Here is a 576,716-nt window from a genome sequence, read left to right on the forward strand (position 1 = left end):
TTGGTGTAATTTAGTCTGCAGTATTGCTGGGATGATGGTGTTGAAAGCCGAACCAAAGTCCACAAAAAGGATCCTTGCATATATCTTTGATGTGTCCAGATGTTGCAGGATATGATGCAATTCGATGTTGATTGCATCCTCCACAGACCTGTTTGCTTGATAAGCAAATTAAAGGGGATGTCTACATCCCCTTTAAGGGTCCTGTGATGTCCTTCAGGTGGGCCAACATCAGTCTCTCAAATTCGTCCTGTAATTCGAAAGTTGTTTCATGCCACTCCACACTGATACAACTTGTTTTTCATCTTCCCAGTGTCTTTTTTAGCCACTCTGATTTCCTTATTCAGTGTGTTCCTGGCCGGATTGTACAAGACTTTAACCCCACCTCTGTATGCATCCTCTTTGGCTTGACGAAGCTGCCTGAGTTCTGCTGTGAACCATGTTTTGTTGTTGTTGAATTTTAAATAAGTCCTAGTAGGAATGCATATATCCTCACTGAAACTGATATATGATGTCACAGTATCTGTGCGCTCGTCCAGGTCGGTGGCAGCAGCCTCAAAACACTCAAATCAGTGCAGTCACAGCAGGCTTATTGTTCCAGCTCTGCTTCATTGATCCTCTATTTACAGTCTTTATTACAGGCTTAGCAGATTTGAGTTTCTGTGTGTAGGTTGGAATAAGATGAACCAGACAGTGATCAGAGAGTCCCAAAGCTGCTCTAGGGACAGAGCGATATGCATCCTTTATTGTTGTGTAGCAATGATCCAGTATATTTCTGTCTCTGGTTGGGCATGTAATGTGCTGTTTGTATTTGGGCAGTTCACGTGTGAGGTTTGCTTTGTTAAAATCCCGAATAATAATAATAACTGAGTCCTGGTATTGTTGTTCCATGTCTGTGGTATAATCAGCCAGCTGTTGCAGTGCTGCATTCACACACGCGTATGGTACGATGTAAACACTCACCAGAATAAACTAGGAAAACTCCCACAGTGAGTAGAAAGGCTTACAGTTAATAAAGAGTGCTTCCAAATTAGGACAGCACATCTTCTTTAATGTTGTTACATCTTTACACCAACTTTCATTGATGTAAAAGCATGTTCTATTGCCTCTCATTTTCCCTGTTAAATCCGCGACGCGATCCGCATCTGAAAGCCCAGCAGATGTAATTCGTTGTCTGGAATGGCTTCACTCAGCCAGGTTTCTGTGTAGCACAAGGCAGCGGAGGTTGAAAAGTCCTTGTTTGTACAGGTGAGGAGATGTAGTTCGTCCATTTTGTTAGGCAGAGTGGAGATTCGCTAGATGTATGCTCGGCAGCACTGTTCGAAAGCCACGCCGACGGAGCCTGACCAGCACACCTGCTCTTCTCCCTCGCCTGCATCTCTTGAACAGCCAAGCTGCTCCTCTGACTAAAATGTCCAGCAAAGCATCCGAATATTCAAAACCCAGGCAAAGATTTTCTGGTATATGCTGCAGAATGTTCAGCAGTTTGTCCCTAGTAAAACTAATTGGAAAAAGATGACAAAACACAGGACAAATAAACAAAAACTACAAGAGAATACTAGTGAATGAAAAACATGATCATGTCATTTAAATCATGAACATTATCACATGTATTAAAAAAACAGTTGCCAATCCGTATCATCAAAGCATTCTCTGAGCTCCTCTTTGTTTTGAATGATAAAGTCCCTCCCACTAATACCACAAGCAATTGGCAAGCTGATAGCAAATAATGGCTTATGGCTGTGATGTAACTAATAGCCAATTGGCTATTTAAAAAATTGTGATGAGCCTTTCGATATGTCTATTCTAACTTACAGAAAATACATCAAAAAGGGAAAGAAAACTGTGCTCGTCAAAAGAATGGTTTTAAAAAAATAACTTGGATGGATGCAAGAACGCACCCTTTCTGAATGGCCCCTAACAGAAGGGTTTGCTTTTGAAACATTTCCATCACACAGCCTGAATGACTCAGTCATAGTCTGAAACACCATCTATTTTGCCAGTTTCTTGCTCCTTTCTTTTATTAATTTGTTCAGCTGGTCTTGCCTGCTCCCTCGTTACTTCCTCTTCCCACGAGTCCCTCTTTCATCTGTGAGTCACACATTCCCAATGGAGAATATATGGCAGCCCTTGAGCATGGACAGAAAAACAGGAAATAAACAGCATAAGGAGAAAAAGTGAGCTATATGAAAGAGAGAACAACAGGGTAATTGTGTGGAAAGCTTAAAGTGGGCTATCAGATGTAGGAGAGGAGCACAGAGCATACAAGTGCAGGAAAAATGTATGCTGTAGAACAAGGGCCCTGCAGACAGAGAGAGGCTGTAATGAAGAGAGGAACGGGGGATAAGAAGAGAGGAATCTCCTCCTCCATTCCAAAAGAGTGTGTGGTGTCTGGGAGAGTGATCAGGAGTGTGTGTATGTGTGTGTTTGTGTGTGTATGTGTAAGTGTGTGTGAGAGAGAGGGCAGTATTAGAGGTTCTTTGAAGTTGAAGGGCGTTTGAAGCCTCAGCTAGCCTTTAGCCATGCTATATAGCATTACTATACAGAGAAAACCAGATTCACAGGAAAAATAATCCTTGGAGCACACTATGTAAATCAGGCAGAAAAAGAGAGGAAGAACGAAAGAGAGAGGGAGAGCAGGATGGTGAAAAACGCAAGAGATATGCGACTGAGTTATGTTAATAGAGTGGTTTCCACCAAGAAGTGGATGGGGACTGAAGGGACTCATATTTACTTTATGCTGTGCAATTCAGTAAGAATTCATATCAATTCAGACTTCCAGCAAGGTGCTTCATCTTACCACAGCCCCAATTTCTCTCTCTCTCTCTCTCTCTCTCTCTCTCTCTCTCTCAGCAAAACTGTCCCAATAAAAATATTTGCCACATGCCTTTAGACACATAAACACACACAAATGCAAATAAAGGCATTCCAATTTCATAAACTGCAGAGGTTAATTGTTTTCTTCCTTTTTGTGTATCCTGCTGTGGTTCCCTTATTGTTTTAGACTAGAGGGTGGCACTTCATTAATGTTTTGAATATGTGATGGCCCTGTCTGGTGTTTTCTCTGTGTTACATTTCTCCTCTGCAGAGTGGCAGCAGGTGTGGGTGCTTTCCAGATTGCTCTGCTGATGGGCACGAGAATAAAATATCTGTTCCTTGCATTGCTAGCTCTTTTCCCTTGCTTCATGTAATTTTTGGGGCTTGTTTAACTATTATTTGGATGCTTTCAAAAACATATTTTTTTCCTTTAAATAAATTAATTTCTTTATGCTCATTTGAGTATTGGCTCTTCATGTTGCCTGCCAAGAGCCAGGAGTGTTTAACATATGGAGGCTCGTCCGGGATCAGGGACGAATTCAACGCGGATGTCCAGTGGTAAGTGCGAGTGGATGAGAAATGTGAATTATTGGAGCTATGAGACTCTGCCGCAGATGAAAAGCATTTAATGCTGTTTTTTTTTTTGCCTTTTTTATTTTAGTTTGTTGTTTTTGGTGTGTCAGCGTGGTGTGTCTGCTGAGGAGCAGAGTAGTTTTTTATTTGATCAGTCTGATCCTGGAACAAATTATGCCCCATTCATTACAGATGGGGTTGTGTCTTAGGGTGGTAAGCATCAGAGTCGTTCATTTCTTCAGAATTGAGCACGGGGAGTGTTTGGAGTGATTCTGATTCGAGAAATTGGATTACAAGCGTTTTACGCTCCGCTGCATAAAACTGAATTTAACTCGGAACTTGTGCAGGGAAAGGATACAATTGCTGTGCGTCTTATTGCCCATAGGAGTACACTGGATTTTGGGAAATACTTTAGTTGAGAGTTGAGTGTGGCATAATGTTCCACTGCCCGTAGTTAAAACTGTGCTCTCTACTCCTTCTGAAACTGACAAATGTGTCCAAAACTTTCCCAATGTGTTTACAGCATGTACAGTAACCAGGAGTCATGCGTTTGGTAAGACGTGATATTGGGTGAGACAAAGTTCCAAGTTGAATGTGTTTTGCTTGCCTGACCTTCCTTATACTTTAATCTGCAATGACTTAGTTTTGGCACAAAAGGAAGATGTGGATTTAGCTGAGATGTTCACTAGTGTTCTGCCAATTGATAAAGAGCAAAATCTGGTTATTTAGTGCAGGATGGTTTGCTGCTGCGAAAATGGAAAACATATCTTAATTGTACAGGAGCCAAACCAACATTTCTAATCGTTTTACCGAACACATTCCGAAGGTTGGTACTGCAGACATTACATGGTGATGTAGCTGGGCACTTTGGGGTTCAAAAACCTATGAAAGATTGTTGCCACACTTTTTCTGGCCTTGCTTAAAAAAAAATATTGCCAGTTTTGTGAAGACCTGTCACACCTGTCAGTTCACAAGGAAGCCGAATCAGACCATTAAGCCAGCAACCCTGTATCCAATTCCAACCGTGAAAATGTGATTGTCATTGTGTTGGCCCACTGCCTCCATCAAAATCTGGCTGCAGCTATAGTCTAATGGTGATGTGTCAAACTACTCATTATCCCACTGCTTATTCTTTGAGATTACAACCAAGTTCATTGTTAAGGCACTGTCACAGTTCATTTCAATCTTTGGCATCCTAAAGTATATTCAGAGTAACCGTGGTACCTATTTTACATCGAAAATGTTTGCGGATGTGTTGAAACAACTACGTATTATACATTATCAGAGTAGTGCTTATCACACCCAGAGTCAGGGAGCTCTGTAGCATTTTCATCAAACTTTAAAATTGTGTGCATATTGTGTTGAACTTGATAAAGATTGGGAGGAGGGCCTTGCGTGGCTGATGCTGGCTTCTTAGGAGATTACTCAAAGTACCGGCTTTAGTCCAAATTATTTAGTTTTCAGAGGGCTGTTGTCCATCTTAAAAGATGGATTGGATCATTCCGACTCTCCAGTAAATTTGATTGATTATGTGCATGGTTTTCACTGCAGACGTCTTTTGGCATGCGAATTGGCTGGGAAAAATCTATGCAAAGCTCAAGCTAAAATGCAGAGATGGTATGATCAGGGGCCAAATCTCGAGTGTTTAATGTGAGTGACCGGGTTTTGGCACTGTTGCCTATTCCGGGGTCCCCACTTCAGGCTAAATATTCTGGTCCTTATTCTGTGCTGCACCAGATCTCTGAACAAAATTATTTGATCTCTACTCCGGATCGTAAACGCTCAACTCTGCTTTGCCACCTTAATTTGTTGAAACCTTATTATACGTCAAACTTTAGCTCTAAAGTGACTGATGTGAAAACAGTTGCATGAGTTTTGTATTTTTGTATTATTCTCAGATGTTCTCACATGTACAAATTTAAAGGAGCATGAATTACTGTAGATGTGGGTAAAGCGTGAATTAAAATACCTGTTGGATATGGTGTTGGCTGAGCCATCTTATTCTAGCTGGGCATCGCCACGTCTGCTTGTGAGTAAACCGGATAAAACTTTTCGTTTTTGTATGGATTATCTGAAAGTAAATTCTTTGACAAAGCCAGGTTCTCTCCCGCTGCCCAGAATGGATGATTTCGTTGATCGTGTAGGTTCGGCTCAGATTGTAAGTAAATTAGATTTTCTTAAAAGGTATTACCAAGTCCTTTTGTCCCCTCAGGCTCGCGATATTTCTGTGTTTATCATGCCATATGGGCTATATTATTATCAGGTTATGAGATATGGTCTCCGTAATGCACCTTGTACTTTTCAGCGTTTAATGAGGTTAGATGGATGTGCGGTTTACCTTGATGAAGTTGTCATATATAGCGATGCATGGGAAAAACGTCAGATTGAAACACTTTTTAATTGTTCGCCTCCGACGAATAAGAATGAACTCGTGCATTTTTTGGGTATGGTCAGATATTGTAGATTTTATATATTTTTTTTCAACTGTTATGGCACTTTTATAGAAGGGTATGAAGTTCTGTTGGTTCATGCGTTATCAGCAGGCTTTTGAGAAAGTTAAAATGCTGCTGAGTACTGCTCCAGTTTGGGCCGCGCCTATGCTGGACCAGCTTTTTCAAGTTCAAGTTGACGCAAGTCACGTAGGAGATGGGGCTGTACTTTTGCAGACAGATGAGAGGTGTGGAGAGGTCCATGTGTTATTTTTCAAAAAAGTTTATCAAAAATGTGTTGAATTATTCAACTATTGAAAAAGAGGATTTAGTTCTTATATGGGCAATACAGAATTTTGTGTATGTGGGCGGAGGGTTGTTTCCAGTGGTGGTCTATTCAGATCACAACCCCCTCATCTTTTTGCAATCGTTACAGAACCCCAATCAATGGCTTATGCGCTGGGCTTTGTTTTTGCAGCCATACAACGTACAGATTTGCCATATTCAGGGTGCGGATAATGTGTTGGCTGACACTTTGTCACGCTCTCCTATTGAATTGGAGTAATATGTCTATGCTTGATCTCCTCTTCTCCATTCTCCATATCCCTATTTTCCTTAAATGTTGCTTTTCCAGGTGCCGGGAATTGGAACTTAGGATGTGGAGCTAGATGGATGAGGCAGAGCTTGATACAGTTTTTTTTTTATATTTTGGAATTAAATTTTGGGAGTGACTATATGACCTTGGGGGAAGACAGAGGCCTATTTTAAAAGAATTCTGTTTTTTATTTTTTATTTTTTTTTGGGAGCGGGAAGCGTGTTTATAGAATTCTTTTAAAATAGGCCTCTGTCTTAAGAGCAGGTGATTACTCTACTGATGGGCACGAGGATAAAATATCTATTCCTTCCAGTGCTAGCTCTCTCCCCTTGCTTCCATTACTTTTTGGGGGCTTGTTTGACCATTATTTGGATGCTTTGAAAACTTTAAATAAATGTATTTCTTTATGCTAATTTGAGTATTGCCTCTTCTTCATGTTGCCCACCAAGTGCCAGGTGTGTGTGTAACAAATACTTTTGTTATGAATCAGCTCATTTGGAAAGAGCTGGGAAGTTCACACAGAGTTCCTGTCCTAGTTTAACATCACCTACAGGCTTTATGATGTTACGTTTCTGTCAGTTCAGAAGTTCAGTTCACCTAATACTCAGGGGACTTGTTCAGGCAATTTTGATTTTTGTTGTCATCTGCAGCTAAGTATTGCATTAGGTATGGTGGGAGCCTGTTTTTCAAGGATCTGGGCTGCTAACACAAAGGTTGATGGTTTAGTCCCATGTAGGCAGAAGTCAGATATTGGCAACGCTGTGACACTGTTCCTGTAAATCAAAGTACTGTAAATATCTTTGAATCAAAGCAACCCAAAAGTTTTCCATTGGAAAGAAAGATCTCTTCATTATCTTAATTGCTTCTCAAAGACATTAATGTGATTAAATGGAGAGCAAATGGAGACTTCTGCTTAAATGTCTTTCTTCTCAGACTTTTTGTAGAGAAAAGTCTCCTGTTATATCTTATGTATCAACTGGGTTGCAGATAAAATGTCAACTATGTCTCAAACGGTGCTTAGATTTGCCAAGATACCAAAGTATGTAAATACTATAATTATTTGAGCTATGATATCAACGTTGTACTCTGGCTGTTATGCCATCAATGGACCCTTTTCATTGACCGTAATGCGTTGCCACCTTATTTAGCGGCTTAAATCTAGCAAAATTGAAAAACAATTCTTTGACTAAAATTGAATCTTTTTTTTTTTTTATGTGTAAATTTATAACATAATTTTTTGGGTTATATTACTTGGAATTCATTTAAAAATACAGCTGCTGAGAGAGTGTCAGTAAATTTGGCATCTCTTTTCTGACTGTCGCAATCCAGCGCTATTTATTTTTTTCCTCTCTTTGGAAAGTAATTTACTCTTTTGCAGTTGGAGCAAGCAGGTAAGCAAATCATTATATTTGCTGTGGTCTCCTACTTATCGCTATTGAAATTTGAAAGGGTGCAGTGTCTTATTTGTTTATATTTTTATTTCTGGTAAGAAATATAATGCTTCGAACAACACAAAGCAACATAACTACATAAATGCAAGGGTTTATATAAAAAAAAGGTTTGAAAAAGCTTACATATCAGAAGACAAAAAAACATGGTAAAAGTGATAAAACAACCTGAAAAGCAGGAAAACACATTGAATGTCCATGTGTTGCATTTGTAATAAACCTTCTACATTAAGTTTATTTTACAGTTTTGGGATAAACTTTTCCTTTTAAGCTGATGTGTGATTTTTCCAATGTAAAAATGATTTTCTTATCCTAGCTTATCATACAGTTTATAAGTAAGCAATTTTACTTTGATTTCAACAAGAAGTGTAAGACTGTGTCTCAGTGGCATAATCGAAATTTTCCTCTGTATGTTTGAGCGACCCATTCAGCCCGACATAGCGTCTTGGGTTACTTAACTGTAACCTCTTTTCTCTGATAAAAGTGGAACGAGATGCTACTTGGGAACGTCTTTAGGAGTGACCAGCTGTGAATATGTGGGCAACACGTCAATGAAATTGACAAAATGTATAGCCTCCACCGGTGACATCATCAGGATGCGCCGGTAAAGGGGCTATAAATAGATGCGCTACAGGCGCATTGTCAGGTATTTTGTCTAAGGAGCAGTCCTGGGGCATCTTCAGTGCGGCAATGAAGTGCTGCATCTTGTTCCGCTTTTATCAGGGAAAAGAGGTTACAGTTAAGTAACCCAAGATGTTCCCTATCAAAAAACTACACTTTGATGCTGCGCTGATTTAGTGCTTTGGGAACGAGAATACCCACGTGCCGCACTGTGGATGTTCAGACTCCTTACGGTTGTGTAGTAGTGCTCAAAAGAGAGCGAGAGGTCTCAGACATGAGCTTGTGATGTAGATTCAAGGACTTAAGAGCCCGGTGTTGCATGAACATCCAAACTATAGAATCTTATGAATGTATGCGGAGAGGACCAGCCCGCCACATTACAAATATGTTGCACAGGGACACCTCTGGCCAAAGCTTTAGAGGAGGCGACCCCTCTGGTAGAGTGAGCCCTGATACCTACTGGCGAAGCTTGACCACGCACCTCGTAGGCCAGGGCAATAGCATCCCTCACCCAATGTGACATGGTTTGCTTGGGCGCAAACCCCCACCCTTCTTGGGAACCAGGAATTATCTGCTGCAGTAACCTGACTCTTTCTCTGCAAGGGGAACATGTTCTATGGCCCCTTTGACCAAGAGATTTTGCAGTTCTTTCCACAGTAGACATGCTTGTTCAAGTTTCACGGTAGTGGCGAGTAGTGGCAGTAGCTTCCACGCTGCCAGGTTCTCTGAGATGGGAATCAACTTTGACACTTCCTGTTGAGGGGATGTCGAGTATTCCGCGTCCTGGACAAAGGCAGGAATCAACGGAACACCCAACATTTTGCTGGAAATCTCTAACTCTCGAAACACTAGAGGCGGGCGGGAATGGAGAGTTTTTGTGGGGAAATCGGGAAGGTACAGGTGAATGCTTAACGCCCCGACCCGAAGGGGCTACCCCCATGAGACTGGGTGCAAAACCGTCAGGGTTTTCTCTTTTTAGAGATAACTGCCCTGAGGTCTTGCTTTGGGGGCTGCTGAGGGCGACGAACCGGCCCCTAGTCTCTACGAGGGGGAGCACGATTCGCCACGCTTTGTTTTTGAGCCTCCTATCTAGAAGGACTGGGGCGGGGCTGGGTGGCCCAAATTTGGGATTTATAAGTAATAAGAATAAGTAACACACAGTCATACATTAATTTTGAAGCCGTATTGCTTTTTAAAAAAGTTTGTTGCTAGCAAAATGCTAGATAAGAACTAATATGACTTTCCGTTTTGTCAGGCACTTTCACTCACATGATTGTGGTATTTGTAGTCCTTATCTAGAAACTCCTTAGCAACATATTTTTTTTTTTTTTTAAACATGGCTGCTTCAAAATTAACGTTTGAGCTATGACCGTAATTTACTGTATTTTGTAGAAGAAAACTTTGAAGTATCTTCATGTAATGTTTATTACAGACCTCATTTTACCTCATTATAAAAACCCATTGGAAATCCCATAGGGAACCCATGGCGAATTATCCTTCCCGGTCTTCCTAAATTGATGTAACGGCTGAACAGCTCTATAGGGGGTGTTTTCTTTGTTTAAAATCAGTGACATTTTGGCAATTCCGCTTGGTGAGGCTAGTAGTGCAGAAAGTCTCTTGAACGATTAAAGAGCAACCTCTGAGCAATAACATTTACTTGCAGATTTACAGCAGGACTCTCTCCATGAAAACAACTGGATTCTCTGTGGATTCAGCAGGTGATAATTATGGCTAGTTTTAGGCTTCCCGAAAAGTTTTTCATGATTCCCTTTCAAGTTTCATGATGACTAAACAGAACATCATCATGTTGTGCATTTATTCCTCAATTGATTTGCATTTCTCAGAGTTACACATTTCTCACAGTTCAAGTTCTCTTTATCCCTTCCAGTGTATGCAAAACTCTCTTTCAGCCGGATGTGTTTTAAATGCTCCTCTGCGAGTCAGAGATCTTTCGACTGAGAGAGAGAGATACGTTTCTTAGGTGCAGGAGATGTTAGGAAGAATTTTAGCTGCATTCACCATTAACTTTCAGTGTATGGAAAAACAATTTAATTAATGTGAATTGTGTTCCATAGAAGAAAGTCAGTCAGGTTTGGAACAACCTTAGGGTGAGTAAATGACAGAATTTTTATTTTTATGTGAACTGTCCCTTTAAGGGTATAGATCTATTTAATTGTACATTGGTGGTGTGTATTTGGGACTGTGCAATGGAAGAGGCAGTTCTTTGGCTTACAAAACTAATGAAACTCTGTTAGATTGTGTCCTGAATGACCAGCTCAGAGGTCATTTAAGTTTCTGCACAATGTGCAAAGGCCCATGAGTAATTCTTAGCTACACAGCCCAGAGCAACACATAGTGAGCCTCCCCACATCCACATCATTTGGAAGTCAGATTTCCACAACCCTAATCAATTTGCCATTCGCCATGCTAAAACTCATTAGGGTTCTGCTTATTACGCCAGTGTATGGCCTAAAGCTGGTTTTTGTAAGAAGATGGAGAGAGAGAGAGAGAGAGAGAGAGAGGGGGGTCCTGTAAATTTGATTGTGTAAGTGTGCATCTTTGTCAGGTACAGTAAGAAATATGGCAGTCAGTCACTAACAAAGTCTCTGCCTCTGTTGGCAAACTTTGAAATGAAACGTTTTGTTAGTCTAGCGTTCTGCTCTAGAGGGGCGAGCAGGTGTGTTTTAAATAGTTTCTTTTAGGTGCCTGTTTGCGTTTTGTTACACTCAAACAGCAATATGTGACGGGATCCAAGATGGCGGCGCGGTAGCACGCAGCGGCCACTCCGGATCCACAACGGTGCTATTTTTGTTAAAAAAGCCCGACTTTTGCAACACATGGACATCGGAGCAACCAGTGTTCGTGTCTACCATCGCCAGACACTACTCAAATATAAGAATCATGCAAAAACCAAGCTGCATGATGACCTGCAGGAGGCGCTACGCGTACTCGGCTTGCTGCGGAGACCAGGCCTCCAGCCCTCGGCGTCGCCTGATGCCGGTGGCCGGGGAGAGGACGTCGTAGCGGTGTGCGAGAAAGCGAAGCGCGAAAGAGGGCGGGGTCCATGCTAGGCTAAAAACAAACCCTAGCCGGCCGGCTCTCCTGTCTATCCTGCTCTCAAATGTTTGCTCCCTGGACAATAAACTGGACTATATCCGACTCCAGCAGGCTACGCAGCGTGAGTTTAGAGACTGCTGCGTCTTTGTTTTCACGGAGACGTGGCTCAGCGACAGAGTTCCGGATGCCGCCATTCAGCTAGACGGGCTCGCCTCGTTTCGTGCCGACAGAAATACAGCTCTCTGCGGTAAGACTCGCGGTGGTGGCTTGTGTGTTTACATCAACACGGAATGGTGCAAGAACTCTATGTTAGTCTCTAGTTACTGTTCATCGCTGTTGGAGCTTGTGACTGTTAGATGCAGACCTTTTTATCTACCACGGGAATTCACCACTGTTTGCATAACCGAGTTTACATTCCCCCAGCTAACGCTAAGGAAGCGCTCTGTGAGCTGTATGGGGCTATGAGCTGAACTGCAGAACGCTCACCCCGACGGACTGTTTATTGTCGCCGGAGATTTCAACCATGCAAATCTCAAGACAGTGCTCCCTAAATTCCATCAGTATGTGGACTTTGCAACGAGAGGGCTGAACGGCTTGATCTTGTTTACACAAACATCCCAGGCGTGCACCGGCGGAGCCCGCCCCCACCTCGGCTACTCAGACCACATCTCTGTTATGTTAATTCCAGCATACAGACCGCTCGTCAGACGCACAAAACCGCTTCAGAAGCAGGTGAAAACCTGGCCAGCAGGAGCCATCTCTGCTCTTCAGGACTGTTTTGAGTGTACTGACTGGCACATGTTCAGGGAGGCTGCAACATATGGCGATTCTACCAACTTGGAGGAATATACAGCATCAGTGACCAGCTACATCAGCAAGTGCATTGATGATGTCACTTTCTCCAAGACCATCACCACACGCTCCAACCAGAAGCCGTGGATGACTGCGGAGGTGCGCACGCTGCTGAGGTCCCGAGACTCCGCCTTCAGAGCAGGCGATAAGGCAGCCCTAAGAACAGCTAGGGCCAAACTGTCACGGGCAATCAGAGAGGCAAAGCGCGCACACGCCCAGAGAATCCACAGTCACTTCCAGGACAGCGGTGACACGCGGCGCATGTGGCAGGGCATCCAGGCCATCACCAACTACAGGACAACATCAGTTGCCTGTGACAAAGATGCCTCCCTTCCAGATGCGCTGAACGACTTCTACGCTCGGTTTGAAGTGCAGAACGACGTGATGGCGAGGAAGTCCACCCCTCCTCCCAACGACCAGGTGCTCTGTCTTACCACGGCAGATGTGAGGAAAACTCTACGTAGAGTCAACCCACGGAAGGCTGCTGGACCAGACAACATTCCTGGCAGAGTGCTCAGAGGATGTGCAGACCAGCTAGCAGATGTTCTTACCGACATCTTCAACATCTCTCTGAGCAGCGCCGTTGTTCCAACGTGCTTCAAGGCCACCACCATCATCCCCATGCCAAAGAAGTCTTCAGTGTCCTGCCTCAACGACTACCGTCCCGTCGCACTTACACCCATCATCATGAAGTGCTTCGAGAGGCTCGTCATGAGGCAGATTAAGACCCAGCTGCCCCCTCACTAGACCCACTGCAGTTTGCGTGATCGTTCAAACCGTTCAACGGATGATGCCATCACCACAACCCTCCATCTGGCCCTCACCCACCTAGACAATAAGGACTCATACGTTCGAATGCTGTTCATAGATTTCAGCTCAGCATTCAACACAATCGTTCCCCAGCACCTGATTGGAAAGCTGAACCTGCTGGGCCTGGACACCTCCCTCTGCAACTGGATCCTGGACTTCCTGACTGGGAGACCTCAGTCAGTCCGGATCGGGAACAGCATCTCCACCACCACCACACTGAGCACTGGGGCCCCCCAGGGCTGTGTGCTCAGTCCACTGCTGTTCACTCTGCTGACTCACGACTGTGCAGCAATGCACAGCTCGAATCACATCATCAAGTTCGTCGATGACACGACCGTGGTGGGTCTCATCAGCAAGAACAACGAGTCAGCATACAGAGAGGAGGTGCAGCGGCTGACGAACTGGTGTAGAGCCAACAACCTGTCCCTGAATGTCGACAAAACAAAAGAGATGTTTGTTGACTTTAGGAGAGCACAAGGTGAACACACTCCGCTGAACATCGACGGCTCCTCTGTGGAGATCGTCAAGAGCACCAAATTTCTTGGTGTTCACCTGGCGGAGAACCTCACCTGGTCCCTCAACACCAGCTCTATCACCAAGAAAGCCCAGCAGCGTCTCTACTTTCTTCGAAGGCTGAGGAAAGCACATCTCCCACCCCCATCCTCACTACATTCTATAGAGGGACTATTGAGAGCATCCTGAGCAGCTGCATCACTGCCTGGTTTGGGACTTGCACCGTTTCGGACCGCAAAGCCCTGCAGAGGATAGTGAGGACAGCTGAGAAGATCATTGGGGTCTCTCTTCCCTCCATCAAAGACATTTACAAAAAACACTGTATCCGCAAAGCAACCAGCATTGTGGACGACCCCACACACCCCTCACACAAACTCTTTACCCTCCTCCCGTCTGGCAAGAGGTACCGAAGCATTCGGGCCCTCACGGCCAGACTGTGTAACAGCTTCTTCCCCCAAGCCATCAGACTTCTCAATACTCAGAGACTGGTTTGACACACACATGTCCTGAGTTGCACTTTAATAACTGTCACTTTATAACCGTCTGCTACCTCAATAACTGCTATGTGCTTAGAACATTATCTCATAGTATGTTATGTTTACATTTTTAGAAACTGTCATCTTTTTGCACTACTGAGTACTGGTCGGCGCTGCACTGTCTATTGTCCTGTTCATTGTCAGTAATTTGTTGTACTGTCCCGTACTTTTTGCACATGTTTGCACGTGCACTTTATATAGGTAGTTTATATAGGTATTTTATTTCGTTGTGTAGTCTCATGTGGTCCTATGTTGGTCCTTTGTTGTTTTTATGTAGCACCATGGTCCTGGAGGAACGTTGTCTCGTTTTGCTGTGTACTGTACTAACTGTATATGGTTGAAACGACAATAAAAACCACTTGACTTGACTTGACTTGACTTGAATATTCTGTATGTTTAAATGCAGTTATAAATGCAGGTTTTTGTGTTGTCAACCTACAGTTTTCATCTGTCTAAGTATACATGACACAATTCTTAATTGAATATTTGAAGAAGGACATCAGCTGAGAAGGTGCCGGTAATCCCACGTCACAAGCCACCTTTGTCTTTCGGAACATGTGCACCGAGGCGAGTCATAGTCTGTTAAACATGTAAACATACTTGACGGATCCAAGCTACAATCGCATTATCTAGGTATAGTTTAGTCTGACTTTGCAAAAATCACTAGTGTGATTTCAAGAGGACTAAACCCATACATATCATTTTCATATGCAACTGAGTTTTGTGGCAAGCCTGTGGCAAATTGTCTATTGTTGCCAAAGGTTTGCTGCAGGTTCACCACTATTAATGAAGAGCTGCAAACTTCTGGCAAACATTTGTGGTGAATCACAATCTCATTTGCATGTGAAAATAATTAGTGACAAATTTGTGGCAAGTTTGCATCTAGGTGCCAGATTTTTTGTTTTAATAAATAATAATAATTTTTAATAAACTAATAATAAACTTGTTTTCTCTTTAAATTAAGTTTATTTTGCTTACCCCATTGGCAGATTTGTTTTTCTTGTTTTGAGTCTAAAGTTCACTAAATTTAGTCAGATTTATCTTAAAACAAGACTTAATATCTTATCCCATTTTGCTTGACAAGTAAATAAATCATGTTTTAAGAAAGTTTAGATAATTTGACAGGAAAACAAGACAAAAATACTTGTCTAAAAAATAAATTTTTGCAGTGTAGTTACTGTAAATCCATGGTAGGTGAAAAACAGATCAATATTTTAGACTATTTTACAAAATCCTCCTCCATGCTCAGTCCATATCCACATTAACTTTCACATTCTTCTTCTTGTGTTTTTGGTGATTCACATTCTTCTTGCATATCGCCCCCTACTGGGCAGGGAGGACATGTTCTGTTTCTCTCCCACACCTATCATATCACTTCTGAAGACAGGATTACAGTTTTTTCTGAATGCTTAAGCGCTAATCGTGATTCTTGTAGCACAATTTCTAAAACTATTAATACGTATAGCAAAACCACTCACTGAGTATGCAAAACTAAAAGCACAAACACTGCTTTGCACTCAGTTTGCAATTTTGTAACACACGCTTTGCAAAACTGTAGGGACAATTCACTGCACAACACTCTTTTTGCAGAACTTTAAACACAACTCACTGCTTAAACTCAATTACCAAATTTCCAACACACTCCTAGCAAAATTATACACATGTATGGCTATCATTAACACTATTTTGCCAACTGTCTGACACACTTTCACATGTGAAAACTGTTTTAGATAATTAGTTCACTTTGCAATCAGCCTATAAGCACTATAAATAAGCCACAGGTAAGCTGTCTGTGTGGAGTACAATGGAAGGAGCAGTAAGAGTGAGAAGAGTGAGAATCAGAGGAGGTCGAGGAGGCAGAGGGAGAGGACGTGGAGGGGAAAGAGGAAGGGTAAGAAGAGTAAGAAATAGAATAACTGATGACATCAGAGCTACAATAGTGGACCATGTCATCAACCATGGGATGACCCTGAGGGAAGCTGGCCAACGGGTTCAGCCTAATTTGAGCCGCTACACTGTGGCAAGCATCATTAGGACATTTCGAAATAAGAATCGGTAAGTACTTTGTAGCACTGCCATACTCTAATGAGAAACACAACAGTACCATACATGCAAAAATACTGAAAATGTTACTTTACAGAATTGCTAGACGTCCAGATGTTGGGGGCAGAGGAAGAATGTTCACTCCAGAGCAAGAGACCCATATAGTGAACATGGTGATTGCCAATAATGCAATAAGACTGCGTGAAATACAGCAGCGCATAATTGATAATGACACCATCTTTCAAAATATACACAGTGTAAGCATTTCTGCACTAATTCGTGTACTTGCGCGCCACAGAATAAGAATGAAGCAAATTTACAGAGTTCCTTTCAAGAGAAACACAGAACGTGTAAAGCAACTGCGATATGACTATGTGCAGGTAAGCTATAGTGTCATTGGTCCTGAATTTGGAAGTGCATACTGTAGTGCTGTGCATGGGCCTGATGTGTTGCATTTGTTTTGTCTTGTCCAGAGAGTGATGGAACTAGAAGTAGATGCCATGGGACATGAGCTACTTTTTGTAGATGAGGCCGGTTTTAACCTCAGTAAAACCAGGAGACGTGGCAGGAACATTATTGGACACCGTGCCATCATCAATGTCCCAGGACAACGTGGTGGTAACATAACCATGTGTGCAGCTATAAGCCAAATGGTGTTGTTCACCATCATGCAATCATAGGCCCATACAACACTGCACACATTCCTGGACACCTTACATGACATGCTCACTGTTCAGAGACCAGAGCATACCCGATATGTCATCATATGGGACAATGTTAGTTTCCATAGGGCTGCTTTGGTCCGCAACTGGTTTACAGACCACCCATTCTTCATGGCACTCAACCTCCCTCCATACTCTCCATTCTTAAATCCCATCGAGGAGTTCTTCTCTGCCTGGCGCTGGAAAGTGTACGACCGTCATCCTCATCAACAGGTAGCCCTTTTACTGGCAATGGAGGAGGCATGTGGAGATATTGACCAGGCATCATGTCAGGCCTGGATACGGCATTCAAGGAGATATTTTCCCCGGTGCCTTGGACTGGAGGATATCGCATGCGATGTGGATGAAATTTTGTGGCCGGACCCAGAAAGACGACATGATGTAGGCTGATTGTTTTTTTTTTTTGTTTTTTTTTTTTGTGAAATTACTATTTTGTGTTCTGACTTTGTCTTGGTTTTGATGAGTGTGAATAAACACCAATACTTGGAAGTTTGGATCCTTGTATGTTTACATGACACTATGACAAAAGTATGACCTCAAATTGACATCTGTACACAGAGAAAGCAAAAGCCAGATGTGTTTTGTATTCATACCATCAGTGTGTAGTTGGCACATTGTGTGCTTAGTAGATGATGGCTTGTGTTTACTGTTTGATACAAAAACACCATTTTTACGAAGGTGTGAAGAGTTAATCTAGCTGTGTTCGCTTTTGCAAGAGAACTACAATGTTTTGATAATTGGGTGAAAGGTTTTCTTATTTGTGTGTAGAGTTTTGCAAAAATAGACAATAGTTACAAAAAATGTGCTTAAGCAATCAGAAAAAACTGTAAAACCCAAGTCATATAGATTACTTTTATGCTGCCTTTATGTGCTTTTTGCAGCGTCAAAAAATTTGGCACCCTTCAATTGCATTGTATGGACCTGCAGAGATTAAATATCTTTCATAATTTGTGTTCTGCAGAAGGTTGAAAGTCATACATATCTGGAATGGCATGAGGATGAGTAAATTATAAGACAGTTTACATTTTTTTTCAATGATTAAATTCTTTAATCAATGTCTTATGAATCGATCCAATTAGTTGGGTGAGTACAGACCAACATAACTCCTTTTTCACTATAATTCTTGACAGTAGTCTCTTTTCCATAAGCACTTAACCAGTCACTAAAAATACAAATAAAATACAAAATTATTGTTGCACTTTAATCTGTTTTGAGTACTATTCTGACGCTAGTGCAACTTTGTAATACAGCAATTTTCATACCTCTGTCTCAAGATGATTCGCTTATGTTTTCCTCTTTTGTAAGTCGCTTTGGATAAAAGTGTCTGCCAAATGAATAAATGTAAATGGAGTAGAATGGATTATTTTAATGTTGCATTTATCTGCTTTTTGGAGCTTCAAATGTTTGGCCACCATCAGGGGCGTAGCACCAAATTTTGGGCCCTGGGTACAAACCATCTTGCTGGGCCCCCGTACCAAATATGTATGTATAGAAAACTGACTTCTAAGGGGCCCCCCCTGCCTCGGGCCCTGGGTAATCGGTACCCTTTACCCCCCCAGTCCGACGCCCCTGGCCACCATTCACATGTATTGAGAATAATTGAAAAATTATTCTTCTAAAAATCTTCATTTGTGTTCTACAGAAGATTCAGAGAAATTCATACACATCTGGAATGGCATAAGGATGAGTGAATGTTAAGAGAATTTTTAGGTCAAATATCCCTTTAAATAGGCTTAAGCAGTGTGTTCAATAGCAGGTTACCACATTAGCGTATGGTATCGAAACTGGTATCGAGAACCTTGAAATTTCACAGGTATTGCTACTGATTACTTACATTTTGGCATTGTGACAACACTAGGGCTGGTGCCTGAATGTTCTCAAATAGTATGTTTCACATCTGTTTCGAACTTTTTTGGCTCTGAGTGAAGAACAAATGAGCACTTCTCCGTGAGTATTCTGGGGCCTTTAATGTTAATGTAAATGTACTGACACTTAGTAATATTTGACAAATTGTGAGTTAGACAGTTTGCTACAGATGTTTGGTTGTGTAAACCTGTCTGGTTTGAAAATATTACAATAAATGGTCTTTTCTTGGTGCGTATTTGTGTGTATACTTACTGAGCCATAGTTTAGTGACAAAAATTTCCCCAGAATTTAGCCAAATCTGACCAAACCTAATTTTAGTGACATCCTAATTTGGTAAACCAATTTATAGATGAAGATAAAAAAATATTATAATTATAATGCAATTCTAATATATGCAAACATTTTTGATTAGGGATAGGATGTAGGTTAGGGTTAGTCTATACTAATTATAATTAGCTTTATATAAAATGAAGTCATAGTATGCCTCCATTTAGATAGGTAAGTAAATGTGTGTGAGTGTTCATTTGGTCTACTGCATGTGTGTGTGTCTGTGTGTTAAACAGTCTGCTTCAACTGTGTTTGTGTGTGTTAAACTGTCTGCTCCAGGTGTGTGTGTGTGCTTGTGTTAAACGGTCTGTTGCAGGTGTGTATGTGTGTGTGTGTGTGTGTGTGTGTGTGTGTGTGTGTGTGTGTGCTTGTGTGTTAAACGGTCTGTTGCAGGTGTGTTTGTGTGTGTGTGCTTGTGTGTTAAATGGTCTGTTGCAGGTGTGTTTGTGTGTGTTATTCTGCAGTATCTCTGTCCCTCTCGGGGTGATGAGCAGAGGCTGACCATGGACTGTCAGGCTCATTGACTCTCTCGCTGCAGGGCTCAGTGCTTTAATAGCTTGTGATGGCATGACACCGGACTCCAGCCTCGGACCTCCCAGAGGCTGCAGCTCTCTCCACTGCAGTCATGCCCAGTGGGGGTCTCGCATATCAGCTGCACATAGCTGCGGAGGCAGCCCGATGTTTGGCACACCACACTTTGGCATAGGAAACTGCTGGAATGATGAGAAGGCTGTTTGGAGAGTGAAAGAGAGAGGATTTGGCTTACGGACAAAGGGAGGAAATGGGGTGTGGACTGTGTTATGGTATTCCAGAGGAGACTTTGATTTCAGGGAAAAGTGTTACCCAAAAATTATAATTCTCTTATTTACTCATCCTCATGCTATATCAAACTTGTATGAATTTCTACCTTCTGCAGAACACAGTCTAAGGTTTTTTGATACACAATAGATTTTTATTTTTTTTATCCACACAATGCAAGTCTATGGGCTCCAAAACTTTCAAGCTCCAAAATGGACATAAAGGTAAACCATATGACTCAAGTAGTTTAATCCATGCCTTCTGAAGTGATATAATAAGGTTTTGGGTGAGAACAAACCAAAATGTTACTCCATTTTTACAATAATTCTAGACATCTGCAGTCACCTTGCACTTCATGATTTAAAGCACGATTATGCTTTCTTGTGCTGGACGCATGCACAGAGCACTGTACAGTGTTTGAACGTGGGCAGAGTTTTAGAAGACATGGATTTAACCACTCGAGTATTATTGATTATCTTTATTTTACCTCAATGTCCTCTTTGGATATTGAGAATGTTGGACTCATTGACTAAAATTGTATGGACAAAAACAGCTCAAATCTCCATCTTAAAATCTTTGTTTGTGTTCTGCAGAAGAAAGAAAGTCATACAAGTTTGAGATGGCATAAAGGTGAGTAAATGATGAAAGAATTATAATTTTTGGATGAATTTTCCTTAAACATTTCACCTGTGGAGATAGGGAGAGGAATTTAAGTAGTCTTTAGGTAGTCTGCTCTCTCACATCTTGATTTACAAGTGGGTTTTGCTAAAGTTTTATCACAAAAGCAGTTGCAAAATTCAAGGAAGATTTGAAGTTGCAGTGCCAGATTTGAGAGGTTGTAACTGCCGATTTGTGATTGTACTACGAAAGTGAATTAAAGAACATAAGTAAATATGTAATACAAGTTTGGGTCCGTGTCTGTCGTTGTATTTATGTAAATGTCATTTTACACATTTGTGACAATTTGTCTGCAGCGAGCCCCTCCCCGCTCGCGGTCGGTGGTCTCAGACCCCGCCGCATTTCAGCGGCTGGTAGGCGACTCCTGTGCCCCTGGCAGTGGCCCTGACCGCTCCAGGTGGCCGGTTAGGAGCCCCTTCTCCCCTCGCAGTCGGCGGCCGTCGTCCTCTTCCAGGCGGCTGGGCTCCTCATTCCCCGGCAGATGGCCGCGGCTGCTCTGTTGGGGTGGATGGTAGTGGCGAGAACTCTACTACGGCGTAACCCTACTACGGCGTAACCCTTCTCCTTCCCGGATTTCAGCACCAGTGTAAAGCAGTCAATGAAAAGGAGGAGGCGAGAACCGGCTTGTCAATATAAATAATATTTTTAATATAAAACTTAAACAGACTCAAACACACACGATGGACATGTCCATAAACTATCTCTCCTGCACAATCCTCCGCAGTCGACCTTTATCCCTCTCGGAGGCTTGATTAGCATGATAAGGGACCGGGTGTGTATGATCACGACCCGGCCCCGCCCTCCGCCCTGCCACAGTCTGCAACTTTGAATTCAAAACACAGGTTTTTGATTATTGTCTGAGTGCAGATTGCAACATTTAACTTCAGTCTGTCGCTCACTCTCTGTCACTCACTCAACGTTGTGTCGAATGAAGCGACACTAGGGGTCTTTCTTGAAGGCCTCGGTTACCTCTGAACTTGAGAAAAGGCCAATGAGAAATTGGCAGACAGAATTTGCATGTCCCTCCCAGACATACGAGTATAAAAGGAGGGAATCGTACATCTGCCCATTAAGATTTTTTCTTCGGAGCCGAGCGGTTGTGCTGATTGCTTCTGTTCCACTCACGTCTGCAGAGCGTTGCTGTTGGATCTACGGCCCGTATCAGCAGCTTTCTCCTTCTCTGCACGGCAGTGCAGCTTTGCCCCTGGGCGCTTTGACAGCGCTTCTGAAAAAAGAGAGTATTTTCTTAAAAGAGCACACACGTCTTTTCTTCCCGGAGGTGCACAATGAGCTGACGAGGTCATGGAGGGCACCTTTCATTGCCCGCAACTGACCTCCTCGCTCGTCTGGTCTCACTACCCTCGACAGCGGGGCGGCCCGCGGTTACTCGGAGGTCCCCCAGGTGGACAGAGCGGTTGCGATCCACCTGTGTCCGGAAAACGCCAGCACCTGGCAGGATTGCCCGGTGCTCCCCTCCAAGGCCTGTAGGATGACCTTGTCACTGACTGCCAAAGTCTACAGCGCTACCAGACAGGACACCTCTGCCCTGCATGCCATGGTCCTCCTGCAAGTCCACCAGGCCAACCCGGTGCCAAACATTGGCAGTCCCAGCACCCCAGACGCGGACCTCTCGCCTCTGGCAGGATACACAGGACCTCCTCCTCAGTCACTAACCTGCCCCCTTCCGGGTGCGCGGAGCAAAGTAAGTGCTTCGAGTCTTTTCTCAGCACCAAAGCCTCGGGACGTACGTTTGCATCCCGACGCAACACTACCTGCTCCGCCCCACTGCGAAGCCCCGCCATGTACGTCCAAAACGATCGTCCCCTTAGTGCCCCTCGCACGGAGCTTGGATGCGTGGCTTTCACTTCCCAACCGTCGCGTTGGTAGGTGGTATCCGCTTTACCTTAATCATAATTCCCTTATTAAAGCTAATTCCTTACAATAGAAATTGTAAGTGGATATAATGAGATGTTGTATTACGATTTAAATGGTGGAGAATTTTATTCCGAAAAACTATCTAATTATTTGTGATTTATATTTCTTATAATGGTTGTCGAACTTGACTAATTCCATTATAAATTTCCTTACATAATAATGTTGTAGAATAAGGACAGTTTAATTTAATTCCTAGCTCACATATTGTTCCTACAGAGGATACTGAGGACCAGTTGTTCTCCATATAAAATCTATTCTAGAATAAATCTTATGGACTGGTTCAAAAGTCTCCAAATATCTGTAAGACCAAGATTTTTACACATCCTGTGAAGCATCAATGATGCTCTAGGGGGCTTGCACACTTTTGCTTCACTATGATCAAGAACTGAGTCCATCAAAAGATTTAAGTCTCCTCCCAATACTATATCAGGAGGGGTGCCAGTGGCTTGCAACATCCTTTCAAGATCTATAAAAAAGCCCTGATCATCAACGTTAGGTACGTAATATTAGCCAAAATCAACCTTTGCCACTGAATTTCTGCTAAAACAATAATGACTCTTCCTAACTTATCTTTAATATGTTTGAGACATTTGAATTGTAGATGCTAATGACTGCAATGACTCCTTTGCTCTTACTTGAGCCAGCATTAAAGCAAACACGTCCACCCCATATCTTCCCAAATTTTCTGCTTTCTGTGGGGAAAGATGCATTTCTTGAAGGAACACAATATCATATTTCTTACATTTAAGAAAATGTGCCCCAACCCATACACATTCCATGTGGAGAGAGACAATCCACTCATATTAACATTTTGACATATTAGAAAAAATAGATTTGTGTGTCAAATACAAGATTATAAAGAAAAAAAAAAGTGGGAGGCACATATACAAACTGTTGTAATTCCTACACCGTTCACCTGATTTGGATGTAAATATCCTCAAATTAAAGCTGAAAGTCTGCAGTTAAAGCACATCTTGTTCGTTTCATTTCAAATTCATTGTGGTGGTGTATAGAGCCAAAAAGATTAGAATTGTGTCGATGTCCCAATATTTATGGACCTGACTGTATATATATATATATATATATATATATATATATATATATTGTTTGAACTATCCATTTACATGTGTAATAAGTAATCCAAAGTAAAATTCATATTGTCAAATTTGAGTTGAAATCATCACAATCATCAAATTATTTTAAGTAATGCCTGCAGAACTGGGTGTCGATATGGAAATTCAAAAGAGAGTCACATCTCCAACATGTTCTTAGGTTTAATTAGTGATATAATCAATCAAGCTGACCTCAAATACAACCTCAAAAATGTTATTAAGAAAATTAATGAAAAGTTAACAGACAATCATGATTAAGTATTGAAAAATTAATTAACCACCCTACCTCTAACAAACTTAAGTGTTAAGTGTTATTAAAAATGGGCAGGTTACTAACCCTTTATATAAATAAAAGAAGGATTGTGATACAGCCTTGAAGTGGAGTTGGGCGCAAACTTGCTTAAGGCACTGAAAAAATTAATAGAAATTAATTTTCCTAAAATTTGGAACATCAACTATTAAATTTGGAAATGTTTAAAAATATTAAAGAGTTCTGCTGTGGGAAGAGGGTTATGGTAAAGCCATGCAAACAGAAATATGTGCCAAGCATAAAAACTATAATGATATCAATATTCTTTCTTATATCTTAATTTAATTCTCATTTCATATTCTCTTATTTCATGAGGTCTAACTTATTGTTTTCAGCAGTGAAATTCATATTGCTTCTGCAAAGGTCTTGCCAACACCACTTATGAGGAGTGACTGAGTGAGAGAAATGGAGAAGGTAGAGGGGAAGATATTTAATTAATTAGCGAGAGGCATTCAGGTCTCCGGAGGTTTTTTTTACATGGATGCTGCATAATTTTGTACAATGACTTCAACACTAAACCCATTTCAACTCACCAAGAAATTATTAAGCAAAGCATGTTCATTGATTTTCAACACACAAACCTTTCTATATTTTTAGATTTTCTTTAAGGCTTTATTTAGTTTGCTTTTTTTTTTTTTTTTACAGTGATGCAGGACAACCCACTGAAGAGACAGTTAGTCTATTAGTCTATCTATTAAAAATCAAAGATGGCGCTAGTGTGAATGAGGTCTATAACTGTTATTGGTTAATGTTCTTAACCGAACAGCGTTCGGTTAGATCATAGGCTAATGCATGTTGGTAAATAAATGCAACTTTTCAGTGCATTTTTTTCTCTCATAGATTTGGCTTACCTGTTAATTATTTTCAACAATGTCCTGATAGTTTTAATATGCTAAGTAACTTTTATTTGGCGAATTCCGCTTAAAACAGGTTATAAATTGCTCCTGCACTATTCATTCAGTTCCAGTATGGAATTCAGTCTTCCATATTCAAGTTACAATGATCATAATGCAAGGCCAGCACGTTTCAGATAAATGCCCCTTTTCAGCTGACTTTATTGTCAGATTTGGCTGTTGGAATAGATTATTACTATTTTAAATGGGTCACATAAAAACAATGTTTTTTTTTTTACTGTTTTATGAGGGTTTCTTTCTTTTTAGACTAGTCGACTCCAAAATGTATGTTTTAACATCAGTGAAATTAGTCGTTCCACACATCCCTAATCTATAATGGGCCTAATTTAGGCTACATAGAAAAGGAGCCATGTTTGTATGGAAAGGAATGACAAAGAAAGTATAATTTATGAGCCAGTTTAAACTAGTTTGTAGGTGGTTAAGACACAGGTTCAAAATACCATGTGCAGAAGTGCCGTTCTGGCAACTACACACCCCCTAATGTTCTGGCAAACCCTTCTGGCAAACATTTGGTGAACATTGATGCGCATTTGCCGCAAGCTCATATTTTCATTCAATCATGTTTGTAGCAAACTGTTTGCCAGCAGTGGTAAATTGTCCATTGTTGCCAAAGGTTTGCTGCAGCATCACCACTACCAGTGTAGGGTTTGGGGTTAGAAAATATAATTATCTCAGTATATATATAAAAAATGGAAGTCAATAGAAAGTCCCCACATGATAGATAAATAGAAAAACCACCACCGCCAGGTGGTGTGGTCACATATGGTTTGCCTGTCATCACAGTGTTGTGTTGCGATTACAGAATTCCCAACTCTCTGGGAGAAAGGTGCCTTAGGTTGTTCCTGGCATGATGCTCAGCCTTGCAAGCTCCATATGGTTAGGATTAGAGTGGGGGCGGTGCAAGGGCATCTGCTGCCTGCCAGGAAAAAACAGAAGCACTTTGTACAATGGGCCATCAGGATGCTCTTAATTTCCCAATGCCATCAGCTGTGCTTTGCCAAGCACAATTTTCACTAACCTCTCCTTCTTTAGCATCCCTACTGAAGTATGATCACGAATCAGCTAATCACAGACATTGAAGCTTGGTCACATTTCCACCCCCTCTCTCCCTCCCAGCAGAATAAATTGACTGATGTGTGAATATGATGCATATACACACTAAAAGAGGCTCTTTAACCCTTGACCCCATAGTGACTATTCTGGCCTGAGGAAGGTGAAGGCAGGGTTCACCTCTTCATGAGGCTCTGATCTTCTCAGATGAATGAATTTCCACTGAGGATGTGCCACACTTTATGGCCGCCTCATTTGAACCGGACAACGTCTCCACACACACCTGCATCTGCCGAGCCTCCCCCTCCATCCAGCTCCTCGTATCTGCTCTGGCTGGTACGTGCATTCGTTCAGTTAACATACATTTTCTTATGTTTGTTTAGGGCTATCCTCATTCTGTGAATTCTTTGTGAGCAAAGTTGTTAACTAGTGACATTTAATTTTTTCAGCTCCTCTTTTTGTTTTCTCTTGGTTTTCTGAAGGTGATTTGCTGGTCTTAGTTTAATCTGGTTTATCTGGTCATCACCATCTGGTGTGGCCGAGGTGGAACTGCAAACCATCTAAGACTGGGATTTTTGGAAGTCAGCTGGAGCGCCCTCATTTTGGAGTGCTGCTTGGAAATGGGGAGGGTGGCTGCTTTCAAGGAGGTGTAATGTAGAAGGCTGGGGATCTGAGATTCATTTGATGGGAAATGGGGAAATTATTTGGCATTTTTGGGGGACTTTTGGTGAGGGGCTGTGGAGAGAGAGGTTTTTAGTTTTAGATGTGTATGATTATTATATTATTTTTTATTTTTATGGTTATTTTTTTTATTATGTGTGTGTTTGTACTTATGTGTGATCACAGGGATGTTTGTTGGAGGGTGGGGTTGGTGATTGGGTGGGGGGAGTGCGAGTGCGAGGGGGGGGGGAGTAGAGGAGTAAAATGTTGATTCAAGGTACATTTGTTTTGTTTTTCTTTGTCAACTATATGAATCAATAAAAACGTTAATAGGAAAAGATTGGGATTTTGGTAATAAATACATGCCATATTTTCAATTATCCTCTTTACATTTTACATTTTATTCTCTCACACCAAACTCCATAGGCTATTTTGGCTATTTATGTGTTAATGAGAAATGATAACCCTCTAGAGAGTTACAGGCATGTGTAAACCATATGTGATGTGTCAGTGGCAGAAAAATCTCTCCGATGTAACAATCTGACTGACACCGGACAGGTGGACTATCAGAGGGGGCATCAAAAGTGATTTGGACCTTGCACATGGACACAACTAAAACAGCTGGCATTATTAAAATATAAAAATATCTATTAATATAAACGAAATTGAACACAAACACACACAAGCATGTAAACATATGTTCGGGTGAGGTCTCTTACGCATCATTAATGTTTTCAGGGTTGGTTAGGTTGATCATTCTGTCAGGAGAATTTAGCATTTACACAGAGTGGCGCGTAAATCACACACACATGTATATGGCTTTGACTTGAATATAAAACAGGAAATGGAGTGCTGACAAATTGCTTCATATCTCTTTGCATTAAACTTTTTTTATGGTGATACACTAAAAGCTTATGAATGAACGTCAAGTGTGTATGTGTATACGTATGTGTTTGTCACGGGGCTCCATATTTAATGGATTGATTTTTAGCTGTAAAATCAAGCTGTGATATTCTGCCACTTGCTTTTAGTCATTCTCTTTCTCTGTAATCCCCCTCCCCCTTTCCTTTCAACATCCTTTCATTTCAATAACAGAAAAGAATGGGTGGGTATGGACTGTGTAAAAAGCTAACATTATGTTACCATTTTTGGCATTTACCATTACAAACATTGAAACACACACTTGAATGTGCACACAGTCACCCATTTATTCACACATACTTTAAACCAACTTATTCAACATTTCTTTAGTTATTATATAAGCTTTTAAGAGACTTAACATATTAAACTGAATGATTGATCATTATTCTTTTAAAACAGCTGCATCTAATATGAGAACGCTGCCCTTAATGGGACATGAGAAACACGACATAAGTGAGTGACATTAGTCCAACCATAAAAATATGTCACCCAAACAAAGTGTTTTATTAGAGAAACATAAAATTGGAGTTCAAATATCTTTTAATTTGGTAGATGCAGCAACTAGGTTTTGCATGAACAGAAAATCTTATAATCCTATTTTATGTTCTGGATCAAAATGCTTCATGCATGGCAATAAATGCTGAACTTTCCTGAAAATAAATGGCAATAAAAGCTGTTCACTAATGCTGTAGTGTAACTTTTATGTAATATTACTGAGTGTGGGTATGAAACCCTCAGGTTTAATTACAGCATCACTTTCAGTGATTCTTCTGTATCTCTGTAGCCAAGCAGAAGTTTGGTGGGTCAGCTCAGGTCACGCAGTTTATAGCTGCTCCACTTAAACCAACACACTTTGATGTGAGTTCAAAAGGGGGGAAATCTAAATTCTCTCTTTCATCCGCTCATCTGCTTTCCTCTATGTCTCCCAATTCTCTCTCTCTCTTTCTAGAGCAAGTGTAATGAGTGTATGTTGGGTCGTTCTCATTGAGGTGACTATTTCCCTGGAGTCTAACTCGGGCAGATAAGAACACACATAAATTCCTTGGAGGACATGGAGGTCAGGTGAAATGTTATGTTTGGTAATGAAGCAATAGAACTGTTCAGTCATGACGTCAATTTGTATGCGAAACTGGAAGGCAAATTTGCTATGGGTCCTCTCAGGAATTTCTGATGATTTTTTAGATTAGTTATGTTAAATAAGGTCTTTGGTCAACATTGCTTAAAGAGACATTCTATTTTGTTCTACAACATAAATTAAACAATCATACCTCAAATGTGAAACTGTTGTGTGCTTTAAAAATATAATTCAATTTTGTAATGTAATTTTGTATTTTAATTAAGTTACTGCATAAGGCCTACAGCTACCACAAGTATTTTACATGCTTTACAAATCAGATTGCCATTGTGGTCTTTATGTAGCAACTTGTTAGCAACTTCAAGTAAATGTTGAAACTGATATTTTCTTTAAGGCATTCTGTGGATATGTTATGTTGTAGAACAAAATGGGAAAATGTCTTCAAATAATAGTAACCACAGACCTAATTTAACATAGGTTAATCTAAAATCTATTAGTAGCCTAATTCCAGCAAGATTTTCTTTAATACAACAGTAATATAAAGAAGTTAAGTAAGGGATAATCTTCAATCAATTGGTCATTATCGCAAAAATAATACACAACAAAGGGGGTTCATTTTGCAACAGTGACCGGCTCATTTGTACATTATCCTGCTTTTTTGTTACACAACTAATTATCTAATAAAAAATTTAATGGACATGAAATAATGATGTTTAAATTGAGTTTAAATTCCGTTTTTATGTACAGCAGAGTCTCCAGAAACAGCTGAATTCCACTACAGCTGAGTTTCACTTATTATATGACCACTTGCAAAATATATAAATAAATGGAAATGAAATATTGGTTTGAATTGAAACAATTTTATTAGCTTACTTGTAAAGATCTCTGATTGATTTAAGACATACGAAAGATGACTCGCAATAACCAGATAAATGTTGAAAACCAGAGAGCCATGTAATAATATCAGATAACTTACATTTTACACAAAAAATATACAAAAATAAAAATACTTCCAAAAGAATCAAAATTATCAAGTTTTGCATGTCCCAAGCAACAGATTGTAACAAAGTATGTGAATGGAGCAATAGCATTTCCCCCTCCCAACTCAAAGCATTCTGTAATAAGTCCACTCCAGCTCCATTCGGGGTTTTTTTGTTTTCTTCTCCCAGCTCACTGTTAGATAATCCCCATAACAAGCAATCCTGGAGTGAGAGAAAACATAATGCTACGACTTTCATGTTCACACTAAAACCTTTTTGATTTTACCAAGTTTCTGCCTCTCACACTGGAATACCGTTTTCCTCCAACAAAAATTGAGACTTTCAAAAACGCTCTTAAGTACTGCATACTTTGAAAAACAGAAAACAGAATTTTCCACCAAAGATTTATTTGTGTGGACGGTGCTTTGATATATTGGAAAGCTATATGCCCAATCATATAAGAGATATTTAAAACTAACTATTGTATAATAAATGTTTTGTATTAGGTATATGTGTTACATAACATTTTATATAGTGCACACCTCTCAAATGGCAAAAAAGTAAATGATCCATGTTGGCATTTCTCATCCAACTCAAAACATCATTAACATCTGATAAGATTTAAGATGTTCTTTATCATCTCTAACTTTGTCCATCTCTTCCTCCCTCTTTCTCCGTTTACTATTTCCTTTTTCTCCTCGCTCATAAGAGACAAGATGAAGCTTCCTTCATTTCTCCCTTCCCATCATGCATTACGTATTTCATTATTGTGACAAACAACTCTTACTTGCTGGAGCAAAGCCAAACATAAGGCATTAAACACGCAGACATTAAATGGACCTCATGAGCCTTACTCAATCGATCTGCATACTGACCGCAAGCAAGAGCAGAAGTGGAGACACATTGAACATAAAACCCCAGATCCTCTAAATGTACTTCAGTGACAGGGTTCATATTGGAGAAATACTGTCCAGACTCTGACGGACAGCAAAACAGTGACCCCTCCGTTTAGCTTATGATTTATTAATTAAGGTAAATGTCAATTTTGCAATTGCTATTCAATTCACCTCAAGGTGCTCAAAAGAATATAATTAAAAGATGTTTTGATATATGACAATTAGACGGAAATGAGCCAACCCTCTTGAAATATGGACGTAGTGAGGAAGAGCAGGGAGGTGGATCTGTTTGTTTAAGGGATATTTGCATGCTTTGGGAAACAAAGCCGTGACATTTCTGAGATCAGGTAGGGGGTAGTCACATTTATCAGCGGAAGTGCTCACAGAAGCTGCTGTCAGCTTCCTGAGCTTGCACATTCCCATGATAATCAATTTGTGAGACTGCAGCTGCACTTTTACAGAGATTTTTAGTGTTTTTTTTTGTGCAAATCTACCCAACTTCAAAACTGACAACTTCTTCAAGGTGAAAGGCTAAATTGCTATTTTAATGGAAATTGAGGCTGATTGGACATTTTGTAGAGAAGTTTAGGTTGAAATTTTGTGATGACTCTCTGGTACTTAAGGAAATCTCCTTGGATTTATAGCAATCATGTTTGTCTAAGAGCATGCATGGACAGCTTTCACTGTTGCATGCTGTCTCGTTGTTTAAAACAACATCTCCCACTGTATGATTTAGATGCACTCCTCCTGCGATTGTCGAGGGGGAAGAATGGGGTTGTGGACACTGTGAAAGGGGCCCCCATGGAAGATGGCCCCCTGAGCTTCAGCCCATGCGTGAGTTAATGCACCCCTGCTAAGAGCTTATATTGCTTTTTACACTTTTATTTGTTTATCTATTGTCATCCCTACTGGCATTACAAGTCTCTACTACCTAAACAAAACAAAACATTTTTGGTGTGGCTGCACTTAAAGAAGGACCTGAGCCATATCAATAGACTGAAATATCTTAAAGACTCGTGGGTGAGCTCTTTTGACTTGGGGAAGTAAGCAACAACCTTGCAATACCTATATGACCGAAAACAAAGACTGTGAGTGGTGTAGTGTTTGCAGGGCACCGAATGTGAGTCCTGTAGTGAACACTAGGCATTAGCAATGCTCTAGCAACCACCCTTGCAACCGCATACAATGTACATTGTACCCACTCAGATCAACATTGCAATGCCATGACAGAACACTCCCATATATTTCATTTTAATGTAATACATTTTTATTACATTTATTCTGAATTCATAATATGTAGACCATTTAAAGATTGCTCAATTCAGTTTGAATGTCATACAAATGAAAATCTTAAAAATAGGCTGAAATATGTGTTTAAATATATGGCACATTCTACACAATGTCTCATAATTCTCACTGTCAAAGTGTGTATTTATGCATAAGTGTGTGTGAGTGTGATTGCCAGAGCATTTACTATACCTTTTAAAGTGGAAAATAATGGTATATTCTCTACTAATTGTAACATTTTGCTACTGAAATTCTAGCACCTCACCAAACTATTAAGCCTAAAATTATATGACAGCAAATAATTATGATTATTTCTTTGGGGGGGTTACCAAGTGAGAGACTTAGAGATAACTAATCAGCTTTTACAAACTTGTATTGTGACTTCAGGCCAAACAACTCAGCATAAAACTTCAACAATGTCACATTAACCAGAGATTAAACATAAGAGAAAGGTGTGATGGAGATACATAATCATCTGACTCAACACCATTCTATAAATAAAACTGAGAACTTGCAGGACTGAGTATAAAAAAACAAATCAGTGCATACAACTATAAAGGTTCAAAGATACAGTACATTTGTTATTCCAATGTTTTTTGGTCTTTACTAGACTCACAGAAATGCAGTTAATGGTTCGCCACTATGTTAAGGGTAAAATAGCACAGATATGTTCAAAGCGAGGTGTTCGCATTTACTTTGATCTGTTGAAAATGGGGTTCGAATTTCAATTGCATTAACAGCCTGAAAATTTCACCAGTATCATACTGGAATCTTTAATAAATGGACAGAAAGATTCCTCTCTCTGAAATGAGAACCCAATTTTAATGCATTTTATAATAAAAGTACTGTCTCTAAATTGAGTCACACCATTTATCGCAGCTGGCCTCACTGAAAGGAAGAGAAACAACCTAAAAACAGCATTTGAAACATGGTGATGACTGCTCTCAACTGCTGCATAATTTCCACATGACAGTTTAATACTTCCAAGACTATCTCAGTCTTAGTGATAACTGTTCAGTTAAAAAAGTTTACAGACAGACAGACTGACAGATATATACACTCACCTAAAGGATTATTAGGAACACCTGTTCAATTTCTCATTAATGCAATTATCTAATCAACCAATCACATGGCAGTTGCTTCAATGCATTTAGGGGTGTGGTCCTGGTCAAGACAATCTCCTGAACTCCAAACTGAATGTCAGAATGGGAAAGAAAGGTGATTTAAGCAATTTTGAGCGTGGCATGGTTGTTGGTGCCAGACGGGCTGGTCTGAGTATTTCACAATCTGCTCAGTTACTGGGATTTTCACGCACAACCATTTCTAGGGTTTACAAAGAATGGTGTGAAAAGGAAAAACATCCAGTATGCGGCAGTCCTGTGGGCTGAAAATGCCTTGTTGATGCTAGAGGTCAAAGGAGAATGGGCCGACTGATTCAAGCTGATAGAAGAGCAACTTTGCCTGAAATAACCACTCGTTACAACCGAGGTATGCAGCAAAGCATTTGTGAAGCCACAACACGCACAACCTTGAGGCGGATGGGCTACAACAGCAGAAGACCCCACCGGGTACCACTCATCTCCACTACAAATAGGAAAAAGAGGCTACAATATGCAAGAGCTCACCAAAATTGGACAGTTGAAGACTGGAAAAATGTTGCCTGGTCTGATGAGTCTCGATTTCTGTTGAGACATTCAGATGGTAGAGTCAGAATTTGGCGTAAACAGAATGAGAACATGGATCCATCATGCCTTGTTACTACTGTGCAGGCTGGTGGTGTAATGGTGTGGGGGATGTTTTCTTGGCACACTTTAGGCCCCTTAGTGCCAATTGGGCATCGTTTAAATGCCACGGCCTACCTGAGCATTGTTTCTGACCATGTCCATCCCTTTATGGCCACCATGTACCCATCCTCTGATGGCTACTTCCAGCAGGATAATGCACCATGTCACAAAGCTCGAATCATTTCAAATTGGTTTCTTGAACATGACAATGAGTTCACTGTACTAAAATGGCCCCCACAGTCACCAGATCTCAGCCCAATAGAGCATCTTTGGGATGTGGTGGAACAGGAGCTTCGTGCCCTGGATGTGCATCCCACAAATCTCCATCAACTGCAAGATGCTATCCTATCAATATGGGCCAACATTTCTAAAGAATGCTTTCAGCACCTTGTTGAATCAATGCCACGTAGAATTAAGGCAGTTCTGAAGGCGAAAGGGGGTCAGACACAGTATTAGTATGGTGTTCCTAATAATCCTTTAGGTGAGTGTATATATTAACTTAATATACATGTTTACACACATATATGGACTTTGATTTATTGTAAACATATTATTTATTTGATTAATAAAATAATAAGGTTTGTTTGGTGATGGGGGAGTGGCCGAGTGCTGGTTTGTGAATGGGGAGGTGAGGCCATGAGGAATTAAATGGGAAGCACTCGCACCTTTGTGTAATTTCTCTAACAGCTGTTCTGTGTTTCAGTGAGTGGTGTTAGGGAGATATAAAGGGAGACTGGAAGCCCAGAGAGGAGAGCTGAACCTGCAGTGTCTGTGTTGTGGAAGCGTCACTGTTATGTCCAGATTGTGTAAATAAACTCACATGGTTTGCTGAAGTTGACTCTTGCTTCTTCGTTCCCATACCAAGAAAGTTTTTACAGTCTGTTTTTGGTTACATCAATGTTTTAAATTTCCAAGTTCTTCTAGCTCAACAAAAATGTGTTCCAAAAACAGAAGCCACTCACTTCTGTAAGTCTAAAATTCACATCATGCTTGTCATTCAGACATTTGTAAGAGATGCTTTAGAAGATTATGTAATCTTTTTATCTGAATGTTCAGATACCCACAAAACACATGGCATGGATGGATGGACAGACAGACAGAGAGATAGAAGAGAATGAGTCAGATGATCACAGTGCACTGATCTATCATTTGTCTTCAAAGACGTGATACCTTCCCACTCCCACACACTGTCTCGCGCTGTATGGAAAGGTGTGGACAGCTTTAACAAACCTCTTCTCTGGAGTGCATTTTCAGCAGAAATGCTTTTAATTGGTTTTGGGTTTATTCATTTTGAAAATGTTCAACCTTAGCATTACATTGTGAATCTCTTTGATTCCTAAAAAAATGAAACCATAGCAGCAAAGTTTGGACCATCAAGGAATAAATAAAAAGACAGAATGAAGACCTGCTACAAGAAAATACTTTATGAGTGCTTTGAATAATAATTACACTCCAATTAGAAAAAGGTTTGACAAAGACTGCATAATGTTGTGGCTCTTTTCTCTCTCAGGCTCTGATCTAGGTTCCGCTTTCAATTCAAATTAGAGTAGAAAAAAGTAATTATATTAACTACAAGCCTTTTTATATCATCTGTAGTCTGTTAAATATTTCTTTCTGTACTGTATACAACCATCCATCATGTGAGAATCTCAGTATACTGATTAGGAAATAAATAATTGCAATACGAAAATTATCACACAATTCTGAAGGATTTTTCTGAAATAGAATAAATGGCTTATAATATCACTTTCTGCTCATGTGGGTGTTCAGTGTCTCACAACAGAACACGCAGTCTGCATTGTCATACATTTTTAAGAAGTATAGAAGGCACTGTGCTCCTTAGGCCATATGGCATAACTTGGCATATGCTTGTGTGTGTGAGTGTGCATGTTTTTTTTTAAACAGTACTTAGGCAGCCAAACTCTATACAAAATTATACAATTAATATTCACATAACAAAATGTACTAGTTCCCTGCCAGCAGAAACTGAGAGGAAAGATCAGGTTTGTGTGTACATCTTGTACGATATGTTTATGTATAACTTAATATCCATAGTTATTTACATGTAGTATTTTGCCCCACATGCTCATTTATAGAGAATATATACACTGGTGGCCAAAAGTTTGGAATAATGTACAAATTTTGCTGTTTCGAAAGGAAATTGGTACTTTAATTCACCAAAGTTCATCTGATCACCAAGTATAGTAAGGACATTAATGATGTAAAAAACAGCACCATCACTATTTGAAAAAATACATTTTTGATAAAATCTAGGCAGGCCCCATTTCCAGCAGCCTTCACTATTTATATATATATGGGCTGGTAAATTTGAAGCGCTAATTTCTGCGATTAATAGTTTTTGTTTAACACGTTTTAAAAAAACATTTATGCAATTATACAAAAACATTTACGCAATTACAGTATCGGTTTTATTTTTTAATTCCTGAAATTTCCTGAAAGCTACTCACCAGGAACAACCCTGGAACTTTTGTACAATGTGGCTAACATTGGCATATTTACATTTTCAGGAGATACTCTCGACTCAACTGCACATCCTTGCAAAGAAACTGATTGTGTGAAGCAGTGCACATTTATTAATTGCGTCCGACCCATGCCCCGGGCGTAATAAATAGCTGCTATATCTCTCTGCGTTGTGCGACTTTCATCAGAACCCATTTCAAAAGCTAAACTACCCAAGAGAGACCCAGCGTGTGCACGATAGAGGCCGAGAAGGACCTGGCTGTTAATCTTCAGCATTTAATATCTTTTATATTTGTATGTATAGCTGTTTTTAAAGGTAGCAGAAGCAGACACTGTGCTCTCTGAAGACTCCAGCTCTCCTGACGAAGACAAAATCTCCATTTATGAACTTCCAAATCAGGAACATCAGAGATATTTGTCCTAAGTGAGCTCTGCTAAGACACATTGAGAACATTTTATCCCAAGAAACTTAAAAGTGAGTTTGATTTCACTACCGACTTTGGAAATAGCAAAAACCTCATCAATAATTTAGAGTCTCGCTTCTGTGTTCAGTTCAGAGCAGTTTTAAGAGAGATAAAACAGCAGTTTGCCAATGTAAACAAAGATTCTGTCTCTTTATTTTCTCTCCTTTATTCTCTCCTTGCCAGTTTTTCCATAGTGAATAAACAAACCGCTCGGTGATGAGACTTCATTCTGACTTACCATTGAAACAGAGTCTGACTGGCTTTAGGCTGCAGTTTACTTACAATGTGCATGAAATGACAAGCCATAAAGTCAAAATTAGCTCATAAACAGTTATAACCTGGAGCATGTCATAAAAAAGGTCTGCCACCATGTGTTCTGGCCTGGGCTGTACAGTCACAGCCAGACACTTATGTAGACACACCGAGAGTGCAATGCACAAATGAATACTAAAATGTATTCAGAAAATTCAAATGACAGTGAATATTTGGTTCTTTCTGAATATAGAGCAGCAGCGGTAGTGACAAGGTGCTATTAATGTCAAGTGCACCACATCACATGGTGCCATAACTCTCCTTTTAGTCAACATTATTTAAATGAATATTCTGAATATTCAATGCAAGTTAAGCTCCATTGACAGCATTTGTGGCATAATGTTGGTTATTAAAAAATTATTTAGACTTATCTCTCCTTTTCTTTAAAAACAGCACAAATCTGAGTTACAGTGAGGCACTTAGATTGGACGTGAATGGGGCCAGTCCATAAATGTTAAAATACTGTTTCAAAGGTATAGCCACAAGACATAAACAATGTGTGTAACATGATTTTATTATGATAAAATCACTTACTAACCTTTTCTGTGTAAAGTTATATCCAAGTATAAAACTTCCTTATCATGACGACATACCGTAAAGGCGTAAACTGTAAATCCTCAAACGACCATAAAAACATTTAAACATTAAAAGATAACATTTACAGCTCAAATAATACATGAGTTTTAACAGACAAATTGTTTTAAGTGCTTTTAGATTATTATAAGTTTTACATCTCTGCCATTAAACCCTCCAAAAAAAGAACCTCCATTCACATCCATTGTAAGTGCCTCACTGTAACCACGTGTGACGAAGAGGAGGGCGTGGCCGAGCCATGATGGAGCACGGCTGGCGCTGAATCAGCTGATCAGCGGGAGAGCAAGATAAGGCAAGCTGGAGACGCCAGTTCGAGAAAGACGCATGCAGCTGTGTTGTAAGTGTGTCTGTGTCCTTATGTTTTATGTTGTTTTAAGTTAATTTATGCATTAAAAGTTTATGTTGATTGTTCAGCCAGTCCCCGCCTCCTCCTTGCCCATCCTTAAACTGTTATACCTCGACTTTTGCTTTTTTTTTTTAAAGAAAAGTTGGGACAAGTCTAAATACTTTTTGTGGTAATCAACATTATGCCACAACTACTGTCGATTGAGCTTAATTCGTATTGATCCCAGAAAATTCCAATTCCTAGGTTTTGAACCAAAATACAGATAAAATTCTGACATTCAGCATTTAACTGTTGGATCCTATCTTTTAAGAAGGAAAGTATAAAGTGAGAGTGAAAGCAGAGATGGAGAGGTTTGAGAAAACAATCAGAAAATGAAATTGGTGTGCAAAATATGAGCAGGAGTAGCAGATGATGTGTTTTTGTGCCATCAAGAGGGAAAACAGTCAGAGAGAGAGAGAGAGTAGGGGTGCTGGGAAATACTAAAGATATCTCACATCAAACATACAATCGCTGACATCCACACGTCAAGGTCATGTTTTCTAGTGTGATCTCTCACCAGATCTTGGATTGTAAATCATTCCTCAAGTGCAAACCAGATATAGGTTTTATCTCATTTGATCAGCTCACGTTAATGTGGAAGAAGGATGAGAAAAGGATGGACAGGTGTGGCTTGTCCGCAATGGGGGACACGACTTGAGGGAAAGGATGAGAAAGGATGAGAGATGCCAGCAGAATTGTGTGGTAAGCAGAAGCTGTTCCTTTCAAACTATTAGGAACCTCAAGATAACTTCAGAAAGGCAAAAAGTACATTCATTGCTGCAGTGTTCTGTAACACAATGCTGTAACAAGTAACAACTGCTGTGTCTTCCATGTAAGTCTAAGTAAGAGTTCCAAGGAAGAGTTTTTGTCCTAAGCAGCCAACAAACAACAGAATATTTTGGTATATAGGTATATATATCCATATATATCCATCTATAGTGGGTCCAAAATCCCAGTCCTGTTGTACAGTATAGAGAGTGCAACATTCTGGAAATAATAATCCTATTCATTTTCTAATAAGACAAATGGATTTTTAACAATAACTTATAAACCTAAATGACACAGTCGAGTCAGTCTTCCTACACTCTCAAACTACTGATATAATTTTATTTACACTGGCGGCCAAAATATATTTGGATATTTGGAATAATGTACAGATTTAGATGTTTCGGAAGGAAATTGGTACTTTAATTTAATTCCAATACTTTAAGTACCAAAGTGGCATTCATCTGATCACAAAGTATATTCAGGACATTAATAATGTAAAAAACAGCACCATCTCTATTTGAAAAAAATAATATTTGATCAAATCTAGACAGGCTAAACTGCTAATTTGGTACTAGAAAACCACTAGCCATGATATCAACACAGTTGAAAGCTATTTGGTTTGCTAAATGAAGATTGTCTTTGTGTTTATTTTTGAGTTTTCACATTATGCAATAGACTGGCATGTCTTAAGGTCAATATTAGGTCAAAAATGGCAAAAAAGAAACAACTTTCTCTAGAAACTCATCAGTCAATTATTGTTTTGAGGAATGAAGGTTACACAATGCTTGAGACTGCCAAAAAACTGAAGGTTTTATACAAAGGTGTACACTACAGTCTTCAAAGACAAAGGACAACTGGCTCTAACAAGGACAGAAAGAGATGTGGAAGGCCCAGATGTACAACTAAACAAGAGGATAAGTACATCAGAGTCTCTAGTTTGAGAAATAGATGCCTCAGATGTCCTCAGCTGACAGCTTCATTGAATTCTACCCGCTCAACACCAGTTTCAAATACAACAGTAAAGAGAAGACTCAGGGGTGCAGGACTTATGGGAAGAATTGCAAAGAAAAAGACACTTTTGAAACAGAAAAACAAAAAGAAAAGGTTAGAAAGGGCAAAGAAACACAGATATTGGACAACAGATAATTGGAAAAGAGTGTTATGGATCTTAACCCCATTGAGCTTTTGTGGGATCAAATGGACTGTAAGGTGCATGAGAAGTGCTTTGAATTCAATTACATTATTTACAATGCTTCATGGGACTGTTGTTAACGCCCTCATTAAAGACAATAAGTACACAGTCTTGTATTTTTGTCTTTTTATCAAATTTTCAAATACTTTTTGGCTTCAAATCAAAGCTTCTCATGTTGTGATTCACCTTGGTGCTGGTTGGTTTGGTTCATGGATTTTACAAAATGGGAAAACCCCTTCCAGAACCAAGATGGCTAAAAAAGTGCTCTGGCACTGTTGTGCTTTATGAAGACATCAGAAATGTTCTGATTGGCTGTGATTTTGTGTCACACAGCATTTTTTACTTTTGCAACCGGTCAGGGCATTGTGTTAGCAGGCACTGTTATGTAAGGCAAAACAGTGATAAGAAGTCAAATTCAACAGAACAATGGGTGAAACCCATAAAATCTGCACAAAAATGTAGCTGACAAAAATGGAATAAACCAAAGAATACATCATTGTCAGGGTTTGCACTAAAACACTTGCTGTAGGATCCCTGGTCCATTTTCCTGTTACCCGCTGATGTGCTTGCGTTGAGTTGCAGGCCTGAATTCTTTCCAGACCGTAATGACTAATTAGTCTCTTACATTAAACATTAAATTTGAGATATTAGTCAAAGAAAGAACCCCCGAAGCCTCAGTGTGCTATTAGGGTTCATTTTAATTAATTCGATGAGAGGGTACTGTGTAGTTTTGGCCGAGCATAAACGATAATTACCCCAAATTATCTCCCCCCTCTGTCTGTAGAGACTGTAATATGTGCCTCTACAGAAGAAAATGACTGACTATAAGTATATTTTAAGTTTAATGAGGACAGATGTGCGTCAATCATGCCCTGTTGGGCGGTGCATGAATCTGATTTCTGTCAGGATTTCTTAAGAGTTTTGACAGTTTAGGTGAGCCGCCTCTGTGCACTGTGGACATACTCCATTTCTGACAAGGAGACAAGGTTTAAAGGTTGGCTGCTGCTTCTTCCAAATGATGTTTTTGGAAAACCATGTTTTTGGTGTCACATTTTCTTATGTCCACATTATTCCCCTGTGCAATCTATATAGTGTTATAAAAGGAGTAGACAAAAAAGTTAGCTATTTGCCTCATTCATGATGATTATTTTTATGGGGTTTATTTGCAAAACTGATTTTAATATTGACAGTTTAGGAGAGATGGGGAGACATACCGCTGACAGTTGCACACTAAAATCACTGCACGTTTTAGTACTATATGATGAATTTGCTATTATTTTATGATTATCTGTGCATGTGTGTGTTCATTTGGATAAGATGTCATCATTTTCTAAAGAACCTCTCAGAAATGTCTGAAGGATATGCATATGGTGTACATTAAAGAGTTACAGATTTCTGTTTTGGAAAACAGTCTTCAAGTTAATAATTTTGTTATGTGTCTTCAAGCGCCTTTTCACAACCAGAACAGACCACTGATAAAACTAGAACAAATGATCTATGTTTATTCATATTCTGTTTATTAAATTAACAATAAGTGAATTACATATTACATATGGGGCCAAGTCTAGAAATGTAGGTAAGCATAGGTGCTGTCCATGGTGCTGATTTTGGTCCCATTTTTTTATATGCTATTTGCACATGATACACGTCTGTCTGTCTGTGCAACAGTAAACATGCTTTTGTGGCCTAGAACATGAGGAGAAGGCTCAGATATGTAAAATGTTATAATGAGAGTGAGAAAGGGGCTTTCAGATCCATTTGAGACAAATAAATTAACTTTGAAAAAAAAAAAAAACATTAAAAAAGTTAATCTTCAAGATAATTAATGGTTGTTTGCAGATTTATTGTTTCTAGATTTTGAGGATGCAGGCAACACTCATTTGCCGGAATAAATACATTCTTGACATGTAATTTGGACAAATGGCCCTGGTACCTGGCCGTGAGTGTTCATGCATGTTTGATCTATTCAAATGCCAGGTTTTATTTAGTGTGTCCTGGAAGCCTCGGGAGCTCAAAGTGACAGTCTTACTTCATCTAAATCAAGACTGCACATCTCCGTCCAAGAAGAGATGGAGAAGAGGAACTGTGTATTCTCTATAAAACAGCTGTTTTTGTTTTGAAGAGTCAATGACTCAAGCTCAAGTGAAAATAATCTCTGCTTTGCTTACGCACTCCAAAGGCTCCGCTCATGAGTAGGATGAAATCCTGAGCTGTTGCAGTTTGCATCCTAACAAGAGCTGACAGGCTTCCAGTCAAACAGACTCCACTGTTATCAGATGCATTTGGAATGACTTAATATTGGTTGTCTATCGGTAACTTCCATTAGTAATCTGTCATTTACCTGTTGGATTTATCGATTTATAATAGGCCTACACTTACTATTCTTTCTCATGTCAATTTTAATTGAAATGGCCATCTATGAAAATTATATCCAAACTGGCATTTCAAAACTGTATGATGGATATTGGTTTGAAGAATGACTTATGCCATGTTTCACTATGTTGAGACATACAGTATTTTTAATGCTCTGAAACCATTGGGAGACAGAGCTTTACACAATGCAAGTGTACATGTTGCATTTAGATGAAGGTGGTACTTCTATCTTGTTTGTTCTTTTAAATCAACAAAAGAGTGCACATTTGATTGAGTCTGACTCATATTCATACAGTGCTAAGTACATATTTATAATTTAGCCTCAATTATTGTATTAACAATAATGGGCTTAATTATACAAATGTTGTGAAACACATAATTCACACAAAGGACTGACGTTTGCAAATGTCCTCAATATACAAGCCTTATTAATGACTCAGACAACCCAGTGGGTTGGATTTGTATGGCCACAATGTTGCAGGTTATATTAAATGTGAGTGTTTCTGTTTTTTATGTGTCATATTTATAATATGTGTTTCACTAAGTGTTTTGATTTTCTGTTACCTCACCATACACGTGATGCCCTTGCTTCAACTTGTCCACTAACTAGGGGTTCAACAAATAAAGCATCTGATCCAAATTACCAGCATGCTGGCTGTGTATTTTGTTGTTATAGAGAGTTCAGTGTATTTGTGTAATGGTAATATGCACAGCAATGTTTAATCTTCTTTCTTTAACATAATATAGTCAACTAATGAGGCTACAGCTAGAGGGGAGCTGGAGGGTACTAAACATGTCTGTAGCTCTTTGATCGGTTTTAACTTTGTACATGTCATGGCTCGTGAGATCTCTGACAAGTGGTCAGACTGCAGCATAACACCACTTATATCAGCCGTATTTTGTTTCTTTTTATCCTTATGGCTTGTTTTCTGACATTCCATGAATTAAATCTGAATTGGAGGCAACTATATCTTTTTCTTTGCAAACTTCCCTCTCCCTCTCATTGTCTTTTTGATGCTCTCTGATCGTCATGGTTAGATCATCTTATCGATTTTTACATCTCGCAAGTTGATTCTGAACTCTTAGCAGCATGATGGAGAGTTGCATTGGATGTTACACACACATCAGAAGGAGTGAAGAACACATGCGGCTGAAAAGGAAAAAGCTTGGGAGCGGTTTGAGATAGTGGTTTGTGTTTTCATGGTATAAACATGCCTTTGAATCAAGCATGCTTATGTTCAGCATAAGTTGTTCTTTTTTAACACGTATCACTTTCACATTTTATTAATTATTTGCCTTACTGATGATATATGAGAAACTGTAAATCATATACATTTTATATTCATAGGAATTTAATGACATTTAAAAAATGTTTTGTATTGTTTACTAGTCTCTGCTTTCTGCCCTTTTCACAATACCTTATCTGTCAGTGGCATGAAGCTAGTATTCACCAATATAATTGTAACACTTGCTGTTGTACCTTGTTAGATTAACACCCTAAATCAAACTCGAGTGTAGCCAATGGAACTAAAACACAGATTAGCACACTAATCCAAAAGCCGTGGGTGGTGCTGTTCACACAGAACCTTGAGGTTTGAAGATGGAGGGTGGCATTAACCATCAGTATGCTGATTCTGGTTCAGTTCCGCATGGTTGAGCAAGCACTGGAAATCTTTTCATTATCATTAGATCAGATTACAAGCCGATATTCCACCTGTAAAAGCATTAGGCAGTGATTGAATTAAAATAAGAGAATGGAGTGGGTGGGTGGGGGATTTCTACAAAGTGAATTAAAGACATTAATCCCCATCATCAACATGTTTGCATTTTATATGATTTAAAAGATTACATTATTTAATCTTTTAAATCAGATAATAGAATAGTCGGTTGTTGGACGACTAGTCGATTAGTCGACCACCTTGGCACTTCCCTTGTATATAAATGTTTTAAATCTGCTTTTTTTTTTTTTTTTTAAACACATTGGCTACTGTACGCGAGTCTCGAGTGGCTGGAAAGTTTTTAGGCAGCCCTCACAGCCTCGCGCCACAGACAAAAATTTATCCAAGCCACCAGAGGGGCGCTGTGGCGCTGTCCATAGCCCTATGAACCGAGCTGACGACCTGATAGCCTTAACCAAACAACTAAGAGATATTTCCGTTGGTTTCGTCTCAAGAAATATCCTTTAATTGTAAGGCGAAGATTATCACTCTTCATCGGATCCATTCTGAAAATGCAGTAGAGAGAGAGAGAGAGAGAGAGAGAGAGAGAGAGAGAGAGAGAGAGAGAGAGAGAGAGAGAGAGAGAGAGAATAATGCAGTTTTGTTTTCAAGATTCAACGTTCAAGAAACTTGCCTGCTATGATTATTGGTTATTAGTATAAATATAGTATCAAACATATTATCAAAATTTGTATTTATTTTTAGTGCTATTATTTACTTGACGTATTTGATTGTTAAATGCGCATAAACCATATGACTCTAGTAAATCATGCAGTCACTGTATAGTTGCAGTCACACATGGCACCCACTTGCTTTCCTCCGTTGCGTTATTGCCTCGATTTTCTCGTTTTTAAGTGTTTTTCAAGCTCATCTCGTGTCTGACAGTCCGGCTTACTCGAGGCAAACTATCCACCAAAATAGACGAAGCTCTCACGGTTGTCTTTTTCTTCTCTCTCACCTTTGAGGCAAATTTCTGAGGAGCATTTTACCCATCCATAGCAGTAACTTTTCTTTCAATCCATCTGCTTTGATTTTAAATTCAGTGAGGGATTGTGTCTCTCAGGAAAAATGAGAATATCTTTCTTGATGGTCGGTTGAAGTTGACTCACTCAGCGCTGCGCTACCTCCCGCCGTCAATCCGCGCTACTCACGGCGACTCTCCGGCTCCATTGAATTTCATTTCTCCTCGGTTTATACCGAACCGGTCCTATCTTTGCATTATTCTGTCACGTGGTGGAGCAAAACGAGAAAGACTGCGAGTACACGTGTATTGGGAGTAGCTAGAGAGAGAGAGAGAGAGAGAGATAGAGAGAGAGAGAGAGAGAGAGGGGGGTCTCTGCGCTGCAGTTAGTAGCAGTATCTAAACCACACTGAGAGCTGGAACGCACGGACCCGTTGCTTTGCCTCTGACCGTGGTACCCCCGTCGTTTCCCTTGCTCTCTCTTTCCGCCCTACCCCTCCTCTTCTGCTTTCCTTCCCTTGAGAACTTATTTTTCCCCGCGAATATTCTTTCTCACTTTCAATTTTCATAGATCTCGGAGTAAGATAGAAGTGACGCACCCGTGGTTGCCTCTGCATCTCCAGCATTGTGGTCAATCTCGCGCGTTCCCCCCCCCCCCTCTTTCTGGAACTGGATTTTTGGACCGCCGTGGACGCGTGGATGATACATCGGGGCGAGAACTGGAGATGGAGTTGCTCGTGATCAGCCTCTCCTTATGGATCCTGCAGTGCCGCTTGGCTCGTTCGGACTCCATTATCCACATCGGTAAGGCGCCCGGAGCAACGTCTCGGACAGACGCGCGGAATCATGAATCATGACTCTCTTCATTAACCTTAAAAAAGTCCTTCATTTATAGAATGAGAAAGTCAGAAGCTTGCACATTTAACTCGACATAGAAGAACTATAGTTCATTTGGCATTTGAAACTTGTCAGGAAACATGACCAAACAGGTCCACGAAGTTAGTGCATTTCAGGTTGTAGGTGAACGCACAAGGGGTCAGGAAATAATTTCAGATACACGCATAAGCATACTACGAGTGAATTTGAGACGCCCATTATTGGTCTGTTTCAGGGTTAACTCCAGTCCTCCCCTCCCCAGCCTTTAGCCTGAACTTTCTGATGAACGTGACGGAAATTTTAATTCTATTCCATGAGCTACAGAGCGCGCGACAAGCCACGTGGACTTTCTTACTTGAACTTAGACTTGTACAGATTTCCTGATGTCTTAGCAGTAGCTACTCGGATTTGGGTTACAAAAGTATATCGGAACCGTTTTTTTCGGGAATATCGGCAGCCTTTGACTGTGTGCAGCATTCAGTCCTCTCTGGCAACAGAATTGGTTTGCATGCAAATAGAATAGAAATTGCATTCTAATGTGAAAAGAAACACCTGTTTAAACACCCGTTAATTCTTTAAATGTGCTCTTTTAGAAATGTGCTCGTATACGGTCGCTAATACTGCTTCATGCCAAATTATAATGTGTTAAAATATTACATTTAACGAAGCTGGTGTCCCTGGTGTTCTGTTTGTATGGAACCGCTCTTTTGTATGCAGTTGATGTACTCTGTCATCCGGTGCGCCTGCCACACTACTTCTCAAACACTCACACACACATAGCTCACCACTAAATATCACTCAAAATAATTAGAATGATTTCATTGAGATTTAAGAGTAGTTTCATACAGATGGCGTTAGGTGAAGTTTATACACCATTAAAGGATAAATTCACACATATACTTTTTTCACATATACATATATATCCACGTGATCTCTTGTTAGGTTAGCCTACAGTTTGCCTGCCTTCATAATTCTGCTTGTGTTTTTAACATTGTTACACTACTTCTGTCGCAATACTTGTTTTTAAACAGTTTTTTTTTCTTTATCCTGCCATAGGTGGTTTTAATCAAAAGATAATCTTCCAGTTGTGAAAGTGTTTGAAAGTGATTAAAATGCGCGCGCTCTTGTTAGCTCAGCGTGCGCCCGTGCATGGAGCATCAGCGGCTGTTTGTTGGTCGACTGACCGCACATGTAAATAAATAAAAAGCCCTGTTTCCTTCTCTCTCACCTTTGAAACCTCAAGCCGGCAGCTCCACTTATTTGATCACTGTCGCCTTGATCCCATTATGTAGTATCATATCCGGGTCACTGTTTGTAGTCCAGCCAAGGGTGTAGATTTGGCTGATTCCCTCCCATCACCCCTGGAATTTATGCCCTTGAGTCCAGCACAAATCAGCCTTATTGATTGAGTCCAGATGCATTGTGATTTAAAAGGCTGCATTTCCAAGTGTTAAGGACTCATTAGTGACACAGCACGAAATCAGAGTTTAACAATTATATCTTAAAAGTAAATCTGAAATGGGCTGAATACAAATGGTATAGCCTACCATGATAAAACTAAGTTAATTAATGTATTACCAATAGGCTATTCATTAATATTTATCAAGAATTAATTCCACAGTTGTTTGGAAAATCTCCCGGGATAGATGCTTCCATCCAACTTCAGAATATTACGACTCTCCAAGTACGCAGTGAACTAAGCTATAATATAAATACAACAAAATTTGCCACGTATGCACCTGTCACGTATATGATCCTCTCACCTGGACATAAAAGATCTTCCCGTAGGCTTACAACCATGCTGTTTTCCAACAGATTGTTGGCAAATTAGAGATGCGTGTAGTATATTTACAACCCTTCTTACACTCACGCTCTCCATGGTACTGAATTTACTCCTGAAATGCTGCTGGCTATTAGCAGGTGCAAGAAGTTGCTGTGAATTGTATGTGTACATTTTTATATGGATCATTACTGATAACCTGAATAGATATTGTTGACTTATTTGTTTTTATGTTGGGCTCAGCAGTTTCAACTGTTTGGAAGAAACATGAAAGACTCACGTGAACATGCTTTCCTGCACGCAGACTTATGCTGCCTTACACGTGCTATCAAATATGAGTTTCCCCACTCAGAAGTTGCACATGAATGACCCTCAAGTCGTAATTCCGACTGGGAAACTTTTGATACCCGAGTTTCCGAGATGGGTGTCCTAAACTTAAAGTCCTAAAAAGTCCTTAAATGTCAAAGCAGAGCATGGTTTCTGTAGTGAATGACATTTTTCTAATTATACAGTTAATTGTTAGCTCTTACTGTTTTGGTAATATACATTTATGTAGATCAGCAACCGTTTGACGCATGTTGTACATTTTACACCGTGCAAATAGCTTTTATTTAACCAAAATTACATTATCGTCAGCAAACAGAGTAATATTTCTTATGGTATCAAATTAAAAGTTTCTCAAGAAATATATATGAATGAATGTTTTCTATTGACAACAAAGCATTTGAACGTAACATACTCATAATTACCACATCAGAAGTGGGAAGTAGGATAAATCCGATAGCACATGAAGGCAGCAATAGCCTACGGTATACTCACAAGATGAAAAAAATTTGTTTTAAAAATTTTGTTATTCAAATTTTTTAATAATTGTTTAATGTAATTTAGTAAGAACATTAATAGCTTACATTGTCTGTTTGGTCCAACAGGTGCTATTTTTGAACAGAATGCCATAAGGGACGATGAGATTTTTCAGCTCGCCATTTCAGACCTGAGTTTGAACGATGACATCCTCCAGAGTGAGAGGATTACCCATTCCATCAAACTAATCGAGCCCAACAACCCCTTCCAGGCGGTACAGGAAGGTGAGTGAGTGACTGGGATCTCTCAGCAATCGATTAACCGCGTTGTCCTACACTATCTTTATGCCCGATCCATTTGGCAGAGCAGTTACTCGATATCACTTGACTATTTAACAAAGCTCTGACCTCAAAAGATAGAATATCCATTTCCTTGGATTTGTCTTGAGAGTTTTCAAGTGGTGACCTACTGCTTTTCATTTTTTCATTCTCTTTCTCTGCTTTTTTAATGATTTGAAATCTGTTCTGAGATGGGAAAACTAAGTTCAAGAGCCTGTTGCTAACATATTTTGCTTGCTTGTTGCTTTAACCTCTTGCAATCATAAAGAAAAACAAGTGGTGTCAGTTCACACTCAGTATGAAGGTTGCAGTCGTTTTATAGTATCTGCAATCCGGCTGTCATGATCTGTCCAGTTCAGACATGTTTCATTGCCTTCCGTCGGCTAAATGAGCAAACCCTCTGTTAAAGGAAAGGTTCTCCCAAAAATGAAAGTTTTCATCCCAGATGTGTATGACTTTCTTCGTTCTGCAGAACACAAATGAAGATTTTTAGAAAAATATCTCAGCTCTATTGGTCCATTCAATGCAAGTGAATGGTGGCCAGAACTTTGAAGCACAAAAAGCACATAAAGACAGCATAAAATTAATCCATACAACTACAGTGGTTAAATCTGTGACTTCAGAAGTGATATGATTGGTGTTGTTGAGAAACAGATCAATATTAAGTCCTTTTTTACTATAAATCCACTTTGACTTCCACATTCCTCTTTTGTTTTTTGGTGATTCAAATTGTGTCTCTGCATAATTAGCTGGGAAATGAGAAAGTATTTTTACACCGAAAAAAGGGATAGTTCACCCAAAAATGAAAATTCTCTCATCATTAGTCACCCTCATGCCTTCCAAGATATGTATGACTTTCTTTCTTCAGAAGAACACAAACTAAGATTTTTAGAGGAATATCTCAGCTCTGTAGGTCCATACAATGCAAGTGAATGGTGATGAGAATTCGTAGCTCCAAAAATCACATAAAGGAAACATCAAAGAAATCCAATTGACTCCAGTGTTTAAATCCATGTCTTCAGAAGCGATATAATATGTGTAGATGATAATCAGATAAAAACTTAAATCCTTTCTTTACTCTAAAAGTTGAACTGTACTGCATTGGAATTTCATTAGCAGTTCTTACTGCCAGATCACCTCTCATGTTATGCAAGGGGTCCGGATTCCGGAGCCCGGAGTCCAGAGTGTTTAGGGATGACTATGGGCATGATTCCTCATCTTAAGGATATGGAGCGTTTTGAATCTTTCTAGTTTCAAGGGGCTCTAGGATCGATTTGCCTCCCTGGTTTTGAGAGACATCTGAGTGGTGATGACCTTTCACTTTGCTCTTTAGCTCATATTCACCCTACTGAGAAGAAACTCTCACATGTCAAACACACACACACACACACACACACACACACACACACACACACACACACACACACACACACACACACACACACACACACAACCACTGAATCTCTATGAGACACACACAGTTACACTTTTGGTCCTCTTCTGAATAGCATATATATATTTATCAGCATACCAACCTTTTAACCACCAGTCAATAAAAACAAGTTAATATTCTGTGAGTGAAAAGATGGCACACAGCATGGGGTTGTGACTCAGGTGAGAGTGAGTGTGTAAGGGCGTGTATGACGATTAGATGTGTGAGTTATGTGGGGACCCAGCTGTGTGTTTCTCTCACCTGCATTTCTACCCCTGTGGGCATTACTTCTAATTACTCTTTTCAGCTGCACGATACACACATACACACACACACACACACACACACACACACACACACACCCTCTACCTCCATCTATCATTCACCCACACATATTTCTACACACACTTGATGTTGGACGTGCACACACAGCAGGTCAGAGTGTGTGGGTGCAGAGGTGCATGTGTGTGTGTTGTAGGGAATGACGAGCTGCACTAAGTGTTTTTCCGCTGGAGTCTGAGAGAGGCTCCAACACTACTGCATAACAATGAATCTGCCCAGGGTTTTGGTGAGAGACAATAATGCAAGGGAGCAGATCCCTGTTGCGACGAGTCAAGCTAATGTTCAAGAGGCAAATGTGGCCTTGTCGTGTCCTGCGGTGCTTTTTGGGCAGAAGTGCTAACATATCAAGAAGAGAGTCACCTGAAAGAGAAATCGCTTGAGAAGTGTCACATCCTGTGTGACAACAACTTTAAGCTTAACACAGAGAATTCCCCTCAGCAGTTTTGCCACTTCTGAACTGTTCCTTTTATTTCCTGTCATCTTTCTATTACTTCACATTTTCTCGCCACTTCTACTTGCTTCTTTACGATCAGCCTTTCTGAATACCAGCCCTACACCTTGACAGTGTTGGGTGGATTACTTCTAAAATGTAACCCAGAACTGATTACAAATTACTTAATTGAAATTGTAATCAGTAACAGAATCTTTTAGATTAATTTTCATTAATCTTATTTAGTTACTTTCAGATTAAGTAAACATTAGTAAACATAAAATCAAACAGTGATTCACCATTGGTTAGTCACTGAGTAAAATAAAATGCTTAAGGACCATACAAAATCGATCTAGCGATTTATCTGTCGATCTGCCTATCTGCCTGTCTGTCTGTCATCTTGGATACTGTCTGATCTTTCTTTGCGTTTTTTAAAGGTCTGACACAAAGTCCACTTGCTCTCTGTAAAGATTACAGATTTCCCCCTAATTCTTTCCCCCGTCTCCTCATATTTCCTCATATCTGCACCCCCTTTATACTGTAAGTATTTTTTTCTCTCTATCTTCCTTTGCTTATTGATGGGTTTGGTATGCTTATTTAGCTACCTGCTATGTCAAATCAAAAGTTATTGAAAGAGTGATGGAAAGTGAAATTCAAGCATGTTATTGAATGAAAAGTTCAGAAAAATATACACTCCCAAAAGCGTGTTCATGAGGCTGATTATGGGTATTTTCGTTTTGTGATTGTGCTTGAAATTGTGGTAAATAGATCTAAAATGTGGTACAAGTTGGCTGAAAGTCGTTGCTTAGAGCGCTTTGTACAATGTCTGTAATTCCAAGCATTTAGCTGAAACCTTTTTCGGCTTCAAACACAATTCTAAGATACGTCTTCAGAGAAAGAGGTTTTATATAAGACTAGCTGCATGACTTTGTGTCTGTATGTACCTGAACCTTTAAAATACCCCTAAAATAGGACTTGAAAATTGATTGAGGATTATTTAGAATTTTTGTTTTAAGAGTAATTTTATCAGATTGTGCTATTTCTAAAAGCAAGATTTTTTTTTTAAAGAAATGCTGTGCTTACTGTTTCAAATTCATATAGAAATTTCAATTAACACCTTCATGAATCATTGGTTCCTGTTAGAATGGTTAGAGATAATTTTCCTGGGCAGCTATACAAGGTAGGTCCTGTAATTCTTTCATTCCCTCACTCTTTCTTATGTTCTTGTACTTCTCTCTCTCTTATATAAAGCTAAGTTAGGAGGAAGACTTAGTTGAAAATTCACATTTGGACGTGCCCTTTCAAAATGGCAGCTCGTCTACTCTGGGTCCCCTTTGCAGCCACATCCAGTGTCTCATATTAATTAGATCCAAAATGGCCACTCTCAGGATCTCAGATTCTTCCCTTCTGTAGTCTGAGCCTCAAGTCACTGGACATCTCATTCACATCAGATCTCAGATATCTGCTGACCTCAAAGGGGAAACAATACAGTATATCCCCATTACAACCGTGGCAGGTTTATTATGGGTCTCTGTGATGAGAGGAAGGTTGGAAGACTGTCTAATTTAATACAACATAAAGGGATTTGTATTCTAAGGGTGGCCAGTGCCCTGTCTTGGCATCAGCCTGTTCTTCAAACTCAGCCTAGTGACCTTGTGAATCAACACAGCTGAGCTTAGTAACACTAAATATAGTAAATTAGAAGTCATCTTTGTTTACCTCTGATGTTAACACACCTTCATATCTTTTATTAGTCATCATTCAACAGACATATTTTTATCCAAAGTAACTTGCAGTACCTTTTTTTTTGTATTACTAGGACAGTCTGTCTGGGTTGAAGTGCCTTGCTCATGGGCAGAGTGGTTGCAGCTCATCAATCTTGCCTGCGGTTTGAACATGTAACCATTTGTTCACCTGCTCAAATCACAAACCACAAAGTCACAGTACCCCCTTTCAATTCTGAATGTTTATAGGAATAGTTCACCCAAAAATGAAAATTCTGTAATTTTTTACTCACCCTAAAAAGATACATTTTAAAAAGTCTTCAAAGGATTTACAAAGTAATGGCAGTGAATATGGACTCTGTTCTGTTCCTGTAAAAATAATCTAAATGACTCATACACTATACTGCAAATCTTAAGTCATGCGATCATTTTGTGCGATGAACAGACCATAATTTAAGATGTGATTCACTCTCAAGTCAAAACAAATCAAATCATATTAATCAATAATATAGTTATGAAATCCAATATGGCATCTATGTTGATAATATTAAACCTAATTGGTTTTCACCCAATCTCATAATCAACGTCATGGTGTCCTGTTGCAAGAACCAGTGAAGTTTATTCTTGGTGCTTTAGAAGACTTGGAATGTAGAGTATGAATTGTATTGAATCAGGGCTCAACATTAACACTTGTCTGCTTGTCTAGGACAAGTGGATTTTTGAAGGGGCAAGTAAAAGAGAATTTGACTTACACGACCGGACAAGTGGCCTGAAAAAAAATAACCGGCTATATTTGTGATATACAAAATTCATATTCTTAATAATCTGTTGAAAATAATCCAGAGCATGTAATTTTATAATTCGCCAGCGCTTCTGTAGTAGCTATACACTCTTTGACTGACAGGTGGCTTGTGTGTGCACTTTACATGCACGTGTGCTACAAGAGCGCTCACGCTAATGTGGATACTTACCTAAACGGTCAAATACATTTCAAAATTCTGCCAAAATGGCCATCTTAGTGAAGTGTTCAAGTAAACACAGAGAGTTATGTCTAAAATCAAATTGGGTTAAGGGCCAATCACCACCGATGAACAGTGTTATATGGTGGTTGGAGGGCGGGGGAGGGGTGTACACAAATGATGCGTAAATTACGAGTTTATTGTGGTTAAAATTTTAAAAATGCGTTATTGAACATGAAAAAAAAAATTATTAAACCATTTGTAAAATATCACAAAATACCCAAAAGAACTCAAATAAATATAATACCTTTTGCATTTGTTTAACATTTCAGTTAAGTCAGTTATCACTCATGTCAGTTATTGCACTATACTGCTGATCTTATACATCAGTAACATGGATTCTAATTTAATATTCAACACAAACTAAATATCACTAAACAGCTGGACAATAATTAAAAAGTCCAGTCTTACCTTTGCTCATAGCTTTTCAATTATCATATGCTTTTTTATTTATTTTTTTGACAAGAAAAAGCAAAATTGTAAATTTTTTGGGAGGATCTCAATTGAGTTAAGATGTTTCCAGCTGTACTACAAATACAGAACGCTGTGTTAATCTCATCAATTAATTACTGACATTTGATTTGTCAGTTATTAGCCTACTGTTTGAGTCCAGGAACAAAGATGGGATCATGAGGATAAATAAACTATTTTAACTCAATCATTGTTGATAAAAATATGACGAGAAATAAACAACACTGCAAGATATTACCAGTGCACTGACAATGTTTTAGAAGAAAAAAAACCTTGTTGAATAAAACCTTGTTTATTCAAATGATCCAGTTTTAGTATTGTGAGGATTTACCCTTCTAAAGCTGCATGTTGTGAGATGAAAGCGCTGATCCCCAGTAAACTGAAGAACTTTTTAATCACTGATTTTCAACTGCGTCATACACAGTGCATCCGGAAAGTTTTCACAGCACTTCACTTTTTCCACATTTTATGTTACAGCCTTATTCCAAAATTTATTAAATTCATTATTTTCCTCAAAATTCCTCAAACAATACCCCATAATGACAACGTGAAAGAAGTTTGTTTTAAATATTTGCAAATATATAAAAATAAAAAACAAAAAAAAAATCACATGTACATAAGTATTCACAGCCTTTGCTCAATACTTTGTTGAAGCACAGTTGGCACTAATTACAGCCTCAAGTCTTTTTGTGTATAATGCTACAAGCTTGGCACACCTATTTTTGGGCAGTTTCTTCCATTCTTCTTTGCAGGAACTCTCAAGCTCCATCAGGTTGGATGGGGAGCGTCGGTGCACAGTCATTTTCAGATCTCTCCAGAGATGTTCAATCGGGTTCAAGACTGGGCTCTGGCTGGGCAACTCAAGGACATTCACAGAGTTGTCCCGTAGCCACTCCTTTGTGGCTTAGGGTCGTTGTCCTGTTGGAAGATGAACCTTCGCCCCAGTCTGAGGTCCATAGCGCTCTGGAGCAGGTTTTCATCAAGGATGTCTCTGTATGTTGTTGCAATCGTCTTTCCCTCGATCCTGACTAGTTTCCCAGTTCCTGCTGCTGAAAAAACATCCCTACAGCATGATGCTGCCACCACCATGCTTCACTGTGGATGGTATTGGCCAGGTGATGAGCAGTGTCTGGTTTCCTCCAGACATGACGCTTGCCATTCAGGCCAAAGAGATCAATCTTTGTTTCATCAGACCAGAGAATTTTGTTTCTCATGGTCTGAGAGTCCTTCAGGTGCCTTTTTGCAAACTCCAGGCGGCTGTCATGTGCCTTTTACTGAGGAGTGGCTTCCATCTGGCCACTCTACCATACAGGCCTGATTGGTGAAGTGCTGCAGAGATGGTTGCTCTTCTGTAAGGTTCTCCTCTCTCCACAGAGAAACGCTGGAGCATTGGTTACCTCCCTGACTAAGGCCCTTCTCCCCCGATCGCTCAGTTTGGCCGGGCGGCCAGCTCTAGGAAGAGTCCTGGTGGTTCCAAACTTCTTCCATTTTCGGATGATGGAGGCCACTATGCTCATTTGGACCTTCAATGCTGCAGACATTTTTCTGTACCCTTCCCCAGATCTGTGCCTCGATACAATCCTGTCTCAGAGGTCTACAGACAATTCCTTGGACTTCATGGCTTGGTTTGTGCTCTGACATGCACTGTTAACTATGTGACCTTATATAAACAGGTGTGTGCCTTTCCAAATCATGTCCAATCAACTGAATTTACCACAGGTGGACTCTAATCAAGTTGTAGAAACATCTCAAGGATGATCAGTGGAAACAGGATGCACCTGAGCTCAATTTTGAGTGTCATGGCAAAGGCTGTGAATACTTATGTACATTATTTATATTTAAACTCTGAAATTATGGTGATGGTGGCTTTTCGTAATTTGACTACTGTGTGTAACATAATATAACTACCATATGACAATTGCCTCCTCCCCTATCCAGCGTAGTTTACATTTCTGTCACAGTGAATCGAGTTTATTGCATAGGTAAACTATTACGTTGTGCGCATCTGTCGTAAATTTAGAAAACATACAACAGAAACTTTGACCTGGTACTACCCGAGTGTGTAACCAACACTTAAATGTCCTTTTTTCTCTCAGTAACTCAGACAAGTAACTTCTGTACTCAGATTGTGAATGAACAATATACCTAATGTCAAGCCCTGTTGAATAATTTGAATGTGGTTTTATGTTTTTTTTTTCAAACTCATTAAATGGTTAATAAACCCCGAGAAGACATTTGAAAAATGCACTTTTTGTGTTTTGCAGAAGAAAGTCATATGGATTTGGCTGGGGTGAGTAAATATTGACAGAATTATAATTATTTTTGGGTAAACCATTCCTTGAAGATTTCTAATGTTGAAATTACAATTCAGTTCTATCAAATTAGAATTTTAAACAACACATGAATAGCATCGCAACAATAAAGAAAGATGTGTATGCTGTCTAAGATTAAATGAAAACAGCATGACTGTCCTACAAACATGTTACAAACTTTCCTTTCCATTATTAAAGCATCTGCCTTGAATTTTTCACCTGAATGGTCTTTGTTAGATGTTTATAAAAGCACTGGGAATATTATAAAGGAGGTCAACGTGAGGACACATACAGGACTTAAGTATTAAACACCTGCTTATCACAGAGTCTCTGTGCACATGAGGACAAAGCTTAGGCCTCTTGTGGCGTTCTGCACCATGGGCTCTATGTAAATGGCATGCTTGATTAAAGGACGAATTTAGATGGATTCTCGTTTAATTAGAGCGAGCTCTGGAGAGAATTGTTGGTGAGATCCACTCATTGCCCGAGAGCCTCTACAATCATTGTTGAGTGACCAGGTTACTGGCCATGATCTGCCATGACACTTGCAATGTACGAAAAACAACCATCAGATAATTAGCTGCCTGGAGAAAAAGAGCTGTCTCTCTTTCACTCTCGCTCTTCATAGCTCTTCCCTTCTCTCTTGACTCTCTTTCTCTCTCGCTCTCTGTATTTAACAAGTACAATATCCTGATATGCTTTCATTAAGCAGATTTACATTGCATGGATATTAAGCTAAAAGGATTATAATTGTCTCTCTTTTGGTGTGGTCTGAGTAGGGGGGTGGGTGGGGGGCTGCTTGCGGTTAGAGTCTCATTTGATGTTCCAAAACATCCTTTCAGAACAGTTGAGAGAGTCAAGTAAGAGAGTAAATCTGCTTTCACACATGCAGCGACAAAACGACCTCAGCTCATTCATTTTCAATGAGAGCTGGCGACTTCTGGCAACACGAGTGACGGTGACCATTGGTGACCGAGTGTTGGCGTGTCCAGTGGTGCGACAAAGTTGAGAAATGTTCAACTTTATGCAAATAATGAGTGACTTTTGAGAGGGACAGCCAATACGAGAAAAGATGGTAGAGCTCACGTGATCCTAATATTTTAGCAATAATATTAACTGTAAAGAAACAGTGCTGTTTAGACTCTTCATTCACACCACTAGCGACCTAACCACCAGCCACTTGCAACATGCAGCAACAAAGTAGCTGGCAGTGTGAACGCAGCTTAAGCTGCCAGTGTAGTCCTGATGTTCTGCATGATGAGGGAGATTGTCCTTGAAATGCCCTTGCACTCATGCTCACGAAGGTGATGTTTATACTAGCTAGCTCACTATTATTTCCAACTGTGATGGAAGTAAACAAAATATAAATATGTTGGACTTAAATAAGCCAGAGATTGAAGATCCACTGCATCTGTTGTTTGGGAGCATTATGGTTTTGCAGTAAACAACAGTAATACTGATCAACAAGTAGTGAACAGGACGATGGCTATGTGTCTGCTTTTTTCATCGAAGTTGGGTATGCCTCAGGAAGCAAATCTTACATGATGACTATGGCTGGACTGGTAATCTGGCATACCGGTCATTTTTCCGGTGGGCCGACGCACTTTGGGGCTGATCAGGGGCGGACTGGCCATCGGGAGAACTGAGCGTGCTAGTGGGTCGGCCGTGAAACGTGCTGAATGGGTCGCGATAAGCTCAAATGAGCCGCACGTTATGCAGAACGGACCACAAAACGGCGCCGCTATATGCAGAAAAGGACTTTTTACTTAGGATCTTATACATAATTTTGACTATTTATGTCAAAAAATATAAATTATTTATATTAAATATCTTTTTTTTACCTCACTTTACTCACTATAATATAACTCTTTTGTGATGACTTTAAGGTAATGTACATGAAAATTCAAGAATCATGATAGATCTTAGGGCAATCCCACTGATCTGCTCTTCCCAATACATTTTCTTCAATGGTATTGGTCTATAATTTGACATAGCCTATGTAGCACTTGATGAATTAGTTGTTTGAAGCTGATTTGCAATAAGTTATGTGCTGTATCTGTTCTTTTGCATCACAGATGATTCAGGGAGGAGAGAGGATGAGTTAGTCGAGGATAGTACTAGAGTGGAAGATTTAGGAACTGTAGAAACAGGCCCAGCCAGAGCAAAACTCAAAGAATACCCTCTCACCAGCTTTGGACTACAGAGAAGTGGTTGCTAGTATGAAAATAAAATTGTCTGGACTAAGCCCCGGATGTCCTTCAATGCTGGAAATGCCTCTGTGTGAGATAATAGATTAATAAAGTGCAGTGCTGATATATTGATCGTGAGCGATCAAGTGTTCAAAAGTCTGATTGCTTGGGGGAAGAAGCTGTCATGTAGTCGGCTGACATATATACAATGTGCATATAAGCGTTTAAGTTAAGTTTTGTATTGCAATTTCATTGAAAACATAGTGCAGTCATGTATAAATGAGCCTTTACAATAGGAATTGTTCCCCATCAGCTACTGTGTTTTCAAAATAAATAATTTAAAGAAAGATTCTTTGTTTTCCCTGCTCTTCCGAAACTGTAAAATACCCCAAAACCTTGGTACGTACCGTACCGTGAATTTTGTGTACTGTTGCAGCCCTAATGCTTATATACAGTAAGTTCATGTTCTTTTTACCTGAAACAACATTTATAAAACATGGCATTTTCTGTGCTGAAAAAAACAGCTGGACTCTGGCTCAATGGTCAAAAATGTCCATACAGCACCTGTTTACATAAAAATTATGCAAAAAGAGTTACACAAACAGTTTTTTGTGAAGAGAATATTCTGGGTTCAATTAGGGCTGTGGCAATACTATCAAATATTGATATATTGCAATAAGTTTCCTCACAAATATTGAATCGATACATTAGATCTGTCACGAACACCGAGATAGGCGCCTCATCAACCGGCCATCGTAGATCTGAATCACCCGAATATTGACTCTGACACTTCAATTCCCATAAACCCACATACCTGGTCTAATTGCACTACAGCTTTTCCCTATCTCTGCCTCTCTATTTAAACCCTGCCCATTGTTTCACTCATTGCAAAGTCTTGTTTGCCCCGGCTACATTTCTGAGCGTTATTGGTTATTCTATCTGATCTGCTGTGTACCAACCTTGCCCTGTTTATCTGACCACGTTTGTTTGCCACCTGCCTTCATTGAACTCTCGCCTGTCACTCGTATGTTGTTGTTTGCTGCCTGCCCTGATCTTCTGCCTGTTTGACATCGACTCTGCCTGCCTACGTTTACCCTGTTTGCCTGTTGCTTGACCCTCGTCTGTTATAACCTGCGATTCTCAATAAATTGCTTATGGATCCCAACTTACCTGAGTCTTCGTTACAAGATCCCTGTATCAATATTTGTATTATTATTATTTAAAAAAATTATTAGTATTATTTTTTATCAACTATTTATGTATGTCCAACAGTTCAATAAAGATGAAGCAGGTTGTCTAAATAAGTGCAAACTCAGAGTTGCATTTCTCAGTGCAGTCAGAGATGCTTCTATGAGGCGTGAGAGAGACTGAAACTGAACCCATTTCTCTAGAGACATGCTGATCCTCTCTCATGAGGTTAACACCAGGGCCGTGCAAAAATATTGATTTTCCGACTAACCGAGATCTTCATTTGATCATATCAATATTGATTCTTTATATCCCAAAACCGATCTTATACTCTATGCGCAGCACTTAACAATGAGAGTATACGTTATCACTTGCATACGCAAATTAAAATGTCTGTAATTAGCCTAGCCACTGCCTGGCAATATTTCAGATTTCACTCACCAGTTCTGCACCTGCAACCTTTCACTTCGTGTTGAGAGTAAAAGTATGCTTTGCCTTGCAATGTGTGTCCAAAGATGAGATCCACATAATCCATTTGTCATTGATAATGTCTCTTATAATTCCCTCTTTGGTCTTACAGTTAGATGTTGAAAAAATAAATAAATATATTTTTAATTCTAATCAGACATTCGACTCCATTCTCTTTAAAGTCCCTGCCCTTAAAGAGACAGTGATGTATCATAACATATTGTATCGTGACATATGTATTGTGATACGTATCGTATCGTGAGGTGGATAGCAATACCTAGCCCTAGGTTCAATACAAGTAAAGCTCAATCGACAGACAGCATTTGTGGAATAATGTTGATTACCACAAAAGATACATTTTGACTTGTTCCCACTGATCTGTATATATTATATATATATAGATCAGTGCTTGTTCCTCATTTTCTTTAAAAAAAAAAAGAAGAAGAAAAATCTGGGTTCCAATGAGGCCCTACTGTACAATAGAAGTGAACATTGCCAATCTGTGAATGTTAAAATACTTACTGTTCATAAGTGTAGCCACAAGACCAGATGTAGACAATATGAAAGTGATTTCAGTGTGATAAAGTTGCTTACAAAACTTTTCTGTGTAGTTATATGCAATTTTACAATTATAGAATTATAAGCTTCATATATAAGCCTTTTTAACCCTCCAAACATTGCCCTTTAACCTCAATTTTTGCTTCTTCTTTTGTTTTTTTTGCAAAAGAATAGGAGGGACGAGTGGAACAATTTTTTTGGAATATTCCCTTAAGAGAGTGCAGCAAGGCAATGTGAGAGAACCAGATGTCGATATACAGAGAAAATGCAAATTTTTCTGTTATTCTTAGGGCTGTTTACTGCTCAGCCCAACATAAGAACTCAGAAAACATCATGTCATTGTCATATGTACAAAATGACTCATTGCCAGCATAGGTAATGGTGCTGACTTGAGGTATACCTAAACTTCTCCAATTCAATGCTCTTTTTAGCTTAGAAGATTACAAAAAAAAAAAAATTATGTGATACTGTCTTAGCATTGCTGTATATCTGTAACAACTGTGCAGTAGTTTGACGAGGTGTTCCTGTGTTTTTGTCAGTAGGCATTGAATAATGGGCTGTCTGGGTGATTTTTAAATTGAATACATCATATTTCACCATTTTGCTCCACAATATGGTAACAAGATAATACACTCTGGGTTTTTTTTGCCAGGTAAAACTCTGACAGTGTAATAGCAAGGTTTCAAGTTCAAATATCCCGCTCAGCAAACAGGTAGGAGTTCAGTGCAAAATCTTATGCCCTCTGTCTCTAATGGACATTCACAGCAACAGCGTGCAACAGTGTGCCAATGTCCAAAGCAGAGCAATACATCGAATTAAATATTAAGCTCTTAACAAGTAGTTTTTTCTATTTGTATGTTCTCGTAGCGGTTGTATACTTTTCAGGTAAGTCTTTGGACAGTGCAGTATGATGCTCAAAATCTCTATTCTCCAACCAACTAAAATGCAGGTCTACAGGATATTGCAAACTCTGTACTAACAATTTCTTTTGTTAGGGGTATAACAGTTATGACCCGGATCAGATAAAGAGAAAGAAAAACCAGGAGTCAAGAAGTTCAATCAAAGAATCCAAAATTTACTGAAGAATAGTTTGCAGTGAAATTGGTAGAGCCAGTGGCAAAGTCTCACGAGGAGATCGAAAGCTAACTCATACATTACACAAAATCTTACATCAATTATACCATTTGCAAGGACGTACATTCTATTATTTAACTCCTGATTGGCTAAAAGAACATAAAGTCACAACATATAGAGAGCTATGCGGCCTATCAACATTAATCAGCGCACTTGTCGTCAGAGCCCGAGATTTACATCTGAAGTGACCTCGCAGATGGTCTCGGGCGTCTTCGAGTCTGCCTGCCGTGTCTCCCTGGGTTCAAAACCTGGATAGAAGGTCAATACGCACACACGAAACACTGACGAACGACAGTGTTTCTCTGCGCACAAGGGAACCAGAGCACACATTTATCAGGTCATTTTAACCAAAACAGTGAGATAAGAAATATTCACCCCTCAGGCAAAGGAGAGGAAAGAAATAATAAGAGAAAATTTACACTTCTACTTATTCAAGTGCTATCACATAGGATTTTAAATCATATAATTAGTCATGGACAGGTAAAAATCAACCACAGAATACATCTGGAACATATGTTTAACATTCTCCCTGGTGTCTCATCTCAAGCTTATTCCCAAGACGACCTTCAAGTCAGCCTCCGTGCAGAACAGAGAGAGAGGCTTCAAGGAATGTGTATGAAATCAAAAATTAACTCTTAACACACATATGATTCAGCGTATATTTCAGTTATGCATAAGAAAAATAAAATTGATTATGCATGCATATGGTTAATTCATAATTTTATTAAAGAAGTTAAGCAACAGAATATAGATAGATATTGATATAAAAGGATATATATATATATGTATTGATATATCTGAAGAGACAAGGGATTTCTGACCCTCACCCTTCACTTTACTTTTATTTTTTTTCTTAAACACAGCTGGTCTGTGCTCATTCTTTTTGGTGTTGTTCTGCACTGAAAAAGTGCAGAACAAAAAAGCATCTATTTTTAATGGATAAAAATTACTTTTGTTGGTGTAATCAAATTTGTCAGGTTGATTTATTCAGATTGACACATTGACATGAATGAAACTCATCAATTTCACTGTTACCACATGAAACATGTTTTTAGGTTACCTGTCAAAACTGAATTTGTTTTAGAGTGTGCAGATGTTGAGCAGAATCACTTGAGACATTTCTGCTTCAAACAAAGTGAGAGTTCCTCTCCAAATGTCACCAGAAGCTTGGATTTCAACCAGCCCTTTAATTAGTGTATCGTTCATTAGTCCTGAGCTCCCTGAAACTCTTGAGCCATCTTGGAAAAAGATGGTGCAAACAGTCAAACTTGCCAATGCAGTGCCAGTTTGGGTTCTCTGTCTGGCCTAATGAAGAGTGTTGTTAGCTGTGCTTGATTCAGATATGAACTCAGTGGCTTTTATGCCATAATGAATGAGCGTGTTTCTCTCTTAGTGTTCTCTAAATTAAATTAAATCTAGTGTGCTTAATTGGCTTGACAAATAACTGCACATATGCTTATATGATATATACAGTTTATATATATATATATATATATATATATATATATATATATATATATATATATATATATATATATTTTGGAATTGCTTGCTGGTCATGTCTTGATGGTAACCCTCATGCTGCAAAACTCGAGATGCAAGATTTACCCTTACCTAATTTAAAGGCTATCCCTTGGGACCAGCATAGGTTTCCGGGAGAGTTTCCGCAGCCCAAGGGTTGCCCTCTAGACAATACAGTATTTGGAAGCTTTACCTCTTAACCTCTCATACATGAGCATTCAAAGATGCTGAGTAATAGAATACCAAGGAAAGGCAATCTCGGTTTCCAGGTCAAACTCATTAAGAAAATTTGGTTTAGCATGTAACTTATTGATCATCTTACCACCATTATCGGCTTGTTTACTTGACCCCAGAGAGACAAAGAAAGACAGACAGAGAGTGTTTTAGCCACTTAAGAAGTGACAGGAGTGACACTAATGGAATTCAGAGTGTAAACTAAAATATTTTCAGAAATCTCTCCTGCCAATCAATCCTTGCAGCTTTCTGCAACCTTATAGTGGGTTACATCATCAATCAACCTCCGCAGTCACAGTCCTGAATGAAATCTCCTCTCCTCTCAATTCAATTCCAATTCATTTGTGCAGCACTTTACGTAATGTGCTTGCCACAAAGCAGCTTTACTGAGTTTGAGGGTGATGGTGGCACCACAAATAGTCTCAGAGATGAAGTAGAAACCAAGGAGGTGACCGAGGCTCAAGAGGGAATACTCTCCAGTGCTGAAATAATATCAATGTCTATTTCTGTTATCTCACTCAATGGCAGCCGACCAGTCCATCACTGCTCCAGGATAAATCTGCCCATAACTGCTGATCTAGGTAGGTCTTTATTACCCAAATTGAAACCTTAACCAAGATCTCCCTGATTAGTGGTATGGGAAAAGCTGACTTTATCAGTGACTGCAGACAAAGTCATACTACATTGTTTTTGTTCAGGGGCTTTAGAGCATAGTTGAATGTTTGAATTATGATCTATGTGATTTTCATGTGTAAGCAAAAAGTATTGAAATGTTTACCCTTATTGGTTTACACCGGCAATTTTTAACAGTACATGCAACGATCAATAAATTAGATGCTGAACAGAATTTTCCTGATGAGTTTGGCCAGGAAGCTCAAATAACATTTACCCAACTGTAACACAGTTAAAGGATGGGCAAGGAGGAGGCGAGAACCGGCTTGTCAACATAAATGATAATTTAATGAAAACTGAACTCAAACCAAAAACACACATGACGGACATGCCCGTAATTCTCTCTCTCTTGAACCATCGTCACTGGCCGCCTTTATCCCTCACGCGCTTCATCAGGATTGGGGACCGGGCGCGCGATATTCCGACCCAGCCCCACCCCCCTCTGCTCCACACCAACATTCTATTACTCAATATCCTGACACACTCATGGAATAAGAGGTTAAGAGGTCAAGCAACCAAAGGTCAAGAATTGTCCAATGAGACACAGTAGTTGAGTACAAAACGTCATAAAGGTTCTGAAGGCCAAAGTACTCTATACTCATGTATTCATCTGTGTGCTTCATGGCCTCATGTGCTGGCCATTAACTGTACTAAAAGAGTTAAAAAGCTGTTGTATTGGGCATGCGTTGAACGCATTCGTATTCGCTCAAGGTCAGAAAGGTATACTCTGAAAGGCAATGCATTTGGTTGGCCATGATCCAATCCTGAACGTGGAAAAAACTATTCCCTGCAATTCAGAAGTACAAGAGTACATTTACACAGTATGTACAACTCATGCTGGTCAGGGCTGCAAGCAGTTGTATCGACAATTAATTTTGAAGGATTGAATATGTATTTTTTATTGTGTCTATCTAGAAACATTTAACACTGTGACTATGCCTCAGATGCAAATACATTGAATTTCTGGTTTGTAAAGATGGACAGATTTATCAAACCCATTCTTTGGCTGGGTTATCCTCAGGAGGTTTTTGTTGGATCCAATTTACTGGGTTCTTCTCAGGAGGTTCCTGTGTATTCCACTTGCTGTGTTTCTCTCAGGAGGTCACTGTGAGATGTCTTGTATGTTTAGTTAGCACATTCATCATCGAGAATGTCGTCTCACTGGAAGTTACTTTGCTAAGAACCCACTCCCACTGAGTCCCGCTGCGCGGGACACCCAGGCACTCAAGCTACTTGCAGATTGGTGCAAAACCAGTTTTGGTGGGAGAACCTAGCATCTGAGGTTGCAGACTATATAAAAAACTGCAATATGTGTGCCACCTCTAAATCCAGTCGACAGCTCCGGTCTGGTCTCCTTCAGCCTCTACCTGCCCCTTGATGTCCTTGATCCCATATCGCAGTGGATTTCGTTATGGATCTCCCAACTCTCAGGGTTTCACTACCATCTTAACTGTGGTGGAACACTTCTCTAAGGCCTGTAGATTCATCCCTCTGCCCAAGCTTCCCTTGTCTATGGAATGTGCTGAAAACCTGTTCAAGTCTGTCTTCCGTTTCCATGGCCAACCTGAATACATTGTCTCCTACTGTGGGCCACAATTCACCTCCCCAGTCTGGTCAGCATTCTTCAAATTACTCAATGTCAATGTGAGTCTAACCTCTGGTTATCATCCTCAATCCAATGGTCAAGCTGAACATCTAAATCAGGACCTTGGTAAAATCAATGAGATTTTACCACAACTCGAGCCATTTCCTTCCCTGGGCCAAGTATACTCAAAATTCACTGTTCAAACCATCCACCGGAACCACTCCTTTTAAGTGCATCCTAGGTTTTCAACCTCCACTTTTTCCATGGTCCAGGGAGCCATCCGATGTACCTGCAGTTGATGACTGGATGCAGCACAGTGAGGCTAACTGGGATCAAGCTCCCGTCCACTCACAGCATGCTATTAACCGACAGAGAGAACAGGCCAAATTACATCTGTGCCCTGGCCCCAACTATGCTCCTGAACAATGGGTTTGGCTATTTACCCAAGATCTTCATCTGGGACTCCCGTGCAGGAAACTTAGTCCCAGGTATGTTGGTCCTTTCAAGATTCTTCATCATATCAATCCTGTGTCATTCAAGATTTTGCTCCCTTCTAATTACCATGTTTCTCCCACTTTTCATGTTTCCCTGCTCAAACCTGCAGTGCCTTCGGGAAAGGAGGGCCCTCAAGAGGGCTCAGTTACACCTGCAGTGCCTACTATCTTTCCTGTATGCCACCAGAGTCGCCATCCCCCGAGTACTAACTTTCACAAACTACATCTCCCATAATCCTCCGGTCAGACTGATTACTCAACCCACCTGCTCCACATCAACTCTGTCTACTGTATTTAAGTTCCCTGTATATACGCATTCATTGCGCATTCTTGTTTGCCTTGTCAACATTTCTGAGCGTTTATTACCATTCCTGTTTACCCTGTGTTTTGACTCCTGCTGGTTTTCTCGTATTTTCCAGCCAGCTTGTGAGTTTTTGGATTGTATGCCTGTTTACCGGATTACCCCTCTGCCTCTCGGATTTACTTTGTTGGCCATTCTGGACTGTCTGCCTGTGTACTGAACCTTTGCTTGCCTTTTGTTTTCCCTTTATTTGCTACTTTGTTTTACAAATAATACTGTTTTTAAAGCTTCACATGGATCTTAACACAATTGCCCTGGCGTCTTTGCAACACCTACTATACTGTTTATCTAAATATTCACCACTGTGATTCTAGATATGAACCTTTGTGCTATGAAATGGGTTTCTGCAGGGACAAAATATGCAAAAATATATTTTTTATTATTCATTATTGAAGCAAATTAAGAGTAAGCGTACATGCATGATCTATTTTCTTTCTGCATGGCATGCAACATGTTTAATAATTTACCTATATCTCAGCATGTTTACATAGGTATATTAACTCGTTTTTAATGCTACAATAATTTAATACAGTAAATGCTTTTGAATCCACCAATTACATTGCTTTTGTTTATTTATGAAATATATAATTATTTCAGAAAATTTATTAATACAATTTCTTTGCATATACACGCAGCAATGCACTAGTGTTTTGGCTGTAAACTTGCAGAACGATGCAGACACACCAACGCAGAGCTATAAATGCCAACAAAATTGTGTAGGCCACTGCATAGAGGTTATGCCATAGGTTCATTTGAGAAGTGTAATCTGGCCTTTAGGGATTCTAGTGGTCAAAGATCCGGGCTAAGATCTGATGTAGTTTAGAGGTCAAAATCCTGGCTGGAAACCAAAAAGTTGTAGGGGCAAACCCCAAAGGGATGATCCATGATTTACAATGCAGAAATTATGACAGATGTACACCATCATTGTGCCCTCAACTCACAGGTTGCTTCAAGAGGATTGTACCTGTAATAAGTGCTGATTAGCCAGGCAAAGAATACAGTGTTTAATTCTATCAAAAGATGATCTCAAAAACTGACAGAGAGTTACAGAACCCCATCAGAACCCTTTATCCCTGTCACATCCATCTTACCCCTAAAAATGCATTTGTATGCAGTCTGAAGGCCTTGCCCCCTCACTGTCAGCCAGACGTGCTCATTAAACAATGTGCCGTGCATGCTGTGTGTACCTCTTGGCTGTCACAAACTGTTTGTGTTTGCACTGTTTGAGAGCACGTTTAGATAAAAGATTGATGCCAAGTAGTTTTGTTTAGTGGGTCTTTTTTTTTTTGCTAACATCCCCACAGCCTTTAGAAACCCACAGGGAATGTATAGAGGAGGTGACAAAGATTCTCTTTAACAAAGAGAATGATTTATAGAAGTGCTAATGAGTGCTTAGGCTAAGGAGTGCCTAAGTTTGCAGTGATGTGTGTGTGCATGAGATAGAGAGAGAGAGAGAGCAAAGCCATGGCTGCATCTCTTTAAGAACTCAGGGACCATGTAAATTATTCATAATTATTCTCTCCAAGATCATAACAGCATTTTTGCACTTATTAGTGGGCACACTCTACTTCACATTTGCAGGCACACTGAACTTACTTAGTTCTACTAGCATTAGAATGTCTTGATATTTGTCGAATTAATGACTGTGCAAAAGTGAATTGTGTGAGGTTTTCAAACTCAAGCTATTTTTAAATTACCATGTTGAAATCACTGTGTGACGGGGAGGAGGGCGGGGTCGGGTCGTGATTATACACACCCGGTCCCTAATCAGGCTATTTTAGACTCCGAGAGGGATAAAGGCTGACTGCGGATGGAGTCGTTTACGGGCAGCTGACCGTCATGTATGTGTTTGTGTCTCTTGTTCAGTTTTATATTAAAACTATTATTTATATTGTCAAGCCAGTTCTCGGCTCCTCCTTTATCTTATATCACTTTACGCTGGTGCCGAAGACCCGGGAAGGAGGAGGGATACGCCGTAGTAGAGTTCTCGCCCCTACCATCCACCCCAATGGAGCAGCCGCGCCGGGGAACGGAGGAAAGGCTGCTGACCGTGGGAGTAGAAGGGGTTCCTAACCGACCACCTGGAGCGGTCAGGGCCACTGCCATGGGTGGAGGAGTCCCTTACCAGCCGTTGAAATGTGGCAGGGTCTGAGACCGCTGACTGTGAGTGGGGAGGGGCTCGCTGCCAACGGCCTGGAGTGGGAGAACCACTGCCAGGTGTGGGGGAGACCCCTTCTGTTCCCCGAGAACACGGCGGGGCATTCTGTCCACCAGGGGCTGAAGGGCTGCGTCCGATCTGCCCGGGGAGGTGCGGCTGTCATCCGTTAGGGTGGCGGAGTGGCCGAGGACCAAGTTACAGCGCATCGGAGAACTGGCGTGTAAGTGTTTTTTTTTTTCTTTTCTCCTTTCTTTTAAATGTTACAGTGTTTTTTTGGGGGGGGTACTACTCTGTTAAAGGAAGTACCCTACCATATTTAAATTATTTTTGTTTCCCTCCCCCGTCCCATCCCAGATTCAGGAAGGCGGGGATGACCTGCCGGCAGACATGGTTTAGGGCACGCCCTCCCCCAGGAAGGGGGGTGTACGTCATGCCAGGGGCTCCCCAGCTTGAGAGAACGAGGGAGGAATGTGACAGGGTGGAGGGCGGGGCCAGGTCGTGATTATACACACCAGGTCCCTTGCCAGGCTAATTAAGCCTCCGAGAGGGATAAAGGCCGACTGCGGATGGTGGTGCCAGAGAAAGAGATTGTTTACGGGCAGCTGACCGTCATGTGTGTGTTTGTGTCTTTCGTTCAGTTTTATATTAAAACAAGGGCTGTCAATTGATTAAAATTTGTAATCGAATTAATTTTATGGTGTTCCGATTAATTAATCGCGATAATTGCATATACGGACTGGCGACCTGTCCAGGGTGTCCCCCGCCTTTCGCCCAATGTTAGCTGGGATAGGCTCCAGCCCCCCGCGACCCTGTACACAGGATAAGCGGTTGACGATGGATGGATGGATGGATGGATGGAATTGCATATACAAATATTTGCTGAGAAAGCCCCTCATATAAAAATAATTCAATATGTAATGATGAAATAATTATACATAGTTATCTTTTTAAATATTAAAAATTATATATATATATATATATATATATATATATATATATATATATATATATAAAATAAAAAAAATATTCAGATAATTAAAATGCATTACATTCTTGTAGCAGAAGAGTTCATCATTGATAAGACTATTCAAAAAGCTGCTTTAGAATACAATGTATTGTTTACTACCATATTATTGATCATAAGACAATCATTGGCATACAATTCACAGAAATCCATTTCACAAGTGAATTTGTCAATCAGTTGGAGATTTATTATGAGGGCTTGTTTAAGGACCCGTCAATGTACACCTGCATCAGACATTTTTTTTTTTTTTTAGAAACAAGCCAGAGGTACACATAGTACACAATACTACAGCTATATTGTACAATAATGCCAAGACATTATATTCATTACATAGTGCAATGGTTTTCAATGCTTTGGAGTTGTTGGAGGTACAAAGAGTATTTAAATAATATTTTAAGTCTTTACAAAAAAGTGCAAATAGGGGCATTATATACATATATTTACACTTATGCATAAAAAACTTGGCAAGAAAAATAAACTGATTAATCAGAAAATATTAACTTAAGTTATCAAAACTGTGAAAACCAAATTATAAAGCAAAGAAAAACTAGTTAAACTAGAGGTATGTACAAACAAACAATATTTTCTCCAAAATACTACAGTGTGGACACATTCCAAAAAAAGGGAATTCCCATCATCTACAGCATTACTGAATGAGCAAAGTGGATCTATTTCAGGGAGCATGTTTCTTAAATAAAGATTGACTGGGTAAAAATGGTGTAACAGTTTAAAGGACACCTCCTTAACCTTGTTGGTAATTAAATATTTGTGAGGTAAAGACCATATGACCTGCATCAGACATGCTTGTGTCGCGTCTCGGGTGTGTTGCGTCATAAAAATAAAATGTTTAGGTCACTGTGTCAAGTTAAATATAGTTTAATACTCAATCTTTAAACACATCTAGAGATCTGTTTAAAGTTTGCATTTGCGCTCCTTCAAGTGTTTTGAACGCAAGAACGTAACGCACGTTTGTGTTGTGTGTCCGCTGACGGGTTGTTAATGTTTTGTTCACTTTAATAAACTGTGTGTTGCTCACACAGCTGAAGTTTCACTTACTGCCCTCTGGAGTGAACAGGTGGTACTTCAAGCTTGAATTTCTCAGGAAAGCATTGCGATTAAATGCGTTAATTTTTTTAACGCGTTATTTTTTGTAAAATTAATCGCACGTTATTAACGTGTTAAATCGACAGCCCTAATTAAAACTATTATTTATATCGTCAAGCTGGTTCACGGCTCCTCTTTTCCCTTATTTCCCTTTACACACAGTTAGCCCTTTTCCACCGAAATTGTGATTGTTCTCGTGCTGAGCATGTGCTCTGCTGGTTCATGGCCAGGGAAATCTGGAGCCTATTGTAAACCGGCCCCGCTTTTCCGCTGATCTGAGAGCCGAACGGTGACGTAATGGGTTACTGTCTACGTGGTAGTTTCACGTGACTACCTCAAACATAAACAAACATGGCGCGTATCAGTGTGTTTGTTTACAGTTTTTACTCTTGTTTTTGACAACATATTTAAACATTTGGATTATTGCATCATCATTATTACATTGCTGAACAAGATTGTCAGAGACAACATCTACTCTAAAGAATATTGTATGAACTATGGTATAACCTGCTAAATTCTGTAAACTGTAACAGTGGAATCATTATCAGCATTGTTGCAGGAGATGGTTGTTACTTACTGAGATCAGCAGCAGAGGACACCGGTGAATTATAGTTTATTACGTACATTACTGGCTGAATTCAATGCCCCAGTTAGTTAGCAGGCTGGTTGGTGTCCAGTCCAAAACATTGTTGCTCCATCCACTGTCACTTTTGCTTATGTCCTTCTTATGGTAAAGTGTTTTTCAAATTGTTTACGATTTGGTCAATTGTCCGACTGCAGGTGGCGTGCATCATTTCGGGCTGCATCTTCATTCTCGTAGAGTATGTTTTCCTTTGCGATCTCTCTAGTTTATCTCGGATCTTCGTTAATACAACATCGCAAGTAGACCACTCTTTCACCATTTTAAATAATACATTTGACCTGAATAAAAGTTGTTCATTTTGTTGCTAGTTGACAAAACATTTCTATAGTGCAGGTGCAGAAGTAAACAGATGCAAACAGCAAAAAGCCGCTTACCTCACTCCTGGGAAATTTTTCTGGCATCCCACCTCCACCTCAACTTTATGTCTATTAACTTTATGTCTATACAATATTACATTAGTTTCTCTTGTATTAAACATTATACAATCTTTATTAATTAAGTAGTCCTGGGAGGTATTTAGAGAATTTAAATAAAACGGTGTATAGTTGCAGTGTGTAAAGGGCAGGCTGTGGACTTGCTGAGCAGTTCAGTACTCTAAACAGTTCCTTAGTACAGCATTAGCTGGAGAATATAATGAACATATCCACACTAAAATAACACAGAGAGAGTGTGTCTAATGCACATGTCCATGTCTGCATTATGCATAAACACATAAATAACACAGCCATGGCAAAGGAATGAACACAGACGAAGCACAACTATTTCACAGTATGCGTTCTGCATGGGACTTCTAATAGATTTTGGCCAAAAATGTGTCCAGAAAATTAAATTAGATCCTCTTATAGTAAGGTGGGTGTCTAACACACACAGACAATACACCACCTCTCTCAATTGACTTTGTGTGTGAGTGTGTGTGTGTGCACATTATTTTCCCTGGTTGAAATATAGATTAAAGTCATCTTGCAAAGATAGATATTGGACACTTCAAATTCAATATACACACACTCACTCAACCTGTTCCCATTTCTTTGGTGTTTAAGAATCACAATTTTATAAATAACAAGGTATAAACGTAAATAAACACTTGATAACAGTGTCTTTTTGTTATCTTTTTTTATTTACATTACTGGCATTCTGTCACTACCTTTTTGTATATTCATGCTCTGGCAATATTGTATGTAAAATAAGCATGCCAGTAAGGTTCTTTACAATTGAAATGGCAAGACCGTACTGTGATGTTTCTTAGACACTGAAAATGTCCTTTTTGTGCTCAGTCTTTTTAAAAAGTGTAAGATCCCAGTCTCTGTCTGTTTATTCGAGGTGTATTAGAATTAGGGAGAATTAAAGGGATTTGCTTTAACCTTTTATGGAATAGCAAAACATAGAATAGGCTCTTGTCTTGTTTCGTCTAATCCTGTTTCTTTCTTCTCCTCTCAGGTTGACAGAGCTTTTGCCTATTTGGTCCTTTGGTGTTTGCGGAATGCTTTAAAAACTGAGCTCTGCTGCCACTAATTTGTGGGTGGTTGTTATGGTTACTTTTCAGTCAATACATTTGAAAGAACACTCACCTGTTTCCTCCTGACATCAGAGAAAGAGAGATTTAAGGTGTCACACACAAAACCACAGTGAAGACCATTTGAATATGAAAGGGATATTTAAGTCTGAAATAAGAATTTCATCATCAGTAACTACGCTTCCATCCAAGGATTTTTTGCGCATCAAAATAAAGCTGATGGAAATGCACATTATTGCTAAAATGTCACAAATGTTGACATAATATTTTTCCATTTAACTCGTCGATACATCAAATGTACCTCCGTGAAGTTGGCACCCCATATAATTAAATAATCACCAAAACTATTTCATTCGTTGTGCTGATTTGTGCCGCAAAAATGAACGTTTGTGCTGGTTTGGTGTTTGAGATGTTAAGCATTCTTTTGCGCATCTCATTCTTGTGACGTCACTCTCCAACCCATCTTGCTCAAATCGATCCAAACCAATTGTTGGACGTTTGTGCTCTGTTTGTGCCGTTAAAACAAACGTTGTAACTTTATCCCTTCCTTAGATATAGCAAAAATGTTTTTGGGAGTGGTGACGTCATTCTCCACCCCATGTTGTCTAAATCACTTCAAACCAGTTTCATGTGTTTGTGCTCGATTTGTGCTGGTTTGTGATGTTAAAATGAACACTTGAACTATTTCTATTCCTTAGAAATAACAAATATGATTCGGGGCTGTGACGTCACTTTCCACCCCATGTCGTCCGAATCATTCCAAACCGGTGGCATTCGTTTGTGCTCGATTTGTGCCGGTTTGTGCTGTTGAAAGAAACTATCTAACTAATTCCATTACAAAGAAATAACAAAATTATCTCCCGGATCTGTGACGTCAGTCATGCGTTTACCTCATCTTGTCCAATGTGCTCATTTTCTGACTCGTTCGTTTGTGCTCGCTCGGTGCAGGTTTCTTACCGTTGCTGTCATTGTTTTTTATTTTTTAATATTGACAGTTTGATCATTGCAGTAACTTCAAGCTTCAAATCCAAATCACATATGCCCTGTATTTGTGAGTGTGGTAAAGTTAGTTTTATATTTGACATTCGTGACAATTCCCATTAAACTCTCCGTGCAAATCACATTTTCAAGCCAAACCAACCTGGACATGCATGAATAGGTTTTCTTTGCCTAGCACAAAGCTGAATTTAAAAAAATGAGACTTTTTTTCATATACATTTTATTAGCCCTATAAATCATTTAAACAATTTAACAATTTGATATTATGACATCACAAAAAATATGAAATGTTCTTAAATATATCCCTTTCATGACACAAGACTCTGTTGGAATTTACATTCTATATGTGTTCAAATAAATATAGTAATGTCAATATTTATAATATTCTAATTCCATTAAACTCAATGACCGTTTGACCTAGATACATGAAACCAACTGTAAAACACTCAGAATAGTATTCTTTATACAGCACAAGACTTGTTTTTGGGAGTACACGTTCAGTCCTTTTTTTACAGATTCAATTTTCTCCATAAATCTATTATAACACTTTGTTGTGCCGACCAGGGGCGGGTCTACGGGGTGGCACAGGCCCCCCCTGAAATTCGATTGGCCACCCCAGGTGCCCCCCCATAAGATGTCTTGTGATTGGTTCATTTTACGGCCAATCAGTTTATAGACTCTACTGAAGTTCGTGATTCAAATACGTTTTTTTAAAAAAAATTTTAAAGCTTAATAAAGTCATCTTTATTGCCAAAAAAAAAGGATACAAATAACAAGTGACTTATCAAAATATACATAACAATTTTCTCAAATAACTACTGTCTACAATTGCCGTAGAATTGTTTCGACATACTTTTTTTGAAATTTTATTATCCTTCAACAACACAAACAAACAAGGTACATCAACAAATCTCTGAATATAACCTCAATTGTTCAGCCATAGGTTGAGCATAGCTAGTACAAAGAACAGAAAACACACTATGAACAAACCAATAATTAAATAGAAAAAAAACAAAAATAAATAAAATGAAAAAAGAAATAAAAAGGGACTTTTTAAATTAATTTAAACGTATCCAAAAGAGAAATCAGTTTAAGGGCTTTCTGATTTTTAACAAATTTTAAAGATTTGCACAAGAGTTTAACCTCATTTATGCAGTGATTAAAGTTGGGTTTAGATTTAAAGGGTAACTAAACACCTGCTCAGAGTCTGACTCCACCCACTAGAAATATTTGAAAATGCTGGAAAAGTGGGCAGACCCCGGCGGGGATAGAGGGAACGAACCGAGTGCAGGGCTGAGCGCGGGGCGGGGCACCTGAGACTTGTAGTGACGGATTAATTGACAGCTGCTGTCAGACTCTATGTTATTATTATTCCTCACACGGTCGCAAGACGACATGTACATGAATCTGGCGTGGTGAGCTGGAACCTGCTTACGTCAGCTGTCACCGCTTACGTCACAAAGTACCGCAACAGCCAATAGGAAAATTCAACTGCAGTAGCCACCGTTCAACCTGAAGAGGGCAGCACTCAGACGTTTTTACACCATATATTGTAGAATTAAAACACTTTATACACAAATGTCAAAAAAATTACTTGAATCAATGACCAGTACTAATAAAGCCCTATGCTTACAGATCATTAACTAAAAAAAGTTGGTTTAGGGTTTAGTTACCCTTTAAACCATCTGCATTTATGAATGAAAAACTTTCCAAAACATAACAAGAAACTATAATAAAATCACAATGTTTGTTTTCCAGACAAACACCAAACCTAATTAACTTCCACGTGAGAGGTGGGAGTTCAACCCTCCTAGACCTTAACCAATTCTGCACCTCACTCCAAAAGGGTTGCACCAGATCACAATCAAAGAAGACATGCTCTAGATTTTCAATATTTGTTTCACAAAAAACACAATTATTCACATCAAAATTAAATTTAAATCTTAAAAATTCTTTAGTAGGATAAATCTCATTTAAAATTTTTAAGTTCACCTCCTTAGCTTTAGGAGGGAGAGGAAAAGACAAATAATTTTTCCTAATTTTTTATATTTCAACCTTATCATAATCTTTAAGCACGTATTCCAGTCTAATTGGGTTTGGGTAATAAGCCTGTAAAAAAAAAAATTCTAATGACTCTATTTGTAAATTTTTTATCACAAAAACCATAACCTTCTAAGGAGAGCTGTCTCTGTTACGGATAAGATGAAGGCAGACGTGGAGTGAGGATCTATTTGCAGGTTTTATTGAAAAACCGTGAAAACAGACAAAACAGGAACAAAGGAAATACCCGCAATGGGGAAATAAAACAAAAACACGGAAAACGTAGAACGGTTGTACAGGCAGGCGAAACATAGAACGAGCACGGAAACAGGCGTCCACAAACATCAACAATTGACAGGGAAAAGAGAAACAGCAGGGTTTAAATACACAGGAGACATTATGATGACAAACGAAGATCAGGTGAGCACAATGACACAGGGCTGGCAGTGATGAGGGCCGGAAATCATGGGAAGTGTAGTTTTTACAAACGGAATAGGAGTTTGAGACAAAGACTAGTGAAACACAGGGCGGACAACAAGGGAATCGTGACAGTCTCAGTACTGGGGAGATTTTGGAGTACAACATGTCTTCTTTAACCATTAATATTAACGGAATGAAGTTATGTTTGAACAATAGTTTCCAATAGAGCAACACTTGCTGATGGAAGGGTGAAAGTTTAACTGGTAACGAGGTGCACGCAAAGTCACAACATAACAGAAAGTGTATTCCCCCCAGTTTGTTAAAGATAGCATTGGGAGTGAAATAAACCAAAAGGAGTGGCTATTTTGAATGAAGGATTTTAACCATTTCAATTTCAAAACACCATTCATAATGTCAAAATCGATAGCATTCACCCCACAGTCTTCATATTTTTTAATCATGTCCTCCTTTCTAATGTACTGACACTTATTTCTCCAAATAAATTTAAAATTCACCTTATTTATTAATTTAATCATTCGTGTTGATATGGGCAAGAAGAAAGCTGGATAGATGTGTCTGGACAAACTATCCATTTTAGATAAAAGAACCCTTCCAAAAATGGTAAGATCCCTCTGCAGCCATCTATTCAATATGGACTTACATTTATCTGTTATTCAACACATTTTTATTCTCCATAACATCTTTATCTTTAGAAATAATAATCCCCAAATATTTAACTTCCCTTTTAAGTTGTATATTAGATAATGACTGCAAAGGAAACTCATGCAGTGTTAACATTACACATTTGTTTAGGTTTAAATGTAGCCCCGAAGCTTTAGAAAACTGGTTAATAGAATGTAAAGCTAATGGAATTTGATATTCATTCTTTAGAAACAATGTTGTATCGTCAGCAAACTGACTTATAAGTATATGTCTATCCAACACTGAAAGACCTTCAATACCATTATTTTTAATCAATATAGATAATAACTCTGCAACCATTATAAATAATAATGGTGAGCTTGCCAGTCACCACCGAAACAGAAGAATCCAGCTGTTTTAGTTGAGGTCTGCCTTCTTTCTTTTTCGACTGTTTTCCTCTCTTTCTGCTACTGTTTTTATTGTTTCTAAACTAAAGACTGTTCTTTAATATATTAGCAGAGCACAATGTAATGGTTCCATATTTTATTTTTAAACTGTGGTGTTTTCATTTGAACTGTTACAGTGCTAAAACTTTAACTCTGTGTTACTCAGCTTTTTTGTAAATTAATCTGAAAGAAATGTTGAATGAAACACTATGATGTTTTGGCCAAACCATTTGAATTATTACAGTGGGGGGATTTTGTTTTTAAATTATTATTATTTGAAAGAGATTGTGAATAAAACTACTGTATATTGTAATGGCCAAACTAATTAAAAGAAAATAGTTGACATCGTTTCTGCTTCTGGGTTTTTAAAATTGCTCATTATTAAAATTGCTTTTATTTTATAAACTTGTTAGTTTTATGAAAACACTAAAAATAATAAACACTGGCTCTCAAATTTAACTTAATGGATATATACAGGGATGACAAAAACTAAATTAATCAAAAATGTGCTTTATAACTACATTTGTTTACAAGTAACTTTATTCAAGTTAAAAAAATAATAAAATCAATAGGATTTACGTAATATACTGTAGAATTTAGATTTTTTTTTTGGTCACTGGCTGCCACCCCGTTTGGAGGCAGTGCCCCAGCATGGCCCCCCCACTGAAAATGCTCTAGACACGCCCCTGGTGCTGACACAAACTGAGCACAAACGACCAACGATCAGTTTGGATCGATTTGAGCGAGATGGGGTAGAGAGTGACGTCACACAGCCCAAAAAAGAATGCTTAAAATCTCAAACACCAAACCAGCACAAACGTTCATTTTTGCAGCACAAATCAGCGCAATGAATGAAATAGTTTTGGTGATTATTTAATTATATGGGGTGCCAACTTCACGGAGGTATCAAATGTTGTGAAAAACTGGTATAGTCTGGTATATATATATATATATATATATTTTTTTTTAATGCAATTTATTCATGTGATGTAAAGCTGAATTTTCAGCATCATTACTCCAGTCTTCAGTGTCACATGATCATTCAGAAATCATTCTGATTTGATGGGTTTCTGCTCAAGAAACATTTATTATTATTATCAATGTTGAAAACAGTTGTGTCCTTTTAGTCAGGATTATTTGATGCATAGAAAGGTCAAAATAACAGCATTTATCTGAAAAAGAAAGCTTTTGTAACATTATACACTACTGTTCAAAAGTTTGGTGTCAGTATGTTTTTTTTTTTTTTGGAAAGAAATTAATTCTTTTATTCAGCAAGGATGCATTATATTGATAAAAAGTGACAGTAAAGACATTTATAATGTTACATAAGCTTTCTATTTCAGTTCAAAATACTTGTGGGGATATTGATTGTGATCCAGCACCCAAATCAAAAACATGGACAGTTCTTGATAATTGTCTGGATATTAGTTTCCCAAATAGTGCAAAATGTGGATGGAAACTAGACTATAGACAGGTTGCTACAAACCTATTTGACTTTATTTCTTCAGTAGGACCCACAATTATATGTTAGGCAATATGTTAGTCTCAGTCACCATTCACTATAATTGCATCTTTTTCCCATACAACAAAAGTGAATATGACTGAAGCTGTTATTCTGCCTAACATCTATTTTAGTGTTCCATGGCATGAGGTTAAATTATAATAGAAGTTTTGTTTTTGGGTGGACTACCTCTTTAATAATAGATTTATTTTTCATTAAAAATAAACTGGCCAATTTAAAAATAAATTATGATTTGTATGGATAAAAATAGTGTACAAGCATATATTTAATGTTAATGTTAATCTTCACATTTGTATGCATGAGGCTCTTGTCATTTCTGAATGTGTAAATCAATAATGAGTAGCAGTGTCCTGACAGAATCATGAAGGCTTTCTTCAGGATATGACAGATGAATTGATTGGGGCTTTTTCTTGGATGGAAGAGGTTGCTTTGCTCTGAAAGATTTGAGGCCGATACAAGAGATAATTACAGTAAGTCTGTGTGTCTGAGTGTGTGTATTTAAGTGACCACAAAAGAAGGGGAGCATTAGTGCTTGATAATGTACATTTCAGCTTTTGTTAGAGCTTTACATGAATCTATTTCCCATTGCTATTAGATAAGTATAGGAGGGAAGAATATTTGTCTGGCAGTGTCTCAAAAATCACAATAAAACTGTAATCATTAGCAAAACGCCCTTTTGTACCACTATGAGAAGTGTATCATTCCCCATAACAAGGCTTATCAAGGGCACTGTGGAAACTTAACATTCACATTTACAATTTAGTTTTAGCACTGTTAATATATGTAGTATATATGTAGTATTTTGTAACATATACAGTTACATATAAACACACAGTTTGCTGAACACTCATTACATAAATGAATTGTTTGGACCTCTATAGTATAATTGGAAGTTTCATTAAATTACCTGCAACTGGCATCTGAAAGCATAATAGCAAAAACAAACATCAGTTTAAAAGTTTGTGAGGGGAACTCTCTAATATCACTTTTAATATTATTCATTCTTAGAGTTAGGGATTTGAAAAAAGAACCTCATACTTTTAAGTATTAAACACACTGTGTTACATGTTCATCATTATTTATAGAATTTAACATTGGAAATACTGTAAATGATACCTCAAATCCTATGGCTTGAATAACAGATTGATCACATTGTGAATTTGAAAATTCTGCTGCTGAAATCGGTCTGTGCTTACTGAAATTTGAAGCATTAGAAGCAGTGGCCAAAGCTGGAAGTGTTGTTGAACGTATAGGCATGTGTGAGCTCCAGTTTCGGGGTAAAATGTCCACGGAGTGTCAACAAATACGAGTTGAAAAGTGAGTTCTTAGTTTTAAATGATGTAATACAGTCAACAGGAATGCATATTTTTTATTAACTATACACCCTAACCTATACCCTAAACCTAACTGTCAATGAAGTAAAAATGCAATCTTAGAGGGAAAATGCTACCTAAGAATTGCATAAACATGATTACTTATGGTTTCTATGGGACTAGAACCCATGTCTCTGAGACTGTTTGCACATTCAGTATCACCACATTAAATGATGAACATGTTTACCTGATGCAAGTATGTCTAACGGGCGTTGGCACTTGTCAGTAACTCTGCAGAATGCGGTTGATGTCATAGTACCGGAACATTCAGTAGTAAAATGTTGAATTCCTGTGTGATCACGTTGAATGCCCATCAAAAGATAAATCGGACAATTTTTTTTAACTATTACACTGAACAAGGGACCTAATCAACATCTAGATATCAGAATATCATAGAACTTGGGTAGGCACTTTTGACTTGGACCTGTAAGCAACCACCCAGCAAATGCACTGGCAACCCCCCAGAAAACCATTGCGGTGGCGAGTTTTGCACAGGCAAGCACTTCACACTCTTGTTATTTAATACCGAACAAAGCCAATTTATTCATTAGTACTTGGCCTTACTTGCACAAAAGGAAACTTTGATTGTTAGAAATAAGTGTCAAGTTCTGATTATCAAGCTACAGGTTGTAATTTCCAGCATAGTGTGCTTTTTTAAAAACTTTCAAAGCAGACTTTTCTGCCATAAAAGCCTGCAAACTATAACTCATTACTCCTTTTTAACACTGCCGAAACTGTGATAGTGGATAAAACAGGGGTCAATTGCAAACTAAAATGTCATGTTCCTGAGGACAACATATATTTTTCTTTGTTTCTCTGTTCCCTTTGAATCCTTCCTTGCTGTAAAGGGTTTTGTAATGATTTCACAGAACTCTTTGCATTTGTTTTGACATTTCGTGTAATGGGTTTTCACGCTTGATTTGTCCAAACCGAATTCAGAGCATTAAGGAGTGATGTGACGTTTTTTATTCTCACCGTAAGGTTCAGATCAACCCAGACTCACCTTTCTGATAATAAATGTTGTCTTAGCTGAGTTTTATTGACTATGTGGGTGATTTCCCATGTAACTTCATTTGCAATTGGATGTTTATGATGGGCTGGGATTTAAGTGATTTGATTTAATTCAATGGTGATTCAGGAGCCCTAATCACTGCACCAATGCAAGTGCATTTGTGTGTTAGTATGTGTATGTGTGTGTTGTATTACATTTATAGACCCATAGATCATGTCTGTGGATCCTTATAGACCCTTGAGCTTGTGCTATTTTCCCTGGGTGCTTTCATCAGTTCATCAAGTCCATTGTATCCTCCTCTTCCTCTGTCTTCTTCTAGCTTCTTCATACTTTTGTTATTAAATCCAAAACAAATACTTTGTGTTCCTTTGTACTTGACCTTATTTGCACTGCACACAATCAGAATCTTCGTTTGTAAGAAATAAGTGATCTGATTAGCAAGCTTTAGATTTAGATCTCCAGCACTGGACCTGTGTGCTGTTTTAACTCTTTTATAGACCCATCAATCAGATCTGTGGATCGTTATAGACCTGTTGGCTCTCACTGTTTCCCCAGGATGCCTTCCCAGAGGAAATTTTTATTGCTCACAGGTTTATCTTTTATTGCTAAAGAGACTAAATGGTGTTCTCAGATATTTCATTTAAGTGTTAAGTTTGTCTCAGATGTTTTTTATTTGCAGAAATGCCACAAATGATTCAATTGTTGGCTTACAATAATAGTGGACCTCACGTTGCATAGCTCAGAATGATAATTTGGATTTGAATGTATTTAATTAGAGCTGTACAACACAGTTCAACACCCATCTCAGCTGTATGTAATTCCTTACGTCACTCTTTCCACCAAACCTTACTTGTCACTTGCAGACAAGTTCTTCCTCTCACTATTTATTTGGCCTCAGTAGCTGGATGTGTTTCATACCATGTGAGTGTTGTAAAATTTGGCCTGTAGTCATAAATGTCTATCTACAAAACAGTTATCACACATTTGCAACTGCCCTCTCCTGCCCTCCTCTCTTCTTTTTGGCCATAATGAGTTTCTAAAATAGACGTAGTGATCTCATTAGTGCAGTAGTGCATCTAGCTGTTGTTAAGGAAGTCTTCAAAATTGGGAAGGAGGACTTTTATTGATGCTATGGATGGTGTAATTTGGAAATCTTGTGGACAGAAGATGGCTCTCAGTTTGATATGTAGGATTATACACTGATAAGTTGACGATTGAGAAGCTCTCTAAATAAATGGATAAAAAAAATAAAAAACACTAGCCTTTGTCCGCTAAACAAAGCGGCAGATTTATAGCAAAGGAGATAACAGGCAAATTTGTTCTCAGTTTGTGCATAGAGCTGATTAGTGGACACAACTGACTGACCATGTTAAGCTGAGGCTTGTTGTGTAGTCGAGGATGAAGTTGGAATGGTCATCCAACATCAGATTAATGAAAATCCCAAATGTATTTCGCAGAGTGTTTCTCTTTGACCCAAAGCTGCACAGCTGACAAATCTGTATATCCTCTTTCTAGGCCTATACCATGAAATCAGTTATAAGTGACTATTCATCCATCCATCCATCGTCAACCGCTTATCCTGTGTACAGGGTCGCGGGGGGCTGGAGCCTATCCCAGCTAACATTGGGCGAAAGGCGGGGGACACCCTGGACAGGTCGCCAGTATAAGTGACTATTAATTCAGTAAAATGCTGCTTTGAAATATTTTTTGCTCTGGTTGGCCTGTCTTTCAGCCCACTATTACACTGTAAAAAGTAATATGGTGCTCGCTCGCTCGCTCGCTGTGTAAAATGTATATTTCAAAGGCTCATTATTACGGTTTAGTATTTCTCTTTAATGTAGAACAGGGTTAGCAATGTTACTTATAACATTCTTTCTTAGCCCTGGAACTCAAACCATTTTCTGATGCATTTAAGTAATTAAATGAATATCATAAACATGCAGCAACTAGTCGTCTAATGGCTTAAACTAACGCCTACTAGTCAACTAGGAAAATATTTGGTTGGCAGCAGCCCTAGTGTTCTGGTAGTTTTGGTCGCAGAGTGGTCTTGTTTTGATCGATATGGTGAACATTTTGCATCTGCCCAGTATGACCACATTACACAAATGGCTACACATATTGTAAAATCATGGAGTAGTAAAGTTTTCAGAAGCCTATTCAATGGCTTATTCAATAGTTTACAGTCCATTTATAGTATTTGGGCTTCACACATGTCAAAAAGAAACTCATGGTCAAAGAAAACCATAAAATGGTAAATTTCTCTCAATCTCTCTGACAGTATTTTCTGGCGGCACAGACTCTGTGACACTGGCATGTACAGAAGTGTGAAAATGTTCTCCTTCTCATCCTGTCTCCCATGAATACCAAACATCTGCCACGTAACACAATTACGTTCTTTCATAATCTTTTCATTTAATTACCTCAAATTGTTCACAAAGTTTTGTGGTGCGTGTCAAAAACGATTTTGTTAGATATTCAAAGCCATAGTTCACCCCAAAATGAAAATTCTGTAATTATTTACTCACACTAATATTGCTCCAAATCCATATGAAAACCTCAGTCACTATGCATCACTATGTACTTTATTTTTAGATTAACTATCCCTGTAGTACATCATAAAGCTTTCTCATTTCAGGACAATGGAAACCTTCACACTCGTTAGCACTGAGAACTTTGTCCTTCATGGCACCAGAAACTCTACTGATTGAGCTGTCTTTTGTGAGGCATTTCATTTCTAACAGCTGTGCTGCACTAGAGGGGCCACAGGTGCTGCATGAAGGCTTGTAGGATTTCAATGGATGTCTAGCTCCTGCTTTACAGTGCTGGTCTCTTTTCATCATGAGGAGTGTGATGGCTACAGTAGGTAAATATCATCATTAATGAGCAATGTAATGACTACATTACATATGCACACTTTACACTACTGCTAAGATAAAAAATGGATCATATTGATTGGTAAGATATCTGAGAATTTCATGCAGAATCTTTAAAGGAGAAGTGTGTAATTTTAATGACTAGGCAGCACCATATGCAGTTTCAAAAATACTGACTGTTTTCAAACTGTTTTCTTGAACGTTCTACTCCTTTATTGTTGTCAAACCGATGGTTCCACCCCAAATTCACACCATTGGTTGAGCCAGTGTTGCTGTGTCAGGCTGGTTGGGATGCTCTTACAAACACCTATCAATGTCTTACTTCAAGTTGTCTCTGCACCTTTGACTGGAGATAATATTAAAACAAAAAAACTTAATGCATCTCCTTTAAATGACTATGTATGGACAACTCACCTACATTAAAATTATGCCTTAATGATATGGGACAAAACACCATTAAACAACATATTTTACATTTCCTGGCTAAATTCCCCCATTGGCACTTCTCAACCATGGCCTCCTAATAATTCCCATCCACTTATTGACTCTATAACTACTCTCTCCTCTCCACCAATAGCTGGTGTGTGGTGAGCGTACTGGTGCACTATGGCTGCCATCGCATAATCCAGGTGGATGCTGCACACTGGTGGTGGTTGAGGAGAGTCCCCTGTTCTCTGTGTAAAGCACTTTAAGTGTAGTGTCAGAAAAGCATTATATAAATGTAAAGTTAATTTATTCATTTGTTCACTTGCAGAGCATGGGTTGTGCATTATAGAAATATATCTTACAAGCTCCCTCTCTCTCAATCTGTCTCGCTTCATTATCATTAAACACCATCTTCTCTAGATGGGGCTCAGCTGTATTGATCAGAGCTTTTTAGATGCTGCTGCCTGATGCTGCTGCTCTCATTTCCTATACTCTGACACAGACACACGAGAATGTGTCAATCAACTACTCATCATCCAGCCTGGACCTCCCTCAGTCCTTTGGGAAAACATCATTATTCCCCCTCTCTCTCTCTCTCTCTCTCGCTCCCCCCCCCCCCCCTCTGTCCTATTGCTTCCTCTGTTTCTCTCTGTTTGTCTGGTTTCACTGATTGGAAGAACTGACTGGATGAGATTGCTGGAGAAGGTGATGGAATGAACTGTTTTGGGTGATGTGACTGGATGAAATATTTTGGGAGATGTAATTGGACGAAATATTTGAGAGGATGTGATTGGATGAGTGTTTGGGGTGATGTGATTGGATGAGATGTTTGGGGGGATTTGATTGGATAAGATTGTTGGGAAGGATGTGATTGGATGGGATGCAGGGCTTGACAATAACGCTTGTAAGCTTGTCAAGTGGATTTTTAAAGGAGTAAGTGAAATAGAATATTACTTGTCTGACCTGACAAGCAGCCTGATATGTCAATAATGAAAAAATATATGGCTAAGTTTCTGATATAGCCTAGGCCTGTGTCACTTATTTCAAACTGGGCATGAAATTCAGCTGGGAATGCGCACAATGTTTCCCACACAAAATATTAGAATCAGCAAGACTGATCAGTGCTACTGCTTCTCTCGCAGCACTCTCTCTGTCACGATCCCCTGTTGTCTGCCCCGTGTTTCACCTGTCAACTGTTATAAACTACATTTCCCATAATTCGCTGCCCTCATCACTGCCCATGCACTTCATTGTTCTCAGCTACATGTCGTTTAGTCATCATTGTGTTTGTGCATTTAAACCCTGTTTGTTCCCCAGTCATTTTCGATCATTGTTTGTAGATGTTGGATGTCGATGTGTCAGCCCAGTTTACCCTGTTCATGTACCCTTTGATGTTTTCATGTTTTTGTTTAATTTTTCCCATCGTGGATGTTTCCTTTGTTCCTGTCTGTCTTGTTTTCACCTTTATAAATAAAACCCGCACTTAGATCCTCACTCCTCGTCTGCCTCCTCCTACTAACGTTACAGAACGATCGACCAAACTTGGATCTAGCGGTTCTACAAGCGAACTGTCGTCTGCTAAGCCTCATGCAGGAGGACCGTCCTGTGGAGGACCACATCCGTGATTTCCTCGAGCTGGCGAGTGTCGCGGACTTCCCGGACTCCTCCCTGGTGGTTTTCTTCAGGGCCAACCTGAATAGTTCGTTCAAGGAGCAGTTGCCACCGGCGACGCGCAGCTGGACTCTCCGCGAATTCGTAGAGGAGACTCTGCTGGCCTGCGGCTCGCCGTTCACTGTGGGCATCGTTGAGGAGGACCCTGCCTCTCCTCCCACAGTGGTGACCCTCCTGTTGTCCATGGCTCGTCCCTTCACACCTGCGACCGTCAGTGAGCTAGTGCCTGCAGCCCCGACTGTCAGTGAGCCAGTGCCTGTAGCCTCGAACGTCAGTGAACCAGTGCCTGTAGCCTCGAACGTCAGTGAGCCAGCGCCTGTAGCCTCGACCGTCCCAGAGCCAGCGCCTGTAGCCTCGACCGTCCCAGAGCCAGCGCCTGTAGGCTCGACCGTCCCAGACCCAGCGCCTGTAACCGCGACTGTCCCAGAGCCACCGCTTCCCGAGCCTCCCAGGGCTCCGCCACCCGAGCCTCCCAGGGCTCCGCCACCTGAGCCTCCCAGGGCTCCGCCTCTCAAGCCTTCCAGGGCTCCGCCTCTTGAGCCACCCGAGCCTTCCGGGGCTCCGCCTCTCGAGCCTCCCAGGGCTCCGCCTCTCGAACCACCCAAGCCTTCCAGTGCTCTGCCTCTCAAGCCTCCCAGGGCTCCACCTCTCGAACCTCCCGAGCCATCCAGGGCTTCGCCTCTCGAGCCATCCAGGGCTCCGCCCCTCGAGCCTTCCAAGGCTTCAATTCCGGAGCATCCCCTGGCTCCACCTCCAGAGCCTCCCTCAGCTCCGCCTCCAGATCCTTCTACGCCACCGCCTCCCTCGGCGCCGCCTCCCGAGCCTCCCTCGGCTCTGCCTCCAGAACCCTCCATGGCTCCGCCTTCCACGGCTCCGCCTCCTGAGCCTTCTACGACGCCACCTCCAGAGCCTCCCTCAGCTCCGCCTCCTGAGCCTCCCATGGCTCCGCCTCCAGAGCCTTCCATGGCGCCACCTACTGAGCCTCTCTTGGCTCTGCCTCCAGAGCCTTCCATGGCTCTGCCCCTCGAGTCTTCCACGACTTCAATCCCCAAGCCTTCTAGGGATCCGCCTCCTGAGCCTCCCTCGGCTCCGCCTCCTGAGCCTTCTACGATGTCGACTCCCAGGCCTCCAGACCCTGTCCTTGCCCTGTGGCCAGCTCCCAGGCCTCCTGAACCTGTCCCTGTCCTGTGGCTAGCTCCCAGGCCTCCTGAACCTGTCCCTGTCCTGTGGCCGCCTCCCAGGCCTCCTGAACCTGTCCTTGCCCTGTGGCCAGCTCCCAGTCCCCCGTGGACTACCTGCTTGCCCTCTGTGCCTCCGTGGACTGCCTGTCTGCCCCTTGTGCCCCTGTGGACTGCCTGCCTGCCCTCTGTGCCCCCGTGGACTGTCTGTTTGCCCTTGTACCCTCCTTGGTCTGCCTGCCCCCCTCCTCACTCCTTGGACGATTTTTGTTTTTTTGGGGTATTTTTGTTTTTTGTTTTCTTAGGAGCGTATGGAAGCCGCTCCTTTGAGGGGGGAGGGGGGTTATGTCACGATCCCCTGTTGTCTGCCCCATGTTTCACCTGTCAACTGTCATAAACTACACTTCCCATAATTCCCTGCCCTCATCACTGCCCATGGACTTCATTGTTCTCACCTGCATGTCGTTTAGTCATCATTGTGTTTGTGCATTTAAACCCTGTTTGTTCCCCAGTCATTTTCAATCGTTGTTTGTAGATGTTGGATGTCGATGTGTCAGTCCAGTTTACCCTGTTCATGTACCCTTTGATGTTTTCATGTTTTTGTTTAATTTTTCCCATCGTGGATGTTTCCTTTGTTCCTGTCTGTCTTGTTTTCACCTTTATAAATAAAACCTGCATTTAGATCCTCACTCCTCTTCTGCCTCCTACTAACGTTACACTCTCACATTTTTGCTGAACTTCAACCTGTTAATTCGACATTTAAACGTGTGTGTGTGTGTATATATATATATATATATATATATATATATATATATATATATATATATATATAAGCAATATCACACTCGTAATCGTGCTATATGGCCCTACATTAGCACTGCTATGATTCGGCCACAGGCACGAGGCCGCAGACCGAGTGCCGTAGGTAATCACAGCAGTGCTGATTTAGGGCCATATAGCATAATTGCTAGTGTGATATTGCTTAAATACAACTGTTCAATGAACAAGTCAATTTTAAAAAATTAGGAAAAACTGAGTACGGTAAAAAAAAAACACATTTGTGCATGGAACTACTTTCTTACATGACTGATCAGAATCAGCTGTTGCTGGTTCAAAACAATTGATGCTTCCAATCATCCGTTAGTAATTCAAAAATGTAACTTCGTAAATAGAATCACTGCTTGTACTGTTTTGAACAACTTATTGGATAAACAAGGATGGATGTGTGTGTGTGTGTGTGTGTGTGTGTGAGAGAGAGAGAGAGAGAGAGAGAGAGATGGAGCATATGTGATCACCTGTTGCCACACCCAAGCAGAGATGCTGTCAGCTTTCTGAAGATCAGCTTTATCAGTGGAAAAATAGCAGTCCAAGCAGGGGTATTTCTCCCTATTTCACGGTAGCCGGAGCACAAGAGTCGATCACTATAGAAACCGCAATGTCCTTCGCCATTTTAAGCTGCACCCATTGTGTAATTAATCTGTTGTGTCTCTCAGCTGTGATGAGCCGTAACACTGAGGTTGTTCGTTTAAAGCCATTTAAAGCTATTTCCTAGCTTTAGTAATTTAGTAGTATTACAAGCGATCACGAAGAGCTGTTGCATTTAAACACTGGCTGATTCATTTCATGTCAACTAACTGGCTCATATTACATACAAAAATGATCTTTTGCCTCCACCTGCTGACTAACATATGAAATGTAAAAAAATACATGTACAAAAAAAGATAAACCATAGCTCTTAACACATATGCACTGCTCTTACACTTTAGTTTAGAACATGAGTGATACACATACAGTGAAGTGTCTGAGTGCTGATGGTGTCAGACCATCAGTGCTCATGGAACATCTCTCGTCCAATCAGAGTCGAGGACTGGGACTAACTGTTGTATATATATATTTATAGATATATTTATAAGCTGTTCATAAACATCATAACTGATTTAGCAGGTCCCCTCTTTCAGTATTTAATCTTTATTGTTAACTTTTGATGCATTAGCTTTAGTCTGGTGAGCATTGACTTGAACTCTTAAAGGAATAGTTGACCCAAAAATATAAATACTGTCATAACTTACTCACCTAATGTATCGCAAACCCACATGACATTCATTCTTTCATCCATGGACCACAAAAGGAGATTTTAAGCATTTTAGTCTCAGTCACCATTCGCTTTCATTGTATGGAAAAAGATGAATGGAAGTGAATGGAGGCTGGGGATATTATTTTGCCTTTTGTATTTCTTTTAAATTTCTCACTTCTGTAGGCTTGGAACAACATGAGGTCGAGTAATTATGGCATGATTTTAATTTCTGTATGAACTGTCCTTTTAATTACCTGTTATTTGATTTGACAAGAACAACAATGTAAATGTACGTTTTATACATGATTGTATCACGTCTTGCTGGGAAACAAGTGACTGAATAAGAATATTGATGAGAATAATGCTTCTGAAAAATTTACATTTACACCACAGTTGAAAAAAAAAATCCCTTTTTTTCTCTCCGGACAAGTGACATTTTTACTCAGACAAGTGAATGATCAATTTACTTGTCCGATGGACAATCACATGACAATCCTTAATTTCAAGCCCTGGAATGTGACTAGAAGAGATGTTTGTGGGGGATTTGTTTGGAAGAAATTTTGGGGGGATTTGATTAGATGAGATGTTTGGGGGGATGTGATTGGATGAGAGGTTTGGGGAGGATTTGATTAGATGAGATGTTTGGGGAAATGTGATTGGATGAGATATTTGGGGGGAATGTGATTGGATGAGATGTTTGGGGAAATGTGATTGGATGAGATATTTGGGGGGAATGTGATTGGATGATATGTTTGGGGGGATGTGATTGGGTGAGATGTTTGGGGGGATGTAGTTGGAAGAAATGTTTGGGGGATTTGATTGGGTAATATGTTTGGGGGGATGTAATTGGATGAGATATTTGGGACAATGTGACTGGATGCACTGTTTCTTATGCCACAATGTCATATTTAACATACAAAAGTTTAAAATCAAATCACACTAAACCTGTCCCAATTTTGCTGAATAACTTTCTTTTCATTATCCGCCTCTACAAAACTTCTTCTTTCCAAACTTTAAATGAAGGTTTTGAGGACATCATCACATATAATACCAGAATATAGCAAGTTAGTCCTGTACTGTATAATAGCATGATAAATCCTATTAAGAAAAGGGAGGAGAGAGCACATACAGCAGCTAGAATGCACTAGTGCACTGCTCTACCATGTGTCTGTGAGATGTACCATGAAGACAAAGCCACTTTTAGGAAAACAAGGCCTAAAGTGACCCACACAGCATTTGAGTGGGTGGAAACTAATTGCATTAGAATCACTGATGTGGCTGGTTGAGGGATGAGATAACTCAGTGTTCTAAATTGATCAGCCTGAGACCAGCACCTGCACTTATTAGACTCAAAGTGGTTGTGCTAGAATAAATTACAATTGTTTAAATCACAGACCACTATGTTTTTAGCTCTGAATTTTAGTTTGTAATTGGTTGGAATATGCTTGTCATGTTTTATTGTTATAGACCCTGGTGTGGCTGCTCAGAACAGAGCCATTTGATTTCCTTCTGCTGTGATCTCCAGGCACGGACATTGTCTGTTGTCATGAATTTCAACAGATCATGCTGCATGCACAGACAGACATACAGTATGTACAGTATGCCCATAGGAAAGAAATTTCCCAAATGAAATCTATTTAGTTTCTCAGATTTTCCTAGGTAGCAGTGAAATTATTTTGAGAAAATGTAATCAAAAAAATCATATGTGTTTTGAATGACATGAGTGCAAGTAAATTATGACAAAATGTTAGTTTTTAAGTAAAATATAAATATAAGTATTCAGATCTCAGTAAATCTAGCGTTTTAGAAGAGATGTCAACAACATCATACTTTGCTCAGGTTTGTCAAGATCCCAAAGTCTGCAACCAGATGTCAGATTTTTAAAAATGAACTCAAACATTTCTCTTAATTCAAAAATGGGCTCATTTGTTTCTATTTTTCTATTTCTACTAAGGAATTATAGAAGAAACATCTAAAACAAAGTTGATACTTCACCCAAAGTGAGGTTTACCCACAAATACAAATTCTGTCATAATTTACCCTCATGACTGAGGCTAACATTCTGCCCTTTCCTTTTGTGTTCTATGGAAAAATTCATCCGGGTTTTGGAACATCATGTGTAACACACTCTCACGGCAAAATTGAAAGGATTCGTATGATTTCTTTAAATCTGGCTAATTCGTATGTTTTCATTCAACTTCTATCGTATGAATTCATATGACTTCCTCTAGAGCAGTCACGTCGCACAGGATCGTTTCCATCTAATACTCTACTACTGTCACATACAACAGTTTCCTATCATGTTTACACACTCTACTGATCGGTTAGATTTAGATGAGGGGTTTTGGTAAGGGCATAATATTAATAAGCATGTCTTCAATTCCTTGCATGCTGAACTCGCGCTTACTTCCACATTACACCTCCGGGCATTTGCACGGGACCAAATCGTATGAATTCATACGAACAACATTGACATCAAACCATTTTGTTTGTTCCCCTTACTCTCTCTGTCTCCCAGTCTTTCTCTGCTTCCTGCAATCTGGTTCTGCTTCATTCTCCTGGCCCTCTCTGCAGTCAGAGGTTACATTAACCAAAATTCTCCGTCATTTACAGATTTTTTTAAAGATTGACAGAAAATTTCAGTAATTTTGAAAGAAACAAAATAAGAAAAAAAAATGTCACCTAGTGCATCAGTTTTGACTTCATTGTCTCTCTCGCACACACTCCCACTGCGTGTGTGTTTGTGTGCCCTGTTTATTGCCTGGTATTAAGCGTTTGACCTGGCGTAATCACCATTAACACCTGGTAGTATGCATTTCTTTTGACCAGTTGTGTTTGGATTTTGAGAAGTCTGAATAATATTTATATATTTATGCATTTGGCAGATGCTTTTATCCAAAGCGACTTACAGTGCACTTATTACAGGGACAATCCCCCCGGAGCAACCTGGAGTTAAGTGCCTTGCTCAAGGACACAATGGTGGTGGCTGTGGGGATCGAACCAGTAACCTTCTGATTAACAGTTACGTGCTTTAGTCAACTACGCCACTACCATAATTGACTGCATATATCAGTCATTACATTAGTGTGTCACTGCATGATCAGTGTATCACTTTATTGTAATAAACCACAAAAAAGTACAGTAACAAAATGAAAGCGTGAAAAAGCATCACATCGTTTCTGCCAGTTACTTGCATTTAAAAACATTAGTCTATGTTTAGAGCAGAATTGTCAGTTATTTTAGAGGAGTACCCACATTAGAGCTTCAGAGATGCTCTATGCTTCTCAACTGTGACTTTATTGTTATAGGCTATCAGACACATTGGAGAAGTTCCGTGAACCTTTGCATTTCCGATTGGATGTTTATTTCATTTAAAAGCCGCACGTACCAGTCAAGTTTAAAAATCTTGTTTTAGCGCAGCGGTTGATTGACAGGTAGCTACTTTCATCCGAGAACTCCTTGGTTTCAACAGACTTGTGCTTGGGGAGTCAAAAATATAATTAAGTCCACTATCCACTGTCATGTCATATAAAACAAGTATGATGAAATTTTACAAGTCCGTCAGTGTGATGGACAAATATTTTTTCTAGCGCAGCCTCTGTCTCCTGTCTCCCATGCTGTGGTGCTGTTGTGCTGTTGTGGTTTTTCTGTAGTGCTCTGTGTGCTTCTGCGATATGGGTTTAAATTACCTCAGGCAGGAGAGCTACGTGTTTTCAGGGTAGTGCAGGACTATTTTTTCTTCAATCTGGCCACTAATTTAATTATTGTTTATCAGAGAGGTTTGTTATTACCTTTTACAAGCTTTTACTAAGTATAGTGATACAGTTCTCTCTTCCTTGCTGTATTCATCTAGCATGATTTTCTTGAGCCAGAGCCTTGAAAAGTGGTGCATGTGCTCTGACATGTTGAGATCATAGAGGTGATGCAAGTTTAAACCCAGCTTGCGATATTTCCTGACCCTGTCCTCTCCTTTTCACCCAGCAATTTCTTATCCTTTTACTACTACTGTTTACATCGAAGGGACAAAAAGGCAAACAAAGCAGAACTAAATGAAAAAAGGACCAAAAAACAAAACAAAAACATATATACTAGGTATGGGCATTAATCAACAAGTTGGTATTTGAATTTTTAAGCTCATAAAAAAAATGTATATTCAAATATTCTATTATTTAAATGAGAGTAATTAATGAGAAATAAAGGTTGCATCACCATTAAAATTGTGTTTATAAAATATATATATTTAAACAAGCAATGCGTGAAAACATTAAACTGAATGAAAGCATTTAAGAAAAAGAAACCACCAATGAAGTAGACTGACGCAGTTAATGTACATGATGGGTATAAACACTCGCCATATAATAGTAATAATTTTTCGAATCTAAATTAGACCCCTAATAAAAAAAACCCTGCAGTAAAAACATTCCTTCATATCATTTAAATTCCTATTAAATCTTACGGTTTACTACATATTCTTTTTATACAACATAATTGACTATATGGAAGGCTATGCTTTAAGGGTAACGAATGGTAAGATTCAGCACTCAGAAGAGTGCTACAGGCTGTAGATTTCCTAAAAAGGTCTGAATAAAGGAAATTTCCTTCTTTTACAATCTATAAATCCAAACAATATCAATACAATTTAATGAGTATTACACCAAGTTTGAACAAGCACAAATTGTTTTTGAGACATGATACATTTCACTCTGTGTCTCATTAAAGGCAATCAAATGTCTTCAAAAGACTTGCAATATAGTGTACAAGTTGTATGGGCAATCATGGTAGTTTTTGTCATTTTAGGAGCTGGGCAGCATCCACCTCCATTCAGTATTGCTGTGTGAAAAAGAGCACCCAGGCAGTCTGCTAAACTACAGGTTTAAATCAAACAGCTTTGGAACAAAAGGAGGATGAGTAAATAACAAAATGTCCAATTTTGGTTAAACTATTTCTTTAAACTCATCTCCTTAGCTCTCTCTCCCTCCATCCAAACAGCAAGGCTGATATTCTCCTAAAAATTGGAATGCACACAAGCAGAGCTCTATAAACTATGCATGGTTATTGACACTCAGGAGGTATGTGTGTGTGTGTGTGTCTGTGTGTGTGTGCTTGTGTTTCTAGGCAGGTTTATTGACAGCTCACTGTGTAGTTTGCACATAGCCTGTAGGGATCGGGAGTTTGTGCATGGGCATTTCTAACATTTATTAATGAGAATAATTCAGAATGAGGATTAATCTTGCATTATTACACAGGCTTGCATGTATTCTTTTGAGTGGTTGTGTTTATGTGTTCATACGAACAGTATTTATGAATGTTTACATGTGTGTTTGTATCAAGTGCCCCATTAGCACCCTGTGAAGCCCATTAGCTCATTCAATGACCTTTTCCTTGTAATTACTCAGCATGTCTTGCCCAGCCTGGGAGCAACTATTCCTGACCCTGTGGGAGTGTGTTTGTTCATGAAAAATAAAGATACATCTACTTGTGTTAACATTGTCCGAAGACCTAAAATCTGCATTATATGTTATGATCTGATGTCTTTTTATCGATTTACTCCTCTGAGCTGTTTTGTTCTGAGATTTATTCAAGCACTCCATCAGGAATACTGAACAAACTCATAATTATGCTTTACGGGCACAGACACTTCCAAGCATGATTATTCACTCACACCTGTGCTGTTGGCTGAACCTTCAGAGCCGACCAGCACCGCTCAACACATCTCTAATGCAGAGCTTCTGATATGCTGGAGTAGAAAGCTGCTAATTTTTCTGAACTTTTAGTCAATTTTGACATTTTATTCTCAAAGCAAGCTTAATGTATTATAAGAAAACATGTATGTGACATAGTTGGGATCTCTTCTAAAACTAAAACTTGTATTAATTATTTTTCTCAGGAGAAATATCTGAGAAGCATTGCATCTTAATTTGATCTCCATTTGATATCATTGCTGTCTAGGACAATTTTTATTAAAATGTTAAAGAGATTTCATTTGGGATTTTTCTTTCCAGTGGGTAGAGTCGTCCTCGAATCTGATCATTCAATGCATTTCTTGTGTGAAACTTTGTCTCTTTTGACTTTCTTCCTCTAAGCTGTTAAACCAGATCAGCTCTAACACTAAATGACAATATTTGTGGGTACTTGTCTGATCTGAAAGCTGATGGAGAAGCACAGCTTTTTTTCTGTCTTAATTTCTGCCATTGTTTCTTTTTATTTATTTTTTTAGGATGAGTGCTCAGAGAGTTTCACTGTACTCTGTCAGTTGGGAGCGTTAAAATCACGCACCTGATTTGGTGCAATGGGTTGGCACTAGTTAGACAAGCAGTGTTTAATGTACTGAAAATTATATGTGATGTGTAGATTGGCTGTGTCTCTTTTCTCTGCCAGTAGGTCTAATGCAGAAAATGTTTTTTTTTTAATGAAGTAATGAATTTCAAAAACCAAAAAAAAAATTAATAAAAAAAAGAACAAAAATCATACATCAAACATTCTTGCTGAATTAAAAACACATAAGTGTAAGTTGTAATACTCTAATGGAGTTTTAATTCTCTTTAGTGGAGAACCTCTTCGTTTTGTAATGTCTAATATGCAAAGTCTTAAGAAAATAATCAAACACATACAGACAATATTGATTTGTTGGGAGATTTCTAATTTACAGGCCATGGAAAAATGTTTTCCCAAGCAGGTTGATTGCCTCGGAGAGTGTTCAGAAACAAACAAATAAACAAATAATCTGTTGACTGCATGTTTCCAGATTTTGCACCCTTAATCCTATTTAGAAGTTGTGTATTAATTGGATTTTGGGTGAATCTATATCAGTAACATAGTGGGCGGTGTTAACACTATGATTATGAATGCGGCAACAGCACGCATGGTCATGATGGAAGAATATTGACTGCACGCTTTAAGTCTTGGGGATGGTGTGACATTGATTAGACGTAGTTGGAGCCCTTCCCGGTCTCTGTGGGACACTTGTGCATCTTAACTTAATAAAGTACAGAATGATATACAGCATTGCAAAACAATGAGCTCCTTCAGACCTGGCCCTCGCCGCACTGCCGGTTTATACACAGCCTCAGAGACACACACACAGACACACAGACGCACACACTGATAAATGTTTTCAGGTATTAGCAGGTATAATGCCTGTTTCACACTGCATGCACAAGCTGCAGTTTTATATAGAAAATAAAGTGATTTCTAGGGTAGTACATTGAGTATTTCCTTTAATACATGTGATAAACACTGATAATTATTAAAAACTTCTACTAATTTACATGAATAAGGTGAGCATATGTTCAGTTTATCCAAATGTCAATGAATCTAAAGAGAATGGAATCCATACCCCAAAATGTTAATATAATCTACTTAAGCCATCTGTGCTGTTTGTGCACCTGTCACTGCATGTGGAACTTGCATCAAGCTCAACAGTCATCTTTATTCAAATTATCAGAGAGTTCACTCTCTTTTATGCTGCTTCACAAAGGATTATTTTGTGATAAGATACAGTTGATATTCGGGGCTTAGCCCAGACCTCTGTGAATACAAATGGGGCCATTCTTTGATGAAACATCCAAATATAATTAATAGTTCAAATGTTACATCTGTGAGATGTAGTTTGTATAGTAAATATTTAAAAATAAAAGCTCCCACTTACATTTGTTTCACCTTTAGATATGCTCAAAGATCTGAAATTGCTACTTTTAACACAATGCACTTTAAAATGTGAGTTAAAAAAGACAGTATATTGTCTCTTTTGGCTTTCCTATAGTTCAACACACATTGTATTCAATTGACAGTTTTATATTATTGTGCTTTAAGTTAGTTTAGAACATAGCAGGCCGTAAATGGGCAAAAATAGGCACACTGGTGGCCAAAAGTTTGAAATAATGTACAGATATTGTTCTTATAGAAAGAAATTGGTACTTTTTTCACCTATGTGGCATTCAACTGGTCACAGTGTATAGTCAGGACATTAATAACATGAAAAATTACAATTTGAATTTGTTTTAAATTCAAAACTACTTCAAAGTGTTCACATCAAAAAATCCTCCAAGTGCAGCAATGACAACTTTGTAGATCCTTGGCATTCTAGCTGTCAGTTTGTCCAGATACTCAGGTGACATTTCACCCCACACTTCCTGTAGCACTTGCCATAGATGTGGCAGTCTTTTTGGGCACTTCTCAAGCACCTTACAGTCTAGCTGATCCCACAAAAGCTCAGTGTGGTTAATATCCATGATGCTCTTTTCCAATTATCTGTTCTCCAATGTCTGTGTTTCTTTGCCCACTCTAACCTTTTCTTTTCTGTTTCAAAAGTGGCTTTTTTTTTTTAATTATTCCCATAATGCCTACACCCCTGAGACTCCTCTTTAATGTTGTATATGAAACTGGTGTTGAGCGGGTAGAATTCAATGAAGCTGTCAGCTGAGGACATGTGAGGCGTCTATTTCTCAAACTAGAGACTCTGATGTATTGATCCTCTTGTTTAGTTGTACATCTGGCCTTACACATCTCTTTCTGTCCTTGTTAGAGCCAGTTGTCCTTTGAAGACTGTAGTGTACACCTTTGTATGAAATCTTCAGTTTTTGGGCAATTTCAAGCATTGTATAACCTTCATTCCTCAAAACAATAATTGACTGACAAGTTTCTAGAGAAAGCTGTTTCTTTTTTGGCATTTTTACCTAATATTGACCTTAAGACATGCCAGTCTATTACATACTGCGGCAACTCAAAAACAAACACAAAGACAATGTTAAGCTTCATTTAATGAACCAAATACATTTTCAGCTGTATTGATATAATGACAAGTGATTTTCTAGTACCAAATTAGCAATTTAGCATGATTAATAAAGAATAAGTTGTTGGAGTGATAGCTGTGGGATTTGCCAAATTTTGGTAGGTTTATGGCATCGTGTCTTAATAAACGTTTAGCAAAAAACGCAAATGTCTTAGCTTATTGCAAATTCCTCTAGCACACATGGGTAACTTTTTGTTTTCAGGGTTATATATATAAATATTTGGTACTTACTGCATCGGAATAGGCTCAATCAACACAGTTTAAAATATCTCACCAAGACCAGATAACAGTGGCCAACAAGACGTGTGCATACTGAATTGAGTTGGTATTTGGTGTTATCGATCCTGTAGAAAGGCAGGTATCTTTAATCTATGTGTATTATTTAATATTAAATTATATTTTTTCATTTTTAAACAATAATATGTTTTAGTATCAACTTGATACCAAAGCAATGGTATTTTTTACATCACTACAAGGTGATAAAAAACGTTCTGGACTTTATGGAAAACAATCTTGGCTTAAGCCCCGGTAGCCTAGCCCTATGCCCATGGATTTACAGATCACTTTAATTTGCTAATCATTGTCCCCCAAGTGTTGTTGAACATATTGGCATATGTGAGCTTCAGTTTCCGGGTTAAATGTCCAAAATGTTGTTTTTAGTATTTTTAATTGTAAATGATGTACTACAGTCAACAGGAATGCAAATGTATCACCTCTATACCCTAACCCAATCCCCAACCTTAAAACTAACAGTCAGTGGAGTAAAAATATGGTCAGGGGTTTTATGCCATTAAAAACTTCTTTGGCAGGCACCCAAGAAAATTCAATAACATTCATCTTGCATTCGGTGCTTCATTAGTGCTTAATATGCTTCTCATCGTCACACAGTTCACATGATTGTTGCATGCGCTTTCTCTGGAGCATGCAAGTCCAGCAGGATTCTCAATATTTACAGGAGAGCACAGAGAAGGATCACACATGGATTCTCATCATTTTTGATGCAGGAAAAACCCTGAAAAAACATCTCCATGAACAGGACAACTCCCAAACATGATGATAATCACTCATAATACAAGCAATTTATTTTACCTCAAAATGAAGCACCCAATAGAATATTAGGAAAGCCAAAAGATGCACGCCGCAACAATTCGGTCATTTTGTTGTTGTTTATATTTATCTAATATTTATTTAAAATAATAATATTGGTCAACAAAATATCAGACTGAATTTTGGAATAATGTTAAAAATTTACCATAATGGTAAGAATGATTTAAAACTAAGTTGAGTGTTTTTGTTTGTTTGATTGTTTTTACTTGGGCTGTTGTCAATTTCCAAATAAATAGAAAATTATACAAGAGGAAGTATTAGGAAGTACTTATTTCTCTGACAGGGTGTTCCAAAGAACAAAAAAAAATACTATATTGTGATAAACTGTTTATCATTATCATGATAGACAATTACTCATATCATGATAAAAGATTTTGATCACATCACCCACCTCTAGGTTAGGCATTTATCAGTAATTTTAGCTGAATTTTATACTGTAACCTGTTAATATGGGTGAATTATTACACCCTGAATACTCTTGCTGTGTAAAACAGACCTAATTTTAAAGGTTTCAAAGATAATCCCACATACATTCATACAGTGATCATGTTAAGATGACAACGCAGACTGCAACACCTTGAACTAGTCTACAGAAAGATCGCTATAATCACTGCTGTCAGAGTGCAACCCTAATTATCAGTGAATCTAAGAAAAGCTGACACTCATTTAATGATTTTTTCAGGGATCACAGAACTCGTACAACCTAGAGACAGAGTGAGAGAGAGAATGGCTTGACGGGTCAGTAATTGAAATAGTTTGAAATTAATATGTTCATTACTGTGAGAGCCATGTTAATACATAACTATATTCACTGAATGCAATGCACCACGTCAAATAAGCCCAGCTTTAATAGAGGTAGTGAACACAAATGTGATAGAAACAGGTTTATTCTGCAAAGAACATCACTGCTAGGATGATATATAAGGAACGTTTAGAGTGGAGAGCGGGTTGGAACAACATCAGCAAATGGAGCTAATTAAGCAGCTCTGAATCAGAATGACACTAATAACCCTTGAACGTTCAGAAAGGCCAGGAATCATAATTCTCTTTGACAGTTGACCCATACACCTTCAGAACTCTTATGGCATTGTGGATCGAGTCAATAAATACATTGGGTCCTTGTCCATTTCTGCACCTCTTTGCAGAACCCTGGCATGCTAGTCTTCTTTCTATATGGGGTACATTAAGACATCACAAGACGATTGAAAGTGATTAAGACTTCCACCTTTTTCCTGTTGAAGATCTTACTCCCACTCCATCTTTTCTCTCATTTTCACTTTTCTTCTCCCTCTTTCTGAAGTTCAAAGGCTATGGAAAATGTATGTGTATGAATCTATTTTAGTTCTCTGATGGCAGAGCATTGGACTTAAACCAAAAGGAAATGTTGAACTAATAGTACAATCAAAGATGACCTTGGACTTTCTCCATCTGATTTATTTGTTTAAAAGTGCACAATGAGGCTGCAAAAATAGCTGTCATGCGCTGATTGTCTGAAGGTTTGCTGTTCTTTTTTACAGTATCGATCATGACCTTTCACTGTTGTGGTGTGGATGCAATTTTATCTTCCAGGCAATGATTAGAGTCCACCCAAACGTGATTTTGCTTTTTATTGTATTATGACTCAGATGCTTCACACCATCAAACAAATAATAATGGGGTTTCCATTCATTTGATTTCCAATGCTTATGTAACAGACTTAATTTTGGATTTTGTTAATTGTTGTAACATTGAGTGCCTATTCACTGTATGGTGTATATGTGTGTGTGCAGTACATTATCCCCTCGGGGCTTGCCGTAAATGGTGAGTGGGCATGCGCACAGGTGTTGGTTGTTCTGTTTTGTGCTTATGTCCCGTTTGTTATACTACCGGTGTGTAAGCTAATTAAAGAAAGAAGCACGGATTAAAACTCTGGCCGCAGTCTTTTGTTATTTTCTTATTTTAAGTATCTAGGTGAACTCCACGCGAATGCTCGGTTACACTTACCTACAAGCATGTATATTTTAATGTAATATCTTGACCTTTGCTGTTCAGAGTATTTGTCACTGAATTTGATTTTTCTCATCTAAAAGCTCACCTGAGTTAGACCTACATTGGCCCCAAAAAGTGCTTGGACACTTAATCCACGCCTTAAAGTGCACAATTATCTTTATATAACAAACTATCAAACCAAGTGGCATTTATTTTAATGAAAGATAGCACTAGCACACATTTCAAGCAAAACATTACAAGACGTTTTGAGTAATAAAATGATAAAATAACATAAATATTGTTAAAAATTTAAGACAAAAAGTATTTGGAAACTTTGTGGGTGTCAAGCTTAGTGGAACATATCCATAGTTAACATGATGACCTGTGGTCACCTCCACTAAAAATTACATTAGTAATTACCATTAAGGTAATAATAGCAAAAAATGGCAAGGAAAAGTGCATTGTGAGAAATTTACCTTAAGGAGCTTGATTTAACCCTAATGATTAAACTTGATTTAACCCTAATAATTAGTTTTGTTAGTGCAATCTAATGTATTCAGGTTGATTTAGTGATGTTAAATAATTTCTTTTGACTTGAATAAAACCAGTTAATTTAGATGTTACCACATAAAGCACATTTTTAGGCCAAATGTTTTCAGTGGATAGTTCTGAGAATAATGTCTTGCATCATTTGTTTTCAGAAGCGGTTTTTTTTTATCTAACGTAATGGCATTCATATTTCTGTAAGTGTGACATTAGTGTACAAAAAGTGTCCAAAAGTCCAAATGCTTTTTGGGCCACTGTACTTCATATATGCGGGAAGCCGACAACCATAGCCCTTGTCCCAGCCGTCAGACTTCCTGCTGTATTCATGTTCAGTACAGTCTTTCCTGAATCAATAAATCAAGAGCTTTTTGTCTCTGTGTTCCGGCTCTGGCTGTTGCAGGATATTACATAATCATGTATGCACAAGCATTGGTCTCCTAAAAAGTAGAAAATCCACTAGAGCCTAGGATTAACTTAGTACCTTACTGCAATTCACCTAAAATTCTACAGTAATCCCATATCATACAAAGCCGGTTTGAGCCGCGATGAGCATAATACATGGTGCATTAGCTCCGATCATTAAGTTGGGGGAGTAGGTGTTTAAGACATTTTTTTTTCTGTGTTCATGGTCTTTGCTTAATCAGAAACATACTCGAGATTGGGTTTCAATGTGATTTACATAATTTGTCCTGCTTAATTTGTGATAAATGTCCGATTAGATCAAAATTCAACCCCTACCCCATCCCCTGATGAAAGTATCACTGGACAGGCCAGCGTAATATGTTTTAAGTGTGCATGTGGGGGAGGAACATGATTGAGTGTGCATGGTTCACACACAATCTACACTCTCCGTGAAACAGCTCTTTCATGCCACTGAACTGGCCCTTGTAAGGCTGAAGCCCACTTGATTTAGTTGGTGGAAAATATTCTGACCAGCTCCATTGATGAAAAGTAATTTTACACCCAATATATGTTATTACAGAATCCAATTAAAGTGGAGAGATGGTTTGCCAAAACCATACTGAACCATCTACAGACTTCACAATTCATTCATTGGAAAATCACAATTGGAAAAAAGTTGACACTATAGTGAGTCCATGAAGGGGCAGAAAATTAAATCTGTTGGCTTGCAATCATTTTATTCATTCAGTCCCCAGTAAGCCTGTCCTGAACCTCAACAGCATCCCCATAGTAATCATCTCCAGCATTAGTTTGGAAATAGAGTGGGTCCTCCCACAGATGCTGTTGTTTTCCACTATGGATACCATTAAATGCACCAGCCCCTGTAGTTTTTTTTTCTGACGATAATCGATGCCATTCAAAAATGAGAATCTTGCTTGGTCTGTGCCTGTTTTTTTCTCTCAGTGTTTCTCTAGTCTAGAAGAGATTGGCTTTCTGCAGTTGTTGGCTCCTGCAGCAGAAATAAGAGAAATTCACTGGGCTCTCTATAGCTTATGTTAAATCTATGGAGAAAATATCTTTCTTGTTTTATCTGATCTGATTGAAATGTCAGATTTCCTTTATCTGGATCTGGATCCTCATCTCATCCAAATTTCCATCTACTGCTGTTTTGCTCAGGGTAGAGTGAGCCCTGCAATTACCAATTACACGTTACATGGACAAAATATCCAGCACAACGCTCTATCTTGCTCTCCTTTTTTTTCTCTCTTTCACACTTAAGTGATTTGAGCTTACTCAGAATGCCCATTTTCATTCCTCCTAAAATCAGAATCAGAAAAAAGTGATTTTTTTTTCTAATTAGCTTCATAATTCTGTTAGACCTATATTGTTCTATGTTAATTTCTGGAGTTTTATATATATATATATATATATATACACAGGGTTGGGAGGGTTACTTTTAAAATATATTCTGTTACAAAGACTGATTACTTTAATGAAAATTTAATCAGCCAATTCCTATAATAAGAAAGTAACACAAGATAACTTTTAATTACTTTTTGATTACCTCAAGGCCACATATGTAGATAAAGTGAAGAAAAAAGCTATATGAGCTCGAAGACTTTTAATTATGCCATCTGAATGTGAAAAAAGTGTGTATGAATAATGTTATGAGTGATGTAGCTATTATTTTAAATAAAAAAATATAAAAAATAACAGGGACACTGCCTCCTTAATAGGAAAGCATCATTTGTTCAAATGTACAACAACCCAGTATTTTTATTTTTTTAATTACAGAAAATGTATATTCTACATGCAACATGCTTGTGTTACACAGCACCATGTGACAGGCAGTGTGAATACTGTAACCTGTTAATATGGGTGAATTATTACAACCTGAATACTCTTGCTGTGTAAAACAGACCTAAGTCTAAAGGTTTCAATGATACACACACACACACACACACACACACACACACACACACACACATGTTGTGTTTCCATGTTTTATGGGGACTTTCCATAGACATAATGGTTTTTATACTGTACAAACTTTATATTCTATCCCCTAAACCTAACCCTACCCCTAAACCTAACCCTCACAGAAAACTTTCTGCATTTTTACATTTTCAAAAAACATAATTTAGTATGATTTATAAGCTGTTTTCCTCATGGGGACCGACAAAATGTCCCCACAAGGTCAAAAATTTCGGGTTTTACTATCCTTATGGGGACATTTGGTCCCCACAAAGTGATAAATACACGCTCACACACACACACACACACACACACACACACACACACACACACACACACATCCATACAGTGATCATGTTAAAATGACAACGCAGACTGTAACACCTTGAACTAGTCTACATAAATTTGGTTATGATATATAATGGTTGGAATATTTCATCAAGCAAATACAATGCAAGGACATATGCACTAAATTATGTCTTGGTTAACATTAAACCATCTGATATAATAGATAAAAAAATACTGCAGAGTTAAATTGTGCCATGAATTGCAGTTAGCTTTTAGACTAAATTGGCATTATTCATTACCTTCATTCAGCAATTGGTAGATCACAGGCTATCATCATCATCATCATCATCATCATCATCATCATCATCATCATCATCATCACATCATAATTATTATTATTAATGCAATGCCTTCGTTGTCTTTTCTAGGCTTGCTCACAATCCACAGTCAAGCATAACCAGCTAATGTTTTTGGGTGATCCCATGTCTATGATTGAGTAATTGTATAACAAAAAACAAACAAACAAACAAACACATTCTAGTTTTAAAGCACAGATCAAAATAGATTAAAACCAAAATCAGATAAATTATCCATTGCAGTTTTCCATAAGAACTTAACATTTTTAATTCATTTGGTATTTATGTGTACAATTTTGAATTTTTTTAACAAAGAAAATGCTGTTGTCATTACATCATGAAAGCATTTCAGAGAACAATTGTAGAGATTTAACTGAAGTTATGATGGAAATTAGAAGTGACAGTGAAGTTACCACAGTAATGGCGTCTCCCATAAAGGATTACAGGCTGTTCGCCAGGGAGGAGTGCTCGCTTCTTCAATGTAATATGAAACATGCTCCTTTCATCGTACCACCAACGATGTGCAATAAATGTCACAGTACTTGCAGCTATTCCTACTCCCTCGAAACCATCGACAGATGGTCAGACAGCAAAATTATCATGGAACATTATAACCATATTTGTGACCACCTGCGGGAGGAAACTATGGCGGTGAATGGAAAAAAAACAGAGAAACGATATCAAGAAAAACATAAAAAATTGCTTTTGATCCATGCAAAGTCCCAGGAAAATGTCATACAGGCACAAATGTACCCAAATTGAACTATTGCGAACATTTTAAAATATTTTACCCATGACACTGGCAGTCCGATGTGTGTAACCAGAACACATGCCCACAGGTACATCACCGTAAACATCACTCATTCTGAAGTTACAAATGTTTTTGTGTTGTTTTCTGAACTGGTTTAGTCACAGTGTTAAATGTCTGTGTTTTTCCCATCTGTATTGATGTTAGAGCTTCTTTTAACTCCTGAAGGAGGTTTTTATTGCATCCCACAGTGCAGCACATTGAAGGAATATGGAATTTTGGTCATAAATAAGGCGGCATGGTCATACAGTGACATCACATGAAAAAGGTCAACAGCTAATTGGTCTGCTTAGGTTCTTGAAAAATTATTATTTTATCTTCACAAGGTTATCTTCACTGCTGGAAGGCAGAAATTGCACTGAACTGTAATGCTGTTTCCCCTTTCTTCTTTGAAGAGACAAGCGTGTAGAAATTTCCATTTTCTCCAGTGGTCATTGCGATGAAACATCACTTTTTAATGGTTTAACCTCATTTGCCTAGAGAGCACAGTGGTGATATGTGCGCACTGGACAGTAAAAAATAACCAAAATAGATGTCGAGAACACATATAAAGCAAACAGCTATCAGTTTGTGTGTCAGGCGGATCTTTTGTTTCTTTTGTTATAAATTAACAAAATTTACCAAATGTAACTGTAATCTATATACTTTGGGGTGTTATGTAATAGTAACAGATTAAAGTTACACAATTTATGTATCCTGATTACATAACACTGTTACAAGTATTCCATTTAAATGCAACAGCAAAGTGCAACAGTGCACCTGAGAACCAGTGCAGCTATCTTGTTCATAAATTATACTACATTTTATACAAAATCTGGACCATTATTTCATATTCTTTTCCTCCGCTAACTATCAAAGTTCCAAAAGAAGCCAAACCAGGATCAATTGTTGCATGTTGCCGAGCAACACACAAACTGGCAGTCAAAAGAAAGGCAAAATGCTAAAAACATTGAAGCAGCGTCATTATGTTAAGTATCATTACACTTACATATCTGTTGTCCAATCGGATTTGCGGACCGGAACTAACTGTTGTGTAAAATATATATGTGAAAAACACATGTACTCCAGAACCAGAACAATGTGGATTCACTGTGTTCAGAATGAAAGAAGGGTTGACTCAAAAGGGCAAAGGTACTTTAGCAGTACCATGCTTGTATTGTTCATCTTTATCATTGCTCTCTTTATATCTCGGCTGCCACACCTTCAGAAAAGGTCTAGATGAAAGAGCTCCATAAGTCTCACTCATTAGTAGATGTGACTCAGAGTCTAGTGGATCTCATCTGAGCAGGATTTGCTGCAGTAGCAGTCGACCCGAGTCTTAATTACCCTATGCTGGATTCATCACCTGGAGGAGCTCAGGTCTGTAATACAACAAAAAGGATTGGGATGAAAGGCATAGATCAGGGGGCCAAATCCACTGGATTTTAGTACTTAGCATCAGCTCAGAGGTTGTACGACACACAGACACTTGACTGGAAATCCCACATTCCTGTCGACAGAATATAGCTTTGACACAGGAACACGGACCGCACAAGCAAGATGGACTTCGTGGAAAAGGTTTCTTGTCTGCGAATCAGTAAAAGATTGTCTCTGAAAAATGCTGTGTCCCTCTCTCATGATATGAGTTCACATGCCTGTGAACTAAGTATAATCGGTCTCTTTCACTAAATGTGAACTCGCATATTTTTGCATAAAACCGTGTGCCAAATTTAACACAGAAATCAAGATTTTTCAAGAAGTTTTTTCTACATTTAGGATAGTGTTGTGAACCACCACATGGATGCAAAAAATCAAAGACTCATGAACATGGAATGCATCCATCTATCCATCCATTTTAGTTATTTCAGTCTAAATAAAAAGTGACCCTGTGGTTAGACTTAGTTCAGAATAAAAAAAAAAGCATTATAGCTCTGATATATGTTCTGCATAGAAATGCATGTATTCATCAACATAAGAATACACATCTGTTGTGAATTTTGCATGATAACCTTTTTCTGCACACATAAATAAGAACACAGTACACAATTATTAGTGAATTAGATACAATGTGTGCCAACATCGGACAGCATGAGGTGAAATTTTTTTACAATTTTTAAAACTTTCCCATGACGATATAGATAATACCCACAAGTAGGTTTCTTAGCCTAGAGAATTAACACAACCTCATTTGTCTTTGCTGCAATTATGCGGTGTGCAAAGGGTTTTGCCAAAGCCGGTCACTGCTGATCTCTCTTTGTGGAGCCCCACTGTGTGATGGTCTGGGTTATTAGATCGCCCGAGTCTCTCAGTGGGCTCATGTGTAAATGCCATTCTAATAGGAAATTAAACCTTTATCTCAGGCCCCATCGGCTGGTATCATCTGCCTGTGATTTCATCTGAGGCTTATTTTTGAAACTACTGAGGAATTGTGGAAATGGCAAGCATAAAAACACAGACGCACAAGCTTTCAGTGGTGGTCGATGGCTAAATTAAAATGTGCATTGCGGTGCCTGTGGACAAGATGTGTTTGATGTCAGTTTGGTTTTACTGTATCTGAGCATCGGCTGTCTCAAGGTCCTTTTCTTTCACTCTGAGGACTGTGAGAAATCTCACATTATGTTTGTATAGATGTCAAAAAATAGAGCTGTGCTTTATTGTGCTTGTCAGCACTGAATATATACACATATCAGAATTTGAAGCCAGGCTGTGGGTTGTCATAACTGAATATTTCAAACAGAGTGACCATTCCGTCTCTCTTCAAAATGATTGGACCTCTCATGGAAAAATGCAGCAATATTGTGGCTGAAATTGAAAAATTTCAAGTTTCATGAATATCAACATGGAGAGTGATAATTTCCCATAAGGGGAGGCATATTTCTATATTTAATATCTGTCGACCTGTCCTTGACAGGGAAACCACACTGTGAATTAACAGTTGAATATATGCAGATTTACAACTATATATTTATATTTCTAACTATGTATTCAGATTTGCAACTATATATTCAGATTTACAACTGCCTTTATAGATTCCATCTCTCTTCAAAATTATTGGTCATTTTATTGAATAATACTGCAGTGTTATTCAGTTTAATTGAATAGATTCAAGTCTTGAATATTCAAAAAGAAAAGTAATAATTTGTCTTAAGGAGAAGCATATTGTTGACCTATCCTTGACAGGGAATGCACAACTGTGAATAAACAAACATTAAATACATACAGATTAAATTAGCTCTATGTAACACCATAAACACATTACTTGTAGCAAACCATCCAACAAACTACTAGCTAGTTAACATTATGTTAATTCCAGAGAACAATCTACACAGAAGCTAATTCAAAATATGTACTGTCATCAAGAAAAGCAATCCCACATAAATTTGGCTTGTTTGAATTTGTAAACATATTAAAATGAAATGAAAAGTGTCTGCCAACAACACCAGCGCTCATTATGAACAGAAGTGCCCAGATGTCCCCATGTAGGTGGATTAGAATAGTTCTGAAACAAAATACAGAAAACAGAGCAGAAACCCAGATGTTCTTCTATTTGTCCAGATGCACAAAACACTTCTATCATCAATAAAACAGAACAAGTACTCCAGGGACCCAACAGCCCTTACTCTTGACACACAGAGAGATAAGATGAGGGGGGAGAAGGTTAAAAAGATTTATCATGAATGCTCACTGTTTAGTGTAAAGTGAATCACTCCTCACAGAATTAGTCCATCTACTTGTGAAGTGATTTGATAAGATACTGTCCTTGATAACCTAGGAACATGATCTGAATAGATTAAGAAACATTTGGCAGAAGCCTGTCTATTTGGCTCTGTATTTGCCAGATCCTGCTTGCTAGTCAAGATGTTTTTGCTAGCTTTCCTTTTGTGCTTGCTTCTCTGCCTGTGCTGTATACTAATGACTTAAATTTGTTTGATACCACTCTGTCCAATGTCCACAAAGAGCACAAGGTTTGAGAAGTTAAAATATGGCTTACTGCAAGGAGACCTGATGTATAATAGAAAAGAAGATGTGTGGAGATTTTCTTTCTGTGTGTGTTACGTCATGTATTTCTCTTTGTTTAAAGAAATGTCCCTAGCTGTTGCTCTTTGGGTTTTTACATTTGTGCATTGTGGGTTTTGTGCTAGTTTGTTGCTATCTGTGTGAGTTGTTTGATTTTGTGTGCGTTTCTGCACAGCCATGATAACAACAAGTGCCAGTTTGTGTTTGCTTCATTGAGCATAGTGCGGCAGTTATGAATCCTTTGTCTGCGAGTGTGTGGGTCTATGTGTGTTTCTTTATGTGCATGTGCCTTGATACATCATTTATTAGTAATTTCGTCTTTCCAGCTGCAGTAATCATACATATATTTTGTTCTGGGCATTGAATTTGTCTACTGTCAATTGCGATTATGGATTTTCATTCCAATCTACTGCTTTGCCTGTAGTTTACCTCCATATTGAATTTCTTCTGAGACATCATACCAAAGACACTTCCTCTATGTTATTATACCCTAAAACCTCCATGCCTTTGCATTCACAAAAACATTCTCCTCTTAGTATGCCTTCAAATGTAAATACTTCTTTCTCTTAGCCCATTGATTCCAAGTAGGTATAGCTGCAGGCTTGATACCTCCAAATGGGGGCGGAATCTCTAAAAGAGTGCAGGGTTACTCCAAAAGGCGGTTGGGCCAACTCCAAATGGGGGCGTCACATCTATTCTCAGTTAAGGTTTGGGAAAGGGTTAGGATAGGGGCTCCCTATATTTTCAATGAAGTTTTTGGAGCGACTGCCCCTAATGCCTGCAACTAGTAGTATTCCCAACTTGTAATACTTCTAAAGCTTTGTTAAACCTAATACAGTAATTACAATATAAAAGTATTAGGAATGTCAAAAGATTAAAATTCTTGTAATAATAATATCAAATTAAAACAACTACTAATCATAATTAATGATGTTTTTGTAAGTTCCTTTTTTTAAGAAAGAAAGCAAAATGAGAGCAAGTTTTAAATTTGTGTGAATGACAATTGTATAGTAGACTACACTTGTGTCTGTTTATTGATTGTTTTTGGTTTAAAAGTGACTTATATAATATTACTGTAATATAATGCTAAATTTGAATGTAAATAAAGAAGATCTTGCGCCTTCGTCAACAACATATGACGCTATTGTAAATGCTTCTGTCAGGTATAATTCACCCAAAAATGAAAATTTACATGATGTCCCAGGTGTATATGACTTTATTTCTTCAGCATAACACATTCTAAGAAAAATAGTAAAATATCTGAATTCTGTAGTTCCTTCAAATGCATGTGGATGGTGATCCGACATTTGAAGCTTCAACAATCACAGACAGTCAGCTTAAACTCCATACTACTCCAGCAGATACATGAATGTGTTCTAAAGTGAGACGATCATTTTTGGTGCAAAAAAGGTCAATATTTAAGTACTTTTTAACTATAAATCCGGTCAGCAGTGGTACAGTGTGTTGTAATCGTGTTGGCATATGAGACACACGAGAACAGACGCACGTGCGACACAGTTTAAAGAGCAGCGCTGGTTACAACTGAATAGCAGGAACACAGTACAGAAGCTTTGTTGGTTTTGGTTTAGATCTGTATTTGTTTGTTTGTTTACTCATAATGGTGCATCTGTGTGCTTATCCTAGATGTCTCAACCGAGAGAAGAACATGAGATTACGTCCGTAACATATCAATGTGAATACATCACACGAGAGACCATGTGAACTCGGCACTCTCGTGAAACTTTCCGGATGCGTTGGATTATAATTTAAAAGTACTTACGGTAAATATTGATCCTTTTCACACCAAAGTGATTGTGTCGCTTTAGAAGATTTAACTGCTGGAGTCGTTTGATGTTTATGCTGACTGTCTGTGATTTTTGGAGCTTCAACGGTCTGATCACCATCCACTTGCATTTTAAATACCTACTGAGCTGTGTAATTTTTTTTCTTCTTCTATTGTGCTGAAGAATCAAAGTCATACACACCTGGGATATCATGTGGGTGAGTAAATGATTAGAGAATTTTCATTTTTGTGTGAACTAACCGTATAATTCACTCAAAATGGGAAAAGATGCAACTTATTTTCTTTCATCCACAATAAAGGCATTGTAGGCTAAGTGTAACGTTCAAAGAAGGGTGGGAAAGGAGGACACAGGAAACTTGGGCTTCAACTCAAAAGTATACCTTTTAATAATCAACACAAAGGGCTTTTCAGCAGTATACTCTTTAGCTCAACACAAGATAGCCTTTTTTAGACAGGTAGCTCTCTCTCCCTCTTCTCTGACGTGGTCCCTATTTATCGCTCTCCCCAGTGGTTACTGCAATCAGAAACAGCGGTTGTGTGTGCACCCATACCACTTTCTCTCTCTCCGGAGGAAAAATCGACCACATCCCTGCCGCCACACTGAGATATTCATTGTATTTTATTTGTTCATAAGTACAGATGTGCAAATAAAGTGCTCTAATAAAGAGATTTATTCCAGGGTTTTTGCAAAAAGAACATCTGAAACATCATGTTTCTCAAGCGAGAATGCTAATTTCGTTATGCTGCTGAAGGGATTAAGAGAAAGTGGTTGAACATATCTTGATTTCTCCTGGAGAACATGGCTTATGTGGTCATGTTTACCCATAAGTGGTGTTCTTACATGTTTTTGAGGAATGCGCATGTGCGTAAACAGACCGGAACAGACCAAATGCAATGCTTCCTCTGGGATTTTTTTCAGCAGCTGTGTTGTTGTTCGCATCCACAAGCCTGCAAGGCCAGACCCGTATTTAAGCAAATTGGTGGAGTAATATCTTAAAATGACCTTGGAGTGTTGGTGGCGTAGTGGGATAAAGCACAGAAATGGTAAGCAGAAGGGTGTTGGTTAAATTCCCACATCCACCACCATTGTGTCCTTGAGCAAGACACTTAACTCCAGGTTGTTCCGGGGGATTGTCCCTGTAATAAGGGCACTGTAAATCACTTTGGATAAAAGCGTCTGCCAAATGCATAAAAGTAAATGTGTGTGTTTAATATTTACTGGGAGCTTTTGACACTTAAAGTGCTCAGAATATCACTTTCACTATTTTAGTTAAACATTAACACCTGTAGAAATATAAACCTATCTAACAGAGCTTACATGTCACCACAGGGCTCCACATTACATATGAGAGTGGTGGTACTGGTGCCAATAAGTTCTACAGATGGTGGCACCAGCAAGTGATTTGGTAGCAACAGTGGAAAACAATACTTTCTTGTGAATTTCAGTGTGAATCTGTAACTATGGGCCCTGATGACCTCAATTTCTAAGTTTATATTTTATATCAGCACTGCATCATTTCAGTGCTTAGTGTATAAATCCATGTAACATCCATGTTGTGCAAATGTTTTGCCACAATCGTGAATGTGAGCATTTCTGCATGTGCAAGGTGTAGGTGGCTTTGTCTTATGGAAAACAAGCTTCCAAACACAGAGAAAAGGTGCAATTCACCCTTAGTCTACAGAACTAATTATCAAAATTATTTAGACACTGACAACGCTGGACCGTCACTGAATTAAATTCACTCATGATGTAAAAAGCTGTGAAATAACGACAGAAGGCATGAATAAAGCACGATCTTGCTTTAGTGTATAATTAATCAATATATATAACTTGGGAACTAAATAAAAACAAAATAGAAACTTTATAGGACTATATAAATAATATACAATATTTAGTATGAATATAACACATTGCACATCTGCCAAAATACCATTGGTAACACTGTAAGTGTTACTATAGTAAATCCAAGATACAATATTGTTAGGGAGGTGATGTGTGGATTGTACAGCCTTATAATTTATGTTCTGGTCAGTGTTGTTATTAATGGTGTGCTGTTAAACATGGTTTAAGCTTGTTAAATCACCAAGGCAAGATACACTAAGGGTTTTCATAGGGTTTATCCACAGCCAAATTTGAATGAATCTTTTGACACTCTTCTCGCAGCACTGTTTATAATAATTGCACTGTGAGGGTGAGACTGCTCTGTGCTCCTGCTTCTCTGTTCATTGAGCCGGCTAAAAACTGATCCGGGCAGTGGGTAATACTGTTACGTTACGTTTTTCTCATACGAAACAGAAACAGACAAGTAGCACATAACCAATGAGAGTTGGCAAACTCTGTAGTCGCACTGGTGTTACCTCTAAAAAAACTGCCGGGAAAAATGATTGCAAGATGCGGCCAGTCGCAGTCTGGAGCCCTATATTCCTACTACCTTTGCCAAAGAAGTTTACATTTACTTTATGCATTTGGCAGACGCTTTTATCCAAAGCAACTTACAGTGCACTTATTACTGAGACAATTCCCCCAGAGCAACCTGGAGTTAAGTGCCTTGCTCAAGGACACAATGGTGGTGGCTGTGGGGATCGAACCAGCAACCTTCTGATTACCAGTTACGTGCTTTAGCCCACTACGCCACCACCACTCATAAATCACTCAAGTTATCAGAGTAATAGTCTTTCTGCTAGAAAAGGTATCATGTCGGGTCTCCTGCTTCTCTGTTGTGTATGAGTACACACTCGCAAACAGCCTTTGATGGGCTGCTATACGATGATGTCAATGTGAATACGTGCGTGTATATGGTGGGGTCCCTTTCGCTTCATACAGGTGTCCCATTTAACTGCACGCAGTATAAGAGTAAAACTGACTGGTGCTGGCAAATGTTATGTTGCATCATTAATGAACAATGTGAAATGTCAATAGATAATAGCTGCGCTCATAATTCAGCAGGGGTGCAGCACTGCTCCTGAATGCATATAGTGGAATACTGAAATGTCATAGGATGGATCCCAACAACATAGCGGAAACAATTCTAAATTTCTTGGAGAACAGTGGGAAAAGCACATACACTATAAACTATACCCATTTATACACACCAGTGTAAAATATAGACTGTCCCTCACATTTGCAAACATGTAGTTTTAAATTAGGGGAATCACAGAATTTTACATAATAGGGAAACCCCACTATATCAGAAATTACATTGCTCTGGAGAAAGCTGCTCAATGACTGAGCAAAATGTTTATGGCAGTAAAGAGTATGCTGCTTATACAATGCATGTACAGTAAAAAGGAACATCACTTTCTCACAATAAACCACTTTCTGGTGTCCATGTAAACCTGTTAGTAAAATGTTAGTAAAAATTAGTAGTCTTACGTTATATAAATACAATGAATATTCTCTTATTAATCAGGTAGTCTAATACAAACGCATTAGTGATCATAAGATCCATGTATCATTTGTTAGCACAGCCACTGTCATCTGAAAGGCAGAACAAAATTCAAGTATAAGAAACATGACACATTCAATTAATCATTCAGGCCCTGTGGTTGTGCAATATTTAATTGGAAAATCCACATGCACACTAAATGATGAATTTAATTTTAGACAAAAACTGGGAAAAGTTGTCCTACACTATTTAAAACAAGAAAAGATCTTTACCTTTTTTTGTCAAATTTGTGTGCTGTGCATTCATGCACTTTTGAGGAACTAAATTAGTAAATTAGCATTTCCATCCTAAACTGTTTACTGATTCACATTAAACAGAACTGAATAATTCAAGTGCCTGACTTCATTAACTTTCATTAAGGAGCTAAGTATTTTCTTTGCTGTTTGTGCATTGTTTTCTTATTTGTTGTGTTTTGTTGTGCACAGACTTAAGGGAATGAAAGCTCATGCAGTATCAAGCAACAATTAGTGTGAAGATTTCAAAAAACAGGTGTGTTGTCCTCAAAGCTGCTCAGGAAAACAAAGGCACTTGTAGCATTCACTGTCTACTTTACTCCCTTTTGCAGTTCTTCCATGTCATTCTGTATGGCTGTATGGAGCTTAGTGTTCAGCTTCTGCTGCAAAAATATCATGAGAAGAATTTGGTTGAGAATATGGAAGCGTACTGATAATCTTTTGGGAATGCGAAGAGCTTCATACATCTTTAATCTCTCAGCCTCTCCTGCTCTGAGAGAGTGCGTCCTTCCCGCTGCGGAGACGTCCTCCTGCATTTAGATGAGGAAGATCATACTACATAAGGCTGGGATATCATGAATGCAGGCAGACAAAGAGGAATAAATCATACACGGAGCCATATAAAGGGCATCAATTGGTAAAATTACATGTTTAAAAATTTGCAACATGTTCGGTTCTGGCTGGTTGTCTGCGCACAAGCTGTCGAGAGCAAGACAGGTGTTGGAACTCTCTAGTCAGATCTCATTCATGACCTTTTTCACCTGATCCAGAACATAATTACATGCAAAGGGCAAGAGGAGAGATGTAAAAATGAAAGATTTCTAATCTAAATGCGTCATCTTTGTTATCTACATGTTTGCCTTATAAAAAATGTATATTAATTCTTTGTCAGTACGTTTGCCTTGTTTTCAAGTAAAAATATGTAAATATTCTTAAAACATGATACATTTATAGAGAAGCAAGGTTTTAGCTATTTATTTTTATTTAACATATGCAACTTATTTTTCTTTAATTGGGGTTTTCTTACCCCATTTGGCAAACGGTCATTTTTTTCCAATGAGTTAAGTAACATAAACTGAATTCAAAATATATTCTTTGAAAAAGTGATCATCTTTGTGGCAGGGTGGAGGGCGGGGCCGGGTCGTGATCCTACACACCCGTCCCGTATTAGGCTAATTATGCCTCCGTGAGGTTTAAAGGCTGACTGCAGAGGGCCGTGCGGGAGAGAGAGATCGTTAGCGGACATGTCCGTCATGTGTGTTTGTGTTGTCTTTTAAGTTTTCCATTAAACTATCATTTATATTGTCAAGCCGGTTCTCGCCTCCTCCTTGCCCATCGTTTAACTGTTTTACAATCTTATATAATTTGCCCTCAAGTAAATGTATCTTGTTTTAAGGATATTCATATTTGTACTGGAAAAAAGACAAAGATATTGATTAAGAAAATATTTTTTTACAGTGTGGTCTCTGACATGTTTGATATTCTACATCAAATTTAAAACATATTATTTCAGTTGCCTACAGACATACAAACGCTCATTTCAGAAGGTAGGTGTATATTTTATGTGTTTATCCATAATGTGTGGGCTTTAAAACAAAAAAGTGTTTATTAAAAACAAAACATAAATTTTCATTGTGCTTCTCTGGTAGTTTGGGGGGAAAACAATGACTGAACTACAATGACCCTCCACATGCGTTCCTCTGTTCCCGACCACTAGAAAAACTGCCAGTGATGAGATGCTCAAAGCCTGGGGTGTAACGCAGACAACAGAAAGGCTCCATGAATATTTCAGACCAAAAACAAAGCTGCACATTTCAGCTGGTGACGAATGAATTGATTACTTTTGAAAATGAAGCTTAAATGCTTGAAATGCTCACACACCCACAGAAACCACCACACACACAAATGTGAAGATATGCTTATGTAAGTGGTATTCAGTATCATCCATAAACGGAGCACTAGATGTTTATATGTTTATAAATGTGAGGGTGTTTAATCATGCAAAAGTAGCTGCCAAGATGCTAGGGTGTTGTGGATGGTTGCCAGGGCGTTGCTAAATTGTTGCTAAGGTGTTCTTAGCACAATGCCATGTGGTTGCTAGGACTTCCTGAGTGGTTACTATTGTGTTTGCAGGACGAAAGGGCACCCCCCAGTTCCTGTTATATTCTGGTTACTAGATATAGCTTCAGTCCTTTCTTCAGCATAAGCTTTTTTCAGTATTTTTACCTGTTTCATCAAACAGTTCACTTTTACATGTTACATGCTGAATGCTTAGGTTTAAGTGTTTTTTTTTTTCTTCTTCAAATCCCTAACCCTAAGTATGAGCAATAGTAAAAGGGATGCTTTTTTGCCAGTACTGCCTCAGGGACATGACACTGTTAAACACACTAACTACACCCACGTGGGCAATTCATTAGAGAGGGGGCCCACGTTACGGTCATTACCTTTACAGCTCTCAGTGTCTTGAGAGATTTATACGGTTGGCATATGGTACTTTGGACCAGGAGTTGTCACACTATATCTCTGTGAGGTAGGGGAATAAAAATCCAGTTTTATGTTCATGTTAATTGAGATTAGTAGAACTGGACTGGAAGCTGATGCTGGAGCATGATTCTTAGCATAGGATATTTTTAGGACAGAGTCAGACCTGTTCTGAGTCTACTCAATGCATGATCAAATTCTTAAAGAATTTCAAAGAAATCTGTCTTTAGATAACGAATATACTTTACAAGGGAACAAAAGAGGGCTGGTGAAGAAAGACAAAACAAAAAGAGTGAATGATTCTTAGATTAATTCAGTATTAGCCCTAGTTCATCCCTGAAATGTATTTATACACCGTATATTCACTTTGGGAAAAGGATGTTTCATCTAGGACTGTTTTTTATCCACAATTAAAAACACAAATGTGATCATTTATTTTCTCAGTAGAGAACGAATTGAAATTTTTCCGTAAGTTTCGTGTTTGTGAAAAATTTGAAGTTGAAGTAAGAGTAGTTATGTTAATAATTACTTGAATAAGAGTAAAAAAGTATCCAATTAAAAGAATACTCAAGTAGCGAGTTACTAGCCAATTTCATATATAACATAATCTCCATTACATAATACACATTTCATATGTATTTCAGTATAATAATAATAATAATAATAATAATAACAATTTCATAATTATTTTAGTTGGAAATTCTTTCATCATTCGCCGTTATGTTTTTCCAAACCTGACTTTCCGTCACAATTAAGAGATGTCAGACTAGGGTTGCTCTGATACTAAAATGTTGTATGATACCAGCACTGGTACCTCAGTATCGATACTGAATCAATACTATAATCAACAAATAAAAAGCCTCTTTTTTTTTTATTTATGACAATGTGGAGCGGAGGGGGGCGGGGCTGGGTCGGAATATTGCGCGCCCGGTCCCCAATCGGCCTGATGAGGTGCGCGAGGGATAAAGGCGGCCGGTGACGATTGTTCGAGAGAGAGGTGTGTTTGTTTATGTTGTGTTTTAAGTTTCTTATTAAATTATTATTTATGTTGATAAGCCGGTTCTTGCCTCCTCCTTGCCCATCCTTTAACTGTTTTACAGACAATTTTTGAGATTTTTGAAAATTAAACAGAACATTTCTTGATTAAAAGAACTGCATAACGTCTCACAGTGTAACGGTTTGGCAGAAGGAGGCAGACGAGGAGTGAGGATCTATGTGCAGTTCTTTAATGAGATGAACAAATGGGTGAACAGGATAACTAAAATAAAACAACACCAGGAACAAACAAAACAACCACGAGGGGAAAACACAACATAAACATGGGGAAAAACCATCGACAGAGATTACAGGCAGGATTTAAACACAGAGACTACCATAACATGCACAAACATCAATGATCGACAAGGGAATGGAGAACAAACAGGGTTTAAATACACTGGAGACATGATGATGACAAACGGCAATCAGGTGAGCACAATGACACAGGGCTGGCAGTGATGAGGGCCGGGGATCATGGGAAGTGTAGTTTTAGACAAAGACAAGTGAAACCCAGGGCAGACAACAAGGGAATCGTGACACACAGATACAAATTTTGCATTTTCTGTTTGCATTTTTCTGGATTCCATTTTAAATCCATTTTTGATGGATATTTGATTTTAATTTAAATTTTGGTAAATGAAATGCTGCACAACAGAGCTAGCTTCACATTATTAATGAAAACATTAATGAGAAAAAAATCTGATTTCCTTTGGCCAAGGCTGCTATGGCTGAATCACAACATGCTGATAAAAAACTTGCATTTGTGATATTGCTTACAGATAATAATAATAATAATAATGAAATATTAAAACAACCATTAAATATGATAGAATTATTATTGCTACTTTTTTAATATACAATTTTGTACAGTAGTTATATTCTAATTTCTAAGTCTTCAATTTCATGCATCCAGTTGAATAGAGCTTTCATTTAAGTGGGACCTTTATTTTGATGGATATTTGAGTTCTTGCTGTTTTTTATGCTTTAGTCACTGTTTATCAAGCTTCCCATTAAAGTCTCTAGAGCTGAAATCTCTGAGCTGCACCGGAGAAATTAATTTAAGTGTTAAAAGACGTTTATACTCTTAACACACTGCATGAAAATTAAACACCAGTAGTGTGTGTTGCATTTGTGAGCGTGCATGCATGCACATGCGTGTGTGTGTGTGTGTGAAGCAGATGACAGAACAGAGTGGCACCTCTTGTTCATTCTGTAGCGTGCAGCATATTTGACTATAATATTAAATTAAATTACATCCTTCTGCTGTTTAATGATCACACTTTGCCATATCCAGCATTTTTTTTTATTTTATTTTCAAATTGTCATTGATTTCATCTCAAAACTCACATTTCATCATTTTGCTAATTACAGCATACTATAATATGGTACAGAAATTAGCAACAAGATGATATTGTACCGTTTGAATTTTTTTGGTATCGCGGTACCTTGTTAGTACCTGTAAACCATGCAACCCTATGTCAGAGAGAATGTTAGCCTTATAGTCACCATTTACTTTCACTGCATGCTTTTTCCTCCATATTTTAAAAGGTAATGGTGACTCTAACATTCTGTATAATATATTTTGGTTTCCACAAAATGCAGAAAGTCACACAGGTTTGGAACAACGTGAGGGTGGGGAAATGATGACATAATATTAGTTTATGGCTGAACTATCACTTTACATTTCTGCATTTGGCAGACGCTTTTATCCAAAGCGACTTAGAGTGCACTTATTACAGGAACAATTCCCCCGGAACAACCTGGAGTTAAGTGTCTTGCTCAAGGACACAATGGTGGTGGCCGTGAGGATTGAACCAGCAACCTTCTGATTAACAGTTATGTGCTTTAATGCTTTTGCGGGTTCTAGTAATTATTACGGTAAAAAATGGGAACAATATTCCACAGGCTCAATCATATATAATGCTGAATAAAAACAAGCAAGATCATGCTTTATTAATGGCTACCTTTGCTATTTCACAGTCCTGCATGGATTCTTAGTTAAGTGGGTAGTTACAGTATTTTCAGCGTAGAAAAGATTTAGATCATTAGTTCTGTACAGTAAGGGTAAACTGCACCTTATCTCTGTATTTTGAAGTGTGTTAGGCTCATTTAAGTTCAGAGCTTGTTCTCAGTTGTCCATGAGATAAACACACCTATCTCTGTCAAACGCAAAGTTGCTGTGCAGTGTGCATGTGCAGAGATGTGCTCCAGTAATCACGCATGCACGGGAATGGCAAAGCAAAAGACATTTACACTTAACACGGATATTTACATGGATCAATACAGTAGGCACTGATATATTTCAGCTCTCATATAAAAATATATCACCACAACACAGACAAGCTCACGTTCTCACAATCGCCAAAACTCACCATAATTAATTTTCTTAAATTGGAGCTGCAATTTTGATCTTGAAATATCCACTTATCTTGGTGTAAAATGAAGGCATTGCATGACGAAAGAAAGTGTAAAAAGTGCCACTGCAAAGTTCTGCTGTCGTAAAAGTCGCATTCAAATATCTCTCAATAAATTAAAAGTACATTTTCTAAAAAAATTTACTCAAGTAAATGTAATGGAGTAAATGTAGTGCATGTGTATGAAAGAGCTTTCTCTTAACAGTTTTTAATCCCTGAAACTGCAATAAAAGGCTGCATTTGCATTTCCATGACGTTTCAGTAGGATGCTTTTTGCAAACATCGAAATAAACACTTTTCTTAAATGCATGCAAACGGTGCTCAAAATATTACATAATGAAAGATATTAACTGAATTAAAGCTATAGAAGCCTCAGCGAATTTATATGATGTCCATACAACAAAAAATATTATTTATCTAACCTATTATTTATCTAACTACAGGTAAAGAGCTGTAGTTTTGGGAAACACAAAATCGTTGAAATATGTTGGTAACAATGCTTTTAGTATACGTACCCAACCTGCCAAAAAATGCGGTTGTTGGTCCTGAAAATTTGCAGGTGTCACTTCTCTTATAGAATGCGGTTGTCACTCTAGTAAATAACGGACCTGTGTGTGAAAGTAACACAAATACAGGACTGACAGCTGTATTCTGCTGCTGTTTGACCATGGTCAATATTAAATTAGCATTTCTCATCCAGTACATTTAAAACCTAATTAGCTATGCTTTCCAATTGGCTCACCAGCGCCTCTTCTTTCTGAGACGGCTGAGGAAGTTTGGAATGAACCAACACATTCTCACACGGTTCTACACCAGCACTGTAGAGAGCATCCTGACTGGCTGCATCACTGCCTGGTACGGCAATACCACCGCCCACAACTGCAAAGCCCTGCAAAGGGTGGTGCGAACTGCCAGGAACATCATCGGAGGTGAGCTTCCCTCCCTCCAGGACATATACACTAGGCGGTGTGTGAAAAAAGCTCGGAGGATCATCAGAGACTCCAGTCACCCGAGTCATGGTCTGTTCTCACTGCTACCATCAGGAAGGCGTTATCGCAGCATCAGGACCCGCACCAGCCGACTACATGACAGCTTCTTCCCCCAAGCAGTCAGACTGTTGAACACTTGATCTATCAGGATCAATAATTAGCACTGCACTTTATTCAGCTATAATCTCACACTGGACTGTCAACATATTCTCCTCAATATACTACTTCATATATATATATATATATTTCATATACTCCTTACTTATTGTATTGCATATTGTGTATTCTATATTGTATTCTATATTGTGTGTATTGTATATAATTATCGTGTTTTGTAAGTATGTGTACATTTGATATGTAAATTGTTTTGTGTAAGTATGTTGTTTATTGTAATTGGTATATGTCTCGTCACTGTCATGACTGCTATGTTGCTCGGAACTGCACACAAGAATTTCACCTACTGTTGCACTTGTGTACATGGTAGTGTGACAATAAAGTGATTTGATTTGATTTTGATTTGATTTGATTTCCACATTGATTTTATTGCTATTTGTTCTTTCTGTTTGCCAACAATTGTATTATTTGTGTCTATTTATTATTTCTAATACATTTCAGGAGAAACAGCTGGGACAAATACTTAAAACTTAACTAATGATAACAAAGAGCAATACATTTTCTCTGGACGTGCCTTGAAAACCAGAAAACAGAATAAAGTAATAATGAAGCTTAACTGGTAGAGCATGGTGTTTGCAATGCCAAGGTAATGGGTTTGATTCCCAGGGAACACATACTGATCAAATGCATAGCTTAAATGCACTCTATGTCACTTTCAATAAAAGTGTCTGCCAAATACATAAATGAATATGTGAAAAGCAAATAAGAAAACAGCTTGAAGCCTTTTTAATATTTCTGTTATCTTAATTATGCCTGCGTGTAAACAAATATTCCATTACAACTATTGATCCGTCTTGAGGGCTCTCAATAAGGACAGCTGAAAATCTTGAGTAAATCTGGATTGTGCCCTTGTGGACAAAACATGCAAACTTGAATTTCATTAGCACCTGAACACACACACTCAACTCAAGCAGCATTGCCTGTGCACAATACTTTTCTCCTCAGTAACCCAAGCGTACCCCCTCTGGTGTCTCACAAATGCAAGCAAACAGGCACCTTACTGTGTATGTGTGTGTATTTGGAGATCTGGCATCACAGGGATCTGTCATATGGCCTTGGCAAGCAACTCTAAGAGATCTGTGGGTGTGATGTCTGTGGAGAAGTGGGCTAAAAACATCATTATAGATAAGGACACCTGGTCAGACAAACACATGGCCCCCACAAACTCCCACTCATACATAATTGTGTCTAATTAGGGCCCTTTTAATTTTTAATGAATACACATCGAAATTTAACATATACACATGCACATTTAAGAACAAAAGTGTGTCTACAAAGACTAACCTGAAAAGTATCCTGTTTAGTACAATCTAACCTCAGGCCATGCACCTATGCATCACCACAGTATTTTTTCTGACCATCTGATACATATTGCTCACAAAGCTGTAAGCATTTTTAAAATCTAGTAAACTCTTTTCTGATTGACTGACTTTACACAACTTTCATCACAACTTCTTATGTGTCTATTCTACTTTTCTGCAATTATTCTGGTGTTTTCTGTACAATTGTCAAGTCTGATGCACCATTTCATTTTCTATTACTGTGGTCTATTACTGTGGTTTAATCTATTTTATTTAAACCTATTCCTAAATGGCACATAAAAACAAAACAAACTTTGGTTGGTCGCTTTACATGTTGGTCCGACAGTCTCTTCCAGTCTAAGTGGGTGGTTCTTGGCCAGAATATACAGTGAAGGGACTAGACTTGTGCTGGCATGAAAAAACAAACTAGACATTATACAAGCTTATATCTCCTCTGACTCCAGGAGGAACTGTGACTTGAATACATCAGGAGGTCTCAGCCATGCATTTCCTCTTGGTTTGATGCTTTGCTTATCCATCACTTCCTGCCCTATTGCTCTGTTGTGTTTAAAGCCACTAAGGCGACTTGCTGAGACTTCATGTTTGAGAGGCTCATCTCAGTCTGGAAGTGGTTTTCTCTGGGTGATTTGTTTTTCAGGTCTAGTGCTCTAGAGCAGGAAGTTTAAGGAGAATTCATGTCTTTGATTTGGGCACATAAGCCACAGTCTTTCAATCTGACACACTTATGTCCAGAAACACACTCTACACAAGTATGCTAGAGCAAATGTGAATGCTTTGCATGGTCACATTGTACATTCATAACGGTTTTTGCATCACTGTGGCAGCGACAAACCTCAGTACCCAATGGGCTGACAGAGTTACCCTTTAATGTCTGTGCCATTCAACCGGATGTGTTAACTAGTTATAAACATGTCAAACATGTACAGTAACTAGCTTTAAATAACTTTCTCTGCAATATTCTCTTCAAACTGTATCTCTGACATGACAGTAGTCAGCCTGAAAGAAAAAACTCACTGTAGTAGACAGTTTATAATGTATGTATGTATAAATGGCCCTTGCAGAAATATTGCGAATTAATTGCATTTTGTATTTAACAAAGCAAAAACTGAGCTTGCATTGCTGAAAGTTTTTGTATTCACATTTATGCATTGAATAGGGGTGGGCAATATACCGGTAGACATGATAAGTTGGTAGAAATTTTGCATCCGGTATACATTTTGGAGCATGATAGCTTGAAAGTGTACACAAGTCCAGCAGGCTTCCTGATTGGGCTTCACAGACACTGTGAAACCAGGTTGAGCTACTCAACCTGGTTTCTGCCTATCGCGGCACACTTAGCAGATTCAAAACTTGCATGACCCATTTGAATAGTAAGACGCTGGTGTTTGCACCGAAACACTGCTTGCAAATGTAATGTACAAGTTTAGTGAATTTGCCTCTCTGTGTTTGCGTCTAAAACTAAACAGAATTATTTTTTGTTTTTTTGTTTTTGGTGCTGCAGCTCGTTGATTAATAGCCAGTCTAACATTTGCCTCTAATCAAGGGGAAATACTGCTGACCTTTTAATGAGACTGACAGCTCTGAATACCAATCCCAATAAAGCATTCACTGCAACACACACACACCTGTATCTTCAAATTGTTTAATGTTGTGCATATAGTGTATGTACCCTTTATAATGAATTGAGTATTTGTGCAGGGAGTTAAAGCCAATAATCTGTCGAAATAATTCATTCCTCTCACAAGCTGCTCTCATTTTCTTTCTCTCAATTACCGTTTTTCACTCTCGCTCTTTCTCCATCATGCTCTCCCTCCTTATTTAATTTTCATTTAGAAGGAAGTTAAAAAGAGCTCAGTTCTTTGCTTAATGCCTTTTCAAACATACATGCTCCTAACAATGCTAATTTATGTGAAACCAAGCCTTTGAAGAATGTCTTGTATCTCTCCTGTGTGTGTGAATGCAAACATGCATTCTGCACATCCATGGTCACACCATATAGGTGATGCATTTTATGAATCTCCACATAGGGACTTGTCCTGGTCATGCTGTCTGCTTAATAACAATGGATTTATGATGCTCTTTTGATGTGCTGAATGCAAAGAATAAAAGAACACCTTGAAAATCTGACCTTTGCTTAACAGTGGTCCCTTTCTTTCATTTTTTTATTCCTGCATTCTGTCACCTTGTACTCCCTGATTATTGATCACAAACAGTGCAACCACATCACTGAATAAGAGAGTCAGAGAGACAGAGAAAGAAAGCCTGGCGATCGTTTGGGAATGTCTCTGATATTTGTTACCCTATTTCAACAGCTCTTTAGGTAAACATCCTTCCCCCCAAACCTAATACATTCACACTGTTATTTTGGTGTGTTTTTCAGCATGTCGACCGGTTCTCTCACAGTTACAGCGATTGTAGTTGTAGTGATTTATGATTCAAAAATGACATGCATTCTATCCTGTTCTTTCTCTCTTATCAATTTTTTTCCTGAATTTAAACTGTTCAAAATTTGTCTGTCACTTAAGGATTTTCTATAATACCCAACACTATAGCTCTGGTCCAAATCCTTTTGAATTACCTTGCTGTCTACTGTTTACATGGGCAAGGCATCCTTACTGAAATGAAACCTCATAAGTGACTGACCACACAAATAGTGCTTCTCACGTGAAGCACTCAGGAGACATGGCTAACAATTAATTCCAATTATTTTACTTTAGCATGTTGCTAAGCTAGCGAAACAGTAGTCTTAGGTTTGCCATTCGTCCAAGATTTTCCAGGATTACACCTGTTTTTTGTCATCTGTTCAGGATAATTTAATTCCATTAAATGTAACTTTTTATAAGCGTGTTCACACCACTGATATATATAGAGCTGAATCACTGACACAATGGTAAACTGCCTGCAGGAGGTGAAGCCACCAAAAGTGTTTGAGCAGCCATCTTGGTATGCCCAAACTGTCATAGATCATCATTGACTGTTGGGTAAAAACCGCTGTGTAGAGACTTCAAGGAGGACATAGGAAAACAGGTTCCTTCAACCCAGGTAAGTTGGCTTTTATTGGCTTAAACTGGGGCGCCACAACACGCCAGCTTCACAGTAAACTTCAGCTTCACACTAAACTCTAGCTTCACGATAAGCTTGTACTTTATAACACACTTCAGCTTCACAACAGGCTTCCAGACCCAGTGTCTCTCTCCTCGTGCTCACTGTAATAAGAGACAGGTGTTAGTCATAATTTAGCTCAGATATAAGTGCCCTTACCGCTTCTCTTTCTCCGGACAGGCACTTGACCACACCCCCCACTGCCACACCCTGTTTTACCATCACTGACCTGCGAAAATGACAGTTGCATTTCACCCTCTTGTGACTATCATGTTTAATATATAATTTGCTTGTTACGGATAATATTTATAGATATAGATATACGCATCATATGTAACATCATTATTTAGTGTACATGTAGTTCTATCCATAATCCCTCCCACTAAAACTAATTCCCATTATTATCCCATTAAACCATTATTTTCATTTTTCTGCCTCAAGTCTTGATTTTCCAAAAAACATTTGTGACGACTTGCTATGCTGAGGTCTTATTCCTGTCAGAGTTTAGCCACACTATATGATAAGAGCTGAATGTCTTGCTCAGACACCTCACTGTGAGGACCATGTCATTCTCCCTCACACTCAGGCTGCATAAAATAAATCACATTTGTGACAGACAAGATCTGATTTAAAGTGATCAGAGCACATTCTTACAGCTTTCAAACTCTGTGACTTTGTGCTTTGGGCTAGTGATTTTCCAGTGAACTATTGATCAAGGCCGATAACCAGTGTATGTTCAGTACCACCAATCTTTATACCATGTTTACAATCTCTTTCTTGTTAGATTTACAAAATAATGCATATTCAGTTGCATTTATTATGATCTGAAATTTCATTATGTGCCCAGGGTAGATTAGAGGTAGTAAATAATTTCTGTAGCAGTGCTTGTACACATGAGTCAGGTAGATAAGAGCTAGTAATTATAAACAAGCCAAAGCAAATAAACAACAGCTCGATTGCTCTCCATCCAAATATAATTTTTTCCCTGTAGAGATCCAAGGTAATGGCACCAGACAGAGAAGGCTGCCTGTAGAACAAAGCTGTAGCTTGTACAGTAGTTATCTTTAAACAGAAGCCCAGAGATGGCTTGAATTTTTCCTTTTACAAGGCTCTGTTCTGTCATTATCTTTACTCAACTAATGGCTTGGTTGCTACAGAACCCATTTCCTTGGGACTTCAACCTTGTCTCATGTTTATTTCACACCACTCCATACTCACTCACTCACTCACTCACTCACTCACTCACTCACTCACTCACTCACTCACTCACTCACTCACTCACTCACTCACTCACACACTCACTCACTCACACACACACACACACAGCTTCAGTTTCCAGATCTCTTTTGTTGTGTATTGGTGCATCTGTTCATCATACTCTTGCAGGCCTGTGTGTGTGCTCGTAATGAATAATGAGAGCTGAGAGGGAAGAGGCATGGCTTCCTCTGTGAAATAACAGACTACAGTTGATCAGAGCTGCCCCTCTTGACGTGGAGAAGAACACAATGCCGGGAGGGCTGGCTATGCTTTCCAGTGAAAAGAAAGCAAAAGGCAGAAGGTGGAATTTGGATTTCGTAGCTGATGATAGTGTTGTTTACTTTCATGTGCTGTCTGCGTTGTTTTAGGGCCATATTTACTAAACTATTATGCAAATCAGCCAAAATTTTGTGTTGAACACAATTTGCACAGTGCAAATCCCAGTATTTCTGGTCGGTTCTTTGTTTTAGGTTGTTTATGCAGCAGACTACCACTCTTGCTCAATTTCCCAGGATTGTACAGCATCACCCTACCACTGCATTCTAGGCATCTGCTCATAAACATGGCAAAAGTATGTTCTACTAATCAAATCAAATCAAATCAAATCACTTTATTGTCACACTACCATGTACACAAGTGCAACAGTAGGTGAAATTCTTGTGTGCAGTTCCGAGCAACATAGCAGTCATGACAGTGACGAGACACATACCAATTACAATAAACAACATACTTACACAAAACAATTTACATATCAAATGTACACATACTTACACAAAACAATTTACAAATCAGATGTACACATACTTACACAACACAATAATTATATACAATGCAGAATATAGAACAGAATATACAATACAATACAATAAGTATAACACTGCGCGTTTGGATTTATTCCCAGTTAAGTCTCTTTTCCATCATTTCATCATCATTGGATGAATTGCTACTACTTTGATAAAAAGAAATGGACTTAAACATCTTTATTTAATATATATATATATATTTACTGCAGGCTTCCATTAGTTGTACTAATATGATGCTAATTGCGAATAATGCACAATATATATAACGAGACTAATTTACATACAATGTGGAGTATGTTGTAGTATGTTTGTGTTGAAAAGAATGACACTTAATTAAATACGTTGTAGTGCTACAGAGCCCACTTACTTATTTAGCCGTCTTCATTCCGAAAGTTTTCTCCCATTCATGTTTATCCATAGGGATTTCATCAAATTCTATATAAAAGCATTCTAAGAATGAACCAAACTAATCAGACATGAATCACAATATTACAATCTTTGATTTAAAGCTAAAAAGTATTTGAAAATTGCACAAAAAGTAAAAAAATACAAGTATATTTGCAAGTAAATAGGTGAGACAGCTAGTGGAGGTGGGGGCAATTTTTTCAAGCTGAAAAGCACCTCTCACACAGTCAAAAAGAGCAACTCAAGGCAAAAATAATTATCTGAGGGTCCATCTCCAGCGAGAACAACAGGGTGGGATGCTCTTTATGTTTCTAAATGGCTTACTTTATTTTGCCAAAAGAGCTGCACAATTACACAAAGGCGTAGCTTCAAATCAGTACAGAAGAGATGGGCTTAGTGTGCTGATAGCTCTCTTCTCTGTTTGGGAATAGTTTTTCGCCCACTTAAATTTCCCAAGGCACACATGCAATCTGCTATAGGGTGGTAGTGGATCATCAAAATAGAATAAAATGTGGGACTGTTCAGTGTTCGGTTCTCTTACGAGAGGTTCTCTCGTATTGCGTAAGCTAGCTTACGCTACGGGAAAGATTCATCTTTTCTGAGATATTGAAGCCAAAAAATTATCCTTAATTTTGTATCATTTGTCAACGCAGTGCAGCAACTGCAGACCTTGAGCGGGCTAGCTAGCGAGCTCATTGGTTGCTCTGCGGCAACTGCTGCAGCCTATAGACGAACTTGGGCGAACTCGCGTCCAATGAGAGGCGTCCGGCGCTACTGCATCAAAGCCCGCCAAAATGGGCGTGGCTAGAGTGCATATAAGCGTAGTTCGTGAGGCTGGAACCCTGATTTTCATCTCTTCAGCGAAGCTCTTCGCATCTCTGAACTGGAAACCGTGCGCCGCTCGAGGGGCATCTAGCAAGCTTGGACAGCGCTCGAAGAAGCCGCCATCTCCGCCACCTTCAGCCATCCTGCGAGCTACGCCATCCGGCGACGTATCCTTTTTAGAGCAAGCTAGTTCTTAACGAACTTCACAAAAGAGTAACGAGCATCTTTTTAAGATGCCTCGCACCACTTGCGCTTCATGCCGTGCCCCTCTCAGCGCGGAGACCGCCACATCATCTGGCGCTCTCTGCCTGGGACTGGGGCATGCAGAGCTCGCCCTCGCTGAAGGCGGATGCGACCTCTGCGAGGAGCTTCTGATGTCGACCCTGCGGGCTCGACTCGAGCGCTCAGAACCGAAGCCGCGCGCCTTCCGTTCGCCAGCGCAGGAAAAGCGCCGCTCCCAAAGGCTGCCAGAACCGGTGATAGAAGCGAATGCCTCGCCGGGGCCTCTCCCTCGAGCATCGCTCTCACCCTCCCCGCCCCCCCGGGATGCGCAGTTGCCGCCCAGCGGCCGCACTGCTGCCATCTCGGAGGACGAGGTGGAGGATAAGGGCTGTTCCATCATGGCTTCGGACAGTGAGGAGTGGTCAGGCTCCCACGCCTCCTCCTCGGCCCAGGAATCCAGCAGGACCCGCGCCGGAGTCGAAGGGGAACTAACACGCCTCCTCACACAGGCCGTCGACCACTTCGGGCTTGAGTGGTCACCGCCCCCTGAGCAGGCTCCCAACAGACTCCATGGCTGCTTTCTTCAGAGCCGTCGCCGTGCAACACCCGTGGCCCGGGCCGCTCCCTTCCTGCCGGAACTCCACACTGAGCTTGCAAAGTCGTGGAACGCGCCTTTCTCGGCCAGGATCTAAGAAGCGCCACGGACCTCGCCCTTCGCACCACCAAAGCTGCAGCCCAAGCTCTAGGGAAGTGCATGGCCTCGCTGACTGTGACCGAGAGACACCTGTGGCTAACGCTAGCCGACATGGGAGAAGCAGAGCGCTCCACGTTCCTCAACGCACCGCTCTCTCCGACCGGTCTCTTCGGCTCCGCGGTGAGTGGCATTGTTGACCGCTTTTCAGAAGTCCAGAAAGCCACCCAAGCCATGAACCTCTTCCTGCCGCATCACGCTAGCTCCTCTGCAGGCCGCCCACGTGACCAGCCTCCTGCACGAGCCTCTTCACAGCGCCCAGCTCAACAAAGTCAGACTTCTCAGCGTCGACAGGGCGGCCGCCTCGATCAGGCTCAGACAGCCGCCGCAGACCGCCGCCCCGCGGGCCTCGGTCTAAGGTTGCGCTGAAACCTGAGCAACCGAAGTCCTCCTAGCCTTGTTGAAAAAACGATGGCTCAGTCCGCCGCGGCCGGACCACCGTCAAAGCTTCGCCCCTGTCAGTTCCCTCTCTCAGGCTACTACAGTGGTGGATTCAGCAGCCAACAAGCCGGTGATACTGCCCGCTTGCTCTGCACTCAAACGCCGTTTCACGGCGACCCAAAGAAATCTTGTAAAGAGCAAACATGCCTTATGTGTAGAAAATGTGCCCACAATCCTGTGTTCACCCCTACACACAAGCATTACACTTCCGTGTTCCTATCAGAGCCCACTCACATAAAGCGGACACAGCCCGCTCGAGTGTTGGAGTCAATAAACGCGCCCACGAATCCGTGCGTGCGCCCCTTCTCTGGCCGCTCTGTCACACGACCAGCCTTATGTGTAGAAAATGTGCCCACAATCCAGTGTTCACCTCTACACACAAGCATTACATTTCCCGTGTCCCGATCAGAGCCCACTCACATAAAGCGGACACAAACCGCTCGAGTGTTAGAGTCAATAAATGCGCTCACGAATACGTGCGCGCGCCCATTCTCTGCCCGCTCTGTCACTCGGCCAGCAAACACTTGTCTGTATGTAAGTCCCGTGCCCGTGACTATGCTCGCGCATCACTTAACAGATGTGACTCTTTCCCCATTCACCTCAATCGGGAAGTCACTCACAGAACAGCCTGTCCCTGCTGTCTGCGAGCAGTCATGCATAAGCACAGTAAGCGGCTCACACATTCTGTTCAGCGTGCTGTGTGCGGCAGTCAGGGCGATTTGGCCATTCACCCTCTAGCGTTACGCTTCAAAGCGTGGGAAGCTATCCCAGGGATATCCAAATGGGTGTTAAGCACAATAAAACAGGGCTATTTGCTACAGTTCGATCGCTGCCCTCCCCGCTTCAGAGCGCGGCTCGAAACTATTATGAACACGGAAGCAGCCTGCATGCTTCGTTCAGAAAACCTTCTGTGCAAAAGGGCCATAGAGAGTGTGCCGCCTTCGCTGAGCGAGTCAGGGTTTTACAGCCGTTATTTTCTTGTTCCCAGGAAAGACGGTGCCTCAGACCAATATTAGATCTCAGGGGTTTGAACAAGGTGCTTGCAAAAAGACCATTCAAAATGCTTACAATCAGGAAACTCCTCGCCCATACGCGCCAGGGGACTGGTTTATCTCTCTCGATCTGAAAGATGCCTACTTTCAGATTCAGATAAATCCCCGTCACAGGCCATTCTTGAGATTCGCCTTCGACGGCCAGGTTTATCAATACACCGTCCTTCCGTTCGGCCTGTCTTTAGCACCCCGTACTTTCACGAAGTGCATGGATGCGGCGCTCGCACCCCTGCAGAGTCAGGGCTTGCGAATTCTGAACTATTTGGACGACTGGCTGATTATGGCACAGTCACATACGGAGCTTCTGTCTCACAGAACAGTACTCCTCAGCCATCTGAACAGTTTGGGTCTTGCAGTCAATTGGACCAAGAGCTCATTACAGCCCAGTCAGGCAATTTCCTTCCTTGGAATAGAACTAGACTCCGTGGTTATGACGGCTCACTTATCTACACAGCGCGCGCGCCGTGTTCAGCGACTAGCCGCGTCCTTTCAGATGAACAGCCTCACGCCTCTGAAAAAATTTCAGAGAGTGCTAGGTTACATGGCCTCAGCCGCAGCAGTACTTCAGCTGGGTTTACTGCGCATGCGCCCGCTTCAGCATTGGCTAAACATCCGCAGACAGACTGTCCAGAGACAATATTCCTCCAGGGGAATGGTCCCTGCACGCTCAAACAGTCCAGAAGTTATGGCGCATATTCGGCAGAGCAGAGATAGACCTCTTTGCGTCAGAAGAGAACTCTCACTGCCCAATATTTTTCTCGAAAAGCGAGGACGCGCTGGCCCAGGACTGGCCCAACCGCCCGCTTTACGCCTTCCCTCCCGTCTCACTATTGCCACAGGTAATGCAGAGGATCAGGGAAACGCGTCATTCGGTGCTCCTCATAGCCCCGCATTGGGAGAATCAGACATGGTTCCCGGAGCTTACGCAGCTGTCACTGACAGTGCCGTGGCCCATCCCAGTGAGAGCAGATCTCCTCTTTCAAGCTCGCGGCACGATCTGGCATCCCCACTCAGAGCGCTGGGCGCTGCACGCGTGGGTGATCAATGACTACCCATCGCTCTGCCAGAAGGGGTAATAAACACCATCATACACGCTAGAGCCCCTTCCACGAGAAGACTCTATGCGTCAAAATGGTCTGTGTTTTCAAAATGGTGCACCGACAGAGACCTGGACCCACGCACATGTGGGGTGTCGTGGCTGCTCGTGTTTTTACAAGAGCTGCTGGATAAGGGCAGATCCCCATCCACGCTCATAGTGTATGTGGCAGCCGTCGCGGCGTTCGCTGAACCCCTGCACGGCCAGTCACTGGGAAAAAACGAGCTGGTCATCCGCTTCCTCAAGGGAGCTAGAAGGATGAACCCCCCGCGCCCCCCATCGGTTCCTATCTGGGATCTTTCTATAGTTCTCGAAACTATGAAAGCCCCCCCTTTCGAACCGCTTCAATCCGTGGATTTGAAATACTTCTCACTCAAAACCGTTTTTCTGACTGCCCTGTCATCAGTCAAACGTGTGGGAGACCTTCACGCGCTGTCTGTCAGCGCTGCGTGTCTTGAGTTTGGACCAAGTGACTCCAAGGTCATTTTAAAGCCTAGACACGGCGGGATTTCCATTCACGACATATGTGTGGCAGCGGGCTGGGCTTCCCCTTACACCTTTGTCAGATTTTACAATCTGGAATGCCCGCCCTGCAGGCAAAACTACTAGCGGTTTAATACGCTACAGCTCCCCTGGTGAGCTGCACTGATGGGACTCATTCCACACAGACCGGCACCGCCGCTCTGTCGTTCCCTTCCCACTATGTGCTTATGTATTACACACACACTGGCCCGCACTCTTGCCGGCCAAATATTATTTCCCCACTCACAAGGGCTCCCCGGTCCCCCCACCCCGGGGCTCATGCAGTGGATGCTTGGCGCGCACAGCGTTGACAATGGGTTCCCGTGAGCGTAGCTAGCTTACGCAATACGAGAGAACCTCTCGTAAGAGAACGAATCGGTTACCTAACGTAACCTTGGTTCTCTCTAGATGAGGGAACGAGTATTGCGTAGCCGGCCGTGCTCGTGCCACGAGCGACTTTCGCTTCATTCAATGAAAACCAGGGTTCCAGCCTCACGAACTACGGTTATATGCACTCTAGCCACGCCCATTTTGGCGGGCTTTGATGCAGTAGCGCGTGACGCCTCTCATTGGACGCGAAGTTCGCCAAGTTCGTCTATAGGCTGCAGCAGTTGCCGCAGAGCAACCAATGAGCTCGCTAGCTAGCCAGCTCAAGGTCTGCAGTTGCTGCACTGCGTTGACAAATGATACAAAATTAAGGATAATTTTTTGGCTTCAATATCTCAGAAAAGATGAATCTTTCCCGTAGCGTAAGCTAGCTTACGCAATACTCGTTCCCTCATCTAGAGAGAACCGAGGTTACGTTAGGTAACCGATTCGTTTGTGTTTCTCACTTATTTTTGAGAGCTGTCGGAATTTTTTTTATCTTCAGTTAATTTCAATATGAAAGTTATGGCTCTCTTCAGTTTATCAAATAGAACGCAGATTATGAAAGCCTCATAACAGTCCTTATTCTTTTAACTGACATTCATTCTGTAGTATTTTATTAAAAACAAGAGTTTGGAATGGGAAAAGGGAATGCTGCCAATACTGCATGAATTAATCTGTCTAATATGATGTGCATATTTGCATCCCATTAAGTAAAATGCTAATGAGTCTTTCATTTTCACAATTAAAAAATTCACAAGTAATTATTTTATGTTTTTAGAAACTTCTGTTTTCAGATTTCAGTTCCGACTAACCACACAAATATGTTTGTGTATTACGTAAAAACAGTATTGGGGAAGCTTCTTTGAAACTGTAGCTTGCTAATGTACTCATAGTTTAAAGTAGTTAAACTTGAGTCAAGCTACCATTTTGAAAAAGTAGTTATCTTAACTCCAGACTAACTGCAGACTAGCTTACTACACCAAAGATAATTAACATTTTTGTTAATGTCCAATTTTTTTTGTCCCCCATGTCCAATGACATTTTAATTTCATTGGATAATTTTTTACTGTGCTTACGTGCTTACTTTCTGGTTTCCGTAGGACCAAAACCTGGATCTCAGAGATTGCTTGTGCAAAGCACTATCAGTAGTGCCACAGAAAAAGATGAACTGATGCAAAAATGTCTGATTGTGAATTCTGCTTGTTAGTATTTTGGCAGAATGGTGTCAATATGAGTGTATGTGAAAAAAGCAGAATGCAGACTTCCTGTGTCATCGTGTTGGTCACACTTGCGAAAAGTTTCATTGGGTGAGTAGCATTGCTACTTTTAGTTTATTTTTTCCCAAAACTGGTGTGAAATTAATGATATATGTCCAAATATTTTCCTGACTGTGGCTAGTGGAAATCATCAGCTCAGCTTTCACTTGTCTGTATGTCATAGTCCAGAGTCATGGCAGGACACAACGTTTGCTTCCAAATGCTACGAAGTCTGTCACTGGGCATATGGCTCGAGCTATAGACCCAAGCAATTTACACTAGCCAAAGTAAGGAGGGTTGCCAGAGCTGGGTGTTTCTGGGCAGGCCTCTGAACGCTGGGCCACAGAAGGGTGGTGTATCTGTTTGGGTCATCATTTCAGTCCAAGTCCTCTAAAGGTTTCTGAAGATAGGTCCAAGCGATGTGTCTTGGTCAAGCGATGTGTTGCTCAGGATTTAAATACTTGGGAACATTTAAATGTACTGTATGAATATACACCATGGTAGTTTATATTTAAATGTTCCCACTTTAGTTCCTTTTTTTCACATCATTTGGCACAACATGCACCATTGAAATACTATGTTTTATTGGACATGATATCATGAGAAGTTCCTTTGAAGACAGTGTAAAAGCAATGGTTCATTAATATGATAATTATTCAGTACCATGGCATATATCAAAGTAACATGATATTACCATCTGATACCCAGTGTTGAAGTCTAGTCCAGCTCATCTGAGTTAAAATCCAGTCTGAGACCAGAGTAGGTCGAGTTCAAGTCAAGACCAAGACCTAAGAGGGCTGGGTCCGAGTCGAGACCGAGACCAGTAAAGGCTGCGTCTAAGACAAGAGTTTTTATCAATGTATTAAATTGTTTAAAGAACTATAGGTGCATATATCAAATCAACTTAATTATTCTTTTAACATTTAACATTTATGCTTTACAAAATACAGTATAACTGTACAATAACTAAAATTGGCCTAAAAAAACCCACTAATGTATTAAATATTACCGTGTTTACGCAGAAAGAGATATTACGTTTTGATTCAATCTGTTGACAATTTCCTATTCCAATTTCCAACTACATTTCATTCATTGTAAGTCAAGTAAGCATTTCTGCTTATTGTGCCTGCAAGATTTAATTTAGGGTTACGCGTAGAAACAGTTTTTTTTTTCCTCTTTTTTTTTTTCAGAAACCATTCAATTCTGATGACATTGAAAGAAGTATTTTTAAATTTTCTTCAGTATGTGTAGCATTCTTGTAACTAATGGCTAAAGCGTTTCTAAAAGTCGAGAGGCCGTTCAGACCAATGCAGTGCAATGAACCCAGATAGCACATGTACATCTCCAGAGATGTCTGTTTTAGATCTTTTCATCTGGAAGGCTTTTCATCTGCTAAACATATTAAAAAGATCAGATTTACAATCATTCTAAATCCTAATGTCCCATTAGCGGAATGTCTTATTGATATCCAAGACATACTTATTGACATACGTTTAATAGAGGTATTGCAGATGAGCAAACAATGTAAAATAGATATCATCCAGATGTAAACACACACATAAAACAGATGTCTGGGTGTTGTAAGTGTGCTATCAGGGAAAAGAGTATAACACAGGTGTCTCGAGACACGTTTTTAACAGTTGATGTTCTTTTTAACTTGACAAAGAACTTAGAAAAAATTTGCATTGCTCCTGCACGAGATGCCAAAAACTCATCTATACGTAATGCAACGGTCAAAGACATCATGTAAACAAAGCATTTTTATCATAATAAACTGAAAAACAGCATTGATGGATGCAACAATGCGTTTGGTGTAAACATCCGCTTATTAACAAGGACACAGCACCAATAGAAGTTTCTCAGAGTTGTTTTTTGTTGACTAGAGGGAAATACCCACTTTATCCAATGAATGAATCAGACTGAATAACCAATCAATTCAGACCTTTTTGCTAACCTGTTTAGCCAATTTGCTGAAAAGAACTGACACAACAGAATGATTTATTTGTGAACTGGGCATCACTAGTTCTGATTCTACTCAGCAGATTAAAATGCGGGACATGACAACAAGATCTCTGATATTATCAGTCAAAAATGATTGTCAGAATGTCTCCTACACACTACACGTCTTTCAAAGACGTCAGATTGTGGTAACGTTCATTTTACACAACTGTCCGTATTGTCATGGAAGTCATAGCTTTTTCAAATTACACTATGAATCCGCGACAGGGTGAACTCATTACAAAACATTTCACTATTGATGAATCCCCGATGACTCTGCCTGGACTCCAAATTACGTTTCACAACAGAGCGCACGCGAGTAGTGATACGAGATATGAAAACAAATGCAGGATCATACTGTATGTTATGCATTTCAGAATATGTTGTGTATGTTTTTAATCGCCTAAAGGCATCATATATTTTATTGGTTACAATATGAAAAAGTACCTCCTACTGAAAATCTACCTATTTGCTTACCTGCCTGTCCAAGAGAATTGGCAATTTCTCTCCAACTCTTCTCTTTCTCCACCCGGTTGTGGTATAGTTCAGATGAAACACCAAATAGGCACTGGTGCTCCTGCCAATGTTCCACACATTTTTCCTTAATTTCTTCAGTCCAACGAGACTGTCTTGATAACGCGGCCATGCTAGTTGATGTTCTATTGCAGTTACATTAGGACTCCTCCCGCTGAAACTTCCCGTGCCCCGTTTCTTGCTCTCTCATTTGCTGTAGGTCAACACTGCACTTGTATTTAGTCAAAACATATTTCACATTGCACGATTTGGAATCATAGACAGGTCCAGATATTTAACATTCTAGAGATGTTGCTGACTTAGTGACGTGTCAGCACTTCTCTCAAATCACGTCTTTGAAAGTTCAGACATAGCGATCATCGCTCACGGGAGCCGCACTTGTTCAAATTCGAGTCAAGACCAAGTCAAATTGCTCACTTGTCCATGACTAGGGTTTATAAGGGTCTAAAGATTTCATTTTTATGTCTGTAACTGCTAGTTTAGAGTAACTGAATGACTATAGGGTGTGGGTGTCAGAACAAACCTTATTTGTCACATTTGCTTGTATCAATTTTTGTTTTCAATGGAACATATTTGCATTGATAATGCTCTGTGTCTGATTCAACCGTGACCTTATGAAGTCAAACATATATTTAAATAACAAGCATCAGTCATGTTTGAAAGAGAGATTATTGATTATTCATTGGGGCAGTTGTCAGAGCTGTGATTGATGAAACATACAGTTGATTTTCTGTACAGAAGAGGTTTAGATTATGAACACACAGCGCGTTAAAGGTTTACCGTTGCTTGACTGGATAAGATTTGTGACAAATGGTATGAACGATCCTTAAAGACATTAACAGTAATGGCCTTATTCATTGCAAACCACTGCAATTACAGAGGCCTTCAGGCCTTCTCTCTCTCCTCTTTCTCTCTATTTTACCATCAATCTCTCTCTCTCTCTCTCTCTCTCTCATATTTTCCATTTGGTATTCTCTCTCTTTTCTTTCTCTCTTTATGCTGTCATACCAACCAGTCATTTATCCTGAAACCCAAATTGCATCAGTTACTGGAATAACATCACATAACACACCACTCTGTTACTCATAAACAAATGTAACGTTTCAGTGTCTCGCTACCTCACACACAAATAAAATAAAAAGCACTATTAGTGTGCATTTGCATTGCATAGCCTACAGTATAGTTTTCAAATTGAAGGGGTCTGGGGTTCCTAGATTTTTGGTCAAGTTAGTGAAATCACTAACTAAAATGGAACCAAACTTTCCCCAAATAATTCTGTTATACATTACCTGGCTTAGAGCAATTTTACTTTATTATAGTAAAATATGATACATTAATGGAAACCAGCACAGGATTTGAACACAGGAAGTCGTGCCCTATGGGGAATAAGATCTTTATTTCTGGGCCAACTAGTGGATTATCAGCAAAAATGGTACACAACAATATTGTAACAGAAATTGTAACAGTGAGTTCTTGAAGATTTAAAGGAATATTCTGGGTTTAGTTCAAATGAATCGACAGCATATGTGGCATAATGTTGATTACCACAACAAATCTGGGTTATAGTGAGGTACTTACATTGGAAGTTAATGGGGCCTATTCGTCAACTGTAAAATACTCACAGTTTCAAAAATATAGCCACAAGATATAAACAATAAGTAAAAATAAAGCCTAAGAGCTCTGACACATTTTGAACTATGACTGTGTACGAAATGTAAGGCAGCTACCGTGCTGCCCAGCCAGTCAATGACTGAACAGGCTGCGATTTGTGTATGCAGGTACCTTATAAAGAAACTGGTTTCAGATGAGCTTCCAAGGCACCATAACATCTTGTCTAATGATTTAAAACCAATTAAAATTAGCTTTAGTCATATCAAACTAAATATTTAGGACATTTGATATCAGAATGCGGCTCAGAAGCTTTTTTTACTCTTTACTCTGACCAATGCTACATCTGAATACTGCCTGTAAAGGCAGCATTTTTCAGCTTTTGGATGCAGCCTATATGTCTATGTGATGCAGACCTTTCAGATTACCCACAAGCCCCTATTGATACAGTTGGCAATGCGTCATACCCGAGGGTGTTGTGTAGCAAAGGGGAAAGCAGAAGCCTTGTTACCATAGTTATTCATACATTCTTATGAGGAACCCAAATGTGGCTATTTTAACAATGAAAAATATGACGAAAAGCTGTTGTGTAGTTTTTGCACTCCAAACAATTCCAAAACAGATTTTTTTTATTGACCGCCAACTGACAGAAATAGAAGACTAAAGAAGACAATGTTCCTACATGTCCTACAAAACCTGGAATTTCTGCAATGCAGTTTTCCAGTCATGGAAAAGTAATGGAAAATTGGAAAATACCTAAATATCCAGGAAAATAATTATTTGTCCTGGAAAATATTTTAGTATACTAAAACAGTTTGACTGCATTGCTAAGGTTTTCGTTATATGTACAAAAACATGGTAATAAACTGGACTCGGAATAGGGGTCAAAAACACAAATTCTTATAGTTTTGACACCACTGGTGGCTGCGCATTGTCAAGTCAAGTCAACTCAAGTCAAACTTTATTTATAAAGCACATTTAAAAACAACAGAGGTTGATCCAAAGTGCTGTACATTTTGCTAATAAAACATATTAAAACAACCAAACAATATATAGTAAAAATGCACTTTACATAAAATAAATAAATAGATAAAAAAAACTGATAAGCAAACATTACATTACATAGTATCAAAAGACAATGTATAAAAACAAGACTTAAGGGCAGATTTGAAAATAGCTAAAGAAGGTGCAGACCTTGCGTGTCTGCAAGAGCAGTGTGGCATTGGGGGGGCGTGGTCAAGCCGGTTCTCGCCTCCTCCTTTCCATTTCGGCACCAGTGTAAAATTATTAATGGAATGGAGGAGGCGAGAACCGGATTGACGATATAAATAATATTTTACTGAAGAACTTAAACAAAAAGACAAACTCACAAAGGTGTCGGACAGCTGCCCGTAAATCTCTCTCTCTACCACTGACACTCTGGCATGCCTTTTGGTTTCCCTCTGCATCACTGTAAAGGGAGATAGGGATAACTGAACCGGGGACGAGGCTTACCGCTCTCTCTCTCCCGCAGACCGACACATGACCACACCCCCATGCCACAGGCAGGCTATTCCAACGTTTTGGAGCAACAACAGAAAAGACCCAATCACCCTTTGAATTGCAGCACGATTTACATTTAGATGCAAGGCCAGAAAGGGCCTTGTACACAAAGACAACAATTTTAAAATAAATTCTGAACTTGATGGGAAGCCAATGTAGAGAAGCAAATACAGGGGAGATGTGATCCCTCTTTTTAATCCCAGTTAAAACTCTAGCTGCCGTATTTTGAACATTCTGCAGATGAGATATAGCAGATTGAGGCAGAACGATATACAATAAATTGCAGTAATCCAGCCATGATTTAATAAAAGCATGGATCACTGTTTCCAGGTATTTTTGAGAAAGAAACTGTTTTAGTTTAGCAATAACCCGTAGATGAAAGAAACCTCCCTTAACAACGGCACTGAATTGTTTGTCAAAAATTATAAATGCTTTTGAATGTTGGAGGAAAAAGAACCCAACTATGCTTCAAGGGCAGGAGGGGGCCTGGCTAAAATAATAACTTCAGATTTGCCTTTTTGTTTGCCATCCAACATTTGATGTCCTCAAGACATTTGAAGAGGACTTCAAAAGGGCAGCTACTGTCTGGTCTGACCAGTAAATAAAATTGGGAATTGTCAGCATAGCAATGATAAGAGATTTTATATATTTTTTAAAATAGAGCCAGGGGCAGCATATAGAAGAATAAAAGTAAAGTTCCCAAAATGGACCCCTGGGGCACACCACAAGATAAGAAGGACCTATCTCTCAAGTAAGAGGCCAACTACTGCAGGGCCACACCCTGAATGCTGACCACACTCTCCAAAGTATTTAACAGAATATTATTGAATGTCGAATGCAGTGCTATGATCCAATAAAACCAAACTGCATATGATCCAGAATCCATTGAAAGTAAAATATCATTAGTGACCTTCTACAGTGTGGATTCAGTACTATGTAAAGTTCTGAAACTGAACTGGAAAATGTCTCAAATATTTTAAAAGAATTCAAATGAGATTATAGATGGGACTACACAACTCTCCTCAAAAGCTTTGAAATGAAAGGGAATTTGGAAATAGACCTGTAGTTATTGGGTTATTGGGGTTTCTTAACCAGAGTGTGCACAACTGCATGTTTAAAACTAGTAGGTACTACTTCATTTACTTTACATTACATTTATATTACATTTAGTCATATTGGAGCTTACAGTTTCAAAGACATCTTTGAAAAGACTTGCAGGAATTACATCTGTCTTACAACTTGAACACTTTAAAACTAAATCAATTAGCTGGGCTGAAGAGATTGGTTGAAAGCAAGCTAAATAACTGAGCGCTGGATATACCAGCAGTGCATTTCATTTTAAGGGCTTAATGGACGGATAAAGGAGCTTACATCCTCGTGATTGATTACAGCAGCATCCAATCATGCGCTTGACAGTCACGGTCAACCTAGGCAGATAGCTTGATTGGTTACAGCTACAGCCAATCGCATGCACTGTGAGATGCAGCACTTATGAAAATTCTCATTCAGAAACAAACTGAATGACCTGGTACTAGGGATGGGCAATACAACTTATTTTCTTTTCGATCTGATACTAATAATTTAAAGTCCAATATCGTCGATACTTACTATTACGATAATTCTATTACATTTTTTTTTCAGATTTCTTGGGATAAAATGGGTAATTTAAATATCATTTTTAGTCATAATTAAAGTCATTGTTATTTTAATTTTTTTTTTATTTGTGAGCCTTAACAGAAAATGACTAGACTTCTGTTTCATTTACCCTTACAAAAATTTGCCAAGATTTCACTACAGTAATTATAGTTTAACCATGGTATTTAGTTAAACCGAAGTTACCACACAATTGATTTCAGGCCAAAAACAATAAAACAAACGTGGTTAATACAATATTACTTTAGTAAAACCATGGTTAATTATTTTTTAATAACTTATTAACGACAAATTACACACAAACTCATTATAAGAAATGTCACCTTTAGATATGTTGTTATTTTTGCATGACTTTACTCCAGAAGCTGTTTCTCTGATTTTTTATTATTACCTCTACAAGGCACTGATCCCTCTTGTTTGAGTGAGCTTTGTGATGGTTCAAGCAATTGTCTGCTTGTGTCATTCAGCATGCAGGTAAAATTAGCGGAAGAAGAAAGAGTTCTCATCCTGCACAAGTATTTGCAAATATAGCCTAATCCTTTTTATTTCAATTTGTAACTTTGAAGCTTATGATTATTGTTCATTTTCATGGTAACCAAATAATAATATCCCTAGTTAAAAAACAAGTTAGAATCGAGATATTTGTGAAAGGACTGATATTTTTGATACAACATCAGTATCGAAAGTATTGATACTTTAGGATTGATCCGCCCATCCCTACCTGGTACATGTACCGACCGACTGAATGAGAGGGGCATGTTGTTTGTTTTCTTCAGCATGTGAGCGAACCTTGTTCATCACAGAGAATAAAAGGCGGAAGACCTTTTAATGCGTAAAAGTGACTGATGTTTATACATGTTGAGGGGCTTTCACATGACTTGCGTCAGAGCTGCCGAATAGATTAAAGTCTATGAAGTGACACATCAGTGCAGCAATCAGCTCCAACTTCACACCAAAGTGTTTTTCACACACTTTTTGCCTCACACAAATAGTATCGTTGAGAGTACAAAGATACAAGAAATATTTAAAAACTGTACAAATTTATGAAGAGATATAGAATGTCTCATAATTTATTTTAATTAATTATTAGGATCCAGAGGCCCCAGTTATTGAACTACAATAATTACATTTACCCCCAAAAATAAATAAAATGCTAAGACCTAAACATAAAGGAGTCCTCTTTTTATTTCCTGCAATCAAAGCAATTGCCATTTTTTCTCTACCAAACATGTTTTCAATGTTTATTGTGCACACCTCCTGCTTTGTTGCATGGCACACTCGTAAATTCGTCCCTCTGTGACACTTTCTTCAATGCTTGTCATGTAGAATGTAATGCCGAGTTTACACTACACGATTTTAGGCGCGAGTTTTGTGGAGATCGCCTAAAAAAGCCCCAAATCATAGTGTACCAAATATCGAATGCAATGTTTGAATTATCAAAGACGCGTGTGCCAACGCATCGCCAATAGTGAGTGAGATATCTAGCAAGTTAAATATCTGGACCTGTCTGCGATTCCAAATCGTGAAATGTGAAATGTGTTTTGACTGAATACAACTGCAGCGCTGACCTTCAGCCAATGAGAGAGCAAGAAACGGGCATGGGAAATTTCAGTGGGAGGAGTCCTGATGTACCGGCAACAGAACATCAACTAGCATGGCTGTGGTATTAAGAAAGTCTCAATGGACCAAGAAATGGAGAAAAAATTTGTGGAATATTGGCAGGAGCACCAGTGCCTATTTGATGTTTCATCAGAACTGTACCACAACCGGGTGCATGCATGCATGGCCATCGGCTGCGCATGGAGTCAGATTGAACCAGCCCGCTCTCCGATGCTGTAATCAAAAGCTCATCCGCTTCGTGAGCCGTGAACACGATCGTGAACTCGCCATGAGATGAGCCGATGGGATTCGGAGGTCCTGGGGGGCTTTCCCTGGGTAAACCGCAACGTTGCCATAATTATGCTCTTGCAGTGAGAACATTACCCATCCACAAACACTGTCCCTGCATGGGCAGCGCCCAACATGTGAGGCAGCGATAGTGGCCGTGGGAAGTAGAGAGGTAACGATCGCAACCAGGAAATATACTAAAACGGAAAAGGCATCTTTAAAAAGACTCTCCCACTCATTTAGAAGAGAAATATACTTTTTTAAAGGAAGAATATACACTTTTAGGCTGCTGAAGTGCCCAGGGGCGTTCTCTGCACTCAACCAGTGCAAGAGGGGGGAGAAGCCACTGTAATGCGCCATAAATCCAACAGCTTCACTGGACTCAGAGATGAATGGGTCGGCAGAGTAATTCAGCTCAGTGAATTCAACCGCTCGGCTCCAAAGAATAAGTCTGAATTAGTGGTTGCATTCCGGGGTATGTCCGGGAGAGTGGCATGCAAATTCCACTCACCAATATTCATTGGCCTTCTCTCAAAGATCAGAGATGTCTGGGGCTCTCAGGAGCGACCCCTAATGTCACTACATTGGCACAATATCGAGTGGGTGACAGAAGGGGAACTTAAATGTAAGTGTTGGGATGCAGCCACTGTTCTGTTCTTTGGGCTTATATTTCTGTCAGTTGACAGGCAATAAAAAATCAGTTTCTGTTTTTTTGGCAAAAAACTACACAACAAAAAACTACACAACAGCTTTTTGTCATGTTTTCGTTCTTAAAATAGCCAAACCTATGGGATATTTCTCCTAGTTTTTCCCATAGGAATGTATGAGTAACTATGGTAACAGAGTTTTGCTTTCCCCAATGAGTGGGTGGGGCCTCCATGTCGACTGTATATATGGACCCTGAATGCACCCTGATCTGAGAAATTAGCACCACAAACAGCTCCAACCATCATGTAAACACATCTGCAGTCACTTGAGTCGTCTGCTTGGCCTCTGATGAAGCTCTGGCCCTGGACATTTTTTCTTACCAATTCTCACACACTCTCTCTTATGCCTACTTACTCTTTTCATCTTGTGATGGGTTGCAGAGTAGAGGAGGTTTAACTAAGCAATGCCATCTGGCCTTAAAAACAGGTGCCTGCTGTTCATGTCTTCACCTGCAAGTACCTGCCAAGTCTGCAAATTCTAGGTCACCTTGATGAAACAAGGCGTTTCATATGTCTGTTGACGTGACTCATAGTCTGATGGACTTGCATGGTTAACGAACCAAGTGAGCAGTAAATAACTGATATCAGTGTATGTACTTCTGTCCTCTCATTCAAAATCATCCGCCTCAAATATAAAGCATGTTTGTGAAAACATTTATGCATAGCTTTTTGCCGATATGGGGGCCCCTATGACTTTGTGTGTGGCCAGTATATTGCAAAAGTGTTTTTTCATTACAAAACCTGCATCTTGTAGGTAAAATTGTTTTTCAAAGGGTTTGTACATTCACTGTCTCAAGTGACCTCACATGGATCTTTAACAGGGCAAATTCTTCCATTTTTTCTGAGAAACGAACAGAGAGTGGTTTGTTTTACATTTCTCACTCGGCTAGGTGAGAATCTCCTCAGAGTGTAGTAGAGGTGAAAAATGAATCTGTGAAGCCCACGCATCTGGAGTCTGAGCACCTAAAATGATGAACCAGAGAGAAGAATTAGTTTGAGACTGTAAGAAATTAATTCTGTATGAGAGAAAAAGCATGAGCATGCCATTTCATACACCCCAGGTGAGAGGCACAGAAAAAGAAACCAGAGTACTGATGAAGCAAAGAATATAGAGAGCGACACAGATGAAAAAAGGTTGTAAATGGATGCAATGCTCTTTGACAGTGACTACAACACTTTTATTTCTGTTTTCTCTATGTTCCAATTAATGTTAACATTTTGCAATGTAAATTGCTGCAATTCTACAGCGAGGTGCATTTTTCTGCAGTTTATGGCTTAAAGCTGTGAAACATGTTTTAATGAACCAAACAATGGGTTGGTGGGTGGGTGGATGGATGGATTGGTGGATGGATAGATCATCCCCTACACAGAAGTGATTCCTGTGACCTCCCTAAATACATCAAATGCCCAGTACTTCATCTCAGTTTTCTATTACAATATGCCTACAATAATGTCTCATATCTCAAACATAAGCTTTCGAACATTTTGTATATTTATGTACGTTGTCCTGTTAAACATATATGGCGTGTAAAGTGTCCTTAAACTTATAATATATAAATTATTATTATTATTATTTAGGATTCAATCTGAGCACAGCAGACTGAGTCATTATGAAATTGAATATGGAGTCAGAGCATTTAGAGTGTCTGAGTGCCAAAGTGAGGCTGTGGCTTGTAATTTGAATTTATTATGACTGCCGTCAGACACTGGGTGTCGGACACATTGAGGTGACTCATTCTGTCTGTAGGTTAGAATGAGGGTCATTGAAATCTATGAACTTCTAATGCCTTTACAGCACAATGCACTGTCTGTATTGTAGTATAAAACTGTGTGAAATAGTGCTCTTTTTAGACAGTTTTATAGAAATAGTTCACCTTAAAAATAAAACTTTTATGCTGTCATCTTTTGAGTGGAACACAAAAAAAGGATTTTGAAGAATATTATGCTTTTTTATATACTATGTTTATAGTTAACACACCTGTAAGGTCCAAAAGGGAAAAAAAGCACCATAATAGTAGTTCATAGGACTAGAGCACAATTTATTTTAAAGCATTATAAAGCCATACTATATTGCAGATTTGTGTGATGTATGGACTGAAATCTAAGTCGACATCAACTCTCAAATAAAATCATACATGTAACTATTTATACAGCTCTCAAATAAAATATGGCACAGGATTTACTTCATGAGGTTTGGTCATGAGAAGCATACAGGTTTGGAATGACATGAGGGTGTTAAAATAACACAGAATTATTTCTGTTCACTATTCCTTTAAGCCTGGTCATTATTAAATCAGCTGCAGAATGTGGAAATATCAAGGAATTTTCAAATAGGGAATTCCAATAATAATTTAAATGAGGGAAATCTTAAAAATCATGAAATCATTATAAAAAAAATCAAAGAGAAGTAATGGAAAAACAATAGAAATTCATTGGTCAAAAGTGTGTAATTTGCATGAAGACTTTGCTATTTGAAAAGTTTATTGTGACTCTGGAGATGGTAATGCAGAAAAACCCCTTTGGAACACCCTGGCATAGCATGTCAGAGGCCTTAATTTCAGCAGAATCTTCTAACAGAACCGGTTTTGACAGGGAGGAAGGATCACATGTGTGTCTGCCGGACCGAACTCCAGGCAAGTGTCACTGACAGGCTTGGCTTGGAGGGATTTAACCTCCGGGCGCTTCTTAGGAACCTGATAATCAAGTGCTTACTCAAAGACTTGCCGTCTACTGTGTCGTGGTGGGCTGCGATAACAGCAACATACACCTTCAAGGTGGATGGGGACAGCCTCCCCTCCAACCTCTCCTGCAGAAATGAGAGCACTGAAATGACTGCACACTTTTGGGTCTTCGTACCGAAAAGAACACCAATTCGCGAACAAGCGCCACTTTAGGGCGTAAAGTTGCCTGGTAGAAGGGGCTCTGGCTTGGTTGATCGTGTCTACGACGGCAGGTGGTAGATCAGCTAGATCTTCCGCGTCCCATCCAGGGGCCAGACGTGGAGGTTCCAGAGGTCTAGGTGCGGATGCCAGAGCATGCCCTGTCCCTGAGAAAGAAGGTCTTTCCTCAGGGGAATTTGCCAGGGAGGGGCTGTCACGAGGAGTACGAGGTCCGGTGGGCCAATAGGGAGCCACTAGAGTGACTTGTTCCTCGTCCTCCCTGACCTTGCACAGCACCTGTTGGCTAGCTGTGTGCCAGGGTGTCTGCCCCGAGGGGAGCCTCTGTTCAGGCATACCAGAGCGAGCAGTGGGAGGTCTCTTGGGAGGCGAACAGGTCTACCTGAGCCTTGCCGAACCGTTCCAAAATCAGCTGGACCGACTGGGGGTGAAGCCTCCACTCTCCACTGGGCAAGCATTGTCATGAAAGCGTGTCCGCCACCACATTGAGGTTGCCAGGGATGTGAGTGGCGCGCAGAGACTTGAGACGATGGGCGAGTTGTGACGTGGTGGGAGCGTACGCTGCCTTGCCGATTGTATGCTACCGCGGTGGTACTGTCTGATCTGATCAAGACGTATTAGCCCTGAACCAGCGGGATAATTCTCGCAGGGCAAAGAATACAGTCAACAACTCTAGGCAGTTGATGTGTCAGCGAAGCGGGGCCCCTTTCCAATGGCCCACAGCTATGTGCCCGTTGCATCCGGCGCCCCAACCCAATTTGGAGGTGTCAGTCATGACCAGGACGCATCGGGACACCTGCTGCAAGGGGAGTCCTGCCAGCAGAAAGCAGATGTCTGATCAGGGTTTGAATGTTTGGCGGCAGGTGGGGGTGACCATCAAACGGTGCGTGCCACTGCGCCATGCTCGTCTCGGGACTCGAGTCTGGAGCCAGTGCTGAAGTGGTCTCATATGCATCAACCCCAGTGGCGCGGCCACTGTGGAGGACGCCATATGCCCCAGGAGCCTCTGGAAAAGTTTTAAAGGGGCCGCAGTGCCTGGCCTGAAGGTGGCAAATTTTTTTTTAAATAAAATAATAATTTTAGTCACATAGTGTGAAATGTGTTCGCATATGGTAGTGATTTACTCGTTATGTAGAAGGCTGCACCCCGGTGGGGTGCAGCCCTCTGTGTGTCTGTGTGTTACAGATATTTCACCACCGGTGGGGTTTTAGGTTAAGAACACCCCAACACCCATTTCTTAGGCTAAATGTAATAAATCATTGTAAGTCACAGACTCTATTGGCTTATTGCTTTAACAGACTATCAGAAGCGTTGTGAAAGGCTGGATTTGTCATCAATTATCATTGCTAATTTGTTGCACCTCATTATCAGGTCCAGCATGTTGTATCACATAGGTTATCATGAAATGTGTAATATTTAAAAAGGTTTGGGCAGCATGTTTGCATTCCACTGCAGTCCTGGTGTCCAACAACATCTGTACCACCATCTGTACTGCTAGAAACATGTGATCCCAACATCTGGAAAGTAATGCAACAACTGCACACATCATATGCTTCAAAAAATCTCTTCTGTAACATATCCTGATGCATAGCACAAACAATGCAGCTAAATTTATCTTTAAGTTCTATGTTCTGGATTAAGCCTGAGGTCTCTAGGTTTCATACTCCGTGGTTATTGCATTATGTGCTCAGAGGATTCCCAGCTCTCATTAGAAGAGATGGATGATATGTAGGATGGAAGACATGTAGTGAAAACCTCATGCATGCATAAATGTAACTCCCGAAACAAATGAGATTCTGTGCTATATTGCACGGGTGAATTTATAAAATATTTACAGACCTGAGATGTTGTTTGTTTCGCTTGTTGTCTGTCAATGCAGGTAGCCTAGAGGAAACGTGATTTTTTAAACTGACTTCACACAGATGACTTCAAAACTTACATGTACCACAATGGGATGCAGAAATATTGATGATGAATTTATAATTAAATGTTATTTATAAAACGGGTCATGTCTCGATATGTAGAGGAGCATTACAAATCCCCCTCCTGTGAGTCTATCATGAAAAATTAAATTACAGTTGTGACTCCACAGAGCTTGAAATGAAAGAGGAGAACGTATGAACACTTAAAATCTGATGACAAAAGTTAATCTTACCTAATCACTTAATTGGCTGCATCTAGTTTATTAATTTAAAAATTAATCTCAAGACTTGCTAATTAACATGAAAAATATATGTTAATTATGTGCAGCCCTCTTGTCTGGGAGAATGGGAAAACAGCAGCAGAGCTCAGCAACAGGACAAACTGGTGGGTTTCTTTGACTATGTGGTAATTGGTATGTTTGTCCCAATGCTGCAACCAGACAAACAGGATTCACAATTACATGCCCCTCAAAACTAAGTGGGAACCGAAATCTTGAGAGCTGTGGTATAAACAAAGCTGTACATAATTAACCATTTACCAGGGTCATTCAGCTTTACGGTACATGTTCACTGGCTTGTGTTTTCAGTTCATTCCTACGGCAGTCGTGTGCCATGCTTGCGAGGTGGCTTGTGGGATTGACAATGCAGTGACATCTGTCATAAGTGATTTAGCATGCTGAAGTTTCTGCTGGATTCAGTGCTTTAATCACAAACTGATTTTAAGTGATGATTGCATGGCAATACTGTGGCTGGGTTAGCAAAATTGAGATTTCAAACAGACTTCACAAATGAAGATTGTGACAATTCTGTGTCTGGATAAAAAAAAGTACAATAAATAAACAGTCTTTATAATTTGAGCATTCGGAAATAAAGTTTGTATCTTTCTGACAGTAATCATGCATATTTATGATGATTATTTTGACCATGAACTGAAAACAAACATAGGCTGAGTTCGAAATTGCATTCTACATACTACTCTTACTAATTCTGCCATAGACTGATGTGGCAGAAGCGGTAAAAATAATATGCCATTGCAAACACAGCTATAAATGGAGTGCTGATGGTCTCACCCCATCAGCACTCCGATGCTTCACTGTGTGTATCACTCCGCTTGTGTTTGTGCCGTTCTAAACTAAAGTGTAAGAGCAGCGCAGATGTGTTAAGAACTGCTGTATATGTGTCTCTTTACATATTTTTTTTTGACATTACATATTTTAGCTAGCATATTTTAGAAGTAATTTAAGCCAGTTAGGTGATGTGAAGTAGGGCTGAAACGATTAGTCGATGTTATCGAAAACGTCGACAATGAAAAATTGTCTACAAAAATGTTCATTGCCGAATAGTCGTTTGATCTCATTTAACGTAACATGAGATCACATTAAACTCTAATGATGATGCACATTAAACTCTAATGATGAGAGAGAGAGAGAGAGAGAGAGAGAGAGAGAGAGAGAGAGAGAGAGAGAGAGAGAGAGAGAGAGAGAGAGAATTATGGGATATTTAGATATGGAGCGTGTGCCATCACCTGTTGCCACTCCCAAGCAGAGATGGTGTAAGCTTTCTGAAGATCAGATTTCTCAGTGGAAAAATAGCCATTCAAGTAGGGGTACTCCTCCCTATTTCACGGTAGCTGGTGCACAAGTGTCTTTCACTATAGAAACCACACTCTCCTCTGCCATTTTGAACAGTATGTCCTCTCCAATAAACTCTGGTAAGAAGTAAGCTTCTTGAGTTTGTATATTTAATCAATTCGTTGTCCCTCTCAGCTGTGATGAGCCTTAATGCTGAAGTTGTTAGTTACGTGCTGTGTAAAATTTTTGGCTGCAGTTTCCAATGAATTGTCTAGCTGGGGTACCAAAATAAAGTAAAATTCTATTGTGTTCAGATGGTGAAGTTGTATACAGAAGGTGAATTTTAGATAGTTTTATAAACATACCTCCCTAACCTTAAAACCTTTGTCTGAACCTAACCAAAAGTGTTTCAAATATAAACGAGATGTTTAAAAAGAATCAGTCAAGAATCAAATCAAAACCTAAAGCTAACCATTAGTGTTTTAAAACAGTGTTTACCAATCTTTTTTCTGCCACGGCACAGATAAAATATACCACGGCACACCACTATCCCACATAACTATCATCGCTAATTTTCCTTTTCAAGAACTTGTCCATGTTTTCCGTTAATCTTAGTAGCGTGTTTAATTGTAATGTTTGAAATTCGTCTATGCAAAAAAAAAAACACAAGTCATGTACTATAATGCACCAATTCCAGCGATTTTAGAGGCTCTAGAATAGCAAACTAACTGTACAATTGTAGAAAATTAGCTGTACAAATAAAGGGTATTTTGTTGTGGATCGCTTCGGTGACAATTTATAATTTTTTATTTATTAACTGATTAGTTCAGTGACCCCTTCTGGAAATGTCACTAGGTGGCGACAAATGAGTGTCTTATGTGCTATGAGCGAGTCATTGAATCATTTTTAATTGTTCACGGCCAGAATCTACCAAGAGATTTTAGTGTTTAAGCATTAAAAGAACAAAGCAGATCTATAGTTTTCCTTCAGTTTGAGCATGACATCCTTACCTTCTCCTTCATTACATTTATGCATTTGGCAGACACTTTTATCCAAAGCAACTTACAGTGCACTTATTACAGGGGCAATCCCCCCGGAGCAACCTGGAGTTAAGTGCCTTGCTCAAGGGCCCAACAGTGGCATCTTGGTGGTGCTGTGGCTTGAACCCCCAACTTTCAGGTCAGTAACCCTGAACCTCAACCACTGAGCCACCACTGCCCAATAAAATATCATTAAATCTCAAAGTCAATAAATCCAATAATTCAATGTCAAGAATTCCTAGTCAATGTAATATTTTTTGTTTAGATAACACATTTTAAGGATAGAAACCATTGTAAGTATTGAGTTCTGCAATTTGTAAGACATGCAGTATAAATATGCATATCAGTGTTTCCTCCAGAATGCATGTTTTTCTCGGTGGGGGATGGGAGCCTCCCATTTTCTTATTGATGTTTTAAAAAAATATAGATTTTATACTTGTTGAGCTTTGATGATAATTACATTCCACCATACAAAGAGTGCAAATTACTTTGTTTTTAATATCCCATAGTGATTTCGATTATAGATTAATTAAAGAATTGGTAACACAGTATTTTTTCAGTACCGGTATACTGTGCAACCTTACTGTTGCTAGCTACAGTATGTATGAAACTCTGTGTATTTGTGTGTTACATGTTGAAGTAGTGACAAAAAGGAAGGCAGGCTTGAAATATTTATGGTCAACTCTCTTTTGCTGTAACTCAACATTGTGCTCTGTGGTAGCTGCCAAATGTTGTGGACTTGTTGTGCTACTACACACCTGTTTATTGTAATTTAGATATTTTTTTCTTGTAATGGAAAGGCAAAAAAAGTAAAGTGTTTAGAACAAAAAATATAGGGCCCAAGGGACTCATGAGTTGGGTTACATCAACTTCGATCTCTAATAAACATTTTTTAGAGTCTTTGTGTAGTGCTTGTGCTTACTCCAGAAATCTGATCAATACTCCCATGGGAAGAGGAGAGTTGTTCTCATTAGAGCACTTTTAATCTAAAGTCTAATAGCTTTGCACAAACCAATTAAGGCTTGGTCAATGTAATTTCAAATTCAGATGGCATCAGAGTGAATTGAAACTCACTAATTAAAAATTAAATGGTATTTTTCAAGGATGATTTTGAACAGCTCATAAATAAAATTTATAATTTTCACTGTTCAGTTGTACTATCTATCTATCTATCTATCTATCTATCTATCTATCTATCTATCTATCTATCTATCTATCTATCTATCTATCTATCTATCTATCTGTCTGTCTGTCTGTCTGTCTGTCTGTCTGTCTGTCTGTCTGTCTGTCTGTCCTGTCTGTCTGCATATTGGTTAATGCTCGTGCAGGTGAGTCGAGTTAAAATCTGGCTTGTATCTTTTTTCATTTCCTATTTTCTGTTTTCTGTCTTACTTAAAGAAATGTCTGGGTCATATTTAACCCCAAAATCAAAAGGAAGAAATAAGAAGTGATATGTTGCATAAATAAAAATAATTTTTGCATTGTAACATTATTTTCATTACAGTTAAGCCCATTTAAACACTATGCCTCACAATTCTTAACTGTCCCTAGTGGCAAAAAAGCCAAGAAATATTTACACGCTTGTCCTTCTTTTAGTTATGAGGTCTTTTTAACTCTCTTGTATAGGATGTTATACTGTACATCCCTTCCAGATTCACTGAGTAAACACTTAAAATTCAGCTCATTTAAAACTTCATCTAATGCTAAATCATGAAAAATGATGGGTAATCCTTGGGGTTAATAAGTAATCATACTGCATATACTGAATATGTATACTTATGCACTGCATCTAAATCACTCCTGATACATCATCATAAATAATTCTGTGCAAGCCATCACTCCTGCATAAATTCCATCACCCATTCAGTTCCATATGGTTACTGCTGCATGAAGGTATTGTGTTTTCCTGATTTATATGTTCATACAGTCTCACACTCAGATGCGGAAAGCTTCACTGCTGGAGAACTTGATTCTGTGTGTCTTTTCCAGTGCTTTTCTTCCAAGAGATTGCTTTTGTTTAGGAAACGATTTTTGAATGTGACATGAATGCATTTGGCATCTTGGTAGTATTATCTATGAGTATATGCAATACTATGTGTGTGTGTGTGTGTGTGTGTGTGGGTGGGTTTGGGTGGTTTACGGGGACTTTTTTAGGTTACAAACTGGTAATAACAAGGGTATTATGCTATAAATGTGGTTTATGAGGACATTTCTAGTGTCCCCATAATTCAAATCACTTAAACATCCTAAACATTTTTTTTTTTTAATATAAAAATACATAAAGTTTTTGTGAGGGTTAGGTTTAGGGTTAGGGGATGGATTATATAGTTCGTACAGTATAAACATAATTATATAATTAAGAGTCCTCATAAGGATAGCCGCACAAACGTGTCTTTGTGTGTGTGGTCGTGTTTCGGTGTTGTACGAGGATTTTTTTTTAGGTTACAAACTGGTAATTACAAGGATAGTATGCTATAAATGTAGTTTCTGAGTACATTTCTAGGGTTCCCGTAATTCAAATCACTTAAAAAACATACTGAACTTATAAAAATCGTTATGTCTATGGAGAGTCTTCATAAGGATAGCCGCACCAACATATGTGTGTGTGGATAGCAGGGGCGAACATTTCATCAAAATGTTGGGGGGACAATAACCATAACAATTCTCAAGAGCAGTTTTTTTGTTGTTGCCCCATTTGCATTTGTATTATTTTATTTCTTAAACAATTATTTTAAGAATATATAATTATATTATTTACAATATACATATTTTAATGATATTTTAGGGGGGGGGGGGGGGAACAACCCTCAGATGGGGGTTCGTGGTGGGGTCGGGGGCCCCCACCAGATTTCCACCTAAGGTGGATAGGTGTGTGTTTGCATCTAGGTCTAACTCAATAGGTAATTCTTATTTTCTCTGAAATCAAACATACTGTATTCTTTTTTGACACAAAACAATGTGCTCATTTCAATGTCTTCATAATTGTTTTTGGGTGAATTTAGGGAGTGAAAGAGAGAGAGAGGGATCAAACTGTTTTGCCCTCTGTGCCAAATTTGTTTTTGTGTTTATGTTGTCATGGTAATGCTGTGATGTAGCCAATTATATAGCTACCATTATGAATTAAGTTTTTTTTCTACAGCTGGAGAGCTAATCACATGCACAGACAGGGCAGAATTAACTAAAAAGTTGCAGCTCTTTTTGCAATATTTTCACTCTTATTCACTTTTCACCCTCAATCCAACTTAACCAATTGTTAAATATGCTGAAATAGCACTGCACTGTATTTAAATGAAGTCATTGTTATTCTTTTCCATGCAAAAAATAGACTCAGATTACCAGGCATAATATGCTTTACACAAGCAAACTTTCAACACGTTTTTAAGAACCTACTATTTAGGTGCCTGTATAGCCAATTTTACTTGTTGTAGATTACTGCATCCTCCCCAAGCTAGCACTCCATAACCGGCCTACAAAATTAGGAATAGAGGTGCACAAATTGCATAGCACTAATAGTGTGGGCACATTTGCGCAGTTACATGATTTGCATAATTCCTTTAGTGAATCAGTGCATGCAAATAAACAATACCATTAGTTGCCATAATTCATTCATTTTTAAACCCCTCAATGGATGCTCACTGATACCCAAACACATGCAATCTGGATTAACACATATGCGTAGGCTCTGGTTAGAGTCCAATATGAGATACAACTCTAACTAGCTCTCTCTCTTTCCCTCTCTATTGTTCTCTCTCTCTCTCTCTCTCTCTCTCTCTCTCTCTCTCATTTCCATTCATGCTTTTTCTTCATTCTCTCATAATCATAAAGCTTGATTGTGCTAATGTAACATTACTATGCAGTTTTGCCTAAGGACTCTTCCTTACATTCCATTACATTTTCATATCAGTTTATGTGAAGTTTCACTCGATGGGGTTTGATTGCACTCACAGGTTATGTTGGATTTTTATTGTCGCACCGTAACAGTTTTTATATGATTGCAGTGATATTGACTTTCGCTGTGACTTGTTTTATATTTAAGCATCTTTAATTTTATTTTTAGGGACAGTGCTAATAACTTGTGTAGAGCTGCCATTAATGTACGCAGGGAGAATATTTGGACTGACAGAAGAAAGGAGAGAGTGGGTATAATTTTTCAGATGAGGATACACTCCTATATAAATCAGGGTAGAACTCCTAAACTACACTTCAGAGTTCAAGCCGTCACACTTCAAAAAGCACAGGGCTTTTCCCTCAGCAGATTCCCACTCACCAGGGAGTAGGTTGGGTGAAATGCAAGTGTATGCAAATAAACTTCAAAATAACTGTCCTGACACAGAAAAAACACAATTACTTTATCAGGGAAGATTAACTATAAAAATTCAAAAAGTGCAAGTGCAGCTCAATAACTACCAAATAGGGTGGATGATTTTACGATTGTTACACTGGGAAAACCACACACAGTTAGTGACACACACAGTTAGATGCCAATGGACAGCTGCAGAAAGTGATTTTTTAAGCAATATCACATGAACCATAACCATGCTTGGTTAATATTTGTTTTTTGTTAATCACAGCCATGTGTTTACTATTTATTTATCTCCAAAGAAGTCAAAGCAATATATACTGTGATGTTTCGCTGGCAACACTACAAAAAACTTTTGCAAAATAAAGAATTTTCATCTTGTTTTTCATAAAAATATATATCTAACATTCCTAAAACAAGAAAGCCTTGAGCAGCAAAAATACTCAAAATATTAAGTATTGTTTTCAGAGAAATCTAGTAAGATGTTTTGAAGTTTATGCTATAAAAAAAACTATAAAATGTACTTAATTCAAACAGCAAACAAGTAATTTTTGGATTACTTTTTAATTTTTTTCTTGTTTTAAGCAAAAACCTTTTGGAAGCTTTCTCTGAAAACAAGACTAGATCTTGTTTAATTTTGCTTCTTAATTACATTTATCTTGTTTTATTTTTGGAAAGTTAGACAAAAATACTGGTTATGAAAAAAAAAATTCTTTTTTTTTTTACGAAGTAAACAAAGTGAAGACATGTGTACTCACATAAACAATTACAATTTCCTTTGTTCTTTCCTCAGCAAGCTTGGAATGCTGTTTTTCCAATCACATTATGAGAATGAACTAGGCTTAACCATTATATAAGGTATCACTATTTGAGAACAGAAAGTCCTATAGTATGCAGTGTTAATAGGAACTGTTTCGTAGCACTGTTTGCAATAATGTGCCAGAAGATGATCTGAAAGTGATACAAATAAGTTATCAGTCACAACCAGACTGAAAAGACAAAAAGAGAGGGTGGTGTGGTGGTGAATATACTGTGTGCATTGTTTTCCTAAGCTCACGAATAGGACTGCTTATTTACTGCTGTGCAACTGTGAACCTGAAATAACATGAACAGAATCTGTACATGGCACAATACATACACATAAACACATACGCTTTGACTCAGCCCCCAATTTATGCCCAAGAGTTCCCGAGCTTTAAAGACCCTTCTTCCCATTTGAGTGCTGGAAAAGTCTTGTTTACAAGAGACTTTCCTAATGCACACAGTATGTTCACCCTGATGTAATAAGGTGAGTACCATCATTAAACTGGAACTGAAGTGGTTGTGTTCCATTTTGTTCTGTTTAGTGACACATCAAGCAATTACACAATAATTTACCCACAAAACAACAAATATGTCACAGCATCAGCATAAGCTCTTGTGACAAATCACTAGCTCTCTTCTTAAAGAGGAAGCAGGAGCAGGTCAAACAATCCACCATAAGTCTTTTATTTACACACTTTTCAGTGTAACACAAAACAGTTTGCTTTTCAGCACAACACAAATGCACACACATAAACTCTGCTGCATGCATATCTTTCACTCCTCCGACAGTCTGGACTGCTCTTTTATCCCTCTCAGGCCAGGGAGCCATCCGGCTTGTCAATTACTCCCCCCCACATTTCTGGAAAGGAATTCTGCAACAGCCATCGGCACCCCCTGCCTGTGGACCACCACGTACTTAAAAGGCTGGAGAGCTAGATACCAACTAATGCACGGGTGATTCTCGCTGCTAATGATTGGTATCCTTCATGTGTTGGAGCCAATGGAGTGGGGCATGGTCCGAGTGTCGCCCCAGCAGATAGTACCGGAGTGTGAAGGCCACCCACTTGATGGCGAAACACTCCTTCTCAACTGTACTGTATTTAGTCTCCCTCAGCGAGAGCTTACGACTAATCTACAGCACAGGGTGCTCCTCCCCTCCACCATCTGGGACAGTACCACTCCCAACCCCCTGTCCGATGCGTCCGTATGCAAGATAAAGGAGAGAGTGAAGTCAGCAGAGTGCAATAACGGCCCACAGCAAAGTGCAGACTTCACCTGCGTGAATGCCTGATGTCACGGTTCCGTCCATTGGACCGGATCCCCCTTTTTAGTCAGATCAGCAAGCGGGCTGGTGACGGTACAAACTTGTGATAACCAGCCAGCCCCAGGAACTGTCTCACCTCCTTTTTTATCTCAGGAGATTATTTTGAAGAGTGCCTCCATAACACTTCACACAGAAATGCTGCTCAGATGCACTGCTTCTGGATATCTTATTGCGTAATCCACCAGAGCTAATACAAAGTGATGCCCAAATGCCGTCCACTCTAATGGCCCAACAAGGTCCATACTAATTCTTTCAAAGGGGACCATGATTAATGGAAGGGGGTGCAATGGCACACATTAGATGTTTTTTTCCTGCCCTAAGTGACCTGCCATCGGATTATAATGAGACATCTGAAATAACATATCCTGATGTCTCTGCGGTACTAACAATTGGGCTGTATCCTCCTTTGTCTGAGTGTCCTGTGTCACTCGATACAACTAGTCCTTGATAATCAAAAAATATGGATATGCGAGTGCAGTGTCTGGCTGGCTGGATGCATTGACCATCGATCACTCTCACTTGGTTGAAGGCATGCCTAAGGGTCTTGTCTCGTGTCTGCTTCAGGGGGAAATCTAATGTAGGGAATCCTCTAAGGGCTGGGGAAGCTGAAACTTCCCCTCCCTTACAGTACGTCCTGCTGATGTGGAGCTGATGTAGACGGCCCTGACACCACCACCCCAGCCAGTGAATCATGCACCACACCGATACACTTTTGTTGCAGGACCCATCCACACATATTCCCCTCAATAAAGTTGTAAATCCCGGCCAATTTGTACCCAAGATTATTGGATGGGAGAGGCGGGGACTAACCACAGCCTCGATACTATGCTTTTGAGCCCAAAATCCAAAAGGGTTAAGGAAAACTAGTTTACTAGTTGAATGGCCCACAGGACCATTTTGGAGTCAGAATTCCATGTTTATGGGGAATAGGAAAAGGATGTGGAGTGGTGGTGGTGTAGTGGGCTAAAGCACATAACTGTTAATCAGAAGGTCACTGGTTCGATCCCCATGGCCACCACCATTGTGTCCTTGAGCAAGGCACTTAACTCCAGGTTGCTCCAGGGGGATTGTACCTGTAATAAGTGCACTGTAAGTTGCTTTGGATAAAAGCGTCTGCCAAATGCATAAATGTAAATGTGGGGAAAGAGAGGGGGATAAGAGGAGAGAGAGAGAGAGAGAGAGAGAGAGAGAGAGAGAGAGAGAGAAGAAGAGGGCTTGCTGTCCCTGAATATACAGCCATATGTTTCTCAGTCAGCTGGACCGCCCCATCCAGGGACGCCAGTCCGTGGTACTGGATCCAGTCAAATTTTGGTAGCCGAGCAATGAACTGCCCACCAGATCAAGTATCTCCTCTGCGTCGTGATCTTCAGCCAGCAGCCAAACTTTGTAGCACCTGCCGATGCTCAGCTTGAGCCTGGAAGAGTGCCTGAAACCTCTGCTCCTGTTCCATACACAGCTCAAGCAGAGATTGATGTTGGGCTTGGTGGGTGCTGGCGAGGTTCTTGAATACTTGAATACTATCTCTCTTCTTAAGAAGGAAGCAGGAGCTGGTTAAACAATCCAACGCAAATCTTTTATTAACACACTTTTCAGTGTGACACAAAATGAATTGCTTTTAAGCACAACACAAATGCACACACATAAACTCTGTTACATGCGTACATTTTTCTCTTCCAGCATTTTGGATTGCCTTTTATCCCTCTCCAGCACTCACTGCAACATAAAACAGCTGTTAGAGATAATTTCCCACAGTTGTCAATGTTTACCGCTCTTCCTCTCCTGGTCTTGCTCTCTACAGACGTCACTCAGCCACACCCCTATCACCACAGTTCTTTTCACCGCAAAGCCAGCTTTTAAACGTGCGCAGAAGGTGTACAAAAATCTTTCATTTTTAATTGCTTTGTTGAACTTCCTTTGAAATGACTCGAAGATGCTATTGAAGAGGTAAGTTCATGTAGGCATCTCAAAATAACCATGGCAAATATGTGCCTCAGGTTTGTTTGGAGCAGGATTCTATCATTCCTTGCGCTTTGGAGTCCAAGAACTCATATGGCATGTAAAATTCAACCTACGTGTCATTATGTGTTTCTCCTCACAGCCCAAATGCACATCTGCCACAGTGCTGGCATGTAAAGTCTATGACATTCAAATTAACAATTAAAAAAATCCCAACAGATGTAGTGCAATGATAATGATGATTAATGAATGATGGAAAAACAGCTTTAGGAGATTGTAATGGGTCAAAACTTTTGTGACATCCCGCCTTTGGGAACTGACGTCAACTTTCAGTACTTCCATGTGCAAGCTGCTTTAAAAGGTCACACTTCACAATCCTCAATTCTAGTGCTAACTCTACGTCCACTCTACACTGCCTTAATTAAATTAAGCTGTTGTTATTTCCTGCCACACACTGATATAGCTGTTACAGAGCCGCAAGACTGTGAGTCACTGTGTACCTGATAGTGGATTAGCATTTAGATGACAGCCGCCAGGCCATGCTGAATATTACCAGACTCTCTGGTCATTCCTTCTCTCACTCTCTCTCTTTTTTCCCTCTTAAAACTCATTTTATCCACCCCGGGGGAATGGCACTGAGCCGAGCTGTCTGACCAAGGGGGTCAGCAACAGCCTGCAACTGTAGGACAAGGCAGAGAAGAAATGTGAAAGAAAGAAAGAAAGAAAGAAAGAAAGAAAGAAAGAAAGAAAGAAAGAAAGAAAGAAAGAAGAGTTTTAGGCCTGTCAAAATTAAGGAAAAGACCAGCTGAAAAGACCAGCATTGCTGGTCATCAGCTTATGTTTTTTTTTGGATGCTAGTCCCCCAGAATGGAATACTGGTGTGCTGGTGTCCTCACCGGGCTTTTAAACTAGTTTAACCAGCTTCACTAGTTAGGTTTTTCTGGCATAAATCAGCCTGGACTAGCATGGGAATTGCATGCTGGTTAAGGTAGATTTATTTTTTTTAATCAGGGTAAAGTGTAACTTGTAGCTCCTTTTTTTATCTGTCGTGGACAATTTTCCAAGAATCATCCCTTGAACAGGAGTATAGTCTTGTCTCTCTCTTTTCTTTTCTGCACTCTCTCATTTTCTTATGTGAGTGAATACTGAATGTGACGTCCCCTGGTCATCCTTCTGAGTGGCCGGAATCAGGGACGCTTTTGTGAACATTCGCTCGCAGCAGGAACCGAATTTCATGCTGCCTAGCAGAATGACATCAGTTAGAAAAACATGAATAGAATGATGTTGAATAGAAGTTGTTTAAAACTTTACCTCAGGGAATCAAACTTCAGAGAAATATAAGCAACTGCAACTTAATTTATTACTACAACTCAAAACTCTTCAAAAGAATGTGCAAGATAATGCTTGTCCTGCTTCACTTAGAACTTCACTTGGAAGCCGTCATGTTTTGACAGGTCAGATTTGATAATATTTTGGGCTGTCATCATAATTTGATGCCTCATCTTCAACAAGTCAAGTAAATATTCAGGTAATATTCCTGTTACAGGTTTTGAGAGATATACATTCTTTGTCTGTCTGTCTGACAAAAGTACAAGGACAAAAGTGAAATGTCCTTAAAATCATACATAGAAATTGATTTATAATTTAAATGAATTACATAGACCCAAAAATGTGCAAAATAATTAACATGATGTACAGTTGAATTCAGACGTTTACATACACCTTAGCCAAATACATTTAAACTCAGTTTTTCACAATTCCTGGCATTTAATCATAGAAACATTTTGTGTCTTAGGTCAGTTAGGATCACTACATTATTTTAAGAATATGAAATGTCAGAATAATCGTAGAGAGAATGATTTATTTCAGTTTTTATTTCTTTCATCACATACCCAGTGGATCTTTACAGAACTTCAGAATCAGAACTTTACATACACTTTGTTAGTATTTCATAGCATTGCCTTTAAATTGTTTAACTTGGTGTAAAGGGATCAGTGGAAAGGAGGAGGCGAGAACCGGCTTTTCAATATAAATAATAGTTTTAATGAGAAATTTAAAAGAAGACACAAACACACACATGACGGACATGTCCACTAACGATCTCACCCTCCCGCACGAACCCCTGCTGTCAGCCTTTTAACCCTCACGGAGGCATAATTAGCCTAATACGGGACCGGGTGCGTAGGATCACGACGCGGCCCCGCCCTCCGCCCTGCCACACTTGGGTCAAACCTTTTGGGTAGCCTTCCACAAATTTCTGAGTTGCTGGATTTTTGGCCCATTCCTCCAGACAGAACTGGTGTAACTGAGTCAGGTTTGTAGGCCTCCTTGCTTGCACACACTTTTTCAGATCCACCCACACACTTTATATCAGATTGAGGTCAGGGCTTTGTGATGGCCTCTCCAATACCTTGACTTTGTTACCCTTAAGCTATTTTGCCACAACTTTGGAGGTATGCTTGGGGTCATTGTCCATTTGGAAGACCCATTTGCGACAAAGCTTTGATATCTTGAGATGTTGAAAATCCACATTTTCCTTCTTAATGATGCCATCTATTTTGTGAAGTGCATCAGTCCTTCCTGCAGCAAAGCACCCACACAACATGATGCTGCCACCCCCATGCTTCATGGTTGGGATGGTGTTCTTTGGCTTGCAAGCCTCACCCTTTTTCCTCCGAACATAACGATGGTCATTATGGCCAAACAGTTACATTTTTGTTTCATCAGACCAGAGGAAATTTCTCCAAAAAAGTAAGATCTTTGTCCCCATGTGCACTTGCAAACTGTAGTCTTGCTTTTTTGTGGTGGTTTTGAATCAGTGGCTTCTTCCTTGCTGAGCAGCCTTTCAGGTTATGTTAATACAGGACTTATTTTACTGAGCTAATTGCCTACTTGTCAAAAGGCTTGACATCATTTTCTGGAATTTTCCAAGCTACTTAAAGGCACAGGTAACTTAGTGTATATAAACTTCTGACCCACTGGAATTGTGATATAGTCAATTCAAAGTGAAACAATCTGTCTGTAATCAATTGTTGGAAAAATGACTTGTGTCATGCACAAAGTAGATTTGTAGTTTGCCAAAACTACAGTTTGCTCATTTTAAATCTGTGGAGTGATTAAAAAATTAGTTTTAATGACTTCAACCTTATTTACAGTTGAAGTCAGAAGTTTACATACACTAAGTAAATAGAACATTTTGATTTCTAATTGTCTCTTTTTAATTGTTTTTATTTTGGCTGCCAACAATTAGCTGGAAAAATCTTGTTTATCCATCTGCAAGTGAACCCTTATTTAACACACCGGATAGAATTTTTTTCTAGTTGTTTTAAAAATGGTTCCCTATCTGTCACTCACTCGACGTTGTGTCGATGTAGTGACAATAGGGGTCACTCTTAGGAGCTCTAAACACCTCTGATCTTTGAGAAAAGGCCAATGGGAATTGGCGAGTGGAATTTGCATGCCAATTTCCACTCGCCAATGTGTTATTTAACACACTGGATCGTATTTTTTTTCTAGTTGTTTTAAAAATGGTTCCCTATCTGTCACTCACTCGATGTTGTGTCAATGTAGTGACACTAGGGGTCACTCTTGGGGGCTCCAAACACCTCTGATCTTTGAGAAAAGGCCAATGGGAATTGGTGAGTGGAATTTGCATGCCACTGCCCTGGACATACGGGTATAAAAGGAGCTGGCTCGCAAACACAATTTTTTCTTCGGAGCTGAGTGTTTAAATTCACAGAGAGCTGAATTCCATTAATGGTCCATTCACCTCTGCATGCTGTTGGATTTACGGCGCATTGCAGCGGTTTCTCCCCCTCGTGCATGGATTGAGTGCAGAGAACACCCCTGGGTGCTTCGACAGCCTAAAAGAGTGTATATTCTTTTAAAAAAAAAAAGAGTATATTTTCTCTAAAAGATTGGCACTGACGGAGAGCATCTTTTTAAAGATGCCTATTTGTCTGTGTTTAGGTCCTGGTTGCGGTCGCTACCTCTTCGCCTCTGACAGCCACTATTTGGCTGCGCCCATGCTTAGACAGCATTTGTGAACGGATCATGCTCTCACTGCGAAAACATGACCATGGCAACATTGCGGTTATGGCTTTCCTTCTTCAGAGGGAAATCCAAGCTTCTACTCCATCTGCTCCCCACCCCGGTCCTTCTACCTGGGTATGAGGTCACGTCGGTTAGCACACACACACACCCTTGCACAGGCGGTTATGATGAGTCGCGAGGATGGTTTCTCTCCGCCCCCGTCCTATGGTGGGCATGTGGTGCAAAGTGATTCAATGTTCCCCTCAACACAGCCATGAGCTTGGGACATGAAGCTCCTCGATGTGGCGTCTCCTGCTCTGCCCGGCTGCGTGGCCCCACCCGCAGGTAAGTCAGATGCAATTGTCCAATCTTGGACCTGCGAGTACTTGCCTTGCAGAGACTTCCGTTAAAGATGCTGACGCAGAAATGCATTTTGGCTTGTGTCTGGTATCAAGATTAGTTTGCGGTGGTAGACCTGAAGGTGGCCTCCTGGGCCCTGACGAATTTAGAGGCTATTTAGCAGACATCTGTAGAACAGCGGGCTGGGCAACACCCAATACCTTTGTGAGATTGGACAATCTCCAGGTTGAACCAGTTTCGTCCTGTGTGTAGTCAGGTACGAACAGGTCAGTATGAGGGAACTGGCCATGTGTATCGCTTGTGTACAGTGCCTTTTCCCTCCTAGAGGGGAATATGTGTGCTTTTTTTCACAAGACTGTGGACCCTGGATGCCCTTCCTCCTTATTCCTGTGGCAAGGTGAATTCGGTGGAGAAATTAGATGCTGGCCCAGTACGTGCACTTTTAGGCTCTGTACTGGGGTAGGTGCTCCATATAAGCTGGTCACCCGTGAGTAACCCCATGTGATGTACCTTCTTTGGTAATGTTTCCAAACCCGCATCTTCCTTGGGCAGAGTTTCCTCTGCCACCGGTCACCGTGTTTGTAGAGCTCCATCCCTTCCGGGTTGGACCTACCACGGGGACTTCCTCCACATGCGATACTGCCGGTCGGTAAGTCAATATGACGTATTTCAACACAATTGCCTACCCTTCGGGCAGGGTGTGGCCACTGTGGTGTCTTTCCCCTTTGGAAAGGACTTTCCCCTTTGTGTCACTCTTGCCACAACACTGGACTACCCGCTTAAATGGCCGGGACCCTGTCTCGGCTCCTCAACGCAAAACCTGAATGTGTAGTTGCGAGCCAGCTCCTTTTATGACCGTATGTCAGGAAGAATGGCATGCAAATTCCACTTGCCAATTCCCAATGTTTGGGACTCCCAAGAACAACCCCTAGTGCCACTACATTTATGCCACGTCCATCTGAGAACTGAGGTTACTATAGTAACCAAGACATTTTCAAGGTTGATGGAATATAATGCAGCTTGTCCATGTTGGCATCTCTCTAACTTGGCTAGCTTCCAACAAGTGACATGAATTTACACAAAATGCTATAGTTTGATTGGACACACATATTTTGATGTCCACAGTAAAAAGAAATGGGGAGTGTTTTTCCTCCCTATTTAAAGTTGGTAAGCTTATTTATTTTGCTATCCCTAACCAGGCACAATTATTTGTTTAGGGTTTTTATTTTTTTAATTATGTCAGCCTTTTATAATTTACATTTCACACGTTTTTTGCCTTCTGTCCATGACCCGGTCAGAACAGTGTTGTGACCCATTTTTGGGAGTTGAGAAACACAAGTCAATGACTTAAAGTTTTGCCTCTATGCAGATGTGTATAGTCTAACTAAAACTGACAAATTCTTTACAAGACATCATTACTCTCACATGCTCATACACACACGCGTGCGCACACACACACACACACACATACACACACACATACATACACAAACAATTAAAAAATTTGAAAGCTGGACAGATAATGTAATTGATGTGCTGCCTAAACCCATTCCATCAAGAGTGAACACGTTCACCCCTTAAAGCGCAGCGATCACAGCATTTAGGGGTCCGTATCGGGAGTCAATATTGCAGTACGCCACAGCAGAATTCACACATGGTGTCCATCGGTCTGTTCCATCTCCATTTCCTCATCCAGCTCACATTATTCAGGGCTGGACTGAAGAGATTGTGTTTGCTCCATGGGCTGTCTGCCCTGGCACTGCCAGTCTGTTGGCTGCATCATGGTAAGATGGTCCACTGCATCTGTGGGATCTGCGTGGCCTCTACTTGGCATCTCTAGTGTCAAACTTGTCCATTCGCCAGTACCAGCTGGTCCTCCCCATACATAATCCCTCATGCCAGCTATGCCCTTTGGTACCAACACACCCTTGCTGAGAACCATGCTGGTATTTGATCGATTGGTGCCAATTGCACAATGCCCAACATGACCATTTCACCACGTGACAGCAGGAAGTGGTTCATGACCCAGTCACATGCCCATCAAGTGTTATTTTAGATGTGAGATACCACTAGGGGAATTTGTATTCATAAAGTCCATGTTCTGCTTGTGCCCAGCAAGCTTCTTAAAGCTGACATTTGTAATTTTTACAATGTTAAAATATATATTTTTTAACATGCTTAATATGCAGATTCAACTATAAGTAAGCCATTTTTGGGTTGATTTCACCTATAATATAGTGTAATATTGGGGCTTTGTAGCTATATTAAAACATTCCTCTGTTTGTTTGAGTGACCTGTCCAGTCCGACACAGCAATACTGGTGTGAGTTTGGGGTAGAAATGTCTATTTTTGGAACTAATGGAAGAAAGTATGAGTTTTCTGTCATTATTATTTTTGCAATTCCATTTGGTGACACTAGTGGCCTAGAAATTACAGCTAGCAAGATTTCAATGGCCAACCAGCTTACCCAGAAGGACCATACTGGAAGATCACCTTCACCATTTAAGTTTTGCTTGTGAAGATCATTGCTATACTCGTCCAGCTAGACAAGCAGCAAACCAGCACTAACCAGGATAAAGCAGCCTAGAATTTCAGCAAGAGTGAAAGACTCACTGCAAGAGTAATTTAGGATGAGTGACATTCTTTGCACAGATAAAAGAACAGGTGTCACTTTATGTGTTTGTACTTGTGTTCCTGAAAGTGTGTGTGGAGAGTGAAGAAGGATGAGTGAGAAAGAGAAAAAGAGCAAAGCAGACAGAGAGATCTCAAAAGTATCTTGGCACCCTAGATGATATCATTGAGACTCAAAACCTGTAGCCATAGTCACTTATGGTGTTTGTGAGTGGCTGTGTGTGTGTGTGTTTCTGCCTGTCATCATCTAAAGCTGTGGAGATTAGACTGACAGAGATGGCCGAGAGGCTGGAGGGTAAAGGGGACTGTGGAGACATCTCTAAAGACGTTTGATGGAATACAGTGAGAATGCCAAAGATAAATGTAATGGCTTGGCCATCCTTATCAGAGTCCCAAAACAGAATTAGAAATTAAATTAGACAGACAGCCTTTCAAAAGAAATACCTGGAGACTGAGATAGAATGAAAGGAAAGTTGAAGCCAATGCCAAGTGATTAGCATGTGTTTCAGTAAGCTGTGGTACTTATGTAGGAAATGCCAGTTTGAATCCAACCCACGTCATGCATCTTGTTTATCCTATCTCTCCAATTATGTCCTGTCCCCTCTCTGTTGTTTTTATTAACAGATTAGTGCATCACAAAATATTTTTTTTGTCATTATTTGCAAAACAATTTACTTGTTCCAACCCTGTAGAGAAAGCAGCTCTATTTTGCACTACGTAAGTAGATCCATACAACTTTTTTAAGTCCGTTTCAGAGCATCAGCGGAGGTGAAGATTATCAGTAAATTATTACAATAACATTGCCTGCTTCTTACTCAAATCTGTTGTACTGTCTTCTTAAGACTTGAAATATAGCACATGAGTCATATGGACAACTTTTTTGAGACTTGGTTGATTACTTTTTTTTTTTTGTCCAGTTCGGAGCGTTATGTTAGGAATCTCCCTCCACTTCCATGGTATGGAAAAGAGCTGCTCAGACATTCTGCCTTGCATCTGATTTTGTGTTTCATGGAAGAAAGAAAATAATATAGAGAATGGCATAGGAAAAATGCATCTGTGCAGAACATCTTCTTTAGATCTTTAACCCTCTGCAGTTTTAACCATGTTGCTGTGTAATTAACCAGTTACAACAGATGTTAACATTTATTTAAATTTTAAATAAACTGCTTTTCAATGTCACTCATGTCTGGCCCATGTAAGAATAAAATACATTCAAACTTTACCACATTAAGGGCATATTTTAGTGAAATGGGTTGTTGATTTCCTAAAATTATTTTTGTAAACTGGATGACATGCTTTGACAGCCCATCAAATGTAATGGCTCTGAAAATCTGAACTGATGGCATACATTTTCTACTTCTACAAAATTATCCCACCTAACAGATTTCAAATTCTACAAAAATGGCTCTTAATTAGATGTCAAAAGCTGTGTTTTTTACATTAACAACTCTTTTTGCCAACAGCCCTTCTGATTACATGCATACTAACACAAAGGTCTTTTTACAGAATTTTTCTTCAATGCATCAATCTTTTTTTTTTTTTTTTTTTAGGAATCAAAAAATATGTTTGGTTTATGCTCACAGGTTCTTTTCTTTTTTCTCTCTTTTCCATGCTTTCTCCACTGATGACACCTTCAGGTAAGACAACTTTACATTCATACAACTCACATTGGCTCAGGTGGCTCATTTATATGCTAAGGAATACAGATGGCCTTGTGATCAGTTTGTATATGTCCCAACGAAAACTCAGTGGCAGAATTCAGGAGCTAATAAAGATGTGAATTCAATATGAGAACAGGGAGGCTGAGAGACATAAGGGAGGCTTATTTGTTCTAATTGCAAACGATCAGTGTCGGCTTGCACCAGGTTTGCAATGAACCAACCGATAAATTCCGTTGCTGATACGCACAAGAACAATGTCTATTTATGCATACCTGAGGGAAATGTACTCAGTACAGTAATGGAGCTACATACAGTAGCTCCATTTTGTTATTGTAAATTGCCAATTAAGTTTAATAACAGTGCGGAGTGTTAGTAAGGTTGTTACGTCCCTTTTTATGTTGTCTAGGGAATAAGGGAATAACACTTTTAAAAATTGTGTGTGTGTGTGTGTGTGTGTGTGTGTGTATCTCAATGGGCAGGACAGAGCAAGAAAAAGAAACCGATCTCAAAACTCATCTCGAAAGGATATTGTGGCAGGGTGGAGGGCGGGGCCGGGTCGTGATCCTGCGCGCCCGGTCCCGTATTAGGCTAATTATCTGTCCCTGAGGTTTAAAGGCCGACAGCAGAGGGCTGTGGGAGAGAGAGAGATCGTTAGCGGACATGTCCGCCATGTGTGTTTGTTTATGTGTACTGTTAAGTTTTTCATTAAAATATTATTTATGTTGAAAAGCCGGTTCTCGCCTCCTCCTTGCCCCATCCTTGAGCTGTTTTACAGATATATTAATCCATAATGCCATAATAGATGAGTGAAGAAAATAATATTTACAATATATACAAACAATAAATGAGATCAATAAACAAAATAAACATACTAAAACACAAACAAAAACCCAAGGTGGGAAGGCGAGCACGAGAGATGCCAAATCAAACAAATCAATAAAACAGAACAAACTAGCTAAAGGTTAATTAAACTAAACTAACTACCAAACATAAAATGTAGAAAAGAAAAGTCTTCGGCGTCAAGACGCTCTAACCAAAACTACGCTAACTATTATAACAAAACTTACAAGATGGGCACTCTCCTAAACTAGTGTTTCTAACATTCACAACATCCTAAACAGAGCAAAGTGTATATCGCGCGACCTACTAACCTGCTCCCTCCTTCCCAGCCTTACACGCTCCATGTTAACTGAGCGGGATGTACAGTAAAATGACAGAACACTTAACACCATTTAAGAATAGATTGAACAAACAATAGACACACAGACTGTCAGTGACAGCGAGTCAAACAAGTATGCCAAAATGAGCAAAAGCTGTCGACATGGAAGTAATCACGGGTATTTGAATGAAGTGGTGAGATGTGATTGGATAAGTTGAACCGAAACGTCATCGTCCTTCATGAAGATTGACAGGTGGTAGATTGAACCAACGAACACCTGAAACACACGCACCACAACAACAACAACAACAACCACCCCACATTTCCATATTGCAACACTTTGAATACGTACGAGTACGTAACAAAGGTGAAAAAAAGCAAATCATATCCAGAATGCATAGGGAGCATTTAATACATTAAATGAATAATTGGAAAAGCAGCAAAGCAAAATAGGCTTTAGCGAGTAAAGAAATATAGGTCATGTTTATGTTCTTTGCTATGGCTAATCATGTACTGTAGTATATGCAGTGCTGCGAGCAAATCTTATCAAAGACATACAAATTGTCGTGACTTGTGCATCTTCTAACAGCTTTTACAATTTTTCTAGGATGCCCAAAATTTGTTGTTTTTGTCCAGAACTCCATGTGACGACGTATGTGGAAATTAAGCCAAAAAATTAAGTAAAAATATGTATTAGGTATTCTGCATGTTTTTGTGACAGGTGTAGATTCACAGAGAAACTGAGATTGGCATATTGCATATACAGTGTGCTGCTGCAAGTGACACAATGATCTGAAGTTTGTCACTAATATACAAGGATAAACACCAATGTTGTAATGAAAAATATACATTTGTAATACAAAAAATGCAAAATACTGTTTCATGGCTGGTAATTTTTCTTAAGTCAGCTGCCATTGACAGGTATGGCACAAAAATAGTTGTAGACCTTGATCAAGAGAGATCTATGGATTTTTAACAGATCTGAAACATATTCTACACTAAACTTTCAGAAGGTGATTGGTCAGGATCTAAATGATTAAAACTTTCATTTTGACCTTTAATCCTTTTCATGCAATTTTTATTCTCTACCTTTGGTCCAAGGACTTCTCAAAATGACAAATATGTTCCTGAACAGTTCTGGTTTTCCAGGTCCTAGTTTGGGTGTGGAGTCTTTACATGGGTCTTAACCTTGGCAGAAGTCTGCAACAGAACCACAGTACTTATTTTATGCAGTAAATGCTATTTTATGCAGAGAACCTTAATACAGAAATCAACAAAATGTTTTCTCTTCAAAATGTCCTTTCTCTTCTGTGTGAGCTAAATTTATTTCGCCAATGTCAGGTTTATTTTTATAGCACCATATACACAAAACATAGGTTTACCAAGGTGCTTTACAACAATAAAAATAATAAAATAATACTACATAAAAGAAAATAATACTAAGAATATTAAAATAATACAGCATATAATAACAGTAAAATATAGATAAACAATGTTTTATGCCAAAATTAAAAGACAACGAAGCATTCTCTATATGTATTAAAATGCCAGAAAAAATAAATAGGTTTTTATCTTGGACTTAAATGTAGTTAAAGTGGTTGCAGTTCTAATATATAGAGGTAGATTGTTCCTTTGCTACTGAAAAGGCTCAATCGACTCTTTGTTTCCTTCAGGTTCTAGACACCGTTAACAGTACACGATCACATGACCTGAGAGATCTGGAGGAGTGATGAGGGGAGAGGAGGTCTGAGAGATATGATGGAGCTAATTTTTTAACAGACCTATAGACTAGTATGAGAGATTTCAACTTAATTCTATATCTTACCAGCAGCCTTTGAAGAGAAGCGAGAATAGAGGTGATGTGATCGTGCTTCCGAGTCAGGAGCCTTGCGGCAGCATTCTGCACTAATTGCAGTCGAGCCATAGAAGTTGCAATAGTCCAAGCAGGAGGAGATAAAATCATGGATGACCTTTTGACTCTTATTAAAAGTTAAAAATGGCTTAACTTTGGCTATCTGCCAAAGGTGGAAAAAACTTGACTGGAAAAGCAGCATTAATTTGCTTTTCCAACTTAAGATCACTGTCCATTAAAAAGCCCAATTGTTTTTACATATTTGATATATGGTTTAATATAGGTTTTAAATGGATTCCGTTTATCTTCTAAGGATGCTGTGGAAAGTGACAGCGACAGTGTCTGTGCAGATGTGTGAACAGAGAGGAGATGAAGAGAGAACATTTTCTATTTTGCAGGATTTAAAGTGTCCCAGTTGAGGCATTTAACAGAAATGCAGACGTGATTAGATAATTTCAGTTAAAACATACTTTCCACTTTGTAGTTCACAAACACCACAACAACTACAACATTTCACATTCTGATCAAGATGCCACAGCATTTTCAAAACATTACAGATAAAATAAACAATCTTGCACAGCAGATGAAATAAATGATCTTGCACAGTATCCTAACTAGCTATGTCCACGATGATAAGCAACGAAGAACATACAAATGATCACTTAGTTTCTATTTACGGTCCAAAATCCTACTCCTCATAACTGTATATAAATAATCAAATATGTTCTTATTGGCTGTGATCATGCTGCATCGCACAAAGTTATCGCATTTGGTCATATATGCTTGTCGCTGGAATATTATTGCATCACATCTGGTTTGAACATGATGTTAAATGTTGTGTAATATGCAAAAGATGCGATCAGGCTAATCAGCCAAGGAGAGGGATAAATGCAGCCGGATGCGGCAGTTCGGGAGAGAGAGAGCCACAGGCAGCTGACATGCTTGTTTATGTTTGTGTCTTTAAGTTTTCATTAAAGATTATTTTGATTGTTCAGCCTGTTCCCACCTCCTCCTTGCCCATCCTTAACCCTGTTACAGCGATCTAATCTGTGATGAAACCTTTTGCTTTATAGAGCGCAACAGTCGGTTCTGGAAATCAAAATAAAAAAAATGTCTATAGGTAAATCATTTTCAATGATAACTTATAAACCTTTTAAGACAGACCTTCTGTAAGCTCTGATGTTGTTAATCAATGGTATATGCTTCTATTGAAGCCATCAGTCCACGTTATTTCAACTTCATTTTATAGAAATAGTGTTAAATAGTTCCTGGTGAAGAACTAGACTACCCATGATCCGGAAGGGAAAAGATCCACCTATCAGAGAATCGCAGCCTAGCATGCCAAACAAGCGCTGCATTAATGCCCACTTACATGAAATACTGTAATTGACCCAATCAAGTCGGTCTCCCTACACCAAAGCTCTTCAACTACTTTCTTGCCGGGGCCGGATTATCCAGATGAAAACTTTGCGTGGGCGAATTGTTTTTCCAGTATTCATCTTAGCTAGAAATTTAATCGCAAGTAACATAATACTTAAAAATAATTAAAAAAAAAAAAAAAAAAAAAACATTTATTACTGTGCATTTATCCATATTAGATTAGTCACAGTGTATACTGTATATTGAATTATAATTTTTTAATGTCTGGCCATAAATTCCCTCATAAGAGCTGGCTGAAAAACAAACATGATTTATACTCTTAACTAAGAAATAATTGTTGATAAACATTGCTATGAAAAAAAAAACATAATAAAATGTTAACACTTAACACAGGGATAAGGTTTACAAATTATGAAAACTGAGGAGAAACATTTAGATCTGCTAAAGACCTCTCACAATATCAACCTACATATGAAAACAAAGGTCATAAAGAAATGTCATGTTTACTTAAGTATGCATTTAAATTACATTTTCTTTAAAAAAACATAAAAAAAATAAAGTGTCTATCCTTCCATTTTATCTATAAAGTATCATCCTAATCAGTGAGGAACAAAAATGTATTGCAAATATTGTGAATTTGCCTGAGCAGGAGACAGATTTTTGTGCAGATAATCATTGGCAAAAGAAACAAGCTGACCTGATGCTGTTTGTGATTGAGAGGACTGATTCACAGTTGTATAGAACCAAATATAATCAGGATATTTGCAGGTTCAGTTTCACATTATCACTTTTTTACAGGCCCTACAGACCCTGAAGAGATGAGACATGCCCGTTTGACACTTCAAGAATAGTGAATAAAACATTAATTTCCAGGGCATTTTCGATGAACGGTCAGTTTTCAAAATCGATTTATCTTTTGTTGCCTAAGATATGCATATGTGATGACCGTGATTTTACATCTGTAGATTTGATCACACTTCACACAACTAGGCAATTTATATAAATACATTTGATTGAAAATGACACAATCAAATGCTCACCTAAACAGTGCAATCCATATTTAGCAAAGCAGTGCAACTAAACTATGGCCAGAAAAGCTTAAACACAGGCTCCGGTCTGGACAACTAATGACGGCTGAATGTTGTTGCGTGCGCCATTGAGCATTGTTAAACTCACTGCTGATTGCTGTGGCTCGCGCCTACAAACACTGAGTTTTGCACAGAGAGCGCTCTGGTATTTAAGGTGGCGAGGCAATTTTATCAAAAATCAGTCGGAGGGCCAGACAAAGATGATTGGTGGGCTGGATTTGGCCCATGGGCTGCCAGTTGACTAGCCCTGCCCTACAATCTCAAGCTACTTATGTAATTGTAAATGTCTTAAACGTTTGCAGAAAAATTATAATATGCTGTTTCTATCTTTATATTTAACACTTTAAATCAATAGTTTTATATTTTGCTATTGTTTTTAATTCAGTTTAGTCATTTGCAATGCTTCATGGTATTGTAGTTCATGTCCTCATAAAAGATGGTAATTTCTCAGTCTTGTACCATCATTGTCTTTTTGTCTTATTTTCAAAAAATATTTTACTTCAAATTTAGTTTGTAATGTGATTCACCTCAGAGCTGGTTGGTTTGGTTCATGGCTTAGAACCCTTTTATGAAGACTTTTTTGAAAACCTTATGGAAAAAAATGATGGGAAAAATATTTACGGAACCAGGATGGCTGAAAAAGCGGGCATGCATTGTTGCAGTCTATTTAGAGCCATAGGAGTAGCATAGAGCAAAGACATGTCAGTGTCGGTAAAAACATTTAATGCAAAAAGAGAGAATAGCAAAGCTTGTTTCCAGCGTTTTTATCATTACACACACACACACAAAAAGGAAGAAAAAAATATATACAAAATTCATTAGGCAAATAATAAGTTGTTTACATTTATTTTCATACTGAAAGTATTGTTTTTGGATAAAAAAAAATAATTTTTACTCTCTAAAGCTGCAGTGGGCTTTTATTTTGTGTTCCCACACACTTTTCCCCCCAAAATATTTTTTTGAAAATTGTTACTAAAATGTTGTTTCATACATTTGAATATTTTACATTTTCAGAATTGTTATGGTAGTTGCATAAACATGTCATGACAAACATTTTGTTACCCCGGAAGGGACAGTGACTCACATTTTTTATATAACAAGATATTAAACTGAACATCCTGTCAAATGGCAGTTGTGTATATATTAGACTAGAGCACCAAACGTATCCGAGCTTAATTATTTGAAAAGATCAAGTCTAATTTTTCCTCATGTATTTCAACTCATCCATCCAAAAGTCAGGTTCATTGGTTCTTTCTTTCTTTATTTATTTATTTATATGCTCCCCTATGGCTTACTTACTATTTTCAGTCGACTATATAAAAAAAGTTAAGCTTGAGCAAGTTAATCACCTGACCTGCACATTACACATAAAGATAATGAAGTGAATATAACCCATGGCGCATTATATTACGCTTGTTTGAACAGTACATTGGGTCATATAGCGTAGGTGACATGTGATTTTCTACCTTAAAAGTGGAACTGAGGCTCTGTCAGCTAGAGCATTATCATGTCACATGCATGACAGGTTTGTCATCTGCCTTATTAAAGAAACAACGATGTGCTCTACATAACCATACACCTTCAGGCCTGTGAGGATGCCTGGGGCGGTATCAGCTATTTGTGCTCTCTATCAGAAAATAATAAAGGAGAACATCCGGTCATCAGTCCGTGAGTTGAAGCTTAAGCGCAACTGGATTATGCAGCTAGACAATGATCCAATGCATAATAGTAAGTCCACATCTGAATGTCTCAAAAGAAGTAATATTTAAGTTTTCGAGTGCCCTAGTCAATGTCCTGACTTAAACCCGATTGGGATGCTGTGGCAGGAACTTAAATGGGCAGTTCATGCTTGAAAACCCTCCAATGTGGCTGAATTAAAGCAGTTCTGCAAAAAAGAGTGGGCCAAAATTCCACCAATTTCTCCATTGTGAAAGATTGAGACTGATCTCAAGTTATCGGAAGTGTTTGGTTGCGGTTGCTGCTGCTAAAGGTGGCACAACCAGCTAATAAAGGGGCAGTTCGTTTTTCACATGTGGGATATAAATGTTGGAAATATTTTTTGTTTAAATATATAAAATGTTTTATACATATATATATATATATATATATATATATATATATATATATATATATATATATATATATGAAAACTATATGTTGTGTTTATTCAGGTTGCTTTTGTTTAATTTTATATTTCATTTGAAAATCTAAAACTATTTATTATGAAAAATACACAAAAATAGAAGAAATCAGGAAGGGGAAATACTTTTCACAGCACTGTATATAATTGTAAATGTCGTAATATTTTGTATATTTATATATATATATATATATATATATATATATATATATATATATATTGCTTTTGTTTTTAATTCAGTTTAGTCAGTCGCAATGTTTCATGGGATTGTAGTTATTTCTCAGTCTTGTACCTTTGTCTTTTCGTCCAATTTTCAAATACTTTTTTGCTTCAAATCAAAGTTTGTAATGTTGTGATTCACCTCGGAGCTGGTTGCGTTGGAATTTAGTTTTTATTCTTGCTGAAAAAGCAGGCATGCACTGTTGCATTCTATGTAGAGCCATAGCAGTGGTGTAGATCAAAGGCATGTCAGTGTCGGTAAAAACAAAAACAAAAAAACTTACCATACCATATAAATACCATAATGAATGACACTGAATGTACTGATTCCACACGCCTTACCAGCTCATGTAATATGGCATACAAATACATTAATTACAGCAAATTGAGAAGAGGGCAAATGTTCATTTAATTTATTACAGTTTGTGATTTACCTCAGTTTTAAAACAAACGGTTTTCATTCTATTGCCCTACCAGTCACAGTGTTGTATGAATTTAAAGTCTAAAATATAAAGAATATAAAGTATAATTAAAAAATGTACAATGGTATGGTCAGGGCCGCATTAAGACTATCAGAGGCCCCAGGGCTTTAACTCTTGAGGGGCCCTACATCCAGCCTAAAACTACTGCCATACTGCTATTTTGTAGGAATAAATGCAATAAACAAAACATCCAAAACTTTAGGTCATATCAAAATATACACAAATATCACTGCCTGAACTACACATACAGTGTATGTACAAAGTACTAAATATTTTGCTGATATCTTTAGAGCTACTGCCTACATATATCCACTCCATCTTCCTATCAAATCAGCCTTTTATTTTTCAGAAATAAATGCAATAAAGCATCTAAACTTACAGGTCATGTAAAAGAAAATATACAAATGGAACTGTCTGATCATTGCTGAAAAATGTATTTCATCATGTGACTACCTTGCAAAGGTTTTCTTTGACTTTTTCGGAAAGAAAAATCCCTTATGACGTCTGAAAAGTTCAACTCCCTCAGTATGTCACCCTCGTTTGACATGCGTGTCAAATGATTAAGTCTTTCTTGTGCCATTGTTGATTGCAGAAAGCATTGTCAGGACCAAGGTCCTGACTCTCTGTGGTCATTAAAAATCCCAGGGTACTTCTCGTAAAGAGTAGGGGTGTAACCCTGGTATCCTGGCCAAATTCCCACCATTGGCCCTTCTTAATCATGGCCTCCTAATAATCCCCATCTATTAATTGGCCCTATAAGTCCCCTGTTTACTGTTTAAAACACTTTGAGTGTAGTGTCAGAAAAAAGCGCTATATTAATGTATCATTAATTAGTTCATAACATTTATTTTACCAATGACAGCTTTGAAAAAGAATGTTCTCCAGAGGCATTGGTGACATATAAAGTAATAAAAAAGTTGCAGGGAAATGTTCACATTTGGGAATACTGTGTGAATGTTCCTTGAACAACAGTATTTAGCGATGATTTAACGTATGCATTCTTAATGTATTCCTTAAACTGTCCCAATTCTTCAACAAAAACTTGTTGTAAGTCACAGCTATATTTATTTTGAAGCAATATGGCAGATGAGCAAAGTTGTTCTGGTGAGCGTTTAGCGAACATGTTCAAAAATCCAAATGTGTTGCCCAGTCAGTGTGTACAGTGTGTGTCTGCCTTGTAGTTATGCGATACTCTTTGTGACATTTCCTTTGCTCACCCCTCAAATATGTCAAACTGATCAGGAAGACCAGAGATAAAGTTTCTCAATGATGTAATGAGCTCATGTGCACCTGACAGGTCCATGTCAACATTTGGCAGGTACTCACTGACATTTTGAAAACGCCTTAGAATAGTGTCCCACATAGTAGTAAGGAAAGCTATCTCAAGGTTATCCTTTTGGTTGTGGAGGGTTACTGCCTCACTGCATGTAGTCATATTCTAGTTGTTGTCCTCTGCAATTGTTCTGCTCAATGCCAGGACATGCTGAGTGACTCCAGCCAAGTCTCCTAAGCATCCAAATTAGCCGTTTCTAGGGAGGGTAGAGTCACATGGGGTAACCTCCTTCTAGTCGCTATAATGTGTGGTTCTCACTCTCGGTGGGGTGTTTGGTTAGTTGTGCATGGATGCCGCAGAGAATAGCACAAGGCCTCCACACGCGCTACATCTCTGTGGTAACACACTCAACAAGCCACATGATAAGTTGCGCGGTTTGACTGACTCAGACACGGAGGCAACTGAGATTCGTCCTCCGGCACCCGGGTTGAGGCGAGTCACTATACCACCACGAGGACTTAGAGCGCCTTGGGAATTCCAAATTGGGGAGAAAAGGGGAGAAAAAAAAAGAGTGCCCTTGATGTTTTCATAGTTTATATACAATGCGTGTACTGCCTGAGCATGTGCAGACCATCTTGTCTCCGATAACAATTTGAGTGTGTCTATTCTCCCTCTGTCATTGCACTGCAGGTCAGCTGTTAGAATTTGCCAATGCCAAGTGTACTTTGAGAAAAAGTTGAAAAGATTCTGAACAAAAGTAAAAACTCATTTTTCTCTAGGCAACAGTCCACTGTATTTACTCTGACAAGTTTAAAGACTGAGTAGCACACAGAACCCATTCTGCCAATGGGTTGATCTCCTGTATATGAGCCTCTTCTTTATACAAGCCACCCGTATTGCTGCCTTTGTCATAGCACAGACCTCTGCAGTTTTGTATGTCTATGTTCATTTTGTTGAAAACTCCAAAGACTGAATCAAAAATGGACTCACCATTGTGACTTTGTATTGGAAAATCTTTTATAAACCGCTCTTGGATCATACCCTCAGGTGAGATCTAGCGTCTAATGAGATATTGGGGCAGCTGTTGCTCAGGTGGTAGAGCGGGTTGTCCACTTTTCACAGGGTTGGTCGATTCCCGGCCCATGACTCCACATGCGAAATCGCGACTCTCTTACTCAAAGACGTGATAGAGCCTGTCCCTCCAACCGAGATGAAGAAGGGTTTCTACAGCCCTTACTTCATCACACCCAAGAAAGGCGGTGGCTTATGACCGATCTTGGACTTGCGAGTTTTGAACTGGGCCTTGCACAAACTCCCGTTCAAAATGCTCACGCAAAAACACATTTTATCTTGCGTCCGGTATCTAGATTTGCAGCGGTAGACCTAAAGGATGCATACTTCCACTTCTCAATATTGCCTCGACATTGACCCTTCCTATGGTTCTCGTTCAACGGCCAGACATATCAGTACAAGGTCCTCCGCTTCGGTAAGTCCCTGTCCCCTTGTGTCTTTACGAAGGTCGCAGATGCAGCCCTTGCCCTGCTTTGGGAAGTCGGCATCCGCATACTCAACTACCTCGACAACACTCCTGAGATTTACTAAGCGCCCACAGGGACCAGGTGCTCAGGCACCTCAGCCATTTAGGGCTTCAGGTCAACTAGGAAAAGAGCAAGCTCGCCCCATTTCAGAGCATCTCTTTTCTCGGCATGGAGTAAGACTCCATGTCAGCGCGCCTCACCAACAAGCGCACGCAGTCAGTTCTGAAATGCCTCGCCGCCTTCAGGCCAGGCAAAGCAATCCCTTTAAAACTTTTCCAAAAGCTCCTGGGGAATATGGCGCCGCGGCATGTACCGTGTGATCATCACCCCCGCCTGCCGCCAAACATTCAAACCCAGGACAGACCTCTGCTTTCTGCGGACGGGAGTCCCCTTGCAGCTGGTGTCCCAACAAGTCCTGGTCACTACTGACGCCTCAAAATTGGGTTGGGGCACCGTGTGCAACAGGCACGCGGCTGCGGGCCGTTGGAAAGGGGCCCCGCTAAGCTGGCACATCATCTGGCTAGAGTTGTTGGCTGTACTTTTTGCCCTGCGGAGGTTTCTCCCGCTAGTTCAGGGCAAACATGTCTCGTTTCGATCAGAGAGCACCACCACGGTAGCGTACATAAATCGCAGAGGCGGCGTACGCTCCCGCCACAAATCCCAACTCGCATGTTGTCTCCTCCTTTGGAGCCAACAGTGACTCAAATCGCGTGCCACTCACATCCCGGACAACCTCAACGTGGTGGCTGACGCGCTATCACGACAACGCTTGCCTGTCACACACTGTTGCACACACTGTGGCAGCGGTTCGGTAAGGCTCAGTTAGACCTGTTCGCAAATTGGTGTTCTTCCTGGGCTGAAGACCCACAGAGGTGCGCAGTTAGGTCAGTGCTCTCATTCCTGCAGGAGAGGTTGGAGGCGAGGCTGTCCCCCTCCACCTTGAAGGTGTATGTAGCCGCTATTGCGGCCCACCACGACACAGTAGACGGCAAGTCTTTGGGTAAGCATGACTTAATTATCAGGTTCCTAATAGGCGCCCGGAGGTTAAATCCCTCCCGGCCAAGCCCGTTCCCTCCTGGGATCTCTCAGTAGTCCTCTCATGCCTTCAGAGACCTCCCTTCGAGCCGCTAGAATCAGTCAGACTCAGGGCCCTCTCCCTGAAGAAGGTCAGGGACCTGCAAGCATTCTCTGTTAGCAACACCTGTCTGGAGTTCGGTCCGGCCGACACTCATGTGATCCTAAGACTGTGACCGGGATACTTGCCCAACACTGAACCAATCGCTGAAATGGCCAGGGCATTGGCTCGGCTCCTCAGTGTGAAACCTGAGTGTGTGTTTGCAAGCGACACTCCTTTTATACCCGTATGTTCAGGGGAGTGGCATGCAAATCCCACACACAAATTCTCATTGGCCTTTTCTCAAAGATTAGAGATGTCTGGGTCTCCCAAGGGGGACCCCTAGTGTCAACTCATCGACACAAATTATCATTCAATCCATCAGGGAATGGAGGCTACATCAGTAACCGTGATGGTTTCCACGACTTAACACATCAGCTCTCTTAACCTCAAACATGCAGGTGTTTGTGTATGTGTCTAGCAAGTCCTTTGACATCCCTAAAAATAAAAACGCATTTTCGATGTTTTGTGACTTATCATAGACCTATCACCTGAGTGCCAGTGACTGTAGCAGTAAAACTGGCAATGCACCAGGTGCTGGGCTGTTTCACATGAAAATACTGTCAAAAAAAAAAAATAGCTTTCCTCTCGTCTGTTTTTTGTTTCACACTCACATAAACACAGGGATGCCCACAGGATCCTGATCTATGATAAACTTAGTTTAAACTTTGCCTTCTATAATTTGTTTTTTATTTTATTTTTAATTTTAGCCTACCTTTAATTTTAATGAGCTTTTATTCAAATTTAATACAGAACAGATTATTTAAAAATATATATATTAGAAATGTATATATTAAAAAGTATAATCATTTTCCATAATAAATATCTTCTGTGAGCATGCACAGCCACTGATCTAGAGTGAGCTTGTTCCATTGGTTTATTGAGTTATGGTAGGAGAAACCGATCCTAGACCAGCATCTACACACCTTACGTCTGTGATTATACTATACATTTTGACAGGACAGTTTTTATGATTTAGAAAATAAAAACATTATGCAGAGTTTATATTGAAATGCGGTAATCACAGGTACCCGTCTGCCCAGTACCCGGCTGCCCAGTCCTTTTTGTTTGAAGGCAGCTTTCAAAGCTTTCAGATTTCAAACAGGCTTTCAAGACACCATAACTTCAAGTCTAAGAACAAATTCAAGTGAATTGAGATAACTAAGCACATATTTATTGACTATATTGCTACTGTTATTTTCCAGTAGAAATGTAATCTTCTGAGGAAGCACCAAGTGAAATAAGATAAAAAAAGAAAATACACATATAAACAAATGTTCTGCTTTCAACTGCTCCATTGATGCCATTTTTATTCTTTCAACCAATGATGCATCAACCAATGATCATAGGCAGCAAAGCATCCTGCGCAAACACTGGATTTGTACCCATTATAATCATATTCTGCCTACTAAGTACTAAGGCAGCATTTACAGGTTTTGGACATTTCTGCTCTGTATTTAAAGCTTTATGCCATACCACATTTCTTTTATCAAGAATTTCAGCTTTTAATGAGACTTTGATTTATTTGAAATGTTTTACTTTATAAAATTGCATATCGGGTCCATTCTTTCTAACTATAATGTCTTATCACTTATTTTTAAAATCGCTTCATAATTACAACCTTGCAAACACAAACATCTCAGGAATGCAGCATTTTTATGGGTACCCTATTCATTTCAGCATGAGAAACCAATAACGCCTGCTAAGCTAACCTATCCAGTGCAAGTTCCTTAATGTAATATAGTAAGATGTTGAATTTCATAGTATATTGTAAACTGCATATGGTAATACCAGGGGTGTAAAGTAACGAATAACAAATTATCACATTACTGTAATTAACCACTTTTATCCAAGAATGTAACTTTTTTAACTAGTTTAAAATTGTAAAATTTTTACTTTAACTCGAGTGCATTTTAAGTGCTTAACCTGCGCTATTTTCCCACCGTCTGTGTTCGCTACTTCCCTGTACTGATATTTATCTATCAACATGATTGGCTAGGGAGAGTCTAATCCAATCAAATCACACGTAAAAAACTTGAATGTCAGTTGCAGATTTGGCACCATCTGTTATGGATGCCTCAAGTACAGCTCAACACCTGAATTTCACAGCTGTACGTGGAAGGGTTTTCGCAAAGGCCAATTGCTTGAATGTGTCATGTGAGTTAAACTTGCCCAAGCCAGATATCAGCATTAATCCTGCCTCTAATGTGAAGAAACATATTGAGGTAAATTTAATATTTCTGCTTACTAGATTCTGTATCTATAACATAGCCTAGTTAATTAGCTTTCTATCATTGAGTTTATTGGGTTTGATGTGAGAGATTATGGCAATGTTATCAATAGGGCTGGGCGATAAAACAATCTTGATGTTTGTTTGAAAAAATAATAGAGATGTCCGCGATATCGATGATAACATTTGAGTAATGTTCTATATTTTGCCTATGATCTACATCTAGAATAGTGGTGTTCATTACAATTATTGCGATAACAAGACGAACACTGGTTGGTTGATCTAGATAAAATATAAAAGATTTACTTTTTATTTCCTGACATCCATTGCTGCGTGCTGTTTGATTGACAGGCGGCTAATGTTTGAGCACTAATGTGGTTACGTGCATACAGTAAAAAGTATTTTTTGCATTCTTTTGAACATGTACTGTATGCTTTATGCGCAACAATAACTCTCTCAGTCAGCATTAAGAGAAATTTAGACCCTGCATGATTTTAATGTAATTGTTTCATACATTATGATATTGAAAATACAATTTTAATCTTTTCATTTCTGTACTCACTTTTATTTTTATATTTTTTAAATCAGATTCATGTAGTGTGTGCAGTATCATAGATAAGTGATGTATTTTAAAAGTTTTCAGTCACAAACACCTATAAAATACCTATATTTTTTATTCTTTCTGGCAAACAGCCATGAAAGGGAATGTAAATTACAGTATGTGTGCTACATTTTTAAATTGCAGCATGGACTTTTTATTACTAAGGGGCATAGTTTTTGCAGCTCAGTACTCAATACTCACTACTCATGAGTACTTTTTAATAAGCTACTCTTTTATTTTTACTTGACTAGTTTTTAGGACAGGTACTTTTACTCTACTCGAACTAAATTTTTTAAGAAATAAGAGTACTTTTACTGGAGTAATATTTTTCAGAACTCTTTCCACCCCTGGGTATACCACATTTTCCATTCTAAACATTCTATAATGATGTTCAATTGTAGCATACATTTAGTATTATTTTTATGCATAACAACAGAAAGATTCAATATATATATAGAGAAAGAGAGAGAGAGAGAGAGAGAGAAAGAGAGAGAGAGATTATAATCAAATTAATTACATGACATGCCGATTAATTAATCACAATTAATCGCACACATCATTATTTGCTGAGAAAGGCCTCCAAATAAAGATAATTAATATAAATTGTTAAATTACATTACACCATTAAAAACTGAAGCAACACAAAGAATGCTGATGCATCAGGTGAGAATGCTGGCATAGGCATGATGCTTGTTGCAGACTGCTTTTAATTTTTTTCCAATATTGTGGATGTGCAAACAAACTACAATTAGCAACAGCTGCTAATGTAGCACCAAGGTATCCCATAATGTGTCACATAATTAGAATGCAAGCTATGCAATGTTCAAGAAGTGATTTGGTTTCAGTCAAATAAGGTTGTATTTATTTTGCTTATGTGGGGTCTGGATTAGCCAGTGCATGATTGACCTTTTACATGTTTTCCCAGTCTTCTCTCTCGCATGCTTCATTTGCAGAATGGCTCTGATTATTTAAGTTGGAAACATGGTAGTAAAAAGTGTGTTGTCTTTCTCAGATAAATTGCATAGTAATTTGTACCTTTTGTTAAATTGGTCACGACTAAGCTTTTGCACAATGTGAACAACATTCAAGCAGGTAAAGTGTAAGGTCAGAGAATGAGTCATAACATTTATGTGTTTATATTCCTGTGTGTGCATGCCATTATGTAGGAAATGGTGATTTCACATTGACAATGAAATCTAGTTTCACATTGACATTGAAACCTACAAAGCACATCTGTCCCCGACTCATTCTCGCTACTCTTTCTCATTCTCATCTCAGTGTTATCAGGGATCATAAGAGAAGACATCATTCAAGATTTGTGATATAAATAATAAATCAAATCATTGTCAGAGATTCGGTTTCACCAAATGTTTCTCTATGCTGGTCGACTCTTGAACTGTCTCAGAAATGTGTGTTTGGGGTACTCTCTCTCTCTTTGGTCTATCTGGTCACAAACCAAATTCACAGCATGTGCACAGCAGTGAGTTCTGCATTTCAACAGCAGCACTGAACTGTGTCTTTTATCTGAAAAGAAAAGAAAACAAACAAATATCAGGGATGAAGGAAACGTACAAGAAGTGGACAGAGATGAAAGCACAAGATGTGGTGGTCAGGGAAGACTAGTGGGACAACTAATGCTGAAACTTTAATTAAAAGCATTGCTTACACTTGCTGAAGACCTTACATCCCTGTCTGCTTGGAAAGTGTGTATGCACCTAAGGAATGTATGCGTGTGTGTTCTACTTGTTTGTTTGGTGCACTTTACTACACACTCTACTGCACACCTCATTTGCAGAAAGTCGTGATCTCATTTGGCTGGTGTGCATTCCATTAGCAAAGAGTGACAGTACAGTGACAGCAATCTGAAACTGTGAGAGTGTGTGTGTTTTAGTATAACATCTAAACAATATTCAGACATTTGCCAACTGCGACATCATGAATCATTTTGAAAGAAGTGTCTTATTCAACATATAATGCTTTAAAATATTTAATTCAGAATCCAGGGTTTGTGTCCTAGATTTTTCGAAACGTTGAATGTCTAACCTAAAGTCTTGACACAGGTACTCGAATTCAGTGTAGACCAAATGTACAGTATAATAAAATTAGTCCATGATACTCCTGCATCATATTCCAAGTTGTGTAAAGGCAAATAGATTTTGACTTTGGTGGGAATTAAACTTTGGATATGGAGGTCCAAAGTGATCAAAACTAAATCATTAAATAAATATTTATAATAATAAATCAGTAAATGCATAATGAAATCACTAAAAAAATAATTACATTATTGTAATTATATAGCTAAATAAATACATGTTCCTTATATTTCATTTTAGTGTAATCTTTGGATTTATTTTGAAGCACAAGTAATACAAATTGTATTATTTATTATTTATAATAACAGCAACAGTCAAGTAGACTTCAATTCTGCCTATCAAATTACCTTATCGGCTCCAAGTACTGTCCTCCACTCCTGGTGTCTGGGTTCTCTAGTAACAGACCAGAATATACTCTCCCCTGACCAACCAGTTGTATGATTCATTCTTACACCTGGAAACACTGGCAGTCAGGCCTGTGCCGGGTCACTCTGCTGCTGCTCTGGTTTGATCAGCTGTACAACTGAAAATATGTGTTGTGGGGCCATAGCGGCTATAGCTCTGTTACTGGATGGTGATGTAGAGAATTAAACTCATTCTAGTCCAAAAAAGGGTGGAAAGTAACCCTAAAAGGCATGAGTTAATCGAGTTGATTTAAATTAATTAATGGCCGCTGTTGCAAAAAGACTAATTGCATGGTGGATTATGTCATTAGGCTGTGATTTCATGCCAGCATAACTGAGATACAACCTGTGTCATTTGCTATACTGCTGTCCAGTTATAAGCAGGGTTAGAGAGGGAACACTTTGAAGTTATGTTATGGCCACATTTCTTTCACTCAGTCACACTGAATATGTTGAGACTCTTTTTATCCATCTGTCTATGGGCAGTTCTTTAACCTCAGACTATAGTTATTATATATGCATTAATAGGTTGTTTTTTTTAATAAAGAGAGACAGACATATTATTTGGAGGTCCCTCCTTGGCGCAAATGCAGTCAAACTTTGAGTTTGTTGGTGAGCTCAATAAAAATATTTTATAAGAGCTCAATGAAAATTATTCATTAACATTTTGTGGCTCTCAAATGTCAGACCTTCTATCAGACAAATAAAAGGCAGCTTTAGTGTTTTTTTATTATTTTTTATTTTAGCAACTGTAAGACTTGGTTGAGGGATCATAGTTGTGCTCTTGTGTTTAGTAGGGTATTAGGGGTTGCACGACTACGGATTTTTAAGATTCGAGTGGAGTCTAGCCCAGTCAATAAGTTTAATCATTTAATCAATGATTAAATACAAACGGGGAAAAAAATATGAATGTATGAAGACAATCCATGTAAGATCAGAGAGCTTTTTTAAAGGGGATGAAAGGCAGTGACACAGCAATATCATTTACATGTTAAGAGAACCCATAGGAGAATACAATTTTTTTGTTTTTCATTTTTAAAGAGGCCCTTTTATGCTTTTGGGGATTTTACCTTTTCTTTAGTGTGTAATATAGCCAAGGTTGGAAAGAGTACTGGAAAATCATACTCAAGTAGAAGTACTATTACTTCCCAAAAATGTAGTGTGAGTAGAGTAAAAGTAGCTGTCCTGAAAACTTTTAATTTAAAAGTACTCGTGAGTAGTGAGTATTGAGTACTGAGTTGCAAATCCTATGCCCCATTATAATGAACACTGTATGCCAACTTTTAAAATACATCACATATCTTTTGATACACATTACATTAATCTGATTCAAAAAGGGAGACATTTTAACAGAAATGAAAAGATAAAAAATGTATTTTCAATACTCTGATCACCATTTTAAATCATAATGTCTGAAACAATTAAAAGGTTCTGTCAGTTTCTAGTGGTTACATTAAAATCAGTTTATGTGCAGGGTGTACATTTACCTTAATTCCCACAGAGCGTTATTGTTGTGCATATGTTCAAACAATACAAGCAATGCAAATAAACAGTGGTTTGGTACAGGGGCTACGTCACGCTTCACCCAATAATTCACCCAAAAATGAAAATTCTCTCATCCTTTACTCACCCTCATGCCATCCTGGATGTGTATAACTTTCTTTTTTCAGCAGAACACAAATTAAGATTTTTAGAAGAATATCTCAGCTCTTTTGTGACTGGTGGAATGTTCTGCTTAAGTATTGCTCTGCAAATGTTGATACTTTTCTATCTTTATAAAAGATAAGCATAATTATAAATTATTTTATCATCTCTACTTTCCTGGTAATTTATTATACCAATTAACACACTCTCTACATCAGGGGTCAGTATTATTAAAAATTAACAATATATATATAAAAAAAAATTACTATTATTAAAAATGTCACTGTTTTATTTTATTACATTAATACTTCTAAAGCTACTCAAGTTATTCAGCCAAAAGGTGAGGTGTTTTCTCATTTCCTTGTTATTGTTGTTTGATTAATAGCCTTTATATGACATAGCCTACTAGACAGTGCACTATTTGTTTACATGTACACTTCAAGTCTCACATTAAATCCTCACCAAGACAGGCATTGATGGAATTATAAAGTGTATTTGATAATTTAGGCATGAACCCACATTAGCGCACAAGTATTAGCTGCCTGTCAGTCAAACAGCATGCAGCTACAGATGTCAGGAAATAAAAAGTCAATCTTTTATATTTCACCTAGATCAGTGGTGCTCTTGCTATCGCGACTGATGTAATGAACACTTGCACATCTCTGAACTTGAGAAAAGGCCAATGAGATATTGGCAGACAGAATTAGCAGGTCCCGCCCCCAGACATACGGGTATAAATGGAGAGAAATGAGTCTGCCCATTCAGGTTATTGCCTTGAGGAGCCGAGAATGAGGTTCGGTCATAACAGTGGCACGGTTCAGCGTCGTGGCCGGGAGGACACAACGTCTCTTTCCCTCCATCAGGGAACGGAGGTTACAATAGTAACCTAGATGTTCCTCTTCGTTCACTCACTTCGACGTTGTGTCGAAGAAGCGACACTAGGGGCCCATATTTAATCACGGCATGCGCTGAGCCATGTACGTGCGCTGCTGACACAGGTGCAGGCAGGCAGTTGCATGCCAAAGCGACAGGCCGTATCAGACTGCACGTACCCTTCCCCAACGCCCCATAAAATCATCATAACCTTCTGGTTCATGACACCCCGAAGGGGGGAACAAAGCAACGCGCCAAGCATGGGAGTGAGCCGCGCAAGCCATGCCTTTTCTCTATCTATGTTTCTCACATAGAGTTAAAGTGGCTGGGGCCATCTTATCGCTATCACACGCATCGGGGAAGGCATTTTTTTCCTACTCCTATTCTTTAAGGGGGAAAAGAACCTGCGGAGACCACACCTGCCCAGGTTAGGGGAGGTAAAGAGTGGTGAAATACATCACATGGGTTTTCATGCAACATGTGGAAAATGGAGCGGTGGTAGATCCTACCTACTGAGAGGGAGGAATTGCTACAACATGGCGACCGGGGGACAGTGGGGACTATCGTTAGGGGACCATAACGTGGAAAATACACACAGTGGGATTAATCTGCACAGGAGCCCATCCTGTGGACCACCTATTCCAGAACAGAATAGTATCTGTGCCCAATACGCTTTTCTCTGGAGGCCCAAGAGGACCATTAAGAGATCCCAGGACGGGAACAGGCTTGGCCAGGGAGGGTTCAACCTCCGGGCGCCTCTAAGGCACCTGATAATCAATTCGTGCTTACCCAAGGACTTGCCATCCACTGCGTCATTGTGTGCCCATTGCACACAGTGCCCCTACCCTGTTTGGAGGCGTCTGTGGTGACCAGAAAGCATCAGGTCACCTGCTGTAAGGGGACTCCTGTCCGTAGAAAACAGAAGTCTGTCCAGGGTTTGAAAGTCTGGCGACAGGCGGGGGTGATGAACACACGGTGCGTGCCACAGCACCATGCTCATCTCAGGACTCGAGTCTGGAGCCAGTGCTGAAGCTGTCTCATATGCATCAACCCCAGCGGCACGACCACAGCAGAGGATGCCATATGCCTCAGGAGCCTCTGGAAATATTTTAGAGGAACCGCCATGCCTGGCTTGAATAAGGTGAGGCATTTCAGCACTGACAGCGTGCACTCGTGGGTGAGGCGCACTATCATTGAGCCTGAGTCTAACTCCATGCTGAGAAAAGAGATGCTTTGAACTGGGGCAAGCTTGCTCTTTTCCCAGTTGAGCTGAAGCCCTAGGCGGCTGAGGTGCCTGAGCACCTTGTCCCTGTGGGCGCATAGTAACTCTCGGGAGTGGGCCTGGATGAGCCAGTCATCAAGGTAGTTGAGTATGCGGATGCCCACTTCCCTTAGCAGGACAAGGGCTGCCTCTGTGACCTTCGTGAAGACATCAGGGGACAGGGACATGCCGAAAGAGAGGACCTTATACTGATTCGCCAGGCCGTAGAACCGTAGAAAGGGTCGGTGTCAAGGCAAGATAAAGACGTGGAAGTACGCGTCCTTCAGGTCTACCACTGTGAACCAATCTTGATGCCGGACGCATTTTGAACGGGAGTTTGTGCAAGGCCTAGTTGAAAACTCGCAAGTCCAGGATTGGTCGTAGGCCGCCGCCTTCCTTTGGTATGATGAAGTAAGGGCTGTAGAAACCCTTCTTCATCTCGGCTGGAGCGGCAGGTGCTATCGTGTCTTTCATTAGCAGGGTCATGATCTCCGCACATAGGGTGTTGGCGTCTTTGCCGTGCACCAAGGGGCACTATGGGTACGACCGTTTTTGATGTACGGTTTGCAGTGGAGCAGAGCAGGCAATGTGGCGTCGGGAGGATGTGCCGTCGGGAGGTAAAAGCACATCCGAGGCTCTGGTGCTGAGAGAAGACTCGAAGCAGTTACCTTGCTCCACACACCCAGCAGGGGGCAGGTTAGTGACTGAGGAGGAGGTCCCATGTAGGCGTCCTCTGGACTAGACAGAACCGGGGGGCAGCAGTTGTAGGTCCGGAGGCGGGGTGACCCAGGTGACCCAGAGAAAGAGGAAATGTCACTTTTATTGAGAATGTGGGTACTGCAGCCCAATAGGTGTGCTGCAAAGAAAACAAACTGAACTGAGAATTCTACTCCCGGCCCTCCACTGGGGGACAGAGTGGTCTGCTTACCAGCTCCGGAGCAAACATCTCAATCTCTGGGTCGTCCATCTCAGAATGCTTGGGAGCCTTCCGGGTCCTGGAAGATGTTTGAGAGATGGGGGGCATGCACTTCCTGTGGCAGGATTAATGCTTATTAGAGGCAGGATTAAAGCTTATATCAGGCTTACGCAAGTTAAACTCACATGACACGATCAAGCAATTGTCCTTTTTCTCTGCAAAAATCACTTTCAGGTGCTGCTGTGATGTTCAGCTGTAAACTATGCTTGAGGTTTTCTCCCAGTTGGCGCCAGATCTACAGCTGCCATTCAAGTTTTTGATGTGTGATTTGATTTAATGGGAGTCACGAGACTCTCCCTAGACAATTATGTTGATAGATAAAAATTAAATCAGGACAGGGAAGTAGCAAACACAGACGGTGGGAAAATAGCGCAGGTTAAGTACAGTTACAGAACTTAAAATGTACTCAAGTAAAAGTGAAAGTATATAATTTTTGAACTACTTCAAATTGTTTAATTACAGTAACGTGAGAATTTGTAATTTGTTACTTTACACCCCTGAATATAGCTGTTTGTGCAGGTAAATGGTCTGCAAAGTTACAAAGCACAAAGTCCATGCCAAAGGGAATTACTCTCTCCAACAGAAAGCCCTGCTCCTTAACTGCCTATCCAGCCATTACTTCCGAGAAATAGCTATGTCACTATGTATCACATTTGCATAATGCCCACCTCAGGAATGTGCTGCTCAGGAAGCCTTGGGAGCTGAAACTTGATTATGGTAAGGGGCATTACATTTCCAACACACTCGCTTAAGCGGTTGACCAATCACAACAGACTGGGCCAACTGACCAATCAGAGCACTTTGGGCTTTTCAGATAGGGGGCTTTAAAGAGACAGGAGCTACAACAGAGCTTTTCAGACAGAGGGTGAAAAGAGGTGCTGAGGCAATGTATAGTAATAAAAAAAATATTGTTTTTTGAACACTAAAAGCATGTAAACCTATTCTAGTAAAAAATAATTGTTTTTTGAACATTAAAAGCATCTAAACCTAATCTAGTAACCCCCAACATAATACAATGATCCTGTAAATGAGCATAATATGGGCTCTTAAAGGCATTTGATGCAAATAAAACTAAATTAATTTTGGTGTCATTATGCAATTTACATTTTCAGAGGAAGCTCAGAAAATGTGATTCAAGGTAACGAGGGTTTGATTTAAAATATTTAAAAGTTTTAAAATGTTCAAAAACTTGTTTTCTGAAAGTGAACTCAGCATTGGTCAAATAGTTCTGATAGTTTGTACCCTTAAAAAATGTGTAGAACATTATGAGAATGTCATTCTGACTTTTTTATCTACAAAACATTGTAAGGCTAATGTAAGTTTGTGTAAAGACAAGACAATTATACAGGCCTAACAATATAATTCTTTCATTTAGTAATTAAAAAATATATATTTAATGCTTTATTCATTTGGTAATTTATTTGATTTAAAACAGGTAATTTTGCCATTTTTTTTTTTTTTAAGTAAGCTAAACAATAATTGTACAGAATTGGACTACATGTTAGTGTTCCAAAAAAACACTGAAGCTATTCTCCTAGTATTGTGTATTTATTTTTAATTTAAAAAAAAAATTTTGTATAAAAATTATATGTTTTTTGTATTTTGGGCTAATTCTATGACTGCCATCTATTATTTTGAATGGTGTGGAAAAGAAACTTTAATAAATAAATGGATGGCTACTGCGATTAATTTAATTTAATTTACTGCCATTCTCCGTGCAATTGTCGATGACAGGTGCAAGATACAAATATTTGTGTTGGCACACCTGGAAGTGTCATGACGCAGATGTGTTTGCAGCATCGGATCTGTGCAGGTACGCATGAGTAATACTTCACATACAATAAATTGACGTCATGATTAACACATGCTAACGATTGGGGTAAAGTCTGTCATGTGACACTATATTTCTGCGATAATGTCAATTTTCTCCACAAAAGTGTTTCCAAACTCGTTTTTCTGCAACATTTGAAGTATCGACATAGCGTTTATGCGTTAGAGTTAAGTGGAAAAATAATATGTCGACACTTGTGAAATTTTAGCGATAACTTGCGTTTCCATCAGCTATATTGGTAAAAAACCTTTATGCGGTACACTTTTTGTCACAAAAAAATCCTTGGATTGAAGTAGTTACTGTAAAAATAAAAAGCTTCACTTTGACTGCATTTGTGAAGGGTGTGAAGGGCTTGTTAGGAATCCATTGTTACCGTAAAAAAAAAAAAAAAAAAACGCTGCGAGAAATCATGTCGAAAGTTCACGTTTGGTGTGAAAAGGCCTTTATTCTGTGTTTTTCTCATCTCAGCCTACACACATCTCTATTATGGACATTCTTGGATTTATTCCAAACACATTTTCATGCATTTTTGCGCACTGGACTGTGACCGGGCAGCCATGACTCACCAGCTCTCTACCGGATGAACACTGCCTTGGTGTTTGATGTTGTGACATTTATCCGTGATCTGCGCAGTGAGAGCTGCAGTTCGTTGCGATTTGTGTCATCACTCCAGTAGGGAGCTTTTGTTTTTTATTTTCACTTGCACTCATTCTGCTCTGTCTGGTGGATCACACTCCCGCTGATCAATTCCACACCATCACTCTAGAGTCTGGACTATACTATATTATACTCTACTTGACTTGGGCTCCGTTGTTGCTTTTAGTGAGAAATGTGTTTGTTTTTTCATTGTTTGTTTGCTTCTTTTGTTTACATGTTTTTTATGTTTAAGCCTTGGATGAAAGCACTATATAAAGTACAAATATTATTATTATTGTCATTATTAGTAATAGTAACTCAGTCAGTTGCATGACACAGTGTCATGTGCCGTCAACATGGCACCACCCACGAGAGGGCGACCCGCTCCATGTGGCAAAAAAGCTTTTATTGGGTTTATTTTTTTCTGTCCCCTTTTTCTCCCCAATTTGGAATGCTCAATTCCTAATGCACTCTAGGTCCTCATGGTGGCGTAGTGACTCGCCTCAATCTGGGTGGCGGAGGACGAATCTCAATTGCATCCGTGTCTGAGACCGTCAATCTACGCATCTTATCACGTGGCTTGTTGAGCGTGTTACTGCGGAGACATAGTGCATGTGGAGGCTTCACGCCATCCACCGCGGCATCTACGCACAACTCACCACGTGCCCCACCGAGAGCCAACCACATTATAGCGACCACGAGGAGGTTACCCCATGAGACTCTACCCTCCCTAGCAACTGGGCCAATTTGGTTGCTAAGGAGACCTGGCTGGAGTCACTCAGCATGCCCTGATTCATACTTGCAAACTCCAGGGGTGGTAGTCTTTTACTGGGTTTCCGATATGACTGGAGTCTTTATCTCATCTGAATGGAGATAATTTTTGTAATTTTTCTAAAAAATGCTATTCGTGTCTTGTGTAAAATTTTTAAATGAGCAAAAACATCATGGTTACTGTTATAACCTCCATTCCCTGATGGAGGGAACGAGACATTGTGTTGAATGTATTGACACAAGGGGTCTTTCTTGAGAGCCTCACGTACCTCTGGATTTGAGAAAAGGCCATTGAGAAATTTCCAAGTCCCACCCCGGACATACGGGTATAAAGCGAAGCGGATGTTTGTCTGTCAGTCAGGTTTTTCACTGAGGAGCCGAGAGTAAGGTTCGGCCGTTTACAGTGGTAGGTCTAGTGTGGTGGCAAGGGGAACACAATGTCTTGTTACATCCATCAGGGAATGGAGGTTACAACAGTAACCATGACGTTCCCCTTCAGTCACTCACTCGACATTGTGTCGAATGTAGTGACACAAGGGGTCCCATTTAAAAATGCCATGCACTAGACTGTGTTACGTGAACTGCTGATACAGGTGCAAGCAAGCTACTGTGTGCTAGAAGCAGCTGTATCTGCCGCACGTAACCCTCCCCAACGCCCCCAGAAAAAGGCGTAATTTACAGACCTAAGGTTCCCATAACCCCTTAGGGGGAAGCAGGCGACATGTCTATCATGGGAGCAAGCCGGCCAGCCGCGGCCTTTTCTCTCTCTATGTTTCTCGTCATAGAGCATAAAGCAACTGGGGCTATCTTAACACTATGAAATGCATCAGGGAAGATGATCTTTTCCATTCCTATTCTTTCAGGAGGATCAGACCATTCAGAGACCACATCCTGCCCAGACTGGGGGGAGGTAACATGTGGCCAATACGTCACATGGGTTGTCAAGCCACACGTGGAAGTGGCGTGGTGGTAGGTCCTACCTGGTGAGGGAGGAGCTCTACAAACACAGCGACTGGGGGCAGAGTGACTCCCCAATGGAGACGCAGGTCCAACCGACAGGGGGACCGTACCACGAAAAATACATCACAGGGAGTTGCCTGAAGAGGGAATTAGGCCTGTGGAGCCCTACTCCAGTACAGAGCAATTGAGGCTCGTAGTGGGTCAGAAGGATTTCCGGAACAGTAGGATTTTGGTGCTGGGGTGCCATGAGAACGGCACGCACCGGATAGATGACCCATGGAGTGAGGAAATCGCTCTTTTATTGACAGTGTGGGTACTGCAGCCAGAAGGGGGTTCGGCAAAAGAAAAGACATTTACATTTATGTATTTGGCAGACGCTTTTTTTATCCAAAGCGACTTACGGTGCACTTTTTACAGGGACAATCCCCCCGGAGCAACCTGGAGTTAAGTGCCTTGCTCAAGGACACAATGGTGGTGGCTGTGGGGATCGAACCAGCGACCTTCTGATTACCAGTTATGTGCTTTAGACCACTACACCACCACCACTCCACAAATTTTGGCCACCATTCACTTGCATTTTATGCACCTACATTTACATTTACACATTTGGCAGACGCTTTTTTCCAAAGCGACTTACAGTGCACTTATTACAGGGACAATCCCCCCGGAGCAACCTGGAGTTAAGTGCCTTGCTCAAGGACACAATGGTGGTGGCTGTGGGGATCGAACCAACAACCTTCTGCTTAACAGTTATGTGCTTTAGCCCACTGCGCCACCACCAGTCCGAAAAAGTTAAAATAAGGTAAAAAATAATTTTCCTCCCGACCCTCCACCAGGGGATGGAGTGGTCTTGATACTAGCTCCGGAGCGAACATCTGACTACCTGGGTCTTTAGTCTCAGGAGTGCTAAGGAGCTTTCCGGGTCCTAGAGGGGGTCCTGGAGACACGGGGCGTACGTTGCCTGTGGGGTGCTCGACGCTGGGTCTAAGAGCTGGGCCCGGGTTGAGGCGGAGCTGCCTGTTTTTTGGACGCAGGGGGACGGCCTCGGCTGGCAGACAAGGTGCGGGTTGCGCTGGGGCGGCGCCGCGGCATGATGTGGGGAGGACGGAGGGTTCCAGTCAAACCCGACATTCACGGCAGCCCGGGAAAGCATATCGTCCATCTGTGCATCAGCCTCAGACTGGGCGGGCTGACCTGAAGGTGGCAGCCCTGTCGAGTCTTCCATGTCAGACGCCTGAACTTTCTCCAATGTAGCGGCGACGTCATCATCCAACACAGGGTGCTCGGGGGAGAATGCGGGCTGGCCGTGAGGCGAGCCGCACTGACCTCAAACCTGGATGGAAGCAAGCGAACATGCCGGGGGTCGCCTCCATTGCAGGCCGGGTCGTCCTTAATCCCGAAGGAAGAAGGAGCAATGCGGGGGGCGGGTGACATGGCATTCACTTTGAGAAATTAAAGCCGTGACCGTAACATTGCCATGGTTATATTCTCACAGTGAGTACATGTACCATCCACAAACGCTGCCTTGCGTGCCTGGGTAGCGTTCACACTGAGGCAGCGTTTGTGGTTGGTCCATGTACTCACTGACGTCTATGACCGTCAGACTTGGAGAGATATCGACCACATCCAGGAACTACACAGGGGCGGAAGGGCATCTTTAAAAAGACGCGTCCTGAAAAGAACGTTCAACGCCTGCTGTGAATTGCTCTTTTGTGAGTGAAAATATACTCTTTTAGAGGGGAAAATACTTATCTTTTAGAGGTATACACTCTTTTAACAGAAGCGCTGTTGAAGCGCTTAGGGGCATGGATGGCACAGTGTGCAGAGAGTAAGAAAGCCGCTGGTAATGCACCGTAGATCCAACAGCAATGCTCTGCTTGTAGAGGTGAGTGGAACAGTAGTGTGACTCAGCTTGCTGCTGCACAACTGCTAGGCTCCGAAGAAAAAAATCGGACTGACAGACGCATTTATACCCATATGTCCGGAGGCGGGACATGCTAATTCTGTCTGACAATTTCTCATTGGCCTTTACTCAAATACAGAGGTACACGAGGCTCTCAAGAAAGACCCCTTGTGTCACTACATTCGACACAATGTCGAGTGAGTGAGTGACAGAAGGGGAACATAATAAGTTCACCCTTTAAAGAGCTAACTGTCGCCGAATCATGTTCTTGAAGCAATCCTTTTCCAGCTCAGCATAACACTAGTATTTTGTTTATATGGTAAGGCCAATTTGAATAAATTGCAGGTTACCGTAGTATTTGTGTCATCTTTATTAGAGTATCATATGAAATGTTCTCAATTTTATCAGTGTTCATACAAAGATATGCGCATGTGCAATACAGATATGGAAAGTTGGTAAGATTGTTGTTGATGTGTTGATCCATGGCATTTTTGAGCAGAGTGACAGTAAACAAATACCAGTTCTGAAGTGCATTCTTTTTGTGTGTGTTTTAATGTAAATCTGACAGAACATCATAGCATTTCTTTAAGCCACTACGCCTTTTCAGTTCTAAGCCACTGGGTTTCACGCCTGCTGTATTTCCTACAGACACATTTTATAAATCACATTGTGAGCAATTAGTCGACTTCAGGCTGACAGTGTGGATTATGTTTGTTGTAGACTTTTAGTGGATTAGTTTGAGCAACTCCTAGTGTCTAGAGGTATTTGATGTCTGGGTCTGGGGGCATCCTATATTTATGCAAGTGAACCACAATTCCTCCCACCAGGTTGCTGAAAAAATAAATTAAAATGCCTCTTGGCACTGTAAAAAAAATACAAAATAAGATCAAAAACTAAAATGTAACATTTGCTCATGCTCATATTCAAAGCAAAGCTAATTAAATCTTTACAAGAAACTGTTAAGAGACACAATTAACTTGCCTTATCTCACCTTAATGATGGCATGTCTAAATGAACTTCAAATTAGTACACATCCTGTTTGTGAATTATTTGATTCTAACAAACTAATAAGGTTTTACTTTGGCTGGGGTCAGGGTGATTTTTTCTCCATATGAAAGCGAAGTAAGGATCATAAGACAGCGAGAATCAGAGATCACTTCCAAGGAAGTCTAATACCTATAAAAAAGTCCAAGTCAGCCACAGTATTACAAAGTGCTGTTAATATCCAAGCAATAATCGAATAGGTTTACAGACATGCATTTTTGTGTGTGTGTTGTTGTTTTTAACAACAGTGAAGTTGCAGATTCAACCAGATGATGGTTTATCATCATCAAGCTTTATCAATCACTGGATGACAAGAGTGTGGCTTCAAATATATGCATGTGTGTGGGGGCTGCCAATTTCAGGCTGTAGCAATAATCCAAAAACTCAGATTGCCCATATATGTTCTCCTGATACCCGAAAATCACTGCTGTGTGGAATTTTCATGTCCTCATATGGGGACAGCAGGACTACATTGTGAAAGTTTAAATACTTAATATAAATAAATGAATAATATAAATAAAATAATAATAAAAGTCAGACTATTTTCATTCATATTGTTTATGTTTCCAGGAGTGTTGGTTATTCATGTTTTTAAGACGTTACATACATCACAGCTGATTTTCTTTAAACCTGCTTTGGAAAAATATGTGTTGTGAAAAGCACAAATTAACAAATATATACAAAAAAATTAACTTTACAAATAAAAATGATTTGACTTGATTTTACTTTTATGTTGCAATGTTTTTTTCTACTTTGGCATTAAAATCTCAATAATCTCTCTTTGCACAAACAAACAAGTGATTCAGTCAGAAATTAGCATACTTAATAAGTAATGCCTAGCATATTAAAATAATTGGAAACCAAGTTCAAATAAAATAATACATTACAATTCTAAATCTATGTACTGATTACCATTGTCCAATTTCTGTCAACCATATTCCCCTTATGTCACTCACTCAACGTTGTTGCTCCCCTTACTCCCAAGTGAATGACTTAACCTCCAGTGTGCTGTCTGTCTGCACTGGTCTCAGAACAGTTCGAAATGCAACTTATTTTCATCTTAACTCCAGTTAAAGCCTCTGAGAACACTTTTTCTTTATGTGAAACTTCCCTGTAAATGTGATATTTCTAAGGGAAAGAAAAGGCCTATAGTCCACATCAGTGGTCATTGTGTTTATCACTGTGCGTTTTGTGATAAATCGATCAAATTTCAAAATGGCATGTTGGATGAAACTGAAGACTTGACTCAAGCAGGTCTGAGTGTTAAAAACTTAATGAGATTTCCTATCAGATGTATAGGTTTGTTGGCGTTTCTCCCAAAGACAAACTCTGATGTGATCGGCGCCATATTCTTTTGTCACATGACTCAGTGCATCGAAAAATGTAACCCTTTACTGACAGCCCAGAGTGTTCTGAACTTAGATCTACTGGTTTAAATGAAATTAATTCATGCATAACATATAGTGAAGACAAAACACAATGTCCAAGTATGATGATGCAGGTTGCACAAAGATATATACGGTATTTATATATTTAACATTAGAATTTCAGGGAAAGCACAGCACCCTCTAGAGCAGAAATGGTTTAACGGATCTTGCTTTAGGGCACAAAGTGAGAGAGAGTGAGTCCTGTCCAGAATTTGAACCAGAAAACCTTTTATTTCTGGTGTAGGGCCACAAGATATTTGACTATTAGAACAACACATCAATAGAAATTGTGGCACATCAGCGGCACGCAGGTCACTCAAAGGCCATTTGTCAATTATCGAAACAGATTGATTGCTTTAACCTGTGCTGTGACCTTAAGGAAATTCCTTTTGCCCCTCAAAATGTTGCCTCATATGCAGCTGAGTGTACAAATCTCTCCACAGCCTCTTCTTCCATCATCTCTGTCTTGCTTTCTCTCTCTGTTTCTGTCATGCTTGATTTTGTGAAGATTGATTTTGTTGTCCTCGAGAAGAGCCAACCAAATCTTTTTGAACTCTCAGAGATCCTTGTAACACTCATTCTGATTGAAAAAGAGGCTTTACTTTAAATAAAGGCACAAATGCTACACCTTGTCAGCCTGCAGGCATTATCTGCAGAAAATAATCACATTAGTTCTAGAATAGGCTATTTTTTTAGGAATACTATTGTTTTTCAAATGAACCTGGCAGTGCATCTTGCTACTGAAGCTATAGTATCTCTGTGCAAAAACTTGCAAAACAAGTGCTAAATATCTCATTTTAATGTAAATAAGGCTTATTATAAATTGTGACTTATTCACAAAACTCTATTTGCCCGGAGTAATTAGCTACAGTGTTACCGTCCATTGAAAGCAGTCGGTAAACAGCCATCTTGGACTTGGACTTAAAACAACACAGACAGCGCTAGCAAATAAACTACTCAATCTGCAAGCACAATTCATTCTTTGGTTCCCCCCTCAAACTCTTAGATGCATTTCAGAGAATTGTCTCAACCTTTTCGCCATTTGCAGGTGCTTGTGTGCCCAGAGCATTAAGCGCCACACATTGAAGTGTTCAGTCTTTTAAACTGTGTCCTGTGTCACATCAGTGGACACCATATCTAAACTGTTAAGGGACTTTCAGGTGCTGCAGAGAGAGTCAGACAGAGTTTAAGCTGATTGGTTTCACATTACATGTTTAAATGGTATACAGTAGGCATTTCCCTACAGAAACGTGCATATTATTTAATGAAATATTCAGCATGTGTTCATGAAGATAGAGAAAATAAATCAGACATTGTCCATTCCGAAGAAGCCACAGCATCCATAAGTATTTTTGTATTCAAGACAAAGCAGCATCTTTTGTACTTTAAAGGGTACCTAATTCTTCCTGTTTCTGTTCCCTTCCTATTGCTGAGTGTGTGTTTGTAAGTGACTTCTAACAGTGCAGTTACATAAATTACAAATTACAAAAGGTGCTGTCTGTATAAAGGTCTGGGGAATGACCATGTCATTGTTCCCTTCAGGCCATGAATTGAATTTATCGGTGGTACAGATATTCCCTTGTGAGACAGAGAGATAAGGAAGAATGGCTCTCACACAGACAAGAGGACACTCATAACTCTTCATTCTCATAAAGCTGATGACTAAGAATGAGTTTGGAGGATCATGAACTTTAAAAGTGATGTATTGCCAAAGTGCGATTAAAGTGCAACATATTTTTGTGCAGAGAATGCATGAGAGCAACAAATATATATATATATATATATATATATATATATATATATATATATATATATATATATATTTATTTTAGGCAAAAAATAACGTGTTAAAAAATGTTACGCAATTTATCGCACTGCCCCCGGACCATCATAAGGGAGATTCCTGAGAAATGCAATCCTGTAGTACCACCTGTTTACTCCAGAGGGCAGTAAGTGAATTTTCAGCTGTATGAGCAACGCACAGTTTAAACAATGAAGAAAACACTTCAGTAGGCAGCACAACACAAACATGCGTTACGTTCTTGCGTTCAAAACACTTGATGGAGCGCAAATGCAAACTAAGGGATCTCAAGATGTGTTTTAAGTTGAGTATTAAACTATATTTAACTTGACACATTGACCTAAACATTTTATGTTTATGACGCAACACACCCGGGACACTACTCAAGCATCCGTCTGATGCAGGTGTACATAGATGTGTCCTTCAACAAGCCCTCATAATAAATCTCAAACTGATTGAGAAATTCACTTGTGAAATGGATTGCTGTGAATTGTATGCCAATGATTGCTTATGTTCAATAATATGGTAGTAAACAATACATTGTATTCTAAAGCCGCTTTTTGTATTGTCTAATTAATGATGAACTCTTCTACCACAAGAATATCATGTAAATATGTATAATCATTATATATTGAGTTATTGTTATTATGAGGGGCTTTCTCAGCAAATATTTGTATATGCGATTAAATGCGATTAATTACGATTAATTAATCGGGACACCATGTAATTAATTTGATAAAAAAATGTAATCGATTGACAGCCCTAATATATATATATATATATATATATATATATATATATATATATATATATATATATATAGCATTTAATCAACCTTCCAAAAGATGATCAAATGATGCCGTGTTACACAATTGTTTTTACTCATGCTGGGGTGTGCGCACTGATTTAATTTTTTTATGACTTTTAGCAATACAAGTGTGAATAAGTCAGTGACAGACTGAATGAATTGATAAATGAGTGACCATGTTTACGTGTATAACAACATTCCGATATGAGTCAGAATGGGGTTTTTGACATTTTTAAATTGGCACTAGCATTTGGTTTCATTGTTAAAATAATAAACATTTTACTTCTATTTGTATTTCCAACACACCAATCTGCAGGCCCACCCATATAAATGTTGTTGTGACAATTGGGTTAAATGTCATAAGCACATTAGCAAGCAAAGTGAACAATTAACAAGAAGTATGTCAGGCCACGAAAGACATGTATGTGTTAATGTTGAATTAGTATCAAATGAATGGACGAATCCAGTCTTTGCTCAAGAGTTGACTAGTGTGTCTTCTTTTAAAAGCTTGTTTTAAAGGCAGTGAGGACAGTCAGGGGTGGACTTGGACTAAAAAGTGGCCCTGGACATTCTGGTTTCATTTTCCGGCTCAATTTCAAATTACTGACATTTAGATTGACAGTTAGTCATGACAACGGGCCCCACCTGTGCAAAAATTTTCATAATTTTTTTAACATGTAAAACCACTGTAAATGTGATGAGTGGATTTTTTTTAGAGAAACACTAAAATAAGTACTTTATAGATCAGACAAATAACATGTCAAGAAAACTTTTTAGGTTAAAATGTACATGAAAGTGCAACGGAAAGTGTGTATATTAGGTGCTAGTCACAAGTCAACATAAAGATTTTAATCACTTGTAAAAAAAATCTAGAAGTGCAAATAAACTATGGTCTTGGTTAATATGAGGTTGTGGAAACAACAAGTATAATAATAATATATTATATATGTATATATACCTATACAAGATCATACATATTTTTTAAAAATAGTTAGATGAAGAAAGTGTCAAACAGCAGGACACTGATGACAATGCTTCAGATGTAATGTTAATTAGTCAAATAACTATGTGTAAATGTTTATTTGAAAATATCAGTGAAAAATTTGGCCAGAATATTTACATATATAACTATACAAATATACGTATAAGTAAAATAATAAATAGAAATAAACATACCTCTTAAAGTGGAGAGCTTTGCAGATATTTCGCAGATGAATTGCTTATATTTTCCCTCTATATGAGTTTCTTGCATCTTTATACCTGCAGTGTTTTAATTCCTTCCCCAGATTATTCTTTGCACTCTTTCTGTTTCTGCTATCCTTTAAACAAAGTAAACCCCAAAGACTAAAATATTATAAAGTAATAGTTTTCATGGCTTATTTTCTGCATGTTTATATGGGTGAGCATTTTTCAGCAAGCCGCTCTTCAGCTCCCAGAAATGCTTTGCGGTACGAATAAATTATGCAAATGACTATGTACTGCTCATAGCTTTAATGTTTACAGATTTTATATATGCTGCTGTTATAGTTTTTTATACCTTGCAGTTATTTGTCATTTAGTGACTATTCAGAGCTCATCTTCTTAATATGTTGTTTTTGATTGTCAACATTATTGAGATTTGTTTGTCAAATAAGAAGGTCCATGCAAGGTATGTATATACAGATATGTGTAAGTGATTTCAAAATTTAAGCCATCCATTATATTATTTCAAAATAAAAGCCATTGTATTAACTTGTCTTGCAGAGATTTAAAATTTTTGCTTAGTTGGGCGGTCTGCATGTTCCTCCCAGGAAGACTCCTTCCAAGAAAAACAGTGCAATACTCCTACAACATAAGTTAATGCAGCAGAATGGAGCTTAAAGGGATAGTTCACTCCAAAATGAAAATTCTCTCATCATTTACTCACCCTCATGCCATCACTTATGTGTATGCTTTTCTTTCTTCTGCAGAACACAAACAATTGTTTTAGAATAATTTCTCAGCTCTGTAGGTCCATCTCAGGTACAAAAATGTCGATTCAAGGTCCAAAAAGCACATAAAAGTAATCCATACCACTCCAGTGGTTAAATCCATGTCTTCAGAAGCAATATGATAGGAAAGGTATGGGTGTGAAACAGATATTTAATTCCTTTTATTTTTTTTCGATAAATTTCAACTTCAATTCTTTTGTTTTTGTGGCGATTCACATTCTTTGTGCAAATTGCCACCTACTGGGCAGGGAGGTGAATTTATAGTAAAAAAATTACTTAAATATTGATCTGTTTCTCACTCACAATTATCATATCACTTCAAAAGACATGAATTTAACCACATTGATTACTTTATGCTGCCTTTATGTCCTTTTTTGGAGCTTCAAATTTTGGTCACCATTCATCATAGTGAACTGAGATATTCTCCTAAATATCTTTGTGTTCATCAGAAGAAGGATAGTCATACACATATGGGATGCCATGAAGGTGATTATATTAAGAGAGAATATTATATTTAGGGTGAACTATCCCTTTAATGCAAGAAAATAAAGTATTACAGCTTTCAAAATAAATGTAAGTTAAAGCAAAATAAAGTAATGGTTATGCACACTGCCCGTTAGCAAAACATGAACATGTAAGTCTAAATGAGCAACAATGAGGCTCCATGAGCAGAACCGGGTGTATCAAATTAGTGTGACATTTAAAATGTGCAGTGTTGGGGGCACTCCTGAACCAGGATTGGGAAACACTATAGAGTATAAGAATCAGGCATATCTGCCAAATTTGATCTACAGTATATGTGTCTGATCTAAATTGCTCGTGCATGCATGAGCATAATATTGCTTATATTGTATGCTTATATGCTAAAATTGAAATGGTTCAATTCTAAATCCAAAAACTTGTGTATGCCGTTTAGTTTTTTTGGAGATGGTTTAAGTGTCAATTTAGTCTCTATTGTAGGTAGTCACAAGACAGACCTGTTAGCACATTAGCACTGAGCATTAGCGAGACATGGGAACATTTCCAAAACATTATGTATTCCACTGCTGATCTCTCTGTGCCCTCCTCCATAAGAGTATGCAGCATTTCCTCCTCCCAGCATTTCTTCCTCATACCTGATTACAGTACGACCCTTGTGTGGTATTTAAAGGCAAAGTTCTTTGAGGCAAGCCTGTTCACTGCACACATCTTGGTAACACCCTCAAGCAGCTATTTTCTTGTCATGCAAGTACAGCTCTTAAATGGGGAATGACTGAAATCTCCAAAACTGATTGGCAAGCTTATGAGCTTCAATAACATCACAAATCACAATATATATTTAGACAGCAATGCTAATATGCATGTACGCTCCAGAGCAAAAAGACCAGGGTAGGGTAGCACCAACTGTGCATAAGTTCTCACGAAAGTTAGGACATAAAGTTAACACTAATGGCTTAGTAACTACTAGATAGTTTGTAACTAAGTCAGTGCTTAATTTGGTTGCACCACCTGTTCTTAAGGCAAGACTTAACTAGTAGGTCATAAGCTCTCCGTAAGGTTTAGCTGTATTTATCCAATAAGCAGCCTTCAAATTTGTTCACTGAACTGTTAAACAGCCGTGAATTTCAATTTGATCTGGTTATGGTTGATGTTCAAATATTGTTTGCTCACGCTGTAATAAATTATATCCCCATTAAAATATGATACGTAATAAAAGTAGATTTGATAAATATATTTGCCCTGTGTAAATAACAATATATTGGAACTGTATCTAAAATAAATAAGGGGTGATAAATAAATAATATTACAGATAAAAAAATGTTAATACATTAGGCTGGAAAAATAGACATTTGTTCATTTTAATATCCTATATATATTTTGAATGTGTTGAAGCTTGACACCGGCGACCCTGAAAACTGCACCGTTTGAATGGTTCATGCTGAAGCGACGCTTAAAAGTAAGGTTTTTTTCTCTCTCGTAAATGTAAATGAGTGTAAATGTCAACATCATAATGTATGTCGAAATGATTGATGCCTGTCGTGCAAAACATGAGCTCATTGATGTCATTAAATAAATCTGCTTTTTTATTCCATTCGTTACTCTTGTTTGGAGACTTCCGTAAATATTTAGTTTATACATAGGGTTACCTCCTACCTATGTTTAATGGTGCAATGCTCAAATATTTAGTAGTGCATAAATTGTGACCTAGTGCCCATTTACGACACAACTAGGCTAAGTTTTAACTTACGCACAGCTGGTGCAACCGGCCCCAGGGCTGTACTGCATACTAATATAATACTTACTATCTCTACAGTATATACTGTGCACAGTTTGTGGATATCCTGTATGCATGTGATACCTGTTTGACATAATACATTTGGCAAAATGTGCAGTATATATTTGAAAGAAATGGCCGATGTCAGATAATTACATTTAACTGCTGATACCAATGTTTGGTAAAGAGTAAATTACTATTTAATTCTAAAAAATACCAATAATGTCTCGGTTACTGTCATAACCTCCGTTCCCTGATGGAGGGAATGAGATGTTGTGTCGATGTAGTGACACTAGGGGTTTCTCTTGAGAGCCTCGATTACCTCTTTTCTTTAAGAAAAGGCCAATGAGAATTGGCGAACAGAATTTGCATGTCCCTCCCCCGGACATATGGGTATAAAAGGAGGGAAGCGTGCGTCTGTTCAGACAGGTTTTGAGCTGAGGAGTCGAGAGTAAGGTCTCTGCCATTTCAGCGGCTAGTACAGTGTTGTGGCAAGAGGAACACAATGTCTCGTTCCCCTTCTGTCACTCACCGGTTGTGGCGATGTAGTGACACTAGGGGTCCCTATCTAAAAACACCACAATACTGAACCATGTTACGTGGACTGCTGATGCAGGTGCAAGCAAGCTGCTGCTTGCGAAAATAGCTGGTGCATCAGACTGCGTGTAACCTTCCACAACACCTAGAGTGGCTTTCTCCCAGATGAAGGAAAGCCATGAACACAACGTTTTTGTGGCCATCCACATATGCTGCCTCTGTGTGATCACTGCCCTGACACGAGAGTCAGCGCCCATTGCGTCAGAAGTGGAGAGGTTAACGACTGCATCCAGGAATGACACAAAGGCAGAAGGGCATCTTAAAAAAAACTCGTCTTTAAAAAGACATTCAACGTCAATGTGTTTACTCTTTTAGAGAAATATATATACTCTTTTAGAGGTACGCTTCCCTCCTTATATACCCGTATGTCCGGGGGAGGGGCATGCAAATTCTGTTTGCCAATTCTCATTGGCCTTTACTCAAAGAGTAAAAGAGTTGTGTCATCGACACAACGTGACAGAAGGGGAATGGTACATTTTGTTTCTGATTTCTCCCATTAATTTATCTTTTTCTGACTGATCTGCCTCATCCCCCCATACTGTCTCTGTGAAATGTAATCTAAGGTTATCCCTGGCATATGCTGTAATTAGCATTGAATAACCAATCCGGTAGGTACCACAAAGCTCACCAGAGGCTTATAAATGAATGGCTTTATGGTCTGGCTGGAAAAACAATCTCTTGCACTCTGAGGAATTTAAGAGAAAAGGGTAGGCATAATTTGTGCTCTCTCAAAAGAACCTGAACTTGTGTCAAAAGAACCTGAAGCCTGATTGCAATATCTTATTTTCTTTATGTTTGTTTCAGTGTCCCAGTAACAATCTCGAGTTTACACTTCTCCAGCATTTGCACATTGTAAAAATGTCAGTAATGGTCACCTATTACGTTACCTAGCAACGAGACAGGATGTTTCTGTAACCATAGACATGTAAGGGTATAAAAAGTCTTGTCATAAGCACAGACACATTTTCATGGGTTGCGTTTGTGATTGGATTCATACTCCCTTGCAGACACTATTTCATGGGCTGTGTTTGTGATTGGTTTCATACTCCCTCTGTGAACTACACTGTGCTGACCTCTGCAGAAGGCCACACTAAAGTTATTTAGCTCATGTGGAAAGAGCATACAGTTCAGCGTTGCTACTTAGTCATGCTCCTGTAGTGATGCATTCTGGGACTGAATTGTGTTTCGAGCTGAAATGTTATATTTATAGTTACATTTGAACTATAAATCTGCACATTCTTTGGGATCAGCGCTGTTGAATTTAATGTTAATTTTCTTTTAATCTTGTTCCTTTAAATGTAAAGGAATAGCTCACCGTCATGTTGTTCACATCCTGTATGACTGTCTTTCCTATGTACAACACAAGAGATTTTTTTATTGAATACAGCAGGCCATCTTTTCAATTTCAGTAGATAGGAGCTCACTTTAAACCTTTAAAAAGGCCCAAAAGTATAATAAAGTTAACGTGACTCCTGCATCATATTCCAAGTCTTCTGAAGGCAAGAAACAACCATATGGTAAGAAAACACTACAAAATGTAAGTAATTTTTCTGTTAAAACTCACAGTAAATTCAGAAAAAGTAGGTCGACTTTTCTTTAGCAAAAATCTGAATATGCTGACCGAAATGCAAACACTGCTCCCCAGTGGGCAAAGCAGTAAGTGTTGTTGGGCGTATAGGCACGTGTGAGCTCAGTTTATGTCCAGGAGAGGTAACCAAAAGCTAGTTGTGAAATGAGTTATTTTCAACTGTAAAGGATGTAACAAAGCGAAGAGTAATACATACTTTATGGAACCCCTAACCCAAACCCAAACCTAACCTTTAGTGGAGTAAAAAATTAAATGTTAGAGGGAAAAGTGGAACCTCTGAATCACTCTCGTCTCTGAACATTATTTCTTCCTGGTTTCAACGTGGATAATAACCCGGGTCTCTCACACTGCTGATGAAACCCACTGCCGGTTGAGCCACATGAGAATATAAACACACTGAAACCGATGCAAAAATGTCTGGTTGGAAATATCACATGTCAGTGAGACGGCATACTGTTGGTGATCCTAGTGAAGCTTGTTCAAAGTGACTCACATTTTTATGCAAGAACATGCAATGTTTAATGCTAAAAACAACTATATTGTGAACATAGGCTTTTTAAGCTTTAAAGTCATACAGATTTGAAGTGACATGAACGTCAGTAAATAATAACAGAATGCTCATTAATGGGACTTTAGAGATGTTTCAAAGAGTGACCTTTAATACATAATGGATCTTGTGTGAAGCTTCTTTCAGAGGAGTAACATACAGTAGTAACTAAATCAAGAAGTTGCAGCCTCTGTATCAGCATCTCACCATTTTTCAGTTATTACATTGTTTGTACAAAGGTATGAAAAACATATCAACAAAGCGCCATATATAATGTACTTTAATTGCACCAAAGTCATCTTTAAAAGCTACCGTACATCAAAAAATGTGTCACTGTGTTTGGGGAAAAAGCTTGCTTGTTTGGTTGCTAATGTGAGACAGCTTAATGGGTATCTGGCTGTGAGCTACAGACAATAAAGGGAAAACAAAAGAAGAGGAAACGAAAGTGAAGAATAACATGAACAACAATGTTTACAAAGAATGTAATGAATGAGTTTAATATTTAATATAATAAAGCAGTTAGTTCTGGTCCACTAAGCTTTAAGAGTGCTGATATTTAGATTAACAGTACTAGGATCTAAAATGCAATAATTCATCCTGCCTTGGCTTTGTTTGTTGACATAGAAAAAAAAAGACAAAATAATTGTCCATATTGTTTCTAAAATGTAGGTTATTTAGTAGTAATGCCAGTAGGCAACAACATTGATCACACAGGATGTGGAGAACAAATAATAATTGTTCAGTTAATTCCAAATTTAATGTAACTAATGCAGGTACTTCCCCAGGGAAAGACTATGCAGTGTTGTTAAATCTCATAAGGTGGCTCAAGACAGTGGGGATGAGTTTGTATCTGCTCGAAAGTGTAGCTTTGCATCCATATTTAAGTTATAAATAAACTTTATACAATTTAGCTTATTTATTTATTGATAAATGTTTCTCTCTGAAGAGAACAAGCTCTCATTCCAGTCAGACTGAAAATAAATCCTGATCTCATGATCTCTCAATTCGGTATGTTCCTCAATGAGATGGTTTAGCTTCAGGCATCCTGCAAGTCTTTTCACCAGCTTTGGCAGGCATGTCATTCCAAACAGAAAAAAGAGTGCGCAATTAAGAAGAGATGAATCCCTCTGGTTTGCATTCTTTTGAAGTGGCAACTTTTTATCGAGGTTGGCGGAGAACTGCTTTCAGGTCAAAGGTAAATTGTACTGAGTGGAGATTCACTTGTAGGCTTGAAATCTGTGCATTTGTAAATATCAGTGCAGTCAAACTAGAATTGTACTTGCTTTATTGATGTCCTCTCTCCATTTCTCTTTCTGCTCTAATACACACACTCACACACTGTGACATTTTCACCTTCACTGTGCAACTAAGATTGCAGTTTATGAACTTTAAGGCTTGAAGTGGTTCATCCAGACTTAGTTCAGCTCTCAGCTTCTGGCAGGCTTATTATTTGTCTCTCAATCTTGCCTTCACTATTTCTCTCTCCCACCCACCTTCAGAGCTGCAGCCACAAGCTTGATGTGTTCCTTTAAGGATTTAAAGGTGAAGTGTGTAATTTTTCTGATGTTGAAGTCCCAGTTTAATGTGAAGAGAGAACAAATAAGTAAGCCATTCATAGGTTAACTTTCCTGGAGAGTGTAAACTCAGTGGCTCTGTGGTCCTTTCAATACAGTTGTTTGTTTGTGTGGACAGACCAGTCTTGGATGTAAATTAATTGACCCTTCGCTAAGCCCAGCCTTAAAAGCACTTCTGACCAATCCTGTCTCAGCAACTGTTGCCATGCCGCCATGACTCTGACATGCGTTTGCTATGTTCCAGTGAAAGCTTATGGAACTAATGTGTGTTTGAGGACTTGTGGGATTTTATAAAAATAATCCCAAAAATGTAAAACACGTTCTTGCCGAGCCATTTGCAATAGCGACACAAGTTATCCAGAGAGTATACCCACAGTGCTTTACTTTCTTTCATTTTAAATAATCTTTAAATAAATCTAGAGAATGTTATGGATTAAAAAGAAATAAAATAAATAGATACGAAAAAAACAAAATAGAAAAGATAGCTGGCGCCGCAGATGGCTCAGTTTGTTCAGTTCATATCCTGTTTTGTTGTATGCTGTTTTGAGTATAGTTATATTTTGTTGACCTCTTTTTTAGGCCTAGTTGTTAACTTTTTGGTTTCTATTGTTTAGTATTTTTGGGGTAAATAAAAAAAAAAAAAACATTTTTCAACAAGAAACTCCTGTTTTCCTCATTGCCGAACTACTTGGTCTGTGACAATCTAGCGTTCTAGCGTTTTTGTTACTTTGGTTTGTTTTTCATGTTTTTTCTCACTCTTTCACGATCAGTTTCACCAGGGATGAACTGCTTAATATTCGGCAGAACATACCTGATAATTTTTTATAGGTGTTTGATTATTCAGATGTTTTATTAGACACCTTAGTTGAAGGCACAGGGTTGTTCCTCAAGTGCTCTAAGAGACGCAAATGGGCCTGCATGCTTGTGAAGCTTTGTCAACGTGGCTTTTGGACTCTGCTGCCGAGTATCTGGCTAATGTCCACTCCCTTCCCAACAAAATGACAAACTGCTTCAGCTCACTCAAACAAATAAGGACTTTTCTAACTCTGCTGCTTTGGGTTTTATGGAAACCTGGCTGAATGAAGCCTTCCCAGACAGCGCGCTACATCTGAAACAGAAATCCCTACTTACCACGTCACTGCCCTCATCCACAACCACTCCAGCACCATCCACCACCACCACCACCCACCCAACCTGTGTTACTCACACACTCACTGTTTAGGGATGCTCGTCTCTCCCTCTGTTTCTGATAGAGGGTGATTTCATTGGAAGAGGAAGATTGGAAGATTGTTAAATGTTGATAAAAATATATAATTTTTTAAAAGAATGTTGTTTCTTGAGTAGCAACAGTAATGTTTGAAACAGCAAAGTCACTATATAAACTCAATATCTAACTGGAAACAAATCTAAAATGTCAATAATATAATTGTAGTTTAATCTGTTTGGGAAACACAATGTCAGAGTCAGTCAGAATAAAATCGAATGTTGACAATTTATTGACCAGGTAACATAATCAATTCATCAATTCCAATTAGGCAGTGATAAGTCAAAGTTAGACATTTTATCAAAACATAAGAAATCCGAATTGCAATCACCTGATATAAATTACAAACAGTAAACTGTGTGGGATCGTCTGACTACAGAGAACCATGAACAATGTGTCACATCTCCTTAAATACCCAAACCATGAACAAAGGGAATTTTGGGAGTGGTTAGGTTTGGAAGTCCTGGGGACATACCTCATTAACATACAAGCAGGGATGGGGACAGACCTCCAGAATTATACAGCATTTGGCAAATACCTTATAACTTTGTTGTCATTAAGTTTTACAAACCTGGGAATAAGAGCACTATACCAGACGCACTGAGACATTTTAAATGATTCCAAACATGTTACACTAGTTACATTATTTGTATACATCAGATATAGACTTTTGTTACATACAGATCTTAGGTGATTCTGAGCTGAAGGGGAAAGGGTGAGTGGGAGAGAGGAGAGAATGGGACAGATGTGGAAGGGCAACAATGAGGTGTAAATTTGCAGTCTTCGCTCAGTGGGGTATGGTGCCTCAGTAAGAGTTGCGAATTGCGAGAAAGTTAATTTGTTGATTTTCTCAAAGATCATACATTTGCTCTTTGCCTTTGAATGCAAACACATTGGCACCCTGCCTTACAGCTACCTACATAGCGCCGGGGAAAATCGCAATGTTTATTTTTTTATTTAGAAAATTTAGACTTCTCAGCATTGGTATTGTGTCCCACATTCGACACCTGTTTCCATGTGTCGAAAGTCAGCCATCCATTAAACACTGTGTCCCAACCTGTGTTGGATGTATTTGTGGTCAGAAATTCCTTTTTTAAAACTTGGTCCATGGTGCTAAAGATGCACATGATGCACACGAAAATTACATGACTTCAGTGGTAATGTTTTTGTCAGTTTGAACTGAAACAGCCAGCAAAGAATGGTCAGTACACGCACATTAACTCCTAAAAAGATTTACTGTCTGGGGAAAAGTGTAGTTCCATTTACAAAAAGCTTCACTTTGATGCTGCGCTTTTGCTAAGCGCTACAGGGAACAGCTCTAGCTGTGAACCAAGCTGAATAATGTGTGTAACACTCAATGAACATTGACCGGAATTTATAGCCTCGGCTGATGTAATCATTTACATTTACATTTACATTTATGCATTTGGCAGACGCTTTTATCCAAAGCGACTTACAGTGCAATTATTACAGGGACAATCCCCCCGGAACAACCTGGAGTTAAGTGCCTTGCTCAAGGGCACAATGGTGGTGGCTGTGGGGTTCGAACCAAGGACCTTCTGATTAACAGCCCTGTGCTTTAGCCACTACGCCACCACCACTCCAATCACTGCAATCATTAGATGCACCTGCGGCCAGCTGGATACGTCACCAGGTGTCGTCAGAAACTCTTTTTTCAGAGCGATTCTGTTTCTGTGTGTTTCACAAACCCTGTCAAAACTTTCTTTCCTCTGTTAGAAGTTAGAATCAGTTAGGCAGTGTGCAGTGAACGTTGTTCTCTTCTGTTTAGAAAAAGAGAGAATGACTGAAAGCCGCAAACAGTGCGTGTTCCCCTCTTCTCGCTCTATAGCTGAAGAGGACACACATCAGTTTTTGCTCTGTTTGTTTGGGGGTAAGAGCACGCAGCTCTCGCGTTGCAGCAGGGCGGGTGCGAGCACTGCGATTTGCTTTAACAGGCAGAGTGCGTCGTGCTCGCCTCACTTGCTTCCGGGAGTCAGCACTCACGAAAAAAAAAAATAAATAAATCGTTTGTGGGGCTCTTGCATGGATTTGGCTGAGGAGCAAGAGACGGGTTGATCCCTTTCTCTCACTCTCTCCCCAAACCCAGCTGGTCCTTCACACATGATCTCGACGCTTCTTCGGATCATGAGGTGGATCGCGATTCTCTTCCCGCCTCCGAGCTTTCCGTCCGCGATAGAAAATCTACGGAGGAATTGCTCGATGTTGTTACTCGTGTGGTTGCCAGATTGGACTGGCCACGCGAAAAGAGACCCCAAACGCTCCAAATTAGGGGATATATTTTATCTTCCAGTCTAAGAAAGGGAACGCCTCATGGGTCCCTTCCTTCTTTGATAACCTCCATGAAGATCTTTTTCGCTCATGGAGAACCCCTAAAAAAAAAAAAAAAAAAAAAATATTATATATATATAATACGGCGGTATTCAGTGATGCCGCCGGTCAAGAGACGCTATGGGCTATCTCTCGGGCTCGGCATCGTCACTTAAGAAGCCCTCTCTCCCCTCAAAGCCTTGTAGGACAACCTCCACTTTAGTGGGAAGGGCTTATCAAGCAGCAGGTCAGGCTGGTGCTGCTCTGCACACTATGCTGTTTTACAGGTGTACCAGGCTGACCCCCTGGATGACCTGAGTGTGGGTTCTGCGCTTGACGAGCAAGCCGCAGACCCGCCTCGGTCCTGACTGAAGGGAGGCTCAAAAGCAAAGCGTGGCGAGTCGTGCTGCTCCTCCCAGTGATGGGACAGTCTCGCCGCCCTCGCCAGCCCCCGAAGCAAGACCCAAGAGAAAACCCTGACGATCTTGCACCTAGATTAGGGGGTAGCTCCCCTCGGGACGGGGCACGTGCTTCACTTCACCCCTCCCGGTACCCCCTCAAAGCCCCTCCATTCCCGCCACCTCTTGGTGTTTCGGGTTGCAGAGGCTTCCATCAAAATTGGGTGTTTTCGCTGTTCCTGCATTTTATTCAGGACGCAAAACACCCGACAACCCCTCAACAGGAAGTGTTAAAATATAATACCCATCTCAGAGATCCTGGCAGCGTGGAAACTCCTGCCGGATATATTCTTTTCTGTGGGTCTTATAAGGATTTAATTCACTCGGCGCTTTTCCGTGTTTCAACGGCGTGTTCTCACTACCGTAAACCGGATTTCTTTTTTTTGTAAAAACAAAAGACTCAATCTCCTGGTTAAAGGGGCCATGGTATGTGTACCCCTTCCAGAGAGAGAGTTAGGTTATTACACTAAATACTTCCCGTTACCCATGGAGGGTGAGGGGTGGCGTCTGGCTTAGATCTTAAAGCTTGAACTACCCGTGGGTGTTCAAGTCCAAGATGATGCCTGTCAAGACAGTCGTGTCTCATGCCCTACAACTCATTTGGCTGGTCACCATCGATCTTATGATGCACTTCTATACTTCATTTAGAAGTTCTGCCACAACATGGAAAGTTCCTGAGGTTCACTTCCGGGGGCGAAGCCTTCCAGGGTCAGGTTCTTTCACCCAGCCTAGCCCTTTTTACCCGCACATTCACAATGCATGATGTAGTGCTGGCTCCTTGCGACTCCGGGGCATCTGCATTCTGAATTATGTAGACGACTGGCTGATCCTAGCGCAGTTCCAGGAACTGGCAGTTCAGCACAGGGACATCGTCTTAGCTCATCTGTTTCTCTGGGGTTGAGGCTCAACGCCAAGAAAAGCATCCTCTCTCCACTCAGAACACTGTCAATCGGGCATCGTATGGAGTTCAATCACAATGCGGGCACAACTGTCCCCCGCTAGTATTGAGTCCATTCAGATCACCCTGAGCAAAGTCAGGCTAGGTCAAGGTTGCACTGTTATCAGTATCAACAATTTCCAGGTCTCAGGGCGAACGCGTCCACGGTGATCCCTCTGGACCTTCTGCTCATGAGACCGTTTTTGTTGTGGCCAAAAGCCAGGGGATTTCTTCCAAGGGCCAAAACCCCTAGGCTAAATAGGGTTACGCGCCTCAGGCTTCGTTCCCTTTCTATGTGGTTCAGACCCCGGTTTTCTGCCTTGGGTCCCACTCTAGGTGCGTCTTGTTGTCGCAGATTGCTAACGACAGACGCCTCCCTGACGGGCAGGGTAGCGGCCTTAAGTGGTCGTCCAGTTTAAGGGGATAGGAGGGTCATCAGCTCGGTTGTCACAGTCACTGTCTCGGGTTGATGGCTGTATTTCTGGCCCTGAAATACCTCCTCCTGAGGCTGCCATGTCTTGGTGCGGGTGGACAATACAGCGGTAGCCTCTTACATAAATCATCAAGGAGACCCACGTTCTTGTCAGCTGTATTTCTGACACGTCGGATTCTCCTTAGGGCCCAGGGTAAGCTCCTGTCACTCAGGTCAGTTATATCCCTAGATGCCCGTATACGGGAGCAGATTTACGGTCCAGACAGAAAATACCAACGGGGGAGTTAAGAACTCCACCCTAAGGTAGTAGTTGCCCAGAGTTCGCCAGCAAGGGTTTTTGCCTCTTACTGATAGCACTACGCTGGCCGAACAGGGCTTGGTTCTCGGAGCTAATCTCTTCCCTCGACGACTCGCCTTGGGCGATTCCGAACAGGAAGGATCTTCTATCTCAGGCACAGGGCAATATTTCATCCCTGCCACGAATTGTGGAATCTTTCATGTTTGGCCCCTAAGGGTACCAACTGAGGGACACAGGGCTTTCTCCTGAGGTTATCGAGACCTTTTTTTAAATGCCGGGCTTTTTCCACTTGGAACAAGTTTGGGTGAGATCTTAGGGCAGAAGAGGACCTCTTTGCCTCTATGAATAGCGCAATGTCTCCTCTACTTCTCCCTGAAATCACCCAGCCCCCTTGGGTCTGGACATTAAGACACATACATGACCCAGAGTGCGTCTGTATGCATTTCTTTCCCCGGTTTCTCTGCTCCCAGGAGTCTTGGCCAATGTTCACCAGCAAGGGTCTTGCCTCCTACTTATGGCGCTGCGCTGGCCGAACAGGATATGGTTCTCGGAGTTATTATCTCTCCTCTACGGTTCGCCTTGGTCGATTCCGAACAGGGAGGACCTTCTTTCTCAGGCTCAGGGGACATATTCATCCCCGGCCCGAATTGTGAAACCTTTCATGCTTGGCCCCTGTAGGGTACCAACTGAGGTTCGCAGGGCTTTCTCCTGAGGTTATTGAGACCATTTCAAGTGCTAGGGCTCCCTCCACTTGGAACTGATCTGGGTAGATTTTACAGGGCAGAAGAGGACCTCTTCGCCTATGTTGATAGCGCAATGTCTCCTCTACTTCTCCCTGAGTCAATAAACCCCCCCCCCCGGGGGGGCTGATCGTGGTGGCGCATACATGGCACTAATGTGCCTGCATGCGTTTCCTTCTAATAAGTTCATATTACAGAACCAGCTAACTGCCAGTTTGCTTCACTTTTGGAGTCTCTGTAGAAAGAACTGTCAGCGGGCACTTGCCTCACCACTGCCAGGTTCTGTGTGGCCTCCACTTCGGTTTGCCACGCCTCGGTGGGCGGGTGGGCATCCTTGCTAGGACCTCTTCATAGGGTATGACCCCCCTTTTTTAAAAACCTCTAGAGTCAGCGTTTGGTAGACTTCTGACTCTCAAGATGGTTTTTCATATGGCAATTATGTCTCTAAGGAGACTTGGGTACCTACAGGCTCTGTCTCTTTTGCCGGCCTGTTTTGAGTTGCCCCAGGTAGGACCAAAAGCATTCTTTGCACCCTCACCCTGACTACCTGCCCAAGGTGCCTTTCTCGACCCTTGGCCAGTCATTCTCTAAGCCTTCTTCTCCCTGCCGTTTGTAATGCCTGAGCAGCTAGAGACTACTCAGACTTTGTCCAGTCTGTGCCCTTCAGAATTATGTCCACCGCATTTGCTAGTGGCGTAAAGTCAGGGCAGCAGTTCTTCACTTTGAAGCCGTGACTGGGTTGTCACTTTGGGTGAGGGACCTTACTGCCCGGGCCTACGAGGCGCGCGGTCAAGCTTCGCCAGTAGGTTTTAGGGCGCACTCTACCAGAGGGCTCACCTCCTCTAAAGCCTTGGCTAGAGGTCTCCCTCTGCAGCAAGTTTGTGGTGCGGCAGGTTGGTCCTCTCCGCGCACATTCATTAAACTTTTATAGTTTGGATGTTCTTGCCACTCTGGGCTCTTACGCCCTTGAGTTGACACCGAACAAGTTTGTGGTGCGGCAGGTTGGTACTCTCCGCACACATTAATCAAATTTTATGGTTTAGATGCTTTGCTACTCCGGACTCTTATGTCCTTGAGTCGACATCTCAGCCCATGCCTAAACAAGTTTGTGATGCGGCAGGCTGGTCCTCTCCGCTCACAGTCATCAGTTTTTATGACAAGTTTGTGTTGCGATAGGGTTCTCTTCGCACACATTCATCGAACTTTATGGGTTAGATGCTTTGCTACTCTGGGCTCTTATGCCCTTGAGTCGACATCTCAGCTCATGCCTGAACAAGTTTGTGATGCGGCAGGCTGGTCCTCTCTGCTCACATTCATCAGTTTTTATGACAAGTTTGTGTTGCAATAGGGTTCTCTTCGCACACATTCATCGAACTTTATGGGTTAGATGCTTTGCTACTCCGGGCTCTTATGCCCTTGAGTCGACATCTCAGCTCATGCCTGAACAAGTTTGTGATGTGGCAGGCTGGTCCTCTCCGCACACATTCATCAAAATTGAATGGTTTAGATGTTTATGCTACTCTGGGCTCTTATGCCCTTGAGTCGACATCTCAGCTCATGCCTGAACAAGTTTGTGATGCGGCAGGCTGGTCCTCTCTGCTCACATTCATCAGTTTTTATGACAAGTTTGTGTTGCAATAGGGTTCTCTTCGCACACATTCACGAACTTTATGGGTTAGATGCTTTGCTACTCCGGGCTCTTATGCCCTTGAGTCGACATCTCAAGCTCATGTCTGAGACCTCTCGTGTTTTTGTGAGTACACTGCACAACCGTAGGTGTCCGGACAGCCCCAAGTGCGGCGGCGTGGGTATTGCGTTCCCCGTAGCGCTTAGCAAAAGCGCAGCATCAAAGTGAAGCTTTTTGTAAAGGGAACGTCTCGGGTTACATGTGTAACCCTTGTTCCCTGAAAAAACCGGAACGAGATGTTGCGCTTTGTAGCGACTGGGGGAATCAATGAAGGAATCATTAACTCGGCAGGTTCCGAACAAACAAGAACTTACTGTTGAAACTCCCCTAATTACTGAAATAGCGCCAACTAGTCTCCACAAGCACAATAAATGTATTGCCAAAGAGACAATGAACCATTGACAGAGAACCGCATGTGACATCTGCATGCTCACCACGTGCTTATCGTGTGGACCGGAAGGGGGAAACTTTTGAACGTAAAAATGTTTGTCTTTCTTATAAAGCCTAAAAGGGCTTAGTTTTAATGAAATATGTTGTAATCCCTGTGTGCTATGTATTTTGGTGTAGATCAAAATTAGTAGAATTGTTTAGTAGTGTAGGAGAACTCATTATATCTAATAAGAGGCTTTATATTTAATAGCCTGAGTGTAAGAATGTTAAACCCACTTTTAAAGGTACCAAATATACCTTTCTTGGTATCAAATTAAACCTTACGATTTGTCCGAGCTGAATTCGAATATAAGATCTCTGTAGAATGATATTACGCGATGTTTTACTATCTTTTGAGTCATTCAGCCCAAAATCTCTTACTGTCATAAACATGCAAATGAGCCTTGACAAAGGAATCATTCTCCTGTCCCAATGGAAGGAGAATTTTACGACCTCCAAAGGAATGTTCAGAGAAGTGCTGACCCTCACTTCATTCTCTTACTGAGAAAGAGAAATGAACCCTGTTAATCCTATATATATATTCTATATATCCATGTGATAAATATTGACATGTATCTAATGTGCCATCTCACATTTTCCCTTAAATGTGCTTGATCTATGTTTTCTTGCAAACTAATGGGTTAATGTTTCAGACTTTGCATACTATGGTTAACCAAAATCATATGTGTGGCATATTTGGTCCCTATAACTTGGTATTTTGAAGATTGAAATGACTGTGTACATGATATGTCGATAACAACAACATATTAGTATTACAAGTATATTTCCTATTTTCTTTCTTGCCTCATGCAATGGGCAATTTTACAACAAAGAGCAATAAACCAAATTCCCGCCTAGAACTCAAACCCTTCTTATTGGTCGAGCCAATGAGAGGTGGGACATGTTTCTAGGGGTATAAAATTGCTGCGCCCACTTAGCCCTCTCTCTTATCTTCGCTCTCTTAGCCTGTCTTGCTTCCTGCCTCTCTTGCCCTCTGAGCCTTGTGCTCTCTCACTCTCTCGCTGAATGATGCCAAACTAGAAGGCCCCAAGGACTCCCAAGCGTGTGCCAGGCTACGGCCTTGACTTTCCATTCACCAAAGATTCTCTGACTCCCACTGGTTCTCTCTCATCAAGACAACATCATCAAAGATCAACTGGAGCCTCAACAAATTGCATCAGGACAGTTTAATTCAAATGGGACATGCAAGTATCAAACTTAGTCTCATTATTTGATACATTAAGTATCCTTAACCCCTTTCTAAAAAGGGTGTGTCAGAACTAATATGATGGTTTGCTCAGGCTGTTGATCTGCTGAACTTCAAACAATGCTATAACTTCCTGCCTTCCTGTATTCTGCTTCAGCCCTCTTTCCCTTGGTAAACTGTATGCATGTATGTATATGTATGTTAGAGTAGTTTAAATGTTTAGTCTAGTTAATAAAGTCTTGTTCATGTCACATGTAAAGTTGTCTGTGTCTCAAGCTCATATCTAAAGTCACTAATCATAGATTTTGACTACTTGCTCTTAATACTTAGTAAGAAAGACATTTCCCTTGCCCCGAAATGTACATTTCTATTAATTAATTAATTAATAACCAAAATTGAGTGTTCACGGGATGAACCGAGTATTTGGTTGTAATGTTAATGTAGCTACATCAAGTTAACCCGATTAACTGATCCAAATATTCATAATCGATTATAACAAGTTATGATTGATTATTAATATTTCATAGAGCTGATTCGCTACCTAATGGTGGAAGAATGTAGAGCTGATTCGCTACAGCTTCTTTGCCGCACTGGGACGTCCCAGGACTGCTCTTCAAAAATAAGTATCTGACGACACCTGGTGACGTATCCATTTATAGCCTGGCCGCAGGTGCATCTAATGATTACATCAGCCGAGGCTATAAATTCCGGTCAGTGTTCATTGAGTGTTACACACATTATTCAGCTTGGTTCACAGCTAGAGCTGTTCCCCGTAGCGCTTAGCAAAAGCGCAGCATCTCGTTCCGCTTTTTTCAGGGAACAAGGGTTACACATGTAACCCGAGACGTTTTCACCAGTTGACATTAGACCAGTGGAAGACAGAACACCTTTGAAATGGGGTGGTCAGCATGCAAATTGGATCGTATAACCATGTTCGATCGTTTTTAGCACCTAGTCAGAATGCCAGTAAGAGCTCGCCACGCATCCACGTAACGGGACAGAGGACAATTTGGTATGTTCATAAAATGATATAATGCGGTGCTCACCATAGGAAAGTGGTTGCACATAATGTGAGGCTTTAAAGTGGGAAAGCCCTTTATTGGAAAAGTGTGAACATCTCGTGCATGTGCAATGAGCGCTGTAATCTTTTTTCAATCTTTGTAATTCATTACAAGATATAATCCCATCAGCACAGGGCTTTCGCTGAGGCTGCTGCCTTTATTTGGGCCAAGGCTTGCGTAGCAGCAACATTTGGTAGCGCTGAGGCAGCTGGTGTGGGGTTTTTAGCCTGGCGCTGGACTGATATAGAGCAGGAGCAACTGGTTGTGAAGTACTGCTCCATTTTGGCATAAAATGTCTTATAGCCTGTGATTGTTGCTGATTCTTGACATAGTGCTCAGCAATTCTATTCACAGAGCCTATGAAAAGGCCGGCTGGAGACACCGGAGCATCAAATAGAGTGGCTTTTCACACATCACGCATTTCCATTAGGGTCAACCAGATGTGATGATCCAAAAACACAAGGTTGCTCATAGACTTGCCAATGGCCCGTGCAGTGATTTTCGTGGCTCGCAGTGCTAAGTCCGTAGCAGTGCTGAGCTCTTTGAACGTCTCTGGTCGTACCTTTGCTCGTCCATTTTTTGAGGAGCTTAGCTTGGAAAACTTGGGGTGCCCCAGTGTCAGATCCGCCGAACAAGATCAGTCCGGGAGGGGCTCGCTAGGCGTGTGCCGGCACGAGGTCCTCATCAAATTCATTCTGCTTGACCTCACGGCCCCGCCGTGCCTCATCATGTGATCCCTCAGGTATCACAGTAGAGGCTGGTAGGAGGGAGCAGGAGGCTGAATCGTCTCTCAGAATGAGGGCGATTCGCGAGCACAGCATCTTGAGACTCATGCCATCGCAGTGAGGGCAGTCTGTCTCCATGAGAGCTGACTCTGCATGGTGTGGCCCAGACAGAGAATGCAGCTTTCATGCTGATGGCGAAATGTACCTCTCGCACAAGGAACACTTATGGAATCTTTTAGATTATACTGTATATATATTTATACACACAATATACTATACACAATTGCTTTATAAGGATACAGTTCTCCTGCCGAAGCACTGCAGGGAATCAGGATGCTGAAGTGGCCCATTCACCAGCAAAGCGTCAATCGGCGATGTTCGCTGGAGAATAGCAGGGGAGCAGAGAGTCTTTTTGTTGCCATGAAGATTCCCCCCGCTCGTGTAGTCGATGGCAAAGCTGTAGAGGGCTTCTAGACGAGAGATGAATCGCTGTCTTGAAGGAAGAAAATTAGAAGGAATGGGGTTTGCGCACCTGCTTTTTTAGCGGACAGCTTTGCGCCTAAAAAGGCAGGGCTCAAACGCCATAGCCAATATTAGAATATTGCCGTTATTGTAGAGAGGTTTCAACTAGGTTGTGTGGAAGGACAGTCCCGATATGCATTAACATGAAATGTAAAGTGTTCTGAGTCATAAGGGAACAGCATGACATGAGGTGGTTGCATCAGAAAATGTGCTTTTTCATTTCGCTTCTGCATTTTAAAACACTAATGGTTAGAATGGCATTGGGGAGGTAAGGATGTATTTTTGAACTTCTCATATATATTTTAAAACACTAATGGTTATGTTTGGGCATTGATTTGGTAAGGATGTCTTTTTTAAATGTCTCATATATATTTTAAAACACTATTGGTTGGGTTCAGGCAAAAGTTTTAGATTAGGGAGATATTTTTAAAACATAATAATCTAAAATTCACCTTAAAACCACATCTGAATACGAAACCATTTTACTTGATTTTGCAAAGTTGTGAAATCACACAACTGCAGTTCCAACTTTGGCCACTGGTGGGCGTTTTGGAAAGTGGGAAAGAGTAAACCAATTTTAGTACATTCAAAAATTCAACCTGATACCACTTTTCCAGAGGGAAATATGATAAATGTACCTTTTTCTGTGGACTGTTCTCAAGCTCTTTGTTCATTGAGACACTGATAACAACACAACATCACACACTTTCCAGAAAGATTGGGCTCAGATGGGTAACAGAAGATAATGAGAGAGGCTTGAGAAATGAGTGTAATGAAATGTTAGAAACAATAAATAAACAAAGAAGAGACAATATGACTGAGGCAGAGTGTGAAGGGAGGAGAAATATTAATTGTCTGCTGTTTGAGGATTGACTGTTAACAATCAGCTTCCTGCTGGGCATTTTTATGAGGTTTGCACTGTGAATTGAGCCTTTGTGTGTGCTGGATCTCCTTGCTGATGAAATTAGGCAGAAAGACGAGAAGCAGATATGAAGGGAAAACTGGCAGAGGGAAATAAGGTTGCATGCAGCCTTTAATTTCTCTCTTCTTCAAGACATTAAAAAAATACCAGTTGTGCTTTCTTTCTGTGCTTTGTTGTGGCGCTGTGAAATTATACTGTTTGGCACTGTTTGAATATGCAAGCTGACTCTAAAGCAAAACACCCCTCAGTAACATTATCTAAACCCCCTCCCCATTAGGGAGTATCCACTTGGAAGACCAAGTGGAGACAAAAGGTTTGCTTGGCTTTTTAAAAGTGCATTTGAATTCTTTATTTTTGCAAACGCTGACTTGAATATAGACATGTTTTAAGAGGCAGAAGGTGAATCGGGTCAAAAGGAATCTGTGCTAGACATTTGTTTGACTTTTGAACAGAACAAACTGGTGAACTAACCATAACAGTGACAGTACACCCCCCCCCCCCTTTCTGGGATGCCTCCTGGTGTCCCCAAAAGGGTTACCATGATGCAGGTGGAACTGATCAATGAGAGGGTGGTCCAGGAATGTCCCAGGCAGGGACACAACATCTCTTCTTAGGTACATAACATTCCCAGTCCACCAGGAACTGGACCTCTCCGACGTTGATCAACTGTTTGATGGTGTAAGCCGGAGCACCCTCAACTAGGCATGGCAGAAGTGGGACTGGTGCAATTTGATGCAAATTAGAGTGAAAAAAATGTTTCATTTTGGATACGTTGAATACGGGATGGATGCGTTTGAGGTAGGGGGAAAATTGAGACGAACCGCCACTGGACTAATGACCTTAGAGATGGGAAAAGGCCCGATAAACTTGGGCCCCAGCTTACATGAGGGTAGTCAGAATGGCATGTCCTTGGAGGACAACCAAACATTCGGACCACACACATAAGCTGGGGTCTAAGACCAGTGTTGCTCTGCCGACCTCTTAATTCGGGCCAGTCCGGAGGAGGGCTTCTCTGGCTGCTTTCCAGGTGCCACGGAACTTCTGTGTAAATTCGTGTGCTGACAGGACCTGAACATCGGGTTCTTGGGTGGGGAACAGAGGGGGTTGGTACCCGTGGCTACACTAGAAGGGTGATAACGTGGCTACAACGTGATAAGGTTGACGACAAAGGCAAGGAGTTGTGGGCATACTCGAACCAGACTAAATAAGAGCTCCAAGAAGATGGATTCTTAGAAGCCACACAGCACTTTTCAAGGTCTTCATTAGCCCGCTCCGCCTGCCCATTAGTCTGGGGATTGAACCCAGAGGATAAACTCATAGTAGCACCCATCTGTCGGCAGAAATCTGCCCAAAACCATGACACAAATTGGGGTCCCCTGTCCGAAACCACATCGACCGTGATGCCATTCATGCGGAAGATGTGGTTAATGATTGCAACCACCATCTCCCTCGCTGTGGGTAATTTGGGGAGGGGATTGATGTGAGCTACCTTTGAGAACCTGTCCACTACAGTCATAATGACAATGTTGCTATGAGACAGGGGTAGACCGGTAACAAATCCATGGCTATGTGAGACCAGTGCCTCGAAGGGAGTGACAGCTTTGAAGGAGCCAAGCTGGGGTCTGAAAGGAGGTCTTATTAGTGGGGCAAGTGCCAACGAACTGGCCCATAACCTGTGCTAGAGATGACAACCAGAATCTCTGTGAGCACCTGAGTGTGAGCCATCCCTGGATGGCAGGCCACTTTGGAAGAGTGGCCCCACTGGAGGACACGTGTCCGGACCGGTCGCGGAACGAATAACAGACTCACTGGACACTCGGCAGGAGAGGTGGTATTACATAGCACAGAACCGACTTTAGCCTCCATGTCCCAGGATACCATGCCCACCACCCGGGAGGCAGGTAACATTTTATTCAATGGGACAGTGGAGGTTTCGACTTCGAAACATTGAGATAACACATCAGGCTTCACGTTCTTAGATCCCGGGCCATACATCAAATTGCTTAAAAAAAACAATGCCCTGCGAGCCTGCCTTGAATTAAGATGCTTGGCACCGCAGATGTATTCCAAGTTCTTATGATCAGTCCAGACCACGAAAGGTACCCCCCCGTACCCTCTAACCAATGGTGTCACTCACCCAAAGCCAGCCTGACAGCCAACAATTCTATGTTACCAACATCGTAATTCCGCTCCGCTGGGGTTAGGCTATGAGAAAAAAAGAGCTTGAATGCATCTTTCCGTCTGAGGTAGAGCACTGTGATAAAATTGCTCTGACATGACCTCTGACGCATCCACCTCCACCACGAACTGACTTGAAGGGTCGGGAGTGTTAAGAATGGGAGAGGTAGTGAACTTTGCTTTAATTTAGAAAACATGGATTCAGCCCGTGGGACCAACAAAACGCAGTACAGGTGGAGGTGAGATCCGTCGGAGATGTAATTCTAAATAAAATGGTGATAAAAGTTGGCAAACCCCAGAAACCTCTGCAAAGCTTTACGGGAATCTGGGGTTGGCCAATCAGAGACGGCTCTCTGGGCATAGAAATGCTCTATTTTAGAAGACTTTAATTTAACAGCTGGTGCCATATGGAGGACGTTTATGCTGATACTCTGTGATTTTTGGAGCTTCAAAAGAGAAATCTCCATTCTCTTGCATTTTTAGGACCTACTGAGCGAAGATATTTTTATATTTTTCCTTCAAATGTGTTCTGGTGAAGAAAGAAAGTCATACACACCTGGAATATCAGGAGAGTGAATAAATAACTAAATCATTTTTAGGCGAAATATCCCTTCAAGTTTTATTTTACTTGTCTGCTGCTACCCAATATCTAACTAGCGCATGTTTTTACACATATTTACACTAATTTTCAAAGGATAAAAATAATTAAAGCAACTAAACTACATTAATCCACCTTTAATCCTGAGCCGCCCACAGTAGGAAACTACTGCCAACTTTACACACATACTGTGCATGGATATATGCATGTGTCTAGCCTATTAGCCTGTACACTCATTACAGATACTAGACACAGATACAGTATGTGCAAGAATTGTCAAACTAATAAACTCTCGCCCACACCATACTTCATCACATTATTAAAAGAGTACACACTTACAGAAGCACACATGTTTGCAGTGTAAAATATAAACACTTCATTATTGATGTACTTATAGGCTAAGCTTGCAGAGGAAGGGGGTCTGGTTTTGTCTCTAAGCTGATTGTTGATGGTGAATCATTGGCTGTCACTCTGTATATATGGATTTTACGTGATGATAGACGTCAGTCATTTTTTGAAGGACAGGTATGCTGGAGTTATAAATTCACTTCTCACTGCTGAATAGAGGTTAATTAAAGGCCCACAAAATTTGACATGCCAAGTCATTCTGTGGTTAGACCGAGCTAACCACTCTTACCACAGGTTTCACATTGAGCCCACCTGATAGTGCCACCTGATGCTTAGTCATCAGCAGAACCAAACATGAATATTTCATATTTTACATTATTTGAAATGGAGCGTATGTATGTGTATCTTTAAAATTACATTAAAAAAGATTAATAATTGCTGTAAAAGTAGTTCCCCGTCTGTAGCTCACTTCGACGTGGGGTCTCTTCCACTAGGGGTCTCTCTTGAGCGCCGAATAAACCTCTGATCTATGAAAAAAGGCCAATGAGAAGTTGGACATACGGGTATAAAGGCAGGGAAATACGTCTGTTTCATTCAGAAATTTTATTCGAAGCCGATGGTCATGTATGCAGCAAGCTGCGAGTCACACACACCTGTTCCTTTTACCTCTGGTGATCTGCTGTTTGATCTACGGTGCACTTCAGCGGTTTTCTCCTTCTCTGTACGGTACTACAGTTTGCCCCTGGGCGCTTCGACAGCGCAAACTAAAAGAGTTTATAAAAGAGTGATTTTCTCTAAAAGAGTATTTTCCTCTAGCGCCGTTGAACATCCTTTTTAGGACGCATCTTTATAAAGATGCCTTTCCGCCCCCGTGTAGTTCCTGGATGCGGTAGAGTGCTCTCCACTTCAGATGGCCACAGGCACTGTCTCGTGTGTCTGGGCTGCGATCACACCGAGGCAGCGTTTGTGGATGGTTCATGTTCTCAATACGAAAACATGACCATGGCAACGTTGCGGTCTAGGGGTGATAGCTGGCTTGGTTTCGCCGGGTACACCCCTGTGAACCAACCGACCCCCGGCACGCTCGTTGACTTCCGTCCGGGCTCGAGGCAACAGCGGCTCGCCTCACAGCCAGCCTGCCTATCCTCTGGAGCCCCCCGAGCTGGATGAGCTCGCCACTCCATTGGAGAGCGGTCCGGTATCTGACGCGGATGACTCGTCTGGGCTGCCGCCTTCAGGCCAGAACGCCCAGGCTGAAGCTGCCACACAGATGTCTTACATGTTTGCCCACACTTCCACGTCTCAATATTGCCTCGACATCGACCCTTTCTACGGTTCGCGTTCGACGGCCAGGCGTATCAGTACAAGGTCATCCCCTTCAGTATGTCCCTGTCCCCTTGCGTCTTTACGAAGGTCGCAGAGGCAGCCCTTGCGCCGCTCCGAGAAGCCAGCATCCGCATACTCAACTACCTCGATGACTGGCTCATCCTGGCCCACTCCCGAGAGTTACTATGCGCCCACAGGGACTCAGCCGCTTACGGCTTCAGGTCAACTGGGAAAAGAGCAAGCTCGCCCCGGTTCAGAGCATCTCTTTTCTCGGCATGGGGTTAGACTCAGTCTCAATCACCCAGGAGCGCATGCAGTCAGTGCTGGAATGCCTCGCCGCCATCAGGCCAGGCAATGTGGTCCCTTTAAAACTTTCTTAGAGGCTCTGCTGCTGGGGTTGAAGCATATGAGACTTCAGCACTGGCTCCTGACTCGAGTCCTGAGATGAGCATGGCGCCGCGGGACACAACGTGTGATGGCCGTTGGAAAGGGGCCCTGCTGCACTGGCACATCAACTGCCTAGATTTGTTGACTGTATTCTTTGCCCTGCGGAGGTTTCTCCCGCTGGTTCAGGGCAAACATGTCTTGATCAGATCAGACAGCAGCACCGCGGTAGCGTACATAAATCGCCATGGCGGCGTACGCTCCCGCCACATGTCACAGCTCGCCCGTTGTCTCCTCCACTGGGCTGCGCGCCACTCACATCCCCGGCAACCTCAATGTGGTGGCGGACGCGCTATTATGACAACTTTTTCCCAGTGGAGAGTGGAGGCTTCACACCCAGTCGGTCCAGCTGATTTGGGAGTGGTTCGGTAAGGCTCAGGTAGACCTGTTCGCCTCCCAAGAGACCTCCCACTGTTCTCTCTGGTATGCCCTAACAGAGGCTCCCCTCGGGGCAGACGCACTGGCACACAGCTGGCCCACGGGGCAAGCGTCACCTTGTTCCCCTGTCTAGGGTAAGTATAAGGATTCCAACGACTTTATGGGGCATTGGGGAAGGGTATGTGCAGTCTGATATAGCTGTTCGTTTTAGCACATCAAGTACCTTCCCGCTCCTGTGTCAGCAGTACATGTACATGGCTCAGCACATGGCATGATTTAAATTGGACCCCTAGTGTCGCTTCTTAGACACAACGTCGAAGTGAGCAACAGACGGGGAACGTCTAGGTTACGGATGGAGGGAACGAGAGGTTGCGTCTTCCTGGCCACGTCGCTGAGCCGAGCCACTGTTGTGGCCGGACCATTTCCGGCTCCTCAGAAAAATCCTGAATGAAACAGATGTATTTCCCCACCTTTATATCCGTATGTCCGGGTGCGGGACATGCAAATTATGTCTGCAAACTTCTCATTGGCCTTTTTTCATAGATCAGAGGTATATTCGGCGATCAAGAGAGACCCCTAGTGTCGATTCTTCAACACAACGTCTCGTTACCTCCATCAGGGAACGGAGGTTACATCCGTAACCTAGACTTTTTTATTGTTATTACATTAAGTGCCCTTAACAGCAAAACCTTAACAGGATATTTCACCCCAAAATGAAAAGTCTGTCATTGTTTACACACCTTTGTGTTCTTATACACCCATTTGGCTTCCTTTCTTTTTAGTAACACAGAAATTTTAGGAACATTTGTGCTCAGTGATGTCATACACTGGCAGCTTATGGTGACCACCTATTCAAGCTTCAGGCGCAAAAGTACAATTCAGAAGTCTAATAAATTATTCCATGAGACACACAGTTGTTGTAAAAGCATACTATGACTTGTTGAGAATTTTTTTTTATATTGAATGTATTATTTAGTGAAACTGTTGGACGACCATTGCTCTCCTCTGCACGTTCATGAGACTGCACAAGAGCAGCAGTTCACGCAGCCCCACTGGCGAAATGGGGCATTCAAATGTTTTGTAAAATGTACAAATGCATCCAATTTTTTTTTATGTATCAAAAAACAGGTCCACCACAGATAGAAACAACAGAACACAGCTACAAACAAACCAGAGAACAGAACTTACTATATATGTCTGATGAGTATATAGATGCATTTATATGCCCAGTTTTTTTCAATCAAACAGAGAGACAGAGGAGGTGGGAACATCCGTCAACTCTCCTCCATTCTGAAGCGGTTAGCACTTGTGACAAACCTCCGACTGAAAAGAGCGACATCTCAGTGAAAACATTCTTGGCCAAAATCAAGTCGTTTTTAACTGGTTAGTGATGCTGGCTTCAATATACTGTTATAAGAAAATGTTTGGACCTGTGCCAGTTCACAGCGGGCAGAGTTTAACAGCGTTGAAACCAAGCAATCAACAGAATTTACTGTCACTCATCATGGCTGGTTAGGACAAAAACTCTGATTAACAATGAAAATATACCTTTTATCACGTATCGTTTGTCATCAGGCTAGGCCACGGTGTGACTGTACAGTAGCTGCCTTCAGCCTCCTCTGTTATAACATTCTCTCTCAGTTTGATTGAGAACTCCATTTCAAATAAATAAGGCTGGGCATGGAAATGCTCTTTTCTTCGACTACAAACGTATCAAGTTACTTAATTGTAACCCTTGTTCCCTGAAAAAGCTGAAATTGACTGGAATTTATAGCCTCTGCTGGTGACATCATCAGGATGCACTGGTACTAGGGGCTAAAATAGCTGGTCACTCCTAAAAGATGTTCCGAAAGTGCTAAATCAAGCGCAGCATCTCGTTCCGCTTTTTCAGGGAACAAGGGTTACAATTAAGTAACAAGAGACGTTCCCTATCAAAAGCTACACTTTGATGCTCCGCTTGATTTAGCGCTTTGGGAATGAGAATATCCACGCCGCCGCACTGCGGATGTCTGGACACCATACGGTTGTATAGTTTGTGCTCACAAGAATGCGAGAGGTCTCAGACATGAGCTTGTGATGTTGACTCAAGGATGTAAGAGCCCGGAGTGGCTCCACACTATAAAATCTTATGAATGTATGCGGAAAGGACCAGCCTGCCGCATTACAAACATGCTGTAGAGGGACACCTCCAGTCAATGCTTTAGAGGAAGCAACCCCCCTGGTAGAAAGAGCCCTGATACCTACTGGCAAAGCTTGACCGCGCGCCTCATATGCCAGGGCAATAGCATCCCTCACCCAATGTGACAGTATATACACTTTCTTGTAGGTCACTTTGGTTGGAAAGCTCCTGCCAAGTACCTAAACATATAATGCATAGTATTTGTAAATAAACATGCAAATTCTGCAGAATTATTCAAAGTCATACTGACAATGCATTTTTACAATGTTTGAACCCAGGATAAGGTAATCTCAACCTTGATCAGTAGCTACACGCTTTGAAAATGTTCATAAATCCAGAGCTTTTTCAGCCTTCACAGCAAAGTGCTAGAATAGAAATTTCAGAACAGTTTTATACAAAAGAGTTTGCTGTAGACAAACTGCAATCCCCTTGATATAATGTGAGATGAAGTGTCTGCTCAAGGGTACAACAGTGGCAAAATATGACAAAGGCCTCAGTAACCCTGTGTAACGCTGTCTAAGCAAGGACGACAGGAAGCAAGACTTCAAGACACGGTAAGCCTTTTAATTCCCCTTTTTGTGCCAACAGTATTCACAATTTCTTTACAATTTCTTTGTACTCGAACGCTGAGTTCGTTGTCCGTCTCTGTCTGCTCTGTGGCTGCTGGCTCTTTATCCGCTCTCCTCGCTCTACTGAAATTAAAGACAGGTGTTAGACATAATTTAGCTCAGGTGTGAGCGCCCTTACCGCTTTTCTCTCCCGGACGGGCGCTTGACCACGCCCCCACTGCCACATACCCCCACCGCCCGACTCAGGCCGGGGCGTCATCCGGCCTGCCTACCACTCCCCATTTCTGGAGAGGAAGTCAGCGGCAGCCATCTGCACCCCGGACTGTGGACCACCTTGAACTTAAAAGGCTGGAGGGCCAGATACCAACGGGTGATCCGGGCGTTAGTATCTTTCATGCGGTGGAGCCACTGCAGTGGGGCATGATCCGAGCAGAGGGTGAAGGCCCGCCCCAGCAGGTAGTATCGGAGGGTGAGGACCGCCCACTTGATGGCCAGACACTCCTTCTCTATGGTGCTGTACTTAGTCTCCCTTAAGGAGAACTTCCGGCTAATGTACAGCACCGGCGCCTCTCCCTCCACCACCTGCGAGAGTATGGCCCCCAGCCCTCTGTCTGAAGCGTCCGTCTGCAATACAAAGGGGAGAGAGAAGTCAGGTGCATGCAAAAGCTGCCCCCACAAAGTGCAGCTTTAACCTGCGTGAACGCCTGTTGGCACTGCTCTGACCATTGGACCGGATCTGGAGCCCCTTTTTAGTGAGGTCAGTCAGCGGGCTGGTGACGTCCGAATAATTGGGTACAAATCTTCTGTAATAGCCAGCCAGCCCCAGGAACTGCCTCACCCCCTTTTTGGTCTTAGGTCTAGGGCAAGTCGCAATCGCCGCGGTCTTATCAATTTGGGGACGCACCTGGCCATGACCCAAGTGGAACCCCAGATACCGTACCTCCACACGCCCAACCGCAAGCACTTCTTGGGGTTTGCTGTGAGCCCCGCCCGCCGCAGCGATCTCAGGACGGCCCTCAGATGTTGCATGTGCCGCTGCCAATCATTGTTATAAATGATAATGTCGTCTAAATAGGCAGCGGCGTACGCGTGTGTGGCCTGAGGATCCGATCCATGAGTCGCTGAAACGTGGCTGGTGCCCCAAACAAACCGAAAGGAAGCGCCACAAATTGGTGTAATCCAAACGGCGTGGTGAAGGCTGTTTTCTCACGGGACATTGGTGTCAAGGGATCTGCCAATAACCCTTTGTTAAATCCAAGGTCGAATAAAATCGAGCAGTACCTAACCGATCGAGCAGTTCATCAACACGGGGCATTGGGTACGCGTCAAATTTAGACACCGCGTTGACTTTTCTGTAATCCACACAGAATCGAACAGACCCATCACTCTTGGGAACAAGAACAACCGGCTGGACCAATCACTGTGGGATTCCTCTATTACGCTCATATCAAGCATTGCATCTAATTCTTCCCGCACGATTTTCTTTTTATGTTCGGGTAAGCGTATAGGCGGTAACGCACCACCGCGCCCGCTCGGTCTCGATGTGGTGCTGTATGAGGTTTGTACGGCCCGGTAAATGGGAAAACACGCCCGCGAAATTCCTTTTGTAACTCAGAAACCTCTGTGAGCTGCCGCGGTGAGAGTTGGTCCCCACAAGTAACCGGAGTGTTGGGATCGTAGTTTTTGTTTATCTCCGGTCCGAGCTCCGCCTCTCCGAACTACCGTGGCCAACGCCACAGAGGCCGCCTCCCTCCATAATTTCAGGAGGTTGAGGTGATAAATTTGACGCGCCCCTCTATCGGTACGCTTAACCTCATAATCGAGATCCCCACTGCGTCGTGTGACCTCAAAGGGTCCTTGCCACTTGGCGAGTAATTTAGAGCTCGATGTTGGGAGTAATACGAGTACCTTGCCTCCCGGTGCAAATTCCTTAGCCGAGCACCCCTGTTATACAGTCGGCGCTATGTTCTTGAGCTTGGAGCAAATTCTCCTGTGTTAGTCGCCCCAGTGTGTGGAGTTTTGCTCTAAGATCGAGAACGAACTGAATTTCATTTTTACTATTAGAAGGTCCTCCTCCCACGCCACGGATGACGCCAAGGACACCGCAGGGCGTCGCCCGTACAGCAGCTCAAACGGGAGAACCCGTGGAGGCTTGCGGACCTCTCGTACTGCAAACAACAGGGGTCTAGCCACTTATCCCAATTTCTAGCGTCATCGTGGTACGCAATTTACTGAATCATGTTCTTGAGCGCTTTATTAAATCGCTCCACTAGGCCATCTGTCTGAGGATGGTAAACGCTAGTGCTGAATCGATTTGATGCCCAAGAGCTCGTAAAGTTCGCGAGGCGTCCGTGACATAAAAGTCGTGCCTTGATCGGTGAGGATTTCTTTCGAATCCCCACCCGGAGATTATCTTGAAGAGTGCCCCTGCAACACTACGCGCGGAGATGTTGCTCAGAGGCACTGCTTCCGGATATCGCGTCGCGTAATCCACTAGGACTAACACGGCTGATGTCCGCGTGCTGACCATTCTAATGGCCCGACGAGGTCCATTCCAATTCTTTCGAAGGGACCTCGATTAATGGTAGAGGGCGTAACGGCGCTTTTGGGGTGGCCGGTGGGTTTACCAGCTGACATTCACGCACGCCGCGACACCACCTGCGGACGCCACCGCCAATGCCCGCCAATAGAAACGGGCTATTAGACGGAGGAGTGTTTTCCGCTCCCTAGGTGACCGCCATGGGATTATAGTGAGCCGCCTGGAAAACCATTTCCGGCGCCCGTGGAATCAATAATTGTGTTACTTCCTCCTTTGTTTGGGCGCCCTGCGCCACCCTGTATAACCGATCTTTAATAAGCTTAAAAATACGGATATGAAACGGCGACACCCGGCCGGAGAAGTTGACCATCGATTACTCTCACTTGGTCAAAGGCGTGCTTAAGGGTTTCATCCCGCGACTGCTCCAAGGGGAAGTCCCCTCCGAGAATTCCCGGAGAGGAGGAGCGCCCACCTCGCCACTTCCCACGCCACTCGAGCAGCAGAGGACGGCCCTGGCTCCGCCTCCCGCCAAAGCATCGCGACATCACACACCCCTTCACTTTCACGCAGGACCCATCCGCACAAACTCCCTCCAATAACTTTCTAAAATTCGGCCAATCTGTACCCAAAATTAGCGGATGGGTGAGGCGGAACTAACCGCTGCCTCCACACTATGTTTTTCTCCCCGAATTTGATCGCCAGAGTCACCACGGGATACTTGTGAATATCCCCATGCACACACCTCACCCTCACCAGTTTAGCTGAGCCCAGAGCCCGGGTTGAACCAAGCGCTGGTGGATGGTGGTCTGGTTACAGCCGGTATCCAACAAAGCTTGGTATGTACCCCCTGGATTCTTACCGAATCCAGTACGCTCCAGCCCGATCGGGGCAGCCTGCGGAACATCGGAGACCCGCACCACTGCCCCTATTTCCATCAGCGGACACTGATCCCGGAAGTGGTCCGGGTCTCCGCACCTCCAGCAGACCGCCCAGGCGCTGCGGCCGCACCTGCAGCTGGCGGGTGCCCCCACCTGAGGAGGAGAGCGGCTGAAGGACGGGAAGGGCTAGGCGGGTGTTCCCAAGGCCGGGAGGCTGGTCTCACGAACGCTCCGCGCCTGCGGGGGCAGGAACGGACCCTGGGGAGAGAGCAGAGCGAGAGGGAAGAGGGGAGGGAAAAAACAGGGGAAGACACAGGGAAGGGGAGACAGAGAGAGAGGGCTCATCCGCCCTGGGAATCGCCGCCATGTGGTCCTCCATGAAGTCGGATCGGCTTCCTCCAGCGATGCCGGGCGGTGGCACTGGACCCACTCGGCCGCCTTCCGGGCACACGCTGGACAAACTGCTCCAGTACCACCTGGTCGACTAGCTCCTCGACGTCGCGGTCCCGCGCGAGCAGCCACCTCCGACAGGCATCACGGAGCCGCTGGGCTAACGCAAACGGGCGGTCGGATTTGTCGAGCTTCAAGGCCCGGAAGAGCTGGCGACTTTCTTCCGGCTCCGACCAACCCGTTGCAAGATGGCTTTCCTCAGATCGGGTAAGCCAGGAGGCTTGTTGCCGGCAGCTGTTGCGCCGCGAGTTGTGCTTCCCGGACAGGAGAGGGACTAGACGGGCTGCCCACTGGTCTTGGGGCCACCCCCAATTTTCCGCCGCTCGCTCGAACAGGTCGATGAACGCTTCTGGGTCATCTGCCGGCCCCATCTTCTGTAACGCGGGTGGGGGCAATGTGGCGCGGGTGTCCGGGGTCGCGGCTGCGGCTGGAGCGGCCTCCTGGCTGAGGAGGCTCCGGATGGCGTGCCGGTCCTCTGCTTGAGCCCGCATGATTTCGAAGAAGCGACGATCCTGGTCTTGCCGGAGCTCAAGCAGGGATTGTTGGTGGCTCTGATGGAGTGTAGCGAGGGACTGGAGGACTTCCGCCAGCTGGGAGGACTCTACGGGGCGATTCTGTTCCATCCTTTGGAAGACAGGTGTTCCTAATAATGTCCCGGGTTTCAGCACCAGTGTAACGCTGTCTAAGCAAGGACGACAGGAAGCAAGACTTCAAGACACGGTAAGCCTTTTAATTCCCCTTTTTGTGCCAACAGTATTCACAATTTCTTTACAATTTCTTTGTACTCGAACGCTGAGTTCGTTGTCCGTCTCTGTCTGCTCTGTGGCTGCTGGCTCTTTATCCGCTCTCCTCGCTCTACTGAAATTAGAGACAGGTGTTAGACATAATTTAGCTCAGGTGTGAGCGCCCTTACCGCTTTTCTCTCCCGGACGGGCGCTTGACCACGCCCCCGCTGCCACACCCTCCAACTGTTAGTCATCAGTCCCACCTACAGCTCACCCTGAACTGAACTTCAACTGCCATTACCTCCTCTGTTCAACATGTTAAACATGCATGAGCATAGAATTATGTTTAATTCCTCCTAGCTAGATATTAAATTAGAATCAATTTATTTAAGTGACCGGTGATCCAAAAAGTGATATTCTTAGCACTGCAATTTGTGGAGCAAATGATTTGCTCATAGCAGCATGATATCAGTTTGGATATCAGATTCACCTACCCTTCTCTGTGTGTAGAATGAGCGAATGCCTCACTGTAGCTATCTTATGCCAATCCACACATGTCAGTCACTCTTTGGGGGCCCCTTCACACAAAGCACCCCAACAGAGAATTGAAATGAAATGGTACAAATAGCGGCAATGAAAGATCCTTCCGTTTTTGAGGCCTGTGGAATTAATATGATCTGAATGTGGCTTTAAGGAAATAAAAGTAATCACATTTGCTCACCAGCACATCAGGTGTCTTCCGTTACAGTGTTAACCTTGATATTCTGTTCAGATTGTTTAGCTGTTTTTATGTTTGTGGTCCTTGAGAACCCAAAGGTGTATGTGTAAAAATAATAAAAGTAGTTACAAAATTAACCTCTTATTTTCCCTTCAAATAGTTTTAATGAGTTCATCTAAAATAATCAAAATCAAGTAGATATATATTTTTATATGGTTTCTCATTGTTTTTCCACAAAGCAGGCATGTGCTTTCAGAAATGTGTCTGGTATCCATTCTGTTAACATGGTTTCTGTTTGGGTCAATTTAAGGTACAATAAAGAAAAACATGGCAGGAATTTATTATGTTTAATTCCTCCTAGCTAGATATTAAATTAGAATCAATTTATTGAAGTGAGCGGTGATCCAAAAAGTAATATTCTTAGCACTGTAATTTGTGGAGCAAATTATTTGCTCATAGCAGCATGATATCAGTTTGGATATCAGATTCACCTACCCTTCTCTGTGTGTATGGAGTGGTGGTGGCGTAGTGGGCTAAAGCACATAACTGTTAATCAGAAGGTTGCTGGTTCGATCCCCACATCCACCACCATTGTGTCCTTGAGCAAGGCACTTAACTTCAGGTTGCTCCAGGGGGATTGTCCCTGTAATAAGTGCACTGTAAGTCACTTTGTATAAAAGTGTCTTCCAAATACATAAATGTAAATGTAGAATGAGCGAATGCCTCACAGTAGCTATCTTATGCCAAACCACACCTGTCAGAGAATCTTAGGGATTGTAACATTCTCTCAGACACCTAACAGAACATGAGGGCTAAAAAAGGATGTTCACTTTGACATCTGTGCCACTGTTTTTTGGGTTATATTTTTTCTATAGCATTGATGTACTATAGTTAAAGCTGCTAAAACTGTACTAGGAGTAACAACAAGGCAATTTTAATTAGAAGGGCAGACTGCAGGTAATAAAAAGGATCAGGTTTAAGATATAAAATACTGCATTTACATAATTTTACTGGAACAATAAGTCAGTATGCACATATACTGTAAACCATGGGCCTATGCATATTTTGTAATGAGATGTTTAGGAATTTGATGACTCTCTCCATTTAAGTGAGCATTAACCACTGACCTCCTGCTCAACTGATCACCTGGACCGTTCCTTTTCACACTATGTATTGCTTAAGAATATTTCAAGCAGCTAAAAAACTCTGTCTCAGAGTGATTATATTAATGAATTAAACCTGCATATTCCATTACATTTTAAAAAATGCTTGATTTTTTATTGTGGTTTTTAAATTGATGTCAAACCAATAGAATAATCTTGAGAATGTAATGTATTTCCCAACTTGAAGAAGTTTGTCTGTCTCCACCAGACTATACTGGGGTACAAATACTGTTGCTGTTCTGTGTAGATGCAAATATTCACTGTAATAGGATGAGATATGGTTTTTGGAAGCTTCTGGATTTGCACCCTAAGAGTAGTTGAAAAGTGTCTCCCTGCCTCACATTTTCCTCTGGATTTTATTGAATTCTAACTGAACCAAATAAATTCCAATGTACCTTTGTGAACCATATATCAGGATGGCTAAAAGAAGCTCCTATGAAAAGCCGAAAAAAGTTTTTTCAGCCAATGATCCTGCATCTGTGTGGAAAGGTCTGAAAAGATTTACCATGTATAAGACACATCCCCCTCGCTCTGTAGACTCAATTAATGGGTGATTAACTGAATGTGTTTTACTGCAGGTTTGAATAGCCCAGTCTCACACCACTCCCCTCTCTGATCTTCATTTCACACACACACACACACACACACACGCACACACAAACACACACACACACACACACACACACACACACACACACACACAAATACATGCGCACACACACACACACATACACACCAACACCTCCTGGAAACCCCCTCCTGCTACTCTGTCTGCATTTATGATCTGTGAATAGGATGTGTGCTGGGTCTTTCGGAAACAAAAGTCAAGGAAAGCCTCAGGCCCAGATGGTGTTTCACCTGCCTGTCTAAAAGTCTGCACTGACCAACTGGCACCCATCTTCATACAGATTTTCAATAGATCACTGGAGCAGTGTGAAGTTCCCTGCTGCTTCAAATACTCCACCATCATTCCAGTCCACAAAAAACTCAAAATCACAGGACTTAATGACTACAGACCATGAAAAGTGTCAAAGACAATGTCTTTGAGATGTGGTCTGTGAAATGTATTTGGTTATCGATGGTTACTCCTAGATTTCTGACCGTTTTGGACCGCATTACTATAGTTGAACCCAGCTGCCCGGTGATGTTGTGTTCAACAGCAGGGTTGGCTGAAAAGACAAGGAGCTCATTCTTGGCTGGCTTAAGTTGAGGTGGTGTTCCTTCATCCAGGCCGAGATGTCTGCCAAACAGGAAGATATTCAAGCAGTCACTCTAGTGTCATTAGGCTGGAAATACAAGTAGAGCTGTGTGTCATCGGCGCAGCAGTTGTAAGAGAAACCATGTGCCTGAATGATGGATCCCAGTGATCTTGTGTATATAGAGAAGTGGCCCAAGCAATGAGCCCTGAGGTACTCCAGTAAGTAGCTGATGTGACTTGGACACCTTACCTCTCTAGACTACCTTGAAGGACCTACCTGAGAGATAGGATTTAAACCAGTCAAGCACAGTTCCTTTGATGTCCAGAATAGAGAGGGTGGAGAGTAGTATCTGATGGTTGACTGTGTCGAAGGCTGCAGAAAGGTCCAGTAGAATCAGGACGGATGATCTGTCCTGCAATGGCTGAGTTGATGATGGTCTCAGCAACTCAGTAACAGACAGCAGGGCAGTCTCAGTGGAGTGTCCTCTTTTGAAGCCTGACTGATTATTATCCAGCAGCTTGTTCTGTGAGAGATAGGCAGATATTTGATTGAAAACTGACCTTTCAAATGTTTTTGCTATTAATGGGATGAGTGACTGGTCTTTAGTGTTGTTCTTGTGTGGAGTTAAGTGTAGGTTTTTCAGAAGTGGGGTTATTCGAGCCTGCTTAAATGTAGTGGGAAAATGCCTGTAAGAAGAGATGTGATAATTATGTGTGTGAGTGCAGGTAGGATGGACGGAGAGATGGCCTGGAGAAGGTTGGTAGGAATGGGGTCAAGGAAAATGGTGGTGGTGTGGTTGGGGAGGAGGAGTTTAGAGACCTCAGTGTCAGTCAGAGGAGAGAACATAGAGACAGATGAGCTGCATACAGGAGGTTGGTGTTTGTCAGGATGTGGCACTGAGGATGTATTGCTGATGGCTATAACCTTTTTAGTAAAACATGTGGCAAAGACATCTGCTGTCAGTGATGTGTCAGGCGGTGAAGGGGGAGGACAGAGAAGTGTCCTCCCACTTCCGCCACTTCCACGTCAGCATTCACGTCTCATATGCATGTTGCTAACGAGCCGTTAAGTGATAAAAGCTGGACATGCATTAATGCTGCTTAGTACAACAATGCTAGTCACATTAGCAACTGAAACTAAGGGCCTCGTGAGGTGACAAGCACAGGAACAAATGCGACTTCAGTACACCGCAAACAAACAATGCTAAAATTTAGCAATAAATAATACTCTAAAACAAGTGAAGCACTATTTACAGACACACTAAAAACAATGATAGTTTTACACACACTAGACAAACAACTCTAAAGCAGTGAATACCCTGGGACAAGTCAAACAATGTAGCATGTACACCCAGATACGTGTAAGCGACGCAATTCAACACAGTAATCAAACAGTACAAGTCTAGCAATGAATACTACTCTACAACAAAGTAAATCAATGAAATAAACACACATACACGCAACTGCAGACTCCTGTAGATAGATGCTTCTCCTGACAGCAGTGAAGTCATTTAGGTTCCTGGGCTCTACCATCTCTCAGGACCTGAAGTGGGACACCCACATAGACTCCATTGTGAAGAAGGCTCAGCAGAGGTTATACTTCCTTCACCAGCTGAGGAAGTTCAACCTGCCACAGGAGCTTCTGCCCAGTTCTACTCGGCCGTCATTGAGTCTGTCCTGTTTACATCTATAACTGTCTGGTTTAGTTCAGCCACCAAATCAGAACTAAACCACCACACCAATCAGATGGAGTGGTGGTGGCGTAGTGGCTAAAGCACAGGGCTGTTAATCAGAAGGTCGCAGGTTCTAACCCCACGGCCACCACCATTGTGTCCTTGAGCAAGGCACTTAACTCCAGGTTGCTCCAGGGGGATTGTCCCTGTAATAATTGCATTGTAAGTCGCTTTGGATAAAAGCGTCTGCCAAATGCATAAATGTAAATGTGAATCAGACAGAAGGAATCTACAACAGACAGTCAGGAGTGCTGAGAAGATTATTGCTGCCACACTCCAAGGCCTGTATGTCTCCAGAGTTTGGAAACGTGCAGGTAGAATAACTCTGGACCCCACACACTCCCACTTTGACACTGTGTGCCAGGACATTCAGGCACTGCCTCAGGACTCCCCCATAGTGCAATAATGTAAATACATACCTTATGTAAATTCACACATTTAATTTAATAACTGTTCATACCTGTTTTATATTCTGTATCAACTGTTTTATATTCTGTGTTTCACTGTAATATTGTGTGTGCACTTTTTTCTCCTATAGTACGTACAAACATAAAGACATGATGGTCAGCTGCCCATAAACGTTCTCTCTCTGTCGCACCACCGTCCGCAGTCAGCCTTTATCCCTCTCGGAGGCTTGATTAGCGTGATAAGGGACCGGGTGTAGCACACCCTCACACCTGATTAGAAATTAATATGTGTTTTCTTTGGTGTCATGAAAACTCTATCATCAGATAAACATCCCTTACCTTTCCCTTTATCAATGCTGCTGCTATGCCTTTTCCTCCTTGATCTGTTCCTTCCATCAAACAGTTTGCCCGAGGAAGCTGTCTTTTTTTCTCTGAGTTTGCACATTGGTCCTCTGATTGATCTGGCCATTTGATGTTCTTATTTCTGCTTTGCAAACTAATAGTTAGATGCTGCTGGACTAGTCAATTTGTTTTACGATTCAAACCTTTTGACAGCTTTATTACACAAGCAATGCCATTAATAATACATTTTTCATTTGTTGCAAAAGCTCCTTCTATCAGCCGTCATCTCAGGGACAGCTCGGGGACATAATCAGAGTTGTCTGCCATCTCCAAAGCTCTGGTTCAGAGAGCAAGATTCCTGAATCATGAATGAGAGCTTTGCTGGTTCAGATTTCACTTAGGGGCTAAATGTATCCTCCCAATAACCCCTGTGGGCTTCTGCATCCTGTGATGTTGTTGCCTTCATTGCGTTTGGTAAGACAATGCCATCTTCCTTTGTGAGAAAAACAACTATTATTTTGTTAACATCCCACATTTTTTATGCAGTTTGACGGTTGGTGGAAAGAATGAAAAGTTGTGAACATTAGAACATTTATTAATTCTAACATATGACCTAAGTTTCTTTGGATAAATAAGAATAAATTTATTTGTGTTAAAAAAAGAAAAGTTGATATTTCATGACAACGGGTCCCACAAGTAACTTTAAAACATATAAAACCACTGTAAGAGTGGATTTTTTTAGAGAAAGCACCAAAAATAAACACTTAATAGCTTAGCAAATAATACGTCTGAAAATGTTTTTTTTTTTTTTCCCAACATACAGGTGTTATGTTAAAATTATTTACATTAAAGTACAAGTGTGTTTTAGGTGCTGTGACAACATGTGTCAGCATTTCTTCAAAGTTTTTAAAGATCTTAATAAACTTTAAACTTTTTTTCTAGAAGTGCAAATAAACTATTGTCTTAGTTAATATGAGGTTGTGGAAACAAGTATAATAATAATATATTATATATGTTATACAAGATCATAAAATTTTGTTTAAAATAGTTAGATGAAGAAAGTGTCAGACAGCAGGACACTGATGAAAATTCTTAAAATGTCATGTATGTTACTCACATACAGTGGATATAAAAAGTCTACACACCCCTGTTAAAATGCCAGGTTCTTGTGATGTAAAAGAAAGAGACAAAGATAAATCATGTCAGAACTTTTTTCACCTTTAATGTGACCTATAACGTGAACAATTCAATTGAAATACAAACTGAAATCTTTGAGGGGGAAAAAAACCTCACAATAACCTGGTTGCATAAGTGTGCACACCCTTAAAGTAATACTTTGTTAAAGCACCTTTTGATTTTATTACAGCACTGTCTTTTTGGGTAGGAGTCTATTAGCATGGCACATCTTGATGTGGCAATATTTGCCCACTCGTCTTTGCAAAAGTGCTCCAAATCTGTAGATTGCAAGGACATCTCCTGTGCACAGCCCTTTTCAGATCACACCACAGATGTTCAATTGGATTCAGGTCTGGGCTCTGGCTGGGCCATTCCAAAATGTTAATCTTCTTCTGGTGAAGCGATGCTTTTGTGGATTTGGATGTGTGCTTTGGGTCGTTGTTGTGCTGAAAGGTGAACTTCCGCTTCATCTTCAGCTTTCTAATGGACACCTGAAGGTTTTGTGCCAAAAGTGCCTGGTATTTGGAACTGTTCATAATTCCCTCCACCCTGACTAAGGCCCCGGTTCCAGCTGAAGAAAAACAGCCCCAAAACATGATGCTGCCGCCACCACCATGCTTCACTGTGGGTATGGTGTTCTTTGTGTGATGTGCAGTGTTGTTTTTGCACCAAACACACCTTTTGGAATTATGGCCAAAACATTCAAACTTGGTTTCATCTGACCATAACACATTTTCCCACGTGCTTTTGGGAGACTTGGTGTTTGTTTTTGCCAACTTCAGCTAGGCTTGTTTTTCTTTGTAAGAAAAGGCTTCCGTCTTGCCACCCTATACGGGAGATTGTTGTTACATGTAGCACACAGCCAGTACTTTCCAGAAATTCTTGCAGTTCCTTTAATATTGCTGTAGGCCTCTTGGAAGCCTCCCTGACCATTTTTCTTCTCGCCTTTTATCAATTTTGGAGGGACGTCCAGTTCTTGGTAATGTCTCTGTTGTGCCATATTTTCTCCATTTGATGATGATTGTCTTCACTGGGTCCATGGTATATCTAATGCTTTGTAAATTATTTTGTACCCTTCTCCTGACTGATATCTTTCAACAGTGAGATCCCTCTGATGCTTTGGAAGCTCTCTGCGGACCATGGCTTTTGCTCTGAGGTGCAACTAAGAAAATGTCAGGAAAATCCTACTAGAACAGCTGAACTTTATTTGTGATTAATCAGAGTCACTTTAAATGATGGCAGGTGTGTAATGACTTCTATTTAACATGAGTTTGAATGTGATTGGTTAATTCTGAACACAGCCACATCCCCAGTTATAAGATGGTATGCATGCACACTTATGCAACCAGGTTATTGTAAGGTTTTTCATTTTCATTTGCCCCCACGAAAATGTCAGTTTGTTTTTCAATTGAATTATTCACATTATAGGTCACATTAAAAGTGGAAAAAGTTCTGACATGATTTATCTTTGTCTCATTATTTTACATCACCAAAACCTGGCATTTTAACAGGGGTGTGTAGACTTTTTATATCCACTGTAGATATGTGTAAATGTTTATTTAAAAAAAATCAGTGAAACAAAAGTTGGCCAGAATGTACATATATAAATAGAAACAAATACACTTATATGTAAAAAATAATAGTAATAGTATACATACCTCTTAATGTGTAGATCTTTATTTTCATATTTTCACTTTTTGTCAGTTTGTTGCGTCTTTATACCTGCAGTGTTTTAATTCCTTCCCAGATTATTCTTGAGAAAAAGTGAAAAGACCAATGCTTTGACAAGCGCTGTTTCTGCTATCCTTTAAACAAAGTATGCCTCAAAGACTCATTTAGCCACAATGTCATATTTTTCATGACTTATTTTCTGCATTTTTATCAGGCAGTATTATTCAGCAAGCCACACTTCAGCTCCCAGAAATGCTTTGCGGTATGAATAAATTATGCAAATTACTATGTACTGCTCATAACTGCTCATAATTTTTTTTATACATTGCTGTAATTAAATTTATTGTAAATTGCAGTTATTTGTCATTTTGTGATTGTTCTGAGCTTATCTTATACTTAATATGTTGTCTTTGGTTGTCATCATTATTGAGATTTGTATGTCAAATAATTAGGTCCACGCGAGTTACAGAGTTAATTAACACAAATGGAAATTCTTATTGATGTGCAAGTTATTTCAAAATAATTGCATTGGCTTTACTTTACAGTGTTTTGAATAATCACTATGAAATAGGATGAGCCAACACTTGCGCATCAACGGGCTGGCCCAAATTACCCAGCGGCCCACCTGGAAACATTATTCAAATTACCCACCGGCCGGTGTCAGTGTGTGCCCCTGCTGAACTGTCATTGTCTGGCTGGGCAGAAAGGTAGCTGACATTCAGAGGCCATTCAGACTGAACACGTTCTTGCATTAAATAAAGCTAGACACAGCAGTGTACATAATAGAATGCATGTGTCTCGAGACACACTTTTAAAGTTGACTTTCTTGTTTCCTAACATGGTGTCGAAAAAACAACGATTTTAGGCGAGATGCTGAAAAAAAGATGGATACGGTGCAACAGTTAAATTTTGTGCGTTTACATTGGAATTCAAAGAGTGCAGATGGAAACAAAAATGAATTTGTTGTCTTTAGGTTTAAGACAGACATAAATTTATACAGCCTTTTTACACAGTTCTAATAGATTCACACTGTATAGTCTAATATGATTTTCTCTTTAATTATTGTAAAAAAAAAAAAAAAAGGTTATTTCTCCATGGCCGCCCATTAACCTGTGAAATTAACATCCAGTTGCCATGGGTCAGGTTAATTTTGAAGTGAATGACTTGTTAGCATTTTTTCATTGCAACTCTTCCTCACTAATTGTTAAATTTAAAAATGACTGAAATTGAATTATGGCATGCTCAAGATACCACGAGTCAAGATCACATCTAGGGTCCAACAAACAGTAAAGATTTTTGTGATTGTTTCATTTACAGACTTTTAATTGCATCAATGGCATTGTAACATTATGCATTATGTAACATAATCTATTTAATGTTACAGTGTTTCGTTTTAATTGGGTTTTTGTTTTGTTACAACTGAAATTCACTAAATAAATATTTGAAAATGTTTGATATATTTTGCAACTGAAAAGGTGAAATAGACATGCCATGCTATTATTTTGCACCCTCTGAGACAAAAAAAAAATCAGTTTAGACTCTGTAACTTACCCCCCTGAACTTAATTAACTTGGAATGCGATAGCCCAGCACTATTACACTGATCTCATTTAAGACTCTGTTTTACAAATTAAAGTCTGGAATTATATGAAGCAAGGAACTGAATTTAAAACCTAAGTTGTGCAACACTCTGTTATGCATTTCAAGGAGACATGTCTATCTTTTGTATTTATGTTTTATTGTTGTTTTTAATCACATTCTTAAAAAGAGCAGATTTTTAAATAAGAGTTTTTTTAACGGAGACAGTACATTAAACTCAGCGTCACTGCAGAGCAGACTCATAAAGACACTGAATTCCTTTTTTCAAAATATTTTTTTTCTTTGTCTATGACCTTCTCCCTGGACTTTGCCCTTCTGTGTGTGTCTGTGTTTCAGAAAGCTTTAAAGAGAGGGGGAAAGAATGACTGAAGTGTGTGTGAGCGAAAGAGAAGGAGATTTGTGTGTGTGTGACATTACCGCTGGAAGCTTTTAATAAAGCTGATTTTAAATAAGACTTGAGCCATTGTTTTCCCTACACACTCGCACACACACACACACACACACACACACACACACACACACACACACACACACACACACACACACACACACATGTTGTGTTTCCATGTTTTATGGGGACTTTCCATAGACATAATGGTTTTTATACTGTACAAACTTTATATTCTATCCCCTAAACCTAACCCTACCCCTAAACCTAACCCTCACAGAAAACATTCTGCATTTTTACATTTTCAAAAAACATAATTTAGTATGATATATAAGCTGTTTTCCTCATGGGGACCGACAAAATGTCCCCACAAGGTCAAAAATTTCAGGTTTTACTATCCTTATGGGGACATTTGCCCACAAAGTGATAAATACACGCTCACACACACACACACACACACACACACACACACACACACACACACACACACACACACACACACGTATTCTTTTCTATCATGGTGGAGTCTCTCCTTTGATGCCTATTTTTTCTATACTGACCTAGTGATATTTTCTTTCCCCTAAACCTAACTCTTACAGAAACCTTTGTTCATTTTTACATTTTCATTATGACAATATTTAGGGTTTATTAAATAATTTTCTTGTTGGGACTTTTAACTGGTTCCTACAGTGTAGGTGATTTTGTGTTTTACTATCCTAGTGGGAACATGTGGTCATTTATGAATCATCTGTCCAACTGAGGATTTCCCTAAATGTCCAGAAAGGGATATTTTGTCAGATTTAGGTTTTGTCACTTTTCCCCTCAATTTTATCCCTAAACTACAGCTAAGTACAAGTGCGGTCACAAAACAGTTGTGTTTCACATGCACACCAATACACTCCAAAGTACAACTATAACTACCAAATTTAGCTTATTCAAGAAAACCGACAACATACTTTACTTGAGATTTGATCATCTGATTATTCTCTGTTTTTGATGTGAAAACGTAAGCAATCATGCCCACAAAACTTGCACACATTGGATAAACTGTTAAGATCAGGTGTTTCCATAAAACTCAAATCGGGGTCGCTTAAAAAGCTGATCGCTTAAACTGTTACAACCTTGCCTCAATAAAGGAACACAGTTTAATATGTTTACCTGGCCACTCATAATTCTGGTGTATTAAGCATAATCGGTGTAAGAACATTCAAGTAAACGAGCTCGATTACAGTCATCACTTTTCCATTAGGAATACATTTGCTTTGTGTAGTGATAAACCTTGCACACAACCACAAATACAGGGAATAGAGAGGTCACAGTACATCCCTGCACAGCTTTGATTCATCTCAGAACATCTCTGTTGTGGTGAGAGTTTATAGGGTGTATATTTGCTTTCACACCTTTAAAACTCTTGACAGTCTAGCATGTGATAGATTCATACGTCTGTGCACACTCTGAACAGTCTAAGGTCTTTGCCATGTATGTACACATTTTACATAGCGGCTTATACAAATAGGTCAAATATAAAGTAGATTTCATTCAATACCATTCATTTAAGGGCCTGATTCTTCCATAAATATTGTTTGATGTGCTGCCTAGTTTATGTTCCTCTCATTCATGTTCATCTATCTCTTTCTGCCTAGGCTGCACACACTTTGATGGATGTCACAGCACGTAATGTCAGTTTTTCTGATAGGGACGCTGTTAAAAACAACACTTTTCTTCACTCTCCCTTTTCTTTCCTTCTTTCTCATTCCCTCATTCCTCTTTTCTTGATGTCTGAGTGCTCGAAGACACGGCTCTAACCTTGAGATGAATAAGGACCTATTAGTTTGTGGACACATAATATGCTTGGGTCCAGGAAAACATCTTTCCCTGCATTCATCTTAACATAAGCTCTCACTGCCATTCTCTGTCTGAAAGAGAGAGTAATGTGGCCCAGTAGAGTGAAGAAGGGGGTCTGAGGCAAGTGACATCCATCACTGAAGTCCTGGGGTCAAATACAGACAGACCAGGATTGTTTTGGATCAGACAAAAGAAAAAGCAACATGGGCAAACTATTCCTAATTTGTAATATTCATACATCATAGCCTATACGTTGAGTTTGTACACTTAGTGCACTCATCCATCCATCCATACATCCATCCATCCACTGAATTAACAAGACAATGCTATTGTTTCCTGCTTTTGAATTAAGATTCAAATACCATGGCCACATTCACACAGCAGCAGAATACATCTGTCAGTCTTGTTTTGAGTGCTTAATACGGTTATTTTCAAGAGTGACAACCGCATTCTATAACCGAATAAGCCTCGATTGGACTCATTTATTTAATAACATGGCAGCAATTGTGATAAGACATGCTGGTGTTATGGACGTCACCATCTTTTAGTCACTGTCACAATGGTTAAAACTGTTATAATATGGTTATGATTTCGGTTGTTTTATACAGACAGTATTCGAGCCGCAACTGTAAGCTGTTGTGTGAATGGGACTCACACCTGTAAGTAAATAAGGTTGTCAGTCCCAAACACTGACTTAATGAACGTAGCCCATGTTTCCTGCCTTCCTTCCATTTCAAACTGGTCTCGAACACTTATGGTTTTGCCACAAGAGAAATACATTTGCATGGACAGAGGTTCAAATTTACTCTTGAAAAAAAGGCAATATGTGGATAACTTCTGAAAATAGTACCAGCCTGTGAAATGAGAATGGCATTCTCTGTGGGCCCAGGTCTAACCACTCAACAATATTTATGTTGCATAAAATTATGTATTAAAATGTGGCTTATATCAATGGCCTTTCAATGGAAACATTCGCTCATTTCTGACCTGACCTGACCCAACTGTCAATGACAGTGTTGTGGTAGAAACTGAATGAAAGAATGATGAATTCTCAAATAGCAGTCTGCCTTCAACATATGCCAAGAAAAGAGAAAGGTTTCCTCCTCAATCTAGTTTGAAACTTATTAAATCTTGATTTTGTGAATGTCTTAAGAACGTTTTTTTTGTGTAAGATTTAAGAGAAAATTCACACCAAAATTTATATTTCTCATTTACTCACCCACATTTAATTTCAAAACACAGATAGATTTCTGTCTTTGATCGAACACAAAACCCTAACCTTTTGTTATTTTAGAGCATGACATACCCTGGTCACATTTCACTCTAATTTTATGGAAAAACATTCTGAGGGTGAGAATATGATGTCAGAATTTAAATATGTGGATGATACATTCCTTTAAGGTTTCACAATATGTGACAGTTGCTGTTTCTGGTGATCACAGAAACACAAAGGTGAATATAAGGCATGCTACTTTGGGTCAGTATTGATGGTTATTCTAACTGACTATACTTTATGCTCATTATTGTGTGCTAGAAATAATCTCAAACAGTCTTGTGGCTAGAGATGTCAATGTGTCAGACAGAAAGAAATGGATTCATTATAGATGAGATATATAAGGACAAGGAAGACTGAGACTCAAGCTCAGATGTCCAATCACAGCAGACACATCAAAAGAGGAATCTGCTTTCTGTTATCTTCAAGCTTTTAGTGTATGTTGAATGGATCTGGTTTTGAATATAATGACCAGAGATTAGTTGAAGAGCTTGTCTTGCTCCTTGTCATAAATCATTGTGCTAGTAGTGTATATGGTAAATATTTGACGGGTGCTCTAGACAGCAATACATTTTACCCATAAAGTTCAAGAGTGACACAGCTGTGATTTACAGCGTTGTTGTGTGACAACTTGACTGGGGATTTTCTCTGTAACAGTACTGAAAAATTAGCTAACTAATTCTTACTAATGCAAAAGTCGTTTTCTTCTGCATTTTGTTTTAACTGCTACTCTTGACTCTTCTACTTGTTTTTCATACAAGATGCAAAGCTATGGTTTGGATAGCAAGACTTCAGTAAATGTTTCAGCACAATAGACACATCAGAAACTAACGTGTTGAAACTAACTTTGGTTTGCAACCAACGAATAAAGGAAGGAAGGAAGGAAGGAAGGAGGGAGGGAGGGAGGCGAGGTGAGGTGAGGGGAGGGGAGGGGAGGGGAGGGAAGGGAAGGGAGCCAGAGGAATGAAAAAGGCAGAAGAACTGAGAAAAAAGAAAACAAGAAGTTCCTGCAAAATTGGGCTGGTGCTCTCTGCAGGGCTTTGCAGTTCAGAAAATCCAATAAAAGCTGGCACTTTTCCATTGTGCTGTTGTCTCAGCCCAAGGTTATCACAGAGATGAAGTGTCAGTCACTCACAGCTGAATGGCGATTCATTTGTTTGGCCTTTGGAGGTTATTATTATGTTCTGGACAGGTTTAAATCCCATATATCCTGTAATATCTGCCTTACAAACACCTGTTTTCCTCTCTGCATGACTGTTCATGAGCTTTTGTAATATTTTCCATGTAATGCTGCCTCTCTGACAGGCAGCTTTTGTCAGTTTGTTGTATTCTGCTCACTGTCAGTGTGCTCGTGGCGGAAAGATGAAAAATTATTTTCTTAAAGTTAGGAAGTCATTATAAAAGCTCAGTAGGGGAAAAACTGGAGGGTGACAAACAGGAAGAGAGAAAATAAAATAGTAAAAAGAAGAAGACCAGCTCTATAGAACTGTCATTTAAGACTGAGAGAGAGAAAGAGAGACACTGCACTGAAGGAGTTGTGGAGGATGAACTTCACATTCTCACTCACTCCAGTAAATATAAGACCATTAGAAACACACACTTAACACAAATAGCTCATATTCTACTTGAATTCCAGGATATACATGACTTAGACAAACTCTCGTATCTTATGGGAGAAAAAGTAGAGTGTGTTCAGCTGGCAGCGCAGTATGTGTCATCCTGTCATCATATGAGGGAGAGAGAGACTGACCCCTCATCATATTACAACACTATTCAAACTAAGATTTTAACATACTTTTTTCCCTCCCTTTCTCATTGCTATCTGTATTTTACTTTGTCATTTGTATTTTATTTTATTAGCATTATTATTCATTTATTGTATATACATTTTTGTTTGTTTTATGTTTTTAATGTGTTTATTACTCAATGCTTTGGCAACATTGTACACTGTATACATTCATACCAATAAAGGTAATTTGAATTTGAAAGAGAGAGTGAGAGAGAGAGAGAGAGAGAAAGAGAGAGAGAGAGAGGCTCAAAAAAGCATTTATTTACCAAAAAATATTTAAAATGCAATTTTACATTATTTTTCCAGGACAAAAATAAATAAAAAATCAATATACATCTAAAATAAAATTAATAAATAAATAAAGAGAATAAAATTAAATATTCAAGTGCAAACAATCATCACTATCAATATCACAAATACACTGATTTACAGCCCATCTATGTTTAAACTTCTCCATATTATTTACCAGTTTATGATATGTGAACTCAATCTTAATGTGAGATTTTAAAAGTCCTTTTAAAATGGACACAACATCATCTTCCCTCACATGCACTTCCCTCTTTCTTCTACTGTATTTTGGACCATAAATAAAAGAAACGGGTGTAAAAATTTCTCCCAATTTATGAGACCACTCTTCTAAAATACAAAAAACTGGTTGAAGTCTTTTGCACTTTAAAAACAAATGAAAAACTGTCTCCTGTTCCCCACAGAAAGAACAGCCCTCCCCTACCTGTGGATCAAGGTGTGCTATGTGCCTGTTTGTAGCTATAATCCCGTGTACTATTCTCCACTGCAGGTCTCCAGACCTCTTCTCAATGGGAGGTTTGTACAGGGACCTCCAGCTGCCTTTGGGGGAGGCGCCTGGCCCAAAAACTCTTGCCATTTGGACTCCCTTACAGTCTCTAGTGCTTTAAGATGCCATGATTTCACACACATAGTATATATTTCCTTCTTATCGGCATTGCAAAAGTATTTTGGCTGATGAGTCTTAAAAGAGAGCAAACAACCTTCTTTCTCTTGCCATGTACCATTCTCTGGTGAAAAAAACAACTGAGGAAAGCTAAAGTGATCAGTCTCTTTTTCAAAACTTTCCATTGCCAATTTGTAATCCTGAGGCAGGGTCTCAATTATCTGAGTCAACACATTTTTTATCAGTCTGATAGAATTAATTCTCAACGTTTCAGCTAAATTCTCAGGGTTAATCCATTCTTTATTGACTCTCAAATGTCCAATCTTTAAGACATTTGCTGCCCACATGGCTTTTCTAAGAGTGTCCGACTTAAGAGCATCCACATCCAGAGCAGAATTAAAGAAAAGCGGCTCTTCATTCAGCCACAAATTCTGAAAGTCACTTCCATCCCGTGAGAACTTATAAAGTGTCCATGATTTAAAGAGTGATCTGTAAAAGAGACTCAGTCCAGACAAATCCAGTTTATTAAGATCCATCAGAAACAGGTGACGATCTAATCCCATGTTTCCTACTCTTCTCAGGAGAGCACATGCTATCTCAGCCCAGCTCACATCCACACCATAGATTAATCTCCTTGCTGTCTGGATTCGAAAAGCCTTTAGTCTCGATTTGATGTCAATCAGCCCCTGGCCTCCTTCTTGCCTTGGTAAATATAGCACAGCAGCCTTCAGCCAATGCTGTCCCGACCAGAAGAAGTCTACTATCCGCTGCTGTATTTCTTTCACCAGCTTTTCAGGAGGTTCTAGTATCATCATTTTGTGCCATAATGAAGAAGCAACCAGATTGTTACATACCAGAACCCTCCCCCTATAGGACAGCTGAGGTAGCAACCAGTTCCAGCTGAGACAACCTGGCACACACTTTCTCCACAAGGCCCTCCCAATTTTTATCTCTATACTCCTCTATTCCTAAAAAAACCCTAAATATTTAAAACCTGTTCTCCCCCACTGTAACCCACCAGGAAGTGTTGGACCTTTAGAACCCCTTCCACACCACAAAGCATCACTTTTATTCCAATTGACTACAGCCGACGAGGCTTTACCAAAACACTCTAAGGACTCTTTAAGTACCTGAATATCACTTTCTCCTTTAATTATAATTGTGAGATCATCAGCATATGCAGATAATTTAATAGAGTAATTCATGGTATTAACCTGTAAACCCATTAGTTTCCTTCTCAGTTTACATAGCAATGGTTCAATTACGATACTGTACAATTGTCCTGAAATAGGGCAACCCTGTCTAATACCTCTTCTTACATCTATAGGGATACTTAATCCACCACCCATTTTAATCATACATGTTGCTTTGTTATAAAGAAGTTTGATCATTGAAATAAAACTTTTTCCAAAACCAAAAGCATTAAGGGCATCAAACAAAAAACATGATCAACCCTATCAAAAGCCTTCTCTTGATCTAAAGACAAAAGGCCCAAATTAAGATCATTACAATTTGCATAATCAAAAACATCCCTAATTAAGTGAAGATTATCTGTAATTAACCGATTTGTAACACAATATGACTGATCTTTATGTACAATATCATGCAAAACTTTGTTTAATCTATTTGCTAAAACCTTCGAAAATATTTTATAATCTGTACACAAGATTGCGACAGGTCTCCAATTCTTTAGGAGTGTTAAATCACCCTTTTTCGGGAGCAAAGACAAAACCGCTCTTTGACAGCTGGTTGGAAGAACTCCTTCATGACAACATTTCTGAAACACTTTAAAAAAGTCCTGACCTACAATTGGCCAAAAAGTCTTGTAAAACACAGCTGCTAGTCCATCCATTCCCAGAAAACGGCCTGAAGATAGACCCATCACAGCTCGAGAGACTTCCTCAAAAGAGACATCATTCTCTAATGGCAGTTTTTTTTCTTCAGATAAAACAGGTAAATCTCTTAACAGCTCAGTCCTGGAATGTTTATCTGAGCTTTCAGCAGTGTACAAATTGGAGTAAAAGTCAACAGCAATTCTTCGCATCTCCAGTGGCTCTGATGTGACATGTCCATTATTGTCCTTCAATAAAATCATTTGTTTCTGCTGACCCACTTTACGCTCTAAGTTAAAAAAAATAAGAAGTGTGAGCGTCCATGTCCTTCAAGTGTAAATAGCGGCTTCTTATAAGAGCCCCCTTAACTTTTTCATCCAATATTGAACTTAGATCATTTTTCTTTTCAGTCCACAAATCTTTTAAATTAGCATCATCATTAACAGTCATATTTTTTTCAATATCAGCAATTTCCGCTTCCAGCTGTTTTAATGTATTTTTCAACCGTACAGAGGAGTATGCAGTATATTTTTGAGAAAAATCTCTTATATGGGCTTTGCCAACCTCCCACCACTGAATAATATTTTCAAAGTTACTCTGTTCTATTTGCCATTTCTCCCAAAAAACTCAAAATCTTCACAAAAAGACTTATCTTCTAAGAGTTTAGTATTTAGATGCCAATAATAGCTCTTATGTACACTTTTAGACAAGGTAAACCCAACTGTAACAAGCTTGTGATCAGAAAGACTACTAGGGATAATTTCTGTGTTAACAACTCTATTTTTCAGGTTAGAAGATATATAAAAACGGTCCAGACGTGCAGCATAAATCCTCCCATTATTCACTTTCACCCATGTATATTGTTTTATAGAAGGGTTATTCGCTCTCCACACATCTGAGAGACTAAGCTTTTTAAAAACACTAGCCAAACAGGAGGCCGACTGTGCGTGTGGTTCTTCTCCGTTTCTATCTAGAACAAAATCTAGAGTGCAGTTCCAGTCCCCTCCTACAACAATAAAACAATCATCACTTTCTTCTTTAATTACGCTTTCTAATTTATTAAAGAGTAACTTTCATTCCGCTCCAATATTAGAAGCGTAAATATTTACAAAAAGAAATTTTAGATGACTGATTTCAGCCTTAACAATTAAAAACCTTCCTGGTACTACTTCTTGTTTTGATACAATTTTGACATTAGATGTAGGAGAAAAAAGTATAGCTACACCAGCACTCAAATTAGTACCATGACTAAGAATATAGTCTCCCTTCCACCATAGACCCCAGTCAACTTCATTATTGCAAGTGCTATGAGTTTCTTGCAAGAAAATAACATTCAAGCCTTTCAATCCAATCATTTCTGAAAGTAGTTCATTCTTTTTCCTATCCCTCATCCCATTAACATTAAGAGATCCCACCCTCAGAGTCTGCATAGAGAAAAGAGAAAAAAAGAAAAAAGAAAACAAAAATAAGGAAAAGTTTTCAGTCATAGTGATTATCTAGATTTTCCCCTCGCTTTTCCTAGCTTTTTACCTAGGTTTGTTGCATGCTTTTTAAGGCGGTATCTTTTTTGCTGAGTAAGTTCCTCATAGCTGCTGACCTTCCTAGCCCTCATTGCTGAAACAATAAACTTTTCCGTATCCGGAAAATAATCACTTATCTCAACCCCTGTTTTACCTTTTGTTTGATCTAAAAAGGAATTGATTTGTTCAACACTATACAAATCCTTCTCAGCCTCTTTAGTCATCTCAGTCCACTCATCATCTTTCATTCCATCGTCAGTGTACTGTGATAAACACTTCAAACCATCATCCATTTTCTCCTGAGAGCCAGCTACCTGTACAACATCACTGTTCATACCTTTATCTTCAGCATCTCTCACATTATTGTGAACACTAGCACTCACATCTTTATCAGGTAGATGACTACCTCCAGGTTGTTCCACCCATCCAGCATTAATAACATTAGAGTCACTCACCTCTTGCTGTCCCTCCACTTCCTCTGTAGCACCATTATCTTGTTCTTCATGTCTCTGAGTTTCTACGATGTTTACATGGTGTTCGATGTTATTATCGTCTGCGCGAGATGTAGAAACACGCACTTCGTTTTTTTCGGACATGAAAATCGTTTATGGCCCAAGTCTCCACACTCAAAGCATCTCAGACTCTCCGAACTAGCATAAACCATGAAAGAGCTCTCTCCGTGAGTTACACAGAAAGAAGCTTCCAGTGTCCTCTCCGGAGAGCTAAGAAACATGTAAACCATACGCCTAAAGGAAAGCACGTGCTTTAAAGCGGCGTCTTTACATCCCAGAGGTACCGCTTTAACAGGGCTCGCAATCTTACTGAATCTTAGCAGTTCTTTAACAATGGCTTCATTTGAAATGAACGGAGGTGCATTAGAGACTATAACTTTAGTTGCAGGAGTGGATAGCGGGGTTACCGGTACAAACGTCTCTTTCACCCATAATCCACTCACAGTCAACTCATTAATAAGTGCTTCAGTTTTTAAAAACACAACCACCGCTTTGTTCATTCTCGAAGCCGAGACGATATTATCGAACCCTAGTTTATCCCCGATAATCAACAGCAGTTCCTCCACGGTCACCCCGGGCTCAGGTACACACCTGCAGCCATTCCTGAGGGACAGGTTAGACGTGCCCTGCGTGTTGGCAGTCGCCATGCCAGCGGCTACCAACCACGCACACACACAGATAAACCTATTTACCTAGCGAGGGGAAAAGAAAGATGAAAAGAGAGAGGAAAAAAGAAAAAGGAAAGAATAAATAAAATAAATAAATAAAGAAAGAAACAATGTGAAAAAAAAAACCTCAACAAAAGCGCTCTCAAAATCACTCCGCACATTCACCCCCAACAACCACACCGGAAGTGTGAGAGAGAGAGAGAGAGAGAGAGATCAAAAGAGCCAAGACTTCCTTCCATGTTTGTCTTTGGGTTTTTCTTTTGTTCAAATTTTCTATTACTTCGCACCACTATGGATTTTTAGCCTTTTCCTCCTGTTTTGGGTAGGACAGGCTAAAAAAAATGAAGAAGAAGAAGAACAAAAGCTGTTTATGATTATGACTATGACAACTAAACTTAACAACTAGTGCATGGGAAAGAGTATCTTTAACATTTTATAACTTTAAAAACTTATTTTCTATTAAAGTCAAGCTTTGAGCAACATGATGAGGTAGATAATAATATAATTTTCAAAAGGTGTGTTCCAATCAGATTGACCAAATTTAGACATGCGAATGGCTGATTTTAGCCACAATCTATTTCTTTATTTATTTTCATTGTTTACCTACAATCATTGTGGAACTTATTATTAAAGATAATTTTTTTTTTAAGCCTGAAGGGCTCTGAGGGGGCATGGTATTTATGCAATCAAAATATTCAATCTATCAAACAGAAAAAAGTTGTAGACATTGGTTTTCTGTGCAGCCTCTTGGCTGAAGCGTCTTGTTTATACACTGGGAAGCCTGCTGTTTTTCACTCTGACCCAAGACCATACAATTAATAAATATAATGGTTTATTTTTGCCATGCATCCTTCTCTGCTGTTTTTCTCATTACTGTGGTCGGTTTGCAGTTTTACCCAATAGGGGATAGCACATATTTGAAAGCTATTCAATATTAATTGTCAATATAATTTAATAGTCAGTATAACTGGTATTACAGACTAGCTTTTAGAGAGTAAGATTCTTTCTTGGGGAACTCAGGAATCATTTCAAACACAATATTTACTCTACAGATGGGGGGAAAAAGAACAGAAAAGTGATCAATTATAGTAAGGGGAACACACTGGAGCAATATCAAGTTAGCAGTTAAAGTTCATACATGCACAATCCCGTTCTTTAATCCTGCTCTTAACTCCAGTGTCCTCCATGGGGTGCTATACCTGAAAATGTTATGTACTGACTTATGTTAAAACGCTTCTTATAAAATGTTTAGTTCAAACTCCAAATTCTGACTTGAAGAGACACCTTCAAAGATGTTGCTAAATGCAGATAAACACACACCGGTGTAATTTAAAGAAAAAGGAGTAAAAGGCTCTTTTTATTAGCATCAAAAACTACCATGGTACTTTCCTAAACATGTTTGTCACTGTTCACTGCAAACATTTTCCACTTCCATGAGATCATTGTGTAATGTCCAAAGGTTGATTTGTGGCAATTTGACCTAATATAAAAAATAAAAATAATTTTTGTAATTTTATGTAGCTAATGAATATCTATATAAATCAATAACTGTCCAATAAGTGAATTATTTGGGTAAAAAGTCCACCTGTTGCCAGGGCTAAAAGCCCATGTTTTTTTGCTATTAACAATTATTATTGATTCCATTCATAAGACAATCAAAAACAACATAAAATACGGAATCAATTATATACAATAAACTCCTCCATCTTTCTCCCGTAATCTCTTGAGAGAAGGTGAAGCTCTGTCCCCCAGACTCTGAATTAACAGAGAGTAATACACTGATGCCTTGTGACCTTTTCCAAAAGCAGCAATCACCACTTCCAGAGTATCTGCCGCTTTAGGGGGGGTGTATGCTACTCCCAAAAATAATACAGAGGAGGTGGCACAGCTGTAAATACCTAAAGAACTGAGATCTGGGAATCCTACATTTTCAAAGGATATCAACACTCCACTCTCATATAGGTAACCAAGCTTATTCAGTCTCTTGCTCGAGGCAACATGTAAATAAATCTCCAAATTAAACACTCTGGACACTTTTGTCCATACCACGTGCAAATGCGAGATAACGGGGTGTTATCCCCAGGTAGTTTAATAGAAAGGCTTTGCAATGGCAAAATAAGGGCAAGAACTTCCTATTCAATAAAAAACCAGGGAAGTTTCTCAGGTGGATGCCACCAATGAGCCAAATATCTGAGACTGAATGCATAATAATAAAACAAAATCTTGAATAGGCTTAGCCCACTTTTGTCAATCGGCCTATGTAACTTATTGAAATGTAATCAGGGATGCTGACCATTCCAAATGAAGGACTTTGATATGCTATCAGATTGCTTGAAATAAGAGAGGGGGACATCTACAAGGAGAGACAGTAGCAGGTAGTTGAATTTTGGAATTCAATTCATTTTATTAACATTAACCTTCCCAATCATAGATAAATGTAATGAAGCCCACCTGCACACATCGCTCGAAAACCTTTTTATTAAGGGGTCAATATGAACTAGAAATCACACAAATTTTCTGTGAATAAAATGTCCAAATATTGAATGCCCTGTTTGGCCCACTGGAAGGTGCCCGTCTGAAAACCAGTTACTGGGTAGCACGCTGTCAGAGCCAAAACTTCTAATTTAGACCAATTGACTCTGTATCCTGAGAACTTAGAAAAGGACATTTGACATACTGACATATTTGAAAAAAATTATTGCGTGTCAAAAACAAAATTATGAAGACCACATTCCCACATTAGTGCAACAATCAAACCCAACTTTCCCCAGAACCAAACAAACAGAAAATGAAAAACATGCGCATTAACCCTGCACACGACAACGCCAACTGGCGTCCATCCCTCTGAACTCAAACAGTCCATGTGCGCCTACAAGAGCCCCCCTCGACAACTTTGCCTTCGGAATGCTCAAGGTTTCTATATAGATTTTGTGAGACAAAATCACACAACAAAATGTAATCTATAAAACAACCTCCAGCCAGTAGGCAGAATAAACACAAAGAACATGTAGATTCATCCACATCACTGTCCAGAATGTGTGTTTCTCCACAAAACAAGCTCCAGCCACTACTGGAACCAGCACAAAAAGAAACCAAAAAGGCTCAGTTTCCTCAAACAGTCAGATGAATGTTCAATGAGTCAGTCCACTCGGCTGCAATGTGAGAACCACAAAATTACTTCCTCACTCCATTGACTTTATGAAGGACAATGCTTGCTGTGGGCATGTAAATGTTTTACGGCCTCTGACATTCAAACGAATGTTCTGTGAGCTGGCCCATTCAACTGCTACATGAGTGCAACAAATGACATAATCACTCCAATGACCTGCAAGAAACATGCAGATTAATCCACAATGCAATCCCGAAGGAGTGTTACTACACATAATAAACTCTAGCTACAAGGCGGAACCAGCACAAAAAGAAACAAAAAAAGCACTTAGTTTCCTCAAACAGTCAGATGAGTCAGTCCCAGTGCAATGTGAGAACCACAAAATTACTTCCTCACTCCAGTGACTTTATGAAGGACAATGCTTGCTGTGGGCATGTAAAAGTGTTACGGCCATCCTTAGCATCTATTCTCAATTTGGCCAGGAACATCAGTGCAAAAGCAACCTTACAGAATTGATCTTGGCCTGTCTCCCTCAGCAGATCTCTGCGCCGGAACTCTGTGAGCTTGCTCGATTTACAGCTTATGGCCTGTTATATCGAGTAGACTCGGAAAGAGACCATCCAGGAATTTCACCATATCTTGACCTTCTTCGTCTTCAGGAATTACAACAATTCAGATGTTATTTCACTGGTTACGATTCTCCATGTCTTCCAACTTTTCCCAGATGCGATCCAAATCCATTTTGGTCGCTAGCGGATTAGCAGCTAATTACCTCTCCGATGACTCCAGATAATCGTTCCGTTTCTCGACATCCCCCACTCTTTTAACCATATCAGTGAATTTAATCTCCATTGCAGTGATCGATAGACGTATTGTAGCAAGATCTGAGTCAGCAACGACCTTCGTCAGCATTGCTGACATGTTCAGCAAATCACGCTGAATCGCCTTCAGTTCTCCAGCCAAATTGACTTCCTGGTCGTGGGGGGCATCAGCTTGAGCACATAAGTGTCTTTTAATGTCTCCAAAGCCCGACCATTTTTAATTCTTTGAGTGTCTTCCTAGAACAGTTAAGCATCAGGGTGTATCGAATCTCACTGGTTTATGACATAAAAAGTATTAAAACTAGCAAAGTGTGCATTGCTCACCGCTAACACGTCCGAACCTCGTATGGTGCCACGCGACTCACTAAAGGCCCATATTAAACACATTGTTTTTATCTTAAGTGGTGTGAATAGATTTGTAATGAATTTTTTTTGAGTGGGCTTACATTGACTGATCCAATCTTAACTTTATTCATAGAATACTTAAGATGTAATGAAATGTCAATTGTGATTGAAATGAACAAGAAATTATGCACCGTTTTCTGAAGTGGTTATTCTGAATAAGCATTATCTTTATTTGTTAACCAAAAAGCAACTTGCTTCTCAAAATTACTTGCAATCTCAAAATTGTGTTCATAAGTTGACAGATTGTTCCCTATAACTATCGCCCAGGTATGCCCACTATATCAATATAACCCTCCTAGGGGCCTTTTACCCCAAGTGAAGTAGACGTTCACCACCTTTTTTTTTTTTTAACAACATTCTGTTGTTATTTATTTTCATGCAAATTATGTTGCTCCATCAATATTAAATAAAAGTAGACACATTAAACAGCCTTGGAGAGACGGGCTTCATAGTTATCAGTTTTAACGTGATTGTAACTTGATTGTAGAGAATGTTATCTCCAATCTAAACCCATATTTAGTTTTAACCAATCATATATGCTCTTTGACTAGCCAAGTTCTCCTAGGTCAGGAATTTCAGGGATGTGCATTCTGTTTGTTGTTAAGGAAACAAACACCTTAGCATAAAAAAAACCTCAGTGAATTTGGTCATAAATTTAGTTTGAACTAAAAGCAGCCTGTCTGCCCAGTTAGTATAAATTAGCCTTAAAGTGTTGGGGCATCATAGAGGACAGCTGATTTACATTGAAGAACTGTCAGAGTGTTAATGTTATGATTAAGACGAGGGCAGACGAGGAGTGAGGATCTAAATGCAGCATCTTTAATGAAAGAGGAAAAGGTGAACAAGATAACTAAACTTAAATAAACAACACAGGGAACAAACAAAACATCCACGAGGGGACAACAAAATATAAACATGAGAAACATCGACGAAGGGCAAGGCAGGAACACAGTCAAGGACAACCATAACATTAACATTAGACAACCGACAAAGACTGAACAAACAACAGGGCTTAAATACACAAAGGAAAATGACACACAGGTGAGAACAATGAAGTGCATTGGCAGTGATGAGGGCAGGGAATTATGGGAAGTGTAGTTCGGGATGGGTGACAGGGGAGAAACACTGAGCAGACAACGGGGAATCGTGACAGTTAAGGCCTTGTGAGGCCAGAGCTCTTTCCTATTAAATACCCTCATGCTTTCACTCATCCATATGCTCATATAATCATATTCATGCTTGGCTGATTCCTCAGAAAATCAAAGATGTAATCAGATAATCTAATGTCCGGATCTTCCACACGAACAAGCTGAATTACATGACTGTGTTTAAGTTGATGAACTATGAATTTTTACTTTTCCTTTATGTGACGTATCAGCACATGAATGTGATTTATTGAATATGCTCTTTGTGGTGTCTCTTAAAATTTAAACGAGGAACAGGAAACATGAAACTGATTATGATAATAAGACAACAATGTGAAAGGTCATGCTAATGCCTTAAATATTTTTTCTTTATCATGGTTAGGTCATATATTAATTGTTTAAACATAAACCAATCGGCACAAATAGAGTACATTGTACTGTACCCCAATTTTGCTTTGCATGTAAACACAATTACCAGCATTCTTAGACTTATCCAATGTGACAAGTGTTTGCATGAAGTTTTTAGTTTCAGTGTCAAAAACAGAAAATAACACAGTGATTGTCAAATTACTGTTGAGTGTGTGTGTGAGGGTACATGTACTTTGTTTATAATGTATTTCATATGGTAACATCTAAATTAAAGGTAAATTGTGCAAAGGTGGCATATGAAGTCTTGATTTCCTTATTTTATATTTTAATGTCCCATAATTTGAAAACCATAAAGTTCATGTCTGTTAGATAACTAACCACTTTATAAGATTAGGCAGGAAGACATCTTCATTACAGCTTTATACAAAAACTGGACCAGCAGGTCCATAAACTGGAGTTATGGGGCATGAAGTCGAGACATTGCTGTTATGACTGAGTAGATGAAGGGCACAAATAATGGTTATAACATGACCTTTCCATCCACTTCTCATATGGGGGCTTCTGCTCAAATCTGCCATGCTGAGAGTATAAAGACACTTCATTACTGATCCTAAATGATACCCATTCAGGAAATGATTTCATGCACCCTGTTTTACAGCTCTCTCATATAATTCTGATTTAAATGTAAATGATCTCTCATTATGTCTCATTCAAAACATTTGTAAAGATAATAAAGGCAGAATTCATAATGCAATGGCGAAAACCTTGATTGAATAATAAGCACATGTGTAACATTAGCAGGCTGAAAGAATACAACATATTAATTGATACAAAAGTCATAATACTTTGGATAACACAGCACCATTTAGAAGGTATTTTGCTACATACATGTAGAATATTACACTATCGGTGTTGGGGAAACTAGTTTCAAATTGTACTCATAATTTTTACTTAAACTGCAGTGTAGCATTTTGTTATGCTATGCTGCTACTCACTAAAAAACTTGTTAATGGAAATGCTACACTGTTTGGGGCTGTTCACACTGGACATGTTTTTGCATGCAGTCAATGTTTTATTTTTTATAGTTAAACGTGCTAGACTGATGTCTTTCACTATTGCACTGTGTCTTGCTGGGTTTTTTTAGCATCTCAGGCAGGGGTGAAGCATTTTTTTAAATGCTGTGCAGGATTTAAATTAAGTGAACTTTTAAATGCATCTTGAGACACTTGCATTCTGTTCCTTTTGTTGCACAGCTGTCTTGCTTTTATTAGCGAGAGGATGAGAGGATTGAAAATGCCATTTTCAAAAGTATCTGGATTAATGTAGCATAAGTACCACTCAAACATTTAGATTCATAATTCATGATTACGTTTGTAGGCTTTTGAGATCCATGGCATCTAACTTGTACTTGTTTTTTCTGTTATATCTTTGGAGGACTGATGTTGTCATTTGTTTTATCTGGAATTCTCAAGGACATGTCTCCCACAAGCTCATTAATCATTCCCCAATTAAGACTGGGGTTGGAGGGGTTTGTTATGACAAAAGTCTCAGGTGACTGGAGCGTCGGAACGTGTCTCCGATCAGACTGTTCCTCATTCCCAGTGACACCTGTCTGGGTTTTGGTAATGATCAATTTGGACAATGTTATTGAGGAATAGAGGACGCCATTCCCTGAAAATAATTGTGGCACATTCTCTTCAAGGATTGGAGAGCTGCTTATGCATTCACATCTGGAACGTGTTATTTGGTGTAATTTCATTGTGTTGTTGCCATCCTCTCTTCAAGCATGTGATCTCCCCCACTGCCCTTATATGCCCAGACTGACCGCATTTGCAAAGCAGCCATTCAATGTCATACATCTCTATTTGTTTTCTGAAGTGCACAAACAAGCTTATTTATAACATCCAGTTTGATTTAGTTTTTTTTTTTTTCTCTCAATTATTTATCACAAAGGGCTGTATTAAACCTGACCAAAAAAAGGAAAAAATGCAATGAGCAGACACCTTGTGGTGCCAGCAAACATTTGTCTTCATCCACTGTGTTTAGAAGCGCTGTTATCTTGCTGAGTTGAGATGTTTTGTACAGACAACATAGTGTGTGACCACAGGATGAATTTAAATGGAAACGTGACTGAGAGAATCTCATGGACTGCCTGTGGCTGTGTAGTTTTACTCTTGCACTGAAATGGATTATTCCAGATCTGCTGAGTATGGCAGACTGTTGTTTTCACAAAGAATGCTAGAAGCTTTTGAATAATACTCAAATTAAACTTAGAAGTAATGTTCATATGAATGAGGTTTTTGCTATTTTTAGACTAACAATTTTCTTTTCTGTTTTGACGTATTTCTTATTGAAACAGGAAGACTGGGTGGGACATATCAAAGGGATCGTCCTTTTCTTTTCTTTTTTAAATAGCAAATAGGCTTTAATTTATGTTACAGAATTGCCATAATCAGCATTTATGGGTCTTGTCACCATTTAATTTAAGATTTTTTAAGAATTTTTAAGCACATTTCTTTTATTTACTAGTTAATTTCAAATGGTCCAGAGTAACAAGTGAAATTTTAAATGTATGGATCTATATCAGTTACTATGAATTTAAAAAGTAGTTGCATGTATCATAATTATAAGTGATAAACAAGATGGCTTCAATATGTTTTTTTAATCATTATTATGTCTGTCAGTGTCTATGCGCCTTCCTTATGTGCCTGGTTGTTTTGCGCCTCTTATTAGAGAATGCTGTTGCTAAAATTAAGCTTGCTAAATAAGAGAGAGATCTCTAAAGATTTGGGCTCAGGAGCATTCAGTAAGGCAGAAGATCTGATCCAGAACAGGTTTTGTGATAATAATGTGGGAAATTGCGCTATATAAGTAAATTAACTTACACTTACATTTACACCATCCGCATTATGTAGAACTGAAACTGGAGCTGGCATGTCCAAAATGTGTAACTAATGCTGAAACATCTACCTTATCTCCAGAAGTGGTTGGCTTGTTATACATTTGATATTCAGTTTCTCCTACCCGAGCTCTCTGGCGCCAACCATTTTACAATATCATTAGCACAATTATTGTACATTAATCAGAAGGTTGTCGGTTCGATCCCCACAGCCACCACCATTGTGTCCTTGAGCAAGGCACTTAACTCCAGGTTGCTCCGTGGGGGATTGTCCCTGTAATAAGGGCACCGTAAGTCGCTTTGGATAAAAGCATCTGCCAAATGCATAAATGTAAATGTAAAACATTTTTCTGTTTGTTTGAGCATCCTGACCAGCAGGGCTGGATTAGTAATCTGGTATACCGGTGGGCCAAAGCACTTTGGGGCTGATTGGGCTGGCCGCGAAACTTGCCGAATGGGCCGTGATAATCTGAAATGATTCAGTTATGCAGAATGGGCCACAAAGCGGCACCGCAATATGCTGAAGGGGGCAGCGATATGCAGAAAAGGACAGCAAACCCCCTGATCCTTTAAGAGTTACAAGTGATTACAAGCCATTTAATAGGACGTTACAGAAGCTAGCATTTTCACAAACAAGTAATACAATTCTTTATTAGGAATGAAAAACCTTCTGAAGGTCTAGAACAACCTCTGGCCATAATTAAAGTAACAATTCTAGCAAAAAGTAATCCCATTTTTTAAATGCTTAAATTAAAATGATCCATATTCCTACTGATTTGATCAGTTACATGTATGGATATTCAAATGCGTCTATGTTGATGATTTTTATCATACCAGTTAGTGGAGTCTATTTTTAGACCGCCCCTTTAATGCTCTCTCCTAGATCTGCGTCAGGTACCTTTATTACTGCCAAATCTTAAATTTGACCATTAACTTGGCAGTAAGCAGCACTTAGGGGTGGCTTATTAAAGCGCGGAGACCTGATGGGTATAATTACCTCATCTGTCTCCCTTGACAGATGCGATGGGTACATTAATGTGCTACTAAAATCTCTCTTGGATGCACACTCATCACTGATTATGGCAGTATTGTCACAAACAAATGCAGACTGCATTTAAATATACATTAAAGAGGACTATCACCGTAACAATAATAATCATTTTTATTGTTAAAGTTTTGCGAGCCAAGTTAGGATAAAATACACATTAACAGTACATTTATTTTATATAAAATCTTTATTTAAATAATAAATTATTTAAATACAGTAATAAAATGAGCATATATGCAGTAATAGAGAGTACACTAACAAACTACTTTTTTGTTAAAACAAAATTAATTTAATTCAAACTTTTTGATTGTCAGTAATTATGATTAAAATGTAATTTATAGCAAGTTATAGAAATGTCCTACTTCCTTTGATATTTCATTAAAAGGGCTGTCATAAAACATGGCATGTGCATGTGAGAGCGAATGGAGAGAAGAAGAGTGATAAAGATTGTATTGCCTGCAGACAGGTGTCTCTTTACTCTTTGCTCTCACCGTGTCACTTACAGTGGTCCTAAAGGAGAACACTTGACTGGGTAGGCAGCATCTAAATTTAGAGGCAGAGCTGGTGCTGATTCAGGCCACACTCAGAGCCCAGGCTGTTTCATTAAAGAGATGACAATGCCTTATAGCTCACAGTCTTAGACAGGATCTGTTATGAAAATGGCTCCATCCTCTCCTTCAAACAGTTCTTCAGAGAATTAGGACAGCAAAGATGCATTTCAGAGTGAGCTGAGAGTTGAAAGATTTTATGATTGTTTTTCTGTTGAGGGTTTAAAATTATGCAGACAGTGCTGTCAGTGAAAGAGATGCTGGTGAGCAAGCAACAGTTTTGGGCCATTATTACCAGTGTTAAGTATAAACAGTAACACTTTTTATTTTCAATGACCTGTTTCTTCTTCAAGAAGAATACAGTGCCCCCATGTCAAAAGGCTTAAATTGGAGTGGTAGAATGGTAAGAGGGATGTTTTAATTTTCCATCCCACTGAGAGTTCAGTTACCCCTACATCATAATGCATAGACCAAACAAATTATATTTAAACAAAACATTAATGCATTATGACTGTATAATAATATTTAGCAGGTTATAGTTTAATTTAAGTTTAATATTTATTCATTATTATCTTATGGTTCATAAGAGGTCATCTGAAAAATGTACACACTGTGCTAAAACATAACTGGTGTTCAAGTGTTCAATGCAACTGCCTTGCATGTTCTGTCTTGTTAACTTGTAAAGAGTTAAGATTTTAACTCTTCCTTAATATCCAGAAGTTTCCTCACCTGTGTATTGTTACAAACGAGCAGTAAAGTGAATTAATTGTTAACATCAAACCTCTGAACACTGTCTGGGGCGTTTTCCATTTGCATTGATCATCTCAGCACATTAGCGAATGAATGGCACGCCCTGCTGGTGGGTGGGATCACATTATCTATAATTAGATGAACTAGTTAGTAAAAACTGTACATCGCTTTGTTTCATACAGATTACATTGCAGGAGAATATTTGTTTTAAATTTGAATTGTTTTATTTAAAAGTAGACGTTTTAAGCTTTATTTAGACATATGTTTCATGTTTGTGTGATAAGTATTCGCAGAGTTTCAGTTCATTTTTGTGACGTGTTTCAGAAATATGCTCGTGAACACAGAGACTGCTGAAATCTTACCCTTTTTATTATCTTTATTTTACAAAAGCACAAGGATTGAATTTTATTGTTATTGTGAGTGTACACAAATAAAAGTAGACCCTTTATAGTCTCTAATGATGTCTTACACTTATCTGTATGCTCCAAAATGACAGAGTATTTTAAGTTGTTTCTGCTTTAATGACGAAAATATCCAGCAGGATGCGCCGGCGCTTCCGTCGGCCCCAGAGGGTTAACAGTTATGTGCTTTAGCCCACTATGCCACCACCACTCTGGTTTTGATAGCTCCACAGTGTTACACTTTTCAGGCAAATCAACCCACACATGGTTTACTTAGTTGTATCCACATATTAATCTGGATTGGAAAAAGTATTCTAACATTGAAAAAGTTACACACCTTACCTTTAAACCAAATCAGGTGCATTTGGCTAATGTTAAAACTGTTTATAATCATTTTGCAAATGAATGCGCAAACACAGACTTACACTAGAAAAAAAAGCATATTATCCAGATGCTGTGTTCTGTAGCTTTAAGCCTCATGGCCCTCTTAGGAGGACAGACATGCTAAAACGTAGGGATAGAGATTCATTAGCCTCAAATGTGGGTACCTGCTGTTAGCCAAGCAAAGTTAAGCCAATGCTCACATCCTGCCAGACTTTAAACGTGACCCACATGCTTCTGTGAGCAAACATTATGCCCTGGTACTAATGGGTATCAACCCAACCATCGTGATTACAAAGTCCATTAAGGCCTTGGAGGGTGGAAATAAATAAACTCATAACAACCATTGCATTTTTTTAAAGTAACACTGAGGGTACAGTAAGTCACATCTGCAGGGACAAAAAAGAAATAAAAACTTTAATGTTCACTCATAATCATATCTACTGTTTCTTAAGTGTGATATCTTAGTGAATGATGGGGTAATTGTGGTTTGGAGACCATTACGGGATCTCGTCTGTGGATATGCAGAAGAGGCATATGCAATAAGGATGTGTGTGTGGTGTGTGACAGGAAAGTTGCCTATGCACATGCAGCCTTTTTCCAGTCCTGCATAAACATTATGTGTTAGTATGTCTTGATGCAAGGATACAAACACCCTTTTTTTGGGCAAGAACATGGAGATTAGTCACAGCATTTATTTAATATCTTGCATAGATCCAACTTTCTGTCATTTTTAGTTGCATTGCTTTTAGCCTTAAGCCTTTATGATTGCATAAATGCTATTTGTGTATGTGTGTGTGTGTGTGTATACACTGAACTCTTTTGTAACAACACAATTTTGCTTTCCCTGCCATTGAAGAACCTACCATTCTCCTAAAGCTGAAGTGTGAAATTTATTAAATGTTAAAATAAATGTCATGTTATCCTAATATGCAGTGAAATATAAATATGCATACATAAATAATGTGTAGCTTGATTTCCCTGAAAAGTGTAAATAGTGGTTTTGTGGCACCATCAAATCATTGCTTTGTTGGATGCATCGCAACCATCCTTACTATAACAACAACGGTGAAAACAATAGCTTGTGTTTGAGGTGGGACAAACTGTTTCTGACTATTGGCAGACAGGGAGAGTTTGGGAAAACTGTTTGAAAACGTTCATTATTTTTGTAATTTTATTTGGTGACACTAGTGGTGCAGCAAATTGCACATTGCAATGTTAAAAGTGAAGTGTGTAATTTATGTCTCTAAATTAGAATGCATATTCATGTTGTAATTTCTGTTGTTTATGCTGTTTTAAAAGCTGTTTGGATGCAAATGAAGACGTCAAGATGTCTCACAGTTTATCTGTAAAACTTAAGATGGTATGATGCACCAAGGGCTGCTGCTCAGCAGGGAGCCATTTCTCAAACTCTGCCTAATAATCAGCCAATCAACTAGGCATTATAATGTTTTTCCAGAATCAGTTGGAAATGGCACGTCAGCTAAGATATCTCAACAACATTTAGACTATCTTCAGAATGTTTTAAAATGCACAATCATAAAACACTGATCAGAGACAAATTAAAAAGATGTGAAAATATGAAATAAAATAGTTTCTTTTCTGTATTTTGCCACTAAATCCATAGCACAATGAAGTAGGAGAAAATTAAAAGGAGACAAAGGAAAGAAAAAGGACACAGGGTCTTGCCTGTGCACAAAATAGAAGCAGTACATTATGTTCTTTCTTTTTTAGGTCTGACAGAAAACTCAAAATGAATAATTTCAAGTGCAGCCTCCTGCTACCTCTAGGCCTGAATGTCAGATGATATGTGTGTCCAGTAGAGTGAGGTTGTTTTGTGAGGATTGAAAGTCCTTAACGTCAACTGGAATCAGTCTTATTCAATACTTGCATTGGTGTGCCAGTGAAGGTGGGGAACTTTTGTGCTTTGATGCATTGTTGGAGACTCTCAAATACAATGTTTATTTGTTTCAATGACTGTTTCAGCAAAATCTTTCTTTTCATGTCTCTATCTCTGTCTTTTCTATCTCTGTCTTCTCTATAACCTTCTTTGGTATCTGTAAACATCCATGTAAAGATCATATCTAGATGATTCCTTCATAGGTTTTGATATATGTAATCCATCAGTGATTCTTCATTCATCATCAGTGAGACAGGTAAATAGTATCTTCAAATAGTAATTGTATTTTAACAGTGTATAAGAACAACATTTTCGCAAAACTAGAGAAAACCATGCTATGTCTGTCAATATACCAAGTCTAAAATTAGTTAAATACATAAAAGGCTTATATATACAGTATCTGGATGGATGGATGGATGGATGGATGTGGCCTTAACATGCTAATTCATACTCCTACCATATCATCATTTAATTTCAGTGACTCTTTCCAGATATGGGTATTTTCTAGCCTTAGTAATAATTTTTTCTTAGAACCTTTTTCTGTGCCATTGCTACAGGTTACATGATGTTCTACATTAGTATGTGTTGAACTCTTTTACATGAGTTACATGATATTCTACAGTTATATCAGTGCTGGGCTGTCTGTTTGCATTCTCAGGTTGTTATGTGAGGAGACAGTAGATAGTTTAGAATATGACATTGTTTATTTATCCTTTTAGAGCACTCACATGCCTCCTGATTTATCTTGGGATTTGGACTTTAAGCTTGGCAGACGTTCATTTTGGTGGGTTCAATTACATGAGTGCACGGAAATTTTCATGCAGATGTTAATTTGTTTTTTAACTCTCACTTGCATGCAAAACGGAATACAATATTCACAGTAATTGCATGAGATACATTTTTTCACTCTTGCATTGAGATGCCGCAGTTGCGGGCATTGTTGCACTTGTACATTAAAATAACCTTAGATCATCTGGATTCTGTAAGATTTATTGAACAGAATGTGTTTGTGCATCCATATGTTTGTGTGTTTTGCAAACAATTGTGTAGATAAATAGGTTTAGATTATAGTCCAATGTGTGTTTTTTTTTTTTTTTGCTAAGTTCAGCATATCCTGCCCAGCAACACTCAACTTCTCTCGTGCATCTGGATGCAGCATCGCATTGCATGCAATCTGAACTTACTGTGCTGTCTTTAGCAGATCTGTGAAAACTGGATATCATCTTTTCAAGTGCTTTTTTTTTCAAGCATTGCTGAAGTGATAATTTTTTTAAGTCCTGCATTATTTTTCAAATCTAAAGTGAAGTGCACTCACACAGCTGGCACCTCGTGTCCACGATGTGTTCGCACCCTCGTCTGTGGACGGCATCACTTTCGCCTTATTTTCTGTTTCTTGATTCTGCAATTTTGTAATCGAGGAATTTTTCGAATCTAGTAATCAAATTAAATCAAGTATCGATTAAATCGAGCCCTAAAAAAATTAAAGTCTCATTAAGAGCTGAAATTCTTGACAAAAGAAATGTTGGCATATGTATTTTATTTTAGGGTATTTTCAGAATAATCCTAATAATTTTGTATTATTATTATTTTTATTAAAACTAAACAGTGAATCAGTTTAGTTTTTAAATATTGTTAAGAGTCTGACAACTTGAAGTTGTAAAATCCTACTTTCCGAGTTGAGTGGAACGCAGCAACACTTTTCTTCAAAACTTGATCGGACACTGAATGCTCAAGAGGCCTAATTTACACTTAGAAAACTCTTGATGTTGCTATAAAAATGCAAAACGCTCTTACCAATTTGCTTGAAGTTAAAATTAGTCCTCCTATCCTGTTTAATAAATTAAGCATTCACACAGTTTTGCAGAACATCTCGTGATTTTAAATCCATAAGGATCTCTTTCTCAACGGCGATAGCGGCTGTTATGAGGATCTCGTGCTCTTCGCTTTCAGATTGCGTCACTTAAAGCGTGATTGCGTCACTCAAGGCCAGCTAGAAGGCCTAGACCGGGACATATCCTAAAGACCACACCCTCCAAGAACAAATAAAGCAATCTGTTTGGCTGATGAATCTGACAATCTGACTTTAGTTGCCCATTAATTTGCACTGTTGAGGGATTCTGTCGAAATTCTGAAGGCCTGCCGGGGTGGAGCTCAGTCTCACGCGCTGCTTCAGCTAAGGAGCTCGACTTTGGGCATGTGATTTGTGAAACAAAATTTCTGTCACACTTTGCTTGTAAGCATCAAGGAATAAATTCTGACTGGATAAGCATTTCTTTTTTCTATTTGTTTGTAGATTAATTAAGAGTGGAAAGCGATTAAAAATACATAGGCAAAAAGGTGAATGAGAATGAAACGATGAAAAATATTTATTTATTTGGCATTTTAGGACAGCAGAGAAGGCTTTGCTGGCCCTGACAATTCACCACTGCAAAAACTGCACGTCAAACATCTTTGAACAAAAATAAGTGCTAAATCATTGCATTTCTATTGCATCACAAGTATTCATTAGTGTCAAATGTGTAATTTTAACACTGATAGTATGGAGTTTTTTGTGTGTCCCTTGATTTATTGTCCAACCTGTTGTGTCATACTATGACCTTTGATTGAAGATGTATGGTTAACACTTTATTATAGGTAACAGTGCATGATGCAATGGAATATTTTTGATGAAAAGGAGTTGTGTTTTGGTCTGATCTCACCAAAAATTGAGGACAGGAACTAACTGTTGTATATATAATTAGTTTTTTAGTAATTCACCATTTTATGGACCTACAGAGCTGAAATATTCTTCTAAAAACCTTAAGTTTGTGTTCTGCAGAAGAAAAGAGTGTTATACACATTTGGAATGTCTTTAGGGTAAGTAAATGATAAGAGAATTTTCAATTTTGGTTGAAAATTTCCCTTAATGATTGCCTCCAATAATTATTCTTAATAATAATTATTGATCTCAACCCATTCTGTGTAATTCACCATTACGTTTCTTTCATACTGACCCTAGCACTGTGGGTCCTACCACTCAGTTCAGTTATTATCCAAATGCAGGTGATGTCCGCATCTAAGCTTTTACATCATGACAAACCAAAAGATACCAAACAATATGTGATTTAATTGGGATGAATACTAGTGTAATACATGTGTAGATGATAATAATTTTATAATTATATGCCCCACCAGGTAAAGTCATGACATGATGATGCATTAACAAGTCATGGGTTCATGGGTAGTTAATAATGAGTTAATAATGATGTGCCCCTCTAAGTCATGACTTAACGCTGCATTAACAAATCATTTAATACACATGCACCAGTGAAATAAAGACCAAGACTTTTTTAAAGATCTGTTATTTACAAATTCACCAGCATATATGAAAAATAAAAAATGTAAAGGGGAAAACACCTTTAATGTGAAAAATAATACTGAAATACAAGTGTCAGTCTTCCACAAGATGCTTTAAATGAATGAAATCTCTTTTAAAACATATACAGACTCAAAAGGCAAGGCAAGGCAAGTTTATTTATATAGCACATTTCATACACAATGGTAATTCAAAGTGCTTTACATAGAAGAGATTAAAATAAGAATAACAAAATAAGAATAATTGAAACAGTTTAGAATAAAATAAAATAAAATACAGTACAACAGTCGGACACACAGTGGCACAGTGCTCATTCAGTAAATGCACAGCTAAACAGATGTGTTTTGAGTCTGGATTTGAATGTGACTACTGTAGGAGCACATCTGATCTCTTCTGGAAGCTGGTTCCAGCTGCGGCTGGCATAATAGCTAAAAGCAGACTCTCCTTGCTTAGAGTGAACTCTTGGTATTTCTAGCTGATGTGATCCTAATGATCTGAGTGATCTGTTAAGACATACAAGACACTTTTAAATGATTTACAAGCTGTGTTTTATCTTAATCTGTCCTGATGTCAAATCGGAAATGCTAAAAATGCTAATGTTACCACTTAATATGTCAAATAACAAAATTAATTCAATTACTCCCATAATGTCATCAAAATGGATATTATGAACACACTTAAATTAAAAATGTCAACATTATCATAGGGAATAGTGGAAAGCAGCAAGCCAACACCAGGAGAGCACCGCTTATACGTGCCCCACCTGAAACAAACTCTCCACATACTGTAGTGTCTGAAATCTAGTGAATTATAATGTTTATTATGTTTAAGTTGATGATGATGATGATCCAATCATTATCATCATTTTGAATTTCTGTTTTGAGTTCTGATGAAACTCACAATGTAACCATGAAATATATTGAGAAACATTATTGATCCAGCAACATAAAGACATACTTCTTTGGTCCAGATGACAAGTGAATTGAGTTGTAGAGTATGAAATGAAAGGGACAGAGAATAATGTAAAATGGGTTGAGATCAAATTATTGGTGATTATTATTATTTGTGTTTTTTTATGTTCATTTTCAAAATTGCTGAATTATACGGCACCATTCAATGACATTTGTGTCAAAACTGCAGACAGCTAAATGCATAAAATATTTAAATTATGATAATATTAAATGTGCATGTATAATTCAAGGTTGAAATATTTAATATTCTTTCTTATAAAGCCTGTTTGTTTCAGTTTATTCCCTAAAGTTTATGAACGCATTAACTATCAAACATGTACTAACATGTAAGTAAGGTTGCCGTTATTAATGTATGAATTCATATTACTCAATAATGTTAGCTCTATATTAGTTCCTGATTAGTACATTCCTTAACTCATCATTAATTCATGTGGAAGTAACTATTAATTAATGTACTGTTATTATAAAGTGTTACCAATATGTGTTCTGAAATTGCATCACACAAACTGGAGGTACATATCAGCCATTCTGCAAAATTTACAAAAGAGTTATTTGAAGTGTGTAACTCATTTGTTTTAACAATGTTTTCCTTTATTTTGTGGTGTTAGTCATATATGGTTAAACATAACATAAACACCCTGTTATGGGAAGATATATGGGACATTTATTTAATACAGTATTTATATTAACATAAATAAAAAAAAAAAAAAATAGTTTACAAATGTGTTTGCTTGAAGCTGCCCATTTAAATGGACGTTCATCTGAATTTTTTAGTAATTATCTTGACCATGACTAATACAATCTTTAACATGTCCCTGTACCGATGACACATGAAGATACATGTAAAATATGTTGTATCAGAGAGAGAGAGAGAGAGAGAGAGAGAGAGAGAGAGAGAGAGAGAGAGAGAGAGAGAGGCTCAAAAAAGCATTTATTTACCAAAAATTATTTAAAATGCAATTTTACATTATTTTTCCAGGACAAAAAAAAAATCAATATACATCTAAAATAAAATTAATTAATAAATAAAGAGAATAAAATTAAATATTCAAGTGCAAACAATCATCACTATCAATATCACAAATACACTGATTTACAGCCCATCTATGTTTAAACTTCTCCATGTTATTTACCAGTTTATGATATGTGAACTCAATCTTAATGCGAGATTTTAATAGTCCTTTTAAAATGGACACAACATCATCTGACCCAGCCCCGTTCAAACGATATAATCTTGATAGCCAAATTGCCAATTTAGCTTTTCCAAAAATAAAATTTATTAACACATGCACTTCCCTCTTTCTTCTACTGTATTTTGGACCATAAATAAAAGAAACGGGTGTAAAAATTTCTCCCAATTTTGAAGTCTTTTGCACTTTAAAAACAAATGAAAAACTGTCTCCTGTTCCCCACAGAAAGAACAGCCCTCCCCTACCTGTGGATCAAGGTGTGCTATGTGCCTGTTTGTAGCTATAATCCCGTGTACTATTCTCCACTGCAGGTCTCCAGACCTCTTCTCAATGGGAGGTTTGTACAGGGACCTCCAGCTGCCTTTGGGGGAGGCGCCTGGCCCAAAAAACTCTTGCCATTTGGACTCCCTTACAGTCTCTAGTGCTTTAAGATGCCATGATTTCACACACATAGTATATATTTCCTTCTTATCGGCATTGCAAAAGTATTTTGGCTGATGAGTCTTAAAAGAGAGCAAACAACCTTCTTTCTCTTGCCATGTACCATTCTCTGGTGAAAAAAACAACTGAGGAAAGCTACAGTGATCAGTCTCTTTTTCAAAACTTTCCATTGCCAATTTGTAATCCTGAGGCAGGGTCTCAATTATCTGAGTCAACAGATTTTTTATCAGTCTGATAGATTTAATTCTCAACTTTTCAGCTAAATTCTCAGGGTTAATCCATTCTTTATTGACTCTCAAATGTCCAATCTTTAAGACATTTGCTGCCCACATGGCTTTTCTAAGAGTGTCCGACTTAAGAGCATCCACATCCAGAGCAGAATTTAAGAAAAGCGGCTCTTCATTCAGCCACAAATTCTGAAAGTCACTTCCATCCCGTGAGAACTTAAAAAGTGTCCATGATTTAAAGAGTGATCTGTAAAAGAGACTCAGTCCAGACAAATCCAGTTTATTAAGATCCATCAGAAACAGGTGACGATCTAATCCCATGTTTCCTACTCTTCTCAGGAGAGCACATGCGATCTCAGCCCAGCTCACATCCACACCATAGATTAATCTCCTTGCTGTCTGGATTCGAAAAGCCTTTAGTCTCGATTTGATGTCAATCAGCCCCTGGCCTCCTTCTTGCCTTGGTAAATACAGCACAGCAGCCTTCAGCCAATGCTGTCCCGACCAGAAGAAGTCTACTATCCGCTGCTGTATTTCTTTCACCAGCTTTTCAGGAGGTTCTAGCATCATCATTTTGTGCCATAATGAAGAAGCAACCAGATTGTTACATACCAGAACCCTCCCCCTATAGGACAGCTGAGGTAGCAACCAGTTCCAGCGAGACAACCTGGCACACACTTTCTCCACAAGGCCCTCCCAATTTTTATCTCTATACTCCTCTATTCCTAAAAAAACCCTAAATATTTCAAACCTGTTCTCCCCCACTGTAACCCACCAGGAAGTGTTGGACCTTTAGAACCCCTTCCACACCACAAAGCATCACTTTTATTCCAATTGACTACAGCGGACGAGGCTTTACCAAGACACTCTAAGGACTCTTTAAGTACCTGAATATCACTTTCTCCTCTAATTATAATTGTGAGATCATCAGCATATGCAGATAATTTAATAGAGTAATTCATGGTATTAACCTGTAAACCCATTAGTTCCCTTCTCAGTTTACATAGCAATGGTTCAATTACTGATACTGTACAATTGTCCTGAAATTGGGCAACCCTGTCTAATACCTCTTCTTACATCTATAGGGATACTTAATCCACCACCCATTTTAATCATACATGTTGCTTTGTTATAAAGAAGTTTGATCATTGAAATAAAACTTTTTCCAAAACCAAAAGCATTAAGGGCATCAAACAAAAAAACATGATCAACCCTATCAAAAGCCTTCTCTTGATATAAAGACAAAAGGCCCAAATTAAGATCATTACAATTTGCATAATCAAAAACATCCCTAATTAAGTGAAGATTATCTGTAATTAACCGATTTTTAACACAGTATGACTGATCTTTATGTACAATATCATGCAAAACTTTGTTTAATCTATTTGCTAAAACCTTCGAAAATATTTTATAATCTGTACACAAGATTGCGACAGGTCTCCAATTCTTTAGGAGTGTTAAATCACCCTTTTTCGGGAGCAAAGACAAAACCGCTCTTTGACAGCTGGTTGGAAGAACTCCTTCATGACAACATTTCTGAAACACTTTAAAAAAGTCCTGACCTACAATTGGCCTCAAAAGACATCAAAAGACATCATTCTCTAATGACAGTTTTTTTTCTTCAGATAAAACAGGTAAATCTCTTAACAGCTCAGTCCTGGAATGTTTATCTGAGCTTTCAGCAGTGTACAAATTGGAGTAAAAGTCAACAGCAATTCTTCGCATCTCCAGTGGCTCTGATGTGACATGTCCATTATTGTCCTTCAATAAAATCATTTGTTTCTGCTGACCCACTTTACGCTCTAAGTTAAAAAAATAAGAAGTGGGAGCGTCCATGTCCTTCAAGTGTAAATAGCGGCTTCTTATAAGAGCCCCCTTAACTTTTTCATCCAATATTGAACTTAGATCATTTTTCTTTTCAGTCCACAAATCTTTTAAATTAGCATCATCATTAACAGTCATATTTTTTTCAATATCAGCAATTTCCACTTCCAGCTGTTTTAATGTATTTTTCAACCGTACAGAGGAGTATGCAGTATATTTTTGAGAAAAATCTCTTATATGGGCTTTGCCAACCTCCCACCACTGAATAATATTTTCAAAATTACTCTGTTCTATTTGCCATTTCTCCCACAAAAACTCAAAATCTTCACAAAAAGACTTATCTTCTAAGAGTTTAGTATTTAGATGCCAATAATAGCTCTTATGTACACTTTTAGACAAGGTAAACCCAACTGTAACAAGCTTGTGATCAGAAAGACTACTAGGGATAATTTCTGTGTTAACAACTCTATTTTTCAGGTTAGAAGATATATAAAAACGGTCCAGACGTGCAGCATAAATCCTCCCATTATTCACTTTCACCTATGTATATTGTTTTATAGAAGGGTTATTCGCTCTCCACACATCTGAGAGACTAAGCTTTTTAAGGCGGTATCTTTTTTGCTGAGTAAGTTCCTCATAGCTGCTGACCTTCCTAGCCCTCATTGCTGAAACAATAAACTTTTCCGTATCCGGAAAATAATCACTTATCTCAACCCCTGTTTTACCTTTTGTTTGATCTAAAAAGCAACCGGTCAGTTTTTTTCCCTCCTAAGTTATCTTTTTTCTCTATAGTTCCTCACCTAGGGGTCTGTATGGAAAGGCAAATGACCTCTCACCCACACACCAGGGCAAAAAGTAAGCAGTAACTCCTTTACCTCAGTGACTGCTGAGAGGACAGAAGCCATGGGGAGTCTATGATGAGCTGAGCTTTAGAGATCATGAAGCTCAAAGATGATCCTAATAATAACTATCAGTGATCTTCTTTGCATAAATTCACATTGCAAAAAAAAAAAAAAAAACTAATTATATACAACAGTTAGTTCCTGTCCTCAAATCTGATTGGACGAGAGACGTTCTATGAGCACTGATGGTCTGACAGCATCAGCATATCTAAAAAGGAATTGATTTGTTCAACACTATACAAATCCTTCTCAGCCTCTTTAGTCATCTCAGGCCACTCATCATCTTTCATTCCATCGTCAGTGTACTGTGATAAACACTCCAAACCATCATCCATTTTCTCCTGAGAGCCAGCTACCTGTACAACATCACTGTTCATACCTTTATCTTCAGCATCTCTCACATTGTTGTCAACACTAGCACTCACATCTTTATCAGGTAGATGACTACCTCCAGGTTGTTCCACCCATCCAGCATTAATAACATTAGAGTCACTCACCTCTTGCTGTCCCTCCACTTCCTCTGTAGCACCATTATCTTGTTCTTCATGTCTCTGAGTTTCTACGATGTTTACATGGTGTTCGATGTTATTATCGTCTGCGCGAGATGTAGAAACGCGCACTTCGGTTTTTTTCGGACATGAAAATCGTTTATGGCCCAAGTCTCCACACTCAAAGCATCTCAGACTCTCCGAACTAGCATAAACCATGAAAGAGCTCTCTCCGTGAGTTACACGGAAAGAAGCCTCCAGTGTCCTCTCCGGAGAGCTAAGAAACATGTAAACCATACGCCTAAAGGAAAGCACGTGCTTTAAAGCGGCGTCTTTACATCCCAGGGGTACCGCTTTAACAGGGCTCGCAATCTTACCGAATCTTAGCAGTTCTTTAACAATGGCTTCATTTGAAATGAACGGAGGTGCATTAGAGACTATAACTTTAGTTGCAGGAGTGGATAGCGGGGTTACCGGTACAAACGTCTCTTTCACCCATAATCCACTCACAGTCAACTCATTAAGTGCTTCAGTTTTTAAAAACACAACCACCGCTTTGTTCATTCTCGAAGCCGAGACCATATTATCGAACCCTAGTTTATCCCCGATAATCAACAGCAGTTCCTCCACGGTCACCCCGGGCTCAGGTACACACCTGCAGCCATTCCTGAGGGACAGGTTAGACGTGCCCTGCGTGTTGGCAGTCGCCATGCCAGCGGCTACCAACCACGCACACACACAGATAAACCTATTTACCTAGCGAGGGGAAAAGAAAGATGAAAAGAGAGAGGAAAAAAAGAAAAAGGAAAGAATAAATAAAATAAATAAATAAATAAAGAAACAATGTGCAAAAAAACCTCAACAAAAGCGCTCTCAAAATCACTCCGCACATTCACCCCCAACAACCACACCGGAAGTGTGTGTGAGAGAGAGAGAGAGAGAGAGAGAGAGAGAGAGAGAGAGAGACTTATAATCTGTTTTCAGTATTCCATGCATTTAAAAGAGGAACCCGAATAATAATTATTTTGACATCTTAAGAGCAAACGTGGTCTCAGCTTTCAGACTAAAATGTCACATGAATGACTTTACTGGAGTCATATTTTGGGGTATACACTGAACATTTGGCTCTGAAGACACTACAGCTTGTGACTTGGGCAACCATCTGCTATGAAATTCTTAACCCTCTCTCTCTTTCCATTTCTTTATCTCCTATTCTCCAACAGGTCAAAAATCTCCAGTGTTTTTTGTTTTTTTTTGTCATATCTGATGCATTTAGCTTTTCTGTTTCTTCTGCAGGATTTCGATTTTGAGGAACCTGTTGAAAGTCATTATGATGTTAGTATAAGCTTAGCAAATACATGACAATGGCATCTAGTGTCACTTTGCCCATAATCCATAGGCTCATCTGTTTGTATGTGTGAAGACTGTCTGTGTGTCTGTGAATGTGAACAGAGAGCTAGACAGCTTTTATTGATGTTTCTTTACCAAGTTGAAATGTCACTGTATTCAGACATTGATTAGAGAGATGACAGTGCTTATCTTTTCTCTAAAGCCACTGTGTTTACAGAAACCTTTAGTGACTTTATATCAAACAGAACTGGATTTATCTGCTCACTCTTTCAACACCCACTTTTATCTTGTCTGTCTACTGTCTGATTTAGACATATTTCTTTATCAATAAGCAATAATTATTTTATAATTTATTTATCTATTTTCTCTAAAGTCTTATCTCTTATTTATGTTCTCTTTGTCTCTTCACTTTATTAAATAATATTTTCCTTGGATCATTATTAGATCACTGTTTTATATGTTGGTTTCAAACACCTACAGTAGTTTAAAACCCTCTTGAATCATTGTGTGTGTGTGTGTGTGTGTGTGTGTGTGTGTGTGTGTGTGTGTGTGTGTGTGTGTGTGAGCGTGTATTTATCACTTTGTGGGGACCAAATGTCCCCATAAGGATAGTAAAACCCGAAATGTTTGACCTTGTGGGGACATTTTGTCGGTCCCCATGAGGAAAACAGCTTATAAATCATACCAAATTATGTTTTTTGAAAATGTAAAAATGCAGAATGTTTTCTGTGAGGGTTAGGTTTAGGGGTAGGGTTAGGTTTAGGGAATAGAATATATAGTTTGTACAGTATAAAAACCATTATGTCTATGGAAAGTCCCCATAAAACATGGAAACACAACATGTGTGTGTGTGTGTGTGTGAGTGTGTGTGTGTGTGTGTGTGTGTGTGTGTGTGAGTGTGTGTGTGTGAGTGTGTGTGTGTGTGTGTGTGTGTGTGTGTGTGTGTGTGTGTGTGTGTGTGTGTGTGTGTGAGTGTGTGTGTGTGTGTGTGTCTATTTATTCTATCATCCAAAATTAAATTCCAATATTATGATATTTATGTAAAAGCTGTTGGGTAAAAAATTGTATATATTTGTATTTATTGATCATTCAAAAGCTTTTTTTTCTTCGATAACTTATTAATTATTTATTAATATATGCTTATTGATTATTAATAGGCCTCTTTTCTCTTTTGGTCTAAACTTTTCTTTTTTCTCTATCCTCATGTGAGGTCCAATTTTTTGGTGTCTGCTTTCTCACTCTTTTCTCTTATTTATGCTGTCTGTGTCCTTTATTTAATAAAGCTAATTGGATCAGCTTTGTAATGATGAAACGCTACTGCTTTTAGCAGAAATTAATTTTAGAATATTTCCTTAATTCTGAATATTATTTGGCTAGTACAAAAACTATTGTGACATAATTTTTACCATCAAAATCAGAGCATATTTGAAAATGTCATGGTCTGTGAGATCAATTCAGCAACCGGTCAGTTTTTTTCCCTCCTAAGTTATCTTTTTTCTCTATAGTTCCTCACCTAGGGGTCTGTATGGAAAGGCAAATGACCTCTCACCCACACACCAGGGCAAAAAGTAAGCAGTAACTCCTTTACCTCAGTGACTGCTGAGAGGACAGAAGCCATGGGGAGTCTATGATGAGCTGAGCTTTAGAGATCATGAAGCTCAAAGATGATCCTAATAATAACTATCAGTGATCTTCTTTGCATAAATTCACATTGCAAAAAAAAAAAAAAATCTAATTATATATACAACAGTTAGTTCCTGTCCTCAAATCTGATTGGACGAGAGACGTTCTATGAGCACTGATGGTCTGACAGCATCAGCATACGGATGCTTCACTGTGTGTGTATCAATCCGCTTGTGTTTTTGCCATTCTAAACTAAAGTGTAAGATCAGTGCAGATGTGTTAGGAGTTACTGTCTTTATTTTTGAAATTGCATATGTTAGCCAGCAGGTGGTGGCAAAAGATAATTTTTGTGTGTAATATGAGCCAGTTCATGACGTGAAGTGAATCCGTTTGTCGTTGTTTACATAGAACAGCGCTCTGTGATCGCTCGTATTACCACTACAGTACTTAAGCTATGACATTGTTTTAAACGGCTTTAAATTAACAATTTCAGGATTAAGGCTCATCGTAGCTGAGAGACACAACAGACTGATTACAGAACTCGAGGCGCTTATCGAGTTTCCACTTTGGATACGCACTGTTTAAAATGGCAGAGGACATTTTAAACAGTGACATGACACAGTTTCTATAGTGAATGACTCTTGCTCGGCTTCCACGAAATAGTGAGAAATACCCCCGCTTGGATGCTATTTTACCACTGAGAAAGTTGGACCTTCAGAAAGCTGACAGCATCTTTGCTTGGGATTGGTAACAGGTGATCGCATACTCTCTCTCTCTCTCTCTCTCTCTCTCTCTCTCTATCACACACAAACACACACACACACACACACACACACACACATATAGACGCGTACACACCCATCAATCCATCCTTGTTTATCCAATAACTTGTTAGAAACAGCACAAGCTGTGATACTATTTCTGAAGTGAACTTTTTGAATTACTAATGAAGGCTTGGATGCATCATTTGTTTTGAACCAGCAATGGTAGATTCTGATCGGTCGCGTACTAAAGTAGTTCCATGCACAAATGCGTTTTTATGACCTTACCCAGTTTTTCATAATTTTTTTGTTTATTACTTGTTCATTGAACTGTTGTATATAAGCAATATCACACGAGCAAAAGTGCTATATGGCCCTACATCAGCTCTGCTGTAATTATACTGCACTCAGCCTGCGGCCGAATCACAGCAGTGCTGATGTAGGGCAATATAGCAGTCTTGCTCATGTGATATTACTTAAATATATATAATTGGGGAGACCAGGGAAAACAGGGACGTTGTCACAAGGGCTTTATATAAATAACTATAAGGTTTTGTGTCAAAAATTACACAAAAGTTTGTGTGTGTGTGGGTGGGTTTGGGTGATTTACGAGGACAATTATGTTACAAACTGGTAATAACAGGGTATTATGCTATAAATGTGGTTTATCAGGACATTTCTAGTGTCCCCATAATTTAATTTGCTTAAGAAACATACTATACAATGTTTTTTTTGAAAATGTAAAATGCAGAAAGTTTTTTGTGAGGGTTATGTTTAAGGATGGGGTTAGGGGATATAATCTATAGTTTTTATAGTATAAAAATCATTATGTCTATGAACAGTCCTCTTAAGGATAGCCACACCAATGTGTGTGTGTGTGTGTGCACGCTTGTGTATGTGATTTTTCAAACACCTAGTTCAATACCATCTTAAATTACAATGTTTTATGGAAAGTCTGCCAACCAAGCTTAAATTCCAATATATATATATATCCATCCATCCATCCATCCATCCATCGTCAACCGCTTATCCTGTGTACAGGGTCGCGGGGGGCTGGAGCCTATCCCAGCTAACATTGGGCGAAAGGCGGGGGACACCCTGGACAGGTCGCCAGTCCATCGCAGATATATATATATATATATAGTTATTTTTTAACTTTATAATGAAGGTACAAGTTGTAATAGTGTTTTTAATGTTCTAAATTTATTAATTACAACAGGCCTATTTTTTTGCCAAAGCAATGGTTTGTAATTGGTTATAGTACATATTACACCTTTGCGGTTTCCTAAATTATTTTGTGTTTTATAATAATCACAAACAGCTAACAAGTCCTTAGTGAACTGTATCATAATTGTTTACCCCTGTGAAATAACCATGGACATGTTCAAAAGATTTGTTGCAGTCAAAGACATTAAGATGTAAGCATGTACAGAAACAACAACAAATCTTAAAAAAAATATTTCTCATATTTACATTTACATTTATGCATTTGGCAGACGCTTTTATCCAAAGCGACTTACAGTGCAATTATTACAGGGACAATCCCCCCGGAGCAACCTGGAGTTAAGTGCCTTGCTCAAGGGCCCAACAGTGGCATCTTGGTGGTGCTGGGGCTTGAACCCCTGACCTTCTGGTCAGTAACCCTGAGCCTCAACCACTGAGCCACCACTGCCCCTCATATCCTGAGAAATATTTACCAGTGTAAAAACTGTGACAACTAGCCCTAATCCCCCCTCTTTGTTTAGTCATTCACTGCACTTTTACTGTTTTGTCTTTACCCTTGTTGAATTGTCAACGTTAAATAGTTTTTAAGTAGTTAAAGCCTAGTTAAAGCCTTCAAAATCCTTCTCGGCTCTGCAATCTTTTCAATGTTGTAGCCAAATGGGTGGATAAAGAAGAAGAAGAAAAAACACACACAATAATGGTGTATGCACAGAGAAAAAAAGCATCAGAGATTTTTGATTCATGAGAGGCTTCATGTCCTCAACATGCTTTAAAAATTGATTAAAAGGCAACAGAGCGGTTTTTATCAAACAGGCCCACTGACTGTAGATTGTAGCTTTAGAGAGAATTGTTAAACATTCTGTGTAATTAATTGCATGATTCTCTGAAGGAAGTTATTTGAGGGTGTAGATTTTAAAATCTGGTTGTGGATATAACATTGAAGAATGATCTATTGTGTCCTGAAGTGGGTTTAATACAGAGGCTGCTCCCTAATCCATTCACAAGACTGTTCCGCCATGACAAACTCCTAGAGGCTAGAGAAGTTAACAATCCAGCTGAGCCAGCCTAAATATGCTTGTTAGGAAAATAGCTGGAAGTATTGTTGAGGTGAAATGTTCAGAGGGTGACATCAAAAGCGATTTGCACTTTTAGTTGTAAATGATGTGTTATTTTCAACAAGAATGCATATTTTATTAACCTTATGGTGGCAGAGGTGTGCACAACATAACCAGATTAGTAAAGCAAATAAAAGCTGAAAACACAATGTAAATAAGCCACAATTTACAAAATTATGCCACAACACAACATAAAAAACACAGCACAACAAAAATAATCCACAACGCAATGAAATAATGCCACAACACAACAGAAAAGCTACAGCACAATGGAAAAAATTTCATAAAAGCAAAACTTAGACACAACATGACGACATTAATCAGATATAAGTTTAATGTTTATTTATTGCACTGTACCTATTTGTCCTAAGGATTCTACCAGAACTCTAAATTAACATAACATCATCAGCATTTGATTGAATTGGGCAATAATGCAAAAATGACATCACAGTACCAGCAGCTTTTCTTGCGTACCAGTAGATCTTATAAGGTGTCTTATAAGGATTCCTGCTTCAATGAAAATAGGCTGTATACAGGCTTTAGTCCCCACTTGGATTGGCGAATCGCTCAGGGGAAATGCTCTTTTCCCAATCAATGCTCTCTTGTGGCACGTTGAATAGGGAACACTTGTAGTGACTTGCACTGGGACGAGCAGCACTGCATCTTACGAGAAGCCTCATAATATCTCACGACAGACCACTGGTGTTAAAATGAATGGCCAATGGATATAGAAGATGAAGTCCTGCCTTACAGGTAAAAGCCAGTCATTTTAGATACAGACTTCGCCTTTCAGTCAATTCAAGAATGGGCATGTGTATTAGCTGAACCAGCCTGAAAAATAGCATGTTTTTCTTTTCTTTTTTTAGCTTGATCTGATCTAAAGAAGCTACCATTGTTGTCAAATATTATTGTAGATTTAAAAAAAATTATTTGATTGTAATCTTTACCAACAGTTTTGGAGATTCAGTCTTTCCCCATTGAAGTACATTGGAGCTATACTTATTTGCTGCTTATTTACATTGAAAAAGCTGCCCGACCTGCCTGTTCCATAGATGGCCACCAAGTGGACTGACTTGCCTTTAAAGGGACTTTGGTCAGACTGCCACATGACTTAAAATACACTGCGGAAAATATATTTATTTAGTCTTGTGGCTAAATTGTGTGTGGCTTATTTCCTTTGTGATGTGGCTTTTTGTGTGTGTTATATTGTTACTTTATTGTGTTGTTGCTTATTTCCTTTGTACTGTCATTTCCATTGTGTTGTGGCTTTATTTTGTTGTGATGTGACTTATTTCCATTGTCTTTTCAGCTTTAATTTGCTAATTTTACTCTGCTAATTTGGTTGTGTTGTGCACTTCTTGTGTTGTGTTGTTGCCACCTTACCTTACACCCAAACCCAACCATTAGTGGAATACAAATGTAATTTTAGAGCAAAAATGAGACCCCTACCATTGTTTAAACTAACACGAATACTTACTGGTTTCTACAGGACCAGAACCCATGCTGCAGAGATCAGTAGTTCCACAGGGAAAGATGAACATATTTCAATTAACACAAATGTCCGATGAGGTATCATGGGTGATTTCAGGTCTGGCTTCAGTCTTGAATGGTTCACCCATTTTATATGGTGGATAAAATATACTGTTTCTCTGAAATACATCTTATTATGCAAGTAAAATATTCTTACCACAAAGCCATACAATAATGGCCATGGAGTAAATATTTGCACCACCTTTGAATGATGTCATCTATGCAGTCAGGAAATTCTGTAGTTTTTATGAGGGCAGTCAATATTGTATGGCTAAAAAAAGCCTCTGCACTTTGTTTTCTAGGAAGCACTAGCTGTCAGGGTGCAGAGAGGGAGGTGAGGAGTCAAACGCAGAGTTAAATAGAATGGGCTTTATTTACAACAAAAATGAAACAAACAAAACAACCCCGTAGGGGAATATATCACAGTCCAGGGCAAAATTAATGAACTGGCTGGGCTGGGCTGGAGAAGGAGAGCCTTAAGGTCTGGGCTCAACATAGGAATCTCCAGGGAACTGCAGGAATACAAACAGACAAGATTGAACACCATGACAGGGAAACATCCACAACGAAATGACACCGAACAGAAAACACAATGAGGTTAAATAGGAACGGAAATGAGGAGGGTAACGAGGGAAGGCAGGTGAGGCAAATTAACTAATAACAAGTTAACAAGGGGGCGGAGTATCACTCATGACAGAACTGACATGAGTGCACATGACAATGAGAAAACACAAAGCCAAGTGCTCTGACACAACAAATGTCAAGACACAAGAACACATGACAATGAAAACCTAACAAAGCCATGTGTTCTCACAACATGACACAAAACACGAGTGTCAGATTTCTGCCACAAAAAGATAAAAACAAAACCAACAGAAGTGGCTGAACCCTGACACTAGCATCCTTACTATCATTGATTGCTAGAGAGGGAAACTCCAGTGGAAGATATTAGGCTGTTTTCCTGTTTTTTTGTTTCCGACTGTGTGGTGTATCGGGACATATCGTCTAGGTTACTTATGTAACCTCCGTTCCCCGATGGAGGGAACGAGACGTTGTGTCAGAGAAGCGACACTAGGGGTCTCTCTTGAGCGCCGATATTCACCTCTGATCTATGAAAAAAGGCCAATGAGAAGTTGGCAGCCGGTATTTGCATATCCCGCCCCTGGACATACGGGTATTTAGGTGGCGCAAATACGGGAGTTCATTCAGGATTTTTCTGAGGAGCCGGAAATGGTCCGGCCACAACAGTGGCTCGGCTCAGCGACGTGGCGGGGAAGACACAACGTCTCGTTCCCTCCATCGGGGAAAGGAGGTTACATACGTAACCTAGATGTTCCCCTTCTGTCGCTCTCTCCACGTTGTGTCAGAGAAGCGACACTAGGGGTCCACTTATAAAAGTGCCATGCGCTGAGCCGTGTACGTGAACTGCTGATACAGGAGCGAGCAGGAATTCAACTGTATCAGACTGCACATACCCTTCCCCAATGCCCCATTCAAGCCAAGCCTGGCTGGGCCTCTTTTCTCTCTATGTTTCTCGCATAGAGCAACTAAGGCCGGGGCCCTTACACTCATTGAGGGAAGGGGGTCTTAGCCCTTATTCAGGGCGGAGAAGACCCTACAGAGGCCACGCCTACCCGGGAGGGGAGGCAAATGTTAGTGGCAAACACATCAGAGGCCTGACTTAGGGCCTATGTGGAAAAGTTGGTGCGGTGGTAGATCCAGCCTCGTAGAGGGGGGAGCATACAGCACGGCGACCAAGGCAGCTGTGACTGCCTAAGGGAAACACGGGGGTCCGCTCGAGAGGGGACAGTACCGTGGTATTACACACAGGGGGAGTCCGAAGGAGGCCTTACCTGTGGAGCACCTATACCAGTACAGGGTAGCTTGTGGTACCCGCAGTGGCTTGGGTCGGCGAGTTTCTCTGCTGAACTGCGACCCATGAGGGCTAGGGAGGAATCAACCAGTGTCCCAAACATGGGATCTCCTGGGAACGAAGGCACACTGTTTTCCCTGGTTTAGGGGGAAAGGGCGCTAGGTGCAAGTGATTCACCTGGTCAGATCGTCAGCGTGCTACCGAGTTCTACGGGCTCGGACCTGTGAAAACACTGGACGATACTGACCCAACTCGGAGATTATAGAATCTCGCAAAAGTGTTCGGTGTGACAACCCAGTGGGCGAGTCTCTGCTTGGAGACAGCGTTCCCTTTCTGCTGTCCCCCAAAGCAGACAAAGAGCTGCTCAGAGCGTCTAGTGCTCTGTGTGCGGTCCAGATAAATAAGGCATGTACTGGACACAGCAGTGAAAGGGTTGGGTCTGCCTCCTCCCGGGGCAGCACTTGCAGGTTCACCACCTGATCCCTGAAGGGTGTGGTAGGAACCTTGTGCACATAGCCCGTCGCGGTCTTAGGATCACGAAAGTGTCTGCCGGACCGAACTCCAGGCAAGCGTCGCTAACAGAGAACGCATGAAGGTCCCCGACCCTCTTGATGGAAGTGAGCGCGATCAGCAGGGCGGTCTTGAGAGAGAGGGCCCTGAGTCCAACTGAGTCAAGCGGCTCGAAGGGGGGTCTCTGGAGTCCCATAAGGACGACCGAGAGATCCCAGGAGGGGAACAGGTTAGGCCGGGAGAGAGTTAACCTCCGGGCACCTTTTAGGAACCTGAGGATTAAGTCGTGGTTACCAAGAGACTTGTCGTCTACCGTGTCATGGTGGGCCGCGATAGCGGCGACATACACCTTGAGGGTGGAGAAACACGAGCACTGACCTAACTGCGCACTTCTGTGGGTCTTCGGCTTGGGAAGAACACCAGTTCGCGAACAGACGCCACTTTAGGGCGTAAAGATGCCTGGTAGAGGGGGCTCTGGCTTGATTGATTGTATCTATGATGGTCGATGGTAGGCCGGCTAGATCTTCCGCATCCCGACCAGGGGCCAGACATGGAGGTTCCAGAGGTCTGGGTGCGGGTGCCAGAGCGTGCCCCGTCCCTGAGAAAGAAGGTCCTTCCTCAGGGGAATTCGCCAGGGAGGGGCTGTTGTGAGGAGCATGAGGTCCAAGAACCAAGTCCGGGTGGGCCAGTAGGGGGCCACCAGAATGACCTGCTCTTCGTTCCCCCTGACCTTGCATAGCACCTGTGCAAGAAGGCTCAATGGGTAAAATGCGTACTTGCGCAGCCCCGTGGGCTAGCTGAGTGCCAAAGCATCTGCCCCGAGGGGAGCCTCTGTCCGGGCATACCGGAGAGGGCAGTGGGAGGTTTCTTGGGAGGCAAAACAGGTCTACCTGGGCCTTGCCAAACCTGTCCCAAATCAGCTGGACCGACTGGGGGTGGAGCCTCCACTCTCCGCCGGGCGAGCTTTGTCTTGACAGCGCGTCCGCTATCACATTGAGGTTGCCGGGGATGTGAGTGGCGCGCAGTGACTCCAGTCGCTGCTGACTCCAAAGGAGGAGATGACGGGCGAGCTGTGACATACTCCGCCTTGGCGATTTATGTAGGCTACGACTGTGGTGCTGTCTGTCCTGACTAGGACGTGCTTGCCCCGAATTAACGGGAGAAACTTCCTCAGGGCAAGGAAAACAGCCAGCAGCTCTGGGAAGCTGATGTGCCAACGCAGCGGGCCTCGGTTCCACCGGCCTGCGGCTGCGTGCCCGTTGTACACGGCGTCCCGACCCAATTTGGAGGCGTCGGTTGTAACCAGAATGCGTCGGGACACCTGCTGCAAGTGTACTCCTGCCCGTAGAAAGCAGAGGTCTGTCCAGGGTTTGAAGGTTTGGCGGCAGGCAGTGGTAACTTTCACGTTGTGTGTGCCGCGGCGCCATGCTCGTCTCGGGACTCGAGTCTGGAGCCAGTGCTGAAGTGGTCTCATATGCATCAACCCCAGCGGCGCGGCCGTCGCGGAGGATGCCATATGCCCCAGGAGCTGTTGGAATCGTTTAGAGGGACCACGGCACCTGGCTTGAAGGGAGCAAGGCATTTCAGCACTGACAGAGCACGCTCGTTGGAGAGACGTGCTATTATTGAGACTGAGTCTTACTCCAAACCGGGAAAAGAGATGCTCTGGACCGGTTTAGTGAGCTTGCTCTTTCCCAGTTGACCTGAAGCCCCAAATGGCTGAGGTGCCTGAGCACCTGGTCTCTGTGCGCGCATAGTAACTCTTGCAAGGGGGCCAGGATGAGCCAGTCGTCGAGGTAATTGAGTATGCGTATGTCGGCTTCTCGGAGCGGGGCAAGAGCTGCCTCTGCAACTTACGTGAAGACGCGAGGGGACAGAGACAGGCCGAAGGGGGGGACTTTGTACTGATAAGCCTGGCCGTCGAACGTGAACCGTAGGAAGGGTCGATGTCAAGGGCGAATCGAGACGTGGAAGTACGCGTCCTTCAGGTCTACCGCTGCGAACCAATCTAGATGCCGGACGCCAGATAGAGTTTGTTTCTGGGTGAGCATTTTGAACGGGAGTTTGGACAAGGTCTGATTAAAAACTCGCAGGTCCAAGATCGGTCGTAAGCCGCCGCCTTTCTTGGGTACAACGAAGTAAGGGCTGTAGACACCCTTCTTCATTTCGGTTGGAGGGACAGGCTCAATCGCGTCCTTGGTTAGCAATGCTGTCATGGCTATGTTCTCGTACTAAAAACATAGACCATTCATAAAAACGCTACCCAGGAAGCGCAAGGCAGTTTTTATGACCGTCAGAGGTGGGGAGAATCAACGCATCCAGAAACTACACAGGGGCAGAAAATCGTCTTTAAAAAGACGCGTCCTGAGAAGGACGTTCAACTGCGCTGTGTTTTGCTCTTTTAGAGCGAAATGACTCTTTTAGAATAACTCTTTCGAGTTGTCTGCGCTGTCGAAGCGCCCAGGGGCAAGAATGCACAGCCGTACACGAAGGAGAAAGTCGCTGTTGTGCGCCGTAAAGTCCAACAGCATGCAGAGCGTCAGAGGATTAAAAAGGAACTTGGTGTGTAACTCGCAGCAGACTGCATGCACAACCATCGGCTCCGAAGAAATTTTCTGAATGAACTCCCGTATTTGAGCCGCCTAAATACCCGTATGTCCGGGGACGGGATATGCAAATACCGGCTGCCAACTTCTCATTGGCCTTTTTTCATAGATCAGAGGTGAATATCGGCGCTCAAGAGAGACCCCTAGTGTCGCTTCTCTGACACAACGTGGAGAGAGCGACAGAAGGGGAACTGAGGAGTTCAGTCAGATAAAGAATCATGCTTTAGTGCCTCCTCAAGTTCTTCAGATCCTCCTGGAACAGTGCTTCATGAGGTGTAGTATTTTTCTCAGGCTTTTTGCTTTTTTAAACATGGAGCTCTTGCAGAAAAAGGTAACTTTTGAAATGTAATTAGTTTAAAAAGTTACATTTTTCAATATTACCATTTCAATCCAGACCATACTGTTTACAGGAAAAAAATATAGTCCGTTATCTGGCAGTGCGAAAATGTCAATAACAAAATTTTAAAGTCAAATTTATGGAACAAAAGCTTTGTATTTGCAAAGCAGCTTCTCTGCATCTTATAGAGCAATTGAGAGCATCAAACCTGAAATAGCTTTTTTGTGTGTAATTGCAGGTGCTACACATTATGAATTAATGAAGGACGCAGGACAAGGCAGGCCAAAATTAATAACTCACTCTGACAAAGTCAGGAAGCGCTTAGTGCCTGGCTGTCTATCTGAGGAAGGCTCTCTTTTCTTCCTTTAGCTCCCTTGTTGTTACTGGGTTTTAGTATGAAGACGGGATGGAGAAAAGTGGTAGAAAAGATGTGTAGGGTGTGGACGACAGAATTATTAATTGAATATATCTTTCTTCCCTCTCTTCTTCTTCCTTCCTCTCTCTCTACCTTTTTCTCTCCTACTCTTTTTCTCTCTCTCTCTCTCTCTCTCTCTCTCTCTCTCTCTCTCTCTCTCTCTCTCTCTCTCTCTTTCTTTCATCCTTATCCTCTACAGACATAAAGGAGTTTTGCTTCCATTCATCCATGAAAGTAAATGGGACTTTAGGTCAAATTATATATCTCTTCACAACCTGAGGAAAATTACAGCCAACTTACAGGGAAAAGCACATAATATCACAATGATTCTAGTGTTCTTTGAATTCCTGGCAATTTCATATAAGTTCATTCTAATACAGGCAGCACAGGATCATTTGCAATGGACTAACACAACTAGATTTTGTAACCTGGTCTTACAGAATCACGTTACAATACCTACATTTTTGCTAAATAATTTGTACATTTCTCATTTTATCACAACTTTTCCTGGTCAGATGAACACTAGAAATGCTACAAAAACAATCACTTTTTCCCTTTCACACAAATCACGAGTAATATGGTACATAGCACATGACTTGTAAAGCTATACATTTTATGGTTTGCATTATATAACCAACTTCGCTGAAAAGCTTGTCGAGTACGATCAAAATGCACTGTAGCTTAATGAAAGAGTGTTGCACCTAAAGTGCAAAGGGACAGGTTACAAGTACTGAAGAGCAGGGGTGGAAAGAGTACTGACAAATAATACTCAAGTAAAAGTACTTTTATTTTATAGGTGTTTGTGATTGACAACTTTTAAAATGCATCACTTTTCTATGATACTGTAAACGCTACATTAATCTGATTTTTTTTATATATATATATATAAAAGGGCAACATGAGTACAGAAAAAGCTATTTTTAATATCATACTGTTTGAAACAATTACATTAAAATCAGTTTATGTGTAGGGTCTAAATTTTCCTTAATGCGACTGAGAGTTATTGTTGCGCATAAAACGTTTTTAAAACAATACAAGGAATGCAAAAGAAAAAGAAAAAAACACTGAAAAAGCAAGGTCTCTTGGCGCTTCATGTCCCGTACAATACAGGGGTAGAGCAGTTGTTTGGTACAGGGGCCACATTGGGCTTTAAAGGAATAATCACCCAAAAATGAAAATTCTCACATCATTTAGTCACCCTTATGCCACCCTGGATGTGTTTGATTTTTTCTTCAGCAGAACTAAATGTATGATTTTTAGAAGAATATCTCAGCTCTTTTGGTCCATACAATGCAAGTAAACAGGTACCAGGCTTCAAAAATAACAAACGTCAGCATAAAAGCAGCCTAATACATGTGACTCCAGTGGTTAAATCCATGTCTTCTGAAGATAAATATGATAGGTTGGGTGAGAAACAGATCAATATTTAAATCAATTTTTAAAATAAATTTTCCTCCCTGCTCAGTCAATCTCCACTTTAACATTAACTTTCTTTTTTAAGAAAGAAAATTTGTTTTTGGTGATTCACATTCTTCATGCGTATCACCATCTACTGGGCAGGGAGCAAAAATGTACTTCAATATTGATCTGTGTCTTACCCACATCTATCATATAACTTCTGAAGAATATTATTTAACCGCTGGTGTCATATGGATTACTATTGTGCTGCATTTATGTGCATTTTGGAGCATAAAAAATTTGGCATCCATTCACTTGTGTTGAGGACCAACAGAGCTGAAATATTCTTCAAAAAATCTTAATTTGAGTTATTTTGAAGAAAGACTCATACACATCTTGGATGGCATGAGGGTGAATAAATGATAAGATAATTTTTGAGTGAATTATTTCTTTAAGTAGCACATGGGGGGCCACATTGTCCTCCTTTTGAGATACAATGTTCCACATTGATTTAGTTCAATCGTATCTTTTAAGCCCAGAAATAGTTGTGTTCTCATTCTAATGAATGATGCACAATTTTCTGAAGTTTGTGACTAGTGGAATATTCTGCCTGAATTATTGCTCTACAATGGTTTATACTTTTCTATCAGGCATTAGAAAAATCTTTATAAAGGCCAAGCATAATTATAAAATATATTATTATCTCTACTTTCCTGGTAGTTTATTATATAAATTAACACATTCTCGACATCAGGGATCAGTATTATAAAAAAAAATAACAATATTATTTAAAAAATATTATTATTAAAAAAGTCACTGTTTATTCTATTACATTAATACTTTTAAAGCTACTTAAGTTATTCAGCCAAAAGTAGTGAGGCGTTTTCTCATTTCCTTGTTACTGTTGTTTGACGTTATATGACATATCCTACTAGACAGTGCTCAATTCGGTTACATGTACACTTCAAGTTCAAGATTTTGATGCAAATACGCTTTTTGTTCCACTGTTTGCGTTCATTTTAGGCCAAACCGACTGCGTTTACATTAATGCCTCACCAAGGTGGGCATTGGCGGAATTCTGAATTGTATTTGACCGTTTAGGTGTGTACCCATATTAGCGCACAAGTATTGGCCGCCTGTCAATCAAACAGCATGCAGCTACAGACACCTGGAAATAAAAAGGCAATCTTTTATATTTCATCTAGATCAACCAACCAGTGGTGCTCTTGCTATCATGATCATGATAATGAGCCCCCCTGTTCTAGGTGTAGAATATAGGCTAAGTATATAAAATGACTCCAAATTTTATCATCGATATCGAGGACATTTCTCTCTCTCTCTCTCTCTTTTCAGATAAACATCAAGATTGTTTTATCACCCAGCCCTATTGATAACATTGCCTTAATCTCTCACATCAACCCAATAATCTCAGTGATAGATCATTTCAGGCTACATTATAGACACACTAGTTAGAATCTAGTAAGCAGAAATATGAAATTTACCTCGATATGTTTCTTCAAATTAGAGGCAGGATTAATGCTGATATCTGGCTTGAGCAAGTTAAACTCACATGACAGTCATGACACAGTCAGTCAATTGGCCTTTCACTGTGAAAATCCCTTTCAGGTGCGACCATGATGTTGAGGTGCTGAACTGTGTTTGAGGCATCCTCCACATCCATAACAGTTGGCGTCTGTCATACAGCCACTGTAGTGCATTAAAAGTGCAGTTTCAGCACTTAAAATGTACTCAAGTAAAAGTATAAAATGTTTTAAGTAATTAAAGTACAATCTCTTGGAAAAACGACTTAATTACAGTAACATAAGTATTTGCAATTAGTTACTTTACACCCCTGCTGAAGAGCAAGTGAGTTGACACGTGAGCCAAAAGAGTCATTGAAGTATAACATAATGACGTGGTTGTTTCAATAATTGTGTTTTTCATTTCACATCTGCTTTTTATGGCATTATCGGTTAGGTTGAGTTTTAAGGTTTAGGGTGGGTAGGTAGGTAGATTTTGTTGATTCAAAACTCACTTGTTTAGTTGCTGATTATGAATGAATTCATACTTTATTTTTGATAGGTCTATCCTGTTATGCAGTTCATGTTCCATCATATACATTATGTCTAAAAAAACTGAATAAAATATTTAAGAAATATTTTAATAAATAACATTTGTAACTTTATAACTATCCATCCATCCATCCATCCATCTTCAACTGCTTATCCGAAGTCGTGTTGCGGGGGCAGCTGCTCCAGCAGGGGGCCCCAAACTTCCCTATCCCGAGCCACATTAACCAGATCTGACTGGGGGACCCCGAGGCGTTCCCAGGCCAGTGTGGAGATGTAATCTCTCCACCTAATCCTGGGTCTTCCCTGAAGCCTCCTCCCAGCTGGACGTGCCTGAAACACCCCCCTAGGGAGGCGGCCAGGGGGCATCCTTACTAGATGTCCAAACCACCTCAACTGACTCCTTTCGACACAAAGGAGCAGCGGCTCTACTCCGAGCTCCTCACGGATGACTGAGCTCCTCACCCTATCTCTAAGGGAGAAGCCCGCCACCCTTCTGAGGAAGCCCATTTCGGTCGCTTGCACTTGCGACCTAGTTCTTTTGGTCATGACCAGCCTTGATGACCATAGGTGAGGGTAGGAACAAAAATTGACCGGTAGATCGAGAGCTTTGTCTTTCGGCTCAGCTCTCTTTTCGTGAGAACGGTGCGATAGAGCGAGTGCAATACCGCCCCCGCTGCCCCGATTCTCCGGCCAACCTCCCGCTCCATTGTCCCCTCACTCGTGAACAAGACCCCGAGGTACTTGAACTCCTTCACTTGGGGCAATACCTCCTTCCCTATCTGGAGTACACACTCCATCTGTTTCCTGCTAACTATCACAATTAAATTAATATATGGGTGATTTTTAAATAATTAAATTAATTTGGTTTAAGCGGATGTTGCTGTTGCATGCTATACAACTTCTAGCATGAAAATTGTACAATTTATTAAGAAATATGTTTCTTATTTTTTTCAAACACACATGTTTTCATGGGAATATTTGGAGCTTTAATTCTCAAAAAAATTTTTAATGTTTCATGTCACTCAGGTCAGTTATGTCATGTCAGTCAACCTTTAGCTTGCTCACTGGGGGTCTAAATACAACTATTGTTTACTTAGTTATTTAACTATTATTTTAAGGCACAATTTACAATTGCGTTTTTATCAAACTGCACAATTATGTCTCTAAGACATTCCAGTTATTACAGCTTCATTTTCTTTTAAAGCATGATTTTCTGTAAAGCTGCTTTAGAATTTTGTGTGTTGTGAAAAGTGCTTCAAAAACGACGACTTGACTTTGACTATATTAATTTCACTTTCCATCAGTTTAGTGTTTTGTAATATCCATTTAACACAAGCCCATTTTCTTAATGTGTCTAAGCTGGTCCAGAGCATATTTCTGAAAATGTGGTATATCCTTTGATATAATACTTCCGTAAATCAACACACAGACATATTTTTTATTTTTTTTTTAAACTACACATCTCAAAAGGTCATAGCCATATTTCTTAATAACGAAAGACATATGGAGCTTAACATTCTTTCATATGATCACAATAAAATTAAATCCGTTTTTTCCAGCACTTTTTGTTCCTGACCTCATGTTTTGTGTTTACAAATCAGACACCAAACATGAAAGTGAGAGAGGACGCATACGAGTTACTGTATCAGTCTCCTCTATCTTCTATGTCTTTGTGCACAGAAAGCAAAACAAAAACATACTTTATAAGAGGCTAAATAATTGTTTTGTTGTGGAATGCTAATAGAGATGATCACTGCATATTAAATGTCATAAGTTCTTGTTGGGTAGATCATGGTCTTTATGTGATGCATGGAAAGCAATGACATCTCAAATTTTCATTTTTCAAATGAACAAGTTAGTGATGTTTCAAAAATGATTTTATAATTGTTTGATTGCAGTCAGACAAACATAGTGATTAAAAATGCTTAATTTTTACACCCACTCATTTTATGACTGAATTTGTGTATTATATACAAAAATAATGCTAATTATAGGCTTCTGCATGCACAGATGAAGGATCATTTTCTTCCTTATAGTAAAGGACACTGCAAGACTTGATGATGCTTGTTTCAACAGGATTATAGGATTTTGTAGGGGCTGATGTGTTGGTCTTGTAATCTTTTAAGCTGCTCCAGTGGTCATGGCACCTTACACACATACATGCATATACACACTCCTACACACACCCACATACACTGAATGCACACACATACGAACACACAATGTTATCTTTCTCTTTTCGAAACTCAATCTTAAAGACATGGACGCAATCACAGACTGATGGGCTGGGTGTATCAGCCACAGTTTCCTTATCAGCAAACAGCACTCTGCTGGCTAGAAGCCTGTCCACAACACTTTCAGTGTATCATTCTCTGTTACCAACAATCCAAAGAGCCAATAAAAACCTCTTTCTGTTTGTGTGAAATCGCCTTGACGCCCACAACTTAATTTCTGGTAAGAGAATTACAGTACGTGTAATCCCTCTATATTTTGTGCTCTCTCTTGCTCTATCATAAACGTCATGATACTGTGCTTTTAAAATCAAAGACACACACACTCCAAGAACTTTGTATTAATTCATTTTGTTTGCCTGTGTGCAATGTTTGATTATGAATTATTCCTGCTACCTGATTATCTGCCTTGTCACTTTAACATGCCATTTTTTTTTTTCTTAATCCTGTTTGGTGATACAGGTCTGTAATCTGCATGACAGATACATTTTTAATGCATTCTATCAATAATGCAGAGATATACAATATTCAAATCCCAGAATCAGATTAGAATACAATGTGCCAACCACCCTTTATGTAAGCCATGGCTCTGTAATTGAGTATTAGTCTGTAATACGGCAAAATCTGCATAAGAAGCTTTGTGGATTTATAGACAGAGAATGAGTAGTTGCGTACCGCAATCCTTGGTGGACCCCCAGTGTACCACAAGATGGGGCCCCACCCACAAGTAGTGATGTCATGCACAATCGCAATAGTATGGCTGTTGAAGGCAAATATGTTATTTGGGCAATGTTATTATCTCTTTCAATTACACGTTCCTCTTTATCTTGCCTCTTCTGTGCTCTGTGACATATTTTCTGATCATCTTTCTGTCATATAGAAAGAGTAAATATATTGGGCTATAGCAAAGACATTATAATATGAGACTGGCCACTGGTTTATTTATGAATGGGTGAAATCGTAACACTAAAATCGCATCTGTAGGAATGGAAGCAAAATACTTCGCTAGGACTCGTGATTTGGTCCATTTAGATTTAGTATGTAGCAATTTGTTGTGTAACTGTGAAATATATACAGAGATGTGCTTGAGAAATTTGCAAACTTAAAGTCAAGATCTAGGACAATTGCAAAAATCTTTTATTAAGAAATTATGCCATAAACCTAGCAAAATTTGTCAAATCTAGGAACTTTTTTTTCTAATTATCACCTATTTTTGTGTATTTACATCCTTCCACTCAGAAAATAACTATTTGGATGAATCATGGTCAGTTTTCCTAAATTACAATTACCATGTTATCGCAATTTATATACTTAAAGTAGAGGGAACCTTACTGAATTAAGTAAATCCAACAAAACTAGACATGTTACTCAAATAAATCTCTTTCTGTTACAAGCTAGCTAGTGACAGTAAATGTTATCATGCAAAATGCATGCTGGTGGGAAGCACTTCTGAGTGAAAATTGGTCACATTGCTACGATAAGCACTGCAATTGCTGAACTGATAAAGCAATAGGATAAATACACAATGTGTATTGTTCCTCAACTTAAGCTCAAACTCCTCTCTTCACAAAAATGGTAACCCCCAAAACAACAATACCACTGAAACTCTTTTAAATCTCAATATAACAAAACATTAAGCACAAACAAGTCCCCTCCTTTGTTTTCATCTTGCACAGACACAAATTCAAGCCATCAAGTCTCATGCAAAGCATACTGGGAACTATAAATCTCATGCCCATTTTCGGATAACCAAACAAAAAATATTAATGTTGACCCAACACAAATGGATTAAGTTAAAGCTGGATAAAGCTGACAAGACCTTTTCTTATTGACACAACTCAACTAATTTAAGTTTGCTTGATTTAAATAATTTCTTTTGAGAAATATGAACATTAGAGGATTTAGTAAAACTGGTAATAATGAAAGTAAAATTTGTGGGTGTTATCACTAAACTAACTTAAAACACCCAACAAATCTATAATAGGCTTTTAAAAAATGTAATTGTACACAGTGTCAGTAAAACTATGGAAAGTTGCAAGGGATAAAAACTGTGTTTTTGACATCACGTTTTGAAATCACAAAGTGTTCAAAGCACGCAACTTCTTATCTTTAAGCGTATCTGAGGCTGAGACCAAAGTTTGTGGGACACATTAGTAACATTTAACTTTAATAATGAAGAGTACTATATTTGTATATTTCGTCAAAGAATCACCCATATGTAGAGGTCTGGGCTAAGCCTCGAATACCCACTGACCCAAACACTACCTCCGATTAGGAGCATGGCTGGTGAGTGACCTGACTTTCCTTAAATGGACTTTGGCTGCAGTCCTATAACTGTATAGCAAGTTAGCCATGGAGATTGAAATTGTAAACAAATCATTAAACATTTGATCTTGATGTAAATGAGAGAGAAGTGATTATGCTACAAAGTTTATGTGCACGAGACTCAACAATCAACACTGAAGCATGTGATAACACAAGCCTGTGATTCTAGTGTAAATACATGAATGCAACTACTGTATTTATTATATACAGTTAGATACAGCAGAGTAAAATAAAGATCTAGATAAGCAAAAATAACCAAAAATATCATCCATTAAAATGCTGTCAGTGGGCCAACACATTGAACCGGGAAGCCCCCACATGTCCTGAATGCCAGTGACACAGAGAGGAAAAGAGATAGCTTTATTATTACACTAAATTCTAATCTAATTCTAGTCACACTGCAGTGATGGAATGTCCATGTTGTTTCATCTTACTGCTCTGATTGACTGGGAAGCATCTGTTGAATGATGATAGGAAACCGTGTGCAGCACAAACCAAACTATCTCCTTTCTTTAAGTTTTGCAGTTGTCATCACTATGAAGTGTAAGAATTGATGTAGCATTCATGGACCAGCAAGCAGCAACTGCTGGTGTGAATTTCCACATCAGATGGTTTAATGGCCATTCTCACTTGACATATAGTTTTTCCATGCTGTGTTTTGCTGTACTCTGCAGGTTGAGGACGTTTAACTTGCTCTAAACTGAGGGAAGTTGGGGAATGTTGTCAGTTTGATTGATGGGGTTGTGTTTCTGCATTGTCTTTCAACTCTTTCTGGACAACATTACATACTGTTGAAGGTTGAAGTATTCTATTCCTCTAAACAAACTTGTGCATTTTTTTTCCTCTTTCTACCCTTATCACTCTTTTTCTGTCTCTATATTTTTCAAACGCATTTTTACATTTTCATTAAAAAAAAAACTTTGTTAGGATGTTTTTAAGCCTTTTGGTTTATGAGGACACTTGAGGTTGTATATTTGTATAATATAGAATAGTACAGACACACAGACAGACAATTTAAAAATTGCTTTATTTGCATGGTTATTGATAGATGAGAGCTTGTCAAAAAGCTTGTCAGCTCCACTCACAGGCACATTTATCTGTGAGATCTGAATCACATTACAATGTCTAAGTATTATGCTGGATACTTTTTCATGATATATTGGAGTTTATGTTTATGTTTTGTTTTCATTACGTTTTGTCAGAATTTCACTACACGAATATGTCATATTGTGACTTTAAATAAAGGGCATTTCAATTGCAATTATCAAACATCTAAACAGGTGGAAATCAGAATAGTCTGAAGTATTTAACTGCAGATTCTAAAGAATAAAAAATGACCCACATAAACTCATATACTTAGAAAGATTTTGGAAAATGTATTACTGAAAAACAGGATTTTGGATTATTGCATTAAGATGACTAAATGTCAAGGCTAATAGTGGCTATAAGCCTAGATGTTTAGGGAATTTTGTACCAGATCAGGGTTGATTAATGTAGTCGAATAAAATTGTGTTTGTTCAAATGTTTACCGAGGAAAAAATCTTTTTGTTTATACCTTAATTTTCAGTGTGATTTGTTGTCCATTGATCTACCTGGGTCTTTAATGGACTGTTCTTTAAAACCTTTAAGCTCATCCAATCTGTATCCAGGCTTTGCTGAAATTAAACAAGCACATGGGTGCTCTGGGGACACATGGACACTTAGCTATTGTGCAAAAGTTACACAAACTAATGGGTTTTATTTTTCACTCTCCATACATTGGGCTCAGTGGATTTTGAGTGCTGTTTTGGTTTTATTAATAATTAATTTTCCAGCTCCCGCAGTTTGACTCAGTAAAACTTTTTCTGCTGTCACCAACAAAATTAATTACTGCCTTCATTTTTAGATCTGTTCTAAAATATTTATTACAATTCAAATAAATTCAGCAAAGTGCCTTAACTAGTTTTAATTTGTGTAACGATGAGAAAAAAATTGGAAATAAATGTGTCTAAATGAAATCAGATGTACTTTGATAAATCTTAGTCATTTATCTCAGTCCCATGGTGCATACTGTGTGTTGTAATGTTAGTTTAAAGTATATTGTAATGTAACAAAATTGTGCAGCAATCACATACACTAGGGGAAGCAATGCTCCAGGGAAATTTTAATGTCATTTTCTATGCCACAATGCCCTTAAAAATCAAGGGTAACTATTCACATTATATACAGGAATTTTTTCTAACCTGCAGAGCTCAGATGGAGACATCTATTAAATATTATGAAATATACATTATTTATATCGACTTTAACAAGATTTCCTTGAGAAATTGTAACACTGATGTTTAACTGTGTCAATAAATTAGCAGCATATGGCATTACACTGAAGAGAATTACATTTGCCCTCTGAAATCCACACATTATCCCACCTGTTCCCTTTGGTGTAGCCTGACATTTGCTGCATTAATTGCCACTTGTTGATGGAAATAGACCATAAGTTCCACAATGGTCAACATACTTAACTGTTAAGTATATTGCATTTTTATTCTCTATGGCCTCTTGGCCTGCCAGTTCTCTAACCTCACTGTCTCTTTTCTTTCTTTTTTTTTTAATTTTCCAGCCTGTGAGCTCATGAATCAGGGGATCTTGGCTTTGGTGTCATCTACAGGCTGTGCTGCAGCCAATGCTCTGCAGTCACTCACAGACGCCATGCACATTCCTCACCTGTTCATTCAGAGGAACGGAGATGGCACGCCCCGTGCCGAGTGCCAGCTCAATTCCAGCCCTGACGGAGAGCGCTACACACTGGCCGCGCGCCCTCCAGTGCGTCTCAATGAGGTCATGATCACACTCGTCTCTGAGCTGCGCTGGCACAAGTTTATTGTCTTCTATGACAGTGAATATGGTGAGTGACATGAGGCCCAGCTTAATGTGTAGAATCAACTGTAAGTCAATAATACTGTAGGTAGATTTTCCTGAAAAGTGTGAACACTGCAATTCTTTGGTGGTTTCAAAACACTGCTCTGTTTGTTTGAGTATCCGACTACTCCAACACTGCAGTTTTGGCTCAACTAGTTTGGGACAGAACTATCTGTTTTCTAAAAAAAAAAGGCAGATGAGGTCAGTGTTTGGAGAACTTGTCTTTATTTTTGAAATTCCTATCGGTGCCATTAGTGGTGCAGAAACCACACATTTCACCTTTAAATAAAGTTTAACATAAATATAAAATGGTGGAAGTGTCCAAATTACTATTGTGCTATAACTGAAAGGGAGCATGTTGTCTTTATGGCCCATGAGTATTCTTACCATTTCATATAGACTTTTTCAAACCAAAACATGATGCAGGCTTGGTCAATAATCCAAAAAAACATCCCACTCCTACAAAGACATTCATCAGCTCTCAGGCTATGAATTTAAAATTTGATGTGAGCAGGTGGACTCTGGCAGACTGAAAGGCAGACACTGTCAGTTGATAACTAGCACTGTACAGTTTTGAAAATCATGAAACTTTCAGGATATATAAAACATGGACTTGGGTAACCTTCTAACTTTTTCATTGAACCTGTGTTGTTGAACTCTATGGGAATCGAGTTTTTGAATCAAATTCAAAATTGTCTCTATTTCATTCCAGCTTTTATGAGTTTTTTATGAGTTATTACCAAACTCTAAACTTTAGACAAACTCTTTCTTGGAATTTAACTGGGCTTAGTGGTCTGCACGGGTCTTACTTTGAAGCCCAAAACTGACCTTATCCTGAGACCATGTGACCCAGCCTGACCTAAAAGGTACCGCCAAATTTTTAAGTCTGAAACGACCCATACTGTTAGATTTAAAGCCCGAACCTGAATCGCTCACTCTCTATATAATTTATTTACCAAGCAAGTAAATTTGTTGCAATAGGCTGTATTTTATATAGGCAACATTAGTAACAGTTTAGTAAAATTAAATCTACACAGTTTTAATAAGACCCAAAATAGTTTTTAATAGTTCAAGTTCTTTTTAACTTGACTCTTGCATGAGAAACTGAAAAGACAGCAAGTGGTTCAATGGTCAAAGACATTGTAAAGGGGTTAATGAAAAGGAGGATGCAAGAACCGGCTTGATGATATAAATAACATTTTAATGAAGAACTTAACCAACTTAAGAAACTTACCTGAACCTGGTCCGAACATTGTTTGACCCATCTGGCCCAGGCCATGTTGCAGCCAACGTTCACACTACCAGCAACACACAGCAACAAAGAGATACGATCTCATTAATTTTCAGTGAGAGCACAGTGACTTCCGGCGACACAAGTGACAGTGATTGTTGGCAACAAGATGTGGGTGTGGCAATCGTAAGTGAGTTTGATTCATATTTTAATCGGTCATTTGTCTTGATCTCATGATCTCATGAACATAACATGACCATGGAAACATTTTTGCAAAACCAAATTATGCGCCTTAGTACACGTTTTACTGCAGTGTCCTAGTAAAATGTCCATGGGGGGCACCAAAAGTGAGTGAAATGATGTCATAATCAGACACAGGTTTTTAAGGTGAGGTTTAAATGAGAAAATCTTTCCTCCCTAACCTGAAACTTAAACCTAAACCTAACCAATAGTGTTCTAAAAAAGCAAATGAGTGGTAGACAAAACAGACTTCCTTATCTTAAACCCACAGTTTTCTAACTGGGTGCTAGATCATGCCAGAGGAGACATGGAGATTGATGATAAATTCACCAAGTAAAGTAAAAAAATTGAATATTGAATATACAAAAAATATTTATTGTATGTATATATATATATATATATATATATATATATATATATATATATATATATATATATATATATATATATACATACAATAAAATGCATTGTGAAGATAAATGAAAATGACTGGCTCAGTGGACCATAGTCCAGCTTAATATACAATAGATCTATGGCATCATAATACTGTTAGATGTCATGAACACATGCATATCATGCAAGATCACATCCATTTACCGGTTACACGTGTGCAAATCTCTTGGCTCGCACGTGGATTTCCTTCATTCTCATACAAAAATAGATGCACGCTTTCAACTATACACTGCTTTATGAAATCTCCCTGCTGTCACTCAAAGAGTGTGTGTAAGCATGCTCAAAACATGTTCTGTGCACATGCAAATCTATTAAAAGCCATATACTGTAGCTCTGCCTCTCACTTGCTGCTTAAGACTTCGAAAACACCTGCCTTATACCAACATCTAAACCTAACCGCTAATGTCCAAAAACTAAAAACACTACTACTAATCAAGCCTTTAGTCCTGAAGCTTTAACCATGAATTGGTTTTGCTGGCTGAAATGTATGTTTTGTACGCTGTATTGGCTCCTGAAAATGTGTTTATATAAACACTTGAAAACTAGCATGCAGGCCTCTTTTTTTTCAAGAGCTTCCAATTACCGGTATATATTCTTAAAATCCCCAATCATCCAGTGCAAGTGTAATTTGCTCATATTTTTGCCCTTATGGCACATTTCTGTACTAACAGGCAAGCCATCATGGATTCAAAGGTCTGAATAAAAGGTGTCTCACTTGGCATTTGGATCCCCTTTGTCAATGCAGAACTGCCTTGTGGTTCACAACGCTTAGATCTATTTTAGAATGCTAGAACTACACCATGCTTTAAATGGCCTTTATGCTCATATGCTAAGACTATAACTGCACTGATGGCTGATCGGCTGCTGACAGGTTCAGAAAATGGGCTGAGATGGGTCATACCACAGCAGCCCTGGAGTAGACATGGATTAACATAATTCTCTAAAACCATAATCACAGAGGTCACAAGAAAAGCCCCAATCAAGACGTTAAACATGATTGATCACAGTGCAGAGCTCTCCACCCTCCACAATTACACTGGATGTGTCTTATATGGAATAGAGAGAGCCAACATGCTAAGGATGATAAGACGTTTCTGGGATTTTAAACCTCACAAAATTTGTCATTTGTACAGCAAATCCTAGATTAAAAGTAGATATGTTCAAAGTTGGTATTAGGCCGGCAGAAACGCAGTGACATTTAAAGGGGAATGTGTAAATGATCTTATCACAGACAAGATCTTTTACTGGAGATAGTCTCAGTTCTGCTCCTATCACATCAATCATGACGGTGCAGGGATGCAGGCAATTCAGATTAGAAACTGCTGTCTGAAGCTGTGATCTCTGTTCTGTTAAGCATATCAGACTCTGTAAGCAAAGAAAACTGATCTTTTCCTAAAGATTTGTTTTAATTTTTTTTATTGTTTTCCAGACTATCCACACACCGTTGAACACAGGCCTGTGAAGTAAAATGTATCCACAACTGTCAGTCAGCTAATCCAAGGGACACACTGTATGATCCACAAACAAAGTCATCATTGTGTCCTTGAACAACACACTTAAAACAAGGTTTTATCAGCCTGATCTCATTAACAATCAAACATTTCAACAATATTAAAACATGTAACAAGCAGATTAATCTACAGTAGCAATCATTTTTGTTTCAATATATTAATTTATAAATATTTTACAGCCGCTAATCCCACAACTACTATTAAACCTAACCGTAATCATTTATTTAGCATATAAAACATGTAACAGGCAGATATATTTAATCACAATAATTTATTCAGAAAAATTGCAAAATTCTGTTAAAAAGTATTCTAAAGGGTCATGCGCTGCATCCAGGGTGCTCCCTGATGGCATACAATAGCTTTGTGTGTGGTGAGGAGTAGAATTCAAATTATTAATTGCTGTAAATCTTCTCCTGATGCACTCCATAATGGCACTATCATTTCTCATTCAAACATATACGTTGCAGAATACGGCATTTCGCAAATGGATACAAATCACTTGAGAGCCAATGAGCATTCGACATCACTGCCTTAAAACAGCTGGTCGTAATGCTTGAGGAGGCAATTTTCTATTTTTGAAAATGAAACCAACACATGTTGACGGTTGCAGCGGGTGTGATGACGCTGCAGTGGATGGAGATGGAGATTGTAGAATAAAAGGCTTGAATTTGGGTCTGTTCTTCACAGGAAGCAGTCTGAAGATTTGGATTATAGCTAACAAATGTGGATTCATTTTATTATTGTTTTATGGTGCTTTCTGTGTTATTTTTTTTTATTATTTTTTTTTGCATATTCTGAAAAGTTGTTTTCTACAGAGTTTAAGCATTTTAAAATGTAATCTTGGTTAAAATGACATAATCATTTAAAAATGTATAGGGCAGCCGAAATCACACATAAGTGAATGTAACCATACACATTTCATATTAAAATGTCAACTGCATTAAATAAATGTTATGGTATTTATCTAATCTCATTGATTATAAATTAAATGTAACTAACTGATTAAATCTATGCAAGGGCATATAATTAATTATCCCCACCCACCCCCCTGCCACCCAATAATGAAAACAAGCAGTTGCACCCCCTCTTCTCATGTGATCACATTGGTTTTAAGCATTGAAAATGCAGATAAGTAAGTAACATTGAACATTGCAAAATAAATGTTGTAGCAATGAATGAATGGTGCCGTACTATGCCATTATATGCTCCAGGAATATAATTTGTTATAATCTGTTATAATATTTCAGATCATAAAACTCACCTCTGATTGTTTGGAGTATATCCTATAAATCCAAAGTAACCAGTAACAGAGACAGAAAAGCCAATTTTTAGGTTGGATTCAATGCACAGTGCTAAAAGAAGTGTGGGGGATAGAATTGCCTTTTTAAAAAAATAAGAGGGACATAAACGGCAGTCCCCTGCAGCTGATAAGCCCTTGCTTGCTAAATGCTATATAAACTGACTCTTTAATTTCAATATGGTATGTAAACATATTCAGTTTTTTTTTTGTTTTTTTCGGTAGAAAAAACCTCTACGTTCATGAAGAATTCTTAAAGAGTAGAAAAAGTGAGTTTAAAAAGTTTTTTTCTTTTTTCTTCTTCTCAGTTTAGTTGCTATTTATGTACAACCCCAATTCCAAAATAGTATGAAAAACAGTATGAAAAACATGAATAAAAAGAAAAAGAAGTGATCTGTGAATTATATTCAGCCTTTTTTATATTGAAAGCACTACAACTACACATTATATGATGTTTTACCTTGTGATTTTCATTATTTTTTTGATTACATTTTTTTTATGTACAGTATTTTCAAATCAGTTGATTGCAACACGCTCCAAAAAAGTTGAGACGGGCAATTTAAGACTATTAACAATTTGACTAGTTGAAATAACAAGGCAATGTCAAGTAAGAGATGTTAAACAGGTGAGGCACTCGTGTCATAGTATATAAGGAGCCTCCAAAAACAGCCTAGTCCTTCAAGAGGAAGGGTCATTCAAGATTTGTCAATTTGCCAAGAGATGCTTCAGTAAATAATCCAGCACTTTGAGAACAATGTTCCCCAAAGACAAATTGAAAAGATTTTGGACAATTCACCCTTTATAGTATACAATATAGTTGAAAGATTCAAGGAATCTGGTCAAATCTCATGTGTAAAGGGCAAGACGAAAACCATCTGTAACGGATATCATGAACATGGGCTTGGGATAAATTTAGTAAATCTTTGTTAGTCAACACCACTCCCCGCTGCATCCACAGATGCAAGTTAAGACTTTACTATGCAAAGCAGAAGCCCTACATCAACACTGTCCAGGACCGCTGCCTACTTTTCTGGGACCGGTCTCATCTTACATGGAAAGTAGAACAGTAGAAACGTGTTTTTTTTGTCTGTAGAGTTAAAAACAAAAACAAAGCCATCATATTATGGGCCAAAGAAGAAAAGGGCCATCCAAGCTGTTATTAGCGTCAGGTCCAAAAGCCAGTGTCTGTATGAGCCAGGGGTGTGTCAGTGCCCATGATATGGGTAATTCACACTTCTGTGTGAACACCATGAATGCAGACAGATATGCACAAATTTTGGAGCAACAGATACTGCCATACAGCACCATCTTGTCCAAGGACTTCAAACCACATACTGCCCGGATTACAAGTGCATGGCTGTTTAAGCATAGAGTGTGGGTGCTAGATTGGCCTGCCTGAAGTCCTCACCTGTCTCCAGTTGAGAATGTGTGGCACAATATGAAGCACACTATATAGCACAAAGACCTTGTGCAATTGTGCAGCTAAAGATGAACGTAATGGATGAGTGGGGAAAAAAATTCCACTTTCTAAACTTAACAAACTTGTGTCTTCAGTGTCCAAATGCTTCATATGTATTATTAGAACAAATGGTGATGTTTCAGAGTGGAAAACACTCGAGTGGAAAACACATTTTGGAGCGAGTTGTATTCATATGAATTGAAATTGGCTGTTTATTTAACGTGTTAATTCAGTGCGATTAATTTTACAAAAAATAATGCGTTAAAAAAAATGAACGCAATTAATCACACTTCCCCCAGACCATAATAAGGAAGAGTCCTGAGAAATGCAAGCTTGTAGTACCACCTGTTTACTCCAGGGGGCAGTAAGTGCAATTTCAGCTGTATGAGCAAAGCACAGTTTATACAGTGAAGAAAATACTTCAGTAGGCAGCACAACACAAACATGCGTTACGTTCTTGCATTCAAAACACTTGAAGGAGCGCAAATGTGAACTAAGTGATCTCAAGATGTGTTTAAAGATTGAGTATTAAACTATATTTAACTTGACACATTGACCTAAACATTTTATGTTTATGATGCAACGCACCCGAGACACTACTCAAGCATGTGTGACGCAGGGTGTGACTGGATTGAGATGGTGCAAAATTTGAAGTTACCCATAAATATTTAATCACGAATAAAATCAAAGAAATTTCCATCAAACCTATTTCAAACTTATTTATAAGTACTACCTCACTAATTATTTTCTTGTAGAGAGATTTAATTGTGATGTCGATATATTCTGTACATTTGGTGGTCTGCAGGCGGAAACATTTTTTCATTTATTTTGGAGTTGTCCCTACTCGACTTGTTTTTGGTCTGATTTCTGCAAGATTGTTAGAGATCATATTATTCCCAGCTTTCAACTTTGTTTTGAAAATGTTTTATTCGTTTTTTTTTTTTTTTAGCTATGACATGTCTCTTCATAAGGAATATTATTTGATTAATGTTCTGCTTTTGTTGGCAAAGTTTAGTATTCATAAATGTAAGTATGGTGGTTATAAACCATTTGTTTTAATTTCAGCAATACCTAAGAACAATTTCCAATTTTAGTAACAAGAAAGCTGTAAAGTGTATTGAAATATGTAAACAATTTGATATTTTTATTAAACAGTTTATTTATTTATTTTCCTTTTTGTTGTTGTTTGTTTTAATATAACTCTTGGCTCTAGATGTAAAAGTTTTGTAAGCATTAATAAAAAATACAAATAAAAACATGCCCTCTTATTAAATCTCCAACTGATTGAAAAATTCACTTGCGAAATGGATTGCTGTTGATTGACTTATGTTCAATAATATGGTAGTAAACAATACAGTGTATTCTAAAGCCGCTTTTTGTATTGTCTTATCAATGATGAACTCTTCTGCCACAAAAATGTAATGCATTTTAATTATCTGAATATTATTTATTTATATATATATTTATATATATAACATTTTTTAATATTTAAAGATAACTATGTATAATTATATATTGATATACATATGTATAATCATTATATATTTAATTATTGTTATATGAGGGGCTTTCTCAGCAAATATTTGTATATGCGATTAATTAATCGGGACACCGTGTAATTAATTTGATAAAAATTTTTTATCGATTGACAGCCCTAATATATATATATATATGAAATTCACAGGATAAAACATCATATAATGTTTAGTTGTAGTGCTTTAAATATAGCAAAGGGTGAATATAATTTCCAAATCACTTATTTTTGTTTTTATTAATATTTTGGGTTGTATATATTTTCCATATGTATAGATTATTGGGCAGTTTATTGTAGCATGGTTGTACTCTTAATTCTCTTGATTAAAGCCAAGGTTCATTCTTGCAGCTAACCTGACAAACCTTATCACTAATTATGTCTGTTTGAATAGCATCACAGAAACATCTCATTATAGTCAATGTCATGCTGTTATTTTTAGCCATACAAATAAACAGCCAGAAGGGATTGCAGTTCAAATGTGAAAGGCCTACATTTGAAGTAAAAAAAATTGTTAAGCTCTTCACAAGTGCGAACAGAGACATGAAGGACACACTATTTGTTGTTGTTTAGCTTATTTATTGGTATTTTTGCTGCTAAATTCCTAATTAGGCCTTCATAGTTTCACCAGTAACTCTTTTAAATTAAAGCTTAGTTGCTATCATCAGTCAACTTCAGTGCCATCTTGGATCATTACTAACTTTGGTGTGGGAGTGTCAGTTTCTTGGCAGCTGCTTTATCCCCATGGTTTTTGTTTTTTTCTGTGTGTTTGTGTGTGTGTGTGTGTGTGTGTGTGTGTGTGTGATGCCAACCCCCTAAAGTGAGTCTATAAAAGATTTTAATGTTGAGGACTTTTTGTGTTATGCAGTTTATAAACAACAGTAAGCTAACCCACAGGCCTGTGAATGTTTGTTTTGTGAGTAAGGTCCTAGTTTAATTGATGATTGGGTTTGTCTGAGCAGTCTCAGGGTTTTGAGTGTCCCTTTTTAGTACACTGCTGAGTAAAGTGTCCTCTTGGTTTATTCACTGATGTATAACTGTATTAAATACTTTAATAATCTTCAAACTGAGGCACCCTATTTGCTCTTTTTCTTGTGCACAAGAATCTATAATCTGTTCTTTCTGAAAATAACGTAATTTGTTGGAAACATTTAGTTTTATAAACAAAACAAAATAAATGGTGTGTTTTTGAAGTAATAGGAGACACCGGGGATGGTTGTCACAAAGGCTAAGGCCATAAACAGTGCGAAGTTTTAGATGAACAATTCATCATGCGAGCTACCTACCATTAATCGCTGGTGCTTGGTTGGTCTCGGCTTGCATCATGTGAGAGGAATTTTGAGCAGAGCGACTTGCGAGCAGCTTATTCGCTCCCCATAATTTTTAAATATGTTGGAAAAATGTGGCCACTGTCGGCTTTTGAATTTCTGAAGTGAGTGCGATTGAACAAGCTGATTTGGCGATCGACCTGAAGTTGACCAATCAGGAGAAGGTGAATTAATTTTCTTACTTACTTTTTTCTCTAAACATTTCCCCGAAAATATCCACAGCCAGGTCAAATGGAATATCAGCATTAAATACACCTCTGAGTACATTATAAACATCTTCCCAAAATGTTGTTAGCTTTGGGCAGGACCAGAAGATGTGAGTGTGGTTGCCAACTTGGGCTCCACACTCCCTCCAACATCTACCAGAAAACCTTTCTCCCATCTTTGTCATAATCTGTGGGGTGCAGAAATATCTTGTACTCATTTTCCATTTAAATTCTCTCCATGTGTTTGAGTTAGTCACCCTATGAGCCTCAAAACATATATCTGCCCAATCCTCCTGAGTAATCTCCTTCTGCATTTCTACCTCCCATCTTTTCTTATATGCAAAGGAATTGCTTGAGTGTAGTGTCTGTATTCACCATTTCTATATTCATCAGTAAATTCTGTATTTCATTTGAATTAACAATCCCCTCCCAATCTTTATGTTTTGTAAGGAATTCTCTTATTTTGGTAGTTTAAATTCAATTTGCAGTTGTTTGAATGACTTAAAATGGGCTTAACTAATGAGTTGATATACAAAATTTAGTCCATGATATGCTCATTTTTTTAAAACCTATTATAATTCTAGGCCTTTGCCAACAGCTTGCACAATTTATGAAAACTAAGTGTTCATGAATCTTTTACACATTTTGAGATAATGGGGATGTTTAAACTGTGCTATTCCCATATTATTCACGACCACATCACTGAAATTAATTTGACAAAGTCCATCCTGTTCTCTGCTTTTCAAACAAATACTTCGCCATACCTAGAGGTTGCCTCTCCTTGAAATATGAAACTTTAAAAAGTTGGACTGCATTTGCAATAATTATCCAACAATGTTTAAAAAGTCAGTAAAAGATGGAGAGTTTTATTTAACGCAGTTACTGGCCATGTCTGTTTTCTTTTTTTTTTTATTCCTAAATCGCAAGATATTTCTGCAACAAGGAATTAAAATCTCCTCCTCTAGCTAGATGTTTTATAATAATAAATAGAACAAAAACTCGCGATTGCTTTGGAATTCTCCAGGTCATAAAATCATGTACCACTGCATCTGTACTATTATCAGATAGACTGACTCATAATGTGCTGGGGTTCACAAATTAACAATCTGGCAGAGACATGAGGGAAGAGGGCACAATATATAGGCAGGAAGGAACAGGAGGAGAAGGTGAAACTTATTAACATAAAAAGGACTAAACGAGGGATTGTGAAAAGGGAACGAGGAGGAGGAGTTGGGGAAGCACATGGCAAGACAAATACAAAGCCATGTGCTAACATACAACACACAAGGCTGACAGAAGAGTGCATGGTAGGAGAACCAAACTGAAGCCATGCATTCAAAAAGACAAGAAATGGAGCACGAGTGTCTGGATCTCGACTCAGAACAGAAACCGAACTAGGCTGAAGGGTCAGGACCCAGACACCATGCTCCAAACACAGAACATGGGTGTCAGGATCCTGTCACAGCCAGGGGCGTCGGACTGGGGGGGTAAAGGGTACCGAGTACCCAGGGCCCGAGGCAGGGGGGGCCCCTTAGAAGTCAGTTTTCTATACATACATATTTGGTACGGGGGCCCAGCAAGATGGTTTGTACCCAGGGCCCAAAATTTGGTGCTACGCCCCTGGTCACAGCTATAAACATGACTGACAAAGTGACAGGATCCTGACAGTGACAGGTAAAATTTTTGTTATGGCTCCTGAATAAAATCAAAAAGCAAACAAAATCAAACCCCACTAGCATATATTAAAACAAGGGTCCACTATATAAAGAAGTGTTATATTTACCAAGGTTTAATTAAATGTGCTCTTAGGACAAAGGTATTTTTCATGAGTCGGTTGGGTCGTGCTGTCATGTTTTCAAAAAAGCAGGTTGTCATCATACATGTAAACAATTTATTAGTTACAATATATTTTTTATATACGTAGTGCCCTAGCTAAGATATAACATGACCTGAGAAGAATAAAGGACATTTAATCTACTTTGTGATGAATTGTATACATGTCAAACTTGTAGTGATGTAGTTTTCAATGACTGACCAAATTTAGACATGTAAACACCAAAGTGAAAGTTCTCGCACAATTTACACACCCTCATGTTGTTCCCGCTTGACTTCTGTGAAACACAAAGATATTAGACAGTGTATTAGTCTCAGTCCCCATTAACTTTCATTGCATCACTTTTATACGATGAGATTGATTGGTGACTAAGACTGACATTCTTCCTAACATTGTCTTTTGTGTTTCCAGATAAAAGGATGTCAAATGGGTTTTGAACAACAAGAGGGTAAAGCAAATTATGACAGAATTATCATATTGAGCTGCAATTGTTAATGCTGAAGTCTCATGTCAGAACATTGGGGTAATAAAGGCACGTGTGTTATAATTTTCTGCTTTTGAACAAGAGGTGCTGAAATATTCTTAACTGGCTTCTTGGGATTAGACCACATTTGAAGTGAGACAGAGAGTAAGAGAAACAGAGAAAGAGAAGGAGAGACTAAGAGAGAGATATTTATCTTGTTTTAAAGTCAGAGTTTGTCTCTGGGCAGTTCATGTCAGAGGCAGTTAAATGAGCAACAGACTCTCCCGTTCTGTGTAGATTCTGAAATGCTGTCATTTGGGACCAATCAACAGCGCCGTCAACCAAGTCTTCCGTCTAAGTCTTTCCACAGCTTTCCGAGAAGAGTGCTCCCCTGGCCTCCATGAGCAACACCCACACCCCGGCTCTCTACAGCAGGATAGAGGGTTGAGACACAAACAGAAACAGGACCCACAGATGAAATTATTTCACCATCTCCTAGCAACTATCTACATGTTTTTTAGAGGATGAAATGATGAGGTTTCAAAACTCCTCAAACTCTCTGCCAAACAAATTAAAAGCATCTTTTGAAAGGTTGTGTACGATGACCTTTAAAGCAAAGATCCTGCGATCCATTATTCTTGATGCACTTCTAAAGGTGCATTTAGAAAATGATAAACTTCTGTATGATTATTATCTGAACTAATGTATGAGTATTATATAATGCTAAATATAGGTCTGCCCTGGCCTTTGTTCAGTTGACATTAGAAGTTTTATATCCTCTAATGTTCGACTATAGTAATTATGATCTTATTCTTCAGATATATTCTGGATATATCATGATACAGCTCTATTTGTTTCCCCAAACTTTAAGATGGAGAGGCCTTTTACACGAGTGCCCTTGGTGCACGAGCAGAAGGATTTTTTGCAGTTATTTTAATTCTAATAGTGTTTTTATGGTATAAAGAGTATCAGATTACACTGAAGACCTTCAAGAAATTTTAGGATGACACCTGCCTCTTCAGGTTGTATAAGCAAGTCACCACTGCACTGAACACAACCAGGTCAGCAAAACCTAATCTCGAACACATAAGTCACAGTATAGTTAGTATACTGCTAACTACCAGCATGTCATGTGTACAGTCAGTCGGAGTGATAAAATGGTTACAAATACTAACAAATATCCACTCAGATACTCAAAAACCACAATGCAGTCCCATAAAATAGAGATTTGTGTGTGTGTGTGTGTGTGTGTGTGTGTGTGTGTGTCCTCACTTTCAACTCTCCCTGGCTCAGTTTCCCCTGTGCTGGACCCTGCCTCTGCTTACTGATTGTACAGCTGAGAAGAACATGAGAAGAACATCAGTAATAAATATGACTAAGAATAATACATTTTCTAATTCAATCTGTGCTTCAGTCAGGTTATTATCTAGTATGTGGAACTATTGGCATTTTATCCTATATGTAAATATGTAATATTGTGCTGTGTTTTTCTATTTTGTGTGTGTGTGTCCTTAATAAAGCTTTGATTGATTGATTGATATGCCTAATATGATTGCCTACCCAGCCTTGCACACTGCCCCTCTACCTGTCTGTTTCCTGGTTTCTGCTGCTCCTCCGCCTCCTCCTCCTCTCTCCTCCTCCTCCTCTCTTCTCCTGCTCCTCCTCTTCTCTCTTCCTACATTGGAATTCTACCAAGCCATGTAATAAATGCCTATATTTAAATGCAAATATAAACAATTTCAGTGTATAGTAAATCACTAATATATCCCTAATCGTGCACCTGTCCTGTCCATGCTGCTGGGTCCTTCCTCATCTGGACCTCCGGCTGCCACAGCACTCTTTCCACTACGGAAGATGTCTGTTAATTTGGCGCATTTAGCTGCCTCTTGTGCCAAAATTTTTTTCTTTTTAATTCTTATTTTTTCGGCCCCACCCATTTCTTTCTCTTCTTTCCTTCTTTTTGCCATTTTTACCTTTCGTATCTGTTGCATTCACACAAACCCGCCAAACATGACCAAAAGTAAACTCCTTTGATCGGTGCCTAGTTTGAGCCAATCGGATGTCAGGAAAAACAAGGATCAGTCCAAGTTGGGAGGGGCCGCTCGTATCCCCCCTCAGATTGAAAGTGTTGGTCTGGCCCGGTCTGAATCACACACACACAGCGTTCTGCTGCAGCTGAGAGGCCGGTTAGGCCGGTCGCGTATCATTGAAAAAAAAAAAAACTCTTTGACCACCGGCCGGTCTTCGGCCTGAAATGGACCGGCCGTTCGGGATTGTTCCCGGTATTCCCGATGGCCAATCCGCCCCTGCCTCAGTCATATAAATTTGGCTGTATTGTGTTACCGCTTTGGTTCCCTTTGACCCATTCTTTCCATTTTAAATAAAAGAACAGATAAAAGTTAAACTGTTTTTTATAGCTCCATTGATTCTCTTCACACCTCCTGCACTTGTATTTTTGTCCCGGTGAGATGTCAGCTTGTATTTGTTTGGTAATATGCCTTTAGATATATAATTACACTATTTAAGCAAATCCAATTTGTTCCTCAAAAGACTTCTCTTAGCTCCTCGGGAGACTTTAATTTTATCTTTAGTGTGTAGCTACAGATGTGATAATTGAATTACAATGGTATGCTGAAACTAATCTGTGTGAGAGTTTTGCACAATTAAACTGTTGCTTCCAGTGTGTGTGTGTTTGTATGTTGGAAATATGACTGGGTTACTCTTAGGTTACTTGAAAGTCTCAGTCATAAGAAAAGGAGTTTGGTATGATTTTTCTAATTTGACTTTATTTAGCTTATACATATATTATTTAGTTTATTTAGGTTATTTGTTGAGGTTAACTAACATGTTATTAAGAGTTTATTACCATCTTATAACAAAATCACATTTTGGTCTGAAGGGATCAGAAAAAAAATACGGAGAAACTTGCCGCCAATAATTTTAAATTAAGTCAGAATGTTGAAATATTCAGTTCATCCTGTTGTATTTCCTGGAGTTCACCCATCAGCTTACTGCATTTTGATGTGACATTTACCATTCGTGGAATTCTTTGCTGATAGCACCCAGGCTAAAACTGTAGTTTCGTCTTCACTGCACTTTGTTAATGTTGCAAGTGAGTATTAGTCCCGCTATTTAACTGTCAAATACATTTCTGGCCCTTCTACAGAAATGACAGCAACTGGAAATGATTGTGTGCCAATGATGGGTTTTCAGTAGTAGAGAATCCTCAATGCTCACCGAATGTCTACTGAAGCACTTGTAATGTCACTAAATCCAGAGGTAATCAATCAGCTCTAGGTAAAATTGATTAGCTGCTGAAGAATTCCTCACTTTTGTCTCAATTGTCCCATACACTACAGTTATGATCACTGGAACAAAAGAAACTTGCTCAATATCGGCAAAAATGTCAAGGGTCTGCCGTTTTGGAGTGTGTCTGTCAAATGTACAGTAGTAAGGTTGTCATCGGTATAGACTATGCTTGCTTTCTATGCACAAAATCATCATATATGCTTGATTACAGTTGAAATAATGCAAGCTACATTTCTGAATGCCGAAAGCATTTATACTGTATGGTGTCAATTTAATTCACTCTTGTTAATCCAGCCAAAGCATAAGCAAAAAGTGCAAACTTATTTGAAATATAAATGAATCATAGTAATATACAACAATATGATTCAAGCACTGAATCCAGACATCACTACCTTCACCTCACAGAAATTTGCTTCACAGTGTTTTTTGACTCTCATTTGAATATATTTGAGCATTTCTCAAACTTTTAACGCTCTCACCACTTGCTCTGCTGATAATCCAACAACTCACACATAAGTCTGATGCTCAGCTCAAAAATCCCAATGCAATCTGTACTATCAAATTTTAAAAGTGAACCCTAAATCGTTAACGCTTTTTTCATTTCCTCAGTGCGAATTGGCTCAGAAGCACAGATTCACACAGCTCTGACTAAAAAATGAAAGAGAGTGCGTGTATGCCCAAGTTTGTTAAAATTAAATCATACAAATGTATAATAATAATATACATATATTTTTCAATAATTAGAAACCCGAACCCGATGCCATCCTGAAGTTTTACATGAAAAACTGACCTGAACCTGGCCCAAAACCTGACAGTAAGTTCTTTTCCACCATCAGGCTGAACGGTTCTGAGCACAGTGTGTAACGTTCCAGTAGCATTTCACTTGAACACAGTTTGGTACGATATGATTACAAACTGGACCAGGAGCTCAACACGGTTACCTATTCAGAGTAAGTGTATGATCAAAGGGACTGAAGAACTGCAACTGGTTTTTAAATTATGTCACACTCCAATGACTCATGGCTTAACATGATAAATTACAAAGATATACTGATATACATCTCTCCCCATCTCCATCTCTCTGACTCTCTTTAATTTAATAACATAGGCACACACGTTTTTAATTTCCCAAAGTCAAGATCATGATCTGTATACCTGATGTGTAATTTAACACGTGATTTATATTGATAGGATCTCATGCCCTCGCTTCCCTGTCTGAGATCGTGTCTATCATTGCTTTTGGTTTGGATTTATTCAGACAGCCACACAGCCCATTATCCATGTTGTCAGTGCGATATTATTATATAAGGAATCTCTTCTTAAGGCAAAATCTGACCGTTACACTAATCTAATCAATCTACAGCATATTGTAACACTTTTCTGACCTTTTTAAATTATAAAATCTCTAGCATTCACCAGCAATTGAATGACATGAGTAATATAGCTTGTAGTTCATTTTACCCAATTTCTCATGAACCTCCCCAAATTACTCTTATGAGTTTTTATCTCCTGACAGATATCGAAATATCCAATTTTATTTGTTATCCTAAATCATCTACTTCTCAGCTAGATCCTCTCCCCACATATTTGGTTAAAGCTTGTTTACCTTCCCTGCTCCCCATTATAACAAAAATCATTCACTCATCTCTTATTTCCGGGTGTGTCCCATCATCTTTTAAAACTGCTGTGATCAGTCCTATACTGAAGAAAACTGGTTCAGACCCACAAATACTTAAAATTACTGACCTATCTCCAATTTACCATTTCTTTCAACATTTTTAGAAAGGATAGTTGCTTCTCAGGTCCACACACATCTACTAACTAATAACCTTTATGAACAGTTCCAGTCAGGTTTCCACTCTCAAACTGCTCTGGTCAAAATCACTAATGATCTGTTAATCTCAGCTGATGCAGGGCTTCTGTCTGTACTCATTCTTCTTGATTTAAGCGCAGCCTTTGACACTATCTCACACAACATAATTTTAGAGAGATTAGCATTCATTGGTATTAGCGGCACTTCTCTTGCTTGGTTTAAATCTTATCTCTCTGGTCGCACTCAGTTCGTTAAATTGAAACATTTTCGTTCACAGCGCTCTCCAGTTACTACTGGTGTTCCACAGGGATCTGTCTTGGGCCCTTTATTATTTATAATATATCTTCTACCTCTTGGCTAGATTTTTAGGAAATTTGGAATCCATTTTCACTGCTATGCGGATGACACCCAGCTCTATCTGTCCACCAAACCAAATTCTTTTCTCCCACCATCTTCCCTTAATAACTTTTTACTTGAAATACAATCATGGTTTTCTTGTAACTCTCTCAAACTTAATAGTAATAAAACTGAGGTTCTTCTTGTAGACTAAGTCTAATCTTGCCAAATCAAAAGTTTTGCTCTGACCATTGACAATTCCACTGTACTTCCCTGTTTGAAAGTTGAGTCTGGATATCATTCTGGATAGCACACTTTCTTTTGAAGCACATGTAAATAATATTACCTGATCTGCTTATGTCCACTTGCACAACATAAATTGTCTTCGCCCCTCCCTTTCAATTCACAGCACTGCCACTCTCGTACATGCTCTGGTCATGTACCGCTTGGATTATTGTAATTCCCTTCTATGGTGTGTAGGATCACGACCCGGTCCCGCCCTCCGCCCTGCCACACACAGCAAAACTGAACTGGCATCAAGAATGATCAAACACCATGTTATTTTTGTGAGCTTATGTGCACTTGATACACACTTTCTGTGCACCACAGTCTGTTGCAAGCCACAAACTCTTTCCATGACAACTGACCATCAAAACACTACCTTCAAAAGAGATAACTTGCTGCATTTCGACCTTTAGTATGTTCTAGAACAGCTTGACCAATAAGACCATCTAAGAATGTGAGCACCTGCAAACAAATGTAATGCAAGTGGAGCTAAAACACACTAATTGAAACCCTTTCAGCATTATTGCCAATCTTCTTAGTATGTCAATATTGTGTTTTGCTTTTAAATTGTTATTATTATTCTCATTAATCCAAAGCCTGCAGGCCATCTTCATGCACATTAGCTTGTGAACACATGCAATGAGAAATCATTGAAAACAAAACACACTGTTTCTTTCAGTGTTTTTTTAACTAATTTGAATAAACTAGAGGTCTGCAACCCAAACCATGCCTGATAAGAGAAGTCAAAAGCCACTTGTCTACCATCAGGCCAAACAGGTCTCATTGTGGAACTGTGCCATGCCGTTCTGTTTCGTACTGATCCAGGCTCATTGACATGCGTATGGTTTCTGTTATCACTGTGGTGCTGTGAAATCAGGAATAAAAGTGGACTGACTGGGCAAGTGACCAATCGTGAGTCGCCATGTCACTACAGGTGTTCCACCAGAACTGTTGTCTGTCCTGATTACGGTCAGGGACTGAACCTGTAATGTTACAGCTAAACAGTTCAAACCTATATACTGTAGTGTTACAGAAATACAGTTGATATAAAGTTGGATTGTTAATGGAATAGTTCTCGCAAATTCAAAAATTCTGTTAAAATGTTTTCATCCTCATGACCTACCAAACTTGTATGACTTTCTTTCCAGCATGGAACACAAAAGCAGAATGCCAAAGCTGCTTTTTCATACAATTAAAATTAATGGTTACCACAACTTTTCCTGGACCCCATACAATGAAAGTGTATTGGGACCAGAAAAAGCCATGGTAATCATTAAAATGTTGCTTCGACCTTCTGTAAAATATCTCTTTATGTGTTCCATAGAAGAAGAAAAAAAGTAGTACAGGTTTGGAACAACATGAACATGAAGAATTGTCAGTTTTGGTAAACTTTGACACACCTGAGTTGGAAAACAGCAACTATCTGTCCGTCAGCAACCTCTCAAGATGATTTGATTTAAAACTCTGCCCTGTTGTCAGCAAAGAAAAAACCCCTGAAATCTGCACCTGCACTAAACATTTTCTGCTCATATTAATGATCGTTATCAGACAATAACATTTTGCTTCCTTAATGTTGACAAGTGCTTGGAAGTGTTATATTTATTCTCACTATAAGTATTCACACTACATTCATAAGTATTGGATACAGAAACAAAAAAGCTAAATAAATACAGAAATAAACCTTACAAAGTTGTTTCTCTTTACATTTTGACTGTATTCATGTCATTCTATGAAGGTACAGTGGGGTTCAAAACTAAGTTCAAATTGAAAATCCAGGATTTAAATTCTAAATGTCACATGGACATGAACATATTTATTTATTTATCATTTTTATTTTGACAAACTTAGAACAGAAACTTTTTGATGCAAAACTAATAAGAAATATTTAAGATTATCTTCTAGGCCACTAATCAAATAAGCATATTTTTGACATTTACCATGTTAATTCCTTTGTATAAAAGAAAGGTCAGATTTTCTTGCCTTTATTGAAGCACACAGGATGCTTTTTGAAACATTCTCAAATCATGCTGGTATAACATGGATCATGGAGTCTAAACAGCGCAAGTGAATGTAGTCATTGGAGCAAAAGGAGGACATAACTAATAATAAAACATTCTGAAATTTATGTAAATAAAATGTATTCCACTTTTTACTCAAATTGTTGTGCTGATAATATAATTTATGCTGAAAAAAGCTGATAAATACAATAGAAAAAATCTAAATATGAGTAATTTTGCAATCTTTTGGTTCCCTCTGTAATTCCATTTTAAATCTTAAACACAAGACTATACAATGGTTACAGTTAAGTTGCATTTATTTATGATTTCTTTATTTCTGTTATTAGACCTTGGGCCCTCATTCTCATCTCTTATATGACCTTCTTAGAGAGGACATTTCTTGTGTCCTTTCAAAAGGAGGATGTTAGAAACATGAGGCCTTGACAGACGATTAAGCCATCAAAACGTCTAGGTTATGGACGTAACCTCCATTCCCTGATGGAGGGAACGAGATGTTGTGTCGAAGAAGTGACACTAGGGGTCTCTCTTGAGCGCCGAATATGCCTCTGATCTATGAAAAAAGGCCAATGGGAATTAGGCAGACAGTATTTGCATACCCCGCCCTGGACATACGGGTATAAAAGCGAGCAAATACGTCGAGTTCATTCAGGAACGAGCCAGTCGTTTCTGTTGAAAGCAAGCCGCGACCGCAACGTTGCCATGGTCATGTTCTCGCAGTGAGAACATGAACCATCCACAAACGCAACCCAGACACGAGACAACATCTGTGGTTGTCTGAAGCGGAGAGCACTCTAAAACATCAAGGAACTACGCAGGGGCGGAAGGGCATCTTTATAAAGACGCGCCCTGAAAAGGACGTTCAACGCCAGCTGAGTATTTGCTCTTTTAGAGGTAATAACTCTTTCCGAGAAAATCACTCTGTCGAAGCGCCGTGCAGAGGAGGAGAAAGCCGCTGTACTGCGCCGTCAAATCCAACAGGCTAGCGTCAGAGGAAAACAGGAACAGGTGTGTGACTCGCAGCTGACTGCAACACGACCATCGGCTTTGAAGAAGATTTCTGAATGAACTCGACGTATTTGCCCGCTTTTATACCCGTATGTCCAGGGCAGGGTATGCAAATACAGTCTGCCTAATTCCCATTGGCCTTTTTTCATAGATCAGAGGCATATTCGGCACTCAAGAGAGACCGCTAGTGTCACTTCTTCGACACAACGTCGAAGTGAGTGACAGATGGGGAAAGCCTCTTTATCAGACTGAACACAAAGTGACATGACAGCCATGATGGGAAAATAAACTGCTTTTAATGGTGTTCAGCTGTCCAGGTTACTATTATTCCTCTGTGTCCAGTCTCTGATGCTTGGAGTGTTAAACAGCTAGTTCTGTGAATGAAATAATGATGGACCAATTACGTTTGAATTTCACTGAAGTTCCTTAAAAAGTATTCTCTCTGGAAAATCTTCTTGAGACAGAGATTAGCCTTAAAATGTTCGATTAAGGCTTATTTTATATAAATGTATCTTTTAAACATTTTAAATGAATAATTCACCCAAAAATTATTTCATCATTTGCTAACTTTCCTGTCATTGCAACCTTGTTCTATTTTATTTTTTACTTTCCAAACATAAAATTAGATGTTTGGAAGAATGTCCAAGTTGTTCTTTTACATAAAATGAAAGTGAATAGGTTTTAACAATGGCAAGTTCCAAAATGACAATAAAACACCATGGAAGTATTAGAAAAGTAATCCATGTAATTGTGTGCTACATTCCAATCTTCTGAAGCCTTACGATAACCTAACTTTGCTCTCTTATCCAACCAGTCTTTTTCTCTTCTTTTTACATTCTCTGTCTTTTAGATGTGCGTGGGCTACGTGGGTTTCTGGACCAGGCATCTCGGATGGGTTTGGACGTGTCTCTCCAGCAGGTTGACCGGAACGTGACAAAGGTCTTCTCCACCTTATTTAGCACCATGAGGATGGAGGAGCTGAACCGTTACCGGGACACGCTCAGACGGGCCATCCTGCTGCTCAGTCCCCGCACTGCACAGGTCTTCATCCACCAGGTAGGGGTCACCATGACAACAGCTCAGAAGCGATACAATCTGGAGATGCTGCTGTACAACAATTTTTAAAAGAAATGACACCATTTTATAAATCAATCACACCTGCTCTGGTGTTTTGGTGAGCTTCAATGTGTGTTGATATGTTGGTGTGTTTCCAAATTAGATTTATGTACTTTTAAAGACAACATTGCTGAAATACTGTATATCCCCAGAAGTGAGGTATATCTGAAAAAGCCTCCTTTAAGGGATGTCCTCAAAAGTGAAAAAGACCCATTAAGCAAAAAACATTGATTCTACGTATAATGACTCATGTCTTTATTTATCTTCTAGAAATGCTAGAATTTCTATGTTTGATTATATAGCTTAATTAATTAACTTACTCCGAGAACAATAGAAGTCAATGTAAAGTCCCTTTTTAGATAGGTAGCTATCTTATTATATATAAGTGTTTGTGTGGTCTATTGAGTCTATGACAGTAACAAGCTATAACGTTGTTTATTGTTTATTAATAAAAAGTTACTTTTGACTGAAGCTTTTGCTGGAGGCACATAGACTATGGTGCCAAATGTGCTGGAAAATACCTAAAGTGGCTGATCCTGTACAATCCACTGTGTTAAACTGTAATCTCTGCGGAATGATCTGAACATGATTGAAGGAGATAATCGTGTTGAAATTAGCCGCTTAACTCAATTGCTTTTTGTGTGCTTTTTCCATCCAAATACACCATTGTAAACATTTCTGTCCTCAAAAGCATTGTTAAAAGGGATGTAAAGTATTTGGAAAAGCAGTGACTCTGGGATGAAGGCTTGTGCTGGTGTTTGGAAGATTGTTTGTTTGAATCCTAACAGGGTTGTGAGGGACTATGACCAAGTGCCAAGGGGAGGTTCATATCTAAATCCCTCACACCACTGTGGTCACTGCTGCGGGGCTCTTAAGCACGAGACTCTCCCAGCTACTGTATTACAGTCCCAGATTTCTTGCAGGACATGTCTGGTACCTACACAGACATATTTTATAATAAGTGTTCTTTTCTTCAGACACTCCAGGTATTCCTCAATTAAGATGCCTTTGGACAGATTTTTCTAACATTTAATTTTGCATCACTACTTATTTAATGCATATGTGTGTCCTGACCCACTTGTGTTTATTATGGTATTGTAAAAAGGGCCAAACTATTAGTCTGATGTCGGATTCCAATAAAATGGCTGAAGGTTTCTGCGTTGTTGTGTCTTTTCTGAGCGCTGAAGCAAAAACACTTATTACACTTTGTAACAACTTTTTTGTTCCTAGGTACTAAGTGTTATTTCCTAATTGCTCATGCCTCAAAAGTATAGAATATGGCTATTATTCCCCACAAACTTTGGTTTTGTGACCAGCACAGTAATATTTAGAAATGTACCTATTTCCAATGAGAAAACGGGTGAATTTGTGTCTTTTCAGTCACAAAAAGTCAGAAAAAACAACATTTATACTAAAATAATACAAAAATTACAACAAAATATTTAGACGAGAGTAGTTTTCCGAGATTTACGATTATACTGTAAATTACTTTCACGAATCAGCCCCCAAATGTACTCATCATACTTCAAGATGTCCAGCAAGGTCTTGATGCTGTTGTAATCCTCTTAGAGGTGCACAAAGTGAGACATTGGAAGAGACGGGTACTTGTTAACATTATGAAGCAGCACAGTTTTGAGGCTCCTAGATGAGCTATCAATAAAAGTCGCCACTCATTGTGGTTACAGGCGATTCCGATTGCCTCGAACAGACTGGTCACTGGTCGCTTCCTCTCATCTGCGACTTGCACACTTTCATCCAACAGGTTCCACTGCTTGAGCCCAGACATCAAAAGCTTGGCATTGGACTTGGTGAGACCATGATCTCTAATCATCAGTCATTGAGGTCTTTTTGGTTGGGGTAGGCTTTCTCTCCTCAGCTCCACCTCTGAAATTGTCATCTGGATCTACAATGTCTCTGACTGGATGCTCTCTTCTAAAGATGGCTGCTCTCTCTCTGGAGGAGTGGGTATGGGGAGGTCATGGCAGTGTGGCACCAGGGCGATGGTTAAAGGAAGGTCCGGATAGCAGTTACATTCTTGCCAGTATGACATTTGGAAGGGTGCACCATGCAGAAGTAGCAGTTGCTTGAGTGGTCAATGGGTTCCCGGAAAATTCTTGGGATATGTTTAAAATGTTTTACAATTTAAAAAATTAACACATTTTATAACATAAAATGCCAAGCAACAACTGTCCATCTTACCTTCCAGAGTTTTTTGCAGTGCTTGCAGGTGAAATTAGGTGCCCAGGTTTTGTCTTGATCGCCGACAGGCATACCGAAATATGCCTTGTAGGCCTCACACATCTTAGCAGATGCTTCCACAGAGTACTTATTCGCTCTTGTTTTGATAAATTGGCCAAAGATACATTTAAATGTGTCTGCCAGATGCTTGCAGCCTCTTGATGCCATCTCAGAAAAATCCAGATGTGTATCCACTAAGCAGCTGGAACTAAACTGAACTGGTGGGCTTAAGGCCCCTGTATTTATACTACTATTTATATTACTAGAAAGTTCTAGAAGTTTTCATAGTATTTGTTATATTTTTACATATAAATCTTGTGTCTTTGTATTGGTCCTGAGCTGTTGAAGGGGAGAAGGGGGAGAGGGAGAGAAGAGGGGCAACAAGGTGATTTGAAATTTATTACACATGGTGATATTCAGGTGTAGATTTTAGCTTTTGTGAGAGTGGGTCGAAAGTTCTTTGTTATTTCATGAATTGATTTGTGTTGGGCTATCAGACATCTTGGCATCAGCCTTACAGTATTCAATGCACATGACACTAGAATTAGAACAATTGTTGACTGTCGAGAATGAGTATCTTGGTTGTATTAATATACATCACTTCAATAACTGTCGTTTTCATTTGTAAGCATACTCCAATTACTTTGGGCATGGGCAGCTGGCCTCCAGGTAATAATAATATTAATAATTTCAATGTATATAGGGCTTTTCTTTTGCATAGCATTTTCAAGGCACTGGATGAAAGAAAGCAGAAAAGATTGCTGGTAAAGATGGGTTTTTAGATCTTTCTTGAAGGTTTCAAGACATTCGTTATTACGGTAAAGGCAGGGAGTTCCACATATGAGGACCGTAGACTGAGAAGGCACTGTCACCCATGGTACAGAGTCTTGTTTTGGGGACATGGAGGACTGAGTACATGGTTGACCTTTATAAGCAAGCTGAAGTTTGGGCAGCTATGAGCTCTGTCAAGTAGGAAGGTCCCAGGCCATGTAGGGATTTAAACACTAACAAGAGCACCTGATAGTCCACTCTGGATTTAACAGGAAGCTAGTGTAATTTTTCCAAGACTGGAGTGATGTGTGCAGAACTTTTTGTCTGGTGAGAATTCTGACAGTGCTGTTTTGAAGCAGTTTGTGTAGGTCTTTCCTTGGCAGGTCACTTAGGACAGCATTACAGTAATCGAGACACGATTTTTATATGAAAGTAAGAGGTCTTGCACACCACTTTTATGTGATCACATTTGATTCAACACTTCACAATCAATCTGGGAGTGTTTCAGTATCTTCAGAGCACAGTTATTTTTAATTTATAACACAATTTATTATATACTGTATAACTTTTGCTGCATATGTATTTTTGGAATCCAGTAGAATAAAAAAACTAAAGAAATGGAGGAACAAATATCATAATTTGTCATTCATACTTTCAATTTATGAATTGTAAGGAGTGGGGCTCTTAGTTGAGATCTTCACATACTGATTAATTTAATGTCTCTCACATATCCATGCTTAAACCTTTGCTGCTCAGCGAATAAGGAATGAAATTGAGAGTCTGTCTCTTATAGTATGTGCGTGTCTCTGTGTGAATGTACTGACAGTTTGTGTCTGGATAGATCGAATTAATTGGAAAATTGATTCATAAATAGCAAATGCTGTTTTTTAACTGTTTGGTTTTAGCAGTAGGGTTAGGGTCAGTCTATAGTCATTTAATGCTCTTAATATAAAAACATTTGAAGCCTATGGTTTGTCCCCATTCAGCTACGGAAACGTGTTTGTTTCCACAAACTTTCCCTTCTTGAGCTTGAATATGGGGCCAATTTGGACCGCGTTTCCCTTCCTCCCCTACTGTCCTGGTGATCAGCAGTGTGACAGCCAAGGGATCGAGTTCTTTCGAAGGAGCAAAGCATCCCAGAAATTCTCTGATATAGTCTAAAAATTCTAAATTTAGCGGTGGATGGGATGAGCTTTCCACGCCATGTCTCTAAACCCTGCAGGCAATAATTCACTCTTATCTGAATAACCTTGTCTGTTTGTGGAAGTCTTGTATATGTGTGTATTTCCTCAGTGATTTGCTGCTCAGAGACATGGTCAGATAAACAGTTGGTTGTGTCAGTCACCGGTTGCGGGAGAGCTGCTATCTGTGTTCAAGGGAGGCTCTCCTTGCTCTGTTTCCTCCAAAGTGCACTGTATGATTCGTACAGCCATTACTACTGCTGTGCATTACAGCGAGTGTGTCAGCCTGTCAGGAGCTTGCAGAGAAAGGAGCAAAATAACAAGGACACAAGGTACATTCATGGCATAACATACAGTCTATCATTTGAATAGCTATCCACTTATGTATGTAGACACATGTGTTTCCTCACTCTGAGCACAAACCATCTTAGAATGTCCAGTAAGTTTCAGGATACAAATATCGAAATGTCTTGCATACAGTCTCAAAGCTTGGCTTCTCATAGATTAAACACACGGATGCATCTGATGTCCTAACCACCATTCATCCCCAAGGAGCCAATGGTCCATTATCTGGCTGTAGCCAAATTATTCTTGCTCGACCTGAAGTCACACTATTGTGATACACAGTGTAAAGGGCTAAATGGAGGGTGAAGCAGCACGCCCAAGGCTTTATCCGAAGGCTTGTTTACCCCATGGCAGGGTCCCCAAAGTCATGGAAATCTTCAGTGATTTTTCAAATTGTAATTTCCAGGCCTGGAAAATCATGTAAATTATTAAACTATTTAAATGTAATGGAAATTTGTGTAGTGGGTAAATTTCTCTAGTTATTTTCTATGTTTGGCTGTCAAATATTTAATCAAATCAAATCAAATCAAATCAATTTATTGTCACACTACCATGTACACAAGTGCAACAGTAGGTGAAATTCTTGTGTGCAGTTCCGAGCAACATAGCAGTTCATGACAGTGACGAGACATATACCAATTACAATAAACAACATACTTACACAACACAATTTACATATCAGATGTACACATACTTACACAACACAATAATTATATACAATGTACAGTAAACAATACACACAATATAGATTACACAATATACAATAAGTGGGAGTACATGAAATATATATAAGTAGTTGAATTGAGGAGAATATGTTGACAGTCCAGTGTGAGATTATAGATGAATAAAGTGCAGTGCTAATTATAGATCCTGATAGATCAAGTGTTCAACAGTCTGACTGCTTGGGGGAAGAAGCTGTCATGTAGTCGGCTGGTGCGGGTCCTGATGCTGTGATACCGCCTGCCTGATGGTAGCAGTGAGAACAGACCATGACTCGGGTGGCTGGAGTCTCTGATGATCCTCCGAGCTTTTTTCACACACCGCCTTGTGTATATGTCCTGGAGGGAGGGAAGCTCACCTCCGATGATGTTTCTGGCAGTTCGCACCACCCTTTGCAGGGCTTTGCAGTTGTGGGCGGTGCTATTGCCGTACCAGGCTTTGATGCAGCCAGTCAGGATGCTCTCTACAGTACTAGTGTAGAACCGTGTGAGGATGTGGTGGTTCATTCCAAACTTCCTCAGCCGTCTCAGGAAGAAGAGGCGCTGGTGAGCCTTCTTCACAACGGCCTCAGTGTGAACGGACCATGTGAGTTCCTCAGTAATGTGGACACTGAGGAACTTGAAACTGCTGACTCTCTCCACCGGTGCTCCATTAATGGTGATGGGGCTGTGTACTCTGTCTTTTCTCCTGAAGTCCACTACAAGCTCCTTGGTTTTACTGACATTGAGGGAGAGGTTGTGCTCCTGACACCAGCGTGTCAGAGTGTGCACCTCCTCTCTGTAGGCTCTTTCATCATTGTCAGTGTTCAGACCTACCACCGTTGTATCATCAGCAAACTTAATGATGGTATTGGAGCTATGTGTTGCCACACAGTCATGTGTGTATAGGGAATACAGGAGAGGGCTAAGAACACAGCCCTGCGGGGCTCCAGTGTTGAGGGTCAGTGATGAGGAGGTGTTGCTGCCCATTCTAACCACCTGACGTCTGCCTGACAGGAAATCCAGGATCCAGCTGCACAGTGAGCTGTTTAAGCCCAGAGCCCGGAGTTTCATATCAAGCTTGGAGGGCACTATGGTGTTGAATGCTGAGCTGTAGTCTACAAACAGCATTCTCACATATGTGTTCCTTTTTTCCAGATGGGAGAGAGCAGTGTGTAGTGTAGATGCAATGGCATCATCAGTGGAGCGGTTGTTGCGGTAGGCAAACTGCAATGGGTCCAAAGAGGTGGGCAGAACAGAGCAGATGTAATCTCTGATTAACCTCTCAAAGCATTTGCTGATGATTGCAGTCTTTTAAGCAAGTGATTGTGGCTTGCTTCGGTACAGGCACAATGGTTGATGTTTTGAAGCATCTGGGCACTACAGACAGGGAGAGGGACAGAATCGGCTAGAAATTGCTCTTTGCGAGTGCAATCCACCAGTAATGGTGGACTCATGAACATAAACAGTAGCATATGTGAGAGAGGCCTTTAGTTGCTTACAAGTTACCCTGGGTTCCTTTGTGACCTCGTGGACTATTACACTTTGTTTGTGCCATGTTGCCACTTCCACAAGCATGCGTTGTGAAGATCAGGCTTTGATAGATACCTTTTCTTTAAACAAAACAGGGCACCCACTCACACCTGATTGCCATCCCATTGTTTGAAAACGCCTGACTCTAATTTCACCTTTCAAATTAACTGCTAATCTTAGAGGTTCGCATACTTTTACCTCTCACAGATATGTAATATTGGATAATTTTCCTCAATAAATAAATGGCCAAGTATACTATTTATGTCTCATTTGTTTAATTGGGTTCTCTTTATCTACTTTTAGGACTCGTGTGAATATCTGATGATTTTAGGTCATATTTATGCAGAAATATAGAACAGTGTTTCCCCGCCTTTCATTCTGCTATGGCACACTTTTTAAGACTAAAAAATTCTACGGCACACCACTATCCCACATAGGCTAACCATCGTCAATATTTTTACTTTTCAAGAACATTTACATGTTTTCTGTCCATCCTAGTAGCATGTTTACTTGTAATGTTTGAAATTCGGCTATGCAAATGTATAGGTAGGCTACGCTGTGTAAGGTGGCAAGAGCGCTAAATTGGTAATGAAATTGCTTCTTTTCTCATTTGTAAATTTGTTCTTGCAATGCCACAACAAATTGCAGGGATATAAACTCATGAGGGGCGAAAAAGGTAAGACAATCACTGGTCCATTAACTTTTTTTCTGGGGATATTGTTTTTAAAGAATAACCTAAAAGCACCAATTACAGCTATTTTAGTGATTCATGTTTATTCAAGTTCAAAGCTGCAAAATAAAGAGTATTTTGGTGAGGCTTGCTACTGTTTCACAAATGTGTTCAATTTTATTAACTGATTAGTTCAGTGACCCCTTCTGGAAATGTCACTAGGTGGTGCCAAATGAGCATCCTATGTACTATGAGTGAATCAGTGAATCATTTTGAGTCATTCATGACCGAAATCTACCAAGAGACTTTATAGTGTTTAAGCATTAAAAGATCAAAGCAGATCTATAGTCTTCCTTCAGTCTGAGCATTATATTTCATCCAAAAAGACAGCAATAATAGTCAAATAATAGTGAGGTTTAATAACATCCTTACCTTCTCCTTTATTCAAACTTGCATGGCTACAAATCTACTTTATAAGAATTATAAACACAAAGCAGATCTACGGTATCATTGTCTTACAGTAGCCTATTTAAACTGCTGAGCATGGCTTTTATCAGAAAAGAGCACAATAATAGACTAATAATAATCATTTTGAGTTTCAATAATGTTCTTTCTTCATTGTAAAGCATCAACGCTTCATTCATCGACAGCGTCAAGTGCCGCATCGCCCTCCACATGACAAGAGTTGCAGAAAGTGGTACAGAGGGGCGGTTTTACAAGTTTGCCACATAAAAAAGCGAGAGGTGTACACAATATACATTGAAAACATGTATTTTGAAGAGTGAAAAAAGCTTGCCGTTGCTTTGATAGCAGAAAGTAAAAGGACTTGTTTATGTTTAGGTCTAAGCATTTAAGCAATATAAATTAGTTCAATAACTGGGGTCTTTGATATTCATAAACGATAAGGTAATATTTAATTAAAATGAACAATGAGACATTTAATGTCTCTTAAAAAATGTGGACAGTTGCTTAGTACTCTCAAAGACATTATTAGAGAAGAAAAAACGTGAGTGTGAAAAACACTTCATAGACTTCAATGTATTCTGCAAGGTATTCGCGCTGACATGAGTCATATGATGACTCTTAACGCGTTGAAATATCAGTCACTTTTGCACATCAGTTCTCTTCACAATCACAAAAGTGACCGATTATGGTTTTAAAATGGTGAATTTCCCTGAAAGGTGAGGAGTTTTGATCCCTGATTTTTTTTTAAAAAAATAAATTTTTATGCATTTATTTATTTTGTGGAATTGTGATCCAGTTGTATTTTCAAGATTCAAATATTAAAACACCAATGAACACTCCTGACGTACTGATTAAAAAAAAGGGATGGTGGATTAAGAGCGAATTAAACACTCACAGAATGCCAATGATTCACAAGCTCCTCAGATGCTTCAGTCTGCAAGTCTTTGTTTTCGTCAGGAGTATTAGGAAGGGGAGGATTTTATTTTATTACTTTGTTTATCTATGCATGCAAATGCTTCTGCATATTTCATTTCCAATGTAAGAAAAGTCTCAGCAGAAAAAATATCTGCAAAAACAAATTTCATACTTTGGTGATGTCATAATGAGTTCGGAAATAAAATTGTTATGACTGATAACTCAGTCCTAAGCTCCACCCCGTCAGGCCTTCAGAATTTCTACAGAATCCCTCAACAGTGCAAATGAATGAGCAACCAAAGTCGGAGTTTCCGATTCAACAGCCAATCAGATTGATTTATTTGTTCTTGGTGGGTGTGATCTTTAGGATATGTCCCGGTTAAGGCCTATGTATGATTTTTCAATGTCTGTTCAGGAGATGTTCATTTCACAAAACAGTCATGCTGCAGTTCCAATTACGCTTGCTTGTGCATTAAGTGTCATTTCAAGTTCTGGCTTTCGTGCGTGGATGTGCTTTTAAAATGTAAATTGATATAATTAGTTAGCTGTGACATAATGTATGATGTCAAAAGGCATAGGGTGTCTTATTCATTGTGAAACTGTGTTTTCTTAATAGCATGAATCACACTGAAGGCCTAGACTTTAAATGCACGGCCCACCACTGCTCTAAACTCATATTATCATCATTCTGGTGTGTTTGTGTGTGTGTCTGTGTGTCTTTATTAATAAAAAATACACAAACCAAATGTGAAATGTAATTTCAGCACACAGTTTACTGGACCATGACTAGATTCAGCTGGGTATTCAGAAAACCTAATGATATTTTTTGTTGTTGATTTTTCTTATACTACGAGATGACATCTGTGGTGATTTAATTCTGCTACTGCTCTATTCAGCATTTATACATTACAATTTCATAGACAAGGCTTTGTATAAAATAGTATGGCAGTTTGTTGAAATACATTGACATTTCTGTATTGTTTTAAAGCACACAGGTGATATGTTTGAAATTTCTTTTATCTATATTTTGCCACTGTATAGTGTGATGTTGATTGTGGTGATTATGACTTTCATTACCATTTGTATCATGAGCTGTTCATGGTTTACAGACTGCTTGCATATGTCTAGACCCTGGCAGATGATTTGTACATTCAACTTAACAGTTTGAGATTTCCCAGCCAACACTGTACATATTTGAACTTTACTGTGACTATTCACAGATTTTTGGACATACATTGCCAAAAATACACAAAATTTTTTGCATTTTAAAGCCCTGACCTTCCATCACAGCAACAAATAATGCCTTATATATCACTGTCCCAGTACTTATTCATAGCTGAGAATTAATTATTAGTATTATTAATCATATTTTCACTTTCTTTCTCACTTTCTCACTATTTCTCTTCTGCTCTGAAGCAAATTCACTAAACACTAAACACGGCCTCTTTCTGTGTAAATTTTGCTTAATATAAACAGTTTTCCTTCTCTTCTCTTCTCTTCTCTTCTCTTCTCTTCTCTTCTCTTCTCTTCTCTTCTCTTCTCTCTCTCTCTCTCTCTCTGGTTCGCCCAACATTTTATTCCTTTTTTTTCCCCATCCACCTACTCTTTGATCTCTCTTTAAACCCATTAAGGACATCAAAGACAGTTCCTGCCCTATTTCTCTGTTTCCTGTGGTTAGTTGGTCATTTTAAAGTGTATAATGGGGGGGATTCACATACTTGAGGAGCTTTCAAAATCACTTTGAAATCTCTGCTGCTCTCAGAATCATGGCTAAAGTACCGGCAGCACTTTAGTGGTTTCAACAATACATGAAAATCAGTGTCATAGTTAACCATTGCCAACATGTATGTGTCCACTGAATATTGCATTAAAGGTTGAAACTGTATTTGCAGGCCTAAATTGCTACACGTTATATGCACTCGTAGAATGTCTAAATTATTAAGAGAGGTAATGATTGTATTTTATAGGCTTCCACTCTGTCAGAGGCTCCAGTTCGAAAAGGGAATATCTTTGATTTTGAACGCTAGTGAGTCAGTAAATCTTCAGTCACTATGTCACAGCTTGGTCAAGTCTAATTATGAACATTATAAAAGTTTTTAAGAGAGTCTCAAGCTATAAAGAAAGTGGTTTCTGCACTAGTTCAGTATGTGTCTTAGAATATACCTCTGACGGCAACTGCGTGCTCAATTAATCTTACGCGGCAGGGCAGGGTTCATATTCTCCATTACAAAACTGTCTCTTGTGACAGCGTTTTCATTCAAACTGTCCATCAACAAGTACTGTAACAAGCAGCCAGCTTGCAGCCTGAGTTTAAATACTTAACGCCTTTCTCTTAGAGGGGAAAAAAGCTATGGAAAGTGGCAGTATGCACAGGTTGTTAGATTAAAAAGATAAAAGGTTATATCTGGCAGCCCGTCGACATGATGGAAGATTTTTTCTTATGTTAATGCTTAACGTTGATAGACTTTAAGAGGCCTTCAGTGAATTACAATGAATCTCAAGGTAAATCCTGTAATTTGCAGTCATCAGTATGCTTATTTATAATCATATTCATGATGATAAACTCATCAGGAATTTAGCATTATCTTTTTCAGCCATGCTAAACTTCTTTATATTTAATTATTTCCACTTTGTTGATATTTGTTATCCAGTCTGTTCATGCACATGCGCACTCTTCAAAAACCTGTAGGAACACTACTTATGCATTTCCATGACCACGTAAACCACTTTCTTTGTGAGAAACCTGGGTGTTACACCGCTTTCTCTTAAATCCTTAAGTGGCATAAGGAAATCAGCGTTCTCATTTACATGACCTTTCAAAATGCCACTATCTGCAAAAACCCTGGAATAAACCTCTTTCTTAAGTGCATGTTAACATGGTCATTTATTGGGCTTGTGTTGCTATGTAAGTCTGGTTGGGATGCTCAAACAAACGTAGCAATATTTTGATAGCGCCACAGAACCACAATGTTTACAATTTTGGGGGGAGTCAACCTATGAATGGCTTACTTATAGTTGTCGCTGTATATTATAGGGGATAGGAGAAATAATTTTTACATTTACACACATTACTACAATTACACATATCACCTTCAATATTTGTGGTTTGTGTTTGTCATTATACAATACAACTTAATAATTTTTTGTTCCCTCAAAATTATTTTTCTGTACTGCTTTGTCGATTTCATGCTACAGTACATGGTCACTGTGCAACTTATGATCAACATCTCTAGTGCTGAACAATAAATGAGCTGTCATTCATTTTTACTATAATTGTGCTCTAGAGATTGGGGGGATTTAATACTCTCAACAACAAGAGCTGGAAGTAGAATGTCAGAAAGCTTCTGAAAAATGTCATTTGTGTCTCTGGTGTAAAATGCTTTGAGACCTGAAGATGTGCATTCTGATGTGAACTGATTAGACATGAGGAATGTGTGGGATCTCCCTATCTCTGCTATGGAAATCCTCTTTCCTTCTTTCACACATTGCTTTCTCTCTTTTTTATGGCCATTGTTGAAGTAACAGACTGATAGTCATAATAGGAGCACTCAGAATAATATTTTAAACTGTTGAACTCTAAAGATGCCCATAACTTGACAGTGCACCCAAAGAAAACCTTTTTCTCTCTCACGCTCATTCAGAACTTTAGCAGAGATGTTTAGCCCTGTAAGTGATTTATGAAATCCCCTAAAGCACTCAGTCCAGGCAACCTATTTATGTAAAGCACACAATCAAACTGTTGTTCGACTGAAATAACAAAAGAAAACTGTCCCTCTCAATGTCTATGTTGGTTACGGCCATGATCATAGTCAGCTTACCTTACAGAAATATCGGGATGTGCCCAATTTGTGTATTCTTTGGGATATCTCTTATGTTCATTAAAAAATTATTAAATTCTACATGTTTGATTTTGATGAAGGTCTTTTTTAAATAATTCTGCTAACCCATCAGTAATGAGTCAAGTATTGCCACATAAGTATGAAGGAATTACTAATGATCTGGAGCATTATTTTAACATGAGGGTCATGGTAACGCATTATTAATTAATGAGATCTTACTCTTTCCTTCTTTGGGAGTTGAAGGTTATCGATATAGAATTCCACTCAAGATCTGCTTTCCCTGAGAAGATCTGAAGTGCTTTGGGTATGTAAATGTGACATTTTCCTTCAAATGCTATCCTGAAAATCAGATCTGAATAAATATTTTACCAAGAATTTTAGACAAAGACAGCTTTTAGATAAATATCTAAATAAATCCATTCTGAGGCATTTGCTTTAATATGTAAGCTAAAATTACGGTGTGTTTTTGCAAAGTAGTTTTATGAATATTGCATGTAACATGTTCTTCGGAAATCACTTCCATTTTAGCTCACTTTCAATATATTTACATGGTACTTGTAACAAGAATCTCCTTTACATAGCCTGGAATACAGACAGGTTGTAGTCAAATTCCAAATCAGAAAAAGAAGGCTGGTACTGTGGGTATGGGTGCATATAATATTAAAACCCTGAAGGGAATGAAAGGTAGTCTTTATAGGACAAGGGTGTGGATTGACAGGACTAATTAATTGCCAGTGAACCTGTTGGTGCTCTGGAGCAGAAACAATGTGGAACAAAAAGCATCATTAGTGAAATATTGTATTGGCAGACAGTGAGGGTTGTGCTTAGAGAGATACCTGTATCGGCAGCCTAATGGCAGCACAAGAAGGGCTGAGATCTCCAAGGCAGCTCCAGGATGAGTTCAAGTCTTGGGTCATAATCTTCACTGTGCCACAGCTAGCATGCCAAAATATGGTCTGCCAGACAATGAGTAAGTTGCCACATAGACTATATAATAGGGCTGGCCTTTGCCCTCTGTTCCTTAATGAACACTACAGGCAGATAGAAAGTGTATGAATTCCAAACTGGTATTTCTAGAAGACAGACAGTTCTAGAGGAGGTGAGTACTACCAGATGTTGATCTACATTTTTATTGTGGAAGTGGAGATGCTAGAAATTCTAAACCTACTGTAAAACACAAAAGGTGTCATCTAGCAGATATTCCAACCCACTCTGTCCCTGGTCACCATTCATTATGAATGTATGGAATAGAACTGCAATGATAGTAAGTGGTGACCAGAGACAGAGAAACTTCAATAATCTGCCAAATATTTTCTTTTGTTCCACATTCTGGTTTGGGATGACATTAGGGTGTTTTTTAGTTGTTTGTTCTTTTGCTAGGGTAGCCTAATAATCCAGTAACGATGTAATGTTAATTAAATTATATTTTTGACTTGAATAAAACCAGTTAATTTAGATGTTTCCACATGGAGCACATGGTTAACTGACAAAGCATTTTTACAATGCAGTTTGGAGACACAAAATCTCTGATATATAATGATAGATAAAATAATTTGATATTTTTATGATTCTTGTTTTGTATACTTATAACAAACAACAAGTCTAGATAAGAAAGCATTGCTAGAAACAATTAACAAATGCTGTTAAATTCAGTAAATGTTTATTTAGATATAATGACTGTGGCAGGGCGGAGGGTGGGGCCGGGTCGTGATCCTACGCACCCGGTCCCGCCCTCCGCCCTGCCAGAATGACGTTTTTTTTTTTTTTCTAAGTTCAGAAGCAGAAAAGAATCAGTTTGTCAATGCTTTGAGTCTAATTTTGAGCTTTAAGAATTGTAATTACTTTGGTCTAAAAAATGAAAACAGACGAATGACATTTGCTCAGCAATGGAAGCATTCATTATCTGCAATGAGTAGTCTAATTAGTAATGTCTAAACTTTTTCAGTCATAATGTGCTTTCTCATGGCAACAGTGTCATATGATAAGTGCAAAGGATCAGTGAGTATCATCAAACTGTTTCAGACATGTTAGAACATGTTTGATATTACATTAGGGAGTGCAATAGTTACTAACTACTAATACAATAGAAATACCATTAAAATGTATTTGCACATGTCTCCTTTAGTAATAGTTAGAACACAGTGTTGAAAGGAATTAACTTTCGATTAGAATCAAGGAGAGGTGTGCATGTGGTATTCTCAAGTCCTTTTTCATTGAGTAAAAGCAAAAGCATTTCAAGCAAATAATTAATTTCAAAGATGCTCTATTGGGTTGAGATCTGGTGACTGTGGGGGCCATTTTAGTACAGTGAACTCATTGTCATGTTCAAGAAACCAATTTGAAATGATTCGAGCTTTGTGACATGGTGCATTATCCTGCTGGAAGTAGTCATCAGAGGATGGGTACATGGTGGACATAAAGGGATGGACATGGTCAGAAACAATGCTCAGGTAGGCCGTGGCATTAAACGATGCCCAGTTGGCATTAAGGGGCCTAAAGTGTGCCAAGAAAACATCCCCCACACCATTACACCACCACCAGCAGCCTGCACAGTGGTAACAAGGCATGATGGATCCATGTTCTCATTCTGTTTACACCAAATTCTGACTCTACCATCTGAATGTCTCAACAGAAATCGAGACTCATCAGACCAGGCAACATTTTTCCAGTCTTCAACTGTCCAATATTGGTGAGCTCTTGCAAATTGTAGCCTCTTTTTCCTATTTGTAGTGGAGATGAATGGTACCCGGTGGGGTTTTCTGCTGTTGTAGCCCATCCGCCTTAAGGTTGTGTGTGTTGTGGCTTTGCTTTGGTGCATAACTCGGTTGTAACGAGTGGTTATTTCAGGCAAAGTTGCTCTTCTATCAGCTTGAATCAGTCGCCCCATTCTCCTCTGACCTCTAGCATCAACAAGGCATTTTCGCCCACAGGACTGCCGCATACTGGATGTTTTTCCCTTTTCACACCATTCTTTGTAAACCCTAGAAATGGTTGTGCGTGAAAATCCCAGTAACTGAGCAGATTGTGAAATACTCAGACCGGCCCGTCTGGCAGCAACAACCATGCCACGCTCAAAATTGCTTAAATCACCTTTCTTTTCCATTCTGACATTCAGTTTGGAGTTCAGGAGATTGTCTTGACCAGGACTACACCCCTAAATGCATTGAAGCAACTGCCATGTGATTGGTTGATTAGATAATTGCATTAATGAGAAACTGAACAGGTGTTCCTAATAATCCTTTAGGTGAGTGTGTATATATATATATATATATATATATATATATATATATATATATATATATATATATATATATATATATATATATAATATTCTGTCTAAGATGCCAGTGGAGTGTAACAAGCTTGTAATTAATCTTTACCACCATTCAGACAAGTGAAGCGAGACACTTGACCGATTAGTTCCTCTTCTTGTATTCTAGGCTGGTAGAAATATGTGCTCTTTCATGTAAGTCAGTTTGGTCAGTGAGCCTCAGCCAAGAAAATCACAATGCTTCTAAATGTATTATTACTATTTAGTTGAAGCCTACTGATTCATTAATTTTTGGCAGATGTTTGGCCAAGTAGAAAATATTGAGATAATTGTTAATTAATTAAAAATAATTTGTTGTCAATGACCTGATATTAATTGTATATTTATAGTTGGCATTGATAATTACTTGGTTGTTCACGCTTTACACTGAGGTTTTGCTTTGCGTAACAAATCCTCCCTTCAGGCAATTTTAAGAAATATATTTGAGAGGATCGAGAAATAGACACAATAACAACAAGCAGCTGAACAGCAGTCATAAGACTATAACTGAGATATGACCTGTGTGACATTTTAGATTCTGTATCTACATAAGGAAAAATTCTGATAGCTATGAATGCTTTAAAAATCAGATTTCTATGAAGCTTCATTTTATACATATTTTTGGTAAGGAGGAACCACCCATGCCAACATCAACATTTTATATCTGAATGGTCTTTCAGCATTAATTGTGACTCAAACCATCACAGTTAGTAGCTGAAAAACTGACAGTGTTGGTTTAAAACAGAAAAATGCCCAACTGCCAAACCTGCAGGAGATTAAATGCTTGTGAGCAACACCAATGAAAAGTTATCTTTCACACTGATCTTTGAGTATTTTTGTCACCAAAATGAAATCAGTTTATGTATGATGTTACTTTCCTTTGAGTAGCACCATAGGCCCATTACATCCCCAAGTGTGAGGGAGCCAATTGGAAGAGTTACTGGAGTGGTGGGACACAAACACAAAATATTTGGCCTTCTGGATGCACTTGGAAGCTATCCACTGAAGTAATATCATGTATAATTGAAGTACCAAACTATACATAAATACATACACACTCAAAACACCAACTGCCTGAACAGTCTACTAAGGATTTCTCTTTCATGATGCACTCAATGCCATGCATCTAGCTCTATTGCTCAAGGATAGAGCTAACAGCAGTTTCACACCTCACTCCAAACGTGAAATGTATGTAAAGCTGTAACATAATTACAACCTTTTACACTTAAGTTCCTCCCCATCTGCCCCAACTATTTAAGATCAAGATTACATGTAGTATATTGGTGTTTAGTTTGTTTGTTTTTATATTGTTTGATTATTTATTATATATTTGTGTACTACTCTTGTGTACTTAAACTAACTGTACAGCATTTTGGTTCAACTTTTGTTGTTTAAAAATGTGCTTTATAAAGAAAGTTGACTTGACATTAATACAACAGCATACTCACAGTGTGCTTTCACATTGACAGCACTTCTGCTGCATAACAGAGCTTCTGGCATAGTGTAGCGTCAATTCAGGCAGGTCACATTAGTCAAGATGCAATCTGATCTGCAAAGCTGATGATTAGCCGATCATGATGTTTACCAATACACTTGAGATGCTTATTAGAGCAGTTCTGTTTAAGTCCTACATTTATTCATTGTTTTTGTTGCCTTTCCATTGCATGGATCCAAGTTGCACTTAACAACCTCCTCCATTTCTTGTATGGCCGCTTTGCCTTTAGTTTTATCTACATCTGTCTTGTGTTCTGTGCTCTAAGTCTTCAAATGAGTGCCAGATTGGAATTTCTATCTTTAATGTGTTGTTGTGCTACGTCCTTGTTTTCTCAACTTGATACACAATATTTTAAGTTCTTTTATGTGTCCATTTTATCTGTTATACAATGAAGGATTGTACAAAGTTGCACTGTCAGAATGTTTAAAAATGTAACAATGTTTTAATAATTCAGCTGGATCTGTTCTGTTACCAATGGTATATTTTATTTGCTGCAGTCTCTGCTCTGTCAAAACATGGCTGCATAGATGGTTTGCCAAGAACAGAACCACACCGCCAACACCAACAGATTCCTTTAATTGTCTTTAAGTGAATGTAAGTATTCATTGAAGTAATCAAGTCAAGTATTCATTTGACAGAATTGGTTCTGACTGAAACATATCGATGTTGAATTTTTCCTATAAGAACGACCAGAAATGATCAAATTACAAACCTGATCATCATGAAATCTCATTTACGGGTGAAGGAGGACTGCACTGGCAGCCAAAAGCTTGGAATAATTTACAGACTTTGCTGTTTTAGAAGGAATTTGGTACTTGAATTCATTACGTGGCATTTAAACTTATCACAAACTATAGTCAGGACATTACTGATGTAAAAAACAGCATCATCACTATTTGAAAAAATAAAATCTAGACAGGCCCTATTTCCAACAGCCATCACTTCAACACCTTATCTTTGAGTAATCGTACTAAATTGCTAATTTGGTACTAGAAAATCACTTGCCATTATATCAAACACTGTTGAAAGATATTTGGTTCATTAAATAAAGCTTAACATTGTCTTTGTGTTTGTTTTTGAGTTGCCACAGTATACAATAGACTGTCATGTCTTAAAGTCAATATTAGATAAAAAATTTCAAAAAAGAAACAGCTTTCTCTAGAAACTCATCAGTTTTTTCAATAAAGGGGTGTGATCAATAGCATAATTTTTTACTGTGGTATTGAATTTCAAATTTCAAGAATTAATGAATTTCACTGGTACTGGTACTATCTAACAGTTTGAACTTTAATCATTTATTATATACTATATTTATATATACAGTGTAGGATCGAAGAAGCCCAGCAGAAGGAAATTAAGAACAATTAAAACAGAATTTCACTGGAAATTCCTCAAAGCCATAAAACTATGGGCTGCTAAAATGGCTCACTAAAGTCTGGCATGGCCAGCTAAATAAGATGAACCATATCTGTCCAATAACACAAACAAAGGAGAATTGCCCGGATAGCACATACTTGAAAACACTCATGTTAATAAATTGTTTGCTTGACTGGAGGACTACTATTCTAGTGAGGACCCCCACCGCTTTGGGGCCAGAGGTGATAGACAATAAAAGACAGAGTAGAACACTCCCTGGAAACTCCAGCAAAAGCTAGGACACTCTTCTTTTGTCCTTCAATATAAACCAATTAGCTACACTTAAACTAAACTGATCAGGAGATCATGAGACATCGTGATCATGATTCTGCAAATAGCAGCTAAAAAGGAGTCCCTTTGTTTCATTCATTTAGTAACATAAACTTAAACACTTAAAATGAGACATTTCCTGTATAACATGACTATCGTCATTGTTCAATACACAGAGATTTACCAGACTGGATCTGAACTGTTGAATTTCTCTTTACAAACTAAACTAATTCTCATAACTCCAAATGTTCAAATTAACTTTTTAATTGTATACAAGTGTATCTCAGGACATCTCATCTTAATCTAGGAACTTTGACACGAACACAAAATTTACTTTAATGTTATTTTATCATACACCTACCGTAATTTCCGGACTATAAGCCGCAACTTTTTTCCCACACGTTGAACCTCGCGGCTTAAACAACGACGCGGTTAATATATGGATTTTTCCCGCTTTCAAATTTTATTTAAAAAAAAAAAACATTCTGTGACGTGCTCAGTTTTTTGGCGGCATGAAGCTTTCATTAGACCAATGAAATTGCTGAATGGTTTAAGGTCAAACAACTTTTTTTGTTTACTGTTTAGATTAAATCGAGTGTGCTCAAACTTCCCATCATTCTGATTACGGTAGTCATTTTGTCACCCTCAAGACACGGAGAAATGCATATAATGCAGCTTTCAAGTTGAAGGCGATTGATCTGGCTGTTGGAAAAGGAAATAGAGCTGCTGCACGGGAGACGTTGGAAACAGCAGCGTGATGAATTGACTCAGTGCAAAAAGACAACTAAAGCTGAGGCTAATCAACTCCGACACCGAAGGAGATGACTTCAGTGGTTTCAGTGCACAGGACGAGGAAGATAGTGACCAATGACTTTCTTGCTAGGCTACTGTTTACTGCAAATTTTTTATTTTTTGTTACAAGCCGTGTTTGGCAGCGGGGGCGTGGTCAAGCGCCCGTCCGGGAGAAAAAAGCGGTAAGGGCGCTTACACCTGAGCTAATGTCTAACACCTGTGTCTAATTTCAGTAAGCGTGGGGAGAGCGGCATAAAAAGGCAGCAGAGAGAGTGTGAGAGAGTGAGTGAGTGAGTGAGTGAGTGAGTGAGTGAGTGAGTGAGTGAGTGAGTGAGTGAGTGAGTGAGTGAGTGACAGACTGACAGACAGACAGACAGACAGACACACGTCAGTCTAGTGTTGGCACATAGAAGAATTGGGAAACTTTATAAAATTGATTGTAAACATTGCTGTGGCCATTAAAAGCCTTACCTGGAACATCAAGTGCCCTGCTTCACGTGTCCTTCTTGGGAAAACTGTCACACTGGCACCAGTGTGACAGTTTTCAGCACTTGATGTAAGCGCCCTTACCGCTTTTCTCTCCCGGACGTGCGCTTGACCACGCCCCCGCTGCCACACCGTGTTTCGTTAATGCCTATTTATTTTTGTTACAAGCCGTGTTTCGTTAAAGCCTATTTATTTTTGTTACAAGCCGTGTTTCGTTAAAGCCTGAGTAAAGTTCATTTGTTTCAATGTACCGGTAGGCACCTGCGGCTTATAGACATGTGTGGCTTATTTATGTTCAAAATAATAATTTGTTTAAAATTCAGTGGGTGCGGCTTATATTCAGGTGCGCTCAATAGTCCGGAAATTACGGTAATCTGCCAAAGTGCCTAGAACATTCATTCAAGGTTTAACCTGATCATAATCCTGACAATTATGTTTTTCATAATGTGTAATGTATTATTTGCATTTAAAACTAACAAACTAATTAGTAGGAAGTTTTATCAAGCATTAAAACTGAATTATAATTGTAATTTAATAAGAAAGTATGCCATGATTAATATGGAAATGCTAGCCTGTGTATGTAGAGAATGTCGAACGTCATGTCTCTTGCATTGTTTTCAAGATATAAAATGTATGATTAAAACATGTAATTTTTTGAGCGGGAATTTTAAGAATCCTTTACACAAAGGATTGTAGTAAATCAACTTTGAAAAGGAAGGAGGGAGTTCACCGTGTGCCTCTGAAAAGCCAACTCTGATTGGCTTAGAGCCTATTTGGGGTGTGAATGGGTTTAAGACTAGCTTGGACAACCCCCAGTTGAGGCCTGACTTCTTCTCGTACTGCGCGCTCCACTTCCACTTAAGCTCCGCGCTCTGGCCCTCGTGGCTTGTAGCCTCTTGTCCCTCAAGTTCCATGCAATGTAGAAGTCCAGGATGGCTCGGAGTAAAACTCAAGTGGACGCCCTTCCCTTCTCTGTGCTACGACACACACGTGACGAGAGTAGCAAGTCTTCCATGCAGAATGCCTCGCTTCAAAGCCCGCCTCATCATCCATCGACACAACAGACAACAAACTATCCACGATCTTAACAGATGTCACCAAATCATTGATGGAACAACTCACACGTTCTAAAAAGAGCCAAAGAACTATGGAAATGCAAGGAAAAGCAATACATCTCCAGACTTTGCTGAAAGTGCTGATGTCTATTTAGTATAATTCAAGTTTCTCGATTGTAAATCGAGTTAGACTGAATTAAGTATCAATGTTTCTCAATGCTTTGTCTACAGACTCATTACCAGTCAAGCTACTCTGTTCACTTTACTCACCAACCTGTATCATGTTTGTATGTGTTAGATTCGTTTTATGTTTAGATTAGCAATAAAGTCTTGTTTGATTATCTCAACGAAAATCTGGCTCCTGCACTGGCTATAGTGTGCAAATTCACAATATTTGCAGGACACATTTTTTCCTCACTGAATAGGATGATTCTTTATAGAGAAAATGGAAGAACAGATATTTGATCTCTTTTCTTTCCAAAAAGAAAATGTAATTTAAATGCATCCTTAAGTAAACATGACATTTTTATATGACCATTATTTTCATATGTGGGTTGATATTTTGAGATGGCTTTAGCAAGTTTTCATAATTTGTAAACAATAGACCAAAAATCTTAAAATGGTTATTGTTAAAAAAAAAAAAATATATATATATATATATATATATATATATATATATATATATATATATATATATATATATATATATATATATTATTTTATTTTATTATTATTTTCAAAGTAAAGTTAGTTAAGAGTATACATTTTTTTTTAGTAAATTGCTACTTGCAATGAAAGTGCTAGCTAAAATGAATACTGAAAACATTTTGGTTCCGGCCATCTGGATAATCTGGCCCTGCAAGAAAGCAGTTGAAGAGTCCTGCCCTAGTGCAAGACTGGAAGACAGTATCAACAAGATTTAATATATTTCCTTGTATTTATGCAGTATACTGTACATAATACAATTTCTGCTTTCAGTTTATCTGTCATTTATATTAATAAAAAACATCACGTTTGGGAGAGATTTGTCATGCTTGTGGGCAGGGCTCAGCTGAACTGAAAAGAGCCCTTGTGATGGATACTAGTGAACTTTTTATTCTCCCTTTTATTTGCACAAAAGCAAAAAATAAAAAAAGAAGATTGTTAATAATGAAACAGTGATATGACAATAAATTAAGATTCCATTGTGTTAGTGTATCATTACTGTTGTCAGCTGAGCAATGGACTGTCTCCCTAACTTCGTCTTCTGGGGTTTGTTTGTGTTTAACATGAATCACTTGTGTTGTTGTGTTCCTCTCTTATTAATCCCTGTACAATCGCTGGAATTCAAAATGTAAATGTAATTCATTTTCAATGGGACAGCAGTGTTCGGCCATTCTGCAAGCTTCATATCATATGTTCAAATTTATTGGAGCTCTTTGGAGTTTTTATATTTTTACTTGATAATAATTTAAGTAATTTGGGTTCATTTTAATAGCTAATTGATCTGGGCAATTATTTTGTGTTTTATGGTTATTTCTCATTCACACTGACACGACAACAGTTTTGAACGTGGTAGAATGTATCTAGTGCATTGCTGGCTTATTGAATGACTTGTTGGTGAAAATGTTAAATTGCATTTTGTGTGCGTGTGAACAGTGATAGATATGATCCCTGGGGAGGCACTTGATTCTCTGATACACTTGTTGTGCTTCATGATGTTTATATCATCTGCCTAAATTGTAGCATCCCTTGCCAAAATTTTGTTCCTGAGCCTATGACTCATTCTGCCTAACATTTCCTTTTGTGTTCCATGTAAGAAAAAAAGTCATGAGTTTGGAACAACGTGAGGGTGAGTGATTTAATGTATATAAAATGTCAACTGAACAACCATTTTTTATCTGATCAGAGCAATCGTTTCAGTGAACACAATATTTGATTCACCATTTCTGTATAGTGCAGTAAGTCAACTACTATAAATGTTCAGTATGTTGAATTAAATACAGCTTTATCTACATATAACGGAATCTATCTCTTCACTCCTGGGAGCGAGTGTAATTTGTTTTTCTACTGTGTTGTAACAGCTCTATACAGGTCAGTTCCCCCTGTACGACGGATTCCAACACAGAGACGTTTAATAGATAAATAAAAAGAGCAAATGTTCTATTCTCATTTCTTTATGAATTATACACAAAGCATATCCTCTCTTTCTCTCTCTCTCCCTCCATCTCTCACTCACCCCTCTATTCAAAGACATGTAATTGCATCATTTTTCAGGACTTTGCCCCTGTCTGGGAGGTGGATTCCCCTCATTCATCAAACTAATGGAGGCAGCAGTGTTTGGAAAACACAGGCTTTGATCATTGTGTCATCTTCTTTTTCCCATCACTCTTTAGATTCCCATGGATGTAAACACACATAATCAACTTCATATGTGTTTGCATTGGTGTGTGTCATTTAATTATGCGCAATACTAATGGAAGAGCCTTTAAGGTTGCTTAGTTACTTCCAATTTAGACAATCTTCATCCAAAATGATTAACAGTAATTGGAGTGACTAAGTGGTGATCTCATGGGCACAATGGTGAAAAGCAGGAAAGTGATCTCTGTAACTCTCTACTGTCAGGGTCATCCCTTATGAGTTTACAGGGAATTCCTAGCTACTAGCTACTGCTTTTATGATATATTTTACAGTAGTATTTCTACAATTTATAAAAATTAAAAGACAACTATATACTATGACTTCACAGTGAACAGGACTAAGAAATAATGGTAATGTAGAAGTGCTGTGTTGTAGAATCATAATGATCTTCTGTATTTTTTTATTTACAGTGTTTGTTAATTGTCACCATCATTGAGATTTGTATGCTGAGTATTGATATCTGTTTGACAGAAGTTATGAAAAAAAGTGAATGAGTGATAAAACCAACCATATTATATCCTAGCTCTGCAAACAACATTTTCTCAATGTTCCTTCAAATTTATTCTATTTCTTTACTTTCAATGCATCATATAGTGTTGGCTTTACATTGTGGTCAGACTTAAAGACCATTTTCTCCATAATTCACAGTAACAACGTATGTTCATAACACAGAAAAAGTAGTAGAAATTAACAAGACAAGGTCCCATCCAAAGTGAACATTAAACACTCTAATGGTGACTTCAAACGAAACACAATATTCCTATAATGCAGTGTGATATTCAAATGTATTATTTCAGAGTAATTTTTTGTGTTGTTTTTATGTCCCGTGGTAATTTGTGTATGTTTGTTCAGTGCACACACAAAGAAAATATAAATTAACACATAATTAAATACATCCCAATGTCTATAGACTAAAAAAATTATTCATTATAACTATGTTGGGAAGAAATATGCAAGTGCATGTTATGACTTCATAATATGGTGTCATAAATATTTATCACCATATACAGGAATAAACTTAAGGAAAAGTGCACATAAACCAAGTCATGTGGTCTAAGCTGTTCAAAAACATAAATACAAATCAAATCAAATCAAATCAAATCAAATCAAGGGCCACTGCCATAAAGTTCTATGCACATTGAACTGTATGTTTCCCAGCAGGGACATTTGTACATTTTATTTAGAAAATGTCTTTACCTGCAATAGACAGTTGCTCACAGGCAGCACACACACTTGCACATGACCTTCTTCAGCTCTAGCAAATGATTAAATGCAGCTGCAGGTTTTGTTTCAGAGAATTGTAAGTAAATATCCACTTCATTCATTATTGTTTTTTTTTCTCTCTGTCTTCTAAAGCATCCTGTTACTGTTTTACTGCGTGACAAAGAGCTTAAAATGAACAGCCTGAACGTTAGACAAATTCATTAAAAAGAACTGACTCAAAAAAATATTTATTTTTAAGCATTAGGTATCCCTCTGATTCCCGATCACTCGTGAGCCTATGCCCGTGTTCACAATGGAATGCTTTCCATACTTCTCTCACTGTTTTTAACAAACACAGATATAACAGAAACAGTAAGAATAGTATGGTAATAAGGCATTTAGTACACTGTGTATATGTTCCATGAAGGGCATCACAACATGTTATCGGAATGCACGGGGCGCATTCTGTTCGACACAGATTGGACACATACTAAAATTGGCTCGGTAGATTGGCACCCCCGAAGCGATACCGCCGTAGGCGGTCTCCTACATCACCTAATGGGTTGATCGGCCCTGGGCATAAGATATTTTGTTAGTAAACTTTATGCTTACAACAAGAAAAAATGATTTGCCAATAGGGTAAGAAAAATAAACTTTTCTTGTTTTAAGCATCAACCTAGCTAAATTTAGTTAAATTTCTCAGAAAGCAATAATATATATATATATATATATATATATATATATATATATATATATATATATATATATATATATATATATATATATATATATTGTTCTGAGAATGTTTAGATATTTTTATTGGAAAACAAGACAAAAATGCTAATTAATGAATTAATTAATATACATATATATTTTTTGCAGTGTTCTTAATATGGATTATGCAGACACCGCCACACTGTTTACACCTGAATGTAATGCTAGTAACAGTTCTCCACCCAACCCGAGCCTTCATTTTCACACCTAACTTTGGATTAGATTCAGATCAAGTCACACAAAATGTAATCATGTGCAATGGCGAGATGAGACAGCATGTGTGTGTGCGTGCATACGTGCGTGCATTTGTGTGTGACAAAGAGAGACAAAGTGTGAAAAAATAACAAATAAATGCTGATTGTACGGCTCTTCACTAAGCTAATGGGGACTTTTTAACCCATCTTTTATAGAAAAATCTCAATAACACCCACACATGACATCAAATTAATCAGGATTTTCTTATAATTAATGTGCACAAGTGAGTTAATGTGTCATATATTCCCTGTCTTTGTCTAGACTTTTATGATGAAATTCTTGTTTAGTTCCCACATTCCTGTTTCCTGTTAGTTTTGTATTCCTTTTGTAGTTTTATTTCAGAATCAGAATCAGAATCAGCTTTATTGCCAAGTATGCTTACACATACAAGGAATTTGTCTTGGTGACAGAAGCTTCCAGTGTACAACAATACAAACAATACCAAAAACAGCAGCAAGACATAGGTAATTAAAAACAATAAAGAACACAAAATAAATAATTATACATATACGTACATACACTCACCTTCATACATACCCACATACACACACGTAGTGCAAATCTAATACAATCTGTTATATAAAGAACAAAAAACAGTATATTATGTACAGAGCAATGTAAGTAATGGCAGAAGTGGATATGTTGGATAATATAAATTAAAATGTATTGCACATCATTATTGCTCAATGGGGCAATTTAATTGTTCATTAGATGGATGGCCTGAGGGAAAAAACTGTTCCTGTGTCTGACGGTTCTGGTGTTCAGAGCTCTGAAGCGCCGGCCAGAAGGCAACAGTTCAAAAAGGTAGTGGGCTGGGTGAGTGGGGTCCAGAGTGATTTTACCAGCCTTTTTCCTCACTCTGGAAGTGTATAGTTCTTGAAGGGGGGGTAGGGGGAAACCAATAATCCTCTCAGCAGACCGAACTGTCCTTTGTAGTCTTCTGATGTCTGATTTCGTAGCTGCACCAAACCAGACAGTTATTGAAGTGCCTGGTTTGGTGCAGCTACGAAATCAGACATCATGATTGGTTCTCCATTATTGTTTCCCCAGGTGTTCCTTATTCCCTGATTGTTTCCCCAGGTATTCCTTGTTTCCCCTGGTGTATTTAAGCCCTTGTTTTCCCTGGTTGTGTGTCAGTCTTTGCATGTTTAGTTTAATGTTCTGTGCTTGGTTCCCTGTGTTTTGGTTTGCTTTTTCTTTGTTAATAAAGCTGTGTATTATATCCTCATTCCTCGTCACAAAATGTGTGTGCTCGTGTTGTTTTGTTTGAAATCACGTCAATCATAGTCAATCAAGTCAATCATAGTTCTGTTTTAACTTATTTTGGAAAGTTTTCCAAATAGTCTTTTAAAGAATAAATTAGCTGATCTTTCCAAACTGTTTCCAAATTATATCTATTGGAACATATTCCAGTATTAAAATTCAGTTTAGCTTAAAGTCTTCAATTATTTAAATGTAGGGAATGCTGTTTATTGTAAAGCTCCCCTCAACTGAATGTGTGATCAAAATAGGCTTAGTGATTATAATTTAAAGAGGCTGTAGTCTATAGGCTCCTCCTCAGCATTCAGCGTTATGAATGAGATGGTCTAGTAAGTCCACTTGGCTAAGGTTTCAGCCTCCGCATCAAGGCATGAAAATAAATTATTTGTAAACCACTACATCTACTTTGTAGAAATGGAGGAAGCCACCAGGAGGGTGCACATCCATTTGATTTGTTTTCCGATATATTTTTTCTGAAATATGCAAAGATTGTTGGTGATTGAAGGCCACGAAGGATGCACCTGATGCATCCTCCAAAATTTGGTGAACGAAGGCTGTGAAACAAGACTGCCATCCAAGTGTCCTCACAATTGAGACAGCCTTCGACGGTGCTTGATTACTTGGCAGCTGAGATATCCAGCCTAACTAGGATGCAGCCTTCCAATTAAGAAGCACCAATTGGGTACTTCTCAATACTCTATTTATCTTCTCTAATGCACAACAAGCAGGTGTGGGCCTATAGGACAGAGGAAGCTTCCCCAGGAGGCTTGAGCATATATGCACAGATACAGTACATCATATATGGAAGTCTTTTTTGTTAATGCAAGCGTAGTTCTAGCAGGAAGGACTCGGGATTCATTCATTAGTAATAATAATTTGGCTTTGTATCTTCATTTGGTGGGCTTAGGTTAAATTAGGTCCAAATTCCTTTTGGGGTAAGCTCTGTTCCCCTGCCGTCATCGCCTCCAGCAGGATCTGATGATTCAAAGAGCATCGGAGCGCTGAACCGTAGTATGGGGCATGTGCCATATGATATATGCATTTCATTTATTCCAATCTTTCTGATTGAAAAACACCTGACGTATGCATGCATTATCCTTCCCCTTCACATCTGGCACAGCATTTGCACCTTTGCAGTTGAAATAAACATACATTTTCACCTTTTCGCAATTTTCAAAACCTGTTTTGAAGACCTCAGTGTGTTCCAGTCAATCACACGGTCAAATGTGCTCATGTCAAATGCACAGGCTTCCAGATGCTAGCGACTGTAGCTGGCTATCTAGTAGCTATTTCATGAGCAAAATACTGTTGCTGAAAACATTGGCATTAATTAACAAACAAATAAGTCTACTTAATATCTTCTTGTACATGTATTGTATATTGTATGTTCACCCATTTAATACAGGGAAAATACTTTCACATAACCAAACTCCATGTTATGCTTGTTTCTTGCCACCATCTTGGAAATTACATCAAATGATGCTTCTTGCTGAGGTCGGGGTTGAATGATCTATCCCAACTTCACAAGTAGAATGTGTGTTTTCTAGCGGCATTCCAGTCATTATTTTCAAACAAGTTGTTTAGCAGGAGGGGAACTGGCCACAACAGTGAGTCTGGTTTCTCCCAAAGTTATTTTTCTCCATTAATCAACATCTTATGGAATTTTGTGTTTCCTTGCCACAGTCGTCTTCGACTTGCTCACTGGGGTTCTAAATACAATTATTATTTACTTAATTCATTATTTTATACACAACATTTGTACTTAATTCATTATTTTTATACACAATATACAATCACGTTTTTATCAAAGTGCACAATGATAACTCTAAGATATTACAAATATTACAGCTTCATTGTCTGGTAAAGCAATATTTTCTATAAAGCTGCTTTGAAAAGATGTGTGCTGTGAAAAGTGCTGTACAAATAAATATTACTTAACATGAAGTAGGAGGTGGGAAAATGCTGTGAAAACCCTTCACCCATCTCTGTGTCTTTATTTATTGTAATTAACTTTTCTAAAAAAATTAAAAAAAATTAACCCCTGGCTCTTTGTTGTTATTGTGGAACCTTTCAGGATATAGGTCAAAGCATCCATATATTCGCATGGCTCTCTCATAAGCAATGGGTCAAGAGAGCAGCAAGCTACCACTCTCTCTCTCTCTCTGTTTTTCTCTCTGTCTTTAAGCAAACAGCAATTCTCTCATGTGCCGATGTGTGACAAGATCTTCACCACAAGAGATAAGGGCATCAAAGACACAATATTTGTTCAACAGACACAGGGGCAGCATCTGTGTTTGTGGTTTTAAAAATCAATGCCAGAAAGCAGCTTTGAAAACCACATTTCACATTTAATGGTGTTAGTCGACTTCACTGAGAGGCACTGGCTTACAATCAGCAGAAAAATAATCATCACTCAGACCCAGCAGGTCAGAGCCGCCTGCTATGGCATTCCACTCTGTTATTATGATTTACAGAGCAACATTAACACAGTCTGTACAAGAATCTGGAAGATTGTGCTTCAAGAATGTGCTTCAAAGACAGCCTTACTCTTTGAACACACACACACATTATTATGTATTATTTAGTGCCACAGATATAGCACAAAATACAGCTGACAGCTTCTGAATTCATAAAGGGCCATGTGCATATACTGTATGCTAATCGAATAACTTTAATCTCTGGATGGGCCAATTCAAAGCATGTCTCATCTGAACTTGCATTTTATAGTAATGCAGGATTTGTGTATGTCTGTGTGCATATATTTTCATATATGCTCATACTGGGTCAGTTCAAGTGGCCAAGTGCAAAAAGTAGCCTATTGAATAAAACCTACATATCTTACACAAGTGACAGCCAAAACATTAACTTGCAGTCATGTTTATCACATTAGTCTGCACATATTAAGATTGCTCTTGGCTTTCAATTTGTTGTTCATGCACACACTTGTACAGTGGCCAAGGTTAAGTGCTGTCTCACCTTTCTTAGAGTTAGACAGCTGGTGACCTCTCATCGGGAATCTCCTCCATCTGTGTTAGTTCAGTATATGGATTTAATTTACTGTTAATTATAAACATTAGGCAATTTCTATTTGAAAGTGAGCATCACAATGCTCTACTCATTTTGGAAGGGCAGAAATCTTGAAGTGAGTACTTTGAAGGGTGCAGGGCATTACTTTCCCATATGTTCCGGGTTCAATACAAGTTAAGCACAATCAACATTATTTGTGGCATAAGGTTCCCTTGTTTATTTATTTATTTTTTATAAGAAATACAGTTAAAGTGAGGGACTTGCAAAGGAAGTGAATTGGGGCCTGTTTATAAACGTTAAAATACATACTGTTTCAAAACTATAGCTACAAGAATAAACATCATAATTTTAGTGTGATAAAATAGCTTGCAGGGTTTCCCGTTGATGTGTCATCATGACAACAAAAATGTAATATTTGATATAACTTTACACATATTAGGCTTGAAAGCAATTTTTGCTCAATGAAACCATGTTAACACATATATGCAAATATAACACTCGTTATTTTTTTATTTATGGACTGGCCCCAAAAACTTCCATTGTAACAGCAATTTTCTCCTAAATATATATTTATAGTATGGGTCTGTTGAATGCTTGATTCTGATTGGTTGACAGAAATTCTAAGGTGTGCAATTATTTTCCAGTAAACACACGGCTATGAAGTAGATCCAGGCCTTGACCATATAACATTTCCATATCACTTGGCCAAATTATTTCTGTAATTTTAAATATGTAAACATTCATGTATTTTGTGCATGAGAGGAATTGAAGGGTTTAAATTACATCAGGTTTCGAAATGAACCTTAAGGGCACAACTGCCAGGATCACGTGATCATAAATACAAAACGACTACCTTGAAGTGGCCACTGGATGTTCCATTTCCCTGCGACCTTGTAGGAGCGCACCTTGCTGGATGAACCATTTCCTTGCGACCTTGAATGAGTGCCCCTTATTAAGGGATTCAGTTACTTTCATTTGAAATGACCATTCAAGTAGTGTCCTCTTCCGTCAGTGCCCTTTAAGAGTGCAAAAATACCATTTGGAAATCACCCATTATTATGAGTGCTACTCAGTATTCTTTTTGTTTTACCATGAACTTGAGCTTGATTTAGATTAAATGCTTTTACCTGGAGTACCCTAAATCTGTGAACCACAGCTGATGTTTAAGTAATCTTTTTGCCTTTATTGCCGTGTCATGCACACTGATTATTTGAGTTTTCTGAAGTGAAATACCATAAACTTGTAGTCTAAACATGCCACTAAACTCAGTTCATATGTAACCACTCTCATCTTGGGCTGACAGACGGAGGCAGGGCTGGACTTGGCTGGTAGAGATCTGAATTGAGAGCCTTTTTTTAATCAGAGTGTCTATTTACACTAAGTGCAAATAGCCCATCTTGTTGGCAGAGGTTATTTACGCTAACTCTGTAAATCATAGTAATAATTTAAATAGATTCCTCGCAGTGATTTGGTCACAGTGAAGGTCTGTGAGTTGAGAGAAGGATTTGATACGTATTAAATTATGGTAGTTTTATTTAACTTACTTAGTTTATTATTTAACATGTAGTAATATTGTAGTAACCATGTGTTTTGGTGGAAACTATATAGTACTTACCATGGTGTTACTATAGTAACATGTTGTTTATAGTAGTTAATAGTAACCATGTTTAATTATTGTGGTTACTATGATTTTTACTTGAAAAATACCATGGTTAAGTTTTGTAAGGTAGGGTTAGGGGTTGGTGTAGGGCAGGGGTGACCAACCTGGCTCCTGGAGAGCTACCTTCCTGCAGAGTTTAGATCCAACCCTAATCAAACACAGCTGAAGCAGTTTATCAAGGCCTTTAGGATTACTTGAAAATGATAGGCAGGTGTGTTGGAGCTAAACTCTGCAGGAAGGTAGCTCTCCAGGAGCAGGGTTGGTCACCCCTGGTGTAGGGTGTCTGTGGGACTCCAAATAAACACAATAAAATGCTGCAGTGATGCCACTATATTGTATGTTAGTATTTAAACATGGGTGTGAGAGTATCTGCCACTATTTGCACTTAGTAGCATTTATTGCTCTTTGCACTTAGTGTAAATAGCATCCATTGCAATTTGCACTCAGTGCAAATAGACTTTGCCTTTTTTTATTTCTCTGTTAGTCTGGCTGTAGCTGTCAGCAGCTCAGATTCATACACTCAGTTTCCGAAACAGTGGATATGGCTTTGTCTGAACTTTGTATACCTTTAAATGTGCTTTGCTGCCTTGAAAAGAGATTTGCTCTTATTGGCATGCAAAATAGCTCCTCTTGTTTTGTCTCCTTTGTTATGAAGTTAGACATAACATAAAAAATGAACACTTTTTGCTGTCTTGATAAACATTCCAATCTTATTGTGCATGATTAATTAGTGCACATTATGTCAATAACAACAAAAATTGTCTTTCAAAAATAACTTGCTCTGCCTCTGAAGGCTAATTTTTCTTATCATCCAATAGATACATTCCCTGTGAATAAATTAAAGTCCCGACCTACTTTTTTCTGCTCTTTGAATGTCCTGTTTCTCGTAGAAATATGTCTTACGGAGGAGTCGCGTGGCACCATGCGAGGTTCTGACGTGTGAACGCAGGCTCTTTACACTTTTTGTGTCATAAACTGTTGAGATTCGATACACCCTGATTCTTAACTGTTCCATGAAGAAAATATGTCAAAGAATTGAAAATGCTCCGGTTCTGGAGACATTAAAAGATACACAAGCTCAAGCCTCCGAGCAGCAGGCCACAAGGCTGGGAGCTGATTTGGCTGGTGAAGTGAAGGAAATTTGGTGAGCATTGAAGAACGTGTCAGCAATGCTGATGAAGATCGTTGCTGACTTGGAGGATCTTGCTGTAATACGTCAATCGATCACTGCCATTGAGACTAAATTCACTGAGATGGTTACAAGAGTGGGGGATGTCGAGAAACGGATCGATTATCTGTAATCATCAGAGAGGGAATTAGCTGCTAATCTGCTAGCATCCAAGGTGGATTTGGAGCACATCTGGGAGAAGCTGGAAGATTTGGAGAACTGCAACCGGTGGTTACGTAAATGTCCGAATTATTGGAATTCCTGAGGACAAAAGGGTCGGGATATGGTGAAATTCCTGGACAGGCTCTTTCCAAGTCTGCTCGACATAACAGGCCATAAGCTAGAAATCGAGTGAGCTCACAGGGTTCTGGCTTGGCGATCCGCTGAGGGAGACAGGCCCCGATCAATTCTGGACAAATTTCTGAGATTTTCCAATAAAGATATCATGTTACAGGAGGCAAGGAGTAAAGGAAGTCTTTCTTAGAAGAACCACCACATATTCTCTGTTCCCAGACTTTGCAAATTCGACAAGAGAGAAACATGATCGATTCAAGGAATGCAAGAAACTCTTACATCAATGAAAGTTCACATTTGCACTGATGTTCCTGGCCAAATTGAGACTAGATGCTAAGGACGACCGCAACATATTTACATGTCCCCAGCAAGCCATGTCCTTCATAACGTCAATGGACTGATTAAGTTATTTTGTGGTACTCAAGTTGCAGCCAAGTGAGCCTGACTCACTGACAATCTGAGGAAGCTGAGCGCCATTTTTGTTGCTTTTTGTGCTGGTTCTGCCTAGTGGCTGGTGTTGCTTTGTGTAGTTGCAGTCATTCAGGACAGTGTTGTGGATGATTCTGCACATTCTTTGTGCTTATGCCTCATATTGGTCCGAGTTTGTTTTGTGGAGTATTTCTTGCAGGACATTGGATTGATTGGGTCATTTGTTGCACTCATGTACCAGTCGAATGGGCCGGCTCACTGAACATTCGTTTGACTGCCTGAGGAATCTGAGCTTTTTTTTTGTTTGTTGTTGTTGTTGGTTTTTTGTGCTAGTTCCGCTAGCTGCTGGAGCTTGTTTTGTGGAGGAACACACCTTCAGGGCAGTTATGTGGCTGATTCTACACATTCTGTGTGTTTATTCTGCCTATTGGCAGGAATTTGTTTTCAATATTATCTTCTGTTGTGTAATTCTGTCTCACAAAATGTATATAGAAACACCGGACTTTAGCAATCCGACTGCAAAGCAGTCACGGGGGTTCTCGTAGGTGTACATGGACTGTTTTAGTTTAGAGGGATGGATGCCAGTTGGCGCTGTCATGCTCGGGGTTAATGCACACTTTTTCTTTTTTCTGTTTGTTTGGCTCGGGGGAAGTTTGGGGTTTGATTGTTGCACTAATGTTGGAATGTGGTCTTTATAATTACATTTTTGACACATCAACAATTTTTCCTAAAATGTCAAAATGTAAAATGTTAATATGAGTGGATTGTCTCTCTCCACATGGAATGTGAATAGGTTGTGACACCTCATGAATAGAAGGAATGTTAATTATTTTCTTAAACGTATGAAAATTATATAGTGTTTTTTAGAATCGCATCTTTCCCTGCAGGAAGCTGAAACATTTGGGAAGGTATGGGGTGGACATGTTTTCTTTAGTGCTTGCTCAAGTAAGAGCAGGCGAGTCATTACACTGATAATTAAGCATCTACAATGTCTCATACAGATAAAGATAAATTAGGAATTGTCATTATTGTTTTAGCTGAAATTCAGGGGGCAAAGGTTGATTTTGGCTAATATTTACGCAACTATAGCTGATGATCAGGGCTTTTTTATAGATCCTGAAGGGATGCTAGCACACTTTATGATATAATATTGGGAGGAGACTTTAACTATTGATGGACTCAGTCCTTGATCAGAGTGAAGCAAAAGTGTTTAAGCCCCCTAGAGCAATGTTGACTCATCACAGGATGTGTAAATGTCTTAGTCTTGCAGATGTTTGGAGACTTTTGAACCCAACTGGTAGGGACTATAATTTCTTTTTCATCAGTCCATAAGATTTATTCTAGATTTTTTTTTATTTTATTTTTTTTATATATCTAAGTCCCTCATTTCACCTGTCATTGATTGCTCAATTGGAAACATCTTAGTCTCAGATAACAAACTCGTGAGTTTAGAGATTTTGCCACATACAGAGAAAAATAAATCATATAGTTGGTTCTTTAATGCATCCCTTTTGCAAAATCCTGAATTCCAACAAATGTTAAAGGCTGAAATCAATGTTTATATGGAGACCAACTGGTCCTCAGTATCCTCTGTGGGTGTAGATTGGGAGGCATTTAAGGCGGTTCTTAGGGGTCGGATCATACAGTCACATTCACCAAAAAATCCAAAGCCGAGAACTCGTGGAGTTGGAAGAGAATATTAAAAGAGCTGAAGCACCAAATGTCGACTGAGTGCCTCAGAGAATTGACCTAATTGAAATACAGATATAAAACTGTTTTGTCACGGAAGGTGGAGTTTTGGCTATTCAGGGCAAGACAGTCATACTTTGAGTAGGGGGACTTTTTCTACCATTCCCTCAGTAAAATATGCTGGTGGTAAAATATTTACCTCAGTCATTGATATTAATAATGCTTTTAAAGAATTCTATTTTTATCTCTAATGTTCCACATCTTTGTTTACTGATGAAAATATTAGAAATTTTGTGGAACCATTAGTACGCACTAAACTGGAGTAAAATTCTATTGATTCTGAGATAAACTTGGAGGAGCTTGGAGAAGTAATTAAGGCCTTGCCTACAGACAAGGCTCTGGGTCCAGGCTGCTTTGCAGCTCCACTTTTGTTCTAAGTTTATACGGAATCATTAAAGAAGCTTCCGCCAACCATGACAATAACCCGGATCTGTCTGATTCTTAAAAAGGACAAAGATCCAAGCAAGTGTAAGAGTTACCGTCCAATTTCCATGATCCAGCTAGGCGTAAAAATATTGGCATATATTCTGGCTAACCAATTAAATAAAGTATTGACATCTCTTATACATATAGATTAGGTGAGGTTTATTCAGGCCACATCTCTTCTGATAACATTAGGCGTTTCATCAATATCATGTGGACAGTGGCAAATGATCAGACTCCGGTCACTGCCATCTCACTTGACGCAAAAAAGGCATTTGATATGGTAGAATGGGATTATCTTTTTAAGATTTTGGAAATATACGGGTTTGGGAATACTTTTATTGGAAGGATTAATTTACTTTATAGACACATGGTAGCGGCGGTACAAACAAATGGATTAATTTCAGATTATTTGACTCTAGATAGGGGCACCCGTCAGGGTTGCCCTCTTTCCCCATTATTGTCCTGTCTTGCCTTGGAACCATTAGCAGTCGTGATAAGAAAGGATTTTCCGGGTGGTGGTGTGAGGTATGGCACAGATGATATTTTATTATTCATCTCCGAACCCACTAGATCTATGCCTTGCCTCCACAGAATTTTTTGAATTATATCCTTTTCTAAATTCTCAGGATACAGAGTTAACTGGACTAAATCCGAAGCTTTGGCTCTGACAGTTTACTGCCCAGTGATGGCTTTTCAGCTGGGCATCTTCCAGTGGCCCAATCAGGGCATTAAATACATGGACATTTTGTTCCCAGCTTTTCGAGTGATGTGGGCAGGTAGGCTTCATTACATTTATCTATGATTGGGAAGGTTAATGTTATTAAAATTAATTGTATTCCAAAATTCAGCTACCTGCTACAATCTCTCCCTGTAGATGTCCCCCTCTCTTATTTCAAGCAATTTGATAGCATAGCGAAGTCCTTCATTTGGATTGGTAAGCATCCCAGATTACATTTCAATAAATTACATAGGCAGATTGACAAAGGTGGGCTAGGCCTACCCAAGATTTTGTTTTATTATTATACATTCGGTCTCAGACATTTGGCTCATTGGTCGCTTCCACCTGAGAAAGCCCTTCCCTGGTTTTGTATTGAACAGTAATTTCTTGCTCCTATTTCGCCATTGCAAAGCCTTTCTATCAAACTAATCATAGAAGTTAATTACACCGCATTATCTCACATTTGCACTCAATATGGACAAAAGATTCCAGAGTGTTTAATTCAGACACTTATTTAAATTTTGCATCAAGCATATGGTTGAACCCCAAATTATGTATTAATAAGTCTCCTTTCTGCTGGTCAGAGTGGATTGTGAGGGAGGTTAATAAGCTCTGTTACCTATATGAGAGTGGCGTGTTGAGATCCTTTGAAAATTTGGTTCAACATTTTGGGATTCCCAGATCTCAGTTCTTTAGGTATTTACAGTTGTGCCACCTGCTCTATACTATTTTGGGAGTAGCATACACCCCCCTAATGTGGCAGATACTCTGGGAGAGGTGATTACTGATTTTTGAAAAAGTCATGAGGCATCAGTGTATTAATCCCTGCTAATTCAGAGTCTGGGGGACGGAGCTTTAACTTCTATCAAGAGGTTATGGAATAAATATTTAAACCTGGTATTGCAGGAGGGAGTGTGGACTAGGATTCCAAAAAATCTCAAGTCTGTATCTGGGGATGCAAGGGTGCACCTTATGCAGTTCTAAATTTTACATAGATTCTTTTGGACCCTCTCTAGATTGTATAGGCTTGGAGTTAAAGACACACCCACCTGTTGGCGATACCAATCAGAAGATGGAGACACAACCCATGTTTTTTGGTGGTGTGTTAAGATCCAAGAATTTTGGTTGAAGGTTCAGAGGGTCCTGATATGTGACGAATTGGGCACTCAAATTTAATTTTGTCCCAGATTTGGGCAATGGGACGGTCATCAATATGGATGGTAAACACACACAAAATTGGGTTCTGACCAGTGTTATGATTATCTTAAGTGGATGGATGTCGGCTGGAGCGCCCTCATTTCAGGAGTGTTGTGTGGAGATGGGGGGGGCAGCTTTCGAGGAGGTGCCATGTTTAAGGCTGAGGATTTGGTATTTGTTTGATAGGAAATGGGGCAGTTATTTAGTGTTTTGGGGGGACTCTTGGGGAGGGGCTGTGGAGAGAGAGGTATAGTTTTGGATGTGTATGATTATTATATTTTTAATTTTTTTGTTGTTGTTTTCTTTTTTTTCTTTATTTTATTCTTGTGTGTGACCACAGGGGTGTTCGTTGGGGGTCAAGGTGGGGCTGGTGATTGGGGAGGGGTAATAGTAGGGGACAAATGTTGATTCAATATATATTTGTTGTGTTTTTCTGTTTTAAATCTACGAATCAAAAAAAGTTAATTGGAAAATAAATATATCTCACGTTTTATGTTATTACAAAAGCAAAATGAGTTGAGAAGGCTGTTTCACATTCACTTGAATGATTTCATTTTAAACCTTGGTGTTCTCTTACGAGAGGTTCTCTCGTATTGCGTAAGCTAGCTTACGCTACGAGAAAGATTAATCTTTTCTGAGATATTGAAGCCAAAAAATTATCCTTAATTTTTGTATCCATTGTCAACGCAGTGCGGCAGCTGCAGACCTTGAGCGGGCTAGCTAGCGAGCTCATAGGTTGCTCTGCGGCAACTGCTGCAGCCTATAGACGAGCTTGGGCGAACTCGCATCCAATGAGAGGCGTCCGCGCGCTCACTGCAACAAAGCCCGCCAAAATGGGCGTGACTAGAGTGCATATAAGCGTAGTTCGTAGGCTGGAACCCTGATTTTCATCTGTTCAGCGAAGCTCTTCGCATCTCTGAACTGGAAGCCGCGTCGCCGTTCGAGGGGCATCAAGCAAGCGTGGACAGCGCTCGAAGAAGCCGGCCGTCTTCGCCACCTTCAGCCGTCCTGCGAGCTACGCCATCCGGCGACGTATCCTTTTAAAGCAAGCTAGTTCTTATGAACTTCACAAAAGAGTACGAGCGTCTTTTAAAGATGCCTCGCTCCACTTGCGCCTCATGCCACGCCCCTCTCAGCACCGGAGACCGCCACGTCATCTGCTCTCTCTGCCTGGGACTGGGGCATGAAGAGCTTGCCCTCGCTGAAGGCGGATGCGATCTCTGCGAGGAGCTTCCGATGTCGACCCTGCGGGCTCGACTCGAAGCGCTCAGGACCGAAGCCGCCGCGCGCCTTCCATTCAGCCGCGCAGTAAAAGCGCCGCTCTCAAAGGCTGCCGGAACCAGTGGTAGAAGCGATTGCCTCGCCGGAGCCCCTCCCTCGAGCATCGCCTTCACCCTCCCCGCCCACCGGGACGCGCAGTTGCCGCCGAGCGGCTGCTCTGCTGCTATCTCGGACGAAGAAGCGGAGGATAAGGGCTGTTCCATCATGGCTTCGGACAGCGAGGAGTGGTCAGGCTCACACGCCTCCTCCTCGGCCCAGGAATCCAGCAGGACCCGCGCCGGAGTCGAAGGGGAACTAACGCGCCTCCTCACACAGGCCGTCGACTGCCTCGGGCTCGAGTGGTCACCGTCCCCTGAGCAGGCTCCCAACAGACTCCACGCCGCACCTTTGCCCGCCCTCCGCGAGATGGCGGTCTAAGCTGGTGCTCCCGTCTAAGGCCTGCAGAACTACTTCCGCCTGTGTTGGCCGCGCCTATACCGCCGCCGGCCAAGCCGCATCTGCTCTGCATTCCATGGCCGTCTTACAGACAGAGGCTGTTTCAGATCTGACTAGCCGACTTGGGAGAAGCTGAACGCACTACGCGCCGCTCTCTCTGTCCGGTCTCTTCGGTTCCGCGGTGAGTGGCATTGTTGACCGTTTCTCGAAGCCCAAGCCATGAATCTCTTTCTGCCTCGTCACGCTAGCTCCTCTGCAGGCCGCCCACGTGACCAGCCTCCTGCACGAGCCTCTTCACAGCGCCCAGCTCAACAAGCCAGACTTCTCAGCGTTGACAGGGCGGCCGCCCTCGATCGCGCTCAGACAGCCGCCGCAGACCGCCGCCCCCCTGCGGGCCTCGGCCTAAGATTGTACTGAAACCTGAGCAACCGAAGTCCTCCTAGCGTTGTTGAGAAAACGACGGCTCAGTCCCGCCACGGCTGGACCACCGTCAAAGCTTCGCCCCCTGTCAGTCCCCTTCTCTCAGGCTACTGCAGTGGTGGATTCAGCAGCCAACAAGCCGGTGATATTACCCGCTTGCCTGCACTCAAACGCCGTTTCCACGGCGACCCAAAATAAAGCCTTATGTGTAGAAAATGTGCCCACAATTCAGTGTTCACCCCTACACACAAGCATTACACGTCCCGTGTCCCTATCAGAGCACACTCACATAAAGCGGTTACGAACCGCTCGAGTGTTAGGGTTAATAAACGCACCCACGAATCCGTGCGCGCGCCCATTCTCTGGCCGCTCTGTCACACGACCAGCCTTATGTGTAGAAAATGTGCCCACAATCTAGTGTTCACCTCTACACACAAGCATTACACGTTCCGTGTCCCCATCAGAGCACACTCAAAAGCGGTTACTGAACCACTTGAGTGTTAGAGTCAATAAATGCGCTCACGAATACGCGCGCGCCCATTCTCTGCCCGCTCTGTCACACGGCCAGCAAACACTTCTCTGTATGTAAGTCCGTGCCCGTGGCTATGCTTGCGCATCACTTAACAGACGTGACTCTTTCCCCATTCACCTCAATCGGAAGTCACTCACAGAACAGCCTGTCCATGCTGTCTGCGAGCAGTCCAGCATAAGCACAGTAAGCGGCTCACACATTCTGTTCAGCTGCTGTGCGGCAATCAGAGCGATTTGGCCATTCACCCTCTAACATTACGCTTCAAAGCGTGGGAAGATATTCCAGGGATATCCGAATGGGTGTTAAGCACAATAAAACAGGGCTATTTGCTACAGTTCGATCGCCGTCCTCCTTGCTTCAGAGCGTGGCTCGAAACTACTTTGAACACGGAAGCAGCGTGCATGCTTCGTTCAGAAATAGCAAACCTTCTGTGCAAAAGGGCCATAGAGAGTGCCGCCTCCCCTGAGCGAGTCGGGGTTTTACAGCCGTTATTTTCTTGTCCCCAAGAAAGACGGCGGCCTCAGACCAATATTAGATCTCAGGGTTTTGAACAAAGCGCTTGCAAAAAGACCGTTCAAAATGCTTACAACCAGCAAACTCCTCGCGCATGTGCGCCAGGGGACTGGTTTATTTCTCTCGATCTGAAAAATGCATACTTTCAGATTCAGATAAATCCCGTCACAGGCCATTCTTGAGATTCGCCTCGACGGCCAGGTTTATCAATACACCGTCCTTCCGTTCGGCCTGTCCTTAGCACCCCGTACTTTCACGAAGTGCATGGACGCTGGCGCTCGCACCCCTGCGGAGTCAGGGTTTGCGAATTCTGAACTATTTGGACGATTGGCTGATTTTGGCACAATCACATACGGAGCTTCTGTCTCACAGGACAGTTCTCCTCAGTCATCTGAACAGTTTGGGCCTTGCAGTCAATTGGACCAAGAGCTCACTACAGCCCAGTCAGGCAATTTCCTTCCTTGGAATAGAACTAGACTTAGTGGCAATGACGGCTCGCTTATCTACACAGCGCGTGCGCCGTGTGCAGCGACTAGCCGCGTCATTTCAGATGAACAGCCTCACACCTCTGAAGAAATTTCTGAGAGTGCTAGGCTACATGGCCTCAGCCGCAGCAGTACTTCAGCTGGGTTTACTGCACATGCGCCCGCTTCAGCATTGGCTAAACACCTGCGCATCTCGCCGGGCTTGGGCCACAGGCCGCCAGCCCATCAAGGTGACTCAGACCTGTATTTCAGCTCTGCAGCCCTGGACAGTGGCCGAATGGTATCAGCGGGGAGTGACAATGGGAGCTGTATCTCGCCGAAAAGTCATCTCGACAGACGCGTCCAACACGGGTTGGGGCGTGGTCTGCGAGGGCTCTCCGGTTTTCGGCCTATGGTCAGTTCAGGAAAAGCTCCTTCACATAAATTGTCTGGAAATGATAGCGGTCGAGTACGTGCTCGTGCGCTTTCTCCCGGTCATTCAGGGTCACCACGTCCTGGTCCGTTCGGACAACAGATCTGTGGTATCCTACCTAAACCGTCAGGGCGGTGTCAGATCCAGGAACCTCTTCCATCTGACGAAACGCATACTGAGTTGGTCCCAGTGCCACCTGCGCTCGCTGAGGGCGACGCACGTGCCAGGCCACCTGAACGACGGCCCGGACAGACTGTCCAGAGACAATCTTCCCCAGGGGAATGGTCCCTGCACGCTCAAACAGTCCAGACGTTATGGCACCTATTCGGCAGAGCGGAGATAGACCTCTTTGCATCCAAAGAGAACCTCACTGCCCAATATTTTTCTCGAAAGCGAGGATGCGCTGGCCCAGGACTGGCCCAGATGCCCGCTTACGCCTTCCCTCCCGTCTCGCTATTGCCACAGGTAATGCAGAGGATCAGGAAACGCGTCACTCGGTGCTCCTCATAGCCCCGCGTTGGGAGAATCAGACATGGTTCTCGGAGCTTATGCAGCTGTCACTGACAGCGCCGTGGCCCATCCCAGTGAGAGCAGATTTCCTCTCTCAAGCTCGCGGCACAATCTGGCATCCCCACCCAGAGCGCTGGGAGCTGCATGCGTGGGTGATCAACGACTACCCGTCGCTCTGCCAGAAGGAGTAATAAACACCATCATACACGCTAGAGCCCCTTCCACGAGAAGACTCTATGCGTCAAAATGGTCTGTGTTCTCAAAATGGTGCACCGACCGAGACCTGGACCCGCGGACATGTGGGGTGTCGTCGCTGCTCGTATTTCTACAAGAGCTGCTGGATAAGGGCAGATCCCCATCCACGCTCAAAGTGTATTTGGCGGCCGTTGCGGCGTTCGCTGAAACCCTGCATGGCCAGTCATGGGGTAAAAACGAGCTGGTCATCCGCTTCCTCAGGGGAGCTAGAAGGATGAACCCCCCCGCGCCCCCCATCGGTTCCTATCTGGGATCTTTCTATAGTTCTCGAAACTATGAAAGCCCCCCCTTTCGAACCACTTCAATCCGTGGATTTGAAATACCTTTCACTCAAAACTGTTTTTCTGACTGCCCTGTCATCAGTCAAACGTGTGGGAGACCTTCACGCGCTGTCTGTCAGCGCTGCGTGTCTTGAGTTTGGACCAAGTGACTCCAAGGTCATTTTAAAGCCTAGACACGGCTATGTTCCCAAGGTGATCGGTACTCCTTTCAGAGCACAGGTCATTTCCCTATCGGCGCTGCCAGCACCCGATAGCGAACGCGACGCCAATCTCCTTTGCCCGGTCAGAGCACTGAGATTGTATACTGCGTGCTCCGCCGCTTTCAGACGCTCTGAGCAGCTTTTCGTTTCGTTCGGAGGGCGCACCAAAGGTCTCGCCGCTCGAAACAGACACTATCTAGATGGATAGTGGACGCTATTGCTGCTGCATACGCGTCAAAAGACCTGCCATGCCCGTTGGGCATTAGGGCTCACTCCACTAGAGGCATGGCATCCTCGTGAGCATGGTCCAGCGGGATTTCCATTCACGACATATGTGTGGCAGCGGGATGGACTTCCCCTCCACCTTTGTCAGATTTTACAATATGGAAGTGCCCGCTCTGCAGGCAAAACTACTAGCGGTTTAATACGCTACAGCTCCCCTGGTGAGCTGCACTGATGGGACACATTCCACACAGACCGGCACCGCCGCTCTGTCGTTCCCTTCCCACTATGTGCTTATGTATTACACAATCAATGACCCGCATTCTTGCCGGCCAAATATTATTTCCCCACTCATAAGGGCTCCCCGGGTCCCCCTTAATTCCCTGGGGCTCATACAGTGGATGCTTGGCCGCTCGGCGTTGACAATGGGTTCCCGTAGCGTAAGCTAGCTTACGCAATACGAGAGAACCTCTCGTAAGAGAACGTATCGGTTACCTAACGTAACCTCGGTTCTCTCTAGATGAGGGAACGAGTATTGCGTAGCCGGCCGTGCTTCGCGCCACGAGCGACTTTTCGCTTCAGTCAATGAAAACCAGGGTTCCAGCCTACGAACTACGCTTATATGCACTCTAGTCACGCCCATTTTGGCGGGCTTTGTTGCAGTGAGCGCGCGGACGCCTCTCATTGGATGCGAGTTCGCCCAAGCTTGTCTATAGGCTGCAGCAGTTGCCGCAGAGCAACCTATGAGCTCGCTAGCTAGCCCGCTCAAGGTCTGCAGCTGCCGCACTGCGTTGACAATGGATACAAAAATTAAGGATAATTTTTTGGCTTCAATATCTCAGAAAAGATGAATCTTTCCCGTAGCGTAAGCTAGCTTACGCAATACTCGTTCCCTCATCTAGACAGAACCGAGGTTACGTTAGGTAACCGATAAGTTTTAGCTATAAATTAATGCACAGAGCGAAAAGTATTTAAAAAAATGTTTTTGTTTGTTTGTTTTGTTTTTTTTACTTTATGTTGATGTGTTCCAAAAATCAGTTTGCTGTGAAATGCCCATTTTAATGTGACAAACTCAGGTATAAGAACAAAATAATGCTTGAGCTGCACTGCAGTTGCATTTAATCAGTTTTGAAGTTGTAGGCTTATAACTCAGAATGTGTAATACACAATGTATGTTTTAATCATCCAAACCATAATATTTATGGCAGTGCACTTAATAAGATAAATGAGGGAGGTCACATATCTTTGTCATGGCGATGGGTATTAGAGTGAGCTAATTGAAGGGGAGTTTTTGCGTGATAAAACATTAAATGAACGTACCCGTTATAGAAGAATGCAAGTGTGAGATATAAATGTCTGTTTTTCTTCATGAAGCCTTGAGTACATTGATCTGTGATCCGTAATTCATGTTTAGACAGACAGACAGACAGACAGACTGACTGACTGACTGACTGACTGACTGACTGACTGACTGATTGATTGATTGACTGATTGATTGATTGATTGATTGATTGAGAAGGGGAGCATTGATTTCCATGTCGTACAGCACATTTTTATAACAGCCAAAGCAGCACCGTCTCTTGTAAAACTGATTCCTTTCTGTTAAGCTCTTGTTTATGCTGTTGTAGATTGACAGCAATCAGTAGGTGTTTGATTCAAGAGTCTGAATTTAACCCCGGACCATCAAAGAATTCCTGCTTTCCCACAAATCTCAGTTTCAGGTAATCAATTCTCATTTGCTTTCAGCTGATTGTTTGTTGCACATATTGATGGGTAGACATAGAAGAGCGAAAGAGAGAGGGAGAGAGATAATGTGTATATGACTGTTGAGAAGTGATCATTCAAAGAGTTAGAATGTGAGACTTATAAAAGTACCGTTCAAAGCCGATTGAGATGCCTCTACTTTCAGAGGGGGAACACACCAAATGTGTTTTCATCTGTCTGTGCTGTGTATCATGCACTAGATGGGCATCTTTGACCACGCTGGAGTGACACGGTTTTTAGACACCATGTCAAGTTTAAAAAGAAATTTAACTTTTAAAAACACATGCATATGAGACCGCTACAGCACTGGATTCAGACACCATCACCCCTTCCTGTGTCACTTATTCAGCCCTTGGATAGACCCTTTGTTTTCTACGGGCAGGAGCCCCCCTACAGCAGGTTTTCAGATGCATCGTAGTTACTACAGATGCCTCCCAGTCGGGCTGGGGCACCGTGTGCAATGGATAGGGCCACGGCTGGGTTGGCACATCAACTGCCTGGAGTTGCTGGCTGTATTACTTGCACTGCGCAGATTACTGCTGCTGATCCGTGCCAAGCACGTATTGATCGGCTCTGACAACACAGCGACAGTAGCATATATATCGCCAATGCAACTCGCCCGCCATCTCCTCCTTTGGAATCAGCAGCGGCTGAGGTCGCTGCACGCCACTCATGTCCCGGGCATCCTCAACGCCACAGTGGACACGCTGTCATGGCAGGTAATACTCAGCAGAGAGTGGAGAATCCACCCTGAGGTGGTCCAGCTGATTTTTGTTTGATTCAGCAGACTCCTAATTGCATTCAATTCCATCAATAGGGTTGGGGACCTGCAAACGTTCTCTGTCAGCAACTTGCCTGGAGTCATCCTGAGACCTGACCGGGCTATGTGCCCAAGGTTCCTAAGACCCCTTTCAGGGATCAGGTAGTGAACCTGCAAGTGCTGCCCCGGGAGGAGGCAGACCCAGCCGTAGCGTTGCTGTGTCCAGTGCGTGCTTTTTCGTGACATCTATTTGAATTGCACGCAGAGCTTTAGACGCTCTGAGTAGCACTTTGTCTGCTTTGATGGACAGCGGAAATGGAACGCTGTCTCCAAACAGAGGCTTGCCCACTGAATTGTGGACGCCATTGTGTTGGCCTACCAGACCCAGGCCATGCCCGCCCCCTTTCGGGTTTCGAGCACACTCTACGAGGAGTGTGGCATCCTCGTGGGCACTGACCAATGGCACCTCTCTAGCAGACATCTGCAGAGCGGCAGGCTGGGCAACACCAATACCTTCGTGAGATTTTATAATCGTCTCGTGTTTTGACATGTCCGAACACGTAGAATTCGGTAATACGGAACAGCTGGCCAGGTGTATCCCTTGCACATAGTGCCTTTCCCCCTATTTGCGTACCCGCATCTCAATTGGGCAGAGTTCCCTCTGCCCCCTGGTCGCTGTGTTTGTAGAGCTCCTCCCCATCGAGGCAGGACCTACCACCGCACCATCTCCATATATGTATGGTAAGCCCCATGTATTTGCCACATGTTAACCTCTCCTGCTGGGCATGATGTGGTCTCCATGGGGTCTTTTCCCCCTGAAAGAATAGGATAGGGAAAAAAAACACCTTACCCGATGCATGTCATAGCATTAGATGTTCCCAACCACATCTAACTCTATATGGAGAGAAAACATAGAGAGAGAAAAGGCCGTGGCTGGCATGGCCTGCTCCCATGCTGGTTACATTGCTTCTCCACCTCAGGGATATGGGGAACTACATCACGACTTTTGGAGCGTTGGGGAAGGTTTTATGCAGTCTGATGCACCAGCTATTTTTGCACGCAGCAGCTTGCTTGACCTGCATCAGTAGTCCACGTAATACGGTTCAGTGTTGTGGCGTTTTTAGATAGGGACCCCTAGTGTCACTACATTGACACAGCGTCGAGTGAGAGACAGAAAGGGAATGTGATGAGGGAATGAGACATTGTATCCCTCTTACCACAACACTGTACTAGCCGCTGAAATGGCCGGGACCTTACTCTCGGCTCCTCAGCTCAAAACCTGTCTGATCAGACGCACGCTTCCCTCCTTTTATACCCATATGTCTGGGGGAGAGGCATGCAAATTCTGTTTGCCAATTCTCATTGGCCTTTTCTCAAAGATAAGAGGTAAAAAAAAAAAAATCACTCTCTCTGTCCCAATGCAGTCTCCAGTCAGCCTTTATCCCTCTTTGAGGCTTGATTAGCCTGATTAGGGGCCAGGTGTGTAGCATCACAACCTGGACCCGCCCTGGCACACAGTGCAATCATTTCAACACAACCTGTGGATAAGCAACATTTCACTTGTTCAAAACCATTAAACAATGCTTCTTTATAAATTCCATTCCCACCTTCTTCCCACTTCTCAAAAAGTGCAAGAGTAGTAACATTACGGACATAACAGAGCTGTTTCCATCTCTCCCTGTTCTCTCCCTGTTCTCTCCCTACCTTCCCTCTTCCACCTGCTTAAATAGCTATTGACAACACAAGGGTGGTTGTATAATTTTTTTTGCTGTGACATTTCACTCAAAGACACAAATAACTGCTTTTTACAACTTTTCCTTCCCTGAAGAATAAAAAACACTACTAAATTTGTTTTCCTATAATGGAACACTGTATAGTCATTAAAATGTTCTTACTTTAATTCTGTTGTGTATATTTAGGACATCGTTGTGCTTCCTTTATTGTCTGCTTTAAAAAGTGAAACTGCAGCTATTACTGTGGAAAGCAATTTATTGTACTTGGTCTCAGTAAATAGTAATAGAAAAAAATCACTTTTGCTGTGTTGCTGTCTCTTAGTTTTATTGGTGGTTTGGCAGTGAACTTTGCTTTTGTCAGAATGCCATCATGCATATGAAGTAATGTATGTGTACATTGTAAAAAAAAATCTGTTGTTTAATAAACATTAAATAAACTAGATCCAATATAACACAGAACACCCCAAAGTATATAACTGATACTAAAAATAAGAAGAAACATGCTATTCCCATTAAATACATTGAAATATGATGGGTCATGCAGGAAATTGTGGGAATGCCATGTCATTTTTGTCATTTTAACAATAATTTACTGTAAAAAGTACATGTACTCTCTTGTTAAACATAATATACATTTTTACCATTTATAATACAGGACAGTTTTTTTTTTTTACCGTAAATACATCTTTTTCTTTTCATATTAAACAATTTTTATGGATATTTTACGTTAACTACTCGTTAACCAAGTTGCATTTTTACAGTGTATACTGTACAGTACATAAACAAACCTACAGTGTGGTATAAACTATAAGATGAAGCAACAGAGAAAGTGGCCCTATTCAACTGTTGTTGGTGTTGTTGGCATACATAATGAATATTGACACTCATTGTGTTTTGTTTTGTTTGTTATTATGCATCTCTGAGGTGCACATGACTGCTACAAGCTCTTGTGCCTTTTCCTTTTATATTAAATTGGTAATTGCTCTTTTTGTGAGTAGTGCATATTGATTTTATTTCAGTTCTGCAATCTTTGTTGCACATCATTCTAAAGACAAACATTTCTGTGTCATGGAGGCAGTTGCGAGGGAAGTCGAATGAGGTCTAATGTAAATTAATTCACCTTGCACTCACAGCAATAATGAAAATATGTGTGTGTACCCATGAGCATTTTTTCAGTCGACCTGGCCAGCATGATCACACGGAAAATCATGTTAGTGTTTGTTAATGTTCGTTTGTTTTTTGTTGTTTTTTTCAATCAAATTCGGTCTAGAATTTCAGACAAGCTATACACCATGTGGTGATTTTTCATGTCTGAAAAATCACCCTTTAACGTGAAGTGAGACGGCTAGCGAGATACTAATTTGCAAAGAAGTAAGTTATAGAATGATTTTTTTTTGGTGTCATAACTGTACGGGTTAAGTTTAGGGTTTGGGATAGGATTATATTAATGTAATGACTACTCAAATGTTTCTGAAAATATAATGCACTATGCCTTTCATGTCACATTCATTCGAAGATGTATGTGAAGGAATGCAGTTTTGGTCCCAGTACTGTTGCTTTTAACTGTATGCTCACAATTGCAGTTCCAGCTTTGGTTCAGAAATTTTGAAATTATGGAGCAATTTTTGCAGACAAATCATTTGACTTTCTGTCAACAATTTTCCCATAATAATAGTCTGTCCTGACTCTGCTGTAAAAATCAATGATCCTGAATTCAATTGACAAAGTTCCACTTTTACCTCATAAACATTGTTTTCTCTTGTTGGCTTTGCTGGTTGGGAAGTAATTAATACATAATATAATACATAGTAATTTCATCCATGTTGAGGATTGCAGATGTTCTTATATTTTATCCCTGGGTTGTATGTTGTCAGGCCTTAAGCCTTCTTTTGAGATAAAACATAATTTGTGTAAAGCAAATTTCTCCTTTGTAAGACAGTTGACCCTGAATGAATGGGAGTTTAGTCATCAAACCTTTCTTTGACTGATCCTTCCTCTTGTTGACCTAGAGATTCTCTGGTTTGAAAATCCATTGACTTTTCCGTGCTTCTCTTTCTGCGATTGTTAATGCCTTTGAGAATAAATATTTTAGATAGATCTAAATGTAACATGTTTCAAGGGTAAAGTCTTTTTTCACAGGCTATTTATTTCTCAATTAATTTTAATTATAAAATAAGAGAGGGAGAACATCACTGGTAAAAACTCTGAAATGTTATTATTGGCCTTCTTGGTTTTGTTCACATTAAGTTTGTACTTTCTTGTGCTTCAGTAAGAAAACTTCTGCCAAGAAAACAAAAGCAAAATCAATGCAGGAATGGAACAGATGTTTTTCAGAAAAGGCAGGTTATGTGACGAGCAGAATCAGGAGAGAAACTCTCCAGATTGCAGACTGGTTTTCATTTCAAACTGTAGATCCACTTCAGCTGATGCATTTATTCTTCTATCTTTTTCTGCCAGTGGGAAGTGAATTATGGAGATGTTTTGAACTGTTTTGGTGTTGCTATCTGAGAGCAGGATATATATGTGCTTCCACTCACTAAGCACATATACAGTTTTGCTGTGCCACAGATGTATAAAATACAGAGACTGTGTAGTTATGTAGCTGCCCTCTAATTCACTTTTTGTCTCTCTTATTTCTCTCTTCATCTGACACTTTTCACCCTCGTCTTCCATGTTTATTCTCTACACAGGTACACTCACATACATTTAAATACCGATGGAGAGCTCAAATCTCAACTGAGTTCCACCTTTGCAATGGGCACATATTACTGCCCGGTTTCGTCTTGAATCTCAATAGCTGTGCATGCTGGGAGTGCTTAGGTGTGCTGAAGGGTGTCTTATGTTTTGGGAAACTCTGGGAAACTCTGTAAATTAATTGTTGAAAGTAAAGATAAAATTAGGTGCACAGAACGAAAGTTGTTCTCTTTATTGTTGACAGAACTTAGTGTATGTTTTAATACCTTAACATGATTCATATACAATGCATTTACTGTATGATAAAATTATAGAAATATTTTTCTTTTATTGCACTGAAAATCATGGCTTAAAAAGTGCTGGGAGTCTTTTTCAAGGTATAACACAGCTGGAGCTTGAGAATGGAGAGGCTTCAGATAAATGGAATAAATTCAGCAACAGACAAAATTAATTACATATCTCAAATGTTTGCCATTTTATCTAACATTAAACAACCAAACAAATTCAAAACAAATCAAGAAAAAAAAAATCCAATCTGGTTCGATAATGAATGTAAATGTCTTAGACAACTTGCCATCAAACATATAGAACCAGCCAATCAGATGACATGGCTCACTTACTCAAACTGCCTTAAAAAGTACAAAATACTCATATGCAACAAAAGAATATTAATTAAAAACAAATAAAACTTAATTAAAATGAATTAAATTGGTAAATCAATAGACCAAACACATTTTGGAGTCTATATAACAAATTTAAAAGACCCACATCTGAAACACAATCCAAAACACCAACATTTAGAAATCTTACTTTTAAAAGCTATTTAAAAAAACATATAATCAACAGACCTCAACCAGTTCCAAAAAAACATGAAAGGAAAACTTGAAAAATTTATTTTGGATACATTTATAATGCAGTCAGAAATAAAAGAATATATTAAAGATGTTAAATTAAAGGAAGCATTTGGACAAGACAGAATTAGTAATGAAATGCTTAAAAACAGCAGCCTCAACATCATTCAATCTCTAGTCAAATTATTTAATCTGGTTTTATGGTCTGGTATCTTCCCTGAGATTTGGTCTGAAGGACTGATCACTCCTATATACAAAAAGGAGATACATTTGACCCCAATAATTATCACGGTATTTGTGTGGGCAGGGCCCTAGGAAGTTATTCTGCAGTATAATAAATACTCATGTAGTCACATTCCTTACAAAACACAAATCAAAAATTGGCTTTTTACCAAAACAACGCACATCAGATTACATCTACTCTCTCCATACTCTACTGGACAAAAACTTCAAGGACCAACTAATGAAAATATTTGCATGCTTTAGTATATTTAAAACAGCATTAGACTCAATTTGGCATGATGATTTTACTTTACAAACTCCTACAAATCAGCATTGGTGGGAAAACATTTGATATTATACAATTAATCTAGGCAAAGTGTAAATGTGCAGTAAAAATGGGAAATCAGAAAAGTGCATTCTTCCAGCAGGGTCCTGGAGTGAGACAGTCAGTCTGAGTCCAACTCTATTCAACATCTATTTAAATTATCTTGCAGAAGCTCTTGAGTGGTCCAGCATCCCTGGCCTCAATCTACATGACACATGACAAGTGAAGTGTCTGCTGTATGCAGATTATTTTCTTCTGCTGTCACCTACAGCAGAGGGGCTTCAGCAGAGCCTCACTCTGTTGGAACAAAATTGTCATGAATCCAGCAGAAAGCCAGATCACAGGGAAACTGATTCCAGTTCACTTACAGAGGAGAGGGCCTACAACGCAGCGCCACCTACAGTTACAGGTTTAATCTGGCTGTAAAAACATTGGGTGAAAAGTGACCAATTACAATATAAAAATCTATAATAAAACCAATACTGCTATATGGATGTGAAATATGTGGACTCATGGCAAATTTTCACAATTGTGACAGAATTTCAATAGAAAAATCTGCAACAGGATTTTGCAAAACAAAAACACATTTTAGGCGTACATAGAAGCACCTCAAATAGTGCCTGTAGGGCTGATTTAGGTCTATACCTCAATTCTGTGATACAATTCTGGCATCACCTCAAACAGTCTTATCCAGAATCAATCAAATATAAAGCCCTCCTTGCCAATGAAATCCCTGCTGTATCACACCCTCAGAATATTTTTGCTAAAAGCAAAAGCAAATTTGATATCCACACCAATTACAAATCTAAATTTATTGTTAAAGAAATTGACAAAAAAACCATGATCATTATGAAACATTAAACACTTAATTTTACCTCCACAACAAACTTCAATGCTATTCTGTCCTAAAAAGAAGTACCAAATTTGCTAATTACTTATCAATTAAACAGTTTAAAGAAAGAAAGATTATGTCTAAATATAGATTAAATGACTATGATCTAGAGATGAGAGGAAGACATCACATGTCCTGGTAACCGGGAGAGCAGAGGATATGCAGACAGTGTGATACAAACCAAATAGAAGATGAGAAACACATCCTTTTTGCCCAATGTACCACACTGTAAGAGAAACATTCTTTAAAATGTTTTTAATATTTCATCATTCATTCCATTAGCTGTCTGATACAGATAAACACACATACAGTATGGACTTGGAGAAGATGGCAACACAACCAAACTAGCCGCTAAATATGTCTCTGCCATTCACAATAGACCTATAAGAAAAAACAAATGTCCCTTTTTCAGGACACTGTATTTTAAAGATTGTTTTGTAAAAATCCAAATAACTTTACATATCTTTATTTTAAAGGGTTTAAACAATGTTCCCTTTACAAAAAGCTTCACTACGATGTTGCGCTGCTAAGCGCTACGGGGAGGAGCCGAGCTGAATAATGTGTGGAACACTTCAATGAAAATTGACTGGAATTTAGAGCCTTGGCTGATGTAATCATTAGATGCACCTGAGGCCAGGCTATAAATGGATACGTCACCAGGTGTCGTCAGAAACTCTTTTTTCAGAGCGATTCTGTTTCTGTGTGTTTCACACACCCTGTCAAAACTTTCTTTCCTCTGTTAGGAGATAGAATCAGTTAGGCAGTGTGCAGTGAACGTTGTTCTATTTTTCTCTTCTGTTTAGATATATATATATATATATATATATATATATATATATATATATATATATATATATATATAAGAAAGAAAAAAAAAAGAGAGAATGACTGAAAGTCACAAACGGTGCGTGTTCCCTCTCCTCGCTCTATAGCTGAAGACGGCACACATCAGTTTTTGCTGTTTGTTTGGGGGTAAGAGCACGCTGCTCTCGCGTTGCAGCAGGGCGGTGCGAGCACTGCGATTTGCTTTAACAGGCAGAGTGCGTCGTGCTCGCCTCGCTTGCTTCCGGAGTCAGCACTCACGAAAAGATCGTTCGTGGGGCTCCTGCATGGATTTGGCTGAGGAGCAAGAGACGGGTTGATCCCTTTCTCTCACTCTCTCCCCAAACTCAGCTGGTCCTTCACATGATCTCGAAGCGCGTTCCGACGCTTCTTCGGATCATGAGGTGGATCGCGATTCTCTTCCCACCTCCGAGCTTTCCGTCCGCGATAAAAAATATACGGAGGAATTGCTCGATGTTGTTACTCGTGCGGTTGCCAGATTGGACTGGCCACGCGAAGAAGAGACCCCCAAACGCTCCAAATTAGAGGATAGATTTTATCTTCCAGTCTAAGAAAGGGAACGCCTCATGGGTCCCTTCCCTTTCTTTGATAACCTCCATGAAGATCTTTTTCGCTCACGGAGAACCCCTAAAAAAAATAATTAAAAAAAATAAATAAATAAATATATATATATATATATAAAATAAATATATTTTCTTCCCGTGTTCACATACCCTCGACGTCATTATATTCGACTATCTTGGGTGCTGAGGCACGGGGGTATTCAGTCGATCGAAGAGACGCTTGCGGGCTATCTCTCGCCGGGCTCAGCATTGTCACTTAAGAAGCCCTCTCTCCCCTCAAAGCCTTGTAGGACAACCTCCACTTTAGTGGGAAGGGCTTATCAAGCAGCAGGTCAGGCTGGTGCTGCTCTGCACACTATGCTGTTTTTCAGGCTGACCTCCTGGACGAACTGAGTGTGGGTTCTGCGCTTGACGAGCAAGCCTCAGACCCACCTCGGTCCTGACTGAAGGGAGGCTCAAAAGCAAAGCATGGCGAGTCGTGCTCCTCCTCCCAGGGATTGGGGACAGTCTCGCCGCCCTCGCCAGCCCCCGAAGCAAGACCTCAGGACTATAAATTCTAGTAAGAGAACACCCTGACGGTCTTGCGCCTAGATTAGGGGGTAGCTCCCCTCAGGACGGGGCGCGTGCTTCACTACACCCCTCCCGGTACCCCCTCAAAGCCCCTCCATTCCTGCCACCTCTTGGTGTTTCGGGTTGCAGAGGCTTCCGTCAAAATTGGGTGTTTTCGCTGTTCCTGCATTTTATTTTCTTGGCTCAACGCCAAGAAAAGCGTCCTCTCTCCCACTCAGAACACTGTCTATCGGGGCATCGTATGGAGTTCAATCACAATGCGGGCACAACTGTCTCCCGCTAGGATTGAGTCCATTCAGATCACCCTGAGCAAAGTCAGGCTAGGTCAAGGTTGCACTGTTATCAGTATCAATGATTTCCAGGTCTCAGGGCGAACGCGTCCACGGTGATCCCTCTGGACCTTCTGCTCATGAGACCGTTTTTGTTGTGGCCAAAAGCCAGGAGATTTCTTCCAAGGCCAAAACCCCTGGGCTAAATAGGGTTACGCGCCTCAGGCTTCGTTCCCTTTCTATGTGGTTCAGACCCCGGTTTTCTACCTTGGGTCCCACTCTAGGTGCGTCTTGTTGTCGCAGACTGCTAACGAAAGACGCCTCCCTGACGGGCGGGGTAGTGGCCTTAAGTGGTCGTCCAGCTTAAGGGGATAGGAGGGTCGTCAGCTCGGTTGTCACAGTCACTGTCTCGGGTTGATGGCTGTATTTCTGGCCCTGAAATACCTTTCAGTTTGGGTGAGATCTTAGGGCAGAAGAGGACCTCTTCGCCTCTATGGATAGCGCAGTGTCTCCTCTACTTCTCCCTGAAATCACCCAGCCCCCTTGTGTCTGGACGTTAAGACACATACATGACCCAGAATGCGTCTGTATGCATTTCTTTCCCAGTTTCTCTGCTCCGAGTCTTGGCGATGTTCACCAGCAAGGGTTTTGCCTTATTAATGGCGCTGGCGAACAGGATATGTTTCGAGCTAATTCCTCTCCTCGGCTCTTGGGCATTCAACAGGGAGGACCTTCTCATCCTGGCTGAATGAAACCTTTCATTCTGGCCCCTAAGGGTACCAAATGGGGTTCACGGGTTTTCTCTTGGGGTTATCGAGACCATTTCTAGTGCTAGGGCTCCCTCCACTTGGAACTGATCTGGGTAGATTTTACAGGGCAGAAGAGGACCTCTTCGCCTCTGTTGATAGCGCAATGTCTCCTCTACTTCTCCCTGAGTCGCCCAGTCCCCCCCCCTCCCCCTCGGGAGGGGCTGAACGTAGTAACGCAAATGCGCTTGCATGCGTTTCCTTCTACTAAAGTTCTTATTACAGAACCAGCTAACTGCCAGTTTGCTTCAGTTCTGGATTTTCTGTAGAAAGAACTGTCAGCGGGCACTTGCCTCGCCACTGCCAGGTTCTATGTGGCCACTGCAGTTTGCCATGACTTGGTGGGCGGGGTGCCCTCAAAGAGGCATCCTCATTATTGCCCGGGCCTACGAGGCACGCGGTCAAGCTTCGCCAGTAGGTTTCAGGGCGCACTCTACCAGAGGGCTCTCCTCCTCTAAAACCTTGGCTAGAGGTCTCCCTCTGCAGCAAGTTTGTGGTGCGATAGGGTTCTCTTCGCACACATTCATCAAGCTTTATGGGTTAGATGCTTTGCTACTCCGGGCTCTTATGCCCTTGAGTCGACATCTCAGCTCATGCCTGAACAAGTTTGTGATGCGGCAAGCTTGTCCTCTCCGCTCACATTCATCAGTTTTTATGACAAGTTTGTGTTGCGATAGGGTTCTCTTCACACACATTCATCGAACTTTATGGGCTAGATGCTTTGCTACTCCGGACTCTTATGTCCTTGAGTCGACATCTCAGCCCATGCCTAAACAAGTTTGTGATGCGGCAGGTTGTCCTCTCCGCACACATTCATTGGACTTTTTAGTTTGGATGTTCTGCACTCCGGGCTCTCATGCCCTTGAGTCGACATCTCAGCTCATGCCTGAACAAGTTTGTGATGCAGCAGGCTGGTCCTCTCCGCACACATTCATCAAAATTGAATGGTTTAGATGTTTATGCTACTCCGGGCTCTTATGCCCTTGAGTCGACATCTGAAGCTCATGTCTGAGACCTCCCGCGTTTTTGTGAGTACACTGCACAACCGTAGGGGTCCGGACAGCCCCAAGTGCGGCGGCGTGGGTATTGCGTTCCCCGTAGGGCTTAGCAGCGCAACATCGTAGTGAAGCTTTTTGTAAAGGGAACGTCTCGGGTTACATGTGTAACACTTGTTCCCTGAAAAAAGCGGAACGAGATGTTGCGCTGCTTTGCCGCACTGGGACGTCCCAGGACTGCCCTTCAAAAAGAAGTATCTGACGACACCTGGTGACGTATCCATTTATAGCCTGGCCTCAGGTGCATCTAATGATTACATCAGCCGAGGCTATAAATTCCGTCCAATGTTCATTGACGTGTTCCACACATTATTCAGCTCGGCTCACAGCTAAAGCTGTTCCCCGTAGCGCTTAGCAGCGCAACATCTCGTTCCGCTTTTTTCAGGGAACAAGGGTTACACATGTAACCCGAGACGTTTTCCATGATTGTTCAATGAACCATAAACAATTAATGAACATGCACCTGTGGAACGTTCATGAAAACACTAACAGCTTACAGACGGTAGGCAATTAAGGTCACAGTTCTAAAAACTTAGGACACTAAAGAGACAATTCTACTGACTCTGAAAAACACCAAAAGAAAGATGCCCAGGGCCCCTGCTCATCTGGTGAATGTGCCTTAGGCATGCTGCATGGAGGGATGAGGACTGCAGATGTGGCCAGGGCAATAAATTGCAACGTCCATACTGTGAGACACCTAAGACAGCGTTACAAGGAGACAAGAAAGACAGCCGATCGTCCTCGCAGTGGCAGACCACATGTAACAACACAGGATCGGTACCAGCAAATATCACTCCTGCGGGACAGGTACAGGATGGCAACAACAACTGAGTTACACCAGGAATGCACAGTTCCTCCATCAGTGCTCAGACTGTCCACAATAGACTGAGAGAGGCTGGATTGAGAGCTTGTGGGCCTGTTGTAACGCAGGTCCTTACCATACATTACCGGCTACAACTTCACCTATGGGCACAAATCCACCTTTGCTGGACCAGACAGGACTGTCAAAAAGTTCCATTCACTGATGAGTCATGGTTTTGTTTCACTAGGGGTGATTGTTGGATGTTTATCATCAAAGGAATGAGCATTACACAGAGGAAGGTACTCCATAGCAGGATCGATTTGGAGGTGGAGGGTCCATCGTGGTCTGGGGCGGTGTGTCACAGCATCATCAGCAACAGCTTGTTGTCATTGCAGGCTATCTCAATGCTGTGCGTTACAGGGAAGACATCCTCCTCCCTCATGTGGTACCCTTCCTGCAGGCTCATCCTGACATGACCCTTCAGCATGACAATGCCAACAGCCATACTGCTCATTCTGTGTGTGATTTCCTGCAAGACAGGAATGTCAGTGTTGTGCCATGGTCAGCAAAGAGTCCAGATCTCAATCCCATTGAGCACTTCTGGGACCTGTTGGATTGGAGGGTGAGGGCTAGGTCAATTCCCCCCAGAAATGTCAGGGAACTTGCAAGTGCCTTGGTGGAAGTGTGGGGTAACATCTCACAGCAAGAACTGGCAAATCTGGTGCAGTCCATGAGGAGGAGATGCACTGCAGTACTTAATGCAGCTGGTGGCCACACTTATTATTCCATTTCTGTTGGTCACATGTCTGTGAAACTTGTTCAGTTTATGTCTTAGTTTTTGAATCTTTTTATGTTTAACTGTCATGCCTATAAAGATAAATTGAATTGAAAAATGTATATATATTCCCTTCATATGGAAGCCTGCATGCCCCTCTGCAGGTGTTCCTATCTTAGATATGTACCTACTGTCAAGATTCAGCCTCGGCTATCTAAAAATCACAATTCCATTTTGTTGACAGATTTGCAAGTGGATTGCATTTCTACCCACAGGGCTGCATTTCTGATTAGCTCTGTGCCATAATAAAGAATTAGGTATAGCATGTCCAGATAGAGAGAAAGAACAAAATAAAGAGCACAAGAAAACCTGACCAGAGGCGATCCTTGAGCTATCACCTTAATCAACGATTCCTCTGGCTGTTTTCAAAATAGTGTAGCTTTTCAAATAACAAGCTACTTTTTCCTGCAAATTTGCAATGTAACATGACAAAACACTACATCACTGTTTTTATGTCTCATTATATTGTGCATACAGCTTTACAACTAAAAAAACTGAAGTAATGATCAAACACACTCTTCTAAACTATACTTTATGTTGTATTGGAAAAAAGTTTGTTCAGGCAGTTCATGTAAATGAACCATTCAAACCATTCATACTTCTGTGTGACATTTTCTCTTTTTCATGGCTAGTTGTATATATATAATTCATTGTTACGTTCCGTAATGTGTGCGGTTTTTGCTGTGCTGTCCGAAATGTCTAAAAAAACATTATGCCAATTTGCTCGTAAATATGATGTTCAAACACAAGGAATGTTAATTCCCAAGTTGAAGTACCTCAGCATATGGGTGCAGAGTATGTATAATTATATTAATATATAATTAAAATAAAGTATTAGACTAAAAGTACACCTATTTTCTTTTCTCTTTACATCATAACTCTCCTAAAACGTACCTCATGCATTCCCTTCCAGAGGGACTTTGTTCCCTTCTCACTCGAAGCGCTCGCACTTGTTAAAGAGTGGCGTGCTGTCATAGCAACCGTGTTACATTTCATTTCCGTTTGTCCCACGAAGGCCGTCTCGTTTAAACAAGGCTTGTTTAAAGCAGGACACTCGGTATACTGCAGCCTTCAAAGGACGCATCCTACAGCACGCAGCCTTCGAAATGAGACACAGCCTTTGTGTCTGTGGGTGTGTCTTCTACTCTGAGTGTGTGCAGGTGCCACTGATTTGCAGATTGGCCTTTCTGATTTTGTGCCTATAAAATCGCTGTGCTGCCTTTCAGATGGGAACTGTTGTGACTTCGGGCCAGTCACTCTCCTCCATGCTGTTTAATTTATATTGTTTGCTCTGTTTCTGTTATTGAAATCAGGTTAGTTTAATTGTATTTTTATTTTCTTTTAATGTTAGTTATTTTCTCCTTTTTCTTTCTAGGTTGTTTTGTTTATTTTGAGCCAGGGGTCACCCTGAAGTACAAATACCTGCTGCATATTTTTACATCTTTAATACTTCATCTACTTCCAATAAAAACAAATATTGGATCTATGATCTTGTTGTCATTGGTTTTTGGTCTGACAGTTGTGCGGGGAGCACACCTATCTTTACTTTGTTGTGTCCTAGCACTAGGGCACGTGACATTCGTAATCTGTTAAAGATCCCTCTTTACTTTAGTTTCTGATACATAATGCTTGAATAGGTCATCAGTTTTGTCTGTGAAGCTGCTTTCAAAGTAGCTTTACAGAAAATGATGCTATAATGTCTCAAAGTCCTCATTGTGTTGCTGAAATGAATAACGCGATTGAAAATCATGTCTTAAAAATTATTGACTTTAGGCCCCCAGTGAGCAGAACAAAGGCAACTGTGGCAAGGAACACAAAACTCTATGAGATGTTAGTTTATGGAGAAAAATAACCTTGGGAGAAACCAGGCTCTGATGGGGGAGCCTGTTCCCCTCTGGCTATATAACATGATTACAATGCCAAATTAGTTATCTATTTGTATTACTAGTCTTGTGGTATGTACTGTAAGTAAACTGAGTAAATGTTTTTGGGCAATGTTTAAAACTAGAATTGAGTATGAACTGTAAGATCAATCATTAATTGTCTAAAAAAATCATAAATTGTCATTAAACGTCCATCATAATTGATTGCCAAAGTGCAGGATGATGAAGCAGAAATTCTACATCACATAATCTGATTTCTTTAAATTATAAATTACATAATTTAGTTATATATTTAAAAAGATATAGCCTTGTGAAAACACCCTCTTTCTATTCTATATGAGGTACCAGTGAGGGTACCTGAGGAGCCTTTTTAGCATGTTTGTTGGTCTGGAGCTCATACAGCATAAACTGTGATTGACTACACTGCTGTAATGAAAGTCAGAAAAGCTCCACTTATAACTTTAAAACTTTGATTTGTTTTAATTGGTCTGATTGCATATAATGCTTAGGTCTTTCACACACTATTGCAAATGCTGTATACCATTACTGTTAAATGTATACCATTACCATTAAAAGAATGTCCTTGGCTCTGTATCTGCTGTGCTTTAGAGGAGCTTAGGATATTTATACTGTATGCAGTGTAAAAAAAAAAAGAAAAGGCTGTTCATTTCAGTAATTTTTGCATTCTTCTGTCTTTCTTTTTTCTGCAGGCAGTCGAAACAAATCTAGCATCCAAAGATAGTCACTGGGTGTATGCCAATGAGGTAAGTACATATTCATTATGAGTTTCATAAATTCTTCTCTTTTTCATAAACGGGCATCGACCACAAAGCTTTTGGCAGTCAAACAAAAAACAGCCCAAAACCATCCTATCTGCCAACATCATATCTAATTTCAACTTACAGTGTTCGTTATGTGACACATCTCTCATTCAGTATGTAATATGCTGTCACCATGCTGGAGCAAAGCTGACAGTGGATTTTTGCACTTGCAAACTCAGATTTTGCTCTCCTCTTTCTCTGTCTTTCTTTCTTTCTTTCTTTCTTTCTTTCTTTCTTTCTTTCTTTCTTTCTCTCTTTCTCTCTCTCTTCAGCATGATTGTGGGCTGGGTAGCATAAAGATGCTCCATCCATACATCCATCCACCCATCCATCCATCCATCCACCCATCCATCCATACATCCATCCATCCATCCATCCATCCACCCATCCATACATCCATCCATCCATCCATCATCCATACATACATACATACATCCATCATCTATCCATACATACATAGATACATCTGCACCTGCAGAATAGCTCAACATGCTTCAGGAATATGAGGCATTAAATAATATTATCTGCCCACTTATGTACAGTGTTCAAAACAATGCTGTCACACTCTATTTCAGTTTGTAAAACATTACATACACAATTAGAAAAAATTATAATGTACTGTGATCTTAGCATATTTTCATTCTTCCCGTTTTTGTCTAAACGGCAAAAGTTAGATATTTTGTCAGTGCAACACCTGATTCAACTCAACTGCAGATAAGCTAATTTATAACACAATTTTATATTTTGTGCACAGAGACACTATTTACTCTAGGCCTGATTTAGTAAATAACCAGCACACATTTTAGCTGATATCTCTATTAAATGTAAAGTATTTGCAATTGCTGAGGAAACAATGGATAAGCTAATTACAGTCATTTGAAAGATTTAAGAGCCATTCATTTTGACATTTAATTGGCGTAAACTGCATATGATCAGACATCTGTTTTTGTTTATCATTCATTAACAACAATTACTGAACCTGAGCAATCATTTAACAACTGTTAATTTAAATAAACGTAACATACATCAGATAAAACCACTTAATATTATTATTTTACTATTATACTGTCACATTTAGCTCTGACATTATTTAGTGTAAAATATCTCCACAATGTATTTGTATCTCTGTTTTTATTTTCGTCAATAATTTCTCCCTCTTTTTGAATGTAATTTGTGAATGAGCACTGCTTCTTGTATCTTACAGCATTACTGTGTCTTAAAATGAGCAACAATTTCCTGACAACATTCTGTAGCTGAGGAATAGTTGATATCCAATGAATATTATTGTAGTTTGAAGCTGATTAAATATTGAGGATGTTAAAAAATATGGTATTGCACCACATTCTTTCTCAGAGTGTCTTATCCCTAATTTCTGTCATTATTTTTCCCCCATATGTTGTACATCACTGTTCTGAAAGAAAGAGATGGAACTGGTTCGTTCTTAACTAGATTTTCTCATCTTAACTTCCTGAGGCATTTCCAGTGTGAATTTATGAATTTATAATTCAAACTCAAGGACTACAACTGTATGCTGCAAATTGTAAACAGACAGGCCTTGATTTCTCATGTTTTCAGTTTTTATTTATCGGCAAGGCTGAGGCTCTGCTGAGTTTTGATCAATATGTTTTCCTGCTAATCTGGTCAATGTAATTCACTCTAACATGGCTGAACCTTAGATATAATGATATATAACGCAACACTTTTAAAAACTCATAGTAACTGGTAGGTTGTCAAAATGGTTGGTAGTCCATGGTTACCATGAAATGCATGCTGATGGTAATTTGTCATATGTCAGATGCTTTTTGTCCAAAGCAAAATTCTCTATTTGACTGAAATGCTATCTGATTGGGTACACTTATTCCAACTCTTGTGTATGTGTATGTGTATGTGTATGTGTATGTGTATGTGTATGTGTATGTGTATGTGTAGGAAGTGAGTGACACAGAGATCATGGAGCTCGTCCATAGCGCTTTGGGCCGGATGACTGTCATCAGGCAGATATTCCCTCTATGGAGAGACACCAACATCCGTTGCATGAGAAACAACCATCGCATCTCCTCACTGCTCTGCGACCCACAGGAAGGGTACCTGCAGTCTCTGGAGGTGTGTATCTTAGCAACATTCACAATAGCACAGTTAAATCAGACACATTTATCAGAAATAGATCTGGATATGAAATCTATGGTAATCCTCGACAAAGATGGATCTTTACAGAGAGCTGCTTAAATCATACTGATTTATCACAAGAAATCTTAAATCTGTGGCCTTCTGCTGAAGGTTATACTACATTTAAAGTAGGGATGGGTCACAGTGTCCGACTGGCCAGTGATCAACCAACAAGCAACTTGTTGGACAGTGAAGGTTACCTTTACAGATTTTTCTTGTGTTTATATTTTTAGAGTTTATATTTTTAGCAGTAACAATTTTAATTTCCTTTTATTTACTTTGTAGGGAAATACAGTTATACCAAGTAAAGAGACTAGTATGAACAATGATGACCAGGAGTCAAAGTTGAAGTTTCAATCAGATTATTTCTAGAAATCTTACATACATGACGTTCTGTATAATTATGTGAATACAATCATTCAAAGATTATATTTGAGAAATGAGAAAGCATAGTTACTGCATTCCTGTCATGGGTCAGACCCTCAGGCAACTCAGAGGTCAAATGCACAAATTACCTGTAACATTCATAATTATAGCATAACCAGAATAAATGCACATGACTAAAAACACTTTGATTACCTTTTTATTATAAAAATTGCTAGTAAATGTATTCAACTCATCAATAGGTTGAAGAGACAGGGTTAAATCCACCCCTTCAGATTGATGTCATTTTTAGTGTATTTAATTAATTACCTTTAAAGCACAGCATCTACAGCCAAACACATTCAAATAGACATATTTAAATGTTGTGTTGGGTCTTCCGATCAGGGTCAGGTGAATCAAAAGCCAGTGTTATTCCTTAAGACTTAGTCCAAGACCAACCTGGTCTCATAGAATCAGGTTACTATACCTGCAAAATTATGACTTATTCCATTTCACACAAATCACATGTAAAATTTTCAGTCATATACATCTACTTTTCACCATGTTTTTCACACAATGCTCTCTTTTGAAATCTAAACACTAAAACAATAAATAACTATGATACATTTGCACTTGCGATGCAAAGGGGCGGAGTTCTAGTCTTAAAGAGCACGCAAGTCAACACATTAGTCAGAAGTGTAATAAAAGCACAACAAAATAATGTAGTTGTTTCTGGAATTTTCTTTTTCATGTCATGTTATTCAGGTTTAGGTTTAAAGTTTAGGGTAGGGAGGCACGTTTTGTTGATTTAAAACTCGATGTATCATTCAATTAAAAAAAAAAACTCATCTGTTTTTCATTTTACATTTGCTTTTAATGACACGACGGGTTAGATTTAAGGTTTATGGCAGGAAGGTAGGTTTTGTTGGTTTACCTCAGAACTGCCACGATACGTGATAGGAACCACTCCATTTTTGAAAACATTGCCACATTCATGTAATTTCCATTAGATCAGGCTGGATGCGTTGAATAGTCATTCAGACAACCTGAAGACTAGTTAATTTTGAAGATATCTAGTTTTGCACATCCCTAATTTACAGTGCATTTAAGAATCCTAGTAGATGCTTTTTTTTTCTTCTCTGAAGCAAAAGAGTACAGTGCACCAAGTGAGAATTACTGCCACAGACAGCTAAAGTCTAATTTTATCTGTAATTATATTTCTATTACAACTTTCAGAGTTAGGAGTATCTGGGGCACTGCACCATGACACGCAGTAACTATGTGTCATGTTTATGTCCTTTATTGTATCACTTAATATCTCTTGAATCTTAATTCAAAACAAGGGCATGCACCACTGATCCAGATAAGCTTTCTGTGTTTTGACGCTCTTACACATTAACAAATATAATTTTGTTAGGTTACAGACGGTAAGCTGTAATTGTGAAAACATTACCCCTCCCTTACGCAACATTAAAACATTGTATCTGTTTCTGGCTGTTTATAAACCTTGTTTAGGGCTTAGAATTTGTTTTCCCTCTTTATAGCAGATGGCAAATCTATGTGTCTTTTCTCCGTGGGTCGCCATCTCAATAATTCATGAAAGAACAGCTAATGCCAAAGCAGCACCACAAAAGGGCATTTAAGTCCCCCACAAAAAAAGAAGACATATTTGAGATGTTAGGATCCATAGGCATGACTCTCTTCCCTCTATTGCTGCTAATGATACAGTGCAGAGATTTAATCAGTGCTGTGGCAGACTGGCTGTTTTAATTAACTCTAGATGTTGCGGCATTGTGATTCCTAGCCCTCGGGCCATGGGTCTCCATGCGCAATGCTGACAGTTTGCGGAAAGCTGAGTAAAAGCTTTGTGAGTGGCATTGTGTTTTTATCTGTCTAATTGATGTCCTCATTAGACTGTTTTGTTTTACTCATTCAGATATAAAGCTGGTGTTATCAAAACAATTGTTCCATGCAAACAATGTTCACAACTGTACTTGACTGCATTCACTCAAGTGGTGTCCTTAGCTTATACAGGTGGAATTGTTTACATGTGTTGTGAATAAGGGGTTGTACTATTGCCACTGAGGAGAGGACGGTTGGTGGCATAACCTACTTGTGACTGATCTGCTATCACAATTACCCAGCATATCACAACAAAAATGTCCGTAGCCAAAAAACAAGGGACATATGGGGGTGGTCATTCTGCAAAAATGCTATTCAGGTCAGATGCAAAAATTTTCCAAGTTACAAAAGAGCCTCTTAAAATTCTCACAGCAAGCATGATCAGAACTAGACACATCAAACTATCTAACAAAATTATTAAACAAGCCACACTGAATTTAAAAGAGGTGGCTAGCACAATAAACAAACAGAAGGGGGGAATGACAAAACACAAAATTACACAAACACTAGAAATACATGTCCTGAAACAAACATTATGTATTAACTAAAATCAGAGCAATGGATATGATTTTAGTTAAAGTAAAAAGCATTAAGTTAGACAAAATTACAAAATTCCAACTTTTACAATGTCCACTCTAGAAATTCACAGTTGGGATATTCCATCCACCCCTTTGATTTCCTTTTACATTTACATTTCCTGTTTGCAACTCTTTGCTGTACCAGTCCATTTTTAAATACCCACAGCAGGTACCAAACGATAACAGATCAAGAGCCTGTTTTAAAGTTACATTTTAGTCAAATGGAATTGTAGTGTTTTGATCAAGTTCTTTAAGAACATCTTAGTCAAAAGGAATTTCAACTGGTTTTAAATAATATTTTTCTTTGAGGCAGCTAACTAAGCCTGTGCACTGACTCTGTACAATGGCAAATAGAGATGTAAAATCAACAACCCTAAAATACACACACATGTATCAGTCTCGGTCAGCAGGCACGTATAATATATAAACCTAAGATAGACTGACAAATTCAGTTGGAAAATGGATTGCTGTGGAGTGTAGGCCAATGAGAGGTGTATGTTCTGTGATATGGAAATAAACAATATATTGCCTTATAAAGACACTTTTTGTATTCCCTGTTTGATACTTTAATAATGCTATTATTAATGCTGATTAATGCTCTGCCACAATAATATAATGCAGTTTATATTATTTTTATCAAATAAATTATATTTATGTGTATATATATATATATATATATATATATATATATATATATTGAGGCTGATTAATTAATTAAATGTGATAAATTTAGTAACATATCATGCAGTTCATTCTATAAATAATTGTATCCATTTGAAAGCCCTGACAGACAGACAGATAGAATATTTTGCATACTATCTTGATCCCAATCACACAGAAGCACAAACAAAGGGAAACTCGCCAATCCTTGTTATTTCCATTGCTAAGTAACTGTGTGAGTCATATCTCTGCATCAATGGTTTGCTTTCGTAGGAACTGGAGCTGCATAACCACATTTGGACAAGCCCTGAGTGTCACGTGGTCTGAAGCCCTCATACAATTATGGCAATTTTTTGGCTAATGGCGCTTAAGCGACGCCCCTAGGGAGCTACGTCATTGGCTCCATAAAAGCGCTCTTTTCGCACCATTGAGTCAGATTTTCTGTTCTTCAGTGCATAATCTCGTCTGGTCTGTATTGTATCAATGACTCACGTCAAAGAGAGGATCATTATTATTCTCCCATTTGAGAGGCAAGACAGGATGAAATTTAAGAAGCGACTCAAGTCCTTTAAACAGTGTAATTTCAGAGCAACTTTAATTAAAAAAATCCAAACATTAAATGGGTACGACGCGGAAAGCAGCACTGTTCAAGGCTCGCAATTTCTCACCATGGGGCATTATAACCACTTGTTCCAGTTCCACAGCCTCCAAATTGGAGCTACGTGTGTGGGAAGTTTGGGATTTCGGCTTTGTGTCTGAGAATATTGGAGTGCAAACAGACATTGGATTCTTCTACGTGTTTGTCATCCTCCTCTTGAGCGAAAGCACGAGTCTCATCGGACAAGCTTTGAGGCCTAGCACGGTGGACATTTTCTGACGAACAAGCGTGTAAAAAAGTTACCATGCGCATCTTGAGACGTCACCATTAAAAACGCTGTATGAGAGTATATGTAGTTTGAAGGCAAGAAAACAAATTGGACACTTTGTCCCTATTGGCTTTTTCTGTGTTTCATGAATAAGACAATAGAGCAGCGGCCTCTGCCTCTCTCTCTCTCTCTCTCTCTCTCTCTCTCTCTCTCTCTCTCTCTCTCTCTCTCTCTCTCTCTCCCTCCTCGTTTGAAGTGAACTGCTCACGGCATAGGGTATCATGCTTGAGCCCGGTCGCAGATCGAGGGGACTGGAATAAGAGAATGGATTGATGGTGAACCAACACGCGAGTGCTTCGTCTGTGCCATTATACTTTTGGGATGCTATCAATACATGTGAGGTATTTTAACTCTTCCGCAGGAGTTCTGACAAGACATAGCACTGCTATCTCTGCTCGTTTTTCGATGGCGGCATGGATGTCTTTCTTTTCAGTCAGCTGTTGGATCTACACACAATGGTTTTGCAGTCCAACCAAGTGCATCTCATTAAGAAATTACTTTGACCTAATATCGGCTCCATTTGGAATTTCCATATTTTTGCCCCACAGCTCGCACTGGGGGACGTTGGTCAAGGCGATGCTTTTGTTCGTGAAGGTGTTTGTGAGGGGTTTTCTCAATTTCCCTCCATGTTCGCACATTCTTGCCCATTCTATACTAGGGAATACGGTTTATCTGGTGTCCTCTGCTGTAAATACATTCTGCTTTTTATAACTGCCTGATCAAATTCAACCTCTCTCTCCATGACCAAGGGTTTTGTGACATGCATAACATAATTTGATGTTCATCAAACACAAGTGTACACAAAAAAAACAGTGAACATAAGCATCACACATTGTCCCCCCATAAAGAACCAGTAGGTAACCAGTTTTCTGAAATAAAAATTCCCCCCAATGTTCGTACACTTTTCCCTGTTCAAATACCAGGGAAAATGTTTATTCTGTCTGTGTCCTTGCTGTAGATACATTCAGGCCTCTCATAATTTATGCCTAAATACAATAAAGGGAAAATCATTATAAAATTCCCTTCAACCAGCCACAGCATTAGAGGAGCAAAGGCTTCCCTCCACTGTGCCGCTGGTTTGAGGGCAGTCACCAAAAGTAAGCCAAGCGCGCCATGAAGAGGTTACAGTTCACGCTGCAGGCAAGAGCTATGCATTAATCCCTCTGTCTACCTGTCTGTTGTCTTGACAGCAGCTGAAGGGCATTTCAAACTGGGCACTTCAAACTATAAAGAATGGTTATGTAGTTCAATTCTGGAAAAATCCGCCAGTGTTCAGTGGGGTTGTTCAGACAGATATGTATGATATTTTTGATTCGGGAAATTCATTCTCTATTAGAGAAAGGGGCAATAGAGGAGTTTCCCCCTTTGCAGAGATAATGTGGCTTTTACAGCCATTATTTTCTGGTCCCGAAAAAAGACGGTGGGTTGCATCCCACTCTGGAATTGAGACATTTTAATTTCCAAACTAATGAATTGTCAAATTGGAATGCTGACAGAAGCAAATAATGTCACAAATGCAGCCGGGGGACTGTTTTGTGACAATAGATATAAAGGACGCTTATTACCATATTCAGAATGTGCTGAAGAACAAGTGCTTTCTCAGATTAGATTTTCGAGATGTCATTCTCAGCCATTTGAACAATCTAGGGCTGTGTGTAAACCTAGACTAGAGTGTCCTGTTGCCAAGGCAACAGACTCTGTTTTTAGGAGTGGAGCTAGATTCACAGGTGATGTAGGCGCGTCTGTCTCCAGTTCGCTTTCTATCATTCCGCTGGTGTCTAACGATGTTCACAGTGGGGCGCGTTCTCCCTGCAAGAACATTTCACCTCTGTTCATTAATAGTCTCTCGCTGCAGATGTGTTATATCAAGGGAGAAATGATACCGGAGTTTGAGTAACCAACTCGCCATCTGGCCGGTAACCTTTTTTTTCCATTTAGAAAATGCAGCATAATACATGGTTACATTTATATTGCAAGAATGATATTCTGATGTAAGTGATGTGAGCAAAAAAACCTTCAATTAAACATCTGTTGCGACTGACATCTTCTGTCACCTAAGTGGAAAAAAGATGCACAAGTTTATCTAGGGCGCAGAAAATCCGATAATCATAATCACACGTGTCCATTATTACGAGTTAATGGTCTGCATTTATATAGCGCTTTTTTAACCTTAGAGGTCCCAATCACCTATTCACACACACACACTCATACACCAATGGCGGCAGTTCAACTTGATATCGGGTTGATGTGTCATTATGTGTTTGTGACAAGTGCAGTTTCACGTAGAGACGGAGACTGACTCATGTGCTGTGAGTTTATCACAGATATAGGCTAAAAACAGTCATGAGGAAAAAACGGTATTTTAATAAATATAATACTGAGTACGGTTTCTTATTATAAATAGAGACATTTAAACAAAGCAAAATCACTACTGTATATCAGTGGATCGAAGAAAAAGGTGAGCAGTTGATTGATTACTTAGTACACTATTTCTATAAATCAGAGATCGGACCAGGGCGCGATTCAGAAGCGGAACGCTCGTCTATATGCAGGTGCGCTGTCTCATGCTGCTCTCGTATTCTGCCTCTACCAGTGTCCGCAACTGTCTAGACTAGAGCAAATCATAACGTAGGCCTACTTGAAATCTTTTTGAACAAGTATATTCGCTAAACAGAGACAGAATGTCCCAAATGGATCAAACAAAAACAACATCGGAGAATACAATAAATGAAATGGTTTGACAAACTAGCACTTATTTTTGTTTTTGGAATGGAAGGTGCCGGTTACCGATTGTACCGGTCCAATTGAACCCCTGAACATATGTAAAGCGGTAGAATCATTTTCAGATACACCTGCCCCTAAATGGCATGTATGAACAAAACAAACTGTGGTTCTTCACATTACATGCCTGTTAGATAGTCTCTTTCTTAATCTTAGTAGGAGTTTTTTTTTTTTTTGTCAAAATCGACACGAATCTTTTTGCAACAATTTTGCAAAAGACAGTGCTTTGCCTGGTTCATCAAAGATCTGGTTATGCGATACTAGGGTGTGCTTCAGGGGTGTGTGTGAAGCGTCTTACAGCTCTATTTTTTAGAATGTAAAGATGTAATCTACACTGGTTTTTTATTATTATTTATTATTCCTTCCATCATCCCTTGCTTGCACTCTTTCCTTTGTCACACCTTCATTCTCTCTTTATGTGCTGATCTGTTCATAAGTTTGTGGTTTTGTCAGAATGACATGTCTGGAGGGACATAGAGTTTGGCCGTGCTGCTCTCGTCTCCTTGGTGATAACAGTACTGTTGTTCAGGGTTTCTTTTCTCTCTCCAGGTGTCTCTCAGCACGACGGATGCTCTCTGCTGGAACATGCAAAAATCTCCTGCAGCGCTCTCTCACGAGTCACCATACACGCACACAATCTGTCTTTTGCAAAATTAGAGAGCAATTTTAGTACAGTGCTTGGTTCTTTAGCCTTTTGATAGATTTTTTTTAATTGATTTTTTAAGATTTTTTTTGGCTTGTTAGTTTTGTTTCTAGATTTCACTCGAGGCTTTTACCCGCTGTTGATCTAGTTCAGGGCTACTCAAACTCAGAAAGTTTAGTGGCTGCAAAGCTGTAAATGGATTACCCTCGAGGGTCACACTCTTAATATTTATTATTATATATGTATTTTGTGTGTGTGTGTGTGTGTGTACAGTTGAAGTCAGAAGTTTACATACACCTTAGCAAAATACATTTAAACTCTGACATTCCTGACATGTAATTGTAAAAACATTCCGGTAACACTTTATAATACTGTATCTTACTTAATGCATAACTAATAAGGAATTACTGCAGAACTAATAGGTAATTCTTCATTAACACTTAAGTCACTATTATTAACTACTAAGGAAGATGTGTTAACTAATCAGTATGTAATAGCATTTTATAGATGTGTTAAGTAACAATTAGCTAATCAATAACTATTTAATTCAGTCCTGATGAACTACTTTTAATTACCTAGTAATTCAGCTTGAGGAGAAATAACTATTAAGTAACTACTAATGAACAGTCGATTAATTACAATCATATAATAACAATTAGCTAGTACAATATTCAGGTTGTGGCCCTTTCTTCTTCCTTACTTCTAATGTTATTATTACTATGGAAATGCAATATGCATTTCATTGAATTACTACACTCCCAAATTGAGTCATTACAGCGAATGTAATAGTTTTGGCCTGTATGGTCAATTGCTTTGTGAGTGTGGTCTGTAACCAGAAATCAACTACGGAATGGAACCCCATCCCCACTATAAGAGACTAGCCAACTTACCTCAGGCAGGTTTATGATTTATATACAGTATAGTGTGTGTGTCTCTTGTTTACCTCAGCACATTTCACATTACATTTGGGTAAATTATTCCTGTATGTAAGGCAATGACTGTGGGGAAGGGAACATACAGGGAACCCATGATTAATTAATAAAGAATTACCACATAATTATGAGGGAATTACTTACAACCTGGAGCAGTATTCTAAAGTGAAAATACAGGGAAAACAAACAGAATGTGAACACTTTTATAAATAAAAGCATTGTTTTAATACCAATCAAATGACCAAAAACTGACCAAACATAACAACAGATAAAACTTCAAGAAATAAAATAAATGTCTATGCCCTCACAAGGCCTGAACCTGAACACTGAGCAATGATTCTCTGACACACACATGTATTAAATCAAGTTACTTTATTTTTTTGGACAAAGGTTAATTGTCTTTTTTTGGACAATGACACTTCAAAGTGGCTCCTTCATGCACATTTCTTTGCATTGTTCTGCAAACTGTGACAGTTTCTGGCCTCTATGGAATGTTTCTCGCAAGCTCTTGTAGGCTTCAACGTCATAAGCCTCTAGCTCAGCTATTGCTGCGGTATCTACAAATGTTTTACGGTCCACCCCACACTTGTGGTATGCCAGCGTTTTGGTGATTCACTGTTCCAAGTACTGCAGGACCTTTTTTGTATCTTTGTATTGCATGCTCTGGTAGAAACACTGGGAGAGGAAAAGGTGCATGATCAAATAAGACTATCGTCTGTTGTGACAATATCAATCATATAGAGTTCACTGCCACAGATGGTATAGGAAAAGGTAAAAGTGGGTGTTCGGCATCCTGGCCATAAAGGCTCAAAGACGATAACCGATTTTGCGACTCGTAGAACGGCGTTCAAGACATCATCTCATTCCCATCATAAGAAGACATGTTCGCCCACGATCCACAATTATAAGTGATCAGTGGAGACCCTATAAGGCTTTGACAAGGCTGGGCTACACTCACTACTCTGTGAATCACAGCAGGTTCTTTGTGAACCCAAACCATGGAGGGCACACACATCATATTGAAAGGGTGTGGTCTACGTATAAAAGTCAGATCTGGAGATTGAGAGCCAACAAGACCAAGAAGCTCTTGAAGGAACACTTGGCTTGTATTGAGTGGTTTTATTGGATGGGGATGGAGCACAGATATGGTTCTCTGGGGCGTTTGATGAAGGACATTAGAAAGTATTACTGCATTTAAGGCATTACATCATATATTGTAATTCAAACATCACAAGGTTCAGTAAAGTTGTTTGAGGATATGAAACTAAAAAAAAGTGAAACAGACACTTGTGTCAAACTTTACTAAAATTCAAAATCAGTATAACAACTCAGTTACTATGTACCATGCTTGTTAAAGTTTATTTTATTTTTTTATTCATTAATGGGGTTCCCTGTATTTTCACTTTAGAATACTGCTCCAGGTTGTAAGTAATTCCCTCATAATTCTGTTGTAATTATTTATTAATTAATCATGGGTTCCCTGTATGTTCCCTTCCCCTCAGTCATTGCCTTACATACAGGAATAATTTACCCAAATGTAATGTGAAATGTGCTGAGGTGAACAAGAGACACACACACTATACTGTATATAAATCATAAACCTGCCTGAGGTAAGTTGGCTAGTCTCTTATAGTGGGGATGGGGTTCCATTCCGTAGTTGATTTCTGGTTACAGACCACACTCACAAAGCAATTGACCATACAGGCCAAAACTATTACATTCACTGTAATGACTCATTTTGGGAGTGTAGTAATTCAATGAAATGCATATTGCATTTCCATAGTAATAATAACATTAGAAGTAAGGAAGAAGAAATGGCCACAACCTGAATATTGTAATGGCTAATTGTTATTATATGATTGTAATTAATTGTAATTAATCGACTGTTCATTAGTAGTTACTTAATAGTTATTTCTCCTCAAGCTGAATTACTAGGTAATTAAAAGTAGTTCATCAGGACTGAATTAAATAGTTATTGATTAGCTAATTGTTACTTAACACATCTATAAAATGCTATTACATACTGATTAGTTAACACATATTCCTTAGTAGTTAATAATAGTGACTTAAGTGTTAATGAAGAATTACCTATTAGTTCTGCAGTAATTCCGTATTAGTTATGCATTAAATAAGATACAGTATTATAAAGTGTTACCAACATTCAATTTCTGAGGTCAGTTAGGATCACTACTTTATTTTTAGAATGTGAAATTTCAGAATAATAGTAGAGAGAAATATTTATTTCAGCTTTAATGTCTTTCATCACATTCTCTGTGGGTCAGAACGTTTACATACACTTAGTTAGTATTTGGTAGCATTGCCTTTAAATTGTTTAACTTGGGTCAAACATTTTGTGAAGACTTCCACAAGCTTCTCACAATAAGTTGCTTGAACTGGTGTAACTGATTCAGGTTTGTAGGCCTCTTTGCTCGCACATGCTTTTTCAGTTCTGCCCACTAATTTTCCATCGGATTAAGGTCAGGACTTTGTGATGGCCACTCCAATACCTTGACTTTGTTGTCCTTAAACCATTTTGCGAAAACTTAGGAGGTATGCTTGGGGTCATTGTCCATTTGGAAGACAAATTTGCGACCAAGCTTTAACTTCATGGCTGATGTCTTGAGATGTTGCTTCAATATATCCACATAAATTTCCTTCCTCATGATGCCATCTATTTTTTGAAATGCAACAGTCCCTGCTGCAGCAAAGCACCCCCACATCATGATGCTGCCATGCTTCACATTCACCCCGCCTGAGTGCACATGTACTTTGTATGAACCTGCACTATGACTACGCCATTACCGTAACAATGTGGTGCTATAATGTAATATCCTAGAAATGGAAAGATTTATAACTGAAGCATGAAGAATTCACAACACAGCAACTTCTAAAAAGTACCTAATGCAGTAATATACTCTTTATATGCTATTATATCAGGAGCTCCATTTTTCAGACTTCACATTTCGTATTTTGTTTGATACATTTTTAAATTAATAACTGTTTATCCATGTTTTAAAATGTCAAAAATTTTATAAAAAAAACACACTCAAAAATAATAAGAATTTGCAATGTTTTTTCCATGCTGAGTATAATCCTACACATTGTGAATTATTAGTTCTTCACACCACAGCAAATATTTGAAAATGCAAAATAATTTAATTCGCATTTTGGAAGGAAACATTTTCATATGTTTGTGTAATGCATTTCAACGCTTTCAGCGGGAGATGCAGTTGTTGACAGTGTGCAACTGTGAAAGGCATCCGTACTTGTCAATGCACACCCGTCCCACACCACACTTTTTTTTTTTTTGACAGCTTGCTATGCAAATATCATGAAAGACGTCATCAGAAAAAATTAACACAACTGAAATGACATACATTCAGGCTAAATTAATTGACGAGGTGCAATACTTAATGTTAGGGCTTAAGAGAACCCCCTATCCAGAATGTTTAAGCAATGTCAATACAGTGCTTCCTTGCAAGCATTGTGAATAGTAATCTTAAACATTTTTGTATGTCCCTTAGGTGTCTAGTCTGTACCTGTACGACAGTGTGCTGATGCTCGCCAATGCCTTTTACCGAAAGTTAGAAGACAGAAAATGGCACAGCATGGCCAGTCTGAACTGTATGAGGAAGTCAACCAAACCCTGGAATGGAGGATGGTCCATGCTGGACACCATCCAAAAGGTTTGAAGATGTTTGATTAATTTCACTTACACTTGATTTGACCTGGTTAACATCACTTCTGTTCAGCTCAGTAAAGTTCAATACAGTTCAATAATACAAATCTGGTTTGAATTATGTATTTCTGTCTGCACAGAAGTCTTATTTGTCTTTCACTTCAGGGACGGATATCTGGGCTCACTGGGTTAATGGACTTCCGTAGTAACGGAGCAAACTCTCACGTCCAGTTTGAGATCCTGGGGACCAGTTACAGTGAGACGTTTGGAAAAGATGTGAAACGAGTAAGTTAATCTGTCCTGCTCACTGTCCTTATTTTTTAAACACAGACCTCTTGTCAAAGACTTGTTATCACACCTGTCGCAAAGTAGTGATATTTAGCAGATATTTAGCAAAAAATGTATTCTTATGTATTTGGTAACACCTTGATTACATTAGACTAACACTTAGAATAACACTTGATTATGCATTAGGTATCATGACAATAACAATGAAAAATATTTTTGTCTGGGCTAATTAATGCCCAGAATCCTGTCTTAGCAACTGTTGTCGGGTAATTGGTAGTGACACGAGTTACACAGAGAGGATACGTGCAGTTTATTTATTTTTTAATAATATTTAAATCTGGAGAAGAGCATGTTATGGATTAAACTGTGTCAGCCCTCATTCCCAAATGAACATATACAGTAACATCTGTAACAACACCTGCATTTGCTCCAAGGTAAATTTAAGCTAATAACTGAACATTAATTCATTTATGTATTGATTCAATTCATAGTAAAAGCGACAGTAAATAAACAGTTTGCAGCATCAAAATGAGTGTTACGAAGCGTTATAAACAGCTGTGTTCACTTATGCTAATGTTATTAGATGTGTAATCGCTATTAAATGTAGTTTTTCTCTTTTCAAGTGACTTTAATAATCCATTGCCTTGATTCTGATTCACAGTCTCCACAGTTTTGAATCAAATTACTGTGTAATTTAACAATTTATTTTACAAAACCTTCAGATAAATATGTATTACAATGTCATTCTTCATACCAGCCCCCGTTAAAATATAATCCATTCAGAATATTTTGCCAAAAAACACGTTGTTCATGGCAATCTCCCATTCATTCCAATGGGGAGTTCTGAAGAGCTTGTCAGAGCGAGCAACAGTAACCAAGCGGGGCTGGAGCTTAGCGAAGGGTCAATTGTTCATTGATAGTTTATGTTAGTTCATAATGCATTAATACATAAATATATTAGTATATGTTATTAACATTTACGAGGATTAATATGTGCTCTAAAGGTATGCTTTCATTGTAAAGTCATGCTACCTAAAGTAATGTATTTAACTAATGTTACTGAATAAAAGTGTTACCACATATTTTTATCCAGAGACTTGGAGGATTTTTTGTTTGTTTGTTTGTTTACCGGAGTTTACTGTATGCTTTCAGATTTTGTTATTAGCTTCTTCTTCTTTTAGATTTTTCTTTCTTTAGATCTATATACGTTAATATATATATTGTAACATTTCATATGATTTGTCCTGAAATGAACCCAACCATCTGTTACTCCTGCATGTTTAACACTTGTGACACATATTCATCATAGCTGTTAAATTCTCATCTGTGGTGTTGTCTGGTCTGTAAAATTCTATATGTATTTATTTCACTTATAGAATGTCAGTGCTGAGGCAATTAAAACATTGTTTAACAAATTTGTTTGTGTGGGAAAGAGCAGCTGCCCCTACTGATCTGATGTAGAAACCATGACACAATGAATGTTTGAGGGGACAAATATAAGTGAACTGCAAAAAAGCAGAGGGAGAAAGACAAATGGACAGAGAGGGAAAGAGAGGGTGAAAGACTCTGCTTTGTTTTCAAATTGGAGGCACTGACGTTGAACATGGTCAATGTAATCTAACACGTATTCATACACAAATAGCTCAGAGTTCATTAAGCCTCACAACAACACAAAGTTCAAATTACACATTCAAACAAACCTGTCAGTGTTGATGATTCTATTATCTCTCTCTCTCTCTCTCTCTCTCTGTGCGTGTCTGTTTCTCTTTCATCTCTCTCATCTTTCTGATGCACATACTCACAGGGCTTTGCCTTTTTTGTGGTTGTGGTCATAAATAGGGCTAACTGGTTCATCACATGCTAACACACTCAATCTTGTTGCCTGAATATTAGAGAGTTTGTGCGTTTAACACCGTCAACATGGCCGTACCCTTTGGCAAGAAACATAGAGCTGTAATGACTACACACACACACATATACTCACCCTCTACCAAACATCTAAAACTGCTAATGTCCATTACACTCAATACACTAACAGCTAATAGACACATATATGCAAACACACATACACACTCTTCCTGCTGTCCAGTGGCATGAATATGCATTCCTCCACTCTGATATCTTTTTAAAACGATGCCTCATCCTCCAGGCTCTCTGAAGCCTGGATATACCCTGCTGTTTTATCTTTCGACCCTCTCCTCTTCATCCACATTTATTTATTTATTTATTCTGTCAGACAAAGAGTAGAATCCACCTCCATAATGAAGATGGAGATGTTATTTTCTTGCTCTCTCTCGCTCTCACCAATTCCATCTGTGTCTTTTCCTGTTTTCCTCGCTCACTTTCTTTTAATCTTCTCTCTTTTCATTAAATCGTCTGTTCTTGTGCAATGTAATCCAGACTGGGATCACCAAACATCTTTACGAGATGGATCCGCTCCGTCTGATCAGATCAGTTCAGCCCAGCACCTTCACGTAGGGAGCATGTGCTAAGAAATTAGATCTTGAGCAGACCTAAGGGTTGACGAACTGAATGAGCCTCTCAGTTGATTACTGAATTAATATTTGTAAAATGTTAATATTTTAGTGAAGTAATATCAGCAGTGGCAGTGGAATGAAATGGATGATTTCAGTATTAAAGCATTATACCGATAAAGACCCCAATATAATAGACAAGAAGAGATGAAAGAAAAGGATAGGTGAAACTCATACCGTATGTGTCCTGCTTTTCTTTCAGCCGTGTATGAGTATCAAAAAAACAACATAACACAGTACTTGCAGTATAAAGTTGGCTATACAGCAAAGTGTAACATTTGGTGCCCAAGGAGTGGAAGAGAGGAGACACAGGAGTAGAATCCTTCAAACTTTAATCATAAACACTGTAGAAACAAACATAACAACTCAAACATTACCGTTCAAACATCCCAATTCAAGGACTGACAAAAACTTAACAAATCTAGAGGGTATATACAGTAGGACTAGGAATTGCTTACACTAACTTAATGAGGGAATGACACACAGGTGGGGATAATGCAGTGATTAGGGCAGTGGAGTATGGGAAATGTAGTGCAGGATAAAACTTCATAATAAGAGTCCTTGAACACGGTGGAGACAAACTGTGACACAAAGTAGATGCAAGAATGAAAAGACCAATCATAAATTCAGTATGCAAATAGATGTAGGAAAGAAGACCAATCTGAATGTATTATGCAAATATTACAATCATGTCATTACTGTCAGCTATTGTTTGAATGGCAAACATTCTATCAATGTCAAAGTCAATGGGAGATTTTAAAATGTAATCTTAAACTAGATTGGTTAAATCCTGTCAATCCAACATAATGAATGAATGAATTAATGAATGAATTAATGAATGAATTAATTAATGAAGGAATGAACAAATGAACGAGCAAATGACTGAAAGAACTGCTGGCTAGTCAAACTACGAAGAGATTGTCTATTTGTCCTGCACAAACTGCTAAAATAGGGTTAATATCAAAGTTGGCTGTCTCAAGGAACACAGTTAGCCGTTTTTAAGTTTCGGCGAGCCAGGCGTGGGTGATATCGGCACAATTGCCTCATCTATTTCCATGGTGATGGTGTGGTCATAGGTTGCATGTGAATCTGGGGAAATGAAATGAACCTTAATGAGCTTCTGTCACCCCTGTGGGCAATTGGTGAAAAGAAGCATACAGGTTTCAGAGGACACTAGTGCTGGACTTCTACCTTGGTCGGAAAAGAAAATATTTTTACAGGGAAGGAGGGAATCGTGCATCTGTCCAGGTTCAGCAAATTACTGTGGCTCGGTACAGCATTGTGGCCGGGGGGACACAATGTCTTGTTCCCTCCATCAGGGAACGGAGGTTACAATAGTAACTGTTACAATAGGTTCCTCTGGGGAGTACCAAACCAGGCGTTGGTGAGGCAAGCTGTCATTGAGACGGAGTCTAACTCCATGCCGAGAAAAGAGATGCTCTGAACTGGGGCGAGCTTGCTCTTGTTCCAGTTGACCTGAAGCCCTACGGCTGAGGTGCCTGAGCACCTGGTCCATGTAGGCGCACAGTAACTCTCGAGAGTATGCTAGGATGAGCCAGTCATCGAGGTAGTCGAGGGAAAGTACAAAGTGGAGGACATTGTATTGATACGCCTGGCCGCCGAACACGAACTGTAGGAAGAATCAATGTCGAGCAAGATAGAGATGTGGAAGTAAAAGTAAAAGTAAAAGGCATATCCGAGGGAGTAGTCATACTGGCCGTGTGGCGAGCCGCTCTCACCTCAAGCCCGGACGGAAGTCAATGAATGTGCTGGGGGCCGGGTGGTTTGTGGGGATTTACCCGGCGAAACTGAGCCCGCTGCCATCCCAGCTCCAGCTGGGTCGTCCTCAATTTCATGGGGAGGAGCACCGTGGGGGTGACTGGAGTGGCATCCTTTTTTGGAAGGAAAGCCGCTACAACAACATTGCCATGGTTAAGTTCACGCAGTGAGAACAAGAACCATCCACAAATGTCATCTCAAAGTGATCATGGCCCAGACACACAAAGCAGCGCCTATGATCATCACCGCATCCAGAAACTAAACAGAGGCGGAAGAGCATCTTTAAAAAGACGTGTTCTGATACGCGCCGTAGATCCAACAGCAAATGCTCTGCAGAGGTGAGTGGAACAGAACTCAGCTCGCTGATTGCACAACTGTTAGCTCCGAAGAAAAATCTTAATGGACAGACGCACGATTCCCTCCTTTTATACCCGTCTGTCCGGGGGAGGGACATGCAAATTCTGTCTGCCAATTTCTCATTGGCCTTTTCTCAAGTTCAGAGGTAACCAAGGCCTTCAAGAAAGACCCGTAGTGTCGCTTCATTCGACAAAGCATTGATTGAGCGACAGACAGGGAACTCATTTTGACTCATCCCTAATTTATTAATTAAAAGAGCAAAAATCATTATTACAGTAAGGCCCTTATAATAGAGGTCAGTGAGGTTTCTGACTTAAAATGTAAACCACAAAAACAAAAACAAAAATGATTTGTACCTGGTAAAAGTACCTTTTTGTGCGTGTGTGCATGCTCTGCGCTGGTTTAATGATTCACTAATTAAATTTTGCATTTAGACAACGATACAAACGCTCCCACAAAAACGCTGCTGAACGCCATTTGCACAAAAATTGCCTGCTGCAATTTATATTGCGCCATTACCGCAATCTAAATTGCACCGTGGAAATTTTGTGAATGAAGCGCAATCTACAATAAGCCTAATTTACATAGAAAGGAGGCGTGTTTACATGGTAAGGAATGGCAATGACTTAATATAAATAATCAATATGCAGCACAAATGTAATCTATCTATCTATGTATGTATGTATGTATATATATATATATATATATATATATATATATATATATATATATATAATGCAAAATACACTTTCATGGCTGATGTTCTAAAAGTTCTCAATTCACCTGCTATTAGTGATATAAAAGTTCATTTTGGGCCGTGTATATGTTGCTATGGTTAAAAGGAACATGAAATGTGCATTTTCGTTCATGAGAGCCACACACACACACACACACACACACATACACACATACACGTACAGAGGGTGGAGACCTCTTTTGTGCTATAGGATAGATATTGCATGCTCACTGACAGAATATCTCCAGTGGACAAGCCACATCTCTTTTATCTCTGTCAACAGCAACCCACATAATTAACAATTTAACAGCACAGGCAAAAGCAAAAAGATAAAACTTTTGGAAAAACTTAAAGAAAAAAGCTCTTCAGTCTCACCTGGGAAAAGCAAGCAGAGAGAGTGAGAGAAAAAAGAAGGGGAAATGATGGAGGCATTCTTTAAACTCACTGAAACTTTTCTGGCAGAACTGTCATCTTACAGCTCTTTGAAGAAGGCTGAACGATTACCTTCCTGATTTTATGCACAGAATCTGGAGTTAACCCTTTAATACACTTGATTGAATAACACAAGCTTCACAAATCAATCTCAACAAATCTTGATGTACGCTTTCCACACTTACAAAATATTCTGGGGCTCAGGACAAATATTGTGTAAATTTGTAGTAACTTAAATGTTAGGCATAGTATGCATAGTAATTTGTGTATTTCTAACAAAAATAGTTCAAAACTAAGGCCAAATACACACTTAAAAACACATTGATTTAGATACTGATATGCTTCTTATCCTTATCCACAATAGAATGTCGTTTTCCTCCACTGATACTTTCAAAAACATTCCCTTGTTTTGCATACTTTGGAAAAAGTTGATGTTAGGAAATGGAAAAATAAGTTTTCAACCAAAAACATATTAGAGTGGATGTGGTCTAAATATCAGCACTCTTAGAACACTCATTGTCCAATCAGATAAGAGGACCAGAACGAACTGTTGTATAGTGTTACTTTAGTCTCTCTTTTCACTCACGCACGCTCTCACTTTGCCTTTCTTTCTCCCCCTCACTTTCAGTGACTCTTTGTCATCCTCTCTCTTTCTTTATTTCACTATTACTCTTGATTTTGTAATATTACACACATAAATCTTGTGAGTAAAGCTTTCTAAACTGAATCTGATATCGAGAACGAAGAGGAGGAGTTATTGTGTAAGAGATTTTGTATTGTGCACTACTGTGAAGACTAATGACACATGTCATTGGGGCAGATCTTAAAGCCTCTGTCATTCTGTCACTCGCAGAGGACCGCTGGGTCAAGCGCTGGCCCGTCAAGAGCCGTTCATGATTTTAGGGTCAGAGTTTCTCTGTTCCAAGATGTTAGTGCAATGGCCTGCTGAATTCATCAGCAGAGGAAAAGATCTACTGTGATATTTGGATTATGATAAATGGTACTGGGGTCTGGAGGCAGATGGATATATCACACTTTTCATTGTGAAGAGGAGCACTATCTTTTACAGAAGCAGTGTCATTGCTTGTTGAGGGGGACTAAAAGCAGTTTCAGCTTACTTCTGTGAGTCTTACTCTGGCTGAACAAGTGACTTATTGGCTGCTAATGTGGTGTTACATTAACTGATGGGAAGAATAACATCCACAGCTTCGGGCTGCATCTGGGAAATAATATAATGTTTTTTTTCTGTATCTGTCAATCATTTTCAGAATTTGTTCATGAAGGAATATGGACTGAAAAGACTAACTTGATGTGAACTAACTTGAAAAAAGAAGCCCAGTATTATATGCATATTTTTTAAGAGTATGTCATATATTTCTTTTTATCTTTTGTTGTTTTCAGTGTAATGGGAGACATTCTAACAGTTAAACACCAAAATATACACTACCAGTCAAACTTTAGGCACATCTGTGCTCATTTTATTATTACTGTTTTCCACATTTCCATATTAGTAAAGTCCTAATAATTATAATATAACAATAATTGAAAAATGGCAACACTGTAGTGACCAAAAATGTTATACAAATCAGCTAGTCAGCTGGCTACTTTTCCTTCACTATCCAGGGCAACTCACCCATTTCAGAAGATTTATATATACTATATATATAAACACTTATAATCTCAGTAAAAAAGAAACTTCTTCTCAATTTCAACTGCTTTTATTTTCAGCAAACTTACCATGTTTAAATATTTGCATGAACATAAAAAGATTCAACAACTAAGACATAAACTGAACACGAGGGGGAGGTCAAAATGCAGGAAAGTCCAGCATGCAGGTAGGGTACCACATGAGGGAGGAGGATGTCTTCCCTGTAACACACAGCGTTGAGATGCCTTCAATTATAACAAGCTCAGTCCGATGATGCTGTGACACACCGCCCCAGACTATGACAGACCCTCCACCTCCAAATTGATCCTGCTTCAGAGTACAGGCTTCGGTGCAACACTAATTCCTTTGACGATAAACGCGAGTCCGACCATCACCCCTGGTGAGACAAAACCGCAACTCATCAGTGAAGGACACTTTTTGCCAGTCCTGTCTGGTCCAGCGAAGGTGGGTTTGTGCCCATAGGCGACGTTGTTGCCAGTGATGTCTGGTAAGGACCTGCCTTACAACAGGCCTACAGGCCCTCAGTCCAGCCTCTCTCAGCCTATTGTGGACAGTCTGAGTGCTGATGGTGGAATTGTATGTTCCTTGTGTAACTCGGGCAGTTGTTGTTGCCATCCTGTACCTGTCCTGCAGGTGTGAAATTTCGATGAACCGACCACAGGATTTTTTGCCACTGCGAGGACGATCAGCTGTCCTTCCTATCTCACTCTAGTGCTGTCTTAGGCGTCTCACAGTACAGACATTGCAACTTATTGCCCTGGCCACATTTGTGGTCCTCATGCCTCCATGCAGCATGCCTAAGGCATGTTCACCATATGAGCAGGGACCCTGGGCATCTTTCTATTAGTGTTTTCAGAGTCAGTAGAAAGGGCTCTTTAGTGTCATAAGTTTGTATAACTGTGACCTTAACTGCATACCATGAGTAAGCTGTTAGTGTCTTTATAACCGTTCCACATGTGCATGTTCATTAATTGTTTATTGTTCATTGAACAAGCATGGAAAACATTGTTTAAACCCTTTACAATAAAGATCTGTCAAGTTATTTGGATTTTTACAGAATTATCTACAGAAATAAACTACAGTGTCCTGAAAAAGGGATGTTTCTTTTTTGCTTAGTATATATATATGTTTACAAAAACATTTGTCTTAAGATGGTTATTTATTACATTTTTGTGTAATAGGAAATATACATCTTAGACTCCCAACCATTCCTTTTACTAATTGAATAGAATAGAAGAACATGCATTGTCCCCACTTAGCACCCCACTGAACATCATGACAGTCTGGGATTACATGAAGAGACAGAAGCAATTGAGACATCCTGTCTGCCAACAACCAAGAAAAACTGTGTCCAGGTGTACCTAGGAGAATTGGTGCTGTTTTGAAGGCAAAGGCGGTCACACAAAATATTGGTTTAGCTTTTTTATGTTTACTGGACTTTGTATTATGTTAACTGATAAATGAAAACTATTTATGGCATTCATTCTCACTATACAACATTTTTCACAAGTGCCTAAAACTTTTGCACAGTACTGCATATATATATATATATATATATATATATATATATATATATATACATATACACATTGGCGGCCAAAAGTTTTGAATAATGTACAGATTTTGCTGTTTCGGAAGGAAATGTGTACTTTAATTCACCAAAGTGGCATTCAACTGATAAAAAACAGCACATTACTATTTGAAAAAAGTCATTTTTGGTCAAATCTAGACTGGCCCCATTTCCAGCAGCCATCACTCCAACACATTATCCTTGAGTAATCATGTTAAATTGCTAATTTGGTACTAGAAAATCACTTGCCATGATATCTAACGCTAGCTATTTGGTTCGTTAAATGAAGCTTAGCATTGTCTTTGTGTTTGTTTTTGAGATACCACAGTATGCAATTGACTGGCATGCCTTAAGGTACAACTAAACAACAGGATAAGTACATCAGAGTCTCTAGTTTGAGAAATAGATGCCTCACATGTCCTCAGCTTACAGCTTCATTGAATTCTACCCACTCAACAACAGTAAAGAGAAGACTCAGGGTGCAGGCCTTATGGGAAGAATTACAAAGAAAAAGCCACTTTTAAAACAGAAAAACAAAAAGAAGAGGTTACAGTAGGCAAAGACTCACAGACATTGGACAACAGAGAATTGGAAAAGAGTGTCATGGATCTTAACGCCATTGAGTTTTTGTGGGACTGTAACTTGACTGTAATGTGCATGAGAAGTGCCCGCCAAGACAGTCACATCTATGGCAAGTGCTACAGGAAGCGTGGGGTGAAATGCAGAGGTGTGGACTCGAGTCACTGATTTGATGACTCGTGACTCGACTCGATAGAATCAAAAAAGACTTGCGACTCGACTTGGACTTCAGCCGTCTGACTTGGAAATACTTATACTTTTTAAAACCAAAGATAAGAGTTGTATAATTAAAAGTGTGCAGTAAATCAAAAATTAATTTCCCAAATAAACAATTAATTTGATTTACAAATCTGCATGTCAACGCTCCTTATTCAACCAATCAGACAACCAACCAATCAGCTTCCACGAAAGCTGGACCAAGTTTGAAGACCGCGGCGGGCATTTAAGGACAAGGACACAGCAAAAATGATTCCAAAGGTGATATAATTGGGATATATTGAATACAGAGTTAAAGGCAACAGAAGGATTGCAACATGTAGAACCTGTGGTTCCAAAATTACAGACATCTCGTCGACAACGTCCAATTTTGTGAGGCATCTGAAAATCCACAGACAGAGGTAAGTTGTTAACTAATTTACGTCAGCTATGGTTCAGTAACATACATGTCTATGGCAGCACAAGATTTACAGGCTAACAAAGTCTGCATGTCGAACCGCAAACTATTTTTTACTGCGGTCAGTAGCGTTTAACGTGTTATAGCAATTGGTGTAATGGACTAAATCTACCCAGTGTTTTATCACGCTGTTGTATGACCTCGATAAAGGAACTGCATTTATTGTGACCACACACGTTAGTGCTTTTTGAGCATAACTGGTCAGAACGTGCATGTAAACACACTCATGCTTTTGCGGACGCGCTGATCCTCTGTCATGCGTTTAGCTATATTTATTTAATTATACTGGTTATGGTTCTAAAAATCACAAAACCGATCATTTACTCTGTTCGCAGCCCTTTACACTATATAACACATATATGCAATTTAAATGTCTGCAATTAGCCACTGCCTGGTAATATTTCAGATTTCATTCACCAGTTCAGCACGTTCAGCGTCCTTTCATTGCGTGTTTAGAGTAAAAGTTTGGTTTGCCGTAATGTGTGTCCAAAGATAAGATCCATGTATCATCTTTATTACCCTCTTTGGTCTTTACAGGTAGATATCGATAAATAAAAAAAAAATAATATATAAAATTAGATTAGAAATTAGAAACTTCTAGATAAAATTTGTATAAATTTACTATAGTAATTAATACTCTGATACTAATTTGCGCAAAGTGCACTAATGACTTGTTTAAGACTTGAAGCTAAAAGTTGAGGACTTGTAAATTGACTTGGACTTGACTTGGACTTGCCTGCCTTGACTTGGGACTTGACTCGAGACTTTAATGCAACGACTTTAGACTGACTTGTGACTTGGAAAACAATGACTTGGTCCCACCTCTGGTGAAATGTCACCAGAGTATCTGGACAAATTGATTGATTGCTAGAATGCCAAAGATCTGCAAAGCTGTCATTGCTGAACATGGAGGATTTTTTTATGAGAACTACTTTGATGAAGTAGTTTAAGAAGTTCTGAACTTTTTTTTTTCAAATTGTAATAGTAATTTTTCACATTAATAATGTCCTGACTACACATTGTGATCAGTTGAATGCCACCTTGGTGAATAAAAGTACCAATTTCTTTCCATAAGAGCAAAATCTATACATTATTCCAAACATTTGGCTGCCAGTGTATAAATATAAAATTTTGTTTCATAAAGAAATTCATATATAGCTAATTTAAAGCATTTAAAGCTGAAGTATGTAACTTATTACATGTACATATTAACAGAGAGCAGATGTTTTTGTGCCTGTGTTGGTGTGTTTTCCACTTTTGTTTTAAAAGTGAGGGAATGCCCTTAGTTTTTCCCTCATCAGGCAGACAGCTGTTGCTAAGGAGACTACCTCACATGCTCACATGATCACTATCTCCTGGGCATGTAACAACAGCATAAAATACCCAAAGCCTCAAGATTAATCCTTTAAGGGGTATCGATTTCTACTCAATAGTAAAGGATGCATCATGAACTGATAAGTGTTTGAGGATAGTTTCAGAGTGGATAACTCTGGTTTGGTCAGGCCCGCTCTGGCTTTAAGCAACAGTCCCGTCCCTGCCCGATTCATACTTTATTTTTTCTCTTTCCCTTTTGAGTTCTGTTTTGTATTCATGTCTGCCATCGCAAGCTTGATCACAGCTCATTCACAATCTCTCTCTCTCTCTCTCTCTCTCTCTCTCCTTCTCTCAGCTTGCAGCATGGGACTCTGATCGTGGACTGAATGGTAGTCTGAGGGAGAACCGGGCTGAGCAAGGCATGCAAGGAGTGACTCTGAAAGTGGTGACCTTATTGGTGAGAATTGCTTCAGCTTCCTTTGGGTCCAGTCTCTGGCGTCATGCCTCAGTGATGTCACGTTAAGGACTAACTCTCAGTCACCGCAAAATAAATCTAAACATGATTTACAAATTAGGATATGTTCTTATAACAATGTTCTTGTGGACCTATCATTGATCCTACCACTAAAATCACAGCGCAACGATTGGTTGATGAAAGAATTTTGTTCAAGCCTCTAATCCCAGCACTAAGTCTAACCACAAAGCTGTTCTTGTAGTACTTCATTGAAACACTGGCACATAGGGGTTTTACAATTAAAAACCCCATGAAATGCCTCATCGAATGCAGTTTTCTTTCCTGTGTTGATGTATTTCCTATTGAAGTTTGTGCAGAGTTTGGACATTTCAAAGAGATAAAAAATAGACAGTATGTTTTAATTCATGTTACATCCTTGAACCATGATTTGCTACTTTCTAGTCAGTTGCAGTTGGGAAAGAGGGAGGGACATTCTCATTTTTAAGAGGATTTGATCGGACTGAAAATCTGTATAGAACAAGAGTTGTCAAATGTTTTGTCAATTTTTCTAGAAGAGAGAGAGAGAGACTAATTGTTTAAATGCATATGTCTGCTATTCTTTTTACAGCATTTAGGAGTAAACTAGCATATAGATGGCTTCAAAGCTAATTGGCAACATAATTCAAATTTTGAAATCTTGGGGTATTTAATACTGTGTGGAAATGTGTTGTTCTATCATGGCCCTCAATCACATAAATTGTTTATAGCTATCAAAGTTTTTAAAATACTTACTGCATTCCACAGGGTTATCCTCTGTGTTTTTGTGTCACTCTTCAGTCATCACTACTTTAGCCATGCCAACTCTTGATAGACTCTCCTGGGATTTTCATGGAGTTTGCTATTTATTCATTATTTAGTCCATCACTGCTGTGGTCCCTCTAGATATAACTACTTTCACAAGTTCCTTCTTGATATTTTATCTGTCTGTATTTGAGTGCACAGGGCCTATTTCAAAAATAGTCTATCATGTCTGGCGGTGACATGTCTTAATGCAATTTGCCCACGTGAATTTAAAGAGATAATTTCTTTCTGATGAGGCACTGCATGCTTCCCTGGCCATGGAGTATCAGGTCAGCTGAAACACTTCATTTAGATTAAACTGAGACTGAAGGGACCCAGCTGTCACTGCTAAAAAGTGTCATATCAGCCAATGATTTGAATATGACAGACGGACAATCTGACCACAAGCCGTGACCTGAGCAGACTAAATCTCCACAGAAATTAGTTGAACAATCATTGTTAAATCTTTTATTCATCCAATAATATAAAATTGTTGCAAGAGATACATGTGGATTGTGAGAAATTATCTTTGCTTCTTATAGTGAACCCTTCAAAAATAAAATAGCTATGGAAAAACAAGCTTAAGCTGGATAGCTGGTCTTAGCTAGTCTCCCAGCCTGGTCAGGCTGGACAGTTGATTGGATTTAGAGGGGTTTTGGCACTTTTTTGGCAGTTGGACAATTGGAGTTTTCAAATCATTAATATTCTGTAAATGGACATCTATGGGATTTTGAATGTCACTTTGAATGTCTGCTATGCTATGGGAAATCTGTAAGTCTGATCACTTAGAAAATATGTGGCACACTGAATCAGAACTGCCTGAAGGTCTGTACAAAAGTTGGTGGATGTAGCTTGAAAGCTATAGGATTTAGAAATTTTGGTCTTGGTTTTGGGATTTAGGAAAAACGCTCAACCATTCTAAATAATAACAATGTGTTAGCTTGACAAATAATAAAAAAGGAAACCAAGTTCCCCTAATTTTTTCTCTCTTTTTTCCAGGAGGAGCCATTCGTAATGGTTGCAGAAAACATTCTTGGTCAGCCTCAAAGATATAAGGGATTTTCCATAGATGTTCTGGATGCCCTGGCCAAAGTACTGGGCTTTAAGTATGAAATGTATCAGGTGGCTGACAAGAAATATGGATCTCCTCAAGCCAACGGGTCATGGAACGGAATGATTGGAGAGCTGATCGGGAAGGTGAGATTCACATTCAAGAAGATACAATATGTCAACTAAAGTTCTTGCAATAGTTTTTATTTAATAGTTTTTTTATACATAGATGTATATTGACATCTCTTGAAAATGTGTTAAAATCAATGTTAATTACATTTGAAGTATGCTATGTCAATTGTTTAGCCTAGAAGTCAATATTTAGGTACATGTTATGTTATTGTTATTACAAGTGTATATATAGATAATATTTACTACTTGTACATTTCAGAGGGCAGATGTGGCCATTTCGGCCATCACCATCACTCCAGAGCGAGAGAATGTGGTTGACTTCAGCAAACGCTATATGGATTATTCCGTTGGAATTCTGATGACCAAAACAGAAGAGAGACTCAACATTTTCTCTTTACTGGCCCCATTTGACCTGGCTGTGTGGGCCTGCATTGCTGCTGCTATTCCTGTTGTGGGTGTCATGGTCTTTCTGCTCAGACGGGTGCAGTCTGTCCGTTCCCAGAATCCTCCCGGGTCCCACCAGCCTGTGCCTACCACATCATTTCAAAGTGCCATCTGGATCGTCTACGGAGCCTTTGTACAGCAAGGTAAGATGAGTCACAACAAATGAACATCAAAGTGAGGGATGAGGTAATTCTGCATAGAAATTTGAATGGTGTAATCAAATACTGACATTCTTATATGCAGGAACATAGCCAGTACAGCATTTTAATATTTTTAAGAAAATCTCTGTTCAACAGTATATATATATATATCATTCTTTTAATATTTCTAAAGTACTCAAGTATCCCCAGAGAGTCTGCATTGTCTGTTTGGCAAAAAATAAAACTAAATAAAAAATTCTGCAACCCACATTGAAATACTATTTTTGGCACAGAAAATCAGAAAGATGAATCTGTTGCAAGTGGCATACTAGAGCCTTCTAAAAAAGCCTTTGAAAGGAAAAGTGGGATAGAGTGGGATAAATGGCTGCACTTTTCCAGCTACTTTTGCTAAACTCTGTCTTTCTGCCTATGACAACAACACCGTACCTGACTCGATTAGTGTCTCTGTGCTCTTAAAGGCTTTGAGATGGTTCACTTTGCTTTAATTTCACTCAAGTGCATAATGTGTGTGTGGCGAGACAGACCAAGATGCAAGTAATTAACAACAGCTGTTGAAACAAATATATAGTTTTTTTTTTTCTACAGCTGTTTGACATTTTGTAATTTTAAGCCTTTTGACCCAAAATGCCATGATTATGAAAGTAGATTTCATTTGAGTCAGTCACTCATGAGAGGCAAGCCATAATCCAAAAGTTGAAAAATGCTGCCTTTGCAGGCTATATATATGGACAGAGGAAGGCAACAAGACACATACCAATACAATGTTTGCAAAATATTGAGTCAATTAAGATGTCTTCATCTAGTCATTATGGCAATTTCTTCTGCAAAAATGTCCTGTTATAAATCTGATTATCTCTAAAAGTAAGTTGAAATTGGTTTAGATCATTAGACATGACATGTGATTATGTATACTGCCTAAGAAAACCTGTTTCCTTTTGAAGTGCCTTCACACAAAATGCCATCAGGTATGATATTGAACATATAATGGGCATAAGTGACCCACTTCCTTCTCTGACCTTTCAATATTCAGGCCAGGATCGCTGTGGATCTCCTTTTAGCCCTAATGGGGCACAGATCTCAGAAAATTTGACTCTGTCCAGAAAGACAAATTATAGTCCCTAATGAGTTGAATTGATGCAACCCAGATCATTTCCCTTTACCTTTTTGGTCTCACTGACTCTGTGTCTGTGATGACATTTTCAAGGCTGTGTGTACTGGAGAGGAATATTGTGTTGACATTTCAGCACAGGCTTATAAGATGTTGAGCTTTCCTGAAAAAAGTGGAGATGGGAGAATGAATGTTATTGCATGGCTACAGCACTGTGTCACTGCAAAACAAAAACACTAGCAAGAAAAAGAATGGCGGCATAAAAGAGAAAAGAATCATAGTTGAGGTTCAGTTTTTCAGAGCTAGAATCCTGGGACAATGGTGAAATGCTTAGAAAGGTCAAAATGATGTAGGGCTTATTGTTATGAGAAAGAACAGAAAGAATACAATGTTAGATGTGAAGCAGGGCTTTTCAACTACTTTCTTGTAGAGCCCAGATTATCCAAATGAAAAATTGGCAGGGGCCTAAACATTTTCCTTATTTATCTTAGCTAGCACTTTCATTGCAAGATAATCACTGACGTCTAGGTTACGGATGTAACCTCCGTTCCTGTTGTGTCGAAGAAGCGACACTAGGGGTCTCTCTCTTGAGCGCCAAATATACATCTGATCTATGAAAAAAGGCCAATGAGAAGTTGGCAGACGGAATTTGCATGTCCCGCCCCCGGACATACGGGTATAAAGGCGGGGAAATACGTTTCATTCAGGATTTTTCTGAGGAGCTGGAAATGGCCACAACAGTGTCGATGAAGCGACACTAGGGGTCCAATTTAAATCAAGCCATGTGCTGAGCCGTGTATGTGTACTGCTGACACAGTAGTGGGCAGGTAGTTGACGTGCCAAAACGACCAGCTGTATCAGACTGCACGTACCCTTCCCCCAATGCCCCATAAAGTCGTCGGAATCCTTATAGTTACCCTAGACAGGGGAACAAGGCGACGCTTTCCAACCTTGGAACGGGCCGAGCCTAGCCGGGCCTCTTTTCTCTCTATGTTTCTCGCATAGTGTCAACGGCTTGGGCCCTTACATACATCGGGGATGGGGTCTTACCCAGTTTCCTATTCTTTCAGGGGGAAAAGACCCTGCGGAGACCACACCTGCCCAGAGAGGGGGAGGTTAGAGCGGTGACATACACCACATGGGCTTTTAGGTCAGATGTGGGAAGCAGTGGCGGCTGCTGGTCTTTCAAAGAGGGGAAGCTCATTTTCGGCCTACATTATAAACTTATTTACCCTATTTTTTGCACTAAATCAATCTTAGGTGTTGATCTGCCCTGCTGTTTAATTCTAATTTTTTCCTCGTAAGGAAGACTCTTCAAATGGCTTCGCCAAAATCAGGTCGACAATATTAGCACCGCCTGCCATCGTACGCAGTTTCACCCGCACGACGCTAGCCTAGCCTACTGTATGAATGAATGAATGAACGAACGAACGAACTAACGCTCTAAAACAAAATATATTAAACTTGGTAAAACTGAAACAAGGAATGTTGTGTATAATTGTGTGAATGTATTATGCAAATTGACTAGCAATTTCGCCAAACAAATATAAAGAAATAGGTTGCAGCAGTTTGTCTTTCGACTACACTTGAGAAATCCGCGATGGGACTGAGCGTAAATAGCTTCAGTGACTTCTTATAGTACAGATTCGCTGTCAATCAAAAGGAGATGCAGTCTTTCGACAGATCCTCCAATCATCACGCTGAAGCCCGGAGTCCGGCCAGCCCACTCCTCATTCACCCCCAGAGACGCTGAGCGTCCGTGGGCGGGACATAATCGCAGCATTTATCCAATGACTGTCTATTTTCGGAGCACTGAAAAAAACTGTTCAGAGCAGCCACATTGAAGTCAATGGACGCTCGGCTTCAACAGGGAAATGCACTGACACTACGGGAATGAATGAGAAGTAAATCGAGTCAGCCGACCTGCTATATGTAATGTAGCTGATTCTGAACGAACTCGTCTTCGAGATGAACGTGTTCTAACGCATTTTTAGTCAATAAATTGTTTACACAATAGTACATATTTGACCATTATTTTTTTGACATTATAGGGGAAGCTGAGCTTCCCTTGCAGTCTTAAAGAAATCCCCACTGGTGGGAAGTGGTGTGGTGGTAGATCCCGGTGACCAGGGGGTAGTGGGAACTGGCTAAGGGAGACGCGTCCACTCGTAATCACTGACTCACAGATTTATATAAAACCAAATATAGTAAGGATATTTGCAGGTTCAGTTTCAAGTTATCACTTTTTTTACAAGCACTACAGACCTTAACATATGAAACATGCCTGTTTCCATATTGAATGAAAGCAAACTTTACAGTGCATTTTCATTGAAAGTTCGTTTTTCATCATTGATTTATCTTTTGTTGTTTTGAAGTTCAGTTGCCACCATTTCAGTTACAACTGTGGTGATCGTTTTTTACATTTGTAAATGTAACCAAAATCCACACAACTAACCAGTTTACATAAATACATTTGATTGAATAAGATGCGATCATATGCTGACCTAAACGGTGTAACTGAACTATGGCCAGGAGATGCAAGTAATTAACAACAGCCGTTGAAATAAATTTTCCGTTTTCTTTTTTTTTTTTCTACAGCTGTTTACCATTTTGTAATTCAAAATCCTTTGACCCAAAATGTGATAATGGTACTTTCAAACTTGTTCAAATGATTATGAAAGTAGATGTTGCATTTAGGTAATTAACATTAATTGTACAGTCACTCGTGAAAGGCAGGCAGAAGCTGTTTCCAAAAGTTGAAAAATACTGTCTATGCAGGCAATATACAGATGTATATGTAAAAAGACACATACTAATCCAGTGTTTGCAAAACATCCTGTCTATTAAGATGTCTTCATCTGGTCACCAAGGCAATTTCTTCCCCAAGATTTATGACTCTGTTTCTACCTAGAAATAAGCATTGTAATCACAATTTATTTACCAGATTATCTCTAAATTAAGTTGAAATTGGTTTAGATCATTAGTCATGATGTGTGATAATGTGTTTCCTTTTGAGGTACCTTCACACAAAATGCTGCCTGTTTATTCATTGAATCACTCTACCATGAGGCAGCAGGCAGTTGTCACAGACATAGTTTTAGACATGATGATAACCATCATGCGTACTTTCAAACCTTTAATGGGCATGAGTTACCAACTTCATCCTATGACCTTTCAATATTCAGGCCAGGCACTCTCTGGATCTCCTTTTAGACCTAAAAGAAAAGATTAAATGCGCACTCCAGACCAGACAACTGAAGACGGCTGATTTGAAATAAAATAAAAAGATAGATTATTAGTCATAGAGTAGGGGGAGTGCAGTAAAATGTGCCCAGTTTTAAGGGATAGTTAAAGAAATTTAGGAGAGTTGTTCCAAACCCACTTTCCTTTTTCAGTGCAACACGAAAAAAGATGTTATGCAGAATGTTTGCCTCAGTCGCATTTACTTTCATTGTAAAGGAAATAAGATGCAATGCAAGTGAATGGTGACCGAGGCTAACATTCTGCCTAATATCTCCTTTTGTGTTCCACAGAAGAAAGTAAGTCACACAGGTTTGGAAGAACATGAGGACGAGTAAATTATGCCAGAATTTTAATTTTTTGGTGAACCATCGATTTAGGTTGTCATGTCTACTATGAACTTAAATTATTCAAAAACAAACAAAAAAAATATTCCCAACAATGTTTTTGTTTTGTGTCTTGTGTTTGTAGGTGGTGAGTCCTTCATGAGTTCAGTGGCTCTCAGGATTGCAATGGGAAGCTGGTGGCTATTCACCCTAATTGTCTGTTCGTCCTACACAGCCAATCTGGCAGCCTACCTCACTGTTTCCCGCATGGACAATGCTGTTCGGTAAGAGAAATGCTAACTATGCCAACACTGCATCTCAGTGCCAGCCCTCCCTACAGTTGCAAGGCAAAAATTCTTGTCCATATTCTTGGAGTAACTCTTGCTCAACACACTGTTGTACTGTATGTGTTCTAGAGCAGCGTTTCTCAACGGGGGCGGTACCGCCCCCTAGGGGGCGTTTGGACAGTGTTGGGGGGCGGTGTGAACGAGGCAGCAGAGAGGGGGGCGCTCAGGCACAAATGGGGGGCGTTACTCAGAGGTACTTAACAGGCGGCCTGCGCAAAAATCTTTTCAGCTCTTCTCCTTAGCCTATGTCTTCGTTTTGCTCGGATTACTGCTGCCACTTCACCAGGAGGATATGCCAGGAGAGCCGCTTCCTAAGTTACACATGCTTTTAAGAGGCGGAGAATTTTCAGCGCAAAATAGAGGCGCGCTTTCACCGGCATTTTCTGTACATAACGCGGAATACATAATTAGGCGCAGTTTACGCTTCCCCTCCCATCTATTTATGTGACACTCCCACTTTCCCCTTGTCCATCCCATGAATGCATATGCATGACACGAAAAGCGCATTTTGCCATTTTCAATTGCGACAGGCAATCTGCGCTTTCATCTCGGTGCGTCACGTTCGTACATACCTCGCCATGGTTTTATGCGCACTTTGCGAAACAAATACGCCTGAAGTAGGCGCAAAAGCGTTAGTACATCTGGCCCTGAGAATTTTAATTGTAATGTGATGATCGGGTGCGGATATCTAATCGGAGAAAATCATTGGTGATGGTGAGTTTGTTTTTAACAGCTGATTCGGGTGACGTTAGAGCTGATCCTAACAACAGAGCAATAGCCAGGTGGTCACCCTACGTTACTCACTGTTATTCATCACAACGTTTAAGCCTCTGACAACTCATACAATGTTCATTTGAATGTAAAATAAAATTATGTCTGTGCAAATTAATGAGTTCATATTTAAATGTTGCTAATAACCCACTCGGCTAGTTACCGGCAAATGATCTCCATAGCAACGCCTAAAAACAAATGCCGCAGCTGTCAGAGTGGTAGAAATGACCGTTTGTAGGCTATTCAAATTTGAAGCCTAGTATATATTGCCTAATTGAGTGCGCGAACGACCGCTGCTTTTTCATTGGCCATTTAGGTTAGTTACGTTATTGTTCACGTGATTGGTTCATCTTAAAAAAAATTTGTGTGAGCCTGAATTTGTTTGAATTTCTAAATACATTTGAAATACCTTTCAAACAATCCATGTGTTTTTGCATTTTTTCCAAACACAATATTACTCAACTTGAGGCTTTTACATGTAGTTTAAATACAATAAGAAACTTCTGTTTCTGTTTCAGTTTTTTTAATTTTTTTTACCAAAAACTCAGGCTTCAGGTATCAGTGTTGCAATTGTTTGGCTGTAATAGTATTTCTGAAATGTTTTTATTTTTTTGGGGGGCGTTAAGAGGATCATGAAGAGGTCAGGGGGCGTTTGTTCAAAAAAGGTTGAGAACCACTGTTCTAGAGCAGTGTTCCCCAAACTTCTTTTAAGAGTACTCCCACAGCACCATCAGTAAGTCTCAAGCGCCACTTCATCGACACAAAACTAAAAATGTGTACCAAAGACTTAATGTTATTCATTGATTCTTGAGATAAGGGACAAAACATGTCTTACACACAGAAGTCATCTTTATGTTAAAAATCAAGAAATTCATAATAATAAAAATACTGGAAAAGTTAAACGTAAAGGAAATGTGAATACTTATGGCATTTATTACTTAGTTTCAAATTATTTCATTAGATAAAAAAAAAAAAAAAATGCATGCTCTGTATTTGGAAGCACATGTAACTTAACTTGTCCTCAGCAAGAGGTCAAAATGTTAAACTGCCAAAGAAAGTGTTTATAAATGCAACAAATTCATTAATATAAATATCAAATGAAATGTGTCTGTAAGATATTAAGCAACAAATAAAGTATGGTATAATGGGGCTAAAGGCTCCTTCAGATGTAATAAAATGTAAAATATGTTTGAAATTAACAGGAAATGGTTGACTTTTTTCTGAAGTTGTTATTTTGAGTAAGCATTATCTTAAATTGTTACTCAAAAAAGCATCTTGGTGTTTCAAAATTGTTTGCATTGGTTGTCAAATTGTGCCCTATAACTTGCCCTATAACTATTGCCCCTATATCTGCATGATTTCACTCTAAACCCCCTAGGGGCCTTTCACCCCAAGTGAGAGAGCCTTTTACCCCATGTGTGTGGTAAAATTCTCCCTAAACACCTTTTTTAAAAAAAGTACATTTTAATCGAAACAACCTTTCGCTATTATTTATTTTCAAACTAATTAAGTTGCTCCATCGATAATCAAAATAAATAAAAAAAGATTTACACCTTGAAACATCTTGTGACCATGAAAAAAAAAGCTACATTTCCTTAAGGAGTGTTTTTAGCCCCATTGCACCCTAAATGTGTAATTATATTTTCCATTAAAAAACTGTCTATACATTTTGTGTCCTCACTTTGCGTCAAACAATGTCAGGTTTAGCTATAAATCACCTATATAGGACCACTTTTCCACTTCCTGCTCATGGTGGATGCAACGGTAGGACACGTGGCCTGGTAGGTTTTACATGTTTTTATATTTTAAACAAATAATATTAAAGTCTCTGCAGTCACAGCTTTAATATGTAAACTCCATCATTCCCATTATGATAATTTGTTAAAAAAAAAAAAATGTATGTTGGCATTTTAGTTTGTTGGAGGAATAAAACAAAATGGCTCCAGAGTACAACACATTGTTAAGATGGAATAATATTCAAATGTGTCTGAATTTCAAATTAATTCAGTATTTAAATATGAAAAACTCTTTTTGAACATGTTTTGCTCCTTATCTCTTGTAATATCCCTGATGTAAAAAATGAAAAGATGAAGTTGCCGGTTATGACATTTATTCATCAACAACAAAAACAGATATATATATATATATATATATATTCCTAAATGTATTTTTACATACCTAATTTATACAATACAACATTTTACTCTCAACACACAGTGAAATGATCTCAGTGCTGAACTTCACATACTGTAATAAAAGATAGATCTTTGGATATTAAGAATTGATATAGAGAATAATTAATCACAATTTTGTGATTGTAAAATCACACATACAGTAATTGTGAAAAAGATCACAATTAAATGGAAAATCTATTTTTCCCTAGGCCTAATCCATATTATTTTATTTAAGTTGTAAATGTTTTTTTATAGGTTGAATGAAGCAAAATCCAATTATTTTTGCATACCCCCTGTGGTACCTGCTGTTCAAGACTACATGGTGTGCCATAGAACATTATTAGAATTTTATCTCAGGGGCAGACTGGCCATTTGGAGAACGAGCGGGCCGGAGGGTCGGCCGCGAAACGAGACAAATGTGGCTCGATAAGCAAAAATGAGCAACCGGGTTATGCAGAACGGACCACAAAACGGCCCCACGATATGCAGAAAAGGATATTGAACACCCACCCACCCCCAAGTTGGGCCAGTTGCCATGTAAAATCCTGGGCCGATTTCTCTTCCCAGTCCAACCCTGACTGACAGCATAATTGTTGGTCCACAATGAAGCTTATTCTGGCCAAGAATCACCCACTTAAGCTTAATTTATACAATGGACCCTTTTCACAATTCCAGGTTTTGGAATGAGGAAATAAAGGATTGTAGGGTAAACATCGAAATCAGTGAATGGGAGATCAAGGCAGACCAAAATTTTGCTTATCCATTTGTTCCAACATCAAAAGAAAAACACCACTATTACATTTCCACGACTTTTCAAATAAATAAAAAAAAAAATAGAGAGTGGTGGATTACAATAGTCTGAAAAGCGAAGATGGCACATTTTCTGTCACTCTCTTAGCAGCAGCTGTTTTAGAAACCTCATCGCAGCTGTGGTAACTACTTTTTTTTTTACTAATTCAAGGGTAATATTATATAAAGTACACCGTTATAAATTTGCACTAAATAATACGCAATTTTTTTTTTATATATATATATAAACGCATCGTCAAGGGTCTGTGTAAAGGGTCCATGGAAGAAGCCAAACTTTTTTTCACCTAATAAAACTAAGTGAACAAAGCTAGTTTATACTACGGCAGTTTTAAAAATTTGTTTGTGGAGGAAAATTTAAAATAAAGATCATCACGTTCAAACCACACCCACAAATCGTTTTTTAAACAATCCTTTGATAAGCTGAGTTCTCCTAGGTCAAGAAAGTTGTGAATGTGCGCAAACATGTGCGCAAAGAGAGAGACCCTCTGACTGACATGTAAAGTGACCAAACCCATTTAGTGGCAGATTTATTTGAAATAAATGTAGCACAATAATAGACTGGCACATGAAAAATGAAATCAATTAATGCCACAACAGTCTCCACGAACATTTGTACAGGAAACACAGGAAAATAGCAGAAAGTGTGTTAAGACTTTGTGATAAGAATTTATTTCTGTCCAAATGTAATAAATTCAGATTACTTCAGACATAAGAAAAAAATCAGAATACACAGTACAATTCTGTTCATGGACATATAGTTTACTTTTAGTTTTAGTGTCTCAGATAAAACTGAGTATCTTTAAATGCTTTGATGCCACTATCCTTGACATTTTTGGTAAATGCGGTAATTAGCTATTTTCCAAAATCTCTCTTTGTATCATCCCAATACCTTGTAAACACAGCTTTGTTTCTCACGGTACAGTGAAAAAACCCTGTGTGCCCTGACTCAAGTTGTGTAAAGCCAGCCTATCAGATTAGACCATTATAATGCTTCCAGTGTTGTGTGCAATATGTAGCAGACGGTCAGTGAGCAGATGGTGGGTGGTACGTGTACATGCCTCGTAAGACTAGATCTCACATTGCTATATTGTCTTAATTAGCATCAAATATAATGCAAGTTCTTGAGGTGTGGAGGAAGGAAGTCTAAAAATAAAAGAAAAAATTACCTGCCTAAATGCATCACATTTCTCCAATTAAATCTGATATGCACAGAATTCCCAGCATGCTGGCTGTCTTTTACAGATCACTTTGGCCCTTCACTCCCCACCATGAGGCTCACAGTCCCTGAAATTCTCCATAAATTCCATGAAAGGTCTCCTCATATAATTTTTTTTTTTTTCTGTTTCTTGTAGATACTAGAATATTTCTCCCTTTTATGTGTTTTGTCCAATGAAGGCTACTCCCACTTCAGAGAATTCTCATGCTCTTGTTGTTATAAGCACACAGGTCTCTGAGCCTTATTCTTAGCTATGCATTATGATTTTTATTTTTACTATTCGGCTGTCAAACTGTACAAACGAAACTACACAATGAAGATTGTGTTGATGGTGGTGGCATTCAAAGGCATAGCAGCCACTAAATAACCTTTTTATAGAGTGTGGGGGACGTGTCCCTCACATCCCTGTACTCATTAAAAAGGTGATTTGTTCCCCTGTACTTTTTCATGCTAAGCCTATACGGAGTCCAAATGGTGGATTTGTATACAGTATTCTTTGTGTTTTGTTACTTTGGGCTGATTGATTGACCATCAAGCCAATCACAGTTGAGTTTCATGAGCCGAAACAACCCTTAAATAATAAGCCATACCTCAGACAGTCTAATCAATGAAGCTCCATTAATTTCTACAAAGTTGCTTTCAATGATGCATTACATTGATGTTGATTTAAATTAATAATCTAGAGATGAGGAACACACAAACGAGAGTTATTTATCGGCATATCATTCTTGATTGGCAGCATTACATGAAACGCACTGCAGAAATAAAACAAATGACAATCCTTCTTTTAAGCACACATTGTAAGGTCTGTGTTAAATATGTAAAGCATTTTTTTCCCCCCACCAATTTCATATTCCCAATTCCCAATGCACTCTAGGTCCTCTTGGTGGCATAGTGACTTGCCTCAATTCGGGTGGCGGAAGACGAATCTCAGTTTCCTCCGTATCTGAGACTGTGGTTCTGCGCATCTTGTCACATGGCTTATTGAGCGTATTACCAAGGAGAAGTAGTGTATGTGGAGGCTCACGCTATTCTCCACGGTATCCACACACAACTCACCACGTGCCCCACCCAGAGCAAGAACCACATTATAGAGACTACGAGGAGGTTAACCCAATGTGACTCTACCCACCCTAGCAACCGGCCAATTGGTTGCTTAGGATGCCTGACTGGAGTCACTCAGCCCTCCCTGGATTCGAAATTGCGACTCCAGGTGTGGTAGTCAGCGTCTTTATTGCTGAGCTACCCAGGCCCCATGTAAAGCTATTTTTAATATCACCTCCTGTTTTTTACCTCTGTGTTGTTGTGCAGTCTCCAAACTGTTGGAAAAAAGGTAGATCTGCTGTGTTCTTAGAACACTTTTTTTACTGAAGTGAATATATAGACATGCTTTTTTATACATGAAGTGTATAGAGATTCTCTCTAAATGCGCACTTAGCTGTTGGAGGTGGGATCGCAACTGATGGCACAGGCAAGTAGACAGTCCAACTTAGCTGATCCACCAATCAGAACGTTCATTTCAGATGTGATTGAATATTTTCTCTAACAAATTATATTTTACATTTCCATAAGGGGCAGGACATTTTCAGCATCTAATGCTGATGCACAAGCATCCCTGGAGAAACCATAATTTGCGCTGTAAATGTATTTCCTTGCCAAACGTTTATTTTTTTATATATATATTTATATATATTAATATTTTTTTAATTACACTTATGCAATTAAACTTTGTGAAATACTGCATGTTATAGCACCAATGTTTTTGATGTACTTCACAGATACTGGACAACTGTGTCCCCTAATTACATCACATGTCATTTACTACAGTCGGTGGTGCCTTTTTTTGTGATATCAAATCATTTTAATTTATATTACTAAGTAGGAAAACTATTTCACTGTACACATAAAAGCAAATTATAGTACACAAATAAAACAAATAATCATTAAATATTATGTAGGCTATGGTAATAAGATAACGTCTTAACTTAAACATCTAGGTTACTGTTGTAACCTCCATTCCCTGATGGAGGGAATGAGACGTTGTGTCGAATGAAGCGACATGAGGGACTTTCTTGAAGGCCTCAGTTACCTCTGAACTTGAGAAAAGGCCAATGAGAATTTGGCAGACAGAATTTGCATGTCCCTCCCCTGGACATACGTGTATAAATGGAGGGAATCATCTGTTCATTCAGGTTTTGCACTGACGAGGCGAGAATAACGTTTGGCTATTACAGTGGCACGGTTCAGCACCATGGCAGGGGGGACACAACATCTCGTTCCATCCATCTGGGAACGGAGGTTACAACAGTAACCTAGACATTCCCCTTCTGTCACTCACTCGACGTTGTGTCGAATAAAGCGACACTAAGGGTCCCTATTCAATAAAGCCATGCGCTGAACCGTGCACATGAGCTGCTGTGTACAAAGCCACAGGTTGCATCAAACTGCATGTTCCCTTCCCCAACGCCCCATAAAAATCATCATGAACGTTTTAGGTTCCCGGCATCCCAGAGGGCGAGTTTAGTGGACTCTCCTGGGCGAAAAGAGTGCACGTGATGACCTCAGTGGAGGGAAAGGTGCTATGTGCAAGCGGAACACCCGCAAGTTAAGTTAAAATGTGTCTTTGCGTGAGCATTTTGAATGGGAGTTTGTGCTAGGCCCGGTTGAAAATAAGCCGCCGCCTTTCTTTGGTACGATGAAGTAAGGGCTATAGAAACCCTTCTTCATCTCGGCTGGAGGGACAGGCTCTATCGCTGATTTGAGTAAAAGGGTCACGATCTCTGCACGTAGGGTGTTGGCATCTTTGCCATGCACCGAAGTGAGAGGTCCACATCTGGGTTGGCAGATTTCCCGGATTGCCGTGAGAAAGGCATTTACGGGCCAGATGACCCAGGAAATTAGGAAATTGCTCTTTTATTGAGAATGTGGGTACGGCAAAGGAAATAACTTTAAACAAGGATTCTCGTCCTGGCCCTCCACTGGGGGATGGTTGGTCTGCTTACCAGCTACGGAGCAAATGTTTCGTTCCCTTGATCATCCGTCTCAGGAATGCTTGGGAGCCTTCCGGGTCCTCGAGAACATTCGAGAGACGGGGGGCGTGCACCTCCTGAGGGGTGCTCAATGCTGGGCTGAGAGCTGTGCCCAGGTTGAGGCGGAGTTGCCTTGCGTTTGGAAGCCGCAGGGGGACGCCCTTGGTGAGCAGACGGAGCACGGCCCACACTAAAACGGTGGCGGGGCATGAAGTGGGAAATAGCCTCTGTCTGTTTCTTCACCGCCAAGAAATGTTGGGCGAAGTCGTTGACGGTGTCGCCGAATAGGCTGAGCTGGGAGAAAGCGGGCTTTGTCTACCTCCTGCATCTCGACCAGGTTCAGCCATAAGTGATGTTCCTGGACCACGAGGGTGGCCATCGCCTGCTCAAGTGTCTGCATTGTGACATTTGTGACCCGGAGTGCGAGGTCGGTTGCAGCGCACAGTTCCTGCAACATGTCGGGGTCAGGACTACCCAAGTGCAGATCTTTGAGTGGCAGAAAGGTGCCCTCCATGACCTCGTCAGCTCATCATGCACCTCCGGGAAGATAGGAACCTGTGGGGTGTGAGCGGTTCTGTGAGCGGCGCCCAGACCCGAGGAACCAACCGTCTAGCCGTGAAGACGTCAGCCTCAGACTGGGCGTGCCGACCCGAAGGTGGCAGTCCAGTCGAGTCTTCCACATCAGACGCCAGAACGCTCTCCGATGCAGCGGCAAATTCGTCATCCAGCTTGGGGGGCGTTGACTTCGGATGGAAGTCAACGAGCGTGCCAAGGGGGTGAGTGGTTCGTGGGATCTACCCGGCCAAACAGAGCCCGCTGCCATCCACAAATCGCCTGCATCGCCAGCCGGGTCATCCTGAATCCCGTGGGAAGAAGGAGCAACGCTGGGAGCGGCTGGAGTGGTGTTCCTCTTTAATAAGGAAAGCCGCGACCGCAACATTGCCATGGTTAAGTTCTCGCAGTGAGAACATGAACCATCCATAAATACCACCTCAGTGTGATCGTGGCCCAGACACATGAGGCAGCGTCTATGACCGTCAGGAGTGGAGATAAATCAACCGCATCCAGGAACTACACAGGGGTGGAATGGCATCTTTACAAAGACGCGTCCTGAAAAAGACGTTCAGATGTGTGTTTGCTCTTTTAGAGAAATAAACTCTTTTAGGGAAAATGCTCTCTTTAGAAACACTGTCACAAGCACCCAGGGGCAAAGCTGCACTGTGCCGTAGATCCAACAGCAGACACTCTACAGAGGTGAGTGGAACAGAAATGATCTCATCTCAATGATCGCACAACCACTCGGCTCCAAAAAAGAAATCTGAATGAACAGATGCACGATTCCCTCCTTTTATTACCGTATGTCCGAGGTAGGGACATGCTTGATGATGCTTATAATAATTACATGATTATACACACCCCGTCCCTTATCAGGCTAATTAAGCCTCCGAGAGGGATAAAGGCCGATGGCACACGGTGGTGCGACGAGAGAGAGATAGTTTACGGACATGTCCGTCATGTGTGTGTTTTGTCTTTTGTTTCAGTTTACCAATTAAACTATTATTTATATTAGCAAGCCAGTTCTCGCCTCCTCCTTTCCATTGAAGTACGTTACACTGACAAGGGATCGGATGTGTATAATAACAACCCGGCCCCGCCCTCCGTCCTGCCACAATTATGTATGTGTTAGTTTATTCATTATAAAGTATTATAAAGTTGAGTAATTATAAAGTAGAACACATTTTTATAGAAGCCTAATGAAAGGAACATTAATGACACCTATTAATTTAAATACAAATTTAAAATACAAATGGTAAAAAAAAAGTTACCATACCACGTGTACTATACACCATTCCAGCAAGAAACTTACCCTGATATACATTTTGTACATTTATGTGGGACTATAATTACAACACACACAATTTTATTTATTATTTAAAATAATTTATGGGAAAAATATATTTCTTACACATTTTACATATGAACTGTATATACATTTTATATTTTAGAGATGGTGCAAGTCATAAATTCATAGTATGCCCACCTCTTCAGAAACTACTATACCACTGGGTAGTGGTTAGTAGAGCAGAATAATTCTGCACCATTTCACAGGCGAAATAAATGGCCTTTTTACTTTTAAAACACCCTCTTATTTGACTATAAGAATGCACTTATATGAACTGGTAATGCCCTACCTGATGTGCAAATTGTTTCCTCCTGCCTCTGTAAATATTATCTGCCTGCTCATTGAATTTGGCCTCTCAACCAAAAGCAGATGTGGGAGCGGCTTAGGCTACTGCTCTCTCTCTTTGGCTGTGTATTGTTTGGAAGGCTGCGTCCTCCGGAGGTCGCATTTGTCGGCCGCATACATCATCAAGGCCGTTTCGTTTCAGAAAAGTGAGTAGGACACTTAGAATGCAGCCTTCGAATGTGACCTTCTTTCACTGGAATTAGGAGGATGTATGAGGTGTATCGTATCCTTTGTGGGCACTCACAACCCACAATTCTTTGCTTCAGTGGAAATGTCTGAAAATAAATTACACCAATTTGCCTGTAAATATGATGTTCAAATGCAAGACATTTTTATTTCCAAATTGAAGTACCTCAGTAGATGTGTACAGAGTATGTAATATGTATAATTATATTAGTATATAATTAAAATTAAGTATTAGACTAAAAGTACACCTGTAAAATCTATTTTCATTTCTTTTTACATCATTATATTTCTCCTAAAATGTACCTCATGCATTCCCTTCCAGAGGGAGTTTGTTCCCTTATCAATCAAAGTGCTTGGGCTTGTTAAAGAGGGGCGTGCTCTCATAGCAACCATGTTACATTCCGTTTCCGTTTGTCTTACGAAGGTGTCTCTTTTAAACAAGTCTTGTTTAAAGGAGGACACTCTGTATAATGCAGCCTTCCAAACGAGACAGCCTTTGTGTTCTCTTTACATAGTTTGTTAAATTATTAAATGTGCTGTGTATATGTTTAATTTTGTTGTAAAAAAAACAATTCCCAGATGTTTGTATCTTTTTTGCATTCTGTTAGAAAATGCAGCTTGGTCTCTATTTTGTTTTGATCACAGTGTGAACACAACCTTTCTTCCTATGGCAGCCATGTTTTCCTGTGTCTGCCCATTTCTATAGCGAGGTTGTGTCCAGTGAGTCTGTACCTTGTCATGGTGGCTCTCTGTGTACAGATAGTCTACCGTGGTGTACTCTCTTTTTAGGGCCAGATAGCATTGCATTTTACTCTGTTGTTGAGTTTGATTTTCCCTTTCTCATGAAAAGTTGTACATAATTTCCGAGTTCACTATTTCATATGGTCTCACACGATTTTGTTCGCATCAACTTGTACGACTTCATCACGTGCAAATTTCCGAATGCGGAAGAGTGAGTTCCGTGCACGAGGTGATAAGGACATACTTATTAATATTATGCCCTTACCCAAACCCCTTATCTAAACTTAACCAACCAGTAGAGTGTGTGAACATGATGGGAAGCTGTTGTGTGTGACAGAAGCAAGTAATTGTCGCGTATTAGATGGAAACACTGTCCAGCGATGTTGGCTGTAGTGAAAGTTGTAGAAATTCAAATGAGTGTAGTCACACAATATCACACGAATTGGACACATTTAGGAAAGTTGTAAGAATCCTGACGATTTCTTCATGAGAGTGTGTTGGATATTAATATCTATTGTCACGACCGGCTCAAAGCCGTGGCAAATGAAATGGAGGACACAGTGATTGGGTTGCAAAAAACAAACATTTATTAACATAAATGTTAAAACATAAAAAATAAGAAAACATTGTCATCTGTAATGTTTGTCAGGTGCATGGATGTATAAGTATCAGTAACAGAAAACAAACATCTAAACCAAATAACAAAAAGCCGAGCCCAAATCAAACACAAAATAACCCGGAGAACAGACCCCCCCCATCTACACTAGCCAGCCTAACTTTTATAGAGAGATGAACAGGTGGACATCGTTCCCTTGATGAGTCTTCTAGCCACACCCACTAGCCCGCCATAGCAAGATGAGTACAGACTCGTCACACTCTCCCCCTAAAAAGAAGAGCACAGGAACTTAAAACATGCCCAAAACCCAAACAAAAACCCCCCACTACAAAATTCAAACAGTCCAGTAAGCGAACTTAGTCCAACTCTAAATTTTCCCCAGTCTTTTCACGTCTCCCGTCCTTCCAGCAACCCCTGCACCTGGGAAGCAAATTAAGAAAAGAACAAAGAGAAAAGACAGGAAAAATTTAACAAATCCTTTGACACTAGACTATATGAATACGGGACAAGGCATCAGCAGTTATGTTCTCTGAACCTTTAATGTGGCGAATATCTAACAGGTATCCCTGTAAAAACAAGCACCACCTCATTAACCTCTGGTTTGGGTTCTGCAACGAGTGAAGAAAAACTAAAGGGTTGTGATCAGTAAAACCACCAGAGGTCCCTCAGATGAACCCACATACACTTCAAAGTGTTGTAAAGCCCAAATCAACGCATAGCGCCTCCTTTTCAATCACAGAGTAATTAAGTTGATAAGAATTAAACTTTTTAGAAAAGAATCCAACTGGATGATCAATTCCATCTTCATTAGTCTGTAACAGAACGGCACCAGTACCCACATTGCTGGCATCCACTTGCAACTGAAATGCTTGGTCAAATTTTGGAGCTTTCAAAACAGGATCCTCCGTAAGAAGCATTTTTACCTTTTCAAAGGCTTGCTGACAGCCTGGCGTCCAACAGAAGTCTACTCCACCCCGCAATAAGTTTGTCAGGGGGGCCACCTCTGTAGAAAAATTTCTACAAAAACAACGATAAAAACCCACTATTCCAAGGAATCGCATCAGTTCTTTCTTTGTGGTAGGCATAGGGTAATTATCAATTGTTTCTACTTTTGCACAGACAGGGCGCACTTGGCCCTGCTCAACCACTTTCCCCAGGTAAACTACTGTGGCCTTGGCAAACTCACATTTTAACAAATTAACGGTCAAATTTGCCTCCACAAATCGATCAAATAGTGCTCTAATTTGAATGAGGTGTTCTTTCCAAGTTTGACTATACACGACGACGTCATCTAAGTACACAGCGCATCCCCTCAAACCTGAAATAACTCAATTAATTAAACGCTGGAAAGTTGCAGGAGCATTTCTCAACCCGAAACTCATAACGTTGTACGAAAATAATCCTGACGGTAAAATGAAAGCAGAAATCTCACGAGCTCTTTCAGTTAAAGGCACTTGCCAGTAACCCTTTAATAGATCAAACTTGCTAACAAATTTTGCGTTTCCCACCTGATCAATGCAATCCTCAATTCGAGGCAAGGGAAATGAATCAGGTTTTGTTACGGCATTTACCTTTCGGTAATCAGTACAAAATCTGAATGATCCATCAGATTTATTCACCAGCAATGATGGAGAGGCCCAACTAGAAAAAGAAGGTTCAGCGATACCATTTGCCAACATATAGTCAACTTCCTTCTCTAATTGTTGTTTTTATTCGCAGATACTCGATAGTAGCTGATGAATTGGAGGCGAATCTCCCACGTCAATGTCGTGTTCAATAAGACTTGTACGTGACGGAGTGTCGGGAAACAGTGTAATATACTCAAAAATCAAATTAATCAAATCGGTACACTGCACCTCCGTTAAATGACTAAAACGACCAGGCAAAGAGCTTAGTGCTTCTGAATTATGTAAACGACCCTGAAGAATAGAATCTCCAGGATCAATCTCATCCTGATCCCCACCTATTAGAATTGAAGTTGTTGTTAATTCAGCATCACAGCTCAAAGAACCTGTAAGCAGCACAGATTTAATACCAGAATTAGGTATATCGATGTTGTCTTGACCTATTTTAGTGTCAGCAAGATCTCCAGAACCATAAAAAGGCTTTAACAAATTTACATGACACACTCTGGTCTTCTTTTTCCTATCTGGAGTATTAATCAAATAGTTAAGGTCAGAAATTTGTTGAGCAACAGTGTATGGACCTACAAACTTAGCCTGAAACGGTGATCCCACAATAGGCAAGAGAGCAAGAACTTGATCCCCGATTGAAATGAACGCAGTTCGGAACGACGATCAAAAAGTCGTTTCATTCGATCTTGTGCTTTACTCAAGGATGCTTTTGCCAATTGGCAGGCTTCAAAAATTCGTCCGCAGCAATCAGCAGCCAAAATAGATAAAAGACCACGCACCTCATGACCAAAAACTAGGTCATTCGGACTAAATCCAGTACTCTCCTGAGCGGCTTCTCGTGCTGACATCATGAGCCAAGGTAACCCAGCTTCCCAATCCCATTTCATCTGAACACAGTAAGACCTTAGTAAAGACTTTAATGTTTGGTGAAATCTTTCCAGTGCCCCCTGACTTTGAGCATGATAAGCACTGGAAAGATTATGTTGAATATGAAGCTGTTTCAAAACTTGACCAAACAATTTGGAAGTAAAATTACTCCCTGATCAGACTGAATAATTCGTGGTATTCGAACACCGATATAAACTGAGTCAGTGCTTTTACAACTAACCTTGCGGTTAGCTGAACGTAACGGGTACACAGCTGGATATCTAGTCACTTGGCACATGACCGTAAGCAAATATTCATTCCCTGCCTTTGACCGAGGTAATGGCCCAACACAATCCACAATAAGATGCTCAAAGGGTTTACTAATAGCAGGAATTGGATAGAGAGGGGCAGGTTTCATAGACTGATTCGGTTTTCCAGTAAGCTGACATATTCGACATAATTTAATATACTTCGATATGTCACGCTTCAATTTTGGCCAAAAAAAAATGCCTCAAGAGCAATTTGTACGTCTTTTTCACTCCCAAATGTCCAGATTTATCATGTGCCGTTTTTAAAACAAGTTGACGGAGAGACTGAGGGACTACAATTTGTACAACTGGATCACCAATTACAAATTCTCCTTGCGGCACCCACTTTCGGACCAATGCACCTTCCTCTAGATAATACCCAGAAGGAAGGTTTACGATTGTGTCATAAGGGACAACTCGATCAAACAATTCAACAAGCGTAACGTCAGTCTCCTGTCCTTTAATTAGGTCATCGCGTGACACAGACAAGGAGGAAGGAATTTCTAGAGGTGCCCTCAACATCTCTTTAGTTTCAGATGTAACATCAGTAGGTATTTTACTCATAGACCTGGTTATCACGCATGACGGAAACCCATTCAAAGAACAGGTAAACATTTCATCCCTCGAGTCAAAAGTCGACCCAGATGGTGTGACGACCAAATGCGGTGAAACATTCTGCCAAACCCGTTCACCAGCCAAATCATTTCCCAGGATTACCTGTACTCCGATCCACAGGCAAGCAGGAACGTACAGCAACTTCCACTTCTCCCTGGATCAAGTCAGAATGCAAAACAATTTTATGTAAGGGAACAGAGATCACATTCAGACCAATTCCCTAACCAACACATTGTTCCCAGTGTAAGAGTCGTTTGAAAAAGATAAGATGGACTCTAGGACAAATGTTTCTGATGAACCGGTGTCACGGAGAATTTTGACCGGTATATCTTCCGTAGAACCTACCAATCTGACAGAACCATCAGTAACAAATGGAGAAAATGTTGAGATACGTGACAAAAAACTCTTTTGCACATTATTTATTTCTGAGGTAGTCACCGCCAAAACAACGGGTTTCACTGAAGATGACTTAGATTTCAACAACGGACACTCATTCTTCCAGTGACCAAACTCATGACAATAATTGCAGATGTTTTCTCTTTCATTTCCTCCAACAAAGCCAAAACGCTGTTTATCAGGTATACTACCCACATTTTTTTGAGCTCTATTAAAATCATGCCCCAATTCTCTCTTAAAGTATTCTCCAGCATTTTTGTAGCCAAAAGAGGTTTTATTAATCAGAGAAAATTCATCGGCCATAATAGCACCCTCATATGCGGTGTCGGGTTTACGCTCACTGATGTATATTGCTACCCGTTGCGAAACAGAGTTTTTAAACTGTTCAAGCAAGATCAACTCCTTCAAATCATCTAACGTTTTCACGTCAGAAGCTGTACACCAACGATTGAAATGAACTGAAATATCATGCACAAACTCAACATACGTTTGACTATCGGATTTCCTCCAGGACCTAAATTTTTGTCTATAGGCCTCTGGGACCAACTCGTATGCCCTTAATACTGCATTCTTAACAGTCAAATAGTCCTTAGCGTCCTCTACGCTAAGAGACAAATATGCTTCTTGAGCCTTCCCTGTAAAAACCGACTGTAGCATAAGCGTACATTCCTCATCCGGCCAATTTCGTGCCTTTGCCACGCGTTCAAACAACAAAAAGAACCGTTCAACATCTTTCTCGTCAAATCTTGGGATCAATCTCATATTAGTCGCTACATCAAATTTACACGAAGCCAAATCACGTTCTACTCCTTCCGTTAAATTAAGTTTACCGTCTCTTATCAGATCTAACCGGTAACGTTCAAGATCAAGCTTTTGTTGTTGTAACTCTAGTTTAGATATCTCAACGCGATTTTGTGCTTCTAACATTTCTTTTTTCATATCCGTTTGAATTAACAACAATTGTTTTTGTTGGTCAAATGTTAGTTGAGACATTGATGCAGCACTTACAAAAACGGAAGCATCTTCCACGGATTTAGACTCCAAAACTCCGTGTTCAGATAGCCCGGTCTTAATCAAAGCTTTAATACTATCTTTTGCACGTTTATCTTGACTTGACAAGCTAATTTTGTAATGAGTTGCAAGTTCTACTAGTTGGTCTTTAGTAAAAACATCCAACAGATCTTCAGACGGAGCACTAATAAATTCCTCAACCTTTAAATCCATGGTGAAATACAAGCGTTCGACTACTTAATCCAGACAAAAATGTATATATCTGAGGGGGTAAAAATTGGATAAACAGTTCCCTCTAACTAAACCCAGAAACTATCTAAACTTATCCCTAATCTTCGTACAGTTACTTGCAGCGGGTTTTTATACACTGTAAACCAGTGTTTGAAATGGCAACCGATTAACAAATCACCATTACAAAACACGGACGTGTTCCCGAGACAACTGCTCTAGCTGCTTTCACCGCACAAACAAAACAAACTAAGAAAAAAAAAAAAAAAAAAAAATCAGAGTATCCCGTTAAGGATACCCTGCTAAACCTAAACAGGGAAAAGCATATCCAACAAGAAACCTCCCCTCAAACATACCAATAGAGTCAGTACTTACCGAAACCCACCTCCCGTGAAAATCAGCCAAAAAAAAAAAAAAAAAAAAACAAACAAACCAATCACTATAATCCTCCACGAACTTTCAAGATTCATCAAACATTACTAAGAAAAAAAACACATTTAACGAACTAATCATTAGATTAACGAAATCAATTATTTAACTAACAAATTAATTATTTAACTAACAAAGTTATGGATCGAGCCCCCACATTTGTCACGACCGGCTCAAAGCCGTGGCAAATGAAATGGAGGACACAGTGATTGGGTTGCAAAAACAAACATTTATTAACATAAATGTTAAAACATAAAAAATAAGAAAACATTGTCATCTGTAATGTTTGTCAGGTGCATGGATGTACAAGTATCAGTAACAGAAAACAAACATCTAAACCAAATAACAAAAAGCCGAGCCCAAATCAAACACAAAATAACCCGGAGAACAGACCCCCCCCCATCTACACTAGCCAGCCTAACTTTTATAGAGGGATGAACAGGTGGACATCGTTCCCTTGATGAGTCTTCTAGCCACACCCACTAGCCCGCCATAGCAAGATGAGTAGAGACTCGTCACACTATCATTTGTGCTGCGATTTGTCTGTATATAATTAGTTTGGCCAGGTTGTTTTGGTCCAGATCTTTAGTGTGATGGCGGTTAGTGGATGTTAGTGAACCATCAAGACTAAAGCTCTAGTCCAGCTGAGAGATGGGACTGATTACTTTGTTTAACTCTTGCTACTGCAGGCCTTTATAATGGTTTGACTGGGGGTCACTGAGTTTTATAAATTTCCAGAATTGAATTACCCATTTTTGTATGTTTATAATTAGTGGATATTTGCCTTATTCTGCCCTGCATGCATTATTTGTTGTGTGCTGGTGTAATTCTGCATGCAGGGTCTCTATTTGATATTTTTCCTGTTGGGTGAATTCTTGATTTGGATTTGTCAGTGGACTTCACACTTCATTGCCATACAGGGCAATCGGCTCAATCACTGATTCTAAAAATGTTAACCAAATTCTAACTGGTATCTCTATAGGACATTGTCTTTTTATTGCATAGAAGGCCATGAGGGCTTTATCTATCAGTTCATTCTCTGTAGGGTTGAAGTTTCCAGTGGAAGTGATTTTTAGCCCCAGATAATTGTAGTGTGATGAGCATGTATTTGGTTAGTTCCTAATGTGAATGTGCGTTGTGTTCCCTGAGATCTGGATCTTTTCTGGAATGTCATGATTTTATTTTTATTGAGGTTGACTGTCAGGGCCCAGGTCTGACAGTATTGCTCCAGCAGGTCCAGATTCTGCTGTAGACCCTGTTCATTTGGGGACTTTTGGGCTTAAGCAGCATCCCTGTCTCACTCCACACTCCTGGGAAAGATATTTTGTTATTTTTGTGCTAATTTTCATGCCGAATATGCTTTCAGTGTATTAGTGATTTTATAAGGTCATAGGGTTTTAATTCCTACACCGCTTTCAATAAGTTTGAAGAATAATCTTTGGTGCCAGTCAATAAATCATGCAAAAATTGTGCCTTTATTATGGAATAGCATGTTTCTCAATTAAAGTTTGTTGCCTGTAAATATGGTCAGATGTACGGTAATTTGGTAGAGATCCAATTTGACTTCTGGTCTAGAGTCTAACATTTTTATACAACAAAATAATTGTCCCAGGTTGCTACTCACACAAATGTATCTTTAATTATTAGGGCCATGTTTATTTCTATTTTTAAAGATGGGTGTTACCAGTCCTTGATTCCAGATGGCAGGGAAGTAACTTATATTCAGAACCATATTGAATAATTTTAGAATGGCCAGTTGAAATGTGGTGCTGGTATTCTTTTTGCATTTCATTCAATATCCCATCAGGTCCAGATGCTTTTCTGGCCTTCAGTGTATAAGTTTTGTCTTTTCAGTAACAGGGAAGTCTAATGGAATTTGATTTCCTTTGATTTCCAATGCTAGTACTTCCAATTGTTTGATTATTTAATGTTGTTTAGAATTTGTGTCTGTTTATACTTTATTAAATAGTGTTTGAAAATGGGTACCCCATATTTATCCATTTTGGATAGCCAATTCTTCATAGTTATTTTTATTTATTTATTTATTTTTCAGATTATTCCAATTGTCACAAAATTGGTTTGTATTGACAGACTTCTCCATTATTGTCAGTTGCCTCTGGGTGAATTTAGCTTTTTTGGTTCTGAGTGTATTGTTTTAGTGTTTCACATTAAATCTCTGTGTTATTAATATCTGTGTTTCTGATTAGATAAACTTCTGAGTTTTTTTAGGAATTGCTTAACAATCTTGATCAAAGTCATGTTTGAGAATATTATTTTATCCTGTTTCTTTTTTAATTTTGACTGTTTTGCATATTTTTCAAATCTAAAATGTATGTCTTTCACAGCTAGATTGGCACCTTCTTAAGTGTAAGTACTGATGCTCTCTCTCTCTCTCTCTCTCTCTCTCTCTCTCTCTCTCTCTCACACACACACACGCACACACACACACACACACACACACACACACACACACACACACACATGTTGTGTTTCCATGTTTTATGGGGACTTTCCATAGACATAATGGTTTTTATACTGTACAAACTTTATATTCTATCCCCTAAACCTAACCCTACCCCTAAACCTAACCCTCACAGAAAACATTCTGCATTTTTACATTTTCAAAAATCATAATTTAGTATGATTTATAAGCTGTTTTCCTCATGGGGACCGACAAAATGTCCCCACAAGGTCAAAAATTTCGGGTTTTACTATCCTTATGGGGACATTTGGTCCCCACAAAGTGATAAATACACGCTCACACACACACACACTCTCTCTCTCTGTGTCTCTGAATTCTGATGTTATACTCTTGGAGACATGTTAGTTCACCAGTGAAATGCCTCACACAGTTTACCCAAGAGTTCCGCTTTTCTGTCGCATTTCTCATTCAGCTCGTGTGTGTGTGTGTGTGTGTGTGTGTGTGTGTGTGTGTGTGTGTGTGTGTGTGTGTGTGTGTGTGTGTGTGTGTGTGTGTCTGATGGCCCTGGGGGGATTATTTCACCGTCTCTAAGTGCAACATCCACAGCTGCTATAGTTGTGCTGTAAGTATTATAAAAATCGAGCAGCCCTGCCAGTACATGATACGGTATCGTCACCATGCTGGGAGCCCACTGGGAGTCGTTCATATCTCAGATGTAAAATTGTATTCAGGATTGACAAAAACTCTGTTCGGTCCAAAGCTCCCCAAATGCTCAGCATCAGTCTGCTTGTGTCCTGTTATTGGCTGCTGATTGACAAATCAGTCGGTGCTTTGTAAGATTCATTGGGGTGAATCTGCGAGCTCTCGCAGCACAACTGAAAGCTGTGCGCTATGAAACATCTGTGAATCTGTAATGTTGTGTATAAAATGCTCTATATTGAATTTACTATATGTTGTAAATCACTTATAGAATTGTTTATATGCAGAGTAGCCATAGCAAAGCAAAACCAAGGAGATGCTATTTATCTTTTTTTTTTAATCAGTGGGAAAAAAAAATTGATATTATAGAAATTGCTTGTAAACTATTTTTGAGTGTTCAGTGGCCCTGTTAATATTCATGATTTATGATGCTGTTACATCTAGTGTTTTTTTCACCTTCAGAGCAATGGCCACTGCTGTGAACATATGATTAAGCCTGAATGGGGTTTAATTATGGTTTTCTATTTCTGCCATCTGGTTGACTATGGATCTCTGAATCTTTGCCTTCTACAAGGATCCATACTGAATGTTCTACATAATCAAGACACATAGTTTAATTGAAGCTCCTTTCTTTGTTCAATGTAACCTATGATGAATATTATCTTTGGACCAATTCCAAACAGAGTTCCTATTATAGGTAATAATATATTTAAGAGCACCTATATTGATTTTATCCTGCCGTAGCCAGCTGAAAAGATCTCAGAACACAGGTAGTCTCTTAAAGCTGAATAAAAAATAAAAAAATACAGTGAGTCTGCCGGGTCTTTAACTGTAGTGAGTCTTCATCAAATGCACTACATACTGTAATCTTACAGTGCTCTGGGTATGTATTTGACAGTAATCAAATACATACCCAGAGTACCCTTCTAGGTCCTCAAGTACATAACATCGAATGCCAAATGGACTACAGAATTCTAATATCTTGTTAGATATGTTTGGTTAAAATGCATAAGGAGTAAAATGTGCTTTTGTAAAAGGAAAGTGGTCCAGGGCATATCAAGCTACAAAAAGGGCAGAAAAGTGCCATAAAGCATCATAAAAATAGCCCATTTCACTTGTGCACTTTGTTTTATGCCATGCCATAGCTTTGTGAAATTTAAGTCAATATTTACTGAATTCATTATCTGGAAAAGAGCGGTTTGGACATTCTGCTATAGACAACTATTAAATAAATAATATCAAACAGGAAATCATAAATTTTCATTTTTGGGTGAATTATCAAATCAAGTAGTTTATTTCATGTTTCATGAAGTCATGTTTCTACAACATCTTTTAGAGTAGTTTTGCTATTTGCATGTTTTAAACCTTGAAAGTCCATTGAGATTGCATGCAAGAGGTTACAGTCCTCCACTTATGCTTTGAGGTCACCTAAAGTTTAAGGTGAATTAAATCAATTATGGAGACAATTGTGTTATCATAGTGGTTTATTTAACAACTTTATTATTTAATATTATTAATTCTGTCGGTCAGTCTAAACTGTGTGTCAAGAGCCAATCTCATCTCAGTATGATGATATCTATTCGCATGTGAGTCAAATTAGGCCTGCGGCCAAAATGGTCTGTTTCAAATGGAGCAGCTGGCAGGCCAACCACATTTGTGTCTGTTTTGAAATCAAGTTAAAATATGTTAAAACCGGGTGTTTAATTGTGGCAGAACAATTCGAAACAGTGGTCCGCTACCTTCGTGCTCATTAAAAAAAACAAACAAAAAAACGTTTTTAATTACATTAAGTATTAATGTCAGTGTCTAGTAACTGGCGGACCCTGCCATAGGCAACACAGCATTCATCTAGAATGGCACTGTTCACCGAAAACAAGACCTACTTCTCACTCCACTATCTTTCATTCTGACCTGCATTCTGATTCTAGTACAATCACAAAATAAAATTAAATAGATATATCCACTACTATAAACACAGTATTCTGTTACTGGTATAAGTCCACTGACATCCAGCTATAGTTTTGCCAAAATAAATAAATAAATAAATAAATAAAGTAGAGCTGACAACCACATCGATGTTATTTGTGGATTTCTGTATATGTATGCATTTAATTATAATTAATAATTTTATTATGGCTCCTTTGTTTAATACAGTATTGTATATTATATCATTCTTTAACATAATTCCTTTTTGGTGAGATGGGGGTCATAGGATTCCCTCATCATAGGGTTACCCTACATCATAAAGTTCCCCCACCTTCAAAATCCCAATGTAAGAAATTTGAAACAATTGGTGATGACTTGACAATGTACTTATAAGTAATAAGATCTTTTTGAATGTCTTTCTGGGTTAAACACAATGGTGAACTGCTGTGTCATGGGTATTGTTTGAAACTTTCAATTTCAGCACAGCAGTATTTTCCAGTACAGATTAATCTAATTGTACAAAAGCAGCCAATCAGGGTTAAGGGTATAAATAACTATATCATAAATGCGATGACACAAGATGACATCATGTGCATCATTTTTCCATTGGGTTTTTTTTTCTCCTCCAAGCTATCATCTTAATTAATCTGATTCATTGTTTTGATATTCTCGAGATTAGCTATCTGACTCATCTGAATCTGAAAATAATTGCATGAGGCCTGTAAATAGCCTTGCCAAGGGTGATGGAAGATGCTTATCTCAACATGAAATCACTCCCCACTGAAAATCATAAGGAGAAGTAACTCAGTGCTATTACGCAAGAGAAAAAACAAGACATCTGCCCTAAAAAATATCCCCATTCATGAAATTGTGCCTGTGTCTGCTTTACATTGTGGATTTATCCTTACAATTGAGAATCCTGGGGCCATATTTCAAAAATATTTTTAATCTCAAATCGTATTATCTAACTTGTGCTTGTCAGATATTAATTTAAAGAAATAGTTCACCCAAAAATGTAATGTTGTCATAATTTACTCACACTCATGTTTTTCAAAGTCCATATGACTTTTTCTGTGGAACACACAAAGGCATGCTAGGCAAAATGTTAGCCTCAGTTACAATTCACTTCTATTGTATTGGAAAAAAAATTATAATAATAAAAAAGTGAATGGACTGAAACTAACATGCTGTTTATCATCTACTATTGTGTTTCACAGAAAGAATAAAAAGCAATTAATACAGCTTTGGACCAACATGAGTGTGAGTAAATTAACAACATTTAAATTTTTGGATGACCTATCCCTTTAAGACTAAAATAGGATGGTCCCTGAAGTCTAGCATCTGTGCTTCTCCTTAGTTAGAATTTGGTCCACTGCTATCCGAACTGTAAACACAAATAAAAACCGTAAGTGCTCGCATTCTATCCTAGAATAGGCCTTCCTCACTTTAGAAAATGGTAAACCTCCCAAAAGTTTTCACACTGCTGATGTTGGGACAGCAATGCTGCTTCAAAATTCCTTATACTTTCATATTATGCACTGAATTCGATGAAGAACTTCTCAACCGTTGAGCAAGTATATTCTGTAGGTTGCATAAATATAGCATTAAAACCTGTACATTCCAAGACAAGCTGTACTACATCCGCCATGTTGACATTGTCGTTTGACCTTCAAGTCATCAATTTACATTTGTCGGTAAATAAGTACAATTTATCGATGAGGAACAACCTTTTGGTACCTATAACACCTAAGAAAGCCATCTGGCTCACAGATCTCAGCCAATTCTATATTTTTTTTGTTGCCTAATTAGATGGCAATTGCCCTGTCCCAATACCCTCACTTGCGGTTTTGGATTTGCCTGCTTACCCACTTGTCTTATGTATTGCCGGTGTTTGGCCACTAGTGTCAAGTAGACATGAAGACTGCAAGTGTGTATGACTTTTCATTGCACGATAGGACACTCGTAGACTTTACAATGTTTGTCCCGGTTAAACCAGCTGTTTTTTTTATAGTTGCGCTCAGAAGACTGATTGTTGTTGGTAGTGGTGACTGTTATATCCTACTTATTACTCTGTGAAATTAATTGTAAAAGTTAATTAATTTTACTCATTTTGATTTTCAATACTTTGCACATTAAAACATGTAAAAATTTCTCATCCATTATTGCTGTAAAATATTAAAGCCTTTTCTTTCTACTTTGTTTCTCAATACACTGCATAAAGATTAATACAAAAAATAAAAACTGTATTCTGTAAACTTGTGTGATCCATTAACAACTACTACTACAAAGCATTTAAATTATATACACTCACCTAATGGATTATTAGGAACACCATACTAATACTGTGTTTGACCCCCTTTCGCCTTCAGAACTGCCTTAATTCTACGTGGCATTGATTCAACAAGGTGCTGAAAGCATTCTTTAGAAATGTTGGCCCATATTGATAGGATAGCATCTTGCAGTTGATGGAGATTTGTGGGATGCACATCCAGGGCACGAAGCTCCTGTTCCACCACATCCCAAAGATGCTCTATTGGGTTGAGATCTGGTGACTGTGGGGGCCATTTTAGTACAGTGAACTCATTGCCATGTTCAAGAAACCAATTTGAAATGATTCGAGCATGGTGCATTATCCTGCTGGAAGTAGCCATCAGAGGATGGGTACATGGTGGCCATAAAGGGATGGACATGGTCAGAAACAATGCTCAGGTAGGCCGTGGCATTTAAACGATGCCCAATTGGCACTAAGGGGCCTAAAGTGTGCCAAGAAAGCATCCCCCACACCATTACACCACCACCACCAGCCTGCACAGTGGTAACAAGGCATGATGGATCCATGTTCTCATTCTGTTTACGCCAAATTCTGACTCTACCATCTGAATGTCTCAACAGAAATCGAGACTCATCAGACCAGGCAACATTTCTCCAGTCTTCAACTGTCCAATTTTGGTGAGCTCTTGCATATTGTAGCCTCTTTTTCCTATTTGTACTGGAGATGAGTGGTACCCGGTGGGGTCGTCTGCTGTTGTAGCCCATCCGCCTCAAGGTTGTGCGTGTTGTGGCTTCACAAATGCTTTGCTGCATACCTCGGTTGTAACGAGTGGTTATTTCAGGCAAAGTTGCTCTTCTATCAGCTTGAATCAGTCGGCCCATTCTCCTCTGACCTCTAGCATCAACAAGGCATTTTCGCCCACAGGACTGCCGCATACTGGATGTTTTTCCCTTTTCACACCATTCTTTGTAAACCCTAGAAATGGTTGTGCGTGAAAATCCCAGTAACTGAGCAGATTGTGAAATACTCAGACCGGCCCGTCTGGCACCAACAACCATGCCACTCTCAAAATTGCTTAAATCACCTTTCTTTCCCATTCTGACATTCAGTTTGGAGTTCAGGAGATTGTCTTGACCAGGACCACACCCCTAAATGCATTGAAGCAACTGCCATGTGATTGGTTGATTAGATAATTGCATTCATGAGAAATTTAACAGGTGTTCCTAATAATCCTTTAGGTGAGTGTACATTAGCTTGACCTTTATATAAGACAACCAAAAACTACTTTACACAACTTATAGGTATGTGGTTTGATACAACAAATAAAAAGCATTCAAACGTATACTTCCAACACGTAAACACATGTAAAGATACACACTGTAGTTAATAAAATCAACATTTGCTGAACCTTATCCTGCGTGTGCTATTAAGTATCAAGACAGCAGGTGTGGGTATTGGGACAGTATTGGGAGGATATGTGCATAACAACACCAACAGTGATATTTGTATCTGTTTAGAATTATAGTTTTTTGCTTTTTTACTTGTTCTTTTTTTTTTTAAAGAATAAGAAATTAATAAGAAATTTTTTTTGGGTGGTATTCAAAAGTATGCCAGAAATGCTGTCGATTGAGCTTAACTTGTATTGAACCTTGAATATTCCTTTAATTGTGATTCATTTAGTGTCTGTACTAGAATGAAGTTAGTATCCTGAATTCTTGGCAATATCCACTCATGTTCAGATGTTTGGTTCCAGTGAAAGAATCATTTTAATTGTTGTTTGATGCTCCTTTTACACTATTTAGGCAGTTTGTGAAATGCACCATTTATTTATTGAGGCATGTCTACACCTCCAGATTGTTTAAACAATAACATAACAAACAGAATTATCAGGGACATGCTTGTTAACACAATGACAGTTTAGTAAACGCATTTTGAACATCAGGCATCAATAATTCTTACCTTATATTAATTCTGTAAATGGGTATTCTGCCATATGCTGTTTTTCTGTACATGTTTAACTTATATTATGTTTAAGGAATATATGTCTATAATATTTTCTATTTATTCTCAATTTAGAACATTCCAAGACCTTTCCAGACAGGCAGACTTCAGCTATGGAACAGTGCGAGAGTCTGCGGTGTTTGAGTATTTCAGGGTGAAAGGCACAAACCCCCTGGAGCAAGACAGCACTTTTGCGGAGCTGTGGAGAACTATCAATAAAAATCAGGGACAGGACAACTCTGTGACCTCTCCTGCTGAAGGCATCCGCAAGGTACCTGACAGAGCAAATGAAGTCCAGTCCTGTTAGTTACAGACGAGGTGGGGTGGGGGTAACGAACACTCACCTGATCCATTGAAAATGACAACTTGTGGGTCACAATCCAAAAATGGGTAGCAATTCTGCAAATAATAAGGTGCAAAATACATAGGCTTATCAAATAATACATTTCAGTGTTTTTATTTATTTATTGTATTATTATTATTATTATTATTATTATTTTTGGACATTTTAATTTTGTACATTTAACAGTTTGGAATTGTGTGGGGCCACCACTTAATGTCCAATGTAAATGTCCTAAATTAAAACCAGTTGCAAACCACTGATGTATTATTATTATTTATTATTTAGTATATATGTGAATGTACACCACTGGAAATAGAACTCACTTTTTCAGGTAAGAGGGATATTTTGCTATTATTAATCTTGGAAGCCCTAATAAACAGGGTGGAGAGCTGTTTAAGGTGGTTAATGTACTGTATATTGTGCAGTGCTCAATGAGAGCTATCCATGGTGCTGAAGTCCTTTTTCCTGGTGAGAGCCATGAAACTGCTGAATACTTTGTAGGATGTATTTTCTTCACAGTATCTTGTGGATGGTGCAGATTGGTTATTGGTTGCTCTTTGTAATCCACAGCATGTCTCACAGAACACTGAAAAAGTAAAAGTAAAATGCAAGCTGTTTAACTTCAAAACAGAATGACTCAAGCAATTATTGCATCATTAAAGATGGAACAGGAAATGTAGCATGCACATGCAGACAGAAAACATGAGACAGCTGCTATAGACTATCAACATAAATATTAATTGCTTAGAAAATGTAACACCTTCTCATATTGTGTGAATCATAAAAATTACAATTCACATGCTGCTGGAAGTATTCATGTATTTATGCTTGGTTGGTAACACTTTCAAAGTCACTTTGTATACAAACTGTTGTCAATGCCAAGAGAATCTTTAAGAAAAGGGGAAAAAACATATATTCACAGCTTTTTTCAAAAGCATCACAAAAGCCATGTCTATTGACATGTTTTTCACAGGAGACATCAACAAAATCACAGGTCTCCTGATGAGTGTATTCCAGCCTTGTTACATGACTGGCTATTAAGCTAACAATTTAGGAGGCCTGGAATTGATTTCTGAAGCAGAATAATGAAAAGAGATATGGTAGAGATGAATAGAGGTTGGTATCACTGTACTTCCACTCTCTGGATGGTGTTGAATAATGCTGTTGTCTGGCCATCTTTGCCAGATCAACAGCTAAAACGATTAACTGCTAGTAATTGCCCAGAGAGACTCACATATAAATTAACGGTCCCACTATGTGTCTGGGTCTCTTCATCCTGTTTACTGGAGGTGCTTTTTGTTTAAATTAGCATGTAATCAAAATTGCTTACAAAAGAGATTAATGCAAACAGAAGCAATTAAAGCAGTTTTGAACACAACACAAGTGGTGCTACTAACAATATTTACAAATTACAACTACCAGTTTCAAACAGTTTCAACAGCCAGTCCTAGAAATGCTCAGTCTTAGGGACCGTTAACACACAACACATGCTTACATTTTAAAAAGCTATGCTGAACACAGTAAAATGGAACAAAATGCAGATCTCGAGATTTTTTACTAAGAAACATTTCTTATAAACGTGGCTTTCATGCTGTGAGATGCTGAAAAAACAATGAGATGCATTTCAACATTCAAATATGTCCGTATAGAAAATGTTTACATAGAAAACTATTTAAAAACAACACAGAAATATGCAAGTTGTGTGAACAGACCCTTACAGTTAATTTATGACGTATTATTTATAGATTTTACATTAATACTTTAATAGATTGAGAGTAATCCAAATACCTCTAATAGATGTACACTTCAGAGACACATGGTAAATATCGTTTCAGGCAGTTTTTGGTGTTTTTAGTACTTTACACAGAGATAGGGAAAATTTCATGTATATAAAGAAGAGCCAGGGGAAGAGAGCTTCTTTGTCATTTCATCTTTGACATCCTATTTTTTTATCTTTACATATCATATGAAAGTTTGTCATAAATGTGTGTCTGCAATATAGCCCGATTTGAAAAGAGACAGAAAGGATAGCAGTCACTTGAGCTGCTTTATTTGTTGTGGTGGGAAAAAAGGCATTTTCCCCAAGAGACAGAGATCCCTTTAAAAGAGAGCGGGGGAGGCTAGTTTCCATAGAAGAAACAAGTTCAAAGCTATCTCATGACTTTCAGTTAAATATAAACATCTTTCATTTTGAATGATGTCTGTGACCTGTCTGTCAAGGAATGTGCAACTGAAAGAGGAAACTTGTGTTTTAGTGTTTAGCTGTGAGTTTACGGTACTGTTATCAAAAACATAAAACACCTGCCATGATATTCTGCTGTAAATAGGCATATTAAACATTGCACTGTGCATGTGTGTGGTTTCTCTCAGGTTAAGAGGGAGTCATATGCATTCCTATGGGACATGGCTGTCTTAGAGTATGCGGCTCTGACCGATGACGACTGTACGCTTGTGGTCACAGGAAACAGCATGAGCAGTAAAGGATATGGCTTGGCTTTGCAGCACGGCAGCCCCTATAGAGACCTTTTCTCACAGAAGTAAGTGTGCTTTCTTTTAGAGTTTATACTTCAGCTGTGGTTCTAGGGTCAGTAGAAATTCAAGCATATACTGTTTTTAATTCAAGTCAGAATTTCCGATAACGTATTTGGAAAATTGTAATGGAATGACACCTGATGTGAGACTTCCAACTCGGATCTAGTGCGGAAAACTTGAACATGATAACCATGAACTTTTATAATTTAATATGCATCAAAATTCCTTCATAACTTGCTAACATAACTTGTTTAACTAACATCTGCAGATGCAGGTGTGTAAAACACTGTAAATTATATGTGGCTGCTGGTAAACACTCGGACCAACAACTAGAAACTTGGGGTCGTTTATTGCTTTTTTATCTGTTTAGAGGTTTTATGTAGTAAGATGTTTAATAAAATCTAATTATAAAAGCATAGTGTCTTTGAAATTAATCCAAAGCATTACACCATTCAATAAAAAGGGATAGCAATGTACACTCAAAAAATATTTTAGCCTATTTTTAAGATTTATCCATTTAAATTGAATAACAAATTTCCATCTAATTGAATTGCCTAATCTTTAACTAAATAAAATATATAAATCTTACAAAATGTTATTAATTACATTTTCCTCAAGACAATTAGATGGAAATTTGTTATGCAGTTGAAATCGATAAATCTTAAAAACAGGCAAAAATATATTTTTTAGTGTACAAATTATGCAGTATAAAAGAACATTTTATAGTAAAACACCAGTAAAAATAATACCCTAAATAATGGTGATTTGTGGTCAGAATTAGATTTCGACACATGTGAGTTTGCCAGATAGGTGAAAACCCCCAATCAGATCTTGACACTTGTACAGTTTGGAAATATTCTGCAGGGTGACGCTTTAGTTGTGCTATCTGGCAACCGGGAGTGCACAAGCTATCACTCTCCACTGCGAATAGACGCCAGTTTATTGAAAATACTTGCAAACAGGTGTGTTGAAGTTTAGAGATGGCAAGACTTCCTAGTGTTCACATGAAAGTTATGCCACTGAAGATAATGCAAGTTTTAAAAATGGCCAAGAGAACAGTTCAAGGAAATCTTTTGTCTTTCTTAAAAAAAAGAGAGAGAATATAATGTAAGATATTGCTATGATGAGCCTACAGTTACAACATGTACATGTTTTTAACTCAAACAATGTTCAGGATTTTTCCTATAAAACACTTTTGTGTGTAGACATTTTTTTTACACCTCTGTTTAAGCAGCCTTCAAAGAAACAGTCCAAACTTCCTTTACTAGTTCAATTATTGGAGTAGAAAAATGCTTGTCATTGACAGTTGGCGAGCAGTCTAGAAAAATTCATTTTTTTAATATCAAAACGTGGATTTTGTTCATAATAAAATATAATTACAGAGGGTAACAGAAGTCAAATAAGTGATGCTCATTTTTTCCAGATCTTTTAAATAAAAAATAAAAATAATATATATATATATATATATATACACACACAACAGTTAGTTCCAGTCCTTGAATCTGATTGGACGAGAGACATTCCATGAGCAAAGATGGTCTGACACCATCAGCTTTCTGACTCTTCACTGTGTGTGTATCGCTCCGCTTGTGTTCATGCCATTCTAAACTAAAGTGTAAGAGCAGTGCAGATGTGTTAAGATGAGCTACTGTTTGTCATTTTTTACATTATCATATGTTAGCCAGCAGGTGGTGGCAAAAGATAATTTTTATGTGTAATATGAGCCAGTTAGGTGACGTGAAGTGAATCCATGCCACCCTGTGTTTACATACAGTACTCCGTGATCGCTCGTATTACTACTACACTACTAATGCTAGGAAATAGCTTTAAACAGCTTTAAACTAACAACTTCAGAATTACGGCTCATCACAGCTGAGAGACACAACAGACTGAATAATTACACAAACAGAATGTGCTTACCTCTTATCTGACTTTCCACATTGGAGTGGACACACTGTTTAAAATGGCAGAGGACATTGCGGTTTCTATATTGAAAGACTCCTGCGCACCGTCTTCCGCAAAATACACCCGCTTGGATGGCTACTTTTCCACTGAGAAAGCTGATTTTCAGAAAGCTGACAGCATCTCTGCTTGTCTCTCTCTCTCTTTCTTTCTCTCTCTCTCTACACACACACACACACACACACACACACACACACACACACACACACACACACACACACATCCATCCATTCATTCATCCTTGTTTATCCAGTAATTTGTTCGAAACAGCACAAGCCATAATGCTATTTCTGAAGTGACATTTTTATTTTTAGTGACAATTAATAACGAATGCTTAAGACACATCATTTGGTTTGAACCAGCAATGGCAGTTTCTGATCCACCACGTAATAAAGTAGTTCCATGCACACATGTGTTTGTATGACCGTACTCAGTTTTTAAAAAAAAGATTATAATAATTTATTTGTTCATTTAACTAAGGATTCAAATTGGACAAAGATTACCATTTCTGAGAACTTGACACAAGATTTTTAAAAGATTTCTTATTTTAACACTTGGACAATCTTTGACAACACCATACCCATTTAAATATTTTTAAAAATCGACCACTGGAAATAGGCAGTGCTGCAGTTTAAATAATCTTTTAAGCTTAATAGAATGTAAAAAAAATATTTTAATGTTAATAAAAGTTATTATAAAGGAATATCTATGGTTTACATTGAAGAAAGTATGAGGGTTATTTTCTGAAATATCATCAAAACAAGTCTAAACTTGGTTCATTGAGCCTGTATGATTATGTTGGGCATGTAACAGGTTGATGAATACACATTCTCTCATGTTTAACAGACTTCTAAAGCCTAAGAAATGTGATATAAAAATAAAAACTACCACTAGACATGCAATATGGGTCTTTACTGCTTAAATTATGAACCCACATACAATAAATAATAATATTCTTCAGTATGATCGTATTCCATATCAAAACTTAATAATGAACAATATTATTTACTGAATTCAAAATAAATGCAAAGACATAATTTTCACATTATGACATTATTTTTATTCACTTATCCTTTCACAAACAGCAGTCCATGTGCTGTGGTGGTGGATACGGGATCTGTTCCTCCTGTTATATCATATATGGTGGTCTTGATCAAATAATCGTTAGATCATATTTGACCTCATATCTGTCACAGTGACAGCACTTTGGAAATTAAAATCAGCCATTTGTGATCATGCATGTGAGTTTGCATGATTTCTTCTTAAAAATGTTCATATACACCAACAACTGCTGTTGGTCAGTTGTGTCTAATACAGCAGACTCGATAACAATCACGGTGAAACATTAAGTATCATCATGTAAAATCCTGTGTTTTTCCTGATGCAACGATCTGGAGGAAATAGAAAGAAGCCCCAATCTCCAATAATCTTTGGAAAATGTTGGTGTTTCAACCCCCAAAACAGCACTTTTTGGGCAGTTTCAGCACAATTTGAGTGAAGCGCCCATAGACAGCCTTTCTCTACTGGGCAACCAAAAGAACCAAGAATGGGCAGGGCGGAGTGTTGCTTTGAAAACAGTAACTTCATCTATAGGAAAGTGTGAATCTATGTTTTCTGAAATTGCTCCTTTTATGTAAATTTGGATAGTGCCTCATAAAGGGCAAAGGGCGTATATCAGTGCTGCACAGAAAATTTTTCCAGAACATTCTCATGACCCGGTAGCAACTCTTCCACGGCCCGGTACTGGGTCACGACCCAGGGGTTTGGGACCTCTGCCTTATAGGTCATCTTTCAAGCATCGGGCAGAATGCCATTATGCTCTGAGATTAGAGATTTCAAGTGGGTATGCCCCACATCCAACTTTGAATGGAAAACAGTACGAGTCCAGACCTCTGTGTATGCGTATGGAATACAAATGTTGAAATCATGTGCAAGGTGTTATTTTGTAAATCTTTAAATATTACTGGAGCTACAACTAAGGTCACACTAACCTTAGTATCATCCTAAGACAAGCCAACAGAACAAAGATTGTCTTTTTTTTATTATTACTTATTTTCTTTAAAATGTAGAAGCTAAAAAATAATCACGTTTCTTTTTTTTCTTTCGGATTCCGTAGTCTGATTTTATTCAGGTGAAAGTTTAATATCATTCGCTGAGTTTCGAATAGTATACTACCATACTGCTCTTACTATTTCTGCTGTATATTGCTATGGCATAAATGGAGAGGGCAATATGGAAGGATACAATTCTGATGTTTTTAAGTTTCTTTAAATGTTAGCAAGGTATTCAAATGAATGGTTCAGAGAAAGGAAAAAAAGTTGCTGGATTTGCCAGCATTTGTGAGGTTCATACAGTAGTATTATGTTGTAAGGTGTTGTGGCAGGTTGGAGGGTGGGGCCGGGTCGTGATCTTACACTCCCGGTCCCGTATTAGGCTAATTAAGCCACTGTGAGGGATAAAGGTCGACTGCAGAGGATCGTGCGGGAGAGATAGATAGTTTACGGACATGTTCGTCATGTGTGTGTTTATGTTCTCTTTTAAGTTTATCATTAAACTATTATTTATATTGAAAAGCCGGTTCTCGCCTCCTCCTTTCCATTGATCTCTTTACAGGTGTCTATAATTCCTTAAGGTGCTTCCACGACTCACATCAGCACTTCAATGCAACTCTCAATTCCAGCATCTAGCACCACTTTAATGAAAAGCACTCAAGAGAGCGTCTTGTGTTGATTTTAGTGCTGGCACTGCCCATGTATACATGCACCATATGAAATGCCTGGTTTTCATTGGATACTGCTTCGAAAGGTCAGCGGCAGCATAGTCAAGGAGCTTATCTGTAGCATGTAACACTGCAGCATGATATAAAAGAGCTAAATAACCTGCAATATGTGCTAGACATTATACCAATAGTCAAAAGTCTGTTCGCAATACCACAGTATGTCTAATTTATAGTATCAAGTCGTTAAACATGCTGAAGAATAGATACCAACGTTTCAATCATTTTAAAGTCAATATTAAGCTCCAAAGGTTTGCAAACATCACAGCACATGACTGTGATGGATTGTTTCCTTTTGTTTCCCTTTTTCTCGTTTACATGACATTTATTTTCTTGGCAGTCACAGTCTTGCCATAGAGTCTCACAGGAGAATCCATGAATCATGTTGAATCACCAGTGTCTGCTACTCTGAACATTTATCTCCATTCTCTTTCTCTTCCTTTTTTCTCTCCACTGGCTTTAAAGCACCTCACTCTGCAGCCCTTCATTTGTTCACAAATTTGCATTTATATTTTCAACTCATAGGAACACCCTGCTCACATACTAATTAGCCTTAGTGCAGTTATCTCGCTGGCAATTAATAATGCACACATCAGGAACATCAAGGCTTCTAAACCCATTTTCACAGAGGATCTTCTACAATCACCTGCCAGTGTTCTACATCTGTTATGCATGGGAAATTAGATTTTCTTCTCTATTTAATAGATTTTAAATTAAAACCAAAGAATATTACAGTGTAACGGACACTTTAACCTTTGACATATGCTTTTCTATCATTAGTTATTCTTCACAAATACATCCACTTTCTGAATGTCTGCTGCTCTAAGATGAATAGCTATGTGGATACAGAATGTCTGCATTGGTTTGTGTACAGAAAAAATACAGATATCAATATGAGCTAGCTCTATTTGATAAGAATGTTTAAAAGTCCAAATGGTCATTGCCACTGTTGAAGTGAGTTTGTTAAAGTTTTGCAGATTTTTTTAAAGCCATTTAAGGAACTTGTGCCGCTATCCTTTTCATTGAAGAGATAACTGGGAAATTTTTACACATTTGAAATCCCAAAGTATTATTTTTAATTCATTTGTAATTTACTTTGAGCATTGAATTTAATATTTTTACTCAATATCCACTTCAGTAACATTTTTACTCAGCTTCTTTGTCAGTGCCCTCTTACTAAAAAGTTGTACAACAAAAGCAGTGAAACATTATTCAGTTATGTTATATTATTATAACATAATAATATTTATATTATTATAGGGTTTTATGGATGCTGTTCAGAAAAAAATTCAAATGAATGTGTAATGACAGATTTGAGTCCCAACCCTCATATTGAGCAATTTTCCTTTTATCTTCACCAGGATACTTGACTTGCAGGAGAAGGGAGACCTTGATATTCTAAAGCAAAAGTGGTGGCCGCGAAAAGGTCGCTGTGACCTGGACAAGCAGACAGAACCCCAGCCGGAAGGCAGAGCCCTAAGACTACACAGCTTTGCTGGGGTCTTCTGCATCTTAGCTGCAGGGCTGCTGCTGGCCTGCCTTGTGGCTGCTCTGGAGTCTTGGTGGAACGGCCTACGTTGCCAGCGGGCACAACCCAAAGAGGTGACCCCTCAGGGGGCTAAACTACGTCCAACCCCTGCCCACCATGTCCAGGACTGTACAGCCACTGCCACACTCTACTTTATGGATCCAGACGCCACTGACGCAAGCCCCGATTTAGTCGAGCTCCAGTACACCCAGCTATAGGTGTGAATATCAAGAACTTACTGCCTCCCATTTGCTGAAGTGTTGCCAAAGAGAAGGCAAGAGGGAAGGGCAAAGGGGAAGGGAGTTATTCAATAATTTTTTTTTAAGAGAATCAAATCATTGATTATCTATGTGGAGATTAAATCTGTTAGCTCTGTGTAATTGGCATCTACTAGAACAGTGTTTCCCAACCTTTTTTCTGCCACAGCACACTTTTTATAACTAAAAAATGCTACGGCACACCACTATCCCACATAGGCCAACCATCGCCAATGTTTTTCCTTTTCAAGAACTTGTCCATGTTTTCTGTCCGTCTTAGTAGCATGTTTAATTGTAATGTTTGAAATTCGGCTATGCAAAAAAAGCAAAAAAAACAAGTCACATACAGTGCTTGCATTAGACTTTCTCATCGTCCGTCATTTTGATGGACACGGTCGTAAAATTCTGTCATAAACTATTATTAAGAGAACAGAGGAAAAACAGAGACACCACACGAATCAGATGAATGTTTTTTTCCCCCGCAGTGACAGTGGATGCCACTAAAACATGACTTATGAACAATGCCATATTACAAAAAAGATATGAAAACATGTAAAAAAAACTCAAACCTTATTCCTGGTCCGCATCAACTTAAACTGGGTGCTCGCCTGTGTGTAATCAAACACATCAAGGGAGGCTGACGCTGAGGTAATTGTCATTCGATTTTGCGTCTTTGCCTCAGACAGACGACTTCTTGTGTTAGTTTTAATTTGGTTCTGAAGGCAGAACACAGCATCAAGTGCCCTCCACATGAGTTTCAGAAAGCGTTACAGAGGGCGATTTTATGAGTTTAATAAAAACATAAAATTTCTCTAATGTGAGGAGTTTGGATCCATGAAATTCTATATTGTTTTCATGCATTTATTTATTTTGTGGAATTTGATAATTTTCCACAGAACACCTGACAATCATTCATGGCACACTAGTGTGCCACGGCATAGTGGTTGGGAAACACTGTACTAGAGATTGAATCTCACAAAAAGCTGTTCACATTTTACCCCATCCCCCAAAATTTTATTTTGAAGAAACAAAAGGACCCTTAAGAGTTTTTGCATTGTGACTTTATTTCCAGGATAATTTACAGGGCATTTTTATAGCGCTATTCTTGATGCCTATTGCGCATTCATGAGCACTGACAGAAGCTTGTTCATAGCGGCTTGCATGTTCGCACAACAACTTGCATTGTTTAGTGCTGAAAACTGGAGTGTAAAATGTGCTTAATTGTCCTGAAAATAATGTCAAAATGCAAATAAATATATATTTTTTATTTTCTTTATGCAAAATAAAATTTGTGATTTGTCATTTTATTATTTTGGTTTTGGGGTGAAATGTGACCTGGACATGTCTTTTGACAGGTTTTGAAAGATTCACCCTCACTGAAATTACATTCCATAAAAAAATATATTCCCAAGCTGCAATATGGGTAAAATCTACTTCTTCTGGTTACAGTTATTCTTCTTCTGCTTCATTATTAAGTAATGGTTGTACCTGGATCCCTAAACTAAAGTGTGTGCAATGAGAGAGCCTGTGACTTATTGACTTATGTTCAAGTGTTCTGCATTTACTCTTGCATCCTTGTATCCTCTCCTTCTCTCTTTTTCCCTTTGGTGATATCTTGAGCTGAGGCAAGTGTATTGGTGACAGCAACAGCTCATAAATGTTTAAAAATGCTGATAGTTGATAATATTAAATTTAAAAGACATTGTTGATGATATTGAATAATACTCATTTTATTTCTGAGTTATGACTACCATTTCTCAACTGCTAGAAATGTAACTGGGTTTGAATTAATAGCACACCAATAGATAAGAAATAAAAAGCACTCCAGGCTAGCAACTGTTGTTAGCTTTCAGCCAATATTGCATTCACCAATTCCTTGTTCTCACTTTAAGGTGTTCATAAAAGTCTGCCATATGTCTGCAGAGCTTGAGTGTTTTATCCGCAAAAGCTATTAGTGGCAAACCTATTACCTAGGTCAATGCTTGCTAGCAGTAAATGGCTCAATGGCTTATGTATGATATACACTGCTGCAACTGTGACGAGGGGAATGATTGGAACTTAAATGTATTCGATGCGTATAAGCCAACACTGATATGGCAAGCAATAAGAACCACAAAATAATCAATCCTTAAGATAATTTTATAATGTTTTTGCTCTCTGTGACTTCTTATTGCAATTATATGCCAATGTCCAGACAGTCACAGGTTCTATGTGGTCTCATGCAGGACACTAAGGGCTGCGCTCTGGAGATGGCATCTGGGTCATTGGCATATAATGAAATAGCAACTGCTACAGGATGCACACGGGACGTTTGGCCAGAGAGAGAAAGAGACTGGGAAGACTCGCAGGCTTTTTACACAGGTCAGCAAAGACCTGAGCAGGGACACATGTCAGTGGGTTGATCACAGCCAATGTATAATGTAGTAGGGGTTGCACCAACTAGTCAATTAGTTCTGCCAATCGTCGACATGCTGAGTCTTTGTCGATTAGCTGTTGATCACATGACTTTGTGCTTGTTCTATACTTGACAACAACAGAAGTAAAATTATTCTGTTCACAAACTGCTTCCCAGTGTTACTGAGTGTCATAAGAAGCCCAATGCAGAATCGCACAGAACTCTTTTTAGCCATTTTTTGTATGATTGATATGCCTGTCAGCGTTCTACACATTCCCTGCCTCTTGCATGTTTTTTTTTTTTTTTATATTTTGTATAATTTGAGTAAGCTTTCAGCTAACAACAAAATGTAGTACTCTCTAAAAATAGGTCGTTCAAGACCTAATTTACAGTGCGTAAATTCTATGGAGAGGGACAGCCCTCCTCCCGGAACAGGTTGGGAATCAGTAACCACCTGCATATCTATATCAATCAGGTTTTATACTGTATGTGAACATAGGCGTTGAGCCAATTAGGAGTTACTTGTGCATAGAATCACATAGTATAAACATAAGACACATGCAGAGTCCGAGAGATTTATTCATATTTGGCAGATTAATACATTTCAACACTAGCTATTTAGAGAGAAGAGTGGTGATTATTTTATTCATGAAATCTCTGTCCTAAAGCAGAACTAACAGGAATCCCACTGTGTGCCTCTCCATTATTCTCTCCATTTTCATCAAAATCATCTGATTTGTCATTCATCAGATCACCCACACTGATGTCCCAAACTATTACAATCTGAATTCAAAAAGGAGATTGGCCTCCAGTTCTGTTGTTTGTCACTGCTGTAAGTGCCCCAAGTTGGGTGTATTTTAATGGCAAATTAATGCATTTTTAATTAGAGGCAAATTCAGACACACCAAAGCTTTCCAGCACAGCTGCATGAGACCTAATTGTCTCTTCATTAATCTTATGACTCAGAGACAGTCTCATAATGTGAGACTTCTAATTACCTATAAATAGTACAAAATAGTAGAAATTTTTGGTATCGACCATGGTAGCAGAGACACTGAAGATGCTTATTGAATTCATCCAGAGAAAACACATCACTGAACATAGGGCATTAGAAACTTGCAAAATGAAGGAGCAAATTTTAGCTAGCTGCATCACAGTGATTAACATAAAAGTCCTGGATGTAATGGTTATCAGTGCTAACTGACAGTTATTGAATGCTTCATATTGTCAAGTCCCCCCTCATCAGCTTGACTCGCTTAATGTTGGCTTGATTCTCTGATTCTCTCATTAAGTGGCATGCCATGGCATCACTGACGCATGACCAAAACTATTTCATGGCATTGCAAATCAAAGAATGAAGAAATACACTTTCATCACTCCTTCAAAAGAAGCCAGAAACATTGAATCGCTTTTATTGAACTTTTCTAAGGTTAATAAAAAATTTTAAAAGACCGGTCCATAAGCTTAGCTAAAACTTTTTATCATCTTCGTTGCTATTATGAGAGATATTGATTTTATTTTTAGTCCGTGGTGTATTCCATGGAGTCTTCCATGCTTTTAGTTGTAAGTTGTGTAATTTGTATAATTATTATGATGTTTTACTCACTTTCATCACTCATCTCTTCTTTTTCCTTATGAATTTTTCTTCAGTTCTTTTCATTAACAACCATTCTCGCTTGAATGTTTGTCCACATTTTTGCTTTTCATCTCTAGCTTATTCTCGCTTCCACCCCCCAAATCAATTCCTATCCTTTCATCTTTCTCTTGCTTTATGCTCTCTCAATCTCTCACTTTCTTTTTCTTTATCATTCCAGGACAAAGAGGTGAATCTGGAGCAGGTTCACCATCGTTTGGGTGGGCTGATGGAGGACGATCTGGCACACAAACAGCTCACAGGTCAATCTCTGGAGATATCTGCCCTGGACATGGGCAGCATGCGGCCACAGCCGGGGTCCCAGGAAGCCATGAGAGATTTTCTTCCTGGGGGCCTGTCCGTGACCTCCTTCCTCCAGGAGGGCCCTGGGGTCGGCCGCGTGCCCGGACGGAGCCTCCCCCTCCCTCTCAGCAGTTCCACTCTGCCGCCCTCCATGCGTTGCAAACACCGGGCACCCAACGGAGGCCTTTTCCGACAGAGCCCTGTAAAGACACCTATGCCTCTCTCTTACCAGGCAGTGCCCGGGGGACCCATCCCAGAAGCCATTGATCCAAGCCATGGGACCTCGATTTGAGCTGATCAATCACCACATTCTAAAAACTGGCAGCCAGCCAGCTAATCACAAATATCTGGAAGTCTAGACCAGGTCTGGATGCATTTATACAATTACTTACAATAAAAAGGATATTGAGATCTTTTTTTTTCAGTACAGATAAATCATATGCCTGTGAGAAAAGAGACGCTGACTTTTCTTGACTGTACATATTTGTATATAATGAGAGACAGCAGTGAATTCAAAGTGTATTTTGAATATTCATGATTTTTTTTTAAGTTCTGTAAAAAAGAAAAGAAAAAAGGTATTTACATAAAAATACAGACTGTTTGAATGGCTTTGTAAATTTTGTTCAAAAATAAAAATGAGAATTCCTTGTGGATGATTTCTAAGTTGCCACGCTTAAAGATTTAGGTTTAATTATTATTATTATTATTATTTGAATTAAAAGAGATGTGTGGGGTTATAATAATTCAATGAAATGAAATAAAAGAAGCTTTACAGAAAATGTAATCAGTGAAATTGCTGGTTTATGGAAGCATCCCTTGCATAATGTTTGATCCCAAGGAGTAAGGTTAGTATTGCCATTTCGAACTTGGCCCTTTGTAGGCTGAATCAGTCTTAGCCATTGTCAGCTGTGTTTAATGTGCTGTATAAATTAAACAGTAGACCACAGCATATGGGACACTAGTCTTTTAATAACAAATTCTAAACAAATCCTTAAAGAGACATGTACTTTTTCTGTACTTGAAACACAGAAAACCCTCTCTTTATCCTATTGTTGAGACCAGTATGGTAGTGATTTTGGAAACGTTAAGAGGAAAATCACAGTGGTGTTTGAGTATACTTTTGGTTAAAAAAATAAACGTGTTGCACACAATTATTTTAACCATTTGTTTATTGGTATAAATATCTCTTTGGATGAAACAAAAAGCCACTTTTTTCTATGATTTATCCTGATATTCTGCTGATATATGTATGTTCTGTTTGGTCCAAGACAAATCAAAGCTATTTGAGAACAAGGCAGCCAAAAGGGATGCAGCTACCATGTCCAATTTACCATATCCCACATCAGAGGGTTCCCATCAATCATAGGGATATACCCCACATTAAAGAGTTAACCCACACATTATAGGGTTACCCCAAATCATAGGATTACCCCACATGATAGGGTTATTCTCCACATCAGAGGGTTACTGCATATATCAAAGATCACCCATCATGGAGTTTCACCACATCTTAGGTTGAAAAGATACCATGTCCATTTTAGATGGATGTATGGATGGATGGAAGGAAGAAAGAAAGAAAGAAAGAAAGAAAGAAAGAATTTCAATATAAGCCATATACGCAACCTTACAGCTTAAATAATACATGAGTATTAACAAGAAGTAATGTATGTGATTTTATTAAATAATAAGCTTCACATTTCTTTGTTAAACTCTCCATTTGTCTCATTCACTTCCATTGAAAGTGCCTCAATATATACCCAGATTTTCCCCTTTTTAAAAGAAAAGAAGTGACGAGTCTTAACGAGTCTTGTGATAATCAGCGTTATGCTGTCAAATTATGTCCATTGAGTTTCACTTGTACAGAACCTGGAATATTTCTATAATATAGTAAACTTAATTTATTGTGTTAACACTTTAATAAACTTTAATACCTTAATGAACACATTAATATAAAGAATAAACTTGAGCAAATATTAATTCAAATGAATTCTAACAGGTCCAAATTTTCAATTCTAAAATGATACAGTGTGACTGTATTGTAACTAATGAGATCTTTTCACGATCCATGAAGTAAGCAAATAAAACTTAATATGCATTGTAAACAGGTATTTCAAATTTAGTGTGCTATAATTACTAATTACTATAAAACAATGTGTTCAATTTTATCTTACCATGTACATCAGAGATATATTAAATAATCAGTTTTAAACAGGTTTGAATGAAAATGGCAATCATATATAACTCAATTTAATGATGAAAGCTTTGGAGCCAAGGCTTAAAAGTGAATAGAAGGTAATTAGTTGCTCTGAAGACTCTTTCAGATTGAAATTGCATCTGCATTATTAAAACTTTCATAAAAAGATTGCAGGAGATGTTTATTAATATAATATTTTTCTGAAGAAATGATTGACACTTTTGTGTTCTGAGAAAAACAATTTTGTTATATTTTTGTATTAAGAGTGGCTCTGATATGCAAAATCATGATTCCTAATTATAACTGCAAAATAAGCACAATAAAACATCAAAAGATTTTTGATTCTTGTTAAAATTGGCTTATTAATCATCTAAATTAATGTAGGCAAAACTGGAGACACAAGAAAATGACAAAGCCAAATGGAAGCAGATACTACGGTCATTCAAGATTCGATACCAATAAGGGTACAGTGCTCCTTTCTGGAAAACAGCCAATCAAGACTAGAGGACAAAAACAATTATCCACATCAGTAAACAAGAAAATATTTTGCATCTGATTATGACAAATCTTAGATTTCCACCTGTGATGCAGGAAGGAAATGACAAGCCCCCTCGCCTTATCTACTGTAGCACACATACTAGCACCCTAACCATGAGAAGTCATTTTATTAGATCAATATTTGCCAGAATGAGAGATTGAGAGGCAGACAGAACACTGTAGCTTAGAGAAATGCCCACCGGTAAGAGGTGGATTAAGAGAAATATGGTGGCTGTCAGATCAGGTTTTTTTAGGCTGTAAAATCTTGCAAGTATGTGTTTTGTCAAAAGCAAACAACTTTTTGAAGGCATTACTTTAAAGTAAGCAGTTGCACTGGTCAGCAGACACTTCATACACAGCAGATGAACATAAAATGTATGAAGATATGTAGAATGAGCAAATCTCCAAAGGTCACTACAAATTCCAAATTAAGAATTTGTGAATTTAAATTTGTTTTGGGTTTTTTTTCTGGGCCCAGCAGAACCATTCTTACAGTTACTCTTCTTAAATGCATATTTTTTTCTGAATAGCAAAATTATACACCATACATGAAATTAACACCCACCACATGCAGGGGGAAAAGCTTAAAGAAAAGAGCAGAAAGAAGGACAGGAGAAAAATGAACAGTTCTGATAGGAAGATGAAAGGGAGGAAAATATAATTAATATATTTAAATTTAGACTGTGAATTTAATAATGTGGTTTCTTAATGACTTAATTTGTAATTTTTAATACATTTTTTTGGCTGGTAGAAAATCGGAATGGCTGGTAAATTTAATTTAGCAGCCAAACTCTCTGGTGAGTGAAAAAGTGAATTATTCCTAGAAGATTAATACAATATTTTAACAGTTATTTGACAAATTAATCTATACATAACAGATGTCTACAACAACCCTGTGTGTGTGTGTGTGTGTGTGTGTGTGTGTGTGTGTGTGTGTGTGTGTGTGTGTGTGTGTGTGTGTGTGTGTGTGAGCGTGTATTTATCACTTTGTGGGGACCAAATGTCTCCATAAGGATAGTAAAACCCGAAATTTTTGACCTTGTGGGGACATTTTGTCGGTCCCCATGAGGAAAACAGCTTATAAATCATACTAAATTATGTTTTTAGAAAATGTAAAAATGCAGAAAGTTTTCTGTGAGGGTTAGGTTTAGGGGTAGGGTTAGGTTTAGGGGATAGAATATAAAGTTTGTACAGTATAAAAACCATTATGTCTATGGAAAGTCCCCATAAAACATGGAAACACAACATGTGTGTGTGTGTGTGTGTGTGTGTGTGTGTGTGTGTGTGTGTGTGTGTGTGTGTGTGTTTTCAGAATAAAATACGGTTCTCCATCCAACTCCTCTCAGATCTTGTTCTACCAGAACAAATAGAGCACTCCACTGCATTGCCTCTCTGGGTCTCCCAGCATGAGTCAAATGAATGGGACATCGTTTTCCTGTTGTGCCTCACAAGCTCAGAGATTTATTGCGTGTGATGAGTGTGCAGACAGCCTTTAGTCTATACCTGTGCTGAGCCGGATTAGCAGTATGATGAACAGCCGCTCCCTTTTTGATAAATAATCCAGGAGAAACACTGCATTGAATCTGAGCAATAAAACTTTTATGCTCTGAAATGTGAAAGCCTTATGGAAAACAAGACTGCCCTAGACAAACTGTTTCTCTCTTTTACTCTATATGTCTCCCCCATTACATCATAATCTTGAAAACCATTGATTAACATTTTAAATTAAACTCAATTTGTCATTTGCAAATATGAAGTAAATGCCTTACCAGGTAAGCTTTTTGAATATGCTTTGGTCATTGTCTAAATTGTTAATAATTAATTTGTTTCATTTCTGATGCAGTAGCTTTTAAGAACAAGTGTTTTTAAAAAGGTTATATTAGACTTCCAGAAATATGCTCAAGCTGAAGCACTTAATCTTAATTAATTATACCATTATACAGAACTCCCTGCCGGGTGTGCGGACCAAGGTAAATGCTTTGAGTCTTTTCTCAGCACCAAAGCCTCGGGACGCACCTTTGCCTCCGGATGCAATATTACCTGCTACCCCCACCACAAAGCCCCACCTGGTACGTCAAAAACGATCGCGATCGTGAGCCTTCTTGCACTGGTGCTGTGCAAGATCAGGTAGGAAGAGGAACAAGTCACCTTAGTGGCTCCTTACTGGCCCACTCGGACTTGGTTCTCGGATCTCATGCTTCCATGAAAAGACTCAAAGCATTTACCTTGCTCCGCACACCCGGCAGGGAGTTCTGGAGATGGGGGGCATACGCCGCCTGCAGGCAACTCGACGCTGGGGCTGAGAGCTGGGCCCGGGTTGAGGTGGAGCTGCTGTTGTTTAGGCACAGGGGGATATAGCCTCTGTCTGCCTCTTTACCACCGAAAACTGCTGGGCTATATCGTCGACGGTGTCCCCAGATGATGGGGGTGTCTTGTCAAAGTCACGCATCTCGACTATGTTCAGCCAGAGGAGGCATTCCTGGACCTCGAGAGTGACATCGCCCACTCGAGTGCCCACGCTGTGACCTTTGTAGCTCTGAGAGTGAGGTCGGTAGTAGGTAGAGTGCAGTTCCTGCAGCACATTGGGGTCGGGAATACCCTGGTACAGTTCTTTGAGTACCTTTGCTTGGTGGAACTGCAGGAGAGCCATGGCGTGCAGGGCAGAGGCGGCCTGTCTGGTGGCACTGTAGGCTTTTGAAGTCAGCGACGACATCACACTACAGGCCTTGGAGGGGAGAACTGGGCGATCCCGCAAGGTGGTGGCATTTTCAGGACACAGGTGGATCGCAACCGCTCTATCCACCTGGGGGACCTCCATGTACCTGTGGGCCGCCCCGCCGTCAAGTGTAGTGAGAGCGTACGAGAGAAGGGTTTGGTTTCAGGCAGTAAAAGTTGCCCTCCACGACCTTGTCAACTCATCATGCACCTCCTGGAAGAAAAGTACCTGGGGGGTGTGTATGGGAGCAGCACCCTGAGCCTAGGTACCAATCGTCGATTGGCTGTGGGGAGGACAGAGGGTTCCAGGGCGGGTGGTTCATGGGGATTTACCCTTCGAAACAGAGCCCGCAGCAATCCCCAAGTCACCTCCATCGGCTGTGGGGAGGACTGCGGTTTCAAGGGCGGGTGGTTCGTGGGGATTTACCCGGCGAAACAGAGCCCGCAGCAATCCCCAAGTTGCCTCCATCGCCAGACGGGTCGTCCTCATTCACATCGGAAGAAGTTCAGAGGTATGCGAGGCTCCCAAGGAAGACCCCTTGTGTCACTTCATTCGACACAACGTCGAGTGAGTGACAGAAGGGGAACTTAAATATTTACACAAAGGCAAAAAATTATCAGGATACCTACAGGACTGAACATAACACAATGGCACTAAAGACCTAGTTAGTCATTGCTCAGTGAGGATTGAGAGTTAGCTTACATGAGGGTGTCAACTTGAAGTTAATTCAGATTTGTTTTTTTAAACAATCAGCTGTTATCACAAAACATTACAGATATCATAAACACAATTGCTAATAGTTACCCGTGCATTCCAAATGGCATAAATTATGCCTTCAAAGGGCACTTGAAGGGAGAACAATACAGATGTTGTAAGGCCGTTTCAAATAGAATTTCCAATTAAAATGACTTATAAAGTAAGTTCTGAATGACTGGATATATCTATTTCAAGGAAATAGGGCTTTGGAAAGATGACTTCTAAAAGGAACATGTCGTTAGGGATATTTGTGCCACTGAAAAATTGTCATTAAGTAATTGGAACAAACAGTAGGACAAATCTGTAAAATGACAAAACATGTCAAATGGTTAACAATGAAAACAATATTCCCAAGAAAATATGTTACATTACGTTTAGTTACCTATTACTTGTATACTTGATCTAAAATAATATTTTATATGTAGAATAAATTGAAAACATGAATTATATTTATATGTTGTCCTACATGTTTTTCCCTATATTTGCCTTTCTGTGACTGCTGAAGGATGTGCACCTATGAGTCAATGAATGAAATTATGAAAATAGACATTATTTAGAAATTTGTTGAGTGGAAAAACAAAAGCTTTTCTGTGAAAAGTGTTTTAGAAAGTGATATAAAAGTTATCAGTATTGTGATTAGTAATGTGAAATCAGCAATCTGATTACAATTTTATAGTAGTAATTAGTTATTTGTATTTTTTAAGTAATTTTCACAACACTGATTGATATAGGGCCATGAAATTGTTCATAACAGAAATTAAAATCATTCACTAAATGCTGTACTGCAAACACCCCACTTTATGTCAGTCTGCCCTAATAACCATGCATTACAGATGCAATTGGCATCATTAGTCATTGTGCAACATCAAACAGTTTCCAAAGAAAACAAGATGTGATATATGCATTACAACATTTTGAGGTAACATCTGGGCCCAGTGGAGAGCAGTTACAGTCATCCACAGCCTTCTGAGCTCCTTGTTTACTTTTTAAGCTTTCTGTAGTCAAACATAAAAGGCAAACTTGAATAAAGCTTTACCTTCCATGACCCTTTGATACTAAATTCTGATTCGTTAGTTTCTAAGCATGGATCTCTCTCTCACCATCTGTGACATTAAAAGCACCACATCTGCCTTGATGTGCTCTTCAGTCTCTGAACTTGGGCTTCTGATTTCTTGATTTGCCTTTATGTAAAACAAAAACTCTCTTTGTTACACCATTTTAATTGACATGTTTCTTTTGATATTGTTAATCTTTGTTAACCAATAGTATTTAATGGCTTAAAACGTTTCTCTGTTTCTCTCTCAGAGAAAGGCTCAGGGGGGCATTCAACACAGAATGTGCTGGCGGAGCCTCACACATACACACTGTCACATCGCCTGCCTTGAAAGTTGCATCAGCACATTGTTGGCACGCAAGAGGCTGCAACAAAGCAGAAGTAAGACATTGTGATGTAGAATAAACCACCGTTGTCCCCTAAAAGTCAAAACTATGAACCTGACTCTTCTTGTGAAGTGGTTAAGAAAAGGCACCATCCCAGAAGAGACCACAGTCTCTCTTTCTCTCTCTCTCTCTCTCTCTCTCTCTCTCTCTCTCTCTTTCTATTTCTTAAAATACTGGGGAAAGTTTATGTATTTCTGAGCACAAACTAAGCCAATAATTATCAATAAAATTATTCTCATTAATGAGAATTCTCTTCTTATTTGCTTTCTGCATCAACTAAAAGGCATTTGATTTTTTAAACAATTGCCTTTGATGTTTTTGAGTCTGACAAATATCTGAATAAATGTAGAATAAAGTTAATGCCGTGATCTACCATTATAGTGAAATACCATCATAATTCAGCAATTAACAACATCACATCCAGGACGTTTTGGCCACAGGAAAAAATACTGATGAAATAATTGACCATATTGTTTCTGAAATGTCTAAAAGTTACAAAATTTTAAAGGGACAGTTAACCCAAATATGGAAATTCACTTATAATGCTATAGTATGACTTTGTTTCTTCTGCATAATACAAATTAAGACTTTTGGAAGAATATCTCAGCTCTGCAGGTCCTCACAATGTAAGCGAATGGTGACCAGATCTCAGAAGGTCAATAAATCAATATTTAAGTACTTTTTTACTATCAATCTTCAACTTTGACATGTCCAAACCAGTAGGTGGCTGAATGTGAAAGTTGTGAATGTGAAAATGAAGATTTTCAGTAAAAAAAAAAAAAAGATTAAAAAAAAAGGAATATTGATCTGTTTCGCACCCACATTTCACTTCAGAAGACATGGATTTAACCACTGGATTCTTATGGATTGCTTTTATGCTGCCTTTATGTCCTTTAGGACCTTCTGACTTCTGGTCACCATTAACTTGCCTTGTGATGACCTGCAGAGCTGTAAAATTCTTCTAAATATCTTAATTTGTTTTCTGCAGAAGAAAGAAAGACATGCACATCTGGGATGGCATGAGGGCAAGTAAATTATGAGAGAATTTGAGTTTTTGGGTGAACTATTCCTTTAAATTCTTTTATATAGTACTGTTATACATAAACATAATTGTGAGTCTGATGTTACTTTTATACATTATTTCTATAAACAAAATGATTTTATTGAGCGATTTACATTTTAGCTGTAATCTGGCCTATGTTTGTGTCTCTTTTTACTCAGCTAACGAAAATATTTTCAAAGGCCAATTAACAGGATCAACTGTTGTGTTACCAAGCAGTGATACAAAGAGTAAAGCAACCCAGTTCTATTATACTAAATGTCATCGCTCTTGAAATGCCACTTGTCCAATCAGAATAGAGGACCGCAACTAACTATTGTGTAATTTTATTTATATGATCAAGATAAACATCTGACTGTCTCCTTTTAATTTTTGTCAGTGATATACATGAAAAGTGACTAACAGACAGCTAATGTAATCAGAATATTGAATTGAGCACAAAGTAATTTAATATTGATCCCAAAGAGAGTGGAAACCTAATGTCACGAGCAGGATGCATATTATGTGTTTTAATTGCTCTTGTCAATACTCATGTCAGATATCAGTGAATCTTACTATAATTTGCTTTAATATTTTTAAATCTATGTCATAATTATAGTTTGCTCCAAGCTAAGTCACTCTTAGATCAAGAGACAGAGATCACATTACTGTATTTTGACAGTAAATGTCAGCTCCAGTGACATTGTGTTTGAGTGAGAAATGTGAGGCGGCCCCTCTCAGCTCCTCGCCTTTCAGTGCTGTGACAGTTCTTGTATTCTCAAAAATCTTTTATTGGACAGACTGCTGCTGTGGACGCTGTTACATAAATACTCAAAACGTCTGGAGCCAACAAACCTGCCATTATCTAATCAGCCAATCGTGTGGCAGCAGTGCAGTGCAGAAAATTGAGCAGATACAGATCAGGAGCTTCAGTTAATGTTCACATCAACCATCAGAATGGGGAAAAATGTGATCTCAATGATTTGAACTGTGGCATGATTGCTGGTGCCAGATGGGCTGTTTGAGTATTTCTGTAACTGCTGATCTCCTGGGATTTTCACACACAGCAGTCTCTAGAATTTACTCAGAATACAAAAAACATCCATTGAGCAGCAGTTCTGTAGATGGAAATGCCTTGTTGGTGAGTGAGGTCAACAGAGAATGGCCAGACTGATTCGAACTGACAAAGTCTATGGTAACTTAGATAACCACTATGTACAATTGTGGTGAAAAGAATATCGTCTCAGAATAGTTGGCACTGTTTAGGCAGCATGAGGTGGACCTGAACTATATTAGGCAGGTGGTTTTAATGTTGTGGCTGATCGGTGTAAAATCAAGCATACAGCCATGCAATCTCTTTAGACAAACACCATTAGTAAAAAGCCTTCTCAAAAGACTGTGAGTTGTTATACCAGCAAAGGGAGAACCAACTCTTGGTCTTGAAATTAAATGTACAATTAGCACAAATGGGTGGTGTTCAGGTGTCCAAATACATTTGGTCATGTTGTATAAGAGAAGGCCCAGTTTTACCCTTAATATTATTATTAGTTTTTTTTTATTTGAGCTGAAGTGTAAGTGATTAGGCTTGCTGAACTAAAAGTTCAGATTCAGAGACAAAACCCTGCTTTACTGTTGAGTCACAAATCTCCTCATTTTAATGGGGGTTGTACTAGTGCTTAGTTCCAGTGGATGGAACCTCAGTTTCTGATGGTGTTCAGTGATACACAAAATCATCTCTAAGTTGGGAGCCTGATAAAACTGTGGGTATGGTTCTGTGCTCTGTAGACCTTGTCAGAGTAATTGGTTTCTTTGCGCAGGGTGAATACTCTTTAAATGTTGCCCAGCATTAAGAAGCCTCCTTCTTTTTAAACGGGAAGCTAACAAAGCTGCAGTGGATGTTTCATAAATAAAGATTTTGTGAGATGTAGAAATCCGGTCTTGTCCATTTTACTGGATACATCAAACCAGTTTGACCAACAAAAAGTAACTACATCAACAATGAAACTAAGGAAAACAGCTTCAAGATTTGTATTGTACAGTAAAACATGTTATACACACTGTACTGTACACACATGGCAATATATTTAAAATGTTCATTAAATAATTCCAATGATTGATGCATGACCCCAGAAATGCAGATACTTGTGACTGCCTTTATTACCTTAAAAAAACAAAAACAAAAAAAACCAGTAAGAACTGCGGTTTCGCTTGGTTTTGTAGTTGCTGCCATTTTCACACTCCATTCTTCATGAATCTGAGCATAGTTAAGCCAACATGTCAGAGACTAAGAAACCAGATCATATCTCAATTTTGACTAAATGTGTAGTTACCGCATTCTGCCATTTGCACTGCATACTGCATATTTTCTGTCTTGTCTTGCTTGTCCAGAGTCCCTGAAGTGTCACTGCTTTATTTTGTGGCTCTGAAACCATTTTTAATTACTGCCATTGCCTAAACACATATTAAACACAAAAGAATGTCCTTTTTTTATTTTATATTCCTCTCTTGTGATTCTAAATAAAAAAGCAATGTGACAGGCTAATGTACCTAAAAAAAAAAAAAAAAAGATGATGCCTGATGTAGAAAATTGAGACAAATTATAAGTTTCAATATTCAGTTCCCTTTACAAAAAGCTTCACTACGATGCTGCGCTGCTAAGCGCTACGGGGAACAACTCTATTTGTGAACCGAGCTGAATAATGTCTGGAACACGTCAATGAACATTGACCGGAATGAATGGATACGTCACCAGGTGTCGTCGGAAACTCTTTTTTCAGAGCGATTCTGTTTCTGTGTGTTTCACAAATCCTGTCAAAACTTTCTTTCCTCTGTTAGGAGTTAGAATCAGTTAGGCAGTATGCAGTGAACGTTGTTCTCTTTTCTCTTCTGTTTAGAAAATATTATATAATATATTTCTAAAAAGAGAGAATGACTGAAAGCCGCAAACGGTTCGTGTTCCCCTCTTCTCGCTCTATAGCTGAAGACGACACACATCAGTTTTTGCTCTGTTTGTTTGGGGGTAAGAGCACGCTGCTCTCGCGTTGCAGTTTGGGTGCAAGCACTGCGATTTGCTTTAAAGGGCAGAGTGCGTCGTGCTCGCCTCGCTTGCTTCCGGGAGTCAGCACTCACGAAAAAAAAAGATTGTTCTTGGGGCTCTTGCATGGATTTGGCTGAGGAGCAAGAGACGGGTTGATCCCTTTCTCTCACTCTCTCCCCAAATCCAACTGGTCCCTTACATGATCTCGAAGCGCGTTCCAAAGCTTCTTCGGATCATGAGGTGGATCGCGATTCTCTTCCCGCCTCCGAGCTTTCCGTCCGCGATAAAAAATGTATGGAGGAATTGCTCGATGTTGTTACTCGTGCGGTTGCCAGATTGGACTGGCCACGCGAAAAAGAGACCCCCAAACGCTCCAAATTAGGGGATAGATTTTATCTTCCAGTCTAAGAAAGGGAACGCCTCATGGGTCCCTTCCCTTCTTTGATAACCTCCATGAAGAGATGCCCGTATACGGGAGCAGATTTACGGTTCAGACAGAAAATACCAACGGGGGAGTTAAGAACTCCACCCTAAGGTAGTAGTTGCCCAGAGTTCGCCAGCAAGGGTTTTTGCCTCTTACTGTACAATACTGATCGCCTTGGGCGATTCCGAACAGGAAGGATCTTCTATCTCAGGCACAGGGCAATATTTCATCCCTTCCCCGAATTGTGGAATCTTTCATGTTTGGCCCCTAAGGGTACCAACTGAGGGACACAGGGCTTTCTCCTGAGGTTATCGAGACCTTTTTAAATGCCGGGCTTTTTCCACTTGGAACAAGTTTGGGTGAGATCTTAGGGCAGAAGAGGACCTCTTCGCCTCTATGAATAGCGCAATGTCTCCTCTACTTCTCCCTGAAATCACCCAGCCCCCTTGGGTCTGGACCTTAAGACACATACATGACCCAGAATGCGTCTGTATGCATTTCTTTCCCCGGTTTCTCTGGTCCCGGGAGTCTTGGCGATGTTCACCAGCAAGGGTCTTGCCTCCTATTAATGGCGCTGCGCTGGCCGAACAGGATATGTTTCTTGGAGCTAATTCCTCTCCTCGACGGCTCGCCTTGGGCGACCCGAACAGGGATGACCTTCTCATCCTTGGCCCGAATTGGGTTTTCTCTTGAGATTATCGAGACCATTTCAAGTGCTAGGGCTCCCTCCACTTGGAACTGATCTGGGTAGATTTTACAGGGCAGAAGAGGACCTCTTCGCCTCTGTTGATAGCGCAATGTCTCCTCTACTTCTCCCCGAGTCGCCCAGTCCGCGCCCCCCCCCCCTAGGGGGCCGATCGTAGTAACGCATACATAGCACAAATGCGCCTGCATGCGTTTCCTTCTACTAAAGTTCTTATTACAGAACCAGCTTACTTCCAGTTTGCTTCAGTACTGGATTTTCTGTAAAGAACTGTCAGCGGGCCATTGCCAGGTTCTATGTGGCCACTGCGGTTTGCCACGGCTTGGTGGGCAGGGTGCCCTCTAAGAGGCAACCTTTATTATTGCCCTGGCCTACGAGGCGTTTGGTCAAGCTTCTCCAGTAGCTTTTAGGGCGCGCTCTACCAGAGGGCTCTCCTCCTCTAAAACCTTGTCTAGAGGTCTCCCTCTGCAGCAAGTCTGTGCGGCAGGTTGTCCTCTCCGCACACATTCATTAGATTTTTATAGTTTGGATGTTTTGCCACTCTGGGCTCTTATGCCCTTGAGTCGACATCTCAGCCCATGCCTAAACAAGTTTGTGATGCGGCAGGCTGGTCCTCTCTGCTCACATTCATCAGTTTTTATGACAAGTTTGTGTTGCGATAGGGTTCTCTTCGCACACATTCATTGAACTTTATGGGTTAGATGCTTTGCTACTCCGGGCTCTTATGCCCTTGAGTCGACATCTCAGCTCATGCCTGAACAAGTTTGTGATGCGGCAGGCTGGTCCTCTCCGCTCACATTCATCAGTTTTTATGACAAGTTTTTGTTGCGATAGGGTTCTCTTTGCACACATTCATCGAACTTTATGGGTTAGATGCTTTGCTACTCCGGGCACTTATGTCCTTGAGTCGACATCTCAGCCCATGCCTAAACAAGTTTGTGATGCGGCAGGCTGGTCCTCTCCGCACACATTCATCAAAATTGAATGGTTTAGATGTTTAGGCTCTTATGCCCTTGAGTCGACATCTCAAGCTCATGTCTGAGACCTCTCGCATTTTTGTTTCTCATAATAACCACCACCACCTCCAAGAAATCCCACTTTCTAAGCTGATTTCCATGGTAATAAATGCCATAAACTGTGATTGGCTGGTAGAGGGTGACACTTGAGTGTGTCCTTGAGGACTTATCTGCGGGACTTTCAGAGGCTGAGGTAATTGATAGAAATGATGCCTCAATAAGCAGTTAATGATGTAATGCTGGTGTGTTTAGCCCCCCAGAGGGAAGGAGGGCGATGGAGAGCACACCTGCTAATCTGCTGAAACACAGATAGCTGCTCTTCTTAGAGGAGGTGAGACAAAGACATGCCAGGTATTTTGGAGTTAATTTTCCATGAATTCTAGCGTAGTTCAACCGATTTGTCATTATTTTTCTCACCCTCATGTCGTTTCAAACCTATATTCTACCTATAAGAATCGTTACACAGCTTTTGCCATAAAACAGCAATTCATTTTGAACATGGGGCTGTCAAGGTCCAAAAAAGGACACTATAAAATCACCATAAAAGTAGTCCATTCAACTCATACACTAGATTTAAATTGTTCTGAAACCATACAATAGCTTTGGATGAGGATCAGATGAAAATGTAAGCTGTTATTCACTGATAATCTTCACCTCTGCTGAAGCTTGCGTGTAGCCCACATTCAGTGATAGCACAAATACATGAAATTATTTTCATGTATTTCATGTATTTTTTTAATCAAAATAAAGTACAGTATCTTGAATATACACAAAATACATGTAAAATTGTCCATTTAGTGAAGAATCACTATTAGGCTGGAATATATCAGGTCCAATTCTGAATGCAATGAACATTTTGGTATACAATTGCTTCCCTTCCACTGCCCAGTAGGATATAAGAAATTACCAAAAAGTTTTTCAAACATATTTTTAATAGCGCTCTTTTATTCTTTCATATACTAACTGAAGGCAAATCTGAATGTTGTTCCATTTTAGCTTGCTAACTAGCAATCTAGCTAACAATAGCTAGTGAACTCGCTATTGTTAGTTAGACTGGCTTGCTAGCTGGCTGCTGACCAGTTTTGATTTCCTTACTGTTGACATGCATTGCATTGGTTGGCGAGAAGTATCTTAATATTTTAATAGAAATTAAATAACTGTTGCAAGCAATTATTATGTTCCCTTTACAAAAAGCTTCACTTTGATGCTGCGCTTTTGCTAAGCGCTACGGGGAACAATCCTGCATTTTGAACAGCTGTGAATTTGTGTGAAACACGTCAATGAACATTATTATTAACATAAAATAGAGGCGTCACCAGCGTGTCGACAGATATTTTTCATTCAGAGCATACTGTGCTGTGTGTCTCACAACCTGCTAAGAAAACATTCTTCCCTCTTTGTTAGGAGTTAGAAATTGTTAGGCAGTGCGCAGAACTTTCTTTCCTTTCTCTCTCTGTTCTGAAAGAGATTATATATATATATATATATATATATATATATATATATATATATATATATATATATATAAAGAGAATGGCGGAGAAACAGAGCAAACGATGCGTGTTTCCTTGTCAACGCTTCATGACGAACAAGGACACGCATGAGTTTTGCTTTGTTTGTTTGGGGAAGAGCACGCGGCTCTCGCGTTGGTGCGGGGCGGTGCGCGCATTGTGACCTTCTTTCGGTCGGGATGCTTCGCTCGCCTCGCTTACTTCGAGAGCCAGCACCCGCGACTTCATTCGTGGGGCTCTCGTATGGATCTGGCTGAGGAGCGAGAGACGGGTGCGTCCCTTTCACTCGCTCTCTCCCCAGATCCGGCTGGTCCTTCTCGTGATCTTGAAGTGCGCTCCGGCGCCTCTTCAGTTCAGGAGGGGGACCTCGATTCTCTTGGATCTATAGATTTCGAGTTACCACCATCCGAGCACTCCAAGCATGACGCAAAATCCTCTGAGGAGTTACTCGATGTGGTTACTCGTGCTGTGGCCAGACTTCAATTAGACTGGCCGCATGACCAAGAAACCCCCAAACGATCCAAGTTAGAGGATAGATTTCTGTCTGATGGCCAAGGGAAGGGAACACCTCATCAGTCCCTTCCCTTCTTTAATGACCTCCACGATGAACTTGCTCGTTCGTGGAGGAAACCATATACCTCGCGCGTTCACGTGCCCTCGACATCGTTATATTCGACTATCGTGGGTGCTGAGCCGCGAGGGTATTCAAGGATGCCGCCGGTCGAAGAGACACTTGCGGGTTATGTTTCGCCAGGTTCGGCATCGTCTTTGAAAAAACCTGCTCTCCCCTCTAAGCCATGCAGAACTACCTCCATGCTAGTGGGGAGGGCTTATGAAGCGGCAGGTCAGGCTGGTGCTGCGCTGCACACCATGGCTTTGTTACAGGCGTACCAGGCTGACCTGCTAAAAGATCTGAGTGCGGGTACAACTCTCGACGAAGAGGCCTTTTCAGAGCTTCGTCGAGCTACGGATTTGTCTCTACGCGCGACCAAGCAGTCAGCCCGTGCCATTGGCCGGTCTATGTCCACTTTGGTCAGTACGGAGAGGCATTTATGGCTTAACCTGTCAGGCATCCGAGATAGGGACAGAGTTTTCTTAATCGATGCCCCGGTTTCGCCTTCTGGTCTCTTCGGAGACGCCATGAATATGGTTATCTCCAGATTCCAGGAGGCGAAAAGCCATGAGGAAGACTTTGGGCAGTTTCTTCCTCGCTGCACTCAGGGGGCGGGGCCATCGGCCACCCAGTCTCGCCCCGATTCTGCTAGGAGAGAGGCTCAAAAACAGAGCGTGGCGAGTCGTGCTCCCCCTCGTAGGGACTGGGGACAGGCTCGTCGCCCTCAGCAGCCGCCCAAGAAAGACCTCAGGGCTGTGATTTCTAAAAGAAAGAAGCCCTGACGGTCTTGTACCCAACTTTGTGAGGGTAGTTCCCTTCGGGACGGGGCACGTGTATCATCCACTTCGGCCCTCCCGATACCCTCATGAAACCTCTTCACTCCCGCCGCCTTTGGTGTTTCGGGTGATAGAGGCTTCCAACAAAGAGTTGGGTGTACCGTTGCTTCCTGCCTTAATCCAGGACACGGAACACTCAACATCCCCTCAACAGGAAGTGTTGAAATTAGTACCCATCTCAGAGAACCTGGCAGCGTGGAAACTTCTGCCAGGTATTTCTATGTGGGTTCTAAAGACAGTAGAAAGAGGCTACAGAATTAAATTCGCTCGCCGCTCTCCGCGTTTCAACAGCGTGGTTTCCACTACCGTAAGACCGGAGCAGGCTTGTCTACTGTGGAGAGAACTGCAAAATCTCTTGGCAAAAGGGGCCATAGAATATGTTCCCCTTCCAGAGAAAGAGTCAGGCTATTACAGCAGATACTTCCTGGTTCCCAAGAAGGGTGGGAGGTTGCGTCCGATTCTAGATCTTCGAGGCTTGAACCGCTCGGTCAGGGTGTTCAAGTTCAAGATGCTAACTGTCAAGTCGGTCGTGTCTCAGATCCAACATCACGATTGGCTGGTCACGATCGATCTCATGGACGCATATTTCCATATTGGAATTCTGCCACAGCACAGGAAGTTCCTGAGGTTCGCTTCGGGACCGAAGCCTTCCAGTATCAGGTTCTTCCATTCGCCTAGCCCTATCACCCCAAGACATTCACGTAAATGCATGGATGCAGCACTGGCTCCTTTGCGACTCCAGGGCATCCGCATTCTGAATTATTTAGACAACTGGCTGATACTAGCACAATCTCAAGAACTGGCAGTTCAGCACAGGGATATCGTCTTGGCTTATCTAGGTTCTCTGGGTCTGAGACTCAACGTCCAAAAGAGCGTTCTTTCTCCAACCCAGGAAATTACCTATCTAGGGATTATATGGAACTCGATCACGATGCGGGCACAGTTTTCTCCCGCTCGTGTCAGGTCCATCCAGAACTCCCTGAGCAATCTCAGGCTAGGTCAAAGTTGCACTGTTCATCAGTATCAACGAATACTAGGTCTCATGGCGTCTGCGTCCACGGTGATTCCTTTGGGCCTTCTCCATATGAGACCATTTCAGCTATGGCTAAAAGCCAGGGGATTTCATCCAACGGCAGTCCCCTAAGGCCGGGACGTCCCAAGACTGCTCTTCAGAAAAACATATCTGTCGACACGCTGGTGACGCCTCTATTTTATAGCCTGGCCACAGGTGCATCTAATGATCATCACCAGCCGAGGCTATAAATTCAGGTCAATGTTCATTGACGTGTTTCACACAAATTCACAGCTGTTGACAATGCAGGATTGTTCCCCGTAGCGCTTAGCAAAAGCGCAGCATCTCGTTCCGCTTTTTTCAGGGAACAAGGGTTACACATGTAACCCGAGACGTTTTTTTGCAACAAGTAGAATCGACCATCACATCCTCACCTTATCAATTCCACATTTGCTTGCAGGAATGCAGAAAATTAGCTCACCCAATGCTAGATGGAGTCATTCTCTCTGACATCTACAGCTCACGTGCATGAAAGTTGGGGTTGGGGGGCATGACTGAACTAGTTAATACAGGAAATCAGCAGCCTAATAAAGAGGTTGACTGGCACAAAATATTTTGATGTATTTTGAAACTGAAATATATTTACAATTACAAATTACATTTTATTTTTTCCAAAGACTTTAAAATGCAAAGTTCAAAATAGTATTTTAAAATACGTATTTCAAATACATGTATCTGAAATACTGCCCATCCCTGCCCGCATTCATGTCTGGATTAAAAAATGGCTGTTAAAGTTTCCTCAAAAATGTATTTGTTTGTGTTCCATGGAGAGAGAAAAAAACAACATACAAGTTTGGAACGACATAAGCGTGAGCAAAAGATTACAGACTTTTCATTTTTGGGTGAACTATTCCATTAAGACAAAGTATTATTTAAAACATTATTAATTAGTCACAGTGCAGTAAGTGATGTGCTCAGAGTGCCGCATCTTACCCAAATCCAGCTAAGAGCACTTCCTGTGATTTTTAATAACTGCATGCATCAAGGTCACTCTCTAGTTGCCCCTGCACTTGACCCTTTCTCTCCCCTTGTCTGAAGACACAAATGTATCCTCCTTTATTTCTTTTCCTTTGTTATATAGCTGATCTATAAGGCCAGACATGTAAAAGCACTTACAGTAGTGCACAATGACTGCTGACATTGATTTAGTTGAAAGGAAGAATGAATAATGGGGAAGGAGGTTAAGGATTGATTTTTCTTTTTTTTTTAGACTTATTATTATACATTTTATGAATATGAACATTTTAAAAGAAAGTACAATCGCATGCAGCTGTGAAAGTCTTTTAAAGTAAAGCACTAATCAGACTGGAGCTAGACATTTCATGTATTGTCTGTATATGTAATAACAACTCATTTTGAATGTCTATCTGTATAATTGCCACAGCTATTGCCATAATTGTCACTGTAACTGTTTTAGCACTGTAATAATTAACAGCCATAACATTGATGTAGACCATATCTAGTGAGCTGCCACTTATGGCAACATTTGAAGCCATCAAAGGCATCCTTTTGATGTAGAGGCTGTTGCAAAAAGTAAGGCTTAGAAGGCAGCTGCTATTCCGCTTGGTTTTGGAATAGACGCATAGTTAGTAATGTGCAGCAACAAAATAAATCTTGAATCATTCGTCTTGGACCAAATAGTTTTAGAATCACCAGCAAAGGAAGTTAATATTGACCACCTAATCAATGAAAAAAGTCTGTCAGCTCTGAAGTCCTTCAGAACAACAGAGAGAGAAAATTTCACATGCTGGTTTGACTTACACTTTTCATTTCTGGACTATATTATTTTAATTCAGATTGTGAATAAATAGAACTGCAATGTCTATGGTAACACTCTGAACCCTGCCCCTCACATTGATTATTTTATCTCCATTGTGAAATCTGACTTCATACAATAGTACAAAACCTCCATGGAACCACACACGACTACTCCATTTCATAACACACATATTTGTTCTAGAAATCTCTCAGGATCTTTCAAGCAAAGAGAGGTTGTAAAATAGACAGTTTTCAAGGGATATATAGCACATCATTGTGGGACTATTATCAAAACAGGGTTATAGAAGAGAATACTTGGCTGTTTCCCTCCAGCAAAGTCCAAACAGCTGACAGTGTCTTTGTGAATGTGTCTGCTTCTGTCTGGACACTTCACATTAGATTACTGAGTATTTGTTTTCCCCTGCACTGCAAAGGACATTTTTTGATACAGGAAAGGGCAAGGAAGTCATAAAATAGATCTACTGCTCTGCACTCTAGTGCTGTTTGCCATTTACCATGAAAAGTTGTTTGTACAATCTTCCATGGAAAAAATCTGATTTAAAATCCCAAGATAGAAATTCATTGCATAATAGACAATAGAGTTTGTAGAAATGGGCCTCCAATTTCAGTGTTTGCTGTGTATATGTGTGCTGGGAGAGAAAGGGACATAATTGTTTGAAGAAAAGCACATAACAGACAGAAAGTGATTGCAGAGATTCATTGGACATTGATACATAATGATACAGACATTTCAAATGTATCAGTGCTCCCTGTTTTCCCCAAATTACAGGTTACCGTGCCAACCATAATTGCAGAAACTGAATCGTTGGACACCCAGGAAATAGTTCTATCTTTGTACATACAAGGACAGAATTACCAACCAGGGTGTGGGAGAATTATTTAATATTATTTATATATATTGTTTTTGTTTGAGGAGGGTTTTTGTGCAGCACATGTAACTGCCTCTCAGCATGTGAGAGTTTCTTCGAAAGGTTAGGCATTTAGTAGACAAAGCTGGTCCGATAGGCAACAGACTTTTTAAATGTCATTTGATTATTGTGATTGCTCAGAAAGTCAAAATTGATTCTGATGATTTTTAAACACAGAAGTTAGCAGAGTAATGCACTAATAAGCAGACTGTAATGTAACATAGTGAAGGAAGCAAACTTAATTGCTACACATTATGCAGTTTGTCTTCTCTCTCACACACATAAAATACACACAGCTATTGTTCAGCTTTCTTAAAGAACATGTCTGTGACAAACTACATCTCTATCAAAAGACATAAACATAAGCTTGGCTGAACAGAACTGAACGATCACTTTCGACCTGCTCTCTCTAATTCTGTCAGTTGATTCTCACACTTTCATTGTCAAAGTAATAATAAGATATTATTGATGAGCAAGGGCATTGCAATATATAGAAGACTATTAAGGAGATGGAGAATGCTTGTTACATGTTAGATTCCAAGTTACATGTTAGATTTTAAAGAAACCCATGAGTGGAGTCATGTACCTTTTAAGGGGGTTCCAATGACAATCTGTGCTCACTTGGCGCCCTGGAGAGATACAAAAAAATAACCAAATTAAAACTTTGTACAAGTTTAAAACAGGATAGTCTAGTCATACAATTTTTATTAAATTCAACTGGACTGATCACATTTTGACAAATGAATACATGATTTCAACAGCATTGTAGATTTTTTTTTTAGTTGCATACTAAATTAATCCGTGCTTGTTTACGTCATGTCCATAAATTAAGAGAAGAAGGTCCGAAGCTACTAAAGCCCATGTATATGTGCGGTGATTGGTGTGGTAGTACAATTTAGTTTAAAGCTGAAAACTTGTAGCCACAAAAAATGAGCAACGTGGGCATGAAAATGCAACCCTCTGGGGAATCACCCATTTTCAAAATAAAGAAACCTTGAACAGAGAAGAGTCTGTGAGCAAAAAAGGAAAGCGACAGAGCCCAAAATAAAACCCCAATCAACATCAGTTGGCTTTTCAGAGGTTGTAACAATTCTGTGAGCTGAAAGGATTTAAAACTGACCCAGAGATGGCTTTTACTTGCTTGACAGGTTAGTCAATAACCTCTCTTAGTATGGTAGTTCGATAGATAGTGTTAGCCACTCTAATGTTCCATTATATTATAGATTGTAATACTGCAGCCCTTGATTTCATTTTCGAGGAAGGACAGTAGAAAATGTCAACTTTATGCTGGTAACAATGACAAACTCTAAACCAGTTACTACTTTAGTCTATTTGCTAGTTTGCTCCGTTTGACTTTATCTGATATGACTAGCAATCGTTGTCTTATTGTCTTATATCTTTTGTAACGTTATTTATTTTGAATCAGTTGTTTTCATTAAGTCAAAACAACAATGAAAGATCTGCTGCTTACCTGCTCATAAGATAATTTTTCTTTTTCTTTCTTTCTTTCGTTATTTATTTATTTTATTACTTGAGGGGAGGGGGCGAGATTTGATATTGTTAGTGACATTCGCTCTGATAAGTTGATCCCTGTAACCATGGTTACACTGGTACTCCTCAAACCATCAGATTAATTAGAGAAGCGCAGAAACGAAGCCCAGCTCACGTAATTACCAAAACAATGTTCCTCCAAAATTAACTTGCAGTTCTATGCTCCAACAGCTAGAGGGCCAAAAGTTAGTTAGTGTAGCTTTAAGTGGGCATGATGCTTTTAGTGACCATGCATATTTAGATTTTGATGGGCACACAGATTCATGATATTCATACATTTGTGTGTGTATATACACTCACCTAAAGGATTATTAGGAACACCATACTAATACTGTGTTTGACCCCCTTTCGCCTTCAGAACTGCCTTAATTCTACGTGGCATTGATTCAACAAGGTGCTGAAAGCATTCTTTAGAAATGTTGGCCCATATTTATAGGATAGCATCTTGCAGTTGATGGAGATTTGGGGGATGCACATCCAGGGCACGAAGCTCCCATTCCACCACATCCCAAAGATGCTCTATTGGGTTGAGATCTGGTGACTGTTGGGGCCATTTTAGTACAGTGAACTCATTGTCATGTTCAAGAAACCAATTTGAAATGATTCGAGCTTTGTGACATGGTGCATTATCCTGCTGGAAGTAGCCATCAGAGGATGGGTACATGGTGGCCATAAAGGGATGGACATGGTCAAAAACAATGCTCAGGTAGGCCGTGGCATTTAAACGATGCCCAATTGGCACTAAGGGGCCTAAAGTGTGCCAAGAAAACATCCCCCACACCATTACACCACCACCACCAGCCTGCACAGTGGTAACAAGGCATGATGGATCCATGTTCTCATTCTGTTTACGCCAAATTCTGACTCTACCATCTGAATGTCTCAACAGAAATCGAGACTCATCAGACCAGGCAACATTTTTCCAGTCTTCAACTGTCCAATTTTGGTGAGCTCTTGCAAACTGTAGCCTCTTTTTCCTATTTGTAGTGGAGATGAGTGGTACCCGGTGGGGTCTTCTGCTGTTGTAGCCCATCCGCCTCAAGGTTGTGCGTGTTGTGGCTTCACAAATGCTTTGCTGCATACCTCGGTTGTAACGAGTGGTTATTTCAGGCAAAGTTGCTCTTCTATCAGCTTGAATCAGTCGGCCCATTCTCCTCTGACCTCTAGAATCAACAAGGCATTTTCGCCCACAGGACTCCCGCGATACTGGATGTTTTTCCTTTTCACACCATTCTTTGTAAACCCTAGAAATGGTTGTGCGTGAAAATCCCAGTAACTGAGCAGATTGTGAAATACTCAGACCGGCCCGCCTGGCAGCAACAACCATGCCACGCTCAAAATTGCTTAAATCACCTTTCTTTCCCATTCTGACATTCAGTTTGGAGTTCAGGAGATTGTCTTGACCAGGACCACACCCCTAAATGCATTGAAGCAACTGCCATGTGATTGGTTGATTAGATAATTGCATTCATGAGAAATTGAACAGGTGTTCCTAATAATCCTTTAGGTGAGTGTATATATATATATATATTTATCTAATTTGGTCACAATATTACAAAACATATGTGTAGATCTCGACAGTATGAATTCAAGAACTGCATTTAACTGTTTAACTCAACATTAGTACATATGACTAAAACATCTACATTGTAGACTGGTTGTATGGATACATTCTGTGCTTTATAATTTATGATGTGTTGTTTATTGACTTAAATTAGTATATACAGATTAAAAACAGAATATATTGTAACATGTAGTGTTTTTAAAAATAATAGTATAGCATATTTGGCTGCAGTTTTCCAGTGAAATTTCCAGCTGGGGGCACCAAAAGCAAGATAATTATGTTGTATTCAGATGAGGTTTTAAGGTGAATTATAGATGGATGCCCAGGCGATGGAATTTTAGATTTTAAAACATACCACACTAACATAAAAATGTTGCCCAAACTTTACCAATAGTAGGCCTCTTCTATGACTCTGTAATGTCACGTGTCAGCTTGAGCTCATGGCTGGACCTGCACCGCAGCCCTCCAACTAAAAGCCCAACATTCAGGTGAGCTACTGTGCAAGCCATATGTGTTGGAATAAGTGTATATATGTAGGTGGGTCTATAATACATGCATTAAAATATATTGTTTTTCAAAAGATGTGTTAAAAAAAGATGTGAGTAAATGTGTGTTGTTATCATAAAATAGCAGGGTCTGAGTAATAGAGAGAAAATAATTATTTATCAGCCATTAAAGTCATGTTTGAGTGATAGTGAATCACAGTTGTTGTAGTGCCTCTAGTCTTCATTTCGCCTGGAATTGTACCTGCAGAGACGTGTAATAAGTTTTGCCAAAATGTATATAGAGTCATGTTTTCACTATGAGACCAGGTTGTTTTTATTACAATATGCAAATGAGCAAAAACCAACAAGTGTTTCATCCCTGATCACCCCCTTATCCACTGCTTGACTTTGGCTAAATGAAGCAGTGTCACTTTAAATATTTAATGGATTTATAGAATTATAGAAAGAAAATTACTTTTAGGCTCTGATAAGCAGTCAAAATCTTGAAGTCACTTCTTCAAGATTTATAAAAACTGTAGAAATGAAATTTTCACCTAATTTTGTCCCATCCCAACGCAACACACTGAAGGTCGATGGATTTTTGGTCACAAACATGGCGAAGCAGGCATACGGTGATGTCACATGAAACAGGTTAATACAAAAACTATGGCAGATGGAGTCTTCCCAGTGTTGAGGTTTTCAAAGAAGTCAACTGATTGAGTTTGACAAATTAGTAACAGAGTAAGCAGACCACTTTACTTTTCTTAATGAACCTGATAAATACTCTTTTTTAAAGTTATAATCTGGTCTTTATATAGCCTGTCAAAGTCTCTAGCTCTTAGAAAGCTCTTTGAACCACTCAGAGCTCTGATTCAGGACATAGTTATACTTGAAATAATTTTTTTCTGACAGGGGAATTTGGTCAAAGTAAGATCAAAGAACTCATAAAATACAATCCTTCTATGGTCATCACCACAAAAGGGGAATTTTGTTTTCAAAGTTAAACCTCCCAGAGACTAAAACATAATTACTCAATTAATCATGTACATTCTCTGTGCCACCCATTGTAGAGCGATTATAGTAAGCTGCACTAATTAGAGGAACTCTGTGATGTTGGATCAAACATTATGCAGGCAAATTCATGAACTAACTGTTTCCAATGTTTCCAAAACATTTAAGTCACAATTTTCATAGGTGCTTTAAAAAAGTAGTCCAGCTGACTAAAACGATTATGCATGTTGTGTAGCAATACTCGTGGTATCAAGGAATGTATTGTCTTTAATGAGAAGTCATCTATCTCGCCTTTTTAATTTAGAAGTTGACAGAATAACCAGTCAGACACATCTTTCACCTGACACATTTCACCTGCGTCATACCAACTTGTTATAGTTTACTTTCAACAATGAACTTTCATATTTAAAGAAATGGTGGTTATCAAGCAGTAAAATATTATTATTGGCAGCCAAGCATGTGTTTTTGTAATTAAACTTTATAAGCAAGACCAACTCCAGTTAAATGATGCAGTGATTGGTTTAGGGACTTGATGAAGACATTTACTTTTATCATTATTCACATGACACATACGGTTGTTATTAAAAGTCACTGAACCCATTTATGTCCTGACAATGAGGCAAAATTATAATAACAGGTTTGAAACACACACACATGAATTTATAAATGTAAGAAACTAATTGTCACAGTGAGGAAGCATACCACCATTCTATTAATGCTAATCATTAATCATTTGTGCGTGTGTGTGGCAGGATTTATATTTCAGATGCAAATGCATGTGCTAGTGCATTTCAGGCCAAAAACAGCTGTACAGAGTTTTGTGGGATTTGAGTTTTAAAGACTAACTCCAAAACATTATTTTCCTTTAAGGAATAGTTCCTTTACTCAAATAGCAAGTAATTATCATAAGATGGAAACGATATCCAGCAACATCATTGGCTGTAGCGAAAGTCGTAGGAATTCAACCGAGTGCAGTCTCACAATATCATACGAATTAGCCAAATTTAGAAAAGTCATACGAATCCTGACGATTTTGCCGTGAGAGAGTGTTGGTTTCATACAACAAAAGTGGATAAGGATTTTAAATGCTAAGCTGGTAATTAGTCCATATAACTGCTGGTGCGCTATATTATAAGTTAATATAAGTTATTTTGGAATGTATTTTTCAATGTTAGACCATTCACTTATAATCTTCCTCTGTGTCTTGCTCTCAAATATTATTTGTGGTCACAATTTTAAACACGCAAACTAATAGCTTTCGGTACAACGACAAAACTGAAGAGGTGTGTCCAAAGATGCCATAAGGCTTCAGAAGACTGTCAGTGTGGGTGATAGACAGGACCCAAGAGCAGAGGAAACCATTCAATGAGTTTATTAATGAACACAAAATGTATTCTCAACCAAAATTAAGTCAAGCCCAGGCAATGGTTTCCCCCGACATGCGGACGGAAACGAGGAATCCTCCTCCAAGGGAACTGGGCAACGATCACAGGCGAGGGCGCACTAGAAGGTAACTACACTTCTTTAAACAACACGACAACACACACACGAGAGATATCAAACTTGAAAACAAAAGAGTAATCCAGCATGTCAGCCTGTGACTGGTAAATATTGATTACATTTTGGACAAGTTTCCTTAATCAAAGTTTTGCACATAAAGCACCCAATACAGACACTGATACACAATTGGGGATATGTTCTACATGTCTAAAGCATATAAAGGTAATAAACTTGTCTTAATAAACTCAATAGAAACCATGATTCAGCTTATAACATCTTCAAATATTATATGCATACACAAAAAAAATTGTAAAATTACTTACACTACACTTGACTGAACGTTTTGTTTGCTATTAAAAAAACAGATTTCGTCTCAGGCTCACTCAAGTCCTTGGTACATGCATCCTCATAGTATCAGCAGCTCCTCTGTAATCCATGGCAAATTTTGACAGTTATTTGGATCAGCCCATTCTGTTCTTTTTGATTCAGATATGACCGAAAAGCTGAATTTCGATTCTGCCTGTAGGTTTGATTTGTTCATTTCAAACAGGTTCTTTGATTCAATAACCAGTCTAGTAACTCATAAGAGCAACCTAGCCTGTACGAGTCCAACTTGTTCATTTCGAACTTGGTCTTAAGCTACTCATCATCTGCATTTATTGCCATTTTAGTATATGGTTGCTGATACATAAGTTAATGAAATTCAGACTGACAGTTAGCTACCCAATTCAGTCTAAAACAAAATACAAACAAAACTGGAAAACGTCTCGGGTTACATGTGTAACCCTTGTTCCCTGAAAAAAGCGGAACGAGATGTTGTGCTGCTAAGCGCTATGGGGGAACAGCTTTAGCTGTGAGCCGAGCTGAATAATGTGTGGAACACGTCAATGAACATTGACCGGAATTTATAGCCTCGGCTGATGTAATCATTAGATGCACCTGAGGCCAGGCTATAAATGGATACGTCACCAGGTGTCGTCAGATACTTCTTTTTGAAGAGCAGTCCTGGGATGTCCCAGTGCGGCAAAGCAGCGCAACATCTCGTTCCGCTTTTTTCAGTGAACAAGGGTTACACATGTAACCCGAGACATTCCCTTTACAAAAAGCTTCACTACGATGTTGCGATGCTAAGCGCTACGGGGAACACAATACCCACGCCGCCGCACTTGGGGCTGTCCGGACCCCTACGGTTGTGCAGTGTACTCACAAAAACGCGAGAGGTCTCAGACATGAGCTTCAGATGTCGACTCAAGGGCATAAGAGCCCGGAGTAGCATAAACATCTAAACCATTCAATTTTGATGAATGTGTGCGGAGAGGACCAGCCTGCCGCATCACAAACTTGTTCAGGCATGAGCTGAGATGTCGACTCAAGGGCATAAGAGCCCGGAGTAGCAAAGCATCTAACCCATAAAGCTTGATGAATGTGTGCGAAGAGAACCCTATCGCACCACAAACTTGTCATAAAAACTGATGAATGTGAGCGGAGAGGACCAGCCTGCCGCATCACAAACTTGTTCAGGTATGAGCTGAGATGTCGACTCAAGGGCGTAAGAGCCCGGAGTACAGAACATCCAAACTAAAAAAGTCCAATGAATGTGTGCGGAGAGGACAACCTGCCGCATCAAAAACTTGTTTAGGCATGGGCTGAGATGTCGACTCAAGGACATAAGAGTCCGGAGTAGCAAAGAATCTAGCCAGTAAAGTTCGATGAATGTGTGCGAAGAGAACCCTATCGCAACACAAACTTGTCATAAAAACTGATGAATGTGAGCGGAGAGGACCAGCCTGCCCCATCACAAACTTGTCCAGACATGAGCTTGAGATGTCGACTCAAGGGCATAAGAGCCCGGAGTGGCAAAACATCCAAACTATAAAAATCTAATGAATATGTGCGGAGAGGACAACCTGCCGCATCACAAACTTGCTGCAGAGGGAGACCTCTAGCCAAGGTTTTAGAGGAGGAGAGCCCTCTGGTAGAGTGCGCCCTGAAACCTACTGGCGAAGCTTGACCGCGCGACTCGTAGGCCCTGGCAATAATGAGGATGCCTCTTTGAGGGTACCCCGCCCACCAAGCCGTGACAAACCGCAGTGGCCACATAGAACCTGGCAGTGGCGAGGCAAGTGCCCGCTGACAGTTCTTTCTACAGAAAATCCAGAACTGAAGCAAACTGGCAGTTAGCTGGTTCTGTAATAAGAACTTTAGTAGAAGGAAACGCATGCAGGCGCATTTACGTTACTATGCTCAGCCCCTCCCGAGGGGAGGGGGACTGGGCGACTCGGGAGAAGTAGAGGAGACATTGCGCTATCAACAGAGGCTGAAGAGGTCCTCTTCTGCCCTGTAAAATCTACCCAGATCAGTTCCAAGTGGAGGGAGCCCTAGCACTAGAAATGGTCTCGATAACCCCAAGAGAAAACCCTGTGAACCCCATTTGGTACCCTTAGGGGCCAGAATGAAAGGTTTCACAATTCGGGCCAAGGATGAGAAGGTCCTCCCTGTTCGGAATCGCCCAAGGCGAGCCGTCGAGGAGAGGAATTAGCTCCGAGAAACATATCCTCTTCAGCAAGCGCAGCGCCATTAATACGAGGCAAGACCCTTGCTGGTGAACATCGCCAAGACTCCCGGGAGCAGAGAAACTGGGGAAAGAAATGCATACAGACGCATTCTGGGTCATGTATGTGTCTTAACGTCCAGACCCAAGGGGGCTGGGTGATTTCAGGGAGAAGTAGAGGAGACATTGCGCTATCCATAGAGGCGAAGAGGTCCTCTTCTGCCCTAAGATCTCACCCAAACTTGTTCCAAGTGGAAAAAGCCTGGCATTTAAAAAGGTCTCGATAACCTCAGGAGAAAGCCCTGTGTCCCTCAGTTGGTACCCTTAGGGGCCAAACATGAAAGATTCCTCAATTCGGGGCAGGTATGAAATATTGCCCTGTGAATGAGATAGAAGATCCTTCCTGTTCGGAATCGCCCAAGGCGAGTCGTCGAGTGAAGAGATTAGCTCCGAGAACCAAGCCCTGTTCGGCCAGCGCGGTGCTATCAGTAAGAGGCAAAAACCCTTGCTGGAGAACTCTGGGCAACTACTACCTTAGGGTGGAGTTCTTAACTCCCCCGTTGGTATTTCCTGTCTGGACCGTAAATCTGCTCCCGTATATGGGCATCCAGGGATATAACTGACCTGAGTGACAGGAGCTTACCCTGGGCCCTAAGGAGAATCCGACGTGTCAGAAATACAGCTGACAAGAACGTGGGTCTCCTTGAAGATTTATGTAAGAGGCTACCGCTGTATTGTCCACCCGCACCAAGACATGGCAGCCTCAGGAGGAGGTATTTCAGGGCCCGAAATACAGCCATCAACCCGAGACAGTGACTGTGACAACCGAGCTGACGACCCTCCTACCCATTAAGCTGGACGACCACTTAAGGCCGCTACCCCGCCCGTCAGGGAGGCGTCTGTCGTTAGCAGTCTGCGACAACAAGACGCACCTAGAGTGGGACCCAAGGCAGAAAACCGGGGTCTGAACCACATAGAAAGGGAACGAAGCCTGAGGCGCGTAACCCTATTTAGCCTAGGGGTTTTGGCCCTTGGAAGAAATCCCCTGGCTTTTGGCCACAACAAAAACGGTCTCATGAGCAGAAGGTCCAGAGGGATCACCGTGGACGCGTTCGCCCTGAGACCTGGAAATCGTTGATACTGATAACAGTGCAACCTTGACCTAGCCTGACTTTGCTCAGGGTGATCTGAATGGACTCAATCCTAGCGGGAGACAGTTGTGCCCGCATTGTGATTGAACTCCATACGATGCCCCGATAGACAGTGTTCTGAGTGGGAGAGAGGACGCTTTTCTTGGCGTTGAGCCTCAACCCCAGAGAAACAGATGAGCTAAGACGATGTCCCTGTGCTGAACTGCCAGTTCCTGGAACTGCGCTAGGATCAGCCAGTCGTCTACGTAATTCAGAATGCAGATGCCCCGGAGTCGCAAGGAGCCAGCGCTACATCATGCATTGTGAATGTGCGGGTAAAAAGGGCTAGGCTGAGTGAAAGAACCTGACCCTGGAAGACTTCACCCCCGGAAGTGAACCTCAGGAACTTTCCATGTTGTGGCTGAACTTCTAAATGAAGTATAGAAGTGCATCATAAGATCAATGGTGACCAGCCAAACGAGTTGTAGGGCTTGAGACACGACCGTCTTGACAGGCATCATCTTGGACTTGAACACCCACGGGTAGTTCAAGCTTTAAGATCTAAGCCAGACGCCACCCCTCACCCTCCATGGGAAACGGGAAGTATTTAGTGTAATAACCTAACTCTCTCTCTGGAAGGGGAACACATACCATGGCCCCTTTAACCAGGAGATTGAGTTTTGTTTTTTTTGTTTTTACAAAAAAGAAATCCGGTTTACGGTAGTGAGAACACGCCGTTGAAACACGGAAAAGCGGCGAGAGAATTAAATCCTGACGCCCTTATAAGACCCACAGAAAAGAATATATCCGGCAGAAGTTTCCACGCTGCCAGGATCTCTGAGAAGGGTATTATGTTTTAACACTTCCTGTTGAGGGGTTGTCGGGTGTTTCGCGTCCTGAATAAAATGCAGGAACAGCGAAAACACCCAATTTTGACGGAAGCCTCTGCAACCCGAAACACCAAGAGGTGGCGGGAATGGAGGGGCTTCGAGGGGGTACCGGAAGGGGTGAAGTGAAGCACGCGCCCCCCTAATCTAGGCGCAAGACCGTCAGGGTTTTCTCTTACTAGAATTTATAGTCCTGAGGTCTTGCTTCGGGGGCTGGCGAGGGAGGCGAGACTGTCCCCAATCCCTGGGAGGAGGAGCACGACTCACCAAGCTTTGCTTTTGAGCCTCCCTTCAGTCAGGACCAAGGTGGGTCTGAGGCTTGCTCGTCAAGCGCAGAACCCACACTCAGGTCGTCCAGGAGGTCAGCCTGGTACGCCTAAAAAACAGCATAGTGTGCAGAGCAACACCAGCCTGACCTGCTGCTTGATAAGCCCTTCCCACTAAAGTGGAGGTTGTGCTACAAGGCTTTGAGGGGAGAGAGGGCTTCTTAAGTGACGATGCCGAGCCCGGCGAGAGATAGCCCGCAAGCGTCTCTTCGACCGGCGGCATCACTGAATACCCCCGTGCCTCAGCACCCACGATAGTCGAATATAATGACGTTGAGGGTATGTGAACACGGGAAGAAAATCTATATATTTTTATATATATATATATATATATATATATATATATATATATATATTTTTTTTTTTATTTATTTTTTAGAAATATATCATATTTTCTAAACAGAAGAGAAAAATAGAACAACGTTCACTGCACGCTGCCTAACTGATTCTATCTCCTAACAGAGGAAAGAAAGTTTTGACAGGGTGTGTGAAACACACAGAAACAGAATCACTTCTGACGACACCTGGTGACGTATCCATTTATAGCCTGGCCTCAGGTGCATCTAATGATTACATCAGCTGAGGCTATAAATTCCGGTCAATGTTCATTGACGTGTTCCACACATTATTCAGCTCGGCTCACAGCTAAAGCTGTTCCCCCGTAGCGCTTAGCAGCGCAACATCGTAGTGAAGCTTTTTGTAAAGGGAACAAATATATTATTAATAATTGTATGAGTAACATCATCATGTAAAAATGCCTACTTAAGACTTGAGACCTTCATTTGCAAATATTATTGAATAATTCTGAAATAACACAGAAACAAACAAAAATAGGTTTATAAATTTATTTATTTTTTTTTCGGCTACTGCCATTAACGTCTCAACACATAGCAACTCAGCAAACTTCGATAGTTAGTGGGACCAGGTTATTCCGTTCTTTTTGAGTCGGACAGTTCGACGTTCTGCGTAGCCAGTACAAGTACTTCAGCTGTCCGTCTTGCAACATCAGCCCAGAACTAAAGTTCCATTCAGTTCGATTTTGTGAATTGGCTCGACCGGTTACTTGCTGAGAATCGGCTAAAAAGTACAATTCGTTAAAAAAATCGGACATCACTAAAGTCTACTTGCATATAGGGTTTTCAGTGCACTGTATGTAAAAGAGCTGCTAAGACCTATTTCCTAAGAACTCTTTTTTTTTTTTCTCTTAGAAGAAAGAAAATAATACTGAATTGGAATGATATGAGGGAGTAAACGATGACAAATAAATTTTTTTGGCTGAACTAACCATTTAAACGTCTTTTGAACTTGTGTGAAACAGTAAAGCAAGATGAAGGGAGGCAAAATCAGGAACCAATCTGGACTGAAAGAAAAATAGGCAGTAGAATAGCAGAGTTGATACATTCTAGAAAGGAAATGGACAAATGCACTTTGTTTGATTATTCCAGTCACCATGGCAACGGGAACATCAGCAGCTTTTTTCCTTTTTTTACCCAGGTGCTTCCTCTAATCAGCAGACATTTCCCTTTTTCTTCACTCTAAACATCCTATAAAGACATCCAGTGTTCCAAACCTCAAAGTTTCATCACAAATGTGTGTTACACTCACAGCTTAAAATAAAAGTCGACAGTTGGTGCTTTTGTTATTGTGGTTCTTTTTTGCTGCTTGTTTCTATTTAATTTTAATGCAAAATTCACTTTCAAAGAGAATTAGAAAAAGAAGAGCGACTCACCAGGTTGGAAGCTGCATCATTCTTCCAGATGTCTGCACCACCAACACCTCACAATGAGTGTTGGGAACAATTTGATAAAGAAGAATAGGAGAGTGGAGTCTGTGGGCAGGAAATAGGAAAAAAGATGTGATTGTAACAAAATTGATGTGCCTTTGATGTGTAGCCAAATAGTTTATTCAAATGATTGTTCACACGTCTCAAGCAAATGCATTTCTGGAAATAAAAAGGTGCTTGCACTTGAAATAGAATGTCTTGTTTAACCTTTATTATTATTTTTAAAGTTTTTTTTTTTTTTTCTGTTTTAGAAGTACTTGCATTCCAAGCTTATCAATTTTACACATGGTCTAAAAGGTATAGTTCACCCAAAAATGTTTAATTTTGTCATCATTCACTCAATCTCATGTTGTTCCAAACCCTTTTTGGAGATACAAAGGAGATGTCTCAGTCACCATTTACTATCATTGTATGGAAAGAAAAATTAAATGAAAGAATTTAATGGTGATCTCTTTTTGTGTTCCAATGAAGACAGAAAAGTGAGTTAACGATGACAGCATTTTTGGATAACTATCCTTTTTAAGTCATACACTCAAATAAAAAGTGGGGAACTGTGATTAATAAAATATAAAAAGCCACTCAACTTATATATAAAACCAGTTCAGTGACAAGAGTGTTTCATTACAGAGCAGATGATTGTGCACTGAATGACAAGCATGCTATCAAATATGTCTGTGATTCAATTATAGACCTGTAGTGAGAATCACAATGGAACCAATTGAAATGAACTGGGCCTCACACAAGACACCTAAGTATGTTTTGATTTTTGATCACACGTCACTTAAGGTCTGATGTATGTGTGTGTGTGTGTGTGTGTGTGTGTGTGTGTGTGAGGATAAAATATATAATATCCCCATAAGGATAGTAAAACCCAAATTTTTTACCTTGTGGGGACATTTTGTCGGTCCCCATGAGGAAAACAGCTTAGAAATCATACTAAATTATGTTTTTTGAAAATGTAAAAATGCAGAAAGTTTTCTGTGAGGTTTAGGTTTAGGGGTAGGGTTAGGTTTAGGGGATTGAATATAAAGTTTGTACAGTATAAAAACCATTATGTCTATGGAAAGTCCCCATAAAACATGGAAACAGAACATGTGTGTGTGTGTGTGTGTGTGTGTGTGTGTGTGTGTGTGTGTGTGTGTGTGTGTGTGTGTGTGTGTGTGTGTGTGTGTGTGTGTGTGTGTGTGTGTGCGTGTGTGCGTGTTTATTAATATCAGACAACCCCTTTCTCCATCCTCGGGGCACCAGCTAAAGTGTTTCACCTTAACTGTAAAAGAATGATCCAAATGGACCATTGAATAAATTACAATTATGTAAATTGGAGGGAGCTGATCATCTGATTAATCTGAAGGATTCATGAGATTCGGCCTAACCCTTTAGAACTCTTCTGTATAATCAAAACAATGAACACACTGTTTTAATAAAATTTATTTTATTTACAAAAATATAAACAAGAATAACGTAACAAAACTAAAAATGGTAATAATATGCTAAAATAATAATATAAATGAATAGGTAAATAAAATGAATAGGATGTAAGTGATTGTTGGACGTAGCAATGGCAAAATATGACTATTACCTTATGAAAGATGAATTTGCTGTTTCTCTGTTAATTAATTAGGTGAAAACATGATTTCTATTTAAACAAATAACTCAAAATGTATTTGCAAGACATTTGATTCACAGGTTATGCAATCTAAAAAACATTAGAAAATCATAAACTGATAGTATACACTAATGCCAAGGTCACTGGAATGAGGTTTAGAAGTGATATTCAGGGGCGGTTCTATAGGGTCAGTATATCCATGTATGCACATTAATACACAGGATGCACTTTAAAATATGTTTCAATTATACATCGGCAAAGAGTCCATTTTTAAATTAAGTAAAAGCCTTTCAATATTGTTTGTTAAAAAATATAAAAAAGTATGCCTGAGCATCAAATGAGTTTGATTGAATACATTTCAGATCTACCGACAGCTTTATTCCACCATTGTAGACAATCATCTGCAATCCTCCTTAGTAATACTGCTCTATGCTATTACAATTTTTAATCAAAGTCATTGATCACAGGCTATATGTTTAAAACAAACCCAGAGCCATGACTCCAAGCTGTTATTCCTATTAGGAACCTGCCTACAGAACATCCACAAATTACATCATATTCAACAAAAATGTATGATCACAAAGTGAGAATACCAGACTTTCCAACATGTTAGATTAACAAACAAAAGTACAGCACAGCACATGTGCACTGCTGCAGCCATGGAAGACATAAAAATCAGTCCATTTCTCTTTCATATTATGTTGACAGTGAGAATATATAAAAGCATAAATTCATTCAGATCATCTATCATAAGTAAAGATTCCTTACCCATTCGTCAATGTGGCAGGTCAGAGGGAGGGGCCGGGTCATGATTCCGCACACCCGGCCCCTAATCGGGCTAATTAGCTGTCGAGAGGGATATAGGCCCACCGAAGACGGCAGTGTGACAGAGAGAGAGAGAGATTTACGGACAGCTGTGTGTGTTTGTCTTTATAGATCAGTTTTATATTAAACTATTATTTATATCGTCAAGCTGGTTCTCGCCTCCTCCTTTCCATTAACTCCTTTACACTGGTGCCGAACCCGGGAAGGAGGTGGGATGTGCCATAATAGAGTCCTCATCACTACCATCCACCCCAACGGAGCAGCCACGGCCATTCACCAGGGGACGGAGAAGCCCGTTCGCCAGATCGGAGGTATGGCCGCCGACCTTGAGGGGAGGAGAGGCTTCTAACCGACTGTCTGGAGTGGCCATGGCCGCAGCCAGGGGTGGGGGAGGCCCCTTCAATCCCCCGAAATGCAGCAACAAACACACACACACACACACACACACACACACACACACTTGTTGAGCCAATAATCAGGGCTCGAGTTGGGGAGGATGCGATTAACGTACCATGTTTGCCACATGGTAGGTTAATGCCACTTTGAGAGGTCTTGAAGAAATGTATTGGCCTTCTCACCTCCTAGGGCAAACTTTAGGATGGGGGTTTGAGAGGTTGCTAAGGAACCACTCATGAACCAATGAGAAGTCTTCTCCAGCATGTTGGAAGGACCGGGGCTTTGCTTTCTGAAGTATCTGGAAGTTGTCCAAGCAGCTTATCCGATGGCTGTTCTTGGCATTTTTTTGTGTTGGTCATGCCACGTTCCAATCAAAATGGACCCACTCTTTTTTGCCTTGACAGGTAGGTAGGGGCTCTGCAATAAACTAGCTCATAGAAGGTCATCTGGTCCAATTGTTCACCACAGACCCATAAAATTGATTCGTTTTAAAACTAGGAATACAGTAGATATTTTTTAGGTCCGGCCTGTATTTACTCTAGAAAATGCCATACTCTGCCATTTTAAAAACATTTGTCTTCAACATTGCTTTCAGAAAGTGGCCTTTCAAAAAACAGATTTCAAAATAAAGATTCTTAAGAATGTAATTTCAAAAGATGCGCTGCAAATCCACTGAATCAGAGCACATAAAACCTAAGGTCTTTGGCTGTTAGATTTAAAGTATAATTTATATGGTAGCAATGAAACATGCTTGAGTTTTTTTTTAATTGGTGTGGAATGTAGCATTTGGGGAAACAGTAGACTATTACAATATGTCATTCATCAGACAATTCATAAGTCTTTAGTTCAACTTCTGGCTTACTTGCTATTATTGTTACATTGTCGGATTGTGTATTGTTAACACTAATTAACAGATTATCCTTGAAGTGAATGAATTTTGATGCTTTGAAACTAAGCAAAATCAGATATCATTACAATGCTAGTGTAAAGTTTTAATGACGTGTAAAAAGAGCTTTTGAGAGTACTGTGTGAAGAACTCAGCTTGGTAAATAAAAGCTGTACCACATCTTATAAAGATCTAGCCTCGTTCTTTATGTTATGTTGGTGCCCATACTTGGAGGGACGTACAAAGACATTTTGGGGGGGCAGGGGCTCAAGTGGAAAAAAAGGGCATTTCTCATAATCATTTATTTTAAAAAGTTTTTAAACAAAACTTTAAATATATTAACACAACTTTGACTTCCTTACCAATTTATTTTAATTCCTTCACACTCACGCAATTGTTTCATACACAACAGATTTCTATAAAATAATCAGTTCACACAGAGACCTTGGTCTTCTTTAGTATTCACTAGGATTATCGCAAGAGCAGGCAACAGCAAAGGAAACTATGCCACAATGTGCATGTTTTCAATGCTACTAGTCAAGTCAAGTCAAGTCAATTTTATTTGTATAGCGCCTTTCACAACACACATCGTTTCAAAGCAGCTTTACAGAATATCAGCATTAACAGACGATAAAACTGTAATGTCTATAAAGTCGATTAATCATCATTGTGTAATTTAGATAAAATACGATTTTTAATAGTGTTTAAAAATAATTAAATGATAATTGTATTAATAACCCCAGTGAGCAAGCTATCTAGCTTCTAGTTACTAGTTTCAAGTATATATTTAGAATAAATGACTGTACCAAGGAGAGGGTAGTGGTCAGTACTGAGATTTTGGTCTATTTTGCTTCCATGTCTTCTTTTACTCAAATGGGAAGAAAACTTAAATACACATTTAGATGGTGTTTGTTTTAAGCCTACTACCCTCCGTCTGTTTGTATCTCTAAATTTCTTCTAAATTAACCAAAACAAGCTAATCTGCATATTTAAACATAACATTTCAGGGGAAAAGACTCTTGATGTAAGTCATTAACTGGGGAAGTTCTGTGGCGATATGCTTTAGTTATTTTGTTTATCCTATTCACCTGCAGTGCCTTGTCAAATGTATGCAAATTAGCGCATTTTAATTGGTTAACGTCTAATTTGCATATCAATGTGACAATTGTGATGACGTTATTAGACACATATTTACTGTATTCACGTGTAGTATCTCCATTAAATACAGTACATTAGCCTGCCTTGCCATGATATATTGTCTTAGCTAAACTTTAGAAAATGTATTACAGTAGCTCATGAGTACTATAAACTATATTTGTCTTTTGGCTAATCAGCAGTAAAGTCGAGGCACTGGTATGTTAGTCTTTTGTTCATCGCCACTCACCTCCACACAAGCCAAGAAAAACACAACTGGGATAGGAGCTGGGAGGGAAACTTGACAAAGAATTCTCATCTCCAGACCTTTGACAGGGAAGCTGTGCACATAAATATATAATTAATATCACACGAGCAAGAGTGCTACATGGCCCTACATCAGCACTGCTGTGATTCGGCCATGGATAATTACATACAACATTATAAACAACAGTTTAATGAACAAGTACGTTTTAAAAATTAGGAAAAACCAAGTAAGGTCATAAAAACGCATTTGTGCATGGAACTACTTTATTACGGTTGCTGGTTCAAAACAAATGATGCATCCAAGCTTTCATTATTAATTCAAAAAGTTCACTTCAGAAATAGTATCACGGCTTGTGCTGTTTCTAACAAGTTATTGGATAAACAAGGATGGATTGATGGGTGTGTGCGTGTCTATGTGTATTTGTCGTGTGTGTGTGTGTGTGTGTGTGTGTGTGTGTGTGTGTGTGTGTGTGTGTGTGTGTAGAGAGAGAGAGAGAGAGAGATCACCTGTTGCCACTCCCAAGCAGATATGCTGTCAGTGTTCTGAAGGTCCAGCTTTCTCAGCAGAAAAATAGCGTCCAAGCGGGGGTAGATCACTATAGAAACAGCGATGTCCTCCACCATTTTTAAACAGTGTGTATGAGGATACTTGGTAAGCGCATCGAGTTCTGTAATCAAACAGTCTGTTGTGTCTCTCAGCTGCAATGAGCCTTAATCCTGAAATTGTTCATTTAAAGCTGTTTAAATGTCCAACCTTAAGTAATGTAGAGGTAATAGGAGCGATCACAGAGCGCTGTTCTATGTAAACAATGACTGACGGATTCACTTTGTGTCACCATCTGGCTCATTTTACACACAAAATGTATCTTTTGCCACCACCTGCTGGCTAACATATGTAATTTCAACAATAAAGACAAAGACAAAAATCATAACACATATGCACTACACTTACACTTTAGTTTAGAATGGCACGAACACAAGCGGAGCGATATACACACACAGTGAAGCGTCCGAGTGCTGATGCTGTCAGACCATCAGTGCTCATGGAACATCTCTCGTCCAATCAGATTTGAGGACCGGAACTAATTGTTTTATATATATATATATATATATATATATATATATATATATATATATATATATATATATATATATATATTCATTCATTCATATTTTTTTTATTTAAAGAAAACAGAAAAAGTACTTTCTCTCAAAGAAGATAAAGGGCAGGTGCTCAAGCCCACTTTGATGTCTTTGTGTGCACGTGCCTGCATACTTGTCTAAATGAAACTCCACGTTTCATAAGCACTGGCATCTGAGCCAACAGAAAGCATCCCTCTAAATGCTTGACTAGCTCCAGAGGTGAAGCTGTAGTTAGGCCATATGAAGATGGAGTGTCAAATCTTCACACTGTCCCCTGTTATGCAGCCAGTCTATTTGGGCAATTAGTAGAGCCTTAAGCCAGAAGAGCACCTTCTGTCATCACTCTCTCATTCCATAAACAGAAGCTGATGAAAAGAGTAACAGGGGGTTTGAATAAGTGCCATCTCACACCAGGTCTAATCTCCCCACAGATGCCTCATCTGTGTCCTCTAATGAAGACTAAACTTGCTCTCAGTAGCTGCTTGATTAAGGAATTATGCTTACTTATAGAGGAGCTGCAAAGGAATGGAGAAAGACAGGAAGGGGTTTAATCAATCAAGAAGTTTTTTAAATACCTCAACACGCTGAACTAAAGTTTTGATGAGGGAGATGATGAAACTGTTCCAATGAGAGAAAAGAAATCTTGAAAAATTATTACCAAGCCCAGATGCCTTTGACTAAATATCGCCAGAGAAATACTGAAAAAAATACATTAAATTGGCTCAGCTTCCAATGTGGACATGGGATCGGGACAGTGATGAGCTAGCTAACGGCCGTCACGTACGATCCCGCTTCATTTGAACTTTAAGCTAGCTAAGGGCCATTAGTCACATGAGTATGAATTTTTATTTAGGAGTAAAACATTAATTAAACACTTACTTTAAAAGTCCTAAATTGAAGATTGTCAGCTAAGATTTGGGTTAATAAGACTACTTAACTGTCAACATAGTCAGCCAATAACATTGTACAGTGAAAATCAGTTTAGCGGCTGTACATGGCAGCAAAATTTAACGTGTTAAAATGAACAGAGTAAACTTATAAAAAAAGCAGGGGGAAACCAATACAAAAAACTGTAAAAACAGCACAAAAATTGACAGAAAAATACAGTATTTGATGTACACTGTTATCCCTGAAATTGTTTTAATTCAAACTACTTAGGTACAATAAACATAAACTCCAAAATGTTTGCACAATTACTCCATGTTTTTAGTTTGTTGTACGATTTGCGTGATACTTTTCATTCTATTGAATTGTTTAGATTGAATGTACTTAACTTAGCTTATTTTAGTCTGTTGTCAATGCAACGCAATACAAGGAAGATGTTGATTGGCTCTTTGAACTAACGTCAGACATGGATGGAGCGCGTATTTTCATCTGGTCATCTGGACTTTCATCTTGCACGTTTTCTGGTGAGTAGTAGTACATTTTGGTCTGAAACAGCGAATACGTTATAACACATAGATAAATGAGATGTATAAGATTTAGCCAGTAAAACTATATGTAAGTTTAGGCTGTGTTTACATGTTAACGTTCGCCATCGTGTTGTATCGATCAGTCGCAACCGACACTTTTTTTAAGTTAGTTCTGATACGACATATGCTCTTTGGGATCGTCACATTTAAAATCTAATGCTTATCCTTTTTTGATCAATAATTCTCATTAAACAAATGAACGAAAATGTCGTCTGTTGTGTAAAACGATATCTTTTTTCAATGGTGTTTTTGCATCTTGGCGGTTTGCCATATTAGAAATGTTCAACATGGCTTAAATACAGCGCAACTTTATCATTAACCTTTTAGAATTTTTTACATTTCTTTGTGAGTGAAGTATTAAACAAATAGCTTAAGTTGAAATTCGACTGCCCGCAAGAAATACTAGCCCATGTAGTAGTCTAGCCAAAGAAATGCAACCTCCTCGTGCTCATCAGCGTGGCGTTAGCTAGTACATTTCAGTTAATGCGAGTCTAGTGTATCATGACATGCTAAATAAATAAATGGATAGCTAGATAGTACTTTATTTTGGATATAAATTTTGTAGATAACAGATAAAAAAAGATATAATTTTTTTCTTGATATGTAAAAAGCAATCTAATGTTTTTTGTTACTCTGCAGATTCAAGTTCAAAGCAAGGCTAATCAAGATGATCTGGAAATGTAAGTATTGCATATTTGCTTGTGACAAAAGGGGATACTTGTTCAAACATTACAGACTTAAACATGGGAGCTATGCAAGAAGCCAGCCTTTTCCATGCCTATATCAAGAATGTTTATGTAGTTTTAAGTCTTTCAATAGCCTTAAAATACACTTATCCCGTTTTCATACAGCAACTGAAAAACAACAATCGGAGGGAAAATTTAAAGACAGCAATTGGTGGATGAAATGAAGAGAAAAAACCCTGATGCTGTCTTTGTTAATCAGAAGATGGACATGACTCTCTCCTTGAGGAGAAAGTATGTTGTGATCAACAAGCCTCCAGTAAGCCAAATACTTCAACGTTGGCCAGACTTTTTAGAGAAAGTCAGGTAAAGGGAAATGCCTATGTTTGCAACATTTGTACTGAAATGAGTATTGATAAACATGATGGTTAGATATTAATTTTACATTTGTTCAATTTTGACAGTTCTCGTAAAAAATGCTTTTTTCCTTTACTATTTCAGGTGTATCAAGAATTCAACCGGTGGTTGGGAAGAACCTTAAGCAAGAATTTTATGGGTCTCTTGATCGTCACTGTCCTCAACTGATTCAGATCTTCAGGTCAAAGAGAGATCTCGCCGGGCAGATTTTGAGCGATCTTCTGCAACAAGCCAAGGTTTGTACATTTAAGTTGATGCCATTGGTTGCTTAATTTTAAAATGCAGTCTGATATGATTATTTTTAAAAGGGTTAGTTTACCCAAAAATGAAAATTCTGTCATTAATTACTCACCCTCATGCCGTTCCTCAAATGTAAGACCTTCGTTCATCTTCAGATCACAAATTAAGATATTTTTAGATATCATTCCATAGACCTCCACTTTCAAGGTCCAGAAAGATTGTAAAGAAATTGTTAAAATAGTCATATCAACTATAGTAGTTCAACCTTAAAGGATTAGTTCACTTCTGAATGAAATTTTCCTGATAATTTACTCACCCCCATGTCATCCAAGATATTCACGTCTTTCTTTCTTCAGTCGAAAAGAAATTAAGGTTTTTGATGAAAACATTCTAGGATTTTTCTCCTTATAGTGGATTTCAATTGGCTCCAAACGGCTGAAGGTCGAAATTACAGTTCAGTGCAGCTTCAAAGGGCTTTTAACGATACCAGATGAGGAATAAGGGTCTTATCTAGAGAAACGATTGGTCATTTTCTTAAAAAACAACTGTATACTTTATAAACACAAATGATCGCCTTCCAAGTGCTTCCATCTTCCGTATTCTTCAAAAAGCTTTGCTGTATGTTCTACACAAAAAAAAACGGAACTGGCGCCACGTTCGTTTTGTAAGTTGAATAGGGAAGGCATAGGACATACAGCGTAAGCTTTTTGAAGTATACGGAAGACAGAAGCACTTGCACGGCGATCATTTGTGTTTATAAAGCATATACATTTGTATTTTTTAGAAAATTACCAATCGTTTCTCTATATAAGACCCTTATTCCTCGTCTGGTATCGTTAAAAGCCCTTTGAAGCTGCACTGAAACTGTAATTCTGACCTTCAACCATTTGGAGGCCATTGAAGTACACTATAAGGAGAAAAATCCTGGAATGTTTTCATCAAAAACCTTCATTTATTTTCGACTGAAGAAAGAAAGACATGAACATCTTGGATGACATGGGGGTGAGTAAATTATCAGGACATTTTTATTTGAAAATGGATTAATCCTTTAATATTATGAAGGGACGAGAATACTTTTTGTGCACAAAATCCTCTCTTCTGTGTCATTCTCTTATAATGCTTATGTCCAGCGCTTCCAGGTTCTACATCAATAATGAGTCGACATTCTGATGTAGAACCTGGAAGCTCTGAATGTAAACAGTGTATGAGAATGACACAGAAGAGAGGATTTTGTTGAATAAAGTTGTTATTTTAGTTTTTGTGCACAAAGTATTTTTGTCTCTTCATAAAATGAAGGTTAAACCCCTGCAGGCACTTCAACTGTTTTAACAATATCTTTACCTTTCTGGACCTTGAAAGTGCTGGTTAAATTGCTGTTTATGGACAAGTCAGATACCTCTCAGATTTCATCAAAAATATCTTAATTTGTGTTCTGAAGATGAACAAAGGTCTTACAGGTGTGGAACAAAATGAGGGTGAGTAATTAATGACAGAATTTTAATTTTGGGGTAAACTAACCCTTTAAGACTGTTAAGTAACAGTCAAAAGTATGATTCATAGAAATTGCCTTCCTTTCATGTATCATTTGTCAACAATGTTTTCTCTGCAATCACCACACCTCAGACCTCTGATCTCGTTGACATGCGATGTGTTGCCATGAGAGGGCTTCCAGTACTTCTTGGTGATGACCCAACTGAGTTCTTCAAAGCATGCTTTGTAAGTATTATTAAAGCATTTTTACTGTCATAGGTTTATTATAATATTTTCAGCTGGAAATATGTAACCCTTACTGTGCATTTATGTTAGTAAGAACAATAAAAAAAAACACCAAAAACAATTATATTGTTAACAGTTATATTTGACATAAATGTTGAATGAAATGAGTGTCAGTGAGGAGGAAGTTTTAATTTTAAATCATTCAGGAGAAATTTAAATTAATGTCATGACACCTTTGAAACACTAAAATACAATTAAGGTTAATCTCATAACGTTTTAGTTTAATCAGTAATTCATGTCATATACAAAGACTTGTATGCAAAAGAAAAACATACTTAATGTTTAAATATAACTGAATTCCTGGATACACCTGTGTACATAATTCACAAAAAAATATGCTTGCATTCAACTAAACAAAAAAAATGTCCAATAAAATTAATATCTAGAAAAAAACTGTACACTGCTAAAATGTATTTTAGTAATCTCCAATCTCTTGTCCAGGCTTCTGATGATGGAGACTCGTACCAACATGTGCCAGTTGGAATCCTCAGCTTAGAAAATTAAGATGTGGCTCTGCAACCCCTGTCCATCCATCTCCACCCATCCTCGGTGGGAATCATCTTGGAGGGGAATGTTGTAATGGACAATTTAGACAACATACCCCAGGCCATGTGTCTTCTTTTTGGTTTAACTTACGCACTGCACCTAGACTACCCAAAGTGCATGGGCAACACCTTTCTTTTCATTCAGCAAGTTTTGCTAGGTTTAGGAAAGGAGTTGAAGGGCAAGATTCTGGCTGTAACAAATCAGCTTACCATGTAAACAGGTAAATGCATTTTTCTTCTGGTTCTCTTTTCAGAATCGGTTGAGGTTTGGAGACAGCCTCATGGCTCTGAAGGTAATTCGGTGGGAATATTCACCACTGTAAGCCCTTACAGGTTGATTGAACTTAAAACATTTATGGAAACTCGTTGCCCTAAAAACGTTAATTTTGTATTGTTGAAAAAACAACATATTTTAAGTTTAATGTACCTAAAGTTTCAATTGCACTGCATTAAAAACTGTTAGTTCAATGAACTAAAAGTTTTCAATTAAATGCATTTGAAATCTTAAGTTCATTAAACTTAAAATATGCTGTTTTTTCAACAATACAAAATTAACTTTTTTAGGGCAACGAGTTTCCATAAATTTTTTAAGTTCAATCAACCTGTAAGGGCTTACAGTGTAACGTAAGCCACATAGATTTGTTTCTAGGCATTAAATTCTTTTTTAAAGTCTTGCTACTATTTCTTACTAACAGAAAAGGAGTATACACTTAAGACTGCTGAGCAGAAACTCTTGCAAGAGGACCTACCAAAAAGCATGAAGAGAAAGAGGGTACCCAACAAACTTTACCTTGACACACAGGAGGAAACTGTAGAACAAGTTGCAAAAAAGGTAATAGGGTTCTTTTCATGACAGCTATTTTGATCATATATTTTTACATTTCTGTCTGTATATATTTGTATATTTCTGACAGTGGTTAGCACTGTCGCCTCACAGCAGAGTTTGCTATTCTCTCTGGGTACTCTGGCTTCATCCCACAGGCCAAAGGTTGCATGCATGTTAGGTTAATTGGTGACTCTAAATTGCCCATCAGTGTTTGTGTGTCTGTATATGGTAGCGCTGCTGGGTTGTACAAGAACGTTCCTGGCAACTTAAAAAAAAAAAATAAGGAACTATAGTACTACAGCTATGAATTTAAACAGAGTCTAGCCATGGAACCTATTAAACTTAATTATTAATTTTAATCATTTTTTGGTTTCATTTTCCTAACTTTTGTGTGTATTGTTTCATACATAATTGATTTGATCATTTTTACCCAACAGAAAAACTACAGACTCATAGCTGCAAGACAGTCTGAATTAGACGTTCTTCCCCAAGAAGAACCTAACCACAGCCCAGTGGGGACTGCTTTAGAGGCTCTTGAGGAGGAGATCAGGGCCCTCAGGGAGGAGAATGAAAGACTGCATGACCAGGATCTTCTGCAGCCAGTAAAGATCTTGAGACCCAAGTCAAGGCTTTACATAAGGAGAACACCAGGCTGCGCAAAATGGCAGTTAAAGGCAACTATCTCTTTTAGATTAAAATAGTGATTCTTTTAGATTGAATAAATCACTGTCTCCTTATTTTTGGTGTTATTGTTAGAGATGTATCTGTGTCTACATTTTTAGGGGATATCTACTGATGTAGTATAGGGTTTCCTGTAGGAAAAAATTTAGCCTAGGGCTAAACACTGTAGCGTCACTGAGGCAAAATTGGTCTGGCAGAAAACCTGTAATGCTTTCAGAACCCCTCACCAACACATTTTGCTACACTTTGAGACACCAAAAAATGAGCGGAGGTGTATTTAGTTTTTTACATGTTATGTATTTACAACTTGTTTGGAGTCCTGTTGTGGTAAATTCGGTGGGCCATATTTTCCAGAAATTCCATCACTCTTAGCAGCTGTGAGGACCCTCATTTCGGACAAGATCACAGAGAGCTCAAGCAATGGAGGTGAAAGCGAATATGAGGCTTTTTTCTCTCCCTACTTAAAATCAATCTGCAGATGACAAAGAAATTGTTCAAAACAAGTTGTAACTTTATTTTGTTTTGATATTACCTTCTGGGATATTATCTGGATTAAAGGAGGGCAGGCCATGTCATTGTAAATAGTGTAAATGTAACATAACATAAAATGGGTGGATTGGGATTGGGGGGGATGTGTAAAAAAAAAAAAAAACTTGCATCACAATAAGTTTATTGTGATTGTCAAATTATTTGGTAACTAAACATAATTTTATCAAGTTTATTAACTATGTAAACACAATGTTTACATGTGACTGGTATGCTACTCTTTTTATTATTGCTTAACACAAATTTCACAATTTCAATTCAATTCTTGTGATTTGATTCTGATATTGATTCAATAGCAATTCCTTTGGATAAATATTTGGTACAGTAGATACGTTAATGTATAATGTATAATAATAAATAAATCACCTAATGCTGTAAACATACAGAGAGCCCTGTCAGCTGGTATTATTAAAGGTTAAAACTAACTCAAATTAAACGTAATGCGTTTTTTATAATAACAACACAACGTTATAATATTTTAATGATATAGGTAAAATATAATAAATGTGTAATATAGTTATCATATTCAGCAAAATACTCCTCTCTATAGCAATTATTTTAAGTCCAACTAACATGCGTGCTATGGGTCATTAAAAGGCATTTCTGATCCTGAGGTAAATGTTACGTGACATATGTTGTTCTCCAGCTGTTTTATGGACATCTTTACGCGGTTGAAAAACACTGATCGATCGATTTTATTAGCTACATTTCGGTAAGTTAGTAGTAAAGAGTTACAGATGATCGGTTCACGTGCCGCTTGAACTGAGATCTGTCAGTGATCTTTCACGTCACATTTACAAGCGCCAAAACGGTGTTTATTGTTTGAATTTCGTAATAAAATTGACAGAATCTGAGAGCTGAGAATCTGTTTCATATCAATAGTAACCTGCTCCGTCTTGTATGTCGGTGTCAGTGTCCTCTTTGATTCGCGATTTTTCTCTGCGTGAGAAAATGGATGTGTGGCGTGAGAACGTGTAAAAAGTGACAATTGCGTCTCTCACAGTGAACTCGTGAGAGTTGGCGGCCAGGCAGATTCAGTTTGTAAATGTTTTCGGCGTGTGTGCTTCTGCCGCGGTCTTGTTCTTTTGCCATGTATTTTGTGTATCTCTATCATGGCAAGCGCTGAGCCCATTCGGAACTACGGGAGCCCAGATGGGCGCGTCGGCGGTTGTTAAAGAGAAAACCGATTTTCATTAAAAAACAATCGGGTAAACTACACATTCGAGTTAATCGATAAAATCGATTTATCGCCCAGCCCTAGACCTCCCATAGGCAAACGCTTGGCTACAGCAGTACAGTTGCTTTCACTGACCACAATACTTCCTGGAAAACAAAGTGGATACAGTAGTATAACCTCCTCGCTCTAAAAGCCCCTTGGAGAACCTTCCTAACTCCTTCCTTGGTTGCTTGAGAAGCCAATTCTGATTCAGACTGAACTATTTACAGGTAACCCACTGAAGAGCGAGGACTAGGCATATAAGAAAAATAATACCAGTATTAGGATCCACCTCATCTTTTGCAACAATCAGAGGCTAACATTATGGATGTCCTTCTTATTTTCTTTTCTTACAGATGCAGTTGTTCAGCAACACCCAGGGGCAGAGATTCCAGACATACGAACGGCCATAAACAAAAGGATCTGTGAGTTAAGACACCAGGAGAAGAAAAAATCCATGGACAACTGAAGGACTGGCCAAGGCTGGCCAATCAGAGTGGGTCTTGATAAGTTAGCATGCGGGATCCATAATACTGCACTAAAGGATTGTTGTCCTGTTTTTTCCACTGAGGGATTGTTCTGTTTTTGTTGCACTGAAGACTGTTTTATTTTATTACAATGAAGAACAGTTGTCCTTTAGGAAATGTTTTATTAATTCTTTTAAGTATTTTTGTTCATTTATAGTTGTTGTTGCCATCTATTTAACATGTTTAAAAAAAACAATGATTTTATAGCCTTGAACTAATTATGATATGGCATATATGGCACATCCCTACCAGCAAACTAGCTTGCCGTTTGCCGAGCACATTATGTACATTATGTGTACATAAGCTTCAGATGGAACCATGGTGACATGCCTTTCATTCTGTTTGTTCTCAGGTCACTGTCCCTTCAGCTGCTGCTTTTGAAATAAACCTCATAGTTCAGTTAATATGAACTATATTGATGTCTTATTCAATCTATTATATTTTAAAATATATGACAGACATTGTAGATTAGATTATTTCATATTTACCATGTATACAATATATAATATGATAATTATATATAATATATTATGTAATATAAATCAATATATTTTTCAACATATTTAAGACATATGTTCCCATATAAATCTGATTATATTATCTTGTACATTGAAGTATATTAGCTCATATAATTTTACATATATATTTTCACATATATACAATGCTTCTTCCAATATATAATTTCATATAATGTGGGACATATTTCAATATACATAACAATATATTAAATAGTATAATAATATGTATTTATTCAATATATGAAAACGGCAATAATTGCAGTATTGTCCCATATATTGCAATATATACTTACATATATATAATATATTATTATATAATATATCATATGATATATTACTGTGTAAATTTCACAATATATGGAGACACATGAAATATATTGTCACATAATATATTGAGAAATATATTTTTGTTGCGTAAGGGTTCCACAAACTGAAATTTAGTTTTCTTAATATTAAATTAAATTGTGAGCTCTACCCAAATTCTTTGATTGGCAGAAACAACACTGACTTGATCTGAAAAACCTATTTAACCTCCTGCAGCTAAAAACTAACTAGCAACAATTCAGATTCATTGCATAGAGTACTACAAATACATTCCCGGACATACAATACTTAATCTGGGAATATGGGTATTTTTCCCGTGACCCGAATATATGACGTAGTTACAACAACCGTGAACATAATTAACTTCGGCTTTGTTTAACAAGTACAATTGAATCACTAGGAACAACTTTCTTAATATAACTGGCACTTACAGTTGAAAAGAGCCACCCCTGAAAAGAGACAACCACCCCTGGAGTTGTGAGTTCAAATCCAGGGCGTTCTAATTGACTCCAGAAAGGTCTCCTATGCCACCAAATTGTCCCGGTTGCTAGGGAGGGTAGAGGCAGATGGGGTAACCTCTGTCACGGTTTTATCACCTTTCTGTTCCAAGGACTTTTATTTTGAATTTTTTTTTTTTTTTGTTTTTTTTGTTTTTTGTCATCTGTTCTTAGTTACCCACAAAATACACTTCCCATGATTCACTGCCCTCATCACAGCCATGTGTTCCCATCTTTGTTCCCAGGTGTTCTGTGTTTGGTCATCACCCTAGCGTGTATAAATGCGTGTTTTGAATGTAATGCCTTCTCAGATTATGGGATAGTAATGCATCTAGTGGATGCCCACTTGAGAATCTCAGCGGCTGCAGGTGGTAATCTGGATATTTAATTGCCTACTGTTTTATGAATACTGCGGAATCAGACATACTACTCATTTTGGCATTCTATGTAGTATGGAAGTATGCATATTCGGATGTGGGCACTGAGAGCAACAAAACATATTTATGTAGTCCTAGCACAATTGAAATAAGTAAACCTAGATGGAGTTGTGACATTCTCAGTTGACTTTAGTTTGTGTACTTTTATTTTGAAATTTCCTGTTAAGTTCCTGTTTCTTAGTTTTGTCATATCCTCTTTTCCCTCCATGTTTATGTGTCTGGTTTTCATTGGTTCATTGTTTGATTACTTTTGATTCAGTTCTAGTTTGTCATTGGGTTTAGTTAGTTGTCTTGTTATCTTGTTTTAGAGTTCTGTTTGTTTATTGGCCTTTGTTACCCATGTCTTGTGTGTTTAAACCCTCATGTTTGCCTTTGTCATTTGTCAGGTATTGTACGTGTAACCTTGTTGTTCAGCTATAGTTTAGTTTAGTTTAGTCTAGCCTAGCCTTTGTACGTGTAACCTTGTTGTTCTGCCATAGTTTAGTCCAGTCAGTATACATGTACCTTGTAGTTTTGTTCAAGTCAGAGTACTTGTAATCTCGTGTTTTTTTTTGTTTTGCTTTAGTCTTAGTCTTAGTCGTAGCCATAGTCAAGTTATATCAAGTCTAGTTTAGTTAGGAAACAAAACAAAAAAAGACCTTTCACATTTATAGTTTGGGATTCTGGTTTCACGTTTTAAGAAATAAACTGCACTTGGGTTCATCTTAACTTTATCATTGTTTCTGCCTGTTTTGTCAACACCGTTACAGGAGTGCACACAATGAAATTATGTTTAAATAAAGTTTTTGCATGTTTTTCTCATTTTAATAAAGCAAATTGAGAAATCATACAAATATTTGAAACCATAATATTTTTCTGGCAATTTAAAAATATATAGCCTAGAGTAACAATCAAGAAAATAAATGTTTAAAGCTGAAAGTGTGTATGTTTTAGATGGTAACACTTCATTATGGTTGATTCCCCCGAAAGGTTTAACACTCTTGTGATATCAAAACATTGCTCCGTTTGTTTGAGCATACCGGTCAGTCAGACACCACAATATTGGATCAATTGGGAAATCTATTTGAAAAGAGTAGTAAATTGTTTCATATGGTGACACTAGTGGCACAGAAAATACACACTTAACCTTTGAATAATTTAATAAATGTATTAATTACATCCCATAAATCCTTTTTAAAAAATTAAACCTTAATAAGAAAAAAAAGGTTTATTAATGTTAGTGAATAAATGCATTTATAAGTCAAGCTTTTCAGACAAGTCAACTCTATATACTTTATATTTTTACAAACAGTTTCATTCCTCTGTCTCTCTCAACACCGAACAAACCTTTCTGAGAAATCTAGCCATGTGCTTGTTTGAATATCACGTGCATTTGCAGCAGAACTGCCCTGATGAAATGGGAGATCATAATGGGTGACCTGAATAAAGAAACAAGTAGATTATATGCATCAAAGATTCAAATGGCCCTCCTTGATCCAGCATGCAGAAAAGTCTCTTATTCATTCTGGCTCAAATAAAATGTGTCATTGTAGATGGTAGGCATGCTGCCCTGCACCTATAGGAGATAAAAGGCCCTCCATCTGGATGCCTGTCGCTTTCAAAAACAGACTAGAACATTGGAAAGGAACTATGTGTGAGTGTGGACATATGTTACTGCACTGACATCTGTTAAGGCTCAACATGGATGAGAAGAACAGGTAATGACAGCATTTATGTGCAACAAAATAAAAACACAAACCTACTGTGTCACTTTGGCATGTAAGCTTTAGCAAAAAGTATTAATATATATATATAGGATTATATATATATATATATACATATGTAAACACACACAAACCGATGTACAGATTTTGCTGTTTTGGAAGGAAATTGATACCAAAGTGGCATTCAACTGATCACAAAGTATTGTCAGGACATTACTAATGTAAAAAACAGCACCATCACTATTTAAAAAAAAAAGTAATTTTTGATCAAATCTAGACAGGCACTATTTCCAGAAGCCATCACTTCAACACCTTATCCTTGAGTAATCATGCTGTATTGATAATTTGGTACTAGACAATCACTTGCTATTATATCATACACAGTTGAAAGCTCTTTGGTTCATTAAATTAAGCTTAGCAATGTAATTGTGTTTGTTTTTGAGGTGCCACAGTATTCAATAGACTGGCATGTCTTAAGGTCAATATTAGGTCAAAAATAGCATAAAAGAATCCGCTTTCTCTAGAAACTCGTCAGTGAATAATTTTTTTGAGGAATGAAGGCTATACAATGCTTGAAATTGCTAAAAAAAAATTGGAGATTTCATACAAAGGTGTACACTACAGTCTTCAAAGACAAAGGACAACTGGCTCTAACAAGGACAGAAAGAGATGTGGAAGGCCCAGATGTACAAATAAACAAGATGATAAGTACATCAGAGTCTCTAGTTTGAGAAATGGATGCCTCACATGTCCTCAGCTGACAGCTTCATTGAATTCTACCCGCTCAACACCAGTTTCATGTACAACAGTAAAGAGAAGATTCAGGGGTGCAGGACTTATGGGAAGAATTGCAAAGAAAAAGCCACTTTTGAAACAGAAAAACAAAAAGAAAACGTTATGCCCGTTTCACACATGAGTATGCATAACGGGCATAACGTTTTCTTTTTGTTTTCGTTTGCTGTGCTTATACGGTGCGTATACGGTACAGGAGCAGCATGTGCTATAGTGCTTTCACATATACTGCGTTTGCAGTGCGCTACTGATCCGCAGTTTCTGTGTGCCACAAAATCATATAATCATATAAATACATTTTCTATATTCATTAGATGGTCAACTAAAACAAGTTTAAATAGCCTACATAGGCCTATGTAAACATCGCACTTGAAACAAACATTTTAAAACTTACCATCGACACCAATAGCTGAGGAAATTGCTTCCCATTCCTTTTCCTTGGCATTAAAATCTTTGTACAACATATCCTGCGGGTCATAAAGAAGTTTGTGTTTTTCCACCTCCACGATGAGACGATTGTCATCCATGTCACCCAGTTTCTTGACAATCTATGTCTATTTTAATGTGAACAATGCCCTGCCACTTTAATTCAGTGCGGTGCAGCACAGCAAAAATAGACTCGGTGCGGAAACAATCGCTGCACTGCTGTATACACACCGCAACTGGAACGGATCAACGGACTGCATCCGCGTGCAGTGTAAAAGCTCTAACCTGTTAACATGGGTACGGAAAAAAATACACACCGCACTGCAAACGGAGTATGTGTGAAACGGGCAGAGTGGTCAAAGAAAAACAGATATTGGAAAACAGATAATTGGAAAAGATAATTGGATCTTAACCCCATTGAGCTTCTGTGGGATCAGCTGGACTGTAAGGGGTGTGAGAAGTGCCCGCCAAGAAAGCCACATTTACGGCAAGTGCTACATGAAGTGTGGGGTGAAATGTCACCTGAGTATCTGGACAAACTGACAGCTAGAATGCCAAAGATCTGCAAAGCTGTCATTGCTGCACGTGCAGGATTTTTTTGATGACAACTCATTGAAGTAGTTTCAGAAGCTCTGAACATTGTTTTCAAATTGTAATAGTAATTTTTCACATTATTAATGTCCTGAATATACATTGTGATTAGTTGAATGCCACTTTTGTGAATAAAAGTTCCAATTTCTTTTCATAAGAGCAAAATCTGTAAATTATTCCAAAATGTTTGTCGCCAGTGTGTATATATATATATATATATATATATATATATATATATATATATATATATATATACATTCACCTAAAGGATTATTAGGAACACCTGTTCAAGTTCTCATTAATGCAATTATCTAATCAACCAATCACATGGCAGTTGCTTCAATGCATTTAGGGGTGTGGTCCTGGTCAAGACAATCTCCTGAACTCCAAACTGAATGTCAGAATGGGAAAGAAAGGTGATTTAAGCAATTTTGAGCGTGGCATGGTTTTTGGTGCCAGACGGGCCGCTCTGAGTATTTCACAATCTGCTAAGTTACTGGGATTTTCACGCACAACCATTTCTAGGGTTTACAAAGAATGGTGTGAAAAGGGAAAAACATCCAGTATGCGGCAGTCCTGTAGGCAAAAATGCCTTGTTGATGCTAGAGGTCAGAGGAGAATGGGCCGACTGATTCAAGCTGATAGAAGAGCAACTTTGCCTGAAATAACCACTCGTTTCAACCGAGGTATGCAGCAAAGCATTTGTGAAGCCACAACACGCACAACCTTGAGGCGGATGGGCTACAACAGCAGAAGACCCCACCGGGTACCACTCATCTCCAGTACAAATAGGAAAAAGAGGCTACAGTATGCAAGAGCTCACCAAAATTGGACAGTTGAAGACTGGAGAAATGTTGCCTGGTCTGATGAGTCTCGATTTCTGTTGAGACATTCAGATGGTAGAGTCAGAATTTGGCGTAAACAGAATGAGAACATGGATCCACTGTGCAGGCTGGTGGTGGTGGTGTAATGGTGTGGGGGATGTTTTCTTGGCACACTTTAGGCCCCTTAGTGCCAATTGGGCATTGTTTAAATGCCACGGCCTACCTGAGCATTGTTTCTGACCATGTCCATCCCTTTATGTCCACCATGTACCCATCCTCTGATGACTACTTCCAGCAGGATAATGCACCATGTCACAAAGCTTGAATCATTTCAAATTGGTTTCTTGAACATGACAATGAGTTCACTGTACTAAAATGGCCCCCACAGTCACCAGATCTCAACCCAATAGAGCATCTTTGGGATGTGGTGGAATGGGAGCTTCCTGGATGTGCATCCCACAAATCTCCATCAACTGCAAGATGCTATCCTATCAATATGGGCCAACATTTCTAAAGAATGCTTTCAGCACCTTGTTGAATCAATGCCACGTAGAATTAAGGCAGTTCTGAAGGCGAAAGGGGGTCAAACACAGTATTAGTATGGTGTTCCTAATAATCCTTTAGGTGAGTGTATATATGCTCATGTACTCTGGCTGCTGGGAGCTTATGGTATATTGTGTGAAAATCACATGTATCATTTTCAGAAGAACAAAAATTATTTGAATTTGGAACAACATGAAGGTGAGTAATTGATGACAGAATTAAATTTTTGGGTGAACTTTCCCTCAAATGCCCATGCCAGAACATGTGCATTTGAACTTCACCTCAGCATTAACACACCAAACAAATCAAAATACAAATGTTTTTAAGGTTAATGTCCCTCTCAGACATTTACACAAGCCTTGCATACGCTGAATACATCCCCGCTATTATTATTATTATTTTTGGCTATCAGTTCTTACTTTTAATTGCATGTGAACTAATGATCTCTCCATCTGTGCTCTGTTACGCTCATAAAAATTATTCACGTTTTTATTGAGATTTCCACCTTTTCATTCCCAGTCATCTAGTCGGACTGAAGCTGTGACCCTTTTAATGAGCTTTGGTGGGTGTGTTTGCTTAACATGGACCATGACCTATGACCTCATAACTCTTAATAATCTTACTTCCTTCGAGCAGATAGACTGATCATCTGTCATTCTTAAAAGGATCGTGACCTCTGCAGTACTTTTCACACGTTCATAAGTGTGCGGTGAAGTCTGTGGATTTTTATCTTATGTTGTTACCTCATTAATGAATTGACCTCTTCATAGATAAGAAAACACATAAAGATCAATAAAGTTGCTGTAGAAACAAAGAAGTTATCACGAGACGGCAGATGGCAGTTTAAATCATCAAAACTCTTACAGATATCATGAACACAATTACTTTAAAGTAAAAATGTATCTTTATATGGAAAATGTTTTAAACATACTCTAACTCTCTGTTAACTGTCTTCCAGTAACATTTATGCTTTTGGCAGACACTTTCATACAAAACGACTTGCAGTGCATTCAAAGAATACATAGTTTCAGTTTGCATGATCCCTGCGTATCGAACTCCTGATCTTGGTGTTGCTTGTGCCATGCTCTACCAGTTGAGCTGCAGAAATCCCGAAGCAATGTTAAATCTTAAAGTCTTAAACCCCAAAATCCTAAAGCTTAAATCAGTAAATGAGAATTGATAAACATAATTAATAATCTTCTTCTGCTCTATAAGTGTGCTTTCACAATTCGATTGCTTGGACCAAACCCAAGTTTGTTTCCTACCCCTCCTGCTGCCTGCGCTGGTCTGTGTTCACATCATATTATTTGGATCTGAACCACATAGTCTGATTATGTCATCAACGTGAGTACAATTGGCAGCTGTTTACCACTGTATCTAGGTAACAACACAAGAAGACTTCACTTTGTTAAAGGATACCTATTATGCCCCTTTTTACAAGATGTAATATAAGTATAAGGTGTCCCCAAAATGTGTCTGTGAAGTTTCAGCTCAAAAAACCCACGGATCATTTATTATACCATGTTGTAAATGCCTCTTTTTGAGTAGAATCAAAAACACGCTGTTTTGTGTGTGTCTCTTTAAATGCAAATGAGCTGCTGTGCCCCTGCCCCCAACATAGCTCCGGTCTCCATGAATACAATCAGAGACAATGATAACTTTAGCTGCATTAACCTTGGAATCAGCTAACAAGTACATTCGGAAAGGCGATTTGCAAACATTCACAAAATATAAAGTGCGATACTTACATCTTCAGGAAATAAAGCTGGAACACGAACAGTTGGTACTGATCCATGCTTGAGAATAAAACTTTTTGAAAATCCTGCTTTATATTGACACTCATTCACAAAGCATTCCTGTGTAAAATGATTTGCATAAACATACACACATTTTTTTATGTTTTGTAGCACATTTCCTTCAAAAGCAAAACTTGTCCACTGCATCTTCAGTGGCTCTGATGTCGGGAATACATGAAGACTCTTATGTTCACTTTTACAACAGAACACTAATGACGCTTATGAAGCTGAGACATTATTCTTCTCACTGTATCTGCTCCAGAGAGGAAACAAATGGCAGACTGTGTGTAGATCACTCAGGGGAGGATCTATGATAATAGGGTGGAGTCTGTCACCAGTCGTGGGCGAGGCCTGCTCTAAAGTGATGTCACGTTAGAGCAGAAATTTTAATTATTCATTTTGACACTGTTTTTGGTTAATGGAAATATAAGAAAGAGGAGTGGGTGGACTTTTAACATTGTAGGGTGGTTGTGTACACACTCTGCAGACTCACATTTATGTACAAACACCATGTAAAAGTGAATTTTGCAAAATAGGTCTTCTTTAAGTGAAGTATTAGTTCGTCTCTTTGGATTTACCACGAACACTAGCATGCACAGAACAACACTTGTGTTTGTCTCCCGCTGATGCATTGAATGAAGTAGCTTTAAAAGGGAGATGACCAATGCCAATGATAAACATGTAGACACAGCCTTACATATCAATATTAAAGCATAGAGACTTGTTTATCGATTGTAGCCTGCATGAACACACATTTGATTGAAGTCAAACCCTCTGACTGAGTCCTAAATGATGATGATTGATGTGGATTTTTTGGTAACACTTAACATTATTTTACATGAACTATCAATGAACAATACTTATTAAGCATTTATTCATATTATTTAATATTAATTTCAACATATAGGTCTACTAATACATTTTTAAATCAAAGGTTGTCTTAGATAACATTAGTTAATGCACTATGAATTAACATGACATAACAATGAACAATTTTATTTTTATTAACTAACATAAACAGGGTAATTTATTAATCATAATGATGTAACAAATATATTGTTAATTGTTAGTTCATGATACTTAATGCATTTACTAATGTTAAAAAATGGAACCTTATTGTAAAGTGTTACTGCTTCTTTCTTAATTAAATACGTTTTGGTACAGAGAGTAGAGCACTAAAAATGTGTATTTAAATTTTTTCGCATCAAGAACCAATTTTTTATTAATTCATCACATGCCAGATGTGAAATTATTTATTTATTTAATTTTATGTTTAGAGCTCATAATTCCTTAAATTTCCCACAACCACAAGCGAGCACAGAGGAGTCGAGACAAGAAAAAACTTCCTAAAACTCGGGAGGGCACATTTTGAGGGTTCACCCACCCTCCGCTGCTCAGTATGGGAAAGAACTCAAACATTTACTTGCTGGAGAAGGATCAACAGAAAAAAAAATTATAGCAGAAGTTAAATAATTCAGCACATTTATTATTTTTTTATAACAAAGAAATATACCATTGCCCAGAAGACAACTCTCAGCCAATCAACACAAAGAAAGAACTTAATTATGCAGAGGAAGAGAACAGTTTCAGTAGCCACAGCAACAACAAAAAAATCTCTCCAAAGCACTGAAAGGCTTTTATTTATATAAGGGTCTAATCCAGCTCAGATGGGCTGATGGAACTACAATATTCTGTTTTCAGATCAGTTTAAATCCCCAAGCATTCAATTAATTAAAAGAAGGAATCAATGCAAGACATAACTAAAAAAAAGTAAATAAATGTAATAATACGAGAATAAATGTATCAACTGCACTTATGCATATAAACGTATGCCTCTTTTTTTTTGTTGTTGTTTTGGTCCACGTCTTTCTCTTAATATCTGGTCATGGTCAATCCTTGCTGGTTTGGTGAATTATGAATTACTATCCAGCACAAACTATAGACGCAGAGAAGAGTTGATGACCAAACATATTCACACTGTGAGACTTGAAACCTGCTGAAACAAATCCCTGATGCAGAAAGTGATTGTTATAGGTAAGATATTTCATAATATTTTCAATGACTGACAACAAAGCACAACATGTGATATATATTTTGTTATTAATAATAAATGAATAATAAACATAATAATAAATACTTTTTTCAAACAGGTTTCCTAAATACCCCCCCTTGTGTTCAACTGGTTGACCAAAAGCCCTGCCCAAAATCATACTATTGGTTGAGCCAATGTTGCCAAGTCAGATTGCCTGAGATACTCAAGCAAATGGATCAACATCTTGATAGTGCCAAATTGTTTACACTTTTTGGGGAAATCAACCAATGAACAAGCCAACTAAAAGCTGTCTATCTACACTAGGAAAAGAGAAAGTATTTTAGCATAGAAAAAATTACATGCTTTAAATTTAGTCCGACTTTTGACTATTGCTTGTTCCATCCTGTTTTACAATAATACATTAGATTTGTCCCAAAATGCAATCCTCAAATTTTAAGAAAGCTGAATTGGGGTAATGAAGAGAATGTAGATATGATGATAAAAGTGTTGCCTGTCACAGTATAGCACACTATGCTTGACAAGAGGTCAAATATTAGCAATATTTTATTAATCAATCTGTTTGTTTGTTTGTTTTTCATTTAACAATTTTTGGGACCCTTACTAAGGCACTTTAAAATTAGGAAATGTTTTCATTCTGTTGGTTTATGTCACTTTCATTTAAAGTAATATTGCAAACCTAATGCCTGGGTTCTCTCGCTTACTCTCTCACGTGTTAAAAAGGCACAGGTCTTTTCAAACACGTACAGTATTTACAACATATACTCACATAAACAGTAGAAGTTAACCTGTATTCTGAATAATTCATGCTTTAGAGCCTTATTCATTTTCCGTGAAAGGATATGACATTGAGTGTTGCGTGATTCTTGTGTAAACCGTCTAGGTTACGGATGTAACCTCCATTCCCTGATGGAGGGAACGAGACGTTGTGTCGAATAAGCAATACTAGGGGTCCCTCTTGAGCACCTTTTGCATCTCTGATCTATGAGAAAAGGCCAATGAGAAATTGCCAGACAGAATTTGCATGTCCCGCCCCCGGACATACGGGTATAAAGGGAGGGAAATGCGTCGGTTTCATTCAGGATTTTTCTGAGAAGCTGACAATAAGGTTCGGCTGACAGAGAACGCTTGCAGGTCCCTGACACTCTTGATGGAGGCGAGCGTGATCAGGAGGGCCGTCTTCAGAGAGGACCACTGAGAGATCCCAGGAGGGGAACAGGCTTGGCCTGGAGGTATTTAACCTTCGGGCACCTCTTAGGAACCTGATAATTAAGTCGTGCTTACCCAAATACTTGCCGTCTACTGTGTCGTGGTGGGCCGCGATAGTGGCTACATACACCTTCAAGGTGGAGGGTGACAGCCTCCCCTCCAACCTCTCCTGCAAGAATGAGAGCACTGACCTTACTGCGCACCTCTGTGGGTCTTCAGCCCGGGAAGAACACCAATTCGCAAACGAGTGCCACTTCAGGGCGTAAATTTGCCTGGTAGAGGGGGCTCTGGCTTGGTTAATCATGTCTACGACGGCTGGTGGTAGATCAGCTAGATCTTCCACATCCCGTCCAGGGGCCAGACTTGGAGGTTCCAGAGGTCTGGGTACGGATGCCAAAGCGTGTCCCGTCCCTGAGAAAGAAGGTCCTTACTCAGGGGAATTCGCCAGGGAGGGGCTGTCGCGAGGAGTACCAAGTCCGAGTGGGCCAATAGGGGACCACTAGAGTGACTTGTTCCTTGTCCTCCCTGACCTTGCATAGCACCTGTGCAAGAAGGCTCACTGGTGGAAATGCATACTTGCGCAGCCCCATGGGCCAGCTGTGTCGAGTCCCAAAGCGTCTGCCCCGAGCGGAGCTTCCATTCGGGCGTACCAGAGCGGGCAGTGGGAGGTCTCTCAGGAGGCGAACAGGTCTACCTGAGCCTTGCCGAACCATTCCCAAATCAGCTGGACCGACTGGGGTGAAGCCTTCATTCTCCCCTGGGCAAGCGTTGTCGTGATAGCGCATCCGCCACCAAGTTGAGGTTGTGAGTGTCACTTGAGTCACTGCTGGCTCCAAAGGAGGAGACGGTGGGCGAGTTGTGACATGTGGCGGGAGTGTACACCGCCATGGCGGTGGTAGATTTATGTATGCTACCATGGTGGTGCTGTCTGATCGGATCAAGACGTGTTTGCCCTAAATTAGCGGGAGAAACCTCCACAGGGCAAAAATTACAGCCAACAACTCTAGGCAGTTGATGTGCCAGCGCAGTGGGGTCAATTTTCAACCACCCACGGCTGCGTGCCAGTTGCATCGGGACACCTGCTGCAAGGGAAATCCAGTCCGCAGAAAGCAGAGGTCTGTCCAGGGTTTGAACGTTTGGCAGCAGGCGGGGGTGATGATCACACTGTGCGTGCCGTGGTGCCATGCTCATCTCGGGACTTGAGTCTGGAGCCAGTATTGAAGCGGTCTCAGCACTGACTGTGCACGCTCGTTGGTGAGGTGCGCTGACATTGAGACTGAGACTAACTCCATGCCAAGAAAAGAAATGCTCTGAACCAGGGTGAGCTTGCTCTTTTCCCAGTTGACCTGAAGCCCTAAACGGCTGAGGTGCCTGAGCACCTGGTCCCTATGGGCACATAGTAACTCTCGGGAGTGGGCCAGGAGGAGCCAGTCATCGAGGTAGTTGAGTATGCAAATGCCTGCTTCCCAAAGCACTAAGGGGATGGTTATTTTTGACGTACTGATGGGGCTTCGCAGTGGGGTGGAGCAGGTAATGTGGCGTCGGGAGGCAAGGGTGCGTCCCGAGGCTCTGGTGCTGAGAGAAGACTCAAAGCACTTACCTTGCTCCACACACCCAGCAGGGAGCCGGTTAATGACTGAGGAGGAGGTCCCGTGGAGGTATCCTCTGGACTCATCAGAACCGAATGAAGGTGAGAGGTCTGTGTCCAGCGTGCCAGGACTGTTGAGGTGTGGCAGCAGAGTGCCGTGAGAGCGGCATTTACGGGCCAGGTGACCCAGAGACAAAGGAAATAGCTCTTTTACTGAGAATGTGGGTACCGCAAACCGAAGGGGGTGTGGTAAATGAAATAAATTCAACAAAGGATTCTCCTCCCGGCCATCCACCGGGGAAAGAGTGGTCTTCTTACAATCTCCGGAGCGAATGTCTTGGTCTCTGGGTCAGGCATCTCAGGACCATTTGGGAGCCTTCCGGGTCCTCGAAGGGATCCGCGAGATGGGGGGGCGTGCGCTTCCTGCGGGGCAATCGACACAGTGGCTGAGAGCTGGGCCCGGGTTGATGCAGAGCTGCACGTTTCTTAACTGCAGGAGGACGCCCTCGGCGAGCAGACGGAGCATGGCCCGTGGCGGCAGGTTTACGGCGGGGCAGGATGTGTGATATGGCCTCCGTCTGCTTCTTCACCGCAGAGAACTGCTGGGCGAAGTCCTCGACGGTGTCACCGAAAAGACCGAACTGGGAGACGCGTTGAGGAAGCGTGTCTTGTCCACTTTGCGCATCTCGACAAAGTTCAGCCACAGATGACGTTCCTGAACCACAAGAGTGTCCATCGCCTGCTCGAGTGACCGCACTGTGACCTTCGTGGCCCTAAGGGTGAGGTCAGTCGCTGATCGCAGTTCCTGCAGCAAGTCAGGATCAGGACTACCCAAGTGCAGATCTTTAAGTGCCTTGGCCTGGTTGACTTGCAGGAGAGCCATGGCATGCAGGGCGGAAGCGGCTGTAGGCTTTGGAGATCAGTGAAGACATCATCCTACAGGCCTTGGAGGGGAGCACAGGGCGACCCTGCCAGGTGGCGGCATTATCGGGGCACAGGTGGATCGCAACCGCTCTGTCCAACTGGGGGACCACCGTGTACCCATGGGCCGCTCAGCCATCCAGGGTAGTGAGAGCGGATGAGTGAGAGGCCTTGTGACGGGTGGTGAAGGGGGATTCCTCCATGAACGGCTGTGAGTGGCGCGCAGACCCGAGGAACCAATCATCCAGCCGCGAATGCTGTGAGGAGGACGGAGGGTTCCAGTCCAGCCCCACACTGATGGCAGCCCGGGCAAGCATGTCGGACATCTGGGCGTCAGCCTCAGACTGGGCGTGCTGGCCCGAAGGCGGCAGCCCAGTCGAGTCATCCGTGTCAGATGCCGGACCGCTCTCCGATGCAGCGGCAAGCTCATCTGGCTCAGGGGGCTCAAGAGGATAGGCAGTCTGGCTGTGAGGCGAGCCGCTGTTGCCTCGAGCCCGGACGGTAGTTCGCGGGGACGTACCCGGCGAAACCGAGCCCGCTGCCATCCCCAAATCGCCTCCATCCCTTTTCCTTCTGAGGAAGAAAAGCCACGACCGCAACGTTGCCATGGTCATGTTCTCGCAGTGAGAACTCTCTCCCTCTCTCTCTCTCTGATAACCTGTCATCTATTTTTCAAACAGAAAATAGCTAAGTAACATTGACCCCTTCTCTCTTCACATTCCCAAGAAAGTCCAGGGGGAGGGGTGGGGGGTGGGGGTAATCATGTACCATAATGTGATGTATGATTCAACTTTCAATTCATTCCACTTAGAGAATAAGAGCAAACCTCCAGTATAGTATAATTAACTGTAGATTATGTCTTTTTCTGAACCACCAATAACACATCTATAAATCTGTGAAGCAGTAAACAAAAACATCTATCCAACAAAGTGAGAACACAGAGCTCCCATGCAGCTCACCTCAAACATACAGTAATTCCTTCTATACTGAATCTGATCAAAAGGTGATGTTTCCTATTCTGTGTGTTGCAGGTAAATACAAATGCAGGCAAGTGTTCAATTGAAAGCAGAAAATACTCTCTATGAAAATATTTGCTTCTTTTAATGCAATTGAGTCCATGCAAATGTTTCCATGGCAAGATCCAGAAGGAAGTGGGCCAACACAAGGGAATTGTAGGATATGGAGATGGAATCTGAAGTTCTACCCTTCACCCAATAAAATTAGAGCTCTGGAACTCTGATGAAGTCACATTTCTCTTCAGAGAAAAGACAGACAAGGTCCCAGCCAAAAAACATCATTAATGAGGACCAGAGAGAGAAAAAGAGAGAGAAAGGTGTATGTGTGTGTGTGAGTTCAAGCCAGTGTGTGATATATTTTTGGAAGAAAAGAATGGGTTGTGCTGAGTCATTGTGCATTCACTCTAAAGTTGGAGGCGAAGTTAGTAGAGTAGGAAATGAAACAGTTAATCAGTACAAGAGCAACACAAAAACAATGGCATGCTTTCACATCATAATGGCAATTAAGGAGAAAGGACTTTGCTCATTTTGCTTAAGATCTATGGCCTAAATACTGTATCTTACTTTTAGGTTTTACCTGTTTACCTTTATTAATGTATGATGCAAAACCATAAGCAACCAACATACTTTAAATAACCTTAAAATACTATGTCATCTTTGAAGCAGGTTTTTCTACTTCACAACAAACAAAGGGGGTGGAGGAGCAAAAACAAAGGTTAACAGACAAAATTACTATAATTAGTAAGCTGTTTCTAAACTGCCACTCATATCATAAATACTCTAAGATTTAAACTTTAGCTTCTACACGAAACAAGACCATTAGTGGCTGAAATGACATGAGAAATCAGAGCACACTGTTTGGGGAAAAGTCGCCAAGACCTGACACTGCACTGTTGTAAATGAAGCCCATCTTGACTCTTAATACCTGGCCACTTGGAAAGAAATACAAAGATGACAAATGGTGAGGCAGGACAGAGCTGTGAGCTTGGACTTACACATGAGAATTTTTCCATACATACATTTTCCATACAGGTTCCCCTTCTGTCACTCACTCAATGTTGTGTCAATGTAGTGACACTAGGGGTCTCTCTTGAGAGCCTCGGTTGCCTCTGAACTTGAGAAAAGGCCAATGAAAGAATGTCTTTCAATGTCCCTCCCCCGGACATACGGGTACAAAGGAGGGCACAGTATGGCTGTTCATTCAGATTTTTTCTTCTGAGCCGAGCGGTTTTGTGTTCAGCAAGCTGACGTTTTCACTACTGTTCCACTCACCTCTGCAGAGCTTTGGTGTTGGATCTTACAGTGCGTTACCAGCGACTTTTCTTTTCTCTGCACACCAGTGCATTCTACGTCCCTGGGTGTTTCAACAGCGCTTCTAAAAGAGCAAATAACCTCTAAAAGAGTATTTTCTCTAAAAGAGTACACATTGACGTTGAACATCTTTTTAAAGAAGCGTCTTTTTTAAATATGCCTTTCTGCCTTGGTGTAGTTCCTGGATGCGGCAGATATCTCTCCGCTTCTGACGGTCATGGATGCGGCCTCATGTGTCTGGGCTTCAATCACACTGAGGCAGTGTTTATGAATGGTTCATGTTCTCATTGTGAGAACATGACCATGGTAACGTTGCAGTCGCGGCTTTCCTTCTTCCAAGGTTTACATTCAGAAACAACATGGAAATACTGTCATGCTTCTGGCTATCTACTCATCGAAGCGCACATTTTATCAACACAGTACCTTTTAAACCCAACATCGTTTCCAGGAGGACTGATGCACTTTGACTGCCAGAAATTGTGTAGATCAATAGAGTACACCAAAAAGAATGGGACTGACAGTTTTCTGGTTGTGCTTGCCAGTTTTGTGGGCTGCAATATGCATTAGATGGTCACTGAATGGTCTCTAAACAATCTGTGAGCACGTTGTCTTAGGCTAATGCCAAAATGACAAAGCATGATATTGTTAGCATCTGTCTGGTAGATTTAGATATGATGAAACTGTTATCCATGATTTCATAGATCCACTTTGAGACTACTGTAATTAATTTTTCATTGCCTACCTGCTAAAACATTTGAATGATACATTTAAAACTCAAGAGTTGTCACATATAAAAATTGCATGTATCACTGCTGTATAATAAAATTTACTGCTTACCTCTGGTCACTTACTGCATGCAGTACCATAAAACGAATACTGCATTCAGTATAAAATAGTTTAACTTTTAAAGCTTGTCTTAGACTTACACCAAAATATGTGTTTGAGAGTGCAGTAGTCACTCTAACACCCTTGGTGGAACAACAAGTTCCTCTGGTGCTAATTTACTGACAATAAAATTTTTTAGACTGTCCTCCATTGGCAGAGCTCTTTTAGATATAATTGCACATAGACTTGACAATATACTCCCGCAGAGTCGCTGTGAATTTTCTTTCAAGATACAACTAAAAGAAGAAAAAAGAAAAGGTTTTTTTATGCCATGCTATTTGAACATCTTTATCCAATGAGTTGTTCTTTTTTATTATTTGCTGTTAAAGGAATAGTTTACCCAAAACGTACAATTCTGTCACTAATTTACGCAGCCTATTTTCACACTGAACATGTGTGAATTTCTTTGTTCCATAAAAGAAAGGAGAAATGATAAACAGAAAAATATATATTATTATGGGAACAAATACTTTTCAACAGAACATAAAAAAATTGAAATTAAGTGCTTTAGTAAAGATCCTGACAACATAATCTGAAACACAACAATGCTCTTATTTTTGTCAAATAAAGTGCTGCACAACAGAGCATCACTTTATAAAAGGAAAACATTGATGAAATCTTCAATTCAGTACAACAGCACTCTTGCTTGTGAGATGCTGTATCGATTCAATAATCACAATAATAAAAAAAGTTTTTATTAAACACTAATAATATATTTGTTGCAATTACATGTATTGAACTACTAATTCTTTTTTTTATTAAACTTTTGATATGAAGGCGTTTCTGGTTCTGTGTTTTTGACAGTAGTTTTACACTTCCACATAAGATGTTGGTTACAGGACCTTGATTATTGAAGTGTAAAATGCTGCGATTAAACAGACAAATACAGCCGGATTATGTAATCCACATTTATGCAAACAATACACTTTCATGTCTTCACTGAACATGAAGACTGTGCAATACACTGCACATTTAATTAATTACTGGTTCTACCAATATTTTGTTTGGTTTTGTTGTTTAATATATTGTTTCACTGTTTAAAGTAACTTCAAACCATTTCAAATTACATTTCAAAAAACACAGAACAAAGCATTGTCATGCATTGGATGGATGGCGAGATGAAGATGGGAGTTGAGTGAGCCCAATTGCAGTGTATTTAATAACAAAACAAAACTATGTACAAAACTACAAGAAAACACTGAACACTGCAAAACGCAAAGCAAATAATAAAAAAACTGGAAGGCAAAACGAACAACAACTACAACTAACATTTAGGGGCCATTAGAAGTGCGATGAGGGACAGTGATCTGAGTGAATGAGTTTATATAGAGTGATTGTTTCAGACTACCTTTTGAGCTACTTTACCAGAATAGAACCCAAATGGAGTTTATGAAGTGGCTGTAGCATTTACAGATACTATCAGACCATGTAATGAAAACTAAAACTAAAATGATTTAGCACCTTTAGAAACAAAATTAGTTAGTGACGCCCCTACCCAAAAATTTTAATTCTCATCATTTACTCACCCTAATATTCCAAATGTGAATAACTTTTTCTTCTGGAGAACAAAAATGAAGATTTTTAGAAGAATATCTCAGCTCTGTTGGTCCATAAAACGCAAGTCAACAGGGTCCAACATTTTGAAACTCCAAAAAGCACATAAAGGCACCATAAAGTAATCCATAAGTGTTCATTTCTTCTGAAGTGATCTAAACTGGTTTGGGTGAGAACAGACCAAAATGTAACTCCTTTTTCACTTTAAACCTTGCAATTGCAGTCTAGAGGAACAATCATGATTTCAAGCACGATTACACATACTAGTAGAGTTCGTAGAGTGCTAGATGTCACTGGGAAATATAATCAAGCTTGAAATAATGATTGCCTCGGAGACTGCTGAAGTCAAGATTTACAGTAAAAAGGAATTACTGGAAATATTGATCTTTTTTTCACCCACACCTATCATATCACATCTGAAGACATGGATTAAACCTCTGGAGTCTTGTGGATTCATTTTATGCTGCATTGATGTGCTTTTTGGAGCTTCAACGTTCTGGTCACCATTCACTTATATTGTGAGGACCTACAGAGCTGAGATTTTCTTCCAAAAAGGTGTTTGTGTTCAGGAGAAGAACAAAAGTCATTCACATTTGGGATGGCATAAGGGTGAGTAAATGATTAGAGAAATAAATTGTTTGGTGAACTATCCCTTTAATTGTTTACTCCCCAAAGATTATTTTAGTAATGATTTATAATAATTTAAGGAAATACATGTGGATACAACGTGGATCAAGCTGAAATGTCCTTTGTCATTTAACCCATATTCATCCTATATTATACATTTACAATCCACATTAAACATGAAAATACCACTAGAAAGAGATATGTAATGATGTTAAACTTTACAAATTACACCAGAAAATGCTCAGATTTGACAGCCTTAAAAAACATACTAAAATAAAAACTAACTAAACTGAAACTACAAAAACACTGAGAAAACAAAAACTAAACCTAACAGGCAAACTGTGAAAAACGAAACTAAATTTAATCATAAATTGAATATATAGCCTAATAGAAATAAAAATTTTAAAATTTAAAAAACAAAACTATAACAACACTGCCATCAGACAAATGGAGCAAAGAGTTATAATATTTTCACTCCAGAATATCCTGCAAAAAAAAAAAAATGTAAAAACTTGTTTTCGTTTTTGTTCCTTGAACCGTTTTAGTCCCTGTAAATATTATTATATAATTTATTTCCCATACCTGCTACCTACAAATAAATCCGGCTCAGAGAGTAGCTCACATTCTTCACATCTCTTGCAACACATCAATGGCAGAGAAGTCTTCTCCTCTTGAATGGTTACTTAGTCACAGTAGTAAACAGCTGGTGCTAGCACTCAAGGTGGCACTCACACTGATGACGCAATCCTACTGTGGGTCAGACTTAATGAATTCAACGTGAACATAACCTGCAGGGGGTGGAAGGAGCTGCAACTGCAACAGTAAGTAAATAAGGCTGCTTATTCATTATCTTCATCATGAAACATAAACATTGAAACCAGCCTCATTGAAACTAATTTCCAATGTCCATTTTTTGTTCATGTCTACTAAAGCTTAATCTCCTTCCAGCTCATTTATACATATGAACTGTCCATCATTTTGGATCATGCAGTGTTCTATTCTGCGCACAGATTCTTTGCCTGCTCACAAAATATTAATCTCCCTGTTGAGGAAAACAAAGTGAGTGTGCCCAGAGCAGTGAGCTAGCTGTCAGTGAGCAGGCTGGACTTATCCCATCAGTTATTCTCTCAGCTGAGCCTCATCAGATGAGCATCAGGCTGTGAGATATTCTATTAGTGACACTCCAGTTCCACTGGGAATGCTTGGCCTTGCTGGATATGAGACATAACTGTTTGCCATTCTGTTTCATTCAGAATTAAACAAACAGCCAGAGAGATTTCCAGGATCTGAGGCCTGTGCCGTTCACTCTCACTTCCTGTGTCAAATCCTTTACACACTAATCAGGATTTTTGCAGTTACACCATAAGTGGATTGAGCTGAAATTAAGTTGGATCTGCCAAAACAATCACTATATTGAAACATTTTCAAGTAGATTTCAGTGAGCAGCTGCTCGATCATTGGCTGAACACAAATCTGTTGATGTCAGTAGTACTAGTTATCAGCCCTGAAATAATGTCAAGGGAGTTTGCATGATTTGTTGCTAGATAGACTTAGCACTCAATGAATGCTATTATCAACATGTTAATGATACAGCTGTATAAAGTTTTTTGTATTTAAAGGAATAGTTAATCCCAAAATGTGTATTCTCCCCTTGTTATTTACTCACCCTCATGCCATCCTAGATGTGTATGACTTTCTTCTGCAGAACACAAATTAAGAATTTAGAAGAATATTTCAGCTCTGTAGGTCCATACAAATGCAAGTGAATGGGTGCCACATTTTTTAAGCTCCAAAAATCACAACGACTTAAGGCAGTTTAAATGTAATCCATATGACTCCAGTGGTTAAATCCATATTTTCAGAAGCAATATGAAAGGTGTGGATGAGAAATAGATCAAAATGTATGTACATTTTTTATAGAAATTCTTCTTCCTGCCCAGTGTAACATACTGGCAGGCTGAAAACAGGAACAGATGGAGATGATGCGACTCCAGGAAGGGAACTAGCAGAGGGTCAGAAGACCAGGATGGGAACTGGCAGAGGGTCAGGAGACCAGGATGGGAACTGGCAGAGGATCAGGAGACCAGGACAGGACGGCGGTTTGGGAGGCGACTCCAGGAAGGGAGCGGGGTCCGGTGGTTTGGGAGGTGACTAAAGGAAGGGAGTGGGGTCTGGTGGTTTGGGAGGCGACACCAGGAAGGGAACGGGGTCCGGTGGTCTGAGAGGCGACTCCAGGAAGGGAGCAGGGTCCGGTGGTCTGGGAGGTGACTCCAGGACGGGAGCGGGATCCGGTGGTTTGGGAGGCGACTCCAGGACAGGAACAGGCAGAGAATCAGGTGACCAGGACGGGAACTGGCAGAGGGTCAGGAGGTGGAGCCGCAGAAGGCGGAGGCCCAGGGGGTTAAAATTCAAATGTATGGTGATCAGAATTTTTTAGCTCCATAAAGAACAGACAGTCAGCATAAATGTCATCCTTATTATTCCAGTGGTTAAATTAATGTCTTTTAAGAAATCAGAATCAGAAAAAAAGTTTGATTGCCAAGTAAGTTTTTTACGCACACAAGGAGTTTGTTTTGGTGTAGTAGGCGCTTGTCAATCTCTAAATATATAAAACAAGAATTAAAATATAATCAATATAAATATAAATATAAATATGTCCACACAGTATAAATTAAAAGTAGGAATAAAATAAAAGAGAGCGGAGTAGTACAGTGGAATGTAGAGCCAGAGGTGGAGTGTGGAGAGTGTCAGGGTGGGTACCGGGCCTTGTTGATAAGGCAAGTGGCGGATGGGAAGAAACTGTTCTCGTGGCATGAGGTTTTTGTCCTGATGGACCTCAGCCTTCTGCCAGAGGGGAGTGACTTAAAGAGATTGTGGCCAGGGTGGGAGAGATCAGCCACAATCTTTCCAGTATGCTTCAGGGTCCTGGAGTCGTACGGGTCCTGGAGCGGCAGCAGATTGCAGCCAATCACCTTCTCTGCAGACCGGATGACACGCTGAAGTCTGCCCTTGTCCTTGGCAGTAGTAGCAGCGTACCAGATAGTGATGGAGGATGTGAGGATGGACTCGATGATGACGGTGTAGAAGTGCACCATCATTGACTTTGGCAGGCTGAATTTCTTCAGCTGCCGCAGGAAGTACATTCTCTGTTGTGCTTTCTTGATGAGGGTGCTGATGTTCAGCTCCCACTTGAGGTCCTGGGAGATGATAGTTCCCAGGAAGCGGAAAGACTCCACAGTGTCAATTGTAGAGTCGCAGAGGGTGATGGGGCAGGTGCAGGTGAGGCTGAGTTCTTCCTGAAGTCCACAACCATCTCCACTGTCTTTAGAGCATTGAGCTCAAGGTTGTTTTGGTTGCACCAGGTCACCAGGTGGTCAACCTCCCACCTGTAGGTGGAATCGTCACCATCAGAGATGAGTCCGATGAAGGAGGTGTCGTCCGCAAACTTCAAAAGCTTGATGGACTGGTGACTGGAGGTGCAACTGTTAGTGTACAGGGAGCAGAGGAGAAAGAACGCAGTCCTAGGGGGATTCAGTGCTAATGGTCTGTGAGTCGGAGACGTGATTCCCCAGCCTCACATGCTGCTTCCTGTCACACAGGAAGTCAGTCATCCACCTGCAGGTGGATTCAGGCACACTTAGCTGGGAGAGCTTCTCCTGGAGCAGAGCCGGGATGATGGTGTTAAAGGCATAGCTGAAATCCACAAACAGGATCCTGGCATAGGTTCCTGCAGAGTCCAGGTGCTGGAGGATGTAGTGGAGGGCCAAGTTGACTGCATCGTCTACAGACCTGTTGGCTCTGTATGCAAACTGCAGGGGGTCCAGGAGGGTATCGGTGATGTCTTTGAGGTGAGAAAGCAAAATGCGCTCAAAGGACTTCATCACCACAGAGGTCAGGGTGACGGGTATGAAGTAGTTAAGTCCTGTGGTCCTTGACTTCTTGGGAACAGGGATTATAGTTGAAGACTTGAAGCAGGCTGGCACGTGACATGTCTCCAGTGAGGTGTTGAAAATGTCTGTGAACACTGGAGACAGCTGATCAGCGCAGTGCTTCAAGCTGGATGGGGAGACAGCATCCGGTCCAGCAGCTTTCCGGGGGTTCTGTCTCCTGAAGAGTTTGTTGACGTCCCTCTCATGGATGGAAAGAGTCATCACTGAGGTGGGAGGGTGGGGTGGGGAGGGGGGGTACCTTTAAGGTGGGCATTGGTGGGGGTGCCCAGGCCCCTGCTGAGGTGGGGGAGGTGGAGGTGATGCACTGTGGCTGGAGCTGTTGGGAGGTGTCGTGGGGGATGGTTTCAGGACTGTCCCTTTGTCTTTCAAAGCGGCAGTAGAACCCGATCAGGTCATTGGCTAGGCATTGGTCTTTGATGGCCTGGGGGGCTTTAGGCTTGTAGTTGGTGATCTGCCTAAGCCCTTTCCAGACAGGCGCAGTGTCGTTGGCTGAGAGCTGGTGTTGGAGCTTCTCAGAGTACCGTCGTTTAGCCTCTTTCACCACCTTGCTAAACTTGTACTTTGCCTCTTTAAATCTGTCTTTGTCCCTACTCCTGAAGGCCTCTTCCTTATCAAACCTTAACCTTCTGAGTTTGGCTGTAAACCAGGGTTTGTCATTGTTGTAACTCACCCTGGTGCATGATGGAATACAGTAGTCCTCGCAGAAGCTGATGTATGACGTCACAGCCTCTGTGTACTCATCCAGACTGTTTGTAGCAGTCCTGAACACATCCCAGTCAGTAGTGTCAAAACATGTCTGGAGATCCTCCACGGCCTCACTGGTCCACTTCCTTGATGTCCTCACTACAGGTTTGCAGAGCTTTAGTTTCTGCCTGTACGCAAGAATCAGGTGGACCATGCTGTGGTCAGAGTTTCCCAGTGCAGCACGGGGGACGGCATGATAAGCATTACTGACTGTGGTGGAACAGTGATCCAGAATGTTCTCCTCTCTGGTCGAGCATTTAATAAACTGTCTGAATTTAGGGAGTTCATGAGTGAGGTTTCCTTTGTTAAAGTCACCAAGGACAATAACTAAAGAGTCGGGTCGGTCCGCTCCACACACAGTATCTGGTCGGCGAGCAATAGCTGTGCGACCTGCACGTTGGCCATTGGCGGAATGTAAACACCGACCAGAATGAATGAAGCAATCTCATGGGGTGAATAAAAGGCTTACAGTTTATGGAGAAAGATTCCAGGTCAGGAGAACAGTGCTGCTGGATCACTGTCACATCGTTGCACCAACCGCTGTTGATGTAAAAACAGATTCCTCCACCTTTAGTTTTGCCGGAAAGTTCCGTGTCTCTGTCTGCTCTGTAAATTTGGAAGCCTGCCAGCTGCAGCGCAGAGTCCGGTATTAATCCACAAAGCCACGTCTCCGTGAAGCACAAAACAGTAGATGAAGAAAAGTCCCTGTTTTTCCCCAACAGCAGTTGTAATTCCTCCAGTTTGTTGGGCAGTGAACACACGTTAGAGAGAAATATTCCTGGTAACGGTGTGTGTAATCCTCGCTGCCGAAGACGCACAAGCGCACCAGCCCGTTTCCCTCTCCTTGGCCAAATTCCCCCCATTGGCCCTTATCAATCATGGCTTCCAAATAATCCCTATCCATTAATTGGCTGTATCACTCTACTCTCCAGCAATAGCTGGTGTGTTATGAGAGTACTGGTGCACTATGGCTGCCGTCACATTATTCAGGTGGATGCTGCACACTGGTGGTGGTTGAGGAGAGTTCACTGTGTAAAGAGCTTTTAGTGTAGTGTCAGAAAAGTAAATGTAATGTTCATTCATTCGTGGACGTAATCTCACTTTCTTCTCTCGGTTGAGACATACAGGATAAGCACACACACACATCATTGTGAGTAAACACACAAATACAAATACAGATCTAAAACAAAACCAAGGAAGCTTCTGTACAGCATTCCTCCTACTCAGTTCTAAACAGGGCTGCTCTTCCACTTGTCGTACATGCGTAAGTCACACAGACACACCATTACTGACCAGAATCAATAGTTTATAGTAAAAAGTACTTAAATATTTATCTTTTTCACACCAAAACCAATCATGTCACTTTAAAAGACATTAATTTAATCACTGGAGTCATATGGATGAAGTTTGTGCTAACTATTGTCTTGGGTTACTTAACTGTAACCCCTGTTCCCTGATAAAAGTGGCGCTTTGGGAACAACTTTAGGTGTTACCAGCTGTGAATATGTGTGCAAAACATCAATGAAATTGACCAGAATTTATAGCCTCTGCTGGTGACATCATTGGATGCACCTGTAGCAGGGCTATAAATAGATGCGTCACAGGTGCATCGTCAGGTATTTTGTCTGAAGAGCAGTCCTGGGGCATCCCAGTGTGGCAATGAAGCGCAGCATCTCGTTTCGCTTTTATCAGGGAACAGGGGTTACAGTTAAGTAATCTGAGACGTTCCCTGTCAAAAAGCTACACTTTGAAGCTACGCTGATTTAGTGCTTTGGGAACGAGAATACCCACGCCGCCGCACTGTGGATGTCCGGACCCTTTACGGTTGTGTAGTTGTGCTCATAAGAGTGCAAGAGGTCTCAGACATGAGCTTGTGATGTTAGCTCAAGGACATAAGAGCCCGGAGTGGCATGAACATCCAAACTATAAAATCTTATGAATGTGTGCGGAGAGGACCAGCCTGCCGCATCACAAACATGCTGCAGAGGGACACCTCTAGCCAAGGCTTTAGAGGAGGCAATCCCTCTGGTAGAGTGTGCCCTGATACCTACTGGCAAAGCTTGAATGCGCGCCTCGTAGGCCAGGGCAATAGGGTCCCTCGCCCAATGCGACATAGTCTGCTTGGTGGCTGCCGCCCCCCTGTTGTGGCCCAAATGACAAACGAATAGTTGCTCCGACTTACTCCACTGGCTAGTGCGGTGGACATAAGTCTGAAGGGCACGGACTGGACAAAGTCTGTGAAGTTTTTCCTGCTCCAGCGTTGTAAACGGCGGGAGCATGAAGGCTTCGAGAGTGACCGGATGTACAGTCGAGAAAGGAACCTTAGGCAGGTTCAGGCTGAGGGTGAAAATTTGCTTTAGCCATTCCTCGGGCAAAATCTAAGTAGGCTAGCAAGACAGACAGAGCCTGTACATCCCCAATTCTTTTTAGAGAAGTAACTGCCTTAAGAAAAACCATCTTGAGAGTCAGAAGTTTATCAGACGCTGACTCTAGAGGTTTGAAGGGGGTCTCAACCAGACCCTCATGGACTAAGTCCCATGAAGGGATCCTGATCCTAGCCGGAGGTCTCAGTCGCATGGCTCCATGAACGAAGTGAGCGAGCAGAGGATGTCTCCCCAATGGCACCCCATCAATTAAGGCGTGAAAAGCCGATAGAGAGGCCACGTAAATCCTGAGAGTGGTGGAGCATGTGCCTACTGACAATTTTTCCTGCAGAAAGTCCAGAACTGAAGCAATCTGGCAGTTAACTGGATCTGAATTATGTGCACTGCACCATCTTTCAAAGACACCCCCATTTATTGGCGTAACTTCTTCTAGTAGAGGGAGCCCTAGCACTTAGAATGGTCTTGATAACTTCAGGTAAAAATCCAGTGTCCCTCAGTTGGTACCCTTCAGGGGCCAAACATGAAGATTCCACAGCTCGGTCCAGGGATGAAATATTGTCCTCTGCACCTGGGACAGAAGGTCCCTCCTGTCCAGAATCACCCAAGGTGAGTCGTCGAGGAGAGACATTATCTCCGAGAACCATACCCTGTTCGGCCAATGCGGTGCTATCAGTAAGAGGCAAGACCCTTGCTGACGAACTCTGGCCAAGACTCCCAGGAGTAGAGAAACTGGAGGGAACGCATACAGGCACATTATGGGCCATCGTGTCCAGACCCAGGGGGCCTGGGTGACTCAGAGAGAAGTAGACGGGACATTACGCTGTCTGTTGGGAGGCGAAGAGGTCTCCTTCCGCTCTGAAAAATCTCACCCAGATTTGTTCCACTACCTCGGGGTGGAGTTTCCACTCCCACGTCAGTATGTTCTGTCTGGACAGTAAATCTGCTCCCACATTCAGGCATCCACGGATATAAACTGCTCTGATAGACAGGAGCTTGCCCTGGGCCCAAAGGAGAATCTGCCATGCCAGTCTGTTGAGCTGGAGTGAACGTAGACCTCCTTGATGGTTTATGTAAGAGAATACTGCTGTGTTGTCCACCCGCACCAGGACATGGCAGCCTCTCAAATACTGGAGCAAGTATTTCAGAGCCAGAAATACCACCATCAACTCGAGGCAGTTGATGTGCCAATCGAGCTGATGACCCTCCCATGCCCCTTGAGCTGGACGACCACTTAAGACCATTTCCCAGCCCGTCAGGGAGGCATCTGTCATTAGCAACCTGCGATGGCAAGACGCACCTAGAGTGGGACCCAAAGTGAGGAACCGTGTTCTAAACCACATAGAAAGGGTACGTAGCTTATCAAACCTTAACCTTCTGAGTTTGGCTGTAAACCAGGGTTTGTCATTGTTGTAACTCACCCTGGTGCATGATGGAATACAGTAGTCCTCGTAGAAGCTGATGTATGATGTCACAGCCTCTGTGTACTCATCCAGACTGTTTGTAGCAGTCCTGAACACATCCCAGTCAGTAGTGTCAAAACATGTCTGGAGATCCTCCACGGCCTCACTGGTCCACTTCCTTGATGTCCTCACTACAGGTTTGCAGAGCTTTAGTTTCTGCCTGTACGCAAGAATCAGGTGGACCATGATGTGGTCAGAGTTTCCCAGTGCAGCACGGGGGACGGCATGATAAGCATTACTGACTGTGGTGGAACAGTGATCCAGAATGTTCTCCTCTCTGGTCGAGCATTTAATAAACTGTCTGAATTTAGGGAGTTCATGAGTGAGGTTTCCTTTGTTAAAGTCACCAAGGACAATAACTAAAGAGTCCGGGTCGGTCCGCTCCACACACAGTATCTGGTCGGCGAGCAATAGCTGTGCGACCTGCACGTTGGCCATTGGCGGAATGTAAACACCGACCAGAATGAATGAAGCAATCTCATGGGGTGAATAAAAAGGCTTACAGTTTATGGAGAAAGATTCCAGGTCAGGAGAACAGTGCTGCTGGATCACTGTCACATCGTTGCACCAACCGCTGTTGATGTAAAAACAGATTCCTCCACCTTTAGTTTTGCCGGAAAGTTCCGTGTCTCTGTCTGCTCTGTAAATTTGGAAGCCTGCCAGCTGCAGCGCAGAGTCCGGTATTAATCCACAAAGCCACGTCTCCGTGAAGCACAAAACAGTAGATGAAGAAAAGTCCCTGTTTTTCCCCAACAGCAGTTGTAATTCCTCCAGTTTGTTGGGCAGTGAACACACGTTAGAGAGAAATATTCCTGGTAACGGAGTGTGTAATCCTCGCTGCCAAGACGCACAAGCGCACCAGCCCGTTTCCTCTCCTTGGCCAAATTTCCCCATTGGCCCTTATCAATCATGGCTTCCAAATAATCCCTATCCATTAATTGGCTGTATCACTCTACTCTCCAGCAATAGCTGGTGTGTTATGAGAGTACTGGTGCACTATGGCTGCCGTCACATTATTCAGGTGGATGCTGCACACTGGTGGTGGTTGAGGAGAGTTCACTGTGTAAAGAGCTTTTAGTGTAGTGTCAGAAAAGTAAATGTAATGTTCATTCATTCGTGGACGTAATCTCACTTTCTTCTCTCGGTTGAGACATACAGGATAAGCACACACACACATCATTGTGAGTAAACACACAAATACAAATACAGATCTAAAACAAAACCAAGGAAGCTTCTGTACAGCATTCCTCCTACTCAGTTCTAAACAGGGCTGCTCTTCCACTTGTCGTACATGCGTAAGTCACACAGACACACCATTACTGACCAGAATCAATAGTTTATAGTAAAAAGTACTTAAATATTTATCTTTTTCACACCAAAACCAATCATGTCACTTTAAAAGACATTAATTTAATCACTGGAGTCATATGGATGAAGTTTGTGCTAACTATTGTCTTGGGTTACTTAACTGTAACCCCTGTTCCCTGATAAAAGTGGCGCTTTGGGAACAACTTTAGGTGTTACCAGCTGTGAATATGTGTGCAAAACATCAATGAAATTGACCAGAATGTATAGCCTCTGCTGGTGACATCATTGGATGCACCTGTAGCAGGGCTATAAATAGATGCGTCACAGGTGCATCGTCAGGTATTTTGTCTGAAGAGCAGTCCTGGGGCATCCCAGTGTGGCAATGAAGCGCAGCATCTCGTTTCAGCTTTTATCAGGGAACAGGGGTTACAGTTAAGTAATCTGAGACGTTCCCTGTCAAAAGCTACACTTTGAAGCTACGCTGATTTAGTGCTTTGGGAACGAGAATACCCATGCCGCCGCACTGTGGATGTCCGGACCCTTTACGGTTGTGTAGTTGTGCTCATAAGAGCGCAAGAGGTCTCAGACATGAGCTTGTGATGTTAGCTCAAGGACATAAGAGCCCGGAGTGGCATGAACATCCAAACTATAAAATCTTATGAATGTGTGCGGAGAGGACCAGCCTGCCGCATCACAAACATGCTGCAGAGGGACACCTCTAGCCAAGGCTTTAGAGGAGGCAATCCCTCTGGTAGAGTGTGCCCTGATACCTACTGGCAAAGCTTGAATCGCGCCTCGTAGGCCAGGGCAATAGGGTCCCTCGCCCAATGCGACATAGTCTGCTTGGTGGCTGCCGCCCCCCTGTTGTGGCCCAAATGACAAACGAATAGTTGCTCCGACTTACTCCACTGGCTAGTGCGGTGGACATAAGTCTGAAGGGCACGGACTGGACAAAGTCTGTGAAGTTTTTCCTGCTCCAGCGTTGTAAACGGCGGGGAGCAGAAGGCTTCGAGAGTGACCGGATGTACAGTCGAGAAAGGAACCTTAGGCAGGTAGTCAGGCTGAGGGTGAAAATTTGCTTTAGCCATTCCTCGGGCAAAATCTAAGTAGGCTAGCAAGACAGACAGAGCCTGTACATCCCCAATTCTTTTTAGAGAAGTAACTGCCTTAAGAAAAACCATCTTGAGAGTCAGAAGTTTATCAGACGCTGACTCTAGAGGTTTGAAGGGGGTCTCAACCAGACCCTCATGGACTATTGCTAAGTCCCATGAAGGGATCCTGATCCTAGCCGGAGGTCTCAGTCGCATGGCTCCATGAACGAAGTGAGCGAGCAGAGGATGTCTCCCCAATGGCACCCCATCAATTAAGGCGTGAAAAGCCGATAGAGAGGCCACGTAAATCCTGAGAGTGGTGGAGCATGTGCCTACTGACAATTTTTCCTGCAGAAAGTCCAGAACTGAAGCAATCTGGCAGTTAACTGGATCTGAATTATGTGCACTGCACCATCTTTCAAAGACACCCCCATTTATTGGCGTAACTTCTTCTAGTAGAGGGAGCCCTAGCACTTAGAATGGTCTTGATAACTTCAGGTAAAAATCCAGTGTCCCTCAGTTGGTACCCTTCAGGGGCCAAACATGAAGATTCCACAGCTCGGTCCAGGGATGAAATATTGTCCTCTGCACCTGGGACAGAAGGTCCCTCCTGTCCAGAATCGCCCAAGGTGAGTCGTCGAGGAGAGACATTATCTCCGAGAACCATACCCTGTTCGGCCAACGCGGTGCTATCAGTAAGAGGCAAGACCCTTGCTGACGAACTCTGGCCAAGACTCCCAGGAGTAGAGAAACTGGAGGGAACGCATACAGGCACATTATGGGCCATCGTGTCCAGACCCAGGGGGCCTGGGTGACTCAGAGAGAAGTAGACGGGACATTACGCTGTCTGTTGGGAGGCGAAGAGGTCCCCTTCCGCTCTGAAAAATCTCACCCAGATTTGTTCCACTACCTCGGGGTGGAGTTTCCACTCCCACGTCAGTATGTTCTGTCTGGACAGTAAATCTGCTCCCACATTCAGGCATCCAGGGATATAAACTGCTCTGATAGACAGGAGCTTGCCCTGGGCCCAAAGGAGAATCTGCCATGCCAGTCTGTTGAGCTGGAGTGAACGTAGACCTCCTTGATGGTTTATGTAAGAGAATACTGCTGTGTTGTCCACCCGCACCAGGACATGGCAGCCTCTCAAATACTGGAGCAAGTATTTCAGAGCCAGAAATACCACCATCAACTCGAGGCAGTTGATGTGCCAATCGAGCTGATGACCCTCCCATGCCCCTTGAGCTGGACGACCACTTAAGACCATTTCCCAGCCCGTCAGGGAGGCATCTGTCATTAGCAACCTGCGATGGCAAGACGCACCTAGAGTGGGACCCAAAGTGAGGAACCGTGTTCTAAACCACATAGAAAGGGTACGTAGCATGTGGCGTGTAACCCTTATCGGCCTAGGGGATTGGCCCTTGGTTGAAATCCCTGGCTTTGAGCCACAACTGAAACGGTCTCATGCCAACAGCCCCTCCCCCTGAGTGCGGCGAGGAAGGAATTGCCCGAAGGATTCATCGTGACCCTTTGCCTCCTGGAACCTGGTGATAACTACATTCATAGCGTCACCAAATAAGCTTGAAGGCGAAACCAGGGCATCGAGAAGGAAAACTTTGTCCTTGTCTCTGATGCCCGACAGGTTGAGCCATAGGTGTCTCTCCGTGCTGACTAAAGCAGATATAGACCGGCCAATGGCACAAGCCATCTGCTTGGTACCGTGGAGAGACAGATCCGTGGCTCGACGAAGCTCAGAAAAAGCCTCTTCGTCGACCCTGGTGCACGCACTCATGTCCTTCAACAGATCAGCCTGGTATTCCTTTAACATTGCCATAGTGGGCAGGGCAATACCAACCTGACCTGCTGCCTGATAAGCCTTCCCCACAAGCGTGGAGGTGGTCCTGCACGGCTTTGTGGGGAGAGTGGGTCTCTTTAGTGATGATGCCGAGCCAGGCGAGAGATAACCCACAAGTGTCTCTTCTACCGGAGGCATCACTGAATACCCCCATGCCCCGGCACCCACGATAGTCGAATATGTGGACGTCAAGGGCATGAAGACACGGGAAGTATAAGGTTTCCTCCATGAACGAGAGAGCTCTTCATTGAGTTCATCAAAGAAAGGAAGGGACTGATATAGCGTTCCCTTCCTTCCTTTTTTTTTTTTTTTGGCCACCAGACAGAAATCTGTCTTCTAGTTTGGAGCATTTGGGGGGGTTTCTTGTTCGTGTGGCCAGTCTAACTGTAGCTTGGCCACAGCCCGAGTAACCACCTCGAGTAATTCCTCAGCCGCTTTATTATTATATTTATAGTATTATTAACTTTTCTGTTAGAAAAAACACAAGCTATCAGAGTAACAGTCTGGTGTCTTGTAGCAGTCGTACAGCGCACATGGTCATGGAGTATACTTTGACAGGCTTGTGTTTGACTGTACGCAGACGCTGATTGTTTGAGTCAAAATCAAAGTTTAATTTGGGCTTAAGCTCTCACATTGTCAAAAATTGTCATAAATAAAAAAATTATATTTATTTTATTATTTAAAAAATATTAACCTATATGTACAGGCTGTCTATCAATAAAAAGATAAATGTAAGGGGCAGGTTCTTTTTTATGAACAGAAGCATCTTTGCATGTTAACATGTAAGGCCCTATGAAATCTGCTTTATTTACTTTTTTCAATTAACAATTTTATCAAATGAAAATAGAACAAGTAATTTTCAACATAACATTGCATTATTTTTATTACATGAAGTACTTTTATACAGATCTTCACAGAACAATCCATAAAACAACAATGGAGTTATGTTTGTATTACAGTGAATAAAACATAACTACACAGTAACAATATATTTCTGTCTTATCCTTTACCATTTAAATGGAGCTTTTATTTTGGCGAAAAACCAAGTGAAGCCCTTTCAGTTTTAATGTTTTAACAAAAGCTTCATACCTCTGGAAATGTGAGTCACTACATGACCCAGTGTGATTAATAAACCACTGAAGACTGTGTTCTAATTAAATAACTACGCAGACTATACAGTATGTGCTGCACGCTTCAAGGTAAATGCACACTCTGCTCTCTGTCATCTATATGTATATATATATATATACATTTCATTAAATTGCAGCCTTTGCGGTTTAATAATCACAATAGGACATAATGTGATTTTAAATTGTGCACTATAGGTTTGTGCAATGGCATTCACCATTGTCAGACCGAATCAGTTTTTGGTATCAGAGCATTTTTATGAGTATGAGTAAAAGTAAGTGAATACAGTATCGGACCTCATTCTGATATTTTTATCGGGACATCTTTAGTTAAAATGTAAGTATTGTGTAAATTATTTCATATTTCAAACTTGCAAACACCAACTGCTCATCAGGGCTCAATAAGATAAATTAATCTACTTGCTGTTCTATTTTTACACTCATTTAGAGGACACTGTGATGGAATGGAGGCATGGTCCATCAGAACCCTGTGAAAACTTTTATCTCTTAAAAGCCATTGCTCAAGAGATTGATCCAAGATGCCACTGATTTAAGCCATGGGATCTCTATTTGTAACAGCTAATGGCAACATTACATTATAAAAGACATTATATGTGGCAAACTAGCACAGATGACCACTAGAGCACTGAGAAGAAGAATGAAACAGAGAGAGATTGGCAGCCTGTGGCAGAGTTACAGAAGCTGAGTGCCTTTGGCCTTCACTTAATTAACTCAATGAATTGAACGGATTGCCTTGCTTGTTAAAAGTGAACAGAAAAAAAATTATTGATTTGCTCTGCTGATCACTCTGATTCGGGCACACAACTGCAAATAATTTGTATTGACTAATTAAAAAAAAGACAAAAGTTTGTGTAAACACAAAATGCTTTTGTTTGCTCTGAAAACAGCATACAGAATTTCTCGCATGCACATGCTTGCCACTGAGAAGTCCCTTTAGAGTGCTCATGAACACACAACAGATATCATGATCTTACAGTACATTTTGGTTTGTTTTTCAATAAAACCTATAGTAATGCTTCAGAAGATTTGGAATTTGGATTTTGGAAGAGTCACATAGACTACATTAATTCCTATTTTTAAGCTTGCACTGACACTTTCCACTGGCATTGTTTTGAAAAGAAGGACCAAGATAGGCCTATTCATTTATGTAAATGTAAATGTAAAAGGAGGTAGATCCTTTTTCTATTGGCCCCAAAACAATGGAATATTCTCCCTAACACTGTTTGGGATGCAGACACACTCACTCAGTTTAAGTCTAGGCTAATGACTCCTCTATTTTGCCAGTACACATAATTTATCCATCAACTCACAATTAGGCTGCTTTAGTTAGGTCTGCCGGAACCAGAAACATTTATCATAATCTATAAACTCTGCAATAAACTGAATGGCATCTGCTGTAATTGTATTTGTTTCCCTGTCTCAACCTCAGGATTCAAATCCCAAGGTTACCGGACCCGGCCAGATCCAGCTCCATTCCTGCTTTGTGTTGGACTCCACTGCTATGTGTTGCTGAGTGATGATGACTAAATGCAGCTGATGCCAGCCAGACTTCACTTCAGTCTGGACTTCAGAGGATGAACTGATGATAACTCCATCCATAAGACATGGGACACTTCATATGCCACTGCCTGAACCTTGGATTTAGGATAGACGTCACCGAAATGACCTGCCAGTTGAACTACGATGCACCCCACTGATCTCTGCCTGCATCACCTTGGTCTAATGATGGACTACACTCTTAAAATTGAATACATAGTCTATCAATTAATTGCCATCAAAAGCCTTCATCAGCTTCTAACAAAGGACAATGCATCTATGTGAACTTCTGCAGTTAATCCAGGATTAACTTCAAAGTCATTAATCTTACAGTTTATACAAAATCTTTGTTTAAACACTGGCCCTTAACACTTACTTTTAGTTTACTAATTTAGTTTACAAATATTAAACCATGACTTGCACTGCACACAAATAACTAATATTGGCATTTATTCATGCTATTTCGCCAGAGGGGAACTGGCCCCTGCAGTGAGCCCTGTTTCTCCCAAGATTATTTTGCTCCATTAACCAACATCTTTTGGAGTTTTGTGTTCCTTGCCGCAGTTGCTTTCTGCTTGCTTACTGGGGTTCTAAATACAATTATTATTTAATGATGTATTTTTATACATATTTACAATCATATTTAATCAAACTACACAATAATGACTCTAAGAATTTAAGACTCTAACAGTTTAATTTTCTGTTAAATGAATGATTTTCTTTAAAGCTGCTTTGAAATTATGTGTTTTGTGAAAAGCTCTATACAAATAAGAATGACTTGACATCTAATTTTATGTTCCACATATGAAAGTCATACTGGTTTAAAATGACAAGTAATTTTGGGGTGAACTATTCCTTTAAAACTCCATTTAAAAATCACTCTTTGTATTTTAAACTGTATTTCTGCAAATGCATCACAAAATTAATTTATCACCTTTTGAAATGTTTGAAAATGCTCACATTTCCTATCAAGGCTGGGAAGTAGGCATGTCTCTGTATTCTGAGTTTCCTGATATTTAGTGACAAAGTGCCTTGCTGAATGTGAACTTTCTCTGTCTCATTAAACTTCCATCAACCTTTATCACATTGTGCCTCTCTTTCGCTCTGCCCCCACTTCATCAGATCATTCAGCTAGATGAAAGCTGGATTGAAGCATAACACCTTTACTAGGAGCTCTAATTGGACTGAACTGGAGCCGCAAATGAAGCTGTTCTCCAGCATCATCTCTATCTGAAGCTCTCTACCTGATCTCTCATCTATTGGCTCACTGTGGGGTGGCGCTACTCTGGCAGGCTAGAATACTTATACACACAAGGCAACTCCTTGGTCAGTGATGCTAGACATTATTGCTTTAATTTAACAGATAAGAGCTTTTCCTCTGTCTTCTCAGAGGAAAAACTGTTGGTACATAAACAAATTGCTAAATGGTATGCAGGAAATTGACCAAAAATGTGGGACAAACATTCAAGGCATCCATGGCTTTCAAATGGCAAGAAAATATGGAAAGTTTTAAGTTAGAACTAAGTTATTTGACACTTTACTTACAATATGAGCAACTGACCCTTCACACAGTTCAAAAAGTTCACAAAGACCCTTCACAGAGATTTTCATGAACAACACGATACAACATGAGTCAAATGTGGTTATAAAGTACAAAAGATTTACAAAATATTATTGTTAAGTGAGCTGTAATGACTGCAAAGCACATTGCAAAGCACCTTTTGTATTTTTAATTTTTCTTTAAATTCAATTTCATTGTAATGCAACTTCAAACTGTGAACATAGCAAATCAGAATCGAGGCAAATGCTTATTACATTTAACTGAAAAGAGAGAGGACTCAAATTAATTACAACTGCTCACATTAGTGTACGTTAACAGAACAGTTCCTAACGTTTCCACAACATAATCAACATGCACTATAAAGTCATTAGATATTGAGCTGACTATGAATCAATTCAATATGTAAAGGAAGTTATCTTAAGTTGTTAATATTTATTTACCTTGGCGCAATTGTCTTTATCTAGTGTCATTCACAGCATGCACTTCTCAAGATTAATTTAAAGATTTGCAGAAGGAAAAAAATGCAGGATCCGTCATCTCTATTACATCTCTATCCTCTGTTAGTGTATTAGATGGTTTCATTTTGTAAAATTATTATCATAATAATTTGTATTATTATTGTTTTTATTCTAAGCACAGCACTCTACTGGAGCACAAATCTGTCCTTGGCAGTTCTGTGGCTGCCTTTAAAGATTTGGACTGTTCAGTGTATCTTTTACTGTTTACTGCTATAAATACTTAAGGTGTTCCCAAAATGGCCTGTTTTTATTTTGTGTTATTTAAGGAAGGCTCCCTCATATAGAGCTTTCTAGATACTCTAAAGGTTAAAAATGGTATTCAGAAAAACTATAATAATACTTCAAAGGAGACAGATCAAAAGCATGTGGCAGTGGCTTTGTGAAACTTTGGCATCAAAATGTTTGTGGCTCTGTATTGATCGTCTTCCTTTAAAGCTTGCAGTAATAGCAGCCGATCAATAAAAGTACTGGATGCAGCAGACATTACAGAATACTCAACAATACTGTACAAGCCATAATGCCACAGAGGCACAAACATATATAATTTACAAACACACACACACACTCTCTCTCTCTCTATCTATCATACAGCACACATTTAATGTAAGGGCAAAAGATCTTCTCACACTTCCTCTGGTGTGTGGGAAGTCGTAAAATGATGGGAAGCAGGGCTGGACTGGTAATCTGGCAAACTGGACATCCCAGTGGGCCAACGCTATTTGGGGCAGATCAGGGGCGGACTGGCCATCGGGAGAACCGAGTGGGCTGGCAGGTCAGCCACATAACGGTCTGAATGGGCCGCAATAAGCTAAAATGTGCCGGTGCGTTCTGCAGAACGGACCATAAAACAGTGCTGTGATATGCAGAAAATGACAGTGAACACCACCCCCGCTCAACAAGTTTTGGGCCAGTCCAGACCCTAATGGGAAACAAAATATTTCTTTCTCCTAACAAAGGCAGGAGAGAATTTGTCTAATTTTCTAATGATCCCACACCTCATTTACAGCTTATGCAAGAACCAATATAGCATTAACTTAATGTGTAAACTATGCCAAACATGCTTAGCTTTATACATCATAGAAATGCATAAGAAACAATTTATGGACTTTATTGACCTTTTTTTAATGTTTTGAAACATTTTATTCTTTTAAATATTTTCAACTGTACATTGCACAATAGTAATCATCATCATCATAATCATCTTAGGTACTGCCCACATACTGTGAAAGGTCCTGTCTATTGGACAATAAGATGCAACCTGAGGACTCAGGATGAGTCCTGGTAGAAAGCCACCAGCAAAAAGCTGAGTACAATAAAAGATTAATAATAATTCTTACTCAGTATTTGTGACAGTAACCTAGATTTGAAGATGTTGGTGAACTCAAATGCAGGTATTTATTGGAACAAACACAGACAGCAATTAGCAGGTGAGTGAAGAATGAGCAGATCGATTCAGGAACAGACAACAGTACTTGATGGTGTTTATTGTATTAACAGGTTGAAGTATTACTTGGGCAGGAAAATCACACTAAGGGAAGGAGACGTAGGAGAGGAGACTTGGAATAAACTTCAGAATATCGTTGGAGAGTAATCGTTGAGGGAGCACGCTGGAATGGCATCTGAAGAGTCAGGTAAGTGAGTCTGCATACTGTAACGATACCAGATGAAGAATGAAGGGAATGTTATATAGAGGAGCTGATTGAAATGGTGACTGGAGGCAGGTGACGGTGATTAGAATTAGGGGGAGCGGGAAGGTTGAGTGCATGTGGCGGGAAGGTCAGGTCGATCTATGACAGTATTATTGTTTTGTTTTTTAAGGTAAAAATATCTAAACATCTATAATACAATATATTTTTTCCTTGAAAATATTGTGAGATTTAAGCTAAAAAAAAAACGTAAGATGTAAGTAAAATTATTGTATAACTTTATAAAGATTACTTTATAAAGAATGTTCTCTGTAAACAAGTCTTGTTGTATTATGTACCTATAGAGAATCACTGCAAAAAATTAAGAAACAAAAAAATTAACCATGGGGTAATGTTTTCGAATTTACTGTATAATGTAATAATGCAGTAAATAGTCCTAAATGTACACATTTTAAGTAAATTCATCTTGTTTTATGGCTTTCTATAAATTTTTACTGGAAAGCAAGAAAAAAAAAATCCTATGTTCACATCCTATGTTCCTATGTGTGAAGTCTAAAACTGAGAAAAATGTTACAAGCCTCAGTTCTGAAACAGTGCTAAAGCTTGTAAAAATCTTGCATCTTTTGCTGTAAAGCAAGGTTAGGGAATTTTTACTGAGCTCTTCAACCTGTATAGTTGCCAGAGGTGCCATCATCTTTTCTAATCGGGCACACCCCAAGAGAACCAGGTCCACTGAAAAAGTCCTCTGTCCCCCACTGCTCTGAGCTAGTGTGACTAAAGCATGCATATTCATCAATAAGAGACCTAAAATATGCATATTCATCACTTGGAAACTACATGCATATTTATAACCTCTATGTCCCTCTATCCTCTATAAAGTCCCACTAACCCTCTCACAACTAGTTTTTCTACTAGATATGTATATTTTGACTGAAAACATAAATAAATACAGTACATTAATAAATAACTACAGTCATCCTTAACTAAAATAAAGCCAGATGCTACCAACCATACCTTAGCAGATCCAGGTTACATTACAAAATTGAATAACATTGTGCAGAGTTGAAAACAATCATCGTCTGAGAAAATGCATCTGCCAAAAATATTATAAGTACAAAAAAGCAGGGCCAACTTTATATCCACAGCATATCTATTTAACGTATCCTCCTTAGCTCTCCAGTAGGGTATGTCTGAGCGAATTTAATCTAAATGCTGTCAGAAACCAATGTAGCACAGCATGGAGTCTCCCTACATCCTTTCTTTTTTCCTGGAGTTGGGCATCCCCTGGAGCAGCTTTGCCCCAGAAAGTGGAGCTCTCTGCTGGATGATGGAGGAGATGACACCTGGGAGGATCGCGCTTATTCATATCTGACAGACAAACCTCAGACCACATAAATTTACTCTCATCCACCCCACTGGGATTGAACCAGGGAATGTGGATGTTTTTGTGCACAGGCTTGCATGAATTCAAGTCATATCAAGACACTTTTACTGTGTATAAAACTGTGGTGAGTGAATTTCCACATGCCTCTTTTTTTAATTAAACATTCAGAGCTGCCCATGCTGAACATTTGCAGATTAAAAGAGTGTTTATCCACTTTTTTTATGCTTTTATAATGCAAGATACAAATGCTTACTGGAACAGTTGTTATAGAGCCGGGGTTCTCTCAAAGAACAGATAATTACATAGAAAGAGGTCAGCTGTGACCTTCCTTTCATTCATCTGTCCTTTTTTCCATCTATCTTTCTTCCTGCCTTTTGTCCATTCATTCATTTATCCATCCATCCTTCTGCCTTCCTTCTTTCCTCTCTCCCTTCCTTTTCTTTCCTTCTTTCTTTCTTAAAAATGTAAGCATCTCTCTGCTCATAGCTGATTGCTACTGTTCAGAAGCAACAGTATTACAGAAAGATGGTATTAAAAAATATATATATATATATATTATTTAACAACGAGATTTTAGTTACCATAACAACCGGACAACTGTGTAAATGGCACTGTCACAGAGGATTTATAAATTTAGAACCTAGATTTCTGAGTAAGAAATGGCATATGTGGTGACACAAAAGAGTTTCCAAACTTATAAAGCATATTACATAATTTAATCATGTGGTTTCTTTCATCTGCTGGGCTAATGTCTAAAATCCTGAGGGGTGGACTGGTTTGTTGGGCTGCATCTAACAACAATTATTGATAATCAATGAATATGTCAATTATTATTTAGATTTATCAGATATTCATGGGATATTCCACATTTTCCAATCAAAGCACTCACCAGGCTCTTCCTGCTAATTAGGTGCCAAGACATATGTATCAATATGAAAATGCAAAAAGGTCTGCACTCTAAAAATACTTTTACGTTCAAACAATAGATAAAAATAGTACAAACATTTCAGCTGTCTGCCTACGTCAGTGTCAAAGCTGAATTTTTTTGTATTTTTATCTCCTGTTTGAACTTAATAAAAGTATTTTTAGAGTGCAGACCTTTTTGCATTTTCATATTCTAAATTTTCCCCAATCCTGTCCAGTTTGCAAATTGAAATCTATATAATGTATCTATACATTCAGTGTAAAAAAATATATATATTTCAGATATGAAGTGGTAAAATAAAAGTTTGAAAAGAGATTTGAAATCAAACAAAACCAGAAGCAAATTTTTATTTGGCAAGAGCAATGTTCTGCAGTAGAACATATTAACTTTTCTGAACATGTTATGCACACAAAAATTATGTTACAAAAATCTGAATCATGCTTTAATGAAGTAAAATACATAAAGCACAGTGTTTATTCAACGTGTAACAGTGGAATTGTTCATTATAGTGGGACTGAGCCATGATAGGTCACATCAGCACTATTTCATTATTTTGTGTCAGTTCCAGCTCTCATTTAAAAATATGAGCATCACAGCAGCACAATCACACCATTAGAGCCACATTTACTACACTGGGCTATGTGCTGATGGCAGCCAGTCTGCTCCATCTGGATTTAGTGACGGACCCCATTACCTATAAATGCACGTTACAGCAGGCAGGATAAGCCACATACAGAGTGCAATATCGATTAGTCATATCTTAGTGTGGGGTATATAAGAATGTCTCTGTTCACCGATGCCCAAAATGAGACTCTGTCATGGGGGGGTCAGACAACACCTGGGCCTTTCTGGATCCTGAGGGGTTGGAGAAATGTTTCTCCATCACAGCACAGGGCAAATCAGTGGCTCTGGCACACTGGTGAGTTGACAGTCTGTCATTGGTTTGGGGTGTGTTAAATGATCAGAGAGGAGTGGAGCTCAGCGGTTGGTTATTTTTGGTGTTTATCAGAAGGCTGAATCACTGCACAGGGAGTCTGAGAGCAGCAGTAGTGTCTATCTTTTGTTCACTCATACTCAAACACTTTAACACCCTCCATCTGAGAGCAAGAAGATATTTTAGATACAAGGGGAAAATATGGAAGCAACAAAATGTCAAAGGTTGTGTATATTTGTTGTATTCCCTATGTTCTCTGTGTCTGCAAAATTAAAAGTAAATTCTGAAGGAGAAAGAGTGTCAAGAGTGTTTCCTTGGGGTTGATTTTGGTCAAATAGGGGAGGGAGAATTTAAATACTATGCATGATGGAGCAGAGGGATTTTTAGTAGGAGGTCTCTAATTCAGTTCACTTCAAGCTTGGTAATGAGCTTGATAACTTTATAGAGCTGTTCAGGTTGCAGTTCAAAAACCCAGAAGAGAAATCTCATTTTGGAGCCATGGGTTCCCTCTGAATTTTCCAATGGGATTTTATAATGGTAGTTTTGGATTTATGAGTAAAACAAGGTCTGTGGTAAACATTACTTGAAGATACATTCTACAATATAAATTAAACACAGTCATACCCCAATAAAAAATGTTTTATAAAAAAAGCCACCATGTTTTTTAAAAGGATCTTGCTAATAAATAGCTTGAGAACACAGCGGTTTTCAAAGCTAGCAGCTAGCTAGCGACTGTTAATGTTTTAACTGAAACAGTAAACTGATCATTGCAGAGCAAATGTTTTTGTTAACTAGTTTATTGCAATGTAAATATGCCCTAACAAGGGATGATCCAATGCCGATACTGGTATTGGTATCGGGTCCGATACAGCACTCATGTACTGGTACTCGTAAAAATGCTCTGATACCAAAAACCAATTCATCTGACATATGAATGTCATTACATAAACATAATCAGCCCACAAATTAAAATCACATTACTGTATGTCCTAGTGAGATTATTTAACAGCAAAAGCTGTGATTTAATGAGATAAATATATAGTTTGCATGTAATTCAAATGTGAGCACTTGTGAATTTGTGGAGAATGTATTGTGCTGATGCTGGCTGCTCATACCTTTTAAGGTTCCTCCAAGGCTCATGCAGGGAAAACACAGTTTTCACCATTAGACTATATATTTATTTAATTAAATCGCAGCCTTTTGCAGTTTAATAATCACTTTGAGTAATGTAGTGACCGGCTTTTCCAGAGTGGGAATCTGCCGTCATAAGCTCCATCAGCTCCTTTGTCAAAACAACACAGAAACACTTCAAAATAAAAACTCTGTCAAAATTAAAGGTACATTTATATAAAAAAGTATGAAAGAAATATATCACTACTGTAAAGTTATGTAATATTCACTGTACTACTACTTATAATAATAATAATAATAATAATAATTCATCTGTAGTAATTGTCTTATACTTAAGCAGTATCTAACATCTGTGATACTCTGTTATGCAGCACTTTATTTGACAAAATATAATTTTGCGTTCGAGTACTCCTGAAAAGCATGTGAGTACGATGTGAATGTGCATTCAAGTGATTTTAGTCTGAAAGAATGGACCCGTTTTGCATATTTCATATTTCTTTCTCCCTTTTAGTCATACTGGTTAAGACAGGAAGCTTTTGTAGAACAAATGCAACAAAATAGAGAGAAAGCTGCACATTAGGTGTGTAATTATGCTTTATCTATCTGGATTATCATTCTCCTACGGCTACATATAATGGTGGGAGATGTAGTTTTATTGCATAAGCATGTCGCTGCATAAACCAATAAGTCTTAATTTCTGAAAGGCTTTATTGTTATTCTTCATTAACAGTTCAAAAATGCATACAGTCAAAATCCACAAGCAAAACAAAATAATTGCCAAACCCGTCTAGGTTAATGTCGTAACCCCCATTCCTTGATAGAGGGAACAAGACATTGTGTCGATGTAGTGATACTAGGGGGGTCACTCTTGGGAGCCCCAAACACCTCTGATGTTTTAAGAAAAGGCCAATGAAAATTGGCGAGTGGGATTTGCATGCCACTCCCCTGGACATATGGGTATAAAAGGAGCTGGTGAGCAAACACTCATTCAGGTTTGTGCTGAGGAGCCAAGACAGAGGCCATTACAGCGGGTAGTTCAGTGTTGTGGCAGGAGGCACACAACCTCTCATTCCTTCCATCAGGGAACTGGGTTTACGACAGTAACCTAGATGTTCCCTATCTGTCACTAATTCAACGTGGTGTCAATGTAGTGACAGTAGGGGTCCCTATAAGAAATGCCACAACCAGCTGAATTGTGTTACGTGGATCGGCGGTGCAGCTGCCTTTTCTTTTCTTTCTTCTCCGGGAGAAAGAGTTCGCTTGAATCCAGCTGGGGCCAAATGTATTTGCATCAGGGTATGTGTCCTTGGAAAAAGAGTACACCCTGCCTGAAGGGGAGGCAATTGTGTGGAAATACGTCACATGGTCATACAGAGTCTTGTAGGCAGTGTCGCATGTGGAGAAGTCCCTGTGGTAGGTCCTACTCGGAGGGGACGGAGCTCTACCAACATGGCGACCGGTGGCAGAGGGGACTCTGCCCAAGGGGCGACACCTTGAAAGATTACCTCATATGGGGTAACCAACAGGAAACCAACACATATGGAGAACCTATCCCAGTACAGGGACTGACCTGAATAGGGCATACTGACACAAGCACTGGACCTGGAGTTGAATTCCTCTGCCGAATTTGCTTGCCGCAGGTGCTGTGGGAGGAATCCAGGATTCACCAATCCCGGGAACTCAATTGGATGAAAGAGTGCACATCTTCACCTCGGAAGGGAAAAGGCGTTTGTGTGCCAGCGGTACACCCAGCCAGCTGTTCGCATCCATACCTGTTTGTACCTACCAACACATACAAAACTGGCTCAACCCTGATATTATATAATCTTGCGAAGGTATTGGGTGTTGCCCAGCCCGCTGCTCTACATATGTCTGTTAGAGAGCCACCGTTGGCCAAGTTCCAGGAGGAGGCTACGCTCCTGGTAGAGTGTGCTCATAGTCCCAAAGGGGACGGCGCACCCTGGGCCTGGTATATCAACGCGATGCGTCCACAATCCAGTGGGCACTCCTCTGTTTGGAGACAGTGTTCCCCTACTGCAGTACCGAACTACAGACAAAGAGCTGCTCGGAGCATCTAAAGTTCTCCATGCGGTCCAAGTAGATACGCAAAGCACATACTGGACACACCAACGACAAGGCTGGGTCAGCCTCCTCCTGGGGCAGTGCTTGTAGGTTCACCAACTGATCTATAAAGGGGGTAGTGGGAACCTTAGGTACAAAGCCCAGCCAGGGTTTTAGGATCATGTGAGAGTACGCTGGACCTAACTCTAGGCACGTATCGCTAACATCTCAACGTGGACATTGCCTGCCCGAGAACCCACGCTGTGACCTTCATCACAGTGCACCTCCTGCATTACTCCCGGGTCAGGACCACCCTCGTGCAGCTCTTTCAATGCCTTGGCCTGGTGGACCTGCAGAAGGGCCATGGCATGCAGAGCAGAGGCAGCCCACCTCGCGGGCTCGAATGGGAGGTCAGTAGGGATTCACCCGGCGGAGTTACTTCTATTGAAGCCCCAAATCAACCCCAGCGCTAACCGCTGTGGTCTTGTGCCCGTGGGCAAAAGAACTGAGATGGGGAGCAGCTGGAGTGGCTTTCCCTCTGCGGAGGGAAGCACCCAGGGGCGTTCTCCGCACTTATCTGTGCGAGAGGGGAGAAACAACTGTGATGCGCTGTCAAACCCACCAGCCGCGGAGATCACTCTTTGCTTTCTTGCAGAGGTGAATGGATTGACGGTGGAATGCATCCACGCCGCTTGGCTCTGAAGAAAAAATCTGAATGAATGGTTGTACTTCCAGCTCCTTTTATAACCTTATGTCCAGAAGTGGCATGCAAGTTCCACCCGCCACTTTTCATTGGCCTTTTCTTAAAACATTAGATGTGTTTGGGGCTCCCAAGAGTGACCCCTAGTGTCACTACATCGACACATCGTCGAGTGAGTGACAGATAGGGAACAATTTGTTTCCACCATGATTCTTAAATTGACACGTCCCCAACTTGGAAAGTCGGGGCTCAAAGAAAATCAGAGTTTCCCACTCGTAATTACAATTACAATACAGAAGTATCAGTACTCGTAATTACTCAGTTCTCAAACAAAGGGTATTAGGACATCCCTTGTCCTAGCTTATATATATATAAATATATATTTCCTGCAGCACATCTGGATCAGGACTACCCAAGTGCAGATCTTTTGTGCCTTGGCCTGGTGGACATGCAGGAGGCTCTGTAGGCTTTTGTGTCAGAGATGACGTCATCCTACAGGCTTGGGAGGGGAGTGCCAGGCGATCCCGCCAGGTGGCCGTGTTTTGCGGGCACAGGTGCACCGCAACCACTTTGTCCACCTGGGGACCTCCTTGTACCCATTGAGGGCATTTCCTTTAAAATAGTTTCATTCCATATATTCAAAGATTTTTTTGTATGATCCATCAATTTATGTATATTATTTATTGTTAAGCTTGTGCAAATCTTCCTAATAACTTTAAAAGTAGTATATGTTTTCTATTCATATTCTTTCATTTATACAGTGTGTGCATGATACATAATAAGAAACCTGGATCTGATGGCATTTAGTTAACTTGTAGTTAGTAATGTTCATAAACATACATTTTTTGCCTATGTACAGGTATTTCACTTAATTTCCCTGCTTACACAAATAAGTGTTATCTGTCATTTACCCAAATGTGTTTACAAGCCACACAATTAACAAGAGCATATAGTCCAGTGAGGTTAATTCTATTAGTCTCCATTTCCAAGCCATTCAATAACTTGTAGAGAAAGGATTATATGAATGTAAATTTACAGAGAAACTGATTAAATATCTGTATTTATTTACACAAATTTCTACTAAAAAGCAGAGAATTTTTATACAGCTTTAATTATGCCTTCTCCTGACATGCACGTGGCTATGAAATGCATGGTAACCATGGTCGCACACAAAGAAATGGCCATCACACTTGGCAAGGAGCTGCAATATATTTATGAGATGGATTATAGTGACTGCACTCTTATACAGAGTAAAGCTTTACAGCAGTGATACAACGAAAATCAGGCAGAGTTTCAGTAGCCTGTCATTATCACAAAACCTGGACTTGTGTAGAGTCTATTCTAAACTTCAGAAGCGCTCAGGGACACACATACTTTCTCAGTGTCTGAGACACATTTGTCGCTCTTGAGAATGCCCTGCCTGCCGTTTGATTTCCCACTCTCTATCCTGCAGATGAAGCTGCTAATTGGGGGCCAAGCGTTCGATTACTGAGGGCTCAGAAGAGAACTGTGTTGGAGGGTATGCTTGTCTCTGTCTCTATTATTTCTGCACTCTTTATTGGCTGGTTGGGGATTCAGCAGTTTATAAAAATTATGAAGGTCATATTTACACTGTGGTGCACTTGGCAGTTGTGTTTTCTGGGTGATTGTCTCTCTCTCTCTCTCTCTCTCTCTCTCTCTCTCTCTCTCTCTATCTCTCTCTCTCAGTTCATTGAAGGCACTAATATGCTTTTTGAAGATTTCCCCTAAAAATGCCCTCATGCTGCACCCACTTCCTCAGGTCAATTTCGGTTATAAATTCTCCAGACTAGAAGCCTTGATAAAAAAGTTAAAAACATGCATTTATTGCAGCCTCCTCTGTAAGGAGGAGGAAGTCTACTGTATGACAATAATAGAGCCAAAATCACCAAGCAATTTATCAGAACCAATTTGTTTTGTGTGTAAATGCATTCCTCAAGCACATAATAAATTGTAGAGATAATCTAGGGCGAATTCCAATTGAAAGATATCATCCCTATGTCCTACTCACTCCAAAGAGAAGAGCCCTTGAAGTAGGTACTCTGAAGGAAGCATGACATTACTGTATGAGTGTACCCTTGGTTAACAGTCTAGTCCGGTAAAGATTAATTTTCTTACTTTCATTTGGAACAACAGTTCAAGTGTCGTCCCCTTCCCAAAGAGCCCTTCAAGGATGTAAAAAAAAAACATTTAGAAATAGCCCCTAATCTCTCTCTTGATTTAGGCTTTTTACCAAAATAGAAATCATAGATATACCTAATAATTTTTTCCATGTTGAACAAGTTTTATCATTATAAAATGAAAATTTCTAAATGTCACAATGTGATAATGATAGTCCAGTATTACAAAACACTGATGATGAACATGGTGCAGGTAGTAGTGTGCATGATGTTTAGGGACAAATTCAAGAGCTCAACCGAAAGCATGACGAGAACATGGCAGTTATTGCCAATTTGAGTAGAGAGCCTACCAGGTCTTATAAATTGTATGTGCTAAGAGAGCTTCACATCCAACCATTTAATGGTGATTTCAGCAAAGATGGGAGACATGTTGATGAGTTCATTGACAGAGTAGACAAGGTACTACATGTTAGAAATCAGACCACAGAGGACCAGTTAGTCCTCGTAATCTCCCTCCTAAAGGGAGCAGCCTTAGAAGAGGTCAGATTACGGATGGGGATTGAACCAAAGCAACCATGTGACCTCTTTGTGTACATGAGAGAAGCTTTTTGAGAAAAGTGCAGTGTGTCTCAGTTATTGAAACATTCTATAGCCATAAACAAATGGAAGGCATGGATGTTCATACTTACTCTCATGCTTGGTCACAAATTCTGAGATCTATCCTCATGCAGTCATCAAATGACATATCAAATATGAATTTGCCAATCCAAGATCAATAATTGAGGGGATTTGGGATGCAGGCCTTAGAAGGGAGCTTTAAGTTTTTGAGAGACAAGCCACTGTCAAAACTAATTGAAGTACGAGATGAAGCCCTTAAGTGTTCTCTAGAAAATACTCAATCTCGTGTCACAAATTTAGTCAGCAACAGAAGTGTTGTGTTGGAGACAACAGAAGCTCAGTGCGCTGCTGTTGGTAAACCTGAGAAAAATCCTGCTACTCTTGAAGAAATGTAAAAAATTGTAGCAGAACAAGGAAAAGCTATAGGAGAGCTAACACAAGCTGTCGAGAAACTCACTTTGCAGTGCACTAAGTCAGAACCTATGGTTCATAGTAAAGCTAAGATACAGCCAAGGTTTACAGATGATGGCCAGCCAATATGTTTCCAGTGTAGGACACATAGCTAAATGTGTGTGAAGAAAAATAAACTGACTGTCACAGAGAATGCTACATCGCCAGTGCAGCAGGAAACTTTCATCCTCGCTTGCTGTGAGCCAGGCAGTGCGAGAGAAGTCCATAGGCTCAGCAAATATCGATACTTGTCATGACCAACTACTCCAGTGTGCTGTGGGAAAATGTCCTGTCGCTAATCTAAAGATTAGTGGAGTAATGGCCTCTTGTTTACTTGATACAGGAAGCCAAGTCAGTACTATATCTGAGAGTTTCTTCAGAGAACACCTTTCTAGGGATGATGAAGATATGCTGTCCAAAGAATTTTGGCTGAAGATCACATTTGCCAATGGTTACATAGGTTATCTTGAGTTGGAGGTTAAAACCATGGGTATTAACTTACCTGTGTGGTTTTCTAGAAGTCATAGACTCACAAAAATCTTCTGCTGTACCAGCCCTCATTGGCATGAACATCATTAGCAAATGTAGACAACTGGTTCATGCAGAGTTTCATACTACCCTAAGTGAAGAGTTGCAGTCTGATTGGATGGAGGAATTTCAGCCGATGCAGAGTACCAACAGTCTAGAGTAGCCAAGGGTTGTCTGGGTTGCTGGAAAATATATGGTACACACACCTGCTTCATCAATTACAACTGTAACGGTCAAAGGAGCAAAGAATATGTTACATGATGGTTTATGTGACTTCCTGTTAGAACCAGTGAACACACCCTTACCTGGCAATGTGATTGTTGTTCCCTCTCTTGTGTATTCAGCAAAACTGTTGTTTCCTGTACATGTTGTGAATATCTCCCCAGAAGATATCTGTGTACAGGCCAGAACCAGACTTGTTTCTTGTCTTGTTTCGAGAGTGTTCAATCCAAGGTGTGAGGAGAGATTTCAGATCATTTCAGCTGATATCAAAGAGATCACTTTTAACACAAAAGACAATCAGTTATTGGAGGGCACCTCCAAAGTGTTTCTCAAAAAGCTACACATTGGTGGTACTCTTGAACAGCAGGCAGAGCCCAGTAATTTGATGATGAAGTAATCTAATGTTTTTGCTCTCGAGGATGAAGACCTCAGTTCCATTGATTTAGCTAGTGAAAATTACCAGGTTGCTGTCCACGAGCGAGACAGGCAGAAGAGTGCATTTACAAATCCCTTTAGGATCTTTGAGTATTCTCGGATGCCCTTTGGGGTTTGCAATGGACCTTAAAGGTTTCAACGTCTTATGCAGGCTTCCATGGGTGATATAATTTTTCAGATCATACTAGTGTACCTTGATGACATACTAGTGTACTCTCCCACTTTCCCTGAGCACTACTTTCAGCAGAGACTGGAAGTAGTCTTTAAAAGACTAAAATTAATAGGTGTTAAGTTATGCCTGAAAAGTGTCATTTCTTGCAGCAAGAAGTAACTTTCTTAGGGCATCAGTTCTCAGCTCTAGGTATTGGTACTGAACCAGGATAAGTTGAATTGGTCAAGCAATGGAAAATTCCCAGTACCTTAAATAATAATAAGCTTGTTCTTAGGGCTCTGTAGTTACTACAGAAAGTTCATTGTGGGTTTTTGCAATAATTGCCAGCACCCTCCATGATTTATTGAACCTGTGTATCAATCTGTGCCACAAAGAGAGATTTTATTACTTTGTGGTTATCAGAGTGCCAATCAGCCAATCAACTTACTTCTGCTCCTGTGTTAGGGTAGGCAGATTTCAATCTTCCTTTCACATTGGAGACTGATGTGACCAGTGAAGGCCTGTCTTATACCTGCAGCAGGGTGAGTGTAGGAGAGTAATAGCTTATGCCAGTAGGAGACTTTGTAAAATCAGAAAGGAATGACAGAAATGACATTAGCATGAAGCTTGAGCTCTGAAATATTCTGTGGTTATCTGCTGGGTTCCAAGTTTGTGGTCATCACAGATAACAACAATCTGTGCCATCTAAAAACGGCCAAGCAAGGTGCAGTTGAGCAAATATGGATCGCTGGATAACAGTCTTTGATTTTGAGGTGAAATACCGCCCAGGATGGCATAATGCAGCTGTGGATGCCCTCTCTAGGCAGCCATCTGCAGGGGAGCCAGCCATTACTGACTATGCACAATATGATGACTCTATTGTCATTTGCAATATAATAAACAAAGGAACAGCCTTAGAGCCTGACTTAGTTATGGCTGGTAAAAAGTGCTGTAGGGTTAGACAGATTTGTGCTTTAGAGTGTGGAGTAGAGGAAGGCATTAACCCTCAAAGAAGTACGCCTACTCTGCCAAGTTATACAACTATTAAGGATTTTCAAATGAAAGATCCCACTCTCAGTTCTTTCAGAACCTTTTAGGAACGTAACCAAAAGCCCACCACTCGAGAGAGATCTGGCCTTTCAAAGTCTGTACTGTCACTGATAAAGTAGTGGAAGTCTTTTAGAGAGCTGTATGGCTTGCTTGATCACATTGTGAATGACCAACAATGACCAACATTGTGGTGAATGTCAACAGCTGCTTTTACCCTCATGTCTGAAAGAACAGGTCCTTGAAAGTGTTTATGACAGTATGGGACATCAGAGCATTAAGCGCACACTAAACATATTGAGGTAACAATGCTTCTGGGGCAGTGGATCAAAAAGTGCCAGAGGTGCATCTTAACTAAGATGCCACAGCCAAGGATACTTCCTCCTATGGAGGTTTGAAGTAGTGGCAGTAGATTTTACTGTGCTTAAACCTGCCCCTGATGGCAGTGAGTACGTGCTAATTGTGACTGGTGTTTTCACAAAGTTCACGCGGGCATTTCCAACCAAGAATTAGAGGGCTGATTCCACTGCCAAGATCTATCTGAAAGAGTGGTTCATGAAATATACACCATATCTGGTGTCTGAACAATTGCATTCTGATCATGGCCAAAATTTTGAAAGCGACATAATTGCTTATCTGTGAAAAATGTATGGTCTAAAGAAAACACGCACCACACCCGATCAGCCTCAGGGTAAAGCACAACAAAAACGATTAAATGGAAGGCTTCATGATCTATTACATACACTTCCCCCTGAAAAGACAAAGCGTTGGCCAGAACACCTTCCTGAGTTGGTTTATGCTAATAATGTAACAGCACATGCAATCACTGGATACTCACCACATTACTTGCTGTTTGGAGTCAACCCACATCATCCGGTGGATGCACTGCTAGGTCAAGAGCAAACTGTGGACAGAAAACATGATTTGTTAGTGATTCACCAAAACAGATTAAAAGAAGCTCATGAAAAAGCCCAGGAATACACTGAACACAAGGCTACAGAGAGACTTGCCCCTTTTAATGACAAGGTCTATTGCCCTGATTTTGATATGGGTCAGCACATCTACTTATACTTGCATCACAGACCTTTGGGTAGGCATTGGATTAATGGGGCCCTACTGTATACAGGTTAATAGATGTTCAGGGTATTACACATAATATTGAGCCCTTTGATGGAGGTCCTATAAAGAGAGTCCATAGTGTTGACTTGCAGCCTTGTGTTAACTCTGTTCCTGAGACAGAGGAGACTGAAACCCTTTCACCCTCAACATCGTAATCGAGGGGAGAATCTGTTTTTGAGCAGGTTGAGGTTGAGCATTCTGATCTTGATTTTGTTGTGTTAGATGAGGTCACACATCCTAGTCAAGAGGAAAAAATGTAGACCCTGAAAACACTAGCTGCAAACACCTAGTGGCGGCAACTTTTACAAATGTAAGTAACTATTTTATTAATAAAATTCTGTATCATCTGAATCAAGATAAAACGAAGTAAAATTGTACATATTAATGGATTCATTTATGATTGGCCACTTTTTTGACTCGTAACTAGCCAGGGTAATTTTTAAGGTCGAGATTTCGCCAGCAAATTATTATTTTATTATATAATTATAATACAAAAATTATTATTTATCACATGTAACTACTGTATTCGCATATACCTTAGAAAATAATGTACCAGAGATTTTTTATTGATTTAGGGATGGATGGAGATGTAATGTGTCTCATAATGAGCAGGATGGCCAATGGCATCTCTTCTTTGGGTGCAGGAATGCTGCCCAGCTTGGATGGGAGTGAGTTTGTAGATTACTTTTCCTTAGAAATTAGAGTTCAGTTTAAGTTGATATGTCTAATTAGTAATATTTTAATCATTACGTTATATGCACTACAGAACTGTACTGAAAGAGATGGGTTTGCTTGGTGTGGAAACCCCTGCCAAAGCTGCCAAAAAGTGGGAACATTTGAAGAAAACCTACAAGGTAAATTCATCTTACTAATATATACTGTTCTGCCTGTAAATTTACATCATTTGCAGCATCTGCAAGATGTTTGTTTTAATGATGCATAAAAGCAACTTTTTGTAGGCTACTGCATTAATGAAGCTATTTGATATTACAGATATGTACATACATTTAATAAATCCAGATCACATCTAAATTTACAAATGTTACTTTTAAAAAGTTTATAAGCCCTTGGTTCTTAATATCATGTGTCCTCCTTCAGGGTCAATGACTGTAGCCTTTTTTTATTTTTGTGCATGGCACTTCTCATTTGATCTCTCAACCACAAGTGGCTGATCCAGCTTTGCCACTCAGGATAATTGAGGGGCTCATACTCAACTACTAAAGGCTACAAATTATAATTTATGCTTAAAGAGGCAAAAATTAATAACAGATTTTTTTGTATTTAATTATTATTTTCTAATGGAGTGTACTTCAATATCTGTTATACAGTACTGAATAAAAAACACATTTTTGTTTTTGCTCATTTTAAAGAAAAACTCTTAAAGATTCAACAAGGGGTATGTAAACTGAGCACAGCTATACAGTATTTTTTCAGTGCTGTTCAAAAGTCTTAGGCACATTAGGTGCTTCACAAAAACATTTGTCCTAAGACAAGTTATTTTATTCTGCTTAGTGTTTTAATTGGAAATATACAGTATAGACTACAATCCGGGAGAGAGTGGTCAACGAGAGTGGGGGAGGGTCGAAGCCGGGAAACAGGATCAGAGTAACTAGACGGGACTTGTGGGGAGCAAAAGACAGGGGAACAAGGGGAGCTGGCAAGCTAAGAGGAGGACAAGAGGAGTTCAAAACTAGACGAGACTAGCGGGGGGCAAAGACACGGGAAACAAAATAGAATAACCAACGGGCGTGAAACGAATGTGCTGTGATATAAATAGGGGAACTAACGAGCGGTGCAGGTGTAACGAATAAAGGGGTGATAAGACGAGTACGGGTGAAACTAATGATCTACTGATTGGGATGAGTGCGGGTGAAACTAATACTGGTGATAGGAGAGCAGGCATGCAAGCCCGAGGAGGGAGACCTGCTAACGAGCATGAGAGCTCGTAGGAGCAAAACGAGCGTGGAAGCTCGAGGGAGCAAAACGAGCGTGCGAGCTCGAGGGAGCAAAACGAGCGTGCGAGCTCGAGGGGGCGGAACGAGCGTGGAAGCTTGAGGGGGCGGAGCGAGGGAGCGGGGTTCGTGACAAGGCAGCATTAATGTAATACATATGACTCCAATGGTTAAAACTATGTCTTCTGAAGTGATCCAATAATTTTTGTGTGAGAACAGACCAAACTGTTACTCTTTTTTTGCTATCTATCTTGACATCAGCAATATCCTAGCCAATCATGATTTCAAGCTCAATTACCCTTCATAGTGCTTGGTGCATGCCAGAATGCTAGATGGTGCCAGGAAGTGTATTCAAACTTGAAATCTTGGAGAACTATGCTTGAAATCTAGGGCTAGGAGACTGCTTAGCCCTAGATTTCTGCTATGTCAAGATTTAGAGTGAAAAAGGAGTTAAATTATTATTATTTATTTTGTCTGTTCTAATGAAAATGCTATTAGTCTTACACATAACCATTTTTCCAACTTTAGGCATTGCATTGTATGGAGATAAATAGATCATATCTCTAAAATATTTTATTTGTGCTCCGTGGAAGAAAGTCGTACAAGTTTGAGAACATTTAAGTGTGATTAATGAAGAATACATTATAATTTATTGGGTGAGCCATTCCTTTAAAACTATACTGAATGACTTCATGCTGTTAGAGCCTTTTTATATGAAAATGTCATGTATCACTGTAAGATATATCATTCTTTTCTAAATCATTTTTAGGAGCTAAGGAAGCCACCCACCCTCCTCATGGACTGCACCAGATTTGCCAGTTCTTGCTGTGAGATGTTACCCCACTCTTCCACCAAGGCACTTGCAAGTTCTCAGACATTTCTGGGGGGAATGGACCTAGCCCTCACCCTCCAATCCAACAGGTCCCAGACATGCTCAATGAGATCGAGATCCAGGCTCTTCGCTGGCCATGGCACAACACTGACATTCCTGTCTTGCAGGAAGTCATACATAGAACGAGCAGTATGGCTGTTGGCATTGTCATGCTGAAGGGTCATGTCAGGATGAGCCTGCAGGAAGGGTACCACATGAGGGAGGAGGATGTCTTCCCTGTAACACACAGCATTGAGATTGCCTGCAATGACAATAAGCTCAGTCCGATGATGCTGTGAAACATCGCCCCAGACCATGACGGACCCTCCATCTCCAAATCTATCCAACTCCAGAGAACAGGCCACAATGTAATGCTCATTCCTTCGCCGAAAAACACGAGCCCCACTATCACCCCTGATGAGACTAAACCGTGACTCATCAGCAAAGAGCACTTTTTGCCAGTCCTGTCTGGTCCAGCGAAGGTGGGTTTGTGCCCATAGGCGACATTGTTGCCGGTGATGTCTGGTAAGGACCTGCCTTACAACAGGCCCACAAGCCCTCAATCCAGCCTCTCTCAGTCTATTGTGGACAGTCTGAGCATTGATGGAGGGATTGTGCGTTCTTGGTGTATCTCGGGCAGTTGTTGTTGCCATAGTGTCTTCATGACCGTTCCACAGGTGCATGTTCATTAATTGTTTATGGTTCATTGAACAAGCATGGAAAACATTGTTTAAACCCTTTACAATAAACATCTGTCAAGTTATTTGGATTTTAGCAAAATTATCTTTAAAATACAGTGTCCTGAAAAAGGGATTTTTCTTTTTTTGCTGAGTTTATCTGACAGTTTTTAGAGTTTTTAACATCAACTTTCTCATCAACATCAATCTTATGTAGATAAAATACATTCAACTGAAAACTAAAAACTGAAGGCTAAGTTTTTAAATATCCTGTTAGTAATATTCCAGGAGTTCATTGGATCTATTCTTCAGTTATTTAGTTTACAGCTAAATGTATTTTGTCCTAATAACTTCTTACCGATGGGTGGCGTCGACGAGCTAACAACGCACGCCTCAAAGTTTTGCTCTTTGTGTAATACGCCTTTTTGTTTTCCTCAAGAAAATCAAATTCACCAGAAAAAAAAACAACAAGACCAGACTCGGATGGAGGACACCGATAAGAAGAACCCTGAGAAAATGTGTGCTTGTGACAGCATTTTCATTCATTTTATCTTTAATGACTTATAGAGTAAACCATTCTATTATCTTTTTATGAAAAATAAAATATAAACATGATAAGTTGAAGTATTTTCTCTATCATTAATGTAATAATAAGGATAACAAATGAACAGTGTGAAAAGATACATTTTATTATGATCATTGAATTATGATTAATTTTGTATTAATTCATATATATTTATAAACTATATAAAGATTACAGAGATGATAAAATTCATGAAGCCACACAGCTGAAATGTTCATGACAAAATGTCTGCGACAGCTTCCGAGTGCTCTCTGACGCATGGAATTACATCAGCATCTGAAATCGCTCACTTATTTCGTTCACTCACTGCTAAAATATAGAGCACTCACAGCCATTCAGTATATAGGAAATACTGAATGAGTGAATGAGTGTGCGATTTCAGACACAGCTCCTGTGTCAGCCACTGAAGCCCTTATAGGTGAACCTGTACTGATTTCAAGGAACACTGAACAACAAGGTTCGGTACCAGAGAAAGTTGTGTCTAACAATGGCACAGCTCCTAGAGTGTCTGGTCCAGAGAGGGTTGAGCCTGACACTGGCACACCTCCTAGAGTGTCTGAACCAGAGATTAAAAGCTTGTTCCAGCACCAAGAAGAACTAAAAGAGCCAATGTTGGCATACATTCAAAACCATTCAATTAGCCAAAATTAGCATGCAATGCTGTTTCACTTAGCCCTGAATTATTCTATCAGGTGTTAACAAGCCTGGTTAGTGTGTCCTTTAGAGAAGCTGTTAAAGAACTGAAAAATATGAATTAAGTCACCAGGGACAATGACTAAGCAGAGGAGAATTTAGCCATGTGGAGAAATGTCATGTAATTGAGCTCTAGTCATTAATTGGACGTGGCCCCTTTAAGAATCTGTGTTTTGCAACATCTGATTTCCAGCACTCATTGTGTTGCCCATGTGTGCTAGTTAGATATGTGAGAATATAAGTTGTGCAAGAGAGCTCCCAGTTTTGTTCCTCAATTGAGAATTCTTGAGATGCATATGGATTGCATTTGTGGAATTTGACCACGTTTTGTGAACACATACAAAGTCTTGTCTCTACTATTTGTATTTCATTGTACCATATCAATTTAAAAAAAATTATTTTTTAAATAAAATAACCGTGATTGTAAAGAAACAACACAGGATCAAAAAAATATCTGTTAAGGGTTTTAATCTGACAGCTGTTTGAAAAAAAATATATAGAAAAAAACAGTGGTCCACGGCCCCATGGACCACTGTTTTTTTTCTATATATTTTTTCAAACAGCTGTCAGATTAAAACCCTAAACAGATATTTTTTTATCCTGTGTTGTTTCTTCACAATCACGGTTACATATACTGTATATTAGTTTCATATATATTCACATAGTATAGTTATATTTAAAAAGCTGATTTATTTAGCTGTCGCATGGGGGCTGGCATGTTGAGATCACATGACCAGCCAAAAACTACTCACTTTATCTTAGTAAACCCTGACTGTATATTATTTATATGCAAATATCTAATTTCTATAATTCTCTATCAAATATTTCAAGTCCAATATGACTAACATATTGGCTGGTACAAAATTATATACAGGTGAAACTCGAAAAATTAGAATATCGTGCAAAAGTTCATTAATTTCAGTAATTCAACTTAAAAGGTGAAACTAATATATTATATAGACTCATTACAAGCAAAGTAAGATATTTCAAGCCTTTATTTGATATAATTTTGATGATTATGGCTTACAGCTTATGAAAACCCCAAATTCAGAATCTCAGAAAATTAGAATATTACATGAAATCAATAAAAAAAAGGATTTTAAATACAGAAATGTCGGCCCTCTGAAAAGTATAATCATGCATATGTACTCAGTACTTGGTTTGGGCCCTTTTGCATTAATTACTGCCTCAATGCTGCGTGGCATGGATACTATCAGCCTGTGGCACTGCTGAGGTGTTATGGAAGACCAAGATGCTTCAATAGCGGCCTTCAGCTCTTCTGCATTGTTTGGTCTCATGTCTCTCATCTTTCTCTTGGCAATGCCCCATAGATTCTCTATGGGGTTCAGGTCAAGCGAGTTTGCTGGCCAAAAAGCACAGTAATACCATGGTCATTGAACCAGGTTTTGGTACTTTTGGCAGTGTGGGCAGGTGCCAAGTCCTGCTGGAAAATGAAGTCAGCATCTCCATAAAGCTTGTCTGCTGAAGGAAGCATGAAGTGCTCTAAAATGTCCCGGTAGACGGCTGCGTTGACTCTGGACATAATAAAGCACAGTGGACCAACACCAGCCGATGACATGGCTCCCCAAACCAACACAGACTGTGGAAACTTCACACTGGACTTCAAGCATCTTGGATTGTGTGCCTCTCCATTCTTCCTCCAGACTCTGGGACCTTGGTATCCAAATGAGATGCAAAATTTGCTCTTATCAGAAAAGAGGACTTTGGACCACTGAGCAACAGACCAGTTCTTTTTTTCTTTAGCCCAGGTAAGACGTTTGACATTTGAAGCCCATGTCCAGGACCCGTCTGTGTGTGGTGGCTCTTGATGCAGTAACTCCAGCCTCAGTCCACTCCTTGTGAAGCTCCCCACACATTTGAATGGCCTTTTCCTGACAATCCTCTCCAGGCTACGGTCATCCCTGCTGCTTGTGCACCTTTTTCTTCCACACTTTTCCCTTCCACTTAACTTTCTATTAATGTGCTTTGATACAGCACTTTGAGAACATCCAACTTCTTTTGCAATTACCTTTTGAGGCTTTCCCTCCTTGTGGAGGGTGTCAATGATGGTTTTCTGCACAACTGTCAGGTCAGCAGTCTTCCCCATGATTGTGAATTCAACTGAACCAGACTGAGAGACCATTTAAAGGCTCAGGAACCCTTTGCAGGTGTTTAGCTGATTAGAGTGTGACACTTTGAGCCTACAATACTGAACCTTTTCACAATATTCTAATTTTCTGAGATTCTGAATTTGGGGTTTTCATAAGCTGTAAGCCATAATCATCAAAATTATATCAAATAAAGGCTTTAAATATCTTACTTTGCTTGTAATGAGTCTATATAATATATTAGTTTCACCTTTTAAGTTGAATGACTGAAATTAATGAACTTTTGCACGATATTCTAATTTTTCGAGTTTCACCTGTATATATTGCATGATAATTTCAGAATCTTAGTTAAAAGATCACTTTGTCCCATTTGCTTTTTAGTTCCTTCAATCTGATGCAAAGTTATGCAAATTAATCCTCATCCATAAAACAATCTTATGTGGTTTATTAATGGTTTGTATTTTTGGGTTTCTAACTGAGTAAACATTCTGTTTATGTCAGTGCTGTCGCTGGATGATAAAATAAAAAAAAAAAGCTTCTGAACAGCATTTCAGCCCAGTAGTTTCATTCTGACTGTAGCCATATGCATTTATTACCTAAGGAGCACACCTTTAAGATACATCATTAACTGCTGTGTTTTACTGAGATAACTCCATACAGACCAGACAGAGTTCTGAAGAGAAAGGGGACCTATAGCAAACAAGGAAAAATCTTAGAAGCAGAATATAATTCCTTAGGTCCCAGAGGTCACCCACTCAGTCTATTGGACTTCAATTATTGGACTATAGACTCAAGTCCAACACAGAGATCGACCAGCTCTGAATCTGGAGCCAAGCTTGTTTAAGATAAAACTGATTAGTCTTTATTGCAATTGCTTAGCCAAGATGCAAAAACAGAAAAAAAAACAGTTAGCAAATCTACAATCCATAAATGACCTAAAGTAAAATGTATTTTTACAGTATTCATTACTGTAAAACTAGCAATGGTGATACTAGTCACACACTTCACATTTAAAGTTGCTCATTTGCTACAAGAGACTACATAGACTGAACTGCAACCCTGGTACAAAAAAGGGCAGACAATCTGCATAATGTTTCTGAAATATTAGGTGGTTTGTTTTGATGTTTCTTGAAATAAAGGGAACAACTTAGTGGCTACAAATGGATGGAAACATACATAAACAACAGGCAAAAGTTCTGTCTGTAGGGGCTTTTGCCACAGGCATTGTAATCTGCCTTTGGCAAATTCAGAAAAGCTGTGATTAAACAGAAGCTCACTATGCACTTTTGAAATCAAAAGAGAAAGAAAGAACTAAAGAGAGTTGGAACTAATTATAAGTAAAGAATAGTTTTGGTAAGGTACGGGGGAAAAAGGACAGAACAAACATTTTAGAGGTAAAAACTCAAATATCCTGATCTTCTGTAGAACATTTTAAGAGGGCATTGTTGAATGTGGATCCCCTTGGTTTCACACCTCTACAAATCCACAAAATGTTATGTAGTTCTAAAAAACTATTTGTGGCATGGGGGTCCTGGTCATGTGTCAGTCTGCGGGAGAGAGAGCGGTAAGGCTTGTCACCTGGTTTGTAATTACCTCTAACACCTGTGTCTTATTATGGAGAGAGACATTTAAGGAACGCCAAAAGTGTCGAGAGCGAGAGAGTCTAGAAAGCACCACAGACGAGAGAGTGCGTCCCAAGAGTGCTCACACACACACACACACACACACACACACATCTTTAACAAATATTGAATTGTTATCGACGGTGACCGTCGATTCTGTGTGTAAGAAAACACAACTAATAAAAGGACTGACCTTGAATCTGCCTCGTTGTCTCCTGACTCCTCCATCGCTCCAATCAAACCAGTTCACACTATTCTATGTTACTGTCTCTGAAACAAGTAAATCTTGTGAAATCTCTCTTTTCCTCTTGAAGAGTCAGAGCTGTCCCAGTGAGTGTGTTTACATGTACAACAAAACACTGATAACTATCAAAAATCCACTCATTATGAAAATCTGACATAAGTTTACATTTAAGATTTTGATATAATCAAATTTTTCTGATTTATACACAGAGAGCAAAACTGGAGTAATGGGCATGTTCATACAAAAAATATTATTGTCTCATTATTTACTCTATTTACTCTCTACCCTTTACTCACTCACTATAAATCTTGCCATCTATAGTTTCCTAGTCGGGATCAGGGCTGGACTTGTAATCTGGCATACCGGGCATTTTCCCGGTGGGCCGATCAGAGCGGACTGCCCATCAGGAGAACCAAGAGTGCCGTTGGGTCGGCCGCGAAACGTGCCGAATGGGCCCCACTAAGCAAAAATGAGCCGACGCGTTATGCAGAACGGACTACAGAATGGTGCCGGGATATGCAGAAAAGGATGGCAAACCCATCCCAAACAATTTTATGAGTTGGCTCATACAAAATCATACGACTTTTACTCTGTAGCAATATGGTTCAGTCATGAAAAATAGGAGGAAGCAGGAGCCGGTTGATAGTCCACGTGAGTTTTAATTGACAAAAAAAGGTTGCTTACTGCTTTTCTGCACCAACTCAAACATTAAATGAACACAGCCAGGACTTGGGTGTGTCACTCTCCTCCTAGTATGGGAACTTGGTTGCCTTTTTATCTCCCCGTCTCTCACTGGAACACAGAACTTGTAATTAGCAATAATTCGCCCCAGGTGGAGATTCTTACCACTTTCTCTCTCCCTCAGATGACCATTAGACAATGCTCCCAACTCCACATACTCCTATAGAGAAAAATCAATGAACCAACAAACAATGTTATTATTAAGTTTAACCCCTAACTGAAACTAGCCATAGTATCTACCCCTTAACCTAATCTTGATTTTGAAAGGAAATTCACTGTTTTGTATCACAGAACAAAGAGAAATATCGGTTTTGTGAACAAGCGATTCTTTAGTCCCTTTAACCCCTTACCCAAATCCCCAACCTACACCAGCTTTTAAAAGGAAAATAACTTATTTACCAAGAAAGGAAGATAATATCATAGTTTGGAATGAGACAAGGGCAGCACATAACAGGTTTTCATCAGTCATATGTATTGCATAAATAGACATGGAATAAGTAAACAAATTTGTTTACAGATGTTTACTTTTTTAAATAAAGTGTTATATATGAGGCTAGGTAAAATTTTATGCTTGAATTGTATTGATTTGAAATTCTATTTGTTCAATGGTCAGTCTATATGGGAATAATAGACACACCTTTTTATATGAGCAAAGTCATACAATATCTTACAATTTAACCATCTCATTCAAATTATTACAAGTTGGCATAAGAATGTGTTGGCTTTTTTATGCAAGAATAAGTTAGGTCTTAACTGCCCCTTATTGTTACATTTTTTTTGTTGTTATTATTAAACACTGTTTGTATATATATATATAAACAGACTCAGCAGAGAAACCAGGGAAAAGCATTGTAGGGAAGTGGGTTTTGATGGACCACTTCCTGGACGTCGTATGGGCCAAGATGAAAAAAAAAAAAATGATGGCCCAACTCGCAAATGCACTATGGTGCAAAATGATGGTTTATTTATATAGAGGTGAACCTTATTTACAAGCGAGTCCCAAACTGTCCAAAAATAATCAACTCTTCCACCGGCAAAAATATCATAACTAAACAAAATAAATAAACTAAACAAAAAACTGTAAACACGTATCCACAATACACTGTTTCAGCAAAACATTATTTGATTTGTTCGTGGTACCACAACTGCACACTCACGCATCAGCCTACCAAGAGACCCTGAATGAATATTCAGCCACTCTTTTATACTGTTGGCTCCTCCCCTATTGGAGCCAACCATTTACCAAAGACCAGGGGGAATATGAAATTTCACAGTGCTTAAGTACTACATAAACTCGCACTAATAAACAGTAAACATAAATACATACCCATAAAATACATACCAACATCACGTAATATTCTTTTAAGACATAAATGAACTATAGACACAAAAACATTTCCCAAATCACATGACACATAGTATCCTCCATTCCGGGTGATGCCATTATTGCAGAGACGTGACAGTGCGCTATAAATAGCCCTCGATACCAACAATCACGTTTAATCTGTCTCTTTCACACCCGGAATCAACTCGTCATGAACAGGTAAATCTATTTGAACGTATATGTATGCGTGTGTATGTGATGTGAGTTTATTGTATCAGGACGATGGGTACTTTGAGTTTGAATGAACAAGTGCTATGTGTCTCGTGTGCACCCGGACCATAGCAGTAACAGAGGAGCGGCAAATTTGAACGTGTGTGTGTGTGTGTGTGTCAGATCCAGCGCCAAACTGCCGTCAGATTAGGTCTCCTTTACAGCATACAGGTGCATTCTGGGCCATGTATGTGCCATCGCGTCTAGACCCAGGGGGCTGGGTGACTCAGAAAGAAGTAGAGGGGACATTGCGCT

At 39.6% G+C, this 576,716-nt stretch overlaps 1 protein-coding gene and 1 long non-coding RNA gene across 2 annotated transcripts; both read left to right on the forward strand.

Moving 5' to 3' along the window:
- Positions 1 to 45,322: 45,322 nt before the first annotated feature.
- Positions 45,323 to 464,800, forward strand: LOC127662097 (glutamate receptor ionotropic, delta-1-like). Its single transcript, XM_052153073.1, has 16 exons — positions 45,323 to 45,658; positions 48,440 to 48,595; positions 306,171 to 306,455; positions 327,639 to 327,844; positions 389,067 to 389,120; positions 391,107 to 391,280; positions 403,653 to 403,814; positions 403,973 to 404,092; positions 416,094 to 416,195; positions 418,032 to 418,229; positions 418,474 to 418,801; positions 423,639 to 423,777; positions 450,515 to 450,710; positions 453,153 to 453,319; positions 459,414 to 459,654; positions 464,047 to 464,800. Exons 1-16 carry the CDS (start codon positions 45,580 to 45,582, stop codon positions 464,458 to 464,460), a joined length of 3,021 nt encoding a protein of 1,006 aa, XP_052009033.1. The 5' UTR covers positions 45,323 to 45,579; the 3' UTR covers positions 464,461 to 464,800.
- A 40,351-nt stretch (positions 464,801 to 505,151) lies between these two features.
- On the forward strand, positions 505,152 to 510,426 carry LOC127662104 (uncharacterized). Its single transcript, XR_007972850.1, has 8 exons — positions 505,152 to 505,203; positions 505,906 to 505,946; positions 506,118 to 506,315; positions 506,451 to 506,602; positions 508,230 to 508,322; positions 508,824 to 509,220; positions 509,623 to 509,759; positions 510,191 to 510,426. It is a non-coding gene; the product is annotated as an uncharacterized LOC127662104 (long non-coding RNA).
- Positions 510,427 to 576,716: the final 66,290 nt, after the last annotated feature.

Source organism: Xyrauchen texanus, chromosome 22, assembly GCF_025860055.1.
Source record: "Xyrauchen texanus isolate HMW12.3.18 chromosome 22, RBS_HiC_50CHRs, whole genome shotgun sequence".
NCBI lineage: Eukaryota > Metazoa > Chordata > Actinopteri > Cypriniformes > Catostomidae > Xyrauchen > Xyrauchen texanus.

What these genes read in the sequence shown, in the direction of transcription:
- LOC127662097 (XM_052153073.1), top strand. Translation starts at nt 45,580, where the DNA reads ATGGAGTTGCTCGTGATCAGCCTCTCCTTATGGATCCTGCAGTGCCGC. An exon ending in TTGGAGAGCTGATCGGGAAG is followed by an intron (nt 418,230 to 418,473) that starts GTGAGATTCACA and finishes TGTACATTTCAG; the next exon opens with AGGGCAGATGTGGCCATTTC. An exon ending in AGCGGGCACAACCCAAAGAG is followed by an intron (nt 459,655 to 464,046) that starts GTGACCCCTCAG and finishes TTATCATTCCAG; the next exon opens with GACAAAGAGGTGAATCTGGA.